Source organism: Rousettus aegyptiacus, unplaced genomic scaffold (assembly GCF_014176215.1).
Source record: "Rousettus aegyptiacus isolate mRouAeg1 unplaced genomic scaffold, mRouAeg1.p scaffold_m13_p_8, whole genome shotgun sequence".
Classification (NCBI taxonomy): domain Eukaryota; kingdom Metazoa; phylum Chordata; class Mammalia; order Chiroptera; family Pteropodidae; genus Rousettus; species Rousettus aegyptiacus.
Window position 1 is genome coordinate 82690870 of NW_023416311.1, and position 554952 is coordinate 83245821.

Here is a 554952-nt window from a genome sequence, read left to right on the forward strand (position 1 = left end):
AGGACTTTATTTCAAGACACTGTGATGATCATTTATGAAATGTTACATTTATAGAATATTTTAAGCTTACATTTACTTTTTTCCTGATTACAAAATAATTTGTTTTCTGTATACAACGAAATACAAAGTGAAGACCTTAAAATCCCAATCATTTAATCACTTTGGACATTTTTTAAAAATTACTCTTTGATTCTTAATCAAAGAGTAATTATGAAATAAATTATGGCATATCCATATTATAGAGTACAAGACTGCCATTAATATCATGTCCTAAACAAAGACTCGTTGACATGGAAATATGCCCACTGAAATTAAAGGTGGGCATTTTATACAACTTTTGTAACTCACTTTCCCTCCTTAATTTTAGTGAGCATTTTTCTACTCCAGTATTTTTCTAGAAGATGATTTTCACTGGCAGTATAGGATTTTACAATACAAATAGACTTTAGTTTGTTAAACAAATTATATTTTTAATACGTCACAATTTTGTGTGCAAGGTTTTTATTGTATCATTAGAATAAATTCTTTAATTGCTGTTCTCCCACTTCTAAATCATATCAAGAGCCTTAACATACTACCTGGCAGAAAGACTGTGCTAATTTATAGTACAAACCAGGTATTGTACCATGCTCAGCAACGTTGAATATCATATGTTTTAGTCTCAAACACAGACTAAACAAAATCCAAAAAATTCTAAATATTTCTTATTTCATAAAAATTTCCTTTTCTGTTTTTCTATTTTATTTTTCTTGTTTGTTTTTGTTTTTGTTTTTTAAATTGGCCATACCAGTGTAATGAAGCGTTCATACAATCCCAAGAGGACAAGTTCTGGAGCGTTTTCGAGTTGGCAAACACTTGGAGGTGCAGGGAGAGTGCTGTTGCCGGAAAGGGCCTGGGCCCTCGCATCCCTTCCCACCTGCTTTACCCTGTGCATCCCCTTCCATCTGGCTGTTCATGAGTCATATCCTCTTATAGTAAAGTGATAATCCAGTAAATAAAATGTTTCTCTGGGCTCAGCGAGCCACTCTGGCAAATTAATTGATCCCAAGGAGAGGGTTGTTGGAACCTCCAATCGATCACCAGTTCCTCAGGAGCACAGGTGAGAACCTGGACTTGCGGCTGGTATCTGAAAGGGGAGCAGGGACAGTCTTGTGTGACTGAGCCCTCGACTCGTGGGATCTGATGCTATCTCTAGGTAGATAGTGTCAGAATGGAGTTGAATTGTGGGACACCGATCTAGTGTCCCAGAATTCCGTGCTGGTGTGGGGAGAATCCCAACACATTAGAATTGGTACAGAACCGTAGGCATCCGGAGACCAGAAACAGTGTGAAGCCATTACCCCGCCAAGCCTGAAGGAACATGGGAAAGGAAATGGAACTGCTAGACCGATGTGGGCTGGAGCCAGGGCAGAGAGGCAGCCTCATCAGAGCCCCAGTCGAAGGGAGGCAGCCCCTGCCAGAACCTGGACCTGTAGCAACGAGAGTCAGAGGAAAAAGTATATCCCAGCCTCTCTTTCCTTCCACCTGTTTTTCTCCTGCTTGTGTCTTCTATTGAGTGATTCCAACCTGAAACCAGAGAGCAGTCTCCTGGGACTCAGAACAGGGCAGAGAAAAGTAAAGAGAACGGAGAATAACCAGCACAGTAGATATTTATGGCATTTTTTGGTTTTTGCATTCACTTTTAGAATCCACTTGTAATTTTTTTTTGATATGTAGTATGTAATATGGATAAGCTTTTAATTTTATTCTTCCAGATAACTATATAGTTATCTTAGGTACATTTTCCTATTTATTGTAACCGCTACTATTATCAAACTACATTCTTATAATGCAGTTCTGATCAGTGTTTCTTTGTCCATTGATTTATTTATTCTTGTACAATAACACGTTATTTTAATTTTTGAGGCATAATAACATTTTAATATTTATAGTTCTTAAGGTTTGATGAAAAAATTTTCAGGAAAGACTAGCTTTAAAAACTGAGGGGAATGTCAAATATAAAAAGCTTTTTTATTTAAATATATTTTGAAATGGATTTTATTCAGAAGTATATACAAATTCTAATTTGTTTTCTAATACAAGAACTCACTGTTTGTTACTAGATAATATAAGGAGGTTAGGTTTTTAAAAATACATAAGCATAAGAATCACTAATAATTAAACTTTGCTCTATAAATAAGAAACTCTGGTTTTGACAAGATACCGGAGTAAATAGAATTCATTTTTCCTCTTGTTTTGATAATCTGCAAAACGTAGTGACTTAAAACTAGAGCAACCACTTATTTCCTTGTGATTCTGTGTGTTGACTGGGCTCAACTAGAGAGTCCTTCTGCTCCATATGGTCTTGTTTGGAGGCTCAGCTGGGCTGGAATGTCAGAGAGAGAGATCATTTCATTTAGCCGGTAGCTAGCAGTAGTTGTGGGCTGGGAACGTAGCTGGGGCTGTCAACCACAGAGCCTTGGTTCTCCAAGGGGTTTCTCCAGGTGGCAGGGATTCCAAAAGGGAATATTCATAAGAGTGTGACTATGGAAGCTTTAGATCTCTTCAGACCCAAAAGTTACATAGCACCCCTTCCTTCTCATTCTGTTGGTCAAAGCAGGTCATAAGGCGAGTTTATATTTAAGAGGAGGGCAGATTGCCAGTCCTCTTATCAAGAGGTTGAGTCTAAGATGTTGGGCCGTCTTACATGGACTAGGCCTCTGCACTCACTTGGAAATAATAAGAAAAAGAGTTATATAAATATTCCCAAAAAACTTTTATCTTCTGCCTCTTGATACCGAATGCAATTTGTATTTGCATTGTGAATCTGTCCTGCTTTGTTCTGAAGTGAATATAATTGCAAAAGAATGAAAACAAAAATGAGCCATCATATTGTCCAGCAGATGAGATAAGTTTGAAATCATTTCTGAAAAAAAAAAATAAGGTAAATCTTAAGCATCTAAAACTCAGCTGACTAGTTAAAAAGAGGCAGTAAATTGGGAAGGGGGAAGAAAATAGAACTAATTTTAGCTATAGATGGCAGGTACTGTACAGTTCAGGGGAATTAAAACTTGAACTTACTGTATTTCCTTACTAGAAATCTAATCTCTACTTTGTATCCCAGTACTTGATATATTATTTTCCATGAAAAAAGTTAGAATCAAGTAGGATGTTATGCTGCTCTAACTCTTGACAATGATAAATACAATAGAAAGAGAAAACCAAAAAGACACTGCCAGTCTCAAAAGCAAGAAGAGTGAAAGCCAAGTGATTTGGAGGACAGGAACCAGGCTTACTGTGTGGAAACTCTGGTGAGTGAAGACCCTCCTGCAATACAAGGAGGCTAAAACCACTTCCAGGCTTTCTAAGAAGAAAGAAAAAGGCACCAAATCTCATGCTCTTTTGATGACTGAACCTGCAATATTCACGAGGTTACTTTGAGGCATAGATTTTCAAGACGCCTAAATTAAGAATTAAGGCAAAGGCTATAGCAAAACCTCTAGATGGGGGAGGCTAAGCACGGGGCGGAGGGGAGCCAACATTAACTATCCTTTCACACAAAACAAGTCTGAGAGCCAAAATTCCTAAACTCTTGAAGTAACTTAATGCTAAGAAAATCGACAAAGTTTATACTTGGAACTTGAACTCTCCTCAGATGAAATCAACATATAGGACAATCTGATAAAGACTGAAAATAAGTATGTTTAGGCTGCTCAAAGAATTATATAAAGGAATATATCTACTGTAGAAGAATAAGAAATTATAGAACAAATGAAAGAGATAAGAATAGCTTATAGAAAAAACTCAATGAAAACCATAGCTACAGGGAAAAATACTCAATACATGGGATAAACCTCAGTAACATGATAAAACTGAGATTTGGTGTCTCTCTGTGCTTTTTAGGACACATCACCAGATTAGCAAAATTTTAAGTCTGACCATGCCAAGTGTTGGTGAGGATTTAGGATACTTTAGAAATTCCATATGCTGCTGATGGCAGAATAAGTTGCTAAATAACTCTAGAAAACACTTAGGCATGATCAATTAGCAGAAAGTGTCCACACCTAATAACCCAGCAATTTCATTCTTAGATATACACTCTAAAGACTCCTGCACATGGAAACCAATAGACACATACAAGAATATTCGGAACCATATTGTTCATATTGCCCCAAACTAATCCAAGATATCTATTATCAATCAAATAAACAAATAAATTGGTATACTTGTACAATGAAATCTATACATCAATGAAAATGAGCAGAATACTATTCTTTTGGATGGCACTCAATCTTAAGTAAAAATAGTAAGTCAGAAAAAAATACATAGGCTATGATTCCATTTAGATCAAGTTTAAACACAAGCAAAACTAAACTATATTGATTAGAGATGCAAACATATTTTTAAGAAAAGAAAAACTAATTATCACATAAGACAGGATAGAGGTCGGCTCTGGAAAAGTAGGGATGAGGGGAACAGTTTGTGGGTATTGTCAATGACCTATTTCTTGTCCTAAGTGGTTTACTACATGGATGGTCTTTGTATGTAAAACCTGCATGCAGTAATAATTATATTTTTATGTACATATGGTATATTTCAAAAGGAAAAAGAGAACTAAAGTACTTAGGAATTCACCCAAAAATACAGCACGGGAAGACAAGAGTTTTTGAGAGACTTCGATCTGCACCTAATAGGAATATTAATGAGAATAGGGGGTTATGGAAAACATGTGAAGAAATAATAGCCATGAAATTTCCAAATCTTAAAAAAAAAAAAGATATTTTTTCAGATTGCACATTAAGCAGCATAAATGGGACATTGTAGGGAACAGGGCAGACAAATTTCCTCTCCTTTCTTCCCTGTGGATTGCTCTAAGGTTTGATTTCTTCCTGAAGATCTGGAGAAGTTCCGAGTGTTGAGCCAACACCCCCGTCAAGAGGATGCTGAGTCTCTTCATAGCTCATTGTGAAGCAGTGGCCAGCGTGGCAACACGTCACATCGTTTTGTTTCCCATTTTTTCTTGCCTCATGTCCCCTATTTCCTCATCTTTACCATCCTGGACTTGTAGTTCCCAGCTTAATTTCAGGCTGTATTTTGTAGAAAAAGTCTTCTATGAGAGCAATAACAGCAGTTCTCATTTTACTAGAGTGCTGGGTATTTTCTCCTTTTCACCACTCTGCCCACTTCCTCGAGAGCCTGTTGAACTACAGTAATAGGGCACCCACACCTTCTGGCTACCAGTCTGGTCCAGCCAATGTGGTACTCTGCTAGGAAGTTAGAGAAAGTGTTTATTCTCCTGGCCCCTGCGAGGTCACCTTGGGCTGACTGTGTTCCTCAAATAAAAGTCACAGCTAGTGGTTTCCTATATCTGAATTTCTCTTTGATTTCTGAGACTTACTTCCTCCTCCCATCCCTTTGGACCCAGGGGACACAACAACTTCACACTGCTACACTCAGGTTACACGCTATTCCTTGCAGCTGCTCTCCACCCTGCCCTCTCCTTTGTAATTACTCTCTTTATAAATAAATTATTTCAACTTAAATTATTCCAATTTGAGAGTACCATCTGCTTCATTTTGGGGCCGGTAGTGAAAAGGAAGGGTTAAATTAAAATACAGTTTATCAGTGTTGGAATAGTGCATAGCCATCACACATCAGTTAACATTTGGTAGCAAGAAGAAAATGACGTGCTATTTTTTTTTCATCACTTAAGAAGTCAAGCGATCAGGGTTCTGTCAGCAAACAGAATTCCATCACCTGACAGGGACTTGAATAATGGGATTATTTATGGGAGAGCAGGCAAAGTAATCAATAGGGGATGGTGAAGCCGCAGGAACAAGAAAGGGCAGAAAACTTTACTACCCCAACCACTGAAGGAGCAAGAAGAAGAAACAGAGTCCCAAGGCCAGAGCCAGTATGAGCGGGAGTCATGGAGGGAGGGAGGCCCTGCCAGAGCCTTGTCTGCAGCAGCTTGGCAGTGGGGAAAGAAACGCCTGACCCTTCTCCTTCGTACGCACCGATCTTCTCTTCCAGTCTCTGGTCTGCAGTCAGCGTGTCCATTTTCTGAATCCAGTTGGAAACTAGAATGATGTGGCCATAGGAGTCAGCCTGCTTGGGGGCAGGGCGAGGCCGAGAAGGGCTGAGGATGGGTCTGGGTCGGCAGCAAGGGGGAGGACAATGGATAACAACCAGTATGATTAGGATGTCAAACTCCATGCAAATATAATCCTAATTTTATGTAAAGTGATACAAGTATTTATGTATAAGGGAAGACAGCTAGAAATTTAAAGTAGCTGCCTCATGGTAGTAGAAGAATAATGAATGTTTTTTATTTTCTATAATGTTTGGTATTTCCAAATCAAAAAATATCTATGTGTTACTTTAAACTTTATCTTAGGAAAACTAAAAACTAATCAGATGATATGTTTGTTTTAATTTTTAAAGGAAATATTTCCTATCAGTGGCTCCTCGTGATAAGAATTTCACTTAACTTTCTCAGAAGTAAGATCTCACCTACAGTAAGATCAAGGCCAAATGAGAGAGGTTGTTTGTTTCTAACCTTGAGTTTGTTTTCACACTATTCTGCTAACCAATGGGAAAGTATATTGTAGATATTTCAGTTCTAATATTAGTCGATATAATTTAGTTAAACACTATTAATTTTGTTATGTAGCAAAGCTGGTCTGTGACATTCACTCTATCAAACATATCCTAGATTTGGATGCACAGACCTTAGTGCCTAGGCAATAACCTCATATAAAACATGTAGCTTCAAAATCTTTTCGGTTTAATTAGACTATAAACAAACATCCTTCTCAGACTACATTTGTTTTCGAAATGACTCTTAGAACTGTTTGATTTCTTTTCCTATCGCTTCTTGTCTCTCATTTTGGTACTTGAACCATAAAGCGTGGTAGGCAAGCAGGGCGGAATAGTCAGCAGTCTCCAGGCCGACCCACCTGGCCGTTTCCACACTCCGCCTTCCTCTTCTATTCATAGCGCTGTCCTCAGGCTCACACAGGGTGCAGGGTAAAAGCAGCTACTTCCTCCAAAGAAATATTCACTATGTACAGAATGAGATAGCAGATCTTTGGAATGCCACAGACCAGCTGTTGAAAGCAACATTTCTAAAGCAAACCCTTAGCTTCCTCCAAGTCTCAGCCTCTCCTTCAGGCTGAAGCAGCATTTGGGGGAAAATGAAGCAGTGCTGAGCCCAAGTACTGTGCAAACTCATTGCCTGTGGAAGCTCAGCCTGAAGCTTCATGGCCTGCCAGGCTATTTAAAGCTAAGGATTATGCAGAGAGAGCAGATGCATTACATTTTGCCATATTCTGACATCTAAAATTTTAAATAGCATCTAAAGAGCATATATTAAAATTCTTTGATTTCAGTACTCTTTACAGTGTTTTCCTCAAGTTAATATGAACTTATAAACGTATGAATTAACACATATCTTATTTATATTTCATAAATATTCACAGAACATGTGCTGTTTAAAAAATACTACAGATAAGATTCAGTTTAGCTTAAAAAAAGAATGAGGTACATATTTGAAACATTTTAAAAATAAGATTTATGTCTGAAAATCCCAATATAAGTTTAAGGCAGTGAAAACTGCAGTGAATCATAGATATATTTCAGACCAAATTTCCAAGTGCTATATTTTAACCTTCAGACTGTATATTTACAAAGCTCCACTGTAATAAAATACACTGAAAAGAAAAGCTTATCAGGTGAAAGAGATCACAATTCTTTCCAGCATTATAAAAAGTTTTCATAAAATTGATAAACATTTCTTAAATTAGCATGGCTCTTCTGCCACTATTTCTTACAAATACAATTTCTCTGGCATTGTTTGATTAATGAAGAAATAATTATCAGTTCTTTCTAGTATCAAACTAGCCTCAAAAAACTGTCAATGTTTCAGGTGTAAGAAGAGCATCACTGTCAACTGTAGAAACATATTTAACAATAATCCTTTCCAAGTAAGTGCAACAAAGACAACCCTGACATACCAGGAACTATGTTTATATTTTTAATCTTCGTAAAAATCAGTTCAAATGTGCGTAAAATGAACATTCCTGAGGTACCATTTATTGGCCGAACTGTAATATTCCTCATGTCGCATAAACAGGAACAAATAAGATGTCACTTAGTCCCAACTGGATCCTTTACTTCCACCACCAGAATTCCATCGTGACAGAGGATCGCGGACAAATCTTTGGTTTCAATGCCATCTGGTAGTTTATACTGTCGGGTGAAGCTTCTTGAGATAAAACCATGCTCGTCCATTCTGGTTCCATGTTGAGCCTTAATCAGCAGCCAGCCTTCAAAGGTCTGAATGATGATATCTTCGGGGAGGAACTGGACCACGTCCACCAAGATCTGGAAGCGTGATTTGCCTTCTTGGGGTGGCGTCTCTGCCGCTGAGTCTACTGGAGGAGCCTGGGCTTCTCTGGCTTTTCCCAAGTCCACGGTGGTTGGCCCGGGCAGTGCATATAAAGCATGATCCAGCCTGCAGTCTTCCAAACCTCGAGCTTCGAACTCCTCCTGGTAACGTACTGGAGTCTCTATGAGGTGCCTCAGAATGATTTTTGCCATAGTGGAGGCAGAAACAGCAATAAACAGCTTTGCTTCAATCTGCGTTCAGTTGGTGGCGAACCCTAGTCTTTGCCTTCTGACAAGCAGCTATTCGCTTATAACCCTGAGCAGATGCAACCACTTAATTAGGCCTGAATCATACCAGCACACACTCTTGTCTTTTCACACACACTGACAATGAACGGCTATTTATAGGGCATGCTTTGGAGTTGCATTTAGCACACAGCCGGCTCGAGCTGCCGAATCAAGAATCGCCCTCACATTCTCAGTTATCTCTGGCAAATGTGTCTGCCTTACTTACCTCAAGAAAAAAAGAGAAATACAGAAATAGTATTTTAAAAATATCCGATAGCACTGTCCTTGTGAACTGCAGTGATCTAAGGGACTATGACTTAGAACGATTCAGACGTACACGTGTACTCGCAATAGGAGCTAAGATTGCATTTAGCCTCATTCTTGAATCTAGCTGGAATCGATGAGGAGTTAAGATACACATATATTCAAATCTCTAACATTCAAAAAACCTATAGCCCTCTGTCCTCTATATTTTCTTTTATTTCATCTTTTAATCTTTTGTCTGTAAGAAACATCTGAGCCACGTCATCTGGGTTTATTACGTTTGACACATCAAAAATGAGATCAGATGACTAAGTTAGGGAAGCGTCAAAGCTCAGAAGGGGGTGAAGGGTCATAGAACGGAGAATCTTAGTAATGAAAATAGAGCCACAGGGGAAAGAAAACAGTTAAAGCTTTGAACTGTTTGATATGAAAGCCCAGAAAACTAAGGATTGATCTAGTTGCACCTCTGCTATTGAATTGGCAAAGATAAATTATAACTAATTTCTCAGCTGTAACACCCTTTATATTAAAGTTCCATTGAAAAAGAATGAGGCAACTCTTCATCCACTGCTATAGAAGGATGTATTAAATGAAAAGAAAGTCCAGAACAGCATATAATGTGCTACTATTTATACTTTTTTTAAGTAGGTATTTGCTTGTATAAATGGAATCTCCCGGAAAGACATTTTGCTGGGAACAGTGCTTGCCTCCTGAGAGGGGAACAAGGTGGTGGGGGGAGGGCCAGGGCTAGCGGGAGTCCTGGTCTTCACTATAAATACTTTCGTGCTTTTTATTTTCACAGTGTATGTGTAATGCAAATACATATAAGAAGATTTTAAATATAGAAAGCCTCTTCATGGAGATTAGTGTTTTCTAGGCTGGGGAGACTTGGGAATGCCATTCTTTTCGTATTATATCCGTTTTCTTAGAATGAAAGAAAAATGCCAAAAAAAAAAAAAGTTTTAAATCAGAAAATGGAAGGGAACTATTTCCTTTAACTCCTTTTTGTTACTCAACTTTGTTACTCTACTTTGTTACTCAACTTTCTGTTGGACATTTTGGTATTACTTAAGAGCATGCCCTAACAACGCTGTTCACACTCAGCTTTTGTGGCCTGCACTTTACAGATCGGTAAGCTTCACGGAAAAAATGTACACTCTTAGCTGTGTTAATGTTGTCTGGTGCATAAAATATTGAGAGGTGTTTTAATTGGTTCTGCTCTGAGTGGTGAGTCAAGAACAGAACTCACTGCCAGTAACGGGAAATAAATGGAATAGTAAGGATTTGACTTTGAAATGGCAGAAAAAATCACAGCAAAATTGAGAGGAAGGTATAGATTTCTCAGACAGCTCCTGTCCCCACACCCGCACACCCTCCCCGTCATCAACATCCCCTTCTAGAGTGGTACATTTGTTGCAACTGATGAACCTTCATTGGCACATCATACCTCACATTAGGTTCACTCTTAGTGTAGATTCTGTGGGTTTGGACAACATATAATGGCACGTATCCATTACTGCAGTACCACACAGAGTGGTTTCAGTCTCCTAAAATTCTTCTGTGTTCCACATATTCATTTCTACCTCTTCCCAACCCCTGCTCTAAAAAATAAAGTCTATTTAAAGAACTAAAACTAAAAACTAGAACCTCACTCTCTCAAAAAAAAAAAAAAAAGAACAACCTATTAAAAAGACTGGAAAGACACTGTTAGGGCAGAGAAAAATGCATCTGGTGACTCCTGTAGATTCATGAGTCCAAGGACCTCTAAACTAGACAAAGAGGAAGAGACGTGAGTGACATTTCCACGTGCGATTATATGAGTTGCTGAGATTCAAAATGAACATCCATATTTCTGATACAACATCTGAAACTTCTACTTCTGCCGTTTTTCCAAAACTGCCCTTTGACTAATCCTATAACTGAACTTCCCTCTTTCTTCTCAGCAACTACCTTGACACTTTGTTCTTTTGGAAAATCTACCTGGCTTCCTAACTGGACTTCCTGTCTCTACCCTGCTTTACTTTCCATCTTCCACATTGCAACCAGAGCATCTATTCTAGAACATGGTAGAGATTATATCATTCCCTGGCTTTAAAATCCCAGCCAGAAGCCTCTTGTTCTAACCAAAATAAAATCCAAAATCCTTATCACGGCCTTCAAGAACCTATTATCCAGCCTGCTGACCTCCTCCCTACCTCTCTCCCTTGACTCTATGATCCAACCACAGTAGCTTCCTGTCCTTCCTTAGATATTCCAAGTGTGTTTTTTCCTCAGGCCCTTTGCACTTGGAGTCCCTTTTGTTTTGAGAACTCCATTCTCAGAAGGTCTCAAGATTGCCTCTTTCTGCCATTCAGGCTTCAGGTCAAATGGCATCTCTTCAGGCAGGTCTTTCCTGACCATCCAGCAAAAGTCTTCCTTCCATCACTCCTTCACAGTACCCTATGTCATCTTCATCATCATTGACATCTAAGACTGTCTTACTTGTGGATTTATATTCCAGTGGGGGAAGATAGGCAATAGCTCTATGAGGCTAGAATTTAGGGTTCACTGCTGTAACCCCAGCACCTAAGGCAGCACTTGGAAAATGATACGTCTGCTTTGTTTTTGTTGAAAAAAAAAAAATCAAACTGCTACAAATTTTGGAATTTTTATTTCCGCTGGCCCTCAATGCCACTTGGTCATCCTCTGCATACCTCAGTCAGCTTCTGCCATTTCTCCTAGGCAAAGACTGCGAACTTCTTCCTCTCTCGGGTCTTCCCGCGTGTCTAGGACCTCACTCTCCTGATGAAGTGACTCTCCCTGAGGCCCTTTCGCGGTCACTCCCAGCCATCTCAGAGGGAGAGGAGCTTGCTCTGCTCCCTTCATCTCAGCTCATGATTCCCTTCATCCTCTCCCTCCTCTTCCGGGCTTCATCCAGCCTGTTATCTCTTTCTTGATGTTCTCCAGTCTCTCACTGTCCATGAGCTCCTTTCTATCAGCCTAAAGTCAAGTGCGCCCCATCTTTAAAAACAAAACAAAACCTCCTAGACCTTATGTCACCCTCTAGCTGATTATTCCCATCCTCTCCCACCCTAATTCCTTGAATTTATAACCCGTATTAGTGGTCGCTCTCCATGCTGCTGCAAAATAACTTCTGCCCTACTGCCAACTCTGACCTTGGTTGGGTCAAAGTCAGCCCTGTTAGTAAAGCTATACTTTAATCTTATCTTTCTTAACCTCTTCAGCATTTGACAAAAACCTCTCATTAGGAAAGAATGAAAACTATTTTTTTCTTGGCCTGCTCAAGAGGGCAAGTAGAGTTTTCTCTTATTCTATTGCATGCATTCTAAACGGAGGAGCTATCACTCTCAGGGGCAGGGGTGAGGGGTGGATTCATTCTTATGGAGTTAAAAAAAAAAGCAACTTATATAATCTAAGATTATATAAGATCTTAACTATTAGATAATGGTTTGTGGTTCTCTAAAGGGCCACAATACGTAAACAGACATACAGCATATCTGCGGTAGTAAAATTTCATGGGAGAGAGGGAGGAGAAATTAAGTGAAAAACATGTAAAAACACTCCTGGGGGGTGAGGAGATGGTACAATAATGAAGAAGGTGAGAAACGCTGTTTTAGCCTCACGAATTGCTCATCCAGACCCCTGGCAGAGGCGCCGATCTGGGGGATTCCAGTACCAGCTGGGCCTGGAGTCTGACTCAAGAAGTTTCCCTAGAAAGAGCCGTCTCTCAGCGGGCACCACCCGATGACGGAGGAGGGAGGAGCCGAATGATGCTTTGGGAAGGCAGGGAAGGGGGAGTTTGAGTGTCCCTGTAACTGGATGGCACAGTCCAGGGCCCGGGGCAGAAGAGAGTGTCATAACTGGAAGACACCAAGGACTCCGTGTGGCCGCAATGCACACTTACATAGGAAGTGGGGGAAATGGAGCTGGACAGGAGAGCAGGGACCCGGCCATGAAGAGCCTTGCATGTCGTTTTTGTCGGAACAGAATAATATTTAAAAATTTTTCACTGATTGCTCTGGGGTGACATCAGAATCCCTATTCTTTATTGTTTCACAATCAAAAGGTCCATTGAAGTATTTTTCCCCAAAAATTATGATTTAGATTATATTCTGAAATATAGGAGTTAATTTTGCAAAGACCCAAATTAGTGCCGTTTTAATTTTTCTGACTATACCCATAAAAAGAAATATATTTGCCAGCGCCATCCAGTGAACACACATTTATACACATACCGGGCACAAAACACCCAGCTTTACCACATGCCACACACTCTGAAGCCTCTGTTTGGTTCCATATAGCTTGACGGTGAACTCGGCAATTCACTGATTTGATTTCACAGCCCCCAAATTGGTCATAACCCGTAGTTTGAAAAACAGTTAAATGTTGATGTTATTAAGCAAGGTGGTGTATCATCTCCTTCTGCAGAGATTGTAATGGTCTTTACTGTTTTACGTTCTGCAGCCATGGTGAGACATTGAGTAGGTAGGGATGCAAGAGGTACAGCGGGACCAAGCAGCCTGGCTTGTGGCAAGTGCCAAAGAGGTTAAGGAAGATAAGAATGGAAGAATGGAGTTAGCTATGAGGGTGTCTTTGCCTTACCCAAGAGGAGAGTCAGAGGAATGGTCGGGGCAGCCATTAAACTGCAGTTGATTGGGAGTAACTATTGCATACAGACTACAATTTAAGGAGTTGGGTGGGAAGGGATGAAAAGAATTCACCAGAGGCTGATGTAGGTCTGGAAGCCTTGTCTTGTTTTAATAAAATGTTTTTCAGAAAAGTGTAATGAACAGGTCAGCAAGGGGCCCTGAAGGGCGTGGTTGATGGAGTCAGAGAACTGGATGGTCAATATCCTGTTTTAAATATTTCTTTTTTAAAAAAGTAATTTCCTTATGTAATCCTGAAGTCACAGATAAGCTTTTGCTCAACATGACAGCCTGTGTCCTCTAGACTTTGGGGAAACGAAGAAGGAGGCTGTGCCATGCTTTGGGTAAACCAGAGCCGAGGGCCTCCACTATGTGGAGGAGCAGTAATGGGACAGCAACAGTAGATAGGAGCAGTCTGGAAAGAAATGAAAATGACAGCCAAGGTGAAACACACACACACGCCCAATGGAATCCCAAAAATATTTAAAGGGAGATTTGATTGGATCTTGCTGTACTCTTGTAGGCTGCAATCAGCCCTGGAAAGTTAGCTTTATACCTGTTAAGGAGTTTATAGTTAGATACAAACATGAGAAGCACAGAAACATTTTAAAGGGTTTGAGAAGATGGAGAGCATAATCTTCCTAAGATACCACTTTGATCACATCATCCTTCCTCTGATCAAATACCTGCAGTGGTTTTAGGCTTTCTCATGTGAAAATTATTGGGGTTATACAAGATCTCGACAACTTTTTCTGAATCTAGATTTATAGGATTTCCCCCATCATATATTTCAAACTCTTTGGTGTGGGAATCAAGGCTCCACCAACACGACCAAAAAGTTAGGTGGGGGAGACCAAAGGGTGGCTCCGTGTGATCCCAACCTGTGGACTGACTGCTCTGCGGTCCACACACTTCTAATGCTCTGCGTTTCATTTTCCCTCATGCTGTTTCTTTCAGTCAGGATGCTATAGTACACTGAATAACGCCCCTCCCCCTCAAAGATATCCATGTCCTAATCTCTGGAATCCATAGATTTTCCCTTACATGGCAAAGACTTTACAGGTGTAAATACATTAGGGATCTTGAGATGAGATTATCCTGGATTATCTGGATGGACCCCAAATGCCATCACAATTGTCTGGTTTTCATTTTTGTTTTTTGCCTATTGAAATTTCTCATTTTCATTTTTATTTCTAGGTTAGATCTTCTGGTTTTATTTATTTATTTATTAATTTATTTAAATTTTTTTACTTTTCAGTTATAGTTGACACACAATATTATAATTGTATCAGGCATACAACAGAGTGATTACATATTTATAAGCCTTATCAAGCAATCGCCCTGATAAGTCTAGTACCATCTGACATCATACATAGTTATTACAATATTACTGACAATATTCTCTATGCTGTACTTTATACCCCCGTGACTATTTTTAAAACTGGAAGTTTGTACTTCTTAATCCCTTCGCCTTTTTCACCCATCACCCCAACCCCCCTCGCATCACAATTGTTCTTCTTAGAGAGAGGCAGAGGGAGGTTTGACATACAAACAGAGGCGAAGGCAATGCGAAGACAGAGCAGAGAGATGTGAAGATGTAGGCCTTGAAGATGGGAGTGATGTGGCCACAAGTCAAGGAATTCCAGCAGCCACTAGAGACTAGAAGAGGCAAGAGACGGATTCTCCCCTGGAGCCTTCAGAAGGAGCTCTGCTGACTTCTTGATTTTGAATTGCTGGCCTCCAGAACTGTGAGAGGATAAAAGTCTATTGGTTTCAGCCACACAGTTTATAATAATTTGTTACAAGAGTCACAAGAAACTGATACAGATGCCCTCATCCTTATCCTACTTCTAATGCTCAAAATCTGTCCTTCCTTTAAGGTTTAACACTCTTTCTCCCTGTGCAGTGCCCATATTACTTCAGCCAAAAGCAATTTTCCTGCACTTGCTGAGTATGAGGGTCACCTGGCACCTTAGTTGTAAACTCCTGGATCTCATTTTATGCATTGGTAAGCAAGGCACTCTGCTACGAATCATGGAATGTAGAGCAGGTGTTCAAGAATTAGCGAACAAGAAAAGCTTTGAAAGGTTCTACTAGTTAAATTGGTTTCTAATGTGCTCATGAAACTTTAAGTCCACAACTCTGAAGAGACCACTTATAAGATGTTTCCAGATAGGAGTGTTATCATGCTTGAGTCAAGGTCACCTGGCACTGCTCCAGGGTGGACATGTCAAGGACAGGAGTCAGCAACTAGAGTGATTCTCCACCGTGTTTACTCTGCCTTCCCCAAGTCCTTTCTGCTGGTTTCACGAAGACACACACACTCAAGCTTGACCTTGATCCTGCTCCCAAGGTCATTATAAGCAAGGCAAACGACTCATCAATGGCCTTGGCTCACTATTACAGGGACTTGCAATGAAGCTAACCTGCCCAGACGCTGTGGCATAGCCACACAACTGGGTATCTGCCTGCCCTCTCAAGTCTCAGACCAGGTTCCAAATTGAAGTCCTTCTTACTCTTGGAGTTGGCCCAGCTTGTAAAGCTGACCAGTGACCAAGATTTTCTTCTCTCTTTGCTTTCTTCCCTGCCAAGTTCCACAGTCCCTCTTAGAGCCTGGATTAGGTCTGAACCTTAGCTAGTGGCTGGAGCCAGAGTAGCCCTTTAAAGTACAGCTGTTCTTTCTATAGACATGGATCCTAGGTTCTATGCCCTCCACCAGAGGTTCCTGCCAGACCATCTGACGTCTGGGTTAAAATAGCACCTGGGATTTGTGCCTGCCAAGGAATAATGGTTTGTTACCTTTACTCGAACAACTCTGCTCTTTGGCTTAGTGGAGCCTGCAGTTCAGACAGCGAGGGCAGCCAGCCAGGTAGCTCCTTACCTACTCCACCTCAATGTCACCCTTTGCTGACATTGATTTTCTGAGCCCATCAGACCTCCCTCCTGAACCTGCCGAGTCTCCGTCCTTGGGCCTTTTTCATCTCCAATAGATCCACCACTTCATGATGGTTAAGAACATGGACTAAGGGTGTGTCCTTTGGCATATTACTTCACCTGAGTATGTTTCAATTTTTTCACCTCTAAAATTGGCATAATAGAACATACCTCCCAGGGATGTTGGAAAAATTGGATTTGATTTTGGCCTAAAGCATTTTCTTTATAAGACATCGTGCTAAGCGATCCAGAAATATAATGTTTTTGGTGGTCTCTACAAATCATAAGCGGGCTGGACACTTGTTATTTGTTGTCTATCAAAAACTTTAATTCTTTTTTTTTTTTTTTTTTAGCTAATCTTTGGAATCCTCATGAAAAAGCATATAAATCTAATTTTCTGGGGCAGTACAGATTATTGAAACCCAGATGGTATTTAAATAAAACAAATTATAAAATCTTGGACACAAAAGAATGCTTTTGACTGTCACTGAATGTTTGGTACAAGATTTCTGCCTCCGAAATAGGACCAATACAAACATTTGTCTTTGACCCATGTTAGCACTCCCATTCAAAGAGATATTTTCTAAGGTATTATAAGTTATTTTCAGTTGCTAGACAAAAACAAACAAACAAGAAAAAGAGGTCATGACATATTAGTTTCAGACTTGAAAGCAGAAGTCTCAGGATCTGCACTGAGCTGTTGAGCTAAATCCAGATGTTATGAGATGGGGTGGTCTGAAAGTGGATAACTTCCCTCTGGTGGTAGAGACTGGAATTACACTGATAAGAGACAACTGAAGTTCTAAATGAGCAATTCTTATTCCTCTTGCCTTTGACTTCAGATAGAGGACTTCATACACTGAAAACATTTGGCACAGCACTTGCAGATTTCAGGTCACTTGTATTGCAGTAGGGAGCAGAATGAGGACTGGGACATTTTCGAAGAATAAATTTCTAACTCTCTTTTCTGATTGAAAACTATCAAGTGTAAACTATGTTGATCCCTAGAAAAATATACCTCCCTTTAGTTATCATAGCAGTGTGATTCAAGAAACAGTTTTCAAGGACATAAAGATTTAATTTGAATCCTCACTCTGCCCTTTACCATCTGCTTGATCCAGGGCAAATCACGATCTCTTTAAGGCTTAATTTCTTCTTCGCCAGGAAAACGGGAAAAATACATATATCTCAGGGTTGTTTTGAGAATTAGAAAATAAATATAAAACACTTAAAATGGAACCTGACACATAGGAAGTGTTCAATCAATGTTAGATAATTTTTTGTAATACACAAGAGCATTAAAGCTCTTTGGAGAAAAAGCTGACCCATTTTAATTCAGTAGTGGCTATTTTTAAAAGAATAGCATGTAGCACTGCCCATGTTTCTTTAAACATTAATCAAGGCCTTGGAAAATATAAGATGTTACTGGGTAACTATACGAGCCACTAATTCTGTGCAGATAAGGTTCAGATCCAGCCAGACTCTGGGAGGAATGCACTAAAGCTTCCTTATCACACTGGAGCTGTCTTTATCAGCTACGATCAAATAATTTTTTTTTTCTTTTTCCACAATTTGCTTTTAAGCCCTTTGGTGGTATTAACATTACTTTTTAGTTGCTGTGCTACTAAGCTTGAGAAACTCAAAACTGCTTTTTTAACCTGAGGGAAATTCCAAGGAAATACTTATTACAGCTTACTCTACAACCGGTTCATGGGGGCTGATGAGTTATTTCTTCCACTGCATAGTTTGAACGAAAGGTCACATAAGGATGTCAGATTAAAGAAAATGTAGGGTTGAAGAAGGTGGGGTAGAGGGTAGAGTGACGGACCAGCGGTCAGGGGCAGAGATAGAATCCAGGAGCCCTAACTAGTTTGTAACCTACATGAAACTCGATTCTCAGCTGAAAACCAAACAAGAGACTAAACTAAATGTATAAGGTCCCTTTCAAATGAAAAAAAAAAAAAGATATGGAAGAAAATTTTTAAAAGGAAAGAAAAAGCCACTTAGGTATTGTACTAATGATATATAGCCTATGTTTCCCCCCTAAATATTACATTTTCCTCTTTGTGCACCCACGGCCCAGCCCCAGCAGCTCGCTTTCTATCCGCTTCACAATACTCTTCAGGGTTGCCCTATCTCCAGCACTAAAGGCCGGCAAAGGGGCAGGGGCTTTCAAAGCACGTTTTTATCTGAGAACCCCGCCATTAGATGTGAGAAGTTAATTAATAAAAGATGAGGTATTCGTCCTCACAGTGTTGAAGAAGACGGTCCTTGTTTCTACCCTGTTCCCACACTCTCGGAAGACCTGCCTCGCGGGCCCCCTTCTCGGAAAGCCTGATGCAGTGGCACGCGGGGCCTGGCAGCTGCCATGCAGCCCCAGCCCCAGTCCTGATGAGTGGATCCAGGGCGACTCCTGACCAGAGCTGAGCCAATCAGATTCTCGAGGGGGGTTGGAATTGAGATTCAGAGACATCAGGCCCTTGTTGGCCCTTGGACTGAGGCATGCATAGAAGTGGCCATTTCCTGTCATGAGAAGGCCAAGGCAGGGAAGACCACTCTTTGTGTCTGCCTCACTCTCATTTCTTTGTAGGGGACAGCAGAAACAAGGGCTCGCACAGCACCAGAGAGAAGAGATGCACTGGAACTATGAATTCCTTAGAAACCCCCCCAAAATTGTTAGGAACGAATTCCTAAGCCACTGTATGCCTTTGTGCTCTGGGGAACAACAATAGTATGATATGATTAAAATTGTTTATTTCTTAAGCTAGTCTGAGTGGGTTTATAGGCTTTCAAAAGCACATACCTACTGGCAAAAGAGATTTGAAGAATTTATTCTGGTGCTCAAGACCTCAATGAGCCCACGACTTAAAGGACTAACCTTTAAAAAGTCACTTCAGACATCAGTACAAGCCATTGGAGATGTATTTGGTGGCAGAAGGATCTTCTTGGGGTCCTTCAAATCCACAGGCAGCTTCCTGTGTTATCTTCCTGGTCTTGGTGGGAATTCTAGAAGAACATGCTTGGCTGGGCTATCTATGTCCTTTGCAAAGCAAGGAGAAAGATCTAAGATCTCACAGATGAAAAAAAAATGAAACTTAATGTGGTATTTTTATAGCCTACACTCAGAAAGTTCTCTTCAGAGGCCTTTTTGGAGGAAGAATGAAGGCTTATGTAACTGATTTAATCTGTTCCTGTGCTCACTGTCCATCTATTTAAATCTTGTGGGAGGCAGTGTTACCCGATGGTCAAGAACATATGTTACAGAGACAGCTGCCTGAGTTCAGATCTTGACTCCACTTAATATCCACCTCATTGGTTTCTTTTAACATCAAAAGAGGTCATATACAGAGCATCTAGGAGGGACCAGATACTGCTCTAAGGACTTGTATGTAAAAATAAAAGGAGGCATGTATGCATGTAAAGTGCCTTAGCTCATTGCTCACAGGAGGAGCTAGAGAGGCCACTAAAAAACTGGGTATGTGAGTTGTGTATGTGAGGAACCCACGGTTAGTCCTTCAATTGCAATACTCAGTGGAAATAGATTAAAATTTATATTAGAAACTCACCACCTACAGCAATTTGTCATTAACAGTCAAAAGGCAGAACAAACTCCAGTGATTTATTCACCTCTGTAGGTGTTACACAGGAGTCCACACAGTGGACCGACTGTTCCAAGGACGTCTTTCTCTCAGCTCCAGAGTAAAATGCACCATGTCATGGCAAACTCATAGAATGAAATATGCAAAGTCCATAGGCTTGTCTCCCTGAATGAAATGTTTTGTCAGAACCCTAGTACAGAGGAAATGCTGTGTTCCTTTCTTTCCTTTCCTTTTACAAACTATTAACTTTCCTGTGTGGCCACGTAACATTGCAACAATCTAGCCATCTCTTAAGCACCTCCTTGGTAACACCTTGGTAGTTACAGTGTGTGCTTTTGGAATTCTATTATATTCGTTTCTCACAACATGATGCAATACTTCTCCCAACCCCTGAGAAATATAGACCATTATACTCTTCTGTACCGCCCCCAACCAACCTATCTTTACGACTTCACTGCCTATATCTCTTTCCTTTTCCTGACCTTTCCTGTGAACACACACACACACACACACACACACACACACACACACACACAGTACTTGACTTTTACCTACTAAAACTTTTTCCCAGATTTCCAAAACACTGTCTCAGGCCATTTTACACTATGTGTGCCAGTGGAGTTCCCAGAAGGAAATGTGGCATCTGCAAGCTGAGTAATTTAAGGAGAGTTCAAAAAATAGATTACTACAGTGGTAGACAGAATTGAGGGAAAGCACAGAGATAATGCAATGCCCCCCAGGGCTAGCAAGAGCAGGAATTTATTATAAACTTTAGGCCTGGAAAAACCAAGGAGAGGGGATAGCTACTGGAACCCAGAGTGACAGCTCTAGAGAAGTCCAGCTGACAGGAGGGATGGCCCTTACTAGAGACCCATAGATAGCCTACTGTGACCTGACAGGGGAGGAGCTGGGAAAAGAAATACTCCTACCTCACTCTCCACTTGCTGCCTCCCATTGGCCAAGCCAGAAGGCAAGAGGCCCATTGATGCAATCCAGGTGGTCAATCTCTTTGAGCACAGAGCAGGCAAGAATGGCTCAGGAGGACAATGGAACAGATGCAACAAGCATTCATGGTGATAAGGTTTGGGGCACAAACACACGTGCTCAACCGGCAACCTTCAGAACCAGCAGCAGTAAGTCAATAAGACGTTGGAGTTGTCACAGGTGTGTTCCCCAGGAAGCAGATCCTGAGGGGGACATTAGAATGCAGGAGGTATATTTGGGGTTAACAGCTGTAGGTCAAGCCCTTTGGGTATTAGCACCTGTGGGAGACCAGGGATTGAAATCTGTCTTGCTGCTCCTTTGTCAAAGTGGCCCAAGGGTCTCAAACCAAAGACGATTCCAACTTTGAGTCTCAATAATGTAATATGTTCTCAGTTTGGATTGCTAATAATGGAATATATTTATTTACTTTGGCCCTTTTCGGTCCAGTAATAACAGACTTTTGGGCTCCCATGTCTAGTAAGCTCAGAAATGTCCACATTCTCCACATTTCTTAGTACAAATGGACTAGAGTATGCAGAGCATGGGTGTTATCTACACTGAGAGGGGGTAAAAATTGATTCTTGGGTGGATGAAAATAATCTTAGCTATTACTATGGTTTATGGTATTTCAAAGGGCCATAGCACACAAACAGATGTACAGTATATCTAAGATAGTAAAATTCCATGAAGAAGGAAATGGAGAAGCAGAATTGGTGGGGGGAGGGGGCGGGGAGTCAAAAAATCTGAAATAAGCCCCTACCGCATAGAGCTCAGGATCTTTTTAATGGGGAGATAGTATTAAGTCTGGGGTTAGGGGTGTTCATTGCATCTAGGCCACTTCTACAAACAGTGCTGAAATATATATATTAATTTTAGAACACTTTCACCACCCTCAAAAGAAAACCTGGTACCCTTAACAGTCACTCCCCATTCCTCCACTATCATCTTAGATACACTTTCATTTCAGTTTTGAATTGTTTAAGATTTGGTGCCTATGGCATGCAAGAACATAGCTTGGTTTTAAAATGAGTTTCTTTCTGGAAAAATTCTAGGGTGACATAAAAGAGAGCTCAGTATATTTCCTTCCTGCCCAAGGGCCATTTTCACTCTCCACTCTGCTCAGCACTCCAGAAGAATGTTCTCATCACAGATTAAAAGACAGCAGGAGGTAACTCTCCTCGCCACACCTTGCCAGCCTACCTTGCCTTTCGTTAACGGAACCACCCTTAGCTTCCCAACCACACGGGTGGTCCCCCAGGGGCCATTTTGTACACAAGACCATGACCACAGTTGGCTGGACCAGAGTTGGATATCCAACTCAGCAAGGCCAGAGCCCTTCTTTGATAATTTGGAGAATCTGTGGGGAGCAGATTGCCAGAGGGAAGAAGAGGTAAGACGGAAAGGAAGGAGAACGTGTCCGTTTTTCAGCACTTAGATTGAGTGCAGTTGCGGTGGGCAGAATTCTAAGATGGTTCCTGGCATACACCTGTGTGATACTCTCCTTCTGTTTGAGAACATGTGAATGTGAGCTATTACTCCCATAAATTATCGTTATATGCCAAAAGGGATTGTAAAGATGTAATCAAGGCCCTAAATCAGTTTGTTTTGACTTGAAAGGGATATTATCTGTGCTCAGACTGACTTAATTAGGTGAAAGCCTTAAAAGCAGGAGAGAGATTCTCCTGTTGGCTCAGGGATGAAAGCTAACAGCACCTTAGGACCTGCCCATGGCGACCTTAGTTAGGCCTCAGTCCTACCACCTTGAAGAACTGAATTTTGCCAACAACCACAGGAGCTTGGAAGAGGTCCCTGAGCTACAAATGAGAACCACAGCCCCAGCTGACACGTTGATTGCAGCCTGTGAGACCCAGCTCATCTGTTCCCAGCCAGATTCCTGACCCATAGAAACTGTGAAAGTATAAATTTGTGTTGCTAAAACCATAAAGTTTGTAGCAATTTGTTACACAGCTGTATATAATAATAACATGCCTTTTCAAAGGCCTAACTGCACTGTTGGGTCTGAAAGACACACAGCCTGGCATGCTTTCATAAATTCCTCACTTTTTACTTGAGCTAATTAACAATATTTTCTTTCACCTAGAAAATCCTAAAATACTCTTAGTTCCCTTTCTTAGTCAGAATTCTCCAGAGAAACAGAACCAATAGGGGATTTATCTAACTATCTATCTATATATCTATCTATCTATCATCATCTATCATCTATCTTTATCTATCTATGTAATATGTACATGTATTTTTACAAATAGATATCTATATGTACAAGGAGATCTGTTATGAGAAATTGGCTCATATGATTATGCAGTCTCTTGGTCTGCTGTCTGCACCTGGAGACCCAGGAGAGCTGGTGGTGTAATTAATTCAGCCTGAGTCCAAAGGCCTGGGACCCAGGGAAGCTGATGGTGTAAATTCCAGTCTGAGGGCAGAAGAAGATGAAATGGGATGTCCCAGCCCAAGCAGTGAGGCAAGAAAAATGGGTTGAATTCCACCTCCTTCCACCTTTCGTCTATTCGTCTATTCGGACCCTCAAAGGACTAAAGGGGGAAGGAGATCTGCTTTACTGAGTCTACTGATTCAAATGCTAATTTCATCCGGAAACACTCACAGACACACCAGAAATAACGTTTAATCTGGGCACTTCATAGCAATCAAGTAGACACATAAAATTATCAATCGCAGATCCACCCCTTTTCAAGTTAGTCCCCGAATATATCTCCTAAAACCATACTTATAATTTCCAAATAAAGGCAATAATGAAGCCATAATCTGACATAACATGATACAACTATCCTGTGTGCAACCAAAAATGCACTAACCTCTTCCCCAGAAGACGAGGTAAAGTCCTTGAGCAATGTTTACTCCCCACCCTGATATCTCAAAATTTAAATACCGTGATGTAAAATTAATATTACTTAAATATTATATAAAATCAAAATATATTTTATGACATGATTAGGAAATAAGAAGAAAACAAAGATACATATAAACACACATACACACATACACACAAATGTATTCATTTCAAAATAAAGAAGAAATACTAATGGCAATTACAGTCCTCATTTCTGTAACTGGTATCTAACCACCTTCTTCCACTACGCATCTGCATTCCCTGGGCCTTCAGCAGGCACTTCAGCTGGTTATGGTTCTTTACGTGGATGGTAACCAAATCTTCATCCTTGAGGGTCTGGGCCATTAGTAGTTCTGCCGGAATTGGGTTGTAGTTTTCCACGGACCTTAATCACAGGGCATAGTAATATTAAGAGATGCCCTAAAGGATCTCCTGTATTCAAGACATACTCTTTCTTCCCTCCATTGTGGAGCAGCAGTCCAATTTCTCCTTAACAGTCAGGATCAATCACCCAGTCAACATCACAGCTCTCTTCTTTGCTTATTGATTCAGAGGCGTAAGGAACCCAAGTGTCCTAGCGTCAGTTTTAACTTCCAGTTCAACGGAACCATTGCTGTGTCTCCTGGTGAAAACATTCCTCTCCCTAGAACTAAGACCTCTAGGCCAGCAGCGCATAAGATCGTGGGAACAGGAAGCAAACATTTTGCTAGTGGGTCACTAAGGGGAATAGGGTACTAGTGAGTGGTGCCACTCCCGTTTCCATCCCTGATCCCTGGACTTGTGAATCTTGGCTATCGGTGAAACAACACCGTATATTAGAAACTGACCCAGAGTATATGCAGCCTTCTGGAGAACCTTTCCCCAGTTCTGCAAGGTACTGTCACCTAGCTGACACTGTAACTGAGTCTTCGAAAAGCCATTCCACCATTCTACCAAGCCAGATGCTTGGGATGGCAGAGAATATGATGATACCAATGAATTTCACGAGCACAGCCCCATTGCAGCACTTCTTTTGCTGTGAAGGGAGTTCCTTGATTAGAAGAACTGTTGTATGGAATGCCATAACAGTAGATAAAGCATTCTATGAGTGTATGGATGGTAGTTTTGGCAAAAACATTGCATGCAGGGAAGGCAAATCTGTACTTAGTATGTGTCTAGTCCAATAAGAACAAAATGCTGCGCCTTCCATGATGGAAACAGTCTAGTGTAATCAACCTGCCAGTACAAAGCTGTCTGCTCCCCCTGAGGAATGGTGCTGTATCAGGGGTTCGGTATCATCTCTGCTGCTGGCAGACTGAGCACTCAGTGGTAGCTGTAGCCAAGTCAGCCTTGGTGAGTAGAAGTCCATGTCGCTGATCCCATGCATAACGTCCAACTGTGCTACCATGGCCACTTTGTCCTAAGTCCATTGAGTGAAGACAGGAATGGTTGGGCTAAGAGGCTGACTGGTATTCACAGAACAGGTCACTTGATCCTTAAATTCCTTCTCAGCCGAGGTCACCCTTTGTGAACATTCACATGGGACACAAATATATTCATGGTTTTGCCCATTGAGAGAATCCTATCCATATACCTCTTCCCCACATTTATTTACCACTAATTTTCCCATCACATTTCTTACCAATTCCCTGACCACCCGGCCAAACCATCGGCCACAGCCCATGAATCAATATATATAATTGCATATCTGGCTATTTCTCCTCCCAGGTAAAGTAAACAACCAGGTGCACTGCTCAAAGTTCTGCCACTTGGAGAACCTCCCCTCACCACTGTCACTTGGGGATATCCCAGAGAGGGGCGTAGTATGGATGGTAGTTGTGCCTACCATGCAGGGAAGGCAAATCTGTACTCAGCACGTGTCTAGTCCAATAAGAACAAATGCTACGCCTTCCGTGATGGAAACGGTCTTCCGCTTTGCAGAACCACCTACAAACCAGTCTTCTCTTCCTCCGTCAGCTGATGGCAGAGCGGCCACAGGCGTAGGCAGGGCGAGAGAAGGCAGTGTAGCAGGAGTAAAGACCATGGGCAATTGGGCCACTTATGTAACTTCCTTGTGCCTTTAGGACATACGTGGACCCGACTGCATACATACCGTTTCCATTTCATAAGGGAATGTTGCTATGCGGGCCCAACCTTGTGATGTGGTGGGTCAGATAACACCCAGTTGATGACAGGCAGCTCAGATTGCATGGTGGCTTGGTGACCTACGGTTAAGTATTCAGTTTTTACTAATGCCCAGTAGCAGGCCAAGAGCTATTTCTCAAAAGGAGAGTGGTTATCTGCAGATGATGGCCTTGTTCCCAAACTCTGAAGATCTGCACTGTGATGCATGTATTGGGACCTGCCAAAGTCTCCAAAAAGCATCTCTATCTGCCACCGATATTCAAATACCACCTGGTTACATGTATGATAATCTACTTTCATTCTCCAAGATCCATCTGTCTTCTACACAGGCCAAATTGGAGAGTTGAATAAAGATGGGCTGAGAATCACCACTCCTGCATGTTTCGTGTCCTTGATAATGACACTGATCTCTGTTACCCCTCCAGGAATGCAATATTGTTTCCCCTTTACACATTTCTATCAGGTCTCATATTTAATTTACCTCCCTTTTCCCTTGCATGATGGATGATATGAATCTGAATAGAAAGGCTAGGAAGAATCATGGAAAAATTCTAAGAGAAAGACATGGGGCCAGGAGAAGAACAGACTATGATTGAAACGATTACACATAAAGTAGAAGATGATTATCTCAAAGTGACACATTTGAACAAAAATATGCTTTCTTCTGAGGTCACGAAAAGGAAAAATATATTGATTTTTAAAAATACGTTTCATCCTACCTTTTGGCACCAAAGTGGATAAAATAGTGAACATATTTCTCTATTTGGTGACCTTTAACCTTCAAATTTTATTCAGCTTTACAAGGACAATACCTTTTGGAGCAAATTCCCAACCCTTTATCTTCCAAATGATAGCAATGGGCCCCAGAGGCTATTTATAAAACATGAACCCACCCTCCTAGGCCAGAATCTTTCCTTGGTAATTTGGGGGCAGGTAAACAAGGACTTTCCCACAAGTAAACTCTCTACATAGATGCCCAAGACAAGGGAACTTTTGATTTCTTGATAGCTGTGGCAGCCATGGATGTATACCACCCAATTCTCTCTTCAAGAAAGGAACAGAACTGGGAAGCGCAAGAGTGGAGTTAGCTGACAGCCTCCAACTGTTAGAGCCTTTAGACTCTGCCTCAGCTTTTGAGCTGAGGTCACCCTTGTCCAGGCACCCCCTGGCTGATGACCAAACATCACGGGGTGCTGGAGCCTGGACATGTCTACCAACACAGAACATCTCTAACAGATGACCTTGGCTCTGGAGCTCCCCTCATGTCTACATCGTGCTCTGAGGCTCTTTCTGCCTAATCCTGCTTCCCCCTGACTTTCCTGCAACAGGTGTCAGACCTGCAGTGTGGTGTGAAAGCTTTCCCTGCGCAACTAGCTCCTGCTTCCTTTTCTCTTTCCCACAGGCATTCATCCCGATAAGCCTCTTATGCTCCTAACTCCATCTCAATGTCTGCTTCACAGAAAACCCAACTAACTCAGTGGCCATACTTGGCCATGTATAAGGATTGAAGAGAAGAGGAAACCAATCTATATATAGATTTAAAAAAAAAAAAAAGGAATGGGGGAAGGCAGGGTACCATTAGCTTTCCAATACCTATTTCCAGTTTCTTCCAGAGATCTGACAGCTTTTACATCCCTGAGTTCCATGGCACACTATTAATAAGTTTCTTATCTATTCTTGAGTTAACTTAGATGTTTACTCTTTTGTCACAGGGGTATGTAATTAATATATTTTTGACACCTGCTTCAAAAAAGAGGGGAGACTTAAGTCCACAAAACCACTATCCTAATTATACCCCTTCTCTACCAATATTCACTCCAACCCACCGACCATCCATGCCATTAAGTCTGAAGAAATGGAAAATCACCAATAAAATTCCCCTAAGACAGGATTGAAGAAGGGACATGGGGAAGAAGATCATTAACACTAATTCAGATAATCCTTTTCTACTATGGAGGAAGGTGGCATTTTCAGCTACGTTAACCAAAAAAAAAAAAGCAAGCAAAAAAAAAAAGTAAAGGTATAACTTTGAACCAATTAAAAATTTCCTAAAATAAAATTTCTTAAACTATTTTAAGAAATGTGCTTCACTGGTCCTATAGGCAGAAGAGGGGATAAAATACAGAATACATTTTTATGTTCAGTGGCCTCTCACATCAAATATATTTTAGCAGCATGCATTAATTGAACCCCCACTATGTACCATATCTGGAACAAGCATTGGCTATACAAAGATGAAAGACTTAGCTCTTAAAAGCTCAGATAATTGCAGGAGACAAATAATGAACAAGGAGACTGGAGATAAACATTCAGGATGAAATTTCCTTTACTCGGGTTGCATCATTTTGTAGTAAAGAAAGGCAGTTAGCCAGGGACAAGAGAAGTTTTTCTAACAGTTACTGAAACATTAGAGCAATAAGGACATACATCATTTTTAAAAGAAGAATGGGATTTTTTAAAAAATTAGACACATTTGAAATGAGGAAGAGGAATAACAAACTATTAAGAGAAAAATGAAAAAGATCCAGCACCACTATCGACAGGATATTACCCTCAACCATGTCTCTCGAGAGGACCAGTTTCAAGCCTGGCCCGTTCAAACGCCCCCTGTGTTTACGTGGGCTGCACCGCTGGTGAGGTGTCTTCTAGCAGCTGAGCCCTCCATGGGCATCTCCATACCACATCCCGTCAATCTACCATGGCCTATGACCCTCAGCTGTTTGAATTCCATCTCAATTCTTTTTTGATTCATGTAGTGGTCAGCCTTTAGGATTACTCCCAAAGATCCTTGACCCCTGAGAGTCACAGCCTTGCTTGTACTCTTCCCCCTTACATGAAATTGACCTACGTAACTAATACATAATGCAGAAAAGACACTGTGTAATTTCTGAGGCTAAGGTACAAGAGACATCAAGGCTTTCACCTTATTCTCTCCCTCCCTTAATTGCTCCCTGGGAGGGGATTCAACCACCATCCCACATGGGGGAGGAACTGAGGCCTCCTTCCAACAACCAGCACCACGTGAATGAACCACTTTGGAGGAGAAACATCTAGCCTCAGTCAAGACTTTAGATGACTACAGCCCTGGTGACATGTTAACTGCAGCCTCATGAGGGAACTAGACAGAATCTCCCAGCTAAGCCACTACTGAATTTCTGACCCACAGAAACTAAGATAATAAGTGTTTATGGTTTTAAACCACTAAGTGTTGAAGTAATTGGTCACACAGCAATTGATAATTACAGGGGTTTTTAGTTTTGTATTATCATTGTTCCTTCTTTCTTTTATCTATGTACCAAATATGCTGTAATACAAATGCTTTTATGCAATACTGAAAAGACCTATTCCTCTATTTCTGAGATGACACCAAGTATTTTTCTTTTCATGTTTGCCTCAGGAAGATTAAAAAGCCACGGAAGGTAAACAGCAAATACACAAAGGGCTTTAAAATGATCAAACAGAAATGACAGCCAGAGCTCAGTGGAATTCATCCCAACCACCTGGAAGAGTAGAAACTAACAAGCCACCTCTGCCAAGACCAATCTGCAGACAAAATGAGATTCTGTTTAAGAAAACATGTTCATAAGTTTTACTGCCCCCACCCCAAAAGTGGCCTCAAAAATCAGGTTGGGTTTGAGAATTGTCAAGTTAAATGAAGAATGCAAAAGCAGGAGAACAGTAGCCAGTATGGGGCAAACCCAGATATTTCAGCCAAGAGGAATGAACGTCATCCATTCATTCCAACACTGAGGTCATGTTCCATACAGGGTATCAGATTCTGACAGCCACCTCTTCGTGGTCTTATAGCATCAGCCTGACCTGGTGGAGACTTTTGTTACCACTGGCAACCCTGCCTAGACATCTCTAGGTAACATTCCTCAATTCCAGCCTTATCCTCTAATCCTCATGATATATCCTGACTCAGGAGAATCTATGCTAGTTTCTGAGGCCCAGAGGCCCAGCATATCCTTCAGCTGCTTTTATCAGTGCCCTGGGCAAATCAGGGTCCTGCCCTTAGCAAATTAAATGCTGCAGTCCTGACCTCCCTGAGCTCTGCAGCCTACAGCACAAGGGAAAGTCAGGAATTCCAGCAGGGCTGATCCCACACATCTCAAGGACCAGAGCTCCAAGTCACGCCAGACTTGCAGAACTTTCAGAAAAATCTCTTCACCTTTTGGTCACTATTCTTTTTTCTCTTTATTTTCTCTGATTCTTTATTTAAATATATAGGTCAGAGCCAACCCCTGTTCCTTTTGTGGGGTGAAATACTGAGCTAATTGTTCTTTGCAAAGAATCTGATCTATGAGGTCACAAATTACAATTGCATTTATATGTATGTATACACATGTATGGACATATATATCTATGTTTGTGTGTGTGCATGTGAACGAACAGGAGAAGTTAGTTTAAAGAAGAAAATCTGTGTTGCTCCCAACATACTGGGTCTTGGTATATTCTCATCTAAAGTGAAAATAAAACAGGCCATTTCATGGAGGGTTGTTTTAAGAATTCTTCGAGAGGTCTAATACCACAGGATCTGGCATATACTGCTGCAGAGTAAACAGGATCATCTTATCATTTAAAATATATCCACCACCTCTCCTCTCACATCCTTTGTGTCATGGGAAGGGATTTTTCTTCATTATGAGAATACTGTACAAAGCCTTCACAGAGTGCCTCTCACTACCTCTCCAGAACCACCTGTTCAAAATGCAACAAGTTTGTATACTTGTCTCAGTAACAGTAGCATCTAATGCATCATAGCCCTCAAAATATCTCTGGCACTGTTAGGACTTGAATCTTACAAAGACATTTTATTTTTATCTTAATTTGGGGGAATGTCATTGGAGGTTAAGTTTCAACATATGAACATTTGGTCAATTGCATAAGGATCCTCATTCATCAAGTACAGTAATTTCATAGATTTTAATCTAAATAATGACCCAGGTTGGGCTTTATAGAAGCAGATGCTGAGACAGAGTCTGGGGTGCAAGGTGATTATCGGGAATCAACACCTGTGAAAGGATTGATCCGAAACAGGTTTGGGCAAAGAGAGAAGGCAAACAGTGATGCAGGCTTGACAAGGCCCTGGTCACCCCACTTAGGAGCTCTGGAACAGGTGTTTAGTGTCAGGGTGGAACAAGAGGGCAGGTCCTTTACATGCACCTTGCTCAGCCACTGGATAGGTTGGTCATGGAAGGACAAGGAGGCTCTTTGCTGCTGAGGCAGAATCTGAAGAAGCAGACAGCTGAAGATGGTCTGCGATCACATGCCCTATAGCTAGGTAGCAACTCCTACCTTGAAAGGGGATCTGAGTGGTACTTTTCCCTATCTCGTACACAGTATTTTCAAGATTACGTTCTAGACCAGGGGTCCCCAACCCCTAGTCCACGGACCGGTACTGGTCTGTGGCCTGTTAGGACCTGGGTCGCACAGCAGGAAGTGACCGGCAGGTGAGCAAGTGAGGTGTCATTTGGATTTGCAGCTGCTCCCCAGCACTAGCATCAACACCTCGGCTCCATCTCAGATCATCAGGCATTAGATTCCTATAGAAGCGCCAGTCCCTGGTTCCAAAAAGGTTGGGCACCGCTGTCTAGAGCACCAGCTTTCTTCAAGATATACTGGTGCTAGCCTAGATTTATTTGTCCATAGAGTGCCTACCCATAGTCCCCCATCACAGAAGTCAGACCACGAGCATGAGGATATTAAAGTCTCTGAGAATTAGTCTTACAGTAATCCGAGCTGTTTGACATTATTTAACTCACTGATCACCACTCATTTAATCATAGAGCACTTTTCTGAGAAACTAATGATATTTCTTGGAACACCGAAAGAAAAAAATTCTGTCCATCACGATGGATGTAGTAAGCATCCAGGCTTTTGCGGGTAGAAACCTCATTTCTCTCTGATAATGGGAACAATTTCCTGGTTAGGAAGAAAGGCAAAACTTTAATATTCTTTAAACTTCTAAAGAGAAGTATAGCTAATGTTTTCTCCCATCTTAATTGCTTTTAAGTAAAGTGGTAGTAAAATAAAACAAGTTGGTTAATAACCACTTTCTGTAACTAATCATCATAATTATAACTACTGCCTAAAACTTGGAGTTCAAGAAGAAAGGCCCCATGAAAATAAGCAAGACACTCAGTAGAGCTGCCCAAACTTGCACAGATGAGCCAGTTCTACACAGGATGTTCACATTCACGTATGTACCTGCTGCTCTAGCTGCAGGATTCGAGGGAAGTTGATCATTAGGAGACCATTTATTCAGTGCTGGAAGTTGATTTCTTTTGTGCCTCTGATCTATATCTGGAGAGTACTAAAAGCAGCAAGGAACAACAGTTGACAGAAAGAGAAACAGATTTTATGACTTTCATTTAGTGAAGTTGCTAAAGGCATGTTAGTTTTCTGATTGAAACCAGAATGTTCCAGCCCTCCTAGATTCAAGTCTCATCCCTGTTCTGTCAAGATTGCCTTTCTTCCCACATCTCTGGCTCATCAGCCCCAATCTAGCCCTATAGGACTTGAGTCTTGAGTGGTACTCCTTAGGCTCTCCCAGAAATAACCTTGGAGATGTGGGGTGGTGGTGGGTTTCCTTCTAATGCCGTATTCTGCCCTTCTTATTGATGTTTGCTGCTTCTAGCTACTTCAGGGGGGCCGCCCCCCAAACAAACATACACTGCCAAACACACCTCAGTTCCCCAAGTGACATATCCCTCCACATGCCGAAGGAGACATGTGACTTCTAGTCCTTATCTGTCTTCACACACTGAACAAGGCACAGCACAGACATCAAGAAAACATCTCTAGCTGTGTCCTCGAAACTTGGTCTTCTTAAGCTAAAGATGGCACTGCTTTGTACCCTGAGTCTCAAGATCCCTAATATCAATGGCTCTTTCAGCTGCTGCTTAACACCCTGAAATGCAGGAATCAGAGCTTGTCCCTGATGCTGGGCTGGGAAATGGAAACAAAGAAAGTAGTAGTCTTTGCCCAACCACCCTCTTTTCCCCACAGAGAAACTTTTTTCTTCCTTTATGCAAATTTGTCACGTGCTTTGAGGCTATGGGACCAGCCGTAGCCCACGCAGAAGCATAGTGGAGAAATTATACCCCTGTTTAAGTGGTCCAAAAAGAGGTTTTTTTCTACCATACGGCCCAGTTATCCCTCATCTGGGTATATACCCAGAGAAATGAAATCAGCGCTTCATCTGCACTCCCAGGTTCACTGCGGCACTATCCACAGTAGCCAAGATAAAGGAACACCCTAAGCATCCACCCAGGGATGAATGAATAAAGAAATTGTGGTGTGTGTATATACACTGGAATATTATTCAGCCTTAGAAAAGAGCCTGCCAGTTGCAACTACATGGATGAACCCGGAGGGCATTGCGCTAAGTGAAACGAGCCAGACACAGAAAGGTAAATACTGCATGACCTCACTCGTTACATGGAATATAAAAACGTTGAATACACAGAAGCAGAGAGTAAAACAGTGGTTACTAGGGAAGGGGAGGGGGGTGAAATGGGGAGATAATGATCAAAGCATACAAAGCTGCAGTTCCATTGGATGACTAGTCTAGAAAACTCACACACAGCATGGCCACTATGGCTAATAATCCTGCGTTAGAAACTTGAAATTTGTTGAGAGAGTAGATTTCAGGTCCTCTCACCACACACACACACACACACACACACACACGCACACGCACATGCACAAATTGGTAACTATGGTAACTATGTGAGGGGCTAGGCTGTGTTAATTAGCTGACAAAAGTAATCATTTCATCATGTGTATGATATAAAATCATCATGTTGTACACCTTAAATATATACGCCTTTTCAAAAAGAGTCTCTTCTCAATAGGAAAGGAAATCAAACTTTTTTCTTTTCGAAGACTCAAAAGGGTCGTTTCCAATGTCGCTGGGAGAAAGGGTGGATGTCCCGTGGGCTTCTGAGCACAGCGTTTCTGTTGCTGCCGTCCTGCTGCAGTGCGTCAAGGAAGAACATCGAAAATTCAGGGGCTGGCAGGCCGAGTGCTTACTGTGGAGGTGACAGCAACTCAAAATTCCCTGATGGATCTTCCTCCCAATCAGGAAAGAAAGCCGTGAGAAACAGCTGGTGGGAAAAGTGGGTAGGGAAAACATTTCATTTTCAAAGCTTCAAAGATTAACATGTTACATATTTTTAAGTTGCACCTTAGAAAAAGATATCCGTTTCTGCTTCTTGGAAAGAAGACGATAGCTAATGTTTTACAGCGCCCAAACCGGAACCGGCTGCAGACAATTCCCAAACGACCCTTTGAGTCTTCAAAAAGAAAAAAGTTTGATTTCCTTTCCTATTGAGAAGAGACTCTTTTTGAAAAGGTGTATATATTTAAGGTGTACAACATGATGATTTTATATCATCCAGAGTGCAGGGCTGGCTGGAGGTGCAAGAGAGTTAACATCCTGGGATTCACCTGCAACCAAAGGGCAGCAGGAGTGTAGATAAATAAATACCCCAGCTTCTCACTCTCTCAAGGGGACGACGCTGAGCTGTGTTCTACAGAGCTTCTCAGAAGGCCCTCAGTAGCGTTATACACCAATTGCCCACAGCAGTGACCTGCTTACAAATGCAAACTTTATTTTTTTCTTTTCTGTCTCACTTGCCCTCACCAAGTTTCCCAGAATCCCCTCTCAAATTAACAACCTCCATCCAAATCCTTATTTTGGGGTCTGCTTCTGGAGATGCCCAAAGACAGAAACAGAGTACAAAAATCTAGGATTTTATTTCAGAAGTTTTACATGCAGTCCTGCAGACCTCCTGCAATGTTAGCCTCTGAAAGGTTTTAATAGAAGCAGCGTTAGATTTACAAACAGCTAGAAAAATTCCTGTGTCTTTGCTCCCGGGCCTTCACAGAGCAGGAGGAAGTAGATGGATTGGCTCGCTAAGAATGGCCTGTAGCTGATAGCAGTGGGAAATGATGGTAAGGCTTAGAATGCACTCCCAAAGAAAGGGAGGTGATTAAATGCACTTTGGTTAGGCATTAGAACCCTGGAGAGGCCTGGCTGGGACAGGAGAGACTGGCCTTCTGCTAGTCCTTACAGGTGGCTCCAACTCAGCTAATGTTTTATAGTTTATGGGCAACTGCTTAACATCATTAGAAGATATGGAAAAAAAGCATTAGGCATGCATTTAAAAGAGAGGGAAGCAAGCTTTTGCAATCCTGTCACAGAAAGGAACTGAGGAGTGACAGAAAGGGGTCTGACAAACCAGGCCACGCTCGAGCAAAGTTGGGGATGCTGTTAGAGGCACTGTGGAATCCCGCCCTGCCTGAGAAGGCAGGTTGTGAGTGCTCACTGTCTCCAGGGCTAAGTCAGTGGAACCGAGAGTGGAAGGGCCCTCTGGGATCAGAAGGCCATTGGAAAAAGACCTAGGGGTCGGTATTTTGGCACCAGAACTGCGAAGATGGGCATAAGAACAGAAGCTCTAGCGACTAGGTGAACTACTTTCAGGTTCTGAAGGCACCAGAGATGAGATGGGGCAGATCTGGAAAAGAGCCCAGACCTCAGGCAGGCAGTGTGACAACTATACTTGCAAGGGAGGCAGATGGGCCCTGCTCTAAGTCCCGCTCTGAGCCCGGGGGCTGGAAGATCTAGGAGGGACATCACCCAGTCTTGAAAGGGGGAAACCCAAAGATCTGATGCAGCAGACGTAGCCACACGTATTTTTTAACCGTCAATGAGAGGAAGCCCGTTATGTAGGCAAATGAATGATGCCACCCCCTTGGCTCAGAAGCTAAAATTTTTCCAGGCATGAAGAACAGCAGGCGGGCCAATGCACAGCCACCTGCTAAACATTAAATAAGTTGCTCAAGTAGATACCTGTTGTTTTCTTTTCCTTGTGAGCTGTGAGGGCTCTGAGTGCACCAAATATCTCCAGCCTGCCATCCGTCCTGATCCTGGCCACGAGGCTCAGCAGTAGGCATTACATCAACAGGCTTCCAGGCTCTCCAGCTCCCATTCGATTTAGCCAAAGGGAACCCCTGGAAGATGATCAGAGAGCAGGAAGGAAGGCGGGGTATTTATTTCCCGGGCTCCTTCTCTGCAAGGTCACCCCAGGTGGGCTGTTGACCCCTGGAAGATCACACTTCTCCGAAAGGGACCTGCTCCGTAGGACACCCCCCTTCCAGGCTCAGATCACCTCTCCTTCCCCTTGTTTTGTCAAACCTGGGGCAGTAACAACTCTGCTGCTGGGTTTCCGTGGGCTTCCGTGCTAGCATTGTGGTTCCCCTACATGCCACCCACTCCTTTATATTTGATCCTTCTGTGGAAAAAAAAAATCCTCTTCTAATCATCCAAATTTGAATATAGCATCTGCTTCCTGTTGGGGCCCTGGCAGCTACAGTGGCAGTGACTGGGGGAGGGGACGAGCTATCTGGGCAGCCACAGTGGTATGAGCAGGGCAGGAGAATTGTCACCTGGGTTTCCCATAGGCTTTGGAAAGCGCTGACAGACAACTCTACATCGGGCCCAAACGAGGACCTGGGATAGGGCTGGAAGTAGCAGCTCTGAAAAGGATTCTTCCTCCTGTCATGTAGATGTGAGACTGCCAAGCATAACACCTAAACCTGAGGATGAGCAACGTGGGTCTGGAACTGAGCAGAGGAATCAACCCAGCCATATGGCCAGTGGTCAGCTCCTGATATGCTGTTCATCTGAGCAAAAAGAATCATCCCTGTCTTGCCATACCTACCTCAGGTGTATTATTTGCACGTGTGGATTTACTTGGGTGGTGGGGGCGGGGGAATGGAGAGAGGTCCTGAGGACAGTCTGCTTTATGGTATAGGGACCCATAGTGGGTTCAGTCTGGCATCTGGTGCCCAGCCCAGGGTCATAGACCAGGTCTGAACTCCACAGGGAGAGCAGCATTCAACCATCTCTGGTTCAATAAGGAATGAAGGGCATGGTTCTCCATTTGGCATCTGAAAGCTCTGGCAGCCTGAGATTCAGTGCCCCAGGCAGAGTGGCAGGCTCCAGGAGGTGACACATAACAAGTGGGCAAAACATGACCCACCCCATGTGGCCCAGCAGGTACAGGCTGATTTGTGAGCAAATGAGACACTGCCTGGGGTTCCTAAAGTGGGTAGAGAGGTATTCGGTAGCCCAGAGGATACAATCTCCACTAGTGAGCACGTAAGAGTAATGAGTCAAAAAATTCCGGGTATAAATGCTGACAAAACCTGCTCCTATAGGCTGGTGACACAGAAGTGCCATGTGAGACAGGGGTGGCTGTGTTTTAGCCATCGACATGGGGAGAAAGACATGATGGAAAAGAAATACCTAATAATAACTCAGGTCTTTTCTAATGGCATTAGAAGCGAGTGGAGGCCTAAGGCAGAGCTCCTCTGATGGGGCACTCGGGAGGCACTGGACTTCCTAGGATGCTCATTCAGAGATGCTCCTCGAGAGCTGCAGATATCCTGGCTCTGGCTTTCAGGCACTGAGCTTCCACTGTTGCTGCAGAGGGGAAAGTAAGGGGCCTGATCACTCGGTAGCCTGTGATTGCTTTGAACAAAACTTAATTCTTCTAAAACTTCACTGCTGGTTTCTACCAAGCACACAGAAAATATAACTGACCTTCAAATCAGAAGTTTACGACCACGCCATTTTTTATTATGTCGTGTGTTGTGGTTTCCTATTTCTATTACACTTTTGTTGGAGTTCTGTGAGAAAACAATGTCTTTTTAGTGACTAAAAATGATATTTTGGTAATAATAATAGAGCTAATTTCTGAGTACTCAATAGATGCTAGCCATCATTGAAACTCTTTATATGTAGCTCTCCTATTTAATCTTCATTACAACTCTATGACATAAGTACTATTACCAAGCTCATTTTCCAGACTAGAAGACGGAGGCATAGGGAATTGAAATCACACACTTGTAGATAGGCAGGTGGCATACGAAGGGTGAAGGCTGAGTCTAAGCCCTTACCCATCAGGCTGCACTGTGGAGGTGGCTGTCTGCTCCCCACCCCCACCCCCACCTATCCCGTGAGATTAGAGGACTCTGCCCAGAAGGGCTCTGATAATGGGGGAGGAAATGCCAGGCAGGTGACATGCATGTCACAGAAACTTTTGGAAATAAAATAAAGGAGAATATAAGTTTAAAATGCTAACACAAAATCAGTTTAATCTAATAAGGGAGGATTTGAAACCTTTAAAAAGAGCCTCTGTGGTCACGGTTCCTGGACCTGCAGAGGTGACCCAGGAGAAAAGGCCACTGGAGCTGATGGTGTCCAGAACTTATTTCCATTGTAAACATACTTAAATGCCATTTCATTGGTTTTGTCTTAAACAAAATATATGTGCACTTTATAGCCTAGCACATAATGTGCACTACTACACCAGTACATAACAGCAGCTGTGATCATTTAAGTAAGGGAACTAGAAAAACAAGCGTGTGAAAGCACTTAGGACTGTGGCAGGGCCAGAAGTACACTGTGGGTGTGGTGATCCAAGCCGGAACTTAGTTTAAACTGGGTTTCCTCCAATTCTCCTTTTCTCAGTTATAGAGAAAATTATAAAAAGAATAAGAAATTAATAATAGATAGTCCATGTAAATAAAAACATAAGTTTACCTCAAATCATCATCATTAGGAGTAAAACACATCTTCTGTTTCTCAGAATTAAGTTTGGAATTGAAAATATCCCCTTCTTTCAATTGCGGCAGAAGAGAAAAGGGAGAGTGACTTGGTGTCAAGTCCTGTATCGTATTTCTGAAATCAAACCTTAACTTCTCTGCTTTCACTCTTTAATCCCCTAGACTCCATTTCCCCCTTAACCATCCTCTGTCTTCCCTTCTGCCTTATACACCCTCCCCCTGCTGAAAGGGAACAGTGAAGTGGTTAGCATTTAAAGATTGCATTTTTTCTTTCAATCTCATTTATATTAAATAACGAACCAAGAAATTGTATAGTAAATGATTTATAAAGAGAGAACTAGATCGAATTTAATAAAGAACCAATTTCTGACCTAACCAAAAAAAAACCTAGAGACCATATAATTAATAGCATGCTAACCATGGATCTTAATTAGAATATTAACACCCAGCAAATCTAGATGATATCTAAATGATATTATTTACATAGGAGCAAGAAGGATATTAATTTATGATATGGGCCTTCTTAAGTTTGCTTTCCTGGAAATTATAAGGACTCTCAGATGGACTTTTAGAAGCCTTTAGTCTCTGAGCCAAGCTGAAAAATTTCTCTTCTCTAGATTTTACTGGCAGCACCTCTAAATGCGAGCAAATTTCTCTGTTCCTCTGTTCTTCAGATCCCAAAATACCCCAAGCTTTCTGGCTTGCTCAGAAATGACCTTCTCTCCTTTCCTGTGGAGTTAGGGTCTGTACACCAGGTACCAGGCCAGTTTTTCCGGGGGTGGTCGTGGTGGCTGCCTTAGTTCCTCAAATGTATCTGTTCAGATCTGATTAAATGGGCCTCTTTCCCAAATATGGCATTCCAGGTAAGGCCTTGACCGCATCATCAATTTTTCCAGTTCTGGTCCGGTAAAAGAGGACAGATTCTTTTTGAACATTTGCAAATAATTATATTGCTGTGAAAAGTAAGAATACTCAATAATAGCTTCTGAATTCAAGCTAGGGGGTAGGGATGTCCATATGAAAAAATACATCTGTTTATTTCTGTTTATAAAACAAAGTCTATTAACTTGTTATAGGGTACAGATAGCTTAAGAAGAAAGGGCTTCTCTTTATATCCAAAAAGTAAAATATTAATATCAACAATATTCCAAACATATAACTACAATTATGCCTCGTGAGTTCATTCAGTTGCAGGTAATCAATTCTTGTTTTTTTGTATCTTGCGTTAGCAGTTTTATGAAGCCATTTGCTTCTCAACCAAAGAGTTCCGGAAATCCTGACTCAGTCTTCGGGGACAGACTAAAGGTTGTCTTAGCAATGCCAACAGAGGCTTATACCTAAGAGTCTATTCTTTAAAGTGTCATTAAAGTACCTGGTGTAAGCCCTTTTCTATGGGGTTCTGAGACAATCTTTGTCTGATGACACAAACTGTAGCTAATTTCTGAACCTGCAGGGAAGCATTAGAGAAAAACACAGCCTCTTTGTAGTTGATGAAGACTTATAATGGCTGTGGTAAATGTATTACTGATTGCTTTCAGAGTGAAATCTGATGAGAGTTTATAACAAGAATATTGCAACTGACAAGGAAACTTGGATGTTTCTGTGGCATGGAAGATAAAAATAATAAAGCCATTTCAAAAAAGTTTTAAGTAACATGTCTAGAAGGACAATGATTAGCCAATTTTTCAAAGTCTGTACATGTTTCATCAGATTCATAAAAAGGGATGAATATAATTTTTACATATAATAATCTTGAGTCATAATATACATAATATACCAAACATTTACTAAGACTATACCAAGAATATATCAAGAATATCAAGTAAAGAGAGTCAGTAAGTCTGAAGTAAGTCCTAAACATCGGTATTTTTATAAAACTTCATAGGTAAATCTAATATGCATCCCTAATTAAACAACACTGGCCAAGAAGATGCTAGATTCAAATTAAAGAACTGTGGGTATGACCACGTTTTAAATAATACATGAAATTAATACTGATAACCCTATTGTGTTGATGACTAGTAATTTCAGACAATGAGCCATCACATCTCTAATAAATACAGGCAACCTCATCAGAACTCTTTCGTATTATTTCTGTATTTTCTCTGAGTTTTAAATGTATTATTGAAAATAAGGGCATTCACATATCTTTATATACTTTCCATAAAGTACAAATTTTCTCTAAAGTATTATATCGATAACATTTTACCTATACAAATCTAACAGATTTGACCTACAATGAAAAAGTAAACCATGATCCTTTCACTCTTAGGAGATGAACGATGAGTAAAATTAAAAAGCCACTTACCGTGGAATTGCTCATATTCGCTTCATAACGAAAACTAAATTCGATGTGTGTTTTGTTAATACGTTGGAAAATACATACAAAGTTAACGTTGAACACGTGAAAAAGTGAGCCGAGTTAGAGAAAGGTGCTGAGCTGCCACAAGAGGGCACTATACGCAGATTACAGAACCAACGCCCGGGACCTCGGACACGGCACAGCCGCATTGTCTTACCGTCTTAAACCTTTAAGAAAAGAAGTAGAAAGGTACATACATCTCTTTGAGATTTGGTGAATGTGTAGGCTCATATCCCAGCTTCATGGATCTTTTTCAGGGGATTCGTGCCAGGGATGGAGGTACTAAAAGTAACATTAGCGGGTTCCTCTTGTCCAATGTTGAACTAGACCCTTTGCCTCAGGCTTCATTTACTTTAATAGTTTTTAAAATGTTTTATTATATGACATCAAATTAAAGAATGATACACATCTCTGTTTTCATCCCAAGGATTAAAAAAGATATTGATACTTACTTCAGATAGGTTCAAGAAACAAAAAAAGACAGCACAGGTAGAGCTGAAGTCTTTTTGAACCCTCTCCCAGTTCCATTTACTTCTCTCCCTCCCTGTGTTTAACCCCAGAATAAATCACTATTCTGCAATGAACAAGTGTCCATCCCACCCGATGTTTAATACTTACACGATATATGAGGACGTTCGTTCATATTACATTGCATTGTATCACCAAGGGCACTGCTCTTGTCTTCCATTTGGATTGTTTCCTTTATTTCTGCTCCTGGATTAGAAGATATATGTTTTATTCCTACTCTTTTAGCACTGTATTTTCAGACCAGTATACATGTTACAGTTAAGAGCCTTCCAATCTTAAATCTAATCCTCCCCAATCCATCTTCATGTCATCCACCATATTGGTTTTCTGTTTTTTGTTTTTTTGTTTGTTTGTTTTTACCATCATTGCCCATTTCATATTAATATTCGATCCCTTATTTATGAAGGGCGGCAGTGAGAGGAGCATCTGTTTGCAGCAGCTCAGTTGCCTGTGCTGCTGGAAGCATACAAACCTTCTACCTGGTACTCCTTCCAATCCATCCAAGCACTACATCAGATTAATTTTTGCAAAATACAGCTTTCTTTCATTACTTCTATGACTGTGAACACTATATTACTTTCCAGCTCATGTGCCCACTGCCAATGTTTAGAAACATATATATTACATCTCATCATATTTTTTCTAAGGTCTTTCACTGTTTCCATCATCACATGTTCCTCTAATCTAGATTATGACCTTCCTCACTGGCTCATAATACTTTGTGTTCATTTCTGCATCTGTGCTTTTTATTTATTCGCGTAAGCAAATTTTCTCTTCTTTTTCTCTATCCGTATCCTGCCTCTGCTCCTAAATCCACTTAGGGATCCATTTGTGAGAGCATCTTATGCCAACGGCCCCATTTCTATTTTTATCTCTTGCCTCATCTCTTAAGACTCTAAAAGTCTATCACACAATTTCGTGCTAACCGTGTACTCTTTTAAGCCTTCTGTATCCCACAAAAGATCATTCCCCCCTGATTGGAAAATAGAGTTGGTCATTTATTGGCTCTTTTATTTAACTGACAATGCGATAGTATTTACTAATTTGAGTCCAACTTTAAAACACCTTATTATTTAAATACAAAGCATTTGTCTCCTGTGTGTAGAGAGTTTGCTGGGCTAGTTTTATGAAAGATTTCCGATTAAACCAGCATTACCTCCCTACCTTGTTATTTTACATTGCTGCTATTGTCATTCAAATATTTAGTGAGAATGAATGTGTAGCTCTCTGTGCTACACATCACGAGAAAATGCAGAGACATGGGATGTAAAAGCTTACCTACCCACTAGATATCATGGTAGAGTCTGCACTGCTTGAGTTCAAATCTCAGTTCCACCACTTACTGGCCATGTGACTTTTGAAAGTTCCTCTCCATACTTTAGTTTATCATGCACTAAGGGCAAATGGCCAACCTTCGGAAGCAGCATTCACCAGGAAACATTAACAGCAATAGGAAAATGCCTAGGTGTGAGTGTCTCCAGTGACTCATTCTAGGACAGCACACAGCAATCTGGCAGATCTGGATGTCAGACTTCAGGAGAGGGGACTCTACCCTCGGGTTGTGGAGCTTTTAAGCTGCATAATTAGGAAAGCCCAAGTTCTTTTCTGGTGTCATCAGAAAAGAAGAAATAACAATATGGTGATAGTCTTGCCTCCAGCCCTATCCTTTCAGCTCAGCATTGGCGAGGGTAGCACCAGCCACTCTGCAAGATCAGGGAGCTGGGGTACGAGCCAGTGGCAGGAACTATCACCTCAACATTTATGGTTGGGGAAGCATGCCCACCCTGGTAAGAAGAGGGGTGAAGAGGGCAAGACTAACATTTGGCTATGGCCAAAGTTTTAAGACAATTGGTCTTGGTCAGTGAGTCAGCTCCCTTCTTCCAGCCTATACAGGATCAGTCCTGACTAGTTACTTCGACCTCTGATTTCCCTCACCTGTCACACAGGGGTAATAATAGCACCTCCCCTCGTGGGGTTGGTGTGAATTTAAATGAGTTACGGAAAGTGTGAAAAAAAGAGTAACTGGCGCATGCCAAGTGCTCGATAAGTGCTGGCTCTTCTTTCATGTGCATATAATTATAGTACAAGTACCTTTGAAGTGATACCATGCCATACAAGTTCAGAGTGAGTCACTAACTAGAATTTCCAGAAATATAATTTACATCAATCCGTAGTTCGCCTCCTCTCAAATTTGCCTGCACAGAATCTCAGATCTTGTTGTCAGCCTCCCTACATGGATTCTGCACTCAGCTTTTTTTATTGCTTGTTTTGATCCCTGGACCCTAAGATCTGTTTACATCTGGACCTCACTTCTTCCTATGAGCTAGCTGGTCTGGATGACTAAGTTTCACCTGGCTCCTCCTTACCGATAGACATCCCAGACCTCCTGGAGACCTTAGCTCCACCCAAGGTCAGGCTGCTGCTGTTTGTCTTACCACACCTGGAAACTGTCATTCCCCCTGGGCTGAATGTCATCAAGGGTCTGCTATTTAATCAAGCTTTATCCTTCATCCTCTCTCCTTTAGAGCCCTGTCCTTTACATTCTCCTCTCTTTTCCGAGTCATTTTCAACCCTTCAATTAAGCTTGTCTTTATCATCTCAGGCTGCTATCACAAAATACAAAATACAAAAACAAACATGTATTTTTCACGGTTTTGAAGGCTGGGAGGTCCAAGATCAAAAGTGGCAGCAGATTATGTGTCTGTGTAGAGTTTGACTGGTTTTCAGAGGGCCACCTTCTTGCTGTATCCTTAAATAGCCAAAAAAGAGATTATCTCCTTTAAGTCTCTTCTCATAAGAACACTAATCTCATCATGAGGGCTTCACCTTCATGGCCTAATTACCTCCAAATATCATCACACTTGAGGTTGGGGCTTCAACGTACAAATTTGGGGAAGACAAACATTTTGTCCATAGCAAGGCTTCAGTACCTCATATAAGTTTTGGTCTTATTTTTTCTAGTCACTCTGTCATGTCACCTCTTACAACATTTCTTTTGTGAGTAATAGAACCATATCAAAACATATTTTAGGATAGTATGAGGCACACAGTAGGTGCTCAAGGATGAACAGGACAAAACTTTTGCTCTCGACAAATTCATGACTTGTAGGAGAGACAAAATATAACAATGTGATAAGTTTATTTATAATAGAAGTATGCACAGCATGGACAGGAAATATTTTCACTGAGATAAGTCATATGGGTCAAAATTCAATTTTTCTCATCTACCATGTGTCAGGTATTGGGTTCAGGTGGGATGCAATCGGATCTTGAGTGCACGAAGCTGGTAGCAATAAAGAAGAAAACCCTTTAAGCTTATTTTCATAGTTGCTTCAAGTATCTATTCTATCTATCTACCTATCTATCTATCTATCTAGCTGAACCATTTCAAAATAGATGAGACATTGTGACATTTCATTCTTTAATACTTCAACATTCATTTCAAAAGAAAAAGTAAAGACATTCTTTTATATAACCACAACCCCATTATAACACCTAACAATGAACAATTCTCAAATCTACAAACCAGGTGTGCTTTATTGTCCCCTTGCTCCCCACTTGTCTTTCCTGCTGTGCCCTGAGCGCTGAGAGGCTGACTTCTACAGACTGCCATAGGCAGGCTTCCAGTGGGCTTCGGCCAATTGGAGGCGCCAACAAGAGCACCAGTAAGAGACAAGTGGGGTAGAGAGGCTTGGATACTTTTTCTCCGCTCTTCCTGCCAGGTCGCTAGTATGGCATTGGCTGCATCTACCACTGTATCTCCCGTTAAGTGGCACCCGCTTCCACGGCTCCAGCTGTGACTGGCTCTCGCGACTGCCCCATGAGTGAGTGATATTTTGGTATCGCGTGAATATCTAGTTCTCTGTCAACCATTCTCCTTATAGTTTTAGCATTCATTATTGATTCTTTCACTATTTCAAACTTATTATTTTCTACTTTTATCATTACTTCTACAATTATTAGCTAACATTATTTTATACATAAAAGCTTTATTTTAATAACAGGGTCTATTTCTTTTTCCTGACTACAGTTTTTACAATAAAAGCAGGATAAACCCTAAGTTTTCTCCCCTTTAATTTCTTACTCTGAAATCAGGTCATCAATGTAATATTATTAAGTTCTATACTATGCTTCATTAACAAAGTTTCAAAATTCTGTACAATTAAGCTAGAACTGGTTGTCAAGGAAATTTGAATGCTATACATTCTGATATATAATATATTCAACTCCATCAGTCTTCTTACCTTCTATTATTGCTGCAGAGGTGCCCTGGCCAGCCCTGGTCATCACAGTTCTAGCACTAATAGATGCAGACTTCGGTTAGCACAAACTATAGAAACAAAATCCATTATCGGTAGCTGGCAATTATACCACAATTAGACTGCACATCTCATAAGAGCACTCAAAATGCATTCAAAAGGGCTATTATCTCTTCTGTGTTAGCTGTTAGTTTCACAAATCTTCGATCACGAGATCTTGAAGCTTTGCTCTATTGTTCTATTGCTTTCTCTCAAGGTATGCTGAAGTAAGCCATGTTTCTACCCTAAGTGCTTCTACCTGAAAGAAATCACGGATTTTCAAAAGCCAGGTGGGGAGATTGCTAGGTTCCGTTTGGATTTTTATAGCATCCTTTGGCGGCTGGCCTTTTGTTATCCTCAAGTGCCTCTTTGGTTTTCTCAGTCAGGCCCCGTGTGCTGTCACAGGTATTCACTTCAGGGAGCAGAAGCTGCTTACCAAGCTTCCTGTCAGGAATACCCACTGCCATTCATCTGGGCATTTCTCTGCAGCCCCTACCTCTTGTAATCAAGTTTTTCCTTGATTACAAACACCAGAGCAGAGGGAAAGAGTCAGTTTTTGTTTTTGTTTTTTAAATCAATCTATTAATTAATTAAGTCCTTCTCCAGGAAAACTAACAATAATTAGTTGAAATTTCTAGCATCCCTGTGGTCATCAAAAATAAAGCCTCCCTCGATAGTTGACAAAAATCTTTATAGTCATTGAGAAAACATAAAATGATCCATATCTGCCAAACGGGGCTAGCTACAGGATGTACTCAAAAAAAAAAAAAAAAACTGATATTATCTGTTTGGTCATTGGCTTCTTTGCTCTCACATCCATTCTTTGTCTTTCCCCTGTTTGCTCTGTGGTTTAGGGCTGTCCCCTGCAAACACCAATTTCCAATGTATTCATTTTCTATTGCTGTATAATGAATTACCGCAAACTTAGTGGTTTAAAATAACATCCAATCATTATCTCACAGTTCTGTAGCTCAGAAGCCTGGGTGAGCACAGGTGGCCCTCTGCTCAGGCTCCCACATGGCCCGCATGGAGGTGGCCACTGCGCTCGTCTGTGTAGGTTTTGGGGAAGGAGCCGCTTCCTAGCTCATTCGGGTCGTTGGCCCAGTTCAGTTCCTTGCAGCTAGAAGACTCGAGTTTTTTTTTTCTCTTACTGGCTGTCGGTGGGGGGCTAGACCTTCCTCCGTCGTTGACTGGGGGCCACCCCAAGAGTCCCACAACCTGGGCTCAGTGTTGAGGTGCCCAGGAGGAAGCTAACTTCTTGAGGTCATTAGGTCATACTCCTTGCAACTGGGCAGCAAGTCCTTTTTTACGGGAGGATCTAAGCCATGCGTTGGCAAATTGTAGCCTGAGGACCAAGTCTGGCCTGCCCCCGGTTTCTATATAGCCCTACAAGCTAAAAACGGTCTTTACGTTCTTAGTGGTTACATTTTAAATGGTTATGTAAGTAGATACATAATATCTCAATTATTTTGCTACTTGGCCACAAAGGTTAAAATATTTACTCTCTAGCTCTTTTCAGAAAGAATTAGTGAAATCCCGAATTTTATCTGCTCAAGCCTAGCAGGTCAGAAGAAAGAGTTTAGGGGGGAGGAGGGCTTCAATAACTTGGGAAGGAAGGAAATAGAAGATGCTCCAAGTAGAAAAGAACCAAATCATGAAATCATAATAGCAAGGCAGGCCTAAAAAGAGTGAGACTACCATTTAAATCTCCCCGGAATGGAATGTAATTTTTAAAGTTTTTGCTCTTCGTTGCAAGGAAAATGCTTTTGTTTTAATTTGCATATCATTTGGTTACTAATAAAGTTGGAGTTGGATTTTTTCATATGTTAATTTTAAGAATTGCAAATGACTGCTACAAATAAAATGAACAGATTTCTGAAACAAGGACAAAAATAAATGGTTAATATCCATAAAGCTAAAATCTATAAAATGGAAAATATATTAATGTCCCAACCAAAAACTGAGCAAATATTCACTCTTTTAAATGTGTTAATATTCAAAAACAAAAGCATATTTAGAAGTATAACTTCATTGTTAGGAATTTTTAAATACTTAGGGTAGTTTCTCAGTATTTGCTACCCGTCAAGGTCTCTATCAGTTTGGCTAAACTGAGTAATTGTATTCCTAAGGCTCACATTATCAAAAAAGCAGGAAAAAAAATTGTATAGGGAAAATAAAGTAAAAACTCTTGAAGAAATTGCCATATAAAGTTTTATAAATATTAGTGATTAGTTAGCAAACTGATGTCTGATTGCATCCAGCTCTTGTTCAAGAATAAAATCCCCTTTGATGACCAAAATGTGATCTTTAAATGCAATTCTCCACTAAAAGAAGCTTCTTTTGAGAAATAGGTGATTTTAGGTCCACACCAGGACATTTACAAAATGAGTCAGATGTGTTTTTGTGCCAGAAAGCAATTAAACTCTGAAGGGGTCATGTCAAAAGTACATAATAACTAAACTGAAAAGGCCTTTGCTGGCAAAGTTGGGACTCTGAGCAAAAAGGAATGACATTAGTGCTTAAAATATCAATACATAAAAATTCAGTAGTTTATTGCGATACTCAGGAAATGACTGATCATGATCTGAGTCTGCTAGGTTACCAACTTCTTACTCTCAAAATTTATAGACGAATCAAGAGACCAGATTCTTCACAAAAAGAATTTCAGCTAATACAGAAGGAATTATAAACTTAGAAAGTCATCATTCAATCTCAGTGAAACAATGGGTTTAGGAAAGCATCAATGGTTGATAAATCATTAAGTGCTAAGCTACTGGGGACTTCATAATGGAGAAACCCAACTGCCACCTCCTAACACACCAATCAATCTCAACATCACTAAAATTAGGCCTCAGCGTTGTGCTGCAAGATATGAGGCAACAGGAACTAGAAAGCTCCACTTATGATATATTCTTACCAATAAAAATGAACTCGAATCTAAATCAAGTTTCAAGATCTAATAACCATTTTATAAATATGGAGAATAGAGGGACTACTTAAACATCCTGAGAAAGCAATCAGTCAAATTCGAAATATAGAGCATTCTCTAATATACAGAACTGTTTTTTTTTTTTTTCCAACAAAGGAATTGTATTAAAAAGGGGCAGAAAGGTACAGAAGACATAATAGATGTCACAAACAAATGCAATGGATGGGCCTTGTTTGTATCCTGATTTGAACAAACCAGCTATAAATGACATTTGAGATACTGAAAAATTTTAACATGAGTTGGGGATTAGATAAAACTAAGAAACCACTGTTAATTTTGGTAGGTCTGATTGTGACATGGTGACTGTATAGGGGAAAAAAAAACCAGTCCTTAATTAGAAATGCTCCAGCCACTGTAAACTTCCCTTGAGGCCAGTGAGGCCTCTCTAAAACAGAGAAGGACTCGCGGGCTTCGAATGAAATCCGCTGGTCTGAAACCGTGCTCGTTGCCTTCGATGCAGTGTACTTCACGAGCAACCACATCTGGGGAATGAAGAGTGTCATGGAGAAGTTATGTTGGTTAATACATGGTTTTTGCCAAAACATCAATTGAGACAATCAGGTTAAGCTTTATTTTACATTTAGGGAGAAAGTCTTAGAAATATAGGAAGACTTTAGGGGAAAAAAACCTGTACGTCTACACAACGAAGACCTTCAATGAAGTTCTTGAAACCCCTAAAGCAGTCATTCAGTTTTTCATTAAGCTCTCTGGGGAAGCAGCAAGCGTAGATGAAGTTGCTTTGATGATGCATCCTTCTGTAATAAACCCCTAAATCAGATGGCTAGCGTTGATGCACATGTTCTCTACTGGCAGTGAATGCCCCAGGGTCCTGCATCCCTAGGCGGAAGCCTGAGCCCCAGGATGTAAGCCTGCAAAGGACCAACTGTGATGCCAGGTATAAATGCTGACAGAGATTCAGATATGCTGGTATTTCTGTTTGTATTGTTATTGGGTTGTTAATTTCTAATTAGAGTTTTCTAACAGCAATCCCGTTTCTCCCATAGGCCTTATTATTTTTGGTTCGCTATTTTGCCCACTGCAAAGTTTTTTTTAGAAGTGCATTTGACATTATACAAGAATAACTGTATACCAGAGCCGAAATTTTGACCCATTACTAGAAAACTGATGTTGAACAAATCGTTAAATTTCTCTAGACTGCCAGGCATTTTAATTTTACAAGTGGGAATACCATACCACCTGGCTCACATAACCTCTATTAAGGTTATGTGAGTAAAGCTCCTAACTTGTCATGTAGCACACAGGAGGCACTGAATAAATAGTGGCTGTTATTATTCAAGGACAAGCTCTGATTATCTACCTACCACACCTCAGCCAAGCAGCTCAAAAGTAACCAGGCCAACCTGCAGGGATTCTGACATAAACACTCAGTGACTTATCCTATGGCCTCTTCTCCAGCTCTGCCAAACCACATAAACACAAGAAGGCTTTCATTGTTCCCTCCTCTGGTCTGCAGGCTAAACCCAAAAGGGTGTCAAACCTTGAACTGCTGTCCTGATTGTTACAGACAAACCGAGCTACGTTCAGAAAACCAGGAGTCCCTGCTTCTCATAATAGTAACTCTTGTAATAGTATTTGAAATTTTAAGCAGCAGTCCTGGGAGCCCACCAGTGGCTTTTCCCAGGCATTCCATTGCCAGTCTGTAGTAAACCAGGGCCTGACAAACCTCGTCAATATCAAAGTCCAGTGACGGGGGCCTCAGTATCCTTCCCATCACTCTCACGTCCTCATTGCTTCTGGCTGCAAAAGTTGGTCAACAGGAAACCCAAAGGGAATCCTTTCCATAGCAAACTCTTGTGGCAAAGGATACAGGTAGAAAGAGAACCTGGTCAGAAGATCTAAAAGCTCTTAATCCCTATCCAATATGGCTGCCCCATATACATTTAGTCAGACCTGAGGAGAGGCTAGAAACAGCAGTGAACTGAAAATAGAGCTCTGGGTCTCTCCTCATGGCAAACTGCTAAGAATGAGGCCCTGGGCCGTCCTCTGTGAGACTTCTCAGATTCATACCCTATCTCTCCCCATTGTTGCCTAGGAATGGACCAGCCTGCTAATGACTCATCGCTTCCCACTCTGTCCCTGCCGACCCAGCGTAGTCCCAGACCACATCCAGTACCAGATCCCACTAAGGGTCCTGTGCAAGATGATGGTGTAGTCCAGGAAGAGAAAAGGAGAAAGAGAGAAGCGAGCGAAGACAGTAGAAGAAAGAAAATAAAGGTAGGAAGGAAACTCAAGTACTAAGAAATGACAAAGAACTTATTCATGCCTAGGGGTGTCACATAGTGACATTAACTATCATATATTTCCTAATATAAACAAATCTAAAATTACTTAGGAAAGAGTATTTTTACAGAGGGGTGATGGGGGTGGGGGTGGGGAAATGGGTGAAGGTAGTCACAAAGTTCAAACTTCCAGTTATAAGATAAGTTCTGGGGATGTAATGAACAGCATGGTGGCAACAGTTAACAATACTGTATTGTATATTTGAAAGTTTCTAAGAGAAAAGAATTGCAAGATTATATCTTTAAAAAATTCACATTTTTGTTGTAGAAGTTTGGCCCCTAGGGGCTTTTGTTTCCCATAAAGAGGCATGAATTATGTGAGTGGAAAGTTTTTGACCATCTAAGAGATCTTTAGGGTTATTTAGGTTTTTCTCAACCTGCCTCATTCTGTCCTTATTTTTCCAAATGTTGGTCTTCTAGATATTTAATGTTAGAAAATGAAGTGACATTCAGTACCATTTGTGTTGTCCACATAGAAGCAACTGTTGCCTACACAGAGCTCTCTTTCCAGACAGTGTAACATTCCCACGGGATGCGCTAACAGAACAGACAGATCTACAATTGTTTCTCATAAAGTGTTTCCAGACTTGTGCTGCTTGGAGGAGTCTGAAGACAAGCTCTTGCATGTTCTGGAAAAGAGGGCTCAAAACATAGGAGCAGCCTGTTTTCCAGAAAGGGAGGAGAAAAACAGATGACCAGTTGGTTGGGCAAATTGTGTCTAGGTAGAAAAAAAGAATGTGAGAGGTGTAGTTCCTTGAAGGTGAAAGGCAGTCGTGAGATGGAGACGGTGATGGACCGATTGCTGTGCATGTGCTTTGTGGAAGGAGAATATACATATTAGAGTTGGATCCTCTAAAAATTCATTGTTTTTCACCTCCCTTCTCTACAAGAGTACGGGGCAATATACGATATCAAAACTCACACAAGAGCTTAAAAAACAGATAAAACATAAGTAAAAAGAAGTTACGAGGGACACTTTCTATTTTGAATGTCTAGAGTCCATTTCAGTGTTTTAAAGATACCTCCACAGAAAGAAAACCTTAAAAGAATAGAATTTCTACCAGCTCGCTAGACTCTTCTTTTAAAAAACTGAAAGGAATTGAGTTAAATTATTGTTTAGAGATTTAGATAAATTCCAAGAATATTCATATTCCCAAAATTAAAGCCAGCCCAATTTAAAAGTTTTTTGATAAACTCAGTGGTTGTTATTTCTAAATTAAGTCTAAGAAAATTCTCAAGTTGATTTTGTCTATTTAGAATTATCTAAAATAAAGGAAATGTATGAACAATATCTATTAGAAATACTGCTAGGTTTCAGTTTCACTTCTATCAAAAGGATTATACTGAAGGTAAAGGAAGAGCCTTTTTTTGCTCCTTTGTGCACAAAAAAGACCTGTTCTGAAAATACAGACATCAACTATCCTAGCAAATTTAAAAATTGCTCTTTTGTGAGATCAATGATATAAAAATGCAATGAATGCATTAGACATGTGTATTAGTTACCTTTTGCTGTATTAAAAATTTCCCCCAAATTTAAGAACTTAAAACAACATTTATTGCCTCATATGGTTTCTGGAATCAGGAATCTAGGAGTGACTTAGTCGGATAGTTCTGACTCATTAGATTATAATCAGGCTGTCAGCTATGGCTGAAGACTTCTGAAGTCTTGATGAGCTGGCGAGTCCCCTTCCACGCTTATTCATGTGGTTGTTGACAGGCCTCAGTTCCTCGACCCTTGGGATTCTTCATAGGGCTGTTGATTACATGGCGGCTGGCTCCCTTCAATGTGAGTGAGGAAAGAGGAAGAGAAAGAGAGAGAGAAGCCACAATGTCTTTTAAAACCTAATCTTGGAAGTGATACCCCATCACTTCTGCCATATTCTATTGGTCACACAGATGAATTCTGGTACAGTGTGGAAGGAGACACCATCAGGGTCCCCTGCACATCAGGAAGAGAACACTTGGAGGCTGGGTATCACAGTCTGTTCTCTGGGTCCCAATAATTCATGTGCCCTCAACATGTAAAATACGCTCCCCTCACTCACCTCATCCCAAGACCTCTAAATTCTCATCTCATCACAGCATCAGCTCAAAGCCCAGAATCACGTCATCTCAGTCAGGTCCAGGTTCACACGAGGCTCCTCAGGTAGAGTTCCTTAAGGACAAGTCCTCGGGTATGGTTTCTCTCAATCTAAAAATCTGTGAACTAAGGAGACTAGTTATCTGCTCTCCTCACAGCCAACTTGCAATGATGAAACAAACAGAGGATAAACACCATAGACATTAGTATTCAAAATAGAAGGAAAAAATAGTCACACAAGAAAGAGTCCCCATAGCAGCTCTGAAATCCAGCCAGGCAAACATTGGAAGTTGCTTAGGACTCAGTCCTATTCCTACCCAGGAGTTATTCTCCATGTCTCTTGGCCATACCTTCTGAGCCATATTTTCTTTTTAACTAAAGTTAGTATACATATGCAGGTCAATAATTTTCTAAACCTTCAGTAGAGTGAGGGGTCGGGTACAAAGGCCTCTTTTTGTTTTATATTGTTTCTGTCCTTTTGAGTTCTAGTTAGTAGTGTTTTTGCTGATATAATTCTTTTAAACCTTTTGTGACTCTCCTGTGAATTTTATCAGTTCCATTCCATCAGACAAAAGTCATACCCACAGATCTCTTTGAGATAATGCCTTTTTCCACCTTGTGATTCTGCCGAGAGGCAATGCTCTTAAGTTTCTTAGGAGCCCTGTTGTTTGATTGAGAGGATCTGTGAGCCATACCCTTAAAAACTTTAGAGCTTTTAATGTGACTAAACCGGTACTCTGAGACACTTCTTGTGATCTTTCTAAAGTCATGACAAAGGATTTTATAGTCACATCCTGAGCTTCATCTTTAGACCATGTTTCCCTGACAGTGCCCTGGATTTGACCTTTGCCGTGAAGCCATTTCTTAATTTTTGCATTGTTGGTCATCCGTAGAGACTGGGAACTACTAAGTCCTGGCTCATTTTGTTTAACAGTTCTTCCTTTAGCTCATCTCTCCCTTCTTGCATTTTATTATAGAGAGCTAGAGAAAACCACTGACACCTTCAAAACTCTGGCTGGCGATCTCCTTAGCTAGATTGCCCAACTCATTAGGTACCTTTTCATCTTCCACATAACTGAAGACAACAATGTTGCTAAGCTTTCTGCCACCACACAATAAAGATTCCCTGTCCTCCTGGGATGCCTTTAACTTTCTGTTAAACCCCAACCAGCAGCATGCTCCAAGTCTAAAATTCTACTAAAGTTCTGTTCAAGGCGATTTAGGCTTTCACTAATGCATGCTTTCAAATACTTCCAGCTAATGTCTCCACTTCCAAAGCCGCTCTTAAATTTTAGATATTTGTTATGATAGCACCCCACTTCCAGGTACTAAACTCTATACTGGTTGTCCATCGCAGTATAATAAATTACTCTTAAAACGTAACTGCTTAGAGCAGCAAACATTTATTATCCCGTGTAATTTCTGAGGACCGGGGATCCAGAAGCAGCTTCGCTGCGCTGTCGTGGCCCAGGGTCTCCCATGAGGGTGCAGTTAAGTTGTCAGCCAGGGCTGCAGTCTTCTGAAGGCTTGACTAGGGCCGAAGGTTCCACTCTGGTCTCACTCACGTGGCTGGTTGTCATGTAGGTTTCTCAATAGAACTGCTCATTACATGGCAGCTGGCTACCCCCAAGTAAGTGATCTGTAAGAAGAAGGGATGTGTAGAGAGAGAGAAAGAGATGGAAGTCAGTGTCTTTTATAACCTGACCTGAGAAGTGTCATACCGACCCTCCTGTCGTTGTATTGATCACCCGAACCAACGCTGGAACTGTGTGAGAGGCTGTCAATACTCAAAGTCGAGATCTTTGGGGGTAATTTTGGAGGCTAACTATCACAGGGTATAATTTAAAAAGCCACTCTTTTATTTTTCCCCTTCCCAGAACCAGCTGAAAGGTAGATGCTATGCCAAAATTAAGCAGAGGCATAAGAATATTAACTTAACTATTGACAGAAGCTAAATTGGAGGAGGTGGCTTAAATACGTGGCCATACTGAGCTTTAATACTTGAATTAGACCAATGTACCCAATCACAGAAAGGACAGGACAATATCTTGCTCCCCCCAGATGAGCTTATCACATAAAAAGCAAAACAAAAATCACCTTCTTTGTAGTTTGGGGAAATCTAAGAGGGGGAGAGAAGCATGCTTAGAGTGAGCAGTGGGAAGAGGGTAACCATCCACTTTTGGTTGGTTAAAACCAACCACCTTTGATGGATCCTCTAACCATCCATCATTCTTTCACATGGATAAAAGGACAAAAAATGGAGGCACATACCATGGATTTCTCTGGGGGAGGGGGACTCATCTCACAGGGGCTCAAAGAACAGTTTCAGATGTTCCATGTGCAACACATCTACCAAATCTGTCCTGCCCCTTCTTCATCAGCTCGGAGAAGGTCGAGCACAAAAGTTCTCAAACTTTTGCATTCAGACTGTCCTGGAGAAATTGCATTTATTTACAAGTTCCCAGATAAAGCTGATGCAGCTAACCAGATAATACACTTTGAGAACCACTGGTCTGATAGTAGCCAAGTACTTATGATGCACAGGTACTTTATAGGCATCTAATTTTTCATTCACAGACCCATTAGTCTTCATAACAATATAAGATAGATTGCATTAATTATTTTCCTGTACTAGACAATGAGACCAAGGCTCAGAAGTGAAGTAGTTTGGCCAAGTGTGCATCCTGCTAGCAATGCAAAGCCGATTTTCAAACCCAGATCTGATCCCAAAGCCTATGGTCTTTCCTCTACAGGAGGAAAGTACTAAGGACTGTGTCTAACTTTTCTGTGGACATGTGCACAGGTGGCTCAACTCGCTCCCTAAGGCCAAGCCAGTACGAGCATCGGAGAGCACTTTGTCTGAGATACGTATATATAACGAGCCCCGCGAATAACCAACTAAGCAAGGACGACACACACACAAATAGTTACCAGAGCATCACACAAGTTTAATCATACCAGATCCTGGTGGATTTTAGTCTTAGTAGACCACCTGGTGGTGCTGCCGGAGACAAGACACGTATTAAACGGTGACCGGTCGATGTTGGCTCGGATGCTGTCGATCTGTGGAGGCCTCTTTTTTAAAGCAGAGCAGTCAGGAACCAAGAGATGGAGGAACCATAGTCCCAGGAGGATAGGGACCACACTCTCTAAGTCTGCATTAGAGTTCCCTTTGTTTTATACCCTATGATGACATCTTCGGTGTCTTATCAGCCAGCCGCACGGGTGTCTGTTTTTCTTACTGGATCTAAATATGTTCACACACTTCGGGAAATCAAAATATGGTTACATTTTTTGGGTTAGCATTATCTGGGTTAAACACAAGCGATCATAATATGTTTACCTTACCTGGGTACACACACATAGATTACTGTAACAGACTGAGTATTGGTGGGAACCAAGGTGAAGCCTGAGACTACACAGTAATTCCCAGAAGTTGGTTTCCATCAACTTCACTTCTCATCCTGTTGACATAGGGTCTCAAGCACAATCTCGTCTATTTCCATTTGTCAAAATGAATTGTACATTAGGCACAATGTATTCAAATTGGTCTTATGTTCATATACTGGCATCTTAGAGGTAGGTTAATATGTTTACTCTTAAGGAGAAAGATTAATACTATCAATTTACAATGAACTAACATTCTAACTGTTTCATCAAAGAAGTTAGAAAACGTCCAGCACTTTAAATATCAATTGTTTGCCCTCCTGACCCACCCGCCACCCCCTCCCTGACCAGGAGGTAGATAGACCTCCAGGAGCTACAACAGGCTTCCTTGCCCTCAGGCTTCCAGGTGGGTTCATCCTCCCAGCAGTGAACAGAGGGAGGAAGGCCTTTTCCATTCCCTTCCTTATGGCCACCTAGATTGACTGCCTTTTTCCACAAAGGCCATTGCTCAGAGTGACCTTTTCCTTCTAGGTTTGAGGGATTCCTCCCTCCCTTGTCCCTTCAGGCCCAAGGACAGTAACAGCCTTCATAGTTCTGCACTGTCATCTGCATCCTGCCCACACCTTTGTCAACAACCCCCTCGTTACTGCCTGCTGGAATTATCCGAACTTGAGAGTGCCAGTTCCTGCGGAGACCATTTGTGAACACCTATGTAGGTATGGTTTACAGTTTTGCTTCCTTGGAGCTCGCCTGGGTGTCTTCTCTTGAGGCACACGTTATCCTTCTAGAAGTCAGTGACTTCCTGAAATTCCTGCTGCTGCTTAGGAGGTCAGGCCCATGCCATTATTTGGGTTTTAAAGATGAAAACCTCTGGCCCTCATGCATCCTGCTCTGTAGGTAGACCAATTGGCAAGAGACAACTTGGAACATGCTGCTGTAAAAATTGCTGCTATATTTCAGAACTCTACAGTTTTCTTTTTTAGGCTACACATTTATTCCAATAGGAGGTAAATTATTTCTGGAACTAAGATAAAGTTAGCAGTCAAAGACATTTGTGTTAAAGGAATGCCAGTTATATTTTCTATTTTGGAAATCAGCTGCAAGGTTGGTTTGAGAAAGGGGAAGATAAAATCCATTTAGATTCTGGAATCTAGAATAATGGTTCTCCAGGTGCCTCAAAGGTGTTTTGGAAATTGTGGAGTCTCTGATGGTGGGCCATGGTCCTGAGATGCTTGTCTGTTTCCTGGGGTGAAAGAAACACAACAGAGAATAAACCCATAGGAAATTTGATGTCCCAAGAATACTCACATTGCTGACAAACCTGCTTATAATTATCTAGGCGATGGACTTAGATGTTCTTTTATGTTAAAAAAAAAAAATTGCAAGCAAGCATTCTTGTACGGCTTTAATATTTCCCCAAATTTCCAAGAGCGCAACTACCACATAAATCAGGGAACTATCACACATTGTTTTATTTGGATTTTCCCCAGTTGGTCATGATTTTGAAAAAAAACACAACTATAATTCTACAAAAATATTCAAGTGCTCGACATGTGAGTTAATTATGTCTTCTAGTACAGTTGAGCCTTACAGCACATACTAAACTTTATAGAGAAAATCTCCCTACACACCATTTCAAAAAAATCTATATAATACACTAATGAAAATATGAAAGATAGATACAAAGAAAGTAGTTATAGTATACATGTTTCATTTGGAATTAGTGAAAGGTGTATAGTAAAGTTATCTAGAGCAAGATGTCCTGATGGCTGAGAGTACCACCTTGGAGGATGTCCACTAAGGAAAATCTACTTTGAGGGGAAATTACCATGAAAGAAGCTATGTAGAGAGAACTAGAAAAAAGATGATCAGTCTCTGATAAACACTTACCCTTATTCCTTATTGAAAATACTACTTTTTTTAAGCTACGAACTTCTTTCAAGATCCCGTGGCATTAATTCACTTCCCCTTATCATCTCTCATGTAGTAGATTCTCAACGAATGTCAAAAAGAGTCACTGAACAAAAATCTCCTTTAATAAATTAAAGATGCTACCTATTTCTTGAAACACTGATTAAACAAGCAATGATGATTTGTAAATTCTATGTAAAGAGATCCTATAATTTTATCACATTTTGTAACTTTGGTGGGTATAATTTCCTATACAACTTCAAATCTAAATTTCTAGAGTGGGTAGTCTGGTGACAGGTTATCTGGCCAAACTGAGGCCAAATAAATCAGAAGCTGATTTATTTTGTTATTTTGTTACTTGTGGGCATTAGGAAACATCTTGGGCATTTTTTGATGTCCTATATGGAATGATATACATTGATAAATCATCTGGAAATAGAATTCCATTATTAAAAAAGAAAACAATGAATGCTATAACCTAAGCCGCACTCTCTTCACCTGACATATGAAAGCTTTAGGTCTCAAGAAATTTGTGATACCCCAAGACTGGGATAGGAGTTCTCCATCAGTTTCCATAACATCTCACACTTTGTCACAGGAGCTACAACAGAGTAATTGTTTGATTACTTATTCACTTTTCCCACTAGACTCTAAGCTTTGGCTGGGCGGGGATCCAAGCTTATTCATTGTTGTCTCTCAACCTTGACACACAGTAGGTCATCATTGCTTAGTCAGTCATTCAACCAGTTATTTAAACACTTAGCAAACTGCCAAACGGCCATCTTGCTTCTACATTCTTCTGCCAGGCAGCCAAGAAGGATAGGAAGCATTTTCAAGCATGGTTCCCAATGAACACCATCTGACACAGTTTTTTTGTTTTTTGACACAGTCTCCTCCAGACCCCAAGGCTCTTCTGTTTTTTCTATCAACTTCCCCTCCTCCAATTAAGTTGAAACTAAATCGTGTGGATGCTGTTTTCTGTCATTTGATCGATTGTTCAGTTTACCACAGTGGTTCTCAATATCAGTATGCTGGGCCTCCCCTCCTGAGTATCTGATTCGGGAGGTGAGGGGGATGGCAACCATTTGCATTTCTAATGAGTGGCCTAGTGATGCTGATGCTGCTGATCTGGGGACCATTCTCTGAGAGTCAGTGGCTGACTGAGAAGTTCTGCCACTGTCATCCCTTCACCAGATCTTCAAAGACATCTCCATTTTTAAATGTTAAAAATGTGCCCCTTATACAAATAAATAAAGTCATAGATATTGAGAAGTAGGTAGAGAGAATATGGGATACCAAAAGTCTTCTAAGGAAATTCCAAGTTCCTTAAAATAAACCTTGTTCTGGCCTTTTGGTTAAGCTGGGGAATGAGAAAAAGAGAGAATTTGAAGGCCACTTCCCATGGAGCAGCCAAGCTGAGACCTGGCAAGATGGAGGCTGACGGGCCAGTAAAACCATCTAGGATCTGAGGCCTCAATCATCTTTCCATAATCTGCCCGAGGCAACCACACCCATCTCTTAACTCTACCTGAGTGAGACCTCACAATTCTAACAATCTTGGGTGACTCTGAAGATATTCCAATGTGTCTGTGTCTTAGTACAGGGGTTCTCAAGCTCCCTCCTCCTCGCCCACCCACTCGCAGACTGGCACAGCAGGAGGTGAGCGGTGGCTGATAGAGCGAAGCTTCATCTGCTTTTGCAGCTGCTCCCCAGCACTAGCATCACCTCAGATGATCAGGCATTAGATTCCCATAGGAGCACTGGTCCCCGGTGCCCAAAAGGTTGGGGACTGCTGTGTCCATTCAAGCTACTGTAAAAATTACCAAGGGCCGGGTGGCTTATAAACTGAAGACGTTTATTTCTCACAGTTCTGGAGACTGGGAAGTGCAAGATCAAGGTAACTGCAGATTAATTATCTGGTGAGGACCCACTTCCTGGTTCGCAAAAAAGTAGACTGCTGCTTACCGTAACTCTACATGGCAGAAGGAGCAAGTGGGCTCCCTGGGACGTCTTTTATAAGGGCACTGATTCCATGTATGAGGCATCCACCTTCATGACCTAATCACCTCCCAAACACCCACCTCGTAATACCATTGCATCATGTGCCAGGATTTAATATATGAAATTTTGCAGGGGCACAAACATGCAATCTATTTTCCAAAACATTTGTTATTTAGTTCATATTTAACAGTTAGCATTTATTAGCTATTACCAAAATTTCTGACAAGATGTAGTCAAAATGTAATATATATAGTTTTTGCTGTCTTGCACTATGTGTGCTTTTCTTAAGTGAGTTCTTAAAAAATTACTGATCAGATAACTATTTAACTCTTGCCGTATTTGCCTAAGCAGCTTTTTTCTTTCTCTCTTTCTTCTCTCTCTCTCTCTCTCTCTCTCTCTCTCTCTCTCTCTCTCTCTCTCTCTCTGTGTGTGTGTGTGTGTGTGTGTGTGTGTGTGTTCTTTTCCTTTTGGAGAGGAAGAAAATTTTTTCTCTACCCTCTTAGGTGTAGTATCTGGGGCCCTGCAAAAGAAACTGACAAAAAACAAAGAGAAGAGGAATACAAATTTCGTTGATGTTAATATTTTTTATGTGGTATGTGGGAACTTCATTGAAAAGATGTAAAAACTCCTGAAAGAACACACCTAAGAGCTTATATATTATTATAACACAGGGCAATAAATTGTGGAGATGTGACAAGATAAAGGAAAAGGGGTTTGGACTTCTATGGGCAGTAAATTTGTATAAATAAATATTAGAAGAAGTAAATGTTAGGAAAACTGATAGAAGATAAGGGTTATTTAAGTACGGTTTGTTTATAGGTTCAAGTCGCTGCTATATCTAGTAGTGAGACATCTCATCTTCCTGGCATGGGGGGGCGGGGAACACCTTTATAAAGGGAAAATTTTGCCATATTTTTAGACAGAGAGAGGATAGACAGCTTTTCTCATGTCTACTGTTTCTTAATTGCCTGCAGTTCAAAATAATTCTCATGCCAAAGTGACATATTTGGGGGTTTAATATTCTAATCCCCTTCACTTTCTACACTGAAAGCTCTCTTAAAAAAATAAGTATATAATGGGCACTATTTTTGAAATAACAACTAATGCTCCCTACTCTTCCTCTGCCTAAGCAGTGAGGGCTAGGCCACACATTCTCTCAGAAGGATCTCTGCTCCTAAAGCATGACTGGAAAAGAGCGTAGACAGCCACCCAAACGGCGGGGGCCCACCTTGCAGCAATCAGTGACAGATTGCCAGTCAGGGCAGTGGAGCCAGACAAGTATCTCCAGGATGGATAATACCCCAAACCAAATGGCTTCCTTTTTCCCACGAATGACAGGGCCCACATAGTGGCCTGTAATACAAATGATGTTGATTTTTATTAAAAGTAACAGTTATTTCCCACACCCCTGAGTTTCAAGCTGAGATCTGTGCCCACTACACATGCACAAGCTCAGTAACCATTAGCTATTAATGTTGATGGCACAGAGTTCCTTAAGTTGTGGCTTTTTAAAATTATCAAAATTTTAACATTAAATATTCTTTGGAAGATTAATCAACCTACTGCCTTTTATTTCTTGATGAAACATTTTGAGCATCTAAAATACGTATAATGAACACTTGTGAATGTACCATTCTACTTGACAAAATATTTTAAATATTATTTAAACCCTTTATGATTTTCTCCTGAATCTCATCCAAATCCCTAAAAATATATTAAAACATGAATGTTTTTTATATCTAAATATATGTTCCTAAAAACAATAAATAGTATTATTCTGCTTGTTTTATGTCTCATATAAATAGCATATTGCATATCCTTCTGCAACTAGTTTTTACCCAACATTATTTGAGACATACCCATATTGATACCTACAGTTATAATTCACTAATTTGTAGAATTATACTACAACCTGCTTAGCATTTTCCAAATTGACAGCAATTTTGTTTAACTCATGCTTTTATAAGGAATACTCCTTGCATGCATGTGAAAACCTTTCTCTCAGATATATGCATCCAATAATATTGTTTGACTATAGGCCGTGTATACCTTTGGTTCTTCTAGATACTGTCAAATTGTTTTCCAAAGTGACTGTGCCATTTTCACTCCCATTAGCAGTGTTTGACATTTCCCATTCTCTTGATATTGTCAGTATTTATACTTTTTTGCCAGTCTCGTGGCTGTGAAATTATATATTACTTTGAATTTACCTGATTACAGGAGAGACTGAGCATCTTTTTGCATGTTTATTGGCAAATATGACTTCTTCTGTGAATACCTCTTTCAGACTGCTTGCCCATTTTTCTTGCTTTGTAAGAGCATTAAATTTTATCAACTGTGTTGCAAATGTATTCTCCCATTCTGGGTTGTGTGTGTGTGGGTGTGTGTGTGTGTGCGCGTGCGCGCGTTTGCTGTCTTAATATATAGAAGCTTTAAATTTTATGCAGGCAAATTTCAGTGTTTTCCGTTGGTGTTTTCACCTCATCTTTCTGACCTGAGGCATGGAGAACAGTTTACGTTTTACAATTTTTCTGAAAGCTCTACTTTTCACATTTAGATTTTTAATTCTCCTGGAATCGACTTGTTTATTGATGTAAGGTAGGGATCAGATTTAATTTAAATTTTTATGTATAGATACGCGTTTTCCTGGTGAGATTTATCAGGAAGTCCTTTCCTCCACCAGTCTGCAATGCCATGTCTGTCGTGTCGGTTATACGGAGATGAGTGGAGACTGAAGCCCGGCTCTGTTCTGTTCCACTGGTCCATTGTCTGTCCTCTTATTTTAAAATGATGGAGAGTAAAGCGATCTGGTGGAGTGATCCTTCACTCCCTCCCCACTTTACCTTCTTGTTAATCTCTATCATTTTGACTACATGTAGTCCTTCATTTTCCCATGTGAATATAATGTAAATTACTGAAGGCCTGCACAAATAAAACCTATTATAAGTCAAACTATCTTTTAAAACTGAATACCTTTTTAGAAATTGAACACTCATACCTATTTTACTCACTGTTTGAGGCATTTATGAGCTAGAATAAATGCTCATTTGTTTGAGGCCTTAACTGTCTTGGGAACAACTGTCCTGACGCTTTTTGGAACCATTTCTACAGTAGCTTTGGAAAGAATGGCTTGGCCAAAACCTTTGTTTTTCTAATCCCAGGGAAGATACAAACTCAGCAGTTGTTGTGTGGTGCTCCAAGTGATTTGCCCAAAGACCTCCCACTGAGATCTCCATGAATTTGCAGCTTGGGTTACTCGGTGAGGTCACCGCATGCAGGTTTGTGGGCAGATGGCCAAACCTGACACAAGACTGCAGTCAGATTCCAAACAAGTACATACACATAGCTTTCCCTTTGTCTATTGCTCAAACTCATGGTCTGGATCAATTAGGAGAACTCAAAACAGATGTATATCAAATCGACCTGGCTTATTGTTTTCAAATAATTTTCAGGTAAGTTTTAAGACAGAAAGCCTTGGTAAAAGCCTATATCCATATATAATTTTGTACTGCAATAGACTTAAGTAACAAGTGTTCTATTTGCCTTACCGAATTCTAAATTCAGTGAGATATAATTTGCAGCTAAATTCTAGAATTAGAAGATAATTCAAAGATGATGCAGTTCAGTGGCTCTCAGACTCGATTATACTTTAGAATTAGCGGGGTGTCTTTAAAAACCTCCATGCCCAGACTGCACACTAAATGACACTGGGGTGGGAGGCACAAGTATTCGTACTTTAGTTCAAAGCTGCGTGAGCGATTTCATTATGTAGCCAATGTTCAGAACCATTGACTTAGTTCAAACTTTTAGCAATTTAAGAAAATGAGACTTAGGGTAAGTGACTTTTAATCATGTTCTAAACTTACAGTGTCCCATATATGGCTTTTTAAATTTAAATTTATTGGAATTAAGTAAAATTAAAAATTGTAGCCCCCCCCCCCCGGCCACTTTTCAGGTGCTCAATACTCACCTGTGGCTAGTAGCTACCATATTAGACAGCAGATAATAGAAATTTCTATCCTTAGAAAAAGTTCTCTTGGTCATTGCTGTGACAGAAATAATTTTACATGTATTTTTTAAAGTTTTTCTGTGAAGCATGGGAGAAGGTCTTCTTGTACCAAGCTGTAAGTTGGGTTTGATCTCTGTCTAGTCATTTAGTAACTTCAGAAGCATTTTCAACTATTATTATTATAGCATGATTAGTATAATAGAATGTTTTTTAAACCAGTAAAACTGAACATTAACATGTACGTTTGTAAAGTACTCAATACCATAATAAAAGCAACACCTTTTTGAACAGTGTATATGTTACTAAAATCCAAGGTACACCCCCCACTTCACTTTCACCCCCAAATCAATGGATATCGCCAGTAGGTCATTTTTCCTCCCATTGATTGACAAGGAAAGCACATAAGGAAGGCGGAAGGGATTGCTACAATTTCAGGGACTAGTCCATCAGGCTTAGAGCCAACTCTTAGCTTGTCTAGGCACTATCTTGGCCCAAGGAAAACATAAAAGAAGTTGATAGAGAGCAATCTCATCCTTCTTATTGATTGAAAATAAGACTCAGAACAAGAACTAAGCTAAAGTAGATTTCCCTACCTCTATAATAGGATTAATTACCACCACTGTCTTTGAAAAATATTATAAGACCAATTTTGTCACCTAAAATTTTTTGGCCTGCTATAGTAAACATGCCATGGAATGGATTTCATAAAGCAGTCCTTGGTGCTAAAGAGATTTAAATCTATTGTGTTGGTTGTATTTTTCTCACTGCAAGCATCTAGAAAAATATCAACATTAACTTTGTTTTTTCAGTTGTGTTATGAAATTGAAACTTAAAACCACTGTACTAGAATACATTGTTCCCTTTCTTGTGGCTTAAGTATTATATTCCCAAGTGCATTATATCAAGCAGTGAGACAATCATGCCTAGGTCTAAACAAGAGGAAGCCAGAAAGAAAATAGTACAACAATAAGCCAACTTCAGTGATGGTGGCATGCTTGGTACTGTTTTGAGCATTTTACGTGGATTACATCGTTTAATTCTCACAAGTCACAGTGAGAGATAAGTGCTATTATTACCCTCATTTTCCAGATGAGAAATCTGAAGGACCAAGAAGTTAAGTAATTCACACAAGACCACACAACTGGTAAGTGATAGAATTGAACTTCCAACAATGGAAGTCTAACTCCAGAACCAAGCACCTGAATTACTCTGCTCTACTTTTAACAGGTACATACTTCACAAAAAGTCATATTTTTGACCTGTCAAGATCAAGATCAGAGCCACTGAATCAGACTAGTTTAACTGGATGAGAAAAAGGACTCCAGGGTGGCAAGGTGTGGGTGTGAGGATGTGCAACCTTAACCCCAGGTTTCTTGCTTCATTGGGGGGGATCCCACATTCCACTTTGACACTCATCTCCTCTACTTCCTGGCACGTCATACCCTACTTGCTTTGCAAGGGCAACAGTAATAGCTTCAACAAAACCTACTACCAGAGACTAGGAAAGAGAAGGGGAGGGGCACAAAACAAACCAACAGTAGCTTCAGACACTCTGGGAGTGGTTATACAATAGTCCCTAGTGGGGAGTATGAACATGGGGAGTAAGGTTTCCTGCCGCAAGACAGGGGGCAGAGATGGATAGAGATCAGCATTAATTAGATCATTACATAAAACAGCATCTTTCTTAAGGCCATAGTCTCTCCTTCATAACCTTTACAAATCTCAGCATGTTTCCACATTTCATCCACAAATATAAACAAGAACTGCAGTCTGTCCCAGTGTTACTGGTTTCTCAGCCTGAGTAAACCAAATTATTTTCTCATTCAGCCAGCAGCATGAAGTTCTTATCGTCAACAGAATGTTCTTTAGATCTTTCCTACCCACTGAGTTTCTACGTTGATTTTACTGAGACTAATACAACTTTTCTGGGTATCCTTGCTTTGAACCCTTTGGACTTGCACTACTCTTGCAAAAGAGTCTATTTATTTATTTATTTATTTATTTATTTATTGCTCATTCATTCATTTATCATAAACTGTATTAATTCGAGCAGTTTTATGTTCATGGCAAAATTCAGCAGAAAGTACAGAGAGTTCCCATATTCCCCCAGCTCCCCAAGCCCACCCCATACACAGCCTCCCCCATCATTAACGTCCCCCATCAGAGTGGTACATTTATTACAACCAATGAACTTACATTGACACATCATAACCACCCAAAGTCCACAGTTTATATTAAGGTTCTCTCTTGTCGTAGTACATTTTAAGGGTTTGACAAATGCACAATGACATGTATCTGCCACTATAGCATCATTTAATTATTTATATTTAAAGGGTGTCATGTGTATACTTTGTTCTTGAGAGGCCCCTTGCTTTTTTGTTAATTCAGAAATGGTCTCATTGTTTCTAAAAAGCTTATAGACCGATTCTCCTTGTGAATTCACTACCAAAGCCTTTGCCCTTGGTCTGACAGTGAGTGACAGCAAAGGAATCTGGGGCTTAGAGCCACTCCTCAGGCAGCCAGACGAGGATCCTGAATCCTGCCGTTGCCTTGACAACAGTGAAGTTTCCTGTCCTGGGCTGAAAAATCGTGATGTCTCTTCATTTGTGAAAAGTCTATTTTATACTCTCAATCTGCCTGGGGCATAAATATGTTAGGAATGGAACCATCAGGATTGGATTTCATTTTTCTGATTTTGAAACAGAGGGGAAAATATCCGCAGTTGGAAATGAACAGGAGGCCTGCACACATCTCAGACTGGGTATCAGGTTCAAATACTCCAACATAGCCAGAATCTAAGCTGGTCAAAGTCCTAAGGTTACACGTGATTTTATTTTAGAGGCAGCATTTTTGAAGCCATCACAGAAAGAGATGGTATTTCAATGGTATTTCTTTTGCAGAGACTCCCTGGGCTGTCACTTGCGTTTTAAAATCCTCATATGAAGAGTTTCGAAAAAGGAAAAAAGTTTAACATCCTTAAGTGACTACATATCTGATTATGTCTAATATATCTGCGGTATTATTTAAAGAGCTCAGAGCACTCTCCAAATGTGAGCTTGGTATAGTCTAAAACACTTAGGAAGCCCATCAGACCTGAATTAAAAAACAGACATTCTCTCCTTTTCAGCTTTCTTCTCTAATTGATGCCTCTGTTTGAGTCCAAAGAGTTGCAATTTCCTTAATTGTCTCTCCTTCAAATTTCCCCAGACAATTGCTTATCCCAAAGCCCAGATGTCTACCTATTCCAGTTACAGGTATATAAATAACATTTACTCTTTCTTCCTTCCTCTTAAGAGGGAAGTATATAGTCTCTAACAAACATCCACCAGAATTTATTTTAGAACTGGGAGAATAACTGGATTCCCTGAAGCAAAAAGATTCACATATTTCTGCTCTCCTGTAACTTAAAATCTCTAGAGGTAGCCACCTCTAGAGATGCACCTGAGTGAGAACGTCTGGGCCAGCACTCAGACAAAGGAGGACATTCATTCTAAGCAGATCTAGGAGCCTCTCCTAATTCTAATAGCCCATCCTTTGGTATCGAGGGGAACAAAGCATAAAAACTAATAAACAGATTTTATGTTTTTTCTCCCTTCCCTTAGCACAAGTTGTCAGGGGCCCTGGCACCGTGGGGATTAATGCCAGAAGCCCTGTTGGCTCTGACAAAGGGCCATGTGGAAGCAGGTTTAGCGCCCTGGGAAACATGAGATTACATCTAGAACTGACTCTGCTCACTGGCCTCGCATCTCTGTCCTAATCCAAGATAAGGAAACACATTATCTGTTATCTTTTGGGAGGGACTTTATACAAAAAAGAGACTTGAGAAAGATTTCAATGCTATGAAGGATCCTACAGAGAAAATCTGCTTCTTGCCTTTAAGGAGTTTCCGAGATGGGTGTTGCGTATTTGTCTCCCAACACGCAGACCATGATTGGAGTACAAGCAGCCAGTTATTCAGAGGGAGGTTTGACTAGTTCTAGGGAGGGGGGAGGGTAGGCTCAGTAATGAAAGCCTCACAGAAGTGATGTTCAAGATGAGATCTGAAGGAGGGAGTGGAGATTGGCCAAGTCAAAAATAAGAGCAGGAGAGGCATTTTACCCAAAAGGGACAGACCTGACAAAGGCAGAGACCTTGGCATCTTCCTTAAGAAACAGAGAAGGAATTTAGTGATGAAGCTAGAAAGGTGAGATTCAGCTAGACTGGAATGGCTTTCATTGCCTTAAAGCTAGGATGAGGGGCTTGAATGCCTCCAGGAAGTTAGGCAGAAAATAAAGTGGTGATGGTGTAATAGCACATGGGGACATTAGTGCTGCTTAAGAGCAATGAACCTAAATTTAGGAGCACAAGACACATTAGCAGACAGTCCATTTTGCTTCCTTGATCATTCATGTAGGGGCATAGGCCCCAGGAGATATGGGAACCTCTGTTTCTAGGATACAGATCAGTCAGCAAGAGATACCATCTCTAAGCTAACGAGAGTAGTGGAAGTCATTCAGGCAGCAGCACAGCCGATGCTGAGACTGGGAGGTGGCTAGCTGAGAGCTAGCTACCTGAGATTCAAGAAAGCAAGACCCCTTGTTCTTGAAAGTCAAGACATATCCGCATGTATCGTATGCTGATGACCAATGTTCCCACCCCGAGCATGATCCCCCCATCGCTTTTATCAATAAACTTCAGGTTTATTGTCAAGTCTGTCCCTTTTGGGTAAAATGCCTCTCCTGCTCTTATTTTTAACTTGGCTCACTTTTTTCATCATCTGTTTTTATTAAGACCAAAAGTACAAATTAAGAAGTTCATATATGAGTTTTATTCCTCAAACTATATGCTATGCATTTATATTTATATATGAATAAATAAGGCCTTACGTACAAGAGATTTTTCCATCCACATGCAATTTTTGCAAGGGGTCTGTGGAAGTGCAGTCACTTCCGGTCAGGCTGCCAGAGGCCCAAGCTTCACATGCTGGGAAGCAGAAGTCTTAGAGTAAGACTTTAGTCCACTTGAACACGAATTCTGTAGGCTTGTGTTTGTGTGCAGGAGGGCAGGAACGGCGCTTTGTCATCTGTGTCCTCCTCAGTGCTCAGCACCGTGCAGGCCGAACTGTTCAGGGAACAGCGCCCCAGGCCTGAGCACCAGGCACGTTTGTCAAGTGCTTTGGGGGGTGGGGGTGGGGGTGCCCTGGGTATTCATGACTCACTTATAAACTCTTTAATCCCACCCAGGAAGAGAAGGGGATGAAGAGCTTACTGTGAACTTTACTCATAACCACACTAGCTATTTTATGTAGTTTTACATGTCCTCCTCACAATCTTACAATGTAGTTATTTTTTTTTCATGTTACAAGGGAGGAAATTAAGATTTATGTAGTTTCCCCAAGATCACAGCTATTATACCTTTGGGGGTTTGAGTCTAAAATCTTAACTCAAGAGGAATAAAAACACCCATTCTCTATTGAGAAGGAAATGTTTTGGCCTGCCTAGTTGATAGATGTTGTTCAGTGGGAAATCTCAGGTTGACTTTTTTTTTCGGAGGGGCGGGAAAGGGGGCTTTGCTTTGCTTTCTTTTCCTTCTACGCACCCCGCTTCCACACACACACACACACACACACACACACAAACACACACACACACACAGACACATACACACATACAAATCAGGCTCTTATAAGTTTGGTAAGTGAACAAACTGTATTTCAAATCTCTGATAAAATCTTTCCATCAGAACTTAGAATGTGATGTAGAAAGATATATTACTGTGCCCCGTGACTCTGCCAGGACACAGACTGCCTGTGAGGCTCATGGAAGGATGTTCATGATACTTCTGTGTGGAGCCGGTTCTGGCCCTGTCTTCAGCAGTCAGCTTCAAACGGAACCCTTAGGCATCTGATGGTCGCAGAGGTCTGCAGCAGGGCTGAGCACAGTCCAGAGACTGTAACAGGTGCTGGAGGTACTGCTTCAACGTTCTTCGCGGGTAGCCTGCTGCCGTCCCTGGTTGATCTTTTGCCGAGGACTGAAATTAGACAGTTTTACTGAAGGAATAAAGCTAATGCTGTGTTCATAAAATCTAACTATCCCTAGAAGAGGTAACACATCCCAACTTTATGGGTCACAATTTAGAGACTTTTGCAAATTTTTAGATTACAAAATATATAATGTAGGAAGTATGGAAACAAAGTACAAAGAGAAAAAAATGCATCACCTGATTCTATTGTTTAGCAATAAACAGAGCGGTTGGACTTTGGAGTCAAGTAAGCTTAGACCTAAACCCTGGCTCTGACAGTGGGCAGCTGTGCAACCTCAGCGGGGGATGGGGGTGGGGGATAAGGGGTGGGGGTGGGGGGTGGTTGCTGAAACTCTAGGAGTCATGGTATCTTCATCTGAAAAATGGGTATATATTTATTATATCCCCAAACTGAAAACAACATAAATCTCCATCATCTGGTTAATAGATAGACAAAAGGTAATATATCCATCCATATGATGGAAGATTTATACAGCAATAAAAAAAGTGAACTGCTAACATGCACTATGAAATGAATGAAACTCAAAAACATTTGCTAAGTTGAAGAAGTCAGATAAAAAAAACCATGGGATTACATATTATCTAATTCTATTTTTATGAATGCCTAGAAAAGGCAAATTTATAGAAACAGTTAGATTAGTAGTTGCCTAGGGCTGGAAGTGAGAATAGGGGTTAACTGTAAATGCACACGAAGAATCTTATTGCGGGAATAAAAATGTCTAAAGCTGGATTATGGTGATGATTGTACCACCCAGAAAAGTTACTAGAAATCACTAATCTCTACACTTGAACTGGATAAATTCTATGATATGTTATGTAAAATATGTTTTAATAAAGCTTTTTATAAAAAGGATGGCAGCTTGTCATCCCATTTATAGCAGTTCATGCTAAAAAATAAAAGCATTAGTGTTAAAAGTTTAAAAAACGATATAATCTCATCCTATGGTCAATGTTTAAATGAGAGTATCTGTGAAATGCTCAGTGCAGGCTCTGGCACATATGAACACTCAAGCATTGCTTGTTGTTATAACAGCTAGCCATCAGCTGTAAATGCTAAAAGGAAGTGCAATAAAGTATATATTTCTAAGCATATATACTTTTATATCGATCAGATCATTTTATATAAGTCCTATATCTTGCCTTTCCTCCATGAATCATCTTTTATTTATTATTATAAGTTTTTCTTAGGGATCTCATGATGACATAGAGTACACCATGTGGCTAAACATAATTTAAACATTTACTAATAGATATGTAGCTTTTAAAATTTAGCATTATAAGTGGTTTTAATGAACATCTTTTTCTTTAGGTCTTAAGGTATTCATAGAAATGATGGTGAATAAATACAATTACAGGATTCAAGAATACACATATGGTTATTACTGCTATTGCATGTTGCTAAATTGCTCTCTTGAAAGTTTTTGCTATTTATACTGCTACCAATACTGTACGAAATTCCAATTTTATCACACAGGGACATTGAACACTATTTTTAAACCTTGGCTAATTTGATAGGTGACTGTGATATTGTTTCTTTCAAATGAATCTGTGGTTGATTATTAATGAGTTTGAACATTTCCCATGTGATTATTAGGCATGCATTATTTCTGTGAATTGTTGGTTCATGTCCTTTATGACTACTTATTGTTTCTGGTGGGCTTGTATGAATTCTCATTAGGGACTTTAACTCTCCTCTGTTGGATATTTCTTTCAGATTGCTTTGCTCTCTTAAATTTTACTAATAATGGGTTGAAGTTTTAAATGTTTAGAGAATTAAGGTCACTTTGTAAAGCAGATTTGTAGAAGATTCAGAGATGGATATGGGAATGGGGGTGGAAGAGAAGAGAAAATGCCACATTTTTTACCTGCTTTTTAATTTAGTCTAAGTGTCTAGGTCCATGTATGGCTCTGAACACAACTGTTACTTCACAGTCACAATGTGGCCTTCATAGTTCAATAGCCACTTCCTAATCCATCTAACAACTGTCAAAGCTCCAAGAGCCCTCTAGATCTCAGGACTGACTCAGGATTAAATTGAAATCCAGGAGTTATAGTAACATTGTCCTTATATAAATTTTTCTCAGGTCTGGGCTCCTAGTAACAAAAGATCAAAGCACAGTTTGGTAATATCCTTTTTGATCAATAAGCAACTTAATAAAAACTTTATTACTCTTGCTCTAGACCAACCTGAGAGTAAGAAATTTGTCAAGTGAATGTATTCAATAGGTGTAAAACCGGAGGGCAATTATTATTCATTATGAAACATCCGCACTTGCTGTATTAGTTGTCATAGGTAAGAATTCCTTACTACAGATCTGAGTTCTCTAAAAACTGCATCTTGAGAACCATTTCCCAAAAAGTGATTTGTTAACATAAAAAATGTTCCCTTTTTAGAATTAGTGTTAGTGAATAGTAATGACATTTGAGAATGTCCTTAAATATGCAATTGTCAGGTTAAAAATGATGGAAAAATTGATATTCAAAGGTGGTGCTAGCTGTGTGACTTTGGAAAAGTTACTTTACTTCTGAATCTATTTCTTCTTCTATAAAATAGAAAATAAATCAAACTTTTATCTCAGGCCTATGTGATAGCTATAAGAAATTATAAGTCATCAAGCCCCAAATAAACACTCAGATATTCTTTGGTTCTTAGACCAAGGAAATTAACTGGTAGGTCAGGTGCTTTAGCTCCTGGAAGACTGACTGCATTTAGGCAGGAGAATATAGGAATATTTACTTGCCATTTGTTGCTCAAAGCACAGTGCTAGGTACTTTTACTTCCTAGTAAAGCTTCATGACACTGGCTGTTCCTCCCAGTTCAATGATGAGGAAACGGAGGCTTGCAGAAATTATTCTGCATTATTGCACAATGAGCCAGATGCTCCCCTGTGACTCATTTCGGTCTTTATTCCACTTAATTAATACCTGATCTGTTGGACGTGTTATCCAATTGCTATGTGTCATGTCCGTTTTGAAGACTAATTTTCGCATCTCAAAAAAGGTGAAGAGAAAGTTCCTGAGATTACTCCCAAAACCTGCCCTTCCCACAATCTCCCCCACTCAGTAAGGATGACTTCATCATTCTAGGTGCTCAGACCCAGACCCTCACATTTGTCCTCAATTCCCTTAAACCCCAATCTGACCTTTAACAAATGCTGTCAACTTCATCTTCAAAATAAATCCAGAATCTGGACCACTTTTTACATTTTCACATTAGCACTGAAGCTACCAACGACTCTCACCTATATCATTAAATATTCTCTTAATGGTTCATTTTTGCCCCTGCACTTTTTCAGCCTATTTGCAGAAAGCTGCCAGAATGATCCTGCTAAAATAAAGGTCTTATCACATCATCTCCCTGTTCAGATCTTCAAACTGATTCTTGTGTGACTCAGATTAAGGAACAAAGATAGACACACAGTAGCTCGAGGCTCCACGTGGCCTGGCACACTTCCTATCCCTCCCTATGCTGCTCACTCCGCTCCAGCCCCACCAGCCTCAGGGCGGTGCTAACCCCAGATCCCACCATGGCTCAACACCTCACTTCTTTCAGGCCTTTATTCGAAAGCTATCTTCTCCATAAGGGCATCCTTCACCACTCTACCTAAAGTCTCAATGCCCATCATTCATGTCCCCAATTCTGCTTCATTTGTTTCTTTTACGTTTATCACCAATATACTACTAATTGGTATATTTACCTTATTTGTCTCCCCTCACTAGACTGTAACCTCCATGGGGTCAGCTTGTTCTCTCCTGTATTCCCAGCACCTAACGCATGGTGGGCACATGATAGATATTTGTTGAAAAAGTGAATAAGTTTGTAACTATTTGCTTTGCTGTACCCATGATGTCCTCTGTCTCACACGTCATCCTTTGCAGACACAGACTTTTTGTACATTACTCCTTGTGCCTTTCATCGGGCAGAACCAGACTTCCTTATAGTTTTTCATATGCCCCTCCAGGCTTTCCTCAGGATCTTCTTGACCAGTGCTGGGTCACATGACAGTCTCCAGTCCAATCACTGTCAAAAGGGAATGCGACCACCATGGTACTCACAGTTTATTCATGATTTGTTCCTTGCAACTGGGAAGATGGCTGCTGGAATAAAATCAGGTTAACAAGGAGGAGGGGCATGGATTTTACATGGGAAAATAAGTGTCTGCCAAATCTAGTGAATTGTAATTTCGTGTCTGTGATCACATTTGAGTTTTAACATTCTTATGAGGAAGGGTAGGTGGGTATTCTGACCATTTTACAAAAGAGAAAACAAAGATACAGATTCCTCAACATGCCAAGGTCATGCAGTAGCTCAGAGGCAGGCCCCAAGTGGTCTACTCAAGTTCTCAGTTCTAAAGAACAGGTGGCTTCCCTCGGGGCCTCAGTTTCTTCATCTATAAAATGAAAATAAAGTCCCTTTTTCATTCCAGAATTATGCTTAGACTGATTCATCATTAAGACTCTCTTCTTATCAGTTCAATTCCAGCTCAGGCAGAGAAACTAGAATGAGTTTCTGGACTTCAAATCCTGCAGAGCCAGAAGAGAAGAATTAGATTTCTTTGTGATAATTTTTAAAATCCCTTTTTGCTCTAAAATAAATACATAAGGGTGATCTTTTTAAACCTTAGTCTGTTCCCAAGGGTTTCTCCTGCACCACATCTTCAAATCCTTCTAGTTTCAGCTTTACCATTTGAGGAACACAGCTGAGTTGTCTGTCCTTCATTTAGAGGTCAAGTCTCCTGCGAATCCACAGCTGGAAGCTTCCCCTGCAGAGACCCTTCATAGAGCCCACTGGAGAGCCCTTCGTAGCTTGAGAGCTGTGAAACCCTGATGCCTTGCTGGCCAGGGTCCCAGTGCAAATAGTAGTTGCCATCATTCTCAATTTTGCTGTTGGTCATCTCACTCCCATCCACAGTTCCCAAAAGATCCAAGATTTTCTGTTAAATGAATGGCTTTATGAGGGCAATGAAGGACAAGCAGTAATGTAATAACTTACTGGCCATTGCATTCTAAGCTCTATACCCATATGATGCACTTTCCAACCTTCTAACTTCATAAATAGAGATCTTTTCCTTTTCTTCAGTGTCAAAATTAATGTTTAATGACTTCTTTGGTTAGAAATTTAGGGTGTTCCACATATTATCTCATGCAATTGTACAATTAAAAAAAAAATTACATAACTTGCTGGTAAAGATTGTTAAGCTGGTAAAGAATGAAGTTGAGACTAGATCCTAGGGCCACCAGGCTGCCTCTAGGGTGTTGTGCCAAGTGTTATAATTTTCATAGTTTCAAAATAGACATTTATTTGTACTGTAAATCACCCACTGTTACAGGCCTAGGATACATCACTTCTGAAATATCTGGATAGGGAATTTTACTTGAAAAGAGCTGCTTACACATTTTATTACTTAAGCCAGTAATTGGCAACCTTTCCGTAAAGGGCCAGATAGTAAATATTTTAGGTTTTACGGACTGGATAGTTTCTGTTGCAACAACTCTACTCTGCCATGGCAGTGAGAAAGCCCCATAGACAGCAGGTGAACAAATCAGCAGGGTAGCATTTCAGTAAAACTTTACAAAAAAAGCAGGCTACATTTCCCCCATAGGCCATAGTTTTCAATCTCTGAACCAGGCTGTGGTACTAGACCATGTACTCTTTCACATAATGTGTTAAAAGCATGAATAGAATGTTAGGCTCTGATTTTCCTAGACAAATAGGAAGGTCAAATTTGTTTTACAAAATATTTGTCCTAGTACTTCATACAAGTTTCTACACATTTATCTCACCAATATATTGCACAAATTTGACTGAAGCATCATAGACTCATAGAGATATGTGCACTAACAAGGGATTTTTGAGATAATCTCATCTGAACTTTTCATTGTATAGACGGAAAAACAAAGGTAGCTTTTCAACCTCCCATTTAAGAGAAGTATGAGTATAATTTGGAAGACCAAAAATCGATGAGTGTAGAGCTTAATGTGGAATATCAATTTCTTTTTGTCAAGGAATGAACTTTATAATATATATAATAAAATATATATACTGAATTACATAATATATAAATATATTAAATTATTTATATATTTTAATATTTAAAATTAAAAATATCTACATAATATGTAAAATAAATTTATATTATAAAGTATATATAACTGTATAATTTTATATATTATAGAATATATAAAATTTTATATAAATATAAAAATGCTTCCTGATAACTTCCTTTCATACCTTAGTTATGTTACAGAAAATTTGTTGTTCCTACAAGACGTTTTAAAGCCTTTAAAAAATGTCAGGCCGAAAGATGTGAAAAGAGTCTTTTGTGTTCTTAGATTTGGGCAAGTGTCTTTCCAAAATGTTGCTCTTCTATGTTCTTTTGTTATTGGCCAAGATACTCAAAGACGTCTTGTTTGAAGTAGCCTCCCCTACGATACCAGTGGACCAAGTGTCAGGGGCACAAGAAACCGCAGATGACACACTCAAATCACAGTCACTCGAAGGGGTGGGCAGAGCGTATTGCCAGTCTTTCTAATTTTCTATTAGTGAATGTTTAGACTCATAAAATTCTCTAAATGCTAACATTTGAGTGATTTTGTTAGGCTAGTTCCTGACATAAACTATTTCTTGTCACATCCCCTACCACCCTTTGGCATTGATGCAATTTTTCTCTTTATAAATGAGGAAACGAAAGCTTTAAAAAGCCAGGTAACTTAATCAGGATGACTTATTGTTGCAGAAGATGCTACTGGTGCTGTCTCCCAGGCCCTCGTCCATCTAGTGCACCCCTCCACTAGTGGCTGTGATTCTTGATGTCTAACAGCTCATAGCTGCACCCTTTGCTAGAAAATTATCCTAAGATGAAGGGAGCATGTCCCAAACATCAGGGTAGCCTGCAACCAGTGACCGATGGGGAAGGGATACAAAGGCCCAGCCCACTTGCCTCAAGGCCTAATAACTCCATGGTACCATGTTTGTCCTAGATCTTTTGGTGGGGTTGGGCTGAGGTCAGCCTTCATCTGAACCCTCATATGTGCCTAGACTCTTCCCCTGTATTATGCTGCTCCCCTCATTCCTTTGGTTTCACTGAAGAAGATATCCTCGATAAGTCACTTGTATAGGAATCTTCCTCTCAGCTACCGTTGAGAGGGAACCCAACCTAAGATCTGGTAAATGGGACATATTTCATATTAACATCTAAGCAATATGACCACAGCGTCCATATATGCAGGGAATAGTGCGCATTGCATTCCCTGCAAAAACACCAGCTTAGACATCAAAAAAGGTAACAAATATTTGCTCCCAATTTGTAATTTGCCTTTTAACTTTATGATATTCACCACAAAAAAAGTATTAAATGTCTATAGACAAATCTATTAATTTTTTTCATTGCGATTTCTATTTTTAATGCCATGCTTATCCATTGTAAGTTTTAAGCTATATATTATTCTATAGCTTTTCTGACTTTATTTTTAAATTGATATGATTAGTAGAATACTTATATCACAATTGTTCTGGCAACATTAAAGATTCCATAATTAACTTACCAATTTGAAATGCTTCATCTATCACATTTACTTATTCATCTTCCCTTGAGCTTCTTTTTTTGCTTTCTATTCTTTTCTGCTCATTTTTATGTTAAAGTGCCAGCTCCAACTTTTTAAAGTATTTTCTTATTAAAATTTTATGGAATATTTTGCTTCGTTTTTATTTTAGATAAACTTGAACTTAGACCAATTTTTTAAATAATGTGAAATTCATTGAGATATAAACATATACCATGTATACTTTTTGTATGTATGTTATTATTGAAAAAAAATTGACCAAAAAAAATGGCACTTTATTTGGAATTGCTTATAAAGCAATTTAGGGAGAATTGGCATCTTATAACATTAAGGAATTCTTTAAAAGCTCATGCTACTTTGCTATCTATTCAAGTATTTTTATGATCCTCAGTAAAGTTGCATAGTTTTTATACACTTCATACCTTATTATTCTTAAGTTTTATTGTGGTTTATATGATTTGAAATATTGTTTTTTAAATGATTATTGCTATACGTAGAAGAGTTTTTGATTATTTTACAAGTAAGATCTTATCAGTACAAATAGTGTCACTGTAACTACTTGGATTGTAGTTAAAAATATCACTGGAAATATTTTTCCATCTTGGGATATTCAATTTAATTTTAATGTTTCATAGATGTATTAATCCCATGTTCAGTTTATTAATAAGTGAATTTCTGCTCTTTTGGGGATAAGACCAATGCTCTCTCCTGGATAGAAGACCAGGCACTTTTATTCTACTTGATTGGGCATCCTCTCTGATGGTTGGCCAAGTTGCTAAATTTTCACATTACCCCTAGTTCCACTCACATAGTTACTCTCCTTGAAGTACAATATACAAGCTATCATATTATTCTCAGGTTTTAGGGTTATCTATGAATCATAAAACTAACAAAAAAATTATTGATTGGTCATGTGCCAAATACTTTGCATATATTAAATTAGTATCATACTTACTTTTTATTTATTCATTCAAAACTCTTTACCAAACACCTACTATGTATTCAGCTCCCAGCTTAGAGTTTAATGCTATAGAAAGACAAAAGAACAGTTGTAATATTTCGTGATAGTAGAAACACAGTGTTGTAAGAATTCATAGAAGGGATACCTCATCTAGATCTGAATTCTCAGGGAAGTTTCAGGTTGTGAGCTCAACTTAAAGAGGTAAAGGAGAATTGGAGTTATGATAAAAAGAAAGGAAACTTTTCTTTCTAATAGAAGAGTATTACCAGGCAATGGAACTACATTTACAAAAGTTGACGATGCAATGAAGCAAGAGGAGAGTAATAAGATTTCAGTTTCCCAAAATTTTCCAAAATAATGTCCTGTGCTATTTAACAAGACTATTTATTACCTAAGCAATAGTGGTCTCAGATCACCGGTTATGAGCAAAAAAGTATCTTCTTAAAGCAGATTCTGTTGTTCTCTATATACTTGGAGGCAAGCCAGCTTTAACAGGAAATTAGTCCTCCTAAAGAGAACAAAATAGATGCTGGATACTCAGTTCTACTGAAACCTTTATAAGCTCGTGGTTCTCAAGAGACAGGTAATGATTCAACTGTTTTGCTACTACGGCCAAGGAACATTGGCTTTGTAGCTCAGGATCTCTGAATTATTACTGTTCCTCATCTCAGTTTTACTCAGATAATTCTATATTTTAAGGTTTATTATTTTAACGACTTACTCTGAGTTGCAGTTATCGACCTTTCCCCTGACCCTAAAATGGTACCTGAAATAAACCATGGTATAGAAGTGGAAAAACCAAACGAGGAAATCAAACTGAACAAAGAAAAGATGGGGCCGGCTTTTAGGGATTTTTTTCCTTTACTCCTGCCTCTAAGGATATACAAACAGTCCCCCCCCCACACACACACATACACACACGATCAAGATATGACAACATCTCTCAGCTTAATCCACCTGCAAGGCACTGACTTGATCTCCTGCCCTCAATATTAGATTAGGTACCTATCCCTAGTCTAATCAACTATAGTTAAGGAGATAGTTTTTCTGTTTTTTTTTTTGTTTTTTGTTTTTTTTTTTTTTTTAATGTAGCTGCTTTGTGGTAACTACACGAGAGGGGAGTACAATTCTCTGAAAAGCAAGAGCTTGGAGGGAAGTGGGTATAAAAGAGATGAGCAAGTATGGTCACTAAGTTTAAAAAGCACACTAAGCGCTGCTTACATAATGAGATTTTGCCATTTGATATCCTTAAAATGTTCCCCTCCAACCAATTTCTCAGAACCAAAGTTTATTATTGTGCCAAGGCAATCTGTCTCCTGAAAGCTTCAGTTAAAAAGGAAAATGGCTAATTGAAAAATTAAAATTAAAAAAGAGCAAAATAGCCTGCTATTTCTCTGACTTCACTTTGTGCTCCTTCCCCCTTACCTAGTGCACTCCAATCAACAGATTTCTTTCTGTTTTTAAATTCATCCTACTAATTGCTACCCCAGGACTCTAAGAGTTGCTGCTTGTTCTGCCTAAACTATCCTGCCTCCAAGATCTTTGTATGCCTGGATCCATCAGGCTCAAATGTCACTTTAGAGACTCTTTCTATACTTACACAATTTGAAGTAGTCCCCACCATATTTGTTGTCCTAAGAGAATTTGTCAACATCTGAAAATTTCTGGTAAATTTATTTGTTTCTGTTATCTATAACAAGCAACAGGTAATAAAAGACCCAGCTAAAAGTTACGTAGAGTTTATTATATCACTTAATGAAAGAGGTGAATAGTTTCATGACAGGTTATGTAGTTCAACAATGTCATCGGGAACCTGGAATTGGCTATTTCTGCTCTGCCATTCTGAAAGCATTATCCATGTGGCCTCTTATGGCTTCAATATAGCTGCAGAAGTACACGACTATCCCCAAGTGGGATAGAAGGAGTGGGAACTTCTTACACATGTAAGGGGGAGAAAATCTGTTCAAGAAGCATCCAGTATACTTTCACTGAAGTTGTACTGGCCAGAATTTGGTTATATATGCAACTCCTCCAGGGGTTGAGAAAGCAAGTATCTGGCATGTTCAGCTTCTGTTCATCATGGATTAGAGATCTGTTAGCCAGGTAAATGGAGAGAGCAATGGCCAATGGGCAGGTAAAAAACTAGATCTATGACATGTGTCTTTATCTGAAGAACGGAAATTTCAAAGAGCAGGCACATGGACCCAAGCCACCTCAGTCTCTGAATTAAACAGCTCTGTGAGCCTATAAATTACCTTTATTGTTTAAGCCCTTGAGTATTATTCCATTTTTTACAAGCAAAAGCATCCCAAGTGGTAACCAACACAATCTAATAAGCTAATGTATCCCAACCAATCTTTGGGCAGCACTAGCAGGCAGGGCTCATTTACGCACAAGACACAGTGGACACAGTGCCTCGGCCCTATGAGACTTTCAGGGGCCCATGCACATGTTTTCATTTTTCTTAAAATTAGAAGAAAAAATTATAATGAATCCAATGTAGATTATATTTATCTTTATCTCGATGCAACTATAGAATATAATTTTTAATATTTTGATGAAGGAAGGGGCCCACAGAGGGAAAAATTGCCTAGGGTTCTCTAACTTCTTATTAGGGTCCTGCTTTCATGAATCCTGATTAGGTTATAAAATTATTATCTTGAGAAGCCAATATAGGACCCTTTGGAAGTGAGAAAGATACTAAGGGATTTTGATAGTGAAGAGAAATTCAGAAAAAGAGTCATATGAGTCATATGCTTTTTCAGAAATACAGTCTTCACCAGGGTATTCTCATGGAGAGTCCTGGAAACCCCAGGGCATGCCACATGCTCCTGGAATCCAGAAAGTAGAAGGTGATAGGACTATGGGAACATGGGCCACGGAAGGAAAAAGAAAGAAGGGAAGATGCTGGGAATAGATAGAAGGGCATAAATATAAACAATTTCCATGTATTAGCAATGGCCTTGGTTACAAATTCTATCAGGGACATATCAGCCGGGGGCTACAACTGCTACTCTAATGTGCTTCCAGAGATCAATCTGCCATCAACATCTGGGTTAGATTGCTCGATACTGTGTGTTACCGTGTCCTGCCCTTTTCCTTATAATTTCAGTATCTACATGTGGTAAAATTAAAGAGAGAAAAAAAGAAAAGAAACCCCAGCAAATTAAAGATATTTTGCTCCGCCTTTGTTACTCCTGGGAGTGTCTGGTTAATCCAAAGAAGACAAAAGAAAAACGTTTTAGGAATTTAGTCACATAAAGTTAAAAATGTGCAGTAGCATGCGGAAGCTTGAGACCGCGATAAAGGCCTGGATGGCGGTGGCCCCAGATCCCTCTGCTGTGTTGCCTCTCAGGCTTCTTGGCCACTGGACAATTCTGCAACTGGACAGCGAGAGGGTTTGAATAGATATCTCCGGGTCCTTTCTGTACCCCACATCATACAAATTTTGCAGATAATGCAGCCAGAGAGTAGTTCTATAGAATCAAACCAAAAACAAAAAGTTGTAACTCTGGGAAGGCTAGGACCAGTGCTCGGCATCACCCTGCTGTGGGCAGCCCTCCTTTGGGACCAGCCCATGAAGTCCAGTCATGCCGTGCCCACCAGCAGTGCTGGGGGAGGGCTCCGCGTGGTGTCCATACCTGGTCATTCATTATGAAAACCAGTGTGTGGCAGGCACGGAGCTGGCCTGCACCAGCTGTGCCAGTCACATCTTAAGGAAAACAAGCTCCCATCACTGCAGTCTCCCTCCCCCTGCACACTGTCTACCAAAAGTTTTTGCTGCCTCAGTCTGTCCAAAAAGGATATCAGACTTGAGATCCTGTGCTCATATCTTACTGTTTAAAAATCAATGGAAATGGTGATGATTGCACAACACTGTGAATGTACTTTATGCCACTGAATTATACACTTAAAAATGATATAGTAGCAAAAAAAATCAATGATTCATAAATCAATGATTCATTCTTATTTTTTAACTTTTTCATCCCGTTTACTGTCATAATTCTTTTTGTGGCTTTTTCCTAGAGGACTGGTTGGCCGTATCTCCAAGGAGTGTTAGAAGCACAATGCTGGGTGTCTCCTTTGCCTCTCTGTTAGGCAACAATGCTCTTGACAACAACCCTCTGTATGGGAGTGAGAGACTGGCAAAGACTACTCTCTGCACAGGGATGCTTAGAGCTTATCTCTGCATTCTAATTTTGATGCCATTTTAGTGTCTTTGTTCTCAGGTTCCTTTGTTTTGTTTTTAAGCAACTGCTCATTGAATCTGATGGTCTGTCTATGTGACCCTCACAGCGTCAAAATGGAAACCAAGCTTCAGTCTGGTTTAGCTTGAATTTTTATTGTTAAATAGAACAGAGAAGAATGTATAAAACAGATGTGCAGTATAATGAATAGTTATAAAATGAACACTCGTGAAATCACCAGTACTGACGAACTAGAATAGCACCATACCTTAGAAGCCCCTGTGTCTCTTACCCTTCCCAACTTCCTCTCCTCTCAGGAGTAAAGACTTGATTACCAAAAAAGTAAAAAAAAGTCTTTGCCCTTTCTAATTTTACCAACTGTGAATACTTCACCTAATACGGTTCTCCAACTTTATAAATGGAATCATGGTGTTGGATTCAGCTTATTCTTTAGCCATTTTATTTACCCACTGCTCATAACATATAGAACTTTTTTTGTACATTCATTCTCCACTTGCGATATCTTTAGAGAGAGCTGTGCTACATAAAGTATTATTGCAGTGCTAAGAGATTAATTGCTTCCTAGTACTTCATTATTAAAAACTCTCCTTCTTCTTCTGTTACAATGATTTAGCTGAGCAGGAAATAAGATGTGCCTTTGCCCAGGAGTGACATTCAGAATTGTTAACGAGTCAGCAGGGGCACTCAACAATCAGAATAGACAATAAGAGTGTGAGGAGAAACAAATTTTTCTCTACCCTTCTAGGTTCTTCCAGCTGGTCTAATAATAAAATTGACATGAGACAGATTAACAAGAGAAAATAACCAAATTTAATTAGATACATGTGCATGAGAACCCCACATACATGAGAGGTTCAGAGACAGAAAGTTAAAATGAGGTATATATGGCACTGTGAGCTAAAGATGAGGCAAAGTGCCTTAGGGCTTCAGAGGGAAAGAAGGTAGTTGCAGGATGGTAAGAAGAGCAGATGTTCAGTAATTAGATGTTTGTCTTGCCATATAGAGAGGTCATTAAATGTTATTTCTGGTAATAACTCTTATTAAGAACAAGCATCCCAATGTAGATTCTTCAAGGGAAAGGTAAAAGTTTCTCTTGAGTCCACAAGGTCTTGGTTGCTCAAAATAATAAATGATCCACAAGCTAAAGAAGCACATCTTGGGGATATGCCTGTTCTGAACCCGTTCAGGGGTCAGGCAGGGTGCTAGTATGACAGACTGGTGTCTGCTGACTGAGCATCAACACTGCCTGGGCCATGACTGTTTTCTACACCTGGATTCACCCATCCTTCAGGGTCTAGACCAAGGCCTGCTTCCCAGCTCAGTCCCAAACTTAATGGCATAAGTTGGACAAGACAGGCTCTTAGTGTTCTTATGTAAAAAAGGAAGAGATCAGGTTAGGATATTTCTGAGGATTCTTCCAGGTCTAAAGTTTTATGACTGAAATAGCATCTGTTATTATGTTATTATGTCTGTTATTATGACACTCATCGCCCTGTACTTTGCATTCCAGTTGTGTTCCACTGGACACCAAACAAAACCAAGCATCAAGAGGCTAGGTTCAGGCCTAGATTTAAGTTATTTGTCCCTTTGAGTCCTCGTAAGATTTAATTTACAGAAACTGTTAAATGAGTGTTTGATGAATTAAGTCCCACTTCTAGGATGCCATCCTCTACTATGTTGTTTTTTCTTGAAATTCTCTTAGTCACTTAGCTTTTACTTTCAAGCTTCCTCTTAATTTTTCATTTCATAAGGTTAAAATTTAAATACCTAACCTTATTTGTATAAGCAAGACAATAGATTGTCTAGGAAGTTTGCTCCCTGCCCACAACAATATCAGAACCTGGACTTTAGGAGTGCTCTATTTACTGAATAAACGGTTGGCCCTCTGCCACAGGGCTGTGAAGCCTTTACCTAGAAAGACATCAAGGACCATCTTTGGCCACTTGTGCTGCTAGAACAAAGTTACATCTGCTGGGTGGCTTAAAAACAAACATTTTACCTGAAACTAATATAAAATAATATTGAATGTCAACTATAATTGGAAAGAAAAAAGAAAACAAGAGAATGCATAGAAATGAGCAAAACTTTCAAAAAAAGACAACAAAAAAAACCAAAACCAAAAAAAACCCCCGCTTCCCATAGTTCTAGAGGCTGGGAAAATGAAGGCACAGTGAAATTCCGTGTCCGGTGAGGGCCCGCATCCTGATTCTTAGGTGGCCATCTTCTCACTGTGTTCCCACATGGCAGAAGGGGTGAGTGAGCTCTCAGGGATCTCTTTTATAAGGCACTAATCCCATCATAAGTGCTCTACCCTCATGATTTAATCACCTCTTGAAGGCGATGGGAGGGGGGGTTAGGATTTTAACATGAATTTGGGAGGGACATGAAAGTTGTTGTACAATCTATAACGAGCCCTGCTACCATTCTCCATGATTTAAGGTGGGGAGCCTACTCTAGTTTTTCATTTCAGGGCTTAGCAGTGTTTGGGCAGTGGCAATATCATGATGCTAGCAATGTTTTTGAGGCAGGGGTGGGTGTTTCTTCTTCATTCGCAGAACCCAAAAGAATTTCAGCTCCTTGTTGAGAAAACATTGTTCGAAGTTCTGGGTTTTCCTTGGTGTGGAAGTGTAGAAGGCCTCTCACTTTTCAGGCTCATCACAACTCCTAGCACTTCCATGGCTCGAGACTAAGCCAGCACCTTTGGACATGCTATTGGGTGACTGAAAAGTTAATCAGTCTGATGAGGCAGTTGGATGCGTGTTCTAGCGAAGCGCTAGACTAGTTGTGCAAATTAAAAGCAGAAGTCTATAAACTGACCCCAGATGCACTACCTCTAATGACTCCAAGCTGGGCTGTAAAGTATTTTGCTATTTTTCAAGTTTGGCATTTTTCCATGTCTGCCTTTTGTTTTACCATAACATATATGCAATGAGAATTTTTTCATAAGCTATAAAATAAGACGTGATAAACCCCTAGGCTAGTTCTTGCCCTTAAAATTGTTGTGATAACTTCAATCTATAGGATTTTTCTCTCGCCCCTCTCATTATGTTTTAAGTAGTTTGGTTCTTTGTGCACTGGGGAGATAGTGGTCGAGATATTAAATCAAAGTGAATAAAATGAGGGAGCGTCCATCTTGTCTCTCCTGGGTTGTATTATTTAGGCTTAGTTTGTTTTTAAAGTGACCTTGGTGCTAAGACATACAGGCTAACAGGAACTGGGATGATATGGAAGCATCCATTCTATGGGAGAATAAATTAAACTAATATACCAACTAAGGGTTCTGGGGAGAAATTGGAACTAAGAGAGTGCAGGAACAATGAATGTGGAGCACTTTTTAAAAATTTTTTCTTGAGATAAATAGGCCACCAACGTTTGGTGCCAGAAGCTGATTGTAGTCTAAACTGTAGCCCCAGCTGAAATGTGATCTTCCTGGAGAAGCTAGAAAAGTAATATGTGTTCTCTGCAGACAATTTGGAAGACACAAAAAAGCTATAAAAAATTTTTATTTTAATGAAAAATCGCACCCAGAGATAGCCATCATGTTTGCCTATGCCCTCTGTTTAGGTTACTAGTCACTTTTGAAGATTTTTCAGAGAAAATCACATAGTATAGATGGAGACTAACTTAGCAGGTCCAAAGAGATTGGTAGTTGGATGGGAAGATTCCAGTCCTGGGAAGATGCGTGATGGTGGCTCTCCTACAGTCCACAGACTCTTTGGCGCCAGCCCTGACAGTGACCTAGCAGCAGAAGCATCTCACATGCAGTCCTGCCTCAGTGGCCTCATACCCCAGTCCCACGCCTTGTAAACCCCACTCCCTGTGTTTCGTCATCTTAAGGCAGACAAATGATTCTGCTAGGAAAATCTTAGAAATCCCAGCTCTCCCTTATCTCTGTCTCCTCCAGAACAAGCAATTCTTTGGCAGTGAATCCTACCAAACTCAGTATGAGCTTCAAGGACCCTAAAGTAATACAGCACTCTCCCTTCAGTGGACGTTCCTGTCTGTGTAGCCAGCACCTCCAGCCACTGACCAGACCCAAGGTCCTCCTACAAGTCAAATTCATGTAAAGATGAGACGTGATCTGTTACAGCCAATAATGCAAGAAAAAAACAAAATTCAACATAAGCTATGCTGGAAAGGACAGAGTGACAGCATCACTCTACCTGAAGGAACAAGAGTGATTTCACTATGATGTGGCCGAGATGGGGAGCAGAGCAGTTACAGAGTGAGACCTTTACTCTGACAAGGGGCAACTGGGAGGCTCTTCCAGTAGTAGCTGTGATAGACTTCTACTCTCAGTGGTGGTGGCACTGGCAGGACCGGGAGGTACAGGGGGCTCTGGGTGCTGAACAACAGCAGGGAGTGAGAAGCAGGAGAGGGCGATGACTTACGAATTCCTGACCCCTTTAGGTAAGTAAGCACCTGGAAGTGGTGACCTTAGGGACTCATGCCTGAAGATGCCTGACATGGCCCAGGTGTCCCTATCCCCTAACTCAAGATAGGGCTCTTCAGTCATCAGGGGTCCTCACGGCCCAAAGAAGTTGCATGAGCAAGTGGCACAGATCCCCATGGCTGCTATGTAATTTTCTCCCTCTTAAGCTCCACCTACCTAAAGCCCCACGGGGTTGACTAAAGTAGAAAAAATATTTAAATAATTTTGCATGATTTTCTGACACCATCCAAAAATAGATGACTGCAGCACTATAGCCCTACCCTCGGGTTTGTTCCGAAGGATAATACTTTTTAAAAAAATCCTCCTCCCAGCGGACAGAACTTTGAGCAGTGCATCCAGTTGCTCATCTCATCTGGAAGGAGAGATGGCTAGAGATATGGATCTATGCTGATTTGGAGCAGTAGCTAATGGTTTGGATAGATAGTCAGAGACTAAAAAGGAACACACTGGAAAACTGCCGACGAGGTGGTCTGGGAAACTCGTTTGTGACTAGACAGCATTCACACAGAGTGTGAAGCTATTTCTGTCTCATGTCAATGCTCTTCAAAGAGCGGCCCAGAAGAGGAGGATTTTAAGAACGAGGGGGAAAAGGTGGCCTGTTCTGTGAACGTCAGCCAGCCTCTTTCCCTTGCTTAATGAGCTCTGAACCATGATAACTCTGAACAGAGTTTATGTATGAGCTCACAGCATGGATTCCTCTCACCAAGGACAATCTGGCTACAGCTGCTGCTGAGTGCCTAACCTCCCAACAGCAGAGACCACCATTGAACTCCTATCATGGCACCATTTCCTGGAGGCAGACTGGGGAACCAGCTAGCCACCCGGTGGCAGACTGATTACATTGGACCACTTCCATCTTAGAAGTAGCAGCATTTTGTTCTCAGTGGAGTGGATATCTACACTGGATCAGGATTTGCCTTCCCCGTTTACAATGCACTTGGGCTCACATCTCCCAGCTACTACCAAATCTCCTTCAGCTTCTCCAAACCCTGGACCAGAGGCATGTGAAGCTCTATGGTAAAAGGTGCCACTTCTTCTGCAAGTCACCCATTGCATCAGAGTTGGAGATGGTAAGAAACAGATATAGATTCCAAACCCAAGGTTTGGCAGAGAGTTTAATGAATGGACTAGTTACATTGGTGTGGATGGGGTAGGAGAATCAACAAGGTATGGAGAAGTAGCAAGAACTAATCACACAGGAAGCCATTACCACCTCCAAGCATGAAGGGACAAAGGACAGGACCAGTGTTACTATAGTCCGGTGAGAGCTTTAACAATGGAAGGAGGCCACCACCAAGAGCTGTAAATTTGGAGGAATGCAGCCATTGCCACACTATGCCACGGAAGGATGGGAGTAGTAGGAGTGAATAACTCAACTTCTCTTCAACTTCCAACTCCCTTGGCTTCAGCTGAAGCTTCCCATAGGCAAGAGAGCCTGGGTGATGCAGTTAGCAGAAGTTAGTACACCAGGACAGAGAATAGTAATGGGAGAGGGAGGCCTTTAGGGCTCATAATGGACCAGTAATCTGCAGCAATTCCTACTATGCCATGGGAATCAGAGAGCGAACATAGGAGGGTAAATTATTTTTTAGCCAACGTCTAGCTGGAGCATTTTATTTTCATGATCAATAACAATTACTCTTTCAAAGTGCCCCCAAACTGAGGAAGGCAAGTTACTGCAAACCCCACTTTGATAAAATGGTTAAACTATCACTTCTTTAAGAAATTGGAACCCAGAACATTGCATAATGGGAAGAAAATTTAGGTTGGTAGTTCAGGCTCTTCTTAATCTATCATGACCTCGCTGGAATTGAGAATAGGCAGTGCTTCTAAATTCTTTCTAAGTATTTAAAAATTGAATTAATTCTTAAGACATGAAACTATAAAACTTCTAGAAGAAAACAGGGAAACAGCTCCTTGATATCAGTCTTCAAAATGATTTTTTTGGGACATGACTCCAAAAGCATAGTCAACAAAATTAAAAGGTAAACTATGGAATGGAAGACTTTATTTGCAAATCATGTATCTGATAAGGGGTTAATATCCAAAATATATAACTCATACAACTTAATAGCAAAAAACAATGTGATTAAAAAATGGACAGAGGACTTGAATAGACATTTCTCCAAAGACACATGATGGCCAAGAGTAAATGAAAAGATGTTCCACATCACTAAACATCAGAGCAATGTAAATCAAAACCACAATGAGATCATCTCACACATGTTAGAATTGCTATTATCAAAAAGACAATAGGTAACAAATGCTGATGCTGATGTGGAGAAAAGAGAGCCTTTGTGTACTATTGATGGAATTGTAAATTGGTACAGCCGCTGTGGAAAACAGTCTACGGATGTTTCTCAAAAAATTAAAGATAGAACTACTATATTTGCGATCTCAGTTCAGGGCATTTATCCATAAGAGATGAAATCACTATCTATAAGAGATATCTGCACTCCTGTGTTCATTGAAGCATTATCCACAACAGCCAAGACATGGAAACAATGTAAGTGACCATCAACAGATGAATGGACAAAGATGTGGTATACATATACCATGGACTATTATTCAGCCACACAAAAGGAAATCCTGCCATTTGCAACAAAATGGATGGACCTTGAGGGTATTATGCTAAGTGGAATAAGACAGAGAAAGAAAGACAAATATTTTGTGATCTTGCTTATATGGGGAATCTAAAAACATCAAACTAATAGAAACAGTAGAATGGTGATTTTCAGGGGCTAGTGGGTTGAGGGAAATGGGAGAGATGATTGTCAGATGGTACAAACTTTCACTTATAAGACAAATAATTATAATTACTATGTATAGCATAGTGACTATAGTTAATACTGCATTGTATACTTGAAAATTGCTATGAGAGTAGAACTTTAATGCTCTCACCATTTGTAGTTCTTGACTTGTATCAGCCCTCATTAATGTTAATCCTTCAGGTGGTTTTAATTACAAACAGCTGTATCGAATAGAGTGCCAATGCCCAGGAGATTACCTTGCACTACTCAAAAATCTTGACCCTTCTTTTCTGACTCTCAGTTTCATAAACTATAATTTTAAAACTTTTGGATACAAAGGGCAAGGCCAGCTCTTAAACTCTCTCTGCACCCTGCAAGAGTATGTTCTTCCGTCTACCAAATACTACCTTTTCTCATCTAGATACGACATCAGTCAGCTGAGGAATCCTCAATACTCTGGAACCATCTTGGCCTCCTCTGTCCTTTGTTCCCCACACCTAATCACTTATAGACTTCTTGTTTGGTCCTTAGCAGTTTTCTTTGTCCTTAACTCAAGTTTCTTACCCTTGTCTTCTCAATCTTGCCTCTTCCAGTCACTTGGAATGACTCATCCCCTCCTCTAAACTAAGTCCTCTATTTTGAAACCTCTATGCCCCACCTCTTTCCCAGGGTTTGTATTTTAGGCCTCAATAATATTTTATTTTTATTGCATAGTCCAGACCTTAATTGTCCTTTAGTTATGACCCAAGTAATCCTTAACAATTATGAGGGGAAAAAATTGCTTTGAGCACTTACTGTGTGCCAGGTGCCATTCTAAGTACTTTACAGCTTTATAAGCAGTAACTAATTTAATCTAAGCAATTCTATGGAGGTGGGTTCTATTTAATCATTTTACAGAAGAGGAAATTAAGGTTTGGAAAAGTTAAATAAGTTGCCCCAAATCATCCAGCCAATAAAAGATGGAATGTGAGTTTGAACTTACATGTAATTTGTCTCCAGAATCTAGGATATTCTGCATCCCCTTAGGACCAAAGGACTGACTTTTGGTGAGCCTATAGCATGCCAGAGCACCTGTCACAGAGCACATCTTAATATTTAATGATTGTTTTCTCCTATTTAGTTGAGGCTATGAATCTGATGTAAATTTATGCATCAGGTATTAAATCATCCTATTTTATTGTCATAATTTCTGGTTCTTCCAATTGAAACCTTTTCTGAGCAGATGTATATCCAGGTAGTATAAGTCATCTGCCCCTGAAGAGAAGATGCTAGCCTGTGGTCATTTGATGAATTGCCTACATAGACATTTTTTTTCCTCTCAGGACTGATTTAACTTGCTTAATTTTGTACTTATCAAACACAGTGAACATAACGAATCCTTCTGAGTTACAAATTTATCAAAAACATCTGTTAATTTACTAAAAATGCACCATGGCCTGAATTGTGCCTTACCAAAGTACGATTTGTTTATCCGTGAACAGATTTCTATTTCTTTCTCAGGGGTACGTCCATGATGTTGTGAAGACTGGGATGTCACTCAGTATCAACTTGTACATTTAACAGGACATTCTTGCCTTTCTTTCTTTTCTCAATACAAGGGATGTTTTAGTGTTTTGTAAAGTTTAGCTTATCACTTTTGATATGATACAAAACATCATTTCCTCCCTCTTGGTCCCATGACCCAGCAATGTCCATTTCTGATTTAGAATTTCAGACAATGATACAAAGTTTTGTTTACTGTTATTTTATAGTACATTCTACACAGAGTAACAGGAAATTTTAGTAACTAAAATGGAACCACCAAAGGAAAAGTAAGATGTTAGGAGACTACTATCAGTCCCCAGCCCTACAAAATATAAATAAACATACCTAAAAGTGATCGACCATATCATCCTAGACTCAAGACAAATCCTATATCTATAATATGGGCTTTCCTATATGAAAATAGGCTTCTGTTGTCACATGTGTTTCTTGGGGTCATATAATTCTTAGAACATTTGACAGCAAGTACTTTGTCAAGGTTTAGGATTATGGCATGTCAAAATCATTTTCATAAAATTATCTTGATACCCTGAGAATTGAATATTTTGTTATTGCTTTGTGCTGTGAAATTCCCTATGAACAACATCACTCATACCTGTGACTGATATTCCTCTATATACTCAATAAACGTAGCCTTTTCCTGAGAGATCTGAGCAAAGAAGTCGAGCCCTGATGCTTCCCCACACCCTGCCCTGTCATAATAACCAAGCATTTAATGACCGTTAACCGTTAATGAGCTGCACATGGTCTCAATATTATTATAATTTTCTTTCTCATCATAAATCATTGATTTATCCAAGTGTTCCTTTGTGGCAAAACAAGATTGTTAATCTTGCTATGATGTGACAGAGATATCTGAGCCTCCAGCCTTCTCATTAATCATCACATCTGTGATATAATACTTTTTCAAAGGGTATAAGCTGAGTTCTCATTTAATATTTGTAAGATTCTGTACTGTTATGACCAGGTAAAATTTGTTACTTTTTTTCTTTTTCTTCTAAATATATCCTAAAAACTGGGGACAAATGAAGATTACCAGAATAAGATAAAAGTAGATATTTTTTCTTGATTAGTTGTTGAAGCATTACTTACATCTTGATACTTTGTTTATGTGCTATGGAACATTTCAGCTAGTAGTCTAGGCATTATCAAAGTGATGTGTTGTATAGAGAACATTTATAAAAACAAGTGACTATGAGTTTAAGAAGAAAAGTAGTTCTTCCAACATAGCTCCTTCCTATAAAAATGTATTGGTTATTTCGCTTCTACATAATGAGAGACCTATCTACTTATATGCACTCGATAGTTATTTCTGCCACAAAAAGAAGTGTAGTGACCCTGTATTTTCATGAATGACATCTGTCACAGAGAGACATAGTCTGTGTCCACTAGGCAGCACACAAGCTTTTTTTCACTTGCTGGACTACGGACATGATATTCACCAATGGAAGTAGGCCAATGACCCAAGCAGCCATGTGAATGTGTTTGAGAAATGTAATGGTTAATCACTTTAGTTGCAGCAAAGGGTCTCCTGATATACTTCACTGTGTTCATAGTATCAAATTCATAGATGATACATACAGAGCTTAGTGGCACACAAATCCAGCCTACTTTCAACAGACTACCAGCTTACAATTTCATTCAATTTTAAATCACACTAGAGAAAGCCAAAGAATCAACAAAAGCCATCTTATTTTTCATTATTTCAGTTTCCCTTTTTGCTTAGTTTGTTTCATTTTGTCAACATTTTAAAGATGACATTGTAACTGCAAAGTTGAGTAATTTTCTTGAGGTCCTAAGTGCTAGTTGGTGGAAGTAGGATTCTTACTTTGACTTCTCTAGACTAAGTCAAAGGCACTGCCCATGAAATACACAAGGACTCTCACAAAGCTTTCAAAACAGAGAAGGTTAATTACCAGCAATTGAGTGTCCAGTGCATTGTTATTTAATGCTCACAGCAACCTGAAGACAGTCACCTATACTTAATCTCTATTTTGAAGATGGGGAAACTGAGTTTTAGAGGTTAAGTATTCTTCTCAAGGTCACACAGCTGATAAAGTGCCTGGAATTGAAACTTTGGTCTATATGCTACCAAAGTTGTGTCTTAGCCATTTAGCTAGCTGAATCAGACTCATGTGAAATAGCTGTTTTACAGTATGTGATCATAGTGTTGTAAGTTAGTCATTGTTCTTTGGACCAGTTAAAACCCCATGAAGTCATGCCATGTCCTGGTCCATAGTTTCTTTCAGTTTCTATTAATAAAACTGGCGAAACCTCTCAGGCTACAAGGTTATGATGCCCTTTATAATGCCAGAGTGACTTCTATCAATCCCAACTTTCCTCTGTTCTCTGAGTATCTCCTTTGAGGCAGCTTGAGCAGCAGAAAGGTGTGCTATAACATCTAGCATGGTGTTCTTCCAGCAGGTCCAGTGCTAACTACCACATGTACACCATTGTTTAACCATGATGGGTGCTAGAACCTATACATTCACAAAGTGAATAAAAAGCAGCCATGATAGAACAAACATGTTCCAGAACACACTTAGTTTAGGATGGCATTGAAGGGTATCCATTGACTAAGAGTTTATCAAGAGTTATTCAATGATGTGCTTTGGCAGAGAGCATACTATATTGTTTCCTCCTCCAGCTCTCATTAGCTCAGAGCACTGGACAGCATCAAGAGCAGATAAAATTATCACAGCAACGTTATAGATTCCTATCGAAAGGAAAGCCTCTCAAAACAAAGCATTATAACGAACCAGCCTGTGTGGTGCAGCGTGAAACACAATGTGCAGGCACAGACTTCAGGGTCATAGCACAGAGGGAGAGAAGGTGCTGGGAAAGCCTGGCTCTCGTGAATCCCCTAGCTCCTTAGATACCAATTCATTAATTAATCAATAGTTAAATAATGATAAATTGTGCAAGTTTTTGTCTTAATGTTTTTTTTTTTCCTTCTAAGAAAAGATACTCTGGGATTTAAGTAATTGATTTAAACTGTTTCTGAAGCATTTAACTTAAAAATAACTTATTTTGAAAGAAAATTAAATGACATCAGTTTTTGTTTTTGTTCCTGTTTCTTTATAGGCCATGTAGACTGTGAATGAATGGAAAGACAGTTTGCGGGAGGTAGAAGCAGAAAAGGAGACCAGGACTGTGCTCTGGTGAAATTATTTAGGAAGGAGCAAATTTACCAATGTTGGAGTTTGCAGTCTCCCTCAACCTGCCAGAGAGAATCTTGAATTTATAAGTTCAATACCCTATTCCCTCACCTCCAAAAATTCTCTCTTGCTCTATAGGGCAAGACATTATTAAAAGAATTGTGGTGAGAGAAGAAAGAAGCCAGGGAGACATGTTCTGTATTGGCAAAAGAATAAATAAATCAACAAGACAGAGAAGTCAGGGCCAGACCCACTTATTAAAGGCATTTTATGTAGATTAAAGGGGATATCCCTACCTATGAGTAGGAAAAGGAATGAGCTGTTAAGCAGATGATTTTGGAAACCTGGCTAGCCAGATAAATACAGATAGATCTCAACTTTGCACTATACACAAAAGATAGATTCCAAATAGATAAGAGACACAAGAGAAAGGTAGTACTATGAAGTTATTGAAGATATAGACTCTTGACTTTGTGGCAGAAAAGAACTTTAAACTTCAAAAGTCACTATAAGGCCCAAAGTTGGTGGATCTGATTACAATAAATTTAGGACTTTTGTTCAACCAGGGACATTATAGACAAAGTTGACAGGTGATAAAATAGGAGATACATGTTAATAACATCAGAATGATTGCCTTTTGTGGGAAGTGGTTGTGGAGATAAAAAAAAAAAAAAAAAAAGGACTAAATAAATCGAGAGAGGGACCCTGAATGGACCAGTGTAGGATGCCATGAGCTGAGGAATCTGATCTACTCAATCCTCCAAAGTAGAAGTACCATGATAATGGTGTGTTGGGAGAATCTCAAGCATTTGATGAAATAAGTCTTCTAAAGAGCTAAGAAATGAGAGATAGACAATTAGAAGTGTATTTTCACAAGTGTTGCTATGGATCACGCTTTGAACATTTAATGTTCAAAACACAAATAGAGATTGGTCTTCTCTTGCAAATACCTTAGGCTATGGAATCAGGCGTCATAAATATGACTCTCTTGAAGCACATGGATCATCCTCAGCCCCCACTACCAATTTCTTTTGTTTTTTAACTGGGAAGCTAACCTAGAAATATGTGCCAGGCACTGAACTATGCTCTGAGGCTGCACAGTCTAGTGAACACATTGTGTCCTTCCTTCAAGGAACTCAGACTAGTAGGAGAGAGAACAAAAACAGGACAAGCATCCAACAGTTACATAATGCTGATTGTGTGCCAGGCACTGTTCTAAGTGTATAATGTTAACTATTAATCCTAATGACTCAGCAATGTAGGCATTTGTTTCCTTACCTATAAAATGGGGTAAATAAGTTACAAAAAGTAATATGCCTGAGGTCACAGAACTAGAAAGAAGTAAAGCCAAGATTCAAACCCAGGCAGACCAGCTATAGCATCTATGCTTTTAACTATGCACATATCAGTATCATCAATGTCAACATATAAATATGCATAAGATAAGTGCTTCGCTTGCAAAGAGAAGGGCACTCTCCTCAAATTAAGGGTAGTTAAGAAATTCTTCTATATAATGTCCTCCATGATTTTGAAAGTTATTATTTTGAATCTATAAATCAATTTGAGAATTCACATCTTTACAATAGTCTTTCCATCTATGAACAGCATATCTAAGTTTGTAATTTCTCTTATGCTTATAGTTGTAAGAATTATTCCTTAGGGGTTTTAAAAGTTCTATTTCAAAGATTATTTTAAAACACATTTCCTGGCCTTGTTGCTAAGTAACTAGAAATATAATTAATTTTATATAGATTTTTAAGGAGTAACATTTTAATAACTGATAATGTAGATTTATGTCTTATATACACAGCCACAATCTGCAGATGAGTTGTTCCTTTCCATCCTTATTATTTATATTTTTTGTCTGATTATGCTGTCAAGAACCTTTGGTATAACATAGAAGCAACGATGGCTGGCACCCTTGTCTTGTTTCTGACTTGACTGTAAGTTTTTTGTAGATATCCTTCACCAAGCCAAATAAATTCCCTTTTATTCTCAGATTCCCCACTGTGAATACTATTATGGGCTGAATCGTGTCCTCTCACGCCTAAATTCATATGGTCAAGCCCTAACTCCCGGTGTATCAGAGGGTGACCGCATATGGGGATAGGGCCTTTAAGGAAGGGAACTAAGTTAAAATGAGGCTGTTAAGGTGGGCCCACATCCAGTCTGACTGGAGCCCTTATGAGGAGAGATTAGAACAAACTCAAAGGAAAGACCACTGCAGGACACAGGGAGAAGGCAGCCATCTGCAAGCTAAGGACAGAGGCCTGCAAGCACACCAACTCTGGAATACTCTTACGGTTGGAATTTTTTGTTCCTGGAATGTTTGTTGGAACTTGATAGAACCTCTCTGGCACGGTGCTTCTGTAGGAAGCTTTTAAAATTGTTTCTTTAATTATAATGCGCCTTTTTGTTGTTGTTGTTGTGCTGGGTATTTGTGGTCTTTTTGGTCTAGAAATGCATAATCTTGGGTTGTGGGAATGTTTGCTAGAATTATTTAATAATCTCTTCTGACCATGGTTGTTGTTTTCCTTCGTCTTGAAACATCTAATTGGCTATTAGACCTCTGGGTCAATATTCTAATTTTCTTTGCTCACTGCTTCTCATTTATCTCTTTTTGGGTGATTTCCTCAGCTTTTTTCCAGTTCTAAATTTACTCTTTGCCTTTATGTTTTACCTGGTGTCCCTGAAGTCAGGCCCTTTCCAGCTTGACCTCAGGAGTAAACTTTCACTTTGGTTTTCTTTCAGAGTGCCAGTGGGATGGTGACCTGGCTTCGTGGAGGGAGGCGGGTCAGTGGGAGCGAACGTGCCTTTTAAGGGCTCACAGCTGTTTTGTGTTTTCAGTCTCTCTCAGTTCGAAAGAGCAGGTGCCCCCTATTCGTAAGCTGATAGTTCTGCAGCAGGAATCGGGTTCTTGGTGGCGTTCCCCATTCTAGAACTTAGGCTGCAGCTTTCTCTCTTCTGCCATGTTAATTGTCACTTCTCGATCTACTTTCTATTTTCCAAAATGGATGATTGCTCCTGTGTTGGAATTTAATTCTCTGTCTTATTCTTTTATTGGCCAGTGGGAGTGAGGAAGTTGGTCTTGGTACTTCTATAGCAATATAAAAGGAAAATAGCTATTCTGGAATCAGGGGAGGAAATGCTTCACTTCAGCTACTTCATAAATGGTATTGGGAAAGTTATTTGTGATTTTGCTGTGAGATTTCAGCATGTTGATGGGCCCAAGGGGATTTAGTTTTTCTTCCCACATTCAGAGCTGACCACCACCACATCAGGAGGTAGTACCAGTTATGTCCAGGCAGTGACACATTGACACAACAGGGTTGGTTGTAGTAAATAGTGAAGTCCATACATTTAGCAACCAGTCGGTCTTTAACAGTGCAAGGGCTCTATGCAGGGTGCCAAGCCAGGCTGTTGAGGGAAGTTCAGACACGTGGCCGTGCCCAGTTGCCTGGTGCGTAATTAGCTGATGATCTACAGCTGTCAGCTCTTTCACACTCTGCTTTAGTCTTCAAGCCTAGGTTGAGCTTTCCTTGGGCTTTTCTTGGGGTTGCCCCCAGCCAGTGACTAAGCAATGCCTAGCCATTTCTGCTCAACATGGACTCCTCTAAGGGACAATTTTTGATTTGGAGTTTCCTGTAAGACTAGTAGACTTCGTCAGGTGTGTATAATGCTCTGCCACTTCCCCATGCCGGATCCTGAAGCTCTTTTCTTTCAAGGGTGTTATTTCTTAGCAAACCTTTGTTCTCCTAATTCCATCTCAGCATTGGCTTCCTGGAGGACGCGACCTGCAACAACATGAAACATAGTTTCCACAAAGTCAGCTGGGAAGAAAAGGAATTCAGAAAAAAGAATGAAACAGAAAATAGTGTATATCATGTAACAAGACCCAGCAAATCCTGTTTGAAAGAGGTGAGTTATCTTAGGTTAAGTCCTTTCTTCCCCAACCTCATTCTGACCTCTTCCACTTATGAACGAAGTTCTGTTAGTAGCTGCATGTGGGGGCACCCTACTCTGGTGAGGTTCATCTTAGGGGACACAGTAGTACTTTGTTTAGGTTTAGGAAAGAGGACTGGGGTAAATCAGATGTTGGGGGGTCAAGGCCCTGGGAAATAAAAGCAGGGCTCAGAAGAAAATCTTAAAGTCATAGGAGTTATTAGAGGCAGTAAATGAGCAAAGTTCCTGATGACTTGGGCAGGTGTCAGTGTGTGCACACCTCTACTTTTTCTGTAAAAGGATTATTGATGGTTTAAAACTTACTCTAATGAGAGATACCATCTCTTAGCTATTAAGGAATAATATACTCAGTCAAAGAAAGAATGAGGCAAGATAAGCATTCTCTGCTTTGGGATTGGGGTAGGAGAAAGGAGACCACAAGCTAATATAAAAATGAGTGTTAAAAGTGCTATACTCTTTGTGCCAGTAATTAGATTCCTAGATGTTTCACTAGGATAATGAGATGCGAACAATTTTATAAGCAAACATTCACTGCAATATTTATAATAGTATCTAACAGGATTTGTTAACAGAGTACATTTATACAATAGAGCTTTGTATAGCCATTAAACATTTATGAAGAGTTTCACGATACAGTGAATTTTATATATTGAGCATGCATGATACAAAACTACCAAAGAGAGTAGTTTTCCCAAAGTTATGATGTAGCTAATGAACAACAAAAAAGGAGTAGATGGAAACAGTCACTAATATGTTGATTTTTCTGCATGGTAGAATTTATGAGATCAAGTTGCAAAAATGCATTTGTTTTTGTTTCCTACAAGGACACTTTTACAAAACATTTCCTCCAAATCTGCCTAGCCAGTGTTCTTTATGGAATTGTAGAGTATGGACTGTCAAAAGAATTTCTCCTTGCTATTGACAAGTGACAGTGATGACTTACTTCTTTCCTCAACCTGTGTAGTAATGCAATTGCCTCATGAGTTTATACATGTTTTCTTATGCATCTGGAAGAGGGTCATTTTTTTTTTTTTTTTTTTTTTTTTACTGAAAGCAAAGGCAGGGCTACATTAATGAGATCATGTCTTATTCAAGATTGCAGCCTGTTATTTGGCATATGGTGGGAAAGTATGAATGAATGCTCACCTCTCAACACTTAGTAAAAAACATGAATTGGAATTGCTGCTGTTGCTATCAGCTAAGGCTGCAGCTTCATGTAGTGCACAGTGTATAATCTATTTATACCAACATAATCTGTTGGTCTCTTCTGCACAAGGGTGGACACATTAACATCCCTAAAGATTAACATCTAATTAGAAAAATGTGCTCCATAGGGCGTTCTGAAGCGTCAGATTTGTTTGTTTGATTTAACAAGGACTCTTTTTCAAAAGGCAACACACGATTCTTTTATTACGTTACACCAAACGCAAGATTTTCCTCGGTGCCAGTAGTAATGAATGTGCAAATGGTGTAGAATAGGGTGAGTACAGTGGTGCAGCCTTTGGAACTTTTCCTTGAGCAAATTCTTTCATCTCCCTGCTTGAGACTCATTTACTAATTGCTAGAGACAGCATGACCATGGTTAGACTAATGACCTTTTTGGGACTGTCTTTCTCGAAAGTTAGCTTTTGAAGGAAAGGCAGACCAACTGCTCCTGAGTGGTTATCTTCCCCTGTGTAGAAACTGACAGGCCTCTGGAGTTTGACTTGGCAGTGGTCAAGACATTTATCATTAAGAAAATGGGCCCCAAAGTGTCTCTTTGTTAACTCAGGCCATTTATCTTGTTTGCAATATGCTTACCCATGGAGAGAAGGCAAACAAACAAAAACAAAAGGTTCCTTGTCTATTTGAATTATTTTTTTCTAGCAAGTTTGAGAGGGTTTCAACTTCTGCAATTAGTTTCAGCCAATTGTGCTGTAGTTTTATTGAAGTTCATCACTTCCAGAATCCAGGTCAAAATCTTTTCAAAAACCTATACACGTTTGACCTAGAATGCTAAGAACATTCAAAATTGGCTGTAATGACAATGCAACTGAATTTGGTTGAAATTTCTTTAAAGGTATTTATTTACACACAATTGTCTGTAAATTGGATCAACAAAGTCAAGCTCTGTACTAAATTCCTTCAAAAACCCCTCTGGCCATAGGAATTCTTATTCTCCAGCTGATGAAATAGGATATCCAAACCTCCTGGCTCACCACCTGGAGCTCTAAAGGGCATCACACCCTTCTGTATGGGGTTATTACATATTTAGAGTGAATTCCATTGTTATCTGATACACTGTTTTGGTGGCCACTAGTAAGCTTATTGTATAGATATTAATTCCTGAGGATATAAAAAAGGGAGGTGCCAAGTTGGGACAAAATATCCAACAACTTTTATTCAGCAAGGTACTCGTTTCAGAAAGACTCAAGTTTCATTCTTGAAACATTACTGTATGGAAGCCCCTAATTGTAACTTGAGAGCAATCCTTCATCCTCCTTAACCTCTGGCGGGGGGGGGGGGGGTGCAGAGCATATCAGTCACCTGGGCCTGACGTTCATGTTGAATTGGTTGTTCATAGGGTAAATCTTCAAAAAACAACAAACAACATCTTGAGTGTTCTTACCCAGCTTTCCCCCCACCCCTCAAGCTTAATGTAATAGTGAAATCTCTGCCCATTTCCAAGTCTCAAGTGCACCTGCGCATAGATACTTTTATAATGACACGGCCACAAATACTGTATTACTTGGAAAGCTTCTTACTCTATTGCTCATTTTCTTCAGAGGTGATGGATTTGTGATCAGTGTAATAGGACTCAAAGTATGCAAATAACTGACCAGCTTCTTCCTGAGTGTTTGAGATCTACAACAGACTGTACCAAGTCTAAACGTTTTGTCCTTTCATGTCGTGGAGAGTGAATTCTTCAGGGCCAATCTTATCAGAGGCAGCCTCCTGGATTACCTCCGGCCGCATCCGGGGTTTCTGTGTCCACCTCCCTCCCCCCGCCTTCCAGGGACCTCCGGCTGGAGCTGTCCGCCTTCGCAGTTTAACATGCTGAAGGCGGGGACGAGTCCCAGGCTTGCCGGCTCAGTGTACTCTCCAACACACTTTGAGTGCTCCCTGCGGGGCCGTCTCGAGGCCGTAGAGCCTTCAGGAACCCTCTCCGGAGAGGGGTGCTAAGTGTCAGTAGTTGCCACTCCTTTCGCATTTCGGCGCTCGCTTCCTACGGGGAGGTGGGAGGGGACACGAACGGTCTGCGGCACTGGAGCACAGTTCTGCTCCGCTCTATCCAATTGGGAGGCTATGGAAGCACATTGAACTCCGGCGGCCGCAGCACCCGCCGATTTTCCGCTCTTCCCGGCTCGCTCTTCCGCCTGCGCCACCCCAGCTCCCGCCCCTCCGCCGCCTTTACAGGAACCAAAGACCTAGCTGCTCCCGCGCTTCTCTCTTGTCACCCGCAGTGGCCTGCCTTTTATAGGCGCCGCAGCCAATGAGCGCTCTCCTTCCCTTCTGCCCGCCTTCCCGGCCAATCGCCGCGCCCCTTGTGTAATCTTCGGCTCCTCGGCTGCTCTCGGCTATTTTCGTTGTTGCTGGCTTTTTCAGGGGCTGCTCGCTCGCAGCCAGAGACGCTGCTTTTTTTTTCCGGGTTCGGAGCCGTTCCGGATGCTTTAGGTTGCTGGATGACTGATCTCCAGATAACTGAGGCGTTTCTGTACATGGATTATCTGGTAAGTGTGGGGAAGGGGTGGCATGTCGCCTCTCGGACCCCGACATGCCCAATGTCCCCCCGCCTGGAAGAACAGCCTTTTTGCTTTCTTTCTTTGGGATGGGATGCCTTGGGGTTCTTTCTGCCACAACCGGCTCTAGAGCTGCCCCTGGACTCGGAGGGGCGGGCGGGAGGGGTGGTGGTGCTGACAGGTAAAGGTGCAGCCGGGGCCAGACGCGCTGCGGGGCGAGGGACTCTCTGGGACTGCCCGAGAGATGGGGCGGTGGCGGCGGGGCGTCCCCTGCCCGCGATCGGCTTCTTTGCTTCCCTCTGCGCTCCCCGCAAAGGACTTTCCGGGGAAGCAGGAGTTTTCCGCTCTCCCTTTAGCAGAACTCCAGGTACTATTAAAGAGCCATAACCAGAATGGCTTACTAAGTGCCCAGCAGCCCCGGTCATTTGGTTGTTATTAGATCTCTAAAGCTATGACCTCGGTCGCGGTGAGGTTTTAAAAGCACATTACCATAAAGTAGACAGGACTAAACTGCATCGCAGACTGGCCAGAACAGGACTGGGTATGGGCAGGCATTGCCCCAGTGTTCCTATGGTGGGTGCATGCCGCTTTTACCCTGTGCACGGATTGGATCCCAGTTGTGCGTTTAGGCCAAGCTTGTTCTGAGAAGTTTAGGTGCTGAAAGTGTCAGCACAATGCTGAACATTGTTTTAAAAAGGGACCTGTGTGTATGTGTTTGTGGAATTATGCAAGCACCTTGCATTGTTCCAGAAATTATATTTACTCAGAGCTGTCTGCCTGTGTTCAGGGGGATCCTGATTGACACTGGCTGTTTTCTATCCTATGCAATTACCAGGCTTACCTTGTTAGCTGGAACCGCTATGGCAATGCAGAGTTCAAGAAGCTGGTTAAAAATATTGACCTTCTTGTCATCTTGTTGGATACATGCAGTCGATCTCCACTGTAGATCGGCCTGGAAGAAATTTGCCAGTGCCTTCTAGGAATTACACTTAATACCGTGCTAAGAAACACCAAATGCTTTCATGATCAAGAAACGCTGGGCAAGGACTAATTTGTAATGTTATCTTGTATTTGGGCTTATTTTAGTTTACGTGAAGGAAATATTTCCCCTAAAGCTTCAAGGCTTGGTAATCTTGTGGGGAAGGATGGTGATTGGAGTTAAATACACGACCTTGTGAATAGAGCAGAGTAAAAAATTCTGAGTTCAAATTGTTTTTTTGTTCATTTGTTGTCAGTAACTTACTCTACGTGATAAAGGGACATTATCCACCGACTACTGGAGCCAGTTAAGGAGGTTATCTGATTGTGTTTTACAATGCAAAGTGCCATGTGGGTTAAGAGAGTTGCCACATGTTTCTCAAAGATAATTTTCTAAATTAAATGATTGATTATTTTGTAGCCTGTCTTATAAAATACAACATTATGGATTTTCTTGTACTAGCCTAAATTAAAGCCAAAGTTTGTTGAGGATAATTACCAAGTAGGAGAGAGTAACTTCACCTGGAGTTTTGAAAGCTAATTTTGGATACTTAAGTAGTTCCTGAAAAGGAAGTCAAGTGATTCTAATCTTTTTATTTCAGTATTTTCTTAATTTACTGGGTGACTTTTAAATTTATAAATTGCATCACAAAACCGTCTTTGAGGTGCCAAACCCACCGAAGCATTTAGTGAGAAAAAAAATTGAAAACTAGTTAATTACTCTGGTTAATTTCAAGATGAGAGTTTAAGTATGGGTGGATGAATGTTTGTGGGGCTTCAGGTTACCTTAAAAGCACACTAATCTTTTTCAATTTACTAACAGTTTTGTGTCAAAATCAGTGGGCCCCAAATTTGACATGACCTTTCTGTTCTACGGGACATACCCCCACCCTATTGCACTGGTATTAAAAAAAATCATTATTTTGTCATGTTAACTATGCTTTTAAGATAATTCGTAAGTGCAGTGAAACAGTCCCATAAAAATCATTGGCTAATAATCATCTGAGGTGAGAAAAAGATCTTAAGTCAGTTTTTATGAGTATGCCAGATATCTTCTGAAAAGATCTGAGAAAATCCTTAAACATTGAGTCCAGTTTTTTTCTGAAACTAGACTGAAAAACCCCCCCACAAAACCTCTTCAGGTGGTCTCATGTTTACTTTTTGCTTATCAACTCTCAGGAAATGATATGCCACACATCATTCCTTTCTTTTTACCTTTCCAATTGACTTGTTTTCTTACAGCTTTTATATGATGTTTGTTAAAAACCAGTTTCTGAAAAATTAAAGTCAGTTTCATTGAGTGTATCTGGGATCTTATTTTTAAAATGAATCAATTCCCAAGTTCTTTTACCAGCCGTCGGGGGAAAAAAAAAATGCTGCTTTCTTTCTGAGTTTGACTCTTCAGATTTTGCTGATTTTTTAGACCAGAGTAAGCATCCCGTCCATACCCTTGCTAGGCATAATGGTGTGTGCCATCTTTCCTTTTCTTTATTTTTCTTTTCAATTGATGTTTGACTTTCTTGTCGTAGCTATTGGAAGCTGGGAGAGGGAGCTTTGTGTGTGTGTTGTCCATTGTTCTTTGGGCTGGATGTCATCACTTAACCTTTTTTATCTGGAGGAGAGTGGAAAGGAAGAGAAATGAGAATAAGGTATGGGTGCTATTTTTAACAGCTTTTAATAGGATTGCGGCTATTAAAACAATGAAGCTCTCTGATTTTAGAACTTGTTGATTTCTTAAAAGAAATGTTCTTGATTAGAGGTGATAAGGTGAGGGACAAGGATAACACCTTAATATTTATGATAAGGTTTTTATTGATTTCAGTTCGAGGAAATAGTGGTAATTTGCTAATCCTAAATAATTATATGTATCCCGCGGTGCCCAATGTTTGTTGAACTGAATGATATGAGAAAAAGGGGTAATTCTACTTTTCTCAGGAGCTTCTAAACTGAGACAAGATAAAATCTGTTTGGATTAGGTGTTTTGTTTTGAGGAATGCAGAATGTATCTTTTACTCTTCACTTTAAGATTATCAAGATATAATTTTGTTTAAAAAAAAGATAGGATTTGTTTAGCTTGGGCGGCAATGTATATATAAAATCTCGATTTTTCTACTTGATAAAGGAAGCTGCCTAGGAGGCCACACACCTTTTCTCCATTTTCATGATAGGCTTTAAAGGCCGTGTTCACACCTGTCAGGTCTATGGGTAAAGATTTTGCTGCTGTTCTAACTGGCAGTACCATCATCTTTCTCTCTCTTCAGACAGGTAGAACTAGTTATTGAGACAATATGCAGAGCTTTTGGAATAAGGTGGGAGAAAATAATCAAATTATAATGAAAGAGGAGCATATCTACCAGTTTTTCCTAGGGGGTTGGATGAGATCAACTTCTAGATTCCTTTCAGTTTAAAGTTTTTTTTTTTTTTTTGTCCTGACTCATATATATTGATTGGTCTGGATTTCACCTCCTTCCCCCAGTCTGCCATCAAAACATAAGCAATAAAATGTGTTATGCTTTGTGTAATGATTATAATGGTTAAAGGAGATAATGGAGGGAAAGTAATTTATAAACACCTTGCTTTTCAGATATAAGGTGTTAATTACACTGCTGATAGTATTCACATCTCCTATGGAATGACTATTACTGTTCAGTGGTAAATATTTTTTAACTAATCTTTTAAACTAGTCTCAGTATAGGGAAAGGTTTGGAGTGGTATTCAGCAAACAGGAAGTTACAAGACTCAAGAGCAGGGGTCCTCAAACTTGGGGCCACAGGCTGGTACCTGTCTGTGGTCTATTAGGAACTGGCTGCACAGCAGGAGGTGAGCAGCAGGCCAGCAAGTGAAACTTCATCTGTATTAGCATGTTAGCAGCCGCTCCCCAGCACTAGCATCACCGCCTCAGCTCCACCTCAGATCATCAGGCATTAAATGCTCATAGGAGCACCTGTTCCTGGTGCCAAAAAGTTTGGGACCGCTGCTCTAGAGGATTATTTAATACCTAAAAATAAAACCAAATTTGAATATTTTCATTAATCTGTTCAACAAATATTTATGGAACTCCCTCTTTGTGCATGGCCCTGAATGTTATGGGGGATGAGCCCCTAGCTGGGAACCCTTTGGCTGTAGGACTGGGAGGCATTTGGCTCTACAGTCCTATGGTAGGACTGATTGGATGAGGCACATAGGAAGAAGGTGGCTTCTGATGTGTTCCTTAGATTTCTCTCTTATGTGTTTCTTTGTTTTATTGTGAATGAAAATGCAACGTTAAACTTGAAAATGTGACCACTAAAAATGCTTGATTAATATTGGATGATAGTTGTCTATTAATTTGCATTCATATATTGCATTTGTATATTGTGCTTGGTCTTTAACTGCATTTGTATATTGTGTTTGGGATTTAATAAAGCCTGGGTTCTAGATTTCTTCTTTTTTGTAGATTGGTGGCCTAATTTCTTGGTAATAGGCTGTTAACTGCCACTATAAAAATTTATGTGCCAGTGGGGAAGATTAGCGAGAAGAGGTAGATGGATCCGCAAAAATCCTTCCCATTTGCATGATAAAAGCCAACTAAACCAACCAAGAATAGAAACTTGGTACTGCAAACGGCAGTGCCTTGTTAGGCACTAATAAGTTGCAAATGAACTCATTCAAAAAGAGTGAAGGCACATTTGTGATTTTTTTTCTGCTGTTCAGTTATCTTAAGAGTGTGCCGTTTTTAACTCTGAATGACTATGAACATTACAAGTTGTATGTTTTGACAGTGGTCAAACTGACTATAAAGTAACAATATAGGCCAAAACGTTTTTTAGTCTTAACTGCAACTGGATTAGTCAGTCACATAAATGTTCTTTTATTAATAAATCATAAGACAAAAATAATGCAAATACAATAAACAGATCTACTGTCTGTGAAGTTCTCATATGAAAAAAGTTTTAAGAACATCCATACTATTAGGCTGGAACTTTGTTTAAAGGCATTAGCTCTGGTTCTCCGCCTTTAGTTCCTCCAGTCTCGCAGTGGGGGTCCCAGGAGAAGACACACAGGGGCCATGATTCATGCCCTCTAGGAGCTTGCTTTCTGAAGGATGCCTAAGCCAAGTGTTTGTTGGCATGCTGAGGGTGAGGGGAGTTAAGCATATGAGTTATGAGGGTAAAATCAGTTAACATTTATTGAGCCTGTGTGCCAGACATTGTAAGTGCTTTCCACATGTAATGGCATTAAACCGAGGCTCAGAGAAGTTGTATCATTTCCCCAAGTTCACACAGCTAACAAGTAGTAAAGCTGGGATGGTGGCCCCAGAGCCACCCCCCTTCACTGCTTTCCTTCCAGCTTGGTGTTAAAGCTGCTTGATGCAGTTGAAATTTTTACAGTGTATTTCCTGTAAATACTGTGCCGCTTCTTAAGTAAAAGGTAAACCAAGGGCCCGAAGCAGTCTGACTGGTGTTCCCATGTCTCAGGGACTTGGTTCTGCTAAATGACTATTAAGGGGAAGTCTGGATAGAAAAGCTATGTTGCGTCCTGAGCCATCCACCCCACCATGTCCTGACTCTAAGATGACCTTCAGCATCTAAGGTTTCATCAAGTGACTGCAAATTGGTTTCCAGGGAAGGCTGTTGCTCACCCCCCTACTGTCACTTCAGGGGCAAGTTCCTGCCTGCAACAAGTGCCAGTTTTCTTTTGAAGATGTCACTGAAACTCAGGAACGATTTGTCAGTTTATTTGCAGTCTGCTATGCTGCTCCTTTACCAAGTGCTGCCTGGGAGCTGGGGCTGTCCCCAGCAGGCATTAGGCCCCAAATAGCCTTTTGCTTATGGATTATCAGTTGGGCAAAGTCCTCTGATGACATTAACTATAAAGGTTTTGTTTCTAAGGTAGACTGCAAAGAAGGAAAGATTTTTAGGAAAGGCCTGGTAACTGCACTGTAGATAACAAGAAATCTGGAATTTCCCCTGATACTTCTGACAAACTGTGCTAAGGTGAGCTTTTAGTTTGAGATGTGCGGCCCTCTTTAGTTATGCTCTGGCTCCTCTCTTGGCATTTCCCCAAATACTACTTTTGGTGTTTGGGTGAGTCTAAGAAAGCCAGTTCTGGTTGACCTTTCATTTCTATGTGTCTGCTAAGGGAGCACGTTTACTTCCAGCAGGGCTAGCTTCATGGGTTTGTGGCTATGGGGGCCTCTGTTTGGTTTAATGCTCTACCATTACCGTCTTGCAATTTTTAATTTTTGATACTTTGCAAGTGTTTTCATTTTGCACTGGTCCCCAAGAATCATGTAGTGGGTTCTGACTCCTAGTGCTAAAGTTAAGACATGGGAATAGCCCTTAAATGACCCCAGGGCAATAGTCATCAGCTGAGCCTGTGATCTGCCCTGACCATCTTGATTGTCATTTTATTGCCAGAATCAATTCTGGTGCCTGGTAAATAGGGGACTATGTACTGAGTACAGTGCAAAGTGTTTACTTACATCACCTAATTTAATCCTCCCAATACTTCTGTTAACCAGATACTACAGACTTACTGATTTAGAAAAGAGGGAACCTGAGGCTATGTGAGGTGGACTCTTGGTCAGGATTTTGTTACCAGTGGAGTGTCAGGGCTAGGGATGAGCCCAGCTTGGTGGGCTCCACGCCCATGCTTCTTGTAAGCAGTACTGCCTGAATAGAGGATGAGTGACAGGAGCCTCCTGAATCATAGACACAGTGCTGGAAATCGAGGGGTCACTTGATTGCTGTTGTCACCTGGTTACCTGAGAGAAGCTCTCAGGGGGAACTGAGCACAGCCCGGCTTCCGCTGGGGCAAGTAGGAGAGTTTGTACCTTAAGATGAGAATTTGCATGCCGATTTTGCTTTCATTTGGTTACCTATCCTCTCCTTCACTCTTTTGTGTAAACTTGATGTTCTGCTCTTTGGCTCACAGCCAAACACACCTACATGATTTTGATGGTGACTAGCCATTTGAAAAGTTGGATTTGTAGAATGATCTCTTTTATCAGGTTCCTTTGTACCTAGATTTGTTGGGAACTGTTCTGACCTCTGGACTGCTTCACTCGGGGTTGAGGACTTAGAATCTCCTGGTAATCGTGCCCATGTTTCCCTAAGAGAGATTCCTGTGGGTTCTTTTCAAGGGAATAGCCACTTCTCCAACCGCTCGCTCTGGGGAAGCAGATGACAGTCTGGAGTCCATCTCCAGACCACTGATGGAGGTGCAGAAGGACTTGTACCTGTTCTAATCAAGTTACACGTAGAGTCAGGAGCTAAAATGGAGTATAATTTAAAGTTTTATTTTTAATAAATATAAATATTTTGAATACCCATATTCAGAAAAGTACAGAAAATAATAAAAATATATTTATGTACCTATCTCCCTTACTGAACGGCTATTAACATTTTGCCATTTTAACTTAAAAACACTAGTCCTCTTTAAAAATAAAAAAAAAAGAAAAGAAAAACTTTAAGGTTACAGCTAAAGCCCGATGCTCCCCCATGCTTTCTTCCTCCACCCTTTCAGTGTTGTTGATGATCTCGAAGTTAGTGGGTATCATTCTCATGTTTTTTTTTTTTTTGGCATTTTTATTTGCATGTATGCATAAATAATATATAGCATTGTTTTTTGCTTAACGATTTTACCAAAATTACAATATATACCCTTATCTTTTTGGAACTTGTTTTGTTTCTCTAATGTTTTTGAGAATAATAAATGTTGCTGTATGTATCAGTAGATAATCATTTTATATTTTTGATTTGGATATTACCATTTCAGGTTTTATATGTAGAGATCTTATTCGGACTTTTGAGGTTCTCACAAATTGGTTTTGGTATTGATTTTGAGGCATGGTTTTGTGTATTTACTTGTTTTTAGTACTATACAATGAATCACATAAATTGTTTAATGAGATTTTATGCATTTCAGTCTTATGATTCATCAGTTTGTTTTACAGTTTACAGCAATCATTTTGTCATATTAAAATGTACATGTATGTATATATACATATGTATTCTTGCCTGTGTGATGACTAAGATTATTTTGGCAACATGTTTATTATTAAAGTTAAAAGCTTAGTGAAGGACATTTGGAAAGCACAGCAAAGCACAATGGAAAAAATATATCTGTAATCCACCAACCCACAGAGAACCAGTTAACATGTTTCAATCCAACATCATAATAAAGATATAGTTTTATAACCTGTGTTTTATACTTAATAGTTTCTCTTTTGCAACATTAATTTTATGCATTATACTGTTAAACCATGATTTTCGTAACCAATCACCTTTTCGTTGAATATTTTATGTTCTCTTCAATTTTGGCTGTTATAAATAATGCTTCAGTGAACGTTCCATGTAAACTCTCTTGGATATTTAAGATAGTATATTGTAAGGAGCAGCAGCTCTATGGTACTTTAACAAGTCTAATACAAAAAGATGTTTCTGTGCAAGTAAATTTGGAAACTGGGTCAAACAAAGTTAAACAAGTTTCTTTATTATACAGGCTTTAATATGCACATGTACATGGTGAATCTCTAAAAGGGAGACTATTACATGCAGTATTTTTAATCCTTTGGCGTATTTTTGCTTTATGATCCAGTTCTAGAAGTAGGTTCGTAGAGTCAAAAGGTACCTGCATTTTAAAGCTCTTGGTATTGATAAAATAAGTTAATATTTGTAATGCATTTAGAACAGTGCCTGGATACAATCAGCTGTTGTTTAAGTCAAAGTTATATAATAGTAAAGTTGGTGATAATGATAATATATATTGTGAGTTTACTATGCTAGCAAGTGGCTTAATATGTATTCACCATTTAGTCCTTTCAACAACCCTCTGAGAAGTGTAGGAGCTATTATAATTATTACTGTTTTATGGTTGAGGAAACTGGAGTTCAGGAGGAATTGAGTAATCACAACTGCCTTAGTTGTTAGAAGGGTTAGTGGCTAGTTTGTAATCTTAATCTACACATTTTTATTATTGCGATGGAGAAGCAAAAGAACTTTGATTCTTAGATATTTCACTGATTATACACAGTATAAGGTGTTTCCCAAATCTCAGTCCATAGAAAAATGGAAAAATCAGGAGAGTGTTGCAAAGTAATTGTAAATTTAATTTAGACTTAAAACATTTGATATTATCTTTCCAACATTTGTGGGTATTAGACTATACTGTCTATTTTGAAATGATGGTGAATGAGTCTTCTTTCTCCTCACCCCTACATGTCATTACATGGCAGAGTAAAAAGCTGACAATCCTGTTATCAGTCCTCAAGTTCGTAGGTATATGTGAAGGAATATATGTATGTATTTAGAATATACTTATTTCTAAAACCCCAAATACTGGGAATCTGGACTAAGACAAATCACCCTGTACAGTTTTCTCATTTGCAGAAGTCATATCATCAGAGCCTCTGTAATGATTAGCAGTAATAAAAAGATAATAAACTGTAAAGGCTTTTTAAAATCATGTTATTTCTGTACTGATTTGACTCAGTGACTCAGTATAATGGCATCAACAGAAGGGGGGGTAAGTGTAGATAAAGTTGAGTCTCTCTTCACGCTCGTCTATGTTCTCTCATTCTTTATGTGTCTCAGTTTTTCCCCATCTCGGCAGTGACACTTTGGAGATATTTTTGCGCTCCAAAAATGGCAGCGTACAGTTTTTGTGAAATAATTTAACTGAACGTTATGTAGGAACACATTCTTGTACATTTTAAGAGCTAGGCATTGAATCGTCTCAGATCTTGGATAAAACATGTTTTTTGGTCTGTTCTGCAATTTATCCACATTGGGTGGGACTTTTGGTCCCAAGAAGAATGCTAAAGTTATTTTTTGCCGTTACTTTATTTCTCTCCTAGATCTGATTCAGAGATTTTTTTTAAAGTTGGGAATTATGACTAGTAAATGATCTGAAAATCTTACTTACAAAAAAGCTTTAACATGAGTTGTTTTTTTTTTTTGACCGTCGAATGAGATAATGTATATACTGTACATACTACATGATCATTAGGTGTTATGTAAAGCTAATGTGCACCTATCACTTTTTATCTAAATAAAATTTTTATTCACCCAAATAAATTTTCTTTTTAAAAATTGAGGTATAATTTACATGAAGTGCATAAGTCTTAAAGGTTCAGCTGGATGAATATATATCTGTATCTCATAACCATTCCCAGATGGAGATATAAAACATTTCTAGTACTCCAGAAGACTCCCTTGAGTCCTTTTCTAGGAAGTACTGTTACAGATGAGTTTTGCCTGATTGTGAACTTCATATAAATGGAATTACATATATATATACTTTTGTGTGTTATTTCTTTCACTCAGTATGTCTGTATAATTTATCCACATTGTTGCATGAATCAGTAGTTTGTTCTTTTTTGTTGCGATGTCATATACGAATACGCCATTACTAATCTACCCATTCTAATGTTGATGGGCATTTAGATATTTTCAGTTTGGAGAATTTTGGAATAAAGCTTTTACAAACATTCTTGTACATGTTTTTGGTGAGGAAAAAAAAACCCATTCATTTCTGTTGAGTAGAGTGGAATTTCAGGTTCACAGGGTATATGTATGTTTGGTTTTACTAAATACTGTCAAACATTATTCCAAAGTGGTGGTACTAGTTAGACTTCTACTATTATGTAAGAGAGTCTGGTTATTTCATATCCTCACCAATACTTTTTATATTATCATTAGTGCTTTTATTTAGCTATTCCGATGGGTGTGTACTCCAAAGAAATTTAAAGCTGCACAGGGCTACTTCCAGGTGTCCAGGCTGGAGAATAATATAATGCAAGAGGATTATAAGGCAGATTTTTTTTTTTAATTTGGAGGAATTATTTGGCCATATTATGAAATTCTTGCATTATTCAGTTGTATGATTCATTTGAAAATTCTGACATGCTGAAAAGTTACCGTGGACATCGGTTGACTCGATTGTGTTACTGACTTTGCCACCAGTTGAGTGTGGGAGCTTGGGCAAACCAGTCAATGCCATTGACTTAATTTCTTCATCTATAAAAAAGATGGCATTAATTAGGTAATTTCAAAATTTTTCTCAGTCATCTTCCTTCCTGGAATGGCTGTTTTTCTTTCCATTCTTTCTAATTCTATGTTATAAGTGATCATAAAGTTGCCTTAATCAATCATTCATTCACTCAACTCTATATTTTTTTCTAAGCCTTTTATGTTCTGCTGTCTTGGGCACTAGGGATATACAAGTGGATAAGACATTGGCCTTCCCTCAAGGAACTTATACTCTTGTAGAGATGAAAAATAAGCAATTACATTTTGGAGTGGCATGTTCTATTTAGAGGGAAATAAAGGTTAGTAAGGTAGTGTACAAAAGGAGAACTTAACCTAGACTTGAGGGCCAAGGAGAGCTTCCCAGGGGAGTCATTTTTAGTCTGTGACATGGAAGTCGAGTAGAGTTGGTCCAGTGACAGGCAGGGGCAGGGCCAGGCAGAAGGAACAGCTTGTGCAGAGACTTGGGTGTGAGTAACCTCATGACTTCAAGGAACTCCCAGGGCTTAAGTGTGGCTGGAGCAGGGTTAGGGTAGTGGCTACACAGGAACTTGCAGAGCACAGATAGGGTTACATCATGGGAACCTTCACAATTTGCCTGGAGTGACATGGTCAGATCTGGCTACACTGTGGTGAAGGATTAGAAAGGGAGACCAGCCTGGAGAGAGAAGACAAGTTAGGAAGATGTTGTCCTGATTTAGAAATGAAATGATGGTGCTCACAACCAGGTAGGGGTGCAAGGGCTACAGAAAAGTGGATGGATTTAAGCAGTATTAAAGAAGTTCCAGAATTTTATAATTGGATGTAGAAGATGAGCACAAAAGAAATTTTGGGCTAATTTTCAGGTTTTTGGTTTGAGCAATGTTCTGGTTATCTATCACTGAGTAACAAACTACCTTAAAACAGTGGCTTAACACAATAATTTATTTTACTCATAAATCTGGAAGTAATTAGGTTCCGTTGGCTCTTTCCTCAGGATTGCTCATGAAGTTGCAATCAGATGGTGGCTGGAGCCTGAGACTTTTTCATACACTTGTCTGGCATCTAGTTGGGAAATACTCAAACAGCTGGGTGTTGGAGATACACCTGGGATATCTTTCTTCATGTCTGCCTACATGCTGGCCCCAGAGTAGCCGCACTTCTCATGTTGAGTTTGAAAGCTCACAGAGAGATTGTACCAAGAGAGATGGTCAGACATTGCCGGTCTTTTCTAACCTAGCCTCCATGGTCATGCGGCATCACTTCTGTGTTGTTTGTCGAGGCAGTGCAAAACCATGCTCAGGGTCAAGGGCAGGAGATAGACAGCAAGTCTTTATGGGAAGAAGTCGAAGAATTTATGGGCATGTTTTAAAACCGCCACCAGCATCATGGTGGCTCATGAGATCATGTACTGTGATAGGTACCACTTGAAGGAATAGGATGTTAGGGAAAATGAATTTTATTTTGTTGTTCCTGAGTTTGTGCCGCTTGTGCAAAATCCAGGTTGAGATTTCATGTAGGCAGATGGGAGCTCAGAGATGACTTTTGGAGATGTAGTTAAAAACAACATATAACAGTTATTATTACTTGCCAGCCATATACGTACTGTATTACATTATTACTATCACGTGGGAAGCACAGTGGTAAGTATTTTTATGCATTATTCATTACTATTATCATTTTAGAGATTTGAAAACCAAGGCTTAGAGAAATCGAATGCCATACCTATGACATGATGGAGCCAGAATTTGACATGAAGTCTAGCTAATGTCTGACCTCACATTTTTAACCGCTTGGATGATAACTGAAGCCATGGCCGTGAATGAGTTCTCCCAGGGAAGATTGAGCAGAGTCCAGAGAAAGCCAAGAACCTTGGTCACTGCTGTCACAGAGTAGGCATCCAGTTTCTGTAGGATCAGTAAAAGGAGAGGAACCTCAAAAAGGGCCTGGGAGAAAACCTGGAGAGTGCAGTGTCCGGCTGAGAAGGGAGACTTTCCGGAAGGAGGAAATGACCAATTGTGTTAAACGTTGCCCAGAGATCGTGGAAGATAATCATTGAAAGTGACCACTGGATTCACGTCAGTGGTGACCTTGGCCAGAGTGCTCTCAGAGGGAGGTGAGGAAATGGCACTGTTGCAGATAAGCCTGTCAAGAAATTTTACCATGAAAGAGGAGGAGGATAGGGCTAGAACTGATAGAATGGAAAGTTCGAGGGGCAGCTTTCCTTTTTAAATGGGACTGAACTTGAGGTGGTTAAATGCTGATGAAGTAGAAGGTGAGGGCGCTTTGCTGACTGTGACTGGAATGTGGTGGGATAAAGGTTTGAGCTGAGTGGGACTGAAGAAGCTATAGTGAAGGGCGAGGGCGAAGGACGAGCAGGGGTCAAGGAGCATCATTGCTTGCCGCGCCCTGTTCCAGTCCAAGAACAGGACTGGACAGTGATGCAAATCTTGGTGGCTGTGTGACTTTTGTTTTTCTTCCAGACTTTGTAGCTGTTTGGGTATCAGTGTCAGGAATGTGGACAGTTAGACTGACAAAGGTTAAGGTTTTTCCAAGATGAATCGATGAGTGGGTAATGGGGTAGAGGAATTTAGGACATTGACAAGAAAATGGTTGAAGCAATAGACTGTGAGCCCCGAGTTAATGGAAAAGAAGAAAGGGCACATAGAAAGTAGAAGATACGGGGGACTAGTGGTCTTGAGGAGGCTGAATGATAGATGTTATTTGGAATAACTGTTCAGAAAACTGGAGGAGAGAAAGTTCAATATGGGCGGACAGTAGGGTGTATGAATTTAAGGTGCAGAGGTAGAGCAGTTCTCCAAGGGGAGGCTCCAGTGCAGTTATAGTCGGCTGCAGAAAAGGTGGGAGGTTAGGAGGCGGAAGAGGAAATACAGCCAAGATGTTGGATGGAACATCTGCGTGGATGCTGAAGTCACCAGGACCAGGGCAGGACTTAGGTTGGAGTGCAAGTCTGAGCCAGATTCAGAAATCCTCAGTGAATGGAATGGGGGAAGGAAGTTCAGCCAATTTCATTGTCAAGGAGAGGTAGAGAGCACCAGGTACTAGAGCTCGTGGTCCTGAGTCTTGAAACGAGTAGAGGAGGAGGAGTGATCCTTAGATCTTCGAGGGATTGTGTTAGGCTACAAGGCAAGGAGGCATTTAATGAACGTTTTGTGGATGTGGAGAAATTTGTTTTATGATTGAGCTGCCTGGCTCCACCACTCTCTGTAGCTTTGGCAGGTTACTTCTCAGTGCCTCACTCTGGGAAGTGGGGGATTAACAAATAATACATGTACTGTAGTGCCTGCCACCTTTATCTCTGCCACCTCTTCTTGCTCATCATTGTAGCAAAAAGAAAACCTAAAACAAAAAACAAACAAAAAGCCTTTCACAGCGTTTAGATTGGGAGACACTTTCTAAGGACCCCATGAGGTAAGTACTAGTATCATCTCCATTTTTCAGATGGCAAAACAGACGCGGAAAGGTTAAGGAACTGTTTAAGGAAATACAGCTAGTAAGTGGCAGAGCTAGGATTAGAATTTAAGTCTGGATTCAAAGCCCTCCTTCTTAACCAAAAGTGTATAATTAAAGCGTATGAACTACACCATTATCCCTACCCGTGCCACCACAATCATGGCAGAGAGCTCGTGGGAAGGCTGGGGAGGGAGCGGACTCATGCGAGCCTGGTTTGTTGGAGAGGCACAGAGCAGTGTGGTGTTAGGATAATTATAATACAAAAGGTGATGGAGTCAGGTAGATGTTTTCCCAAAAGAATTTGCTCTAGCAGTTCCCTGGTTAGGGAGTTTGGAGAAGGTTAGGTCCAAGCCGTGTTATGGAGGGAGTTCTAATTCAGAAAAATAAAAACTAACAGCTTAATATACTGGATTCTTAAGACCCTCAGCCTGCACTTTTCTGCTAAGGGGAGTTATGCTTCCAAGGGAGTCCTGGTCCCTGGTGAGTGAGGAGACTGGACTGTCTTGAGGGTCGTCATGATGATTTGAAGTGCTGAGTCCAGAAGCTGGTGAAAATGGACCAGGCTGAGGTCTTCCAACTGGAGCCAGGAGTTTTTTTTTATAACGGCGTATTTAGAGCTGTTTTGTTAGACAGCTTGGGAAGTTAGCCTGCATGTGTTAAGCCTGGAACAATTGCGTAGTAATCTGGATGCGTTGTTAATAAAGCTGAAAAGGCCTGAGTGATCATAACTTCTCTCTAGTTAAAATGATCACAGAACATAGTATTGCAAACGTGATTTTTGGTTGGAGAAGTCATCCTTTCTCTCCCATTCTTGATTAAGCCTTCTCTTTTTCCGATCTGTACCCAAACTGAGTTGAGATTCCTTTCAGGGCTGCTCCTGGGGAGCTGCCTCAGAAGTTAAATGCATATTGGGTACCAAATAGAGATGCCCAGCTGAGGGTGCAAACGCAGCGGAAATCCATCCCCTGCTGAACTCACCACAGCATCCGCTGTGTGTTGGCTCGGAGGTACCTAGTGGGCTAGCCATGACCTTGCCTTAGGTCTTTGCTCCTGTCTCTGTTACAGGACAAAGCACAGTGTCGTAGTTCAGGGCTGGATTGTGGGCCTCTTTGTGTCCCAAGAACCTGGCACGGGTACACGAGGTAGGTGCTAAGTCAGTAGTTTAACTGAGGGGTTTCACTGCCCGCATTGGCATTCTAGCTCTGTTCACTGAGGCCTCTGTGCCTGTTTCCTCATACACAAATTGGCCATGATAAAGGCACCTACCTCACAGAATTGAATTGAAATATATAAAGTGTTTAAAAGAGAGCCTAATACCATAAACATTATAAAAGTGTTTACAGTTATTGAATCGAGACTTTGTATGTAAAACAAGGACTTAGAGTTCTGTCCTTACCAAAAAGATTCCACTCTGATTCTATTCATTTTTTCCAATACCAGCCTTTCAAAAGTCTTCCTACCTCCACCTAATAAACAGAGCACAGAGGAACTGGGTTAAAGATATTGCAGCTGCTGGTTGGTGTTTTAAGTGGCAGCTATTTCTGATTTACAGAGGTGAAAGTTCCTGGCGTGGCATACAGTGGCCCTACGGTGGCCCACACCTCTCGTCAGGCCAGTTCTGCTCATAGCTGTTACAGAAGTTTGGCCGAATGACAGTGGGTCCCGCTCTGGAATTATATGATTGTTTGGAGCTCTCAACTTCTTTTTTGTTGGAACCAATTTGAAAGTCAAGTTTCTGCTTTCGGGAACTTTCCTCCCTAGCATGTGATTGATTGGCCAGCTCTTTTATCCTTCTTCCCTTATGGCTGTTTCCTGCCAGGCAGCATGTTGTGGAGGACAGAGCCCTGGGCTGATTTATTGGGTAATGTTGCTGTTCTTTGTCATTTTGAATGTTTCCTGAATGTGGCCGGTTCTTTTTTTTTAAGTCACTGGGCTAGATGTAGAAAACCTCTTGTGATTATTGAATTTCTCTCTATTTTGTATAGAAATATTATACGTTTATATTATTCACCAGTTATATCTCTCTTAGTGTATCATGATAGGTTGGGTTTTCGATATGCATATTTTAAAGATCGGATCATTTAGGCAGGATTATTTGATCCTATCTGGGGTTTCCTTTGCATTTCCTGACCTTTCTAGGTCCCTACTGACCTGACCTTTGTCTGTGAGCAGGATTACTTCTTGAGCCTGAACTGGAGCGAGCTATTCTATCAAGTCTCTGGACTCAGTCTGCAATTTTTCTGCAACTGGAGTGTGTAGGAAATAGATTCTGGTGCTAGCGATGTTTTAATTTTCTCCCAAATATGTCTTTGGGGGGAATGCCTAACTGTATTGGTCATCTTTGGAAATACCTATAGGTGAATATTTTTCATTTCTTCTGAGCGCTTACATTTTTATCACAGTAATTAATTATGTGAGCTTAATATTCACTTTGGATAGTTTTATAAAATAGAGTTTGTAAAAATGTTCTCTTTTGATTCCATGTTGAGAATTAATCTTCAGTTGCTGATTTTTAAAACTCTTTAAATCAAATTGTTTTTTACATAAGAGAACACAAGTATAATGAAACAAGGTGCTAAAAAAGTTAGAATTATAAAGAGCTGTGTAAGAAGTGGTGCATATTGTAATTCTTAATGAAAAAGTTGTCTTGAACAAACCAAGATAAAAATGCATGTTATGAAGAAATGATGAAGAATCAAGAAGATTTAACAAACTCATTGATGGTTTGATCCCCTCATTTAATTTAAAGCAGTTCTCTTTCCCAAATCTAGAGTGCTTAAGAGTTCATCTCTGAGACAAAGATTATTTATCCCAGTTGTTTTCTATTATTGCAGTGAGTGATACTGAAACAACAGCAGTAACAACAACTGAATATTCTTCTACGAGTGGGTGTGGGTGCATTTTCCTGGGTATTCAAAATTAATAAGGATTTTTGTTTTACTAAGCAACATTTTTATCAATGTTTATTTCCTCGAAATGAAACGCAGTGACTTTAGGTCCTTGAAACAGTGACTTTAGGTCCTTGATTTTAATTCAAATGTATAGCCTTGTGTTCAAATACTTAAGTATAGCAAGAAAAGGATCTGCTAGGTTTTAAAATATTCCATGAAGGATATATGTCATTAGTTTGGGGAGAAGAAAAGCCCTGCCTCTCTTCCTCCCATCCTCTCTCCCTTCTTCCTATCTGACTTCACTCAAAATATACTTGAGAGCGTAATGTTTGGTAGGCATCATAGACAGTACAGAGATAATTCTTTATCTACTGAACTATATAATGTAAAAGTTTAAATATAATGTAGCTCTTTGCTTGTGAGAAAACTCCAGATGATGAGCTAGAACAGGGTGGACAAACTTTTTCTGTAAAGGGTCCGCCAATAAATATTTTAGGCTTTGCAGGCCATATAGTCGCTATCGCAAATACTCAACTCTGCTGTTGTAACATGAAAGCAGCCAGAGATAATACACAACTAGATGGATGTGGCTGTGTTCCAGTAAAGCTTTATTTATAAAAACAGGCAATGGGCCAGATTTTGCCCATGGATTGTAGTTTGCCAACCATTGGGCTAGTAAAATAGGATTTATGTCCTTGGAGAGACAGTGTTTCATGATATTTGTCATTGGCATCAGAATTTTGGTTTCTGTACTTGCAAGATACCTTTAAGGAAGGAGACAATATGATTAGTGGCTTCAGTTATTCGAAGGATATATGTAGTATCCTGTGAATCTCCAGAAGGCAGGCTGCAATGAGAGGGTCAAAATTAAAGGAAGGCAGGTATTGGTTTCAGGGTGAGGAGGAACTTTTTATCATAAGGTTTATTCATATGCCTTGGATAGGAAATGACAATGCAGAAGATGCCCCCCACCTCTAAAGTAGGGACTTTCTAGAAGGGATTCATGAAGGCGAAATAGATGCAATGTTCCTTTCAACTTTTCCTCTGCTTATCAGTTGGTCCTAACATGAGTCAGTTTTCCCTTTACTGTGAGTCACCAAAAAATCATTGTGGTATAGAGGAGGATTTCAAATATTTCTTTTCTTTTTATATTTAAGGAATGGAATTTTTTTTCCCCCTAACTAATGCTATGCAGAACTTAGATCAAATAACAAGTGCTATTTTTTATACATGATTTTTACAAATTTATACTTATGATATTTACTTATATCACGTGTTATGTATAGTTATATGTTATTACCAGTGAGGACAATGAAACTGTTTTGATAAGCACAAAACTGAATTTAGATCCAGTTTTAGATGAAATTAATTTAGGTGGATGAGAAATGAAGCCTCATCTCCTAACTTTAATTGGTTCTACATTTTGTTATTTTTGTGTGTGTGTATGACATTGAAGAAAAATAGGATTTCAGTAGAATCATAGGTGCAAACATAACAGATTTTAAAGTAGCTCAATCTTAGTCTTCAGTCAGAAGGCAGAATACAGGTTTTATTCTGAGGTCTCTCTCGTCCCCTCCCCCTTCCTCCCCGAGTTTCTCTGGCAGCACAAAGAGGGTGTGGGGGTGTTCTTTTGCAGGTTAAAAGTTCATGTACAGTACCTTCGAGTATGCGTTTTTCTTCATTTTAGACTCTAATAAAAATTGAATTTTCTTCTTAAAAACACTTCTCAAATATCCAGCTGTCTCTTTGGAACCCTGTCTGGGATCTAGACTTTGAAAACCCCCGGTTTAGAATCAGATCTAGGTGGAAATCTAGGTTCTGTCACTTAACAGCCACGTGCTAGAACCCTCAGTTTTTTATCTGACAGGCCTAGAAATAGCCCCATTGCTCTAACAGTGAGGACTGAGTGAGATGAAAGTGCCAAACACCCAGCACATCGTAGACTTAATGTCATTTACAGTAATCACAACCATCACTTTAAGTTGTATCATGTGTGGCTCCATACAATTTCTATAGCTTTAGTTTCATTTGCCTTTACTAGAAACTATGCACCATCCTAAAAAGATGCTTAGCTGGAAACTCTGCCCTCAGAAATGCTAATTACTCACCTGAAAGGAGTGGGCGTGTGTGCCCACACCGTTTGTGGATCCTGATCCCCTCTTCTGGCCTAAGAATGACAAGAGGAGTTTGGAGAGATCTACACTTCCAGGTGCCAGGGTAGGTGTTTAAGAGGCTTGCTTATCCAGTCATAACCGAGGACAATGAGTGCTCAGACTCTCTCCTTGTAGATTTTAATGTCAACTGCCTTTGTTCCCTTTAGTAATTATCAGTAAAAGCCATGCAGTAAAAAGGACCAGTGTGCATACCTTTGGAGAAAGTGACCAGCAAGGAAAAGAGGCACTTGTGCCACTTGGCAGCCGGATTTTAGCGACAGGGATAAGGAGAAAATCCACAAGACTTTGGAGAAATATTGTCCCTTGCAAAAGGAAAAGGAAGTAGGCAGAATCCCTGGGGAGCAAAAGTAGTCGTTAGATCCCAGCAGTCGGAGTTGAGCACAGGTAGCCCTGGGACTTCAGAGAAAACCCCAAGTGAGGTCCCTGACCATCTTGATCGGGGTCCTTTGTCTTCAGCAAGTATAAGAAAGCAGCCTTGCTGTTCATACGATTCTCAGCTTTGGTGGTATCAGATGATGAAAAATCGCCTAAAGAAGTTGGTCCTAAAGCCAAGTCCCAGAGAGGAGCCGGGGAAGACTCTGAGATGGGGGCTAGAGGAAGGGGAAGCTGGAGGTGGCAGTAGGGAGTTGAGTTTCATTCAAGATTACTCTTAAAAAATGATTTTAAGCAGGAGATGATGGGACCTGATTTACATATTGAGAACTTGCTGTGGCTGCTGCATGGAAACTGGGTTATACAAGGGCAAGAAGGGACCCGGCGGACCACTGGGGAAACTAGTCCACATGCCAGCAGTAGATGTAGGTGGCTTGGCCAAGGCTTCAGTGAGTTTGAGAGAATGTCTTCTCTTTGCCAACCATCTGATACTTGTTTACTTGATCTAATAAGGTTAGTGTTATTAGTATTATTCCTCTTTTCTTACATCTGAGGACTAGTTATTAAAGTTCAGGCAGCCAAGTATGTTTTCCAAGGTTATACCCTGAATGATTTGAACCCAGGTCTGTCTAAACGCAAAGCTCACACTTCTTGTTTTTCCTTCTCCACAGTCAGAAAAACAAGTAGGGAAGTTTACATTGTCTAATTAATAAACCAATAGAAGTTTTTGACCCTTGAAATGGTTAGACCACATTCTCCTTTAACCACTGTTATTTTCTGGATGGTACAATAAGTTTTAGAAGTTAATATAGAGGTATCGACTTAGTAAAAGCCTTAACCATTTGAAAATTTTAAGTACTGTAAATATAGATTTGACAATATATGCATCATGCTCAAAGTAGAGGCTTAAAATTTTAAGTTCAAAGACAGAATTTCTAAATGACAGTTTATAAGGTTTTAGCAGAAGAACAGCACCAAAAAGTGATATTCATTTAATTTTACCCCAAAGGGAATAGGAGAGAGGGAATGGAGGATAAATCTATATTTTGGAAAATTAAATGTAATTTTCCTTATGATTCTAAATAATGATGCTCCTACATGTCTTGTTGGTGATCTATTACGAACTGGATGCCTGTCATTATAAAATAATATAAAATCTTTAATAATATTGAATATTAGGATAACTGAATAATAAAATTTTACATAATGTAGATGAAATTCATTGTGAACATAGATGAAAATTGCCTGATTGGACCGTAATATGAGGTGTGGCTGAAACGAATGGCTTTTTTGCCTCTGGGGCCTGGTGTGTGGGGACGGAGTGCTGGGAGCTGGCTTTGGTCCGTTGCTTCCTTTGGGGAATCTCAGTGAGTGTCCTGGTTTACAGTGTTTGCGATTAGAAGTCACAGTCCTGGAACGTGCGGACAGGAGGAAGAGACGTGGAGTATGAAACGAGTCTGAATCTAGGGCATCCATAGCAGCTGATGGCAGGGTGCATCTCGTGGGGCCTCCCGGTGTCTGGGGCCCTTTGGTGCAGATGCTCAGAGGAGTTCGTGTGTCTGGAACACGTTAGACCCTCAGTTAAAATCTATGCAAACACAAGTTTGGAACTTACTATTTTTTCTTTAATAATGCATAATCATCATTGTATCCTCTGAAATAGGTACTACAGTTATTCTCATTTTATAAATGACAAACTGAGATGCAGTAAAGTTAAGTAATTTGCCCAATTCCCACAAATAAGTAAATTGTATGGGTGGGGTTTGGTTTTAGGAAGTCTGACACCGAAATCTGTGCTCCTAATGGCTCCCTGAAGTACTTCTGAATAAACGTCTGTGGACTATTGAACTGAGTGTCTGATGCTGTGACTTTTCGGTAGAGTACTATTTGCCTATGCTAGGGATTTCTGAAGCAAACTTGTTGAAAACTTTACTGGCATTCTTTTATTGGCTATAATATTGTTAGAAGTACCACATCTGCTCTCAAAAGTAGTGATATCCCAAGTTCACGCTCCCTTGCACATTCTCTTCCTTCATTTTATATTTCTTCATAGCACTTCTCACCTAATTTGATTTATTTGTTGCTTTTGCCTGCCCCCTCCCCTCCACTAGAGTTGTAGGCTCCATGAGGACAGGGGCTTTGTGTACTGCATAGTCTGCAGCATGGGGGATGTTGTCTGGAACAGAGCAAGTGCTCAGTACAAAAACGTATCTGTTTATTAATGAAGAAAATTAATGCCAGTTACACTGGCGCCTTCATCTTGGTCATCTAAAATCCTTGAGCTTTTCAGAAAGATCGCCACCCCATTCCACCCTTACCACACAGGGGCAAGGGTGAAATATCCCAGGGCATCGGTAGCCTGGGAGTCGCAATGCTAAGGACGGTACTTTCAATTACCATGGTGTATGGAACATTCTTTTGCTTAAAGATAAAGAGAAAGACCTCTTAACCACCTTAAAAATATGCTGCAAGCCTCCCAGAATCCTCTGAGCTCTTTAAAATCTGTTGCATTCCTTACAAATCAGAATTTGGCAGGCTTCTGCCACTCATGAGGGGCTGATGCCTGTGTTCAGTGTTTGGTACCCGTATACCCTTTCCTAGCTACTTGGAGTTGAATAGTTGTATTGGAAAAAAGCCTTTTATGTTTAGATAGGCTAAAGGGTCCCAGAGACTTGTCAAAATATCATCTGTGCTAGGTAAGTGATACTGCATTCAGCATGGGTGTTTTTATTGGCCTTTGGTGAATGAATATTTGTTGAACCATAAAATACTTGAGAACCTGCTTTGCTCAGTTTGTTGACTTCATTTGCATTTGTTCGTTCTTATGATTAAGAGTGTGGCTCTCAAGTTCAAATGATTTGCGTTCAAATCTGTCACATACTAATTGCTGTTTCCCCATCTCTTAATTTGGGATAGTAATACTAAGGTGAGGTGGAACACGTCATGTCCCCATTTAACCGTCTTAAGGGACTCTCCCTCTAGTTGGGATGATACTCAACCACTGTAATCAGTTAGGATCGTTTGGGAAATAGTGGCTTTGACGAGAGAGATGTTTATTTTTTTTTCTCAGGCAGGTAAGTCCAGAAGTAATTAGGGCCTCAAAATAGTTTTGCCCACTGTGTGTGGACTTTATAAACTAATGGTTTAAAATTGCCAGAGCTCCTGCCATCACTTCTGCATTGTAGGTAGCAGGATGGAGAAAGGGCAGAAGACCGTATGTCTCTCCTGGAAGACTTTTAAGACTTACTGATTATATCTCAGTTACCAGAACTTGGTCACATGGCCATCCCTAGCTGCAAAGGAAGCTGAAGAATAGAATTTTTTCACTGAGAAATAGAATTCTCTGCAACTGCATCTAGCCATTCTTCACATACCTGTATCTCTCTGGGTCTACTATTGAGATTACTATCAAGCTTAATCTTTTCCTCTGCTTTGTATAGCTTTTCATATAGTTTTTTTTTTTTTTTAATTCATACTTTCGACTCTCAAATTTTGCTTGCTGTGATTCTTCATGGTTATAAAGTTAGTTAATAGCTTTGCTGTTTGTATTTTCTAAGCTTCATTTCCCACTGCTAACTGCTTCATCTTCTCAGTATTTTTCCACTTAAATTTTGGAGTTCAAGAATATGATTGGTGTAGCTTCCTGCTGGGCCATACTGTGGTTGTTGGCCAGTTTAAGGATGACAACCTGCTAGTTTAATCAGCTGTGGCCATCTTGCTTGAGGTTTTCATATGCAAGGGTGTAGAGGCAGAACAGGTTTTTATAATGTGACCAACATGCTTTAGTCCCTAACAAATAGAGTTCCTTCTGCAGGGAGTTAGAGATAAATCTTAAAGTGAGGATGCTTTGTATATTAATATAAATGAATTTTAGGTAGTGCATAGTCAACAAATGTCAGTAACTGATTCGAGGTTGAGAAGTGATTTGAAAAGAACAGGAGGCATGCAGCAGTAACCCTCAAATGCTTTCATATCCTGTGATGTTTCTTGCTTTTTCTCATGTCGCTTTCATCCGGAATCATCTTCCACCTTTTACCTAGCTAACTTGTAATCTGTTCAGGAGGTTCCTTCTCTAGAAGGTCTTTCCTGACACCCCTGTAATGGGTTCTGTCTACCACTCTCTCCCTAAAACCCTCTTTACATACTTATTGTGCCGAACACATTTATATTGCCATTGTCTGTCACAAGCCTGTTAAATTGCCACTCTCTCCTGAGCTAGAAGACCGTCGGTGCCAGGGTTTGGTCTTATTTATCTTTGTATACCTAATATTTACCTAGCAATGTCTGTCACATTTAGTGATGCTCAGCAAATTTTTTTTTCTTTTTTTGGATTGAATCTTTTATCCTCAGTGCCTGATAAAAAGTGAAGGAATAAAACTGCCAAGGTAAGTGGCACTAATTATTTTATCTGGTAAATTTGAAGGGGATTTCTTTCCCTCTCTCCATATTCTTAAATTCGAATTTTCAGAAAACTGTTCTTACTTTCAGCCTGAGCCCAAATCTCCTTTTGTTTGTATATTACAGGTGACTTTAAGTATCATTTTGCATAAGATTGGCCAAAATTTTGTATAAGATTGGCTAAAATTTTACTATGATGAAATCTATAAATTCTGATATGATTTATGCTTGCATTTGGTTATTTTTGCTAGGTGACTTTTCAAATCTCAGGTTATTTCTGCTAGAGGGCATTTCAGATCTTTATGATTGAATACAGAGAGATCATGTGCTGAAGATTATTATTTTTTAACAGGTGAAGGCAGTGATTCCTTTTTGAATTACTGGTGGAACTCTTACGTATTTCATCTATGGACAGTTGTAGATTGCTTGGGAAATATAGATGCTCTTGGGATGACGGCAACACTGTTGCAATTGAAAACATTTTAGAAAATGTTGAGAGACCAATTTTGTTTGCTTTAGATGCAAATGTTTTATTCCAGTTTGATCATCACCATCCTTTTTTCTAGTCTGAAGAAGCAATACGATAGATGGAAGAGCAAAATCCTCTATATTTTGTAAATAAAACTTCATTTTATTTTTAAATATAAGTTTATAACGAAGAAAAACTATTTCTCACTTGTGGAAAGTAACTTTTTGAGGTGCTAGGGGAGTTGTTAAGTAATTCACTGTTAACGTTTTCAGTGACAACACTGAAGGAAATACAAGTTCTGAAGTAGGTAGCATTCCCAAGGGTTTGTTTTTGTTGATCTGAAGGAGTGACTTAAAGCACGATGACAGACGTGACCTTTGCTCAGAGAGGATTCCACTCATTTAGCACTGCGCAGTGGCTATGCACCTTGGAATGCACTAGAACAGGTCTTCTCTCTTCAGTTTTCCAAATCCTGCATCTTCGCCTCTAGCCCATTTGTTTTGGGATGCTGTCAAGAGAACATGCTAGCTCTTAGCTTTATTTGGAGATAGAAGATCCGGGCATGGGCCTCAGTGGACATTTCACTGCCCTCCTTTCCCCTTTCTTGCTGCCCCAGTTCGAACACATTACTCTTGGTGCTCCGAAGAGTTGGCTTGGCTGTATTAACCTTTTATTTTCATCACACGCAAAATTACAGAGATAATAAACACAACTTTCATCTCGCTTTATATCAGGATGAGGAGCTATACAGCACATCAAAATATTTAAAATATTGAAAAAAATAGGTCTTTTAGGAAAAGTAAATAAAATTTATTTTTTGCCATCTTGTTGAAGATTTTTTTTTTTCTCCTTTATTTTCATGCTTACCTTTGAAATTTCTTAGGGAAAACAACAATAAACTGTAAGTAATCACATCAATTTCAAATTGAGTGTTCTTTTCCTTTTTTTCTGGATTACACATTATTTTCTGTAGACCTGTATTAACAGATTTTAACCAATCCATGACTTGCTTTTGGCAGCATCTCTTTTTTTGTGAAGCAGCAAAGCAGATTGTTCTGAAGATTATTATATTTGAAATAATATTCTTTGGTTCTTCCTCAGGCAAGTCCAGATGTAGATTTGTGAATGCTGATTTAGACACTGCTGGGTCAGTGTTTACATAGGATAGAGATTCATTCTTTAATTGGGAAGAATTGAACTATTCATCTTTCATTTCAAGCTATGCATTACGTCCCATGGGTTTGCAGTTAAAATGGGTTCCTGCAACTTGAGCACCTATAGAGGGAAAGAATACGAACTAATCATTTTAAATTTATTACCAGTTTCTATACTATGACCAAAGGAAGAATGGTTATACTTTTAAATACTTTTTTGGTTCTGACTACCTCTGATTAGAGTGAAAGGGCCACTCATGAGAACATTATTGTTAGAATGAGTTTGGAATTTGAACGGTAGACTTGCTACTTGGTCTGAGGTAGGATGTTCAGGGATAAAGCAGTATTTGTAAGGATTAGAGGTTAGAGAGAGAATGAGGTAATAACGCTAGTAAGAAAAAAAAAATTACAGAAAATGAGTTGAGGATTTTCAGGGTAATAATTTTGGCAATCCTGATGAGAGTACTTATACATTTGGGGGATGTGAAAAAGAACTAGTATAAAGTAGGTTTTTAGTAACTGAAGAGTAAATATGTCTCCCCCCGTAAAAGATAAAGCTCTTAAAAAGAGTTACTCTAATGACAAGTGCTAAGGCTCTTTTACGGTTCTGGGGCACCTATTTTTAAAAAATGAATGTTGCTCTGTAACAGTTAGTAGTTTAAACGAGTTTAGAGGTTCATTTCTATTTCATGTAAGAAATCTGGAGGAGGGCGATGTGGCAGCTGTACTGTCATTTGGGTCTCCCAACCCCCTCATCCCTGGGCTCCACTTCATGTGTCCACCATTCTCAGGATGCCCTCATAATCCAAGTTGCGGGAGTTACATTAAGTCCCAGTTATAGACTGGAAAAAGCAGGTGAGGCGCAAGAGCAAAAACAGGTCCTTTGTAGAGCCAGCTCCTAGCACGCTTCCTTCACGTACATCTTATGGAGAACTTAGTCACTTGAAAGTCCCTAGCACCAAGGAAGTCCGAGAAGAGGACTCTCTTATTCCAAGTGACAGAAAATTAGATAGCTCTTTTTCACTTGGGGAAAATAACCCTGCCAGCTTACTGAGAGAGTAGTTAAAAAATTCAGTTTGTGCAAAAGTACAAATTGGGGTCAGTTCCACAGATGGGAGGGAAGAATGACCTTTGGACAAGGTAATGAGCATTCCATGTTTCAGCTCTGAGGAGGCCAGTGTCATTGCCCTGAGCTATTTTTAGTAGTACATTTCTTTCAGAATGAAAGAACCCAATAGTGTTATTATAATAATGGTACCTTAAGAGAAAAGATATTCTAGTATTAAATCATCAGCTGTTTGTTTGGACAATAGCACCAGTGAATGTTTGGAATATTTGAAAGTTTACTTTGAGTTTAAGAACTTCACCCAACAAATTTAAGCTTGATTTTTTAATTGATATAATTTTAATTTTGAATGGCCATGCATATAGCCTTTGGCTTTCAATGTTTACCTTGCCAGTTTTCTTAATCATACAGAATTCAGTTTCTTATGGATATCTAAAGAGGCAGAACCTTTCGCAAAATTAGTCTGATAGGACTCCTTGACCTTGAGATGGAACACGTCTTTGGAAGTCTTTTAGTTACCATGGGAATCTGGGATCCTGTATCTCTGCCTCCTCAGCACAATGCATAAACCACAGTTGCTGAGATTTGTGACATTGTAAACTTTATGGGGAAGCTTTTACTTGATAACAATGAACCATAATAGCAATGTTGAACTGTATAAAGTTAGAGTTATTTTGATTACAGACCGATTTAATGTGCTAAAAATATTCCTAGAGTTAAAAGAAAATAAATTAATACTTATGTTTGGTATGCATGGTTTTGTGAGTGGACATGAGTTTTAAAAATCTGAACTTGATTTGGGAGCAAGAAGTTATGAATTCTAAATGAAGTACTTTTATTGGTATTCTGAGACCAAGGAAACCTCAGACTTCTTTCCCAAATCAGCCCATTCAAAACTTATGGTATATACCTATGATAAGCTTTTCCTTTTTCCAAAGGTTATCTTTCTATAAGGATTGTAAACATTTATGATCTGATCTAAGAATTAAACTTAAAAAAAATCTATAAAACTACTAACAATCAAAAAATTTATCATTAAAATTTGGATATTAGAAGATAATTTAAAAGAAATGAAATCAAAACATTACAGTAAATCACATTCTTTAACTGATGCTATTGGTTTTGAGGCTGAAGTACTTGCTTTATAGTCCCATGATGAAGCACTGTGCCATACACTTTATTATCCCCATCTTATTTGAGCTGGCCTAGAAAAAGCAGAGAGCAGGGAAAAATCCAGCCACTTGCTCATTAAGCAGATGTAAGAATGCAGCAGAGTTTCTTTAAAGAGGGAAGCAAGATGGGGTGCGGGGAGAAGTCGGTTCTGCGAGACAAACATTTAGTCGTAATCTTTTATTCTTATTTTAATCTTGTAGAGAATGTCTGAATGTATCCAGATCTCATTTGCCGTTTGTAGAATTGGCATTTATACGGTAAGCGATGTATATTTTTGCGGTACCAAATGTCATGAAAATATAAATGAAGATCTGAGCACTGGAGAGCATGTGGAGCTATGGGAATTGTCTCCACTGCCGTGGGAGTGTAGATTTATACAGCCACTTTGGAAAATAATAAAGTTGAACGCCAGCATATTCTATGACTTGAGCAAATCCACTCCTGGGTGGTGGTTGTATAATTAGAGGACCTATGCGAGGACTCTTCCTAGCAGAAGTATTCATAAAAGCACAATATTAGAAATAATGCAAATGTCCATGAGTAATAGATTGGATTAATAAACTGTGCAACTTTAATTTCATACAGCAGCTAAACTATTTGACCTAAATCTATGTGAACTATCTGTGGGTACATTTTACAAACATAATGTTGACTGAAATGACAAGTAACCGGAAAATACATGCAGCATGATTTCATTTCTACAAAGTTCAGAAACAGTAAAACTAAGCAATGTCTTGTTTTCGTGTTATATATATTGGTAGATGAACTATAAAGTAAAGCAAACATTTAAATGTGCTTACCTCTATGGCAGCAGTTCTCAGCAGAGGGTGATTTTGCCCTCCAGGGGATATATGGTGATGTCTAGAGACACTTTGGGTTTGTCACACCTGAGGGTGGTGGTGGTATGCTACCGGTACAACTGGGTCAACGCCAGGAGTATTGCTAAACATCCAACAGTACACCGGTTAAACACTTAAGAATTATCTGGCCCAAAATGTCAGTAATGCTGAGGTTGGAAACTCTGCTTTGGGAGAGTGGGAGGAAGGAAGAGGCTTTAAAATTTTTAGTAATATTCTACTTCTTAACTTGAATGGTGGGCACATGGTATTTTGCTTCGTAGTTATTCTTTAAACTATATATTTGCTTGATACACTTTTTTTGTATGTATGATGCATTTTACTATACAGCAACAACAAAAAAAGAAAAGTTAAAGTGTTCTAGGATTTTTTTTTTTTTCCAAGAGCCTGTGTCAATTGACTCAAATTCCCTGAGCCCATTTCTTAATCCCAAAATATGGGGTTGTCTCTATGTAGATGACCATTAAAGGACTTTTCTAATCTTACGATTCAGTGACCCAGCGCCTTGACTTTTTCCCTTTGAAGGGCTGTAGCGGAGATTCTGAGACTGGGGCAGGAAAAAGTGACGTTTACTTTTGAAGACCAAATTATTTACTAAGGAAGGATTTAAAAAGACTTAAAGTGATTTTGTTTCTCATTTACCTTACATAGAAGAATATGAATATGCGTACGTAAAAAGTTTAAGGAAATTGTTTAAAATGAAAGAAGCCAGAATCCCCACGTAGAACCACAAATGGTAAATCCCTTGAGGGGGGAGACCCCTCACTCATGTGGCCTTTGTGTCTTGTTTGTCTTTCACATCCTTACCTTGCGCAACATCTGGCACGTGGTAAATGCCTAATAGGTATGTTCAATGACATTGAAGTGAACACAGTTTTCAGTTTTGCCTTAGTTTGAATTTAAGAAGAAACAGATTTTTCTTGATCACTTTTTTTTTTTTTTAGTAACTTGTGTCTCAGCCGAGTATAATTTTATGTATTTTACATATTCATTCAAGATGCTGGATTTTTTCCATATAACATTGGCAGTCTTTAAACTGAATTGGGTGGTATTTGTTCCCAGTTAGATAAATAGGTTACTTGGGAGCTAGACATGTTTTTTGTTATTTTATGTGAAGTTGCTTTGTATGTTTTTTAGGCGTCCTCTGGGAAGCAGATGCCAAATTGGGATGAGGCATGCAAGAGATAAATTAGGGAAATGTCCTCAGGGTAAAGGGGGAAGGAACAGGAGAATATAGAGCCTTCAGACCACGTCTGACTCCTGTGGAAGGAGAGCTGGAAGGAGGCCCAGGGAGGAAGAGCTTGAGATACGCTTACCTGGGCCAGTGTGGCCTCCCAGGACACAGGTGCCTGTATGAGGGGCCTGCGATGGGCAGGGCAGGCCTGACCCCAGGCCCTCTGTGTGCCCAGGCACTGGCTGGCAGCAGCCCAGCGTGAATGCCATGGTGGACCTGAAGCTGTAGCAGCTGGAGGCTGGAAGAAGTCAGCAGTGTTTCTCTAGAATGGACATCTTGAGTGTGAGGACCTTGGGGAGTCAACACAATTACAGTATTCACAACTAGAATTTGAGAATCTTAGACTGTGCATGTGAAGAATTATATTTAGTCATTCTTGAATACCTAGTGCTTAGCCTGGGACCACACAGGTGTTCAGTTTTGGCTTGTTTAATGCAGAAGCTCTGGCGGTGAACTGCTAATTCTAAGGCAGATAAAAATTGTCTCTAAAAGCGAAGTGCCACGGGCTGAATTGTGTCTCTTCTTCCCACCTGCCCATTTCATATATTGAAGCCCTAACCCTTAGTGCGATGGTATTTGGAGATGGGGCCCTTTGAGAGATAGGTTTAGATACAGTCATGGGGCAGGAGTTCCTTTTGATGGGATTAACCCTTAAAAGAGGCATCAAAAAGTTTGCCCTCTCTACCTCTTTCTCTGTGCCATGAGGACACATCAAGAAGACAAAGCCAGAACTCTTACCAGAACCCAACCTAGCTGGTACCCTGACTTCCAGCCTCTAGAACTGTGGGAAACAAATTTCTGTTGTTGAAGCCACCCACTCTGTGGTATTTTGTTACAGCAGCCCAAGCAGAGTAGAACAAGGAGGGGGAAACATCTTGTAAATTGCAAATAAAAAGATAAAGCAATCTGAAATTTTTTTGTTATCACCTGTTAAAAATGAACGTGAAGTTCTAAGTAAACGAAAAAAGTAGAGGAAATTTAAAAAGATTCTGAGTCAATTTATGGGATTGCAGACGGTGTTAGATGGTTGACCAGACTTTTATTTCTATTAGCATGTATAACAGTTTTATTTCAATATTGTTTCTGACGTTATTGCCAAATAGCAGCTGATTAAACACTTAAAAAATAAGGACAGACAAGCTGCAGCTTTTACATATTACGAATCCATAATCTGAAATGAGTAAGACCAGTATGGAATATATATATATATATAGGACAGAAACGCTGAAAACATCCAAAGTACAAAATAAATGTATATAGGTGAATGCATATTAAGCTTTAAGCATTAAAAAGTTTAATACAAATCATTACTTAGAGACAACAAAGGATATTCTGTGCAACTCTTATCTCTGTTTGGAGTAGACAGAGCTTTCTATAGACATTGAAAGGAAGTGATGCTTATACAGAGCATCTTAACTTGGGAGGCTGATGAAAATAAACTCTACCTCAGTTTTCTAGGCAGGAACCTAAGGCACAGGTGGGGAAACATACACATCGTTGATGGAGTTATAACAGCTACCAAATCCTAGAACAGGTTGAAACAGAGAAGCAGAAAGAAACAGTCTTTAGAACCAGACATCTGCTTGGAGGAGATAACACTTTCCTGTGCAGCATAGCACAGGAGGTAGTATGTGTTCTCTCAAATGTGATATTGTGATGTATTACAAAGAAGTAATTTAGTTTTTGAAACAAAAGGAGTTCTGTTACGTGGATCTGGACTATTTTGGGTAGTAAAAAACATTCATTGGGTTCTGGTCAGGAGGAAGGAGAGAGGAAGTAAATTCAGGCCAAGAGTTTATGTTACAATTGTGGGTCTATGATTTTATGAAATCCTGGCAATGGAAACGAGCCATACTTGAGAATGTGATCTTAAACTGTCTGTGGTCAGGTGTGGAATTAACTCGGCTAGAGGGCACGCTAGGGCAGAGTTTAGGACTTCCCTTCAGAATGGCAGGGCAAGTGTCCCCAAAGGGTTCTGCAGTCGTCCTCAGACTTCTCTAAGTTGGATACTGTCACTGTCATAGATCCAGAAGCACTGTGGTGGACAAACCAGCTGGCGGTGGCTAGAGGCAGGATGGCAGGTGGAGTGGTAATTCGAGCATCTAGCTACCTTCCTGTTAGGTTGTGAACCCCTTTGATCAAAGCTGAAAGCCAAGAGACCTAAGATGAATGAAGCGCCAGGTCAGTTCATCTTGTCCCCTTCAGTATGGTACTGTTTAAAGCATGGGGACCCCATGGCCTGATTGTTGCCTTTCTGTACCCAGCACATGCATGAGCTAAAATTCAACCTTCAGTGATACATGAGATTTGAACTAAATAGTACCAGTAAAATATCATGCATGGTTAGAGATTTTAGTTAGTAATAAGAGCTTTAAACATTCTTTATTTTTTTCTTTTGACTTTGCAGAAAGTATCAAATGCTATAGACAGAAAGTGTTCATCCTTTAGAATAATAACAGTAAAAATGGCCTCCACATTTGTGCTGAGATAAAGATTCACTCAGTGAGTGAATTATCCTCACATTCAACTCCTGTGACATTTTTTTAAGAAGGGGGCAGGGAGAGCTACCTTTGCTATTACAGTAGAGTTGCAAAACAATTATATATTATTAATAATGCTTTTAATAATATTATATATTATCAAAGCTGCATATTTCACTCTACCTCTTTAGGTCTGAACAAATCCTACCCTAAATTTGGATTTGCATTCTTATAATATACAGTGCTGCATGTAAGGACACTGTGTGTGTTTCCTATTGCTGTTGAAACAAATTACCACACATTTAGTGGTTTAAAACAACAGGATACTGGCAGAACTATTTTTTTTCTCAGGAGGAGAATCCAGTCCTTGCTTTTTTGGGCTTGTACTGGCTGCCTGTATTCCTTGGTCATGGTCCCCTTCCAGCCATGGGATTGCCCCAGTTGCTGCTTCAGTTGCCATGTCTCCGTTTTGTCATTACATCTCCTCTGATACATCTGATCCTCCAGTCTTTCATTATAACCACCCTTGTGATTAAATTGAGGCTACCTGGTAGTTCAGGCTAACCTTACCCTCTCAAGGTCCTTCATCACAACTGCAAATCTCCCTTTGCCATGTAAGGTAACATAGTCACAGATTTCAGGGATTAGGACATAGACATCTTGTGGAGGAGGGGAAGGGAAGCAATATTTTACCTACTACTGGCACCAAAAAGGGAAGTATAAAGGGTTCGGTACCATGTGTCATTCCTGGAGGGGAAAAAAAAAAAATCAAGGTAGACAAGTCCTGATGCTGGTTTAGGATATTATCATACATAACACTGAGGTTAAATATTTGTCAGGTAGGCTGGAATTTCTGCATATGGGCTCTGCAAGTACTGGCCCTAGCAACAAATTAAAGAACAGGTTTAATACATGAGTAGGTAGAGAGGAATGGTGTTGAATATGCTCATTTTTCATTCTGCTCCTTGAAGAGTCCAGTTTAAATATTTATTGTAAACTGGTGGAATGCTGAGATGTCTGCAGTCATCTAGAGCTGGGATTAATTAGTGAAGGCATTGGTTTGTCTGGTTTAATAAAGATCAAAATAACAGTGGCTTAAATGGAATAAGTTTCTATTTCATATAAAAATCTGAGTTGGTGGTCACTTAGGAGTTAGCCTTAGCTTCATGGGAACTTCAGGGATGTTGGCTTCCTCTAGCTTGCTCTCCTAATGCCTGGGTCATTCTGCTCGTGTGATACCTGAAGGTGGCTTGCCACTCCCGCATCTTTGTTAGTCTGTGGGAAAGAGGAAGTGGAGGCTGTGTAGTTCCCTTTATGGGCATGACCTGGAAGTTGCACATATCACTTCCCCTCACCTCCCAAGTGCCAGGAACGCGAATCATGTAACTCTGTCACTACAAAGGAGTCTTGGAAATGGGGACTCTAGTAAGGAACTAAGAGTGGGAGTTCTGTTCCTAAAGGGGTGAGGAGAATGGACAATAGGAGACAATTTGCTGTCTCTTCACAAAAAAATGAGTAAAGACAGATTGCTCTGTGCTTCAGCCATTAGACTGCAGTACACCTTGAGGAAAGTGTATAGAACGGAGTCAGTGTTGTGTGTGCCTGTAGCCATGTGAGTGCACACACTGAATGAGCACAGAGTGTGGCAGCAAGAGTGAGTTTGGGTTTGTGACAAGTCCAGCTTCTGGTAGGATCGATAACATTTTATGAGCCAAGATCAAATCTAGTGTTTTATTATTTATGAATATCAACATATGTGTATTTTTGTCCACAGACACATGAGCACATGGGGTTAATGTTTTCAACAGTTAATATTTTGAAGGGTATAAATGGGGTTATAGGTTTGTAATACAGGAAATGAGAGTTTACAATTGCTTGCTTTCTTTAATAAACAGTAATGTCCTCAAGTAGAGTAAGAATATTTGGCTAATGTTGGCTAACTTTCTTGGTGGGGGCATTTAAAGTTTTAAGTTTAATGAACCTGTCGAGAGCCACAAATATCCATTCCAATATAGAAAAAGATTTATAATGTGGAATGAGTGAGATCGACAGGACTGCCAATTTTTTTTTTTTTAATTTTTTTCTGTAATTGGAGCCCAGTTAAGGCCAAGATAAAATCTGTTTGGTTTAGGTGTTTTATTCTAGGGAATGCAGAATGTATCTTTTTCTCTCAGAAGCAAGACTTGTCTGCTGTGGATCTTCCTGACTCCAGTACAACTCACTAGAGAGGCCCTTCCTGTTGAGTCTGACCCAGACTGAACTCACTCCCTTTCTACCCTGAAACCTGCTCATGTCCTGCGCTTTCTTTCTCAGTGACTGGCACAACAGCCATCTAGCTACCGCACAGGAGCTGGGCCCAACCCTCAACTCTCCCCTGCCTCATCTTATCTATCAGTCCCAGCCTTGGGCCTCTCCCATCCTGCTCATCTCGCTGCTGTTACCTGGGTTCTAGCACTACTATTTCTTGCCTAGAAGACCCTAACAGCCTCCTCCTAGCTGGTTTTCCCTTTCCAGTCTTATCCACTCCCAATCTATTTCTTCATTCTGCAACTAGCAGATTATGAAATGTACATCTGCTTATGCTGAAAACCTTTCACTAACCTCCCACTGCTCAAAGTTAAAGTTCAGAATCCTAGACATAGTTTATAAGGTGCCCTGCACGAGTTGGCCATGCTTATCCGTTTGGCTTTCTTTCTCTACCTCTTGTACCACTCCGGTGTTATATATTCCAGGCATACTAATTTATTTTAAGCTCCTGGTCTATTCTATTTTTTACTTCTAGTGCTTTGTAAGTGCTAATCTCTCATCCTGGAATGATCAGCTGTCACCTTTTTTGGGAAGCTTTCCATGACCTTCAACACCTGACTTAAATGCTCTTTCTAGGTGTTCTCTTTCTTTGCACTCTAGAGCCTCTCACCAGCCAACGTGCTTGTATCACACAGTCTTAGAATTGCCTGTTAATTTTTCTATAACTGTATAGCGAGGGCAGCGACCATGCCATTTCTGTTTCTCTGTTTTCTCCCTTTAGCATCTGATGACTCTTAACAGTTATCAGCATTATTATCACCACTAACTTTTACTGAGTACTTAACTAAGTGTGCTAAAGCCTTTACAAGTGATTTGATTAAACTCTCTACATTCTTGCAAAGAGGGTACTAATATCCTCATTTTATACAGAGGAATGGAGCGTATGAATGGTTGAATGCCTTTCTACATGGTAGAGAGACAGGACTTGGAGGTAGAATTTGAATTGATTTAGACCGAGGTACAAACCCTTAGCTACCACACTTCCAGACAGTGGATGTTCAATATGAATTTGTAAATTTATCCTAGAGTAGTTTCTCAACATTTTTTTTTTTTTGTATTTTATTCAGTGACATTTTTGAAAAGGCCAGGCCAGTTATTTTGCAGAGTATCTTTCAGCTTAGATCTGTAATTATTTCTTCATGATTAGATTCATTTTAAACATTTTTTGGCAGGAATTTTATGTAGGTGACATTGTATCCTCAGTGTATCTTATCAGGGGTACGTGATGCCAATTTATCTTACCATTGGTAATTGATATATATATATATATATATATATATTTAAGTTTAACTTAAATATGAGACAGATATGTTCTGGCTTTACCCAGGCTGTACTCTATATATAGCCTATGGTATCCCTTATACACTGGCTAATAATCAGTATCTTTTCATTATAGCTTTGTAGCATGTTTTAAGGTCAGGTAAGGCACTGTCTTAAGTTCAGTATGGCTTGCTGAAGTTTTGGAACGTTTTTACATTTTGATTTAGATGGAAACTTAGTATTTCCCTTCATTTGGATCGTGGTGGTAATAAACAATACATTTTATCCCATGTGATTTTTTTTTGTTTAGACCGTTGTGCAGTGAAGGCAGAGTTGAGTTCAGGTTTCACGTGTTTATTCTGGTTCATAGTAGGTAGATGGCCCTCCTCACTTTGCTAGCTGCTTTTGCTTTCAAGGCTTAATGGTATGAAATGGTGACTATAACTGCAAGTGTATTATCATTAGTAGTGAAGAAATTCTAATTATATGTTCTTTATTAACTAAACATCATATATGAAACATAACATTTTCATCTCCTCACTATAGATATCCTAATTAAAAAAAAAAAAACAGCAAAACAAAAGAGGCAGTAGGAAATTGGCCAGTAATTACATGAGGGTCATTCTTTACAAAGAGCCTTTGTGAAATTTCTTTTGGTAATTACTAACTCTAGCTGTGTGGTTGGGAGGAGAGGCTCTTTTCTTGATAAGAAATATTTAGTCATTTAACTTGAGAACTTAAAATATTTTTAATTCTTCCATTTAAATGACATAGTGGCCCTTAACAAGAGTATCTAGTTGATGAAAATTTCCACCCTAGGAAATGTTCATTTTTATGTTGTCTTTTTCATGGATGGTAGAGTTTGTTTTCATGACAAATGTTTTGTGTTTAGTCCTCAGGACTAGTAATTTTCTCTTGACTGGGATAGTAACTTGTTTTTGTCAGTGATTAAAAATTCTTCTAGAATGCAGTTGCTGTCCAGGATATGTTGAGTGACCTACATCCATAGCTTGGGAACAAAATTGTGTTTTAGATTTTAAGCAGAGCCAACAGATTTATATTATGTATGTAGAAGAGAATTGACCCTGGTGACGGTTTGGTCTTTGCTCCATAGAGCTCACATTTATTTAAATGTCACGTAAAATATTACACAAAGTGATTCTGAATGGGAGACGTTGTTCTTATTGCATCCTGAGAATTGGTGTGTGTCCTCTGTATTTCTTTGGGTTTAGCTAGGACTCTGGCATGCAGTAGTTGCTCAGTAACTGTCTTTGACTAAATGGGTATATAGTTTTTTTGGGATGAGGAGAACAGTGCTTTGCCCTGATTCCATGAGGCTTGGGCAGCTCTGATTGCAGCACCAATTGCAGATCTCAGACTGTGCATTCCCACCTGGTCCACGGAGGCAGGGTCCATTAAGGCGAGATTTTCACTTATCTTGCTCACTGCTATTTCTTCAGTACTCATAAATGTCCAGCATGTTGCAGGTCTCAGTAAATATTAGTGGATTGAATGAATGAATGAATGAATGAACAGAGCTCTAATCAGTGTTTTGAAATGGATATATACATGCCCCTGGGATACACAAAGCCCTTTCAAGAAGTGTGTGGGCATTGATACGATTGTACGGAAATCAGTGTCCATATGAATAGATTATCTTTTATTACCTCCCCTTTCACAACTACCCTGCTTCTAGTTAAGAGAGAAAGTCTCACTTCTGAATCTTATGATGCATTGGCCTCTAGGTGTAAAAACCTCCAGAACATAAAACAAAAGGAAAAATTCTAAATATAAGGTGCTGTTGTTGAGAAAGTGAATGACTCTAATATGACCAGATAAATCATTTTTGGTTCTTTGCTTTCAACGACATCGAAGATGAATATACTCAGATTGTCAGCTGATCATTAAAAGTAACATTGATAAGCTACAATATGATTTTTGTAATTAAGGGAAAGTTGAAAGAATCGGAGTGATACCCTGTAGCAAAACCCCTATTCTCATCTACTTATGTATAAGAGCAAATTTCTCAGGGTTTATGTCTACATATAAAAAATAGAAATAGAATTGATACTGGACTGTATCTCTCATTTAAGTGGTAATAGTCCTCTATGTGCTGTATAAAAAAAATATAGCCCATCTATCTCATTAAGAGATATATTTCCAAAAAAGTTTTGTACTTTATGTTACAATGGCTTATCAACATTTATTACATATTTGTTTTCATCAGTTGCGGACCAATAAGAATTTTATAAATTCCATTCTTAAAAAAATTTTTTAAATATTTAAAACTTATGGTCACAGGATATTTAAATTTTAAGATGTCAACTACATACAGTTGGGCAAGCATGATAAAGTGATCAGTGAAAGATTTTCAAACAAAAATATATTAAGATTAAAGTTCTGTTGGAGATATGGAAAAGATCTATGAATTCAAGAAGAAAGTGATAAAAACAAAATGATGTGAGACTGAAGAGGAACTTGTTCTTTTTTTAAAAAAATGAGTTATGTTTTTCCAATTTTATGATATTTAGAGAGCTTTTTAGGTAAGGGATTGACAGTTTTATTTATAAATGTTATTTACAACAAGTGGGAATTTAAACATGACTCGAAAATTAGTGGCCAAAAAAAATGAGTGGTGGTGATGATGATGTCTTTACCTGAGACAGGAACACACACATAGTTGAGCGGGCAAAGAAAGATGACCTTTGCTTTAGATGTGCAAGTTGGAGGTGCCATGTTGGACATAGATTCCTAGAGCCTAACGGCAATGTTAGAAGTAGAGTTTTGTAAAAGCTAGAGAGAGGCTTGATTTGGTTCACTGCTCTATCCCCGTTTCTCAGAACACTGCCTGTCCCAAAGTAAGCATTCAATAATTATTTGTCGGATGGATGGATGGTTGTAATTTTGGTAGTCTTCCAAATACAGAGGATTGCTGTTTTACCCTTTGGCCTCATTGGTTCATTAGGTGCCTTGTTTGCTCAAGTTTCCTGTTTCCTTTCTCTATGGGGCCATAGGGTTATAGACAATAGGCTAGGAAGCATACGTACATGCATCTTCCTTATTATTTTACATTCCATGACTAAAACGGTACCTTTTCCCTTTCCTCCTTATCTTTTAAAATTGCAATTCCTTTTTTTCTGGTCTGCATTGTAGGGTAGAAAAATCTTTAAGCAAAATGTCGTTCATTGTGTTTTAATGCTCTCTAATCTTATTTGTTAACAGTTACAATAATAGTTTAACTAGGACATATGAACTGCCATTCTTCTGCATTATCTGGTACAGGTTCAAACTGCAAATAATTATGGTTGTGTTATTGCAAATCTACTAGTATTAGATTTATTTTTTGCACTTTTAATTTTTAAAAATGCATAATTCACTTCAGCCTATGATTAATGCTTAAAAATAAATAAATAAATAAATAGCCACAAACAGTGTTATGCTATTAGACCTATAATCGTGTAATCTCTGCCTTAACATTTTTCCGACAATAGTAGGCAGCAATGTGGAAAATTTGCTATATTGTTATCCTGCTTTCCCACCCCATCCACATGAATTCAACCTGGATGAGAAGATAAGCCAGAAGGTTTAGTGCTCAGTGACTCCATTTATGCCCATTATGTTCCCAAAGCATACTTTTTGTTACTGGTGCCCGACTAAAGCAATTAAAGTGCCTGGTCATTTCACTGAATTTCATCATCTAATTTCCTGTCTAAACTTTTAACTTGAACACGAACTGATTTTTTTTTTTTAAAGGGGAGAGGGTGAGCTCATAATGTAGGAATTAAATCAAACTTTTAACCAATTTGGAACTTGAAAAATGTTCATTTTAATGAGCTCAAATGAAGAGTACAAGAAAAGGCTCTCAGCTGTACTTGGCCATTTTATTACAGATAGAAAATAATTGTTTGCTGTCATAGGAAGAAAGAACAAAACCCATCAAATTCTAGACATAAGATATGAAATAAGAATATAGTTATCTAAGGAATGAAAATAGGTGACTAGGGTTTGATCATTTTTTAGTAAAAGACAGTTTTTCAGTTATAGGTTCTTGATAGTCTAAAAATTATTCCTATAAAGACAGGCAGATTTGCGGATTGCAAAGGCAGGTTCTGTTTCAGGCCCTGCCATTTAGTTGAATGATACTTGGCAAAATCTTTTATATGCTGGCTGTTCTTTTCTGAAATTGATGACTTTGAATGAAATTCTCACTAAAATCACCCCTGATTCTGCCTCTTGTGAGTCCAGCTTTGATGGTAAAGCTGCATTGAAACCGGAAGCTTAAGATGATGGCTTAACTCTTGGAAAAAAGATTGTCGAAGAGATGCAGGAATATCCATTTGAATTTAGGATTATGTGTGGGAGATGGATGTTTTTTGTACAGAAAAATTTGTTGAGGAGATAGATTTCTTAAATGAGAGAGGTTGAGATATTAGATCCTGAAGAGAAATGTTCCTTAACATGTACTTATGTGTTCATCTCAGAGTGCATATTCTTCTATTGACTTCATGACTTTCATAATACATGTATCAAAAACATGTATTATGAAAACCTTATTATGAAAGCATGTATAAACTTAGCACATTAGGTATTAATTTATTTAAACTATTAATTAAACAGCACATTATTCTCTGGGACACATGAATGTGAAACCTCAATTTGATTGATGCAGTTTACTTGAGTCTTATTGGAATTTGTTGTTTATTCCTGGATGATAAGAGAAAATGACTCCCTCCTCTCCCTAAATAGAGGTAGTGGTTGGTAATTGTGTGTGTGTGTGTGTCGCGGGGGGAGTGGTGGTTGGGTAGGGAGAGGTAGAGATGGATGCTTAGATGCTTGGATGCTTGATGGTTGGATGCTTGGATGCTTGGATGCTTGGATGGATGGATGGATGGATGGATCTATCTGGTTGTGTAACCGGTAAGTATGGAATGATTCACTTACCTGCGATGACCCCGAGTTTTCTGCTACATATAAAATGAAAGGATTAAATTAGCTAGGTATTCTCTAAGAATATTTTCAGTGGATATACTATATGATATACACATGTAGTAAAACCCAGACTTCTATAGTTCTTTGGTTTATTCCTAATATTTCTGTACCCATCATGTGTCCAGTTCAGTTTGACAAAGATCTATTGAGCATTTGCTTTATGCTAAGTAAATTTCTAGACTCTAAATGTTAAGATAGCATCCTGATCCTTGAGTAATCTACCAATTATTCTAGGAGGCCTTTCTGAGTTAGCATGATAAATTTGAGCATGGTGAGATATTTTATCAAAAATCTGTCTAGTTAATTCACATGGTACAGCTGGATTGTGAAGGATAAACACCTGATACTTAAAAACAAAATGAAGTCTATTAATGGGTGTAGCTGGCAGGAAGAAAGTGTTAGCTCCTACAGGATGTCACTGGACCAGGCATTCTCCCACAGAATGGATGTGACTGGCAGTGCTGTGGTGTTAATGACCCTATTAGATCATGACTTGTTCTCATTGGGTCTATAGGAACGTCGTGTTGGAGTTACCTTCTGACCTGGGAAATACTGTTCCCTGCCTGCAGCCCCTCACTCCTTGCAAATGAGAGTGGTGCTTGCTTCCTGTTGGCCTGTCTCCCTCCAGGAGGTTAGAGCACAAATGGGAAAATTACATTTTTCTTTGGCTCATACTGTCAAGTCCTAGCTAGAGAAGCATGGGGTTTACCCATTAACTAGGCTGCATTTTAAATTCTGAGCTTGGGTGGTTTGGGATATTGGTGGTATCATTACTCGATGACCCAGACTAAGACTGTAGTGAAAAGTGATGATCGTATGACTTTGAGCATCCTTCTTCACTTCTCCAGATCTTAGTAACCTCATCTGTAAAATAAGGGGGTTGCACTGTGGCATCTGAAAGCTTCTCCTAGCTCTATGATTCTGCATCCAGAAGGGTGATCCTTGAGTCATTGTCAGAATCTCAGTTTGACAGCACCCTGTATTTCATCCTGTCTAGATCACTGTGCCCCTTTAAGACAGGAAACATATTCTGTGCATTTTATAAATAAATTTCTGAACAGTCTAAATCAGGAGTAGTTTTATTTCCTTTTAAGTAGTAAATCAGCTTCACTAGAGCCCTATATTCTCTTGACATTTGTGTTGTCTTCGAGCACTACAATTGTGAGGGAGGCACAAACTTTCCTCTACCTTCAACTATCTTTCGGCTGGTCTAATAATTAAATAAACATAAGACAAATTAGGAGAAAATAGCCAAATTTAATACATGCTTATGTATGGGAACCTCACATATATGAGAGAGTCAGAGACCTCCCAGGAATGGGAGTTTAAGAGATAAAAAGGGAACGTGGGTATATAAGATATTCTGAGCTAGAGATGAGGTAGGGTGCCTTGGGGGCTTCCAAGGGTCATTGCAAAAATGATAAGAAGAGAGATGTTTAGTAAATAGAAGTTTGTCCTGCCTTACAGACAGGTCAATAGAGGTTATCTATGATAATCTCCTATTATGAGCAGCCGCCCTTAATTCATATCCTCCCAGGTAGTCAAGGGAGGAGCAGAAGTTCCTTTTGAACTTTAACTTTAGTTACCTTTAGCTCAGCACATTCCCCAAACCAGAGAAGCACATCTTGGAGTGATTTGTTCTGAACTCCCACACGGTCTTTGATTTAGGTTACTATGAGTGGGACTTCTAGGACTTGTTTCCTTGTTGACTCTTTTAATCAGTTCCTGGAGTACCACAGGTGAGAGACCAGACCCTGAAGCATTAAATAGTACCTTTAGACATCTCTAAGGAAAACAATTTGTAATTCTGGAATTCCTTGTAATGCATCTGTAAGGGAGTGGTGGCTTGGTATCTGTGTAGTTATTACGACAATGAAACACTTAAGAATATTGGTGCCGTGGGAATTGGGGTTGAAGGAACCACAGTCGCTCTTCTTTGCTTTCTGCTTGTACGGAGAAATGTGGTTTGTATTCTCAGGGAAGCTCTGGGTAGGAGTGGGAAGAGTGTAGGAAGAAGAGTGCAGAACATAGGAACGCTACAGACACCTGTGCTGCAGGTCTACTTCAGAGAATTTCAACTAATTTCACTTTTGGGAAGAAAGAGTTATGTGGGATAAATTAATAAAAAATTGGATTTCTGCAAAATCATATTCTGAGTCATAGAAAGAAATGAATTGGGGTTATGTGTAATTTCTCAGTTTACTTATATATCTATGCCTATGGTAAAAATAATTAGGAATTGATTACAGAACTGTTTGACAGCAACCAATCTCAAAGTTTGTGTGTGTGTAGGATGGGGTGAGAGGAATGGGGCTCTGCCTGTGCAGAAGGGTGTGTGCCCTATGGGCCACACTTGGCTGTTTCTTGTTTCCATGCCTGATGAGTGCTGGGGTGCCTCTGAATGATTTTGGATGTACTTTGTTAGGCTCTCTCTGCATGCTACCTCATCTTTTGTAGACCGCCCTACCTTGAACTCAGAACGGAGAGCAGAGCTTTGCAGCAGTGGTGGGGGCCTGTGTCTCCACTGGAAAATGAGGATTGAAGTAGCTGTCTGAACTGATACAGTCTTGCTGTTCTCCTTTGGATGGGTCTGTACTGTTGTACATGTCTCAAAAGGTGTGTGCCCTACAGGGTCCATAAAAACCACCTCTGGAATCATGGTCTGCCCATTCTGCGGTGCATCCCTCTGCCCCCTGCAGCTTGGCCAAAGGAGCTCTGGTGGGTATTTTGGGCATGTGGTCCTGATGTTTGTCATTTCTCAGCAGCTCTGGCTCGACTCTTAGGGAGAACCTGGGCTTTCCATCCCAAGCCCCTGCACACCACTTCTGATCTGGGTGGCTTTCCATTGTTCCAGAGGCTCTTGAGCTGCCTTGGGGAGTTTGGCTCAAGACAGTTCAAGTGCTCTGGGAGTCTGTGTATTCTGGAACTATTCTAGGTGCAGTGTGTGAATTACATTCGAATTTAATCAGCTGTGATCCAGGACTTGGAAGAGAAAGTAGATTCTCTTACAGTGTAGCTCTTTAAGGATTAGTAATTGTTCTTGTAGGAGAGGAAACATTTTTTCTACCTTTCAAGGTTCTTCTGGCTGGTCTGATAATCAAATGGATATGATACAGATTAGCAGGAAAAAAAAACAATTAAAGTTTAATAACATGTATACCTCTCCTATACATGGGCAAGACCCAGGAAAACTGAGCAACTCACCAGTATGGTGAAGACATCACCTTAAGTATAACAGTTAGCTAAAGACAAAGAAGATGTGGGAGTGGAGAGTCTGTTATGGGAGGGTACCAGGAAAAGCACAATGAGCAAGGGTAAGATCGTTATGCAGACCTGTCTGTGTCTTCTCCATCTGTAGTGACGGTAACCCTGGTACAGTGAGGGACACACCTTTATAGATGGAAATTTCCCTTCCAGACACAAAGGGTAACTTCTGCTTGGTTTTCAGAGCTTCTTCCATGGCTGCCATTTTTTAAAATTAAACGACCTAAAATAATCAATATTCCAAAGAGGCAAATTTTGGGGTGGCAAACTCTGTTCTCCTTTACTGTTTTCCCAAAACCCGAATTTTCTCTTTAATGATAAACTGCATTAAATCTCCCCACCCCCTTTTTTAATGGGGCTAGCTAGAAATAATACATGAATAAAATAAAAACTTGATGACCCAATGTGAGTGTCTGCTGTAATAGCGTTAATATTGCAGTGATTAGAATTCTGGTAACAGACCTCTAGGTCCTCATCACTGATGAAGAAATGGATTTCAACTCAGTGAATATGAGAAATATTTGTTTATTAAAAGCACATTATGAGGTAGGACTGGTCAAGCCTAAAACTGGCTAACTGTATGGAAATAAGGCTACATGGGGTGTTGGGCAGGGTTACAGCCGGGGAAGATAGAGAGCTGTGTTCCCAGGAGAGGGAGAGGTTTTTCTTATATTTAGGGCCCTGATGGGTGATTACAAAGGTGCTCCTAGGTGACTGGCAGGTGAGGTCATTTTAATTGACACCTGGCTACTATATAACACTTTGCCTAGTGCGCATGTGCGTACCCAGAATTGTACCACCACTGGGGTGTTCCTTGAGCGATCTCTTTGTTCCCCCTCGTCGCTCATGTCTGACCAGCTACCTAACAGTAGAAGATGGGTTGATTTCTGAAGTGCCTAAGCACCAGCAGCCTGTGGTTCTGACTGTCTGGCTGACTGAGCTGGTGTATACAAACAGTTCCCCCTCCTCTACTTAAGTGTGTTTTGCAAATACAAGGTGTTATTGTTATGGCAGCAAATAATGTAAGTCAATACTCTGGTGTTTATATACGGCTCTGAAAAGAAACCAGCAGGAGAGAAGAAACCAACAATTGTGGTCTGAAAACAGGTACCTATCCCTGTTTTGCTGGAGGCACTTTCTTTGTGTGGGCTTAGAAAGGAGGCAGGATTTACCAACAGGAAACAGTAACCTCTCTTCTGACAAGCAACCACATACTTGGGTTATTTCTTACCAAAACTGTTTGCGTTTGTTTTTAAGTCCACAAATAATACGTTATTATAATAAAAATGGATTAAACAACTCATCTGCTTTTTTATGTTGAACTTGGCTCCACATTGTCATTGGCCCTTGCCCTGATTTATTGCCACTTAGATCCAAAGCCTATAAGCATGATTTAGTTTCCAAATAGGAAATCCTAATAGAGAGGAATTTGGCCCAGTTTATCTTTCTAGTTCAGGTCACAAGTCAGGTGTTGGCCCGCCTATGGCTGAGTCTATCTTTGATGAAGTGTTTTCCCTGTATCAGTCTGGTAGGTTTGGGCTTCGGGGTGGGATTGCCTTGGGGGTGGGGGACAGGGTAAGCAGTAATTCATTTCTAATATAAAAATATGATTATTTCCTTAAAATCAGTTCCTAGGTGTGACATAATATTATCAAGTCCAAGGTATGAACCGTTTTAAGTTTTTTTTCTCTCTCTGTAATATAGAGCAAAGACGTGTCATTAGAGAACAAGGCTAATCATCCACACTGTCATATTTCAAATTACTATGTATAGATGAGAAAGTTGGACAGTGTAGAAGGCTGATAGGAAAAAAATTGATTCAGTTGAAATGTGGTGTTGGAGGAGAGCTGTGTGGATGGGTGCCCGGGACCACCGGAAAGATGAACAGGTGGATCCCAGAGCAAATTACGCCTGAAACATTGCTGGAGGCAAAAATGACAAAACCAAAGCTATGTTACTCAGGGCAATTTGCGAGAAGGGAGTGTTCTTTGGAAAAGACAATAATGCTGGGAAAGATAGAAGGCAGCAGGAAAACAGGAAAAATAAGATAAAAAAAAAAAAGGACAGGTTAGCGTTCGGGTTGGGGTTGGTGGGGAAAAAGACAGACTCCATAAAAGAAGTCATAGGCATGAGTGTACAGGAGCTGAGCAGGGCATTGTGGACATCACTCATTCATATAGGGTCACTAAGAGTTGGAGCAGACTCAATGGCACGTGATGCACACACGTATTACTAGTATCCCTCCAGACACATTATACATCTTACACTTTCACCAAATAGGCATGAGAGTGACTACTCTTGTAAAGCTTGTTATTTCAACTGTAGATATTGCCCACTGAAATCAAAAAGAGCTTTGTTAGAAACAAATGATAAAGATTTATTCCAGGATCTTGGGAGTTTACAGACTGGGAACATAGCTAGGCTAAAACCCAAAAGTGTTTCAAAGAAGAAGGAAAGGTTAAAAGTTCTTATATAGTTAAAATACATTCTTGAGAATTATTAGTCCTGCATTCTTAGCTCTAGGATGAGTCCATAACTGTGGTCAGTCAGATGTCAGGAAGTCTGGTGGATGATGGATGGCAGGTGGTCCAGAAGATGGGTGGCTGAAGGTCTGGTCACGTAGGATGGTCTGGATAATGGATGTCAGGTGAATGTATATGTGAGTCCACCAGGGGATAATCAGACGGTTATTTGGAGGTCCGGATGTGTCCTCAGACATTGATGTAGATTCGAATAGTCTTTTCTTGTACTTCAACATTCATAATTTAATTATTTTAGCAGCTTGATTAAAGTAACTCACTTTTATATAGTCCCTGATTTTACTCTTTTCCCAATATTATAATTTAAAGCAAAACAAAATCATTACCACCTAAGAAAAAATAGTATTGTGTTGATTTTATGTATCTTTCATCAAGTTAATAGTTAAATGATTTTTAATTGCACTTTTTACTATAGTTGATCCTTTAACAAGTGGGGCTTAGTGCTAACCCCCACAAAGCTGAAAGTCTGCATATACTTTTGACTCTCCAAAAGCTTAACTACCGATAGCCAACTGTTGACCGGAAGTTTTAACCAATAATATAAATAGTCAATTAACACATATTTTATGTTATATATATTATGTACTGTATACTTATGGTAAAATAAACAAAAGAATGTGTTATTAAGAAAATCATAAGGAAAAAAATACATTTATAGTATTTATTGAAAAAAATCCATTTTTGTGTGGGCCCATGCAATTTGGTCCCATGTTGTTCAGCGGTCAAATGTACTAATGAATTGGTTTTTTTCCCATACATTTGTAGGGTGATTTGTATGTTTTAAACTCTACATTTTTCTTTGTTTCTGGCACATCCCTTTTAAACTTCTTTTAAAAATAGACCAAGGCATATTAAAATTGTTAAGAATTTATTTGAGCAAAAATTGATTCCAGTTGGGAAATGTCCAACTGGAAGTGGTTAGATACGTAGCTCTGACATGAACCAGGAGAAAGACTCTTACAGAGAAATGGCTATGACTTAAGTGGTAGCATTTTTGGGGAAAACCTAGTTGGCTGTATATGATTGACCTTAGGTTTTGATTTTTTAACCTTGAGGTATTTTAGGCTTAGATTTTTGTTTCCTTGCTGTAGGCTAGTAAGGCAGGGGTCCCCAACCCCCAGGCGGAGGACCAGTACCAGTCCGTGGCCTGTTAGGAACCAGGCGCACAGCAGGAGGTGAGTGGCTGGTGAGCAAGAGCAGCTTCACCTGTATTGCAGCTGCTCCGCAGCAGTAGCATCACCGCCTCAGCTCCACCTCATCATCAGGCACTAGATTCTCATAGGAGCACCAGTCTCTGGTGCCAAAAAGGTTGGGAACCGCTGTACTAAGGCATTAAAGCCACCTCAGTCAATTGGCCTCCTTGTTTAATTTAACACTTCCCTTTCCTGCTCTTAAAACAAAGACTAAGTACAAGAATAGGAAAAATGAGATTTGGATTAGAGTTTGGGAAATTACCATGTCATTAACAAGTCTTTCCTGGGAACATATATGCCTTGAATTGAAGGAGTCAGGTAGTGAAAACAAGGTTGCAAGGTCATGCCCATAATTGGCTGAAGATCACTGTTAGCTTTTCTCTCCAGACTTTGTTTCTTAACAGACATGCAGTACGTGTAGATCACAGTAGGGCTAGGGTGAGGATATTGAAAGGCTGGTAAAGAGCTATGGAGACTGGAAAGCGACTTAGGAGTTGCTAGTGTCCAAGACGGAAGAGCATAATGTGCTCTAATGCAGAAAGCAACCTGTGCCGATAAGACTTGCAAATGATGTTCCCATTATATTTTATATAAACAATTTTGTGATAACTTATCCTACCTCCACTCCTCGACACACACACCTGCTATTTTGATCTTTTCCAGATGAGAAAAGCAAGGCCATGCAGGCCAGGTAACTTGTTAAGGACACATGTGTCTGAAGTTCACATGTCTTCATCTTCAGGACAACCACTTTACTAAGTGCTTACCATGTGCCAAGCACTAGGCTTAAGGTAGACACTTGGGGATCAGATACATTTTGCAAGGACTTTTTATGCAAAATTATCATGCGGGTTTTTGTGATTTAGAATCATTGTACCAAAAGAAGCTGTTCTTTACCCCTGTCAAGCCCTTTATGACTTGGGTTTTAAGATGAGTTGTGAAAGACAATACAAACCCCAAACTGTTGCACTAATTGGTCCTCAAACTCTTATAGTGGGGAGCAAGACCTCAGAACTTATAATATTCTGTTTGTGACACCCCAAAATGTTGAAAAAAATAAGCTTTAAATAGCGAATCATCTAACCTTATGTTAAATCAGATTCCTTATACAATAGAGGCTTGTGTAGACAAGCTTATATGGCAAGTGCCCAGGGTTTAAGAAATGTGAGCATATCTTGAAATTGAGAACAATCTTAAATTCCCTTCTGTTAATTGACAAGGGATTATTATTAACCTGATTTTGGTTAATGGAGCACCTCTGTTTAAAAGAGCATCAGTGTTCCACGGGAACAGAGTTTGACAATCCCTAGTTTAATCTAAAGGATATTTAAAAAAAAAATTTTGATGGAAAAATTGTGGGTGATAGGCCAGTTTTTCTGAATATATTCCATCACCCCCTGCCCCCCCACCCCAGTTTCCATCTCCCAAGGCTAGATTGACCTGATTCTTAAGAAATTTGTTAGTGATCTTCAAAGGTTATCTAAATTTGGTAACTTCTTTTAGCTTAAAGGTTGTCAAAATTTGTAGAAGTTCTTTTATCTCACAAAAATACCAATCTCACTGGTTACTTAACCTTATACAACTACTTATAATGTGTCCTCCTTTTAAACAAATCGATCCTTTACCTCAATTATATATAATTAACTATAACTTTAAAAAATCAACCTACTTCAGTTTTCTCTTATGGTTTGGCAAAGAACCTGCCTAAGATGAATAAGTTTAGATTTTCATTTGGTGATACTTCGTTTTTAATCAGTTCTTCAACCTTCCTAACCACCTCCTACTTCCCACTTGGGGAGCTGGTGTTGATTACATGTTACTCTTGGTGCCCTGTATGAGTGGTGTGACCCTGCTTCATAAGCCATCATGTTATTCTGACCAATCCTGATTGACCCTCACCCTGTGACACAGAGCCCATAATAGCTAAACTATTATTAAATGATTGGTAAAGACTTGTTTACTAAAACCTCATCAAGTTGTGGGAACAAAAGCATAGGTGAGCTTTTAAGCAGCACCTGTTTTCCTTTTAAAGAGCAACATAAGCACCTGAAATCCTGGACTTTAGAACTTTCCTGATGCTCTTTTGCAACTGAAAGAGTTTGAACAAATGACCTGTTTCTTTGTACTGACTTAACTGAGGCAGTCTCCGCTTCAAAGAAAATTTTCCATAAGTACTAGATTAGTACATATTTTGCCTAGAGGGGTGTCAAAACCCTTTTATTGAAAGTTCAGAGCATTCAGGAGTTTAACACACTGTCACCTGCTTTGTTTGGTTTCTGAGATCAGCCTGATGACTCACAGACAGTTGTACCAGTTACTGCAAGGGCTGTAGCTTCTCATCACTAGCCTGCATTTTGGTGATGGTGTGGAGTAGCATTTGTTTTGTTCCAATATGGAGAAATTCAGAGAATTATGTTACTGTTTTTCATTCATTCATCAAATAATTGCATGGGCCAGCTCTTTGCATACATAAAATTACAGACCATTAGTGTGCACTTAAATAAAACACATGTAGAGATTACCCTCTGCTTCAGTAGCTGTCATCATTGACTGGTTGTTGGAATTTCATGGATAGCTTTGAAAAAAATCTCTAGGTTCACCCCCAGAGATTCTGACATATTTGTTTTGTAGTGCAGGCGAGCTTTGGGAGGTTTTAAATGAGCCCCACACTCTACCCTTGTGATTCTAATGGGCAGGCAAGATTGAGAACCACTGCTCTAAAGTTGATTGTTTTCTTAATTAGGGACACTCTGGGCTTACCTAATTATTGCTACCTGTGTATTTAAACAGGAAAGCCCAATAGATACCAAGGAACTTAAGGCAAAAATCTACTTGTTCTACTTCTATCCCTGGAGATTCTGAATCAGTAGGTATGAGATAGTTAGGAAAAGCTCTTCAGGTAATTCTGATAACATCTCTTTATGAAAGAGCCATACCTGTAGTATAGAATGAATATACTTTAGAAATAGAGTAAGGGTGCTCATAAGATGCCATAGAAATTCCAACAGTAAAGTTTATCAGAGGTCTCAGTTTTGTTTTGCCACTTCTGGGAGCTGCAGTGAAAATATATCACATACTTTCAGTATTGCCCAGTGTTAATATTTAACTTTTTTTTTTTTAAGTCTAGTTTTGATTATATATGTGGAACAGCATCCTCAACAAAGAATGGGATAATTAAATGAAAATACTTAGATGTCTATCAGAAGCCTATAGATGTTTATCATTTTTTGCTTCAGTTCAGAGCATGCTGAAGACTTTTTTTTTGGCCAACATAGAACTTTTGAAGTATGTGTTTTATCATACAAAGTTCGAGGTGCTAATTAAACCCTTACATCATTGTTTGCTTTTCTTGTCTGGGAGGGGGGTTAGAGTGAATCACTTCCTAGGCTTCTGTGCAGATTGACAATGTTATGTTTTCTTTAGCTTTTTTTCATGCTATGCTTAATAATTAGGAAAAAAGAGTGATTTAATATAGCATTTGATTGAAAACCTGTTTGAAGTTATATTATTAACTATAGTAAAATTAACTTCGTTTCACTGTTAGGAGGTAGACCTATGTTTTATTTATAATTCGTTTCATTTCAGAGAGTGAACTGTGTTTCAGCTAGATTACAGTAGTGGCCTCAATGACCTTTCGTGTGTCCATTGGTAATTCTAGAGCTCTCCAGAGCCAGTTGGTCCTGGGAGCAGATGCCTAGTAAGTAGAGAGAGACTTGGAGTCTACTGCACAGCCAGTACCCATGGACTACGCCATTTCCAGCGCTTCCTCTGTCGCCTTAGCCAGCTCTTCCTCTTCGATTTCTTTGGCCCCTTCCTCACTACCCTTTTCCCTACATTTCTCCCTCTTTCCACTGCCATTTGTCTCTCCAGACCTCTAGGGTTGCAGACTCTTTTCTACTTAGCGACCTTCATGTCTCCTCAGGGGTGACCGGACCTTGTTCCTTCTGCTGGAGACTGCGAACTTGCGCATCTACTTCTCTTTAATCAAACTTACTCCTCATCTTTACGATGACTTCAAAAATCTGTTGTCCAGCTTTCTTCGCGCCACCACACCTCCTGCTTTTATTTCCCTGATCAGCTTGGACTCCCATGGCTAGCCACTGAACACGCTCCCGCAGATCAGTCCCCAGTCCCTGCTGCTCCAACTGTTTTTCTTCTGGCAGCCTGCCAAGTGCTACTTGCCAGAAACCACTGTAGCCCTCTTGTTAGGCTTTGATACAGGTTGATGATTTACAAGCTCACCTCTCTTGCTCCTTAGCAATCCTTTGTGCCCCTTAGACAGCTAGAGTTTTCCCCCTACAGCTGTTAAAGATTGTGTCTTATCTATGAACTTCAGCCACATTCCTTCCTTGGGAAATGGCCCCATGAACTCCTTCACTGAGAAACTAGAAATAGGAGTCCTTCTATTTTTTCTCTCCTTCACCTGTTTCTGTCTATTGTTGCCTGTTTCTCCCTTTCACTACTCACTTCCAACGCTGGTTGGCCAGCTATGTTCTTCCCATTTCCTCTTGAACTTTTTTCTCTGTTATCTTTACTACTGTCTTCTGGAGTCTTACCGTCTTCATTGATCCCACTCTCTTCTAGTCTAAAAAATACCTTCCCTACTTGGTTTCCCTGGCATTGCCTACCTAACTCTTCTCTCTCTTTTACTGACAGACTTCCTAAAGGAGAAGTCCATTGCCAGTTTTACCTCCACTTCTCCTTTTAGCCAACTGCAACTGGATCATGGCTTTACCACATTCAGCATCCATTTCTTTTCAGCTCTCATCCTATACGCCAGCTTTTAACACTGTCAGTCACTAATTTGACTTCCACAGTACAACTCTCCTAATTTCCTTCTAGTTCTTGGATTGCTTCTTCTCTATTTCTTCCACTGGCTTCTTTTTCATCACTCCTTTTTCAAGCATATGACCAGTCCCCCACTGAAATCAGGATGTGAATTCATCTACTTCCATGACTTGTTTCCTTTAAACAGTTACTGAGTTCAGGGTACACCCAGTCAGTACCTACACTAAGGATTCAGAGATGAGCAAAGCAAACTCATCACCTTTGAGGAGTTCAGCAGGATTTATAGAGCACTTATGATGTGTCAGACACTGTTTTAATGAGTCACACAAAACTCTTGGCTTCATGGAGTTTACATTCTATTTTAGTGGGGAAAACCCATCATTAGCAAATGAACAAGTGAATACAAGAATATCGATGGCGATAAAGAGCTGTTATAATAATAAAGCAGTGAGAGAAAAAATGCATGGGTGGGAATTAGAGAAATTCTGTTAATAAGGAAACAGAAGAAGATGTAGAAGTAAGTCGTGCAACAATAGAGGAGGTCAGTTAGTTCATCTGTGACTTAGTCTCCTTGCCTATAAAGTGGAGAAAATCATATATCCGAGTGAAAATCAATACGGGGTGTTTTGAGGATTAGAAGTAATACTGTACATGTGAAGTGCTTCACACAACGTGTGCCCTGTAGTAAGTTCTCTCGCCCTCCCTTCCCATATCCCTTTTTTCCGTATCTTCTACTTCTCAAACTAGACAGGGCCAATGAGCATTTTGTAACAAGACTAGAAAAGATGGAATAGGACTTTGACTTTAAGAATGTGTAAGAAATGAGAGTAATTATAGGAGTTGATTTAGAGATAGAATTAGTACCTTTGATGTTTTCTAAAAGGATTATTTTAGCATTTTTGAAATAAAATATTTATATATTCTTGAAGCGGGGTCAGTAATCTTAATATCTTATACATCTAAAAAGTGAGTATGAGATTGATGTTTAGGATATAAATGATATTAATATTTTTCTTAAATGGGGCATTTAAACTGTTCCGGCATTTAGACCCAATGGATAAGTTTTCTTGCATAGCTTTCATCTATTCCTACTCAGAGTTTCTACCATCTCACTCATGGAATTACGGCTCACAATTTTACCCTTTTAGGGTAGAAACATCAAAATGAAAAAGCTTTGCTTTAAAAAATTTTTATCCTGCATTATTTTTCATATCGCCTACCAAATATAAGAAAAATTAGTTAGCTGGTTTTTCTCGACCTGGGAGAGACCTAGTTAGACCATCACAGTTTTAGTAATTTCAAATGTCCTGAGAAATAATTGTATTACTAGAATCTGGACTGTGAATCAAGGAGGAAAGATTGTCATCCGGACTCTGTAGCTGGCAAGTTGTACAGACTCGAGACCACTTCTTTGGATTGCAGTTTCTTATGTGCAATGAAGAGACGGATGAAGAACTGGATGATCTCACTGGGCTCTTCAGTGCTGAGAACCTGCGAAGTTTAAAACTGGAGCACGTTTAAGTTGTCATAACTTGGTACATTATTGGCAAGGCATGTCAGTGAGATCGATTGTCCCAAAGTGGCTGGGCACATCCTCTTATATTTCTTTATTAATTTATTACCAGTGGAATTTGCTTGAACATTGGTGGTGGGGAACTGTTGTTTACCAGGTAGGACATCATCTGTGGGGTTTTCAAATGAGCAAGTAAAACTCCTAAGTAATGAGGTATGTGTGTTTCTAGGAAATGTTGAATGAATACATTGGGAAAATGTGAAGTGCCGAAAAGCGAGGCACCAGAGATTTTCATTTTCAAGACAATTCTAATCCTGTAAACTCCTTCATTTCATTGTACTGTGGTTATTATTTAGAGTTCACACCTAACAATTTTTTAATATATCCTACATATTGGGAACTATGCTACATTTTCTAGGATGAATAAAAAATGGTTTCTGGAAGCGACAGACACATAATGTCATAAATGCTAAGACCGAGTTATGGGTGGGGGGTAGGGGTGGTGGCAGTGGTGCCAGTGATGACGGTGGTGGGAGCGAGGGAGCTGGGGCTGAGTCCTGAGGGTCGGGGGAGGCTGCTGGCGGTGGTGCTGAGGGATCTGCTGTGTGACAGTGTAGTCAGAGTTAGCCTGGTGAAAGCCATGGGGGAGTTTATTACTCTGAAACATTATAAGTAACGGCGCACACAGCCTGCTGTGTGGAGAGTACAGGCAATTTGGTATTACTCAGTATGAGGTCGATGGCAGGAAGTGGCCAGAGAGGGCCACAGGAAGAGGCCAGGCCTGGAGGACCACGGGTAACGTGCCGAGGAGGACAGCTTCATGGATAAGAGTACTTAGTAACTTGGGAAAGGTACTTAATTTCTCTGTGCCATCGTTCCTTCCTTCATACAGTGGGGGTAATAGTAACTTTTACCTTATAGAATTATTGTCATTGTTAATATATATGAAGTGTTTTGATTCGTCCCCAACAGTAAGCACTACATATGTATAATGTTGTTATTTGGGCTGTATTGGGGATCTGTTAAGGGTTTGAGGAAGAAAGTGAAGCCAGTCAATTACTTTGCATTTTAGTGGGATCAGTTGGCCGTGGTTTGCGGGGTGGATTTAGGGGTAGGCCAAGTTCGCAAGCAGGAAGACCTGTAGGAGGTACTTCAGCAGTGTGGTGTGAGAAAGGAGGATCTTGTACCAGAACATTGATAGCGGGGATTAACCGGACTGTCAAAGAATAATTAAAAGGTAAAAATGATGAACGATATGTGGAGGTGAAAGTGTTGAGTAGGAGTCCCTGATTCAGGCTTGGTGCCTGCGGAATGGTTGTGTGGTGCTGTGAACTTCGATGTAGACTACATGTGGAGGAATGCGTTTGGGGGTGGTTATTTCTGGATGTGTTGAGTTTGAGGTGTCCATGTAACGTTCATGTGGATGTGGACAGTGGACAGTGGACAGTTTGCAATGAGGGTCTGATGCCTGGAGAGGTCAGGGCTAGAGCAAGAGCTTCGGGAGTGTCTGCTTAATGGTAATGGGTAAATGTAAAAAAGCTCAGGAGCTCGCTGAAAGGAGTGTGTGGATAAGGAGACCTTGGGAAGGCTAAGGATTGAAGAAAAGACTGTGAAGAAAATGGGGAAGGACTGGCCAGTGAAATAAGAGACTTAAGAGAGAATGACAGAAGAAATGGGGACTCGTTTTAAGGAACAGTGTAGAAATGCAGAAAAGCCATCCAGTAAGATAAGGGGCGGGCATTTTCAGGACGTTGGGATTGGTAATATAGAGATGGATCATCAGTGATCTTTCTTTTAGGGTTGCTAGAGAGTCTCCATTTTTAATGGTATAGCTATGGGGCTGAACATTTATTCCTTACAGTCAGCTCTCTGTTCCCTTTTTTGTTCCCAACCTTTTCACCAAATGTGCCCCAGTGCTTCAGGGACCTCTCCCAAAGCCAGGAATCTTGTCTTCTGTTCCGTAAAGCCTGTCACTGTCTTTTCTCTTTCACATTTACCAACTCTCATGCCCGTTCATGACAGTCTTCTGCTATCCTTAGGTTTTCTTTTATTTCATATTATTGTACTTTATTTATGTTTTGTCTCCCGATTCGAGGTCTTCATTTTCATGACTGCCCAACCTGACACACGTTAGCCTATTGAGTGTATATCGATATTGGGTAAAGATACTAAATGGACACCAAAATATGTTACAAATATGATATTCATTGCCCTCATATTCTCAAGCAGTTCATTTTCCAGATTATGCGGAGGAATTTATGGCTTAATTTAAAAAAAAATAATAAAGGACTATTAATGTTTATCACAACCTGCCTTTGTTTCTAAACATGTCAATTTTTTTTTTTTTTTTCCTTTCCTCCCCTTCTTTGTGTTTTAGAGTTTCAAAACAGGGTTTGGCAGAGGAAATGTGACAGTGACGTTTTGTTTTTTGTTTTGAAGTTATTGAGTTTAGCAGACTGCGTATTCCTAGGGTGTGAATTGCAGGATGTAGTTCTGGGGTCCTCCCTACCAGCAGACCCCACATCAGTTATTCTGGGAAATCTTATCCAGAGCTGACTATAAAATACAGGGCTGAGCTTTGTCAAAAGGCTAAACAGGAAACAGATATAAATAACTTCAATCTTAATTCAGTCCTAGCTACTTTCTCACACATATTTTATAATTTACTTAAGAAAACAATTTCCTCTTTTAAAAAAAAAAAACAAAAAACCTTTTAGTTCCTTAATTTCTAGTTCACTTTTGATAGGAACGTCTTTTCACCTTAATATCTATCCAGTGCTACCCCTTGTTAGCAGAGGAAAAATGAACATTTAACAACAAAAGAAAATTTCGAGAACTTGAAAAGCTTTAGCAAATTTATCAAAGCAGTTGGTCCATTTGGTTTTACAACAGCATTTCTTAACCTTCATCATTCTCCCCTCCAAGAGCAGCTTTTAGACATATTTTTTCCTTAATCATCTCCCAATGGCATTTTAATTCCACGGAGACACTGTTTATGTGTTTATGCACTGTGTGTATATCTGTGCTTTATACATAAAAAGAGTGAGGTTGGGTGTGTGTGTGTGTGTGTATGTTTGTGTGCCCCCCAAGAACCTAGTTCACTCTCTTGGGGACAAAATTATGCCATTGAAAATGCATAGTATAAAAGATCATAGAGAAAAATGTTAAAATCTTAGATATTTTGATTATATCTAAACCAGGTATAAGTTGCTTGAATACATTTATAACACTATTGTTACTGAAAAGATTTCTCTCATCCTCTCTTTCTTCAGGCACATAGATTTCCCTTAACTTCCAAAAGAACCGGAGTTTGACTACATCAATAGATGATAGGAGGACCTCTATTTTAATTCTGATAATTTGTTTTAGGATGATATGGGTAATCTGAGAATATAGGCAATCATTTTAGGGTTCATCTGTTGATTTTTAGCTGTTCAATAGCTTGCGTCAGACATATTCTGTATACAAGGCACTATGCTAGGCTTGATAGAGATGCCAAAAAAGTATTAAGACATGCTCCCTGACTCCAAAGACCTTGTGACCTTGTTGGACAAAATGAACACAGACAAGAGAAAAATCATCCCAGAGTTTAATTATCATAGAGTTTAAATAGTAGTGGGTGATTTAACAGAATAGGTGGTATTTAATCACCAAATGAGAGCTGGTATGAAAGGTAAGTACTGTGACTGTTTAGAAAAAGGTGAGATGTTCAGGTTAAAGTGGTCCATGAAAATATTACACAGGAAGAGACCTGGGCCTGGAAGGCTATCGAGTGGAATCATGTGATGAGCCAAAACAGAAGGGCAGGAATGCCCAAGGTATGTGTTAGGGAGGAAGCCAGTTTGATTATACTGGAGGGTTTGTGTAGGACAGACTGTGGGAAGTATGGATGAAAAAAGTTGGGACTGATTGACCGTAATGTTTTCTGTGTGAATACCTCCTTCATCTGCAACATTTATTTTTTCCCATGTCATCTAAATATATTCTTCGATGAAGGCATCTGGGAGTTATTCAGGTGATCCCTAACATCTCTTTTTAGGTTCTCAGTTGGTTTTAGTACACAAAGGACTTTGTGGCCACTCTGCGTCCAAGAATTTAGTCAAAAGAATTTGAACTTCAGGTTGTATTCAGTGAGTAGCACAATATTTTAGGGAGATTCGTAAGGCCTTAGTGTACAAGAGTGTATAAAATGACAGGAGTGAGAAGAGGGTGGAAGCCAGGAGTCCACTGAGAAGACAGTTGCCAAGTGAGAGCTGATGAGTGCCCAAGCTGAATGATAACGCTAGGATGAAAGAAAAATTACCCGAACTTGGCAATGGTAGCAAGGATAGAAGGCAGAGGATTCCAAGACCATTTAAGAGGTAAAAGTGGCTAGCCTCGTTCATTTATTTTGTGTGCTGAGTAAGGGAGCTGTGGAAGCGGTCAGCAGTATTCCCTGATTCCAGTTTGGTGACTGTGTTGGTGATTGTGTGATCCTGTGAACTGAGACGTAGAACGTGGAATGATGAACACGTTTGGGGGAAGGTAGCTCTGAACATGCTGAGGGATCCATGGGCCATGGGATGTCCATATGGTTGTATACAGCAGACAATTTGCTATGAGAACTTAAAGCTTAGGGGAGAGGTTGGGACTAGAGCAAGGGATTTGGGAGTGTCTGCTTAAAGTTTAAATGTAGGACATGGATGAGTTCTCTGAAGGGAGTGTGTGGATGAGGACAGCATTGGCCGCAGAGGAGATTCTGGGACCAGTAATGATTGAGAGGACGGGGAAGCAGGGTCGAAAGAATAGGCTGGATTCTAGTTCTAATTAGATATGGGAGGCCAAGTGTTAGATTTAGGTAAGGGGGGTGGAAATGATATCATTATTAACTATTAATTTATAACTCTTAATAGAAAAAGGGCTGGGTTACTTTTTTAATGTCTATTCAGCACCTGGGAACCTACGTGCTACTGGTCCACCTAGTGATTTCTAGAATTTCAAAGAGGTCTATTTATCTTTATAGGATTTTTTGGATAATTACCTGTCTATCTTATAAGATTTGGAGGACTGGTTTCATGTCTTATTCAACATGTATAAGTAGTGCCTACCTAGCATGGTATCTGCCTTGTTAGCAATTGAGAAAAATTTGTTAAATATATGAATGAGAGAATGAATTGAGAGATCAGGGTGCAACGTTTCAGAAAAATCCAAGAAAATGAAGACTGAGGAAAAGGACTTTTGAATTTGAGGACTTGAAGATCATTTATTGATCTTCAAGGAGCCAGTTTCAGATCAGAGGAAAAAGTAGAACTCAGAATAAGAGTTCTGTCGAGTTTATCTGGAGAGAACTTTTAATTTGATGGGGGATGGGGGGGTGGATGGGATTAAATGTAGTTTTGCTAGTTTCAGAATAGAGTGAGGATATTTGTAGATTTTGTACACCTGTTAAATTTGAGTGTGAAATAATAAGACTTGGCTCAGGAAATGGTCCTTCAAAGAATTCCTAAACTTTCTAGGACACACCTACTGTTTCTGGGACATTGTTATGACTTAAGGATTTAAGGCTCAAATCTATCCATCACACACTTCCCCTGGGTGGACTTAAAAATGAAGAACTGTCAAAGGAGTGCAGTGTTGATAATCTGTTTGACCTATTTTAAATACCACATGAATTGGATACAATATTATCAGAGAGAGCCTCATCATAGAATGAATGGGACAGTTATGGAAGGACTTCCGAAATCCAGACCCTCTTTTCACAGGACCCAGGAGGCTTTTTAGAACTTTCCGAAGGCTGTGTCAAAGCCAGTTAGCAGTATCAGTGCCTCAGCCCAGATCACCAGGCTTCTGTTCTTTTATTTTTGTGTATCTCTCTTGCCAACCACTCTGCTCCCAGAGCCTGCAGCATAAGAAATGATCAGTACTTAGAACCAAAGAACTGAAGACCTAATCTTTTTCTGTGATGAGCCAGATAGTAAATATTTTTGTTTTCGCAGCTCTGTTGCAACCGTTCACCTCTGCGGTTGTTGTGTGAAAGCCAAAGGCAAAACCAAACAAACAGGGATGAGTGGAGTCCAATGAAACTTCATTTTACAGGAGCAGACAGCCCACCAGCTGCAGTTCAGTGAACCCTGCCTTGGGATTTTAGTATTATAAGAAAACGTTTGCACTTCACTCATAGTTACCACACACGATTTTTTTTTTTTTTTAATTTATACCACATACTTATTGCCAAGCCTTTTCAGTATCTCCCATTTTTATGAATCTCGACTGGTACCTAAACTAGCAAGGATTATAGTATAGTCTCTGATAATGAAGAAAATAAAAAAGGATGGGTAATTTCAGCTTCTCAACCCAAATATGTTATATTTGTATTTATACAAATAACAGGCTTTTGAGTTTTCCTAGGTTACATGTATTTTCAACAGTCTAAATCTAGCTTTAGCAGCATATTTTCAGAAATTCTGTGATGCATATTTTCTGAAAATATACAACTAGGACAATTCAATGATACTGATAGTAGTTTTACAGAAATGGGTTGTCATATCATCTCTAATGGCCTGCCACCTGTTTTTAAAGACTTTTTGAAACTATCCCTGAGTGGATAATAATATTCTATTGTTCACACTCAGGAACTTGTTGTTAAATAAGTAAATGATTAAAAATATTTTCGCATCCATATTTGCAAGAGGCTGTTTTTTATCCTGTGAGGGGCAGTCATATTTTGTTCATTAGGTTGTGTACTTCTAAAGATTTGGTTCCCGAGCTTCATATTGATAAGGTATGGGCAAATAATTCACCCTGGGACGGTCACAGTCTGTGTCATGGGAAAACCCTAATGAGAGTGTGCTAATTAGAATTTTTGGTTGTAACTCCAAACCGACCTAAAGAAAACTGCAAACTGCAAACTGACCTAAAGAAAAAGGGGTAACTGTAGCTTTGGGGATTTCTGAATTCAGAGGCACAGGGACGTCATTGGAGGTAGATTCTTTACCTGTTTTTCAGATCTGCTTTTACTCAGTGTTGGCTCCGTCTCCAAGCAGGACTCCCTCTCGAGGTGGCAAGATGGCTGCCAGAAGCTCTCCACTTGCATCCAGGCCTCTCAGCAACCCCTTCCAAGAAAGCACTTCTTCCCAATAGTTCCAACAAAAGTCATGTGCCAGTGTCTCATGTCCTCCACTTGTCCTGGCTTAGGTTATGTGTCCACCCATGAACCAGACCCTGCAGTTAGGCAGATATGAGGCTAGGATTGGCCAGGCCTGTATCTGTACCCACCTCTGGTGCTGAAGGTTGGCTCATCCCCACCCAAACCACATGGACTCGGGGAAGGGAATGATTCTGCATGATAAGTGAAGGTGCTGTTGCTGGAAGAAGGGTATAGAGGCCTTTCCCGATGCAGGATTGTAAAAGTATTTCCCTAGATATTCTTCAAGTACTTATTATTAGTATTGTTTTTATTCTACTTTTAGTTCCTTTTATAATTATTATTATTTTATTATTCAGCCCTTTAATCCACCTGGAATTAACATCTAATTTAGAACTCATTTCTATGGTAGTTTCTCAGACTGTGTTCCTTAAGGTTGAATCTTTTGTGTCCCCCTCAATTCTGCCATTCTGATACCAAGTAGGGGTTCCATAAATACTTAGACTCACAGGATTTTAGAATTAGAAGGAATCTCTCAGTTATTCCCCTGGCAAATATTATTTCTAGTGTAATAGCCTCATTTTATAGGTAAGGATGCCAAATCTTTGAAAGGCCATGTGACTCACTCAAGGGATGGTTCTCATTAACATAGGTTTTGAGAATCAAGCCCAGTTCTCCTAGTTTTAGTGACAAGACTAAAGCGTGGTTTATGGGTAGATTGATTGATTAAAGGAACCATATAGTGAATTCTTTTCTAAGGTCAAAAAAGCCCGTGGTAACAAATCAATAATAAAAACTCTCCTAATTGTTTTCTAAGCTTGGATTTCTCGAAATTATTTTATCATGGAATGAAAGTCAGTAAATTAGTTGGTCGAAAGGACAGTTAAGAAGGATAAGACTCAATGACAGAGATGAGATAACCCAAAGAGGATCTATGCTATTGGAGAAGCAAGGGAGACTCTGAAACCCTCAGCAGGAGATGGGGATGGGAATCGGTGGCTAACTGTTCTCAGGAAGACTTAGAAGAGGTTTGCTCTGTCTGCTGCACGGCTGATCATGTGTGGCTCTGTCCTGGCATGTTAGTGGAGTCATCAGGAGAAAGACAAGCTCCTTCCTCTGCCCTCAATAGCCCGGCCACTGCACTATAAAGCTTCGAAGGGCTTGAAGTGGCATTGCACACTGCCACATGCATCTGTAGGGACTGCAGCCCAGTCGGGTCAGCTCAACACACCACACAGATCAGAGTGTGGCTGTGTCACCTGAGAAAGCATCTGTCACAGTTGGCAGAACAAATAGCGAGTAGGAGCCCCAGCCATCATAAAAACAAAGTCTTCCTGATGTGGGCCCTGAGCTTTTTTCTTTGGAGAATATATATATATATATATATATATATATATATATATATTTGGAGATGGATAGTAGGACTCACAGAATGAGAAATATGAGAGGCAGGGGACCAGAAAATTATCTTTGAGGAACATGTATTTGACTCTGGGCTTATCGAATTTTAGGAATTGATGGAACGTCCAACTAACAAGTAGAAAATAGTTGAAGACAGTAGTAGTTTGAGTAATTTGGCTTCAACTTTCAGGGTACATGTGCTATATAAAGTTTATGAAAAGGAATATGATAAGTTCTAGACAGACTAACAGTAGAATCCAGCCAGTGTTAGGTATGTCCAAGGCTCAGAGATAAACACAGGCGGGCAGGAAACACTTTTGTCCTGTTCTTAAGTCCCAAGGAGCAAAAGTCACGTGCATGTGCGTGTGTGTTGAGGTCAGGGAAGGAGAAGGCAAGGGCAGACAGGTCCCTCTGAAGGGCATTGCTGGGGCCGTCTTGCTGATCTGGGCAGGTGAGGAGACTCAGGGTTGGGGTATTTACCTGATTTGTGTACAGTGTTCTACCGACTGAGTCATCCCACTTTCTCACCTCGTTTATGGACATGTCTGCACCTATTCCCTCCGCTAGTCTTTTACTCCAGTGAAGTCCTTTATGACCTAGATACTCAGATTAGCCATAATACAGACCCAAAGTCATTGCTCTAACTGGTCCTCATACTTATTTATTAGTGACAGAGCCCCTATGACATTATTTTTGGGACACCCTGAAATCCTGAAAGAGAAGAAAATTTAATAAGGTTATTGTGAGTTACAAGATATGTTCATATTTTCTAAAGTCTTGGATGCTTGCAGTATAGCTTGTCTACACGTGCCTCTATCATGTAAGGAATCTGAGTTAATATAAAATTAAATAATTGTTGTTTTAAGATGACCCACAGTAATAGACTTGAGTCATTACAAAAAATTAAATTATGTTTAGTGTACTCTACTTAAGAAGGCAGCAAATTATATAATACTACTATTATCCTGCCATTTATTGAGAAATTATTTTTTGAGAAGCGTGTTAAGAAATCATGTGATCTTCTGAAAAAAAAAACAATCTGTGAGGTAAATGTAATTATCTTTAGTCTATAGATGGAGAAATAAAAGACAAAAAAGGCAAGTATTGCACATTTAGAAAGAATATTTAAATATGTAGAGTAGTTTATTTCCTTATGATTGTGAATGTCAAAAGATATTTTTACTAACACAACCATTGGGTGAATTCAGATTGCCAGACATGGTCGCTATTAGTCATACAGGCTTATTTTTATAGAATAATTAAAGGCTAGGATATTAATTATCATTGTATAGTATTAAGTATCACCACTAATTCAGAAGGTTCAAGTCTTGATTAATGTGACAATTTATCATCAAATTACTGATGGTACTGGATTGTATTTAACCAGTATTGCTGACCCAGAAGCAAGAAGGCTTGTTTCAAAAGGCCAACTTCTAGCTGTTTAGCTTGGTAATTCTTAATTGTGTTATTATAAGTGTTAGGCTTTCCACTGAACATAAGTACTTTAAGAGAAACACTCTGTAATTACTAGAAGATCTTTAAAATGCTATCCCTGATAGCCTGCAGTCGAGAAAGAAGGCCCACAAAAGCTTTCTAAGGCTGTAAGAAGTCAACAAGAAAATTAGATGACTATAGATAGCTTTGAAGAAACAAATTTTAATTAAGTGTGTGTATAAAATAAAATATGGAATGTACTTAAAAAAAAAATACCTAAAAGCTGGGATTTAGTATTTATAAGTATGTGTGTGGGGAGGTGGGGTCGAGAGTGGTAACTAACAATGTATGAAATTTTGAATATTAAGAACAAAATATTGAGTTAGAGAAAATGAATTTCAGCAGTGTCATCTTCATGGTTTGAACTATAGGGTGAAGTGTCCAGTGAAAATTCTTAAAATTGAAAGGATTCCAGAAAAACCAAATGCTTCTTTTGTATTTTTATTTTAGACATCTATCTATATATGTATGTCAAAGGAAGAATATAAAGAGATATTTACAAACATTTTGGCTAAATATGGAATGGTTCAGTGATGAAAAAAATCGAGTTATTAGGACATGTAGAGGTTGGGCTATACTCAAAAGAATAAGCAGGATGGCAATAGCATTTTATAGGGACAGGAAAGCCAACTCCAAAGGAAGTAGAACTTTAAATGATAAATGCAATTGCCAGTTTTTCAGTATGACTCCAGAGAGTTTCGTATGCTAACATCAACCCACTAGGAATTTTAAGCTACTCTTCTGTTCTTCTTCCATGAAAATATCAGTTGTTATGTAGGTCTGGTTTATGTTCGCTGTAAGTGCTTAGAATCAACCCCAGGTGATTCTGATTCAGTGATCCTAGAATAGGTGGGATCCAGAGAGGTTTGCCATTTTTAGGCTGGGAATACTGGAGTAAATTCACAACTCAGTACCATATTTAACTAGTACTTTGAGAGAATTTCAAATTATGATGAGGAATCCCATTGTTCAAGGCCAGAATTTGACTTGTTCAATCAGTCCACTAACATTTTCTGAATGTCTACCCTGTGCCAACACTGTGCTAGGCATTGGGGATTTGACCGTGAGCTAGAAAATTTCTGGCCTTTTTGGCAAGGAGAGGAGGGATGGTGTAGGCAGACTCCTAAACAAACACAATACATTGCGTTAGGTGTTGTAGAAAGGATATAAATAAGTGGTCGCTTGAGCGTGGGTGAGGGATACCTAATGCACCCCATAATGCTTTTCGATGCTTTTTAATTTTGCAGTGGAGTCCCCAACTCTACCATGTGCATGGCCATACATGTGCTTATGGAAACTATTTATTTTTGGATTTAAAGTAAACTAAAGATTTGAGAATTTAATGATATCTTTTAAGATAATTGAGGTGGTTGAAATTGTTACAGAACAGTCAAAATCATGAGTGCTATATCAATTATATTTAGGTTGTACTTGCCAGTGTATAGCATCTTAAACAAATTGGAAGGTTATTTCTGTAAACAGATTTGGAGGTGAATAGTCCAGAGTTAATATGGTGACCCCTGATCTTCCAGGATCCAGGCTTCTTATCTGCCTTGTGCTTCATCTTCCAAGGCATGGCTTAAACCTCATTGTCCAAAATGGCTGCTTACGCTCAAGCCATCATGCTCGTATTTTAGATAGTGTGAAGAAGGGGAAAGGATAACATACTCCCTTCCTTTAAGGAAACATTCTAGAATTTCACCCTAGTTTTGTTTACTTCCTGTATTTCAGGACTTTCCTACATGGTCACTCTTGACTAGAGCGAGGCTAGTCAATACAGCATTTTTCTCACAGGGCCACATACCCAGTTCCCTTAGGAAGGAGCACTTTATTGGGGAACTCCGGGCAGTCTCTGCCACAGGGACACAGAATACCTATGTCCCTTAGAAATGAAAGACTTCGAGATCATTTTTTTCAAATATATATCACCTTAGCTACACTAATATTTTGGGGTAGAAAAGATAATTTTTCAATGAATACATACCCATATTTTACTGTAGAAGAGATATTTGAACTGTACTTTGTATGTGCTACTTTTTTACAATAAAGATTAATGTCTTGTATAATAGTGTTAGTTGCTTTTAGATTATAGCATATGAAAGAAATTCTCAGAAAAAATGGCATTAGTAAAGCCTTTTCCCTTGCTACAGTCCCAAGGTAATTCAATTTTTTTCCCCAGTAACAGTTGTGTAGCTAGTGCTGTGATCCCTTCAGATGTTGCAAATTGACCTAAATCTCATCTACCGGGGAGGGTGCTTTAAGATGCAGGAGAGCGCCTCTGATATTAGAGTCACACGTGCTGGATTTGAGTCCTGATTCTGCCACTTACTACTACCTTCATCATCTTGGAAGAATCATTGATGACCAAGGTTGACCTATGCAAGTAGCACCACAGTATTTTACCTCAGGATTATTATTATAGATTAGATTAGATAGCTTTAACACTTGCATTTTTAGATTAGTTATTTTTATCTCTGTCATTTGCTAGTCGTAAACGTCAAGCCTGAAACTTTTGACAGTTATGGTCAGTCAATCTTGGGCGAAGCGCTCATATCTCCAAGAATACCCGTTTGATTCATGAAATGCGTTCAGTTTCTTCTTCTTTTTTTTTCAATGCCTACAGCACCCAGTCTTCCTAGGTGGTCTTCCATCCAGGTACTAACCAGGCCCGACCTTGCTTAGCTTCCGAGATGAAACAGGATTTGGCATGTTCAGGGTGGCATGGCTGTAGGCTGTTTATTATTCTTTATTATAGCAACCTGATCTGTTTCCTTTGAGGGCAAGTTGGAAAATGCTTTTTATTTAACCTTTACTCAAAGTTTTTCTTGTTCTTTGAAGTGACGATTGGTCTATGAAGTTGGCTTAATGTTGAGATCAAATTTTTGAGCCAGAATTGCTGAAGAATACGAACTTAAGGTGACTTTAGAGATAACCACTTATTCTAGTGCCTCATGTTCCTAAAAAACATTCTTTGATGGGGCAATGAGGAAAGAATGGGGCATTCTTGGGTTCTCAAGCTCACAGCCCTGTGTCTTGTGTTGCAGGCTGGTTTTAGAAGTCTTGAAGGAGATATTGACTGTCAGCTTACCGTTCCTGGGCTCTTTGCTATTATTATTGTTTTTGTTTTTATTCTTGTTGTTTGTTTTAGGGCCATGGTTGGTGTTAAAAGGTTGGGGTAAGAAAATCATTTTCAGATGATTCTTTACCCACATAAGTCTTCAATATATATCACCTTAGCTGCACTAATATTTGGGGCTTGAAATTTGGAGCTGGCAGTGCTGGGAAAATGGTCACATGCAGTGCTTCCAGAGCACAGAGGTCACCCACCCCTGAATCTGTGCTGACCCGTGGTCATGAAAGTTTGGGTGACCAGGTTGCTTCCTGCTCTGCAATCCCCTTCTGGTTTTCATCTTTGTTAAACTTAGGGAGGGGCAGCTATAATGACAGGAAGGATGTCTGGGAGTTAGTCATGTGAGAGGAATGGCCGGATGCTTTCCTTTCATCCTTTGAATGCTTTTCCACACCCCGTGACTATAAAGATGACATTATCGTTGTTGTTATTATTATTATTATTTTTTAATGTCCTCTGGCACATTAACAGTTTTGTTTTTTGCATTTAAAATTTGAAGACCACTGGAATCTATTTGGGAGTCTGCTGTTGGGTAGGGATGTAACTTTGCCCCCTCCCCTGTGTGGTTAGTTGGTTGCTCAGCCCTATTTGCTGAATGACCCATCTTTTTCTCACTGTTTGAAATGCTATGCTACATTAACCATAGGTGGAACAGTGGTAGTTTTGGTTAAAATGTTTTTTCGAAGACTTTACAAATTCTGCAAAGGATCATCTCCATTTCTCTTAATCAGTTAAAGTGGTACCTCAAATGGAAAAGGTCTTAAAGACGGTGTACATTTGGTGTGCTTGTTTTCAAATTGTGGTATTCTTGATGAATTTTTGTTTCTAAGAGTTTTATTATTGAAAGTTTTGTTATACAGAGACTTAATAATCCTGTCTTAGTACCCTAAATTGACATAATACTAATATATACAAAAGCTTCTCCTTCGTAATCAGTTTGCATATATATGTAGATCTGTTTTCTCCACTTGTTTTCTGATTATATTGATCTATCTGTAATAATGTGCCATCAGTACACTATTTTAATTCTGGTAATTGTATAATGTACTAATATTGTAGATACTTTTCTAGCAATAGGGGAAGTTAAAAGAGCAGAAAAAAAAAAAAGCAAACGATTCTATTATGGGCAAGTGTGACTGAAAAGTTGTACACATTACGTCCGCTCACATTCTGTTGGTGTCATATGGCCATGCTTGGCTGCAAGGAAGCTAGAAACTCTAGTTGAGTGGCCATGTGTGGAAGATTGATTAAGGAAATTTAGTAAGGAAGATCCGAGTGTTCCACATGCACTGGTAGGCCCTTTTCAGTTTGAGGAACCCCTGAAAGCTTTCTGTATGAAGTTAGGTGTGATTTGCCTGCTGCTGCTCTCAAAAAATGCTAGCTGTCGCTTCTAAAGGATCTCATTTGTCCAGGGTAGGAGTGTTTCCTGTGCATACCAGGGCAGTCAGGTTCAGGAGCCTTCACAGAAAGCTGGCTAGCAATGGCCCAGCTTTTTGACTTCAGCCTCAGTGCTGAGACCTCTGAGTGCTGTTGCTCCATGGTTAGGGAAGAGCTTCACGCGGAGGAGGATTCCATGATTTTGTTGCCCCTGTGTGTGTGGCAGGAGGTGATAAAATTCCCTCTATTTACTTTTCACAGGTACCACTTTCAGGAAAGGTAATTTGTGTCAACCACGAGGGCCTCTTCTGTTGATCTCCCGCCTTTAATTTTAGTTTAGGTGACTATGTTTGCTCGTCCTCTTGCTGTTGTTTTTTTAAAAGTCATTTTCAGGTAGAGCACGTTTGTGAGCCTGTTTTAACTGTGACATCTTACTTGCAGGCCTTTATTCTTATTTTAGTATAATTTCATATGATTTATTTCCATGTATTTATGTAAAAAATTTTTTCAACTTTATTGAAATATAATTGGCATATATCATTATGTAACTTTAAGGTATACAACTTGTTGATTTGATACACGAATATATTGCAAAATGATTACTGCAATAAGGTTAGTTAACACATCCATCACGTCACATAATTGCATTTATTTGTGTGTGGTGAGAACATTTAAGATTTACTCTCTGAGCAACTTTCAGGTATCTAATACAGTATTGCTACCATGCTTAAAAAAACCATGCCAGCATAGTTAAGCTCCTAGAGAGACGATCTTTATCTCAGATTGAGAAGTCGAGAAGTAATATCAAAAATAATAAGAATGTGTCTTTTGGTGACAGTTGAAAATGTATACCAAACACTTATTTTCCTTTATCTCAAGGCCTGACATATGGGGGGCACCAATGTTTGTATCATAATGAACACACAATTTGGGCAGGATTGAAAATTGAATCATGGTTCATATATTGCTTACTCTGTCTTCACTGTTTTTAAAATTTGCTCTGCTTGTGCTCAAAGAAACACATTTAAATGTGTTCAGAGTAATTTAATCGACTCATAGGAAGTTGTATTTCTTTAAGCAGAAGATTTTAGTAAAATAAGACAAATGTCTAACTATAAATAATTATTGGACTAAGTTTATAGAATAAGAGAATAGTGAGTTTTAATAATTTGACGAAAAGAGAGGTTTTGTTTAAATAGACATATCTGGTGGACAACATGATTAGAGAGTGATATACTTGGACATTATAAAGGACCAGTAGAATTTCCGATAAGTGTTGACAATAGAAATTTATTCTTGGCCAGTCTGCTTCATTTTATATGAGTTGTTGATTTGGGGATATTGTGTGTTCAGATGAAAATGACAGCCAGAGCAAATGTATAATTTCTGTCTTTTGGTACCAAATACTTAAGTTATAATTGGAAGAGTGTGCTCCTGAATGACCATAGTTTGACTGATTTTTTAGTTTTCAGTCAACCCTAACACTGTAAATTGGGATTAACAATGCCAATTGATTATTCACTTAAAGAACTCTACTCACCAGGCTGTTATGGCTGAGGCTAGCTCTATAAAAGCTTGAAGTTGGGGAATGATGCCATGACCATGATGATGTCTCAGCACTTCACAGGGACATCATGGTCATCTGGTCACATCAACTGTGAAAGAGTTACTGTCTCTGCCAGAGTTTACACTACTGCATCTTTGGAAGAATCAGACACCTTGTGCATTGTTGATCAAGGCATTAACAATTTTATTTTTAAAATACAGAGTCTCCTGATTTAAAACCCAAATAGCTAGATCTAATTTCTTATTATTATGTAAACTTTCTAGTACCCTAGTTGATGAAATAACTACTTCTATTTCCTGAGATGCTTTAAATCAATTATTAGCTCTGGAACTTACTAAAAATATTGATTATTTTGAATTAAAATGCTTGTAACATTTAAATAGTATAGAAGTATAGTGAAAAGCTCTCTCATTACTTTCTCCAATAATGCATATTCCTTTGCAATAAAAAATGATGATAGTTTACTATGTATTAACATATATCAGTGCTCACAAATATAGATGCACAAATGTGCATTTTTAAGAACAGAAATTAGATTATGCCATCCATTATTTTGTAACTTCATTTTTTTTAACTTAACTATTTCAGATGTCTTTCTGCATCAATACATTATTTTTAACTGATAAGTATAAAGTTGTGCATATTTTCATTCCCATTTTTGGTCATTCTGGGGAAAGATGTAAAGAAATAAATTCTTTTAACAGCACACAGAGTTAAAGGTGTACACCAAGTATTGGTTCTCCTTCAAAGAGCTCTTTTTGGATTTTCTTCAGGTCATTGGAATGCCAAGTATGTGAGCTGACAGCAGTTTTAGTGTCTGGAGATTGAACTAATAATAATCATCTCAGCTTTATCCATTGATGTTAATGTTTTTAAATATTTAAAGTTAAAATTACTTAATAAATAACACATAATTAAATCAGATTATTTTGGATAGCCGATGTGTAATTAACTCATAAGAATTTAAGAAAGATGGTTTTTACCTAAGCATGTAGAAATGTGACCTTAGGTGCACATTTGCAATTATTTACTAAGTCCAAACCAGATTTAGTTCACATTTTCTTCTTTTTAAAACGTACCATTAAAAAAATTAAAGTTAATTTCCTCTAGTCATATATTATCTAGGATAATTTCTGGGGCGAGGCCAGAACTCTACTGGCGATCCAAATACAGTTCTTTTTTGTTTTGTGAGCTTACATGTCCACCAGAGGGTGCACTTTACTCTTTTTTTTGACACAAGACAGTAGTTTGTCTACTCTAATTTTATTTTTGGTTTAATGAAGCTAGCTAGGTTAACTATCAGAAAGAGAATTCCCTAAAATTCTGAAACATGCACACTAGGAGATTACCATGTAAAAATCTAACTCATTAATATAAAGTGGCTGTATGACTGTTAAAATAGTGGCCTTGACTATGTATACTGGAACAGAGCACCGGAAGGGAGCACTGTGGGGTAGGGATGCTTAGGGAATTTCATGGGCAAGATAGGACCTGAAGTGGCCCCGATAGCCCAGCCAAGGTCAGGCAGCAGGGCCTGGTGGTTATCAAACTTTTGGGTCTCAGGGTCCCTTTACATTACTCAAAATTATTAAGGCCCCAAAGAACTTTTGTTTATGTGGGTTATAGTTATCAATAGTTAATAGATTAGCAGATGAAATAGAGACACTTTAAAATAGAAGACAGCTAAATTCTCATATCTGATTCTGCATTTAATCTGTTGCAAAAGGTTGCTTTGATTGATGTATGTAAAGAAAACAGCCTCACACAGGTATGAAGTTGGAAAAGGGAGGCATATTTTGATGGCTTTCTCTAATAATTGTGAGTAATCGTCTGTGATTCTACACCCAAACCCTCAAGTGGTGGTTTCTTAAAGGTTAGTTGCAGTGTGGAACCTGAAATCCCATCAGTGTGTTTTGTTAAAATCCACTAGTCTGCCTCGGACTTTGGAAGGGTCTCTTACCCGTGTGTGACTTTATAGTGCAGTGCATTGGTCTTGGAAAACACTGGTTCATCGAGTTAGGGAAATCTTACAAGTGTTGAAACAATTTAAGAAAAATCACATTTGTTAATATACTACTAATCTTGTTAGAAAAGAGTGTGGGTATTGGGACCGTATCAAGTTCATGGTGGCAGATACAGATTTTCCAACAATTTAATTTTCACTCGAAAGCTTAAATTTTATCATTGGCACAAATACTAATAGCTGTTTTCCTTGAGTTGACAGGCTCACTTCATTTATTTCTGAGAAAGTGTTTGTGAAACACATAAATTTGAATAACTATAGTTTGTCTATAGTCATTCTTTCAAGTAAAACGGTGTCCTATAAAATAAAACTATCTCAGCTCATAAGTAACATTCCTGAGACAACCCTCATACTTAGGGTGTATAGCAAAAATGCTCTGTGAGTATTTCCCATTTCATTACACAGAAAAATAAAAAGGAAAGAATAAAGATAAGACAATAATAGAAATATGTAATAATAAAATTTAATAATAAAAAGAAATCAGGCATGGGTAAAAGATTCTTTCAAAGTCCAAGACAGACCAGTGAATTTGATAAAATCAATAATGTTTACTGCTTCATCAAGTCTGTTCTTAAGCAAAGCCGACTTAATTTTTTACCAGTGCATCACAGTGAAAAAATACAGTGGCTGCTGGTCGAGTTTGGTGCCGCTGCCGTAATTCATGGTAAGGGCCCTTCAGTTTCGCTCACTCTTGATTTTGCACCAGCCGTGTAAATGTGAACATGGTGCAGAGAGGTAAATAATTTCTTAGTATTATTAGGAAAATAACATTTCATAATATTATTAGGAACATAGTTTTGATCTTGCAGGTCCTTCAAAGGGGTCCAGGCACAACGAAGACAGCTGCACCAGTGAACGAGTAGGGCTGGGTGTTGTGGAGCCATTGCAAACCAGAACACCGAGGAAAGGCGGAGAGCAGGAAATGTGAGCTTGACAGGGAACTGAGACTAGACTGCAGTTGTCGGTTCTTATGGAAATAGAAGGAAATCAGGGTAGGAGAGAATGTTTTGAAGGTGGAGTGCACCTTGGAGGTAGTTTAACTCAAACTATGAGACTCTTGTGGTTTTCCTAGTTGGAGGGCGTGCATCTTTAATTAAATACTCCCTCTTTTCCCACTCCACCCTGTTTCTTCTGCCCGTTATTTCTTCTATTTTTACCCTGAAAGGCAGCATAGGGCCTGCTTTTTGTATGCAGTAGTTAAAGTATAAACGTTAGGGTCTTGAGGCCCAGGGGAGGGTGGCTTCTGTTGCTAAGCTAAGGAGGACTTGCTTCTGTGGACAGTAAGGGGCCCTTGCCTACTCTGGTCTCTTCTTTCCTCGTCTCCATCCCTCCCTTCCCCAAAATGGCATTGGACAGTGATGCCTATCGAAGGTGTGCGGTATGGGGTGTGTTAGGGAAACAACATGGACAGGACAACGACCTGCCTTCATGCAGCCACGTGTCTAATAAAAGATAGAGGTAAATGTCATCAGTGTCCTGGGAACACACAGTGGGAGCCTCTAGTCCCACATGGGGAGTAGGGTTGCAGGTCAGGGCAGATGTTCTGGAGGAACTAAAGTTATGTTATGCAGGCTGAAATTTAAAGAACAAGAAGGAGTTAAAGTTAGTCAAACCAAAGGTAGAGGGGGCTGTAGGGAGCAGGAGGAGAAAGAGGAGAAGAAGTAAGTCAGACAAAGGCATGGAGATGAGAGACAGTACATTGAATAGCCAGTTGTATCGCTCAAAATAATACTAAAATTTAAAAATCAAGCAAAAGCAAAGTATAACTGCAAGACACCGTACATATTTGAGTAAAAACTACTAATAGCCTACTGTTGACCTTACTGATAAACAGTCAATGAACACATTTTATATATGTGTTAGACACTGTATTCTTACAATAAAGTAAGCTAGAGAAAAGAAAATGTCATTAAGAAAACTGTAAGGAAGAGAAAATACATTTATAGTATTTATAGAAAAAAAATCTGTGCATAAGTGGACCCATGTAGTTCAAACCCAGGTTGTTCAGGGCCCAGTGTATCACACTGGGATTCAAAGTGAAAATCCTGTATGTGAGAACAAGCAAGAGGTGCTAGGGAGTGAGGGTGGGACGGGGGAGGGAGCAGGATCCCAGGAAGGACTTGGCGATACCACGGAGGGAAACGGAGGGTACAGATGACACCTTTCCCAAGTCCACTTGGCTGGGGAAGTGACCATTTCTTTGAGAGACATAAGAATATGAAGAGAAAAAGCTGGTTTGTTGGAAAGGTAACTTTTTAAAGAAATGCAGGTTCAAGCTGTTTTGCTTCTGTGGCAACCCCGAAGGAGTTTCATTTGAGGAGATGACAGTGAGACATCTGTGTGCCCGTGGCTTTCGATGCTTGGGCAGTGCCATCCAGGGTCCCCTCCTCGCTTCATTGTGCCCTTCAGTTCGCCGTTCCTTTTATTCTCTAAAGTTTAAACACTGCACTGCAGTGTTTAACACTGGGCAGCATAGTGTTAATTTTAGAAAATGGACTTTGAATGCCTTTAGGAGGGTCGAGCCTGTTCGTTCACCACAAGCCTCATTGTTCTCTGTTACCCTTTACTTTTTGTTATTGCTGCTGCACAGACTGAGCACTTTGGCCTGTTCTGAAGGTATCTGAGTTTACGGTTACACTGGATTACTTGGCCAAAGACGGGATAACAGTGAGATGGGAATGAGGATGGGAGTCAGGATCAAAGCCAGTGCAGACTGTGTCAGAGGGAGGCCCTGTGGTGTGGAGGAATGATTCAGCTGCAGATGGATTTACGTTTTCTCTCTTTGCCAGATGAAAGCTGCAGAATTTGGGGCAAGCTGCCTCACCTACAGGAAACTAAGTTCCTTACCACTGAGATGCACCTCCTTTGGGGTTGCCATAGAAGCAGGACAGGATTTGAACATGCATAGCTCAACCTGTAATAGGTCTGCTCTCAGCAGATGAGGACATCTCTTTGGTCAGTTTTGATGGGAATGTGAGGTTGAGCTTTTCAGATAATCCATTAATTCATGCAGGATTGTCAAGAGTTAGGCAGGTTCTTATGTTTTCATGTTTTGTTTTGGCTTTTAATGCAAACTTTATTCAGTTCTTCTAAGTGAGTTTCCATTTAGATGTGTGGTATATCCTTACTAAATAGTACTTACCCAAGCCTTTATAAATCTTGACCAGCTATGATTAGGATATTTCAAAGGGACAACGCCAAGATAAGGTCCTAGAACTCTTGTCAGTGTAAATGATTTATGAGCACCATCCAGCCCCTTTGGGTCTTTTGTTCTGTGATTTGACCTTGGAAGTTCTATACCTCCAGTCCAGCTCCCAACTCTAACCCCGGGAATTTTTTTCCAAGGCTACTTTACTCTGCAGGAGGGCCTGCTTGCTTTGCATGTGTGCATGTGTGTGTTGGGGGCTGGTAGACCAATTTTGGCTAGCTCAGGATGCTCCAAGGAATGCCTGTTTTCCAAATAATTACTTCCCAAGGATAAGTCAATGAAAAAGAGTGCTAAGTACCTCCTTCCAGCTTCTGGTTCTATGGGGATTGGGAGGCAGTGTGGAGAGGGAGAGGGAGTATGGAAGAATAAAGGAGGGTGGATTAGAGAAGGTTTTTCACCAAGAAGAAAGAAATGTCTTCCCTAAGCCATGGTGGCACAGTCGGACCTTTCCTGCCAGTTCTAAATTGAGTTGATCTGGCTTTTCCTAAGGCCTTCTCCTTCTATTAGACCTTTATTGACATGGCCCTGGACTCCAATCAGGGGAAACCTGTCTCATTTTTCAAGGGCACCTTGAGGCCACTTTCATCACCACCATCTGGACTTACCTACCTCCAACTCTTTCTCTCTATAACAGTGGTTTTCTGTAAGGTGGTATGCTTAAGAATTACTTGGAAAGCTTTGGCACATGCAGGATAGAGGGCCTACCACCAGAGGTTCTGATTTTGTAGACCTAGTCTGACTCTGATCCAAGTAGGCCTTGTACAGGTCCTTAGAAACATTGCCCTGGATCAGTGGTTCTGATCCCCTAGCTGCACGTGGAAATCACCTGAGAGCTTTAAAAAAGTACCAGTGCTTGGCCCTATCCTTAAAGTTATAATTTAATTATTTAGGATAGCAATAGGTACACATAGACATCTAGCCACAATAGTTTTTAATTCAGCATGATGGACCCAGGTTAGTATATCTCAAGCTAAGATCTTAGTGCCTGTCTCTAAAACTGTCCCCTAGTAATTTTTTTCAGTCCATTTATACCTGATCTTCATATTTTTTTTCAGTAAAGGGAATTTTGATTTGTAAGTTTTATTCCGTCATTTCTCTTTTAGTTGTCTGAGGTTCTGTTGCATAAGCTCAAAGGATCTCCTACAGTGTGTCCTTCACCCTGCCAACCACCAGGGGGCAGGCACACACAGTCAAATACTTCAGATATTACTGTCTGGGTGCACATTATAGCTGGTAGAGAAAAAAATATATGTTAAAAAAGAAAGGAAAGCCAAACCTTGAGATCCTGTCATGACGTGAGATTCTTAGTTGGCAGCACAGGTTTTTGCTGTTACCTAATGATTGTTCCAGAAAGGCCATTGTTGGGTGGTCGAATCTGAAGGATGTGTCCCCACGGTTGAAGTCTTGTCCACAGCTCAAGGAATGTTTAATGAATCGAGACGACTTGGTAGAGAAGTCAGGAGTAAGAACATTGTGTGTGACCACTGACGACCATGGTGACAAGAGGCGCCCCTCCATTCCACCATTCCAAGAGTGTCACAGATGCTGCCCCAGAAATATGGGTGGGAATGAGCCCTTCACAAACACCTTGAAATGCTTCTCCCAGCACTAAACAAGTTATTTTTAGGGATGGTATGTCTGGTGCTTTTACAGTAATACTGTGACATCAACTTTCTAAAAGGCACTGTTCTTTTAAAGGAGATTTTGGAATAAGGAAAACGGACCTCTTAACTGAAGAGTTCTTAGAATTTTAAAAATAAATGAGATCCATGATAATAGTGAAGTTTTTTTTTTTTTTCCTGAATCCAGAAATTCACTAAGAATATTTTTCTCCTCACTAAAGTGAAGTTTGTGGTGGTATTTACAGGGGCTGGAGGAAGAGGATGAACAAATAACCAACTTATTTGTGAAAGCGGTTAGAACTCTCAGATAGCTATGCGTTTTTACTGTAAAACATGATGAAAACTTCAAGAGACAGCCATGGGAGAGGTGAAAATGACACTTTATGTCTTTTATTTAGTGATTTTCTCTTACGTTGTTTTCTTACGTTGGGCCCTGAAGGTTCCGAGCTTGCTCCGGTATCCGCAGCGCATCTGTCGTGTGGGTTACTAAGCTGTTGTTATGAAGCCCCAGACCTTCCCTTCTAAGTGGGACTGCGCTTCTCCCTTGCCTGATGCTCCCTGGTAACTTCTGCCACTGCAGCTCAGCTCACTAGGGCGAGAGTGCAATGCTGGAAGAGTGGGGGGACCTTGTTCCTCTTCCCTGTTTTCTCAGTGGTCCACTTAAAGTCACCTCAGCGATGGCCCTTTATAGTAGCAACAGTGGTTGACTTAAGTCCAGCTTTTTCACACACTCCCAGGACTGGACTTCTGCTGCCTGAGCGGTGTCAGCCCAGCTAGCTGGTCAGGACCCTTCCTCAGAGTGGTACCCTACGTCCTGCAGTTAGTTTATCCATCAGTGGCCCGGGAGTCCTCCTTTTTGCTTTTTCAGTTCTCTAACCCCAGTTTAACTCATTCTCTATATTCTTTGTTAAAATGAGTGTGATTTCTGTTTTTCTGATGGAACTTTTTCAGTGGATTAAAGTGTTAACTGGCTCTAATTCTATATCTCTTTGTTTTGATTTCAAGCTGTTCTCAAAATATCTCTATTTGTAATAACTTTCTAATTGGACATTTTCTCTCTCTAGTCCCTTTCACTGATTGAAGCGAAGTTGTAATTATCACCAGAGACCTGAAAAGATCTACCTGTTTAGAGGACAAATTACAGTTTAATAATCTACTGGCCTGAGCTAGGTCGCTTAATTAATTTCTAATAACCACTCAAATCTTAATATTGGAAAAGAAATTTAAGTGGGCTACTTTCCTCAAACTGTGTGTCTAAATATGTAAAGTAATTCTCATAACAGTGAGTACATAAGGGAAAGAGGTTTTCCAAATGTATCCTGTGTGAAAATAAGCAGAATCAACAGAAACACCAGAAAATGTTATTAGCAAGCATATGAAATTCAAACGTCAAAACCAACAACAATGACAAAAAAGAAAAATGAATTCTGAAGGTGGACGAAGGAAAGAATGGAAAAGTGGCATTTATTTGCTGGAAAATTAAAATGAAACCAAAAAACACTGCTAGAGAAGAATGCGTTTGATAAAGTGCAGTCTCTCGGACACACTGTCTTCCTTGTTTTATTCCTGTTCCATCCAGTTCACCCATATCAAGTGTACAATTCACTAAACACAATTCCTATGTTTCGTATATTCAGTTGTGTAATCATCAAGTAGGACACTTTTGCATCAACAGTGCCTTGATCTGCCGTGCACCGTATCTTTCTTCACAAAAGATGAGATTTGCCCAGTATTCTGCCCAGTATATAAACCTATTTGAGCTAACTGAATATCGGACTCATTTTGTCCTGTACTTTATGCAGAATTTAGTGACTTAGTTACAATTTTGGATCACTATTTCTGCGGATTAGCAATGTGTGTCTCAGAGAGGCTTGTCAGGTTGTGTTCTGTGATAGAATGCGGCCTGTCATGGAATGGTTTGCCAGGAGTAGCCAACACCGGCTGGCTTTCCGTGGATATTTTTTCCCCCTTCTTTCATAGGGTTCAGAGATTATATGAGGCAGAGACTGGAAGCAGATTATGTTTGGAACCAAATGTCCTTAGAAATGAGCTCTGGTGATTCATTCTTTTTGCTAATTCCTGTGTCAGATGCCCAGGGTCCTCCGATATATGGGCCCCATGTTTTTCTCTCTACCTCTATCTTGTCTCCTTTTTGGTATTAGAAGATGTGATTTGCTTTTCCTAAGCTATCCCCTGCTTCTTCCAATACAGTTCCCTTCTCAGAAAAAGTGTTATTTTGAAGAAAATTTTACCTCCTTCTTCACACTAGATGACCAGCCACTTCCTGTTTTATACTCAGGAGTGGTGATTCTGTCATTTTAGATTTCTACATTGACTCTGGATTTTCTCGTTTCTTACTATTGTGAGCACAATGATGATTGTTCACTCACTCTCATGTGTGGAAGTTGTCTGAAGTGATGTATCTCTGAGTGATGTTTGTGAATAGCGCTTACGTAGTCTGGTGGTAGCTGCCCTGGTGACCTTGACCACAACCCTATAGCATTCAGGCCTCTCCGTTGCCTCACTTCCTCAGCAGAGGATGACATCTAGCACCCAGGCTTTATAGGGCACAGCAGACCCCTGCCCAGCCCCTGTTAGTGTGGCCATGAATGGCGGAGGCCGTCCGTGGTGGGGGGCCTGCTTTCCTGTTTGTTCCACTGAGCTCTCCTCTAGCCCTCTGGGCCCTTGAAGTGACTTCAGGCAGTGTGATTCAGTGGAAGGTGCTGAACTATGGGAGATTCAGTGACTTTGAGCAAATCGCCTAGCCCCAGAAACCTCTATTTTTTCATTCACTAAAAAATGCTTATAGTTTTACGGGCCTCCCAGAGTGCTTGTGTGGATTAAGCAAGGCAATAGATATGAAAGAGCTGTGTAACCGCGATGAAGAGGAGGCCTGTGTCAGCCATGGCCTCTGGCTTGACGTGGGAGGACGTGCCGAAGGACACGTCCTTCAAGCTTCATAGCAAGCAGCTGAGGACACTCTTGTCATCATCCTATTTCTTCCCCAGTGTGTGGAGGGAGAAGATGAGCTCCGACATTTTGGCTCAGTGCTGACAGAATCAGCGTTCATTCCTTCAATTATTGTAATTTTGCCACATTGTTTGACATAGGACGAGGTGAAGAAAACGTTCGGATCTGTAATGCTTTCCATTGATGTGAATGGCGGAATGGCTTTTCCTGATGTGGCTTTGATATAAATAAGCTTTTAATCACATTAATTTCTAAAAAAAAAAAAAAAACCTTTCAAAGAGACAAAAGGCATTATCTAGAAAAACATTTAAAACAGTCTTAAAAAATCTATTCTGAAAATTTTATGTCTCCTGTTTTTCCTCTTTTTCTCTCCTATAGATTTGTTTCAGGTTTCTTCCTCTTCGCACCCATTGGTCTTGTCACATGATGATAGGTAACCTCGGCTTCCAGTTTCATACCTGGCTGAATGCCTGGCTTTTCAGTTGTGAAGGTTTCTCCATTCCTCTTAATCAGCCAGCTTCAACCCTCCGTGTGGCGTGGAATTGTCTGACTTCTCACTGGAGGCAGCCGCATTTCTGAGCCGAATGCTGCTAGTGCAGATGTGTGCCCTGGCCTCTGCTGGAACCTCAGCGCTCCCGAGAAAATCCTTTCAGTTTTAGATCCTTCAGTCTAGGATCCCCTTCCCATCAGCCCTCCTTACTTTGCTAGTAATCTTGCCTTTTTCAGTGAGATGCTGACCACATGGAATTTCCTCAGCTCCCCTTTACACCTCATCATTTATCCGTAATTTTTGCCCATTTCTCACTTTCTGCCTGATTCAGTGGTGTGTTTTGACCGCTTTCCACGGTCAGCCTCTCTGCTTGGGTGCCCGTCCAGCCCCTTAAGGCTTAGAGTTCACACAGTTAACTCTGCCCCCTCTTTCCTGTCTCTGCTCTCTCCCTCCCTCCCTTCTGTGAGCCACTCAACTCGCTTGAGGCCCTGTCTTCACTCTGGTCCCCTTCGTTGCATATTTCTCAGGAGACCTGCCTCTTCTCCCTACTCACTCTTCACCACCTTAGCCCTCTGGCCAAATGGCACCTTGTGCTGTTCCACTTGGCCCTGTTCTTTCAAGTAGGCAAGGACCGCTTTCCTAGTGCCAAAGGATCTTCTTCTCAAGATCTACACCACCTTCGACATACTTATCCGCTCCAGCACACCCTGGATGGTTAATAAGTTTATGTTGAATGGATGAATAAAGGAACTTTGTTTTTCTCCCTTGGTCTCCATGACATGGTCCCATCTTTTTTCGCTTGCAGTCTCCTGACCACTCCTTTTTAGTCTCTTTTTTCTGCCTTTTTTTTTAATTAAACAAAATTTTTTTTTCAATTAGAGTTGACAGTTAATATTTTATATTAGTTTAAGGCGTACAGCATATTATATAGTTTACAAAGTCCTCCCCCTGCCCACCTGGCACTATACATAGTTATTACAATATTATTTACTGTATTCCCTACGCTGTATGTCACAACCCCGTGACTATTTTCTAACCACCAATTTGTGCTATTTAATCCCTTCACCATTTCATTCAGCCTCCCAACTCCCTTCCCCTCTAGCAATCACCAATTTGTTCTCTGTATCTTTGAGTCTGTTTTGTTTTTTCATTTATTTTGTTCTTTAGATTCCACGTATAAGTGAAATCATATGGTATTTGTCTTTGACGTATTTCACTCAGCATAATAATCTCTAGGTCTATCTATGTCATCACAAATGGTAAGATTTCATTCTCTTTTATGGCCGAATTACAGTCCCATTGTATGTATGTACTATAACTTCTTTATCTAATTGTCTATCAATGGGCACTTAGGTTACTTCTCTGCCTCTTAAATTTTTTTTTGTTTTTACACCTGCAGCACCCAGTCTTCCTAGGTGGTCTCTCATCCAAGTACGAACCAGGCCCAAACCTGCTTAGCTTCTGAGATCAGACAAGATAGGCCGTGTTCAGGGTGGCATGGCCTTAGACTGACTCTTAAATTTTGGGTTTCCCCAAACTAAAGAACTTCTAACTGAGTGCCTACTGTATACTAAACGGGGTACCAGATGCTGTCCTTAACTATATTGACTTTTCTAATCTTTGTAAGAAACGTATGTAATTTTTTTTAGAAGAAAAAAGCAAAACGAGAGAATTTAAGAAACTTGCCCATGTAAACATTAGTCGATGGAAGAGCAGGAATGTGAATCCTGTTGATCGCAAAGCCTGTGCTTTTCCCACTGGACTCGCACAGAGCTCAGGTGGGAATTACCATCGTGTTTTACACAGTGCCTAGCCAAGTCCTTATGTCTATTAATTATCCTTAAGTATTTGAGGAGTAAATCTGTGATATTGTCTGTTCCTATGGCTTCAATCTTTTTGTTTTCTTTTTTCTTTAAAAAGTGACTTAAAATAGCTCAAAAAAGTAGTACGTGCTCGTTGATAAAAATGCAAGCAATAAAAGTGTGTGATGAAGTAAAAAAGAAAATTCCCTTTCCTTCTCACCACTCCACTCTCAAGGGGTGGTGACAACTATCATTTTTACACTGATGTCCAAGTTTTCATTTTCAGTCCGTAGATCCCTCTTGAATTCACATTCCAATCTCTGTTACACCCAGATGCTGATTTATCGCTATTTTTTGGTATAATTGTCGGGATTTACATATTTGAGACATTTGAAATTCTTTTGGATAGTGGCAGATGTGAAATCAATCAGTCAACTAATTGCTTTCTTATTTCATCCATTGGCTCTATTTACATGTCTGTCCTGCTGGCTCTTCAAACTCATATTCCTCAAAATTAAACTCATTTTTGTTCTTTCCGCCTTCAACTCCATTTCTTGTGCCTTATCTCAGTTGCAATAACATCTCCCTGTCATCCTTGTCTCAACCCTCTTCACGTCCCTGTCCAATCAGGCAGCAAGTCCTTTCAGTTGTGGGGAGTCACCACAGTGCATCCCCACTGCCGCCGTTGGAGTTCAGCCACACCTATGACTTGGACAGTTACCCTGGCTGCCTCATGATGGCCTTGTTCTCCTTCTAACTCCAGTCTGCTAAGACTTCACTTCCAAAACCTAAAGGTCATCGTGACCCTTCATTGCATTGTCACAAACACACTTTCCCCTAATACAGTTTAAGCCTTGGCCACATCTGTTCCCAGACCTTGCCATGAATTTTCATTCTTTTACTTGTGTTTATGCTACACTCTTTTTTAAAAATGCACCCAACATTCAAGGTATTGTTCAAACGCTATAGCATTCTTAAAACCTCCTCCTAGATGCCTTCAATTCTTAGGTCCAGAGAAGGGCTTCCCATCTTTCATACTCTCATAGTTGCTATTTATTCTCAATATTAGCACTTGGTCCCTGTGACCTGGGGTTAAGTTTGTAGTTTAGATCTGTTGCCTCATCAGATTGTTAATCTTTTGAAAGGACTGTGTTGCAGATATTTTTTTGCTATTGAATTTGTACATAGTTCTCAGGTAAATGCTATTTGGATTTGTTTTCCTGAAACTTTGATTTGAGACCTTAAAATTGAGTCTGTTATTTTCATATTTAGATGATTCTATTAGCAAGTTTATCTCTGAATGCCCCAATAATCTATACAATGAAAATCTATGCTTAGTGGTCTAAATTAGTTCAGGTCCATTATCAATCAACCTATAGACCATTTTATGTCTCTAAAGGGACCTATTTAAGAGGCTTTGGAATTGCGTTAAGATTTAGCCTAGGATGGCCTTTTGCATGTGGACTCTAAAATGCCTTAAGGAAAAAGAAAATAATAATAAAAAATAAAATGCCTCAAGGAAGATACTGTAAAAGGATTGAAAATATTTGTTAATTAAGAATTTTAATTTTTAATCTGTATATTTTAATGACTCTTAAACATCTCCTATAGGATCTTTTAAACCAGGGATTTGATTATAATATTTTTAAATAATTTAAATTTTAATTTAAAAATCAGGTAGTTCTTTAAAATGGTGGGAGGTGATTTACTCTTATGAGAAGAGGATGGAGGACATATGCCATGCCACAATCACTGTCTTTTGATAAGATGTGTGATCATTTCAAGGCCCAGCTTGACTCTCAGGTGGTGTGTCTTCTCTCATGAACTGTACCTAGGCTTGAGATAAAGAATGGGGAAAGGTTTTCCCATTTCTACTAGTACCCTCCAGGTTTATCTCACTATGAATGGGCAGGTGAAAAGTTTCCTGCTGCTGCTCCTCTTAGGAAGGTAAGAAAGAGAAGGTAAGTGGGCGGAGTGGGAAAGAAGGAGCATTGATCCCTGTTCCTCCCCGCACTCCATCCCCTACCTTCAAACAGTACAAATACTTTAGTACCATCCAAGGTGATGCTTTTACATGCTTGGAAGACACACATAGCTTTGTTTTCTTACTGACCAGCAGTGTCAGTGTTAACTTAGATGAGAAGCTCCTAGAACACTGTGTAGAACCAGCACTATAGTGTCCAAATAGGGAGCTTAACTAGTTTTTATTTTTTTTAATTGTGTGTTGTTTTTTATGGGGTGAGCCCTAGCCAAATAATTTAGTAAGCTGAACATCAGTTTTGAGGATTTGGGGGACTTATTTTTTATTTTTTGAAGCGAGGTGCCACTCCATTGCGGAATTATATTTTTAATCTTTTAATTGACAAAAATCAGTATCATTTTTTGAATAAAATGCCAAGGAGCTGACTTAATTATGCTGTGTCTTTAAGATTAAAATTTTGCTCAAAGGAAAGCTCAAGTATCTGATTGTGCCTCTGAGAAATGCGAGAACCATTGGGGTTAAAGGGAAACTTGCTCACTTATCCTTTCAGGATTCAGTTCAGCTTGACTCATTTTTACTTCTCATCCTCTAGTATTTAAAATTTGCTTTTAGAATTAATTTTGGTTTTGCTTATTTGACACAAGAGGAATGTTTTCCAAGTCACTTGAATTTTTCCTGCCTTTTTATTGTTCAGAATTGTTCCAAACTTACAAACGAAAAACCCTTACTAAGGAGGGAGTGTGTGTGTGTGTGTGTGTGTGTGTGTGTGTGTGTGTGTGTGTTTCTAGCCAAATAACATAAAAATTACTTCTGGTCTTGTAAGCTTGACAGAGATTTTATTTATTCTTATTAAATGTGGTTTGTTTATATCTACTTCTTTGTGTGAAATTCATGCTTAAGAAGAGTGAGATTGTTTTGGATATGTTTTCTCTTAGACCAGCTGGACTCTTATTAACCCTTATTTGAGGATGGGGGTGTGCGTGCATATGTGTGTGCATATTGTGTGTATGTGCACATGGGGCATGTGTATAATAAGCACGCCAGCTTCTTACTTGAGTGGCTTTCAATTTTAAGATTCGAAAGAAAGAAAGGAAGGGAAAGAAAGATCCCTTAAGTAAGAGGACAAAGGAATGCTCTCTTTAACTGGACTAGAAGTGAAGTTTGTGTTTCATTTAAAATGACAAATCAGCAAATCCCTCTTCGACTATGTTGCATCAAGGTGAATTTTCCCTTCATTCCGGGCTTTGGACATAGTTTGCCTGGATATCTTCCCAGGAAAGCCCCTGTGTAAAACCCCCACTTGAGCAAAGTTATCATAAAATCATTTCATTTCCATAATACTTGTCTTCTGACCTGCACAAAATGCACCACAGCTCTTGAGGTACATAGTTTAGGTCTTAGCGTTACTAAACAAGGAAATTTAAAGTGAACACAAAATTCTCATTTATATCTAAACTGTGATACAAAATGAAGATAAAGGTAGAGATTCTTTTATATGGTAATTTGGGGAAACAAATTAGACTATCAGCAGGAAGAAAACATCAGATTTGGGAGACGCAGGTGGAGAGTGCTCTGCACTGCACTAAATTCTGCGATTTTGTTCAGAATCAAAGGGGGAAAATGGTGTACTGATTTCACTCCTAGGACTTATCAGTCTTCATGCTGGGGCTGGAGTCGGAGCTGTGGGTCTCACCAAAGCAGGATACGCGGACCACAGTTTATTGGCCACCATTTGTTTTCAGAACTAAATAAAGAAAAATAAATTATATGATGGGCATTGTTTCTTATCTCTTTCTGTGGGCCATTGCTAATTTTAGAGAGAAATAAAATAGTCTCACTCTTTTGTGTAGTTGCAGAGTGAGCCCCACTGAATTACGCTGGTTCACAAACGTGTAGCCGAGTGGAGCTAGCACGCTGTGTCCGAATGATCCTCTGCTCCTCGAAGTGTTATACCTTGAGAACTTGAAATGTGGGGTGGGGGTAAAGGTTCCTGACGATTGTATTTAAAAATTAAACAAGAAGAAAGTTTCTATCTAACTTAAGGCCACTAATATCTAAACTCCATGCCAGAATATTTCAAGGTAACGAAACATGTCAAACAGAAACTTCAGCGAGGACAGATGTGCTCTGGGGGAAAAACCAGCAGAATAAAGTTCATTGGAAAAAAAAAAAGTTCAACTGTCGACTCTGCATAGAAATATATCTCCTGGAGAGCTTCTCCCTATTTTTCTTTCTTTCATCCAAAGCAAAGACGGACAAAATGGAAGAAAGGGGAAGATAAAGAAACCATGTTCATAAACTGGGTCAATTTCTAAGCCGATTTTGACCTTTATAGTAAACTACTTTCCACATCTGCTGACGACAAATGTCTACACATGGTAACAGGTAACTTGCTTTAGTACCATATAATCCGTGAGACATAAATAACTAGGCACTGTAATTATATGGTAGTTACCATACAGTCGAAGTAGTTACGTGACTTTTAGTATGCCATAAAATAAGGTGATAATTTTTTTTTTTATTCGGATCATTCGTTATAGGAATTTTTCCTTTCCATACTTTTAAAGATCATAAGTGATTTTGGTATACTCTGATGTGCAGTGAGGGCACTGCAGAGAAAGGTATTATTCCTCCAAGATACCCGACAAGTTATCCTTCTCATGGAGAAATCAGTATTAACTATGGGAGGACTAATTTTCTGTTATAAGTTCTTGATTTTGCTAGATGGTTTGCTAGCTTTGAATGAACAGTAGATATGCAGAATGAATTTTCGGCCATACTATTTCGAATTGCAATTTTTGGAAATTCTTAATCATTCTTTTTCATTTTCTCTCCCCCGCCCCCCCGTGCTTTGCTTTCCTCCCCTTTCTTTTTGTGACGATGGCCTTTTTTTTTTTTTTTTTTCTTTCACAGATAGCTGGGATGATATAGACTGTATTGGTTTAAAAAGAAAACCCAGACTTACAAAAAGCCCCCAAATAATTTATATTCAACTAATATATAATTAAAAACATTAGTTCCCCTCTTTTTTCTTTTGTGGTTCTCGTTTTGGTTCCCAAGTTCGAGTTTTAAAAATAGGAGAAGTTTCAGGTCTTCCTGGTTCAGCCCCTGTTGTCTGCAGCACTCCACTGCTTCTACCGAAGGGGAGAATTGAATTGGAGATTCGATGTAGTCTTTTTTTGTTGTTCCACTCTGAGCCTCTATCTACAGCTTCTTTGCAAAAACAGTTTTGTGCTAGCAGACATGACTTAACTCTGTTCCTTACATAGAGAACTATTCAACTTTACTTTTATGTGTTTTGAATAATGCCTCATCTGAGACTGTGACAGCAATAAAGTATGCATGGCCAACCTTATTTTAATAGCGCAAGAGAGCTGCTTTTAATTAATAAGTGGATCTCTTTATGTCTGGGGTTTTCAGTTTATTTTGTGGTCCTTTGGAGTTCTGCAATTATGTGGCCTAAAAGGGCTATGTTAGTGGAGACTAAATCCTTTTCAAAATCTGTCATTTACAGGTTTTGTGTCTGTAATCTGTGTTTTCAGATTACTGTCTTTAAAAAGGAGGAAGAAAAAAGCAGTAGCAGTTTTTTCTGTAAAATATTAAAATCTATAGCCTGTAATTGTATATGTTTTAGCAGTCGTTAATGGAACGAAGCGTCCATGTACATTGATAGAAGATTCGCCGTCCCGTTGAGTTGCTGCCTCACACGGGTCCAAGCTTCTTTAAAGGATCCTCATATTGTGCATTTTCCCACTTACAATCTACTTCTAAACTACTAAAAAATTGTAGTTATTAGAACTTGTTTAAAATATCTATATATCTCCTCGGGTATTTAAAAAGGTGTGCAAAACCTTTTCCATCCTGGGGGTGCTGTTAAAGTCTTACCTGATACACATAGATTTTGATTTAGCTCTGTCCATCTAGGAGTTCAGTGTGTGCTCTGACTTGCGCACTGTGCCCCCTCCCTGAGGGGTTTTTACCCTACGACAGGAATCCAGCCTTGGACCTACAGTGACCTCGAGTAAAGTGATTTCTTGGTGGAATGCTTTTATGATTGACATGAATGCTGGCACCCAGCTTATGCTGGTTTGTGCACTGTTTTCTTCGGAAGATAAGTCTGTCATAGTTCTACATAAGGAATAAGAGAGAGAATCATCCATAGGAGCATGAGCATTCCATAGCTATAGGCACGACCATCTTCTTGGCTGGATATTAGTTACCAGTAACTAGTGTGTGGGTCACTATAGTTTAAAATTTCAAAACTTAAAAAGAATCACTCCTTTATGCATTGAAACGAAAAAGAAAATATGCTATGTTTTAAAGTCAGAAGTAAAACTGAGTGATCTGACTTTTCTGATTTCTGTTTGGTTTGCTGCACAAAGTGTCTCTGAAGGAAGGCTTCCTTTGGTCAGCTGTAATGGGAGGCTGCTCTTGGGGACAGTCCATTCTAGTGGCACTGTTAAGTAGTCATCAGTAGATGGCAGTAATGTTCCACTACAACATTTTTAAATCACTTCAAATACTGCCTGACATTTATTTCATCCTCAGTCTAATTTTGAAAATGCTTGATTAGCTACATTAAGCAATGTTTGGGTGATTCTTTTTTTCCTTTTAAACTTACAGAATTATAGCCACAGCCTGAAAGAAAGCCATTACTGGCAGACAACATGATTATCAGTTGTAATTTAGTCAGTCTTACATGGGGAATTGGCATATAGGGTTTTAATCATATTTGTAAAAACAGTTTATATAAATGTATAAAATAGTTAACAAGGAGGATTATAATTTTTCACTTATTTGTCTCGATTTTCGCCCTTAATTCTAGCTAGGGTAACAGCTGATCATTATAGCGATCATCCGAATTGTGCATTTGTGTATACATGTTATTTCTTTTTATTCCTATGGATCTAGATATATGCCTTGCAAATGAAATACTTTTAAATCTTGCTAAAATACTTGATGCATACTAACTGGTAGACCAAAATAGCTAATACCTTTATAGTTTTTATTGGTTTGGAAGTTCAGGGAAAAGGCTATCCTCGAGGATGGGTAGGTTACCTTATATTAGGTTTTTGCAGGTCCCTTATTTCAGAAACGTGCAGTATAGAAAAATAGGCTGCGCTCTGATTTTTCTTTGTGATCCAGATTATGTTGTAATAATTAACTGTCGTAGGTTGAATATAGAATAATATATGATCATCATTTAGAATGGAAACTTCATAGTCAATTGGCATTTAATATGTTTTGTGAACTTTTTTTATTTTAAGGTATTTTTAGGAAAGAGTTCATATACTACAAGAGAGCGAAATTAGGTAGTTTTTCCTTTTTTAAACAAAACCACTACATTACTAATATTCCACTTGAAAAGAATGAAATGATATTTTTTTGTGAACTACTTTGAGAAAAGTCTTATTTTCGGATTGAATAAATTTTTAGAAAACTATGGCTTAATTGTTTTATATTTTCTCATTTTTAGAACTGAATTTGTGTCTGGAAGTATAAAGTGATTGATTGTGGAGCTATTTTTTTTAACTTTAAGATATTTTAAGAACTGGACTGTAATGTTTTATTCTTTGTTACCTTTAAAGGCTTTAGCAGGTAGAGGAGAGAGAGAGAGAACGTCTGTGTGCTGCTGAGGACAAGGCTTCTGTTTCCGTTATCGTTTTATGCTTAGCTTGCGTGGACTTACCAGTCCTCTTAACTACTACATGAACTTGAAATTTGCAACTTAAGCCACAATATGTGATAGCTGAAGCACCTAGTGATAGCATCCAATTCCCGATAAGTTTCATTATTATCTTTTAGCCCTATGGCATGCTTCACACATTTTAAAGGTTCATTTATATGTGTGTGTGTGCGCGCACACAAACACATGGTATAGTAACAGTTATAATCCCTGTAAATTAAAATATGTTGATGGGAAGTTATAGGAAGCTTATGCTAGAGTATATGAAAATTGGGGACAATGTATTTAGTTTCTCAGCAAACAGAGATAAATGTAATAATAACAAAATCATAAGCTAGTTTTAGTTATGTTCCTCCATCCGATACCAGCCAGCCAAGAAGCTAATAAAGTTTTTTACAGTAGTACACAGTGGTGTGAAACAGTGGCTATAGGAAGAACTGCCTATCTCCCTGGGAGTTGGACTCACAGGGAGGTGAGGATTAAACAGTGCCTGTAAGGTTTGCAATTGAAGTGATACTTCTGAGTGATACATTTTGAAAGAGCAGCTTAAAGTTTTGAAGGAGTAATATATGACATGAAATTCTCTGTCAAAGCGAATTCATAGAGACCCTATTCATTTCTCCTTGTTAAATACCTTGAGAGAAGTCAGGATTTTTCCCATTTGACTTGCAATAGGGATTTCTCAAGCAATGTTTCTCTCCAGCTAGCTATAGGATGAGGGTGGACCAAAAAAAAAAAAAAAAAAAAAATTGGCTTTGTTTCTATTTTATGCACAGCCAGACTTGCTCTTATGTTTGTAATATTTAAAGGAGTTCAATAGGAGGCCCTTGATTCTTTGATCTAATGCCACAGTACTGTTTAATGAGAAAGGTTTTTAATATTGTGTGCAATATTGAACATTTCTGCCAGTTCAGACCAATGTAATATAATGTTAGATTTACACCTTGGACCCTTCTTTTATTTCTTGTCATGAATCCGCCGTGCCCCGCCTCCCCTTCCCCAGCTGAAACAGGTAATTACAAAGGTCCTCAGATCAATTTTTGTAAAGGGGCACCCTGACGGGCACCATGACTGAAGTGTGACATGAGCCTTTTCCAATACAATGGGTGGCCTTACATTCCTCTGGAAGCCCAAGCTCATTAAATATTCGGTTCCTTTTTTCCCCCCTCTCCCCCCTTCATGCACTTAGCTTGAGTCGCACTAAGTCTGGGGTTTCTTCACTGAAGACTTAGGAAAATTGCTTCGAGTTCTCAGATTGAATTTTTTATGTGTATGACTTCATGATAGCATTAGCATGTGCTTTGATCCATGTGTGAATGGCGCTGGGTCGGCGCTTATTGCCATATCCAGATGGTGTTACAGGGAACAAACAGTTGTGTTTTAGGATTTCTCAATAGACTGTCTAGACTGGCCGTGCAGCAGACAGATACAGCCACCCATCAAATTAGCGTTTGTCAGATTTATGGTAATGGTTCACCAAAGCCTTCCTGTCATTGACATTAAGATTTACGCCTCCAAAGTTATTTTGTCTTCCACAGAATATAGCTTGTGATTGCTCGGATTTAAAAAAAAAAAAAAAAAAAGTTTAAGACAGAAAACTCTTGCTGAATGTGAGCTGTTTCTGAATGAAAAGAAAAATAGAAAAGGAATTAAACAGTGGCTGCAGCTTAAGAGCTGTATTGATTAGGGGAAGGCCCCCCCACCCCCACCCCCACCCCCACCCAGGCTCAAGTGATAAGAAGGATGTTCTGTTCGGGTTGGTGTCTCCCATTTGCCCTTGTTGGAAAGAAAAACATGTATGTGGGTGACTATGGCCAGATTTTGCCCTTTCATGTTGTTCCCCTGGAGTAATGTGATCTGCTGCCCCATCGCGGTGGGAATAACCTTTTGACAGGCAGTGTGTCCATTCTCAGTGGAAATGTTTTCCCAAGTCTGGCCAGGCTGCCTTTGATCATACCTCCTTCCAATGTGGGGTCACAGCTACTATGCTATGCAAGAGTCGCCTGTTCCTGCGTGGAAAGTGAGAGACATGAGTGTTTAATGTAAATAAATAAATAAATATGACCCAAACCCTCTTAAATTCTCAGTCACTGATGTTTTGAAGCTGGGAGGATGGAAATGCCCACATGGAGTGCTCAGGACATTTCAAGGTAAACTTCGTGGGTGTCTTTCTGCACAAGTGGGGTAAGTGTTGTGTACTGCACATTTTCGTCCGAAGCAGTTTGAGTACTGTGGGTCGATCCCATCCTACACATGCTGAGGCACGTCTGAAAGTGTGTTTTCCTGTTGGAAAGAGGCTCAGGGTTGAGGAAAACTCCGAAGACGGCCATGGCAGACGACATAGAGGGAAACAGGCTTTGCGGAGGTGAAAAGCTCCAGCATTTTTAGGGGAAGTTCTTTCATCTGTCTGAGAGTGGGCATTTGGGGAAATGTCTGCTAACCCCTTTGGTATGTCGGGACTGAGAACTGCTGCCTGTTCTGTTACAGGACAGAAGCCTCGCAGAATTCTCACTCACAGGCTATCTTATCCACTCCGGCAGCAGGCCTGAAGTGATATTCATTACTGAATAAAGCATTCCCTGTTAAGTGTGCGCTGGGCTAAAGGCTTCCCGCTCACCTCCAGTAGCTCCTGGGTCTCTGGGTCTCTTCTTGTGGCGGTGTTCCCCTCTCTCCCTTCCTCCCCCCTCCCCCGACTTCCTTCCTTCCTTCTCCCTGTCCTGGCATTCGTTTTTGCTCTTGCCATACAGTAATCATTTGACAGACTCTCCTTTTGGGCTTTTATGTTTTTAAAGGCTTCATGCTCAAATTTAGTGTGTTCAGATTTAGTGATAAGTGTATTTTAACAGCTATAACCAAAAAAGATTGTTATGTTGATCATTTTGAGTATCAGATACTGATACTCAAATAAATGAAATATTTACAAATTACATTTCATATAAAAAAGTAATGGATTTTCAGTTTTGCCTTTTTTCAAGTCTAAGCATTGAATTAAATGTGCTAATTTGAAATAATTTTCCACATTAATTTATTTGATTGTTAGAGCATTCACTTAGTTTGGGGTGTATTTTTTAAATGAATTATCACCAGTTTATTGAAAATAATTTGATGATTTCCGTTATGCGAATATAAAACTAGAGGATTTCCCAGAAAATGATGGAAATTTTTGCTAAACAGTTTTCCTTCAAAGCTCCCTTTTCCTCTCCCCTCTCTCTTCCTACTTCTCTTTTCTTTCTGTTTAGTTCATATTGCTAAAAGAGTTATTCGTTTGGATTTCTCTCACAAAGCATATTCCTTAAGGAACTGTAGTGATTTTTACGTTGTTTCTGATTAATTTCTAAATCATCGTTAAAAGGGTGGTCGTTTGAGCAGTATTTCAAAAGTAAATCTAATTACTACCAGCTTACTTTGTGCACTGCTTCGTCGGGGTCGTGGTGATGGAGCAGGTGACCAGGGAGCATCCTCAGGTAGGAGTCTAGCTAGAACAGTTACCATTTTGGACTTGAGAACTATTTTAAGTTTGTTATAAGAAACAGTATAATTTTTACAAGACACGTTTATAGTGTTTTAAAAAAGTTAACTACCCTTCTTACACGTGTATTTTCTTAGAAATTGGAAGGGATGAATGGAATGCCGGTCTTATAGCAATGTGTGAAAAGTTATTTGAATAAAATCCTTTTACTTCTTTAGTTTAAGACTTTACTCTGAGAATCTTCCCCGTTGGACTTTACTATGTTTAGAATGGAATTTTGACTGTACCTTATGCTATACTACCTTATAGTATTTGTTTCATCAGACAGTGTATTTAAAGAGATCACAGGATGTTAGAGTTTGAGGATGTTAGACCCTGGAGAGCATCTCGTTGGGTAACCTCATTTTTCCTGTGGGAGAAACAGAGGCATGGCTAGGTTAAGTGTCTTTGCTCAGGGCCCCAAATCATGTTACCAGGACTGCCATTCAGGTTTCTTACTCCCTGCTTTCCCATTAAATGACTACCTTTAGGGAGCTAGGGGAAGGTTCACTATTATTTGATATTTTCCCCCATCAAACATACTTTATCTTTCCCAATCTCTATTTGACTCATTAGTTCAAAGCTAAGAAAGCACTTTTTATTTTCTTTGAGCAGATTATACCAACAGAGAAAATATAAACAACAAAGCCCAATGTGACACTTAATTTTATACCCAATGACCATTTATCACTCTTGCTAAGAGAACGCTAGTTTTATTTGAAGCAGCAAGGTATATAGGTAATGAATCATGATTTGTCTGAGATGCTTATGACTCTTATCTTGTGCCCGGGCTGTGTTGCGTGGTTCTGATCTTACACCAGAGTCTGCTTGATGTGGTTTTTGGAAACTTTTGCTGTATGTGGTTGATTTAGCCTTCCCCCACCCCCACTCTGCAATTGTTCTTCCTCTCACCTTGAACATGGATGTGACATCTTGGAGCTGCTGTAACCTTCTTGCTACCTAAGTTCTTTTTGTTTAAACCAGGGTTTGGCATTTTTTTTTTTTTATAAACAAATGTTTGGCAAATTATAATGTGTGGGTTGGCTCCCTCTCTTTGTAAAAAAGGTTAGTTATTGGAACAAAGCCGTGCCATGCCAATACATTGTTACGTATTGTCTGTGGCTGATCTTGTGCCATAGTGACCCGTCAAATAGTTCCAACAGAGACTATACGACTGGCAAGGCTGAAAGATTTAATCTCTGGCCCTTTAAGTTTGTTGACCTCCTGATTTAAAGCATCGTAAAGTAGTTTTTCTGTTACTTGCAACCAAACACTTTCCTAATGGAATCAGCCAGTAACCAAGATCCCCAAACAGATTTCAGACCTAGCATTTCCACGCTTTCGAATTGCCCTTGCCTGCTTAAGCAGGAGTGCCACAGATGAACATAGCTGTCATCTAGGGCTTGGTTTGCTCACCTTTATTTCCTTCCTAAACTTGCCGATTATCTTTGCCATTTATTTATTTATTTATTAAGCAGATGAGAATGTAAACATGTTTTATTTACGTGCTACCTAAAATTCATATCAGCTCTTCGATGTTCTAGTGTTATATCTTTCTTAAGGAATTGCTTTCTGGAGCACAGATAAAGAAAATTGCCAGGGCTTTCAGTTGCCAAATAGTGTCTATTGATGGCTCTTAAAATCTTAATTGATAAAACAGTGCCTTCCAACCCCCAAACATGTTACCTTTAGTGTCGAATAGGACCAGGAGAGAACTGGCAATAGCACCCACTCTGTGACCACATGCACCGCTTTGAGTATAGCAAACAAGTCACCTGATATGGGAAGATAAACTGAAAATACTTTTCTGGTTTCAGTAACAGCAATAATTAGATGGTCTGTCTTTTCAACAATAAAGAGAATCCTAGTTTGATTTTGCTCGAAGGCGGAACATCCCCTTATGTTTGAATAAAAAGAGAAACAAAAAGTATTTAATAAAAATATATGCATTTTCATACTGGTTGCCTAAAGTTCAGATAGTAATTATACTGGTTTTACAGGTCATGTGATGTATTATTACAGAAAAAGCACTAGATTGGGTGCTGGGAGACCCTGAATTAACCCAGAGTTTTTTTTGTCAACTGAGTTAAGTTCTCTGTGCCAGTTTTGTATCTTCAAGGAGAGGAGATTGGACTGTATGGTATTTAAGGCCTCTTCCAATTCTAAGATGTTTATACTTTGACAGATTCTTCGGAGTACCTTGAACCCACTTGAAGATAAGTCAATCCAAACACTGAAACAACAGCAACAAAACTCTTAGACAATTAAGGTACTTTATTTGGAATGGTCTTTTAATTGAAGACCCAGATATCTCAGAAGTTTCGCCATTCACAGGTATCTTTTTTCAGTAGCAGAGGAGTTTTTCGGGGATGGAAACTTCTGGGTGGATTTAGGTTCTGTGATGATACTTTGTAATACTGTATTTTGATAAATACAAAATATTTCACAGTACACTACATTTTTGAAATAGCACATCGAGTTCCTTCAAATCACTATCTTTAAAGTATAGATTTCCAAGAAAGTATTAGACATAAATGAATTGGAAAGTGAGAGTGGATTCCAGTAAAAATGGATAACACCAATATATTATCCTTTTAATCAAAATTCTCTTGCCTCGTTTAGAAAATTATAGTTTATGAAAGACAAAATTTTAATTTGGTTGAAGAGTTTTATAACAATGCCCATGTTACAAAATCTTACTACACTTTTTGTTTTTCCTTTTTTTATTATTAATTTTTAATTATGGTGACATTGGTTAATCCAGTAAGTTTCAAGTGTACAATTCAACAGTAAGTCATATATATTTTGCATTGTATATTCACTGCCCGTAGTCATTTCTTTCTGTCACCACGTATTTCTTACTACTGAGTATATGCAGACATTTCTTGCTTTTTAGTAAGAACTGGTTAATAACAAAAAGCTTATTTTTGTGATTTATGTTTGTTTTGTTTACTTCTTTGGCTTTTCAATGTACACGAAAGACATAAAAGAATAAAAATGTTGGTATGGTGTTCAAGTTAAATATTAAGACACAAAGAACAGACGATCTTATTTTTACCACTTACTCCCTTTTTTCCTTTTTCAAAGCACTATCTAGCTATTTTGGAAAGTATGTTCTAATTAACACTCTCTAATGCTCCAACTCACTTTGTAACTTTATATTTTAAAGAGAAAATTGTAAGAAAAAGATAGCTGCTTCACTTTAAGGAAAAAGTTGGGGTTATGAACATAGAAAAGATGAAAAATAAGAAAAGTCACCTGTTTAAAAGACTGGATGAATGTTGACTTTGCCAATAACTATTCACAAATTAGCCTTTTTATACAGCATGTCTGGCTATTGTCTAGGTACTGACAAATGACCTGAGGTGAATACATTTTTTTCAATAAATGTGCTGTCACCCAAAGAAAGCCTCAAAATCGTCATGTTTTTTTTTTGTTTGTTTTTAAATGTGAGTACCTGTGCTGTAAAATATAGGCATGCATATTGTTCTAATAATATTATAAGGGATAAAGAATTGAATATTTAATTCTATTCCATATTGCTTGCTTTTTTAGCATTTAGTTTTTATTTTTATCGAGGTTACATATGAACATAGTTTAAAAGGGTCAAATAATTTTATAAAGCAAATTATGAAAATCAGTGGTGACTTCTGTCCTCTTCCAATTCTCTCTGACTTCTCTCTCTGGCTATTTCCACCTTCAACTGTTTAGCGCTTTTTTTTGTATTTACCTTTATCATTCTAAATGATGTGCTTATATGGGCACTTCTTGATTTTTTCAGTTTTAGGTATTATCTGTCGAGAGATGAGGATTTAGCTGTACCCGTAGAATAGCCCCTCACCTTCCCTACCCATCTTCATCCTGCTCATCATTTTGGGTAGACCCATGAGTTTACAGTTTTATGCCTTTATAAATGCCATTCATAGCTGTCATGTAGTATACACATTATGATTATTTTTCCTTCTCGTTCAACTAACTCTATTTTCCCCGAGGTTAATAATGGTCATGTTTTGTCATTTACTTGGTTTGCTCTGTTCTCATCAGTTCATTTCCCAATATCTTCCTCCAGTTGTCTAAATCTCCTATTTTTAATAATTTTAAATAGGTATGGTATACAATTCTCTCATCTTCTTGGTGACATTTCTCCCAGTTTCCAATCTTCAGTCTGGTTTTTTTCCAGGCCGCTGCATGGCTGTCATCCCCCGACCCCCTGAATTATCATGCTGGGAAGTCCCTTCTCCTCTTGTGAGATCCCCGCAGGCTTCCAGCTCTTCTCCTTTCTTAGCTTACTCCAGAGTGCATTAGAGGTCAGTTTTTTGACACTTTGCTTATCAAACTCATGATTGATGTTCCAGTTGGTGTAGAATTCTAGTTAGGTAATAATTTTTCCTCGCAGTTTTGAAAACATTGCTCCATTTGCTTCTAAGCTTCCAATTTTACTCTCCAGAGAAACAGTGTTATTTTGATCCCGATTTCTTTGTATCTGACCTGTTTTTTTGTGGTGGTGGTGGTAATGGTGATTTTTTGTTGTTTGTTGTTTGTTTGTTTTTAATCCTGTTTGAAAACTCCAGTCCTCTGAAATTTCACAGTTCCTTGGGTGTGTGACTACTCCTGTGGCTAAATGTGCTAGGCCCTTTCAATTTGAAAACTCAAATCCTTAAGTTCTGTGAAACTTTCTCGAGTTATGTTTTTGTCCTCTCTGATGACTTTTCTGGAGTGATCCTCTAACTTTTGTAACTTTTATCTTGTATTTTTCATCTCTTTGTCCTGTCCTTTTGTTCTATTTTCTGGGAGATTTTCTTAAATTTATCTTTAAGCCTTTTATTGAGTTTTAAATTTCTGTTCACCCATTTTTTCCTGTCTGAAGAGCTCTTTTTTGTTTTGTAGCATCCTATTCTGTCATTCTTTAATGAACATAGTATCTTCTTTTAACTTTAGGCTTGGTTATATATCAATTTACTTAAGTTTTTATTTCATAGCTCTGTTTATCCCAAGTTACTTTGTTTCCTCTGTTAAGTTTCTTGCCTGTCTAATAGTATCTTAAAGTGGAGCATATAAAGTCAATCCAGAATTCTGTGTGAGTGAGTGGGAATTGTCTATTGTGGATCTCACCCCAGTGATATTTGGTTGTTTTATTAAGGAGACCCCAATGATTGTATCTTTAGATTTTCTCTCCTGGGCTGGTCAGATACTCCCAAGAAGAATCTTTCAAGCTGCCACATGGAGAATAAGCCTGGCCCCCTCAGTGCTCTGGGACGTAAGTGGGGAAAAGGGCCTTGAGATCTCAATATTTACTGTTATAGTTTTACTTAGTTCTTCTTTACATAACCCTGCCGTATTGTGTGCCTGGTGATTCTCAGTTCAGATACCGTGTTTTGTCCATTCCAGTGAATAAATGTCTCATCCTCCACCAGGGTGGACAGGGCCAGTTGCACAGCTATGTGAAATGGGAGAAAGGATCTAGAATTCTTAAGTCCTACTTTAAAGGCCTTTGAACCAGTCTCTCAACTTCACCCTCCTTTATAAGGGATTTTGGATTCCCCAATTCCTGAGCATCCTGGGGGTTTCTGCAGGTAAACTGTGTTGGGTCTCTCCTTTCCCTTTCTGGTTGTTTTAGATACAACTTCTGGTCTGCTGGGTCACAGTTACCACTCATTCTCCTTTCTAGTTTCCAAAATGTCATTGTTATTTTCTTTGTCCAAGTACCATTATGTCTTTTTTCTTTTTTTAAAACAAACAAACAAACAAACCTTTTTATCATTTTAGTGAAGTTTTAGGAGAAGGTAGAACTAAATGACTGTTCAACCTGCCACTTTAATCAGAATCTTTTCTCGTTTTTCTAATTATAGTTTGCCTTCTGAGCAGCAGTTTGGTCAGAAAGGACATGTGCAATGTGAGCAATTCCATGGAACAGAAGTAAGGCTGAATAGAGGCTGGTGCCTTTCACCCTCTAGGAAGAGATAATGTTGAGGGCAGAGTAAAGTGTCTCTTTTAGAATGGTTTTAGTGCAGATGAACTCTTTTAGTATTCTCTTAATTTCCCTGTGCATACAGAGAACCCACACCCTGTTGAGTTGGAAGGATCCATAGGAGTGGGAGTGTGCCACATCTCGTCCACCTACTGAACACCGGCTTCGAGTTTCTGTGTAGTCTTACCCTGTGGGACAGGGCCCCCCGGCCCTGGTAAAGGAGCATGGCTTCTCTGAAAAAGGAGGCCAAGAGAAAATAACAGCATCTCATGCGTGGACTTCCTCTGTTAACTCATTTGAAGGGTTTGGGGCTGGTTGGACTAGATGAGCCTTTCTAGTTCCAAATGGCTGTCACTTGAGAATTTTGAAATTTTATTGTATTTTTAAAGATTGCTTTTTTTTTCGCATGCGGGGTTTGGATCTTCATCATCATCATTATTATTCTGCATCTGAATGTCGAATATAGGTACTTCTTCACGGGTCATTGGAAGACTTTTGGTTTAGGTGTATTTATATTTTGGCTGTTCTTTCCTCTTCTTGCAGTCCCATCCTCCTTTTTCCCCAGTGCCTACTTCTCCACCGCATGGGCTTGTTCAGCTTCTCTAACAAATCACATACTTTTCTTTCTCAAGTCTTATACAAGGACAGTTTCTTCTCCCTGAAACAGTGTTCTCCTCATTCTCTGGCTAACTGTTATTCATCTTTCAGCTAAGTTTTTTTTTTCTTTTTTTTTTTAGGGTTGTCTTCCTAATTCTCTGTCTAGATTGGGTTACCTCTGTTAAACTTTTGAAAAGTACCCTATTCTTCATAGCATTTCTCAGTGTTAGGTTTTAAATCTTTGTGTTCCTCTTCGTTTAGTATGTAACTTCTCCTCTAGACTATAACTTCAGTGAAGGCAGAGAGCATGACTTCCTTGTTCCCCTCTTGGCACTGGTGAGTCACTGGTTAGATAAATGAAGAGCACCCACCAAGGAAGTTGGTTCTACGGGCACCCTTTATAAGCTGCATACTTTGGAGACTCTTAATTATTGTATTTGAGATGCTGGAATTAGTTTTTTTTTTTTTTTCCCACCATCATGTCTTGTAACTGGACATAAATGATATATAAATGATAAATAAATGCTAGGATTAAGTGGACTTAGACATTGGGCCAGTTGAATTAGTAAAAATTCAATATTTATTACTCCCATCATTTTTTTGTTTGTTTAATTTTTCTCTTTAGGTCTCTTAATTTGAAATTATTAACCTAGAGTCTACAAAGAACAAATACAAATGATGGGGTGGGCAGTTTTATCTGCTCAACTAGATATTTTTTTAAGTATGCACCAGTGTTCATGTTCTTCCCTTCCATTTCTTAGGAAATTAGGAATTTGAGGAAACAGTCAAGGAAGTTAATAGTGATCCTCAGGTAACTGTCATGATCTTTTCTGGAGGCCGTCTTTGTTGTTCGTAGCTTTGACTGGAAGGAAGTTCCTAGAGGACAGGAGCATGCCTTTCATGTATTCTCCATAGCAGAATTTCAGTTACTTAACAGCTACTTAAATACAGCGACACTCAAATAAGGTTCGTTGAATAATAAATCATACACAAGATACCAGGTTTCAGTTTCTCATTGAACCTTAGGTATAATAATTGTTTAAGCAGTGTGTCCCTCAACTCCCAGATTACACCCTGTAGTCAAAGAACTGGCCTTCAGTATCTGTCAGATGGGCCAGCCAGTAATTCTGGGGCATCTGGATATTTTAAGCTCAAGGGCAGTTCCTATACTTTGGTTCTATTTAAACCACATCAAATAGCTTTTTTTTTAACCCTTTGTTTTCCATAAGAGGCAGTATCTATCTATCTATCTATTTATTTTAAAGCAGATTAGAACCGTGTTCAAATTTCAGATGGCCTTAGTTGTGTAATCTTGGGCAAGTGACTTATCTGAGCTGCAGCTTCCTCCAGGGTCACAGAGGGCCAATGAAAGTGCATACCTCCCAGGGGAGTTGGAAGGATTAAATGCGATAATCCTCCCAAAGTGCCTGGAAAGTGCTTTCTCCAGAGTGGTGCATCCTGCACCGCAGCCCCAGCCGTCTTGGGGGTTTTCAGGACTTTGCAGTTGAGGAAGTTAGAAAAGCACAAGGGGAATTAACAGCAAAGATGATTATTAGTAAATGACTAAATTTCTTCAGGTACTTCTATGAAAAACATTTCCCAAACTACATGAATACATGGATTCTGAGGGAATTTTACTTTCTCTAAAACAGGCAAAATGTTCAGGATTGCTGCTTTAATTATGGCCTTTGATCCACTATACTAAGGGAACTTTTAAATTTTAAATCTTGTTTTCAAATCTGATTTGGTTTCTATACTGAAGTATGAAAATTTAGTGAGAAAAGTACAAAACTTGATGTGAAACATTTTTATCATTCTCAAAACTTGAGGGTATATGCATTTTTTGTTAGTTTCTAGAAAGAAGACTGGGTATTGGGTAATTTGTCAGGGATTTTAAGAAGGCTACAGTCTGGAGTTAGTTTAATTGGCAAAGGGATAATGGAAATTCATGTTTAGGTAACATAGGTACTGGCGAGCCATTCAAAGCCATGCTTAGCTCATTTGTGACAGTTTAAGACTAGGTTCTCAGAAGTGTTGAGAGAGAAAGAAAAGTGGAAGTCCTAGTTCTTGAAAACGTGGGCAGTGCAGAATTCCTGCAAGTCGTCTGTGGGAATAGAATGGAGTCTGACATAGATCATAGTGGTATGTGATTTTTTTTTCTTGTAAGTGCTTATAGATATGAATAGAAAAGTTCAGTCTTTGGTTTTTCCTTTCACCCTCACTGTTACTAATATAATTATCACAATCAAACACTTTTGGTTTGGTTAACATTTGACAAATACAGACATTGATTTATTTCTCAAAATAAAATTGTATATAACTTAATATATCTGTTACCTACCACTCAACTTTAGGTAGTGGCTTCTAGATTTTTGGATTTCACAGAACTGTAATATTAAAAACAAACAAGTAAAATACCTTGGAGGGGGCAAATGTAGAGCTTTATTTTGCCAACAAAGACATTAGAAAAACAACACTTAATGGACTGTCACTGAGTCCATTTAATGCCAGAAAAGGCTTTTACTCTTTCCCTCCCCCAGTAGCAAGATTATAATCTTTGAATAAATAAGTCCTTTAGATTCAATAAAGGTAAGTTTATGGAAGAAAAAAAAAAGCGACCCTATGTTCTTATTTTTCTCAGTTCACTATGGATCACTGAAGATTTCTTTATTGACTAACAGTAGTCTACACATCAATTCTGAGGAACATTCATTTATGTATTGAATGGTCATATACGAGGGTTTCACATATACATAAATAGCACCATGATTAAAATGATCTCAGGAGTCTTAAAATCAGTGTTACTGAGCTGAAAAGTGGTAGCTTGTATATATGACATGGAGATCACCAAAAAATATAATTTCATAGAATTGACTACATATAAATCACTCAACATTTGCTTATACTTTCACAGTCTTATTATATTAAGAATTTGGAACAAGATATTATTTGATTTAAAGAGAAATCAAACGGTATCAAATAGTCAGTTGTCCAGAATCTATTTTAATGGATAAGAAAAGGGAGCTGTGATCTAGGAAGTACTTGAGAAGGTCATTCTCTACCCATCAACCCCCTCCCCCTCCGTCATTTATCCAGGACCCGTCGTCATGTACATTCCACCTGGGGGGGCGGGTGGAACATCCAGCATTGTCGGGAACAGTAGATCTACATATTTGAAGTTCATATGAAATCAATTAGATAGAAAGTTTAAAAAAGTTTTTACCATGTAGTTAATCTTTGTAAGTAGAGCATGCCGAAGATAGTATACAGGTGTCAATTATTGTGCTGTGATGCACGTTGGTGTAAAAAAAAATGTAATACTTTGAAATGGGCAAAAAAGACTTAGATATTCTCTCAATGCAATGCTGTCCTGTCTGGATTATTTGATCCATAGGGGCCTGAGTCTTTGTCTTTGGTGAGACCGTTTTATAACTCTGTAGAAGTAGAAGTTGACTTGTAGAAAATTGAAACCAATTCGAGTAATTCTTGTACATAGAGATGCAAATTAGTTACATCCTGGGGAACTCAATTTACCAGTGGTCATACATTCATTTCAACATTTTTTTTGCTACATTAAGTTTGTGATTCTTTTACTTTTCCTTTGAACTGGTTTTAATACCTTTTTTGGTTTCCTCATTAATTAATGAGTTAGACGGAATCTTTGACATATGTTTATTTTGTATTTGTTTGAGAATGATTTTACCTTTTTTTTTGGAAAAATCCTTTTATATAGGAATGCCTTTATGAGATTTTTAGTAATGCATGTGTATTTTTTCAGCTTTTACGTGGCCCTCTATGAGGTATTCTTGCTGAAGTCTCACGTTTGTGTTTTTATTCATTTTTCGGATCTTTAGTGACAAGAAGCAGTATTTGCTGTTGATTTTGAGGTGATATAGTTTAGTGGCAAAAGAATTTGTTTATGAATCAGATGGATAGAAGATCGAGTTTTCTCTCCGCTCTCGGCGTATATCCCCGTTTTCTGATTCTGGGCAAGTTGTTTAGCTCCAGGCAGTGAAAGCTTCCTTTTCTGTAAGGTTCTGACCATGTGTTCAAAGTGTTGCATGCAGGCCTGGCTCTTGGTAAATACTCAATAAATGTGCTATTTTCTCTCTCTCTCTCTCTCTCTTTTTTATTTTTGACTGTATCCATTTCTAATTTTTTGTTCTTTTCACCCTTGTGTTTTAATCTGTTGAAGCCTAAGAAATTAGATAACCTGATTTGTTAGAATTAAATCTAAAACGAATGTCATTAGATTGGGAGTAAGAGCCTGAGGAATTTTACTATGAATAAAGTACATAAACTTTATAGTAAATAAACTTTGGCATATCTACTTTTGACTACCTGGATGCCTTTTTTTTCTCCATCTGTGTTCTTGGCTATGTGTTATATGGTTGACATTTGTGGTCGATTAAGAGAAGTTAGATGCTACCCTGTTAGGTTTAGAATTGAAGCTAATTTATGTCCCCTGAGGTTTATACCAAGTGAGAGGTGTGTGTACATAAAAGAAAAAGAGAGAGGTAAAGAGTAGGATAGAGGTGGAATGCTTGCTATAGATTCAGGAGAGTAAGGTGAGGCCAGGTAAGGGAGAAAACCTAGGACTGTTTTAAAGATGTTTGGGTGAAGTGTTCCCACATGAGCCGAATGCCCATGGAAGATACCTACCTCCTGAAACCATAGGAGAGAATAAGGAATTATCACATTGACTTTTCCCATCTTTGACATGAAAAACCGCTGCTTCTCTAAGACTTCCAGTACATTGCTTTTTAAATCAGAAATATGTTGACATTTTTTCTGTTGATTTCATTCATGAAAGCTGATATTACAGATATTAACTTGACCTTAGAAAATCTTAAAAATAGGAAAAAAGAAATGAAAAATATAACGCCCTCCCTTGCAAATACTTCAAGGATAATTACATATAAAATGGTTTTTTGTATAAAATAAAAACAGCTATTTCCATTTATTTTTCAGCATCTCATTTATATTGTTTTCTATTGTTGCTTTAACAAATTACCACATACTTAGTGGTTTAAAACAGCATGAGTTTATGGTTTTACAGTTCTAGAGATTGGAAGTCCAAAGTGAGCCTCGCTAGGATACAAGCAAGGTGTCGACAGGGCTATATTACTTTCTGGAGGCTCTAAGGGAGAAACATTTGTCTAGTCTTTTCTAGCCTCTAGAGGCTGCCTGAATTCTTGGCTTTTAGCCCCTTTTCATCATCAGAGGCAGAGATGACTAGTCAGTCATTCTGATAGTGCCATCTTTGATTCTTCCTCTTCTGCTTGATCTCCTCTGTTTAAGGACCATTGTGATTATATTGGATAATATGTAGGTCCACCTGGATTAATTCAGCATAATCTCTTTAAAGTCAGCTGGTGTCTAACCTTAATTCCTGGCCCCGCCCCTCCCCCTTTCATGTATATATTTACAAGTTCCAGGGGTTAGGGTGTGGATATACTTGGGAGGAGATGATATTATTATTATTATTATTATTATTATTATTATTATTATTATTTTTACCATGCCACTGTATTACAAATATGCCATTTTTCTGCCTTGATTCTTCTACAGTCTGAGAATACTCCTTTGTTGTGCCTGTCTAAAAATAAAACATTAAAATTCTTAAGGTGATGGGAGCCGTTAAACTTGGGCTAAAGGGACCTCATTCATGTGATTCAAAAAATGACAGATTTAGTCTTTTACCAAATACTCTAACTGGTACCCATGTTTTGGGCTGTGAGAGAATTCTTTCTTGCTTTGAATTTCTTATCACTTACATATCTTGCTCACCTAATTTCAGTCCGCATGTGATTTTATATTTCTGGCTTGAAGTTTTCTGAGGAGTCCCAGTTACTAAGATTAAAAGATCAGGAAGATAGTCTGTTGTAATTTTGGATTACCTCAGACTTCGAAAGCATGAAGCTTATTCTTTCTGTGATGATATGGTTGGTGGGGAGTCTTTGGGGTAGAAAGAGGTAAACCTGTGAAAAGAAAGTCAAACCGATTCACTATAATAAAGTCAAGGCTAAGGTCACACATTGGTCTTCTCTCCAGTAAGCCTCAGGTGTGACTTGAAGATGAAACCAAAGAAAGCTGCTGAGGTAATGAGAATCGCTCAACATTTATTTGCGTACCCTACTGAATTTGAGGCATTTAAGTGGAGGCAAAGGGCATAAGTATTGTGTATCTCATGATTATCCAACTGAGCTGAAAGAAAAAGGTTAAAAAAAAAAAAAAGGTAAATCTGCTTAGTTGGAAAGGTAGAATTTTTGTTGTTATAATAGGTAATGTTTACATAAAATAACCCTGTGAGAATATCACTGTAGAAGTGTAATTGTATTTCGGTTTATTTATTTTGGCCTATCTGTAAGAGAGTGTGTAGAGAGGTGTAAAACTGTATAAAAAGTTTGCCATCAGTAGTTTCGAAGTGCTTATTGCAAGAGTAAAATGTATTTTCCATGGCACCTAAGTCAAGGTGTTTCCTGCATTTTCCCTCACTTAATACCGTAAATAAGAGGTGAGGACAGAGCAACACTGACCTCTCCCTAATCCTTAGTCTACAGGTAACTCTTTTTAGGGAGGTGGCTTAAAATTCTATCAACTACACTTTGAGAGAGAGGATTTTTTTCCTACCCTTCCTTGCATAATTGTGAGCACCCTACATTGGTTCGTAAACGTTTGTTTCTACAGCCTGTTACTTAATGCAAGTCATGGCTTAAGTTTTTCCTTCTCCCGGGTTTCAGATCTGGGCTGTCTCTCAAAGCTGGAGGTAAGCAGATGTGGTTGCCGCACCTCTGCTGAGGGCTTGTCGTTTTGATACACATTATGCTCTGTGACTTCTAAGCCCTTTAAAATAGCTGAATGTTTTAAATAAGTGAATGAGCTGCTGTTGTTTGGACTTGCATTTCTCTCCACCCCCCACCCCTAAATGTTCAGGTACTGATTAAATCTTGTTGGTGCAAAACATCCAGAACCTTTTTTTATGTACTGCACTAGACAGATTGTTTGTAAGAAATGTAGGCAGGTAAAAGGATTAGTTTTAATTATGTTCAGGAGCTAGTGTGATCATGAAGCAGGGCCAACCCCTCCCCTTCAGGTGCTTTTCTGTGACACCAGCCTTAAGACATTTACCTGAAAGGTGTGTTAAAAGCACATTTAAAGTTGTTTCTTTGGCATTCAGGAGATATTTCTCATTACCTGGAGAACACCCAGGCAAGTTCCTGTTTCCTATGTACAGTCAATTGCCAGATTGGTATTTCCTCACATTTTCCTTCTGTTTTACACTTTCAATTCCTGATCCTCTTGTCAGCAAATTTTCAGAGTGGTCTTTTTAAGTGAGACAAAAAATGAGATCCAGTTGAGTTGCTTCACATGTATTAACATATACAGAGAAAAGAAAGAACTGTTACCTAAACAGGAATCTGCCGAGGACCTAGGGATGACCTGCTCTACTTACTTTTTCTGCTTGACACTATGTGGGTCACAGACCAAGTTCAGTTATTGGGAAGTTGAATGGGGTGACGCCCAGACTTGATCTTTTCAAATTGTGTGCTTGTTTCCATTTTCTATAATTAAAAAAAAAAAAAAAAGACTATTAATAAAAATGAATTTAAAAAATCAGAGCTCACGTGTTGCAAACCTGGGTCAGCATTATGGTAATTGACTGTTTTTATTTCTTTATGCTGTTGATCTATCTTCAAAGTAGAATTTCCCATGATTTCAAAAGAATGTTTAACTGCTTTTTTTAGGATTCAAGCTATATAATTTAAACAATTAAAGTTTGTTGACCTGATTAGGGGGTATAGGCCTAAGAAAGAAATATGGCCTGAGAAATGTTCACCTTTGACCTGAGTACTGCTGGACTTTTTATTGAAAAGGAGTTATTCTTAAATATTCAAGTTTAAACTTTAAATAGATAAGATTTTTAATTGAACAGTAATGACTTCATGTCTAAATCAAGTCTAAAATGAGTTACTGAGTTCTTTTAAATATACTTGTCCCAATCCTAAATTTTAGTTTTGGATCAGCCAAAAAGTTCTACATGTTTAACTTTGACAAGTAATTTGTATTGCTCATGCTACTTCTCTTGGACCATTATGGTGAGCTATATGTAACTCAAAATTGGCCAAGTTTTTTAATCAACTCTGCTTTTTTTTTTTAAAAAAAAGCTATTGGATCATATGAAAGTGCAAAGTCTCCTGTGACCTAAACTTTTATGACTTTGAACAACAAAGAAAAATTTAACATGTAGCTTGTGGGAATATTGAAGGGAGTAGCTTCAGGGTGAGAACTGAGATGCGCTGATGTAGTACAGTCTCAGAGCTCTCTACTTCTCCTGGTAGGCTATCAGACTTTACCTCAGAAGTATATAATAGTTTGTTCTTGCCGTTGAAAGAGGTTAAAACACTCGGACTCTGCTAATATACTTCAGTCTAATGTGTTTTAAGTAAAAAATAAAGAATAAAACATCAGAAAACCTATACTATTACCCATACTAAAAGAACTACAAATCTTACAAGTCACAAGGAGCTGAGACCAACACATCTGTTTCCTGCAAATATTAGCCTACCACCTGGAGCAGGTGTTTTTACTGCTTGAGAATTAATGCATATTCACTGGTGTATTCTTTGGAGTCTAAAGTTTTCACCTTTTTTTTTTGGTAAAAATCACATGAATGAAAATACAGTAGGACTAATGATTTTTATTTCCTTTTCTTCCTCCATTTCTTATTCCAAGGAGATGTATTTAGGTTACCAAAAGCTAACAAATAAATATTGGTTCACATTTCTGTGAAGAGTCGTTTCAACTGGATATGCTTATATCCTTCATAATTTTTAATTCAATATATCTCACTGTAAATGTTAATCAAATACTTTTGCATTTTAGTAATTAAAGAATAATGAAGAAATAGCTTGAATATATAAATACCAAAATCTTGAACAGCTAGAAGTTTGTGTTTTCTATTCTACACATATAAATAACATAAATTTTAATAATTTTATAAAGTAAGCTTGACGTAGAATTATATAATAATAACAACAATTGTCTAGTTTGGGCTTATAACAAAGTACTGTAGAATGGGTGGCTTAAACAACAAACATTTGTCGTCACCATTCTGGAGACTGGGAAGTTTCCGATGGAAATGCTAGCGGATTCTGTGTTTGGCGACTGCCAGCTTTTTGGTTCATAGACGGCTCCGTCTCCTTGCTATGTTTTCACATAGTAGAAAGAAAGAGTTCTCTTGTCTCTCTTATAAGGGCACGAATTCCACTCATGAGGGATCCACCCTCGTAACCTAAGCACCTCCTAAAGGCCCCACTTTCTTATACTATGACATTGGGAGTTAGCATTTCAACATATGAATTGGGTGTAGGGAGATGCACAAGCATTCTGTCTATAACAGTAATAATTAGCACTTTCTTATTGCTTTATTGTCAAGGTAATATTCTAAGTATTTTATAACATTTAATCTTGCTAATAGCTGTATTATTATTGAGATAAGAAAACTGAGTCCCAGAGAGGTCAAGTGATCTGGCAAAGGTGGCTCAGCTAGTAAGCATTGGAACTGGAAATCAAACCTAGAAGTCTGGCTCTGGTGTGTGAGCTCTCAACTTGTAAATAGTGGGAAAGGCTGTAGCCCACATTGTTCTGTCTGTCACCAAGCCAACCTCCCTTTTTTTTGATTAATATGCTTCAGTATCTTGGCATCAGTATTTTCATCTCTGAAGTGACAAGCTTGGATTCCATTACACATACTCTTTAAGGTCTTTTCTATCTCTAAAAGTCTATATTCTATAGAGTTTAAATTTAACCATGTATTAGCTACCAGTTGGAGACTGGTTGAATAATTGTTAGGATGGTCATACAGTGAAATTCTAGGCTGACATTTAAAAGAACCAGGTAGAACTCTGTTATGACACAGAAGATCACCTATGATATATCAGAATTACACTGAGCGTTGTATAGCTATGTATATAGTGACCCTATTTTTGTAAAAAAAAGAGAAAGAAAATGTATATGCATTAGAATGTGCATAAAAAAGTTGAACACCAATAATCTCTGAGATTAGAATATAGACAAACTTTTACTTACTTTCTCTCTTATACATTTGATTGGTCAAATTATTTTTTGTAAGTATTACTTTAAACATTAGAAAATAGGGGGAAAAGTCAAATTAAATGTAAATGTCTATATTATATGATGTGGTATATACACATATGTCCATATGTCTTATATGTACTTATATGTAACTGGACCAGAGAAAACAGAAGGAGGGTTTCTTGAAATATCAGGGATCGGGCCAACTTTCAGATTAATGGAGATAGCAAATTATTTCCCTAGTGAGATGATTATATGGCTTCCAGTTGTTTTTGTATCCTTTTAAAATTCTTGTTAGTTCTTTACATAATTCCTTTTGAATAAGAACAAAGTAAAGCTTGGATTTCATTTCCCATTTTCATGGTGGTTGTCTGAATACAGGATTTGAATTTCCTTTTCTGTTGATAACGACCTTTTCTTGAGCATTACTGCCCCAGTATTTATTGACCAGAGGTTGAGGATGGAGGGGGGTGTGTTATAAGGAATGTACATCTCTGACTCAGGACTCACGGTTCCAGAAGCTTATAAACAGCTTTATCCTTTTCCTTATATAAATCGAATAATTCAGTTAATTAATGATTTTCATTCTTACTCCCAGAGAGCAGTAGGTATATAAATGTACATATCTCATATAAAATTTTATTTCTTTTTTAAATACATTTTAAAGCAAACTCTTCCATTTCTGTTATTCTTACAAGATTTTTTTCAAAGTCTAACATAAGGATTACCTCTTTCAGATCTTTCTGAAATACACAAATGAATTACTGATTAGAATATGGGTAGTTAAATAGAGTCTACCTCAATAAACGAGACTAAAACCTTTATATTTTCTGTTAATCTAATCTTGATTCTGGACTACTTTAATGAATCTATTCAGTTTGCTTGAGACCAGACATGGATGGTTTTACCCAATAATTTTACATATTTCACAAACATACTATATTTTGGGTATGATAGTACAAAGTTGAATTACAAACGATTTAGAATTAAACTACATATATAATGGGGGAGACACATTCAGGACATATTTCGGCTCTAACTCAATGTAGTAAGTAGTACGTTAGCAACATGTACAAAATACTATGAGGGTACACAGTGAAGTATGAGCCTAGAAAGAGGAGGAAGAGTTAGGGAAACCTGGGCCTTGAGAAATGAGAATGGCGTTGCCTCTTGGACAAAAGGAAGGTGGATTTACTTTTTGAGTAAATAAATATCCCGTGTCTCAAGACTGACTCCATATCATTTCCGTCCACTAGTAGAGATTGGGGTACCCCACTCTCCAGGCCAGTCCTTTGGGATTCCAAGTAGCATGACTAGAGGTCCCCTTGTCAAGTTTGTACAGCTAAACGTGAAACTCTTTTGTTGTATGAGTTGAATAAAAGATGATTCATTTTGTATATCTGATGTATCAAGTATGCTGAAGATTTTTTATAGCTTTTGTCCTCCCAGACAGTATTTAATCTAGAAATATCATTGTTTAAAAGTAAAAAACTATTTAAACTCATTCTATTACCTACCCCCTCTCTTCACTTTGCCATAAAGATATACACAGCTGACCCTTGAACAGCATGTTGCAGTAGAAAATCCACGTATAATATCTGACTTCTCTAATAGCCTGCCATTGACTGAAAGCCTTACTGATTATGGTCATTAACCATAACAATTAACACATTTTGTATGTGATATGTATTATATACTATAGTCTTACAATAAAGTAAGCTAGAGAAAGGAAAATGTTAATAGGAAAATCATAAGCTCCATCTGTTTTTTCAAATTGTCTCAAATCTCCAAAAATTTCCCAGTATATTTGTTGAAAAAAATCTGTGTATAAGTAGACCGCTGCAGTTTAAACCCATGTTGCTCAAGGATCAACTATATAGTGCCTTTTTGTTTTCCAGGTCAAAGATTTTTATTAGGGTGAGATTAGAGAAAGAATTTTTTTTTTTTTTTTTTTTTTTTTTAATTTTAGGTGGCTCAAAGTACATCCAGCTGAAAACCATCAACCATTTAGACTACATGCTTCATTTGAGTTGTGTTTCTGGATGCAAGTCAAGTATGACAACTGAGTTTCATAACTTTCTCTAAATTGATTCAAAAATATTTTGGGGCCAAAATACTTCTGAGATCTTTTCTGTCCTCTTCTGTTGAGGCCCTGAGTAGGTTATCAAGGTCAAGACACTATCGCTGGGTCTCAGAAAAATGCAGGAAAGATGAGGAACCTTGACTCTTAGGCTCGCATCGTCTCTTATCCTTGCCTGTGTTCTCGCAGTCCTGTCTTCTCACTTCTTTCTCCAGAAGACCTGCTCACTGGGTCTGTGCCTCTGACAAAGAGAATGTAATAATTTATGTCATGTATTTTGTCAGCTTTCACAGTGGTCGGGTTCTTTTCTTGGAGTTACAGATTTTAGAAAGTATAGAATAAGTTATGACAGGGAAATATGTTGTTGAAGAAGGTTGAGTGGACAAGGAGGGACTAGAGAAAGTAATAGTGAGAGTAATTCCAGTTAGTGGCAATTGGGATTTTGCAGTGTTCACTACCCAGAGGATACTCAAACCCGGACAGTACTCTCAACTTCAGGATCTTTTTATTTGTGGTGTATCTCACCACAAATAAAAAGATTATTCAGTTTATTTTTTAAATTCAGTCATGGTTTTTAAGGTTAAAAAATTGATTTTTTAACCCTAAGTCTGAGCAATTTGTAATAGAGCCATATAAGTTACTTTAGTGAATCAACAGATCTTTGATTAAACACTTGGGATGTGCTAGGTTACTTGTATTGAGGTAGTTACAGTTCTGTCAAGAAATGATGAAGGCTTTATTGCAAAATAGTAGGGATAGATTGGAGTATATATACTAAACATAGATAGAATCTGCATAATTAGGGGGCCCGCATAAATTATGAGCTGTGTGAGAGAGTGTGGATTGAGGATGTTAAGAAGTTTCTCACCTTGGATGATAGGTTGGATGATGATGTCATTTATTAAAATAGGAAATATAGGAAGGAGAGAAAAAAGGGGTGGAAGGATTGATAACAAATTTTGGGTTTTGTTAGTTCGAGTACCTGTGGTTGGGAGATATAGCTGCTTGATGTATATGATGGAAGTCACCCAGTAGTATGGGAAATTTGGTACAGGAGAGAGAAGGGAGGAATTTTCTTGAGTAGACTGAAGGGAATAGAATCTGGAGGTAGGACGGGATTTTGAGAGGAACAGGATAGTTCACTTACGATAGTGGACTTCATGTGTCCTTAGAGCTAGATAAGAAGGTATTAAAATGCCAAGGAAATGCAGAATCCACTGAATTAGTGAAATAATTTAGGTACAACTTAAGAGGAATGTTGCTGACCCAAAATCTTGAAGGAGAATTAAATAATATCAACTTGAATCTAGAGTACGTGTCTCTTACCAAACAATTTTTAAGGCATGCCATTTCTGTTACAGTGACTTGAAAAAGAATTATTTACTTGACTGATCAGTGTGCCAGGGAAGAATCCAAATCATGATTTGCTCTTAAGAGTCTGTGTTTGAAATTAAGAGATGTATACAAATGATGAAGTAAATCAAACTCATTGATACTCTTGTTGTAGGTTTAAAATAACAGGTTTATTTTTACAATAAAAAATATTTGTACATGTAATCACAATTTAATTGATTATAATTACATATCATATTGAATAATTGATTGAGACTTGTGATATCAAGTGTTTTTATACTCATAAGTAGAGTGAGAACTTAAAATCTACCAAGTTTTTTGTCTAACTTATTAGAGTTACAAGAATTTAGTACTTGGAAACATTCTGTGTGTCAAATGATTGAAATGCTTAAAAAATTTTATAAGTATAAATATAAAATTTAATATAAATATAAAATATAAATATAAAATTTATAAAACAAGTTAAAATTTTAGGAGGAGTTTAATGCATTAAGTTTGTTGATTGGACTAAATGTTAAAGCCCCCATTAACAATAATTGTTGTAATTTACCAAATTAATAACTGTAATAATAGGATCGGTAAAGTAAACTTAAAAGAATAAACAGCAAAGATTTTAATAATTTTGAACATTAATTTGCAAAACAAAAGACATACAGAATATTTCCTTTTTGTGTAAGAACACCAAAATACACTCTCTTTTGTACGTACAGACTCCCTAGGTGGCTTCATCCATGGCTTTAAAGACCATTCAGTGATTTTCATATTTGTATCTTCAACATTGGCCTCTTTTCAGAACCCTGAACTCAGTTATCCATCTGCCTATTTGACATTTTCTTACGGATTTCTCATAATAGGCATCTCAAACTTAACTAAAACCAAAGTCTTCTTTCCCATCCTATGACTCCCAAACTTAATTCTTTAATTGTTCAAGCCAAAATCTAGGTGTCCTCTTTGATTCCTCTTCATTTTAGTTACCAGAAAGGCTAGCAGTTAGGGTCCTGGTAGGAACATATGGTATATTCAAATTGAGTAATTTGAAGAGCATTAATTAATGGAACTTTTCACAAGGTATCAATAAGATATGAGGAAAACACCCCTAATCCCAAAGGGGCAAAGAGAGGGAGCTTTTATTAGAACCTAGAGACAGAGTGCTGGGTGGAGGGGGCTTGCCTGGTAGGAGTTATGAATCTCATTCTTGGGTTGCAGCCTGCCCTCTTTGGCTTTGCAAGGAGGGAGCTGGGGAAAAAAAGACTCAGTTTCATTCTTTCTCCCATCTCTTGCTGGTGCCTCCATTCTGCTGAATCTGACTGGAAGCCAGAGGTGCAGGTGCCTGTTGGTGCGGTCCATAGAGGTCACCTCCCTGTGAGACAGAGCAGGGTGGAGAAGAGTTGAGACAGGTCAGGGGTGCACAGTGGAAGATAACTAGCTCAAAGACTAGCGAAGCCTGCAGTAGGTCATTTCTAGGACGTGCCGAATTAGTTCTTTCATCTCACAAATTTTTTTGGATTTGTTGATCCTTTTCGTATTAAAGATTATCTTTGAACTTTATATTTTTCATTGTTTGGGCCCTTTTTCTGTTTTTGTAGGGTTTTGTTGTCGTCATCGTTTGTAATGATTTCCCCAACCACACATAAGGATACCGCTGTGTCATGAATACTTTCTTAGGTTAGATAGAGTCATGGAAGTTTAGCCAGGCCTGTTAAATTATTATGCTTTTTATAACCAGATAATTTGTGTGTTAAGTTGTTAGGAATCGTGTTAAAATTGAGGAATTAACACATTCGAAGTATAACTATTAGTTGATATTTTCTTACCATGTGCTTTTTCTAAATCTTTAATCTTTCTTTTTGAAATCTCAGTTATTGATTTAAGTAAAATAAATATGGGGCTTTTTATGAAGGTGTCATAGGAAATTCTCAAGCCGAGATTTAGTAGAATATTGGAGGTTGCAGTTCAAACTGCTACAGAAGCCATATCCTCTATCAAGTCTATGATTATCAAATTATTTAGTGCTATCATTATGATCTCTTCATTAAGCCCTCTTTGCCTTTCCATGCTTAGTAATTGAAAGTTTGAAATCCCTTTCTTACCTTGAATTGAATGTGATATCGCGTATAGTAAGTTCTTACTTGATGTCATTGATAGGTCCTTAGAATTGCAGCAAAACAACATATAATGAAATGAGTTTTATCACAGGCTAATTGATATAAGCAAGAGTTAAGTTCCTATATCATCTCATCAATGTTATAACAGTGACATTCAAGGACATGCTGTATAACTTTTGACCCTTTTAATAAAATTTTATCTGCTCTCTTTTTATTATCTTATTCATTCACTTCTCGCTTCTTACAATGAAGGAATAGATGTGGCTTACAGTAAAAACATGCAGTAAAGCAGATGAGAAGTAATATGTGATAAAATCAGAAATTACACAAAACTGGATATTTCACAAATGTTTTGAGGTTAAACAACTAATAGGTCAAAGAAGAAATCAAAAGAGAAATCATAAAATACCTTGACAAAGATGGGAATGTAACACCAAAATTTATGTGATGCAGCAAAAGCAGTTCTAAGAGGGAAGTTCGTAGTGATAAATACCTACCTCAATAAACAAGAAAAGTCTCAATAAATAACCTAACTTTACACTTTTAGGAACTAGACAAAGAAGAAAGCCCAAAGTAACTAGAAGGAAGGAAATACCAAAGATTAGAGAAGTAAATGAAAGAATAAAAAGATAATAGAAAATATTAGTGAAACTCAGAGCTGGTTCTTTGAAAAGATAAGCAAAATGGGCAAACCTTGAGCTAGACTCACCAAGAAAAAGAGAAGACTGAAATACATAGTTCCCTCCCGTCCCCCCTTAACCACAGGGGTTATGTTCTGAGATCCCAGTGGATGCTTGAAACTACAGATAGTACCAAACCCTATATATACTGTATTATTTTCTTATTCATATTTGCATACATACCTTTTTACTGAGAGGGAGCACTTTATGGCTTCTCTCTGGCATATTTGAATTGCTAGCATCACTACCTTTGCATTTTGGGGCCATTAAGTAAAATAAGGGTTACTTGAACACAAACATCGTGATACCATGATGGTTGATCTGATAACCAAGTTGGCTACTAAGTGAGAAACGGGCAGGTAGCGTATACACCATGGATACACTGGACATAGAGATGATTCACATCCCAGATGGAACGGAGGAGGTTCGTGCAAGATTTCATCATTTTACTCAGAACATTGTACAATTTAAAACTTATAAATTGTTTATTTCTGGAATTTTCCATGTAATGTTTTCAGACTGCAGATAACTGAAACCATGCAAAGCGAAAGCACAGATAAGGAGAGAATACAGTAAATAAAATCAGAAATGAAAGAGAAGATGTTACAACTGATACCACAGAAATACAAAGGCTCATGAGACTACTAGGTACAATTATACACCAACAAATCATATGACCTAGAAGAAATGGATAAATTCCTAGAAACATAAAACCTACAAAGACTGAATCATACTAAAATAGAAAACCGAACGGATTTATTACTAACGAGGAGCAATTGAATTAGGATTCAAAAACTTTGTAACAAACAAAAGTCCAGGACCAGATGTCCTCACTGGTGAATTCTACCAAGCATTCAAAGAATTGATACCAATCCTTTTCAAACTCTTCTAAAATATGGAAGGCGGAAACTCATTGAAACACACTTTATGAGGCCAGCATTACCCTGATGCCAAAACCAAACAAGGATGCCACCAAGAAGAAAATTACAGGTCAGTATCCCTGATAAACATAGATGCAAGAATCCTCAATAAAGCATGAGCAAACTTAATTAACAACACATTACAAGGATCATACAACATGATCAAGTGGGATTTATTCTGGGGATACAAGGGTAGTTCAACATCAATAAATCAGTCAGTATAATGCACTATATTAACATAATGAAGGATACAAATTATATGATCATCTCAGTAGATGCAGAAAAAGCTTTTGACAAAATTCGACATCCATTTTGTATAAAAACTCTCAATGAAGATACGGTGGGAACATAACATAATAAAGTCTATATATGACAAGCTCACAGCCAGTATCATACTCAGTGATAAAAAGCTGAACAATTTTCCTCTGAAATCTGGAACAAGACAAGAATGCCCATTCTCACCACTTTTTTCAATATAGTATTAGAAGTCCTAGCTAGAGCAATTATTCAAGAAAAAGAAATGGCATCCAAATTGGAAAGGAAGCAGTAAAACTCATTATTTGCAGATGACATGATATCATATATCGAAAACTCTAAAGCCTCTATTTAAAAAAGCCATCAGAGCTAATAAATTCACTAAAGTGTCAGGGCACAAAACCAATATACAAAAATCTGTTGTGTTTCTTTAATAATGAACCATCAGAGAAATTAAGCAAATAGTCCCATTTATAATTGCATCAAAAAGAATTTAAAAATAGAAATAAATTTAACCAAAGAAGTGAAAGGCCTGTATATTGAAAACTATAAGACATTAAAGAGATTGAAGAAGACACACATAAATGGAAAGATATTCTGTGCCTCTTGGATTGAAATAAATAATATTGTTTAAATGCTCATACCACCCAAAGTATTATACAGTTTCAGTGCAATTCTTAGCAAAATTCCAATGGCATTTTAAAAAATAGAAATAGAACAAACAGTTCTAAAATTTGTATGGAACCACAAAAGACCCTGAATAGCCAAAGCAGTCTTGAGAAAGAACTAGGCTGGAGGAATCATGCTCCATGATTTAAAACTATATTACAAAGCTATAGTAATTCAAGCAGTATGATGTCAGCATAAAACAGATACATTTATCAATAGAACAGAATAGCGAGTCCAAAAATCCACACAAATACACCCAATTAATTTTCGACAAAGGAGCCAAGAATATACAATGAGGAAATGACAATCTTGTCAGTAAATGTTATTAGGAAAAATACAAAAGAATGAAACTGGACCGCTGTCTTACGCTATACACAAAAATTAACTCAAAATGGATTAAAGACTTGAATGTAAGACCTAAAACCATAAAATTTCTGTGGGGAAAAAAAAAAAAGGCCATAAACTCTTTGACATAGGTCCTGGCAATGATTTTTTGAATCTGACACCAAAAGCAGAAGGAACAGAAGCAAAAATGAACAAGTAGGACTACATCAAACTAAAAAGCTGCTGCACAGCAAATGAAACCAACAAAATGAAGGGGCAACCTACTGAGTGAGGGAGAATAATTGCAAATCACATATCTGATAAGGGCTAATATCCAAAATTTATAAAGAAATTATACAATTTAACATGAAAAACCACCACTACCACCACCAAAAAAAGCCTGATCAAACAATGAACAGATCTGAATAGACGTTTTTTCCAAAGAAGAGACATACAGATGGCCAGTAGGTACATGAAAAGATGCTCAACATCATCAGTCATCAGGGAAATGCAAATTAAAATCACAGTATTGCATCGTACCTATAGAATGGCTGTTATTAAAAAGACAAGAAAGAGAAAACATCGGTGAGGATGTGGAGAGAGAGCCCTTGTGCACTGTTGGTGAGAATGTAAATTGGTGCAGCCACTGGGGAAACAGTATAGAGCTTCCTCAAAAAATTAAAAATAGAGCTATAATATGATCCAGCAATTCCACTTGTAGGTATTCTAAGAAAATGAAAACTAATTGAAAAAGATATAAACACTCCATACTCTTTGTATCATATTTGTAATAGCCGAGATATGGAAATGACCTAAATGTCTCATTAGTTGATGAATGATAAGGAAAATGTAGAATATATACAATGGAATATTACTTAGCATAAAAACCAAGAAAATATTGTGTTTTAAGACAACATGGATGAACATCAAGGGGATTATGCTGAATGGAATAAATCAGATAGAAAAAGACAAATACCATTTGATCTCTCTTATATGCAGAATTAAAAAAAAAAAAAATACCCAAGCTCAGATACAGAGAACAGATTGGTGTTTACAGGAGATGGAGGGATATGGTGTGGGAGAAGTGGGTGTGTTTTTTTTTTTAAATAAATTGAGTAAAACATTAAAGTTATATGTGATTTAACATTGTATAATATGTCATTTCAAAAATCTCATGGTTTAAGATTTCATATCATACTTCTTTGAAGGCAGTGAGAAATGTGCAAATTGTGAGAAGTTGTGAGTTATGAAAAAATAGGATTGAAAAGCTTGTATTGTATAGTAGCTTTGAAAGTCTTACTTGTTAAAATAATCTTAGCGCAATCTTTTATTCTCTACCGCCCCCATATGATGTGACAACTAGGTCATATTTTAATATATGCAGAATTCATTAAGACCAAAATTCTTTGTTTCAGATTTTTTTTCATAGCAGAGAATACTTGTATTTTTCTCATGATGTCTTATTCTCTTTGGTTCCCAGGTGAGCGGTCCTCTCAAATACATTTTACGTACTCTTGATGATGAATATTTTATCTCTGCCGACACTGTCTTTGATTTGTCTGTGAACAATTTTCTTTTAGGACCTTTATATCCATTATTATTACAATTGCAAAGTCAATTCAAACACTAAATATAGAGTCTTCAGTGTGTCCTTTCTTATGGAGAGCCATGGGGAGCTACAGAGTCTGTTCAGGTAGAGTCATTTATGGCATCCTGTATGAGGAATTCACCAAAAAAGTGAAGTGAAGTATAATGTCCTTTTTAAAAAATACATGCCTTTATCTAATCATTTCCCTTTAACCTTGTTCTCTCTACTGATTTTTAACATGTTTACTGCAAACCTTCAGATTTTATTATTTTGGGAAAGCTGAATTTGTCAGCCAAAGACCATAGTTTTTTAAAAAGTTTTTATTGTTTGCTAACCATAAAGATGATTTCTCTTTTCGTTTTCTGTTTTTTTTTTTTTTTTATTATTGTTGTTTCTGCATGTTCCACATGAGTAGTATTTGTTGTTATAATAGTTGCTTTGCACTTTTGGTGTGATTTTCAAATTAAAAAAGGGAGATTTGAAGAATTATAGTTACTTAAACGAACATGTTGAGAGCCAGAGTGGTCTTATTACAAAAAAAGAATGAATGCCCAGTCACACATCCTTAGGGAGTTTGTATTTATGTTTCTAGTGAAAAACAATTACGTGAACTACATGATTGAGTTTTTGTTTTTAATTAACAAAAACTAGGTACTACACACACCCGTCCAAGTCCCATTTTCCTTCTACAGGGTATTACAGTTGAAAGGAAAGCAAGAATATGCAAGCGTGGACATAAGAGCTCACAGACGGTAGAGCCTTCTATGCACACATGGGCAGCTCCCATCTTCTTGCCTGTAATCATTTATCTGTAGAAGTTTGAAAAGAAGAGGAACATAGGAGAGCTGAGTATTAAATAATAGCACACAAGTAGGATACTGAGAGGGCAAAGCATGTTTGCTCAGGAAAATCCAGGCCAAATGTTCTGCTTGCTCTCATCCTGCCCTTGCCTCGTTTCATCCTGACTCTTGGTCATTCCCTAGACTCTGGCATCTTCTGTCAGAATAGATCCATGGAATTGGAAGATCAACAAATATTGTTCTCCTTTATATATTTAAATTGTAATGATAAGAAAGTCTGCTGTCTTTTGAATCAAAGGACAAAGCATATAGTTGATATTATTTTTGGCCACCCTGCAAATAAATATAGTCATTCCCGAGTATCTGCAGGGGATGGGTTCCAGGCCCCCTGCAGGCGCCAAATCTACAAATGCTCAAGACCCTTATATAAAATGGCATAGTATTTGCATATAACCTATGCACATTCTCCTGTGTAATTTAAATAAGCTCTCGATTACTTATACCTAATACAATGTAAATGCCATGTAAATAGTTGTTATACTGTATTGTTTAAGGAAAAATAATGAGAAAAAAGTTTGTACATGTTTAGTACACATAGGCTTAACTACATAGTACACGTCGGCAACAGCAACATTAAAAATATATATATATTTTTTGATCCGCATTTGGTTGAATCTATGAATTCAGAACCCATGGATACCAAGGGCCACCATATTCTATTTGTAGGCAAATCCTATGAGAGCTTGGAATTAGGGCTGTCTTTTTATTAAGTAGGAGGTAGTCAGGGCCCCAGCAGGAAACAAGATGCGAGTGATGGCCGCTGTAGCTCCGCAGTGAGTGGCCCTGGGCTGGAGCCGTTGGAGGTCATTCTCATGTTGCAGCAGAGGCTGGCGCAGGATGCTAAGTAGTAAGTAGCGACTCCTAAACCTCATGGTTGTTGTAGTGGTACTGTGGGCTGCGTTGGTTCTTGCAGTTCTTTTGCTTTCTCATCCGTTCTGTGAATTATCAATATTCTTTCAATAAATCACTTCGCTGATGTTTACAACCAGAACCCTGTATTGTACAAAAGAAAAACGAGGACACCTTTTGAAAAAAACCCTTTGATGTTCAAGTATCATATTTTCCTGTTTGGTCTAAGAACTTCTTTGACAGAGAGTTATGTACCTTATTTGACAAAAAAAAAAAAAAAAAAAAGATGATGTTCAGACTTCATTCTAGTAAGATCCCAGTTAAATATGTCAGGCCCATGGCATCCCTCTAATATCATTATCAACCTATTATTCGATACCTGTACCATCTATATAGTATTTATAGGACCAAAATTTAAGGCATTTTTGCCTATATTCCAGGGAATAAAATAAAGCCAATAGTAAAAACATTTGTAATATAAATGAAATCCATATGCTACTTTTAATCTTTTGAGGGAAGAGATTGTTTTTGTTGATATTTTATTTTTGATTAGTGATGGGTATTGAGAGAAATCAGTTGATATCTCGTAAGTAACCCCAGGTAGAGCTGCCCTAAGTTGTGCATTCAGCCTCTGCTCGTGAAGTTTGACAGCAGTCGGAAAGTGCCTCTTTAATAAAACACGCCTTTAAATAACTCTCAGATTAATTTCAGCTTTTAAAGTGAGAAGATGGCTTGAACTACCACTGCTGCCACCTCAGCTGTGGATCTGAAATATCCAGCTGTGCCCTCTCTGCCTCTCTCATCACCAATAACAGACTTTGCAATCAGAATCTGTCTGACACGTGTGTTGATGTGTGAGGTGAGATGGCATCTAGTTCACTGTATTGGCTCTTCAGTGCTAGACCATAGTAAACATTTGTCTCTGTCAGCAGTTAAAGCAACATGATTTGAGGGTGCACAGGGATTACAGACATCTCCCCACCCCCATTACGCTTCTGTCTAGGTCTGTATAGACATAGCAGGAGATTCAGATTAAAAAAGAATCGATTTAACTTTTTAGACCAATATTTACAAGCTGTTTCTCATCGCAGGAAGAGAAAAATTCAATGATGGTTTTACTGTACATCCTATTATCCCTTTAATAGTTCTTATTTTAGCAAAACGTAAGAACTATCTGCATGTCATTAGCCACCATTGGTATTTGGTGTATCATATCAGATCTTTGACTAAATGGACAATAAAATAAATCCAAACCCTGAATTATCTTTTATTATCCACTGTGAGAAGAATCTTTGTTGGTGTTAACAAAAATCAGTTTTCTTTAGGAAAACACCAATTTAAGAGAAAATTCTAATAACGATCATGATGATAATATCTACTGATTAGTGAGCACTGTTCTGAGCATTTGGTATACAGTATCTCATTTACTATTCCCAACATTCCTGTGAGATGATTCTTATTTTCTAGGTAAGTAACTGCTCCAGAAAGCAATAGGGCTGCATTTCAGGCTTGTTTGACCATGCATTTAATCAAAGCCGTGAGCTCAATCACTGGGCAGCTCATCCTACCACATGAGGAATGTTGTATCAGACACCCAGCTTCCAAAGCTGAAAAAAGTGGCGCCTGCATTTAGGTGCTCCAGGTCCAGTGGGGGGAGATGCACTGTAAGTCAACTTTACTCAACAGAATGATGAGTTCTAGGACAGTGGAATAGAAAAGATGCTAAGGGAATTTGGAGATGGTCATCTAAATCAAAGGGTCACAGAAGTCTTCCTGGAAGAAATGATCATTGGGCTGAATTTTGGAGAATACTTGGAGGTAGCCAGAGGGAGATGGTGGAGAATCATGTGGAGGCAGAGAGTTGGTCCCTTTGATGACACGAAGCATGAAAAAGACTGGATCAGGAATTGTACATAGGTCTGTATGATTGGCATGGGGAAAATAATAATAACTACTATCTGTTTAACTTTTATATGTCAAACATTACCAATATTATCTCATATAATCTCTGTAACAACCATTAGAGTCCAGAAACGAAGGCAAAGGCCACATCATAAAGAGCCTTCCTGCTTAGAGTTTGGATTTTATCCTGACAGTTCTGGGTGGCCATGGAAAGATCTTAAATCAACAGAATGACTCGATGTACTTTAGAAAGGTCATTGTTAGCATTTTGTAGACTAAATTCGGAGTTGAGTAAGACCCGAGATACGGACACCAGTTAGGGAGACTAGACAGTGTGTTATCCAGGAGATGGTGGTGATGCTCTGGATGAAGTGCCCAGGCCTGGAGAGGAACAGGCAGTTAGTAGAGGCAGATTTACAGGAATTGGTGACTGATAAAATATGTGGGACTGAGCACCATGTTTTTGGAGTTTACAGATTGCTAAATGAGAGAGCACTCTGTTGTTTCCAACAATATGGGATAAGATTTCTACCATTAGGAACTGCAAGAAAAACAATTTTAGTGTGAGTTTTTTGTTTTCCTCTTGTCTGTTATAGGGTGCCCCATCTCCAGTTCCCAAAGCACCAAGAGCAGAGAGATTCTGCTTTCTTGGGATCTTTCTTGGGGATTTTTAGATGATATTTAAACCCTCTTTAAGGTCAACTTGAGAACCCTAGCTCTTTTTAAATATTTTCATTATCTGACTCTAAGTGTATAAAACATAGAAAAATGTCTTTGTTGAGGAATATTGAAAGTGTTTATGTATTTTTATGCCCTACTTTCTGCTTAGAAATGTTCTGTTCAGATAGTGGCCATAAAAGAGGTTTAATAAAAAATGTATTAATCTCTCTTTTGTTTCCAGCTAAATTTGTATTTCTTTGCTCGTTAGGGGCAAAATAGTACATGGTCTGAAACTGACCAGGTGGAGCCCCGATTTGTCTAATATGTATGAACATGCATATAAAGCTTGGTTCTCATTACAGTCATGCTTAGGGAATTTACTGCTAGTTTTATTGGATAATTCTGTTATTATAAAAATTGGCATTAAAAATTAGATATTCCACCTAGCCATTATAAGAGAAGAATTACATCTTAAAAGTAAGAAAGAGATTTATTTTTTATTTCGCTTCCTTTTTGAGTTTCTTAGTTAAAAAAAGAAAATCTCACTCCAATACGACAAGTCCTGGAATTTGTATAGCAAGGCATGTGTGAGAATCTTGGATTAGAGTCTCTTTAAATCTAATTATCAGATACATGCCCTAAGTTTGAAAACCTCACTTTTGGTTCATCTGGAAATACATGTACCAGGACTCATGAATGCCACTGATCAAGGGTGACTGATGCACAGACTGGGAGCCACGTGGGCCCCTGGTCTGGTTCAGCACAGCAGCACTCTCTTCCATTCAAAGTCTCAGATGTCTGCCCCTCTGCAAAGCCGGGAGGCCAATGTCTATAGCGGCTAAGCATGAAATCCCCTGCTTCTGTTTGTTTCTTTTGTTGCCACGAGTTAATAGGGACAGAGACAGGAGACAGCCCAGAACAAAGCAGAAATAATGGAGTATTTCACCCCAAAAAGGAATGTGGATTGAGAAATACAAAGGGTAAGGCAAAGACAGACTTAGTGTCCTGAGGCAGTGTGATGTATTGGCCAGAAGCCTCAGCCTTGGGACAATTCTGAGCCAAAGGCTTCTTCTGTGAGCACGGAGCAGCCCACATGGCCGAAAGGTTTGACCTATCCTCTGTAAAAACAATTTATTGTTTTTCCCACTAGGGTCTTAAAGGGCCACAGGATTTTTCACCTCAAAAAGTGGATTGAACTTTGTTAAGGTGGGGAAGTTTCTGCTGGGGTGTTCCTGGTGACCAAGGGCTTTTTACAACACTCCATCGTCCTGGTTATTGTTTCTGTTGCTGTTGGTATTATTTTGAACTCTGTTCTTTTTACTGGTTTGCAAGACCCACTGTTTAGTCTAAGATATTTGGGTATGTATGAAACTCGCTTTTCTTCTCGCAAATGGAAAGAAAGGATTAGCCAAGAGATTGTGTGTTCATTATAGATCTTCTTCTTCATATATATTTCTACACAACCCAGTTTATTCATGTATTTTTTTTCATACTCTTCTTCCAACACATTTTATTTTGTGTTTAAACTTGCTTATTTATTCGTTTATTGAGGTACAGTTTCAGTACACATATTATAAGGGGGAAAATTTGAGGACTGCTCCTTTAGAGATTTTCTTCCCCCCTTCTACCATGCTTAGAATCAGAAATCTCTGCAGCCAGCATGAGTTTCCCTTAATAGAGAAGCTTTGTCCTATCCGGAGGACAAAAAAATAAAGAGGCGGGGGTTAAATGAAAGAAGCAAACGGTGGGAAAGAGAAACCAACAGCACTTCCCTATCCTCTTATCTTCTCTCCCAGCTGGTGCATTCTCTTCCTTACTCTCTAATTCAGGAACTCATGTCCTCTAACTCTACTGGGAGAAAGATGATGACCATCTTCCTACAATGAAAAGAATTTTAGCTATAAACCTGACGGTGCAACTAAGGAAACAGTACCAGGGCTTGGATCTTCCCTTTCCTCCGCCAGACGTCTGTTCAGTGACACGGGCAGACTTAATGCACTCATACTCCCTTAAAACAACAGAAACACCCGGCTTCTGGTACTATGATCCCTGGCTCCAGACATGGCTGTGCCAAGGCCGAGAGGACGCGAGTAACAGCTCTGGGGGCCAACAGCCCTCCAAGTGATTGGAGCCCTAGCTTTGTTACTTCCTAGCTCTCTGGTGTATTTTCATATCTGCATGCCGCCCTTATGCAGAATGCATCCAATGTCCCCTCCACATGACACACCCTCAGATGTAGCGTCTGCATGGCTCAGAAGACCGCTCTGGAGCCAGACTGTCAGTGTTCAAATCCTGGATCCACTTAGGCAAGTTATTTAACTTCTTTGGGCCTCAGTTTCCTTATCTTAAAATCAATATGGTACTTTCCTCATTGGGTTGTTCAAAGTAGTGAGACACACAAATTAAGACACACAAATCACTTGTGGTGGTGCTTACTCGTATTAGCTACCTTTGATTTTATTTTTAAGTTATTAGGACACCCATCCTTCCTCATGTCTTTTCCAGAGTTTGAGAGCAGTTCTTACAAGTCCTGTTACACATTTTGGTTGTATTTTCAAAAGACAGATACATATTTGGCTATTGTAAATTTAGAAAATATTTTAATTGTGTAATTTTAGATATTTGCACACTTAATATTTTATTCGTTGACCATATTTAATGTTTGAAAACACTTGTAGAAATTGACTTCCTCTCAAAAATTTTTTTTCATTGTGAGAATTGGTGAGGGTCAGAACATACAGGTATCTGTTTTTGGTTTTGAAATCACACTTACCACAAGTTATGGGTGAATTTTCTCTTGGTTTTCATTACCGACAAGTATTTATGGGGTGCTGAGCCAGGCTCCACCTCGGGCCCCACACAACGACCTGGTTGTCTGCCATAGCAAACCTCTGGTTTTTGTGCGGTACGACCTGTGTTTAAATGAGGCGGGGAGAGTATGGGGCTTGGGCAGTGACCGCATGGCTGCGGGGAAGCCCCGAAGCCGACTGAAGAAAATTTTCCAGCAGCTGTACAGAACTTCAATCGAATTGAAATTATGCTCAGAATAAAATCGTGCATTCATGATGAAAAACAGAGCATCAATTGAAAAAAAATGGCACGTCCCCAAAGGCTAGGGATCTAGCAGCATGGGATGGTGGGGAATACTGGTGACGCGGGGGACAGTGCCAGAGCAGGAGGACTTTGATCAAGACTGTCCAGAATGGTGATGCTGTATGACGACTCCGCTTCCTGCTTTGCTGCCTGGCCACGCTCAGTAACTGTAAAACCAGTGTCAGGATCGAGGATGAAAATGTTTTGGGATCAGTGTGTGTAACTCCATCAACTAGTAATTTTTACAGATATATATATATATATATATATATATATATATAAAACTATATAACTATAAAAATACAGGTGGCATTGTATTAACTGCCATGCTAGAAGTGTGTACAGAACACCAGGCAGTGGAAGGAAAGATAAACTCTCTTCGAGGGAACTTCGAAGGCTTACCAGAGGAGGTGCCACCTGAGCAAAACTGCGAGTGGGAATTCGTGAAACAGAAAAGAGAGGGAAAGGCCTTTCCTGCTGAGTGCGTAGGAACAGAGTGGCCCACAAACCTGAAGTGTCGTTCAGTCTCTTTGAAGGACTGGTGGGTGACTCGGAGGATAGCTGGTCTTATTGAGGTAGAGATGTAGAGGAAATTGAGATATACACTTAAGTGCTTAGTTAGTGCTGTGCAGTGTCGATTCGTTGTGCAGTTCTTCACTGAGTACCTACTGGGTACATTGCTTTGTCAGACCCACTGAACGCCTGGCACTGTCCCCAACAGAAGTGGAGACATTTTAACACAGTCTTACCTTGGTTCTAGGCCACGAGACTGAAATGCGAGTCTTCATTTTACCCTTGCAATTTAATCTTTTGCTTATTTTTCACCCTAATACATGCGTTCACTCTCCTTTAAACACATATCCCTAAGGTTCTTGCTTATACATTTCAGCTAAGCCACCTTTCAACTAAAGGTTATATGATTGTACGATTTGTCCAAAGTCTAGGACACAGTTATTACTGGTGATTCTGGGCCTTGCGCTTGTTCAAGACCTTGGCACAGCGTTTCCTCACATATAACCTTCATAGAAGCTTGTAGATGCATGCCGAGGGAGACATCCTACATCCTGGCATAATAGTAGAGATACACTGTGTTCTTTTGAAAAGAACAAGTCATAACAAACCCTATATGAAGAGGCCTGTGAGCTGAAGCAGTCTAGGCAGCAGGAACCATGACTTTGGTTGCTGCCCTGCTCCTACTCCCCAAGTATACTAGTTAAAATGCAGGTTCACCCTGTTCTCTATTCCTTACTGCAAGTCAGTACCAAGGGTTGTGTGTATTTAGTGTCTTGGGTTGGAATAGAATGGGTTGGAGTATGTGGAGGCTGCTGTTGATTGGTGGAAGGGAAAGGCCACAGTCTGGGCCATATGGTGGGCTGCCAGTCCCTTGCCCAAGGAAGCTAACCGTCACCCAAGATACCTTAGGAAAATGAGCCTCATGATGAACATTTACCCGTATGGTGCCTTTCTCGTAGTATAATGCTTTGAACTGATGCCTCACAATATCCTCCTGAAGAAAGAAAGTAGCAGATAGTGTTAAAACGTTATTGGTTAATCATGGGGAGACTGAAGCATGGCTAGGTTTATAGGGCCTGAACAGAGTTATACAATGCCTTAGTGTCTGGCCTGGGAATGAAGCCTGAGTTTGCCACTTGCTGTCAGGACTGCCGACGGTATTGTGTTCAGCATTGTACAGCAGTGAAAGGGGCTTACTCTTAACAATGCAAGAGCTGCTTTAGGAGACAGACACAATGAACTTTGGTACAGTATAGTCTAGAGGCCAAAATGAGTAGTTTTCAATAAATTGACTATGAGATCCAAAGCTTCATTAAGTTTTAAAATGAAAAACAAGTGAAAACTCCATATAGTTTTTAGAAACTGACTTAAGAAACAGGAACATTATTCCCCCATTTGAAATAGCGTATTCTTAAAAGTCTTATTTTATTCTCTCAAAATCTGGCACTATTCCTGTGTAACCATAGGATTTATTTATTTCAAATAAATATTCAAAGATTCTGTGATTTATACCAAAGATTCTGCCTTTTAATAATTGTCAATCTAACCTTTATGCTTTTTATGTTCCCAAATACCTTATTTCCATAGTCTATGGTTTTTGGAGGGAGGCTTTTAAGTTCAGATTTAGTTTGAATCTTCCAGAACAGTTGGAAACACAGAGCCCACAATTCAAGAAAGATTTGGGGGAGCAGGGAGATGTCATTGTCAGTTACCTTTAACACCCACATTACTGGAGCCATGGGGTGGAAAAGACATCACTGGACAGAATATAGATAAGGGAAATAAGAGATTGGAGCAGAATGTCATTGCTAAATTGCCTTTTATGTCAGAAGTAACTTCGATGACCTAGAATAAAATGACAGGTGATGTAGATATTGATGGCTGCCAATTTTTTACACTCTGGTTTTTTAAAAAATATGAAGATGACATTCTGGAACTTTTGGGCAAAATGTTGAGTAGTATTTGTATATGAATAGTTTAAACAGGGTAATATAGTAATCAGTCACTTGCAATTTCATTTTGTGCTTAAAATTAATGATAGTTTGTGCTAGGATGTTTGGGCCAGTCTCCCTCCAGGAGTTGGTCCAGGGGGATTCTGCAGGAGAGCTGAGCAAGAGTGGGGATGACCAGAGCAGGAATAGAGTCTCCCCTGCCTCAACAAAGATCTAAGCAACCTAGTAAGGGAAACCACTGTGTGACTTGTAGTGTTTTTGTCTGCCATAGCTGAACCTGGCAGGGCTTTCCAAAGTAAGTAGCTGCTACCAGTGGTCCTCTTTAAGGGAATGCATATGTCATACATACATGCATGCAGACACAACATACAGTTAACTCTTATCAGGTCTTTTTCATGGATAAGAAAATGTTCGTAAAAAGTCGGTATCAGCCAGGCCTCATACAAGTCCAGGATGCAACATGTTTGTATCTAGAATGCTGTTGATAGTCATAGTCATCAATCTTGTAGGAGAAGGCATAATGGAACTTGAGTAAGGCCAAAGAGGAGCAGCTAAGATGTGGTGGGAGGGGTTGCAATATGAAGGCAGACAAATAATTAGGACTCCTTGGGTTTGAAAAGACTGCAAGGGAGTATGACTAGAGTTTAATAAAATTTGTGAATAATATCGATTTCATGGTCACTGAGTTGTTTGCCGGAAGTAGTCAGAACCTCTCAAAAGCCGAGGAAAAGTGAATCTAAGACAAAAAGAAGCTCTATTGTAGCAATAAAAGAGCTTATGTCCATCAAAACCACTCTTTTGGGAACTGGGCTAACTTCTGGCATTGAAGCGAAATGAGATAGTTAAGGTTTCTCTTATTTTAACACTATTTTCTTGAACTATTGGAGGCACCCAGAGAGAGAAGAGATGAGCTTTTTACTAGTCTTTACATTTTCTTTTTTCTTTTCTTAGGTAAAACTTTAATGTCATTTATTGTCAGTTATTTATTGAGGGTACATTCTATGCCATGTTCTCTGCTCAGCACAGGGGATGCTGGGATGAAGATGCACAGATGTGGTTCTCACAGTCTGACGATGAATAAGAAACTGTTATAGTCTGTGTGATGAATTCATAAATGTGCTGTGAGGGCTTGACACGAATTGCTAACGTGCTCTTAGGATCAGAGCAGGGGCCCTGAGAAAGGGGTGCTCAAGCTGAGCCCTGAAAGCTGATGAGTTCACTAAGCTGGGGGAGGAGGGAAGCACATGTTGAGTGCCTTGAGGTAGGAGAGGGTCAGCGTGACCGGAGATGGAGGGTGGGCGGCGAGGGGGAGAGTGATGAGAGACGGGCTGGAGGGGTGGGTTGGTGGAGCAGATAGATCATGGTGAGTTGTAGACCATGATAAGGATTTGGACCTAAGAGTAGTGGGAAGTCACCGAAGGGGATTAGGCAGATATAAGATCTCAGTTTCATAAACAATCACAGTGGCTGTCACACGGAAAATAGGCCAAGAATAGTGGGAGAATATGTTGTTCAGGTGAAGGTGGCCTGGGCTAGAGAGAATTGGACAGATTCTAGAGTTACTTCAGAGGTTGTATGGACCGGACTTGTTGACTAAGTAGGTATGAAAAGTGAAGGAGTGAAATAAGCCTGATTTATGAGAGTATGACAGCCAATTAGGACTCAGATTTTATCTGAGTAAGAAGAATTAGCACAGGCTTTTTATAGGTCTCTTCTCGGATTCTCTCCAGATGACCCAGAAGTCAGTAGTTCTGCCTGCCGCCCTGCCTCCCTCTCTCTTTCCCTCTAGAATCATTCGCCGCCTAAATCCTTCAGCCTCCATGAGCTGAATAAATGAGTGTCAAATAAGTAGAAAGATCAAAAACTGCACGAATGATTTCCATTCTTCCTCAAATCCTAGTCTTTAACTCTTGTGGAGAAAACAGGTTTGTGCGGCGCACAATCTCATAGTTCATAGTACCCTGAGGTCAGTTGACCTGAAACAGTATTTAACAAAGGTGACGATGGCAGTGCTATATACAGAGATTTCGACTTACTGATTTTTAAAAGCTTTTTTTTATTATTATTTTTAAATAATATCAGAATTTGTAAGACAAGTACAAGGAATTTTCACATAGATCACTTATTCAGCTTTACCAGTCACTAATATTTTACTGTGTTTGCTTTATCACACTCCCACCATATAGAGATGGAGATGGTAATGGAGAGATTTAGAATTTTTCTTAATCAGTTAGTTGCACATGTCAAGATCCTTTACCTCTAAATATTTAAGTGTGTGTGTGTGTGTGTGTGTGTGTGTGTGTTTTCCCAGAACAAAGATTTTCTTTATACAGCCATAGTGCAGTGATTAAATTTAGGAAATCTAACCTTATTTAATACTGCTGTCTAATATACAATCTCTATTCAGCTCTCACCTATTGTCCCAATAATGTCGTTTGTGGCATTCTTTTCCAGCCTGATCCAGGATCCAATCCAGGAAGCATTGTACCTTGTTATCCTGTCTCTTGAACCAGGAACAGTTCTTCAGCCTTTATTTGACTTTCGAGACATTGACATTTGAGAAGAGAACAGGCCAGTTGTCTTGCAGAATGTTGCCCACAGTGGTTTTGTAGATTTCCTTATGTGTAGATCCAAGTTGTGCATTTTGGGCAGGAAAACTGCATGGTGATGCGCCCCTCACAGTGCACCTGTCACAGCCGAATGGGGCCATGAAGTTCGTATCTGTGTCATTCTTGGGAATATTAACTTTGATCACTTGGTTAAGGCGGCATCCTCCAGTTTGTTCACTCTGAAGTTACATTTCCTCCTAATAAGTAATAGGTTATTTAATCACTTTGTAATAATTATTTAAAGTGTCGCTAAGCTTTGTGTCCATGGTCTTATTTAAAAGAGCCCCATTTCTCCCTCTCTCGGCAGTGTTTTAGAGCACTCTGCTGCAAGGGACCACCACCTGCACGACCAGAATATGACCTGGTTTGCATAGGCCTCACGGGCTCCGGCAAGACCAGTCTGTTGTCAAAGCTCTGCAGCGAAAGCCCCGACAACATTGTGTCGACCACAGGTGGGTAACTCACAGGGTCCTGTACCCTGATCTTTCTCACCCTCAAGAGGGTCTTTTTCCTTTTGCTATTTGTGCAATTCTCACCCCTCCATCCCCTCCATTTGTGGTTAAGTGCTTCCATTAGTCTATTTCATCCAGAGATGGTACAGGGACCATTGGTCAGGTTATTCCCTGAAATGGCCAAGAAAAGTCAGTCTAGGTCTCAAACAGGGGAGATTTTGTTCCCAAAAGGACCCTTGGGAATGTCTGGAGGTATTTTGGTTGTCACAGCTGGGGAAGGCTATTATTGACTTCTGCTGGGCAGAGAGCAGGGATGCTGCTAAACATCCCACAAGGCACAAGACAGGCACCAACCACTAAGAATTATCTGGCCCAAAGAGTCTTCGGTGCTACTAGAGCTTTTGACACTTTGCAAGTGCTTCCTCTTTCTCTTTTGACCATGAGGCAGGAAAGAAGAGTATAGAGAATTTAATGGAAGAACAGCTGTAGGAGATGAAGAACAGGGCTGTCATAGGAGGAGCTGACGAGGGGTGAGATATTGTCTGGGAAAGTTGGAATGATTGTTCATTCAGCCATCTTTTTTTGAGCACCTACTACGTCTTGGGTCCGGTGTTAAGAACTGAGAATAAACAACAAGCAGTATTCCAGGAGACTCAGTCTACTGGCCACATAGACATTAAGTTCATGTCCAGAAATATACAAAGGAGGAAGAGTGAACAGTTTCTTGGAGTGGGGGAAGAGAAGGGTGCAGAATGAAATTTTCTGTTTTGGATCTTGATAAATAAGCCTATACACTCCAATATTCATGGCAGCACAATTTACAATAGCCAAGATGTGGAAGCAACCTAAATGCCCAATAACAGATGATTGGATAAAGAAATTATGGTTCATATATGCAATAGAATATTACTCAGCCATTAAAAAAATGAAATCCTACCATTTGCAACGACAGGGATGGACCTAGAGATTATTACGCTGAGTGAAATAAGTCAGACAGAGAAAGATAGATACCATATTATTTCACTTATATGTGGTATCTAAGGAACAAAAAGAATAATCAAAAACAGATTCACAAATATAGTGGACAATTTGGTGACGGACAGAGGGCGAGGGAAGTTGGGAAGCTAGGAGAATGGGGTGAAGGGTTAAAGTACAAATTAGTAGTTGATAGTTGGGCATAAGAGCATGGAAGAGGGAATGAAGTTAGCATTAATATGATGGCTAAGTGGAGGGAGGGCCAGGGAAGGGAGGGAGCAATCGGGGGGGATTGTTTTATGAATATTATAGATGTCTAACCAATGTACTGTATACTTGAAACTAATTTAAATAAATAAATTTATTTTTTTAAAAAATAGGCCTGGCAGACATGCAAGAATAAGAGTTAGGATGGAAAAAGAAAGAGGATGTTGGGACAGAGGGAAAGCTTGTATGAAGGCTGAGGGTCCTCGAATAGATTGGCACTAACTGGGAAGCATAGTTCTATTTGGCTGCAAAGCATGGTTAGTAGAATACCAGGAGTCCAATCACCAGAAATAGGCAGTGACTGAATCTTGGCAATCCTTTTACACCACGCTCAGGAGTTTGAGCTTTTCCCATATATAGTACAGAGATGTCAGAGTATTTTATGCAAGGAAACTATGATAAAATATCCATTTGAGAAGGATCACACTAGCTATGATGTGGAGGCTGAATTGTGGGACGCACTATTAGCCATTAATGAAGGCAGTGATGCGAGGGAGAAGGGGACGGGAGGAGGGAGTAGACAGGATACTTATTTGAGGGCTAGAATTAACAGTGCTTCTTAGCCAGTTGGGTTTGGAGGGTGAGAGAGAGAGAAAGAAGCCAAGGATGACTCAAGTCCCGGCTTAGGTGATGGGTGGGTGATGCGGTTATTAACTAGGATTTCCTAATAAATAGGGAAAATATTGATGACCAAGAACCTTACATCAGTTTGGGTCAGGTTTTACCACCAAATAAGTTAAGAAAAAAGTACAGTTTTTGAGAGCTTTTTTGATTTTATAATTGTAAAGAAGAAACTATGGACCTGTAAAGAAACAGAGACATAGCTTGATTCAAAGGTGAGGAAAATAGTGAAGGATTTGTGATGACTGGTGAGACCACACAGAGGATGAGCAGAGCTCAAGCATAGCTCTTTACATGACACCATTCCCAATTACTACCTTCCTCTGTCCCCAGACAGAGAACTGAGCATTCCCCTATACCTTGTCTCTATTTCTACAATTTAGTACCTGCAGCACTGCTGTTGACATGTGTCTAGCCATCCTGGGGTGTAACTCCTAAGGGCAGATTAGAGCATATTATTTGGCTTTGTGCATCTGGAGCATGGTGCAAGATACAGGCATAGTTAAAGATGTTTGTTGAGTAAATAAGCAGACAACAGTAAATTAAATCAATGTTTTTACATAAAGTATTTATACTTTTGTGAGCCTCATTCTTTTAACGTATTCTATCTTTAAATCACCTGAGGCTCAAAGGTAGTGCGACATGGCTGTTGTCGGGCAGCTAGTGACAGAAGTCAGATGCCAGTTCATGTCTTCAGATGAAGTTTAGTGGTGCCCGAGGCTTAAGGATTTCTGGTGAGAGTATATATTTGCTGTTTGTTTGTAAATTCATTTGTATCTTTTGAGAAATGTGTTAGGTAATTATACAAACTTTAGTAGCTTAATAATTGTTTTAAAGCAAAATAACTTCCCCCAATACATGTAAGAGTAATACAAAGTGACTTCTTAACTTACCAGAGGTATAAACAAAAAGCTTTATTGTTAGAAGCACAATTTGGGATTAAACTGTAAAAAAAATCTATAAGCATAGAAAGCATAGGGTACATTCAGAGAACTAGTAGGTGGGCTTGCTGGATTTGGGCCCAGGATGCAGAGATGTAGATGTGTGGCTAGAGACTGGAGGAGCTGTTGAAAGAGACTTGTAACATGGAGAGGCGATCCATGGGGATAGAGAGTTAGAAGCAAATGTGATTGATCCTAGAAGAGTGATAGTCATATTGGGTAATAGAGGGGAAAGGAAGAGAAAATAATTGAATATGACTTAAGTTTCTAACCTGGTAATTGAGCGAAATATAAAAAAGTAGAGAAAATATGACAGACAGTTTTAAGATAAAAGATAATGAGTTTAGTTTTAGACATGGTAATTTCGAGGGCATTCAACAATGATCAAAATGCCAAACAACAAGCTAGTTAGAGATCTAGATTTGAAAGATAACTGAATTGTGAATTTGGATGAGATGGTTGAGGGATGATAAGTAGAGAGAGGGAAGAAGAGTGCTAATCACCGATGTATTTCATTCTTTCTACATTTATTAAATACCTGTTATGTGGTTGAAACTGATTTAGGCAGTATGGATGTATCAGTGAACAAAACACAAATATCCTTGTCCTTTGGAGCTTACACATTCTAACATCTCCATTAGAAAAAGAGTCTGAGCCAGGCACTTCTATATATTATATAAGGCAAATGTGAACCAGAGATCAAAAGAACCGAAGTTCATTGATGACCAAAGATAAAACAGTTTCAATAGAGTGTTAGAATAGAAAGTAACCAGAGGCATGATGGGGTGGTGAGCAAGCAGAGGGAATGGGGAATATAGACTGTCCTTTTCATTCCTCTGCCCCTTGGCTAAGATTGCACATAGATTACTCTTTCAAGAAGGTAGACAGAAACAGAAAGCAGTGTTAACGGAACTTGTTTTCATAAGGATGGGTGCCATGTCTGCATGCGAGTCAACAGAGGTGTAAGGTGATGGTCAGGGGAGGAGGAAATACTGAAGATGCTCAAGCGAGTGCAAGAATGAATGAGGTCTTCTGATTCGGTGTCTGGTCAAGAGAGAATAACCAGAACTAATATACCCTCCCACCTAGGCAAAGCACATGAAACCATTTTCAAGAAAGTGAATATCAAGCAATAGGGGTTAGTGATTCTTGTGAGATAAGAAACAAATGAGATGAGCCAAACAGCTTACTGCCCCAAGAGAGTTCTCAGGCTGCGGCGCAGTTCTAGTGGAGAATGAGGCAGGGTTCGGTGGACTCCCTGCTGAGAGTGGAGAGACCATGAAAGCTGGAGTTCATAGGACAGACAGTACAGGAGAGGAGAAAGTTGTCCAGAGAGAACCCTAGATATCTGCAGAGGGTCTCCTTTGAGTATCCAGCATGCACATGAGGGAGCTACTCAAAGCTAGTGAGAAACTCCATCTTAAGGTGCTAGAGGGAAAAAGTGCCTAGTGTTCACACAGGGTTGAGAATTCTGCCTGTGTCCACTAGCTGGACTGGATAAGTAATATTTCACAAGGTAGTAGGTAGAGTGCTCAGGAAAGTCTTGCCTCAGGAATTGGCCCTAAGCTGATCACTGCTCTGGACCCACCTAATAAATCATATTACGATTAACGTCTCAGTTTCATAGTAACTTTAATGCTTCCTAGAACAAAGCTATATAAGGTTTACAGAAAACAAAATTTTGCAGCACTTAACAAGGTAAAATTCGCAATGTCCGACATTGAATCAAAAATTAGCAGGCATGCAAAGAGGCAGGAAAACATGATTCATAATGAGCATAATCAATCAGTTGGAATTGACACAGATATTAGAATTAGCAAAGAATGATCTTAAAACTGTTGTTATGCCTGAATTCTATCTGTTCATAAAGTTAAGTAGAGCTGTGGAAAGTATTAAAGAAAAAAATATCAATTTTCTGGTAGAGAGTACAATATCTGAAATGAAATATGTGTCAGATAGGATTAGTGGCAGATTGGACAGTGAAGAAGAAATATTAATAACCTTGAAGGCGCATTAACGGCTATCCAAAGTCAAGACAGAAAGAGGAGAAAATGTAAAGAACATCAGTGAGCTGTGGGACAACTTTAATTCATCTATCATAAGGGTAGCTAGAGCCTGTGAAGGCGAAAGGTAGAGAAAAGGACAGAAAAAATTGAAGAAATAATGGTCGGAACATTTTTAAACTTGAAGAAAACTATAAACTTGGATACAAGACCTCACTGAACCCCAGATACAAGAAATATATTCTCAGACCACAGCGGAATTGAATGAAAAAGATCTCTAGAAGGATCCCCAAATCTTAGGAAACTAAATTACTTCTAAGTAAGCTATGGATCAAAAACGAAATCAAAACAGAAATTAAAAAGCATTTTGCACTGGATGAAAATAGAACATATCGGAATTTGTGGGATTCATTTAAAACAGGACTTTGGGGAAAATTTATAGCACTAAACACCTATGTTAGAAAAGAAGGACCTCACATCAGTGATCCTCGCTTCCTTCCACCTTAAGGAACTAAAAGGAAGAATGGATTAAACCTAAAGGAAGGAGAAGGAAAGAAATAATAAAGATCAAAGTGGAAATCAGTAAAATAGGAAAACAGTAGAGAAAATCATTGGAACCAAAAGTTGGTTCTTTGAGATGATCAATAAAATTAATAAAATTGTAGCTAAATTGATCAGAAAGAAAGACTCTAATAACATCAGGAATGGAAAGAAGTTACATTAATATAGATTCTATAAATATAACAAGGATAATCGAATATATTGAACAACTTTATGCCAATAAATTTGAGAAATGGACAAATTCCTTGAAAGACAAACCCATTCATTCTGTAATGATAAAGGCAGGGCAGACCTGAGCTTGAGAGGTATGAAGTGAGGATATAGGAAAGGAGGAGTTGATGCTTGCTAGCTGAGTTGGTGTATTCATAGTAGGTATTGACGGAGGGGGCATGAGGTTGGAGAAATAAATTAGTGATGACAGAGCAGGGTGGAGGATAGGCAACCGCAGAGACCCGGGCAGGCTGATTTTAGTTATCAGTGGGCCCGCGAGAACCAGTCAGTCCTAGAGTTCCACATAGGCACTACTGGCATGTTCGAATTTATTTCCAGGTTCTTTTTGTTGTATGTATGTATGTAACTGAAGAAGAGCAAAGGAGGTGGAGGGAAATCACTAAATTAAATAACCAAGCCCAATGACAAGATAAGGTAACTAGAAGAAATGAAGATGTTGGAAAGCTACTCACTCATGTGAACATTCAGTGTAGAAGGTGAGAGAACAGTTAAAGACGGTCTAAAGAGCATAATTTTTTAAAAAATCAAGGAATTTAACTATATAAAATTTTAGAATTGCTGGAAAGCTAAAATTAGCAAGATAAATACTGTGGAGAAATATTGATATCAAGTATTGCAGATAAGATATGGTTTTCCCATTTCGAGAATTCAGTCACCTTTACAAATAGTATCTAGAATCCAACTGATAAGCTAAGTCTACAAAGAGATAATTCTTAAAGAGAATTAATAGTGAACAAATAAAGGGGAAAGTTTTGACTTCATCAGAAGCTCAATTTTACTAAAGGATAAACCAGAAAGTGTTAATTCGAAACCTAAATTTACCAAAATTTGTTTTTTTATGATGAAATTGTGGTGACACGCATTACTGGTGGCATTGTGGTAGGTGCTGCCCCTTTTCTTAGAGAGCAATTATTCATATAAATCAAAAGTTACTAGAACATTCACATATCTTGACCTAGTAATTGGGCCACTGAGAATTTATTTTAAACATGTAATTTCTAAAAAATTATATACACAAATGATTTCTTGAAATGTTTTTATAACTAAAACTTTGAAGTAATTTAAATGTCCTGTAGCAAGGGAGTTCATTAATTAAATTGTGGCACTCACTCAGTTGAAAATATTTTCAAATCTATAATCTTCTCAATCTTTAATAGAGAAAAATGAAATTTAAACTTTTAAAAATTAGAGCACGCAACACTAGTTTTGCATTGAAAACTATAAAAACATAAAAATAATAATTATGCTTTGTTATTATGGCTGAATTATGTGTGACATTTTATTCTTTAAAATTATTTCTCTAAAATGTATTGATGATAGCAAACCATTTAGCAATGAAATATTTGTTGGAAGAGTTTAGAACAGTTGAAAAGAGAACATATCCCAAGAAAGGTATGCCCATCCAACTTCAGCAAGAATGTCTGTCTTTTCTTCAGAAGGAAAGGGAATCTAAACTTTACTGGATTGTTAACGTCAGCCATCTTTTACCTTTGACATAATTTTAAAAAGATAATTAAATTGTCAAACTCGAAGAGCCAAGAAATCCTCCAGAGAGCAAGACCTGCTGATTGAGAAATTAAAATTGGGTAGCTTGCACCTTGCTCTAGAAACAAAAGTGAACTCTTTCCAGAGTGAATTCCTTGACTGTATATGCACAAGGAATTTGTTGATAAAAGGGGTTGTTAACTTGTAGATTACACAAATATTCCCTGTTTTTCATTTTAACCCAGAGGGATGGAGTCTAAGGTCTTTGGATAATATATAGATATAACATGGAGAACAACCTAGAGAAAACTGAGCACTTGGAATTGAAAGTGGTTGAAAATATCTTTTATAGGTTTATATTAGTGCACTTGAAAAATTGTTAAGTAGCATGGCCTTCAGTTAAAATAGAAAAAAAGATTGATAGTTTGAAAAATATAGAAAAATCTCATGAAAATTTGAGTTATTTTAAAAATGGTGTTAGCTGCATATGTATTAAGTCAAAAAGAGAAGTTAGAAAGCCAAATTTTAGTATCTGCTAAAAAGAATTGTGTTTTATAAATGTTAGTAGATTAGATTTCATTTTATGATGTTGAAATCATATTTAGAAAATTTTTACCAGATCATTGTCCAAACATCACAAAACTACAGTGGCATAAATCATGCTCTTGGTCCAGGTCAAGGCAACCAGAGGTGTAGGATTTTTACCTTCAGCAGCTCTTGGAGTGACTGACCCAGAGATCACAAAAGCACACACCAAGTATCTGTGTCCATTTGTGCAGACATTTGTATGTTAGGGGGATCATGAGGAGGTTGGTCTGTAGGTCCAACTAAAATAATCATGTGTTCCACACAAAAAATAAAAATAGACTAGCCCTCCCTCCCAAAACTAATTTTGTTACAATTCCAGAAATGCTTATCCTGCATCAAAAACTTAGCTACATCTCCTTGTATCACAGGTTTTTGTCGTATTTAAAGACTAAAAGACAAAACCTGAAAGTCTATGCAAACAATTATTTCCCCAAAGAGTTACTAAGTCATATACTTATTAAAATGTGTAGGGCTAAATCTTAGGGGAGGGTTCAGTCTTACTAATACAGCTGAGATAGGCCAGGAAAAAATGACTGCGTAACGTAGGCTTCAGCCGTCAAATTGTTTGTGTGGAGTCTGGGGAGACCTACCCATGAGGCCAAATAGAGGCCATTGATAATCAACTTAGTTAATTTCTCTTTCTTGTTTAATATAAATAATGGAATCCTAATGTTAGAGAATACTTTAAGGAGCAAATCTAGTGCACTGATTTTGCAGATGAGGGATTCAAGTCCAAGAAAAAAAAGGGGCGATGAGACTAAGATCTGTGGCCAGGACTTCTGGGACAGTGGTCTTGTCACATCAGCACACTGACTCCCTGTGGAGCACATCAGAGGACACTTATGTTGTAAAGAAGCAACAGTGAGTATGCTGACATGGCTGAGTCAGTTGGACGTTTTCCCTCCCCAAGTCTTGGTTTTATTAACAATATCTAGTAAAAAGTACTTTCTAAACTCATGCTATTATTTTTCTATTAATAAGAAGTCCATGTAGTGTAGACCTGAGAACACTTATTTTGATTCCTTGTGTTAGATTATAAATAGGAGAGAAAATAAATTAGTGTATTTATTAGATATGTGTATTTTTCCAATTAACTTCACCATATTTATCCTTATATGCCTAGAAGTGGCATACAGAATACACTATACACTGTTTCTCCATTATTGGGCAGTCTAGCTGGAGGACAGACATAAAACAAATAAACCATTATGTAATTACAACTGTGAAAATCACGTGGAGGTACTGAGTGCTGGAAGAACATGGATCCACTGCCCTACCAAAAAAAAATCATAACTTGTTTTGGGAACTGAAGAACACCAGTGGAGGAAAAGAGAGTACAAAATAAGCCTGGAGAAGGAGAGAAGAACTCGATCGGGTAGGGCCTTGTTAGGTTCTTTGAACTCTATCCCGAATAGTGAAAAGCTATCAGAATTTTTTTAACTAACAGAGTGATATAAACAGATGTGTATTTTAAGAAGATCACTTCTGCTAATCTGTGGAGATGGTTGAGGAGGCCAATAACAGATGCAAAGTGTTCAGTTATCCAGATGGTGATGTTGGTGGCTTGACTGCCGTTGTGCAGTGAGGATGGAGAGAAATGGACATGTGTGAGAACTATTTAGCAGATGAAATTGACAGGATTTGGCGATTGGGTTTGGGAAAGAGGGAAAGCAAGTGCTAAGGAAGACTACAAATATTTAGTCTATAGAAAACCTCCATATATGTTTGTTTTTGATTGCTACTATAGCAACTCTTATTTTTACCACTGCTTTTATAATATATCAGAGCTTAAGACCACACATGATCTTGACTGGAAAGCATCCAGTAGTCATTTGGTGACCATAAGTGTCCTGGATTTTTAGTTTTATTTATTAAAAAAAAAAAAAACCTTTATAGCACTGAGCATCATCTATTCTCATTTACCGATGAGGAAACTGAGGCACAGAGGAATTAAGTAACTTGTTCAAAGTCAGTTAATAACGATAGAGCCAGAATTTGAACTCAGGCATTATTTCTGTAGACCCCATGCTATCAGGTGGTTTTTATTTCTCCTAGCAGCCCTTTAAGAAAGGTATTTTGATGGTTTGATCTTTGTATTCCTAGTAAATGTTAACTTCCCTTCTTGACCTCATTTAACCCAAAGTAAAGAAATAAAATGTAGTTGATCTGATTGTCACCCTTCTTGATTGCCCTTATGGTGAACTGAAAGTATGTCTTTAAATTTTAATTCATTTTAATCCTTGTAAATATTTAGCATGACTGAAATAGAAAAATATTATTTCTTTTCCATGAACAGTACTTTTTTTTTTTTTAAATTTTCTGGACTGATTATTTAGGCTTAATCCTCTGAACATTAATTACCACAACTTTATTGTAAAAATAATATGAAGACAGCAAAATGGAAGACTGTATATACCTTTGCAGTATAAATCTAGCCACACATGTTCTATTTGGAGAGAAAACATTTATGAGTACTCTGCAGAAACATTTATATGCCTATAAATAACATTGCTAGGTTACTTTGCTTAGCGTGGACATTTGAGGACATTTTTGTAGTCAATTTATTATGAAATCTGTGTGGGGATTAAAGATGGTAACAGTGATATAATCTGCCTGTTGGAATAGTACATTTCAAAAGTCATATTTTGCATATGGGTGCAGCAATTTCTGGAAGAGTATTACTTCCTTTTGGGTGCCTGCATATTGTCAGCTTTTAAGAATCAAAGCAGATGAAACATTGCTGGTATGCTTCATAACTTTCTTTTTCAGAGTTGGGGCCTGTGCCATTTCTCTGGAAAATCCTTACTTGAGTTGTTCTGAACATAACCACTAATAGACTGTTCAGCATTTACATAGGGCTTTTCGTCTTCAGGATTTCGCAATCATTGGCTTTTAATCCATATAACACCCCTGTGAGGTAGGTAGATACATTCAGGCATCCAAGTCTCCTGCAGGCAGATTTCAGCGCCAGCAGGAGTATTGTGATTGGCACCGACTTTCCTTAATTTCCCAGAGGCCAGACACCTGGAGAGGCTTTCCTGCAGGCCCAGGTACATGCCAGTGTTGCAGCCCCGTGCGGCAGCTGCCTCATTCCTGCACGCACCAGTAACTAGTGATGCGCCCACTGTATCAGTCTGCAGTAAACCCACACAGGAAGGGTATGTTTTGGAAGATTCTTAGAGAGCCTAATGAATATTTACATTCTGTACAGCAAATTTCAGCTGTTCACACTTCCATCACTCCAACAAAGGTACTTTTCATTCAGTGGTAACACTGACAGCTCCAACTAAGTACTTAGATTAAAGAATAGCACCCAGGATTTATATCTTATGAGTCTGTGATCAGGCTTGCAGAAGATATGCACACCCAATGATTAAATCATCAGTAGTAAAGTATCGATTGAAATATTAATGCCAGCAATCATATATTGCATGCGTATTCTTACAGGCATGTGATAAGCAATGCATACATTATCTCATCCTTATAACAACTGAATTAGATACTGTTATTCCCAGTCTACAGACGGTGAAAGTCTGGGTTAGTAGGTTGCCTATAGTAACAGAGCTTATTTAAACATATTCTGTCTGCTTCAAAGTCGCTTTTTAACCATTATGTGGTACTCACTACCTTAAGTAGAAGATAATATATCAGATCTTAAAGTGCTAGGAGAATATACAACAAAGGAATGGTAATAATAGGGTAGAACATTAAAAGGCACATATTGATTTTTGTTTTTCATAAAGTAAAGCACAACCTTTCGAGGCACTTATCATAACTTGCTTCAAATGAAAAGTATTTCTGTGTCTTCTCTCTTATTCTATTGATAATTTCTTGAAAAAGGGACTGTGTCAATTTATCTTCTGACTGTATATATTAAATAATGCTTAAAATCTTGATTGGGTGCTTAAAATTACTGAATAAATTAACTTTCAAAAATTAGGGCTTTTAATTTAAAAAGTACTTGTATATAGTGAAATATTTAAATTAGACAAAAGAATTCCTATGTAAGACCTCTAGATATTCAATTTTCTCAATAATTTTTACAAGTTACACTTTATCGTGGATCATTTCAGACATATTTAGTGTATATATTTGTTTACATGTGTGCATGTATATTTTTGTATATGTATATACACACTCGCATATGTTAGAACTGAATTGCTTGACTTAAATGATGATGGTTAAGCCCCAAATACATAGTTAATTATAAAAGTATACTCTGGTCATGTATTTTCTAACAGAAATAATTTATTACATGCATTATAAAATAATTGCCTGCTCAGAAATGGATAATTATGATTGTACTTTTAAGAAAAATGTATGCATGACATTAACCATGTCCTTAAAACACTAACAAATACTGTGTACATCTAATATAAAATGGTTATAATTTAGATACCTTAATCTCTAGGATTGCTGAGTTATATGTGAAAGAAAAATTATTTTTAGGAATTAGGTGCAAAGCTCTCAGTAGATTTAATATTGTCTTTGAAGTTTCTCTATACTTCCAAGTGTCTTTCCTACAATTGACAAAATTTATAGTGATGTTATATTTTAATTAAAGAATAAGGCAATAATTTGAATAAAGGAGTTATATTTTACTGTAATACATAACTGTTTTTAAAAAATGGTGGAAGATAATATCAGATTATCTTTTTATCTTGGTAATTATATGTTTTCATTGAGACATGAAAAGTAACTCAATCTGCCTATAAAGAAGGATTTGAGCATCTTTTGCATTTTTAAAAGTTGTTACTAATTTTTTTTTTATGTTTTTGTTTTTTAATTTTAGGTTTTAGTATAAAAGCAGTGCCATTCCAGAATGCCATCTTGAATGTAAAAGAACTTGGAGGTATAACATTTTAAATCATTTCTATGTCTAGCTTTAACTTTTACTAATTTGGTATTAATATGTTACATTTAATTAAAATATAATGATTTATTTTTCTAGTAGGGGGTTCATTTTTACCTTTGCTCTTGATAATACATTTCCTAGAAATAGTCCTTCTCTTTATGTGTTGTGGAAGAGTTCCAACTAATATAAACTTTGTTTTCTTTTGCATGATTTAAAGACCTATACTACTAGTGCCATTTCATACACAATACTCTTTGGTTTTACTTGTTCAAAAGTTTATTTTTGAATGAAAAATATCAAGAGAATTTAACATGATCATAGGAAAATAAGCTATACATTATGCAGGGCAAAGAACTGTATTTTAGAGTAGTTTTTATTTATACTGCAGATTTTATTGTATCAAATCTTTTTAGAATGTATTTTTTCTGATGATAAATCTTTGCCAATGGGTTCTTTGCTGGTCACGCACATTTATTGGATAGGCTGTACCCCCAAACTATACATCACTCAGTCTTTCATTACACTCTCTGGAATTTTTTTGGTTGTGTTTTATGTCAGAGTCTTAACCCATGTAAAGAGGCTAACAAAGAAATCAGTCAATTCATTGAACCTACTAAATTCTCTAATGGCTCAGGAAAATGATAAGTGCTCTGGAGTTCAGTATAATATCGGTGAGTTTAATGACTTAGAAGAAAGTTTTCTTCTATCTTTAATCACTTTGTGATAATGACCTTACCCTGTGTTTTTTTAAAAGCTCACACCAACTGTGACCTATTTTTAACTTGATGAAATTGAAACTCAAACTTTGCCATTTCAATAGTGTTTGATGGCTTTTTATTTTTATGTCATAATATATTAGCTGATCTTTTCAGGTGTTTATTTTAGAGAGCTATATCTAGGACAACTTTACTTCTGTCAGTCTGTTTTATAGCTACCTTCGACTTTTATTACATTGTTATTTAAAATCAACTATGGTTGATAAATGCTGATTTTCCTTTAAGATACTTGGTTTTATCATTTTGGCTACAAAAGCCATAAAACATGGATGTTCTTGTAATAGAATAATTTTTTCTTGTAAAAATTTTAAAAGACTGTGTTCCTTTAGGTCAAATTTTTTAATATTACCTTGTGATTTCTGGCAGCTCTTGCTTCCTTGTGACCATGGTATTATAGTCAGAGAACATATTATTAAAGTCCATAGGATCAAAATGTATAGATGAGAATTCTGTTAATTTTAAACATGGTTGATACTTAGTATTTTATTACTAGGCTAGAAACAGAAATTTCATTGAACACTCTCCATTGTGAGAAACTTGATTAATTGAGAAGTTATTATAGATCTTTAGTTGGGTGATATAAATAGTGACTATATCTGGACAATTAAAACAAGTAAACATTTTAAGAAATTTTTCTAGCTTTGACTTTGTGCCTTTGAAATTCAGTACAGCAGGTCCTCAAATAATGTTGTTTTGTTCAGCATTGTTTTGTTATAACATTGATGAGATGCTATAGGAACTCTTGCTTATATCAGTTAGCCTATGGTAAAACTGGATTCACTACACATCATTTCACTGCAGTTCCAAGAACTTATTGACAGTGTTAAGTGAAGACTTACTGTACAATAAAAGACCAAATTAGAGGACAGTGTGTATGTATAAGGTGAGAGTCTGTCTGTTCAGAAGCAAGTTTAATTTTCCTGAAAGATACTGTGCCCTGACGATTCCTGGAATGGAGATTACAAGGGAGAGCATATCATAGGGTTTGGTCGTAATGTTTTACTTCATGCATATTCTGTGATGAGATTGAGATGAAGGGAAAAGATATGGCTTTAGAGATTGAGACAAGTGCATTAGTCCGAGGCTAATGATGTGTAGTGTTTGGCATGTGGTATTGTAGCGTCTCAATTTTAATAGTTCTATTTTCAGTTGATAGACTGTCTCAAAGACAGAGTGATTTTCTGAGTAGGATTTTGTTTCCCATGTCACATGCTCAGAGGCAAGCAATGGCAAGAGTTCATTCATTGACGGTTCATTCATTAATTCATTTATTTACCAAATATTTTTTGAGGACCTACTTTGCCTGGAATAGGACTCAGCAATGAATGAAAAGTAAGCTAATGCATGTATAGAGAGTACTGCTTTCCTAAGAATTAGAGGATGTCTTACATACTAAGGAATTCCTCTCAATACCAGGTGTGTGGCATTTAGGGAAAATTAATGACCTACTGAAATTCACGTCATTTGGGAGGAGGTTGGTTGAATGGGAATTTCTTTCTTTCTTTCTTCTTTCTTTCTTTCTTTCTTTCTTTCTTTCTTTCTTTCTTTCTTTCTTTCTTTCTTTCTTTCTTCTCTTCCTTCCTTCCTTCCTTCCTTCCTTCCTTCCTTCCTTCCTTCCTTCCTTCCTTCCTTTCTTTTCTTTCTTTTCTTTCTTTTCTTTCTTTTCTTTCTTTTCTTTTTTAGGCAAGGCAACCCTTGGTTGACCTCGCAGATTGCAAGGACCTTATCAGCTCACAATTCCTTATTTTTTATTTTTCACACCTACAGCACCTGGTCTTCCTAGGCGGTCTCCCATCTAAGTACTAACCAGGCCCGACCCTGCTTAGCTTCTGAGATCAGACCAGATCTGGCTTGTTCAGGGTGGCATGACTGTAGGTGAATGAGAATTTCTAAGTTCTGGAGAAAAGAATTGAGTGCTTTAGGATAAGTGTGTGAAGATTTGAAACTTTATTCATCAATAGATGATTGCTCAGAAGACAGGTTTAATCAGAGTTCAGTGGGGTTGTCAATCTACCAAGAAACTCTGAAATCGTGGAGAAGCTCAAGAGGATAGTTGTAAATATAGCAGATACTGAGAACCACAAGTTTGCCAAAGTGCAGAATGCTCAGATAGTTCAGTTTATCCTTGATTTGGAAGAACAGCATGGCTCCTTCCTGCCGACTTTTTTTTCTGCCCCTTTTGGGTAATTCCAAGGCCCTCCATCACACCCCCTTCTCAACATTAAGTTAAATTTCTCACTTCTTCAAAACAGGAAGAAGCATGAACTTATGCTTCTTATCTAGTAAGAAGAAATGGTATGGAATGAAAAATAACAATGACCAGTGGAGTTAAATGAAAGTCACTTTGGGGAGGACATATACTAAACTTTATGTTTATACACATAACTGGTAGATGATTTTATATATGTATGTATAATTTATATGTATGACATATAACATATACTTATATAATTCTAAGTTCTTATCATTTTTTTTTCTTTTGTGAGGGTGTTTTTATGTCTTTCACTTAACAATCTGTGTACTTCTCACTCACATTAATGTTTCTCATATTGTCTTTTCCTACCATTCACACAATCATTCTAGCATAATTAATTGCGTGTTAAGCACAATTCTAGAGGCTGGGAATAAAAGATATTCCCTGCCTTCAAGGAACACATGTTAGGTGATGGATACATTCATGAAAACAAATATTTGAAATAAATGAACTTTTTAAAAATAATGAAATTAAAGGGGGCAAAATAAATACAAGGTTAGGGATGATACAAAGATAGACATAATCAGTCCAGCCTGGTGGTCCGATGGGCAAGTTCTGTATTCACTATTTTAAGAATGACACTTGCTCTCCTTCATTTATCCGTCACACCCACTGGGGCCGGACTGATTATGCCTGTCTTATATGAAATTGTATCCCTAAATTTTCTTTTTCTTTTTGTTTTCTTATTCCCATTCTCCCTGCCCCTCTCCCCCGCCAATTTTTGTTTAATCTTGCAACTTCATACCTAGAGTGTAATGCTACTATTATTTCACAGATAATGGGACACAAGACACCTGGACACAGATTGAGTGATGTGATCAGGTTATTTGGAGGAGGTGGGAGTCAGTCTGAGTGTTTATGCTTACCCAGTGTACTCTATACATGGAACATTTTATATAGTACCTGGCAAGAGAAGTGTTTCCACATGTTATCTGCTGCTGCTTTTGTCATTATTATATGCACAATTTAAAGTCTTCACATGTTGGCATTATTTTCATTGACACTGTTGATAAAACATGTACACCTTGTTTCTACTCAAAAATTTTTATAGGATGTAATCTCTAGTTATTGCTGCTGCTTTCCTCGTTTGTTTTCTATCTCTTGCTCTTTATTTAGAGGCCTTTCAAGTCAAACTTTTATTCAGTTATGATTCTGACTCCACTGCTGTAGTCATATTTTCCTTTTCTGATTTCTTCAAGACTGCCTTCTGAACCAAAGCCTTACCTCAATTTTCCAAACTATCTAGAATCTTCCACAAACATGACCTTTTCATATTCTTTTGTTCTTTCTAATTCACTTATAATATGAGTGCACATTATATGCCAGGGTGAGTTCTAGAAGGTGATGGTGGTTATAGCATCAAGACAAGCACGGTTCCATCATAGACTGGATAATAGAAGGGGAGATTCTTGTGTAATTAGCTTCTCTCCTCAATTAAAGCGAGATGCTACCCATGGGTCTAGAACAGATTTCTAGCTTAATCACTGTATACTTGAAGGGATTTTTAAATACCATCCAGCAAGGCTGAGTGTTCTTTCTGATTCCTGTGAAGGACATTTTGTAGTCTATTGCTCAGTGAACTTTTTTTCCCTGCATAGTCTTTCAATTGGAAAGTTTTTGTTGAAACTAATTGAAATTCTTTCTCTTTTAATTTTAACAAATTACTTTGCTTATCTTGTTCTATTATTTTTATTTTTCTAGATGTTGGGCAAGACACCTACTAGGATCCTGGATAGGCAAAAAAATTAATTTTTCAAAGAATTTTCCTTACTCCTAGTGACGTGTTTTAAAGCCCAGCCATTTTGTATGATTCTAGGCAAGTCCACTTTCCTGTACCTCTATTTCCTATCTGTAAAAAGTAGTAATAGAGGTTCCTGCATCATATAATCCTTGTGAAGACTAGATTAATGTTAGGTAAAGTACTTAGAGATCACATGGCCCATAGCTAACAATTTTGGAAGATTTACTCTAAATACAATTATACCCTCACTCTCCCATTTTTCACCCCCCACAAAACATCTTTCAATAAAGTCTTTTTCTCAGGGTCTTTAAAAATAACACAAATCACATATTGATTTCTTTTTCTCCTTGCGGTCCTTCCTTTCTCCCTCGTAGAGAAGGTGATCTTTTTCTTAACTGCGTTGTACCTGTTTAAGCTGAAAAGTTACCAGGAAGAGAGTCTTTCGGTTAGCTGCCTCCCATATTTTTTTGGCACTACACGTGCATTCGTATTAAATGTTTTTGTCTTATTCCACCTGAAAAATCTCTTCTATCACAGTGCCTTTTAATTGCTTTCATTCTATTTGGCATATGTATTTTAACCATATTACTAAGGTAAGTGAAGCATCTGACATTTAGCCGGGTTGAAAGCAGTGGTCCCATTGCGGTGACATCACAGCCCTCACAGTTTTTCATTTTAGAAATTTTGAGTTCTCGAATCTACAAACAGTTTGCAGAAGTTGTCCTCTTGATTTTGAAATTTTGTTTGTACATTGATACAATCTAGAGAGGAAATTTTCATTTCTTAACACATTTAGTTTGTTACTATTTATTGATAAAGATACAGACATCGTCATAATTTCTTTCTTTGACTAAATTCTGGCACCATGATTGGTGTTATCAACTGACTTGTTTTCTTTCTTTAATAATCTAATGGGTTTATCTGAATGGTCTGTTCATCGTCTCTCCCCGCCCCGAATCCCAGCCTCCATCCTCACCCAGTGTATACTTTTGCGATCTCATCTTCTGGGTCGACATTGGGAAGGGCAAAGAAAAGCTCAAAAGCGGTCAGCTGTCTCTCAGGCTTCAGTTTTCATTGTTGCTAGCTGTCACTCAAAAGGGAAGTTCATGAAGATTTTCGTTTGAATTTTATTTTCTTTTCTCTTAAAGAAAAGATAACTTCTCTTTTTCAGAAGGTGCCGAGGACCATGTGGAAAGTGCAAGTTGTGTTCAATTACCATGTATTTCAGCCCCTGCAATCGTGATTGAATGATTTTTGAGGATTGTCAGCTAAACCATTTTTTTAAAGGTTGCTTCTTTCAGCAGCCAAGCTGTTATATGAAACAGATGTTGACTCTGTCCTGTTTCTTTGTTTGCCTGGAGGAATAGGCCTCTGCATAGTGAAAGGTGCTGTTTCTTTGTATCCTGTTAGTTATCTTCAGGTGCTGTTAATCCGTCCAGGTTATTTGCATTTTTTTCTCCAGAAACTGTACAGGGCAAACTTCTTGACAGGCAACCTGGGGGGCACTGCTGCCTGCTTCTTTTAATTTCTGCTTTTTGTACCCAGGCCATTTGATGTCTTTCACCAAAATAAAGCTTTCTTCCTTCAGAAACTTTAGTCAAAACTTATTTCCAAGGGAAGAATAGCTCTTAAATATTTATCCGATGCATTTTTCACAGTTCTATGTTTCTTATGATTATTCCCTCCATAGCCCCACTGCCACCACCTGTTAAAAAAATAATCCAAGTGTTATAGCTCTTTTAGAATTTGTCTAGTAGGTTTTCTGGTTCTTACCAGAAGACCCCCAACACCTATAAAAACAAAATAATAATCCAGCTAAATATCTACGAATTTAATGTACTCACAGGTTCTACGAATTTAATTTAATACTATACAACAAAGAGAAGAAGAATCAAGACAGTATAAATAAATAAACAGGTTGTATATTTGAAAAAAGAAACAGTATGGGCAGACGGTTGAGATTATTATGGCTACAGTGCTTTACGGGACAAGCGGAGTTGCCTAGATTGCTTGCTGGTATAGGAAAAAGCAACTTACCATTCAAAAACTATTAGACATATCCAAAATTGGGTTTCTATGGAAGAGGTGGCAATAAACTGTGACCTTGGCAAAGGAACTTGACAACACAGCGTGGGGACCCAAGTGAAGACAGGTCCACAAAATACCTTGTGACCTTGCTATAAGCTAAATTGCATTCAGCTACCTACAAGTAAATATGAATGTTTTGCATCGATTGTATAATTATAAAGAAGAAATGTGGTTCAGCAAGTAGAGTGTCGCCTCAAGACACTCTGTCCCTCTCTGCATTTGAACTTCTTGTTGTTTTCTTATCTGCAAAATGTAACTTTCAATAAATCATTACTACTTATTTCCCAAAGGATTGGGCTGGAAAAGAAAAACTAAATTGCCTAAAGTGCCTTAAGAGAGATGCTTTAAGAATAGACAGTGGTATTCCCACTAATTCTCTTTTCATAGTTGTGGAACCAGTGTGATATGTACTATTGAACGATCGAAACTTCTTGATGTAGTATTGTTTCCTTATCAAGGAAAAGAACTAGACCTTTCTGGACTGGGAGCAGCCAGTTAACTCCTGGCTCCCTGAGCTGTGTACTTTCTCACTTAGGCTTAAGCTATACTAGGGGAAATGATATTGGTATGAAGCCAAGTCACTTGGATGTGAGTTTAAAGGCCATAGCTATCTAAATTGGTTGAACAGAATCCCAGCGTGGTGGTGTTCAAGCGTTTTTTACACTTGCTAAGGGAAAACTAAGCCAAAGAGTCAGCAGAGCCAAATAAATGAATCTAGGGGCCCAGAAGTCTGTTACTGGCTGATGTGGACCTGACCTTAATTTTTGTTTTCTTCTGGAGAAGTGCCCTAGAACATTTTAAAAAATTTGTCTTCCCAGTTACAGTTCAGTATAGCACTTAATATTCTCTTCTTCTAAGACTGTATGTACATATAGAATGTTCTAGAAATTAGTTTCCTGACCTTTTAAACCCCCTTGGCGATAGGGATCTCATATGTCTCTGAAGTTGCTGCCTCACCACTGTTTCCTATTTAGGGGCAGTCAGGTCAGTTCCTATCTTCCAGCTCTACCAAACTTCCTCACAGAACATTTACGTTGGGTTCTTAGCTTAACGTCTTATCCCTTCCAAGGGAATAGGTATTTCTGTTTCTCCCAGGGGTTGCCATAATAGCAACTAATTTTCACTGCGTATTTGGTTTCAGTGTGGTATTGCAGCAACAGTACTGGAAGTCAAGAGACCAGTATTTTCCACTAACAAAACAAGCCCGGGAACATTGGGCAAGCGACTTAACTTTTCCAAGGCTACTTTCTTTTATAGCAGCTGAGGATGCTCATCAGTGTTCTCCTATTAGGTGTAACGTAACTGGTTTATTTTTTATCTTGAAACTCAGAGTATCTACTTTGCTTTGCCCCTAGGAACCATAGAGCCACTCATCTCTAACAACTGGGGATTATAATGCATTTTTATCTCTATTTTCTTTTAACTCTGACTTTCTCTGTTATTTTTTTGTATAGTAGACATTTCAATAAATCTCAAAGTTTTCTTCGTGTGAAGTATGAGTTGGGCTATATGTAATACTAACTGGACGATGTTGCTCTCACTGGGCTGTTTGAGAAGCCTTACAGTTTAGTGTAGGAGTACTATAACAGGATTGAGTACAAGGTGCAATTTGGATCATATAGAAAAGACAAAGGAAATGTCACAGGGGAAATGGCAGTCCAGAAAAAGGAACAGATGGAACAAAAATCATAGAGGTGACCATGGGCTTGGTCCAGTTTTGTCCCAGCCATAAACCAAGCTCACCATCACCTCCATGATTTTGGTCCCATCTGTTCCTTTATCTAGACTGTCTTTTCTTTGTCCTTTTTAAAAATAGTCTTAACTGTACCTTGTACTCAATCCTGTTAACAGTATTAATAGTATCTACCATACCAGCCTATGAAATTATGAAGAATTGAAAAAAACAGCATAATCTTTAAAGTTCATTGTATTGTATAAAATACATCAGCAGTTCAAAGCTGTAGGGAAATTTGCTAAATTATGCCCCAAGATCTAGAGTAGTACTAGACCCGTCAGTAGCAAAAAGTTGTTTTGCTAAATTTATTTTAGTGAATATTTAATGAATACTAACTACATGCCAGACCCATGGGGTATAGTCTCTGCCCTGCTTCTTTCTCTTCTGCTCTCTCAGCCTCCCTCCCTCTCCTTTCTAAGCCCATTTCTTTGTTTTTTTTTTTTTTTTTGGAGGGGGGGATGATGTTGACTATAAAAATTATGGAAGTTCTCAGAAAAAAATTAAACAGCTTTACTAGATTCCTATAATTAAAATGGCAACCTGATAGTTGTTGAAGTAATAATGTAATATATTTGTAGCTATTCACTTTCTAGACTAGGTTGATTCTCTGGCATTTCCTTAAGCTCAACAAAATAGAACTGATTAATCAGATTTGTTTTAAGGTATCACAATTTGTTGCTTTTAATTTCTTAAGGGCCAAAGTATTGTCAGAAGGCTCTATTGAACATCCTTGATCATTTTAATCTTGAAATTCACTGTTATTAATGGCATCATTGTGAGAGGTAATAATGTGAAGAATTTACTGTATAAAATTATTGGTTTTACTTTTTCAGTTACCTTTTTCATACAAGTGTGTGACATTTTTATGGTGGCAAATTGAAGGTTGATTTTTTTAAATGTATCTATTCTCTCTCCCTTGCCAAAATCTCATGAAATGACAAAACATCAGAAAACAAGCAATGAAAAGTTAAATCTATAACAAATATAGATTTAAATCTATAATAACTAAAGGAGAGCAAGACAAAGCTTGAGGTACAGACAATGGAAACATGAACTAGAAGGGGAATTCAGGATTATTAATCAGGGAGCTTATCAGAGCTATTAATTGGGGCTTTACATTTGGAGCTTTGCCTTTATTTTTCTTCTCTCCTTGTGTTAAGTAGTGGATAGCAGCTGTGTTTACCCACAAACTAAATCCTTGAGTGTGGGTGCTAGACTCAGAGAGGTGGGGCAGTGTCCCAGTAATGTATTGACTGCCAGGTGGGTTAGAAAGCTCCCCCCACCCACCCCGCCACACACACACGAGACAAGCTACATGTCTGTCCCTATTAATTACTGGAAACGGCGAGTGGTAAACAAAAGAGTTGGCAAACAGAGATTCTCAGACAAAGCATAAGCATATAATCACAACACAGTCGACAGGAAAATCAACACCATCAAAGAAAGACACCCAATCAGAAGTCAGAAGAAAAAATATCCAAGGACCTAGAAGTAATAGAGTTATCAGAAGAAGACATTCAGAGAGATGTAGGAGGGTTTTGTATTCATGAAAAAGAATCTGACACAGAACTTAAGAAATTAAAAGTTGACTTTAAAGTTTTTAATGAAAATGTCAATTGACACAACTCAGTTGTAAATTAGTGAAACTAAGGATTGAACTAGGGAATTTCCTCAGAATGCCTTGCAAAAGGAATGCTTTGAAAGTATGAGAGAAAATTTAAGAAATAGGGAATAATTATAAAATTTCCAAAATCCCTCTAAGAGCTCTAAAATGAAAGTAAAAAGTAACTGGAGAGAATAAGATAATCAAAGAAATAACAGAAAAAGAGGTGCTCTCTCTCTATATATAGATATATAAGAATATTCAGATTCAGTGAGCCCCCTGAGTGCCAAGAAGAGACCCTTATGTAGACATACTGAGATGAAACCCATAATTGTAATAACAGAAACACAGACAATGAATAGCATTATTTCTGATTTCAGCATGGGACGTAACAGTCAGGTAAAAAGAAAGAACCATGAAAACATATTCTTTTTCTAATTTAGAGCATAGATTGTAATTAACAAAAGAAAATTTGAAGTTTAAATATATATCTTTAAATATTAAGGGTAAACACTACAACAATTAAGTAGGATGATATACATATATACATACATACATTCTTTAAAAAATATCTGAAAAGTTGCATATTTAGTTAAATTATCTTGAAGAATCGAATGAGAGGTTGCTAGGATTAAATATAGTTTTTGCTTTTTTGTGCCGTGAATTTTTTCATGAGAACTTTTTTAGAGAAATTTTTTAAAGAAAGTCTACACTGTAAAGATAAAAAGCGAAGTTTATTTGATAAATTCAACAAAATGCAAAAATGGAAAAAAATAAAACAAAATAATAACACAAAGTAATAAATAAGTAATATCTGTATGTACATCAATAATCATAATGTATGTAAATTAAATCCCCCTTTTATAATATGGGTGGCATAAGCATGATTATAACATTCAGCTATATCTGGTGATGAGAGACAACTTCTACAACTGAAAGACGCAGTAAGAGAGAAGTAAAGGAATAGAAGAGGTACCTTAAGAAAAGACAATTGAGATGAAAGTAGTAGGAGCAATATTAATATCAGATGAAATGAAATTCAAAGCAAAGAATATTGACTAGAATAAAAAGATTTTGTATTGAAATATTTTGATAACTGAGTGACCATAAACTTTTACATATTTAGCTACATAATTCTGAACTATATAAGCTAAAACAAAGAAAAATGTAAAAAAAAGTCAACAGATCCATAATTGGTAGAAGAATTTAGCCATACATTTTCCAAAAGACAACAGATCAAATAAATAAAAATATACAAAGGTTTTAAATAACCAATTAACAAATTTGATCTACTTGTTAACTATAATTTTATACTAAAAGAAATATAGATGAAACAAGATTTTAAAGTACCCTAACCTTATACCATGTACAAAAATTAAAATAGATCGTAGACATAAATATAAAATCCAAAACTATAAAACTTCTAGGAAAAAATAGAAGATTTTCATGACCTTGGATTAGGTAGAGATTTCCCAAATAAAACAAGAAAAGCATAAAAAGAAAATTGGTAAGTTCAATTTTATAATACTTAAAGATTTGTGTTTTTTGAGAGACATTCTTAGAGAATGAAAAGATGAGCGATAGGCTAGGTAAACATTATTTGTAAATCACATATCTGATAAAGAACTTGTTTCCAGAATATATAAAGGGCACTCAGAATTCAATAAGAAAAAAAGAATTCTTAAAATGGGCACAAAAGCTTCAAAGAAAATATGCAAGGATGCTCAACATCATTAGTCATTAGGGAAATAACAAAATCACCACACACACATTAAAATGTCTAAAATTAAAAAGTCTGAATATATCAAGGATGTAAAGGAACTGGAACGCTCATTCACTACCAGTGGAAATGTAAAATGGTATAACCACTTTGGAAAACAATTTGTCAGTTTCTTAAGGTAAATGCAAACCAATTTCATAATCAAGCCATTTCACTCTTAAGAGAAATGAAAACTTGTGTTTACACAAAATCTGTATACAAACATTCGTAGTAGCTTTATTTATAATACAAGAAGACTGGGAACAGCCCAAATGTCATCATTTGGTGAATGTATAAACAAAGTGTGGTATATCTATACAGTGAAATACTATTCAGCAATTAAAAAATAAAAATGAACTATTGGTACATTCCACAACATGAATGAATCTCATAGTAATCATGACGAGTGAAAGAAGCCAGACAAAATGTAGCATATAATGTAGTATTCTCCTACTGGGATAAATATACATTCCATTTATATAAAGTTCTAGAAAATACTACATAGTGTTTAGTGACAAGGTACTTCAGTGACTGCCTGAGGGATGGAGACAGGAGACAAAGGGAGGGGTAGTATAGAGGAATTAAAGGGACATGAGAAAATTTGAGGGGATGATGGATACACTTATTATCTTGATTGTGGTGATTGCTTCACAGATACACACATATGTCAAAACTTATCAAATTGTATACTTTAAATACTTACAGTTTATTATATGTCAGTTTTACCACAGTAAAACTATTAAAAATATTCTATGCCCTTAGAAATTTACAGGTGCTCATTTAATCAGGTTAAAAATCATTGAAAGTATGTTTTGTGGCTGTTTTCTTGGATTGCTTTCCAGTAAGAAGTTATTTTCAGGCTAAGTTAATGTTCAGGGTTTTTAAAAGATTAACGTGACTGGGAAAAGCCTAAGATAGAAAAATATCAATTTCTGGATAACCATATATTGCTATATTGTTAAGATTAAATATGTAAGCACTTAAAACTCTAAGATCAAGATGTTATGAAATCCATCGATTTAATATGTAGATTTAAAACATCTCAGTGCTAATAGAAGACAGATTGATCTGTCTGAACACAGCAACAATCAATCAAAGAAATACATATACAGATTCATTATAAAAGATATACAAAAAATAAGAGGTATTTTAGAATAAACCAGGTGTGGTTCATTCCATAGGGATACTCAAAACTATAGGGATACAATATTCTCTTCCCAACCTTAGCAGTTATATTTATGAAAAGTATTTGTGTTGGTCATTCCACAGTTGGCAGTATGCAGATCTCATGGAAAGGAAGAGAAAGTAATAACACTAAGGTGGAAAAATATGTTAAAAAGCATCTGCTTTCAAACCACATTAGAATAATCAGTATCTTAAAAATACATTTTGTGTGTGTGTGTGTGTGTGTGTGTGTGTGTCTGTGTCTGTGTGAATATATAAAATGCCTTTTTTTTTTTGTTCAAGAATCTTTATAGCTTCAGATTATCTTTTTAAACTGATTTTATGATATCCAGATTGCACCTCTGGTTAAAGTTTTCCATCTAGACCTTATTTAAAAAATAAAGTATTATATTTTGTATTTGCATTTTTCCTTGTTTCATTTTGCAAGTCTCAGCAAAATGCCTCGTTGAGATTGATATGGGTATAATTATCTGTAATAACATTCTATACATAATATGCTAAGAGAGTAGAACATGATGTGTTTTCTCTGTCTGTACTTTGCCATCAGCGATTCCAGCAAGTTCTATGGAGAGCCATTGCTGCTATGTCCTTTTTCTTAGAATGGTGGTATATTTTAAATTAGAGGTGCATAAATATAATACCATAGTTGGTGGTACAGCCAGAGCTGGTAATGGGATTACCATATTATTAAACAGTCCACACTTTAGGGTTCAAAGGCAGAGCGCTAATCTTTTCTTCTTTCAGTTTCTTTCTTTTTCTTCCAAAAATTTTAAATAGATTGAGAAATTAATGAATTTTTCCTGTTACTAATTAGACTAAATCTCAGTGAAGATGGACTTAATCTAAACTGGGAAGTTAAAAAATGCAAAGGCAAATTTTGGGAGCTTAGTTGTCAGATGAGCATGGGCCTTTAAGGTAGGTAATAGATACATATTTATTTTTTAAATATGGGCTGTCCTTGTTGTCACTCTTATATATAAATGTCTAATTTTGCAAATATTTATCAAGTTGTAAGGCCTTCATCTTTCTTCAAGGAGATGAAAATCTATTTAAGTGGTAATGTATTAAGATCCAAAATGATTATACCTGAAATCTAGAATCTAGAAAAACACATACAGTTTTTAGGTCTATCTCTGAAAAGGCTTAAAACGAAATTTCCTAGTCATTTTAGATTCTACAGGTATCCATTAAAAAATTCTAAGAGGCTCAGGCTGAGAAACACAAAGTGTTTGACCTTGTAACCCCAGTTCTGGGTGACAATCATGACAGGCGGCGACAGTAGAAATTTTAGAATTGAAATGTAGATCACTCTTCATCCTCCAAAGCTGGTATGGATGTGTTTTCTCATGAATCTGTTAAAAGCTTGTTTTCCCTTTCTGAGTTGGTTGTGTGTGTTACTGTGTGTGTTACTATAATTCTTGTTACAGATTGGATGAGGGCTCAGAAACAAAAGTTAAACTGGGGAATTTTGACTCCGGTGTATGAGGTGTATTGTGGATAAAAGCACAATACTGAACACAAGAATCTTTTAATTAGATAAGTAACTTTTAAAATTTTCTTCGACATATTTTTAAATCCTTGAAAGGGCCCATGTATGCAGTGGAAGTGAGAGAAAAGACCCCTGTATCAGTCCCAGGATTCTTCCTTAAAAAAAGGAATAACAATTAAGGGCCAAAAATAATGACAAAAACATTTCAGATGAGGGCCCCTGGTACCTAGCTTGAAGACCCTTTGTTTTCTAAATTTAAGTGTCGACAGCCTTTGCAATGGCTTGTGTTTTTTAAGGCAACTTTGCCTCCCCTCTTTAAGGTTAAATGCCTTCTCTTAGTCCTATCCTAGGCAGGCTTGATGTTTTGGTGCTTTGAGCCTTGGAACTTCTCCATAGTGGTCCTTTTTGTTTTAAATATTAAACATCTTCTTGCCCTCAGGTAGGACCCTGACTGTTCCTTTGTCCTGTTACTTCCTGAAACTCAAACAACATATAGCTTTCTGTTTGAATGAACCTTCCTACTCCCTGACTTCTCTTCTTCTTCAGGGGTCTGAACTTTGTTTCTCTTGAAGTCAGTAGAGAAAAAAGGAAAATACAACATTAACAAAGTATATATGTCACTTTTTCTTGATTTTTTTCATTCTAATATGGAAGAGATTATAATTGTTTTGGGATGCTCTGTTCTAGCTAATTCTACCCTTAAATGGATCTGCTCAATTTGATATTAAAGATTTTTTTCTATTATTATTTGCATTAGGGACTAAGAGTGTGAACTTATCAAGTTGTAAAATTCTTCTCTACCAAAGTTTTTGTCAGAATAATGGACAACCTTCTCCCCTAATACTTCAAGGCAAGATTTAATAAAATGAGACCTTTTGAAACCAAAGTAAAATATTACAGTTTTTCTCTTAGTAAATAAAATGAAAACCTTTTTGCACTGCCTTATGCAGGAAGGATCAAATGCTACCCAGATTTAAAGGACCTAAATAGTTTATTTTGATTATTTGCATGCAGTATACTGTTGAAGAGAATTCTCTATTAAAGCAATGCTGAGATTTTAGGTTAATATGATTTTGATACCACCATGATTTTGATACTACCGTTATCATCCATGGGCCCTGTGATTTTGCAAAAATGAGTGGGATGCTAGTCTTTTATCATTTCATTTATTACGAGATCCTGCTGTTTTAAGAAGTATAGAATTGTGCTTGCTTTAAGAAAACCTTATGTATAAGAATAATAGACTTACATATTAATAGATCTTATTAAATCAGTGGTAGTATTATGAAAGAATTATTGGTTTTATAAAAGGTTTCACTGCAAATTTTCTTTAAATATTGATGTTATGATATATTTTAAGTTATTTGAATTAGCTAAATATTTTCAAAACCATTTTTGAGGCATCAACTTTTGAGACTCAAATTCTCTTTCGTAAGTCTTCATGCAGTATTCTGCTTATTTCCTTATTCTACTTCTCTTAAAAGGATATTAGTTCATTTTACTAGGTTTCAAAATTCCCTGGAATCCATCATGTGCCACTATCATATACAACTTTAACTTCAGGTTAAATTACCTAGGGAAAAATTTTTATAGGCTGTTATGAAATTAAAATCTTACATACTCCTTCATTCATGGGACAAAATGTCTCCGTGAAAAAGGAAAAAGAGCAAAGAAATAACAAACACAGGAGGAGGAAGTGTAGCAAGTGAGAGCATAGAAACTTTTGAGATGAAGCTCTTATTTTTACCCTTTTCATAACTCTTTATCTTATGTCTTATTTATTACCCTGGTCTCATCTTGGTTTATTAATTGAAAAAGTTGAATTCTTAACCTTGATTGGTAGTATGGCAATTAACATTTTAAGCTTTACTGGTATGGGTTTCAATGTTTTACCTCTTTCATATATTTCTTATGGCTCTTCTCTCAGATAGGTTAGGACTGGGGTGCCATTTAAAGAGAGGTCATCTGAGAGCTGGGAGAAATGTGTGGCTTGCCAGATGATAGCCTAGAAGTGTAAAGCCCTATAGCAATGCAGTATAAGCCCTAAGGCAGAAAGGAAAGACTCAGAAGTACATGTCCCTGCATAGCATCCGTTCCAGGGAAGCTTATCCAGGGAGTTCAATGGGGCAGGTCACCAGAGGAGGACACAAAGGGGCAAGTATGGGACAGCCATGTGTATCATTTGGCTCATATGCTGACCATATGAAACCTTCTCTGAGACTGGAAAATGCCTGACATGGCTAACCTAGAATATATCACATTGCTGGTTCCTGGCACCATCCTTGTTTTTAACGTGCAGTAGATGCTGTTGTACTGTTTGAACATTGCTGCAGCTTGCTGATTTGGGGGAGCCCAAAGCAAAAAAAAAAAAAAAAAAAAAAAAAAAAAATTATTTACTGCAGTTTTAAATCAAGTTTTAAAACAAAACATTTTAATATCTGTAGCTGGAAGGGAAATGTTTGGCACTGTGTAACTGGCAGTCAGGAGTGTAGTGACTGGAGAAGAGGTGATTCTTGGGCCAGTTCTGGACACAAACTGAACTAAACTGAAAGAAACTCAGGCAGACTCTGCTGTCTGGCTTCCCAGGAAAGTCAGAGGGGACAGTCCTGGCAGTACTATGGATTTGTATGCTGGGAGAGATATAAACAGCAAAACTCTCAGCCCTGTGGCTATAAAAAGAAATATTTTTTTATGATGTAGCTGTTTAAGAGCAGCCTGTGAGTTTTGTTTAACTTTTATTCCTATGCAGTTCAAAAACCAGAATTGTGTCTGCTTGTGTGCTTAAGCTCTTTCAGATGTTTTTATTGTGTAACATTTTCTCCAGATTCTTCTTTTAATGTATAGTTTTTTTTTTCTCTCACAATCTGTTAAAAGATCAGTTTGTGTGAATCTTGACACTGTGATGCTGTTTCATGGTTTTAATTTGAATGTGAGTTGTTGCAGCTGGAAGCATATGATTAATGGCACAGACTTGTTTGTCACAAAAACAGATGATATTTTACATTTAGTCAAGATGCATTGAAAAATTGACTTATGTTACACTAGATGTAAGTCACATTTTATTTAATTCACTTTTGAATTCTGCTTATAATTTGAATTAATCTTAAACATGTAGTTGTGTATCATTGGTGATGCAAATGGCTATTAAATGTATTTGAATGATGGTTTGAAAGAGTGCATGTGAAATATATATTATCCATTAATTAATTAGTCAAAGTTTTTGCTGGGAAAATTGTTCTAAAGGACTCAACAAATATGGGATTTAGTGTAAAAAAGAAGATATAAAGTTTAGTTCATCCTTGATTGCCTATGTATTTTTGTATACTTTTGCAGTGTACCTTCATAATAGTGTCATTAATTATTACAATTCATTAGAACTTATCAAAATCTAACATTCTGCTTCTTTGCTCACATGGATTCAGTTCAGTTTTGTGGAGCCATCCATACTCAACAAATAATCTGTCTTCCCTAAACAGTAATTCGGAAATGTGAAACTTGTTATTAATGTATTCTGAAAGAACATTTTTAAGCTAAATATCTTTTATTTCTTCAGCTACTGTTCACATAAAATGCTTTCCAAGTCGATCACCATTCTGTTGCCTTCTTCTAGACAAGGTTTAAACTGTTGTGGTCCCTTGTAAAACATGTATCCAGAGCGTGATGCTCTAGATGTGGTCCAACCAGGGACACTCTACTCTCCTTTCCAGCACCATATTTCTCTTAAAGCAACAGTATGTGCCATAGCACCCCGCTGGTTCATATCCGACATGCTGTAAAAACACCCAGTTGTTTGAAGTCAGGTCTCTTTCATTCTGTACTTCCACAGTTGATTTTTTTTTTTTTTTTCAAAGTTCTAGACATTACTTACGTCTCTATTAAATTTCTTTGTGTGGGCACTGGCTCATTGTTCTAGCTTGTCAAGAACTTTTCAAGTTTTTTTTTTTTTTATTCTGTCGTCCAATTTTTTTTAGCTTTGTGCCGTCAGTAAATCTTGAAATGATACCTTCAAAGTTTTTATTCAATTAAAATCTAAAAACATGTATCTAATTGTCTACTCTGTGCCAGTCTCCTGCTTCCTGCTAGGAATAACGAAATGATTAGAATGTCATCGTTCCTTCAGGGAGCTCACAGGCTATAGGGAATAACAGACATGTAATTATAGAGCTATAATGCAGCGTGATAATTGTTATAAGAGAGTTATGTGTGAAGGGCTGTGAGAACCAAGGTTGGTTGCAAATCATAGAAGATCTAGCTCCTTCCATGTTGGCACAGATCCATGAGTTTTAGGGTATGGCTATTAAATCAGTTATAATGCTGCCTAACTACTATCATCTGATTTACTTTTCCTTTCTTGCCCAAGGATACAATAAGAGACTTGTTAAATATTTTGTCAAAATGATCTCATACTGTAATATTCCCAAAATGTACCAACCTGGCAAGCCAGTCCAAAAGGAACTGAGAATTATTTTGGAAGACTTATTCTTACTGACCCCACGGATGGTTCATGATGATCCCATTTTTTAAAATCTGGGGTGGTATTTACCTATTCCCAGTCTTCTGGTAACTTTCCCATTGTTCATGGTTACATAACAATATTTAGAGTGGTTTTATGATGACATCTCAGTTTTTCTACTATCTTGGTATATAATCTGTCCGAATCTGGAAACTTGGAATAACAAAGCAACTTGACGCACTTTCTGCTGTCTTCAAATTTACCTTTTACTTAACTCTTTCCAGATTAAAAACCACTCTTTTTATGTCATCCCTGTTTTTTTTTTTTTGTATTTATAACATTTTTGCAAATATAAGTTTTATTTTTAGCCTTTAATCTTTGTCTTTCTCATAGTATCACGCTCCTTTAACCGTCTTCCTCTTTAGGATGACTGGTCAGGGGCTGGGTTTTCTCCTCCACCTCTTCCTCCAGTATTATATTAAAACCCTCAAGTCTAGCATAAGTGGCCATTTTGGTAATATGGTCTCTAGGAAAGCATGTCAACCGTTTCTTCTTTGATGGTTACAATTAAATTCAGAGACTTAGACTCTTCATTGTTTTCTCATCATTCTTTGCTATGAAATTGTCAGCTGAATAAAGTAGAAATTTGTCAGAACTGAAGACTTTATAGCAGCCATGTGTTTAATGGCATCTGTTTCTGATAGTGTGACTGGTAATAGTAATATACCTACTGAACAAGTCACGTACTTGGCCATGTACAGTGCTCTTATGGTTCTGCTAATGTTTGCCACTCTGTCTTCTTTTGAGGTTCCATTGCTAATCTACAAGTCATTTTTGTCAATACTACTGTCAATTCAGTTAAGTCTGATTTGTGAGTAGTTTCAACCCTTTAATTTGGTGTGACAATTTCTAATGATTAATGATAACATAATTTAACTCTGTTACTATGTCCTTGGTAGATAATTCCCTAAATTCTTATATATCTGTGTTGTCCTGGTATAGAACTAACATTTATATACCTATCCTTATTTTTAAAATAAAAGTATCTATTCTAATTGAATTTCTGAAATTTCTTTAGATGAAATCTTTTTAAAACCTAATTATTTATTTATTTTTATGGTGACATTGGTTAACGAAATCCAATAAGTTTCAACTGTACATTTAGATTAGATATTAAAAACCAAATTCAAGATCAAAACATTTTAAGGCTCATGATAATTATATAGTACAAAATGGCTCTATAGAAAATTTTCCTGTATTTATATTACCTGCTAGGAACACATTCTTTTATCTTTGTTATATCTTTGCTATTATCGCAGGTCATCATTAGGTATTTTAGGATGTTCGATAATTGAAAAATGATACTACATAATTGTAGTTTACATTTTGGGGGGTAATTGAGATTAAAATGTTTTATGTTTGTATCTCCTTTATAGTTGTCTCTGTAATTTTTCTATTAAAAAAATAGCTGTTTTTATAAACCAGTTATTCTGGGTGAATTTATGGGTTGAAAGATTCCATTGAGATTTTGATTGATAGTACATTAAACTCATTTAGAAATAATTGAAATATTTATTATATTCAGTCTTCCCATCTAGGAACATGATGTTAGGCTTCATTTATACAAACATTGTATATTTGTATGTATGTGTTAGAGTCATACATATTTCGGGATTTTTTATATTAGTATATTTTATTGCATGGACTCAAAATTTTTTTTATGTGGTGGTAAAAAGATATTTTAAAACATTTCCATTTGTTTCTGATCAACTATAGAACCATATTTTATTAGTTCTAAGTTTTCCAGTTAATCTTTTGGCTTCGTAGTTACACAGTCATCATCTGAGAATAATGATCATTTTATCACCTTTCCAGTGCTTATACCTCTTACATCAGTTTCCTGACTTTTTGCGTTAGCTAGAACTTTTAAGAAAAATGCTAAGTAATTCTGGCGGTAGTGGGGCCACACTCATTTTTATATCCTCTGCACCATGTATAGTACTTGGCAACATAAAAGGTACTCAGAAAATGTTTGCCGGAGTGAATTTATTTGAAACTAGCTTTTAAAGAGCTTCGACTCTAGTTGGCAAAATGAAAACTATGTGTAAATACAATAGTACCAAAAAGAAGTTACACGTGACATGAAAAATTACAGATAATAAACTGCTCTGGCACTTTAGCATCAGTCCCCAACCTTTTTGGCACCAGAGACCTGTGCTCTTTCTTATGTGGATCTAAGGTTGATGATTTGAGGTGGAGCTGAGGCGGTGAAGCTAGTCTAGTGCTCAGGAGCAGCTGCAAATGCAGACGAAGCTTGGCTTGGTCACCTCCCACATACTGGTCCACAGCCTAGGGGTTGGAGACCCCTGCTTTAGTAGACAAAAAAGGATTATGTACAGTGCGGTAAAAGGAGTGGTTGTGGCACAGGTGGCATCTGATGCAGAACTCGAGAATAATTTATACTTGAAAATTTGAAGATAGGGAGAAAGGAGAATCCCAGCAGAGGGAAAAGTCATAAGCAGAGGTGGTAGCGTTCAGCAAAGATGATGGGTATAAGGCGAAAATGGGAGCAGTTCATTTTGGCTCCTGTGTAGGTTGCATAAATGGTATGGAAACATTCAAGGTTAGAAAGATCAGTTGGATCAGACCATGGGGAGCCTTGATAAGCTCTTTTCACTGGTGCTTCCCAAGGTTTTACACATTAGTCATATGAAAAATGATAGTTTTTTTTTTATGAGATATTGGAATAAACAGAAACTGCTTACTGCTAGAGGCGATGGCAAGAAATGGGGGGATTATGCCTCAGACCCCACTAGACACCCCAGTGGCTACAGAATTTCAACATATCTGTGATCATTCCAAGGCACATTCATGTTAGGAAGAAGGTTAGATTTTATCAAGGCATATTTTCGCCCTCAGATTTCTATTTTAAGCTGTTTTGAGCTTTCTGCCAAGCAAACTACCTCCTGCCCTCCACATATACACAGACTCTTCTTTATGTGTACCACGAGTCTCATTTATGTATTTTTCCTCAAAACCATGGCTTTTAATTGTTAATTTTTAATTGTTTCAGTTTTTTAAGAAATGACAATCCACCAGTTCCCAAGTTCTTTTATTTGCTACCCAGATTGTGGTTGCCAAGGATAAATTCTAGATTTCTAGGGCGTATATCATGACACTTATTTCATCTGACTTGCTTTTGATATTATGATCCTTTTGAAGAATAATTACATTTCAATACTAATGCAGCTGAATTTTAACATGAAATTCTCTCAAGATTAGCTATGTTCCCACAATAAGTAAGCATACTATTTCTGATAATTCTTTCAGGGAATTAAGCTATGACTTTTAATTAATAGAATTGTTACACTTCAAATCTGAAGGAGCTATTGTTGACTGTAAACAAAATTACCTTGATGGATGATTTTTTCCCCTATAAAATGACTTCCCTTGATTAAAGAAACAAGTTTAAGATGCCACAGTACCATAAATTGACTATGTTACACCTCATTGGCTGTTGCATTAGTGAAGAGGGTACTTCTCAGAGCACTTACTCTCTCTTTCTTGACATTTAACCAATTAATTGTGTGAAAAAAGATTTTGATGTATTATTTTAAGACATTTTATTACTAGTAATGGGTTAAAAACCTTACAATTGATTTTAAGACTTCGAAATCTTTATATGTTATACATTTCACAATAGTGTTTCACTCAGACATTTTGGAGTCAGCTGAAGCTATACTTTTAGCTTATTTTAGAAATGTTATTTTAACAACTGGATACTTGATGTTATTAAAGAATTGTTGATTTCTTTTAGATGTCATGATGGTATTTTGGTTATGTTTTTCAAAAGAATCCTTATCTTTTAGAGATGCACACCAAAATACTTACATATGAAATTATACAATATGTGAGATTTGCTTCAAATAATATAAAGGAGGAATGAGAGTGAGGTCGAATTGACAAGAATTGATGGTTGTTGAGGTTGAATGATGGTGTTCATCATTCTTTTCTGTTATTTGTATGTCTTCAAAATTCTCCATAATAATAAATGAAAATATTAGGAATATAATTCATCAATTATTTGACAGACATCAGAAACACAACACTACTATCTAGAGGGCGGATAAACTGTTCCAGTGCTGGATTTAATCTGAACTGCTGTGCTTTTAAATTTTCTGTTCTTTGTCTTTTTTCTTGTGTAGTTGATTGTTTTCTTCTTTAAATTTTAAATGTCTTGATTTAGTCTCTTTTGTAGCTATCTCTTCTTGCTACTGTCCATGTGCCTGTCTCTGGTGGATTCTTTCTCTCCTCTGTCTCCCACATAATGATTTACAACTTCTAATATGCTCTGAGCAGGCAGCCAAGAAACTGTGATCACATTTTTTCTAGGCAAGATTTCTGTGTGTGCCTGAGGGACTTTCTTGAGTGTTATGCATGTGAACTTTAGGATGTTAATTTGGGGACATTTCTATTGGCTGCCCCATGGCTCTCAGTTTTTGTTTGTGTTCTGGATAGTTGAGCTTATCAGTCGGGCAGCAGCTATGTCTACTTGGTTCACCACTGTATTCCTAGTGCACAGCACTATGTTCTATACATAGAAGCAACATAGTAGATGTTTGCTTGTTGATCAAATAAATGAACAATGAACAGTATAAATCCGATGACTATTTTTAATTCAGCAAACATGAATTGAGTGCAGATTATATGTAAGTTTCTATAATAGCTCCTTGAAATATCCAGAAGAATCGGTGTCAAAATATTTGTTCAGAGAGCTATCAGCCTAGAGTAGTAGTTGTGAAGAACTGGACACGTTAAAACGCATGCATTGTTTCAAGATCCCTGACATTGAAGGAATCTACAGTTTGCTCTACGATCACAAAGGTTGGAGAAAGCAACTTGTAAAAAATAAAATTAAGGAAGGTTTCACAAGGAGATTATGTTTGGATGTAGACTTAAAATGTTCATAGGACTTTTCTAGGTATGCCATGAGTGGAGCAGAAAATTAAAAAAAAAAAAAACTGTCGGAGGAAACAATGGTGGTGTTTTATGGTATCCAAAAGCTTTGTATTTACACTGGGGTAAATTTTGGTGATTGATGATTGACTATTAGGAGGAATAAGGAATAAGGAGTTAAGAATGACTTCGAAGATTCATAGTTTAGGTGGCTGAGTGCCCAGACAAGGAATCCTGGAGGCTGGTTTGCAAAAGAATGCCTGGCAAAAATGAGTTCATTTGGGGATAAGTTGAGTTTAGAATACCAGGGAATCATCTAGAAGAAATTATATAATAGACTTAAGAAATTAGAGTATTAGTGTTTGGGAGATTAGTTGAGAGCATTTGAACTGTTTTCAGGATATAATAAGTAGCTGAAACAATGTGAGTGAAGATATTCCCAAGGAGGATATGTAAAGTGAGAAAGAATTCTGGACAGTATCAGCAGAGGTAACTCTAAACTTGAGATCTATGTACTCTGAGGGTAGAGATCATGTCTTTTTTATTTTCTTATTCATAGTATAGCACAGCATAGCACATGGAAGTCAAGCTCTCATAGTAATATTTTTTTTTTCACGTTGCCTTTGAAAGAAGCATTTTGAGAATGCAGTAGATGTTCTTTAGAGAAATAAGTTGCCAGTAAGGCCTAGAGTAAGTTAAGATTTTCCCTCCTTAGTTCATTAATATACATTTTAGAAATTTCTGCCTAGCTGAAAATTTATTTTTAACTTTGCATTACTTATCTGTTACTGTGTAACAATTTACTCTAAACTTAGAGACTTAAAGGAAAGCATACACATTTTTCCTTAATACGTTGAATAGAATTACCATATGATCCAGCAATTCCACTCCTAGGTATATATTCAAAAGAACTGAAAACAGGTGTTCAAATAAAAACTTGTACAGCAATATTTATAGCAACTGTATTCACAGTAGGCAAAAGATGGAAACAACCAAAATGTCCATCAGCAGATGCGTGAACAAACAGAACATGGTATATCTGTACAATGGAGTATTATTCAGCCTTCTAACTTCACTTTTTGATTGGCGGATTTCAGTTCCTTAGAGATTGTTAGACCGAGGGCCTCATTTCTTGGCCAGCTGTTGACCAGAGGATGTCCTCAATTTTTTGCCACATGTACCTTTCCAACATAGCAGTTCTCTTCATAAAAGGGTCCAAACCAAGGAGACAAAAGAGTTAATCTGCTCTCAGGATGGAAGTTACAATGTTTTATAACCTAATCACAGAAGTGACATTGCCATTGCGTATGCTGTTCTGTTGGTTGGAAGTAAAGCACAAGGCCAGACTACACTCAAGGAGAGATTGCAAAAAAGTGTCAATACCAAGAGGTGGGGATCATTGGAGGTTGGCTGCCACAAACATTAAGGGGTTACTGTTATCATTTCTGAGAGACTTTGGGTATTTATGTTGGGGTGACCATGTGCTCTTCCTGACAGACTGTGTATACTTTTCTCATGTAGATTCAAATCATTTACTGAATGACTATGACTCCACTGCAGGTATAAAGAAAGATATATGGTTCCTGGCTTTATAGAAATATAATATGTGTCACTCCTTTACTACTTTCTACTTTTTTGCATAAAAGGTTGCTTAGGCATGATAATTTACAAGGATGGATATAACGTTATATCTTATATAACCTTATATAATCTTAGATTGACTTGTGTACTAAGACTGTGTGTGTGTGTGTGTGTGTATTGGATGTAGTTTATAGCAAGACCATCATTTTTCTAATTAAAGAAGAGAAATCTTGAAGGATATAAACCAAAAAAAGGAGGACGGATGGTTAGTGTGCTTTTTCTCTCTAAAATTTTTTGTATGTGTTTGGTTTAGTTACGTGCATATAAGAAAAACTATTCAAAATAGCAATAAGTCTATGATAAATGTGTTGAAAATGTTTTTTTAGGGACAGTGATCCTATGTCAGATTAGCATACTTTTATACATGTCTACTCTGTAATTGCTTTCAGCTATCTAGATAGAATAAGGGCATGAAAGGACACTCATTAGCTATAAAAATAAGTCCTAACCTAATATCAGAGCTTTAAGAAAATCCAGCATTGCGGAACCCTACTGGATACCCAATAAATGTTTCTTCTCATGTAATCTGTTCCCAGACAAATATATTCTTTAACTATCCCAATCTAAATAAAAATTAGACAGTAGGCTTAGCATCATTTAAATTGCACTGTCTCCTTTTCTTTTGAATGAGATCTTCATGGGAAACTGTATTTGGAAGTGAGGTGCTTGACATCAGGCAATGTTCGAAACTCAGTTTCCTTCCCTTCGGTTGCTGCACTGATACCTAATCTTTTTATGCTGTGCCACTCTATTTTGTGCAACCTTCTGTTCCCTAGTGCTGGATGACTATGCACACTTATATTTTTTAAGTTAATTAAAATTAATTTTACTTTGAGAGCTCCACTTGCCTCTCGAGATAACTGGAGACATCCCATACATTGCATCAAAAACAGAAGGTCGGCAATTATTGATTTAATGATTAGTTACATGTGAAGACATCTGTTTTTATGGTATATATGATATAGTGGGCTAATCTTGTTTTTAAACATATAGTAATTGTATAAAAAGAGAATTCAGTTTCCCTTAAGAAAACATTTTAATGATTCATCCAGCTTTGGTTATGGAGATTGTATGAAGTGGAGTGATTTTGTCACGAGCATCCCCTTGATAATGGCAGTTTTGAAGCACACAGTGAAAGCTTACTTCAGAGAACGGAAAAAAGGACAGCCTGCTTTAGGAAGAAGCTCAGAGAGAAGAGGAATATTTTAGAAAAGAATTATGAAAGAAAGGGAGGGAGTGGGGAAAGGTATTTTAGACTATATAAAAATATGAGACTGCTTATACTCAAATCCAAGGGCAAATAATTGACATATTCTTTCATTCACTTATTAATTGACTTAGTCAACAAATATTGGGTGTCTGCTCTGTGCCAGAGTCTTCATGGACACCTGGAGACGCAGTGATAAACACTCCCAGTAAGGAAGATCTTGGTAATTTTTACCAAATTGTTAGTGGAGCTATCGAGATAGTACCTGGTGAAACTGGTATTTTTACATGAAAGCTACAAAAAAGCTGTGTGAGAAAGTGGATTATAAACAGTTGCAAGAATTTTGTATGTTTGCTTTATTTTCTATTTTTAGTTAACTACAATTTCCTTAAGCGTAGTCCTTGGTGGGGGTGAGGGGTGGGAAAGAGCACTTGCCTAGGACTGGTAGCCCAGCCTTAACCCATACTTCCTCAGCTCTTACTACTGCAGCCAGGTGAACCACTGAAAAAAAATGCACTGATCTTTGACCATCTGTGTGTTTATAACAAAAGGGAGAGAAATATAAAGTGTAATAATAGCTTTGTGTGTGTGTATATGTATATCATATGTTAGCCTTAGAGGCAACATTAATACACATAAAATTGGTTTGTATTGGGGATCAATTGGGGTTTTTTCATGTAAAATATATGAGTGTCTCCTTAATTTTAAATTGATTAATCACAAAGTTTCTTTAAAAATCTAGCTGAAGACATCAGTACTGAAGGAACATACATATTCTTGAGAAGAAGAGGAACCTCTTTTTTAGTGTTGGAGAGAAGAAATCTGGACAGCAATGGGGAAGGGAGAAATTGAGGGATATAAAGTACTAGAGGTTAACGGAAATACAGGATATAGCAGAAAGTTCCTAGAAAAGAAGTCAGAGTTCACCCCAAGTTCAAAACTCAGTTTATTTTGTATAACACTGGCTGTATTGGAAATTGTAGAAGAACCTGTTCTCCTTTGCGTGTTCCTTTCAGTACCTGGTAGATTTTTACCTTCAGGCCTTAGAACAAAGGTTAGTTTAGTTGTTCAGTAAGTTATAGGCTTAAATGCTGGCCAAATAATAATAGAAACAATAACAAGAAAGTAATAGTTAACACAATGAACATTTAGAATATTCAAAACACTGTCAAATGAGTATTTTCATTTAATCCCTATTATCATTCGGGATACCTCTTATTATGTTCTCCCTTTTATTGAAAAGGAAATCGAGGTTTAGAAAAACCGACCTTATTAACCAAGGTCACTAGGATGACGTGTGCTAGAACTAAGTTTTGAAACCAGTGAGTCTGACTTCAGAGTCCACACTGTTATTAATCGCTCTACTGTCAGAGCCAGCTGACCATCAGTACTGAACCCAACTCCGGTTGCATTCCCTTATGATCAAGGAAAATGTTGTACCAAATTCTGAAGACATTTTCTATTCTGAAGATCTGGGAACACGTCTGACCCCGAAGCTGATAGCTGCTCACATTTATTTATGAGTTGTAAAGTACATTGGCTTGTCCAATTACCTAATTCAAATTATAGTGCATGTAAGCCTAAATTAAACATTGCTGCCATTTCCCTAAAATCTAGTTTGTTCCTTTGCCATTCATTATTTTATGCCTAAGCCTAAACATGGATCCTGGATGTACCTCTCTAATAAATAAGGTAACAGCAAGTAGAACAAAAGGAATAGTCCATGAAGAAAAACTTGAATCTCCCTTTGGATTTGTGATAAGCATTTTCATTAAGAATGATAGAGTGTTAAGAAAGGTAAACATAGGTAGAATCAAATAAATACCATAGACCAAGCAGAATTCTATTAAGGTTTTATAACACGAGTAGGTTACATAATAACTTGTTTTGAGGATGCATTAGTCACAGAAGAGAAATTGCAGTTAGAAGTGAAAGACTAATATTCTACCTTTGAGTATCAAGCTTATAACCTGTGACTCTATTCTTTATTGCTATATAGGAGGAGATATTAGATTGTTTTAAACTTTTTCTGTGGGCTGTGAATTTGTGTTAATCTAGAACTTCATGTTATCCCTGTCAATTTTGGCACACAGTTTTAAGTTAAAGTTTACAATAAAAAAGAAATACTCGTAGGGGAGAACTGGCAAACTATGCTAGAATACTATGGTGTTTTCACAGTATTAACTTATCTTATTTATTATCTTATTTCACCTTGAGTATGTAACAAACACCTTCCACTTCAGCCAGAAAATTCCCCATTTGGCTCTTACCAATTTGTTGTTTTGGTCAATGGCAATTTCAAAAAAAAAAAAATTGTGCCCATATTAGCTTTTCTAGTCCAGCCATTAGATTTCCCAGAATACTTACAGATGCACTTTGCTTTTTTTGTGTTATGCCAATAGTTCAGCAATCGTTGTTTTGTAAACATTTGGAACTATGTAAATTGTGACCACATTGGAGTTTGTGGGTTTTCAAGGAAGTCAGGCCTTGGCTTTTACAGGAGCATGAAAAGGAGCATTTGTCCAGGACAGCTTTTCTTGCCATGCTTTTCATTTCTTGTGGCTGCTTGTTCTGTTGGATATCAGGATAGGCGAAAGGGTCACAAATAGGGTAGGATCACAAAGACAGAGGGTAAAGCTTTTGTGTTCTTAGCACAGTTCTTAGCACATGCTGCATTGTGGCTGCACGTTTCCAAATACTAAGACAGAACTCTGAAAAAGACTAAGCAATTAAGTTTTATTACTTATGTGTTTTAACATTTTTTTTCCATTCTAGATGTTGGGTGAGAAATTTGCAGAATTGAGTATGTGCCAGAAACATAAAAATTACATTTTAATAATGGTAAACCAAAAAACTATGATTATCAAACAAAAAGATAGTTATTTCTGTATCGTGGAATGATTTGTTAGGTAAATTCTGCATTCTTCATTTGAGAAATCTGAATAAATATTTTATAAAAGATTAATCAGTTCATTGAAAGAATAATGATTGAGTTCCCACTATATGTAAGACTTTGTGTTGGATACATTCAGAGTATGGAGATGAACTAGCCACATAAATGTACAAAACTCCCACATGGCTCTTTTAGTCTAATCACAAAGATGAAATGTTCATTCAAGATAACATTGCTACAAGGTGGAAAAGCAGAACTAAGAGAAATAGACTAAACGTTTCTGAGAAATTATTTTTAGCTGGAAGATCATGGCAGGCTGGGGGGAATAAGTGATGTTTGATCTGGCACTTGAAGGGCATGCTGTGGTCTGAATGTGCAAGAGCTAGGAAAGAATCGACATGGTAGAACTCCAGGCAGAGGGGATAACGCAACCAAACACACGACTGAAAAGCCTAGATGTGATGCAGGAGAGCAAAGTTGCAAGGAGAGTAATGGAGAGATGCGCAGGGAATGGCCAATAGGAGCCAGATCATGGAGAACTGTAAATGCTAAATCAAGTAGTTTAGGAATTTCAGTTATAGGCAATTAGAAATTTTGAGCAGAATGGTGGTAGAACTTGAGCTAGTTTTCTGGACAAATATTAGTAATTTAATCAAATCGTTTTCAGGATAGAAGTTAGGAGACCAGTTAGAAGGCCATTCTTGTGATCCAGATGGAATGTGATGAGGATATGAAGGGCAAATATCAGATAGTAGGCATAGCCCTCATAGCCAGTTTTTGGGACTTGACATTGAAAGTTATAATATAACATTGCATTCTGAGTAACACAGACCTCCAGAATACTTGTTGAAGAGAGGATAAGGTAAGAAGAGGGCAATTGGTGTATCATCTTGTGTAGTGTTCAGAAATTTGTAAATGGTGGGCTGAGAAACCACCTGCTCCAGAGTCTCCTGGAAGTGTGGTATTTGAAGTTTAGATTTTTTTGCCCACCTACATCAGAATAATTTCTCTGGGACCAAATATTGAGACCAAGGAGATGAATGTGGATTCCTGTATAGACCTTAATTGTGAGATGGCACGCCCAACTCTAGTTGTCCTATCTTTGGGCAAGAGATAGGGTGAGAGTAAAGATAGCTCAGTGTAACACTTTTATTCCCACTGGAATTTCATGCCTAAATTTTAATAAACCTTTATGGTACCTTTTGTATATAAAAGATAACGAGTATCTACAATTCTAAAAACTCTATAGGGTCTCAGGCCCTTTATTCTCTTAAAATTAATTGAGACCCCCAAAAGACTTTTATTTATGTACCTAATATGTTTTGATATTTGCTGTTGAAAATTAAAGCTGATAAATTTAAAAAATATATATTTTTATATTCTTTTAAAAGTAACAATAAATCCATTACACATCAGTGTAAAAACATGTTTTTTATGAAAATTAAGTTTCCAAAATAAAAGTAGTTGAGAAGAATGGCAGATCTCTTTAATATCTACTTTAGTGGAACAGGACTATATTCTCTTAGCTGCTTCTACATTTAATCTGTTGCTATATGCTTGGAGGTTAGAACAAAAAATATCCAGCTTCACATAGATATGCAATTTGAAAAGGGAGGTGTATTTTATTTATTTTTTTAAATAATAATTCTTCTATTTTTCAATTACAGTGACATACAATATTATATTAGTTTCAGGTGTACAAGATAGTGATTAGACATTTGTATAACTTACAAAATGATCACCCCAATAAATCTAGTACCCATCTGACACCGTACATAGTTATTACAATATTATTAGCTATATTCCTTACACTATACATCCCCATCAGTATTTTGTAACTACCAATTTGTACTTCCTAATCCCTTCTCTTTTTTCCCTCACTCCTCAACCCCCCTCCCATCTGGCAACCTTCAAAATGTTGTCTGTATCTATGAGTTTGTTTCTGTTTTGTTTGTTTATTTCACGCTTTAGATTCCACATGGAAGTGAAATCATATGGCATTTGTCTTTCTCTGACTTATTACACTCAGCACAATACCCTCTAGGTCCATCCACGTTGTTTCAGAAGGCAAGATTTTATTCTTTAAAAAAATTTTTTTATGGCTTAGTAACACTCCTTCGTATATATGTGCCACTTCTTTTTTATTCATTTATCCATTGATGGACACCCGGGTTGCCTCCATATCTTGTCTATTGTAAATAATCCTTCAGTGCATATATGTCCCTTAAAATTTATTGAGACCCCCAAAGGGCTTTTATTTATGTACCTTATATGTATTGATATTATACCTTGTATGTATTGATGCACATGTCCCTTCAAAGTATTATTTTGTGTTTCTTCAGATAAATATCCAGAAGTGGTGTTTATTTCTTTGTCTCTTGTTATAGCCTTTGTTTTAAAGTCTGTTTTGTCTGGTGTAAGTATTGCTACTCCAGATACTTTGTTCGTTTTCGTTTTCATGAAATGTCCTTTTCTATCTCTTTACTTTCAGTCTGTGTGTGTCTTTCAATCTGAAGTGAGTCTCTTGTAGGCAGCACATGTTAGGGGTTGTTTTCTTATCCATTCGGCCATCATAATTTTGATTTGAGCATTTAATCCATTTGTATTTAAAGTAATTAATGACAAATAGGTAGTTATTGTCATTTTTATTCATATTTTTTATGTTTTTTTTTTTTTTTTTCCTCAAAGAAGTCCCTCCAACATTTCCTGTAATACTGTTTTGGTGGTGACGAACTCCTTTAGTTTTTTATATCCTTCAATTCTAAATGATAGCTGTTCTGGGTAGAGTTGGTTGTAGACCAGCAATCTTGATTGTAGGCCCTTGTTTTTTTTTATCACTTTGAATATTTCCTGCCAATTCCTTCTGGCCTGCAAAGTTTCTGTCGAGAAATCAGGTGACAGTCTTATGGGAGCTCCCCTGTAGGTAAATTACTGCTGTTCTCTTGCTGCTTTTCAGATTCTGTCTTTGCTTTCAACCATCGGCATTTTAAGTATGATATATCTTGGTGTGGGCCTCTTTGTTTGAGACTAAGGGAGGTGTATTTTAATAGCCATTTCAGATCATTATTGATAGTCTTCTTCGATACTCCACTGAAATTCTTCAACAAGTGGTAGTTTCTTAAAGGTCATTTGCAATACGGAATCTGAAAAGCACGTCAGTGAACTTTTTGTACACAGTTATGAGTCCTGTACATTGAGTGTACTGTTTATCTATGCCTGGTTATGTGCCATCATGCATTGGTCATTTGGAAAGTATTGATTCACTAAGTTGTGTAGATCTGCCAAAAGTTCTCACATTTCATTATAAATATTTATGTGTTAATATCACCACCAATCTCATCACTGAGAAGCTGTCAAGATCCCAGAGGCAGAAACAAGTTTTCTAGAATTCTAGTTTTGGTTTGAAAACAAATTATATCATTGACAACCCATATTATCAATTGTTTTCTTTAAAGTTATAGGCTTACATATTCATTTTTGAGAAAATGTCTATCAAATACTCAAGCCTGCGTAATCGTAGTTTGTCAGTTAAAATTTCCCGTAAAAATGGAATTCTATGAAAAGGAAGATGACCAGTTTCGCTCACAACTCAGTTGCACGAGTACTTCCCTCAAAACAACCGTGTGCTTCGGTGTGTAGCAAAAATACTTTTTCCTGCTTCTCATTTAAGTTATACAGAATATTTAAAAAGACACATTAAAGAATTAATTTAATAAAACTGAAAATTTTTCCTGCTTTATTAAGTTTATTCTTAGGTGAAACTGACTTTTTTCACATCGCAAACATACAGTAGTCTAGAACACCATGACTGCCAGTCTGGTCCCAGCACCTTGGTTCGTTCGCCCTTGCTTTGCGCCATCAGTAACAATGTCAACATTGTGATGATAGCAAATAATTTCTTAGTATAATTATGAAAATATCGTTGATCTCCTTGGTCTTCTGGAGTAAAATAAAATGCTTTATTTCCACATAATGATTGTGTTTTTTGTGCTGTCTACTTCTGAGCCAACAGCTGGTCAGATAGCCTAAATTGACCCTTACAATACTATTTGGGAGGTGTGTGTGGCTGAAAGAGGTTTTATCCATAACCCCGTTTTCACAGGCACCAGACGACTTTCAACAGCCAGTACCTTGAATTCTTTGCCTACTAGAGTTCTTTGGCTGTGAGAGTCTGCTTTGCATGAGTGCCGTGAGCAAGCCAGATATGCTGGGAATTTCACGCCTGGCCTGCCTAAACAGCCCTCAGACAACCACTAACGAGAGAGAGGTGGATGAAGACCCAACCGCTTCATCTCCCAGTGCCTGGCTTCCAGTTCCAGCATGATAAACTCAGATTCCCCACAGTAGTAGCTGGCTGGACAACTCTCCTTTTGTAGATTGTCTCTTTCCCTGTCTCCCTTCCCCTTGTATTTCCTTCCACTTGTATTTCCTGCATTCACCTCTCACATGAGCCATTTGCGAAGGGGGAATCCAAAATAGACAGAAGCTGTATTTCCTTTGCTGAGAGTCAGTCTTATTGCCTTTGGAAGAAGGAAGAACATTCTTTTTTTCCCTTCCTCACACATTTCTTATGGTAGATCTCTCATAAATATAGAAATACCTTCATAAACAAGTCTTTTCAAGCTATGCAATTAGCCATATGTCTAGGAGCATGTAGGACATTTGTTTACTCATTTCGAAGGTTTATGAACTCTGGAGGCTTGGCTGTTTGGGACTGGAGGAATCTCAGGTATGAGTAGGTAGTACTGTCTACCATAAGTGCTAACAGGCAGTGGGTAGTAGGCAGGGCTCTTAAGACAACACTGCCCTGGTAGAGTGCCTCAGGGCTCTGTAATAGTTCTTCTCTAACTGCTGCATCCAGCCCAGAACTCTGCTTAGCTTATAAAGCCATCCAGAGTCTGTTCCACACTAGCAACTTACGTAGCATAGCTGAGACTTCATATTTCATGCTTATTCTCTTCCTGTGTCCCACTACCCACCCATTCCTAATTTTCTCTTAGCTTATGCTCCTACCTGTTCCTGGGATGTTTTTTCTCCCCAATATTAATCTTAACCATTCTTTAAAGTCTGTGGACACATCTTATATATGCCCGCTCATTCACATAGAATATTCCATCCATTCCCACTTCATTGGGAGAGTCCGAAATTTGAAGCGTAAATCTGCTATTTATTAGCTGGATATGGAGCAAAGTGCTTATCCTTTCTGGCCCAATTTCTTCATCTATTAAAAGAGGATGATAAATGTTAAAAGGTTAAATGAGGTAATGTATATATAAACACCTTACAAGGTTAGTATTATGTGGTATGTAGCTATGGGGGTGGTGAAGGTGACTGTATGTTAATCATTTTTTATTTCCAATGTGGATATTCACAGCGGTTATCACTCTGAGTCTGAAGACTTTGGTCTCCTCCAGCTAAACAGTTTAGTTTGTTGGTAGTTCTGTCATGCAGAACAAATTTTTGTTTTTCATAAACAACTCTCTGGTTCCCATTTTCGAACAATTCTTTCATTTTCTAGTGTTTTTCGACTCTTTGAAAAACAAAACAAAATAACATACCTTTCTTCAGAGAACTTGGCTTTTAATCTTTGTTTTTGCACTTTGTATTGGCCATTTAGGAAGGGCTTAATTTACTTCGATATATTTTGGCTTTTTGTGTGTGAGCGAATGCGTGTGTGAGAAGTTCATATTAAATGTTTGAGTTTAGATATGTATGTTAGTCCTTCTGAATCCTTAGTATTTCAGTTTTTAAAAACAGATTGAGTCTGTCTTATAGAAGATGAAAAGAATCAAAAGAACTACCAATCAGATAGACTGAAATTCCATAGATGGGAGGAATAAAAATGAATTTGAAATTATTACTTCTCTCTCACTACTCCTTTTCATCTTCTGCTCTTCAAACATTTTCTCCCCATGCTGGGAACCATTCTTCTAAAGGTAATGCCACCAAAGTAACCTTTGTTATGAGGATACATCCTTCTCTAAGATTTAAAGACCTATTTACCATTCAAGTTCTCCAAAATGGGCTCCATTTATGGGCCTCCAATCTCATTAAATTTTCCCAAGGGAAATTATTCTTACTGTCTTTCATTTTCTTAGGACTGTGGTAAGAGGATAGAAAGAGAAGATAGTCTGGGCTTCTAATCTTGACCTCGTGTGCTCTCACAGCATGGCTGACAGCCCTGGAGACCCTCATCCCAGTTAGCCTGTTGCATAGCCCTTTGCAAACCATCTTTGGACAGGAGTGGCTGTACCTGTTCTTGTACCAGCAAGGGTACATGCTTTTCCTTATAGAGATAAGATTAGATCTCTGTAACTATTCCTGTCTTAGTGGTTTCTAGCACTCCTGTCATCACTAAGTTACTGAAATACCTTGAGCACACTGTTCAGTTCAGTAGCCACTAGTCACATGGGCATTTTAACTTTAAGCAAATTTAAATAAAGTAAAATAAATTTAGTTCTTCAATTGCTCTGGACACATTTCAAATACGCAATAGCCACATGTGGCTAGTGGCTACCATATTGGAAAGTACCAATATAGAATATATTTTTTTAATCATAAAATGTTTAATTAGATATTTTTGGTCTAGGTATCAGATTTTTCATAGAGACAGCTTTGAGCAACTTTTTATTTTTGACTCCTGCATATCCTTATTATAGCTTATCAGATTCATCTTTTAAAGAGCAACTCCTTTAAGAAACTTAATCATAGCCTTTTAATTTAACATGAGGAAAATAAGCATGTTGGGGGCTGCAAATAAAATAATCTTCTAAAATTAGCTCGAATGGTGGGCATTTACTGTGTTTGCAGAGTAAGGAGTTCTTACACTGTAAGGGGTTGGTTCTATCGCGCAGGAGTGTTCTCAAGGCCCCAGGCTTTGTCTTCCCATTCTGATATCTTATGTCTCCTTCAAGGTTGTTAGATGACTACTGCTGTTCAGAGCATCACTCAGTCACCTATGAAACCTAAAAGCTAGATGAGAGAGACAACTCTCTTTGGGTATCTTTCTTTTTATTGAGGAGCAAAATCTTTTTCAAAAGTTTTCAGCAGACTATTGTTGAGTCTCAGTGCATCAGAATTTGATTATAATATCTCTGTTATGAGAGAGAGAAAGAGCCTGGGAAAGTGAGTACCTGGCATTTCAGCTTCTATAAGGTCAGGCTGACTCTGCTGGTAGTGAATATAAGAACTATGGAAACTGAAATTTTGTTCTGTTTTGTTTCCCTGTCCCCGGCATCTATAAGGTGCTGCCAGATGCTCAGTAAATATCTGTGATATGAATGAATGAATGAGTGAGTAAATGAATGAATGAATGCGGGCGTGTTGCATTCCATAGTATGCCATAGAAATGGACCTGCACAGTGAAGACATATCATGCTCCTGTCTGCTCTTGTTCTGGTACCTTGAACCAGGTTATCCTGGTTGATTGGCTCTCAGAATGAACTCTTAGATTCCCAAGGGTTCCTTACAACTCTTAGTAAGGCACCATTGGACCTTGAGGAATTAGGATATTTGCTGACACCCTTCACCCAGCATCCCTACTGGTAAGATTATCTCATTTGTTTTTTAATCTAAATGTGTTAAATATAGACCAGGTTTGAGTTTGATGTTTAACCTTTTTATCTAACAATTGTTAATTTAAGTGACCCAGAGGACACAATTTTCAGTCATTAGAATAAGAGTGGTCTCAGACTATCATTAATATGATGTCCTGTGCATGTGTTACTCCTTCTGGATTTGGTTTATGGGTTAGGAATGTTGGAAATGTGGGCATCAAACAGGTGTTACTAATTTTCTCAGGCTCACTTCTCAAAGCACCTGGCAGCTGGGTTGATGACACATCTATTTCTCATTTTAATCTGATGACGAAACTGAGGTTCTCTCAGCTCGACTAAGCAACTGCATACCACCCTTCACCCCACTGCTTGTATCCTCAGCCTGAACTGGGTTTAGTTTGCAGCTGACTCAAACCTTCGTGCAGGAGAACTGGACTTTGGAATTTCAAGCTCAGTATTTGTGATGAAAGTTAAAAATGCTAAGATCAGATAGATGACTGTGTAGCAATAGATTAAAGAAAAGGATCTTTTCCCGATGAAAAGTAATGTATTATTCATCTGTTATGTCATATAAGGGACACTTTTTAAAGTTATGGTATTTCTCTTTGGGTTTGTTTCATCTACCAATGTAGTCATTAGACTTACTGTCATTCTGCCTCACTATTTTCAGGTGCCTTATGTGCTCCTTAATGTGGTAGATGACAATAAACTTTCTGGTTGAAAGAGACGACCTCACAGATTGGATTTCTAGCATGTTCCATGTATTTCCAATGGACAACTTCCATTAAAGCATGCAACCAGTATTCTTTACGCTTGGCCTTCTGATATATTTGCAGGCCTCATTCTACTTAGTATTACAGGATTTGAAGATTTGAGCTAAGAGAGGTAACGGCTTTCTAAATATATATTATAGGTCTCAGTGACTCATATAGAATAGGTATTTAATAATACTATTCATTAAATTAATTGGTTGGGAAGTGTTCTTGGACATGCTTCCACTATAAGCATTAATATATAAGCACTTAGGTACATTTTATTCTAACAAGTTCCTTTTTTTCACTGTTAGCTTTTGTGGTAGTAGAATTCTTTACTTAGCTTCATCATCTTTCTACTCAATGATCCTTCCATTTCAATCACATTAGACCTAGACGTACTTTTAGGTACATATCCTTGGGCACATGGTATAATTTGTCTTGTGTCTTGGTTTCTGCATTGATAAAACGAAAGTGATAACAGTACCTACCTCATGAGACCGTTATGGACAAATGAGTTGATATGTGTAAAACACTTAGTACAACCAACATTTATTTCAAAACCGCACTTTGTGAATTGTAGCTATTGGTTGGCTATAGATACAAAAGTTGGTCTAAATCAATGAAAGCATCCTGTAGAGAATTTACAGTAAATTCTATAGAATTTACAGTAAAGCATGTTACATGCATTCTTCTATGAAAATTGTGTGCTACACATTCTTTATGTTAGTAAAATTTATAATAATCTTATATACGGATACATATGCACACAATATTTTCATTGTTTTCGGCATTCACAACCAAGTAACACTGCCTCAACTTCTGCTCCTCAAGCTTATAGAGGATTCTCTAGCATATGGATAATGTCTGGATGTAGCCTGTAGCAGATGCTGTCGGTATCCGACCCAGATATCTTTTACTGGGCCAGTGCATCCATCTCCCAGCTGCTGTGGGTATTGGCTGCTAATGACTCACTCCTGTACCCTTCTCCAGAGGCCTGCCCTTGGCTGACAGTAATTGCCTCAACCAAACATATTTGGAAGATTATGAGATCATACCCCAATCCCCTCCTGTTCTCCAGGGGTGGCTCATAGCCAGTGTCTATTCAAGGGTATAACAGCCTAGTTTTCTGCCTTTGGACTGGACAAGTTCTCCAGTTCAGTCCACACTCTAGAGCTCCTCATTGGCTCAATCCAAAGCTAGATTTCTGAAACCATATTTTTGCTTAGCTCCTTCCCCCATTCTAGCTTGATTCTTTCATTCCTGATTTCTCCTGACAGCATTCTATCTGTAATCAAAAATCCAAAGCATGCTATCTCAAGTGCTACACATAGGGAAACTGACCTAAGATGTTGCTCATCTCAGTACCCCTGCTGTTTTCTTAGTTCCACCATCACTTATGCAACTGATTCCCTATATTAAACAATCTGATTAAATTTCCTTCCTTCCCGTCCCTTCCTTTCATTTCTCTTTCCTTCCTCTTCTCTTCCCTTCCCTTCCCTTCCCTTCCCTTCCCTTCCCTTCCCTTCCCGTCCCTCCCCTCCCCTCCCCTCCCCTCCCCTCCCCTCCCTTCCCTTCCCCTCCCCTCCCCTTTCCTCCCTCTCCTCTCCTCTCTCTCCTTCTCTCTCTCTCTCTCTCTCTCTCTCTCTCTCTCTCTCTCTCTCTCTCTCTCTCTCTCTCTCAATTCATTGTTTTCTATTTGTTTTGTTTTCTTGGTTGGACCCTACCTGATAGACATCAACCCTGCTCATATACCATGTCTTTGCATATTTAAGGTTACTTAACATTGGATGACCTGATCTTCTTATATACCTAGTTATTTCAAGACCATGAGTGTGTTCATTGCCAAGTGGGATTATGCAAATGTACCAAGGGCCAAGATTTTAGTTCATCACAAATTTCAGCACTTTGACACATTACAGTTTTAACTTTCTAAGTGAAATTAAGGCTGTTCTGACCAGCAAGTGGTTATTTTAGAAAATGTCACCAAGCTAATGTCAATGGTGTGGAAAGACGCCTTGGTGAACAGCTAGGTTACGCTGTTCTCTGCGGTAAGTATAAACACAATTTGTTGGGAGTGTCATTTATTTAGGACTATTAAGCAAAATCTGAAAACATTCTTTTGTGTTTAAGAAGTAGTTATCCCAGTTATTACATGTTACAATAAAAAAAAAAAAAAGCATGAAGAATGACTGTTAAACTTATGTGTTCTCCTTCAAGCTCGCATCTACCTATTGGCTCTAATGACTTCTTTGTTCTCATCAACCATGACCTCTACATTTAATTTTTAAAAGCTACATTGGTTTCCAATAGGAATTACTGCTGGGAACATTTTTCAGTTGCTGAAAGCTATTTTTAAAAAGAGAATTTGTTTTGTTTTTGACAGGGGCTGATAATATCCGGAAATACTGGAGCCGCTACTACCAAGGATCTCAAGGGGTAATATTTGTATTGGACAGTGCCTCTTCAGAAGATGATTTAGAGACTGCTAGAAATGAACTGCACTCAGCTCTTCAACACCCACAGTTATGCACTTTACCCTTTTTAATATTGGCCAATCATCAAGACAAGCCAGCTGCTCGATCAGTACAAGAGGTACGTCTCATTAATATGATAACTCTTTGTATATCTTGTTTTTTGCACTTTTGCTGCCACAGTGGAATCTTAAAAGATGCCTGTAATTAGGCATATGCTGGTAATGCTGTTCTTCAACATGAAACCTTAGTTTTCTTAGAAGGTGAAAAGCCTGATCAGTCTGATAGGAATTATGGTTTACATGTCTAACCCCACTTGGAGAGCAAAGATTTTTTTTTTTAACTGTTTAGCAAAAGTTAGAGGACTTAATCTGAATATTTTTCTCATCTGTTTTAAAGGAGTAAAGGCCTAGTTATTCAACATTTCTTTTTTTTTTTTTTTTACCCCTCCAGCTTATTTAACTTGTTCTTTTTTTCTCAAGCTTTTCAAGAAATACATCGTGTGTATTACCATGCATCACTTGCCCTCAAATGTTATGTTCTTGTCCCTCTGAAATGCTTACTGTTGACTAGAAGCAATGGGTCCTATTCTGTAATCAGCCAGGCTGAAAACTGATGTCTTATCTTTCAAGTTCCATGCTACCAAATACATTTTAATGTAGACTTATTCTTTACCTTTCTCGTTTAATTTCATTTCTTGACTTGTATCTATCCTATGAAAGCATGAGGCTAATTTTGGGCAAATAATCAGTCTCTGAGCAAAGCTTCTGGTTCATGATACTAGAGTAATAAGATATGTGAATACTTTTCAAAATTTAAATTATAGTCAATTTTAATCTAAGTACAGTGAAATCAAAACTTTTGATGTGTTCCTTTACATTGGAACTTTCAGAATATGTTTTCCCTCCGCCTTCAGGAAATTGTGTGGTTCCTTTAGTGACTTTGGAATAAGATGATTAATAGGAGTGACATTGTTCTGTCATTTGAGAAATGAATGAGAAACCATAGAACATGACATGTTCTAATTCCAGACCTCCCTCACTCTTAGTGTGCCTGTCTTCTCACCTTTAAAATGGGAATGATACAATTTCTTATAATAAATGAGTGGGATTAACTTGGATAATTCCCTTTGAAGTTTAAAGTACTAAGTATAAGAGATATCATAAAGAATTTTTGTTTAAGTTTTAGAAAAATATTTTAAAAGACAAAGATTTCTTATTTAATGGAGCTCATGTCTGTCTTTAGTTGCCTCATTCAGTATTAAGTAGTTAGCACCTTTTTTCTTTTTAGATTTTGTGAAATACCTTATAGGTAATATTAAGTAATTAAGATAAAAAAATAGCAGTACAAATCTATTCAGAGAGTCATTATGTGCAGATCTTCAGTATTGTAATCATGGTGAACTTCTTGACTTTAGGTAAATCTTTAACTTCACAGCACCAGTCTTTCTGTTTGTAGAATGGATATAAATTAAAGCATATAATGATATGTAGTATGCATGTTAAATTAGTTTATGATTATAAGGTACTTTGCTAAAAATATTGTTATTCTGAGTTCATTATAGGAAATATATATATGTATTACAGAATACACATAGATAGTATAACATTTTATTCGAATATATGTAATATATAATAAAAACACATATGAAATAAATATAATACAAGTGATATAACTTCAAATTACCTTATTTAAGTTATGAGCAATAGCTGAAAAGATTTTTTTAATTTGAGAGACTATATATATATATATATATATATATATATATATTTTTAGAGACCATTAAATTGAAACTAATGTGTTCTTTAAACCCAACATATGACTCTTGGTAATCCTACATAGGAAATAAAGACTGTGACATTGAGTAAAGGAAGCTTTAACAATTAATTGCTTCAGAGTATGTGTTGTGTGTGTTGGCTGACTGTCTCCTAGGAAAAGGGCAAATACAATTTTGTGATTCATCTTTTAATACAACAGACTATAAATGTACAGTGATCATAGATATTATTTGAAAATTATTTTAAACTGATATATGCTGGAGAATATGTGACTTTGTCCTTTTTATATCAATTTAAAATGAATTTTCCTAAAAATTTTTGCTTGTAATGGAATTCATAAATACCATTTTGAGGACTATTTTAAGTAAAGCGTTTTCCTTATGAATTTATAAACACATACTATACTAAGTGCATGTTAACATTTTAGACTGCTTTAATCAAATTCCATTATCAATCTTGAAGGTTGTTGAAACATAATGAGTGCCCATACTTTGGATTTGCGAGAAAAAGAAATGGAAACTTCCAATTTTTCTCGTTGTTTGAATGACAAAGGTTTTTTAGTATGGTGCTAGGATGCCTTGCTGAAATATTCCCAGGAATATTTTAGGAATTTAATCAATACCTTAGTGTCAGCATAAGAATGGAATTGTGAAACTGAATCTTAAAATTTGAATAAACAGTAACCTCAAAATGGTTGGGAGTAGGCATGGGTAGAAGAGGAGGTAGGAGATCGAAAAATGAGCAAAGTTACATGTTACTTGAAATATGTTTATAAGTGGCCATCTGTTTATTGTTCTTTCCTTATCATAAAGGTTTTACATGCTCTGTTGCTTATAAACATTTTTATTCATTTGTACCTGCTAATTTGTGTATACTTTTTAGAATTTCCAAATGTTAAAAAGGTGGTGTTTTACTTTGCAAAATATCTGAATTTTAGGCAAAATTCTGTTCTTTCAGAATCAAAGAAAATGCAGTTTACAAAAAAGCACTGAACAGTTCTTTGATGTAGTTAAGAAAAGACGAGTCATAGAGGCACATTGATTCCTCCACTCCATTGAAATTATTACATTTTGTGCTTAATGCATTACGTAAAATTTTACAATCATTTATCCTGCCACTGGAGTAAAACTTAAAGAATTCATTAGTCATTTAATGAAGATTCTATGATGTAGATGTGTGTAGAATCCCATAGAAGCCAGTGGAATTCAAATAAGAGAAACCTGAGCTATCACTGGGATTCCAACAGAGAGTGAAAATAATAAGGGAGTTATGTATTTTTTAATTCCTTCCTCTATGCAATGAACATCGCTATGTTTGTGTAGAGAACTAAGATAGAAAGACAATGGTTAAAATTACTTCGGAATTCACAGACAGAGGGCAACATGCCCAACTGTTTTGTTGCCCTTTTATTATGTAAGTGGAGTCTTGTACATTGCAGTTTTTCTTTCTATAATATACCTGGTAACTTACCCGAATTTTAAGATTTTATGTTTTGAGAATTGATAGTAGGAACATGTGTTGGTTTTTATTTTTCTTTAAGTAGCAAAACACTGGGAAAAAGAACACCCTTTACATACTGTCTGAAAGCCAAGCAGTTCTTGCAACAGATGTTTGTTGTATTCACTTTGGGGAGGTGTAGTTAGCACAGTTTTCCAGAATTTACTCACAATCGACTATTTTTCTTTATGGAAAACATAATATAAAAATCTGTAATTATGTCAAGGAGCTCACTTGATTCATTAGGGAAAATTCTACTCTTAAATGATAAAGTTTTAATGAGAATTATCTTAAGGGTTATTAGGTTAGTTTTTTATTTGTATTGAATTGTAATTGTATATAATTTATTTTACAACTCCCACAGGAGAGCATACTTCAGTTCTGAAGTTATATAATAGATCAGGAGGATTTTATGAGAAGTTAAGTTAATATAGTAGCCAATAAATGTAATCCTATTTTCCCGATCGTGATTCTTTTACTTCCTAGCTTTTCAAAATCTGATTTTCATTTTATTGGACATTATAATGTCTTATAAAATCACGTATTTTGTCAACATGAAAAAAATAGTTTATCCTTTCAGCAATGTAATCTGATTTGATATTTGTCCATATCCTTAACGTAAAAGTATTTAACTTTTCAGAAATACCGTGTTAACTATTTCTTCAATTTTTTTTTGTTGAAACAACTATTAAGAAATACAAAAACTGAAACATAGATCTTTGAAGTAGAATTATAAGATCAAATGATTCTATTGGTTCCATGGCTTATTAATTGTACCACAGGAAAATTCAGCTTCTAATTTAGAATGTGAAGATTAAAATTAAAATTTGTGATTGGCCATTTCTCAATTTTCATGTAATTGTAATTCAATTTGCTGTGTAATTTACATAGAATGTGGAATTCTATTCAAAAAGAATATAATGTAAATATGAGAAGAGCATTTACAAGTATTTCCACGATATAAACATTACTCTTTAGGCCGTTTTGTATTGATTATAAATATTCATATTTTTGAACAATGCTTTCAATATTTAATGGATTATGAATAGTTTATCTAGTCTTCATTTTTTAGTCTATAGACATCGTACTGGAAGAGAGTGCTAGTATATGTTTTGTGTTAACTGTTAACATTTAATTATAATTACTGGTTTATCGCTAAATATTTCTACATTGTGTAATTTTTCCCCTTCCTACAAAGGGTTAGAGAGTTTTTCTAAGGATTAGAAATTTTGGGCAGTGTTTATCTATTAATAGTAAGACTCTAGTTTAATTTTCTTTATACTGCTTGACAGTAGTGCGGTTCTTTTTTGGTAGGTCTGTGAAGTAGCCAATATCATCTGTTTTTCATGGCAAATCTTTTATTAGAATATGCAAAACAGTATTTAAATTACATAAAATACTTAGCTTAATTGAATATTACTTTCTATGTATGGAGTGAAATATGCATGCGTTTGTAAAATAATCATTGTAAAGTGTCATATACTTTAAATCTTAAGAGTCTTCCAAGTATCCTGACCTGCCTCTTGGCAGCATTTTAGAATACTGATTTGATTTTACATAGAGCAGTGTACATACCTATTGTGTGAGCAGTTTGAAAACTCCCTTATGGGATGTATACTTATTCTAAAATGATATGAGATGCAAATTATTTTTTGTCCATTCCTTACAGATGTATTTCACTCTGTTACAATTGAATCTTGAGGAAACAATAAGAGGGTTTGAAAGTCAATTTTCCGCTAAAAGGCTCAGTTATCTCCTGAAAGTTTACTAACTTGCAAGAGAAGCTAAAATAGCAATCATTTCAATAGTGTCGTTATTATAAATATATTTTTAAAGTTATTAGAAATAACTTTTAGCTAAGAATACTAAAACAGCCAGAATATTTTATTTATTCACGGACTTTTTCTTTTTATATGCATTACCTGAAAAATTAATTTGTATATTTGATTTAATTGATTCTAAATCTAGCCATGTTAATCTCACCATTCAAGGGCACTTTGTATACTTGTGCTTGCACTACCAGGCAATATTATGAGAATGTGCCCTGCCCACTGGAAGCTAATAAATTCCCACTAAAAAATATATTACATAGGAAAGGTCAATTCTATCAATGACATTATTTAGATAGAATAACAAAGTAATACATTTCAAAATATAACAATGTATGCCCCAAAGAATTCATTATGTTCTCTTATAAAACCCCAATTGCTTTTTAAATTCATGCGTATCTTTATTTTACATAAAGCTGGAAAATTTTGGGATCGCTTCCAGTTCTTACTCTTATTTTCCTTCTACAACCAGACATTTCGGTACTCGATTCTACCAATTCTGCTTTTTCAGTTTCGAGGTTGTTTACATGCCCATCACTCCCCCTTTTTCCCTATTCCTCTGCATAGGCCAGAAAGAACAGACTTCTTATCTATTTCTCACGATACCCATATCAAAAGCCAGCATGATCTTCTAATTCCTTCTAGAATCAGATGAAATGCCACAGATCTTACATGTTAACGTACTCGATCACTGAATTCCCTTTTCTCACTCACGTTTATTTACCACGCACTGTCCTGTTGCCTTGGGGAAGCCACCTGAAGATTACGGTGTCACAGCAAGATTTCCAATGCCCTCAGCTGAGCCAGGTGCCCTCCTTCTGACTTCCCAAGGCATCCGAGGCTTATCCTAATCATAACATTAGACTTAATTGCCTATTAACTTTCCTGACTACCCCTCAAAATTGTAAGGTTCTTGAAGGACAGGAATTTTAGCTTGTCTGTATCTCTGTGCTCAGTATATGTTCTTTGAATAAGTTACTACCTCTGAGTTTTAACATACATGCGTCCCTACTGGCCTGACACCATCAACTTTATCCAGATTTTCGTACCCTCTTTACCCAATATGACTCATTTGTTTCTATCCCTGAATATAAGTATTTTCCTTTCCCTCTACATCAGACCTGAACGTGGAACCTGACAACTCTGTGTTAATGGTTTTAAAAAGTGTTAATCTGTTAATTACTGTACTTAAAAATTTTTGTTTTCATGTATTTTATGTATTTATTTTTGTGGTTGTCCACTTGCTTAAAGCAAGCTACTATTTTCTTCCCAAAATCCCTCACAGAAAGTGGCAGAACATCTTAACTGTGTAATATTCCTCTAATATGTTTCTACAAATTGCCTATATTTTAACTATGTAGAGCTGGCATCACAAGCTGCCTTTAACTGTTTACGTTTCTCATGCGGAGGCTGGCACACAATGAAGCTCTATGGGAACATAAAGGAAGTGGTTTTAAAGCAATGAATTCAATTTAACAAAAACAAATTTAGCTTTGTAATTAATACAGTTGTTTATTACATCAGTGAAACTTAGGATTTTTAAAATTCTCACATTTACCACTTTCTGTACATATTTAAATAAAACAACATTTTGCTTCTTTCTGGGTCTTTTTGAAGCAATATATACGTGAGTGGTTATATTGGTGAACTTCACCCTTTAAATCTGTATTTCATTTTTGTGTTTTGTAAAAATTAGTAGTTCATTAACCCTCATTTAACAAAAGCAACAAATGATTCTGAGGCAGAGTTTGCAGAATCATTTCCTTGGCCCTTAGTTTTATTCATTCGTTCATTCATTCATTCATTTTGCAAATGAAAACTCAGGTACTGCACATTCCATAGTTTACAAGCTTAATAAAACATTTGTTGAGTTAAATTAATTTGGAGATAGACACATAGTTAATGTCAGTAAGGTGCTTTGAAGATAAAAAGCACAATAAGCGTTAGTTATTATCATTATGATAATTATTATCATTATTATTATTACATAGTGTCTGCTTAAAAATACCTTTGGTTGCTCTGGGATGGCTGAGACTAATGAGAGGGGTTAATCTGCTGGATTTTATCCAGAACTAAGGATTTAAGATATGATACACTTAAGATTTTTTTTTTCTGTAGTAGATCAAAGGATATGGATATATTTATTTATTCTGTTCCCAAAAGAAAAATAAACTTTCTGTAATGCAGAAGCATTAGAACTCATTTTGAATAGTTCGAATGTCTTCTTATAAAATTTCTAAAAAGATATCTGAGAAGTAGTATAGGTCTTCTAAAAAGTTCTAAAAACATAGGCACTGATTTCTCAAATAGTCGAAACCCTTTATTTCTTAGTTAACTATTTGAGTTGTATGGAGCTCAAATTTATTTTTGTATACTAAAAAAGAATAGAGCATAATTATGGATAGGAAATATGAAAGCTTAAGAAGAATAAAAATGAAAAATTATATCTTTGGGAAGTTATAAAAATAACTATAACTAATTATATAGATTAATTCCAATGATATCATTTTAAGGAGGATTTTTTAGATGATTCTTTAGAAAGAAGACTTCAAGATTAAGCCACATTTCTTACAAGATGCTGCAAAGATTGTCATCACAAGCCAAAGAGATAAAGGAATCAATCGTAGAAACATTTTAACAGGCAAATGTATGATAGTCAAATGTACACCCAGCCTCATAATCAGGAAGACATTAGTGACAAGTCTGAAGAAGACATTCCCTAATATTATTGCAAATTAAATAAGAAAAGACTTCAAGAGAATGAAAAGAGAAAAGGTGCCTGGAGCCAATGAATTACAATTGACAACCTAAAGGCAGTTGAAGAACCAATTGCTAGAGTGATTGCAAAGCTATTCATAGTGTGCAGCAGACAGAGCACACCAGAAAGCTGGAACAATGCCTTCAGTTCAGCAATATTGCTTCAAAAGAATAGAAAGAGGGGAATGGGAAGAGCCACTGACCCTGAGACCAATTTCCAGGCAGCTGCACAAACTATATACTGTAATTAAAGGTTTTGACCAGTAATCACAGCAAAGCCAGACTACAGAAAGTCTGGGGAACCAGCAAGATTTATAATGAAGCAGACATCCTTAAAGTATGGAACAAGCAGGTAAGAAAACCAGTCCATTTCTGGCAGTGTCTTTGAAAAGCTCTGCTATGTTAGCACTAGTATGAAAATCACACATTTTTGACCTTCCTATAAGAACAAAAACACATAATGAAAGATACTCACTTTCATCTTTTGAGATGAAAAGAAACAGGCCTTTTTCTTCTTGCCACCTTATTTTTTTTTTCTTTACCTATGAATTTTATGTGCCTTTGATAAAAACAGTGAACTAGACCTGTGCAGTGATACATACAATCAACTGAATGCCTTTCAGAAGCATCCATTCTTCCAAAGTAGATGGGTTCTGGTACAAATGAACTAATCCACACCCAAGTAATCTGTGTATAGAAGCTCATCTCCCTTTTGTTTAGTGGTATCTAGAATCTCACGTTGTTTTTTTTTTCTTTCTTTAGTAGTATCTCTTTACGTGGAATTCCTTATTCAGCCGTGAACAACTCTATTGTTTAAATATTCATTTAACCTCTACCAGATAGATAGCTTAAGAATAGGGGTATCTAGTGGTTTCGAATGAAGGTACAATAACAGGCTTTCAATGTAAACAAGATGCTGTACAAGAATCTTTTGAACAAAAATAACATCTCACTTTGCAAACACCATACAGTTCCCTCCTGACTGAGCCTGTTAGGATCTATGCTGTGTGTGCTATCACAGTGTCCAATAGTGAAGTAGGAATTACCTTCTTTACTGGAAATTCTGACATCTAAATTTGAACACACATAAATCTTTGATCAAAAAAAGTTTTCTGCTACTCAGTTGTAAAAGAAAAGTCGAGTAGGGTTTCACTTTCTTTTCTTTAGGTTTATAATTTAACACATTCAAATGTCTAGATTCAATTGTGTTAAGCAGTGTACAAAGATTGAGTTTAGTTCCTTTCATACCTGAAATAAGATTATGGGGCTTTAAAAAATGTTCTTTTAGGCAGCTTTTAGAATAACATGCTCTTTCAGACAGTAAGTAGCTCCATAAAAACAACTGGAATTGTTTTCAAAAATGATAAGTGAAACCAACTAAGCCTTATGGGAAGGAGGCTCTGCATATAAACTGTAAAATAATTTGGAGGTTACATAGAACAATATCATTTTAACATGTAGAATTTGTAATAAATTATTTATTTTTAGACTGTAGCTATGACTAATAATTCGTCAAGCCAAAACAAGTCTTTACTGAAATGGGCCAGAGTGGAAAATCTGGGTAACTTGTGTATAGTTTAGACAAGTAGAACAAAGAAATTATGAAATGAAAATAAGAGCTTGGCAGGGGAACCCTTAGAGAACAGCTGGTTGGAGCATTACAATTGTTAATGGTGCTATAAAAGAAAGATATTGCATTGAAGAGAAAAATGAATAATCATTAGAAGGATCCTAAAAAAATAAGCCAAAAAGGATCTTGAGATAGAGGTAGTATAATTTATATGAGCTAAGTAGTCATCAGTACTGTTATTGTTATTATTATCATTATCATGCAAAAAGCAAATCATTGTGTCTAGATAAATACCCTAATTTTATAAAACATAAATTCTTAAGAAAGAATATCTTTCTCATTATAAAGATATATATTTTAGCCAGCTCTAGAATAGTTTCATTCAAAATAGTACTTGTCAAACTTATTGGAAAATTAAGTTTAAATAATCAAATTATTTTTATGTGTGGGTAGAGATTTGTAAGTGTAAAAATGCATGTTTTGGACAATAAAAAATAACAATTTCCTATATTTTTATATTTGATGTTTATCTTTAAAGCTCAAGTTTAGACATCTTTCTATTTTTTCTTAATGGCTTTATATGACTTTTATATTAATAAGCAAATTAAGCTCATTTTTTAGGTTAAAGGGGAAAACAGATTTTAAGGTAAAACATGAGATCACCAGATTGCTTGAACCTGTTGTAGTTAACAGAACATTTTTATTAATATATTTATCTCTTTTGCACTTTACCAGAAGTTTTTTTTTTTTTTTTCCTTCATGGTATTAAGTCTTTTAAACTCTTAATCAGCACAGTTTTCTGCTGTCAGGAAATACAGTCCATCCTTAATGATTCTGAAGGTGTGGCGCCCCATTCTTTAATTATTTAACATTAGTCCTAGCAGTGTAGATACAGAAAGTATAGAATATTTTGTTTAAGCTATACTAACTCCATATGAGGGGCTGGACATTGCTTCTTTGTAAAATACTAGATATGGATCTTCGTTTTTATAGTTTTATCTGATAAAAATGGAGTGCAAAAATTGTAATTCTTTTAGTACTTGCTCTTATTTGGATTCTAATTATTCAAAATTTTGCCATCTGGTTCTTTAGCCATCGTAAAACCGAACTGAAAAATGCACGCTATTAAAAATGTCATATTTCTAAGATGTTAGAGCAAGAGATATGGCTGTAATTCCTGGGTTTACTTTCACTGAAATTATTTTTAGAATAACAACTTTTCTCAGGTATAGTTTGTTCACAAATACATATAAGTTTGAGACAAATTTTTGTTGAAATTACTTGATCTCTATTAATGACTAATATCATAAAGAAATGTGTCTATCATTTTCATTTGGATCTCCATGAAGTATTACATAATCTTTAAAAATCCATTCATTCTCACTTTATTTAAAAATCTGAATTATAAATAAAATCACATTACATTTTTAAGAAAGTACAAAAAGGCATACAGTGAAAAGTATTTCGTTTTCTAATTATGTACCCTGTTCCTGTCTAATTGACAACTCTCAGACGTCAGCTACATTATTATAAAACCTTGAATGTTAAAAGGTTAGAAGCACCAATTTAATGAATTTTCCTTAACAACATAATGAAATCTGGACTGTATATTAATGAATGTAATTATCTTAAAGATGGTACTTCTAAGATACTTACAGTAAGATATAATCATTTCAAGAAAACTATATTTCAATAATTTAGTCTCTAGGTTGTTACCATGAGTTTTAAACAGTTTATTGAGTCAAAGGAGGGAAGGAGACTTAGCAGAACTTCAATTCTGATTTCACAAGGATTTAGTTGATTTAATGTGAATGTGCATCTAAGGAGTCATACTTTCATTATAAAAACTTCAAACATATAGATAAGTACAGAAAATAATATAACAGAGAAATTCATTTACTCATCACCCAGATTTAGCAAATATTAACATTTTTACTATATTTGTTTCTAGTCTTTTTTTCTTTTTTAAGAAACAAATTATTAAAGATGCAGTTAAAGTCCTTTTCCTCTCACTTCTTCAGGAGTGAGTCTATCTTGAAGTTGGTGTTTAACTTTTCCAATGTACATTTTTATACCTTTAATAAATATAGCTATATCTCTAAATAATATATAGTAATGTTTTGTGTGATAAAAATTTATGTAAGTGGTTCTTACAGTGTATACTTTGTTGTGCTTTAACATAATTTTTGAGCTTATATGCTATATATAAATCTAGCTTACACATTTTCACTGATGTATTATGTGCCAAGGCATGACTGAATCATTTTATTTATTCATTCTCTCAGTGATAAAGTTTTAGGCTCTTTCTAGATTTTTGAGGTTATAAACAAAGTTGATGAATATCTTTGTGCATGTTTCCTTGCGTATATATGCAAGCATTTTTCAAGTATATCCATGTAAAATTGAAACTACTAGGTCATAGGATATACACATGTTCAACTTGATGGGTATTGAACTTGGCACTTGGGTTTGGAAATGACAAACAATAAGACTTTGATGTCAGAATCTAGATTTAAATCCTTCTTACTGTTGACCAGCTGAGTAATGTAGGGGAAAAACTTAAGTCTTTTCTCATCTGTAAAATGGGGATAATCCTAGACTCTACCTCAAAGCAAATAGTGAGGATTAAGTGAGGACTGAGCACATGGAGTGCTTAGTCAGTATTCATCCTTGCTCACAGTCCTCGGCACCCAACCCCCACCTCTTCCGGACAGGGATGTTATTAGGATTAAATGGCATTGATATCTGTGTCTGGTATAGTATCACGTTAGTGCTTGTTAAATAACAGAAAATGAAACGAAAAAAATCTAGTTTAGGCACAATGTGTTTATATACTTTTGAGGGTGCTTAAAGAATAAATTATAAATACAAAAAAATTGACACAAAAAGCAATGACTACTGTACACAACCCTTACAACTTTTATTATATGAAATTAATTTATTTTCATCCATTTTTAGAGTTCTCATGAGAAACAATTATAAATCATTAGCTTTGATAAAATGTACTTTCTTCTTTGTTGTGAGGAAACCAGGAAAATCAAATCTTTTGGTGATTTTCATGTGTGAAATTTGATACTTAAAGCTGTTTTTTACATTTTTCTAGATGTTATTCTGCCTTAATTTTTTAATATGTCATTTTGCAGTACCGTTAGTAGCTTTAGCTTTAAATAAAAAAAAGTACAAAAGCAAGGTAGAATGTTATACTTTGCCAAAGTGTAAAAATAAGGAAGATGCTTGAACAAACTGTGGCCCTACCTGCAGATTTCTAGATTGCCGTGAGGCCCCACAAAAGCCTAGAAATCTGCTTTTTTATAGCTTGTCACTTGGTGTGTTCTCATGATGTGATTGACAGGCTTGTTGTTTCCTCTCTTTGAAGGCCCAAGAAGCTACTGGGATTGTTTTAGAGCGTTCATCGCACCCGATTCTTACTTTCGGATTTAAATAGAATCTTCTCAAGCCTTAAAAGTGGATTACTTTGCACTACTTTTATTGCTTTTCAAGTGTTTTTGGAAATAATTGAGTGTCCTCCTAAAAACTGGATTTCCTGGAGTGTGTTTTCTTTGGGAGGAAATTTTAAGGCTTAGTTGTAGACTTTCCAAAAGCCCAAAATTTAACAACCAAAATGACCTGACTGAAACAAATTACTTAATAAAAAAATGAACGCAGGGCATAAGAGGAGAAAACGCATCGTATCTCTGTATTCCTTATAATAAATCAGACCTGTGTGTGTGCTTTTTTACCCCCCTTCATTCTCAGTTTCTTTTGATCATTGATCTGGGTGACCCCACGCTCAGGGTTTTTTTTCTTCATTTGACATGGACAGATTTTTGAAGTATAGCTCTCCTTTGGGAACCCCGGGCAGTTCCACTTGACTAACCTGTGATCTAATGAGCAGTAATGCAGGGTTACAGTGGCCATTTTGTGTGCTTTGAGGAGGGTGGCTAGACAGAGTGGGAGAAAGGCGATGTCTACAGAGAAAAAGAGAGGCAGGGTGATGGAACTGTGTGAAAAAGACTTGTTAGCCCGCATTAGTTTGCCTGATTTACTTCACAACAGGTCAGGAAAGGCCAACAGCAGGGTTGTCGTTAAATTGCAAAGTTGGAAAATCTTGCCATTAGAAAGCTTTCAGATCTTCAAGAGCGATTAATTCTAAAGTTGGTTTTAACTCACCTTTGAATTGCAGCAAACAGGGCAGCATCAAACTTTTCTTCAGTCTTACAGATGTTTATGAAATAATTATGTGATTCCGGATTCTTTTTCAGTGTTGTAAGTTTAAAATATATTGTCATGGTTGGTCCATTGTACAATGAGCTTGGATGTGAAAGAGAAGCTGAACACTAAGCGAGTCATTGCACTTTTTTATGCCCTGCGTCCCACCCTTAATGAGGTACCAGCCCTGCCTTTTTTTGGAAATGCTGTAACAGTGCATTTGTGAAGTCACATCCTCATCACTGGAGGATGCTCTTCAGTTCGTCCCTGCGTGTCCATTCTGATGTGTGTGTATCCTCCACTTAGAGTATAGTAAGTGTTAATTGAGAAAACCAAATAAGGTTTCAATGTCCTCTTTCCTCCACCTCAAGTTTAAGCTGGTATATTTTATATCTTACTGTTATTTACACCTTTTCGATAAAAAAAAGTTGACTTACCGAAAAATACCCAAGTTCCTAGAACATGTTGCTCAGCTTAAATGTTATTATAGGAACCTACAAGTGACCTTCTCGAATTTTTAATATTTTTTCCTGCACATTTAAAAAGACTTTGGAGTTTATATACTAGAAAAAGAATTTACAGTTATTGATCACAACACAACTTTTATTTCAGTACCATTTCTGTAAGACTAGCCGATAAAAGCCATTTCCACATGAGATTAAAGAACTGTTGGTGGTGCCAGCTTTTCTATACTGGGGTGTGTGTGTGTGCACGTGTGCACGCGCGATCTAATTATATGTCTGTCTTTCTGTCTGTCTGTCTGTCTATCTATCATCTATAAAGGGAATCTAAAACCTTGTGTTTGAGATAAAAATTGAAGCCCAACAAATGGCAATATTATTACCTGATTGTAGCAGACGTTACCTCAAGCTCCGTGATTACACTTGCCTTAGGGCTATAAAGTGTATGCAGGCTTAAGTGTATTCTTTATGTCATAAGACTACCCAGAAGGTGAATTGGATTGCTACAGTTGTGGTTCAGATGCTTTGGCTATAAGAATTTTGTTCAATAGAATAAAAGTACATTAGATAGACCAAATTTCAGCCTTATATAGTGACCAGAATGTAAAGAGTTATCTGTAGAAACTTATTTGTAAATATGCCTGCCTATCTGCAAATTGGCAGAAGGAAGTTACCCAAAGATGAAAGATACCTTGTTCAGAATTTTAAGCATATTTTAGTGTTTTTTAAAATTTCAGTATTTATTTAACAAAACAACTGTGTTCATTCTCTCGACCAATGTTTTTTGCTTACCTGCTGTATGCCAAATACTGTGCAAGGAGATGCAAAGATGAATAAGTTATGGTCCCTTCACCTACATATAACAAATAGTTGCAATATATTAACGTAAGAGTCAATGGAAATATGTAAAGACTAATATGGAAACACTGAGGAGAGACTAAAATTAATATGAACTAGCACATGTATAGTGCAAGGTATGTTTCACAAACATTATATCAGGTCATTCTTTTCACTGTCATGGGAAGCATGACATTGTTTCCTTATCCATTTTATAAATGAAGGTCCCAGAAATGAAGTAATAAATTACCCAAGATCCATTTCGTAACCTGAACCCAGGCCTTTGACTTTAACTCATCTGCTTTTTCCAGTCCACCACAACAATTTCTTGTCATTGAATTAAAAAAATAAAATAACAAGAATGTTTTATTTGATTTTTAACATATAACTTAATTTTCTTTTTTTCATTTTGAAGGCTTGAGTCAAGTTTTTTCCTTGGATGTTTCTTGCTAGTCGGACAGACCCCAGCTGCCAATTTGCAGTGATTATTATTTTCCAGTATTTCAGGGAGAAAGCCTGCTGATTTGGGCTTAACTTACTGTCCAGTCTGTCTTTGTTTTTAGAAATAACACAAGACTGCATTAAAGAGCTAATGACACCAAAAGCAATTTCTGTAAACACCCAAAGTCCCCCAAAGCTTTCCTGGCTGTGACCCCACCTCTAGCAGCTTTCAGGCTCCATTTATGCATGTGTTTATATTCATCATTTTTATAAATGAGAGACAAGAAGGAGATAGAAAGATAGGAAAGGGTCTTTAGTGGCAAAGAGAACAAGTTAAGAAAAGGAGTGGAGAAATAACACAACAGGTCATATTTTGGGAATTGTTAACCATTCTAAAATGAACAATAAATTTTCTAAATGTAAACCATTCTGTGCTTAGATGGGAAATAAATAACAATCAGAGAGTTAAAAAGTTACCTTTACATTAAACCATAGTTCATTTTTGGGGTACATCTTATTAAATACCTCTACCACATGTGATGGAAGACAGACAGACAGACTGGGATTTTAGATAAACTCATCTGACCTCAAAGGAGCAATGGAATCCTGAATTCTCCCTGTCCTATAGAATGCTGCAGGCACACTGAAGGATAGAAAACACATTAAAAACTATTTCTTAGCTCTCAAGAATCTTGAATCTTGATTTTATACCACTATTCTCTTCTTTGAAATAGTTGATATTCTTCTTAAGAATGTTGTGAATCTACCTTTTATCAAGTTAGTAAATACTCGGGGAAGGAATCTATATTTTCATTACTGAAAACACATGGTTTCCAACTGGGCAGTTTTCAAAACTATTTACTTCATAATGAGGTGATAGTAATTTCCTTTTAGAGATAGATAAAATAAATGATTCAGATGGTGGTAAAAATTAATGTAGCATTTCTAAAAATGCTCTAAAACTTTTATTAGGATACTTAAGAGAAAGTGGTAATAGTTATTTAAAATATCTATCTGAATTATATACCTCAGTGCTTTTGTTATTGTTGTTAATGTTATTTTACCTTTGTGTAGTCTCTATATCATGATTTATTTTGGGGTTATGTTGTATCTTTGTTGGGAATCTCTCTGTTTTACTGTTGAACTCTTTTTTTTTTATTCTTAAATCTTTTTTTTTTAATTCTTAAATTATTTTTATTTTTCAATTATAGTTGATATATTTTAGGTGTACAATATAGTGATTAGACATTTATACAACTTATGAAGTGATCACCCCGATAAGTCTAGTACTCATCTGACAAACTATACACAGTTATAATATTATTGACTATGTTCCCTATTCTGTATTTTATATCCCCATGACTGCTTTTATAACTAGCAATTTGTACATCTTAATGAACTCAAAATCTTTAATATTTTCATATCAAAACCCAATTTAGGTATTTCTAACAAAGTTCATTGAGTAGAATTGTTCTGTTTTTTTCTATATATTTCAAGAAATGGAAGTGCATTTAATGTATTGGAGAATGTGGCACTTTTCAAAAAATCTAAATTAAAACCTTGTAAAGACTAGTCATGGTAGAAGTCAGAAATTTGGTAAACATCAAGATTAACTGCTATGACATTTTCTAAGGCAGGTGGTAATTGTCAAAAATGTATTGACTAGCCCTGTATGGCATATATGCATCAAATTTTGAGAACCATTTTGTCTCTGGGGTAATCATCTGAAATGCTTTTCATCTGTTTCTCTAATTGTTTCACAGACTGCACCTTATATAGAAACCTTCACTCTGAGACCACACTGAAAACACATCTGCACTTAAGGATGCACATTTTAAAAAATAACTGTGTGTGTGTGAATATATTCATGTAAATTGATATTTAAGATAATTCTTGCTTTATAGCAGACTCGATATTCATCAAAATATATTCTGCATTTCCTTTTAATAGAGAAGTCACTTAAATATTATGTAATATTGATACTTAAGAGAGAAAAGAGTAAGTTAAAGTCATTTTTCCGCATTTTGCAAATCACCTTTTTTTTTTTCAAAAGAGGTTTGGTAACCAAAATCAGTCTTCTAATAGGTAGAATACTTGTAGGAAGAATAGTTGTATTGGAGACCTTTGCACCTCCCTTCTGCCTTTAGATTATAAGTCTCAGAATATCCACTGAAGTAAATCCTAGCTCTTTATTTAGGGAAAGATAGCAGTGGAGTAGAGGGGTGATGAACATGCGCATGTGTGTGGAGGGAGAGTTAGTAGACCACCTCACCCCCCTGCAGTGTTCTTACTCTTTGCCCAAATGCTGCCCAAGTTTTTTTCAGTTCATGTTAGGTCAGAATTGGGGTGCTGGTTTGGTCTCAGAGTGAGCCCATCAGGATCCAGAAAACACCCTGGCCCGGACATTTGGCTCAGTGCCAGAATCTCTCATGTTTGATTTGTGCTATGGAGAATGCACCATAGAAGAGCATAAACTCCCTAGACAAGACTTCTGTGAGCCCTCTCCACTGAGCAATAGACACTCTTCCCAGTGATTACCAAGAATTCAATCACATGTCCTTTTCAACACGAACAGGCTGCATCTTTAACATCAAAGCATGGCTTTGTGTTTGACCATCACTCATCCTTTATGAATACTTCCTTTACATGTTTATATGTCATTGTGCCTATAAAATGTGTGTAGGATGTAATGATGATGCAATAAGACTTGAAAAAAATACCCCTAAAATGTATGAATGCCATCTTCTAAGCACAGAGACTTTACATTTATGACATTGTATTGCAGGAAAAAGTGATAAAATTTGAAATGGTACAATTCGGATCTTATTTTTCATATTTAAAATATATCTAGATTTGATAATTCATGTCATTATACAATTTGACAGAATAAAGATCAGCCTAACGATTGTCTGGATTGGGGTTATGTTAGAGACCTGGTCAAAGATATCTCTGGAACCCAGCTCTGTAAGGGGGAGGAAAGCCCTCTGAGGCCTGGTGCCTTGGTGACCGTAGGACTAGAGGACGAAAGACATGAAACACATGGATGTGAACCCTTTAAGAAATAATGCAATGACAAAAAGGTTGATATTCTCTGCATTCCAGACTTCCATGAGAGGCTTTATGTTATTTTGGCAATGCCTCCTTTCCTCTGTTGAAATGGTCATCTGGCTTCTAGCATATGAGCCGTACCAGAAAACCTTTATATGTTTTTGGCTTTTATTTATAAAAAATTCTTTTCTATTTCATGCTTTGTCACCTATTTAATTATGAATATGCCTATGGACCTTGTTTGTTTTATCCTTCTTTTGTCCTTTTATTCAATATGAATTTATTGAGCACCTGCTTATACATTCAGGATAAATAGAATTTACTTACTCTTTACAACCAAACATCTTCAGTCCTGAAGGTATTGACAAGAATAGCCAAGGTTTCTAAAGCCAAATGCCAGAACGATTCCAAATAGGTTTTGGGCATCATTTGGAATAAATATTTAGTATAGAGCTTTACAAGAAGAGTACTTTTGTATGTATATCTTAGCCCTAAAAGTTCTGTGATAAACATGTATTGATTCCATATCCTACTGTTATTTTTTTTTTAAAAAAATTCAACAGTCTGTCCATTAGCGACATGTAAGTAGCTGGAGGCAGGGGAGGGAGAGGAATGTACGGAAATGTGTCTGACTTGGGATGTCTCGTTTTCCAGAATCCCTGCCAAGGCCTGGCAAGCCCAGAAAGGCAGAGGCTGGCACTATTCCCTGCCACTCCCCGCCGTCCATGGCATACCCCATCAGACGCCTGTTCTAGGCGTGACCCAGATTCCCTAGCTGATGCCTGGGTCCAGCAGGACCCACTGCATTTTTTTTTTTTTTCTGTTTCCTCATCTCTTCATCTCAAGTCTTGCTCAGCAATTAAGTTAAAGAAATGCTGCAAAGGCCAGTGCCAAAATGTGTTTGCCCTTCTTCTTAGTGGCACAAACCCAACTGTCAGTTGACAGGTGGGCATACACCCCCTGGGGAACAGTTAACTTCCTGCACCAGATGGAGTTTTACTGGTCCAGGAGAAGGCCTACAACTGGGTTGATGGAACAGATGCTCTGCAGACAGTCTCTGGACCTCAGCTTTCCTCATCTTCCCTTCTTCTATCTTCCCTCACTGCATATGTAGATGAGTAGAGCTCTGCAGCATGATAGGATATTTCCAAGCTGAAAGTTTTTCTCTTAGCGTGATGTTCAAGTAACAGTTCCCAGCCCTTCAAAACTTCAGAAATAAAGTCTATAAAAACAGAGATATGTATAGCTTATGGAATTTGAATAGTGACCTTAAAAAACATAGGTTATGAAAACATTTATATTAGCATTCGCCAAAAGGTTGTTTGGCTACTGTTAGCAGTGTTGACGCTCTGAATGGCTTTTCAACCTCTCAAACTTATTTGTGGTAGATGATCATATATAAAAGTAGTACCTTTCAGATTTCTAAAGTGTGGAAGAAACAATTTCCTCTGTGGTCTGATATATTTCCTTGTTTTATTACAAATAATTGAAGAAATGTGGAAGTGGATTTTTATGATATCCAACCTAGTACTTAAAAAGTGTAGAGGAAATTAAATCTATTGAAACTCTTGTTTTTCCAATAAGAAAATACCGGTGTTTTTGATCCTGACTTTCAACCATAAATCATCTGTATTATGACAGATGGCTCATCAATTTCAGTAAAGGGAGTCTAAGTACACCTTCTTGTTATAGCCTCTCGTAGTTGTGTTACAGATATATCTTGTGACATTATATCCTCATGTAAAAGAAGGTATCATGCCAGACTCACTTTTTTTTCTCTATAGTTCGAGGACTTTATAATTACCCTCTTTTTTTCCTTCCTTCCTCTCTCTTTCTCTTATTTCCTACCTTTGGTACTCCTTCCCTTTCTCCTTCCTCCCTTCCCTCCTTTCCTTATTATGAAATATATGAAAAATGTAAAACTATATGTAGTTAAAGAATATTTTTTCAAATGTCAGTGTCCCCACTACCTACATCAAAGACTAGACCACCACCAGTGCCTTATGCATCTCTGTACCCCTCATTTGCATGGCTCCCCCTACCTCCCAACCCAGAAGTGAAGTAACCACTGTTTTGAATTTCGTGTTGCCTATTTCTTTGCTTTTTATACTTCTGCCACCTATGTATATGCCTCCCTCATACTGTATTGTAGAGTTGTGCCTATCTTTTGAACTTTATGTAGATTAGCAATCACACTAAATGTGTTCTTCTGAGATTTCCTATTTTTGTCCATGATAATTATTTTGAGATTCATCCATGTTTATCTTGGAGGCTGTGATTCATACCTCTTTGTTGCTATATATTATTCTGTCATATGAGCATATCACTGTTTCTGAACATATCTTATGTATATGTACAACTATTTCACAATAGCTACTAGGGATGCCAAGTTGGAAGGTATATGCATATTCCACCTTATTAGGTACTGACAATTTTTCTGGCGTAGATAAAATTTTTCCTTTTGTTCACATCCTTGACAGTATATGGAATTGTCTTTCTTTGTGTATAATTTGAACATTTTGGATTGTTACTGTTAAATATAAGAAATTTATATCTGTATATTATTTTCTTTTTAACCAGCAAACTTGGTAGACTGTAAATACTTATGATTTAATCTGCATATACTGTGATTTTTCTGTGTATATTAATTTCATCAGCAAATAACAGGTTTTTTTTCCTGTGTCTTGTTTCTATTGTTTTTTCTTCCTTCATCGATCAGGGCTTCAGGACAATTTAAAATAGTGTTCTTGTCTCCTTCTGGCGATAAAGGGTGTGCTTTGAAACATTTTTTCCTTTAAATATGATTGTTTGTTGCAGGCTATTTATTTATTTATTCATTTATTTATTTAGATAAATGCCTTTAATCCAGCATGGTGAAGGGCATTCTTATAAAAGATGTATTTTTCCATTGTGAAGTGGATTTTATTATGAATGGATATGGAGATTTATCAGAAGCTTTTTTATGATTACTGGGAGGATTATGTTATTTCACCCCTATTTATAATAATCTATTAATGTAGTAAGTTACCTAAATTTATTATCTAATATTTAATCACCTTCGCATGGTATTAGATGTGATGGCTACAGAAGAAATGTCAGAACTTCTCTACCCTGAATTAACTTACAGTCTAATTGAAAATCTTTGATTAAAGAAAAGTTAATAGATGCTATAAGGGTAAATTGTAATCATTTACTACATGAATGGGACTTGGAGTTTAGTTAGCAAAAACTATTGTATGATATACTGAGCTAAGCCAGCTACTTGGACAGGGAGGTCCAGCAGCTGAAACTAGGAGAATCTATATGTCTTTTATGACACTTTGAATAGCATTACTTTTATTTACCAAATTACCTGCTTTTTGAGATTTTAACATTGATTTAAAGTAATCATTTATATGGGGTCATTCACACTCCATATGAATGTTGCTGGTTAATGAGGTTTATTGCATTTTGTCTGACAAAACCACCCTTAAAATCTACTTTGTTCTACCAAATAGTTTGCTGCTGCCCAATTTTTATGTCATTAGTCACACCCTGCTACAAAGTTAGCTTCATAAATATTTGGATTTCTTTTTTCTTAATAAACCATTTGATTCTCAGGGCTGATTAAAAACAGGACAAATTAAGAACAATTTAATTCAAAAAACATAAGCTACCTACAATGTGAAATGGATTCCACGAGACTCCTGTGTAAATAACTAATCAGACTTGCCCTCAGGAAGCTTCTTGTCTCCTAAAATTCAGTGACATTGCACTGTGTACTGTTGTCCTTCAAAGTGAAGTAATTAAAATTCTTATTGGGAATGATTTTTGCCTCATTGGTTTCAAGACAGTTACTCTACCTTTGAACAGGCTAAGAACATCATTGCTATCCTAGGTAATGAGGCAGTGACTACAGAAATTTATTTTTCAATGGCCAAAATAGATTATTTTTTTATTGTTTTGGTATATGTGTACACATAATTTAGTTCTGTAGGTTTTTCTTTTACAGTTCTTTACTCCACTTTTCTGCCATGTCAGTCACGTGTACCTACCTTAGTTTTGACAGTTCCTTAAGACCTCTTCAGACAGTACCGCTTCTTTCACATTCTTTTGCCTTAATTTATTCATATTCTTGTCCTGAAAACTCCGCAGGTACAGAATGAGTCGTTTCCTTCACATGGTCTTTTTGTATTTTGCTCTGCTACCTACCCACATTCTTTATTATCTTTCTGTATGCTTTCCGGAAACAGCCATATTAGTGGGCAGTGTATTTTACCATATTAACATGAAAATTGTAGTGGATAGTGCCTAGGATGCATTATATTTCTGTGACTGTAAAATCATTCAGCTAATATTCAAAATACAACGTAATGGTTATACCTATTAATATTTTGAGCCTCTTAATTTCATTTCTGTTGGCTGTAGATATGGTAACAGTGTTCCTGGCTTCCTCCATTGTTGGCATTCTAAATGTGGTAAATGCCAAAGGAAACGAGTCACATATTTGCATTTTAGCAGACTGGAATATTTGTGGTAAATGCAGTTGTGGCCTGGTATCTCAGCCATTCCTTGTAGCTATCCAAACCAGAGGTGCTATTTCCTGAAAGCGGAGAATTCAAAGAATCCAATCATAGCATGCTTTTGGTTTTTGATGTTAAGGCGATCTGGGACTACAGATCGCTAAAGTAGCACCATATCATGGTTTAATTTAGAAATGACAAGATGTAGCCTTACGGTGTCAGCAGTACCATCTAAGGTTATAGGACTCTGACTTCAAATGCCTTTTTCTGCCTACCAAATATTAAAATGGAAATAGTTAATTCAGCCTTGAACAAAGTTTGAAAAGTATCATTTAAAATATAAAAATTATTTGAACATAAAATATGTACTGGCTTTGCATAAATAAATTCCTCATTCCTCCCTTATTATATCTTTATGTTTTGTCCTTCTGTTTTCAAATGATTAAGTCATCTGCCTGTAGGAAATTGATTCTAATTTTTGCAAACAGCAAACACAAAGTCCAGAGAAATGAAGGCCCAAGTCATTTTACTTATCATTAAGTCTGCCCTATTTTTACTTAACCCATTCTGATTTCTTTTGTTCCTAGTTTACTAGACTTGTGTATATTTTTATGGCAATTAGCATACGTATTTCATAGAATGTTAGCATTAACTAACAATAAGTATTGGGGGTGGGGGGGCGGACAACTGTAGTCTTTGCTTTTCCATCCTGTCTGTAGAGGTCATAAAATGCACTTCAGACAAGGTCAACAACAATCATCACTTCAAGAAATCGCTTTAACTGAGAGCCTGATGAAATTTACATTTGATGAATGTGCATTTAAGCTACTACAAAATACATATGCATGAATTATATTTGTTTAATAGCCCCTTCGTGGCCTATTATGTCTTGAAGTTCTCTCTTAGGTCATGAAACACCTCCCTATAGCTCCTATGAGCAGGGCGAGGCTATTTGCATTTGCAGAATTTTAGAACTAAAGAGCCATAGAGGGGTTTCTTTTTATTAAGCCTATAACTTTCAAAGTGATAAAGTGTCCAGGTATTCATTAGACCTCACCCAGATTAGTCCAAAGTGTCCAGGTGATAAGGCTAAAGCATGATACCCAGAGCCTCAGGCTACTCAAGGGTGAGTACAGTTATTTGTAAGCCTGCCTGCCCTGAGACCCATTAGCCTCTTCTCTTTTCTTCAAAGCCATGGTTACTGCTAGTAGAGTGACCATTCTAGTGAAAACCTTCCAAAGAATGCAGGCAACTGGAATATTTCAAAGACCGAGGATATCTTGATTCTGTATCTAAGAGTACAAGTTTTAGAAAGTGTTGGGTTAATAAATTCTGCAGCAATTTACGTGTGAATAGGTGCAGAGAATTTAAAAATAGTTTACATACAATTGCCAAATGTTTTAAACCAGTACTAATCAAACCAATAATAATCAAACTATTTGTGGTGAAAGACCAGTTCCCATCCCCCACCCCATCCCCATTCAGCACCCACCAGTACTCATTACACAGGTCTATATATGCAATGAGATGAGATCACTGATCACATGTTTGTAAGTCATAGCCATATCAAATTCTTTCCAAAGTTTCTCAGTGCTTATTCTCAGTTCCTGTACTTATCACAAGTCTAGACTGGTCATGTCCTAAGATCACACTTTGAATAGCATTGCTCCAAACTATAGCAAAGAATAAGGGAATGAGATCAATGGGAGCAAAATAAAGGGATAATAGATACGATGAATAGTTATGAGACTGGTTAAATTGTATTAAGTAAAATCAAAGATTACTCTGTGATGTATTTGAACCTAGTATTTTACTAATCATTCTAAAGAGCACAAGGTTAAAGCAATCCACTCTTTTTTTGATGTTTTCATATCCTATGATGAATAGACAAGGTAGGAGCATCATAGCAGTTCGCCCAAAGTGAATGAATTCAGCTTTGCCTAAAATGTGGTATCCAGGATATATTCTGTAATTTCAGTGGTTTCTCAAATTTTAGGGTTTTATTAAAATCTGTGTATACATACATTTGGACATTATCCAAAGAAATGATATCCGAACCATAAAACAGCCTCACTAAGGATTCATAAATATGACCTCTCCCGCCTAATTATTTTCAAATCATGTTTGTCCCTTTAGCAGCTTCCAAGATGATGTTTTTCAACTCCCATTACACCCTAAAAAATTTGCTTGGAAGAGTGAAATCAGTTACAGTCTTCTTTGCCAGAACATGGTGCCACACCCTTGGCAGGTAGGCAATGTTGTCTTCATATGTTTGCAAAATTACTGAGCATTAGCACTTTGTCCTCCAGAGAGCACTCAGCCCTATCCCCTCAGCTTACAGCGCAGTAATGCCATAGACAGATCTAGCTCGGGAGGTAGGGTGGATGGCAATGTCAGGGCTACTCCTAACTCTGCGCATGCAGAGTTTGAGATGAGGGTAGTGTTGATGGAAGGGTGGGCACAGTAATTGTTCTTTCAGTTGTACTTTTTTTCTCAAAAAAAAAAAAGTTAGAATAAATGTAAATAGACACTCTAAGTTTCAGCCTTTGGATCATTTCCAAAGAAACTCAACACCACTGTGGTGGCCCCAAAGTGATCCTACTCCTCCACCCCTCTGGGAGTCTCCAGATCTCTAAGATTAGATGAGCCCAAGAATAGTCTTACCCCACCCAGCCACTCTATCAGAAACCATCTGTGGACTGACAATCTGCTCCCATTCTGAAACATTACAGTGTCCTGAATGGCCTTATGGACCTCTTATGGGTTTGGTCACACAGACCGAGGGTGCCAGGTACACTCACTAAGGCTAATGGTACAGCGGCATTCCAAGGGCCTGCAGTGCCATTCACTCCTAGCCTGACCATTTGCCAGTGGGCCTCCTGGAAGACTTCCTGGTTCCCTCTGAGATGCGACTCCTCCCAAAGATTGTGGGACTCAGCCCCATGGGTCCCATAACACCCCGACAGTAGGATAAACATTGACATGGTGATCACTGCCCCCACATCGATCACTCAGTCATCTTGTCGGTGTGATTAATTCCCACAACCCCCATCCATTCCATTAAACCGTAGCGCGTGTTTAATCTTTGTTGAATAATGATTGACCAGAATCTTGCTGCCCCTTGAAACAGGGAGAAAAAAAACTTATCAAATAGTACTCAAAAGTTATTAGATATTATGCAGAATTCATAGTTCTATGTGATTATAGTCCCATATTACAATTATAATCAACGATTTACTGTAGGAAGTTTTGAAACTGAAAAGTTTGGCAACTTAGAGATCCATCATGTACTGTAGACCTATTAATATATTGAACACATTTCTCAAAGTTTCAATAACTTCTAAACAGGAGAAATATTTTAGCTATAATCGGAGATAGTTTCTCATGGAAAAACTTCTGACCTGGAATTGTAATATGTGTCATATTTAAATATATCCAGATTCATTTCATTGTCACCATCCATCTGAAGTGTTTAATTCTTGCACAACCACCCCTGCAGTAAATTAGTCAAATGACTACTCAACCCTTGTTGCATAGAATAGTCAAGAAAAGTATTTAAAAATTAAAATGAACCAGTGAATCCGTTCCAATTGCATTAGGAGTTCTCTCTGGTTCCTTGAGTCCCAATTGTTTAAGTAGCCACAGAGGCACTATGTATTTGCTAACAAACACTCAAAAGAATACATGAGCTCTTTCCTTTCCTTTCTTCTTCTTTTTTAATTGGAAGACATTACTCATGAAATACAGTTCTTTCTTCTCTTGACAGTAGAAAGGCAGCATGGTTATTTCTTCCTCAATAAATTAAGTCCCATTGTCAAACATAACTACTGAGAAAAAAATGCAGTGTCTGCAGTCCTAACTTTTAGACATACCACATTCGCTTGCATAATCTTTGTCTCCATAAGATATTTTCACTGTCAAATATGAAGGTATATGGGCCTTTATCCATCTCCTCACTTTCCCCATAGTTTCAAGAAAGGCAGCCATCCGCTCATCCAGAGTCATAAGTGAAATAGCAAAATTCCTTCACATCTAGGTATTTAACATGCCAAATTCTTCAGACACTCCTATATCTCTAAGATACTATTTTAGGAAAAGGTTTGACTAGATATTATAGTAAGATGATATTCTGGCTGAGGCAACTGAGGCCTCAGCCTCCTCAGAGCATTAAAGGAATAAGAGTCATGTGCATTCAGAGATAAGCAGGAGGAAAACAGAAGAGGAGGGCTAACAGGACTTCCTGTGAGGGCTTCCTTCCCTTTATTACAGCTAAGAGTAGTTGAGTAGATGGTGTTTCTTTAGTGTGTCTGACAGACAATATATTCAACTTGGAACAGCAATTGCAGTCAGAAGAGATACTTTTATATCATGATAATATAAACTTTATATGAATAATTTTTTCTTCCAAATATGGGTGTTTATATATACAGGTGTACGTATCTGTGGTTTTTGAAGGAATATAGCTTAGCAATTTGGTGAATCTTGCTCATCACCTTATGGTAGGTAAATTCTAAAGTCAGACTGTAAGGAAAAAAATCATAGTCAAAATTCCTTTTGGAAATCTTTTAGAATTTTCATATAGTTATTTTGTATCTAATATGGGAACATTTTCCTCTTTTTTCTTTTATGCACAAACACAGTCATTGATTTTCATTCAAGGGGTAGGTTGAATAAGAAAATACTCAGCTTTAACTATTGGAATCACACATTGTGGTGGAGATGCTCACACCATGAGAAGCCCTGGAGAATTGAGTGGATTCCTGTCTTCCTTCTCCAGAAGATAAATTCATCAGTTGGAATGGTCGTCAGGCACTATTTCAGTTCTTTCTCAAGTTTAATGATTGTAATACAGTCCCATCCTACTAATTACTCCCTGGTTCATTAGTGGAATACCAGTAGAAGCAGTTATTTCAAACAAATAGACTAAATACTTTCAACTGCTTTTTTTTATATATAGTTTAAAAATTTTAAACTAAAGCTAAGTGGGAAGCACACAAGAACCAATAACTAAATACAAAAATCTATATACTACATACACTTTCATGAATGACATAATATGTATTTTTTGACTTATACTATGGACTGAATTGTGTCCCCTCAAAATTCATGTGTTAAAGTTCTAACCTGTAATGTGACTATAAAGCTTTTAGGAGGTAATTAAGGTTAAATGAGTTCATAAGGGTGGGGTCCTAATCTGATTGTATCCAGGACCTTTTAAGAAGAGGAAGAGAGATTTCTTCCCACTCCCCCAGCCAGGAAGAAAGCCCTCACCAGAAACTGACTATTTTGGAAGCCTGATTTTAGACTTTCTCTTTTCCAGAACTGTGAAAATAAATCTTTGTTGTTTAAGCCACCCAGTCTATGGTATTTTGTTGTGACAGCCTGAGCAGACTAAGGCAACTTATGAACTTGAAATTTTAAAAGATTTCAGGTCGCCATCTTCTAATAAGTGAAAAGATAGTTCTATCTTCACTATTGCGTGACATTTGAAGGACATGGTGCTTCTGTAGCATTCAGCTTAATTTGCTCAGATGAATAAACTCAGGAAAATTTTTTTTCTCCCTGTTTGATATATATACTTCATGAATTTGAACTATTTTGAACATGAATGTTTATTTGAAATTAATATTTAAATACTTAGTTTTAACATGTGTTCATGATTAAGAAAAAAAAATACGGCACTCTAAGCCTCTGTTTTTTCTTAGAGATGGTGAGGACAGGATTCAAACGAAAATGGTTTCATAGCCATATATAAGTGCCTACTTAAAAAATCATTGATGAGCTGAAATTTTCCACCCCCAAAGGCATCTTTAAAGAGTTCTGCATAATAATGAAAAGCTTGACTAAGTAACTCGGATACTGCGCCATCTATAGGCAGCAGCAGTGAATGAATTGTGAGCTCAGCAACGATGACCTTTGTTTCTTTTCACTCCTCTTAACTCTCTGCCGCGCTTTTGTGAAATATTTAAAAAATTTTAATCTTTAATATTCCTGTTTTAAAGAGTATCTAAACCAGTCTCAGTGGTAGAATTCCTGTGTCCTATATTTTATTGAAAATGATGACACCTTCTTGGAAGCGCTTTGTGATTCCGACGTCCCTGATGCGCGGCCTTGTTGTTCCTTAAAAGATTCAATAACTATACATTTAAAACTTCATTTTGTTTTGAATTTTTGGTGTTCTAACACAGTTTACAACACTGCCTATATTTTTTTGTCCAATTTACTACAGACTGTCTATTTCATTTAGAAAGATATCTAGAAAGGATGATTTTTAAAATATCTTTCTTATCAACATTCTTAATTTGCCTACATTTAAAATAAAAGGAGTGGTTATTCAAAATGAGTTTTAGAAAGTATTGATATCAGGTAGGTTTGCACGTGAAAAGAATAATTTGGGGCAATGGAATTTTATATTAGTACTTGATATTGGGACCTATTTGGTGCTTGATTCTCTTTTTAAGAGTCATGGTTATAGTCAATTTTCTTTCCATTCTTTATGATTATTGGGTTGGATGGTTTTGGTTCTTTTCAACAATGGATGCTTTGAGTAACAAACTTCAATGCATAATTACCCAGTGAAATCATAGCGAAGTGATGAGATGACAATAAAGCAACTTATTTTCAGTAACTTAAAATGCTATAATATAGGCATTAATCTATACATGAATATTCTAGCATCTGACTTTATTCAGATCATTTAACATATTTGTTTAAACTATAATTTTGAATTATGAGTTTTTGAAATAATTACTATTCATCTTTTAATATCATTTACTTTTTTAAAAGTAATAAATCTGATATTTTAATGAAATCTATAAACTACTGAGTTCTTTTGAATTAAAGTATTAATAGCAGTTCATTTGAAACATCATTTCCCCTAGTTTGTCATATTATTTAAAACATTCTTTATAATAGCAGTTAATCATAATACAAATTTTAAATTGTTAAGCTGATTTTCATGCTATAAGGGTTCACTGTAATAGTAAGTTAGCGCATATATATATAATCACTTTTCCTTATGATTTAATATTTTATTTACATTCATTAAAGCATTTTTGATCATTGGAAATCATGCTCATTCTAATTGTTTTGTTTAGAAAATGTGCAGTCTTTCTTTAGTCAGAATAATCATTCTAACTTATTAGCATTAGGGTATTAGGGAGGTCAGTGATTGTGGAAGAATCTCATCTTGTGAGGAAGGGATGGGGGAGGGTTGAATATTTACACTGGGCCAATGCTTTTAAAACTAATTGATGGAGTACTAGAATGCCTTCTCATATACAGCTAAAGAGAAGTTTAAAATAAAACTCATTTCTATTAGGAGAGTCACCGAGCTTCAAGTGTGTATCATTTGGTGATTTACAGGGATTTTTTATGTGCGCTCATGTTGTTCCTTTACTCATATGGTGTTGGCTAGTGGATTACATATAGTGGGTGCAGAAGCACTCTTGCTTCCTGGCTCCTCATGCATTCAAAACTTTGCTATTGCTCAAACCAGCCTGCGGAGTAAGACAATATATACTAAGCAAAAGCTATTCTGAGGATTTTGAGTCATTTGAGACACATCAATGCTTAGAAGCAAATTGGGTTCAGCATCAAGAGAAAGACTCAGTTTGGGCATTAGGAATAACTGTGCTTTTTTTTTTTTTTTTTTTTTTGGTTAATAACCTTAAGAAGGCATTGTAAATAATAGAGAAATAAAATTAAGTTCAAAAGAATTTTATGTGGGTAGTTCCCTTTAAATACTGTAAATCCTATTGTTTGAAATAAATAATTAGATTAGAATTTATTTAAATTCATTGTAATCAAATTAGCATAATTCAGAAAAGACAGTCATGTATTTTTCCCATGATGCTTTTATTAATTACATCTTTTGAAAGGAATGGTTTTTCAGATTGCAGAACTCACTAAAATGTTCATGAATGCATTGTAAAATATCCTTTGAAATGTAGTTAAAAATCTGAGGTTGTTATATACCCCTCTTTGAGTCCTCTTCACCCTTGCTTGGCCTGAGATAAAAACCTCACATCTTGGCTAAATAACTAAAGACAGCTCACCTGCACCGAGGTTTGCAATTTGAAATAGAATTCTGGGAAAGAGTGTGAAGTTAGTTACCTATCATCAGGGCTGGCTGTTTAGATCAGCTGTCTTTTACAGACCCAAGACTTTATTTATGCATATTAAGTAATGGGAACCCCGCAGGGAACATTTTGTATAAATGCTTGAACACTTTACTTGGAATGGTGAGCCCCTCCCCCATAATATCTGACTTAGGACACTAAATTCTTTCAGACCTTTTTAATACATCATGCCTTACTGTTTGGAAGGCGAATTGCTTTGCTGTGAGATCTTTATATTTGCTCAAGTTTCTTGGTTCATTTTCTGGGGCATAATGCTTATATGGGGTCAACAATAACCACTCTAGTCTCTCCCCGGTGATTGATGTTTGAAAAGTTTAATAAACTGTCTAACACAGTGAATTTCTCTTTAGCCTGATAAGACACTTTTTAATTTGCTTATTTGCGGCCATGTTTTCTGTATACTTTTCAAGATATTCCTACCACATTCATTTTTTTTTTTCCAGTAACAGACATTGTTAAATATCCCAGTTTGAGAAAACATCGCTTTATTTTTTGCATTCCATTCAAAAGGTCAGAATTTGAAGAGCTCAAGTAAATGAATGACAGTAAATTAACAGGCATGAGAATAGTTTATCAGTACTCTTAATTTCTCCCTATTGAGTTTGTATTTATGATGATGAAGTATCACTAAATATCTTTGGGGTAGGTTATTGTAAGGGAAACTAATAAGGATTCAGCATCCCCAGAGCAGCCACTGAGTGGAAGAGTCTTGCTAAGACATGTATTAGATGGTACTGGAGTGGTCCAATGGTTGTCCTCATCCTGAGCACAAGAACCTATAAAACAGTGATGTCTGCCTCCATAGGCATTTTGTTCATAGTCTGGGGAATTTACAAAAGACTACTCCCATTTTGGACCCAGTTAACACTATGAATTTTATTCATTCAGTTTCATCTTTTATGTGTTACAATTATATACCTCCAGGGTCTCTTAGAACTTACTGTCTTTTAATAGAGATGTCAACTTAAAGTGTAATGTTTTGGCCTCTAAAAGATGATTTTTATAAGGTTCTTTTATAAGATGTAATGTTTTGTCCTTGGGAAGATGATTTTTATATGATTCAATCTTTTATAAGATTGTGGTTTAAGTCAGTGGTGAGGATCACCTTTTCAAAGGAAATTTATATGTGTTCTTTGTCACTGTTTCAAAGAGTTTATCACAAGACTTTAATTTTAATATATATCATGATATGCATCAGTAAATTTTCATCACACTACCTTCTGTACCACCTTTATTTCTTAGTTTGCTATTGAGTAAATGCCAGGCACTGTGCAAGGTGTTCACTTAATCCTCATACCAACCGTGTGGTCTGTGTGTATAATTTACACACATACACATACACACTTATAGATACATAATTTATTATGGATAGATATCAGAAAGTTAATTTAATGTATTAAAACACAAACAGCAGTCAGTATACAAATCTAAGTCTGTCTGATTTCAGATCTTATGCTCTTACCTAGTTCATACTCTTCATTTACCACATTTCAGATTGCATTTATGTTTATAATTTAATATATTACATTATTGTATTATAATGTTATAAAATAATGTAATTATAATTAAGCTTATAATTTAAATACAAGGTTAAAGAATTATGGCTTTAAAGCCCCACATAAAATACATTGTAGTTTTTAAAAAAGTAGCATGTTATTAATCCAAACGCTATTTTGTTCTAACTTCTATTTTTTCATTTTAGCTGTCTTGTGAATAAAATCTTAAATGACCATTAAAGAAGAATCAAGGAAAATAGTTAAATCCTCATGTAATTCCATATGAAAAAACTTCATGTCTACTTGGGGTGAACATATCAGTTTCCTCAGGTTCCTTGTTTGGCTAATGACAATAGTAAAATATTGAGGTTATAAGAATCGCCTATATTTATTCTCCATCATTTAGCAAAGATCATGAATATTAATTTTTACCATCTCAATTATGAATTCTTCTTAGCTTTTGGACCAAGACACTTTTAACTCATTTGAAGCAGTATGGTAGTAGTATGGTCCCCCGTGGCTTTTCTTGTTCTTCCGTATTCAGTGCTCAGAGTCATTGATAGGTCTGTTTTGGGTCTTTCTGAAAATGGGTTTGTTGTTTTTGTTTGTTTGTTTTTGTTTTTTTTAGCTTGCTAGATCTTATAATCTTCTGGTACTTGGAGCTTCACTTAATTTACCAAGACTGCTTAATTTGTATTTACAGGCCTTTTGTGTCCCATGAAACATAAAACCCCCAAGGAGCGTAAGGAATGAGACTAAAAGTTATGGATACTTTGCGAAGGTTGCTACCATGGAGACATTGGTGGTGAATACAGACTCATTTAATTTAAAATTCTTGTTACTTTTTATCTGCTTATATATACCTTTTATTCAATCATTACTATACCAGGTTTAATTTCAAAATAAAACCTTATAGTCAAATAGAGAAGATAAAAATTAAGAAGGAAATGGAGTTATTTTATTCTGTACCTCTAATGCAATTAAATTACAATCCCTTTGTATTGATAAATAGTAGAAACTGATAGCTCTGAAATTCGTGGGGTTTTTTTTAAACACAGCAGTTTGTCATTTATTCCTCCAGTTGGGGAAAGTCATTTAAGCTCAGATAGATTTCAGTACTCTTATACATCAAACTTTACAAAAGCAGATACAAATTAAAAGTTAATAAAATGTCTTTTCCTATTTAGGTCCTTATCTTCCTTATTTTTCTCCCCTCTTCTCAGTTTTTTTAAGCATTCTCTTCAATTTATAGCATTTTATTGACAATCTGTGGTTTGTGAACTGTCATCATTCCCAGTCCGTCACTTTAAGAAGGAGCAAGGATTTTAGCCAACATTTTTTAATATTCATTAAGCATTAGGCAGTTAATTCTCGAAACCACACAGTGAAGTAGGTGCCGTCATGCCATCATCATCCTCATTATATAGACAAAGCTCAGATTGTAAGTGGTGGACCTAGAGTTTGAATACCAATCAGTGCGATTTAGACATAGGATTTTTTTTCCCCCATACATGAGAGAATGTTATGATCTAGAGCTGGCATATAGTAAAGATGCTAATCAAAAGTGAAATTGCCAAATTAGTGAGCTAGAAGAGAGGCTGACACCTTGTGAATATTCAGATTATCACCCTATGAATAAAATAGTCCCACTCTGGTTTTTCTCTGCTGCCAGCAAAAATGAGACTGGAAGGCAACACCTGGAAAGATGGGGCTCCACCCAGTCTCCATGATATATCTTGGCATTCCCACTGAAGCTATTAAGCCTGGAATGTTAGAATAACTAGCGAGCTGCTCAGTAGTCAAGATGAGTTTTGTGCTTACAGGTACTGCCACATTCCCACCTGGCTGATACTCATACATCCAATTGTAAAGTTTCTTGTTACTGCTAGTTTGAGCCACCTTCATGTCTCTTGGCTCTTCTTTTAATCAAGGGGACTAAACATTTCTTTAGGGTTTAAATGATGTCAGTAATTGGCAGTAGGAAAAAGGAAATTTAATCTGAGATGATCACAGAGTCATTGGTCTTTTCCTCTTATAAGTAGACACCATGAGACTATTTCCATTTGCTTTACCCAGAGTGTGATGTTGTTTACTACTCCATGTGGGGGCCAGCCACATTTTTATATGAAAGAATTTTTTCAACCAATTTCTAAAGTAAAATGTTAACACTCTTACTTGAGGTCTGGGTTTTAGTACATCCCATATTTGCTTCAGTGTTTGAGTCCTCTTGTGTATGTGGTGAGAAGTTCAAAATTACCCCTTATTTATACAGCCTTTGGCAGTTTGGGCAATGTGTTTTGTCACCTGTTTGCTGTCTTATGAAGAGCTGGAAAGTTTATGAAGAAATAGAAAATATGACTTTGAGCCCTTGACATTTTAAAATAAATGTACATATTGTTAGTGACAGATTGCTAAACTTGGCTTTAGACACTTAGCTATGTTTCTTGCCAAAAGTAATCCAGATGTGCATAATTTATCCGGCTGCCATATGTGCACTGACATGTCTTTCTATAATCAACTGTCTGTTCAGTATAGTTACAGTTAAATGTTCTTTTTTATCAACAATCTTTCAAAATAGCACTGACTTGATAACTTATTTTAAATTTAACAACTTCTCAAAAAGTAATGCATATATCCAGTTTGGCTTTAAACATAAATGACCAGACATGTTGATTATCTAGAGAAAACACTGACAATCCAAATCCTCTGGGGCCCTGTATGTTTCAAGGGGAAATTTTAGGATACCAGCTTTAATGTGTGATTTTATTTTGGTGAGTTTCTTAGGAGGTACGAGAGGTATGTGTACCCAATTAAATAGTCAACAACAAACGAGTAACATTTCTAAGACAGTAATTTGTTCTGGAAAAGAAGTGAGAAAAGGAAATCTTGATACAGGACAAAGTAAGTATGTGGAGAGAGAAGATTCCATTTCTTTCACTAATTCAGTATCTTCTGTGCCGTGGGCAGGCCACTTCTGTGACTTTCACTTGAGTTACCAAGCTGTACTGATTGTCAAGTCATATCTTTTTATTGAAGAAAGATATTATATATTTTTTAAAATTTCTCTAAAAAATATATGGTAGGAAACGTTACTTCTCTATTGCCATTTAAAATTGATATTGAAATATTAATGTGGCAAAATGTAGACTCCATGGCTGTCACATTTCCTTAGTGATTGTACTGTCCTGGAGAGATAGTTACCTTGAAGCTGTGTCCTTGTGTTTTATACTCAGTGACACTGAGCCACCATCAAGTCTAGACAGGGGTGTTGTCAACCATGTGTGTCCTTGTTTGTGTTTGTCCACAGCTGCAATTAGGTTTTTCACACTGGCCCCATCTGTGGAGGCTGGCTGCGCAGTGACCTTGACCAATCAAAATCTGTTCAACCAAGCCCATGTGTGGAGAGAACTCAGAGGACAGATGGTAGGACTGATGATGGGGAACTGTTTTCGTTAGTGATTGTGACTGATGGTAACCAACCTATCCTGTCCACAGTATGATTTAAAATGACACATCCTGCAGCCTATTATAGTAGGACAAAAATTGGCTCTGTATCAGTGCAAATGTTGTGACAAAGATAAAAGTGATGCAGTGGCAGTCTGGGAGGTGGCTCTATTCTTCATTATTCTTATAGCCCGCATGTACCTCTCATTTTCTGATCAGCCACCACTTACCCCTTCACAGTTCCGCAGAGGGTTCTGAACACTAGCGCACCAAAAACAGCACAGAGGCCTATAGGAATTCTAGGTTTCCCACTTGAACGCTGCAGCTGGTGTCTGGCTTTAAAAAGAGAGTCTGCACTGAGGGGAGGAGGTGCCGATTCAGAGTGAACAGTAACTGTTTTTTACCCTGACTGAACTCATTCGTCAACCTGGGATCTTTTGCGAATGATTTTGCAGTTCTTTGCAAATTTGAGATGTTTACGTTATATCTTCTACAAACTGCCTATCATTATTTTTTATGATTATGAGTAAAAATATTTATTGGTATATCTTAAGATATATCTTTTTTAACAAGCAAATATCCACACACATATAATTATACAATTAAGTTTTTAGAGGGAGAATTATTATTACTATCATCATTATTACCACCATCATCTCTGTTTGCTTGGCTTTTTCTCAATTAATTTTGAATTAATAAAAATTTCCCAAATTACTAGATTCATTCAAATACAGAAAACTTAATTTTTTTGTTTTACTTTTAGTAATTTTTTTAAATGTCATGTTATTTCAAAGAGCCCAGGATTCTTTAAAAAATTATGTTAATATAGCATTTTGAAAATAACTATGACAACAATAGTAATTGCTGCAAACACCTATTAAGCATGTATATTATACTAGGTACTGTTCTAACTGACACGTATTGAGCCTACTAACAACCACAGGAGGTGCCCACCATTACTGGTCTGATTTTCTAGATGAGGACGGCCAAGCTGCCCAAAGTCACACAACTATAGGAAATGTCAGAGCTAAAACAACCCCAGGAGTGTGGCTCTGGGAACCCATTTTCTTACTGCTGTTTTGTCTCCTAACAATACCGATATGAATAGATCACCCTTACAAATCGCCCATCCAGGATGTCATTGCAAGGAGATGGCATGATTCTGATAAACATTTTCCTTTTTTGTTCTTGGGAAATTGCAATTAGGATAGAAATACCTCAGAATTGCTTTTCTCCTTTGTTTAGGTTACTGTCCTAGTATGACAATTTACTTCCTAGTCTAGGTTTTATATCACCTCTACAGAATTGAAAACACTTTCACTGGAACCAGTGTAATACAGTCATTCATTTTTCCAACAACCTGTGAATTAGAGATGCAAAAAACAGACAAAAGACACATGTTCATCCCCTCAAGAAGTTAATGTAAGACTAGCCCAAATGGTCATGGTTGATTTTCCATAAATGGATGAATTGACTTTCTGGAGACTATTTCTGAGGTGCATGCCAATTGTCCATATTAATACCTGTATTGTATTTTTCTGTTTCTCTATGTCAATACACTAGAACCAACTAATTGCATCTTATCTTGCTTAGCATCTGAATCACCTTGTTTTATTTTAATTCGTATACTTCTCTTCCCACACTCTATTTGCATTTTCTCTTCAGTTTGATGAAATGGAAAGAAGATGATATGCAGTATGATGTCCTTGGTTTAGATCTTAACTCTACTGCTTTTTAGCTATGTGACCATAGGCAAGTTCTCTGAACCATAAGTTCCGTATCCTCCATGCCTATACTGAAGATTAAATCAGAAAAAGTGTCAGGATGAGGTTCTTGCCCTTGAAATCCTAGCGCTTTAGTGGAAAAGATAGATATGCAAACAAACACCAGCGTGTGATAAATATTGTAGAGGTGATATGGGCCACATGTTGTAAGAGCTTAGAGATGGGTCATAAGTTTTGTTGAGTAAATGAATGCATGAGTAAAACTTTAGATGGAGAACTAAAATATATAAGACCTCTTGTCAGGAGGTTTGACACAAGTCTGACTAGCATATGGTGTGATTTTATAAATGTTCATTCATGTGATATTTATTGAGTCCTACTGGATGGCGGACAATGTGCAGTTTACTAGAGATTACAAAGACCCTTGTTATTGCTCAAGAAAAAAAAAAACTGAATTGTCCATTACCCTGAATATTAAGTAAGAGCACTTGAGTTTTCTCTGTTCAAATGACGTAGTACAAACATTGGGTAAACTGTAATAGACCTTCCTTATAGCATCAATAAACCTATTTAAAATACTTCCTTTAGATATTTTTATTTTAAAATCTCCTTCTTGATGTAAATGAACTAACAAAAAGGTAAATATATAAATAGCTTGCAAATGCACTGCCCTTTCTTGCCTGCAAGCAAGACATTTTTTTGTGAAATCTTTAATCAGCTAATCTGTTAGTACAAGTAGTTTCAGTTACAAAAGCAGTAGTCTTTAAATAGAATTTATACAAGTATAAATTTCATGCTTCTATTTTTCATCACAATGATGCAGATACTGGAGAAAATTGCCAGTAAAAATGTCTGTCTCTTCCTAAAATGCAGTGCAAGTAGCAGCGTATATTGTCAGTCTCAGTAATAATAACACCCTTTAAAGCACTACGTGCTGAGAGGAGTGAGAAAAATATTTTGATGTTTAGCAAATGCTACCCTAACAGTGCAAGGAGTGCCAACTTCCTGTTAGATGTTGAATCAATCATTCCGACTGCAGTAGTGATTGAGCAAACATGGCCAAATCTTAATCTATAAGTAATTTACATCCTTTCTGTATGTAGTTTTCAGTAAATCTAAGAAATATTTAAAAGGACTTTGTTTACTAGACCCTACTTTTACACCCATCCCTCATCTCCCATACGTAATAACCTGTGTTAGTGATTATGATTTAGTTTCTGTTATTATTTTCTAGTAATATTATCTCTGTATTTGAAAAAAATTATGTTGTAAAACAATATAACATAAAAATGTGGAAAGTAGAATAGAAGCCATTACCCTAATACAGGGTTTCTCAGTCTCCTTACTGTTGACGTTTGGGGCTGGATTATTTATTTTAGGGCTGTCTTGTATATTGTAGGATGTTGAGAAGCATCCTTGTAGCACCCCCTGAGCTGTGACAACTGAAAATATCTCCCAATGTTGTTGCCACTTGTCCCCCCTGGGGGCAAAATTGCCTCTCTTCCACTTGAGAACTGCCCCGTTATCAATTGGAGGGTTCCCTGTAAAAGTATATGTGTGTGCACATTTTACAAAACTGTAATAAGTTTGTGCATAATGCCGTATTCTAATTTTTATGTCATATAACATCTAAGTATTTTTTTTACTGTTACCTAAGGCATCAACATTATCACTTTTTAATTAGCCCCCTATCGAATTTCTTATGAATAATGTGACAAATAACATCTTTATGCGTATACTTTTTCTACTTTGAATTTTCCTTTTAGATGTGCACTATGTTGCCTGTGAATTCTTTGCCTACCTTGTCTGTTGGCATATGGGGCTTAGGCTTAGATACAGCGGAACTCACATGGCTCTACTCCTAGTAGATAAAACATTACTCAGGTTGTCTAAAAATTCTAAGGATGTCATTGCCTTTGAAAGACTAGAGTGTTTACACATCTTGCAAAGTATCTTGCTGGGGAAGTGCTATGCTCCCCTTGCTCATGAAGAACCTCTTCTCCCCTTGTGGGCCTCCAGTTCCACACTGCCCCTGGTACAGGAGAAAGCGCTCAGGCTTTGGAATCAGACAGATATAGATTCAGTCATTCCTGCACTGAACACTACTAGCTTTGTGATTTAAAGCAGCGTACGCTCTGAAACCTCATCTGTAAAAATAGAGAAAATACAGCCCATTATACAGCACTGTTGTGATGCTTAGAATTAGTGTTCTACAACATCTAGCAGAATAAGTACTCAATAGCTGATGGTTATAAGTAGTAGTAATAATAATAATGTGGCTTATTTTCCTTCTTGATCTCAGCCAGCACTGTCCAAATATAACGCAGGCCACAAATGTAAGTCACATGTAATTTAAATTTTCTAGTAACTGCATTAAAATGAAAAGAATGGCAAAATTAGTTTAATATTGCATTTTAGTTAGTTCATTCTTTCCAAATATAGTCATTTCTACATAATCAGTATTTAAAATTATTAATGTTTTATATTCTAAGTCTTTGAAATATAATATGCATTTTTCACTTACAGCACAGCTCAGTTTGGACCAACCACATTACAGTGCTCAGTAGACAGATGTAGCTAGTGGCTATCATATTGGAGGGCACAGCTGTAATACATGTAAGCAATACGTGTAAGATGCCAGGCTAACACATATACATTAATGACAAATTATTGAACATGATCAGAATGTCTCCCTTAAAGATGAAATGATTCTAGTTATCCTTGACTTTCCCTTTTTCTTTTTTATAACAGGAGAGAAAACTATTAAAACTCCTATATCTTACACTGAACTTCTCAATTTTTGTTTAATTTCATGATTGTCAATAGTAATATCTTATAGGTACAATAGTCTTAGTGTACATTATGTCTTATTCACTATTTAGTTCAGTGTTTGACTTAGTTTGTCCAAACTTTTCCATCCAGCAGGTATTTACTGAGCCCTTAACGTGTGCCAGCACTGTGCTAAATATTTTCTTCCGTTAACTTTTCAGTATTCATGAAACTTTAGTGAGGGCAATACTATTATTCCCACTTTCCAAATGAGGAATATAAGGCACAGAGTGGAAAATCACGTACCTGAGATCATACCTTCAGGAAGCAGAAGAGTTGGGATAAGAATTTGGGAAACCTGATGTATATTTTCGTAGTCTCAAAAAATTAACTGCAGCGCTGGCTTTTTGTCAGCACTTGTTTCTCTCGACACGGTCCAATTATTTTTATTTGTCCCATTGTTGTATTTGGTCATCCCCAGGACTTGTTATTCCTAATGGATGGTCACATCTCTTACTGAATTTTCCTCAGTTGCCCTACTAAGCCAAAAGCATTGTATTTTTATTTTTTATTTTTTGGAGGCGGAGGAACTGGCAGAGGAGTGAGTATGGGGTCATAGGCCCCATTATTCAGTATGGATCACGTCTTTTGTATCCCTTCTAACTTTTGAGGAATAATCCCTTATCCATATTTTAGCATCATATTGGAATACTTATGGCGCTGCTTTTTCACTTGCCCAACCCAAGTTCATGTTGGGGGAGGGGATGCAGATGGCGAAGAATAGTGTTGGTTGTTACCCAGCATCCATGCACTTTTGTGGGAGAAAGTGCTGCCTTTGAATTTCTGAAGAAAGTCAGAGAAAGAAATGTACTCTATGAGTCTGACTCATTGAGCAGAATGGGCAAGATAAATGGTGGGAAAACCAAAACCAACTTTCTGTGACCTTATGTGAAAATTTTGCTCTGCGCCCTAAGGAAAATGTTAAAAATGATGTCAGAGGAGGAGAGCTGCAGCCCAGAGACAGTACTGGAAGGAGAAGTTCTCATTTGAAAGAAGCTTTCAAACCTCATAGCCACCGCTAATGGCCGTATAAATATTAATAAAGCTTTAAACACCTCCCAAATTAGCTTTATTTTTAAATCGAAAGTGCAAGACATGGAAGTGGTAATTTGTGTTAGTCCGGCAGACACAAAATTAATTGAGATAAAAACAAGAAGTAGCAGGCAGACCCTTTGGGTTAAAAAAATAATGAGTTATACTAACTCACTTAGACAGTTTTGAGAGAAACCTAATAACAAGAAATGAGCTCACATTATTGAATTGGGAGTTCGTCATATGTATCAGTGCACCTCAACAACAGTCAGAATCGTAAAAGAAGCTAAATTTAGGTTCTTGTGGGCTTGTTACTTACAGTCTTGCTGAAGGAAAAGCTCACCTCATGCAACGCTTTGGTTTCACCTCTCATATTACTCTATCAGGTGTCGCTTTGTGTCTGACTGTAAGCCGGGCAGTGAGGATGGCAGAATGAGTGTGGATGGGACAAACACAGGGAGGCATAGGGATAAAGAAGTTCACTGACACCTCCCAGTCCGGTATGTGTTTCCCAGAACAGTTTGGTGATACAGTGAAAAGCAATTGCACTATCCTCATATTTCCTAAGGAGCATCACTCTGTCTCTGCACAGACCCCTACCTCGTCGCTGGCCCAGAGTTCTTCAGGCAGGGGAGCATGCCATATGCTGCTTTCCGTGATGCTGAGCCCTGTGCAGGTTATCAGCTGTTTCTGGTTGTTGGGTTTCTTTCTCACCCGGACATCCTCTGCCTCATGTGGGAAGAATTTCTTTTTGAAGTTATGTAAAATGATTCTACTGTGAAGGGGTTATTGTGGGAACTAAGGAAATTAGATTGCACAACTGGGAATTTAAACATAAAAGAAGAATTTGCTAGGAGTAATTCTAAGAGGAATTAGAGTTACTTCTAGAAAGTATGATTAGACAGTCCCGGATTTCCCTACTGTTAGCTCCTACTAAAATTTGTATCCTTCAGTGGCCATTTTATTTCCTTCTTGCTATTTCTCCTCATGGGCTTCCTGGTAAGAGACCTGATTTTACCATTATCATCCCCATTTTTCCATTCCTGGCCCAGCTTCTGTTCTCTGTTAACCACTCCTGTTAACTTAGCCATCTTGTCAGATCTTCTTCTGGTATAGAACCTGATAAAGGGTATCAGTTGTTAAGAAAATGTGCGTTCGTCATTCTCAAAGGTCCAAAATGCTATGAGCATAGCCAATGTTCTTTTCATGAATTAAAATATCTTATAAGTGCTTCTTTGCAGAGAATCTCAGCATGGAAAACAACTTTTTAGCTACTTCCAATATTTGGTTATAAGTGGAATATGAAATACAAACATTTTCCACAAACCCTTTTTTCATATGTTAGTGACTACCACCTAATTCAATAATACTGAAGGAGCCAAGTAACTAACATGGATCCTTTAAAAAATTAACTATATAATCAGACAATAATTTTTTCTCAGAAGTAGATGAGTCGTTACTATGAAGATGAAGTCTCCTTTAATCACCCTAATTTTCCATCCCAGTTTTCACCATCACTCCCTAGAGGTAACTATTATTGAGACTTTACTATATGTTTTTCTAGAACTTTCTCTGTACTTGCTCACATTTTACATATATCCAGAGAAAAATGGAATGTTTTGTGCTTCTGCATTTTTATATAAATACAGTAATACCAGTGTATCATGGCCTTATAACCAAGTGATGAAATGAACAGGTTTATGCCATTATTTAAATACACTGGTTAGGCTGTCCCTTGAACATTAAAGTCCATGCACTGTGTTGAAGTCAAAATTTGAAAACACCTGAGGATCAACAAGATCAGTTTTGGCTGATCTTACAGCATGCTCAAGGTGGTTCTACTGCACAGTGAAGATGGTGTCAGGAGGCAGAACCTGATCGAGCAAAGTTAATTCTGCAGAATTTGTTAGATCTATGACCCTTTAAGCCTGCTCCACTGCCATTTCTTAGGAAGTAGCCACGTCATATCACTTGACAAACTTCATATTCCCTGTGTTTCCATTAGGCTGAGACAGCAATGACCTTTATACTGTGCAAGTGGAAAAGGCGACTACAAGTATGTATTAAGGAAGATTAGGAGGGATTATATGAGTGGCTTGGAGACCATAGAGTTGTAGAAAGCCTTTTCTTCAGGAATTGGATTTTGGACTGGGTTTGAGGAAGGGGTGTATTATGACGAATGTAAAGGAGTGTGTTATTAAAATTATTCCTTCAAAACGTGTTCAGAACTCGGTCACCTCTCAGCAGCGCCATTGCTCCCACCGGTGTGTCTCACACGTGATAGTAATGGTCTCTGACCTTCTCCCTGATTCCCACTCCCTCTTGCTCTTCTGTGCTCTGTTTTCTCCAGGAAACGAGGACGCTTTCAAAAATGTAAGTTGGATCATAACTTCAAAACTCTCCCATGGCTCTTTATGGTCAAAGCAAAAGCTCTGTGTGATCTGGATTCTACCACCTTCTTGACTTCTAGCATTTTCCCTTTCTCTCCATCAACTCTAGCCACACTGTCCTTCTGTTCCTTGAACCTGGTAAAGATCTCAGCACTCGCTATTCTCTCTGCCCAGATATCCTGTGGCTCACTCCCTCACTTCCTTGAGGAGTTTTCTCAGTTGTCACCTTACTGAAGAGACTTTTCCTGATGCACCTGCCCCTGATCACTCTTACTTTGTAGTCACTTGTTTCTTTTCTCACCCCATGAGAACTTAAGCTCTTGGAGAAAAGGGTCTCCTTTTCATTTTTTTTAATTTATATTTTTGGTCCTCGTCATCCAGACCAATGCTTGGTATAAAGTAGAGTTCAGTAAATATTCGTTTAATTAATAAATGTTTCATGTAAAACAGCCAAGGTAAAAACACTGAGGAAAAAATGTGAGGGACCTTTTTAAATATCAGTCTTGATCAGAACCAAGGGAAGCAGTAAATAAGAGGAGAGGGAGGTAAAATGCCACTGTGTATGCTTCACAGTTTTCTGACATCTTCATATATTATCAAATTATAGGGATTTGGAGATGATCCTGTGCTTTAAATGGTGACATAACAACTTCTCTCTGTCGGGTTCATTACAATTTGAGTATGCTACTATTTCTTTAATAATGAGAGTTGAGCTCATGTTTAGTAAATAAGTGATCACACGGTAAGGAAAAGAACAAGAAAGGAATAGGATGATCTTTTTAAACAATGATATAGGTCTATATTAAAACCTGTTTCATCACCTTTAAATTTGTTGCCAATCTTAAGGTTTTCATTTTTGAAGGGAAATAGTCTACAGTTGATAGTCTACAGTTGTAGAGGCTTTGGAGAGAACGTCTGTTTCCTTAGGATCTGCTCCAGGAATATCAGGCAGAAGATACCAGAAAGTTTAAAGACAAACCAGTTAGAAGAGAGGGCAAGATGGCAATAATTTTTAGTTTTATAAACATCTTTTATTCCTAAAGAGCTCACATTATTTTACCCCACTGATATTTACAAGGTAGTGTTTCTACTAAAGGCTGCTTGTAAATCACTTTTCCTAAAACTTAATCTCCCTCTTAAAATGATTTTTATTTTATTTTGTGTGTGTGTGTGTATGTGAAGCTATACATTTCTTTTTCCAAAACTTTTTTCCTGTCAGTTCATTAATTCGTCATTGCATCATTCAGTGTGTGTGTGTGCGTGCGTGTGCACATGCATGCTTGTCACCATTAGTATCATCATCAAAAGCCTACTACACAACCATGGTTTCTCATTTAATTCTCAAAACTCTTCTGTGAACTAGGTATTTATTATCCTCTTATAGTCAGAAGAAATTAATTTTTAGAAAATTCAGTTAATTTACACAAAGACATTTAATTAGGAAGAGGCAGAGCCAGGATTCGAAATGAAGTATGTGGTACGCCAGTTCCAGCACATCATACAACTTCCTCAAGAGGCCAGAGGCCTCTGGCATCTCCCCTAATCTCTCCAGTTGTCAGTGTCTTCACTTGCAAAATTAGGGATTTGAATCCCTCCTCCGCCCCTCTGCTTATGGCTTTTATAATTGGTAATAATAACAGCTACTACTATTGGGTTAAGTCCTTTACAAACATAACTTATTAAAATCAAGCATGTGAGTGTGATATTATTTATCCCCAAGTTTCAGATGGGACTTGAAGTGGTAAGCAGCTTGTCCAAGGCCCCCAAGTTTGAGATCATAATAACACTGCATTACTATATCCTGTTTCCACACTGTCGCTGGCTCCTTCTGTGTAAACATGACAAATGTTAGAAGAATCTATTCATTCACCAATTCAACAAGTGTTTTTTGGGTAAATAATGTTAGTCAGACTCTACAAGGTACTGGAACCGAAAGATGAACAAAGTTTTGTCCCTGTTCCTAGGGAGCCCACAGTTCACTAGTGGGTGGAGAATGGGAGGTACACATGGATTATTATTATAATATAGTGTAAAAGTACAATAATAGTGCATAAACAGAGGGCTATAGGAATTAAGGAGGTTGATCTCAGATCTAGGCATTAAGGGGTAAGTAGGAATTTGATGGGCAGAGAGCAAGAGAAAGCCGCTAATGACAAAAGAAACTGGGTGCACAAAGACAAGTGAGTATATCCATACAGTGGAATATTACTTAGTAATAAAAAGGACTGAAGTACTAGTATATGCTACGACATGGATGAACCATGAAAACATTATGCTAAGTGAAGGAAGCCAGTTACGAAAAGAAACATTCTATGATACCATTTATATGAAATGTTCAGAATAGGAAAATCCAGATAGACATAAAGTAAACTTCTGGTTGCCTAGAGCTGGAGGTGAGGTGGGAGGAGTAGAAGGAAATAGGGTATGACTGCTAATGGCTATTGGCTTTTTTCTGTGGTGTGATGAAAATATTCTAAATCTTATTATAGTTAATGGTTGTACAACTCTGCGAATATACCAAAAGCCATCGAACTGTATACTAAAGAAAAGGTGAGTGTCAAAGAGTGTGAGATGTTGAAGTAACAAATTTGGTGTGACCAGAATATAGGTTATGAAGAAGTGAGATAGACGAGGTAGATTGCAGCTCTTTGGCAAAGGGTCTTCTGCATCAAATGAAAGCTGTTCATTACTTTTTTTCACTCAACATTCTGTCTTAACGTTCATCCCCATTGTTGTATGTAGTTCATATGTTTTACTTTTATAAAAGATTTTATTGTAGAGTTGTCTGAATATACCACAGTTTACTTATTCACGCATCTGTCTGGGACATTTGTTTCTATATTTTGCTCTTATAAACAGTACTGTAATAAACTTTCTTATAAACTACTGGTGCATGTCTTAGAAGACAGTATAAGTAAAGTGCTATTTTTAGAAAGCTCAAAAATGAGCAAAACTTTTAAAAGTATACCAGCATATATGTACGATAAGACTATACTAAAACTAAGAAAGAAGCAATAAATGCAAAATTCAGCACAGTGACTTTTTTTCTTATTTTTTTATTCTTTTTTTAATATTTTATTTCATTTTTTTCCCCCTCCTCCCTGCCCTCTGGTAACCACTAGTCCATTGTCCATGTCCATGAGTCTCTGTTCGTTTGTCTTGTTCATTTGTTGCTTTTAGATTTATTTCCCACATGCAAGTGATATCTTGTGATTTTCAACCTTTTCTGTCTGGCTTATTTCACTTAGTATGATTATTTCAAGGTCCATCCATGTTGTTGCAAATGACAATATTTCGTCTCTTCTTATGGCTGAATAGTATTCTATTGTATATATGTACCACAGCTTTATTAACAAATCATCTATCGTCAGACATTTCAGTTGCTTCCATGTCCTGGCCACTGTGGATAATGCTGCTATGAACATCTGTGTGCAAATATCTTTTCAGATATGAATTTTCAAGTCTTTGGGGATAAATACCCAGTAGAGGGATTGCTGAATCATACGGTGGATCAATTCCTATTTTTTTGAGGAACCTCCATACTGTTTTCCATAGTGGCTGTACCAATTTGCAGTCCCACCAGCAGTGTATAAGGTTTCCTATTTCTCCACATCCTTTCCAACATTTGTTATTACTTGTCCTGTCGATTATAGCCATTCCAACAGGTGTGAGATGGTGTCTCATTGTGGTTTTGGTTTGCATTTCCCTAATAGCTAGTGATGTCGAGCATCTTTTCATATGTTTGTTGGCCATTAGTATGCCTTCTTAGGAGAAGCATCTGTTCAGGTCCTCTGCCTATTTTTGATTGAATCTTTTGGTTTTTTGTTGTAATTGAGTCCAGCATAGTGACTTTTTTAAGGGCAAAGATGAAGGAGGGAGAAGGGAGAGGGAAGGAGCACCGAGGATGATGCAGGTTGACAGATAATGCTTTAGTTCGCGATTGAGTGGTACATTCATAAGTATGTTCGCAAACACATAGGCATTTATTATTTAAATAAACTTTTTATTTTCGAATGATTTTAGAGTCACAAAATTATTGCAAAGATGGTACAGCAAGCTCCATATCAAGATTACCCTGTTATTAACACCCTACCTTAGTGTGGTACAGTTGCCACAATGAATGAACCAATATTGATATGCTATTATTAAAGTTCACACTGCTTTAGTCAGATAGACTTCCTTAGTTTTCACATAATACTTTTTTTTGTTCTAATATCCCATCCAGGACACCGCAGTGCGTTTATTTGTCATGTCTCCTTAGGCTTCTCTCAGCTGCGAGTTTCTCTGACTTTCTTTGTTTTGATGACGTTGACAGTTTTGAGGAATACTGGCCAGGTATTTTATAGATTGTTCCTCAGCAGGAATTTGTGTGATGTTTTTCTCATGATTAGACTTGGGAGGAAGATCACAGTGGCAATGTGTCACATCACATCACATCACGGGTATGTACTATCAACATGGCTTATCACTGTCGATGTTATCTTTGATCAACAGGCTAACGTAGTGTGTGGTTTCTCCACTGGAGTTATTCTCTTTTCCTTTTTTCATACTGTCCTCTTTAGAAGGAAGTCACTGTGCCGGACCACACAGAGGGAGTGAGGAGTTAGGCTTCCCCTCCTTGAGAATGGAGTATCTATTCTAATTATTTCACATTCTTCGGTACAGAGCTTTGTCTCTTTTCCCATTTTTTTTTAATCTTTAAATTTTGTTGCTCAGATTTTTCCACTTTTGGCCTTGGGTTGTTCTTTTAGTTGGCTCTTGGTGTCCCTCCGAGATACCCTCATCATTATGTAGTTTGGGTTTTTTTTTCTTTTGGGGGCACTTCCTAAATATCTGGCACACCAAGATGTTCCAAACGCATCTTGTACATTTCCTGCCCCAACACTAGAATGAGCCATTTCTTTAAGGAGCCCTGGTTCCTTTTATTGGAGAATGGACACCAAGACACCAAGATCTGGGTGCTCCATGTGCTCATTGCTACTGGGTTGTTGTTGCTTCTAGACCGTCCAAGTTGACAGAGAAAGGAACTATGTCTATGTATGCTAACCCACGTATAATACATACATCTGTAAATATTTTATATGTAACCTCTGTATCTGTACTAAGCTAAATATTCGTTCATACTGTTTCAGCTCTAATTCATTTCCATATGAATTATTCTAGCCTTTCACCCTTATATGTAACCTACATCTCCAACAGTGAGAAAGCCAGCTCCCACTACACACCTTCCATTTACTTAATTGTTCATTTTCAACATACATGTATAGTGGTCTCAGAATTGTTCATCTGTACCCCTGTAGGAAACAACTTTGTCAACTAGAGTGTAATTCTTATGTACAGTCCCCTTTGCTTTTAATCTGACAGACTACTTATTTCCACAATTACTTAGTTCAGCATCTTATGCCTCCATGTCTTTTAATAAGGTTTTTTCATGCATTTAGATAATTTTGTCATTTTGTACATTTTATCCCAGGATAAACTTACTTTTTTTTTTAAATTTCCACACATTAAAATTTATTCCATGCTATAAAGTTCTCTGGATTTTGACAAATGCTTAATGTGTTGTATCTACCTTGACAGTATTACAGAGAATAGTCTCACTTCCATAAAAAAAAATCCTCCCATGTTTTACTTACGCAACTCTCCCACTCTGAAGCTCTGGCGACCACTGATTTTTACTGCCTCTGTATTTTTGCCTTATCCAAAATATCACATAACTGGAATCATACACTTTGTAGCTTTTTCAGCCTAATTTCCTTTACTTAACAATATGCACTTAAGATTGATTCATGTCTTTTCATGCTTTGATAGCTCATTTCTTTTTATCACTGAATAATATTCAATTGTATGACTATACCACAGCTTATCAATTCACCTATTGAAAGACATCTTGATTGCTTCCAGTTTTTATAATTATGCATAAAGTTGCTCAGAACATTTGCATGCAGACTTTTGTAGGAACATAAGTTTTTCATATCAGTTGAGCAATTACCTAAGAGCATAATTGCTAGGTCATATATTAAGACTATTTTTCATTTTGTAAGAAACTGCCAAACTGTCTTCCTAAGTGGTTGTACCATTTTGCATTCTTATCATCAATGAATGAGAATTCCTGCTGCTTTGCATTCTTACTAGCAGTTGGTGGTATTAGTGTTGGACTTTAGCCATTTCAATAAATGTGTAGTGATAGCTCCATGTCGTTTTACTTTGCAATTCCCTAATACCAAATGATATTGAACATCTTTTACTATGATTATTTTCCTGTTTGGCAAAGTGTCCATTCAGGTCTTCTGTCTCTTTTTAAACATTGCGTTGCTTATTTTCTTTTTTCCTTTTTCTTCAGACTCTGTATTTCTTATATGTTGTATTCTTTTGTGTATATCCAGTAATATGTTAAATTATTTTTAAAAAGCAAGAGAACAGAAAAAAAACTGTTGAGCTTTATGATGTAGATGTGAGGGCTGATTAAGAATTTAACTTAAATTTAAACTCCACCCTTGCTGTGTACTTGTCTTGTGACTTTGGAAAAGTTATATATCTCTCCGGGCCTCGATTTCTTCATACTTAGAGTGAGGATGTTACTATCTACCTCACCTGTTTTTTGTGAGAATTTAATGCAAACAATAGGGTTAGCAAATGCTAGAGATTTTTACATTTGTTTATCACAAAGGAGATGCTCAAAACATGGTGCTTTCCCAGACTACTGACAATGGAGAGTTCACTCATTCATTAGACAAATATTTATCAGCTGCCTAATCTGTGCCAAGAACTATTCTGTGTATTTGGGATATACTCATGAGTCTCTGTATGGTTTTTATAGAAGTCTTTTAAACTAGATTGTGATATTTACTCATAATTTAGAAAATTAACTTGGAAGAAAAGACCAGAAGCAGAGAATTAAATAACTAGACTCTTCTAAAAGTTGAGGCATGAGATGATAAGAACCTAAAAGTTAGAACTGGGGATGGAGAGGAGGGAACAGCTGAAAGAGATGTCTCAGAAGCATAATCCAGTAGACATGGAGATTACTAGGTGATTATGGGTAAAACAGAGAGTGGGCTTAAAGATGACTTATTCTGAATGAGGAGATTATAGAATACTGGTTTATAAATGAGCATAGTCACTTACAGTGTTTTGATAATCAGCACAGCCTTTAACATACATACATACTGTCCCTAGCCAAATTTTCTTTAGTAAAACTTTAATTTAGAAGTTCCGATATCCTAGCAGAAACATCTAAAACTAAACACTCATATCAAATGGGAAACCTTCAAGATTCATTTCCAGTACTCATTAGTCACCAAAAAATGTTCTGCATTGGTTCTAATAATTGTGTTGCTGGGCATTTTGAGAGCACAAAATGCTTATCTAATAAAGTTGGAAGGTAAGTTTTTGCTCAATGGCAGATTGGCTTAGCAGCAAACAGAACTGCACAATTTCATCTCCAATTCGAAGTTAAACAGAGCCAAGAGATAATTCCCCTGTATATTTATAAGGAAGAGTTAGATCCCTCCCAGTGTAATGTAGCACTGGATCGAAGTAAACAGACTATGATTTCAGTGCTAGACACAGCCTTAAGGCAGAAGAAATTACACTGTCATGCGGAGGATATGTAGCTGCTGCTATTTTGGTGCTTGAGTTCTTTGTTGTCACATAGTTGAAGGCAATCCAGATGAGGAAGAGTGTTAACCAACAAGAGGAGAAAAGTCCCTGCACATGGCTAGGGGGATATAGGAAAAGAGAAAAGCTAGTACAGTGCCATCTGAACACACCAGTTAGTTGTTTGTCCCAATAATTGCTGGCTTCAACTTACCTCCTCATTCTTATTGGAAGCACGGACAAAATGCAAGCTCAAGTTTAAAAACTATATTTCATGAAATGGTTTATGTCATCGTAGAATCCAAAAATCATTATTGCTTCTTTCCAGTTGCATATAAAACAAGTTTTTATAGGAAAATGATGGAACACCTACTTTCTTGGTATCTTCAATACCAAGAGGATATTATTTAAGATATATATTATTTAAGAAGCATTAGAGTATTTCCTTCTTTATGTCCTTAGATGTATATGTAGACTTTATAGGCAGTTATCTTTAAAATCAAAGGACTTATTCTGAACAGACGGAACTAGATATGTAAGTTTTGCCACTCAAAATAGAAAGTAAAGAAGACTAGAAGAATACAAGCCAGATTTTCTATCACCATCAGTGTGGGGATTCTGCCTGTTGCTGAGTATGAATCTTCTGGTATGCATTCCAGAGATGGAAAATAACTAAGGATTGGGTTCGGAGACCCACTATGCCCACTGTGAGATAGACCTGAGCAAAAATTCCATTGATCGCCTGACCTCTGTAAGTTCCTGCACTGACTAGAGGGCCGCGGAGGTGGTTCTGGTCTCTTGGAATTAGTGTTAGTTTCAGAGCCACTGTCCAGTAATCTCTGAAAGGTCTCATATTTTTCCTCATTGCATAGTCACCTTGATAAAAGGCCAATAGGAGAAAGAACAATACAAGTATGACACAGTATAGAATTTTGACTGAAAGGTAATTAAGAAAGTGCTATACTGTAAAAAACATATGGGAAACAAAACTGAAATCATCTTTTTCAAAATAATTACCAGAATCAAGATATGTGAACCAGTAGACAAAGACGTGGGATAAATTTGGAAATCATCCTAGCATTGGAATGATAAGCAATGCTTATATATATCTTTAACATATCTGTAAATAAAAGTGAAAAATCAATTAAATAACAGTGAATTAACTCAGAATAACATAATTAAATGCATGGTTCATGCCGTTTCTATAAGCTTCAATCACAGAAGACTTTCTTCTGCCCTGGTGATTTAGTTTGCCTGTAGTGTTTACCTGTTATAGTGAATCTTGTGTTTCCAGCAACTCGTCTTCAATATTGCCTGAGAACAGCATCCCATATCCTTTTAGGTACTGCCCCCTCCACAATTTGTTAAAATTCTGCTGTACTGTCAGTGTCAGTACTCTACCTCCTGGTCACAGAGATGGCCAATCAGAATCATTTCCTGAGATTTTATTCAAAGATGTTAGGATAGAGTTCTTTCTCTGTGATGCTTAAGCTATTTGCTCCATTATTCCTCTCCTCCTGCTCCCAGATCTTCATGATGAAGGGAGATATTCAACATGTAGTAGGAGAGAATGAAGCCAGCACACAGAGAGAAACAGGGCTGAGATATTGATTAATTTCACCACACTGGTCTTAGTCTAGTTCCATTGATCTTTCATAGTTCTGTGAACTAATCAATCTCTGCCGTATTTCTGAAACTTACAGTGGAACAGTTCCTTACCAGTTCTGTTTAATGCAGTCCCTTAACACCAGCTGGCTAGACTATACTTTCTAGAACACTAAATTGTTCCTGTCACTTCCTTATTCAAAAAATTACCATGACCCCACTGGCAAGAGCACTGACTTTGCGAGTCACAGCCTGAGATTTTGGCTCCTCGATTAATGAGCAGGTCTCTTCAGGTCTCTGAGCCTCCTGATCCAAACACCTCGTTCTCAAAGTTACTGAGACTAAAACATGATAACATAAATATAAAGCACTCTATGTAGACGTCGTTCACAGTGAGCTCGCAGAACGTTCAGGCTCCTGAGCACAGCTGTCCGGGCCTGTCGCATTTGGTCCCCAGCCTGCTAAGCCTTCGTCACTCTCTGCCCCTCTCCTAGTTAAACTCTATCACATCCAGACTGGCTTCTTGCCTGTTCCTCAGTAACTCATACATTTCCCCCTGTGATAGGTGAATAAAGGCTCACCTCCTGCCCTCTGTCCATCTATCTCAATTTAGCTCATTTTTTAAATAATCAGTAAAATTAATCTCATCTCTCTTATGACTTTTTTTTTTTTTTTTTTTTGCCTAACTATCCTAACGCAATTGTTCCCTTCTCCAAATTTCTGGAACACTCTGTGGCTTTCTATCTTTAATCTGGCAATTAATCCTGTAACACCTGGGGCTTTCATTGTTTTATTCAGACTGTTATATATTTTGTATTCTTTTTCATTATTAAACTTTTTAATCTTATTTTTAACTTAATTATATGCTCCTTATGGGCAAGAACTACTTTTATTTCTTTTTGTCCCTCTTGGGTCTTACTATCTAGTAGCTACTCGATAAGATATTTAATTTAGTCTTTTCTTTATAGATCTGTTTATTCTCATCCCCATGGAAACAGTGAGCTATGTGAAAATTTAGGTATTTTGAATCATCCTTTTTATTACAGATATAATCTTAAATAAATACCCTTTCATGAATAAAGAAGTCAGTCTTAGGTAAGGCAGGAAATGTTAATTAAGTGGGACAAAAAGAACTATGGAAATTGGTTGGGCCTGGAAAGGTGGCTATTCTCTTAGTGTTTCCTTCAGGTTATTTGGCTCTTCGTGTCTTTCGAGTAATTACGCGGAGAAATAGTGACTACAATTTCTTGTCTATCATTGAGTGAGAGGCAGATGCACAAAAGTGAACCCACAGCCACGGCAGCTTCCCCTCAACTCCTATACTACTTCCGTGACGTAAACACTAACTGGATAAGACTGAAATAATAATGAGGTTAAGGTGGTTTATTCTTCCTAGTTCTCAGTTTATTTAAAATAAGTTATCCCTATTTGACACATAATAAAATTGACAATACAGTTTTAACAATCCATATCTGTCAGGATATACCTGAGTGTGCACCTGTACTGAATATGTATCTGATAGTACACCTGTACTAAGGTGAATAGGACTCAGTACCGGAAACTTCAGGAAAAGGTTGGAGTTTGGTTTAACAAATTTAGACAGAGGTTGTGAAGAAAGTCTGTTTCTAGCCCCATCATTTTTCCAATGTAACCTTTCAAGCAGTCGGCTTTGTTATGCAACTGTAGTGATGCTTAATGATTTGTCCAATTGCTAAAGTTATTTTTCCCATTCTTTGTCCAGGGAGCTACTTTGCTATCCTGGTGTCAGGGTAGGGCTACTGTAGTCAGTACATGCAGGCTATAGTGACGCAGGCTTTGACTGGTTCCAGGAATGTGATGTAACTTGTGGTATAGCCAAATCCTTCAGCTCACAATTAACAATATAACTGGGTCTATTGCAGTCATTCAGAATTATTGAGGAAACTTCTAAAATGTGTTTCCTCACACATTCTTAGTCTGAAATTTGGCTTACCAAAATCTTGGCCAGAAAGATACGTTTTAAAACAAACAAAAGCAAAAAGGAAATCTTAAATCCAAAATTGCCTCAAATTTGTTAAAAGTAGTTTAAAATAATTTCAAATTAAAAAGGATAGAAATTTGAAATTCTCAAATGCTTCATTATGGGATAAATGTGGAGATGTTAAAAACTTAGTGTTAAAGATTTTGCAACCAAGATATAGACCAATATTTTAAAACCTAATAATATTAGGAAATTATCTGAGTAGAACACTCCCTGTTTGGTGCACATTAAATTTATAAACACAGTTTATCAGATAGGCATAGAAGGTGTTTATCTCTAAAAATTGCATCTTTACCCTCTTTTGAATTTGAAATGTGACTTGATTTAAGATGACTTGCTTCTACATTCATAATCAAAGCAGCTTGGAATTAGAAAGTACGGATTTACAACCTATCCAGGTCACGTAATTGTAGGGAACTCTTATATATTAAAGGCATATATTTCAGGCTTATTAAATTTCATGAATAAATGAATAAGTCAGTTAATGAAATGAACGAATGAATAAACGAGTGAACCAGTAGTCAAAATGCAACAGGAGTGACAATATAGAAATTACTGGTACTGAGAGACTGAATGATCTTATTGTTTCCAGGATTCATAGTCTCCGTTTATAAAGCAAAAACAATAGGTCAATCTTATTTGCAGTATTGTATTAAATGCAATAATATATGAAATATGCCTAACAGTGCCTAGCCCATGGTAGTAAATGTTCTCTTCCTCTGTGTTGAAAGTGTAGTCTTAATTAAAAAAAAAAAAAAAAAAACTCCTTGCTAGTAATAAAACGTTTGGAGAGGCCAGTCTAATTCTCAAGCTACTTATTTCCATGACTTCTATCATCATGTCTTTGGAGATTGTTTCCTAAGGGACATTTTCATCCTGTACCTCTCTTCTTAATCACTAACTCATATTTCTAGTTCAAGGTTTATGAAAAATGTTACTCAAAAATATAGGGACAATATTACCATGACTACTATTACAGAATTCTCTTCAATCTTCAACAGAATCCTAGAATGTCATAGAGCACAAGTTGAAAATCAATGACTATTATTCACTCAAACTGTTATTGAGATTTCACTGTGCTAATTGCAGGCATTGTAAATAAACCCAACACCTGGCCCTGGTATTTAGATATGGGAAAGACAGGCTTGTCTAATATTGACTATTTTTGAAGATATAAAGTACTAGAAGAGAAATGTGTATAGAAGGGGAGCAGAGAGAGAGCAAATAATTTCACCTTGAGAATTGAAGAAGCCTTCATGGAGAAGGTCGCAGTATTTATTTTAGAGTCCTGAGAGACAAACAGGCATTTGCCGGGAGGGAATGAAGAAGATGAAGGTGGCATGTAGAGGCAGGGAGGCATGGAAGGACTTCTATAAGCAGTGTTATTAGATGTATCATCATGCTCATGTGTATCTGGAACAGCAGACTAGCCCTGTGACCCAGCTTTGGAAGCAGTGGGTACCCTCTCACGGAAGGAAGAGAAGAGAGGCAGATCATGTAGACCAGGACTAGGGACCAAAATATGTCACTTTAGATAGGGCTTTGTCCTTTGAGGACTTAGGAGTTATCAGACATTTTACAGCAAATGAACAGCATCAACTCTATTAGAAAGAGAGCCCTAGGTGTTCTGTAAAGTGGGTCAGAGAGCTCGAGAGACCTGTTAATCGTGTACTCCACGAGTCCAGATGTCGAAAGAAGCACAGAAACTAATCTGCATAGATCTGAGTTCTGATTTTGGCTCCTAGTCTAACAAACTGTGGGATCACAGAATCCTAGATTTAAAAGGGTCCTTCCGTGTATACTAATTCAACTACTTTTAACAATGCCACTGGCCAATGATCAGGCCATTACATGACCTAGAATATTTTACATGATGTGAAACACTGTGTTAGGAACAATCCCATTTTTTCTTGGTAGCCCTAATTGTATTTGTACCCCCTTCCCACACTCCCCCCCAAAAGACTTTAATCTCCAAATAGAGCAAATCTTCCATTGGGGGAGTATACCAGACAGTTTTGAGATATTTATGTACAGCCCTCAAGTCTTTACTCTGCCTTTTTTCAAGAAAATTATATGAAGTGCCCTGATTCAGAGTTGTTGGCTTATAAATTTCAGACTGGTTGCTTTTTTTGTTGCCCTCTGTAGATCCTATGCGTTCTGATTGTGAACTATTAGTATGTGTAATGCAAAGCTCTGAAATAAATTCTTCAGAGATGGATTGAATGGTGCAATATATACGATAAATGGGGCTGTTACCTCTCTTGATTCAGAAGTACTGCTTCTTAAAGAAGCATCTGATTGCAATAATATTTTAATGGGCAGGTCATATTGTGGCTTATAGGGAGCCTATAGTCAAAGCTAGTCTATTAACCCATCTGTCCTCAGGCCCTCTAGCTTGACAATAAGGGTCACACCTGCCTCCTGTTTATAGTAATTATGGATAATATGATGTTAAATTAAATTTATAGGCAATGTTGTACTTGAAATTTAAGGTGACCTAGTTGTTGTGCAGATGTAGTTTTAAGAAAGACAAAAGAGCCATTGACAAGAAAATAATCTGTATCAAAAGCATACTAAATGGCCTCTGGAAAAAAAATGTTTCCTAAGATTTTGCATTCTATGACCCTTACTACCTTTTTTTTTTTTTTTTAGCAATAAAACATTTAGCGTGACTGCTTTACAGATTTTCAATTTATATTGCCAGATAATACACAGTTTGATAGGAGTGAAGATGATTTGCCTGAGAAACTAAGTTAATAAGTTTATGTATTATTATCTTGTATATATCTCAGTTTTTCCCATGGCTTCTAAGGCTTCAAAGCAAATATTACTTTCTCCAATAGCATATTCTCTTGGCTGACTTTGGCAAAGGAGTGACCAAGTCCTTTCTCCATTCTCTGACAGTGATGTTGCAGTAATCAGAATAAAATAAGGTCCTAGGGAGAACCTGGCTCTGACGATATGAGTTGCAAAGTGAAAACAAACCCAGACACTTACTGTTAGCCCTCTACATGCTGAGAGTGAAACACTATTTGAAAATTACACTGCACTGCATTTTATAAAACTGAGCAATTTCCCTGCGTGATTTAGACAAGACCCTCCCCCTGTTTTATTATATTGTTGGCATCCAGAAGCTTCACAGGTAGTCTAAAGCATTTACCGAATTTCACTGTAACACTGAAGCTCTGTTGGATGTGGTGATAAACCGTTTGGCTCAGAGGATTTAAAAAACTTCACATATGTAATCACCTACTCTGCTGTGATCAGTTTATTAAAATACTGTTTCTCATGTGTAGTTCATGCCTTGTAGGGACAATGGGTGTAGAAGCCAAGCTTTTAACTGCAGTTTTTTCATCATATGATTCTCTCACAAAAACTATAGTAGTACTTAGAAAATTATAGCTGTATTTTCAAGATCCCCTTGTTCCTCCTCTATTGATAGACCGGATATTTGATTTTGCTCATCTCACTGGAACTTTAGGTGTGTTTCATATGTTCCAGTATGAACGTTTTTTTTTTTTTTTAATTAAGAGAGGGACAAAGTATATTACTGGTATGTCTTTGGCCACTTTTAAAACATGGTTAACATCTGCATAATGCCATTAGCCAGGAAAATGTGCCATTGGTGCCAGGCAAATCTGAATCAGATTTTAATGCATGATGAATTTTAAAGATGAGAGATATTGAAAAAGTTAAAATTTTGTCAAAACTCTTCTGTAAATTATAGGAGAAGAAATAGAGGACTAAAGCTGGTGTTTTGACAATGAGTTAAATGTCTACTTTAAATCATCTATGCTTCTTGTTTGAACCTGGAATAAATGGATCACAATTTCGATCATATAATCCTATAATTTTACATGCATATTTTAGACTCTATTATGATTTCTCCCCAGTGGAAAGTAGACTTGTGAATATTGAATGCAAAAGTTATAAAGTAAATATGTTTTTCCAAATAAATTTCTATCCATGTCTAACTACATTTACTAATTTATTTACCTCTTAAAGAATTTTACAGTTCTCCTAAGGTCACGTATCCTTTCGATATCTTACACATTATTTCATATTGTGTCAATAGAAGTCTCACACATCAGAGCTGAGCGAGTAGTAAAACTATGACGTGCTTAAGCATGAACATCGTGTCTTACAAGATGTATCTATATAAGCTCTTCTACACTTTTTATTTTTCTCTACTGTGGTTTTAATTTTCTTTCGTTTTCTCTTCTTTGCCCAGTTTTCATCTCTCAAGTGTTTCTTTCTTGCTCAAAAGTGTAAACTCATAGAAACCCGGACTCACTCACTATCTCCATATGGACCAGGACACAGTAAATGTCAGGTGTGGTTGGTTAGGTAGATGATGCCTGAATGGGTGGGTAAAGAGATGTATGGATGGAAGGGTGGACCAGTGGCACATCTTCCCTGCCACCATAATTGCTAGAATCCCCAGGAGCTAATGTTTAGTTTAGTCTGTGATCTCTGGCAATTTTGGAGATCCGCGGCTGTTTCGAAGAAGTTTATTGCATCTTAGAGTAGGCTTAGGTGAAGGATTTGGAGTCTCTAGCATCTTTACAATAAATTATAAAGGGCTTGGACTAGCACTTTTAATTTTATGTCGATAGAAAGTCTTTGATTTTTCCCAAGTGAATTTATAATTTCGAAATGGGATATGACTTTATGACAATGATTATGATTTCTCTAGAGACAACAACTGTCTCATATCTGGTTGTCCTTCATTGTACATCTGTGGATGTGATTACATGTTTTTTTAATAAGACCAATCTATTTTGTTTAACAAAAGATAATTATAAATATTGGTTTATCACTAATCTCACATGAAAGTTTATAGAGCAAGACAGAAAATGGCAGTCTTGTGTATGTAATTTCAATTTTGGTTTACTCTGCTGTTTAATAATTTAATGGCCTGTAAGTATTCTGTTTGTTTTCTTTCAGTGACTTTATACTGGTTTTTACTTTAATTTTGATGGGGCTCTAAGTGGACTTGGTGGGACTTCTGTCAGGGATTTAATGTATTTAATGTATTTAACTTCAGTTCAGCTTGGGACATATGAGTTGTCAATTTGGAAGTCTTTGCCAAGCCATCACATTGGCAAAGATACACTTTAAAACAAATCTCTTTGTAATTTGTCTAGACTACTAAACACTAACTGCGTCTGCTCTGCAGAGAATCTGATTAGGCCAGGAGAGTCTTATGTCTTCATTATGTCATTATTGCAGTGCACACTGTTAAATGTAATTTTCCTGATATCTCGAAGCAATACATAAATAAGCAAAAAATTTTTAGGAATGATAGCAATCTCATTACACTCACATGAGAGCTTCATATGTGCTCTGATCAAAATATTCATTGCTATAATCAGCCATAAATTGCCAGATACTAAATGAATTACATAGATGTTACTTGGCTACTAAAGTATGATTGATTTGCATTTATACATTGATTAAACAATTAAAATAGACTATTAAGTTATTTCTAAGATACGTAATAGTTTGAGAATTAGGATGAATAATTTAATCCTCGATGAAAGACCTATAATATTTGGCAGTATTTGTAAAGCCTCTAATAAAAATGTTTGCATTGCTGCCAAAAGCAATGGGAATAAATGATAGGTTTATTTTAGTTTGTTAACATACCATGATATCCCCTTGAGTTGCAAATATAATGTATTTAAGATAGTAACAACTCTGATGAAAGAGAGGTAAATATGGAAAAATTGTTTTACGTGACTGTCATCCATTTTCAAGTGCGCTTCAGCATCTCATTGTTAAATACTATACTTGCCCTTAGGTTCACAATTGTTGTCAAGATTCCCGAGTCAAGTATGCTAAAATATTTTAAATATCTTCTGGAGTACATGTTATTTTTACTTGCCAGGTAAACCTAATGTTAATTAGAATGTAGGCATTAGACTTCACATAGACCATATCTAGCTACTGCTTTTTTGGCTCAATAGTTAGTTTTTAGTGTCCAGAGAAAAATCACTTTAATCTGTATGAATAAAAAAAATGGATTATTACTTTTTATATTTCATTTATGTAGTATTTATTAAATTTCCCTTATTGGTCATCATTCTTCCTAAAAACTATGTAAACTTTTTATTTTGAGAGATATTTCTAAGTTCAATGTACTCTAAATAGAAAAATAAAAAGTAGAAAGTATAAGGGTAAAATATTCCCTGAAATTCATAAATATGTACATTAAAAATAATTTTATTAATTTCTTTAAGGTGATTGAGAAATATGCATTTAGTACTTAGAGATAGTACTTTATTTGTAGTTGAAAAAATAAAAATTTATTATGTATTTCTTTTTTATTATTGCTTAGTAGGCACAGTGTTGTTATTAGAAAATGACTAATCTAATAGTTCCTTTTTTTTTTTGGAAAATAGAGTTGTTTGTAAGACATTTACAGTCTCCATAATTTTACTTCCAGTTTTAATTATGAGATGCAAAGGGAGAAAATATATTTTTGTTTATATATGATGAATTCTTTGTATAAATTTACAGTTCAAAAGAGAATCGGCACTTTGAACCTTGTGTCTTTGAATCTATTGGGATGTGTTGTAATTATCTTTAAATCCCACCTAAAATCATTTTTGATATATAATCTGCTATATGAAATGAAACACTAAATCTGTTTAATTTTGGAACTCAAATATGTAATGGCAAAATGCCATTACATTTTTTGGAGTATTATAAAAATTAGTAATAAATTCTGATTCTGAAATAATTAGGATTTTATTAGCCTGAAAATAGAACTCATCTCAGCCCTTTTTCCCATCTGTCACATTAATCATACAATTTTAACAGGTGCTTCTCACTCAGCTTACACAAAGTGTAGATTTGAAAGAAAACAAAATCCTACTCTTGGTTGTACCCTCAGAGTTCTTCTCATATCTGACTTAACAATGAAAAAAACAAAAGAAAACAAAACAAGATGTCTGCTTTCAGTCAGTATTGGAGTATGTGGAAATGCGGCAGTAGAAATGGGACTGAACATGTCTTCTAAGTTTTTTTTAATAAAAAGTATTCTGAGGTTATTACTAGTGCCAGATATAAGACTATAAAGTGAGACAGTGGCTGAATTTTATTTGTAATTTCGAAAATGTTGCAAATAATGTATAGTCACTTTAAAATGTATAATTTCACAAGGCATATTTCATTTAGAATAATTCAGTGTTTTTCTTTGATTGCCAGAATCTTTCTTATAACCTGATCAGTATTGTTTTTATTTTTCTTTCTTTATAGATAAGTGAGGGAGACTTCAGGTAATTTTTTAACAGTATTTAATGGACTTAGATTTCCTTTCCTAAATATTCAAATTATATTGACAGAAAAAAAATATTTTGAATATGACTTTACTAAACAACCATAAAAAGTATTGAGAATAGACATTTATCTCTCAAATATTTAAAAATGGGTTTTATCATTCCTTTGTCTTTAGATATTTCTTAAAGATCTACTAATATACTAATGATGTGCTTACTTCCTGGATATTCCTTTGTTTAGAAGAGAAATGCGAATTTCATTTAACTCATCTAGATTTAGAGAAAATCGGGTATATACTCTTTAAAACAGTCATATTTCCCCTTCCGTTACATTTCTGATGACCAAATATATCATAGTTATATGTAATTAATTTTGCTATTGCCTAAGAAAACTTACTATAAGGATGTGTAATTCATTCTAAAATAATCAAGGACTTGAGTAATTAATTTTAAAATAAAATGAATCATCTTTTGGCTTACATGCCATCCATTAATCCTGTATGAGAATTTGATTACTGTGTCTGTACAGTTTTTCCTCCAGACAGATTCTTTATTTAATATCATAAATACTCATCTGGGATTGAATTGTTAATGTTTTACCATTGTAACAAAACTGTGAACTGATTTTATAAAGCTATCAAAAGCACTTGCTTGTAACTGAGAAGCATATGATTCACTGCATTCCAGAATTTAAAATATAGTTTTATAAATTAATTAACTGACAGTTTTTTTAAAACTTATCCTATTTCATTTGGCATACATAGCTAACCCATGTTCTCCGGCTAAAAGTTGTTTTCTTTTAAGGAACGCATGTGTTTTGACTTGTTAGAATTTCAGTATTTAGATTAAAACATTCAAACAATATTTTTTTAATGAGTTGGTTTTTATAAAGTTGTGTCTTTTCAGACCCACCAAAATATATTTTACTTCAGCAACTTTTTATGGCTGCCCACAGAGTAGAAATATTTTCAGAAGTATTTACATTAATTAAATAGTTTGGTCGACTGACCACCCTTTACTTTAATAAATGCCTTTGGTTTGAATATATTATATTCATGGTGGTAGAAGGAAGTGACTCTAAATAGTTTAATACATGTTCTCTCTTGGTTTGTTGCCAATCTAAAGATCCATATAGTTGAATATAGAGGTTAAGAGTGTTAAGGTGCTTAGTTTTGTTATTATTTTTTGTAACCTATTAATTCATTTTAGCAAAAGCTGTACAAGTGGTTCAGATAGCATTGATTTATCTTCGTCACACTCAGGGCAGTCAAATTAATCCACAATGAAATAGATTAATCCTCCAATTTTAGCGGAAACAACTGGGCATCTTTATAATTAATAAAACACTGATTCCACCTTTCCTCCCTTTTTCGAAATATTCTGGGATAATAATGGCAAGACAACCTAAGAAAGACCTCAAAGCTACTATTTCTCAGTAATATTAGAATAATATTTTAATTAAGATGTTCTAAACTATTATTTCTCAGATGTTTTCTTAAGAAAAATATTTGGTATCTCTAATACAATTTTAAGGTAATTATTTTCAATTGTTAAGCAAATGTTTTCTGAACACTGTTGGTACTGTCTGTTTCCAGATAAAGCTACCTAGTCCAGCTTCCACGTGCATAAAAAACACATGCATATTTACGCATGTATAGACACACATACCTGAGTTCAAATAAGGCTATCAAATAAAACCAACATTTTCAGTTCAATCTGGCCAGTCAACCATGAGAATAGAGTGCAATTAAAAAAAAATAGAATCAAAAATGTTGACCATTCAGAAAATGTCAGGAACTACAACTTTCATTTTAATCTACTTGAAGAATTAAGAATTTGAATAGCTCTTTACATATGTTGATAACAACAAACATTCATATCTCTTCATTTTAATTTTGTGAAGCATTAATTATTCCCTAATTTCAGCAATTTCTTTTATCCTGTGGTCTCATTTGCCTTGTTAGAAATTTTTTCTGTGGCGCATCAGTTTTTCTTTCTCTTTTTTTCAATTATCATTGTACCTTGCCCTTAGTATGCTTTCTGTAGATGTACCAAAAGGAATAAGGAATAAACAAATGTTTCATAAGACCTAAGAAAAATTTAAAAGCCAAAAATTTTAAATTTCTTTCATTCTGTAGATAAAACCGTCACATGTTCAATCCCCAAACTTGATAAAGAATAGTAGATTCTAGAGTTTATTTATACAGTCAGCATGACTATATGAAAATACCTTTACTGTTAACAAGTAAGAAAGACCTCTCTACCTCAGTAATGCCAATTACGTATCATATAACCACACTCGATAAATGATTGGAATTTAGACAGATATATTTTTTCTTAGAAATTGTGTATTTTCACAGATTTTCAAAACTTCTTGTTCATCTCCAATATGACCAGCCCAAGAAAAGCTTTATGATTGGTATTGCAAATCTAGAGTGTTTGTGTTTCAATTTGGGTTTGGGGAAAATGCACTTTGTTTTTGCATTTTGCAAAGCCTATAGGAAAAGACTTATTTCCTAGACAACTGTGACAACAAAAGCATACCAATCACTATTTCTGTGAATGGTGGTATATTTTGGAATTTGTTTTGTGGTGGAATGGGGCATTTAGATGGGCTTTTAAATGATACAACTCTGAATAAATTTCTCATAAAATAACTTATTTTCTTGAAAGAATAATTCCACCAAAGCAACAAGTCACATGGTATATTCTCCCCAGAACATTGTCTCCAGATCTTGGGAAATGTTATCCAAGAGAGAAGGACAATCTTCTTTTCTCACAAATGCCATGTGTTCTGTCAACAGTGTTACTTGCATGAGATAGAACTTAAATGTTTTCTTTAAGACCTCTTTAAATTTCTCATCATGAAATAGAATTTCTTCTATTCATCTACTTTGAATGAGTGGCCAAGATGACATTTGAGCTGGCGGTTCCAGGAACTAGATGGCATTACTTTAATGGTCTCAGCATGGGGTTATCTTTCCCAAGGTGCATAAGAGTGGCTCACAGACATTAATTTTAGTCTAGATAGTCTTAAATACCTGTTTCAATGAGTAGCTCATGATAATTGCATAATTCTTTGTGTGACACAAAACTTTTTTCTCATTATGAGTGCCTCAATAATAAATTTTAAACCTTCATTATCATAAGATTGGTCATGTCTTCTTACCACAGTTCCACACTCCAAGGACAAATTCTGTACCTTTTGTTTTGGGGAATTCATCTTATCACAGCAGGTGTCATGGTGGTTTTCCTCATCTATAGATTTGAGCCGTGTCTCTGTGTCCACCATGCATATTTATTTTAGTTTTCAAGTGGCTCCTTTTGTAGAACCCGCTTATTAAATTTAACATGTCCCGAATCATCCTAATCATTTTAATATGTCGTTACTTGCCAGTTTTCCCATTGCTTTGAATGGCATTTTCAACCACTTGCTGTAATTCAAATACTAGAATTGATTTTGCTTCTGTTTTAGGGCTCTTTACCTTTTTCCTAAGTAGGAGATTATGCTTCTACTTCCAATTCTTGTTTTGATACCATGTCATATTCTTGCTTAAACCCATCTTAAGACTTTGTATCATCCTTAGAGTCAAACCCATACTTATTGTCACAGCCTGTAAGGTTTGTTATACTCATACTACCCCTGTGTGTCTCCCTTTTATTTTCCCTGTTGCACTGGTTCCCTCTTTGTTCATCATAGAAGTTGAGCTCATTTGCTAGCTCAGGACCATTGGACTTGCTGACAATGCTTCTTAGAATGGCCTTCCTCACATTTGTGTGTATCTAGCTTTAGCTAGCTGTCTTCAGGTAGCTGTCTTACCAGGTCAGTGCTTATCACATCACTCTGATTTAATATTTTCAAGATTAAAAAAGCCAAAGACATACAATTTAAAAGACTATTCTGAGCTTATCTCCTCCCAAAGTTTTTGTTAATGTCCTCTCTCTTAAAAAATTATAGCAATAACACACGGCAACATGTTATGTCTCTAGATCAGTCCACAGCCTTTTATTTTACTTTAAAAAATGTTGTTGCCCTCACTAAAAACACTGTATTGAAGCCCTGATGTGTCTGATGCATACCTGCTGCTTTAGCTTTCCTTGCTGCACAGAAGTGCTGTTCACTTTCCAAAAAGTCTTTTAACATGAGAACTCTATTAGTCATATCATTTCACTGAATGTGTGATATAAGATTCCTATGTATATTTATGACATAAGTTATATGTGCTTAATATGTCAGCGTGTGTTTCCGGCAGGTGAACTCTTTCAGTGCTTCCAAATGTCAGGGTCAGCTCTTGGAGAGCTGGATTGCTGACTTTTCTTTAGCACGTTTCTCTAGGTATAGTGGTGGAGGTACTTATTTTTATAAATTAGCTATGTTCCAGGCATTGTGCCAGGCTCTTAACAAACATGATCTCATTTAATCCTGACAATCCAATAAACTAGTCACTGTGATTACCCCATTTTACATCTGAGAAATGTCCTTAAGGAATTTGCCGAAGGTTATATACAGCGAGTAAGAGAGCTGAGATCTGAACCCAGGCTGACCGACTGGAGAGGCCTACATCCTAAGATGACCATTTGATGCAGCCAACTTCATACACTATAAATTCTTAGTAATTCTCACTAACTACATTCAGTATATCCAGATACAGCCGATCCTACTCTTTGCTTTCAGTGGATTGAGTGCCAATGAAGTGTTGGGTAGTACCAAGATATCAAAAATCAACTTGACATGTTGGTAGAAATCTAAAGAAACAAAATAACAATTTATTAGGAACATCGGAAACGTTGATGCATTTAATTTTTATTATGTGAACCACTACTAAGAAGAAGGCCCTGAACCTGGTCTGCTCTGTTGGTGAATTGAAGAGGTGAACTTCAAATGGGAAAAGAGAAAAAACATATCAAATCAATGAAAGGACTTTTGAAGCACTGAGGTTGTTTTGGGAATTAGTATTATGAAAGAACTGTGAAATTATATTACACGTGTCTATAAGGTAAATTGCAAATAATTTAATTTTTGACTGAAGGCAGTTATGAAACTTGAAATGATTCATCATTTACATATTATTACTGCATCCCCCCAAAATATTACTAACAGGTTGATATTAGAATAAATGTATTTTAATATCTATATTAATCATAACTGCTTTTCTTCTCAAAATGCTCTGCCCAGAACACAGGGAATGGTTTGTTCTTGTTTGACCTAATGGGCTAGTATTTGTTGCTTTTAACAAATAGGTCATGTAGAATTCTTAGGAGGAAAGAGCATAAGAAAAGGGCTTCCTTCTGCTGCAGGTAGCCAGGTTGAATGTGGCAACTGGTACAAGGATAGGTCAAAATGGTAAATGTAAAAGTGAAACAAAATTAAAAATATCACTCAACTAAGTGATGGGCCATGCTTTTGTCAACAGTATTCCATAATTTTATAGTTTAAAGTTCTGGTTTACTACTTAACTTTTCTACTATTCAGTAAATGGTCAATTTAGACTTGTTGGTCTATTAACATAATTAATTGCCCTTTGGCAAGTACCACATTCTGCAGATTAGCTAACTGTGCTGAGCTGCAGAGCCTCAGGGATTATACCTGAATTTCATTAAGAAAGTTTAGTAAAGGAAGGAATCTCACCATTCACAGTTGCCTTCAACTGGTTAAGATGAGATGCAGTTTTTTCAAAAATTTTCTAGAACCACAGCTTTACTGCTTACTTTTTTGTGGCAAGATATTTGGTTATGTTGACTTTCAACATGATCCTGTCTATAAATATTGGGTGACTTGTCTTCTTTTTTCATTCTCTCCTGTTCACAGTTTTGAGTGCTACAAGCCAAAGCTCTCAAGTGAATTTTTAAAAGCATCACAAACCTATTCATTTGAAATGAATAGTAAGGGAAGAATAATAACAAAATACACGTTAGTCAGTCACAAGTGAGGTCATCTTCTATATCCAGAAAGAAAATTTGTGCTCTCTGTAGCTATGGCTTATATGGTTTATTGTCTTAAGAGAATTTTGCATCCAATAGTAAGATAAATCTGTCAGTAGGAACTAGAGAAGATTTTTTTATGGTAGGTGGCCTTCTCGTGACTCAGTTCACATGTTTGCCACAACTCGCAAATGCCCAATCCTTTCTCTAAGATGGCTTATTTGTTGGTATCTCTCCTGTTGTTTTTGAACAAGTGCTACTCCAAAAATAACAGCATAATGGCTGAAGCAACATTTATGGTGACGATAGGCCTCATCTTTAATCATACTTCTTTCTTATAGTCCCACTTAGCCTCTGTAAGGAAATCAGGAAGTTTACCCCACAGAACTTCAAAAAAACTTCTTTTAGCCCTCTTGAATGTCAGGCTCAAAATTATGAAGTGAAAGATAGAATTTTGCTATATGATATTGGGTAGATTTTGATTTTTAGTGTCTGATGAATATGACCTTTTAAAAATTTTTTACTCTGCAATTATTTACTGAGCACTTGTGTGCCAAGCAAAGTTAGAACAAGTTAGTGAATCTAAAAATTAAGCATAACTCAGTGACTAATAAAAAGTGTAAGGAAGTTATTTAACATATGAAATTATGATAAATGGCTATAACCATTGTACTGAAAATTTGTTTATTCAGGTTTTTTGTTTGTTCGTTTTTGGAAATGATTCCATCAAGCCCTCTGCTTCTTGGTAGATACTGAGACATCATAGGAAGATGGTATTTCTAATATTCCTGCCAAAAAAGAATGTTAAGAAATAAGACCTACAGTTTAAAAAGTTCTATAAATACTTCTAAGAAAATGTGCCAAGAAGATTCCTGATTTTTATCGCAAGTAAAATATTCCAAGAAATTAATTGCTTGTATGAGATGACACAGCTAGGTTAAAATATTTAAAATCTCATCCTTGTCGATTTATCCTTGGGAAATGGCTTTCTCACCGATATGATCAGATAGTGTAATTATTGAAACAGTCAAAAAACCTGCCTGTAGTGTAGAATCTTTCACATGAAAATGAAGGGAAAGAGTGATTACCACTTTGCATTACTTTTATTCCCAAAGAACCACATGTGTTATGGTACGCGGCACTTTCCAGTTTTTAAATCCTTGTTCATGAAAATGTGATCATGGTGTATTAGAAATCTGCCTCGGGTTCTATATCAATTTAACATCTTATGTTCAAGGTTCCAATTAATTTTAAAAATTGAATTAAATTCTCTGTTTCCTTACAGAATCTGCTTCTTCATAAGCTACGGTATTAGGTTTGCTGTTCTTGGCTCGGGGAATGCTTTCAATACATGAGTGTTAGTTGCTTTTTTTCTCTCTTTGTCTCTCTATAATCATATCAAATGTGTGTGTTCAGTTAGCAGATATAAGAAGACTCAGGTGAAGGTGAACTTGTTTTCAGTTGCTGTCCTCATATTCCATTTGCTTCACAAAGAAAGGGTTGTTTCATCCAAGGATCATTTCCATTTCGTGGCAGGAATGTGTTATCATGTTTTTCTCTAGATGTCAAGTCAGTCTGGGATTTAGCCCTTCTCTCCCTTTATCCTTATTGGTTTTAAGTTAAAAAAAAAAGTAGAAAATGTATTAAAAAATATATATATATATAACATAAATGTACATATGCTATAAATATATACATACAACCTACCTTTTTCCTTTTTATATATCACTTTATGTTGAACCCTTTATGAAATGTTAATTCATTTGTCAACTTATTTAATAAATACATATAAAAATTATTTTTTTCATCTTAAATGACCTTTCCAAAACGTTCTAAATTTAAGTTTAAGGTGTTATACTTTACCGAGTATTTATATTAGCTATAGATGTACATATGTACATGTTTGTACATATATCTTTTTCTTGACACCACAAACTCCATATCCAGATTATTGAGTAATGGAATGTTATTGTTAGCTGTTCTAGTTAAATATGAGTAACCATATGTTGTTTAGGTATGAGAAAATAGGATTACATGTTTCAATGAACATAAATACATTCTTCTTGAATCTCATAGAGTTAGTCATGTATTAGTTTTTCTTCGTATCTCTACAGAAGTACCATGACCTCCACATAGCTCGATATTACATATTTGCCACTGATTTATTACCTATTTGCCATTAACTTTTATTACAAAATAATTATGGATTCATGGGAAGTTACAAAGATAGTGCCAGAGAGGTCCCAAGTACCCTTCACCCAGTTTCCCCAGATGGTTTACAATTTATAAAATTATAGTACAATATCAAAACAAGGAAATTGACATTGCTATTATGTGTGTGTATTTCTACGTCACTTATTTCACCAGTGTAAATTTGTGTAACCACCACTGCAATGAAGATGCAGAATTGTTCTATCACCACAAACAGCTCCCTCGTGTCACTCTTTTAGAGTTACCCTCTATTTTTCACCATTGCTACGTTAGGGCTTATATCTGCCAGTCCTGTTTTATTTTCCCTTTTTTCCCTCCGTTTACATTTCACTGTCTTGTTTTTCTTGCCTTCTTGTGGATTACTTGAACATTGTTTACAACTCCATTTTGATTGATCTGTCGTATTTTTAAGAGTATCTATTTGAATAGTTTTTAGTGGTTGCTCTGAGTATTACACTTTACATCTCTAAGCTTTCACAGTCTACTGGTGTCAACATTTTACTATTTCAAGTGTAGAAAAACTATCTCCCTATATGGCCCTTTCACCATTTGTAATATAATTGTCTTAAATGTTTCTTCTCTTTTTTCAGGCTAATTTCTTTCTGTTGTTCAGATTGGGTAATTCCTATTGCTCAGTCTTCAAATTCTCTTAGGTTTTCTTCACCAGAGAATGTCTTGATTTCTCCTGCATTTCTGGAGGATGCTTTTTGCTAGATATAGGTAGGATTCTGCTTAACGGGTCTTTTCTTTCGACACTTGAAAATGTTGTGCCATTTTCTTCTGGCCTCCATGGTTTCTGATGAGAAATCCGATGCTCTTAAAGTTGTTTTCCTCCTTTAAGTGATGTCTTATTTCTCTCATGGCTTTTAGGGGTTTTTTTGTCTTTATTTTTTAGAAGTTTGATTATGTTGTGTCTTGGCATGGATTTCTTTTGGGTTTAACAACTATTCGGAGTTCTCTCAGCTTCCTGAACATGTAGGTTTATATCTTTTGCTAATTTGGTGAAATTGTCAGCCATTATTTCTTAGAAAAAAAATTTCAGCATCATCCTCTTTCTTTTTTCTTGTGAAATTCCAGTGACACAATGAGATCTTCTGAGGCTCTTGTCGTTGTTTTCAGCCTATGTTCTCTGTTTTTCAGAATGGGAAATTTCTATTCTTCTGTTTTGAAGTTCTCTCCGTTGTGCTGTCTAATTTACTCACTGAGTTTTTTTAATTTCAGTTATTGTAATTATCAATTCTAAAATCTAACATCTGTGCCATCTTGGCATTAATGACTCATTGATTGTCTTTTCTCATTTAAGTTGAGATTTTCCTGTTTTTTGGTATGACAAGTGATTTTCCATTGAATCTTTGAATATTTTATGAGACCTTGGATTTTATTTAAATCTTCTGTTTAGTAGACCTCTTCTGATACTTCTTGCCTTTTTGCTGCTGATTGAGGTTGGAAACCCAGATTTCCTAACTAGGTCTTTTTTGACACCTCGTTATTACATGGCAACCGCGGGAGGAGCCCTCTACCCATTCCACAGACTCTTTCTTAGTGCTCTGCCTGTGGTCTCTAAGGACACTGCAGTGCGCTAGCCTTGATACTGCTGGGTGGTGGATAAAGTCCTGACTCCAGGAGGCCTGAACTGCTCCTGTGGGTCTCCTCCTCAACTCTGGTGGGAGGCTGTGTTCCCCGCTATAATCTCCTCTGACCTGGGTATGGTGGGGGAGAGGCACTATTGAATTTTTTTTTTAAAGACCCATTTTTATATTTTATATAGATGATTCTAAGTAACGAGTAATTCCCATGTTTACCTAGGTGTTTTTTCAGTTATATTTCTTTTAGATCTAAAGATCGGTATATATTTAGTTTTTGTCAGACTAGCTTTAACAAAGCTCAAAGCTTACATTTTTGACTGGTGTTGTAGCATCACATCTGAGAACTGCTAATTTGCTTTTCAGATGTGAGAAGAAGAGAATAATTGCAAAGTGTGCTGCAGATGAGAGGGTTTAGTACTTTTCTAGGTATTTTGTGAAAAACAGTGAAATCAGAAGTCTGTTTTTAAAGGAGGTAGACTGCTTAAATTCTTATTTGATACTTCAATTTATAACAAAACAATTAGAAATATTAGGGTTTTTTTCTAGATTTATGACAGAATTAAGTGTATATATTTGTATAGGACTGTGTTGGCATAAGCAATAGAATGTCATAAAAATCATCTCTTTCACATTTTGGATACAGTTTGTATTTCTGGAATTATGTATATGTAGATCTAAATTTAAAGTTTGTAAATACACTCAGATGTAGGTAATTTAGTGAAATTATGGCCCCATATACTAAACAATTGTTCAACAGGAAATTTAGGTCCTCTTAAGAAATCCTTCCAAAAATAGTAAGTTTGTAGGTACAGCACTCTGCAGATTTACTAAGCAGTATTCTCAGGTCATTTGCTAAGCGAAAACTTCTAAAAATAATAATGGAAAGCCTCTTAAAAGTAAAGAATACCAGGGAATTACTTTAGCTTCATCTCTAAGCAAATGTGAACCTACTTAAATAATACTTAATTTACTTACCTTTGACATATATGAATGAGGTCATAAATATAATGTTACTGTTGGATGAAAAACTCATGTAGTTCTGTTGGATTAAAGACATGATAGTGTAAAAAATAAAAAAATGTTTATCTTGTAAAGGGAGTTTCAGAAAGTGCTTTATACTTACAATCATAAGTTCATCCATTTTATAAATTAAATCGCTATACATATTTAACAGTAAATTTAGTAGTGAAGATACCAGAAGCATTTCATTGAACAAAAACTATTAAAGAATAAAGAATGCAATATTATTGAATTAGTAAAGAATAGTAGAGAATCCGATCTCATTCATTATTTAGCTTAAGTACATTATCTTAGAAATGTGCAAATCTTAGAAAAAATAACATTGGGAACTAGAATAGATTAATCACTCTGGTGTTTAGTTCTGTTTTGTCAAAGAAAAGAGAGAAACTTTCTTACCATGTTTGTTGCTTCACCAATTTAGGGCTAGACTTTACGGTTTGTTTGGCTGTGAAGGGATGACAGACTTGGGGGGATGGTGAGGGGAGCTTAGTTTTGGAATGTAAATACATGTAGAGCTTGCCTCCTTTTGTTTAGCATCTCTTTAAACTAAGACAAAAAAAATCAGTGAATGAATGAATAGCAGCATGGTGAAATACCTAAATGTTTGAGTTAAAATTTTTGGATGTTTGAAATCCTATTTGGATCCTTTTCCCAGATCACGGTGCATTCATATGCACTCAGCAGGAAACTTCATGGAGATGCACATTTGGGCAGAAGGTCTTTGACGGTGCCTTTTTCTTAACTTGTGCCTTTTCTTCTTTAGAAAAAAGTAATGGCTTAAGTCTGACTGAAGAACAATCTTTTTTGTATGTTCCTTATAAGAATTTACTTATGGTTCACAGATCTTTACCCACCATCTATGTCTGCAGTCCTTGGATTTAAAATAGCACATGTCCTACTGCAGACTACAGGAAGCACCACAGTAAAGACTTAATGACATACTGCTGGAAAAGACAAAAGGCGACAAATTATAACTCAGTCCACTAAACCTGTAAAGTGAAACTCAAAGAAAAAAAAATGTGCATTTGTGATACACACACACACACACACATATTTTTAAAGCTTTAGCAACAGGTAAACTTAGTGGTACGTTTGGGTTTGAATGTAGACATTTAAAAAAAATAATGAACATGAGTAATGTGCTTCTTCACTGCGCAACAAGCCTAGTTATAAGGATATGTCAGTACTTATAAATTCTGTCCATTTTTTAAATATTTGCCTTTTTCCTCATCTTATTATTGCTCTGAGGGTCATGTTCGTCTGTGGTGTCACTCTGTGTAGGTGATGCAGTGGTTTATTAATTTTCCTCCTCAGGTTTAGCCATACTCGAGTCTATTCCAGTTTTCTTGACTTGTAAAGAAGTAAGAGTGTCTTTTGTCTCTTGTTAAGTTCTGGGGAAGGGAGCCGAGAACAAGAGACTCCGGGGGTTGGTGGAAGGGTTAGAGAACAGATGAAATGGGAAGGAAAAGGAGGCCTTTTAAAAACTAGTTTCAAAAGACCCCAGTTACTGCTTCTGGCTCATTTTTCCAGCCTTCCCTTTGAGAGGGTTTCTTTCACAAAGGCACTGAGTCCCCTTAAACTCTGAGAGATCATGCTCCTTCAACATGGGCCGGTGACAATGCAGCTAGAGTGAAGTTACAATAATAAAAACAGAGAGTCCTGGCACCTCCCCAGGTAATTCTGAGGAACTGTGTTTGTTTGGTCCTGGAGGTAAGAGAGCTCTGTACCAGCGGCTCTTCCCAGGAGATGAGCCCTGCAAATGTGTTCAAAGCCTAAAAAAACACTTGAGGCACACACACTCCATTTCAGGTCTCACTCCATTTCATTTCAGTTCATTTGATGTTAGTTTAAAAAAAAAAAAAAAACGGTCAGGATGCGCAAGCTTACATGTGAGTGAACACACAAACACCATTTTGTAAAAATATATCAAGCCTAAGCTCTCCCTTGTGCTAAAGGGTATGATTCTAAGGTCAAATGCATTGATGAAAATTATTGTTGTTATGTTGTTTTAGTTCCAATAGAAAGCTAGGGCAGTGGAGAAAAATGACAGATCAAATCAAATGCCAGAATTTAAGGCAAAATAAGAAGAACAGACCAGGATTAAAGTTATGGCAAGTTCACTTTCTTTGCTGTTACTTTTGTTTTTCTTTGTCCTACAGTTATTTAAAGGGTTGGTTCTTCCAACCCTGAAATGGAGCTCTTAATTCCAAGGAATTTGTTGTAAACAGGGGAAGGTGGCAGTAAATACAAAACAGTGTGGAATATAATGTTGAGAACATAATTTTTAAATATTAAAAGGCATTTGACTCAGAAAAGTAAAGAGAAAATGAGATTGCAGTTATGTGCGGTCTGTGGTGTTTTGTGATAAGCTTCTCAGCAAGCAGCAATAAGTGAAAGAAGCCTGAGGAAGGCCAGGGAGCTCTGATTTTATTGTGTTTGCCGCTCTTCGCTCTTCGAGAAGTTCACTAATTAATGTGAGGAGGGAGGGGAGCCAGGGTTAAAGGCTAGGTGACAGAACAGCTCCATATTTTCTGGCTAGAGAAATGCGAAAATGTGCAGCTTCTTGTTTTAAAATTAAGAATTTCAAGACAGCAACAGCAGATCATTAAACCAAGAGCAGGACCTTCTGAGTACCAGGCCCTACACAGCAGCGTGGGTGATGCACCCACCGGGCTGGGCCTGCCAGGTGGTCAGACATTCCCATGGCCTCACCTCGTCTCCTGCTCCTAGGCATCCCTTCCCCTCACCCACTGGCTGTTTATCATACACTTGGATGAAGCTGAAAGAAAGCAAGATATATGTGTAGCACACATACCAAGCTTTTTTCCTAATACATATATTTTCTAAGTTAGTAAAATTAACATTTTGGCCAGAGTTTGGGGAAAACTAAATGTGTTGTGACCATCTCAAATTTTTACCATGTCAGTCATAAAATGAATAATGTAATATTGCTGAAAAGTCTACCACCTCTAAAATTCTGTGATTCTACTACTCATAATTTATATGAAGATTTATAATTTAAAAACCTATGTGATGTTTAGTTTAATAAAAGTGTAACTCATATATATATACACACACACACACACACTAAAGAGGTATTTAAAATGAATAGTTAGTATTAAATAAAATTTTTCAGCTTAAATTTATGTATTGCATATTTGTAACTTGGAAAATGAGGATAAAATAAGTTAGCTTTTGATAATTTTCAGTACTAGTAGAGAGGTCTTAAAATTGAATAAAAGAAAGTAAGGAAAAATGTTAGTCTTTTTCCCCCACATACTTTCCCATGGCCTGGGTTCTATGCTACTAGTGAGTGTAAATGCAAGTCCTCAACCACTCAGAGCAAGAGTACATTACTGTCTTTAGTAGTATGAAGGAGAGAGACCAAGTAAGTGTCAGTGAACCGAAATCAAAGCAGGAGCCTTTCGCCGGATGCTTAAAAACTTGGAATACTATGATGAAGTGTATAGGCAAGTTACAGAATCTTCATGTCTGGAAGATTTCAATATTTGCTTATGTAAAAGAATGGACATTATCCTCTCTCTAATCTTCCAGGGCTATGATTTGAACTAAAATAGTATAAGAATATAAAAGAATTTTATAGTTTGTGTGTGTCATTTTAGACACACTTATATAAATAGTTTGAAATATATGGTTATTTTTAAACAAAATAATGGTATTTTGTTAACAACCCTCTAGAAATGCTACTTTAAATTTACAATATCTGTTTTATAGCTGTTTTTTTTTTTTTAAGACCACAGCAAAAGCAGTTGACCAGTATTATCCACGCTGCCCTCGATAGAGTGACTGCATTCAAGCTTCCCTTCCCTAAATCTCTAACTAGGCAAGTCTTTTAACTTCTGTGTCTTAGGTTGTCTTAGGTTAAATGAATTCTTAGAAATGAAGCTGAAAATGGAGCTCATGGGATTTCTCACTCCAACTGTCTATCTAATCACCAGATCAAGTTTCTTCCAGTCATGAAGAACAATTTGCAATACTGACACTTTTTTTGGTTTATTTAGTTAAAAAATCTCTTCTGACAACAAAGGAAATGTGCTCATTTTTTTAAAATGTACCCATTACAGAAATATATTGTATAGAAAATGGGAGTTCCTTAACTCCAACTTCTTTGAGTTAATAATGGGGAAGTTAGATTAAACATTTAAATTTTATATTTTTACAGCCTATAAAGCAACACTGTATGTAACTCTGGAGTGTTGAATTCACAATTTCTGCCAATGGAATATCTCGTATGACAACTTCTGTCATGACAGCACCTCTTTTCAAGCTGGAGATCTGATCTTGTGTGGTTAGCTGTTCACAGTGGGCTTTTTCTGCCTTCTACACAGGCAATTTGTCTTGTTAGCACTTCTCTAGGACTCGTTAATATTAATCACAAACTTTGTTAGATCTGATTTTTTTTTCTTTTTTTATTTTACTGATTCTGTGGTGTCATTGTTAGGGTATAGAAAATAATATTTGGGGAAATTCCTTCAGAGGCCAGTGTCTTCTTTCGATGGTCTTAGTATTAGTCTTGGGTCTTACACAGCAGGTTGTTATTTATTAGCCTGTAGTTATTTAGAGCTAAGTCTGGTGAATATATTTAATGGTGTTAGATCCTTTCTAGAGTCCATGAAAGATGAGTTCAATTCTATTGTATATTAAGGCTGCAGTTCTTATGCCTTGTCAACTGACCTTGTAGATATGTCCAATAGAAGAATATTTTTTATACATGGAAAATAAAATTATTTACCCATGACAGTATCAATTGGAATATTGCCTGTCTTGAAAAAATTCTAAGGTGATATGTTTGAACTCTTGGTTTGTAACTCATTTGTTGAAAAATCAGTCTTCTTGTCATAATTTAGAACTTCTCTTTGCTTTGACACTTATAAAGTGATTAATAAATGTTAAGACGATGATTATTTACTCTGAGTGGATTGTTTAGCAACAGGTCTCTATTAGGAGACCAGTTAATCTATCCCCCAGGAAGAACTGAGGTGGGGCAGAGTCTCCTGCTTTTCTGGTGGGCTTTTCTTTTACTCCAGGTTTTCTGTAAGGGTGCAAATCACTTCAAAACAGTCATCACTCTCCCTCAATGTGTGGCCTCAGTTGTTTGCACTAATCTCCCCCTCCCTATCTTGTTTTGTTTTATTTTGTTGTTGTTGTTGTTTTCCTCTGTAAAAAGGGAGTACTGAGAATTTGCAATTTGCCCCCATACTGTCTCTTTCCCTTTCTCTCCCCTACCCTGGATGGTGGGCTAAGAAATGAGGAAGAACCTTCAATCCTGTGCTTTGTTAGGAGCTCTGATGACTAAAACTGTTGGAACATTGCTAAAATGAGTTTTGGAGACTTTCCCTACTCTTCCTGCCTGCCATTTCCACAGATTACTGATGACTGGCTCTGTTGCCAAATAAGACTGCTATTGAGCTTCAGATTTTGACCCTTTTTATCAAGTTTGACTTACTATAATAGTTGCAAAATTTAGTAGTAATGCAATTACTGTTCTTATAGCAAAAGTCAACTTCATGCCTGCTGCATTCCATCTCTTGGGCTGAAGACAAAGTAGTTCATGCAGATGGTGCACAGCCCATTGGGCTGTAAGCATTAATGTCTGCAGCAGCAAGAAAACTCAGGGCTTTTTGACCTGAAGCAGTTATCCAGCGAATGTAATACTAAGCGTTAAGTATTACTTCCTTTAGAATGTGGGACATTTCGTAACTAAACAAATTTGTAACGGAGGAGTAATGTGCTTTTGTAAAAACCTGCAGATCTGTGTTTGCAATGGATAAAATGAATGTTAGAACATTTACAGTTTGTATGGAAAGCCAATGACAATTTTAGGTTGATTAGTGGAGGAAAATGAGGGCAACAGACTTTTGTTAAGTGACTTGGTCTGAAGTTCATGCTGGTATTGCCGTCTCCTACGTGCTTAAGTTGAAAGCAACTTTATGAACAGGCAGTTTAACAATGATGGTGAACAGAAATTCAAAGAGAACTGCATTCAGACTGTCAAAAATTAGTGGGAATTAGGACATGTTTATATATACATATAATATGAAGCACCTTATTTTGTATTTCACAAATTCCGATATGTTTCACTTTTAATGGACCAGGAATGCTGGTGCCAGGATATACCAATAAAAATGATCAGATCATTTTAAGAGACTTAATTTATGTAGAAATAATTTCTAATTGATTCTCTTACATTAAATTAAGTGTCTCTCAGACCTCTCTGATCAGCCTCAGTACCGAAATGACAATGTCAAATCAAAACACAGAGTGGCGATGCTAAATTTCTCCTAATTAATGATGGCATCTTATTTTGTTAATATAAGCTTTAACATTTTAATCCAAGGGCGGGAAAAAAAAAGAGTAAAATATTGAAAGTCGAATTCTCTGGAGCAGTTTACAAACATTTGGGGGAAAGGGAAAACAAAGATGAAGCACAGGGACTGGGAAAAGGTTTCAGTGTTACTCTTGTTCACATGACAGAGCAGCAGTCAAAATACACCCCTGTGATTTGTCGCATCTGGTAGAAATGCTGCAGTAGCTAAAGGGACGATCTCTGGCTTTGGTGAAGAAATGAGTAAACAAGACAGTGTAAAGAGAAAACCCCGGTTAGTAATTAGAGACCAATTCCCCAACCCCTAAAATGAGTTCTAGCTTTGCACGATGCCAAAAATAGAGAGGTCAAAAGTCTGAGAGAACTTTTGTTATGAAGGCTGTTTATTTTGTATTTTTTAAATTTTGGATGACATAGCCCTGTGCTTTGGGTACAAAGGTTTGAACCATTTTAATAATTTTAATAATTCACTTACTAGCAGCAATGCATTAGCACCTAATTGGGTAGATTTTAAAATGCAACACATATGCACATTTCATGGTCCATTCAAAGTTTATTAACCTTCTTTTCCTTAGGTATCTTTTCTTGCCATTTCTGTTTCAGGAGGTTACTCATCACTCCTTACTCATATGAAGTGTTTCAAAATTTTGCATATATGCCGAGAGGCCTTTTGGCATTTAAACTAATTTCTCAACGTTTAAGAAAAAAATATGTTTCTGACTTATAGAAGTTAATTACCTTCTCTGACACATAGGCTCCACCAGCTGCAGGACTGTCAAAGAGAGCTGGTTTTTGGAGACAGCAGAACTAAAGCTGGAGCCACTCTGGGCATTTTTCTGTGACACCCTGGGTACCAAGGGCTAAGGTCTCATGCAGAATTTAACACTCTCCTGAGAGTGACAGTATTTCCATATCATCTACACTTCTTCTTTCAAAAGGTGAAGACAAACAAGACCCTCATAGTGTGAACTGCTTTTGGTTTGAAAGAATCCGAAGTCATAGAGGACTGGCTTAGCTATCTTCTTTTGGCTCACATGCTGTTTCTCAGAAAGAACATTCATAAGGAAAGTGGCAATATTTTGCTTCTATTCTAATGAAATTTTCTGATTTCCTTTTCTATAGCTCCAAAGACTAAACATTTTTTAAAAATAATTTAAGAGTATAACACATGTGAAATGCAAATAGTAAATGTTATCCCTGTATTTAAAAAGTAAAAGAAAAATTAATAACATACCAAAGAATTAACTACCTTTTTTCCCCTAAAATTTAAAGATAAACATATTTCATCTGAAGCCCAGATCAAATTATCATTTTAGAGGGTACAAATACCTAAGATGAAGTAGAGAGAAAATCTATTGAAAGACTCTTTGCATAAGATGAACATATTCAAATGTAGAAGTCCTGTTATTTATATCCCAGGGTAGTAAAAAAATTGACCAAGTTTATTGACACACCATTGATTATTGGTTTTGAAAACTGCAGAGGGTTACAGAAGTGCCTGAGGCTGGATAGGAGCCCGCATTGAACCAATACTTTCCAAGGGAGAATTGTGACCGGGGAAACCACAGACCAGAAGTTGAGTTTCTCTTCCTGAAGAAACTATTTTTAAGAAATCAGCCTTAAAACACTCAGAACAAAATGAAATCAAGCAAAGCAAAAACAGCTCTTATTAGAAATCAGATTTTCAGAAGAGGTAAAATTTTATGTTATTTATCTTTCGGGTGAGCAATGGATGTACTTGGTACAAAATTCAAAAGGCGCAGAAGGCCACATGGGGTGAAAACGGAACCTGGCTACCCCCGCCCCCCACTTCACAGACAACAATAACAGCTTCGTTTTAAGTCAGTTTAGGTGAGATAATGGTTTAATTTTGTGAAATCAATAAATGTTACTCATTTTGTCTAAACAAGTTTGTTTGATTTAACTCCGCACCAAATATTAATTAAAATTAGAACAGTATGTTCTCAATCGCTGTTATTCAAGCTGTTAGTTGAAATGTGATTAGGGAGTCATGTAAAGACTTCTGTGATTTTTGTGTTTAAAAAAGGAAATTGAATTGACTAGAAAATGTTAGAATGTGTTGTGGTGAGGAAACATGTTTTGTAAAATTTTTTCTCGTTATATGTACATATTCACAGGCAAATATATGTATACTGGATCACAGTATCAAAAGTATTTCCTAAAGTGAATCATGGTTTAAAAAGTTCGAAATCCTTGGTTTTACTTTTATTTCAATAATTCTGAAATGACGCACTATGCACTTTTGAGTGCAAAACTACTTAAAGATCCATATCTGGGGTATATCTATGAAGTGTCCTCAGTTGCAGTCCACAGACAGTTATGGCCATTACTGAGGAAGAGAGCATGAACGCCGAGACCACCGACGGCACCAGGCTTCTGGACTCATTAGCCTCTAAATGGAAATGGGTGGTGCGTACTTGGGAGATGTGCTCTAAAACAGTCAATGAAATAGTCTTAAAAGTGGTAAGACAGAATACGAGGGAGGCCCATTCTGTGCTCTGCCATGAGAAGTGCGACACTGAGGAGCTCGCTTCGCCTCACTAAGTCTCAGTTCCCAAAACTTTTTTTTAAACCTACATTAGAAATAAAAACTGGAAAGAAAACAGTTGTTTTTCAGAGTTGTAAAGATTAAGTCAGCAGAAGACATCACACTCTGACTGAAACATCATAGGCCCTCAGTAAAATGTGAATTTCTTTTTTCCTGTATATAAACTCATTGAAACAGACTTTGGGTATAACACATCACACACACACACAATACAGATGTGCGCACACATCCCCACATACAGAATTTTAACCACCCAGCAACATTTATTCAATGTCCTCTAAATAAAGCACTATGAAACTTTTGGGAATAATCTATCAGAAAGGCAGATGACTCTGTGAAAGGGAGACAGTGATGCCTGATTCATTGAGAGCATGGACCCTGGAGCTTTGCCACCCAGGCCACTGGGCAAGTTGTTCAGACTCATTGGTCCTCAGTTTTTTCATCTGTATCTTGGTGATGATAATAATAGAACTGCCTTACAGGTTTTAATGTGTGTGAGTTTGAAATGAATTAATGTATGTAAAGTACTGAGAATGTTGCCAACCCTATGCAAAGTTAGGTCTTCGTATCACACCTAAAAGTGCCAAAGAGATAGCAGAAAGAGTGGTCAATTGGTTGCAAAAGGAAGGTTTTCTATGAAAATACAAAAGTGAGGCTGTAGTAAGATTTTAAGGTGGGGCTAAAGAGAGACTGGAAGACAAGATGGAGAGCTTTTTAACTCACACTCCTGTTACATTGTTTATAGATTCACTTTAATATTCTCCTTATCATTTTTAAGTAGGGAAGTCCGAGTGTTTCTAATATTTAAAGTTATTGACCGACACACTTGCTTTATTTTCTGATAGTTTTTTATATTTGTTTTTGTTTCCTGCTTTTAATTAAATACTCTCATTAGCACTTCTTTTTAAAGGGAGAGGATACAGTAAAGGTGCTTCTGTATTTTTAAAGTTTAGTTCCAGGCCAAAAGCAGTATATGGGTTCCGACTAACATCCTGGTCTCTTTAGAATGGACTACAAACATCATAGGTTAAATCTTTAGCAGCTTAAACCTGTTTCCATAGCTCAAGTGTTGTTTGAGGGAAAACAGATTGATTTTAAGGAGAATTTTCAAGATTCAGCCAAGACCTGTGGCACGATCACAGATCCTCATATGTATATTCTTTTTATAACTCTTATGTATAAAAATCCACACTGTCAAGTGATGTCTGGCTCATAAAATGTAGACAGTTTAAGGATGTGGTGGTGGGGGGAAGAATTGTGGCGTGTAGGTAGCTATGGTGTTCCCATCTCATGTGTGGTTCTTGCTAGAATTTGAAGCAGAGAGAAACTGCTTCATTCACAGTTATGTATAGTTATTCTACTATCGCATTCTCACTGTCCCCTTGAAATAAGTCTTCAGTCGGGAATACCACATTCCACCTCCCACCCCTGGGTGCTTTGCAGTTGTAACTTCCAGAACGGGTGATTTCAGGGACTTTTGTTCCGAGTTACCCTGGGAGCCCATTTGCCCATTCAGAATGTTTTAAAACTTGTGTTCTCTGTCAGAATGCTTCAGATGCAAACCGAGAGTGCTTACAGATTTAGTGCATTCCAAAAGCAGGACATTTTCCATCGGTTATTTAGTATGAATCCATTTTGCTCAATTTACACTAAACCCAGAAAATGACTATTGAGGCCAGTTTGAAAGCCTGTGTTTGTACTTTCTTTCAAAGCAGCATCTCACGGATCAACAGGAACTGGCAGAGATACCAGAATTGTTAGTAATGAGCATAGTTAGAAATTCAGAAACATATATTCCAGGGCAGTGAGACCAGCAATGCAGAGCTTGTCAACTTTGTTGAAGAAATTTGCAAATATATGCATCTGTTAGCGATCAGTGTCCTGACTTAATAGGCAAGTTTAAAATTACTGATTACGCTGATGTGCTTCTGATTTCTTTTTGCAAAACAGATGAGTAGTTTTTATTCCAAAATTTGTTCCAAATCTTATTTTTTGGCAGCGTGCTAGGTTTAGTCAGTGTGAATAAAGTATGCTCCCCTTGTCTTGATTACTCTGCCTAAAATATCTCAACACAGTGCACGTTTAGTCCTTCCTAGATTATTACAACCAATGTTAAACATCAACAACTTCTTCTTTTAAACTAATGAAATGTTGTAAGTGAGACACTTGTTATCTCTATGACACCTCCCCAAACTCAAACTCATCTCGTCAGTTCCCCACTGTTCTGAATGCCGGATACCCACGTGGTTACTCCTCCTAGTTCACTTCCTTTGCCCCTCAGTCACTGCCTGTTGGTTTTGTGTCCCCGCCGCCCCCCCCCCCCCAGTGATATTTAGAAGACAGCTGTTATCTCCCCTTCATCTCTGGATAAAGGACATCATTATTAAATTGGCTTTTGCTTTATTCCATGTGTGTCCTGGATCTCCCTCTCCTCTTAGTAGCCAAGGACACATTTCTGAGTTCTTTATCCCTGTGCCTGCCAAAATGGGAAAAAGAAAATTGTTAAGTATCATTGAGATACTTAACCAGTTTAATCTATATTTTTCATATAAGTGACTTTTTATCGTCCAGTGACTTAAACCACAGAAACTGTGGATTATCCGAAGAGTCGTTGGCTCCTTGTGGCATTTATTTTGGGGTTAGTTGTCTGTAATGAACTTGAATCATAGGATATAAATCACATCCTTATAAAGAGCCGTTAAGTGGGCCAGCATGAGAATCTAGCAATAGTACAAGGTGTAACAGTGCTGGGAATCTGAGATGGAAACTTGACCTTAGTTATTTGCCTCTGGATCGCCAGAGGCTGGTAGTTGCATTTGCTCCCTCTGAGAGATAAGCATTGGGGGAGCTTCCCTCAGCCATTTGTTGACTCAAATTAAGCATTGCATGAAGCAGCATTCAACCCTTAGGAAAAGTCAGTTGCCATGTTTTGGAATCTTAGATGCTGGAACGGTAAACTTTCAAAAAATGCTTTGATGCTGAGATTTAACAAAGTTAAAAGGAAATAAAAACAAACCTAATACCCTGCCACTTATCATTGTTTTATTAATATAAAGTGTTTTTTCTTACAAGCAAGTGGAGAAGAAGTCATTATTTTTGTAGCCTTCCATAGAAAGAGGAGATTGGTACATTATAGTGTTCTGGGAACCAGATAGATTTTATAATTTAGAAAAGATGCACTGTGGTCATTATGGAAATGTTAGGAATTATCTAATTGGAGTGGTATATTGATTTTGTAAATACTTATCAAGTACTTTCTGTGTCCTTAGCACTGTATTTATTTGGCACTTAGATATTAAGAGCTTGTAATACAGAAATGAAAAAGATAGCGGTTCTCCTCTCAAAAGGGTATATAATCTATTAAAGTTCACAATACAAGGAAATGAATAATGGGGAGGGTGGAGTAGTGAGTGGAGTACCCAAACACACAAAACCTATTTGGGGAGGTGGGTGGTGGGAGGTTACAAGCAAGGCTGGCTATGGCTATACAGTTACAAGGCACAGTGGAAATGAATATCCCTTTGTTCAAAAAGCAAGCAAAAAATACCATACAAAGTACTAATATATAAAGCTTTTTCCTTTCTTCCATGTGTCTCCTTTGCTCATGCACATGCTTCATTGTTCCATAAGACGTCCTTTACAAATACGTGTCCAAAGATAAAATTAAGAATTTCAGAATAGTGTCAATAACGCATTATTCCCTTTATTGGGCTCCTTAGTCCCTTTATTGCCAATTTTCTCGAAGGAAGATCCTCATGGACTGTGATATGAGGTAAAACTGCTCCCCCCAAGGTTTATATGAACCGTCGAATCTTATGGTTACCTTTCTCTCCCTACCCTACCTGACTTCCCTACCCCCGTTCATTTTTGAATACTTCTTTCCTTTCAAATTTCTTCCTTAGTTTATTTTGGCATTGCATGCTCCTTTCCTACATTCCTTCTCACTGTCTTCTTCACTTTATTTTCCTCTCTACTCCTTGAATGCAGACACTTGTCAGATTTGGGTCCTGCTGCCCTCTCTCCAGTCTCTGTTCCTTCTGCCGGGGAGCTTGTCTCCTGTCTCCAGACCCAAAAGCTCGCGTGACTGAGCTTCACATGAATGGTCCAATAACCCTTTAAGTCCCAACATCCCCTTAACATCATTATGTTAAAGAAATTCATTATTCCGGTGTGAGTTTACTCTCGCTGGTCCCACCCCATGCCTGCTGTTTCTGACATAATCCCTCTCCGGGTTAGTGTTCTCCTAGGCACCAAGTTCATCCCCCAGGTCTTTCTCTCCTTTTAGAGCATGCACAGGTGCAACGCCCTTTCATTTTGTAACATCTAGTACCATGCCTGGACCACAGACAGCTCAAAAAGTTCTCATTGCCTCAATTAGTTAATATTGCGCGTCTTCCCTCACTCTTCCCAGTCAATTCTCGGCTTAGTTGATTTGGAGTCCAAGACTTTTCATGCCTTCATCTCTTATGTAAATACCCTACTTCTGTTCTTTTGCATCCCTAACCTGTCCTTTCTATTTTGCCACAGTCATCCTTCTAAAACACAGAAGGCCTTTCTGTACAGGGCTGTGTCTCACACGTCTTTACATAACTCAAGAGCTGAACCTTCATGTCTTATGCACAGTAGCCACTTAAAAGTATGTTAAATTTAACTGGAGCAGAGCTAAGAAGGAAGGAAAGAGATGTGAGGGGGTGACAGATTGAAAGGAGGATTAGAGAGATAAAAGGAGAGAAACCAAAGGGCTGAGGCCAGCCAGTCTGTCTGTAAACATTCCATTAGTCTTGGTGTTAGATCGGATGAAAGCTGGTGTTTTCCTGCTGATGTCCCTGGACACTTTTACCCCTTTGGAAAAGAAAGATACATTATTCAAGAGATGGGAAAGGCAAGGAGAAAGTGGACTCAGTTCCCCACTCACAAATATCTTACAGAGTCGTCATAGAACATAGAATTTCGAAGCCAGAAAATGTCTTAGTGGAGCCCAGTTCTCATTCTGCAGACAGGGAAACTGAGGCATGGGGGATGGTTAAGTGGCTTAGCAGCCAACTAATGGGAAAACCAGCACTAAAGCACGAGTCTTTATTCTTCTTCCAGCACATCCATCCGTAAATCACACTTTCTCTCGTCTAGGTGGCCCAGGCCAGGTTTTAAAGTGAAAGGTTAAAATTACTAAGAGACTGGTCATGTAAAGACCCTTTCTTCATCACGGATTTTTGCAAGATTTACATCAGACTCTTTAAAGGACTCAGCATGTTTGGAAATAGATTAGTGGTTTTCCATTTATTATTTTAAGCAGAGATTTCCACACCACTGTCTGTGTTTTCATTTTCTTTTAAAAATGAAATTGTACTTAGTAGCATAACTAGGAAAACAGATTAAAGTGGAATCATTATGGCTAAATAAGTGAAGACTGACCATAAGTCCTGCCTGATGCTCCCCACTTCGTCAGCCTTCATCAAGGTCACGGGAGATGAATCCGAAGAACCCTTGGATTAGATGATCTTTCCTTTCCTTTCCATTCTCACAGGCTGCGATGTTATAACTGTATAATCTGTCACCATTTTGATCTTTGTTGAAAATTCTCAGATAATAAAGACCTAATAAAGACTTAAGTCTTTATTATCTGAGAGAAAAAGAAGTGGCGTGGGAAACCGTGCCGATCATCAGGAAGGAAAAGGCACCTTCCATTCGGTTCTCAAGAGACAGTTGAGACAGGGGACTTTTAAGAGGACTATAAGGAGGACTTATTTGAGATTTTTGGATGCTGTGGCCAGAGTGATAACCAAGACAGCTATTGGCAATGAGTGCATATCACAAAAGGAAGGATGAGGAGTCTGGAGGTGGGGGAGCTCAGATTGGGAAACTCTTCTGGGCTGAGGAAATAAAAAAAGAAGACATTTCTTGGAGAAAGGAGTTTGCAGGATGTTTATGAATTGGATTTACAATGTAAAGGACTGAACTTAATTGATTGCAAAAATAAGTGCATTTCAGCATCAAGTTGGTCAAATGGTAGATGAGGAGTTTGTTGTTCACCAAGTTAAAGTGGCAATGTTAGAAAGGGATCTTGCAGTACACTGCGGAATAAAACGTAGGCTGATTTAAAAGGTTTGGCCAATTTAAGAGATTTTGGAATAGCTAAGATATCTTCATCATTTGTTTTTATAAGGGTAGGCTCACTTGGTTCAGCCCATGTTGACTGGGGTTTTATTTTCAATTTTGCTTTGTAATGAAACGAAACAAAAATAAAAGTTAATCTGACCCATTTATATGTTTAGTCTTCAAGTGCCTTTCCTCACTGGAGACCTTTCTCAAACCCTGAGATTGCACTCGCTGTACCCCTGAGATCTCTGGGCATACTACAATACGATCCATAGCATTTGCAACAGTTTCGAAATGATATATTGATTTGCCTTTTCTCCTAGCACCTAGCACAGTGTCTCACACATAGCAAATGTTGAATAAATGTTTATCGAACTGCACAGAATATGTGCAAGTCATTCAACATCTCTGAACTTATCTCTCTTCCCATATGCAAAAATGGGAATATTAAAACTTTTCTTGCCTATCTCATGGAGTTACAGCTATGGCATGGGTTAGTCGTGTTAAGGATAGAAACCTTGTCTTATGCATCTGTACAGGCCAGGAGCTCTCAGAATAGGGCCTGGAACACACATCTTTATTGACTGTAATCAAAAGTGATTTGTAAGTGGAAAAATTCTGGATTCATCTAAGAAATGGTAATTAGGCACAAATGGCAAGTAGTTCATCAGCATCTGTCTTCTACAATGAAATCGAGCATTTCTAGAGTCAGCCAGCTAAGTAAGGAAAGAAGAAAGAGTCAAAAAGTCCTCTGAAGAGTTTATAAATTCTCAAGCAAGTTGACAACCCAGAGACCTCTCTAAATGGGGTGTGAGTTGTGACCCTAAGAAAGGAAAGCAATGCGTGTGTGGCCACACCCTGCCCCTACCTCCCATTGACAAGTGCTGATTGCTGACTGGTTTGCCTCCTCCATCAGCGATCATTAAAGGAACTACTTTGCTTAAAGTCAGGTCATCCATCCTACCACCTGTCCTCTCGTGGGCAGTGGGGAAAGATAGGAATCTGGTTCCAAATGTCCTCAATCAAGTAAGCTTTTTTATTTCATCATAATTTGCCAGCTTTTTACTACTAGTAATTCAGTCATCTTGAGCTTTGGTTTCCTTCCCATGCTCAAAGGTTAAGCAATGATCATCGCTTCACTGTGTGGATGTAAGGATTACATGAGGTAAGGAATGTGCAGAAAATCCCTTTGTAACAAAAGCCAAAGCATTATTCACATATTTATCATGTAATATTTTTTCCTTCACTATAGTTATCTCTAGGACATAGAACTAGGTCAAATGGCTGCTTCGATGTCCCTGGCTTATCTAGGAATTTTCACAAAAGCTTCTTCTCTCCTTCCTTTCTACCTTAAAGATACATCAAGTAGAAATTGTTTAGAGTTAATGAAAATCACCCAAGGGAGGATGAAAGGGGAAAAAATCAATTTTTCATAATAGAATATGATTTGATCAGATTGGTTTTCAAATATTTTTCTTTTGCATTGGAAGAGTTAGTGTAACAGGATTAGAAATGAGGGGTAACCTTAAATATAGGGTTTCTCTTGCAGGAGGGGAGACCTGGGAAGGGTACCATGGCAGGGAATTTTAGGTAGCCAGTTGGCTACACAAGGGGACTAAGACATGAAAAACAGCTCTGGACTAAGAACAATAGTGCAAAATGGTAGGTAGTCAGGTGTGAAGTGAGCATTTTGGATGAGTACCGTCTGTGCTCACCCCACCTCTTTCCCACAATGCCAGGCAGAGCTATCATTTAAGTCTGAGCAGGTCTCCAGTATCTTTCTTCTCCCCGCTCCTTTCTGCCTACAAGTGTTAAATGTTAACCTACCATTAATCTGTTTTAGCTAGTGGCTCTTTATGTTAGTGGCTTTCAACTAGAGGCAGTACTCTTTCTACCTAGGGGACATTCAGCTAACCAGCCTCAAAAAGCTATTTTTAGGTGACAAAAGAAAAACATTTGCTGGAATAGACCTAGATGTTAGCTTTCTGTCCCAAGCTGAAGAGGTCTCGCAGTGTTGCGTCTGATCACACATGCATCCATTCTGTCGTGGTACTCAAGTTTCTTTATTTAAAGGCTTCTCTAATAGATGGTAGATCAGTCCTAGGAGATGCTGCTTTCCAAACCCATTTCCCTCGCCATCCTCCCCAGCTAGGAGGCAGGGCTAAGATCAACCAAAAGTATGAGAGAACTGGCTTCTTTGCTCACTCCTCTAGCTAGACTCTCAGAATGCCATATCTGCTTGAAGGTCTTCCTCTGAGAAATACCTTTTGGAAATGTATGGGAATGTTTTGATTATCACTATGACTGAGGAGCACTACTGGCATTTTCTGGGGAGGGGCCAAGGACAAGGCCATCCCTGCTCAAGAAAGTATTGTCAGATCTCAAATGCCAATAGCACCCACATTGAGAAACACCGAGCACTTAAATGAAAACACCCTATTCCGTTGCCATCTTTATTTTGCTAAGCTACGGTAAGATACTCTCGCACATGGGTAATCTGTAGCTATTTTGCTAATTTGGACATTACCAGAAGAACTCTTCTCTGTTATTGGATGCTCAGCAGGTGTGTCTGCCAAATACTAAAATATATGAGTAGCAAGCCATCAAACATTTAAAGCACATATTTTTATGTTTTATATGTGAGCAGTATAATCATTTTTACAACCATTTATTTTACACCCCTAATGTACACAGGTGTTGGTAAATTGCCATTTGAATTAAATGCAACCGAACGCTCACTTTTTAGAGATCTTTCTGGTTACTTCTAAAGAATGGCATCAATATAATAACTTGTAAGTAGATAATTCTAAAAATTTTTACAGGAGGACCATTGGTATATGGTCTGCATTTAAATTTGAGTTGGAGGTTTTAAATGCATCCTCACTGTTGGTGTTCTCGGCGAAGTCACTTCAGACAGGGCAGAAGTGGGGCATGGGGGGGAGGGCAGACATTTCTTCTTCTTCATGTTAAATGTACATTATCGGGGTTCCAGTTTAGATGTGTCTGAGATAATTGGAGCCCCTAGGAAGCGCTTCGCTAAGCAGCTAATTCAGCCCATCTTCCCTAGAGAGGATAATTGTCGTTAAAAAACAAAAAAGTAAAATGTGTTGTTTTCTCATGTAATTATGTAACTGACATCTTTATATAATAATACATTTGGGTGGTCTGTCCCTGAAACACTTGGTTTGTTAGGAAACATTACAGTTTCCACAAGTAATCACTTACTCCTAAATATTATGAAAGAATTTGGTATTGTTACATTGCATCACTGCATTAGTCAGAAGCTAAACTTTCTAAATGAGCTTGGCACTGGAGAAGGCTTCTAGGTTTTTTGCTTTTTTTTTTTTTTCCTTAAATGTCATTATATGAGCTAAACTATTCTGAGAATATTATATGACAGAACATTAAAAAGTAAGAAAATATCAATCTGGCCAAAGAAACAAGTAAGGGCCCCAACGCCGCTGTCTTTTCAGTGATTACACCGTGATGCCCTTAACAGTGCGGTTAGTTCCGTCCCTTTGAGCACGTTTCAGTTACCCCCACTGGATTGGGTGAGGACCTGTGCCCTTCCCTTGCTGCAGTGAACCACAAATATCTCGACAATGGACTCACTGCCATTAGAATCAAGTTCATTTCAATCCACGTTGGTAACAGGGTTCTGTGCCTTGCTGATTAAAAGATGCCACACTTAACAAAATTGAATGGAGTTTTTCTTCTAATTCTGCTCTTCTGGGGCTGCAGACTGCTTTGGTCCTGAGACACTCATCACTAAATGTCAGATTCAGCCAGGACTAGACTCTAACTAATCACGATGGCTGATTATTCCACCCAGGGGCATTCTTTTAAATTGCTATTACCTAGAATTGTGTGGGAGGCTTTTGCAAAGTAGCGGAGAGAGGAAAGGAAGGACACAGAAAGTTAAAACTCTGAAGAGGGAGGGGAAACCCAGGGCAAAAGCAATACGAAGTGAGCGTGCAGAAAGTTCATAGGCAGAGTGATAGTTTAAGGTAAGGCCGCATCCGATTTCCAAGATACAAAAGGAAATCATGAGATGACAGCGAAATGAGGATTATATGATTCAATCGGTGGTCCATCCTCAGCAACAAAAGGAAATAAATAGGCTGTGTGCAAAAGAAGGAAGAGGGTCAACATTTTGGGTTCAGGAGTAAAGACTAGGAATGGGCTCGTTCTATCATTAAAATCCTCTACTTGCGCGCATTAGAAAAAAAAGGCTTATTAGCTGAAATGGAAGTTTTCTACTTAACATCATCCTGATTTAGTGCTCTTAACATCTGTTTCACAAAGCAGTTGACTCATTTGGTAAGCTTTTCATGCAATTTACCTGTGCCTTTCTACCATTACACTCAAATATGTAATATATTACATATTAGCGACGGATGGGCACCCATAATAGTGGATTCAGTATTATTTTTGGCCCTCAATGCTAGGTTATACCATGACTCAAAACTTTAGTTATGTGACAAAATAGCATTTTTAACCCTGGTATAAACTAAATTAAATCACTGGTCAGATTCAAATCTATGGAAGTAAAGCTGAGATTTATGGTATATTGTCTTTAAATACATTTCGGTAGATATTGTCTTTAAAAATGGGGCCTACCTGGAATGACAGTGCTTTTAATTGAGGATAAATTATACATAGAAACAACAACAGATTTGAGCCCTGTGCATGTCTCTGTTTATTGAAAAGTTATTGAAATTTTATGATGTAGTTTAATTAATCCAGGGAAGTGAAAATAGTCTCCTTTTTGTCTCAGAACTTATGATTCCCAAACTGTGTGCCAAGGTACCCAAGGGTGCCACAAACAATTCAGAGGGAATGTTTTATGGCCTATTGGAGTGAGGGGGGTGGGGAGCGAGGCAGGGGAGAAACAGTATGTTTGATACTGTCAGACACCTAATGAACTATTGCCTGAAGTAGTTCACAGTTTCAACATTAGATGGCGCTACATTCCTTTTGATGATGTCATATATTTTCTAAAGCTGAGTCTAGAGGTTGAGGTGACAAAAAGTAAATACTGTGTAGCAATTAATCTGGGACAGAAAATGAAGGCAGTAGAAACAGTCAGATTCCAAGATAAGAACTTGTGCCGTGCCCAATCTAACTGAATCTACTAGAATTTATTTTATGATTAAATATTACAAACTCATTTGTTCTACTCGGCAGGGAATATAGATTCTTTTAGATCTAAGCAGAAGTAAGGGGATCTGGGGCATGGTGTTCCTACTTACTGTTCTATAATTAATTTAATTTAAGGTGAAATGAAAATTTGACTATAAAATAAATTCCAGTAAATTCAGTTAGATCATATTAATCGGCTTCCATTTTTAAAATAGAGGGCTTTTTTGTAGGGTGGGAGGAGGTAAAGAACTTACTAATGGGGTGAGGTTGGAGATGAAGGTGAAAGGAATGAGTCCCAGAATATATTAAAAGTTACACTTAAGGGGAAAAAAAGAAATATTTAAAAATTAAATATTCAAAGAGAAAAAAAATTGTTTTAAGTTGGTCAAATAAACCACAGAAAACAAACACATACTTAAAAAAACAAAACCCAAAACTCAATGTATCATATAAATTAGGGGTGCTTTTTCAATTCATAAAATAGTTTTCACTTGCAAGAACATTCATGACAAGGTACCCTGTGATCTGAGTCTCCCCAGGACATTTGAAATATGATTCAATTTTTTTAAAATTATATTCGTACCCCATTTTTTCAGAAACAAAACTTTGGTTTTAAACAAGGTGCATCTGTTTCCAGAAAACTCTTTCCCATGGAGCTGTGTTTAGAAGGCTTATCCTACATCTGGAGATCACACTCGGCTCAAATCAGGATTCTCTTTGAACCCACCAAGCTTAGGAGCTGCACTGTCTTGGCTGCTGGCTTATGTTTGATCCTGTTGGGAATGAGTCTAATTGTTTAAGAATTTATGTCCTGGTAGGGCTGTTAGCACTTTAAATTGATTTGGTATTTAAAAAAAAAAAAATTATTTAAAACTCATTTATACTGAGGAACTTGGCTTTTCACAAGCTAAAAACTTTGTATTTCCAGATTTCACCTGGCTTATCATCTGCACAAGAAGAATGTACCCTAAAAGCATCCTCTTGCATAGTGATTGCAATGGGTTTTTAGCGGGGTATATCTGTGTCTTCTTTAAAATCTTTTCTTGCCTCCCAACATACTAATAGTAACTGCCCTGTTCCTAATCTAATCTGAGAAAACAAAGTGCCCTTAAAAATGTTTACATTTAAAGTGCCTTTTGCACAAGCATATGAAAGTTCTTTATAAACGTTGATTCACAGAATTCTGTGGAAGGAATCACCCATTTTTTTTTTCACAAAATAATACTTTTGTTCCTTTGGATCATTGTGGTACCACTCTACCTACAGAGACAAGTCATTGGTGGTTTCTCAGAAGCAGAGAATCAAGCTATGGACAGCCTTGTAAACCCCACATAACTTACCATCAAGACTTGCAATCAGTAAGGGGGACACACACACACACACACACACACACACACACACACACACACACACCCTCTCTCTTCAATATAGGCTTATTGAGGATGAAGTTGTCACACTTCATATTCAACGATAGGTAGGTAGGAAGATTAAATATTCTAGAATTCTGATGCTCAGGATGAACTTTGACTCACATTTTAAGACGAGCCTGGAATGGATCTTTTTTTGTAAAACAAAAAATGTTTTTGGAATCTAAAGAATTGACTCTTAGTCAGTTGTGGGATAACTATACCTTAACTTTGTCAATAGGTATATTTAAGTGCCAGATAATTTAGAAACTACTTTTCATCCATCAGTAGCTCTTCAATGTACATTTTATTTTCCCCATTTTAAAAAGGGGAGAGTAATGAGAACAAGGAATATTAAGTGTTTTGCCTGGTGGATGGTAGAACCAAAATTACAGCCCAGATCTGACTAACTGCATAGTCTAGCCTCTCTTTCGATTTTCTTTTCCCTTCCCCAGAACCTACTAGAGCCACAAGGGCCATTCAGGGGTTATCTAGCCCATCAACCTTGCAGACGAGAGACAAGTAATTTGTGCAAGGTCACTTCATGTTCAGTTCTTGTTGGATACTTCTGAATAACCTTGAACCATGCTCAATAAACATTTCATATATATCTCAGATGCTTGGAGCCTTTCAGAAATTCCCCACCCCTCCCAAAGTTTGAGACACCAACAATTATGCTTGGTAGTGTTGCTAGAGATCTAGGGAACTCATCCGTCAAGCAGCACCTCGGGGCTGGCAGTGAGGCTCTCGCTCGTCCTCTTCATCCTTATCAGCTTCTCTTCTTCAACTGACTTTTACTTCATGTTCCTGCTGTAGACTACCATTAAAATCCAGAAACACAGACGCTATGCTGTAAAACTGTCTTTTGGAGAGTATTCTATTCATCTTAAGCATGCAGAATGTGTCCATTAATAAATTTAAATTTTTGGTTCAATGCTAAGTGTAAGTTACCACCAAATAAATATTAAGTGGTCACCTCATTTTTCCTTTTTTCTATTCATGATGATGTGTTCTCCTAACCCTTTGGCAGCTAACGTTTATCGAGCAACTGTCATGTATCAGGCACTGCAATGAAGCAACTTAATACTCAACTCATTTAATTATTCTGAGAACCTTAAGTGGTAGCTATTATGTCTTCAGTTTTATAGTTTAAAATAACTTAAGCTCTGAGAAGTTATATAATTTTTTAAAGGACACAACGTTCTCTTCTAAATGGAGGTTAACTTGGCTTTTACCACTGATGAGCCACCTTCCTTTAAAAATTCATTAGCCACAAAATCTTTTTTTAATTAAAATTACTGGGGTGACATTGATTAATACAATCAAGTTTCAAGTGTACAATTTAACAATACGTCATATATGTGTATATATGTATATATATATATGTGTGTGTATATATTGCATTTTTGTTCACCACCCAAAGTCATATTTCCTACTGTCACCAAATATTTGACCCCTTTTACTCCACCTACCTACCCCCTCCTGAACAAAATCTTTAATCTCTCCTTCTCACTCTCTTTAAAGATGTTAAGATGTTTAAAAAGATCCAGAAGTTATAAGTCTGTTCTCAAAAGAGAGGTGAAAAAATCTGGGGCTGGGAGCCCAATTAAAAGCTTAGACACATTAGCTCTGGAAGGTAGATGGTGTGTGTGTTCCTTTTTCCTCAAACTGGATGGAAGAAGAGGCTAGATCTAGAAGAAGGAAAGGCAAGGATACAAGGAACTCACACCAGATGGACTTAATTAAAAATTCATTAGCCTAGCTACATAGTTCTAGAAGCAGTTCTATGTCCATCTCTACCTTTACAGTTTTTCACACAATCTCTATTATAGTTCGCTTTTAGCCTACCTTCTAGGAAAAAAGATGACCTTTTTAATTCGTATTTTGGGCCATATCTTGAAATTATGTGGTATTCTTAAATGCTTTGAGGGGCTTCCCACTGTCCTTTGGGATAACTGCTAAGTCCCTTTTAGTGTTTCCAAAACCAATCCTTAGTCCCATCCTCAGCCTCTCTGTCCCTGAAGCCATGGCCTTTCCAACTCTTGTCATGAATTTTTATTGTACCATCCTAACCCTTCTAATCTCTTCTTTGTCTAATCTAGTTCCTCTTCCCTTCCGCCCCCCCCCTTCCACCCCACTATTGTATGGGCCTTCCCCTCACCATGAGAGATGCTCAAGCTATAGGCTTCAGTTTTCATGCTGTTAGGTTTTTTCCCTTCACACTCTGAAAGGCCTTCCATTTTTATGGCAAAGGTTATTGTCTCTGTGTTCTTAACTAGAAGCAATATATGCTTTAGCCTTCCAACTGTATCCCTAAATTCTCTTTTTACTAGTGTAGCCCATCTCAATCTGGACCTTTTATAACACAGTGCATGTCAAGCTTTGATGTACATATGAATCACCTGGTGATCTTGTTAAAATGTGCTCATTTGGGAGACCTGGTAGGACCTGAGATTCTACGTTTCTAACACAGTGGTAATGCCAGGTGATGCCCATGCTGTTGATCCAAGGACCACATTTTGAGTAAAAAGGTGTCTGAAAATGGCCATGGGACTGGTGCCTCCTCACCTTCTCTGTTAGCATTCCAGAACTCCAAGGTTCCCCTTTTCCATGAAGCCCTTCTACTAACCTAAAGACAAAATTCACATGTGTTGGTCTTTTAGTCTATAGCCCCTGATCAAGATTACATACTTTATTATTATTTATTGGTTCTCATGTCTTAATCTTATCTTCCTATTAATGTGTGTGTAGGCAGTGACATAAGTCTATTGAAAGAAAATCGATGCTTAGTCAGTGAAGTAGTTCTTTGGATGTCTCCACAGTGCCCAGCGTTAAACTGGACATTCCTTAATTTCACCTGCCTTGTTTGCAGTGGTCCCCACTTTACTCCTGATATCCTGCCCAAGCAGACTCAGCTCCAGTGAGGCAGGGCTCCGTCAAGCCTCTTCACCACCGTAGCTCCAGTCCCTGAAACAGAACTTGCTACATAGCAAATGCCGAGTAATATTTTTCCCCCCCAGCGGTCGAATAATTGAATGAAAATTACAGAATTCAAATTCCATCTCTGTGAAGCTGTCCTCTCATTACCTCAAATAAAAACAACCACTCTCTTCTCAGAACTCCCATGAGTAGTTTGTGTTTCTCATCTAAACCTTCAGCGTTTCTCAAAACGCAGTCAGAGACCACCTACGTCAGAGCCCTGTGGCATGCTTGATAACATGCACATTCCTAGTTCCCACTCCAGACCTGTTGGAGTGGGGCCTGGCAATCTACAGTTTTAGCACTCATTGTAGTGCACATTAAAATATAAAGGCCTCTGATCTGAGCCCTGAGCTCTGTCAGAAGTGCTGATGAAAAGCAAAATAACAAAAGATTGTCAAAGTAGGAAAATAAATGTTCTCTCTCCAAATAATTCAGTTACCTTTTTGTTTTCACTGGTTTTCATTTTCTCCTTAACAGTATCTTGTTTGTTTGTTTCAAAATCTTGCCTCAAGCCATGTGAAAGTTGAAGATGTGAGCACTAGTAAAAACTTCAGAACATAGGCAAAAATATCAAGGTAAAATATATGTTTTAGAGTTGAGGTTGAAAGAAGGTATGTACTCTTTTTTTTTTTTTTTTTAAATTCTGGCAGAATTTTAAATGAGGGAAGAGGAAAAGAAAACACTGGTAAATTGAATGAGGATATGTGTTCTGTTAGTTCTGCGGTTACAGGGGATTAGTGGTGATGAGATCCAAAGACCAGGCACACTGGCAGTCAACCCCAAGGCACACTGGAAAATTCCTCTGATGGACACCAGGGACTGCCTTTGAATCTCTGAGGAAGTGAAATTGAAATCCGGGTCCTTCGGATTTGGGGATGACATGTTAAAATTGATCTGTGGAGTATCTGGGAGAGGAGGGTGTCAGTTGTACCAATTACACTGCTCTTGTGTATGTTTGAAAACACAGCAAAAAGAATGATCTGAGCCTCGCCTACCTAGAGATGGGGGTGGTGGTGGGTGGGGGAGAGAGGATGTGGGTACGACCCACTGATCTTAGAGAAGAAATGAGATGGAGAGGGTTGATTCGTGCAGCACTGGGAGCACCCTTGGTAATGTGAGAGCGATGTTTGCACATCACCCACTCTTTATGTAAACAGATGGGCTAAAATCTGGCTACGTAGTCGTCCCAGTCTTGCCAGTAACTTAGATAGGAAGCTTTTCACATAAATAAGTAGAAAGTCCTATTTAAAGGGAGATTTCCTTAACTGAGTCCTGCTGTAAAACCAATTAACCCATGGTAACTAGAAGGAGTAATTACAAAGAAGGTAATACATTGATCGTTAAATAAAGATGGTGATGTTGGTTATTGACAATAATGTTAATTGCAGTTAAGTGGGAAATGGACATCCTGAAAGGCATCACAGTATCAACTAAATATCAACCAAATAAGCTTTAGGGCTTCCCAATAGATTTGTGTTATTGTCATTATTCTTGAGGCCACTGACCCACATTGAATGACACCTCTTCAGAACATACTGTCCAAAGAGGAGTTTATAAAATAAGTGAGGGAAAAGGAGGAAAAGGGGAAAGCAAGCAGGGTTAAAGGGATGGAGGAAAATAAGATCCAGAGAGTTGGTCCTCATCAAGTAAGACCACACCAGGAATAGTTTGTTCAGTACGAGCAGCTCGGTTCCAGATGTGGAACAGCTGGAGAGAGTTCAGAGGAAAGCAGCGAGAACAGAATTAGACCAAACAAAGAACTGGAAAGCATATAAAAGACAGCAGCCTTTGAGAATGAAGTCCATGATATGAGTCCTTTTTCAAATTTTTATGGCATGGGTTAAGAAGTATCAGAAGTTCTTTTCTATATAGTTCAATTTTCCCTTGATAGCCAAGGCAGTCACTCTCTACATATGTGAGTGCTTACAAACAGGAAGAAAAGTGTGCGTACAGAAGAGGCATTCAATAGTCTGGGTGGACCCAGAGTTTTGTAATAAGATGGAGAGCAGTGATGATAAGAGGGGTGAAAGGAAACGGCCAGGAGACAACCATCAGAATGTGGGCTCCCAAAATTATAGAACAGCCTATGGTGTGTTACCAATTCTATCCTTGGAAGAAAATAACAAGTACGCTGAATTGGTCCTAGAAGTTTTATTGTTGAGAATCATCCTGAGCCTGGCAGGGAGCTGTTTGAGATTACCTAATAGGTCTCTTTTCGTCTGTTTTCTGTGATTCATTCCACCCCCCATGCCCCCACCCCCAGCCTACAGCAGTACATGATTGAGTCACTGCCGAATGCAGATATCTCATTAAAAGCGGGAATTAGACGCTATTAAATATGATTTGCTGCCAGTCCCAGATTAAAGAAGGTAGACTAATTTAAATTACAGTTCCCCTGGTCCAAAATAGTATGCAAATTGTCAAAACGGAGCAGTTATAGGGAAATAGGAATGAAGCAGAGCACACCTCCTGGCATTCTTTTGAGAGAAAGGAGCATTGCGAGTGAGAGAGACACTGATTTTAAACAGCCTTCCTTCACCTGCTCTGGAGACCGGAGTGTGCAGACTGGAAATTTCTTTGTACATCTGCTACATAAATTTGGATTGCAGATCTAGACAGCGAGTTCTCTGTATTTCTTTAAGGCCACTGACTTGATGCAAAAGAATTGAGTCAATTAATGATCTTTTTAAAAGAAAATTTATTTTACAAACATACTTATGGTACAAGAAGACACCCTGATAACTCAAGATAGATTCACAAGTTTTTCCTGCAAGAACCTAAAAATGGCATAAACAACACTGAATTACCAATGATTTTTAGAAGTTTCTGTGATCTACTGCATGGTGTACCATCCTGAAAAGGGTAAGAGCCAACTGATTCCATAATTGGCAGTTTATAGAAGAAGAAACTCAACTTGGAGAGTTGCATTTTATATGTGGAAAGACCAATTAGAAGTTATTAAGTCCTTCATTTGTTATAGCTGGGCCATACTGCTCAGCAATCCTAAAAAATGAGGTCATCTTTCCAGAGATTCCCATTCTCCATCCTGCCCCTGCTCATATGCCTCAGATATTCCTCAAACATAGTCTTTATGCACTCTGTGTGAAATAATTAGCACCAGCTCATTAAAACACTTTTGCCCACTGGCCATTTGGTCCCATGAAAATTTAAAAGGAGTCATTAAAAGTCTGGGGACATTACGCAGTGGATAAAATCTAGGAGTGTCCGGTCCAGAGGTAATTGTCATACCACTTTTGCTACTTGCAAAATATATCCAGATTATCCTCACCTCCTCCTCCCAAGATTCCCTTTGAAACCCCACCTGACTCATAAACCTCAAGTAGTTTCTTTCCTACAAGACAGGTCCAGGCTCCTAGCCTAGCTTTGAAAAGGCTTTATTATTTTTTCCAAGGGTTCTTATATATACTGCAAATTAACGTGTGTGGTTTTTGTTTTTGTTTTTTGAGTTTTCCAACTAGGAAGGAGTCCAGAGTAGAGTGACGATTTTTATCAAGTTATTACTGAAATATACATACCAATCTCACAGAATATCTGTTGCTTGGAGACTGTTATCCGAGTGCAGATATGTATGTGGCCTGAAAGACTCAGGCGTGAGAATCTCCGCTGGCTCCCACCCTCATTCAGCGACCAGCCTTCAGGGTACTTCTGGCTTCCTGTGTTGTACTGGGTTAGAAAAACAGTGAATAAAACCTAAGGAAGACTGTCCTAAGGCAACAACAAAATCATTCTCGTATCCTCTTTAATTCATGTTCATAATATTTATTCTCTCGTATTACACTAGCATAATTAAAATTTTTTAAATTCCATACAGGGTAGAAATTCTGTGATTCCCCCCACCCCCCTTAATATACATACAGCAGTCAATCTCGACTTTCTTGAGCCATGAGATTCTCTTCTGCCACTATGACCCAGCCTGGGCTCCCTTTGAAGTTGCTGAGGTCCATTTGAATCTAGACCAGTCCCCTAAGCAGTCTTATTCCTTCAGGAATTCCTTCTGGCCAAGGGTGCAGGGCTGGGGGTTTTTTGTTTGTTTTTTCGTTTTTTTGTTTTTTTGAGGGGGGATAGGGGGAATGGGATCATCACCATGTGTAAGCAGGAAGAGCTATTTTGATGTAAATACGGTGCTTTGACTTGGGGTTTTATTTTCCTTGAACATTTCAAGTGAATATACCTTTGTTTTAGGAAAGATTCAATGTGATGTTCTTAGGCCACTGTTATTACATCTCCCTTAAGTTTAGTTCAAGGCTTTTTGAATAACTCACAATCCTAAATCCTTGAAACCCTCCTTCTAACTATTTCCTCATCTAGGAAATGAAGACCCAAATCAATAGCTTTGACATAAAGAATATAAAATGTAATACAAACTAGGTGCATTGTAGATTGCTTTCAAGCTACTAGAAAATGGATAAAGAGAAGACAGAGATAGTGCAACTTGCTTTGAGTCGCTTGCTTTGCTTGTTTGTTTGTTTGTTGCAAAATGGATCTATGAGAAGGTAAACAATAAAATGCTATGAGCAGGATAATTTAACAATCTTGTGTTTATTAGCCAATGAAATCAACAGCACCCAAAGAGCTAGATACTGAAACTAGAAAAAGAGCTAGAAAAGAAACTAGAATCGAGCTAGAAAAAGAAACTAGAATCGAGACTTTGAACTGTGTCACTGCTGCTGAGCTGCCAGGCAGGTACTGAACAAATTATTTTAGCATCTCTTGCTGGGGTAAATTCCCCAGTTTTGTGTGCATATCACTTAGTAGGAGGCAGTGTTGGTGAAGTAAAGGGAGGGGGCTTTGGGATCAGGCCCACTGGATTTCTCTCCATTTCTGGGACTGCACTCAGAGGCTCCGCTGCGAAAAATAAAGGTTAAAAGAAATGTGCTGCATTGTGAAACTTAGTAATAATGTATACCATCTTCTGGAACGATGAGTGCCACCTAGGAAGTGATCAATAAGCATTAACTGTTGTTACAAATAATCTATGTTTTCTTCCCCCAGCAATAGAGCCAGTCCACCTACCTCAAGATGTTCTAGATATTCTGAAAGGCTGGACTCAGAATGACATGTGATGCTCAAGGAGACATGACCCTTGAGCATCACATGACAAGGAAAGTGAGATTACCAATTTCCTTGATAGGGAGACAAAATCTCTTATTATAACAATGCTCTGTGATTCTGGAAATTAATAGTCTCCACCTATAAATTTTAAATACATTATTTGTATAGTGCTTTATATTTTCCAAAACATTTTATCGACAAGGAAGATATTTTTTTGATATAGTTTACAAACCCACTTTTATTATTTCCTTTGTGAAAAGTATAGAAATTTAACCTGAGTTCGTTGTGCTCCTGCCTCTTTCCACTATTTTATGTGGCTTTCTACGTGATCTGTATCTTGAGATATTTTATTCCTTTCTCTGCAGGGTATATTTTCTTGCATAAATATTTGTGTCAGAATGCTGGATCTTAACATTCCTTTTGCATGAGATCTTTTTTAATGGTGCAACAAGTGGACGAAATAGGAAATAGTAAAACCAAAGTTTCTGTGAAGCTAAGAATTTATTTCCAATATTCAGTCTTCGAAACACCAGGGTAGGTGTTAAGATTTAATGTCAGGAGTATCTTATTGCAAACCAAGTGGTCACCTGTGACTGAGGAGTAGTTACATCGTTCAGGTGATAGACAACCACTATTTTTCAAATTTATGCAAATGCCATGTGATTATTAAAAATACAAATTCATTGGAGAAAATATTGTGAAAGACACATTCAGTAAAGGATTGTTACCCAAAATATTCAAAACACTCTTAAAACTCAGCCATAAGAACACAACCCAATTAAAACTGAATGAGGACCTTAACAGACACATCACCAAAGAAAATCTACATATGGCAAATAAGCATGTGAAAAAATACTCCACATCAAGTATCATTCCGGAAATGCAAATTAAAACAGCAACAAGATACCACTACACACCTACTAGAATAGCCAAAATCCAGAACACTGATAACACCAAATACCAGCAAGGAAAGACCAGTAGGAAATCTCATTCATTGATGGTGGGAATGCAAAATGGTACAGCCACTTCGGAAAACAGTTTGGAGATTTTCTTACAAAACTAAACATCCTTGTAACATATGATCCAGTAGTCGTGCTCCTGGTATTTACCTAAAGGAACAAAAACTTATGTCCACACAAAAACCTGCATAGGCATGTTTATAGCAGTTTTATTAATAATTGCCAAAATTTGGAAGCAACCAAAATGTCTTTCATTAGATGAATAGACAATGTAATATTATTCAGCACGAAAGTGAAATAAGCTATCAAAGCCATGAAAAGAAAAGGAGGACCCTTAAATGCCTATTACTAAGAGAAAGAAGCCAATCTAAAAATGGTACATACTACACGTTTCCATCTACATGACATTCTGCAAAACTATGGAGACAGGAAAAAGGTCAGTGGTTGCCAGGGGTTGGGAGTGGAGGGGAAGGAATAATAGGCAGAGCACAGAGGATTTTTAGTGCAGTGAAAATACTCTGTATGATGCCACAGTGACGAATATTCATTATTATACATTTGTCTAAACCCATAGAATGTACAACACCAAACTCTGGAATTTGGGTGATTATGATGTATCGGTGTAGGTTCATGAATTATCACATGTACCACCCTGGTAAGTGATGTTGATAATAGGAGAAGCTTATGCACGTGTGGGGGCACAGAGTTTCTAGGAAACCTCTTTACTTATTCTTCAATTTTGTTGTGAACCTAAAACTGCTCTGAAAAGGTAAAGAATAATTTTTAGTGAATAACACATACACAAAAATATAATTTCACTTGTAAGCACTCTTGAATTGGCAGTAATTTTTTGAGCATTCTATATTTTCTCAGGCTACAGATACTAAACAACGTATCACTTACAAGATTTGATTATTCATTAGGTTCTTTTTTGACAGCGAAATGTTTGGGAACTGGTGACCTAGTCCTTTGCTAATCTACATGTTAGCTAGGAAGTAAAACCACTAGATAAAGTTTTTGTCTTTAGGATGGTTATGTGCTAGCGAGTCTTTCTTCCTGTTCTGAGTGAAAAGCCTCAGACTTTTCCACTTAGTGACTGACACACTCTGTATCTTTCATCTAAAGAACATAGACTACTTTCCAAAACTCCACATTGTGATAGGAGGAAGAAAATGAGTGAGTAGAGGTGGGGGTGGACTTGCCCAAGGTCACACGGGGCACCAATGGAAGGACTGGGTACAAAGAACCAGATTCTCCTGACTTGGATTCATTGTTCTCAGACCCATTTCCAGAGACTTGATAAGACTTTTCTGCTCTAATTTCGTCATCAAAGAACTTGAGTTTGAAATTCTTACATTTTGTGCTGGTATCTTTCAAAATATGATATCTTCTATCAGTGGGGTCAATCATTTGGGTTAGCTTATTTTGGCAAAATTGTGTGGACTGGAGTTCTGAGATTATATTGATCTATAGTCCATAAAAACTCATACCAGGTATTCATGACACAGATTTGATGGGGAAACTTTCAGGTTAAATAGAAATTAACCCTAAAAGTGATGTTATTTCTAACAGCCTTTTAGTTCCCCAACTGGAAAAAAAAAATCACTATGGAAAAGAATGATACACTTAATTTAAAAAACAACAATTCTTAGTGAAATATTTTCCTTGTCTAGCTCTCAAATTTCCCAATATTCACGTTGTAATTTGCAGATAGAAGTATACCAGAAACTCTTTTGTAAGTATCTTGGTAGTTTGTATTTGTCAGAAAAATAAGAGCAAATGAAATACTATAGTCTAGAGATTAATGAAATCACTACTGAGTTTAGATACTGCAGCAGAAAAAAAATGGATGACGTTAGTCACTATTGAAATCCATCATTTAAGAAGGGGCTCAGTCTTCTTTATGGCTGCACAGCACCCACACTCTGATGACTCCCATGTCTGCCTCTCTTCAGCTTTATACCTACATGTGTAACTTTTCTCCTAGATATTGACATTTCTAAGTAGTCATCAGCACCTCAAGTTTAACATGCCAAAATTGAGCTTATCTGCTCTTGGATGTGTTTCTTTTACTGTTTTGTTCCCTTTCACTGAATGACTTCATCTATCAGCTGGTCACTTGGGACAGTCACCTAGTCTAATCTGTAGGGCTGCTTGCTAGCCTTGCCCCCTCCACATTTGCCTAAGTCATTTTTCTCTATATGGAAATTTGACCATATCAATCTCCTGCTTGAAATCGTTAAATGGCTCCTAATATCCATTGGTATCAAAGTTCAAATTCTTTGGCATAGCACATAAGGCCCTCAATCCCCTCCTCACTTATTTCTGGCCAGTCTATCTTATAGCATGTGGCAGCCCAAATACATATAGTTTTCTAAATGGGCTATGTCATCACTCTGCTCTTGGAGTATTTGCAAACATTATTCTCTCTACTTGCAGGCCTTTCCTTTATACACTAGATTCAGCTTGGGGGTGTCTTTAACATGGCATGTATTCAGCTACCTTGGTACTCATAGGTTTGTCTGTCTGTTCTGCCATCACCCCCTCAACCCCCCGCTGCTGCCCCCAACTAGACCCTCAGTCCTGGGATAATGTCTTATTTGTGTTTATACTACCTATGTATAGCCTAGTACCTGGGACATGGAAGGTGTTAAAATACTGTTTACTAGTGGATGAATGAAAAAAAGAATCAGGAAATCAATTTTTTTTTTCATTCTAATAAACCGAGTATTGATGGTACACAGACTAAACCCAGGACATCTGAATCTTCAGTGCCAAAAGGAGTCATGTGTCTGTGGTGATGGGTAGTTTCCCTTGATAGAAAGATATGGCCTCTTAAGTTCCTTTTTGCTGTTGTTATAGCTCCACAGCCAGATGATCCATGCAGGGCCAGGGATTCTGGCCAAACAGCTGTACTGATGTTCCTAGGCCTATCAGCAGCCTGAGACAGGTTAGGTCAACACGTTCTGCTCACCCACCCACCTGCAAGCCCTGTGGATGGTTTTGTCTCATCTGGCTTTGGTCCTTCCCCAGAGGAGTCATATGAGACTTTTCCTTTAATCCTTTCAATTTCCAGATTCTTTCTCAATCGGACCCTTCACATTGACATGCCCCATAAGCCTAGATGCCCCTAACATCTTTCTGCAGTATTAATTAAAAAGTCACTAAATATTGCCCTGGAGGGAACAGAATTGGATACAGAGCATTTCGCATTTCTTAGCATGCTTATTTTTAGGGCCTAGTGTCATGTGCATGTCAAACGCCAACCAGGAATTTAAGGTGTCTCTAAAGGACAAGATCCTTGAGGACTTCTTAGAGATGGAGTGTGACAAGAGGAACCCTTTGGGACTGCTCTGTAAGTAAGCTGTCTTTGAGAGCCAGTGAAACTGTGATCCCTCCATCAAAGGACAGTCACCAGATCAAGCCCCCAGCTGGCCGGGACTGGAGGTGCTCTTAATGACCATGCTAGTTGCAAGCTGCTTGAACAGTATTCCTGCCTATCTTGTTTCTTGTTCTTCTCTTATGAATTGATATGGGAGAAAAGTTAGAGAAGGAGAAAGAAATACTTAGAGAAAGTGAGGAGGAAGAAAGACTGAGATCGTAGGAATAAGAAAGAGATTACATTTTCAGGTTAGAGTAGAGAATTTTGCCTCTCTGGGGAATCAACTATCACCTTTCTCAACCCAGTCAACATACCAGGGCTACCCTGATGCCCCATTCATAGACCCTTTGCTTCTGTCCTCTCTAAGATACACATAACCAGGTGACTGTCTTCACAGTTGCCACTCACCTTCTTGTAGCTTATTACTGCCTCATAGAAATAACGTGGAGGAAGACTTCATTTTTATAAAAAATCTAGAAGAGCTTTTTTTCTCTGAGATCTAGGATGCATGCTCGTTGATCATGAAGGACTCTCTCAGGATCCAACCAGACTTCAATTAATTCTAGAATTGTAGTTGCCTCAAATTATGTGTACAAAGGGAGAGCCTAAGTCATTAAATCCATTAATAAACTGGACATTTAAGGTCCACAAAGACATGGCATGTTGTTCATTAGTTTGTTAGTTACTGGAACAGCACCTATCGTGTTTATTCACTTCAAAAATTGGTCAAGTGATTGAATTTATAAATATACAGACGGTGTTATAATTTATTCTGCTAGGACATCTAGGTAAGAGGATAGATGAAAGATTATGTCTGGTACCTTAAGTGGTAGCCTTCAGAATGCTGCCATTTTCTCTAATATCTCTGCCTTTGACCTCTGCTCACATATAACCTTGTTTCCAAGCAGAAAACAATGACCACAGAGAAACCTTTGTCTGCTTTAAAAAGTAGTTATATCTACTAATATATGGGATAAATTCCTCAAAGGGGTAGGATATGTTTTATACATTACACCTTAGGGCAAATTATTGAGGAAATAAATCACCCAGTAGCGTTATAGAATGTCATTTTTCTTCTCTCAGATTGTCACAAGGAAAGGAGACTTAATTGACAATCCCAGGCACTTACAACCACTTAGTTGCCATGCCACCAATTTCGCTCGTTTTTCTCTTGGCTAGACCAACCCGGACAGCATGATAGTATCGAAGGCACCTTGCCAAAAGACGGATACATGACGGCGCTGTGCTCTAAAGGGTAGGCTGTACCCAATCTACAAATAAATTGAAAAATTAAGTTGTGATTTGTTTCTATGGGAAAACAGATTCTAGGTTGTACACAATGTTATTTATATTGAATCAATTTCCCAGATAGCCCACAAAGGCCAATTCTACTGACAACAAAGCCAAAGGCGTACTGATTGTGCTCCTGACTTCTAGATTTCCTTCAGGATCTCCAAACTCTAGTCTGGTGTTTTCAGGGGACGTCTCTTGTGGGGCAGAGGCGTGTTCCCCAGGCTGGGGGCAGGTGAGGGGACTCACAGGATCAGGAACTCCAGTGTCATTTGTGCACAAGGCCCTGACTACTTGTACCATTTTCTCTTCCGCCAAAAAAGTGTCATTTTCTCATTCATTCATTTATTCAACAAATATTTCTAGAAGGCCACTAGGTATAATAACCACTTTTAGAATCTATGAATAGCGCACAAAACCAGCAAAACTCCCTGCCCTCATGAAGCTTGTATTTTCATCAGGAGAAAGAATTCATGAACAAATGCATAACATGTCAGAGGTAAACAACGTATCATCAGATGGTGATACATTAATAAGTCAGAAGGAGATAGCTCAAACAAGGAAGAGTGACAGGGAGGGCAGGGGTCTCGGTGGTTGGGTGCAGATACAATTTAAAAGAGTGGTCATCGGGGCAGATGTGACTCAGAAAGAGACATGTGTGCAAAACCTTAAACAAGATGAGGATCAGTTGCCAAACTGTGAGGTGCATGCATGCCCGGAGTGTTTGAAGAGCAAGAAGGCAACTGCGGCTGGACAAGGAAGGATTAAGAGTAGACCACATCTGGGAAGTAAAAGGGAGGAGCAGGACCTTACTGGATGTATGAGGACTTCGGCTTTTACCTTCCTTGATATGGGAAGGCTTCGGCACATTGTGGGTAGAGGAGAGCTGAGAGCTGGCATATGTACTAACAGGACATCTGGTTTTCTTTGGCTGCCAAAGATGATGGGGGCATCAAGGCTAGAAGCAGGGAGATGAGTCAGGAGGCAACTGCAGTAACCCAGACTGGAGTAATCATGTCTCTGTGGACCAGGGTGGTAATCGTCAAGGTGCTTCAAAGATGGAAAAGCCAGCAGAATTTCCTCATGAATTAAGTGTGTAGTTTGAGAAAAAAGGAGAATCAAGACGGCTTTGAAATTAAAGGGGCCTGAGCAACTAGAAAATGAAATTGTCATTCTCTGATATGAAAAATGCTTTAGGAAATGCAAGGTAAAGAAATGTTAAGTTGACCGTACCTGTTTGACATCGAAGTAGAGATGCCAGGCAAGCAGTTGGAGCCAAGGGAGCTCATGAAGATGGAGAGAAGGGACCCAAAGACTGAGCCCTGGGACACCACAGTGTAAGAGGTGAGAGGAGGAGGAGCTGGCAGAGAAAACCGGAGAAGGAGCAGCCAGTGTGGCAGAAGGAAAACCAGGAGAATGTGGAAACTGGCAGAAGCAGCATGTAAAGGAATGACTGAGTGAGCTCAAGGTATTGCGGAGACTGCTGTGGCCGTGGCCTTGACGCAGTAAGGGGGAGGGAGGTTGAGGGAAGAAACACAAACAAAATGTCTCAAATGCTCTATTTCTCCAAATACATTTTATATACTTGGATGTGTATTTTTTTATATTTGGACAAAGCTAAAGTAACAATATCTGAATGATTGTATCCCGATTTTATGCTAAGATTTTAAATGACTTAACCAACTGATCTGAAAGAATGCCTTAATCAACACATTAGTGACATAAATAGTTAAGAGTTTAAAAGGTTCTTTCTATTAGTGTCTATCAGGAAAACAACTAACATAATTTGTTATATTGGATTGTGAATCGTTAACTTCAATATGTAAACCAAATCCTTCTATGTAACCTGATGAGTCTGGCTTCTAAACTAGTTTTATTAATTTTGGAAAATAATAGACTTTCTATGAAGTGAAGCTGCAGTTCTTTACATACAGGGTCCTCCCCTCCGCTATGTATTTGCATTTTTGTATTAAAAATAGGGCTTTAAACTTCAGCCTCAGTTCATAGCATTTCAAGAAGAATGCATAGTTTTAATTTTAAAATTTGAAAGTATTAGAAATTAACAAAGATTTGTACTTAAAAATCAAATCTTTAGCTTTGTTTGTGGCAAGGCTGTGATAGTTTTTGAGAATAGTGTGCCTTGTCTCAGTAGCTGTGAAATTATCAGAATATGTTTTTTGCTGTTAATATTTGGACAGTGAGTTTCATTTTGAACTTTTATTGCCAGCCGTATCTTTTTAAACCCTGCTTCTTTTCCATTAATAATCCCCTAAAGGGATGCTTTTTGGAGGAATGGAAGTGTTTACTGTTTAACCTTAGAATTATATAGCTTGTTTCAAAGTGAGCGATTTGATTGTGGCATTGGGGAAGTAACCGTGGCTTATTCACAAAACTTGAGGCTCGATTTAATAAAAATTTTAAATCAACATAAAAATATTAAGACTTTGTCATTTGCCCACAAATAGAAAAGGGAGAAATCATTAGAAATATGTTAGTTATTTATTCATATTATAAATGTATCATTTCAGGTTATGATGCCTTAAAAAAAAAAAAAAAAAAAAACCTCATAGAAACTGAAACATTAACATCAGTTTTCTTAAGTTTTTAAAAGCAAGTTTATACCTGCTATAAATTTTCATATTCTGCTTATCTCTTGGACCTTTGTACTTAGATTTTTTTTTTTTTAGCTTGTCTGCATCATAAATTATAATCCCTTAGCCATGACTGTCATTTTCATGAGTGGTTAATAATATTTCATTTAGTGCATTCATGCCTTTTCTATAACTGTTTTTTCAAGGAACATCACAATTGTACAAACAAGCTGAATGTGACAAAGAAAAATCAGTTAATGTTTCTAGTAATTTTACTTCAGGTGTTTTCAGGCCATCGCAAAATGAAAATAACAGCAACAACAACAAAAAATGGGTGCATGAAACAGCCATTGAAGTCAGTGCCAGTAGGAAACAGCTCAGGGGACATACACCTTCGCACAGCTTTCGCTCTTACAAGTTCTCTTGACACTGAAATCGCAGTTACACGGTACTATTGTGAGAGGACGGGACCAATTCTCAGTTATTATTTAACCGTTGAAATAGTTTACTATTTTATGTTCCACAGAAAATACCTTGACCCATGATATCACTAACTCTGTATACTAAGTTATATGACAATGATCGTTGGCTCTTAATTCTCTAGAAGAGACAAATCATAATTATAATGTCTTATTTTAGGTTGGACTCATATGAAGTTACCACAGTTTATCCCTTTTTGACATTAAAAAAAAATAGAAACATGATTTGGTTCAACCTAATATTTGTACAGTGCTTCGTGAAATAAGTAGGAGATATCCGTCCGAAATCTCAGAAAAATTAAATGACTTATTCAAGATGATGTGGTTGGAAAATAACACAACTGAGACCTTAGAACCTGAGTTTTAGGACTCAAAGTTTAGTATCCTTCCTACTATACAATCCTGTGCTTCTTGGGAACGAATTAAAGTTATCATGATAATTGTGTTGAAAGTTTGACCCAAATTAAGGGAATGGTGTTTCTTTAGGGGGAAAAAATGACTGTCAATGGTGGTCAGGTAATTAATCACTGGGAAATTACAAAGTATGGGAAAAATGTGTTTTGTTTAATTATTTACATTTGCAAGCCAAGAGGTAATTTTTTTTTTGTATTTCCACTCATTTCTTTTAACTTAAAAAAATATATGGAAAATGTCAAGCATTTATAAAAGTAGAGGGAATAGTATAATGAACCCCATGTACCTACCCATCACCCAGATTCAGCAGTCAACACCGCAGTCATTCAGTCTCATTTCATCTATACCTCCGCGTGCTTTTCCATCCCACACTGGATACTTTGAAGCCAATCCCAAACATCATGCTATTTCATCCATAAATATTTCAGTATGTATTTTAGGTAACTCCCACTCTATCTTGGAGGCTGATCTGGAGAAATGAACATTATAATTGTGGATAAGCAAACCATTAAAAACCTTTAAGAAACTAAGCAGAGCCTATGAAAGGGTCGTTTAGAACTAAAAATTGCATCACATCAGCAAGAATTCAATTACTAAATCTTCCCTCTCTGGCCTCTCTGCATCAGATACTAGCTGTAGGTATGCCAAGGCATGCATAAGGAGACTTGTTATTGAACACACTGTTTAGAAAGTGTGTGTACCGAATATGGAATCCAGCTCAAGTAATGAAAGGCTTTCCTCTTTTTTTTTTTTTTATCTCTTCATGTTATGTTTGTATATGGATGCATTTTTAAAGAAAAAAAAATTGTATATAAATGAATTAGATCAGTTGCTCAGTAACTTCTGGACATATAACCTAAATAGAATTGCTACAGAGATAGCATTTATCAAATATGAATATTTTTATAATTGTTCTTTAAATTCTTTTGTTGTCTAATTGGAAAAATGGTAAAATACTATCATTTTCCAGATAAAGTTCTTGGCATGTTTTCTCTCTTTCAAACCCCCTAGGACAGTCCACAGCTCCATGAAAACATGAGTCAAATACATTACAAATTTCCCAAGGAGAATCAACATCTTTTCCAGCTGTTTGGATAGTCTGTCTAACATCTGACCAGAACCCTCATCTCCCAGTATTGTTCTGGGCTTTTACACTTTGACTTTGACTTGTTCAATGTTATAATTTAAAAACTGAGCCAATCGTGAGTGTGTGTCTTCACTTTTTTCTTTAAGACGTTTAATTCTTATCACCAACAAAAATAACAATTATAATTTAAAAAACAAAAACAAAAAACACCAATCACAGAAGATACTGTCTTCCTAGGTATTTCTCTCTGACAGTGCAAAATTTCTTCTTAATGCTATCAAAGTTCTCCTTTTCCATCCCTCTCTCTTTTTTTTCTCCCTAGGTAATTTTTCTATTATTTATAGAGTAAGATGTCTCCCAACTATAACATCAAAAAGAACTAACTTTGTTTTGATTGATTAGTTTCAAGTTTTCTGTTTTAAATGTCTTTTGGCACTGGCCCGTGTGTTTCAATTTATTCAGAAGGAATGCATTTGTGGTCATTCCAATTAATCCCTTGTCTGTTTTGTCTGGCATCTGTGTGAAACTAGTTATAATAACTTTAAAGTTTGGTATGCTGTACAGTAAACTGCCCAAGGTGGGATGGAAAACTTTCAGGGCCCAATTAACAAAAGTCAGCTTGTCCTCCAGCCTATCTACACAAAATCATCTGTTGCTTTGAGTTATCTTTATAACCGTTAATAATGTTTGATGAGTAGTTCAGGGCAAGAAGGTGAAATAGAGAAGGTCAATAAGAATGGATTCCGGAGGTGAAGACCAAATTTCAGCAAATAAGTGTGAAGTGTATACACACACATGTACACACGCAGACACACATACACATGCACTCACACACACAAAATTTGGAATGAGGAACAGAAGTGAGCTAGAGAAAACCTGTAACTTTGTTCAAGCTATTATCCAAAGAGAAAGTGATTTTCATTTTAAATGTCTCCTGGAAGCTGGATCGTATGAATTTTTACACCCATCTGAAATTGGCACAATGATCATGATTCCAGTATACCATTCAAAATATAATAGAGCAGCCCAATGGTTATAATCAAAACTCATTCAATTATGTTTAACAGTTCTTTATTTTCTATTTTCATTGACCACCTTTTATCTTTTTTCAAGTTAAATTGGAAATTTGTTTCAAAAATTTTGACAGCCACATTTGATATACTGTTGGGGGAGTTTCCCCTTAACCTTCATCTGTAGCCTGTGAGATGGTATACTTGGACTTGCAACACACTTTGGACTTACCTCTTCGAAGGTTCTCCCTCATTTCTAGTGTGTAGCCAGCCACCTTTAATGCCAAGAGATATACCCAGATTTTGGAACATCAACCCCCATTTTCATGTACATTTGCTCATGTAATAAATGCAAAGTTCATCGTAATTTATGTTATTTTAAATATCTAAGCCCATGTTAACATTGCAATGTCTTGAATAAATATGAATTATTTTTAGCAACAAAGCGTTTCAAGTTTTCACATTTTAATGACTGAAACAAAGAAATGTTCTTATATTTTGATTCCAGAATGTTCTCGGCATTTGAGGAAAATTGTTAACTCACAAAATTTAGAGATCATTATTCCATTGCATGTTTCATAGTGAGTTTTGTTAAAATTTTTATATTCAATGTAGAAATTGTGTTTTTTTAAGTAAGCATAAAAGAGATGACTGAAAATAGGAACAGGCCTGCTCTTAATTGCTTGATAATTCTACGTGATTCACCAGACCATGTACCTATGTTAATTAATCTATCTCTTTGTTCACACTGCATTTGCTCCTGGCACAATGTGCTGAAGTCACTGTTGTCACATGTTTTTAATTTTTGAAAGCCATCTTTCTAAGATAGACATGGAAAGAAAACTAACTGCACAGAACACCACATTAAGAGAAAAGTAGTTGAAGTTCTTCCATGAATAGTTACGAAAAAAAAAAAAGTACAACACTGTTTGGCCTCATCTCCCTAGCTAGGGAATTCATATTGTTGAATACCTAATAGTGCTTTTGTAAGTAGTTTAGTTTTTTAAAAAATATGCTGTGGTGGACAAAGCATGCCTGTTATGTAAACATATAGTTACTACAGACACTAGGACATATGTGAGTATTTTAAAAGATATAAAATGCACTTGGATAAAAAAAAAGTACAGCCTGTTTAAATGCTTTATATCCAAAGGTTAGCCCCTTTGAATACTGCAGACTCCTGCAGATCAGTAGGATGCTGTAAGTTGTGTAGGACACAACACCATACATTAATTAAATAGTGATTTCTGGATACATTCTTACTAAAATTAAGTTATATCTAATTTGTCAAGATAATGTGTGTTTGATTTGCCTATGAAATTATATTGTCAGGTTTTTTAATGAAACTGTTCTCTACGAAGATGTTTTTGTATTTGGGGATTTATTTCTTGCCCCTTATACTACCCCCAAATGATCAAGACTTGCTGGAAATTTTAAATTTCTGTGTCTTAATATGTGAAATTTTAGATTATTATAAAATAGAAAAAATTAAGAGTAGATGATCAGGTATGCCAGGTTTTGCTGTTTTGTTAAGATTAAATAATTACTCCAAACTATTTTAATTCAGACAACTAGATTTTTTTTGTAGCGTGACAGCTCATATCACCCTACATGTAGTTTCACTTAAGCATGCTTAACTCTCTCCTATATTAAAGAGACAAAACTGAAACCCTAACCTCAATCTGATGTCCCCAACTATACACTCATGCCTTTCATTTCTCAATGCACAGCCCAAGTTCTTGAAAACAGTCTACCCTGGCAGTCTCTAACCCCTCATCATTTCTTTACAACTCCATGCCTGCAATGTAGCTTCTCCCTCTAGCATCTCTACCAATGCACAGTAACTGCTTTTCACAGGATTACTTCTTCGTTACCAAATTCAGTGGCATGTGCTAGCTCTTAAAAAAATTCTTTTTCTTTTTCTTTTTTTTTTTTTCGCATTCTTGTAAAAGTTCCACTGCCTTTCTGGTTAATTGTTTTGGGTCTTCCCCGAGGATTGCTCTTCCTCCAGGGCTTATTACGTGTTGATGTTCCTCAGCATTCCGTCCCCTGGCCTCTTATCACTACATAAGCCTCCCTATATGACCACTCTGGGGTCAGCTGCCACTCACGCAGGCAGGATCCCCAGACCTGTCTCCCGAATGGCAGGTGTGTGTATCCAGAGCCCTATGGTTCCCTCAGGTCTCTCAAAGTTATATACAACACTAAGTCCTTTATATGTTGTCTTCTGATTTTCGCCTTTTGAGTGAATAGCGCCAGCATCCCACCAACCCTAATTCATGTTTGATCCCTGATACCTTTGTCTCCCTCCATATTCAATTACTACATCTTATCAAGTACCCTGTAGGCTTAATATCATCAGACCAAGCACTTTTATCTCTATCTTCATTCCTGAAATCTCTCATCTGCTTTTGGGACTTTCTGTTTGGTTTGGCCTCATCATTTAATGTCTTTACATGTTTTTATTGTCATTTTAGTATAATATTTGGAGAAGAGATCATGATTGTGTGATGAATTCATCATGTTTAAGCAGCAGTCCAAACCAACTTTCAAATTAAACTATTAATAGTCTAGAAGAGTTAGAAATACAAATAAGCAAGTTTTTCAACTAAATAAGTTGAAATTATAATATACTAGAGGCAGATTGTTAATATATTATTTATAATATTACAGACTTTCATTCAAATGTGTGTAATATTCTTTTAAACCATGGGATTGTAATATACAAACTGATTTGCTTTATTCCAACATAGCATGTGCTATTTCTTTGGTGGTAATTATAGGTCTGTAATATAATTTCGATGGCATTGTAATAAATGTGGCAGCAGCATAGCTTATTGAACCAATACACTATTGGTGGATATATAGAATATTTTTAACTTTTTATTATAAAAAGCTTTATTTGTAAATCGTTTTGTACTTGACCATCTATTTTCTAAGGACAGATTCTCACTAGTGAGATCTGTCAGATTAATGGAACACATTCTTTTAGGGCTTTTAAAATAAATTGCCAAATAGCAATCTAGAGGGTTAACACCAGTTTATATTCTGTTTTTAGAATATGAGTTTGTCTGTATTCTGCATACCCCAATAATCATTCTTTTATATTTCTAACCAATTGGATAAATGAAAAATAATATCTCAGTCCATTTACTCTAATTTTAGACAAATTTCTAAGATGTTTGGTTATCTAGTTGCCAAACCCATAATGGAACAGAAGAGGAAATTGGAAGAAGAAAGATGAGTCGCTATAGTCAGACCCATTAGCAGCAGTGTGAAGTAAGAGCAGACAGACTAAGAGTGAGGGAAGGATACAGTGAAACCAAAAAACCAGATAGAATCCCAAACTGCACAGTCCATGGCCCATTTACTTCAAGGCCCACCAGCCCTGTGTTCTCAAACGCTTTCACCATATTTCAACACAGTGTCCCGCATGTCAGCATTTAAAGCCCTGCAAGGACCATAAAACCTTGGCTTGTAGAAATAGCAATTAATTAAATGTCAACTATTGTCAATCAGTTGCAGATTGCTAAAGTAATTTAACCTCTTAAAAAATAAAGCCTTTCAAACACACTATTACAAAATTTCAACTCTCCACTTACCCTCTTCCACTGAAATACCATAAATTTTGTCCTTTTAACCATTGTGTCATTTGCTAAAACACTGAAGGATATGTTAATGATACATAAACAAGAAGTATATTCCAAGGAGTCTTCTTGGCCTGGAGAAAGGATGCTTCTGGCAGACATGCTGCCCAGCTTTCAGTTTTAGGGAACTGCCGTGTGAAAATGTACTTATTTGTATCGCTCTAGACAAAAGAATAAGGTTGCATGGGCAGAAGTTAAAGGAAGGCAGATTTCTAAGAATTAACAATTTTCTAATCATCAGGGATTTTCTTATGTAATGTCTGAAAACTGTTAAACCCCAAAGGAATCTTAGTGATCAATTAATAACAACTCTCATGTTTTATAGTTAAGAAAATCAAAACCCAGAATAGGGTAAGTGGCTTACCACAGGGAGTAGGACTCCAGCTACCCTAATTTTTTTCATTCAGTACTTTTTTACTGTAATAAGGTGCCCCTCACGCAGGTTCTACATTGCTAGAGTGTTTGGTCAGAATTCAGTTTCTCCTTGTCAAGAGTGTTATAGAAAGCATTTCTACATTAGAAGTAAGAATCCCTACTAATTCAAAGATCCCATCAATTTTAGGTGTTTAAAACCAGTTTAGAAATACCTTTAGGTATCTTTTTCAGGAAGAAAAACACAAAACGTTTTTTTAAAAAAGAGAAAACAAATAAAATGACTTTACAATGAACTATTACACTCAACTGATTTTGGCAGAGTTCTTCCTGTGAAGTAAATATTCTATGAAAGGGACAACAAGTGAGATTCAACTTCGTCCGAGTGTAGAGGGAGGGTTGGGTAACACTTGCTGAGAAGACGCTGGGCACAGGCAGTTTCATTGGGAACGGAGCCCACACTCTTCTGCAGAGCTTGCTTCAGCTGTGGCAGTTTGCAGCTCCTGTAGTCTCCCACCCTCACCTGCAGTCTTCAAATTAAGAAATCACAAAGTCAAATCTAGATGAGCCTAGTCATTAGAAAATTTGGGGGCAAGTTTTTTTGCAGAGAAGAACTAACCGTTTATTTCTAGAATTTAACTGGCAATGTTATCAACAAAGAGAATAATTCAAATTAGATTTTAGAGTCAATTTTATAGTCTTGAATTTTCGTTTTTTAAATAATTTTTTTCCATGATATTTACAAAATTGGAAGAATTAAACTCAGTCTTGCCTCTCATGCCAGAAGACCCTATGAGTTTCCGTGCTGGTTCCTATGAGAAAAAGCTATTTTTTACCCAAAGCAAAGAGGTTAACTTCAATTTCTCAGTTCTAGAATAAGGGTTTCAAGATGTATTTTTACCATGCCAAAGCCTGCAAAAGTCTTGGAAAACCAAAATCATAATGTGGAAATCTGACAAGCTTGCACTGTGATCTGTTTCTTTGGAGATAACATGTTCATTTTTCATTTGAGAAAGGGGATAAATGTGCTAATTAGGTAGTAAGTTTTTACCGTCAGATTTTTCCCATTTTTTATTACCCTTTTTCTCTATATCCTCAGGGAAATGTTTGTTTCTTCCTGTTTTTCAGACGTATCCTTAGTACTCAGCATTAGTGGCTGTAGATTGATAGCAGCCCACATGTATGGAGCACCCTCTAAGCACCAGGCACTGGGCTAAATGCGTTACTTACATTACCTAATTTAAAACAGAGAGAGGTAAATTATTTGTCTAAAGTCACACAACTTGTAAAGAAAGAAGCCAAGATGTAGTTTCATAGGCCTAATTTTTTAACTTATTTAGATAACTCTCTCTCTTCTATTGTGTCCTCTCTTTTGATAGCCGTGGGACAATTTAATTCATAATTTAAAATTTACCCTAAAACTTTTTATGTGTCCTTTTGAACTGTGATTCCATTTAAGTGAACTGAAGATAAGTAATGAAATCTTTTCACATTACTTGAACACTTATGTGAATTATTTCTCATTATTTTTGAAGAAAATAGAATATACATTTGAGATATTTTTCTGATCCACCCTTGCATGAAGACAATAAATGGATGTTTTGGTTTTGACATTTTTACAAGCTGATTCAGATATATTTCAAAATGAAACTTACTGTTCAAAAACTAACACACTTGTATGGTTCCAATTATGGATACTGGGCCGGCCTCCAACTCCCAGGATCATTCTTATGGAAGGTTCTATAGCAAAGAAGGATACACAGAAATATAATAAATACAATTAGGAGTAATTAATTTTGCAGAGGTGGATGGGGATGGTTTATGATCATGAGGCTTTCCTTTAGTTTCATGCCTTTCTCTACTGTTGGAGTTTTCTAAACTCATGCATGTATTCCCATTTTTTTTTAATTTAATTTTTCCTTTGGTCATTTGAATAATGAGGTTAGGCACAATGTTTTTTCTTCGAAGCTTTTGTGTATTACATGGAACTAGTAAGTTTTATTTAGAATATAATAAAACCAATAGAAAGGACTTTTTGTTGTTTTTAAGATCATACTCGATCCTTGCAGATATAATGATTCCTGAAGTCAATGATTCTACGTATTACTATTTTCCATAGCCCAAACAATAATTGAAAAACTTCAAGCCTGCCCAAACTATGTTGTCTTATATAGACGCAATTATCTTATTGACTTTTGTTTTTGCCATTGCCCAATCTTTGACTCGATGTAGGTAGAGAACAAGCATAAGGGCAGATGCCTTAAAGTCCTAACATTTGGCCCATATGGTACAGGACAAGATACAAGGGACCCCTAACAAGAACAAGCCTCTTCTAGTTCCTGCAATGATGCGTGCTTTGGAGAAGGTTAAAAAGATAGCCCAGGATCCTATCCACGGTGTTCCAGAAATGTGACTGACGTCTTTTATAAAAGGCACAGAGGACTGAAAGTAGTGGAATCGTCTCTGAGCTGCAAGTTTAGAGCCTGGAGGCAAGCCCCAGCTCTGTCACTAGCCCTGTGACCTTGGACAAGTCGCTTAATCCTCACCCACATGAGGAGGTGGAGTGGCCACTTATCCTGGCAATAAAATAGTTCAAACATACTGATATTTATGATAAAAGTTAAGCCTTGCAACTTGGTCACATGGTGTACAAAGCAATAAAAAATTGCTATAGGAGAGGAGGTCTACCTTGAACTAAATCTCCTGTCAGGACAGAACAGAAGAAAGGACAAGCTGTCTGTTTCACTAGGTAGGCTAAGTTCAATCCTTAGATTAAGTTAAAGCTTGAGAAATGTGTGTGCACCAGCCTCACTGGTTTGGACGGCAAAATGCTTTCACTGCAGAACATTGACTTTTGTGTTGACCCTGAGCTGTCATCAAGGGCCATAATAAGAAAATCACTGTTAAGAATATGTTGTTTCATTATTTTTTCAGTGTACTTTAAAAAGTTCAGATATTCAATTCCCTTTAGAATTTGCAGTAGAAGAATGTTTATCTCTTCTGCCAGCTAGGTTTCCTTCAGCTTGTGAGATAAGAAGAAGATGGCCTTTATATATATATGCTCATTTTACCCTGTCTGAACCAATTTCCACATCTTTAAGTTGGAGGAAATAATACCCACTTTAATCTCCTATGACTCTCAAACTTACATCTTCACTTTAGGCTCTTTCACTTAAGCTCTAAAGTCATCTCTCATTTGTCCTGTCAACATCTCCATTCATTCATTCATTCATTCATTCATTCACTCAATAAATATTTGCAGAGCATATACTATGTGTTCAGGCACTGCTTTAGGGATGGGAGATGCAGTAGAGATCAAGTAAGCCAAGGCCTTGACCTCTCGGAACTTTCAGTGCAGTCAAGGAGAAAGGTAGTAAACAAGATAATGTAAAATGTGTTATGTTTCCTTTTGTATGTTTTTTAGATATTTTCTTAGTGGTTACTATGGGAACCATAATTAACACTCTAAATTTATAACAATCTGAATTGATACCAACTTAGTCTCAATAACATACAAACTCTGCTCCTATGCATCACTGTCCTCCCCACCCCCACCCCCATTTACATTGTTGTTCTCACAAGTTGCGTTTAGACATTGTATACTCATTTAACATAGATTTTAAATTATTATTTTATGCATTTGTCTTTTAAATCATATAGGAGATAAAAAGAGGAATTATAAACCAAAAATATAATATTAGCTTTGCATTTACCTTTATAGTTACCTTTACCAGAATTCTTTTATTTCTCTGTTATGGCTTTGAGTTACCGCCTAGTATCCTTTCATCTCAGCCTGAAGGACTTTCTTCAGCATTTCTTGTAGGGCAAGTCTGTTGACAATGAACCCCCTCAGTGTTTGTGTATCTGGCAGTGTCCTACTTTCTTCTTCATTTTATAGGATATAAAGATATAAAAATTCTTGGATGACAGTTTTATTTCAGCACTTTAAAAATGTCATCCCACCCACTTCTTTCTGGCTTTCGTGGTTTCTGATAAGAAATTTTTCTGTGACTTGGATTGACGATCTCTTGTATATGACAAGTTGCTTCTCTTTTGCTGTTTTTAAGATTTCTCCTTGTCATTGGCTTCCAATAATTTGATTATTATATGTCTCGATATGGATCTCTTTGTATTGATCCTTCCTGGAGTTTATTGAGCTTCTTGATTCTGTAGATTAATGTCTTTTTTCATATTCTGGAAGTTTTCAGCCATTATTTCTTTAAATATTATTTCTTTTCCTTTTTTTCCCCCTGAATTCCCATTGTGCATGTTGATATACTAGTATGGAACCCAACAGGCTCTCCTTATTTTTCAAAATCCTTTTTCTGTTCCTCAAACTAGATATTCTCAATTGACCTATATTTAGATTCACTGGTTTTTCTTTCTATTTGCTCAGTTCTGCTGTTGAAACCTTCTAGTGAGTATATAATTTCAGTTATTTTACTTCTCAGCTCCCAAATTTCTCTTTGGTTCCTTTTTATGATTTTTATCTCTTTTTGATATTCTCTATTCATATATAATTCTTGTAGTTTCCTTTAGCACTGTGTTTTTTCCTGTACCTCTGTGAGCATATTTAAGACAGTTTAAAGTCTTTGTCTAGTAAGTCCAACATTTGTGTACCTCAGGATAAATTTAATTCTTTCTGTGCATGGGCCATATTTTCCTATATTTTTCACATGCTTCGTAATGTTTACTTGAAAACTGAACATTTTAAATATAATGATACAGTCACTCCAGAAACCAGGGTCTTTCTTCTCAGGGTTTGCTTTTGTTGTTTGCTGTAGGCCGTAGCTGTTTGTTAGGTAACTTTTCTAAACTGTTTTTGTAAGATCCATATTCTTAGTCATCTGTGGTCTCTGAATTCTCTGGGTTTTTTGTTTTTGTTTTTGTTTTTGTTTTTTTAAGCTTGTGTTCAGCTAATGTTTTGACAGATTTCCTTGAAGGCTAGGAGCCAAATGAGAGAAAGAGAGACGTAAGTGAGAGTGGGAGGGGAGAAAACCCTCGCAGGTCTGCCCTGAGCATGTCTGTGCCTTTCTAAATTCCCCAGTATATACAAGTGCTTTTGAGCTCCCTGATTTCTCAAATAAACACTCTCGTTTTTCCTCCCAGACTGTGACACTTTGTGGTTTGCCTCAACGTAATCTTTTGCTCCAGGTGGCTACAGACATTTTGTTTGCCTTGATAGAAGTTCCACCCTGAGTAAGTTCTGGATTCGGTGAAACAAAGACAAGCACCTTGCATCAGTCCTTCCCGTTGTCCCCAGGCTAGGACAAACACAATTCTTTAAAAATGAGGTCTGCTTTTCTCCCTCTAGAATCAGGGACCAGGATCCCATACTGGGAGCATGGACTGTCATCTTCAAGAGCCAGGGAGGAGCTTCGGCCCAGGATGTTTAAAAATACCATCGTGTTTTCCTACCATTTTCAAATAACCTTTCCACTTATTCAACATTTACTTGGTTGCTGTAAACCTTCACTTTCCAGAGTTCCGACAAGTTGATTCTGACAATTATTTTACTCAATTTTTCAATGCTTCCTTGGGCGACGGGGACCTACCTTGGAGCTGCTTATTTTACTACTTTTGCATATATCTTTTTCCTGCTCTACTTTAAAGTTAAGTTTTAGATGTATTTTACTTATCAAAATATTCTTTTTTAAGCATAAAGTATTTCCCAGTTTTAGAATTTTTAATTGCAATTGTTAATATAATATCACTGTAGGCCCACAAAGGATGCTTTGTAAAGTATTTTCATATTCATAAAGATCTTTAAAGAGAAAGTGTTGTCACATTATATTAGCTTGAAACTAAAATTATTAGATAGAAAATTTTATCCTTTTCTAAAGTAACCTACTTGTTGAATGAAGGAAATTATAGGGGTAATGAATGGAAGGCTGTACTATCATCTCAAGCTCTGCTGCAATCTCCCTTTGTATTATAATCCTTAGTGTACGGCAGGTTATTCAAGGTCTTCATTCAGGGAGACCTGTGGGGCCTGCCCTAATGTGTCACATGAGAGGTGCTCAATAAACATTTTTTAAAAATGAACTTCAAGTTAATTAAGACATTGCTACTGTGTTGAACAAAGGCAAGACATGAGCATCTCCACGCTGGAAGGAGTATAGGGATTTTCACCCAAAGAACTATATTTTAGGCAGGTCCCAGAAGGTTGTATTCGAGTACTGCACCTGTGCTACCCAAGAGCAGGTGCAATGTGGAAACACTAGAGCGAAAGTCAGAAATTAGGCTGATGATCTTTCCATAAAATAGTTTCCACTTTACAAACAATGCTTTTAAAAGGTAACATGTTTTTTTCCTACACAAGAAGCAGTGCGGCCTAGTAAGCAGTATGTTGGAGGCAAACTTTGGATAATAATGCCTAATTTTCCTTACTGAGTAATAAGTAAGGCCATACATGTGAAACATGTGACCTGAAGTGCTACCCCAGTAGATTCTCAATAATGAACTTCTTGGTGTGGGTCCATAAGGTGGAATGTAAGTTTTTACTCACTCTCTAGGCTCTCAGCGTTTGGTGTGATAGGGAAATTGTTCTGGGGCAGATGTGGAATGGCCAGAAAGAGGCAAGGACATGATATGCAAGGAGCTGACAGTGAATCATCGAGGAATTAGGCTCTGAAACACAGAAATATTATTAGAAAATAATGGCTTTTTCTTATCATTTTAGTAATTAACGTATTTCCCTCCAAATAATGAGAAATCAATGTATAAATTTTATGTGTTTGGCATAGGGCTTGGACCTCAAGAGAGAGGAATATATTGCCACATGATGGATAGAGAGAATGTATATAGTAGTCTTACTGAAATAACTGGACCTTCCTTGCCTATTTTCATACCATCATCTTTTAAATGTATTATACACACTCTAAAGGGCATCAGCAGTGTTTTCCCTAACATAAAAATAATTCTACCACTTGGAGAAATGAGAGAGACCTCACCTGTCTTTTGAAATTTAAAAAAAAAAAAAAAAGGGATGAGAAATACCTCGTGTAGAGCAGAGATGTCTCTGAACCAGTATGTATTTACCTGAATATCTGAAATTAAATTATCTTGGATTTATAAACAGAATTCTATTCTCATACCAAATATATGATGTGCATGTGCATAAGGTTAAAACAAAATCCAATACCACCTCATAACTTAAGTTTTAACCCCAAGGAAGAAAACCTCAAGTTTTCAAGGGTTCAAGCAAGTGTTGCTTATGGCTTTTGAATCCACAGGCAGGCATGTTATGGACCAGCGGCTTTTTGACATGTCCATGTTAATTGTGATTATATAAACTGATTATCTCATTAAATGAGGAAAAAGTAATAATATGTGGGATATTCGCTTTGCTCTCACCTTGCTGTGTCTCATGCCTCCACTTCCTTCAGGTGTCAGTGTAAAAAAAATAAAGTCATTCCCTCTGTCCGTGTCCACGCCCATCTCACCTTGCTTGCCCCCATCCTGTCTCATACTAAAAAGGTCTTCTGTTTCACATTCTCATAGCTCCTTGACCATCACTAGCTCTTCCACAACTACAATTAGTTAAAATTTTGTGTAACAAATTGTCTAATAAGTGTTTCCCTCAATATACTCCCGCTTCACAAGAAGTAGTGAAATTAGAAAAGGATGTTAAAATGTACGAACAACTCAGAAACTGTTTTCTTGTATAAAAAACTCATTTTTATTTAGATCAAACATATAATATATATTAAAATTCTATTACCTCTCTACTAAATAATAATAATCCCTTATCTTTGTATAGTGCTTCGTAGTTGGAAGATACTGTATTATCTTCCTTAATTCCTCTGAAGTGGGTAATATTTCATTTATTTTAAGATAAAAAACAGGCTCAGAGAGGTCGAGTGACTTACATGGGATCATAGAGCCAAGTAATTGGCAAAATGAGAACTCTGATCAAGCTCCAATTTTATTTCTCTAGCCCAGCTGCATCTGTTAGTAGTGGTCTAGTTCAGCCTCCATGTAAATATTTATAAACATTATGTCATTGTTCTAAATAGTATATTTTACTCTTTGGGCTGTTTTATGACATTGCTGCTGCATAGCAAAGTGGACATTTGCAGTTCAGTCTACGATACTTTCATATTCTCTCTGCTTTGAAATTTTCATCCCTTGCTAGCAACAACATACTTCTATAACATTAAATAAAGAAAACATTTCCCTGTAGTCATCTAAATGCTCTTCTCACATGTCTAGCACACCTGGAGTTACTTTTTGTAGACTTTCCTTTCTTCTTACACCGTGAAATCACAGTACTGCTTCTTATTTGAATGTTTGATCATCTGACACCTAATAATAAAAAATTCATTGGCCCTATAATGGAGTTTCATCTTTCTTAATGTTTAAAAAAGTTTAGAAATTATTTCATTTCTTAAACAAAAATCACAGTAGAATTAAATAAGCATTTTCCTCTGGAGATAACGATTGAAATATGAAAGTAAACCACTAGGCCAATAAAAAAAGTTTCATGGAGATTTTTTCAAATTCACTTTTTTAAATGCAATACTAAAACCAAAGAGTGTCATTTAAAACAAGCCCAAAGCTCTATTTGTACCCAAGCTAAAAATTACTATTGTGGCCTTTGACATATCAAGGAACTTTGCTATTAAAAAGCAAACATAAGAAATCTTTTTGACCTTCTAAAATTTAAACATAAGAAACTATTTTTGTCTGTGAAAGGACTCTGATACTTTTACACTGTTTCCAAAATCACAGCACAGATTGTCTGAAAAACATTTGTACCAATTGTTTTGTTTATGAAATTTGAGTTATCATTTCCAAAAGCATGAAATGTAAATGAAAATTTTTTTCTTTTGTCCAAAGCTTCAGAGAACAGTAAAATTTTTATATATTGGGGTAATTGGTAGGAAAGGAACAATTGTTACAGTTTTAAAGGGTAACACTCAAAAGAAAAAGATCTATGGGAAAACTGTTATTTTATCTAGGTTGTCTATATATTTATTTACCGAACTGGTTATTTTTTAGTGAACACTGCATCAGAAGTAAGTAGGGAAGGAGCAAGAGGTTCCAAAAAATTGTACTGAGGTATTCTTGGGTTCTCCAGATCACTGCATATTTAAAATATGATCAATGGAATGGTGCAAATCCACAAAATGTTTGTGGCAGTATGCAGCAAGATAAGTACAGAAATTGAGAGTAAGCATTTAAGAAACCGATAACAATTTTACGTTGCTACAACATCCATGTGTATGATTTTGTATTCTAGAAAAGCATAGCTCAATCCATGATAGATTATAAAAAAATACAAAACAAATTAAAATCTTTATTACCTATGGTATCAGAGGCTGAGGTAGTTCAGGGTCCACAAACTTTTTTTGTAAAGAGTCAGATGGTAAATATCTTGGGCTTTGCGAGCCATGCTCAAAAGTTCCAAGTACTCAACTCTGCTACACACAAGTACCATAGACAATATTAAACACAATTTGGCTATGTACCAGTCAAACTTTATTTATGGACGTGGAAATTTGAATTTCATCTAATTTTTTACATGTCACAAAAAAAACTATAATTTTGATTTTTTCCAACATTTAAAACTGTAAAACTGTCTTGAGCATAACATACTTTTATAAATTTGAGTGCTACATAATTTTACTACTTGGTTGGTCTTTCACATCATCATCAAACTCTTAACAGTCATGTTATATAGTTATTATAGTTTTACTTATTAATTTTTCACATTACTATAGCACCTTCTTCTCTACCTCCCTTAAAGTTTGTCATCAATTATCTGCATATGAACCAGGCAGGCCACTCTGAGTATGTAGACATTGAGCAAAGGCACTTATCTTCCTTCTTATTTATTTATTTGCTATTCTTTAGTTATAACTTAAGGGTTGCTTTTTCTTTTTTTTTACTCTTCACACATACAGCATTCTTTTGGAAAGAGATTTGCTTGTAGTATTTCAGACTTGGGGAAACCTTTCATCAAGTTGATAAAGTTCAGTGCTCTGAGCTAATATGATAGAATCTCCTGTCAGAATATATGTGCATTTTGTGTTCTATTTCAAAATATAAGAGTTTAACTTTTGTATGCATGCCATGGCATTTTTGGACTAAGTCAAGCCCTCCAAAAAAGTGAGAACTATGAAACAAACCAGTGTTCAAGGAGACATATCCTTGGACTATGAGCAAGCCCATTAATGCTGTATTTTGAGTGAAGTATTTGATCATATGCATGCTGTCTTCCATGTCAGCATTTTAAGTGAGGAAAAAACTACACCTCTTGATATTTGGAAACAAACTGCAGTATTTGGTCCCCCGATTGTATTATAAATCCATAAGAAGGTCCATTTTCAAACACAGCAACTTTTTAAATAGGCAACTTTCTATTTTTCACTTGAAAATCAAACTGTTTTAAGTGCTTTCTTTTATTAGTCATGATAATTACATCATGTCTTATCCTTTATTATTTTAGCGTATTTGTAGACAAAATGCCTTGTTCTATAGAAATCCGTAGATTAAGTAGAGTTCTAGTTAATAGCCAGTCTGTAAACAGCATGAAGTGGAGGCCACTGATCTTAGTTAGAAATTTAGAGTCCTCTACAATGCTGTATCTAATGGGAATTAGATTATTATTAAATTGTTGTTTTGTGTGTGTTGAGGGTTACTCATCCAGTATTTATCAAGCACTTTCTATATGGCAGCCATTATGTAACTTACTTTATTCAGCAAGATTTTTTTTAAAGGTTGCAAATGGTCTTTTTTTTTGTCAGAGACACAACAAACTTCAAGAAAAATTTTAAAACTAAAGAGCCAATTTTCTTCAGAATGACAGTGAAAGATAACGGGTGTGTGTGTGTGTGTGTGTGTGTGTGTGTGTGTATGTGTGTGTGTGTTTAGGCCCTGCATGTTTTTATTAACATGTTCTGTTAACATGCAATAGTATTATTTTGTTCTCTAATTGTTTCCTTAATTCTTAGCCCAGCACTTCTCAGTGAACTGAGTTCTGATCAATGTGAGGGAATGAGCATGGGCATCATTGCGGCTCGCAGGCTCCAAATATTACCTACTCTGTCCTTCTAAAAAAAACATTTTAACAAATACATGACCCTTAGTCAATGTAAAAATTTAAATCTATAAAAACAAATTAACTATCTTAGTTGTTCTCTTAAAAAAATATGTCTACTAGGAAGTAAGAACTTCACTATTTTAATAACTATAACTACTTTGGAAGTCATTAGTTAAAGACTCCAACAACATAAGCTAATAGTTTTGTGTTATCAGAGTGCTTCCAGATTTCGCTTTATAGTCACTGAACAGGAGCAGTGTACAGCAACACATTTCTGATGCTTCTCTCCAGGAGAGCCACTGTTAGGTGGATACCAGAACTATAAGCTTACAAAATGGATGTTAAAGCAAATTTTACACAACCTATGAGTTTATTTTTACTGTAGGGAGTTTTATATAAGGCCAAAAGAACCATAAAACGTTGTTTTTATATAAATATAGGAGTTAGGTAAGGGAAAGATCACTAACATTCATTAAGAGAGCTGCTATAGTTTCATTTGTGTCAGACGCTATTACCGGTTTGTCATGATCTGTCCTCCATTCCTGAACTGCCTTCATCTCTGTGTCTTCATCTTACCCGTTCACTGTCATGATCTCAGATTTCTGGGGTTTTTTGGTATGTCACTAATTTTTTCACCTGTGCTTATTCTGCTTCATTTATAATTTGTTTCTTAGTTTTGTGATAGTATTATTTTGTTCTCTAATTGTTTCCTTAATTCTGCAGTCTCACTTTTTATCACATTCTTTTATCTCATTACTGACATCTTGTTTAATTTATATTTTCTTTAGTCCTGTAGTATATGTACTCACAGAAATTTGGGGGATGGGGGGATTGGGAGACCCTATATTTTCTTCCAAAGTGGATTCTTGCTTCCTTGCCACCCCCTCTCTCTTATTTTTCTTGCTTAGTTGTCATACTCATCTCTTTGTTAGATTTAAGTTTAATTTGAACAATTCAATTAAGAACTCTTTGCTCTATAGTATCGGTGAATTGTCCTTATTTTCCTTTTTACCTTCTGTGTTTAGACCTGTGTGCCTTGTCCCCAGGGCTTCATCGGTTTGTGGAACTGAGGACCCGATGCCACAAGCTAGGGAAGGGGTAGAGCGAGTGGAGCTGGGCCTTGCGCAGTTGGTCGGAGGATCTGGACTCTGCTCTTCCTCAGCAGCTGTGCAAAATGCTCTGCTCCAAGGTTCGCTCTCTGTTTTCACAGAGGTATCTCTTTCTTTTTGGAGAAGAGAGGATATGGGGCTTTGTTCTGCCCTGGTTTGGATTATTCCTGCAGTTCAAGGAGGTGATAACAAGTCTTTTTTTTCTTTCTTTTTTTTTTTTTTTTTTATTTCTTTTTTGGACCAAGAAGTCCAGCCCCTGGTACTTCCCTGGCCAAATCCTACCTACTTCCAGCAAGCGTTTCTATCTTTTCCCAACGAATGTAGAAAAGGGTAAACCTGCACACCTCAGCAATGGTATCATTAATTCAGAGGGGGAACTTCATCTCAGGTTTTTCTTCCCCTTATTCTCATTCTCTCCATACTCTCCACATGCACACACACACACACACACGCACACACGCTCACTCACTCTCTCTCCCTCTGTCTCTGTCTCTGTCTCGCGCTCTCTGTCTCACAGTAAGTCCTCACTTAATTGTCGTCCATAGGTTCTTGCTACTGTGGCAAAAAGACTAAATAATGGAACCAATTTTTCCATAAGCTAATGGATATAAATAAAAGTTAAGTTCTCATGGCATCTCATCAATGTTATAACAAAATGGTGTTGGACAAAGTGATATTCAAGGCCCTGCTGTCTTCAGATTGTTTTCTTTGGCTAAACCTTTGTTTACCGTTTAAGATACAGTAAACTCTGATGTAGACTAGTGCACCCGGGTTAACACACACTCAGATTTAACACAATTGGCAAGTGGCTATCCTCTTTCTTACGTCCTAGCCTTTGTCCTTATTTCATTAACGTCATTCTAATGAGATCTCACGTACATGATTGAATTTGTTAGACTCCTACATGTGGTAATATAATAGAGTTGGGCTGTAATTAATTAGCTTTGTTTGATTATGACGCATATTCCTTTTCTCTTCCTTTCCTCCCAGACTTGAAAAACCAAAATGGTGAGCTCTGATTTGCTTTTCTGTGTCTGAGACAGGGAGGGGCTGTGACTCTGGATGAATTTTTCCATCTATTCCCCAGGTTGCCTGAATATCAATTCAGATCTGTTTTTCCCAAATTGAGGACTGTTACTGACAGTTTTCAAGATTTTGTCCATCTAACTTTCCCATCCCCAACCTAATCCTTTCTTTCCTTGGTAATTTTTATGATCCTGGGTATCACTTTTAAAGATTATAGTACAGTGTTCTTCTTAACTGGGTTGATTTCTGTCAACATTTTTTACTTTTTTTTAATAGTGATTTTAAGTTTATCCTGTTATGCTTTAGAGAAAAGATTCTGTAATCTGACTTTATTCTGCCAACTAACAAGTTCTGTGCTAGGCACTTCTCATTTATTTTCATATTATCATATTATCGTTAATGCCTCTTCAGTATATCACCGCTGATATTTCTATTTCACACATGAGGACTCCGAGGTTTGAAAAGAGTGAAGTTTCCCACTGTATCATAGCTCAGGGATGGAAGATCAGGGTCAAGTGCCGACCTGTCTGTCTCTCAAGCTGATGTTCTTCCTGTTTCCACACTGCCTGCTCACGCTGCTGTCTGACGCTGAGTTACATCAGTAACTAACTGTTCCTTGGACTTCAGCTACTTCGTATACAAAGCAGGGGGCTGACCTGCAAGGTCCTTCCCAGCTCTAAACTTCTGTGTTTATGGTTAGTGGAATGAGAAGACTACATTTTACTTTAACATGAATTTATTTGACTTTACATTTAATAGGAATGGCCATATATTTCAAGTTTAAATATATATTTACATATTTCTGCAGTCGGGAATTTTAGATTATATAAACCTTTTTGTTTTCTCAACTCATTTTTCAGGTGCTTTGGAATTTCACTGCTGTTCTTTTTAACATATGGTGTTTGCAATAGTAAAGTTGGAAATTTTTATTCAAATGTTCGTTCCCCCCCCACCCCCCAATATTATTTTATCTCTGTTTAACACTTCTCAGTGTGGTGAGAATTCCTGAATCAGAGAAAGTTCGAGACAGTGAAGCAAAGCAAAATAATATAATCTATTTGGAAGTTAAACCTCAACCCTGATCTAAACAAACTGCGTTAACTAACCAAAGATTATATTAAAGAGATTACGAATTCCTGATTCTAAGAGTTTATAATCTAAAAGATAAACGGACTGATGTCAATGTACGTCGGACTCACATGTGCGTACTCAGGAAACAGCAAATGTCTGTGTTCACAGCTGCAAAGTAGTAGTGGCGCGGAAGCGGGGATTACAGCGGGAGTAGCGGTGGTCAGTTACAGCAGGAAGTCGGGGACGAGAGACGACACTGGACAGGTGGAGTCGCTTAGGGATGAGGTCTCAGTGTCATGTGCACGAGGCGGGCATTGGAAAGGGGGTGAGTGGAGAAGAAAGGGCTGGCCTGCAGCTCCATGGCCGCTCCCAAGCCTGCTCTTCAGGCAAGCGCTTTAGCCCTGGGACCGCGAGACTGCAGCCTCCCTGAGCTGTTGCCCAGAAGTCAACATTCAGCATCATTTCTCACCCTCCCCCTTTCGAAGTGTCAATTCCACCCCTGACAAGGGAACCACAGGAGTATTAACCTCACCTCAGCCTTCCTCTGGATAATATAACTTAATTGGGCGACTTCTAATCTTGCCTTTCTCCTTTCTATTTTGTTCACTTATTATTTTTCGAGCACCTTACAGCTGCCAGACACTGCTAGGTCTTAGGTGTGCAGCGATGAACAAAAGAAGTGGTACCTGAGCTGATGAATTTTTAGCGAGTAGATGAGAAAGTTAAAAGGTCTATAAGGGGACACATAACAAGCACAGAAATCACTGGAAAGGATGCAGCCCTGGGATAGAAAACAGCAGAGAGTGCGGTGGGGAACCACTCACTGGAAGATTAGGTCATTTCTTTATTTCAAGTCTCTTGCTCAAGCTATGTGACCACTCCCTTCTGGACTTTTCCTAAAGCCTCATATCTGGGCCATCTGTCTGTAGAACTGATAATACATTTAAACTCTCTTTAGTTAAAACCCAAGTATTTGTTCAAGCCCTGTTAAGTGTTTGGCTCTGTGCCGTGCATGGCGATGTTCACCATATAGCCCGAAGACCCTCTAAGACTCCTGTAATGACCTTACTTCACTTTATGTCCTTCACTTCCTGTATTGCTTCCTTTTTCATGACCTTTATCTCCTACAGCCCACATACCACAGGACCAGCAGTCGGGGCAGCTGCCTGCCTTTGTCCTTCCTGCCACATCCAGACCATTTCCCTTCCAATTAAAGTCCTAATTCCTTTGCATCATAAACCACCATACTGTTCTACCTGCTACCTTCCTTGACGCATTTTCTACAACTTCCTGTTCATCATGCCCATCATTCATTGATGCTTCGGGATACTTGGTTTCACTCTTCCCATGGCTCAGTCTATTATTCTAGGAAACTCCAGCCTAGTAGAAAATTCATTTAGTTCCCTGGACTCTCAGCTCTTGGAGCTCCTTCCTTCTACCAGTCTTTCCTTCACTCTACCTCAGCCACCCTCTGCAAGGTCATTCTCTACCAGACCTTAGGGTACTTGATCCACCTGTAAAACCTCATTTTCAAGCACTATAACTTTGACAATCACAACCTGTCTTTTCAACTCACTTACTCCACACCTGCATTTGAGTAGCTGAACATGACAGGAGGAAAAAATAGGCAACAGTCCTGACGGGACTCTCATTAAATGGATAACTGCGAGTCTCAAGTCACCCCAAATTTCCTGGCAACCCTTCTCCATTTCCCCGGTCACTTGTCTGGGGAGAACTAGTTCATGCTTTCCCCACCTGTCAAAAACCTCCACTATCCCCCCACCCTTCTCAGTGGATGACCTCTCTTCCTATGTCGCTGAGAAGAAAGAACCTTCATCTTCCCATGACAAATCTACAAGCCTCCTGCACCCACGGCCTTCCTGTGTGTCGCTTCTCCTTTCACCCACTGACGTTGCACTTTCCAGCATCATCAGTTCTTACTCATCTCTAGTGGATCATTTCAGTCAGGGTACAAACATTGCTATTACAGTAGCCCCCCTTATCTGCAGAGGATACGTTCCAAGACCCCCAGTGGATACCTAAAATCGCAGATGGTACCAAACCCTATATATACTACGTTTTTCCTTTACAGACATACATATGATAAAGTTTAAGTTATGAATTATGCATATTAAGAGATAACAAAGCACTTCCCTGTGCCATATTCGAATTTCCAGCGTCACCACTCTTGCACTTTGGGGCTATTATTAAGTAAAATAAGAGTTACTTGCTTGCAAGCACTGTGGTACCATGACAGTCAGTCTGAAAACTGAGAGGACTACTCCATGACAGATGGGCGGGAAGTATGTGAAGTGTGGATACGCTGGACAAAGGTGTGGTGCACATGCCAGGCACGACAGCGTGCGACAGTGCGGGACAGTGTGCGATTTCATCACACTGCTCAGAACGGTGTGCAGTTGGAAACTTATGAATTGTTTATTTCTGGAATTTTCCATTTAATATTTTCAGACCACAGTTGACTGAAGGTACTGAAACTGCAGAAAGTGAAACTGCACATTAGGGGGACTACTGTACATGGCCTATTAAAATCGTTTTTAAATCCTTGCTTTCTACCCCTGCTCCAGACAGCTCCTTTCTTGGCCCTGCAAGCATAGCTTTATAGGAAAACTCTTCAGGAGAATATTTATTGTCTCTGTGCTGCCTCCATTTCCTCACCTCTCATTCCCTCTTCAAGACACACCAATGGGTCATCTCGTGCTTTGACTCCTCAGCAGTCCACGGTAGGTCCATCCTTTCCTGAGCGATGGTCTGTTGTGGGAATGAGAGCTTCATTTCTTGGACCACTTCTCCATTTACACTCACATCCTAAGTGATCTCATCATTCTTGTGGTTTTAATACACTGGTGACTCCTATACTCTGATGACTCCTACGTTTATATCTCTAGCCAGGCCTGTCCACTAAGCTCCAGACTATCCCTCTGTTCCTCCGCTTCCCCACTGGAGCGTTTGATGGCTCTTACATTTCAGGCCAAAAGATTTCTGGACTTCCCCCTACCCCATCCCCACTCAAACCTAACTCCTCTCACAGTGTTTTTCATCTCAGAAAAAAATGGCATATTTCCCATGCCCTGGCCTCCTGTTTTGCAGTCCCAGGCACCAATTTCTCTTCTCACCCACGTGAGCAGGGCCAGTTGGCTTTCTCTTCCAAGTGTATCCTGAAGGCACCTACGGTATCGCTACCCTAGTCTAAGCCCCCATTCCTACCTGTATTCTTGTAACCGCTTTCTACCTGGTTTCTCTGCTTTTGCTCTTGCCCCCTTCATTCTAAACATAGAAGCCCATGATCTTTAAATGTGTAAACTGCATCATGTCACTTCCCTTCCGAGAACTCTCCAGTAGTTTCTCATCATATGGAGAATAGATAACTCCCTTGATCCAGGCCCTAAGGTACCTAGCCCTGCCTAGCTCTCTGGGTTACTTTTCTTCTGCTTTCTGCATCATTTGCTAAGTTCTCTTTACATTAGACTTTCTCCCCCCCTCCCCCCAACATATGGTTTGTTTAATTGTTTTGATAAGATAAAACTATATTTTAACAATAAGAAAGCCCCACCTTAAAGGAACTCTCTTTCCCTTATATTAAAAAAAAAATGTTGTTTTCAATTACAGCCGAGATTCAATATTATATTAGTTTCTGGTGTACAGCACAGTGGTTAGATGTTTATGTAGCTTACAAAGTGATCCCCCCATGAGTCTAGCACCTACCTGGCACCGCACATTGTTATTACATTATTGACTGTATTCCCTGCGCTGTACTTTACATCCCAAGACTATTTTGTAACTTCCGATTTGCACTTCTTCATCCTAAAGAAACACTCTTAACCTAATCTTCCCGTGACTCTCATTCTCCTGCTCAAGTTTCTGATATCCAAGCCTCAGAGTAGCTGGTGCAGCCACTCCTGCCTCCAAAAATACTCTTTTCTTATTGTGCTTGAATTTTTTTCAGAACACTTATCATCATCTGCAATTATATTTTTATATAATACACTACTTTTTAAAATTCACATACTTGCGTACCTTGAGTCATTTCATGTGTTATCTCCAGGCCAGTGGAGACCTTCTCTGTGTGGCTGCACCATGTCCCCAATACTTGAAACAGTGCTGTCACACAGTGGGCTCTCAAGAAATCTTTTAGAGAATTATTAATTCTGTCTACTCCCACTTATAATTGTTTTTCTTAAAAATAAGCCATGATATACTACAATCACAAATGTCCCCAAATTTTGGTGTCTTAAAGCAACAAAGGTTTTTTTCTCATTCGTGCTGCCTTCCTATCACAAGCCAACAGGAGAGACCATTTGTTCTGTTGTAATCACACAAGACTCAGGCAAAGAGAGTGGCTGGCTGGGGACCAAGAAGCTGTTATTTTATATCTCAGTTCTTTTGAAAATAGAAACTTTATAAGTAACTATTTGATTTTATTTCCCTCTTTATCGCCTAAGAGGTAACTTCTGTTCTAAAGCTAGGATGTATTATTTTGTGTTGGTTATGTTTCTGCAACTTGATTTGCTCATTTTTTTAAGTGCTGCGTAAGTCATTCTTTGTGTGAAATTACCACAACTTCTACATCTGGGTACATTGTCCTTATTATTAAGCCTGCATGTTCCAGCCCTTCTGCACATTTTTCTAAACCAGCATCAAACTTTCTCTCGTCAAATCAGTTGCTTTCTACTTCTGAGATTATCCTGGTCTGATATATGACATAATTAATATTTATCTCTATATTGGCATAATGTTTCTTAGTTTAATGTCTGAAATCTTGAACATGTTGATCCATGATATCACTATGTCTCAGAGTTCAAGCTCTCTGTGAACCATATCTGTGCAAGTCTCTCTTCAATATCAGACAGAAATAGCCACTAAGAGACAGTTTCTGGTGATAGTCCAAGCAGTGGGCCCTCCCCAGGTGGAGGGGGAGGGAGGAAAGGAAGGAAAGGAAGAAAGGGAGAAACCACTGACAGCTCAGAGAGGAACCACCAAATAGATAACTGATGCCTCATCAGGAATATGCAGCTGCTCTACTATTTACCTAATAGTTCAGAGTGAAGTGGACCTGGATGGCAAATATTGTACAAGTTCCTGTTATGGAGACTCGACCCAGGTCAACTTTCATCCTGCCAGAGCCATTACAGTTTATATAGTTTCTGGTCGTCTTTGACCAAACCAGAAGGACGTCACTTACTTTCATGTACTTGGCTAAAACTCTTGAAAAACTTTTTGACTCATGAGACAATTCAAACCCAATAATCCTCGCTTCATTTATTTGTAATGACCAGCCCATTCTGTAGAGGTTTGGTTTTGTTTTGTTTTGTTTTGTTTTGTTTTGTTTTGTTTTGTTTTGTTTTGTTTGTGTGAACTTACCCAACCTCCTTTAAAAAGAAAACTACCTCAAATGTGGAAATTTATTTATCTATTTCATTCTGTTCTTCTCTAAGAACAGCAAGTTTTCCTTGTGTTTCCGTATATATAATCCTTTTTTTAAGTATGTAAGCACACATTTCATTGTGAATTTGACCATGTCTTAATGAGGTATAATGGTCGATCTTGTATTTTAAGTATTTCCTTTTAAAAAATCATACAGAAGTAAAGGGAAATGAAAAGAATGAGGAAAGAAAAAGAAGAAAAGAGTAACTAATGCTTTGGTTTCACAAATAAGTAATATCCTGAAATAAACCATTGAGATTCTGTAAGGTAAAAACCTGTCAAATCTACTCATTATTATGAAAATAAGTAATAAAATATTCATCTCAGGCATTTCAAAGGAAGACCATTGACTACATTTGGTAATCAGCAAGCTTTAATGAGCAATATAATAAACTTTTTTGCTTATAAAAGCCTGCACTGAACAATTTTCAATGAAACAGTTTGTTTTTACAGAACAATAAAACTACAAAGACGTCTTGAGAATTAAATCAGCTGCCCGATGTGATTATTAAACTATTTTCTGTTAAATGAACATTCAAATTATTGGAAGTTTAAAAGAATTGACATCACATTAGAAATGCTTTTTCTAATAAAAATAATTTAAAAAATAAACTCCATGAACTGCCCAAAATGCATATTTTTAAATCCATATTTGTTCTCTGTTAAATGTAGAAGCATGACATCTAACTTGTTTGTTTTCAAAGTTTAGAAATAAGCTATGGGCATTTAATGTTATGCTAGACCATGCAAAATGAGTGAATTCCTGTTATTTTTATTTCATATTGAGAAAAAATTCTTTAAGTATGTATAAATAACTCCAACCAGAGTAGCTGGCTTTTTCTTAGCCATCTTTGGCTCTTTGATTCTTAGTCTTGATCTCTTTCAAAGTTTGACTTTATTAAATTGCTCACAGGTAAAGAGGAAAATTTATGGCTTTTTTCTTTCAACAAATTAAAAAAATGCAAATCTTAAAAATAAGCCATGATATACTATAATATAATATACTCCCTGTGGGTATTAAATAGTATGGTAGCACTTGTTGGCCTTTATTTTAAAAATTAAGGCCTTTGTTTTATTTTCAAACAAAAATCAAAATGTGTTTTTCTAGATAAATCTCTCAGTAACACATCTCAATTACAGCTTTTGTGAATGTTTGTTAGAATCATATAGTGCTTAATTTTAGTCTATTGTGATTATTAATCCACAGACTTTAAATGTAAGGAATACTGGGAATTGTGAGTAATAGAGTATCTAGCTTTCTATTTGCAAAAGTGAAATATTTTCCTCAGTCCATGCGGCTATCGATCATTTGTGTTGTTAAAATCCCTTTCTACTTGGAGTACAGCTGATATACATTATAGGAGCATTGAGTGATACAGAAGATAGGCTTCCTAAAAAACACTCAGTACACATTTAAAGTATTTGTGTTCCCTAATTATTAAAATGCAGTTGGCTATTTTGCCTAAAATCTTTGAGAGAACTAGACCCTTAAAGGGTTAGGATACCTTTGGGATGATTGTATCCAGGCAAGATTAATTTCCCAAGCCCATTTTGTCTCTGTTTAAATGACTATGAAAGACAGAGTATTTGTTAAAAGTAAATATATTTGAGGGATTCATCTTAACAACTTTAAAGCAGAATATTTTCTATAATACCAGAAAAATTGTGATGATAAAGTGCACATTTTAAAATTCAAAAGGCACATATGTGCACTAATTCAAACAACTGCTAACACAAGGAAACACAGGAAGGAAAGCAACCTTATGCAAAAGTAAATTTGTGAAAACTTTAATGGCACTAGTAGCAAACCATGATGTCAGTAAAATAGAAACTGAGATATAAGCACTAACATGAACTATAAGACTATAGAAAGATACAGAAAATAAGTTATACTTTCATAAGGAAATTTTTTCCAAGACAGTACTTCCCTAAGTGAAAGTTCAAAGTACTTGAAGAAAAGTAGCAGTTGCCTTTTTATTCACTATGACCATGAATGTATTTGGAGCTCTTCCTAAACTTAATCCTGTTGATGATGTTTAAAATATGTTTAATTTGGGTAGTTGAGGGAAGTAACTTCTAGAAGAAATGCAACTAAGAAATTATTTGGGTGTGAGTCTGAGTCTTCCCAGTAACTGACCTAGAGGAGATCTTGAATACCTTACAGAGTTTTTGTATAGTTTTGTGATGCTGAGAAATCATTGTGGAAAATAGCAAGAGACACACAACCATGGAAATAATTCGGATTCATCCTGATTAACTCTTGAGCACAGAAATGGTTAACTGAGGCTAACATAGGCATCAAAGTGATGAATACTACAAACACCGACAAGATTAATTTTTTTTTAATGCTTAAACAACCTACTTAAGAGATGGCCGGACTGTCTAGGACAAAAGAGTGGCATATGCAAAATGACATAATGGTTATGAGTAAGAAAATGTATGCAGGCTATCGTGGAAATGCGATTTGATTTCTTAATTCTTTGTATGGTAAAGTAAGAGTATTTACCCAGGCGTATGATGGGGAGGTCCCTAAGGTAATCATGGAGTACATATGGTAGTTCAGTTGCTCACCAGGTGCTCTTGGTGTCCCAGGTATTATAAACCAGTTTAAATTTTTGATTTTTTTTAAACAAAATGTTAACAAAGGAAAAACATGAATAGACAACATTTTGTGACTAAAAAAAAAAAAAGTAGATAGTAGGAAATTTACAAATGAGAGCAAAATAAAACATTTTACATGTTTGTAGGCTCTCTAAATCCTGACTACCGTATTATTTGAGGGTGTTTATTTTAACAATCCTCTGAATCAAGCGAAAATGATTTTGGCATTTTAGTATCACGTGTGGCTCTGATAATGTACACCGACTGTTATTCCTATTCTCCTAAGAACAAATATGAACGCTGATCTGACCTTGATATGGAAGCCCCGGGAATGGTTTATGCCCGAGTGGTGATTTTGCCAGTGTACCACTTGTGCCCTGTTTGGGCCGGGAAGTCCCTTAAAGCCCCATGCGTTCTCTCCCATTCCATAACCTACCCCAATAGCATAGATACTTATTTAACACTTCCATGGGTCTTTTCTCTGACATATTAAATGTTGTTTAAACCTAAGAATTGTCCTTGAAAAGAAAAACCAGTGTAAATGTGATAAAAACCAAATGAGACTTTTTAAAACCCACGTCAGGCGCTGTGTGCGTGTGTGTTGTACTTACTTCACTATAACCTTTTATCTCCTGGACACTTAATTTGTCATTTAGGACATCTGTGGTTAGGAATAGAAGGCCCACTTTGTAACTGGTCACCATGCCAGAGGTGAAAGCCATTGACATTGAGCCTCCGGGGAGGGAGAACTCTTGGCAGGGTTCTCTTTCAGTGGGTGTTTTTTTCAATTCTGTCAGGTTCTGTGTTCCCTTGGGGCAATTTGTACCCAAAGAGTATTGAGGTTTTTTTCTGTTGATTTTTTTCCAAAAGCATGTGTTTTCTGCATTCCTATTTTATGGTTCCCTGCAAAGGAGAAACAGTTTCTTTCCTTATTTGGTTTGGATTTGATTAGCAGTCTTTGGGATTAGTTTAGTCTTTTTAAAGTAAAACAAATGAGTGGTAGCAGAGGGTGGTGGAACTAGCACTGGTCAGGGAAGCGTCTGTCTCCAGCTTTTCCTCTAGCCAACCCTGGCAAAGGAATTCCTCACTGCTTACCTGAGTCTCATCGGCAGGTTGTACGCAGCTGAAATGCATCGGTAAATGAGAATATTGGGTAGTCAGCCTCCAATGACTTTCAAAATTCTACATTTCTTGTAATAATAGTGAAACCACCAACAACAACAATATCAAGTACTCTATAGACATTGTTTGTAATTCCCACAACAACCCTGAAAAGTAGCTATGTATTATTTTTCAGATAAGGATGTAAAGGTTTGCTCAGTATCGTACACATTGCAAATGGCACAGCCAAGACTGAAACTCAAGTTGGTCCAAGTCGGCTTTACCACTTTCTAGCTCTGTGACAGTGGAAAAATGGTTTACCCTTTCTCTGAGTGAATCTTGTTAAACTGTCACATGGGAAAAATCACATCTACATCATGAAACTATTAAGGGTCAATGCACAAATTCATGTAAAGCACTGAAAATGAGCAAATGCGAAGCAGAGGATAGCTTTTACCCTTGGCCATTTATTTATGATCATTATTTCTAAGAGGCTAACATGAAGATATTTCTATAAAGAAATACTGTTTTATTAGGTCTACATATGCATCTCTTTCTAAAAGCTAACTATTTCATAAGTGATTTATTTTTTGCTTTTGTTTTCTTCGAGATTACAAATAAATGTCTAGATTATCTAGGATTTGTGTTGTTGCTCTTTGCTTTGGAGGAGTATGGCTATCAAAGCACAGATCAAATGTGACTAAATTCTCCCCACTATCGATTGGCCCTCTACACCCCTCACATTTACCCAGGAATCCAGAAGACATTCCACCACATTTTAAAGGATTTCTCTCAACAACTCGAAAGCTTACTATCTGCCAGGCCCTCTCCCAGGCTTTGAGGATTTGGATATTTTCAGCCGTCCTCGGAAATGTAAAAGTCCGCCAACTGCTCTAAAACAAAAGCACGATGTGTACCAGACACCTCTGAGGAGAATGGCTTGCTTTTGTACTGTCAAGTCGGCTAGAACCTGAATAGGATTCAACCGATATTTATTTTCTTTTTTGTCAATAACTTAAACATATTTAAATCAAACGACTTACACTATTACTATCCCTCACAAGTGTGGATCTGCCCTTAACAGACCCTGCTTCTGGATGACAGTAGCTGTACAGAAAACAACTGTTTTAGTAAGGGGGGAGTAATCCAAGAAAGTGTTAGGATGTGAGTATGTTTACCAAGAAACAAGGAACACCCAAGAGACCAGTATCATTTAATAGCTCATTTTACATTAGTTTAATAAGTGGTTTAATTCTTTACTCAGATATTGCTCTGCACCCAAGTGGTTATAGGAATCTTAAATAGTGATCCACTCTCCCTTTGTATCTCTGTGCACGCTTCAGTTCCATGTCTCTATGAAGAGCATTTCTGAAAAATGCCACCTCTGAGAAAGGGCCCTGGATTCACCCATCTGAAAACTCTTTTCCGCATAATTAGCCTAACTTTTAAAAATCAGATCATAGCAGTCATTGTCCCAGTATGTTTTAACTCTATGATGTTACCAGTTTGAATATTGAATTCGAGGCAGTAAACCTTCCTAAAGAAAGATGTATACTGTGCTTTATGCATCATCACTGAAAGAATTTTGCTTTGAAGTGCAGTGTGAACACTTAATTTTTATTTGCTATTATAAAAGTCTCTTTGAGCTGACGAATTTGAAAATATGACTGTGATTTCGGCAGGAGTCCAGAAACTTTAGAGAGAATGATGCTTTTATCTTTTGAAAGTCTTTTGACTACTGCATTCTTCTATTAATAGATGGAGATTGGGTAACAACATCCTTCAAGGCCTTTTTCTGTTGGAACTGGTCTTCCTACAAACTATAGGGAAGAGATGTGTGTGTCAAGTAGTAAGAGTTTAATGCACGTTTATTTAAATCTCCTGTATTTAGGCAGCTGTTAAATTTATTTAAGAGCTCTGCGTGGCCAGGGTTCCATTTTTTTCCCCTCCATTTATATGCTGTCCTCCCTGGAATTTCAGTTAAACAATAAAATATTATACTTTCAAGTTGGTGTGCAGTTGCATACTTAAGATTTCTCATGAAAGGGCAGTAAGGAAGTCGAGCTAAATGGCACCTTCCTTGCATCCAAGGAATTCTGCATTTGTCTTTATAGGGTCTGCCAGGGTGTCCACCTCCAGGTGCGGTGGCATATAAAAGCAGCTTGTTTCACTGTCTTCTGTTATAACAAATAACTAAAGATTTAATGAAGGGCTAAATGACACTCCAGAGGGAACATTTTAATAGATTAACTTAAATGCACATACTAATCATAGGAAACATTTCTATGAACATCTGTCAAAAGGTCTTTAATTAAATAGCTATAATAATTGCAATGTTTATTTAGAACCCCAGGTGAAATCTTAATGGTTTCCTTTTCGTGAAAATTATCAGAATCAAAGAAGTGAAATTATTTTATCAATCCTCGCTGATTTCGAGTTAGAGTTTAAGGAATTCTGCCCACCTAGCACTCATTTTCAGAACTTTTGGGAGTCTTAAAAATCTAGATTTAGCCTTTGGTCACTGCTACTTAAGCCAGATTTTGGAAATATCTTGCAGATATTATCGTGAAATGCTATCTCGGCCATCATCTTCTAAAACTGAACTAAGCAACTTAGAGGAAAGCATAGATTCTCATTGGAGAGATCCTTAAACGTGATGTACGCTAGGATGAGTTTTGTAAATGTTCATTATAATATGTCTGAATACCTTCTCTTAATCTTTACTGATAAAAGGAAAGCTTTCTGCTGATAGTCAAGACCTGTGAAGGGATGCTATTCAAATTCTACCCTTCCTATGGCCTATATCTTTTTTCCTTTCAGATTCAATTAATGCCTTTTCTCAGAGAGTAATTCCACCTATGCCTCCATGCCCTAACTTCTCGAAGATTCTTGGAGAGCATGAAGCAAAGGTGGGTAGGGTCATTGGTTTTGGAAAAGGCTCTAAAGTTTTCTCCTGAAGTAATGTCAAAAGAATACAGCAGAGATTCTTGGTCCAATTCTAAATAAAAAGTTCTCCATTTGTTTCTTTATTATAAACTACAACATTGATTCTCTGATAACTACGACCTTAAGTTTTTATGTTTATGTAAATCCTTTCAAATAAGCCCCGCTGTACCCAATAAATTCGGAGACACTGGAGAGATGAGGAGGATTATGAGAAAGGCCTCTATTTGCAAGAAGTGGATTAGAAACTGATGGGGCTTTAAATATCCTTTGCCCCCGGCTCCTCTACATTTTATGGCGATTTCTTGAGCTCCTTCATCTTTGACAATCTCACATTTAGCCTCTATTTGCCAATCTCGGTTCCCTGTGGTCTGCGTAGTTATTGCCGGCCGCGTGTTCACATCTCAGAGGCTTCATTAACTTCACATTGACACTGTGTCCAGCATCACCTACAGCCAATACAGCAGTGAATGGTAAAGACCGCAAACATTGGCTGCATCACGCTTTCAGTTTCCAAATTTGGCTGTCACCCAGTACTTTTGATCGAGGCACAGAGTCTTCCAGAATGTTTATAATTTCGTAGCACCACTTCATTGGCGTAAATTCGTTGCTCAACCCAAATGGAGATCCGCTTGCAAAGTTTTTTCTCTTCCGTGCTTATTTGTTGTTTAGAAAGCCTAGGACTGGGAATAGTAGGTCCATTTTGTAACTTGTCTTTGTGCCAGAGGTAAAAGCTACTGGCAGAGCTCTTCAGAAAAGGGGGAGCTGTTGGCAGGTCCAGGGGCTGGTGGGCGTTCCTTAGTTCCATTTGGTTTATACTCCCTTGGGGGAGTTTGTACCCAAAGCATTTTAAGTTTAGTTTTCTACTGCCTCCTCTCACTCTCCCCAAAAGCATACGTTTTCTGCATTCTTTATCTGGGTTCTCTTTAATACACAGAAGTTCTCTTCCTTTTAAGGTTTAAACTTATTCGAAAAATGCTCATGGCTATGATTTTTTTTTGTAACGTAACAACGTATGAGCACCAAGGCTGCCTCTTCTTAGTTTATCAGGTTAATATGGACACCGATTTACAAAACCAAACTTGGGGATCTAGCAAAGTGTGGATCATTCTCCAGAAACCATGCATTTAAGTAAAATAATCATAAAGATGAGTGGCAGTCTAAGGACAGAAAGCAATTTAGGGTAACCCCAACCCATTAAAAATTATTTTATCAATTAAATAGCTACTGCACCAAGTGTGCGGACAATACAGAAGATGTATAGGACACGCACCCAATCCTCCAGCCTGCAAGCTTATTTGGAAGACAGTTATAAACAAAACCTACCTACTGGAGTTGGGAAAAAGAAAAGGCTTGTGGGCTAGAGTTGGAAGAAATGAAATACCTGACCCTTGTTTGGTTATTACTGGGTTTTTATTGCTGTTGAGGAAATTGCAACGTACTATGTAGAAAAATGCATATCGCTTTTTATATTATTCCTGTGATAAATGGTGGAAAAGTAAAGATGCAAGATGAAGGAGACGGGATTGGCACTAATAAATGTATCTGTTGCTACAGCTCACTTTAGGAGGAAGGTCCAACTGGAGCATGTCTCTACCTGATGCCAGGACTATTTGCAACACTAAAATATAATATAAAAATAAATACTCGTAAGGGACCACGTCAAGCACACTACATACCTTGATGGAATTAAATTATTTAATCCTTCATTAAATCTTAAATTCTTTGTTTCAACAGAATACATTGTATACATGTATGTGCACTTTAAGTGGTAGGAACATTGTCCACATAATAATTTGTGTGACTGGTATCCTGGCATCACACAGTACAAGGCCTGTTGGGCTGGAAGCAGGAACTCTAGTTGAAGAAAGGATTAAATTGGAGAGAATTTTTTCTAAATTTTTCATTATACCTTACGCCTGTTTGTCAATAGCGTATATTAATAGCATATAGATAACATCAATTTTTCTTTCTCTTTGTAAGCCAAATGAAGCTAGAATCATACATTCATATTCATAGGGATTTTGAGGCTATTTATGATCATAATTTATGATTTATGAAAACAATTTATGAAAGGTGTAAGTCATTCTATTTTTCTAGCTTCCTTTACCCGATTGTTAGGAATATCGTTGCTTATTCTCATGGAGTCCATTTAGGTAGAAATAATTTTTTTTAAAAAATGGAGGATGAAGCTAGTGCCCAAAATTCCTGAAGAAATCTATGACAGAGTCTTTCCACTTACTTAAATTTCTTATATTTCAAACAGATTTCATCGAATTAAACTGGCATAAATATGGCTTTATTCCCTAGACCAATCTATATCTTTTCCATGGGGAAACCACTTGAATAAAGTTTATATAATACTGTAGGATAGTGTATAATTTAAAGGAAACAGTGCTTTCTTCCATAGTTGTCTTATTCATAGGAATGTCTTCTGTAGTCACATGTGCATTATTAGTTAACCTACCAAAATATTCGCCCTGAAATGTTGCACAAAGTGTGTCCTTCACCTAGTTTTGACATGAACTCTAATTCCAAAAGCAGTGTCTTCTGCCCCCTTTCTACTAAATATATCTTGTGCATTTAGAGGTGATGTTTATTCTTATGGAACATTCATTAGTCTCATTGAAATTCCATGATGTAGGGAAAGGTTTGCAAGAGGATGGTAAATTTTATTTCTCAAGTAATCCTTTCCTTCTAAGGCTCTTTGGAGATACCAAACCCAGGCAGCCTTGAACATATCTCTCAGCCGACTGAGAGCTGTCAGCAGGTTTTGGTAACGGAAAGAGAAGCCGTAGTCTGCTCGGTTAAGATGGAGGTCTCACACCCTCTTGTTTTGCTTTTCTTTTCCTCTTTTTTTCTTTTCTTTCTTTTTTTTTCTTTTCTTTGTTCTTTTCTTTCCTTTTCTGGTAGTCAACACAATATACATTGGGTGGCAAGAGGCACCCTGTGTGTGTATGTGATTTTTAGATTTATTATGAAAATATTTTTATTTTATTATTAAAAATTTAATTTGAGCAATACTTGGAATCCATCTTTAATTATGCCAGGTTCTCCAGGTACATAATATCATTAGGCTTTAATCCAAAACTCCCTATAAAATGATTAGCGCCCCCCCCCATTAGTATATTAGTAAAAAGAACACATCAGCCCATGCCAAACAATCTTGTGCTTTTTTTCCTTTCCTGCAGTAGGAGAGCGTAAGCTCAGATGCCTTTCTTTCCCGTCTGTGGGAAGGCACACTTGCGCCTTGCCAGGGTGCTTTAATTGAGAAGCCAGACCAGCATATACATGGGCACCCGAGGGTGGGCTCCACCCGCTGATAGTCTCCCACTGGGCCTCCCACTTCGTTGTCCGTGGCCAAGTTCTGTAAACTGCTATACATAAAATATTTTGTTTTTATAGTGCTCTCAAAGAGCCTCCTTACCTCTTGGGATCTAAATTTCATAAAGGGAATTAATTTTACAAAATGATAGAAAAGGTATTTTTTGAATTAAGTTACCTATTTCTGATTCAGTGTATAAGTAAAAAGACCCACAATTATTATTTGCTAGCAAATATGTATAGCACACAAACTATAGTATTATAGTTTTCAGTGTGCTTATTTTTTGTGACAATTTTCAAATGGTGTAGAGGGGACTCACAATTGCCCTGACTTCTGTTTGACCCATAAAAGAAATCTACATTCTGGTTGTGCTATTCTCAAATGACAACAACCACCAGTACTTTATAGAACTGTTGACTTTACAGGGCAAGGCATTTAGTTTTAAAATACTCCCATTGAAGGAAAAATAATATTTACCCCCGCCCCCCGCCATTTCCTCCTTCTATCCCTCTTTCCTTCTATCTCACCAATCTGCATGCTTTTATGTATTCATTTTTTGAACTTATTCCCCTATCTGGAATGCTTATCTAAACAAAGAATTAGATAGCCCTGATAAGTGAGACTAAGCGAATTGCTTCCCTTTAACTGCATAAAAACTTTAAAGATGATCTTTCTTGGGTTGTCTGTATTTCCATTTATAGAAGAAAATGAAATTTCAGAAACAAAATTACCACGCATTTTCTAAAGTGTAAATACGTGGGCCCTGTACAAACTGGCAAATTCATTAGTGTTAAAAGCACAGCCATTCGAACTATTATGGGGGTTTGGATGACACCGTTTTTACGGTAGGAAGGCATTTCATTCTGAATGTACAGGGCACTGGTTAGAGCAGTGAGTTTTATGTGGTATAGACACCTGGAGGTGAGAAGAGACAGTGCAGAAGCTTTGTATGAACTCTGCTGAGCATCATATGATGTTCTTGAACTCATCTACCCAGCAGCCAATTCTTGGAATAACAAGGTCCTTGGGATTTTGTTTTTTCAAGGTTAGTGCATAAATACATTCACACTCTTACAGAGAATATAAGAATAAATATCACTGATGATTTATAGAATTTGGGTAACCGATTATATTTGTTTTTAAAACCTTCTAAATTGAGTCTCATTTTATGTTCACACTTATCAAGGCTATTCAGCAAAGCCACTTTCTATCCTTAACCTGAGATGATTTCCTAAATTTTAATTCTTTATCCGTACTTCATAGTGAGCTTGGAGAATTAGAAGTGAAGTAAAGGTCTGAGGAGCCAAGGGATCCTTTATAGAAAGAAAGATCATGGCCGGAACAGTGACATTGATTTTTCTGCCCAAATGCTTACCTTTACTTTGTAATCAAAAAAAAAAAAAAAAAAAAATCCAAGGACTAGTCCTAAAATACCACCCTCATTTAATATCTAAAATGCTCAAGAAACCATATATTCACACCCCATCTCCTGGAGCCTTTTCCGGAATTCAAAATCTGTTATTCAAATCTCAGCTGTAATCAAAGGTGCATCTCAAATCCCGCCTCCTTCGTGATGGTTTCCAGAACTGGGAATACCATCCCCCTGCGCTGTGCTGACTATGAGAGTGGAACTCCGTGATATTGGCTGACGTTGAGATGCAGTGTCTCCTCCGTGCCAGGCACCAAGCTAAATGCTTTCACCTAGTCCGCAGAGTAGCCTAAAAGACTACATGCTTTATTATCACCATCTTTCATATAAGGACACTGAAACTTAGTGAGATTCAGAGATGCACTCAAGATCAGGTAGTTAATAAAGTGCAAAGTCAGAATTTGAACCCTGACTGTCAGAAGTCCAGAGACTACCACTATTCAGGCCACCTCGAGTTGCCACAGCCTCGTTCAAATCGCAGATTTGGGGTTCTTGATGATGCTCAATTTTCACTTCACTGTACTTGGTCCTGCAGCCTCTTTTTGTTACATGATTTTAATTTCGAGCTTCCAAATACAACCACCAAGACCCTTTGCTCCTTGTCCATGCTCAGTTTTCAGGAGTAGAACATGGTCCTAGACACACAGTACATGCGTGGTCCATGCCTGCTGAGTTTTATAAAATTTAGTTCACTTTTCCACCAGAGGAACAGGGTAAGTGATTCGCATAATGTACCGAAGTTACTGAACACTACAAGAAACAAAAGATTCAAGAAAAATGTTGTATAATTTAAGGCAAATAAGTAAGTTAAAGATTAAGAATTTATAAATCTTGAAAACTGATGCTTGAGAGGAAACATTTTATTAAAGGCAGTAGAAGGAAACGTCTGTGAAAATGCCGAAAGACACTTTGTAAGCACTCTTTAGGGGTTTGATTTTTTTTAATTAGGTCTCTCTTAACAGTTTCCCTATTTGAATATATTGCTTACCTTCGTAAATTCATGAACACTGATTTGGGTTTAGGGGGCTCACAAATTGCGTTGAATTTGATAAGAATTGGCAGAAAAAGAAACATTCAAAGGAGAAAGGCAGGCAAGTGAATGGATATACATTTTTGGTGGGGAAAACTGCAGCTCCCCGTGCCACCCGCTAGGCGCTGCCATTCGCCAAAGACAGCTTGGTTGATGTCCTGTGGTGAGGAGGATGGGCAGAGTGGTTATAGTGAGCAGCCTTGGAGTGGGCCTGCAATAAGGACAAGCAGTGTCAACTGGCCATCAGTAATAAGAAAATCAGACTAAGCATTAGGAGTCTCGATTCCTGCCCAGAACCTTCTTAGCTGACCTTGGGTTTAGTCAGTTCACCCAACTGGGTCTTGGTTTCTTTATGTGTAAAATGAAAGGGTTAAAACAGATGCTTTGTAAGTCCCCTTCTGGCTCAAAAATTCTGACTCTAAGAATATCTTCCCCATATCAGTTATTTGGAATGAATCTTATTTTCAATTCATCTAAACAGTTTTAAATGCTGTTTAGAATAATTAAAGTAACACTAAGAAAAAGGCTTGAAAAGTAATCAACAAAATTGTGACTATCTCCCATAATGTCGTTTGTGTGACAATCTGCTAAAAATTTTTTAAGCTAATAAAAGTAAAAGACAAATATCAAATGAATGCTTTTTAAGAAAGCTAAGGGAGACATAATGGCAACTTTCCAAATGCTGCTAAAGCGCTCAGTCTGCTCCTCCCAGCTGTTACTTCTCAAGGTGCTTCTAGGCCTTCGGAAATCTGACACAATGTCAGACAAAAACCTTTCTCCCGATGCTTTTATTACCTCCTTTTCCTGAAAGTTATAATCTAACACCAGGAAGAGAACTTATAGTCATGTCTCCATAGTCATTTGTCTCCAGTGCTCTGCTTGCTAATTGAAAATTTCCATTCATGTAGTTTTCAAATAAGACCTTACGCTTTCATCACAAATGTTTGTCTTTTTACTTTTCTAATGTTTACCTCGTCTGGACAATAGTCAGTTGTTTTTCAGTATTGTTTAAACAATAAAATTTGATGAGGTAGTTTTTTTTTGTTGTTGGTTTTTGTTTTTTGAATATTACAACGATATTATTTTAACATACCCAAGGATATAGCAGAAATGTAAGACTGTCACAGTCTAGGGTAGTATTAAATGAGTTGCTTTTAAGTAAATTATCCTTTCTGGAGAACGCTTTGTGCATTTGACAACTTTCAGGATATATAATTCATCTCAGGTGCTCAAAGATCACTCTACCCAGTGAATTTTCACCAAGGGGGTTGGGCAGCAAGGACAGCCTGCCCCTCAGACGCAGCTGCATCATATTTTATGCAGATGTGAAGTTTTACGATCTTCAAAATCAGATCACAAATACAAAGTTGTGTCTTAAGTTGGGGAGACGTGCGGATTTTTTTTTCAGGTGTGGGGCTGGTTATTTGTTTTGAGTTGCATGAGTTGCATTCCGTCTGACCCACACCAGTGGCAGCTGAGGAAGACCAGAACCTGAATGATGAAGAGGGGAATCATTCTGCAAAACATGTTTTCTCCTAAGTTTGAAGTTACCTAACTCTTTATAAGACTTCAATAGTGTATAGTTATGATTGTATACTCATCTCCAAAAGGCTCTCTTTTTCATCAATCATCAAAATAACTGCAAGTTTAATTTACATTATTTGTATTTTCTTTTTATAAATTTCCGAGAACATGCTCTGTATACACTAGGAAGTCAATAAATGTCAGTCAATCAGCAACGTTTATATAGGAAAGTGAATCTTCTCAAGGGAGTAGACAATTTTCAGGTTGTCTTTTGGATGTATTCCTGCTTCAGGATCTACGCAGCTGAGTTGTCAACAGAGGTAGAGAAGTGGCTGTCCTTTTCCTGTGGGGCTGGTGTTCACAAATCTGAGTTTCCATCACTTAACTCTAAGTCAAGGCAGTATTCTGTCAGTGTGAATCACTACATATGGATCAGTTGTCGAAATATTGGAGTACTGGCCCATCCCTGTAAGTGCATCCCTGTTTATCTAACCGTTAAATGCAGGTGATAATACTACCTGACAGAATTGTACTGAGAATAAGCGAGGTAACATTTCTGTATTGGTTGGGAGTGAGTAACACAAATTGGTATGAAGCATACAATCTTAGTGGCTTATCACTATAATTTATTTCTTGGTCACCTCACAGTCCTGGTAGGTCAGTGGCAACACCCTGCTCTTTCTAATTATTCAAGGATAATTCTATACCTTCCATCTTGGTCTGCTCTCCTGTAGGCCCTTGGAACCCACTCTATTCAACTTCTCACAGAGAAAGGAAGCATCGCAAAAGCTTTGTTTGTTCCCGGGCAGAAGGGATGCACATCACTTGTGCTCACACCCCAGCACTCAGTCCCCTGGCCCCACCCAACCATGGTTGCATAGCCTAGCCTTTTACCCTGGAAGAAGAAGAGGGCACAGACATTGGGGTGCATTAGCAGTTTCTGCCACAGTTTTCTCAGACACTTACCACAGTGCCTGGCACATAGTAAGTAGTCAAGTATCATTATTTTTTAATTCCAGGAGCACCCAGGTAGCAACCACAATTCTGATCACCCTTTCAGCAGTTACTTAGGGACTATGCAAAATAGTGTGAACCCATAGAAACACTCACCTTGCATTGAGAGCCATTCTTGCACAAAATGACAAGAAACTAAACTATGAAAGCCGACCAAAAGAGATGGTTTTTTTCTTGAAACCAAGAAAAAAAAAAACATACGAGAACCTTCCATCACACCCTAGCTTCAGAACAGCAGTTACCTCTTAGGAGGTAAAGAGGGAATGTAATCAAATAGTTATTTATAAAATTTCTGTTTAAAAAAGAACCAAGATATGAAATAAATATGGCAAAATATCAACATTTATTAAGCCTGTATAGAGTCCGTTGTCAAGTTGGGCTATTTTTGGTAAAATAGCCTCCCCTCTCCCCCCCAAAAAAATTTATGAATGTACTTACAAGGAAGATTGTTTGAGGCTTTAGCATGAGACTTTTTAATTAGTTTGCTTAAGAAAAGAACATATTGAAAAACTCAAAAATGGGGGTGGTGTTAGGGGAGAGAGACAGCCTTTAGGGTTAGAAAACCCAGGTTCAAATCCCAGCTTTCTAGTAAGTAGTTATACATTTCATTCATAAAACTACACAGTTTTGAGCACCTGGTCTGGGCAGTCACTGTGCCAAGAACCTTACCTATATTTGTGCCTTATCTGTACAGAACCCTTCAAGGACAAGTGTTATTTCCCTATCTAAAAAAATTTAGGAAAGTGAAATCGAAAGCCATGAAATGACTTGTCCAATATTTCATGGTTAGAAAATGGCAGGACAGTGAGCTTTCTAGGTCAGGGAGCAGAGCACTGATAGGAAGAACAAAGGCGATGATGCAAACGCAGATCGGAATGAGAAATGGGTGGGAGATTCAAACACCTGCTGTCCTGGAGGCCCCAGTCAGCCTCAGGGTCTCCCCGGCGTCTTCCTCCCCTGATTCCTTTCCTTAGATAGATGGGGGCTGCCATGGCTCTTTGATCCGGAAACCTTAGCTGTTTATTAAAGGCACATACGTGGGTGAGCTTCTTGAGCATTTTCTTCTCTTCCTCTCCCATCCTCTCCTGTTTTCCTCAACAATTACTTCCTTTCCCCCTCATGTTATTGTTCGTACTAGAACGAGGTTTATCTTTTGCCTTTACTTTATTCTCAGAAATATCTATATGTCCGTGCTGTTCTGCACTGGGGTGGAATGAGTCCCCTTGGCAGGAGTGCATTAATTTTTACGAGAGGTGGCTGGTATATTATTTGTAGGCTCTATCGTGACTGCTCAGAGGTCCTGCAGACCATTCCACTTTCATTTCAGTGGCTTCCCTGAGTCCTGAGTGTGGCGAGAAGGGCTTTTGCTATTACACTCAGTGTATTGTATAACACTTTCAGCACACACCTCTTAGACTTAACGATTTGGTACTTTAGGTTATTGAAGAAAACTGCATGACTGCTGATCTTTGCAACATGGTTCCTGTTTTCGCAGAGGTTGGCAGCGTTCCATAATGAAAGCCTCAATGGGGAGGTATTCCAAGGAGTATGTTGTGCCCTATACGGTTGCCCAGTGAATGTTTACCCACACTGGATTCTTTTGTGATAAACCATTGAAGTGTTCCTTCCCAACTGAGGACAAAACCAGGGGAGGAAATTAAAAGCTCCATAGAAATCCAGAAGTTATAAAATCAATTGCATATTCACTTGTACTCATTTCATTGTGCAATTAGGTTATACATTTGTGTTGACATCTTTAAAGTTTAATGGATCTTCAAAAGGAATACAATTTTAGCTGTTGCAAGTTACACCTCTCACCCTTGAATGTATAGGTTCCAGTCAGTTTCTCAAATGAAAACTGTATTTCAAAATCTCATCTGCTTTGTATACTTAACGTTCTTTCAGAGAGTCAGACTCTGATTTTGTTTGCTAAATGTTTCTCAAGGGCTTGCGTTGCATGCTATTACTTTAGAACCAGATTTTAAGAGCTCCATATTTATTCATATGCAATCCCATGTTTGCAGTTTTAAAAGACTTACTATCATCTTTGATAATTGTTGAAATTCTGCTGACTTTGAGAAGCCTCTGCTCTCCATGTTCCCTCAAATCTAAATCACTCTCATTATCACATTTATGTAAATATTTTTGATATTACCCAATCGCCAGATACCTTTAAAATGTCTGCTTTTTTTCCAACTCAGTCTGTATTTTTCAGCTCTCAGCAAATTCTCTGCATTATTCCTTAAGTCATTAGTAGTTATACACTTGGGTGTCTAGTGTTCTTGGCCGTGGTACAAATTGAAGCCTCAGCTATCTCGTGGCCATATGTTCATGTTGCATATGCCATGTAATTTCTAAGAATGGGAAATTTAGAGCCTCTTTCCAGTCGCAGTTTAAGATTGATAGCTTAGAATACCCAATATATGTAAGCACAATGCTGTCTTATGTCTGTTTACCAAAAGCATTTTGAGGAATTTAGCTTCAGTTTCGATTGCCAATTCACTCCTGGCAGACTGATTAAATTAGAAGCAAAAGGGCTCCCTTCACTCCTCTGATGATGGGGTTTGATAAATGAGGGATTAGAGCAATGTTAAGTCCCTCTGGAGGCTATGCAAAGAAGATACCCAGCAGCATCTTGTGAGTATCAGAAAAGGTTCATCGTAGCTAGTCTTCTCAAGCCAGAAACTTAAAGAGTACTATTTTCTGGATCAATAAGGATTTAAGAATATAAACTAGTGGCATTTTTAAAAAGTGATCTGTTTCCTAATGAGTAAGTAGTCTGGAATGAGAGGGTGGGGATGGGGTTGCTTTCTTCATCCGTAGGCTCTGATTTTATGTTTGCTTATTACCCACAGAGTGTATGTAGATTCCCAATAAACACTGATGATAATGTTGATGGAAAGTTCTCCATTTGAGCTTCATTTCTGAAGAATGAAGCTCTTGTCTAAAAGGTGTCTGTATCTTATCTCTACTGGGATCCCATACAGGCTTGAGCCTTCGGAGTAATTCTCCATGTTCGAATTCCTAAGAGAATTGTTTGATGATTCAATCTATTGGTATGTTCCACTAATCTTCATATCTGAAGTGATATCAGAGACACACTTAATGAGTTGCAGCTCTCAAATCAGTTGCTACAATTGGACCTAAAAGGCTTTTCTCAGGCAAGTCCAGATATCCACTTTCCCTTATCTGCTGACTTTCAGGGCCTTCTAGAGAACAAATGGCTGGTCCTTTTCCAAAGGGACAGATTTCCCTATCTGATGCTTTTGTTCACCAGAAAGAAAAGAAAATGAAAACTGCTGTCTTCCCCTAGGATATTGAACCCAAAGCAAACTGAAGCTGTGTGGATTTCCTTTGTAGTGGTCTCCTTCATATAAATATGAATAGACGATTACTGAATATCAGAGGTTTGGGTTAGAGGTGAACCATCTCTTTGATGTGCAGAGCAAAATGAAATAGTAAGACATCAGATCTTGGGACTTGAGAGTTTCCTGAGTGACCTGTCAGGACTTTATTTGCTCAATGTAATGCCTTCTGCCTCCTTGCGATGTTAAGAGCTGTTGGAGGAAATTATGTTGGGTATTTACCAATCATCTAGGCTTTTCCTGGCTTCAGACGAGTTTCCTTATACCTTTTTTTTTTCCTATGAGAATATCCTAGGTTAGCCATGTATTTGCTAAGCAGGCTTAGTACAAAAGGCCTTAAAAGATATGTCACTCATTTCTGTCATAGAAAAATCTTTCTCAAAAAATAATATTTTGTGTTCTGGAAGCTAATTTTATATTTTTCTTTCTGTCTTGCATTTTGACTCTTCTTCTGGATATGGCCCAGTTGAGTTGAAGGTATTCTCTTAATTAAATCTGTTCTGCGTTTTTTTGGGGAATAACTTTTAGAATTTCTCCTTTAGAATAAGAAAAACCAAACTGGGAAGCAGTAGGTGAAGTCACCTGGCAAGTCAAAAGCCATCTTGAGAATAGAGTAGTTTATATTTCTTGATGCGGTGAAATTCAAAATATACGATGCCCTGGTTGAGACTGTTGTTCTTAGATCAACATCATTTCAAAGAAAAAGAGTGAATGTGACAGGGATGCGTGTTTAAAATGTCTTCCTTTCCCTTTTTCAGTTTTTACAACTGAAATAACTAAATAGCGTGGCATCTGTAATAGGCTCTCTTATTGACTGGGTCATAAAAGTAGGACCTGGAAGAAATGGCACAGTCTTCACAAAATAAAATAATGTAGACGTTGTTTCAATTGTTTAATGCTAGACATGACGACTATAGCTTTAATGTTCTTTTACATTACTTTCTCGTAATTTATAAATATAGTGAACTTTTGAGCGGGTTAGTGACTGTCACACCCTCTTCTCTGTGCCATCACCATTTTTACACATGTGCAGCAGACCTCTTTATAATTATTGTCTTTCTCACCCAGTAGCCAACCTCTTTTTTTTTTTCTGCCCCACGACACAGTGCCTGGCACAGAATAAATCTCCCTACCAAATAAATAAATACTGTAGATAATCCTGGCCACTCCGTTTTAAGACATGTTTGTGGATCTCCCTCTCTTCCCAGTAGTTTAGTTTGGTCAGTTCCCCATTCCGTCATCTGCCCAGAAGGGCAAGGCAAGGGTAGGAACTGAAACCCTTTGGCTTTTCTTGTTAGCAGCTCATTTAGTACCATTCAGTGAACATTCACTGAACCTTTGCCCCCCACACATCAGCCCCTGCTCCAGATGTGGGATTCACCAAGATGAGCGATAGAGCCTGCTTTGGGCAAAGCACTGCGAGCCAAGCCTTCTTCCTGGAGAATTTGCATGTAGAAGGGGAAATTAAGACCTTTACAAATAATTAAAGAATGAATGAGTGAATAAATGAATGAACATACATATGTGGAGTGTACAGAATTTGAGCTAAGGGAGCAATCAATTTTGGGGGGAAAGAATATCAAGGAAAACAGAGAAGAGAGGTGACAGAAAGGGAGACAGAATTCCAAAATGGATGAGTTGGAGAAGTAGAGCCCCGAGGTGTGAAAATTAATACACAGTAAATTTGGAGAGACAATAAGCACTCTGAGGCACAGATCCAAGTAGTGTTGGAACTCAGGTTGTTTAATCAGAGGTATTTTTCTTTCCAGTTTAGGTCATGAGTCCTGGGAGAAAAGAGACTGTGTTCTCCCAGCTTTGCATCATGTACAAGCTGCTCAAGAATATTGGTAGATTTAAACTAAATTAACTAATATAGAACTATAAATTGTGTGTGTGTGTGTGTTCTAATTTCTCTCCCATTTCCTTGCCCTGCCCAGTCTCTAGTGTATATGAATAATGAACTAATTAAAACACTCAACAGAAGAGAAGAGGAGATAAGGAGAAAAAAGAAAAGTTTATATTCAGTCTAAACCCTCAGGGTTGTGACTAAGTGGGAGGGAGGGGTTGTATACACACACACACACACACACGCACACACGCACATGCACATGCTCACATATATAATCAAGATAGTGACTGTGAATACTGGCAATGATACAGGGTAAATACCATTGGAATGATAAAACCAAGGAACTACAGTAGCTCAGAGAAGGAAAATCTCTCCTTCAGCTATTGTGATTGGGGATTGAGAAAGTGGTATTGGAGTTGGGTCTTAAGCACAACTAAAAACAGAATTTTAACAGTAATAGTAGTGGACATGGATTAGTTCCATGTCCTACCTCAACCCAGTGAGGTAGGTATTACTCTTAACATAATTATTTTACAATTACTTCCCAAATGAGGAAACTAAGGCCTAGAACAGTTAAGAAATTTACCCAAAGTCAAGTAGCTAGTAAGTGATAAAGTAGAGATTTAAAAGTAGGTAGTTTGGGCTCCAGTCCAAGTTAACTATTAACTATTTTAATAAACTAGGGCTTTCTAGGAGAAAGAAATACCTTGAGCAGAGAGCTCATCTGTGGGAAGGGCAAGATGGGATTTAAGGAGTAAGTAACTAAACCTAGTTTGACTGGAAAGTTAGGGACTTAAGCATCTGTGAGTATTGGGGATGACCACCTATTGTGGATTGTAGACCTCCCATAATAATAGTACCTCCCTCAATGGGTTGACAGAAGTATTAGTGAGAGAGAGAGAGAGTATGTGTGTGTGTATAATCTTAGTAAGATTATATAGAGATGGGGTTCCTAGGATTGCTGAAAGGAATTATTAGAAAGGAAGGTGAAATGAGAGAATAAAAGCAGATTTCTGTTTATCTCACAGAATTTGGCCAAAGTCCTGAGGCTAAAGATAACTTTGCCGTGTTTAGATTCCCCACCCATCCCTCACTCTGCAAGATTATTTCGTAAAATATTATTGATTTGATCAAGAGTCATTAAAAATTCCAGATGACATCTGATGTCTGATCTAGAAGATAAAAACTGGACAGTGCTGTTAAAATTCCATCACCTTGAAACACCACAGAGGAAAAAAGTTCTTTGTAAGCACCACTACTACCTAAAAAAAATAAAGAAAAAATATGAAAATTCTATTTTAAGCATCATTTGTTTTATATAGTAAAACAATCGAATAATCTCTTGAATTTCTCTCTAAGGGATTTGATCTACTGAAGAATTTCTTCTTAGTGTGGTACATAAAATCCATTCTTAAAATGAGTTAACTTCCTTTGAGGTTTTTTTATCCTGAGACAATTCTGATAAATCGTAGTCCACATACCATCGTAACAGTGTTAACAAGTACTTTTAAGAAGCCCCTAAAGTAGTAAGAATGACTCGAGACTGGTGACTTTCAGTGAAGCTTGGTGTGTTCTTTTAAATAATAATGCCAAGCAAAGAGATTGAATGTTATTATTCAATTCCAGATGGAGGTATCACTTTATTTTTAGTTGTTTGTATAGGCCACTGCTTCTGTCTACAAAGAACATAAAGTGACTCCCATAAAAATTATAATAAATTGACATAGAAGATCAGGACAAAGAAAAGCAAGCTATGATAACACCAACCCTATGGGCCAAGTCACCGCTCCAATTTGGTTTCATATTTGGTGCTCTGAGTTTCTGAAAATTAAAAATGTAGGGGAATCATGATCTGTGATGTATTTCTTATTATTGGAAAAGAAGGAGGATGTGTCTTCTACAGGGAAGATACAAGCTGTTCAAGTACAGTTCCAAAAGGGTTTTTCTATAAGAGACACTGAATGATTTAATGAATAATCAATCCATGACAACATTTTTATAGTAAATGCAGTTCTGAATTTTTTGTGGCTTTTGCTTATGATGACATTAAGTAAAGACTCTAGTATTAAAATGCCATGGAGTGAGGCAATTTTATAGCCTTCAGCAGGCTATACTTGAACTACATTCAAGGACAGCATTGGACATCCTGTAGAGGAAAATGGTTGGCCTGGCCCTTTAAATGATCTTCTCTAAGTATTACTTCTCTCTGAAGGGGGTCTGATGGAGAGTCTTAAGTAAGAGGTTTTGTTTTTTACCCAGGACCTGAAGCGCTGGTACTACTGATTGTGGAAAATCCACATATGAACTTTGTAGCCTGGCGAGATGGAGTTGGATATTCAGTTGCCAAAGTTAAGAATCTGGAGTGATGTTTTCACCTGCCTGAAAGGTCACCCATCTTCCAGAAGTGGACACATGGTTATAATTTAAGTCAATTGTTATTGATTTAAACCCCTAAAATGCTTAGATATGATAAAAATCCATATTTAACTGTGATGGTTAAAAAGCAACTATATTTCTTTTTGTCACCTAAGTAGATACTATGATATATAAGGAGAATTTTTATTGGTAGCTATTGTTTTCTTCATATTCATACAACAAATGTTTATCGAATCTCTAGTATGAGCCAGGTTACCTTTCTGTATGTCTGCATACAGGCAAATTTTTATTTTCTTTTCTGATCTTTGATTTGTTCGCATGCACGTTATTTAATTTGTTTTATAAAGTATAAAAACCGTAGGGGCTTATTGTTCCAAGTTCAATAATTCAGAGGTATAGTAAGAAGAAGTTAATAATCTTTATTCTGCATTTACTCCTCAGTGTTATCATACACTGATATCAGTTTGATGAGGCTTCTTCCATACCTTTCTCTGTGTTCAAATAACATCCTCAACTGTTCACATAATGTGTCTAAAACTTAAATGTATAATAATGGTGATTTTTTTTCCCCCACGGAGCTGGCAAGTAGGAGAAATTTCCCCCTAATTATAATTGATTTTCTGTAATGTACTTATTCGCTCTGTTTTATCTTGAGGGGTAGGAGAGGAGGGATTGCTTTCTCTACAGAATAACTTAGAAGCTAAAGACTCCACCTTTCCTGTCCTGAACAGGACCAAACTTGGCAGAATGTCATAGGTTTGTACTTTCCTGACGACATCAACTTTCCTCTGATGTCACCTTCTGTTTATGTCTATGTAATAGAAATTAGTTGTACTCATAAATTTTGAGACTGGCCCCCATATCATAGTATCAGATCTAAATACATTCTAGGCACCTTCTCAAAATTCAGGGCTTGAGTATTCTTCCACTGAACTTTTGTTCAACAGTAAAGTAATCTGTTTTATAGTATTACTTAGTATGCATTTAGTGAGTATACAGAATTCTAGGAACAGCATGACCCTAAAGTTTCAAAAAGAAAGATTTAGATCATCTGAATATATAATTATGTTCATATATACTACTTATATTCTTATCACTTATATAAGTATATATATAAACATATATAAGTATCATTTATATATACTTATATATATCACATGTATATATATCACATATATGTGAATATACATTTTTATATATCACAGAATATATGTCACTTTTATACACCTATGATAATATTTGAGGATAATGATAAGTCTGAAACAAAATGGATAACTGCTGAAAAAACAGGACTACTTTGTGGGAAAGCTTATATAGCAGTGGTATTCGAAACATTTTTGGATGCCCAAGTCTTTCAAATAATCTCTGAAATACTATGTGCCAAGAGTCTTTTCCATGTTTAAAAGTTGTTAGGCATTGCTAGCCCTTACCCAAGAAAACCAAACACACACACATACTTTCCCAAAATTTTACTCTCAAACCTGAAAACCAATAATTATAGATACTGTTATATGTCAGTAAGTGAACACTGTTACAAGGGATGTCTAAGAAAGCAAACTTTAGTATTCCCATTTTACATATGGGGAAATAGATGGAATGTGGAAGGTTAGGAGCATAGAGGGAAAAGTTCCAAGGCAGGGAGGTCATGTAATAGTGAGTGACTATTAAAAAGTAGGTCCCCTGCCAGGAGACTGGACTTCTCTCTGGCTCCCTGAAACAGTGTCAGGATGGCCACCCTCTCCCAGAAACTTAAAGTAACCCAAAGGGAGAGATAGTGGCTTCACCACTTCCAGTTGGTTAATCCCCTCTCTGTCAATCACTTGCGTACTATCTGAATAGACTATAAATTCACATTTCTGGAGCCACATGGTCAAAATAGCACTTTATATTCAGTGTGAAATTCTTAAAATGAAACCCAGCTGGCAGATGGGAAGGATTGGGGGGGGAGGGGAATATTGGGTGTGCGAGGGGTTCATAATTTTCCAGAGAGCTTTTTTTATGCTTTGTGCAGATATAGGAATATTTTTAAACATCTATGATACAGCAAGAATGAATTTCTTAACCATAAGAGTAATTTATAATATTTCATAAATATATAAATACCATTAAGATAGTTATGCAAGCCATTCCAGAGCCTTGCCTGTGAGGATAGAGTAATTTGCTTATTTAGGGAGCTCTTTTCCATTGTAATTAATAAATTATATCTTTCAACGTTTTAAATAAGTCCTTGGATTAATAGCCTAATTCGAGAGAGAAAGAGAGGCAGACAGAGAGCACAAAGCTAGTTTAGTACGCTTCCATCTAGATCTCTTGTCAAGAGCTTCCGCTCATTATGTTGCACATGTTTATCTGTTCCATTTCCTTCTCTTTCTCCAGGTTGTGTAGGAAATATCCCACGTCTTGGTGATTTACAGGGTCAGCGGCCATGTCAGAACTGGGCAAACCCCATTCCAGAACATGCGTTTAGTTACTGATTTAGTTGCTTTTAGTTACCGATCCAAGCCTTGTTACCCTTAGGTCATGCCAGATATCTTTACAATTTATCAAATCAGATTGCCTCTTCTAACAGCACCAAAAAGCTGTTCAACCTGTGACCAGGTTACTGCATACTTGGAGTGTGTGGCTTCTTATAGGAAGTCAGAATTCGAATATTTCAGCAGCTGCAAGAGATTTCACCTTGTCCATGTTTTACGAAAACTGTACTGCATTTAAGTTGCAAAGAAATGTGCAGGTTACGCGTATTGTTTATCTGAATGAGAAGCTGCAGTCAAATTAGGCAAGAATTTATTTCTCACTATTTCTCTAGAGCCACATCTTTCTCATCTTTGTGAGAGATTAGATGTCATGAATAGGCACCTAAAATTTACAAACCCTGCTTCAAGAACTCTGAAGCCTAGATCCCCTTATGTTAACTCTGATGAAGATAAGGTACCAGGTAATTCATTCACTGAAAATACGCAGAAGTAAATGCCATTTGCATACATCATTTTATATTCTATCATTGATGCTTAACTTAAAAATAGCCAGCACAAGCCACCACTTGTCAGGCATTGGCATTATATGATTTTTAATTTCAAATTCTGTGATAAAATTGCCATCTTACTAATGAAAAAAAATCAATGTGGTAAGGATGGAAAGAAACAGATAATAATTTCAAAGTATATAGGGCTGTTTTGCAAAGTGCCAAGTTTGCCTGTTTCCTAGAGAACGGTTAAGTGTGGGAGATAATATTTCAGAGCATTGGCTACAAGAAGCTCAGGGAAATTTTCCTAAAGGGTATGCTTTATAAATTTGATTCCACTTCTTTGAGTCTAGAAAATGGAAATAAGTTCGATTTAGAAAATATTTTATAAATGCATTCAAAATAAAGTAATGTTTCTTTTTTTAAGGATACTGTATTTAGTAATGAGATATCCAGTTGTAATCATAATTTACTTTCATAGCTATAATTGTTTCTACAGGAAACTACAAGAGTGTGAGTGGGTATGAGTATGGATTTGTTTTTCAATTTTGTTCATTTATACTCCATGTTCACAAAAAGATTTGAGGTGATAGACACTAATATTGATTCTGACAGTGGACATGATTTTATGCAGCACTCTAAACTTCAGACTGAAATTGGTATTAATGACTTCCCCTCTGAAAAGACTTTTGATTCAACAGGATAAAAGGTACAATTTGAAATACGCAATTAAACTCCCCTCCCTTATCTATATTGATCTGAACTTGTAGTTGAACAGTTCATTAAGAGTTGGTTAAAGTTCTTTGTCATTAAAAAAATAAATGTATACCCTAAATATTTTTATTTTAACTTAAAACATACAAATGGTACTTACCAATCTTTTGATACTGGGTGAAGGCCCTTCCTCTGAGTTATGTGGCCATTAATCAGAGTTCTGTATTTCTTGCAAAAAATACAGCCATTACCTACGATTTTCTGCTCCTGTGTCTTTAAAATGGAACCATAAGTTAAAGACATATGGGCAGTCATCTGCACCTCCCTTCCAGTCCTTTATAGCCATCTCATCTAAATCTAACTCAACAGCAGTTGGTTTTTAGTGACTTACCTCTGTTGAGTTCTTTGAACATATTACATTTAGTTTTTCATAGGAATAGAAATTCTCTTTTCGAGTTCATATTTCACTAGTGTCACACTTAATTAAATTATTAAGTGATGATAACAAATACGATTGCCTTCATGAGAACTGGGAAACAAGTCAGCAGCTGAAATGAGCAGACGTGACAGAGAGCTTCATGAGCATCAAGAATGTGGCCGGCATCATTCGGGCATTGTATCCAGCGGGTGTGGCCATTCATTGTGTAGACAGCATCAGTCATTGTCTTGTACCAGAACAGTGAGGACTCAGATAATCCTAATCAATTCAATTAAGTAGAGGTTAATCAAGAGAACTTTTATCGTAACTATGAAATTTTGTCTGGAAACCAGTTAAAGATGTGTCCTTATCTGTATCCGCTTGATATTTAACTCATACCGGTCCATCATTCTCTCTTTCGGATCAGTTATGTGGCCAATATTATTATTGCTGTGATGCCTGCTTTTAATTCATGGTACTATTTGTACGTGGCTTCAGTTACTTACATACGTACTTCATATCTGTCAGTCTCTTCCACTGCTATGTATACTTCACGAGGCCTGGGACTTGTTATGTGCACCTTGGTGTCCCCAGAGCCAGAATGTGTAGAATGAGTGGAAATGTGGCTGGTTCCTTCAGTATACTTCTTCCAGCCCAATTTAATTGTTCTGATTTGTCTCCGCTAAGATCTGTTGTTTTCTACTTTGAATAAGAAACAAAAGAGTCTGTGCCCAGACTGAGATGCTCTGATGTTGCTCCTAATCTACCTTTTCACTCCAGCTCCTAAATCTCCTCCTGATACCCGGGAGGGAGCCTGATGGTTGGGGCTGATAAACCATAGACTGAATCATTAACAGGGTCTTTGTTCATTGGTGTTTTGCCTTCTGAAGTTCAGTTCAGAGCCCAGTTTCTCAGCCTCTCAGCATTACTGAAGTTTGGAACTAAATAGTTTTTTGCCGCAAGGAGCGGGTAAGCCGTCCTGTGCATGGCAGGATGTTGAGCAGCATCCCTGACCATCGCCCACCGGATTCTTGTAGCACCCAACTTCCTCCGACCCCCTAGTTGTGACAAATAAAAATATCTTCAAACTTTACCAAATGTCCCTGAAGGATTAGATATCCCCCATCCGCACTGAGAACTGGTGGTTGGGACAGCCCTGGGTTGACTACCAGGACCCAATGCCACACTAACAGCCCTGCCGTGAATCTGGTCAGTGGCGTTTTGAACCTTCATTTCTAGTGTTCTTTTTATGTCTGATTGTAATGTTCTCCAGACTTGTCTTTCACGTGCTTTATTCTGAGTTCAACTAGTCCTGTGTGGGTTTTTTTGGCTAAAATTCCTTAGGACAGATTACCACTCAGCTTTTCTTTCCTCAGACTGCCTGTAAGCCTCTTTCCAAGCTCATATTTCTCAGTTGCCAGGATATTAGGCTCCTGGCTGTATTGCCAGCAAAAAAAGAAATTCTCTCCCCATGACTAACAACATGGCAGTTTGTTACAAGGCCATTTGTTACCTGTTCCCCATGTGTAGATGTGTTATGGAGGCGGCCGTCAGCCTTTTTTTGCCCTTCCCCCCATCTTTCCACGCCTTCCTGTTTTTCCTTTTCCTCCCAGTGTTTCCATGGTGGCCCCTTGCAGGAGCCAGAGGACAAACTGCTGACAAGAACATCCCTTGAATATCTCTGCATCTGGACAGGGCCATTGGCACCCTCCACTGGCGGCCGAGCAACCCGAGGCTTGCCATATTTGACTGTCTCCTGTTTAAGGCCCAAGAATTTGATTCTGCTCCAACATCTAAATGTTGCCGCTGTTAGGACAGAGTGCTGTCCGAGTATCACAAGGCCAATATTAAACATGTTTATTTGGGTTCCATATATTAACATTTTAATTTGTTACTGCTCTTGCCATTGCTTTCTCACACACATGGCTGTAAGAATGAGATAGGGGATATATAGTCCATTACAAAAGTCAACTAAACTAGACGATATAAACTATTCTTAAAAGATTTTTGTGTCTTTAACAAGCTTTAGCCATTGTCTAAATATATTTCTTTCCCTAATATTTTGTAGAGTCAAAGAATCCTTTGAGTTAGCCAACTGATAGTGGTTGAGTGAAGTGCATTACAGGTACCAATACTGAATAAGCAGGGATAAGAATTGTACCCGACAAAATCAAAGCGTGTTCTCCCGGTTGTCTGATCAGACAGAAATTGATTGAGGTGTATTTGTGGTATAGAACCTTGTATAACAGAAAACCCTGTATATGAGGCATGGCCAAAACTGATTTTAAAATATACAGTAGTTTCTTACGAAAATTCAAAATGAAATAGTATAGTGATTGTTGTTTATGTATCAGCTAACATCATGTTACCTTAACGTTTTTAGTAAAGTGAGTCTCTGGGGATGAAATGTGTTGTTCACTCTAAGGCAAATGTTGGATTTGAAAAATACCAGGCTCAAGGTCTTCTTTCTCTCATGCCATTTCGCAGAATCACAGGCTGTGGTGAAAAACAGTGCAGTTCTGTAACACAAAGGCATAAATTCTCAGATTGGAGGGTCCTCAGAGTACATCTACAAACCCCAACCTAAGCATTTAGCAAGGCGGAGGAGGAATAACCTAATGGTGTTGATCCATTTCCATTACTGAGGCAGTAATTGTTAGTAATTGATGAGATATTTTTTCCCCAATACCTCTTAAATCCATAAGATATGGAATTTATATCATCAACCTGCACTTTATAATACCAGGATATCTACCCACCCTCCCACCCACTCAGACATTTCAGTATGCACAATTAATGAATATTAAGTTAAAAAAATAACCTTAAAAGAATCAATTTCATGGTGAATGCATCTAGTTAAGCAAGCCATTTAAACAACATTTTACTCGTGTGTAGCAGACCGTTTTATAAGTTACTGATAGCTTTACAAGCCTGTGTTTCAGACAAGCTAATTGGTTGTCTCTGATGTGTTTGGGACTTTTACTCATTAATTCTTCTGTCTAGTACATACTTGACTAGCTCTCATATATATAGGTAGAGCTTTTTAAACAACCATCTTCTATTGCCAGGAAAAGTTTTTTATAGATAGATTTCTTTCTACTTACATTTGCTTTCTCAAAATAAAGGTAAATCATAACTGAATACTAATTCCAAACAAGAAAGATACAGAATCAAGTATAACCCACTTAACGTGGTCATTACTAAAAATCGAATGCTCTTTTGAAAGAGTGGAATAGAAATGATTATAGAAAGGAAGAAGAAAAAAAGAAAATGGTGTGTTGTTGAAAGCCGGCTGCCTCTGTAATTAATGACTGTGTTATAGATGTTATTGAAAAATCCGATGCCTGCACCTGCATGCAAAGACAAGTGTATGGATGCTTCTCTTTTTGCATATGTCAGTGCTTTCCATTCTCTGAGATAAGAATTAGGTGCTTTGTTTGGACACAGATTAAAGGAATAGCTCAAAACATAAGTGTCGTATGGGTCTTGGGATTTCTGGAATGGTTCTATTTTCCATGATAGGTTGTTTACTTATCTGTTTGCAAAATAATTCATTACAGTTGCCTGTAGGCATATGTATAATGGAGTTTAAACCAATTAGACTAGACCTACAGTTTTGAAACTGTTCGTGAAATCCCGCCTCCTGCATGAAACCTTGGCCTGATTAATTGTGAAGAGTGGTAACTTATCTCTGATATTCACTTTCGTTCCTTTAGCTACATTTTAATACGGGATGAAATATAGTACAAATTTTGTTGCCCTTTTCATTATCATTTCAGCCCTTTAAATTTGTTTAAAAATAGATAAGTGTGTATCCTCTTTATGTCTGGCATCGTACTGGGTGCATTGGACAATACAAAATAATGTTTTATTGTCTTTGCCCTCAAGGAACTGGGGACTCATACTCATGAAAAAACGTTGAGAATATTCATCCAAATCTGCATAATCCTAGTGAATCTGGGTGAAAATGGAGTTCACCAGAGACTTGTGGCGATGTCCTAACCCATTTATTTATACAGTAATTATTTCTAATGTCTGTTATAAGGAGAAGTAATGGCTCATGTAACTGAATTTATAATAGGCAAAAACTAGAAACAGCCCAGATGTCCATCAACTGATGAACATGGACAAATAAAATGTGATATATGCATATAATATAATGTTATTCAGCCATAAAAAGGAATGAAGTTCTGATGCATGCTGCAACATGGTGAACCTTGAAAATACTATGCTGAGTGAAAGAAGCCAGAAACAATTGAATTTAAGATGTGTAAGTGATTTCAGAATTGGCCTTCTATGTAAAAAGGTATGAGATTGTAGTTAAGCTTACGAATAGTATTAGAATAGAACGTACCAGAACTTGAGAGTCATTGAATTTATAAATTTAACGGAAGAAATTTTTAAGAATTTTTATTGTAAAAAAAAAAAAAGAAGAAGAAGAAGAATCTTAACTACGTGAGAATGTTTTGATTATTAGGTGGTCTAAATGCTTAAAAAGGAAGTTGAATATATTAAATTTATAAATGGAATTTTGAGACATTTAAGAGTGGTTAATTAAATTTATAAGTGGACCTAAAAAGTATTCAGCCTCCTGAAAGTATTTTCAAGATTTACCAGATGTATAAATAGAATGTTAAGATTTTTGAGTTGTTTAGAATCACTTTAGACAAAAGCAGATTTCATATATTGTAAATTTAATAAATTGTATATTCCTTTTTAAAACTCAAAGTAACAATAACTAGTATTGCTGTGCACTAAAAGCCAATCTTAAGAACACCAAAAACCTCAAACTGACAGGTCACCCAGTGCCCTGGCTAGTTCTTTTTAGCCTTTAGGAAGTTTCCATGCGAAAGAACCCAGGGTGAACAGAGAGAAAAAAAAATACAGCTTTGCTGAGAGATGACCCTTCTGCCTGTTGGAGCACAATCCAGAGCATCTGAAATCATAAATGGAGCCTGGCCAGACTGGAAAAGCCAACTTCTTTGTCCCCCTAAAGTGTGAGCCAAAGTGGGGAAGCAGAGGGCTGGCAAGTAAAGTCGCACTGAGACCCAGAAAGCCAGCTGCCCAAGCACCTCCCGGGCCCTCCTTGTGCCCCTCCTGGACAAAGCGAGGAGCCGGATAATACGATAGGCCAGGGCTTGGCAATTTTTTTTTTTTCCTGTAAAGGGCCAAACAGTAAATGTTCTAGGCTTCGTGGAACATACTGTCTTTGTGTTTGTAACTCAACTTTGCCATTGTAGCATGCATGCAGCCATTGATAAGTGAATAAGCATGGTTATGTTCCAGTAAAACATTATTTATAGGGAATTTATTATGCCCGGGGTGCTAAGGAGGCAACCAACCATGGCTGCTGTGACTAAGGTCAGTTCTATTTTTAAGTTTCTTCTGTAACAGTAAGGCTTCTCCTTGAGATGAGGAGAGGACTTCAGCTGAGACATAATATACAATAAATTTATTGGTTGATCCTTTCTACCTGTGGATGGAGGGGCCTTGGGGCAGACTCAAGAGTTAGAGCAAAGGCCTACATGCAGGAATCACTCCAAACTGTAGAGGGCCAGATAGAACAACTAGAAGAAAGGAGGATGCAGATAAAGGAATACTAGGTATTTTTCCTTGGTCCCTGAATACTGGAAGTGTCCGTACCTAATCTATCCCTCTCCCAGTGATTGTCTGATAAGCAAGCTGCTTGGATAGAATAAAACAACCCCCCTCCGCAGACATATAAAAAAGAGATAATAGATGTAATTCGTTCTATACTTCTAGGTTAGCAGATTAAGCAAAAATAAGATTGCCTTTCAGACCCTAGGTTATACCACCAAAGCAAATGGGATCATTTTATTTGGCTCTCTGGGACACTCTAAGTTCTCCTGTGCAGAGGAAGACTGGATTTCTATATAATTATTGTCACAACATAGAACATTCTATACACATCAGAGGAAGACTTCTAATAAGGCAAAGGCTCAATCGCTGGTCATAACCCGTAGTCATTAGTCTGGTTTTTAATTATTTCAAGGTCAGGCAGGCTATATTTTGCTTAAGAAAGAAACCATCTTATCAGAACTACACTTTTATATTACCCCTAGTGTTCTTGAAAGCAATCATCCATTACAAATATACACTCCCAAAATAATATTGTGTCCTTGGTTAACATCAAGTTGTCATTTTCTGGTCCCTATTAGTACTTAGTAAAAAGAAAAAATATCTAGTCTGCGTTTTAATATTGTTGGAACTATGGCAAATTGGTTTTACTTGTATTTTTTTTTTATTCCTGCCTTTAATGACATGTAGTACCTTTCTAAGGATTTCAAAATCCCACAATGAAAAGTACAATGAAAAGGTCACAGCTGGCAATGCTCTCTCTAGACTAACCTTTCTTTGAACAAACGGCCAAGAATGCACTCTGAAGAATCTTAATGATGCCCTGCCACTTTATCTCCAGACCCTGTCCTAGAGCCACTCTATGGGCAAAGTTCTCTCTGACTTTGGTGAAGGTTACTAAAGTCTGTTCCATGAGCTACAATTAACATAGCAAAGATGGAGGAGCCCTTCACAAACATACATACAAGGTGTATATATATACTCAGCGGTATGCTGGTAGCATTGAACAACCAACTCTCTAGAAAGGAAAAGTCCTGGTTTGTTGCACTTTTAGATTTTCATGGTGTAAATACTTCCAACTGTGGCCAGTTGCATGACTTGTAGGATTTGACACCTTTGCACCTGGAGTTGGAAAGAGAAAGCATACAATCAGCATTTCAATACAAATGTCTCCCCCCAGTGTGACATGTGAATAGAATACAATTGATACATCTGCTATAGTGATTAAAAGGACCTAGGGTGTAGATGAGCAAAGTCCTGCTCTCTTTTTAACAATCATGAACAATATCATACAGAATTTCAGAGTCCATTCAGGCTGTCTTAGCATCGTCTTAATTGGTGCCCTGAGGTGAATTTATCATCCAGACCACACTTTTACCAAAGAGTTCAAAACCAGTATGAACCTGTCTCAAAAGACATCATTCATATAGTTTTGTGAAAAATACAAATTCTGCAATGGACACATTGAAAATTATGAGAAAACCATGACGACAGCACTGGGTTCAAGATAGTTAACTGAGTCGTGGTCTCACTTCCTTCATCAGCTTTCCAGTAAAAACCCTCACCTGCCACTCTCTTTCCTGACTTTCTGTATTTTCTTTACAATCCTCACCCTGCAGTCTCTACCATCTGTCTGAGCTGCTGACTTCACTGTCGGTTTGAAGGAGCTAAAGTTGTCAACCTAGAATCTGTGAGACCTGATTCCTCTTCCAGAGATGAAGGAAGAACATGCCTTTATTAACAGACTAATACTGAAATACTTCTTATCAAATTGACTTACATGAGTTCAGAATTATTCAAGATAATCATATCCCTCTTTTTTTGTATCAATTGCTTTTCTCCCCCTTGAAGTACAGTCAGAGCACTAGAAGTGAGTGAAAAAGGCTTTAGTAAACTGTACAGCATTCAACAGTCTATTACGGTCACTAAAAATCTAGGGTGGGGTGGGAGAACTTATAATCTTATAATAGAAATGATGAGGGCAATCCCCTTGTCAGGCTGTTGTTCCTGCGTTGTTTTTGTTTTACGGTATGCTGCTCCTAATCAGTGGAATCCCATATATTGGCAAATGGAGTGCTCGTGCAGGTGGCTCGTTAAAGCACACTCATGCCGCGTTCGCATGCTCATTCATGAAGTAGTGGTTGGATGAATGAAGTTATGGGAAGCCTACTTACAGGATGCAAGTTTCTGAAGCTCCTTATACTGATCCTGACCCCACCACAACCACCCTCAAGCTTAAGAGGGGTCCATTATAATCTGCCAGGTTTTTTGCAGAGGGAATACGTGTTGTGTGTAGATGGGAATCGAGGGAAGAATGGACAGAGCAGATATCCGGCTTTTTAACTCCAGCGGTGAATGTGTATGGAAAAATAAGCTTATAGCCCTAGACACGGGCAAGAGATGGCTGTGTCGATAGGAGCAGGACCACGCCAGGTGATAGTCTAAATATGGGAGGGGCTGGGGCATTTCTAGTTATAGCAATGACTGGTTGGTGCTAATGGCATTGAGTTCACTAGGAGTGACTTGCACAACACAGTCCCGTGCAGTAAAGAACTCTCACACGCCCTAACTCTTTTTAATGCCTTACCACACATTCATGTGGGTCAAAGTATTGTTTATAAATATGAGCTTAGAACTTAACTCTATGTCACGTAAAAACACTAAGTAATCCCTTCTGGACTGTTCTATCCTCCAGTTCCCCAGAGTGTTTAAAGGAAAACAAGGCCAACTCTGGGCACACACTATTTACATGGTTTAATAACAAAAATGGGAAAAACAAGTAACTTATTGTTATAATTAATATGAGGTTTGCAGGTTTTTAGAAAGGAAAGTCATTATTGCAGCTCAGAAACAATGTATGTGACTTCTAGAAATTTAGTCACAACACGTCTGAAAGAATTGAAAATAAAATTTTTCAATGTGAAATTTGGGCAAGATAGGGAAATCAGCGAGTATCATTACAACCCCATTAGAGGTCCTGTAAGTAGGAAAGGATTGTTTTATTATTTGTCTGCTCAAGGAAACATAAAGGACATCTACCCAATGAGTGGGTCTCCTGTGCTACGTAATGTCTCACAGGTTTAACAGCTGCTACAAACATTAGCCGCAATGAGATGGTGCTGATTTGTTTCCTGTTAAATTAGCACTTTACAGTAAAGGCAACGTGTGAATAATGGGATGCAGTAATGCACATCGCACGGGGTTGCATGAGTGAAGAAGGGGTCTGATGACATAGCTAAAATAGGTTGGCTACTTATAGTGGCTTTGTTTTCCTATCTCTAGGGTGGACACAGGGCCACTAACAAATTCCCACTCTCTGTGGCTCTCCCGAAAATAGCTAAATGACCACAGGTTGCCAGGCAGCTGAATTCTGATGTCATTCCCCCAAGTGCCGTCTCTAGAAGCCAATGTGAAACAATCACTATCTCTATTCCAGCAGTTTCCAGTTAACCATGACATTTAAGCAGCTGATAAACTATTTAAAAGACCGAGGTTCGTTTTCTCTTGAGTTATTTAAAAAAATTCTTCATCTTGATAAGAAAATAACCTTTAAAAATTATGCTCATCATAAAAAAATAGATCCTCACATCATAGGCAGTTTTTTGAACCTTAAAAATAATATCAGATGTAAGCATATGATTTATGTTGGTTACATTTTTAAAAATTATACCCCAGCACATAGAAGGACAAAAGAAAGCAATGGTGGACAAGTCAAATATAATTTTCAATGTAATAATTGAACTGTAATTTTCAATGTAATAATACAAGGGAGGTAAAATTTGAAGTTTGGGTTAATACAAGAAAACTAAGTTGAAATGTTATCCTATATAAAAAACATAAAACATGGTGTAAAAAAAAAAAAAAATGTTATCCTAAAGGAAAAAGTTCGAGTCAGAGCATTAAGTTTTCATTTTCTCCTCTCATGTATTGTATTCTTTGTTTTTAGAAACATGAAACTCTGGGTAATGAAAAGCTCTGTTCCAGGGGCAAACACAGTCACTCACCGTACTTGGATATCACCGGAATGCCAAACTTGTTTTAAAGTTGATATTAGAAATGTAGAGTGGTATGGAATCCTTTGGATACCAGTAGGGTGAATGTGGCAGGGTTAGATGCCCACTTAGGTTACAGATCTGAAAATCTCGGGTTACCCAGCCATATTGTCAGCTTAACACCAGTAGGCTCCCTTATCTGTTGACCACACTGTAATCGAAGCTTTCATTTCCTTCTCATGTTTAATATTCAGCAAGAACAACTTCTGAAATATAACTACCTATCTTTATTATCTTCCAAGTGTGCCTACATGATAGACTATATTTTCAGTTGCCTGGAAACCAACCTAATGGGTAGCTAAAAACCTTACTGTTTTTGTGTGTGTGTGTGTCTGGTTTGTATGTAAAATATCTCAAATTATATTTAGTGATTAGTTCAATCTAACATTGCTTTCAAATTAGCTTTTAATATGCTACCAGGATCAAGTCTATGATTTTTTTAAATGAACCATTTGGAGGAAGTATTTTTAGTAATATACACTTGCTGTGTTTATCTTTTTCTTTATTACTAGTGAATTTCTTGCTACCAGTCCTCTTTTCGGTAATTAGCAATCCACAGAATGCTGTCCTTTTAAATTTGAGATTATAAAATGTGGCAAGGGTACAATTTCCTTCATGTACCAGATTTTGGATGTTGCTTGATGCCTCATATTGATGGGAGGCATTATTGATCAAATACTAGCCAGTATCATGAGTACAGGGGTCCCCATTACAGCTTGTCAGTGCAATTTGAAGCCTCGCTTTGTGGGAGAAGCAAGACTAACATCTCTGATTTTAAACTCCTTATAGCAGCCAGCTCCTCTTAGCTGTAGACTTAAACGTTCCCCCACCCCACCCCACCACCACCACCCCACCCCCCACCATCCCCACCCTATTGCTCATGGCAACTCTTCTCTTCCCCTGCTGGCCAGGCAATGGCTTGCTTCGTCTGCTGCCTGGCAAGTCCTTCTTAGGTGGGTCAGGGCAGGGTTGGTCCCTGGTGTTGGTTGTTACACAAGCAATTTCAGATTCTCTCGGAGGTTGTTTTCAGTGCCCTAAAGAAAAGAAACTGAAAGAATGGAGTTTACATTTTCCATAAGGGAGAATCCTCTTAACATAATTTGTAAAATACCTACAGCAAAAATTGTTCTGAAGTCATATACTTATTTTCCCATCTGTAAATGAGATTTTCATTACTCTTCAGAATCAAAATGAATGAGAATCCTTCTATTCTCGAGACTTTTTTTTTTTAGTAGTAGTATTTATTACGAATTTATAGACATCTATCCAAGGACTTTTGCGACACACTAGAATGTAATATGTTAGCATATTTATGGCTCCTAAATTTTCAAAACATTTTAGTATGATTTATATTTTCTTGCTCATATAAAAAATGTACACACATATTAATGCCACTTTGAATGGTTAATCTCTGCTGTTAACACTGGTCTAGTGCTTGCGATAATGAAGGCAAAATAAAACCACATTTAGGAATGGCATAGGATTGGGATATTTTTTTTTTTCTGGGCCAGGAATCGACTAAGGTAAGACCTTGGCATTTTCCAAGACACATGGGATTTATTGACAAAGAATGTCTGAACAGCGCTACTCCTAACATTGATACTGACTGTATTTTATGTTATGTAAACCTTGCTGGGCTATAAATACACTGTGATGATGATGATGATGATGATGATGATGATGATGAGTGTGAGAGTGTGGTTCTATAAACTTTGTACTTTATCATAGCCTTCGAGAGATCATCAGTACTTTTGGAAGTCATGACAATTTAATATTTATTCGAAGCCAGGAGTTGGTAACCCTAAATGCTGTTAGTATCCTAGCTGATACACTGAGAGACTTGAGACTGGTTATTAATCAAACAAGTATTTCAGATAGAAAGTGCTCCACTCCACATACCAGTCCTAGGGTCTTGATTTTTCCCTGCTTGAAAATTCAGGACTAGGAAGAAAAAAAAACTAGAAAAATTTATGTAATGCATATATATTTATACAAGTTTGTATAAACATATACATACATTCAGTTTTTATCCTCTTTCCTAAAAACCCACTTTCCTGGGTCTCAGAAATACATACTAGAAATTTAAGGGACTGAGAGAAAAGATTTCTTAAATTATATATATTTTTTTCATTTATGTTTGATGGTCAAAATTATTGAGACTTGAGTAACTGTCAGATTACATGCTATGTGTTGGTACTAATTTAATAAGTTAGCAAGGTGATGTAGCAAAAGCTGCTCTGCTGGAGTTATTTTCATTCAGTTGAATCTTTTTTGGTGTCTGCAGTGTGTTTCACTCTGGGCCACAGTACATATCATTCTTTCTTAGACTTCATCAGACTTTCCATGCCATTAAGTGTATGGATGGAATGGTGACTTGCAAGCAGGTCATTCACCCCAAAAGAAAACACTCTTGAGTCACATAGGGAAGGGAGGAAATTCCCCTTTCCCTCACCTGGTTCTTTTCGCTAGCTGAATAATTCAATCAACAGGAAGCCAATTGCCAAGAGAAAATCAAATTTAATATAGAGTGCATGGGAACCCAACAAACACAAGAGTCAGACCCCACATGCATGAGGTGTTCAGAGAGAGAGGGATTGAGATATATGACAGCCTGAGCTGGGGATGAGGTGAGGTGCTCTGGGGTCTTCAAAAGGTCATTGCAGGATGATAAGAAGAGCAGACGTTTAGTAAATAGAGGTTTGTCTTACCCTACAGATAGGTTAAAAGAAGTTATCTCTGATAATCTCTTATGGGCAAGACCTCTAATTTACATTCTTCCTGGTAGTTGGGGGCAGGTGTGGGGGCAGAAGTTTCTCTTGAGCAAGAAAGCTAATCTTGCCTTTCATTCAAAGTAATCTGCATACCACTGAGGCATATCTTGGGGTGGCTCGCTTTGGACGCCCACAGACACAACATATAACCCACATTATAACCACTGCTGTGAGTGGGAAGGTCATAGGCATCACAGTTCATGTACGCTCTTCTTGAAACCCTCCTACTTCGTCACTCCCAAAAATTTTGGCATGAGAAAGGTTCTGATATAATTGATAACATATTTATCTCCTCTGTCCCCCTTAAGGTCAAAAAATATTTTGAACTTGAACCACTTGCACGTGGAAAACGCTGGATTCTGCAGCCCTGCTCACTGGATGACATGGATGCACTGAAAGACAGCTTCTCTCAGCTGATACATTTGTTAGAAGAGAAAGACCATGAAGCTGTAAGAATGTGAAATCCGGCAGAGAAAACGGGTTCCCAAAAGGCCTTGAACCTATCATGTTAGTTTCTCGTTTTAATGTTATTTTGGTATCAAGACCATAATGGCTTCAGTATCTATTTTCCTCTAGTTATCTCAGACTCTCATCTCTCTCTTAAAGTGAATATTGGTGAATTATCATCGGCATTAACGTCAAGTACACACTACTGAGAGAATTTATTCTCTGTTTACCACTAATTATCTTCACCGCATGTCTCTTCCTTCTGTTGTTCTAAGTGTTTCCTCTATAATCTGCTAAAATGGACAGAATTCATGGTTCACAGAAATCAGATCCCTGATGAAGGACTCAGGGAGACTCAGAACCTTGACTCATTTTCCCTGGGTTTGGGGTGGGGTGTTGTGTGGCTGGGGCTTCCCAGAATATGTGTATCATTTTTAAGATCTCTTTGGGGTTTTATTTTATTTTATCTTATTTTTTAGATTTTTTTTTTTTAATTTTAGTATTCTGGCCTTATAGATTATGGGAGAAAAATGAGCACCAAAAACTTCAGTTAATCACCGTATCAGAAAGGAATATCCTGCCGTAGTAAAATTACCTTTGAAGAATTTAAAGACGAGATGCATGTTTCCTTCATTACATCTGAGTCTCACTCCCTCCCATCTTTTAAGAACAAATACATCGTTTTAGTTTTTGAGAAGACTTAGAGGAAATTTATGCACAATGCTTATATCACTGATTACTATTTCATCAAGTCCTCAGATATTTTTTAATGGAAAGATTATCCTGCATAAAGTTAAGCTGCAACATAATGTAGGTATCTTTTTCTAAAAATCTTAAGTGTCGGATTCAAATAGAGAAAATAATTTTTAAAATAATAGATAAAAATTTTTTAAGCCGCCAAATAAGTATAGTTTATACTGGCTAGGGTTTAAGCTGGCATGGATTTGACAAAGATAAGAAAGATGGGATTATCTGTATATTCATTAAGTGCTAACATTGGTTTAATGGAGTCTGTTATGTCTCTATCTAGTAATGAAAGGTCTATCAGTATTTCTATTATAAACCTCTATTTTCAGGGGTTTCAGTGTGCCCTTAAAATATACCAGGGCTATAGCAAATAAGTAATTTTAGGGCCCAGAGTCAGTCTTTGGAATGAAATTTGTTTTTCATTTAAGTTAAATGATAAAATTACATAGAGATAAAATGTATAGTTTTACTAAAGTTTGGAGTCTTTGACCTTTTCTAAATCGGGAATAAACTGTGGATATTGAGGTTTATGATTGAAATACTCTTTGGCACATTTTGCAGATTTTTAACCACTTAAAATACTAAGTGGCCAAATGATAGAAAACTGCTCCTTCACCTGAGCAATAAAAATACGTTTGTAATTTTTAGGTAGCATAGATCAGTTCTCACATACCACGGACTCACACTGTATTACAGGGTGATGAAATAATACCTTGTCATTCTTCAGAAGATATGTCATTTAACTATAGCTTTTGTGGTTCAATCTTGTAGGCAGATTTTAATGAAATCATTACCTTCGAAACATCGAATACTTCTTTAAGCTTTTTTTTTTAATCGAACGGATCAAAAATGATTCATATTCAATTTTATCTCCAGCATCTTTGAATATTTTTATACTGTGTAAAATCTGTGAGCAGCACAAAACTTTTATTCCAATGACCAGTTACACAATTCCTGTTTTTATTTTGTCCTGTTGTGCTCATCTTCTATGAAAAATAAATGATTATTAGGCATTGCTTTCTCTGCAAGTTCATTAAATGTGGAATATTGTCTTTTTAAGATACTGTGGCTGAGTGCTCCTAAGCCATCTGTTAAATGACTTCCCGTTGTCTGTGTGTGTGTGTGTTCATGTGTGCGCCAGTGATGGGCTTCTTCTCAGACCTACGACTGTCTGCAGTGTCTCAGCCGTCAGAATGAAAACATTATCAATCAGTACCCAACAACAGCTGTTTTTGACAAGTTTCTGTCTGACGCCTAATGCTTTACAACTGTCAATAAGGCTCCTTCTTTGTCTAGCAGTTCGGAGCTTGCCGTCTTGCTGCTTCCGTGTGCGGCATCCTGTCCTTGTAACCCTAGAATTTGCCATGTTTTGGAAATCCACGTGGGGGGAGGGGAGGGGAGGGGGTTGGACGGGCATGCGGGTGGGCGTTGCGTGTATGTCGTGTTCCTACTTTTATGTAAAGTGCCACAGGTGTCTTAGGTTGCATATTCGAATATTATATAAGAGAAACAGTCTGTTATGTATTTCTTCACTTAGCTTCTTGTTATATTTATGGAAGTTACCGTTTTTGTATCTTCTTAGCTAAAACAGTTGCCTTTTTGTAATGGCAATTAATTTATATAACGAAACTTTGTATCTACTGTAGTTTACAGCATCAGTTGCTAATTAACTGCCATATTGCCCTGTCTTTCTATTAAAAAATACTGTATCTATACCTAAAGATTAACGGATTCATGTGGACAGTTGCCAGGCAAGAACTCGTATTGTCCGTGATTTATATATGATTGCCACTATCTTCAAATGAAAATAAACGCTGAGTAGAATTGATGTTTTCAGACTGACTCCTTTCGGCTTTAGCATTTGCAAGTCCCAGATTTCTGTTTACATTTGTGGTGCCTGCTTAAGTCTTCAAAATAAGTTCTGCTGCTCTTCGGTCAAAACAAATGATTAATTCGCATTTCCTTTGAAGCCACTGTGAAAACTTTAAAACACAGAAAAAGCAAGTATCTTTTCCAGTTGGTTTGTGTTCAGCAAAAATTCATTTTCCTTGGAGCTCTTCCTTCAAAATGAGTGAGCAGAGAGTCAAGATATTAATATAAAGCGCCATCCTTCAGTCAAGGCATCATTTTATATTTGCTGTGAAAGCAACTTTCTAAGAGCGGCTATTGGGTGCAGTGAACTATTTCTTTCAATGGTGATTGATGCCCTTAGGAAATAAGTAAATATTCTTAAGTGACTCAAGAGAAAATACTGCATATTTACAGGTCCGTCCTTAAGGATGAGAGTATTCTATAAAAGACAAAGAGAGTAAGAAAGAAAAATGAGCTAGATGGATGGGAGAAGAGAAAGAAAAAAAATGAAAAAAGAAACAAGTGTATAATAGAAGACTAAAAATTCAAATCCCAGCTCTTCTGTCCATTATCCTGACACTTATGATTTGACTACACAGAAAGCTTGCAACACTTCGCTTCTAAGCTGGGATCCAACCTGCATTCCTAGTTTTGTTCCAAGGTAGAGGATTAGCAGTTATCAAGTTCCTAAGCATCTCAACCTATCCAAGCAAATGTGGACAGAGCTGTGTAAGATTTTGAAGCCACAGGAGTTTTGATGTCCAGATGGAATATTCCAACTTGAGTGGAAATCAAATATTCATTCCGGGCTTCATCGTCCTTATAATTTTGGAGTGCATTTTCATTAACCTCCTGACCCGATATTGCAAACAGAAAGGAAAAGGTATGTGGAGTGGGGTGGAGAAGTGGGAGTTGCCCTTTGGGATTCCTCATTTGCAGTAAATTTGAAAGGGAGGGTCTGTCTTTGTTATGCAGAAACTTAAGAAGAATAGGGATTCCTGCCTTCTCCATCCCCTTGCCTGGATCCTGGAGATCTGAAGTTCATGCTGTGAAACGCATTATCACATCATGTTGGGAATTCCTGGCTCCCATGGGTTCACAACTTTTGGTCAGCACTGAGTCAGCATGATTAAATGATTTGCATCTCAAGGGTAAAGGTTTTCCAACTCAGATGCTTGAAGTGACTGACAAGCCCATGATTTGGCACCCTACTCCACCCCCCACCTCTTGCACTGATTTTGGAACTTGAAAAGGATCTTTTCTAAGACCCAGAAGCCTCAGAGTGGGCATCCGTTTCCCCTCCCCTTTCTAATGCTAAATGAAAACTTTCTACCTACTATTCCATTGAAGCTGGAAATTCTGACATTTCATCCTAGGGGTTCATCTGTTTGTGGCAAACTTCATAAAGTGAATTCCTGCGAAACCAAAGAATGTAAAAGGCACCAAGAAGAATGTCTCCAACATATGCCTTATCTTCCTTTCCAGAACAGAGTGAAGTAAAAGACGGGTGACTTTTCTCCGATTTTCTCTGTATTCTCATCTTGCTTCACGAGGCACGTTCTACTCACCCGCTGCTGGTTTAGGAAGGTCAGCTACCATGTTCTTGGGCTTAGCTCATGCCACCGGCCATATCATGCTTTCTCAAGTTCTCATGGGAGTTCCAATGGGATACCATATTTGAACCATCACTTTTTACAAGGAAATAGGTCAGGCATTGTGGTTTAAAGCAACTTCACTCACCATATATACCTTGTGAGGTTACTGGTTTCTGTTTGGAGAATAAGGAAAGGGACTCCTTGATGTCATGCCTTGCTTGGCTCAGCCTGGCTTATGACCCAGTCAGACTCCTGTCCTCCCCACACCCCTGCCACTGCTCTAATAGACATTTCTACAACTAGGTACCAACTTGGGAACAGCCATCACCAGACTGTACTTTTAAAAAATGATCTTCCGCAAACTACCAAAGAACGATGAATTCCTCCCCCCTCCCCACCCCTTTCTTTTTGGTACAAAAATCTCTCCCTTGTATTCTGATACTCTCAAAATATTGTACACACACATTTCACCCTGATTCTAGCAGCAACATTCCAACCATGGAGGTGAGTTGGCAATGTTGTCCCCACAGAGGAAAGCCTGGCTCACATGCATGGGGCAGGGTACACACTGACAAGCAAAAATAAACTCGAATAAGCATCAGGTTCCCTGTCTCCTCGTGCTATATGGGGAGGTGGAGGAGCTGGTCAGTTCAAAAAAGCCTAAGATCACTTACATCACAGGCACCCCTTCTTGTAGGTGTGAAATCCAGCCTAAAATGCCACAACCTTTGCCGACAAGTGATTCATTAAGACAAAGGCTGGAGCTCCATCATCAAACAGATGTCAGACAAAAGACCAAATGCCTATAAATGATTGCTCTGCAAGCCGTGGAATGACTGGAAGACCTAGCCTAATGATGCTCTCCATGTCTGCACAAGCTTACAGAAGACATAGGTGGTAGGGAGTGGGCAGGGGGCTGTTTTGTTTTGTTTTCCAGGGGAGCTGTTTTTAAATGGAGTCTGTGAACAAGGCAATTTCTGGAGAGAAGTGAAACCTCAGTTCTCACCTGAGAGGCTCATGTTAAGAAGAGCGATTTCTGGCTGGTTGGTATGTAACATACATAAAGGTTGATATGGAAAATGCATGTCAAGGGTACGCTGAAGACCAGACTGGTATGATATGATATTAAATCATTAGACATATAAATATCAGAGTAAATTAAAAACGAGAAGATTTTGTTGGGACGGAAATTGCTCACCAAAAGGCAGAGACAGGAATGCAAACAGTAAGTCTGGCTGTCATTCTCCATAATCTGGAGTGAGTCAGGCTTGGTTCTGGACCTTCTCTGGTTGTTTTACAACTTTCCAGACATGGGGTGTATCAACCCAACACTTTTATTAAGCGGCTTCAATGGGATTTTTCAAATGGCACCTGGGCAAGACTCAATTCATCATTGTCCTTTTTACAGGTTTTATCTCACAATGAGAGATTTGGGTTTTAATATTTTTAGGGTTTTAAATTACCCATTCATTCAATATGCTTTTATTGAACGCCTACTATGTGTTCACCTACATTGTGTAAGATAGATGCCCGGAATACAGCAGTAAATGAGACAGACTTTATTCCTACCTTTGTAGAACTTTAATTCCTACAGCGTTAGTTAAGTTGGATTATTTATGACCCTAGAGATTTTTTTTTTGTTGGGGGGGGGGTGGCATTTTGTTATATCAAAACTAATTTAAGTTGAGTCACTAGGTTCCTTAATATTTTCTCTCGGTCCTAATTTCTGGTTTAATTTAACCTTTTAAAATTTTAAATTGTCTTTGAATGCTGTTTAGTTTTTTTGCGAGACCATTAATAAAACTAGAACTCTAAACAGAAAAGGCTTTGCCCCCTTTTAGCATCTTTCTAAATAGGACTCTGTACAGCTATCACCTTTTATTCTGCTATTAAACTGCTTCAACAACGAAGCGTGTGTCTAGCACACAAAAGTGCTTTCCCAGCGCAAAACTGAACTCTGCCAGTCACCTCCTGTTCTTTTCGTCTTCCCTGTATTCAAAGGACCTTACCTCCTTCTCTGCAACAGCTTGGTCTCATTCTTCTGTCTGATGATCTATATTTCAAATGTTGAGTGTTGAATCTCTTAAGAGCCAATTCCTTATTCACTGGCAATCTTCTGCATTTTAGTCCACGTAATGGGACTGCTGTGTGAAAAGGCATGCCACTATTCAAATGCCCAGACAAAAACAGTAACCTGTAAGCTATATAGCCTTCTGGATTTTTTACCTAGTCACTGGCAAGGAGCTCCAACTGGTTTTAGGAGGCTGCTTTGCTTTCTTCCCATTAAAGGTTGGGAACTTGGAGAGTCCCCTTAAAAACCACCATTATTCCAAAGTGGTACTTGGGCAGAGGTGATTCTTTAGCAGGACTTAATGCATTTTGGACTTAGAATGGTTTTTTTGAAATCTGTAATAACACCATTCTCATTTCCTTGAACATCCGAAGTGCATATTGTTCTTTCCTCACCAACCCTAAGCCTTGTGATCTATGCGTGTCTCAGAGAAGCATAACGTCTTTCTGGTTCCAAGAAGATTTGTAACGTAAACTAATTTCACAGTTTTGGGAGTTAACCAGGACTGGTTTACAGTTTGGCTCCACTCCTTGCTATTCACATGACCCTCGACAAATCATTTAATTGTTTCAATGTCTTATCCTCAGTCGCGATAATATACCTACTTTAAAGGGTTATCGTAAGGGTTAGATAACATTATGTGTGTATGGTGCTTCTTATGGTGCTTGGTACGTAGAAAACTTGTAATAAATGGTGACGATTTCAATCCCAGTACTGTATATCTGAAGCCATTTTCTCCTTGCATTTCTTAGATACAAAACTCTCCAAGAGCGGAGGAAGGTTGGAAGGTACAGAGTGAGGTATTACAGCCAATGCAGTTACACAATGGTTATAACATCAGTCTCAGAAGCTTGTCCTCACCTGGTCATAGAGCCTTTCTAGACCAGTTCACCATAGCTCCAGTGACCTACATAGCCTCGGCCATTTGTCATTCACTGCCCATTTATTTATCTATCTATCTATCTATCTATCCATTCAGCAAACACTGATCGAATGAATATTATGTGCAAGGCACTGGGCTATATGTACTGGAGAAAGATAAAACCAGTTGAAAATACGATCTGGTGCGCAGAAAGAAATGTCTGCTATTTACATGTTTATTTTCTCAGAAGTTGCTTTGTAGCACTTTCTGTGTCATCATTAGCTTATAAGTCACGGAAAGGCAGTACTTATGTCTTCTGTTACCTTTTTAAATCTTTACAGCACTTAATACAGGAAATCGTATGAATATTGCTGACTAGCTGACAACTTCAAGTTAGAGACAAGGATTTTAAGTCTAATATATTTTTCCATAGGCCTGGGATTGCATGAAAGTGAGTTTTTTCATCAGTGCTTTTAAGTGATTCACATTTATTGTGGAAAAATGCAAAAATTATATAAAGGAGAAAATAGAAAATAACTGTAATCCTAGAAAGAATCACATTAGCATTGTGATGTATATGTCTTTTCTGTCTATACATAATTTTGCAAAATTGGGTTGATATATTGCATATTGTTTTGGAACATGCTTTTTATTTGCTAGTATATTAGCATTTTGCCATGTAGTTGAATTTTTTCCTAAAATGTGGTTTTTAGTGGCTACCTAGCACTTACAAATTATTTGTCTAATTCATTCCATTATTGGATATTTGGATTTCTGTTTTAAATATATTTGTAGAAGAATATTTGTGCACATTTCTTGATGATTTCAATAGAATAAATACTTAGAAGCGAAATTACAGGATTTGAAGTGGAATTACAAGGTCAAAAGGCACAGACACTTTTAAAGTTTTATAACATATCTTCAAATTGCCCTCTCAAGCTACATCAGTCCACAATTCCCTCCAGTGACTAGATTCTGGTTTCTGTTTCTCTATTAGCTTGTGAAATTGGGCTTTTAAATTGTTTTAATCTATGTAGATTTAATAGGTAGAAAATGAATTTGCTTTTGTGATAACTTACTTAAACAAAACAGCTTTTGTCAAAACTTCGGAAGAAGTTTTGAGGTGGAAGAAGTGACTACTATTTCATTTTGTATGCTAAATTGTCTAACTCATATACTTCTCATCCACTTATTACATGATGTTGACCACAGGGTAGATATGCAATATACATTACACATGTTTTTGTGGGGTGAAAAGATTTATAAATAAACACCATCCACTTACAATGAGTCCATTGTAGAGAAAGTAAATGTAAAAGGAGGGGGAGGAAGGAAAAGACCCAGTTATTTAGAGGCGCAGAGGAGGCAGGGATCATACATGTTACTCTCTTGCCCAGAAGGAAAGAATGAAAACACAAATGGAAAGGTAAGGTTGAGGTCAGATTGTGGAGGGCAGTGAATGCCAGGACAAAGAACTTGAAGTAAATCTGGTGGTCAGTGGAGAGCCGATGAATGTTTTTAGGAAGAGTAACATAATCAAAACAGTTTGGGTTGGAAGAGGGAAGCTCTAGGATGCTTGCAGGTAACACCACAGAAGAATAAATGAGACGAGATGAAAAGTGTAGCAGGAAAACATCTGTGAATGGGAACAGCAATGGAATTACTAAAGTCAACCCGAGAGACTTGGGTAATGAAGAGAAAACTTTAAAACCAGCCTCCCTTCTTTACCTGCTTCATTGTCCAGAACAATGAAGACAGGATTGGACTGTTTCCAAGGGCGAGCTGGGTGAATTCCCATGGCATCCAGCAGTTGAGCGGAGGTTCTGCAGGGTGATCCTCCACCGACCTCAGAAGGGTTGCAAAGGTCTGAGGAGCCCCCAGGCCATCCAGGAAGTGCCTTGTTGAGCACGCTCAAGTTGCCTCAGACAATGCGGTTTAATTAGAGGCCAATGAATTAACCTACCACCAAATAAGGTAGGCAGGACTCAGTTCCTGAGGCTGCATAGCTGCGCTTTTGGGATAACTAGATCAGTATTTTTCAAGATAGAAATAGCAGCTAAGTGACAAAATCTCTACTTACTGCCCCCTTCATTCAGGACTGGCTTCACAGGTGAGCTCTAGTGTATTGACACCACGCTCTGCACTCAGAAGGGCCCTGTGCTTAGTTTAATGCTCTTCTGTCATCTTCCTGAAATGTTTAATAATTTTATCTCTGAACTTGTGTTTTATAAGTGAAGTCCAATGGTACGATAGAGCCTGCCAGTGAACAGAGGAGATACCTCAATACCCATGTCCTTGCCTGCACGTTCATACATGGTATTCTCAAAGCCCCATTATCACAGAATCCCACTTGGTCCATGATGCATGTGATCTCAAACCAAGGACAAGGTAAGCATGTTAAGTCCGATGGGGTGTGAGAGGATGCCGGCATCCCTCAGCCGTATGCTTTTTGTTTAAATCTGAATTTTCTTCAAATGCAGAGAGAGGGTAAATGGCATTCTAAGGAACATCAGCAATCAAGGAACCTAGAAGGGCAGAGGGAAAAATTATTTTTCCCTCTGCCCTTCTAGGTTTTTGGCTGTGACTCTCTTATAATAAAAGACAGATCAACAGGAGAAAAATAAACAGAAGCTTAATAACATGTATACCTCCTATATACATGGAAGATACTCAGGAAAACTATGTAACTCCCCCCAAATGGCCCAAGCCACTACCTTGAATACCATCTCTAGCTAAAGACAAAAGAAAATGTTAGGGAGGAGAGAAGCCAGATGTGAGAGGTTATCAGGCAAAACGCAGTAAACAAGGGTGAGGTTGTGTAGATTTGAGTCAGTCGCCTTCTCTGTTGATGAGCTTCTAGAGATCTAGTCATCCACCTCTTCCTCATACAGAGAAGGAGACACTTACAAATAAAAGTTTTCCTTATAAATGTAAATTTCTCTTACAAAAGTGTAACTTCTACTCAGTTTTCAGAGCAACTCCTGTGTGTGCTATTGCTTAAAAATAACAAGCCTAAAATAATCCTTATTCTAGAGATATATTTTGCAGTGGCAAATTCTGCTCCCCTTCAAACCCTATCATATCCTTTCTTTTCTGGACTGGCCAACCACTTACACTGAAAATAATGACAAAGAAGGTAGGAGAAGATAGGACAACCCATAGTTTCAGTTCTTTTCAGTCTTTCCTTACTCATCAGTAGCCAAAGGAGAGAGTTGGGGAATGCGTGTGTATCAAGAAGAGAAATAAAAACAGATGAGTTCATTTTGTGCAAAATGCAAAAGGGTTGTATAAGCCGTGAATGCAAATTGTCTAATTTCAATGATTCTGCATGACTTAAAACTAGTACTTAAAACTGGCATTGCACAATATAAACGGTTAATTTTAAATTTTGTTGACTTAGAATGACATTAAATAGCAAACACAAATCACCGTGGCCAGTCAACACCAAGACCTTTGAAGAAAGGAAAAAGCTTTATATTAATGGCATTTTTTTTTTTCATGCTTTTTGAACAAGGAGCTGCATCTTTCCATTTTGCACCGGGCCCTCCAAGTTATACAGCCAGCCCTGCCCTCCAAACATACACAGAGGGACTCTGAAATTAATGAGGCTTAAATTCCAGCATTAACATCTGCTGACCTTGGGCAAGTTGTTAACCCTTCCAAGGCTCAGTTTCCTCATCTATAAAATGAGAATATTAAAAATTTATACCTATAACTATTGGGTTTTTATAAAGATTAAGTGAAATACTATAAATATGGTGCTTATCACCTTGCATGTCACCTAGCAGGTGCTTAATAATTGTTAGATCTTATAATCACTAAAATTATTAGCTCTTACAGGGTGAAGTGTCAGTTACTGCCATTACTTACTCTGGTGTTCCCATGATGCTGACACAACGTTGCTATGCTGACTTCCTCTTTCTGTGGCACGTGCAAACTTTTCAAGGGAAGTTATGTCAGTCATTCTCTAGTGCGGGGCACTCCTGGGAAGCTGAGTGCTCATGAGTCACTGCCATTTTATGGATGGCTGACTCCAGATCGGGCACCCATCCATAGCCGCATTAACGGTGGACAAGATAGTAGGGTTACATGTTACAAAGCATACAAAAATACTAGAAGGAGGCCATCAGGCACAACAAGCTCTTTGATACTTCCCAGTGCGGGGCCGGGGGGGGTGGGGGCGGGGAACGGGCAATGTAATGAGTGAGCATCTTGCATTGCTCATCAGGGACAAAGTCTGGCTGCCCTCTAAGGGGGTCTTTGAAATATTGGGGGGTAGGAATCTTTTTGATGATATGGTTATCAACTAAGGGTCAGAAAGATGCACAGGTACATATCCTTTGACAGGACTCATAATTCTGAAATCATAATTCTACCTTTTGAATCCACAGGAAAAAATTAGACTTTGATATTGACAGAACACTCTTGACATTGAAAGCATTGCTTCGGCAAGATGTGGTCTGTAGACACATAAAAATAACCAGAGTAGTCCTACAAATGCAGATCCCTGGGCCATGCTCCTAGAGCTACTAAATCAGAGTATCTATGACTGGGAGGCCCCAGAATCTGTATTTTAACAGGCTCCCTGGGTGATTCTAACCATCTGCCTTTAAGTGTTCGTGGGCAACAGAGTGCAGAAGATGAGAAATGATTAGCATGAAGGAAATTTGTTTAGGAGCTGTTAAACTCAACCTACATCAACCATGTTCTTCCGTAAGTTGTGGTTGGCCATTGCTCTGGAATGGAAGCTCACAGATCTCTGTAGCCTGGGGTACTGAATGCCAGGTTTCTTTGTTATCCCTTGTTGAAATATAAAGGGCCTTCTGGAAGTGCGATGAGTGAGTTCTGGATCTGAGAAAGGGGACAGGGTTATACTGAGGACTCTGAAGAAAACCATTTGAAGACTTGAGTGAGAAAGTTTTGGTATGTACTATACCAGCAGGTATCCAACTACATACACTTATCCTTGGATTACAGGAAGACATTGCAGTGGGTAAGAGGCAGGATAGTTTTAAGAAAACCAATTTGTAGATCTTCAGTTTACATAGGTATTCCTAAAATTGATCTGCCCAAGATTGGGTCGGCATTCCACTGTTTTCCCTTTCTCTTCACAGTTCCCTTCACTCACTTTAGAAAGGAAAGACAGAGCTCTTGTCATCCCATAGAGTTGGTCAGGCATCCAGTGTGACTCAAGAGTTCAAAGACGGGTAGTGTTAGAGAAGGAAAAGCAACTGGCACAATAACTTTCCTGAAAAGAAATCAGTGTTCAACCAAATGCCTCTACACTGCAACAGCCTCCCAACTTATCTCGTCTCAGAAAACCCTTCATAACTTGCCTTTTTGCACTTAATCTGGCCAAGTGATCCAAGTTGTTGGAGTGTCAAAGAAAAGCAAAGAGTAAGGATTGGAACTTTGAAATGCATTCCCTTTATAATGCATCCATGACCCACCTCCCCACAGTCTGTAGAGGCTGGTAATCCTTGGGTGGGGGGAGGGGAGCTACTACCCCCCTTCAATACAGTATCTACAGTAGGAGGCTGGAAAAGTCATCAAACACATTAAGGGTATTAGGGGTGTTTACTCCACATTCCTGTCTATTTGCTGCCCAATTAACATGATTTGCAGCTGAGAAAATAATACTCTCCTCGTCAGAGATAAATTGGGTCCCCGAACTGTGAAACAAAGGGGAGAGAGCCAATGATGTTTATAGAAGTTATTGCAAACAAATGCACTTCAAAAGGAGCTGTGGTGACAGATTATGTTTCACAAGGTCCTCCCAATTTCTTCTCAGCCTCCCCGAGACGACTCCTCAGACTCTGCTGGGTATTTTCACCACCGACCCACTGCTTTAGAATATAATGCATTGTGTGGAATTAGTCTAGTCTAGAGTCTAGACCTGCACTGTCCAGTATAATAGCTACTGAGTACTCGAAAGGTGGCTAGTCCAGACTGAAGTGTGCTGATACACACCAAATTTCAAAGACTTAGTACAAAAAAAAGGTGAACTATCTCGTTAATAATTTTATATCGATATATTGAAATGATAGTATTTTGGATACATTAGATGCAATCAAATATATTAAGGTTCATGTCACCTGTTTCTTTTAGTTTTTTTTAGTGTGGCTACTAGAAAAATTCATATAAAACTTCCTTTTGTGGTTTGCAGTATATTTCTATTGACAGTCACTCAGTCTGCATTGTGGGTTGAGCAGCCTTGGACAAAGATTGATGGGAAGGGGAAAGTCCCGTTCTGAACGGTAAATGGAGTTGGGGAGATCTGGGGCTGGCAGTGGCCCCTCTTGCTGAAAAGAGGTACGTTTGTGGCAGTTGCAGCATGTGGAGCCCAGGCTAACAGATTGTAAACCTGCCTTCCTTCTGGTTCTAATACTTACCTAACCTCAAAGGAACTTTAATATTTAAACCAAATGGCATGTGAGATTTCAGTGGGCTGATGTATTGCTCTCCATTCAGCCATTTGAGAAATCCTACTGAGGTCTCCGCCGGCTGCTGAGTGCCAGTCGCCACCATATCCCAGTGGAAGTCTGGCACGGCACTAATGAGATGATGAGAGTTTTTTTTCTCACTTGTTTGATATTAAATAGGAAAGCCTTTCAAATTAAACGTTTACAGATAGTGTGAAAATTAGAAATGCGAGTTTTAGCTGAGCCAACTACAGCAGATCCAAAGACTGCAATTGTCTGATGGCGAGAGAACCGTGCTTCCGACTCCTACTGTAGGCCCTTCCTTTTCACAGTGGAGTGTTCATACACTGAAGCCCACTGGGTTCGTTCTGCTGTGGATTCAGCTCTGTCCTAAACCCCATTATGTAAGATAATTGACTGAATTTTGGGTTATGAGGCAGAGTCCACTTGTTTTGTTCAGAAACTGACGCTAGATCTCACTGGTACCCTTCAAATAACAATAACAGCGAATTTTTTAAGCAGTTACTATATACTCTAAATATGTTAGCTTACTTAATCTGCAGCCCTGTGTGGCATAAAGGGTTTTCGTTATGTTCTTTTTGTTCATTTTTTAAGTTGCCCAAGATTACCTAGTAAGTGGTAGACCCAGACCGTCTGACCGGAGCCCACACTTAGAACCACTTTGCTCTTCTGGGAGAGAATGGATGTTAAAATCTCAACAGTATCCATCAGAAATAGCAAAATGATGAATCAAAACTTAAGTTGTTTAGGGGGTGGGGGAGGCCAGGAGCATGTGTGTAAGCCAATGACCCAAATGTAATGCTTTGTTAAAATAATGATTTCTAGATAAAAAGGTCTTCGTTCTTAATTTCTTTGGATAGGAGGTCTTCACAGGAACTTATTTCACCTGGAGCTACTTGAGAATAGCATCCAGATTTTTTTACAGATTTTTTCTTTGTAGACTCTTCCTAAAATTGGAGGTAACATAGCATAGAAAGAAAGGTAAAATTTCTTTCACCATGAAACTCCTTTCTTCAAATAAAATAGTATGCTTAGATTAAACATAAAAGTAGATATACAAAGGGGAGTTGCTTGGACCTCCACAAGCTCCCCTTGGTATAGAAGGCCCACGCACAGCCTCTTGGGCACACAGCAATGTGAAACTATTGGTGAACTGGGTTAGGTGATCCAGATTTGAATTCTAGTTCTGCCATTTCCCACTCATGTGAGCCTCACTGAGCCTCTGTACAATCACTCCCATCAAGTAGCCATGCTTCCCCACAGTTTTCTAGAAAAAGAAAGTAACTCTAATTGAGCTGTCCTAAAAAGAATCTTCTCTCAGTCAGCATGTGCAGAAGGGAGGGTCTGGCTTTACTGGGCTTTTCACCACTCTCTCCTTTCTTAAACTGGTGTGAACAGCTAGTCCCTAAATCAAGCTTTCACATTTGAAAATGGCCTTATCAATCAATTCCCAGTGGGACTGGGGGTGTGCGGGGGGGCGGGCCATGGCAAAGGTTCTCCAAATGACTCTTTCCTGAAAGGAGACCCAGAACAGCAGGAAGAGAATGAGGAAAGCAGAGGTTGAGCAAGCATCTAAGAGATTTAAGGGGGCCCTGCACCAGAGCCAAATGTACCATGGAAATATAGTCTGAAGCTTTTGTAGCAAGGCAAAGAGATTTTTTTCTTCTTTTTTTTGCCACCCTTCCCAGCCACACACCTTCTCTTTCCTCAAATTTTCCGTGAAGCTAAATGGGGAAGGGGATGCTATGAACATTGGGGCCGCATGGAGAAAAGAGAATTTTTTTTAAATCACTATCTCAATAGAAAGTTCTATGGATGGATGGTGAGTGAGAAGAACATTTAAGAAGGCTTTAGAGTTACAGAGAATCTTCTTCTTAGCTGAGGAGCTTACAGAAGAGAATGATTAGAATGCCCACAGGATTATCTTTCTACTTCTGTTGTTCCTGGACCAGGCAGTCATATCTCCTGCCAAAATAGAATAAGAAGGATTTGCTCTGAAGTGTCTTCCATGTGGCAGTGTGCTCAAGGCTGTCAAAACTACAAAAATAAACAAATAGAATCTTAAGACAGGACTCCTGATTTGAGAGGCTTGTTGGGAATTTTGACATAGAAAATGAAACCATCTAGGGTAGTCAGGAAAGTTACTGATCAATCTCTAAGGGCGGCTGTGCTGTCATTCAGACAGTGCACGAGCTTCGTTCTTCAGGAAGTTTCCGGACTCTGTGGTAAGGAAAGAGTTGTGTAGTACGTGTTAGGGGACCCAAAATATCTGTCCTCTTAGAGTGCACGTGCTTGGTCCTTTATATATTCCCTTGGCCTCCCCTGGACCAGTCACCCTTTTTACGGATCTCATTAACCCTTTTTGGGTCTGTCACATTAACTTTTCAAAGAATTGCTGTTGGCTGTACTACATATCTATCTGTACATATTTTCATTACCTAAACCTTGAAGCTTTACCTTGCAAATTACTTACTGGGCTTGATGCAAATAAGGGGAGGGAAACTGTTAGCCTGTTGTCAGTATGCTGTGCTGAAAGCATTCTCCAATTCGTGTCAACTTTGCAGCTCACTTAACTTTTCCAGATGTGACTGGATGGGCTGCCGAGTCGGTGACATTGCAGATGGATGGCCACAGCCCACTGTAGGTGGGTGAACATGCATACCTTTGATGTGATGGGACGGCTCTTCTCATCCATTAGCCAGAAGGTAAAGCTATTTACTTCTGTTGAGTCCTCAATTTACTCCCACCTCAAGGAGACCGTATAATTAGCATACATCAGCACTCAGGACCAGGGTCTGGGGCTCTCATCCCTACCCACTGACAGGTAGCCAGTAACCTCAGTGGAGTCAAAATAAAACTAACACCAAGAAGAGCTGTAGGCAGTTCTTTGACGGGGCACAAGCATCATACATATAGGGAAATGGATCCAGTCAAACTGTTTAATGAAATGTCCATCTTAAGCACACAAGCAAGGCACCCATATTCCTATAGTCAGATCTAGCTCATCCTCCCACATCAGCATATAGAAATTTGAAATAGCTTTCATCCTCCAGGGAGGAAAACAATGGTTGGAAATACAAAGGAGAAGGACATTTTTAACTTCCTACCCTCCTGAGAGAGAGGTGGTAGGAAATTTTTGGTTTTCTGGGTTTCTCCTTCGGCGGGGTGGACTGAATGAACACTGGCGTCACATTAGCATGAGTTTAAAGTATGCTCTGTTATTAAGTATTTAGGCGAGTTATTGAACCTCAAGCAAGCTGGGTTTCCTGATTGGGAAAACTGGGTAATAATCACCTTGCAGAGATATGGTGAGAGCGAAGACCACACGTGTGAAAACTGCCACGCAATAGGCCTTTCGTACGTATAGCCATTTGTAACAGTATAATGGAAATTACCATTTTCTTCTAGTTTGGTACACAGTTCATGAGGCCGTAATTTATGAGTCTGGAGATTTAGAAGCTACATTTGGTGGCTGATGCAAGGCCCCGAACACAGATTTTAATAGGTATAGTGGCCAGCTTAATTGAGAAGTGTTGTCTTCTTCCAGCCTTTGTCCCAGATTTTCAGTAAGTGAAAATCTATATTTGTAAGGAATCGATTATGGAAGATCAATTTTTGAAAATAATTTTATATCTTATTAAAAGATTCACTACAGAGATTTTTTTAAGTGATAAACTCCTCCCCCAAGTGTATTACAATTTTAATATTATTTTTATTTAGAGAAAGTCGGGGCCCAAACAGTTCTTAGGACATAACCTGTCATCTTTGAAAGCTGTGATGGGTATGGTGACATTCATGAAGACCTGAGGGGCCGAAGTGGAAAAACAGTTTCAGGGGTATGTTTAGTAAAATTGCTTTTATCCGTGTGTTTCCCTGCAGAGGGGCGATTGGGCTTACGTGGCGTTTAATGTGGCAATGTGGCAGTGTAACTCGATCCTTCAACTGTGTAACAAACTTCTCTTTTCTCTGTTAAATCATGGAATTACCAAATATAGAGTTGGAAGGCAATCGAGAATTTTGTCTCAACATCCTCATTATATAAATTAGAAAACCGGCAGGGGGAGATTGTGTTTTTTATTCGATATTGTTTGTTTCCTCCTCACCCTCATTATCTGTGGCCTTGGCCATGCCACCCGCATGGGCCAGTAGAATGTGGCTGGATAGGCCATTGGCTTCAGAGCGGAAATTTTAAGCTCAACTGAATGGGAGTCCTGCTGTTTCAGTCCTCCACCGTGAGACTAGCATATCCTGGCCGCACCTTCATTCTGAGTTTTGGAGCGAAGCAGAGCTGTAGCCATCCACCCACAACCCTTATGTAACATGAGCAAGAAATACATGTTTTTCTAACTCCTTGTGATATTAGTGTTGCTTGTTTTGTACCATAACCTACTGAGTGCTGACCAATATGATGACCCAGGAATTTGAAATGACTCACCCAAAATAACACACACACATACATACACATTGTTACACAGCCTGGGCTAGAACACGAATATCCTAATTAGAAGTTTTCTCCCTCATCTCATGTTATCAGGTGTATCCCTGGAACCTGGAATTGTTCGGCCCCATGTAAGTACTGGGTCTGGCATATATTAGGTACTTAAGAAGCATTATCTCTAGTTATCATACAGTCCTGTAAGGCAGGTGTTTTTAGTCATATTAATGGACAAGAAAACTGAGGCTCAGAGAGAGTAAATAACTTGCCCAGTCATAGAACTAACTACTAAGTGACAGAAACTGAAGCAATTCCAGTGGTTCTAACGCCAAGCCTTGGGTGCTTTCCACTGCTCCACAGTTTCTTTGCTGGAGATAGAAATTACAGTTTGAGTCATTTACAGACAACTGAAATATGCAGCTTGTGGCAAATCATGGCTGTATGGGGGGTAAGCTGGCAGAGCTTCTCATGTAGTGTGTAACTTACTAGGAGTAGGGCGCACTTGAGTCTGAAATGCAGGTTCTCTCAGTCCTCAGGGTGAAGGCGTGGTGTATAGTCTGGGACCAGCCTCTGGTAGAGAGCAGCCTCATCAGTTCACCCCTGTATAACATGCAAATGTTATTGTTTTCTGTATGTGCCACGCCATAAAAAAGTTAGAGAAGCCCAAATGAGAATCAATGATTCAAGGTCCATCTAGCTACTTTGCGGGTACCTAGTTTTAAGCCAAATTTCTAATGGTCCCTACTTTAGTATTTTGTCACCCACATTTTCCATTTGTTTTGAATCTCTCTCTTTTTTTTTAATTGTCTGTGAATCATTGTATACCCCTTGTAGAAAGAGTCAAAGAATAGATAGATGGGGGAGATGGATTAGCTAACAAGGTTAAAAACAATTGAGGCAAGTTTCGAATGCAATTAAAATTCATTTATTTAAGTAGAAGCAACCCAAATGTCCAGATGACAGATGAATGAATAAACAAATTGGGCACACACAGACAATCGAATTTTATTCAGCCTTAAAAATTGAGGGAAATCTGATCATATCCTAAAACATGGATGAAACTCGAGGACATTATGTTAAGTGAAATAAGCCAGTCACAAAAAAAGACAAATACTGCATGTTTCCACTCATATGAAGTATGCAGAGCAGGTGAAGTCACAGACAAAGTAGAACATTGGTTGCCAGGGCTGGTGAAGAGGAAGTGGGAGTTGTTTAATGGGCACAGAGGTTTGGTTTTGGTAGAGGAAAGAGTTCTGGAGATTGGTCACACAATCTGTGAATATACTTAACACTACTGAACTGTACACTTAAAAATAATTAAAATGGTAGATTTTTATGTTAGTGTATTTTTTTAAAGAGTATTTGTAGAAACAAGCTTATTTACTCTGAACAGAAGCTCTAAGTAAAAACCATTGCCTGGTGTGAAGATGCTATGGTCTTGGAAGTAGAAGAGGACATACTCTGACTATTAAATTGTTTCTCGTATTGAGTCACAAAATCCTATTGGTTCTTCCCGCAATATGTGTTCTGACCAGGGCTGGTTACATAATTTATGGAGCCCAGGGCAAAATGAAAATTCAGGGCCCTTTGTTCAAGTAGTAGTAGCACTGTTGACAGTACTAAAATATAAAGCTTTTCCTTTCTTTTATGGACTCTCAACTTGTCATGATGTTTTTTTTTATTTGTTATTTACTGTCATTCTAAGAAAAGAAAAATTAAAATTTAAAATATTACCATTCATTTTGATTTTGTGCAATGCCAGTTTTAAATGCTCTAATATTTGTGTTTTGCTCCAGTTTTAAATGCTAATATTAGAGCATTTAACTTGTACAGAAACCACCAAAATTATAGTTTGTGTTTCATAGCTCACACATGCATTCATATTTCATTTTCACCAGGACAGTGGCAACTGCTCAAAACTGACCCATCTGTTTTCATTTCACTTTTCGATATGCACACATTCTATCAACACTCTCTAGCTTTGCCTCACTGATGAACAAGGGTGTTTGAAAAACTTTGAAAGAATAACATTGATGAGTAACGAAGGAAACGAAACTATGGGTTGCCCCACCTTTCTATTTCCTTCTATATCATCATTTTTAATGTAGGTGATTGGCTAATACAGGGGAGTAACACAGATAATAAAAGATACAATAGGATTCCTTAGTTGTTCATGTTTCTTAGAATGTTGTTGCCTTCTTTCTGTGTTCTAATCGAGTTTAAAGAGAAAGTATGGTCTCTAGGTGTTGTTAGTGCCTCTGTTTACTTAGTTACAGAGGTACACGGTTGCCTTATAGTCTGTTTGCAACTCAACAAGCCCCCACACATTTGGGGTCTCCTGGATCTCTATGCTCTTGAATATCCTATGAACATGGGGAGGCAAGGGCAGCAAGGAACAATGGACCAAGATATTGTACATATGTCCTCTGCTCATGCATATGGTCCATTGTCCCACTGGACTTCACTTACAAAATACAAGTTCAAAGATAAAAAGTTTTTAAATAATTTCAGGACAATGGTAGCAGCCAAGTGCAGGACCCGTCAGATTGGTTAGCCCCGTATGACCACAGAGTTCACACACCCATGAAACCGGCCCTGTTCCTGACTCTATCCCTCGCTTTTCCTTTCTACAGCCACCATTCTAATTCTAACTCTCCTCACCTCACAATTCAGAGAACGGTGGATTTCCATACTGGTTTACTGACCCTCGCTTTCTTCCTCTTTCAAATCATTCTATGAATTACTACCGGTTTGATTTTCCTAATGTGATACTGCCACACATCACCTCACTGCTCTGGTCCTTCAGTGGTGCCTCATTGCCTATCAGGCTCAAACTTTTTATCACAAAATCCAGGGATTTCCACATTCTGGCCTTAACCCAACTTTTTAATCTTTCTTTACCCCTGCACCCTTTGCCACCCCCCAGGCCCCGCAATCCCCTAACGTGCCCCGTCCCCCCACCCCACGACCTGGCCGTAGGTCCAGAATCATCTAGTCAATGGAAGTGAAGATATTGCTGGAAAGATTGCTAACACCAAGCCTTTGTCAGTACCACTCCCTCTGTCAGTAATTCAGTCTCTATTGAAATCTAGTCCATTCCTCAATGCCAGATTTTACCTCTTCCAGGAAACACTCCCTAACCTCACCTGCCCATAGTAATGTCAACTACTTGTAGTTGGATGAAAAACAGCCATCCAAAGATGCCAAGTCCTATTCCCAGGAACCTATAAATGTTTTACTTTATAAGGAAAAAATTTTTTTTGCACATATAATTAGATATAGGATCTTGACATGAGATTATACATATAGGCCCTAAATCCATAAAGTGTCTATGAGAAAGAGGTTGCATACACAGAGGGAGAAAAATTTTAAAAAAAAGGTAATGTGAAGACGGAGGGAGAGATTAAAGTGATGCAGCCACCAACAGCTGAGAAGGCAAGGAGAGGACACTCCCCGGAGCTGCCAGAGGGAGTATGGCCCTGCCAACACCTCGATTTTTGTCCATTGAATCTAATGTTGAACTTCTGGCCTCTAGAACAGTGAGACTATGCATTTCTATTGTTTTAAGCCATCAGGTTTATGGTAATTTATTACAGAAGCCACACAAAACAAATACACTACCCTGACACTTGTCATTTATCCTACAGGGCTTGGTAGTACTCATTATTTCTTAAACATTATTTTTGTCCTATGAAAACTATAAATCCCTCAGAGCACATCACTCTAATTTGTTGGCTCTCTATAATACCTTACATAGTACATTGAGAACGATGCTCAAAAAACTCTTTCAAGTGTACAGTTCAATGAGTTTATCAAATGCATTGCCTTTGTGTAACTTTGTGTAACTGCCACCACAATCAAGATCTAGAACATGGCTTTCACCTGAGAAAAAGACTCCCTTCTGCTCCTTTATAGTTAATTTCTTCTCCTACCCTTAGCTCCTGGCAATCACTGATCTGATTTCTGTCCCTGTAGTTTTGCCTTTTCCAGAATCATATAAATGGATTAAAAAAATATGTAGCCTTTTTGTCTGGCTTCTTTCACTTAGCATAACGCTTGCAAGATTCATTAATATTGTTGTATGCATCAGTAATTTGTTTCCGCTGTATGAATGGACCAGTTTGTTTATCCATTCACTCATAAATGGGCATTCAGGCATTTCCAGTATGGAACTGCTATAAATAAGCTGATTTAAACATTCATGAATAGGTCTTTGCTACAAACATTAACATATAGGTCTTTATGTGGACGCATGTTTTCATTTTTCTTGGATAGATACCTAAGAGTGGGATTGCTGGGTTGCATGAACTTTATAAGAAACTGCTTAACTGTTTTTGCAAAGTAGCTGTACCGTTTTGACATTCCCACCAACAAAATACAAGATTTCTAGTTTCTCAGCATCCTCTCCAGAACCTGGTAGATGTGTCAGTGGTATCTCACGTGGTTTAAATTTGCATTTTTCTTCTAACAAACTCTAATTATCTCTCATTGTGCTTATTTGTCATGGATATATCCTCACTGGTGAAATGTCCAATTCTTCTACCCATTTTTTAAACATTAGAGTTTTCTTATTATGGACTGCTTATATTTTTTAACCCTGCCTGTGGCTTATCTTTTCATTTTCTCAACAGTATGTTTCAAAAAGCAAACATTTAAAATTTTAATGAAAACCAATTTATTGATATCTCCTTTTCTGACACATTCTTTCTTTTACTTATTCAAGAAAACTTTGTCTAACCCAATGTTATAAGCCAATTTTTCTCCTATATTCCCTTCTAGAAAGTTTATACTTTTAGCTCTTACATTTAGTTCTGTGATCTATTTCTAGTTAATTTTTGCAGGGAACAATTTATTATTTCATGTGTAGCTATGTTACGCAGAATGCAACCATTGAGAATATAATTTAGGAATAAAAGGCTGCATTTCACAGAATGATGACCAGGGTCCTGCAGGCAAGATTGGAATTGTTTCTTAGAAACCCTGAATAGGAATATTTCTTTTATCATTTTTTTTTTTTAGCACAGCTTTGTTATTTAAAGGTTTGTATTTTGACACATTTTAAAATTCTAAATCACAGATGCTAGTGAGAGCAAAATCCTCACATGGGCCAGCTGATTAAAGACACCCATTTAGATGTTCTTGATTAGACTTCTAGATGTTAAGAAAACTACAAACCTATTTTATTATCTGGGAAATGGGTGTAATCATACTTGACGTGAAGTTACTTTACAGGCTTGTATAGACAGAGTCAGAAATCTTGTAAAGGGGCCATAAGGATCCCAAATTTAATTGTGATTATTGCTAATTATACTAATTCTCAATTAAAACTGAAACCAGGAAGCCTGAAAATGACATCAGTAATAAGGGGTCCATGGACTTGCATGTGTTGTGTGCATATTAATTGTAATTATTGTTTTGCCAGCTAACTCAATAGGTGTTGGTTCCATTAGTGATTCATTATTTTCAAAGGGTTCTGGCAATGATGAGTCTATGTTACAGACCAAGGCCCTCCTATGATGAAATGTCATTATTTTGTGGTATTTGCGACTCTTCTCTCATGGGAGACAATTTCAACTTGTTATGCCCTCAACACATGGCATGGTGGTTTAAAACCAGGATAAAAGAAAATGATTTCAGTTCAATGCTGGTTGTTTTGTTTTGTTTTGTTTCACCCTGGGAGCAGGTGCCTTCCCATAAATATTTTCCTGAAATGGAAGTTGCCATGGGAAGTGGGTGGGTGGTCTGGATATCAGACTAAGGGGCCTGGCAGTCAGGGGTCTGGATCTATCTTTGTGTCTAAAGGCCCAGGGCAATGGCAATAAATACACAAGTCCAAAGGAGTGATGTGGCCCTGGGCCTGAACTCAGCAAAAAGATAAAGAGAACTGCCTTCCAATGACTATTGTTAAACACTTAGCACTTTGTATTTGTGACATGCCTTCAACCTTTACTTACTCTTCACTGCAGCCCTATGAGTTAGGACAGGGCTTCTTGGGGAGAAAACAGCTGCCTGGGAGGAGTTAATGGGGGCTTTTCTTTCTGCTGGGTCTTTTTAGCTGGTCTCTGATAACATTCTGAATTATGAGTTTTAAAGGGTTAGAGACCCTACCTCTTTCAGTTAAGCTTTTTTCCCCCCTTAACTTTTTTAGTATTAAAAATACTCAAAAACAGAAAGAAAAGTATAATAAACCCCCATTACCTCATTTTAACAATTATAAAGTTATGACCAATCTAATTTTATCTATACCCCCCCACCCCGACTTTCACCTACTTTATCAAATTATTTTAGAGCAAATCCAAGACCTATCTTGATTTGTAAATATCTTGATAGCTATCTCTAAAAGATTAGGATTTTCTTCTGAAAGATAAATGATCACACCTACCAAATTATTAATAATTCCTTTATATCTAGTCAATTTTCCAATGATCTCATAAATACTTTTTCTTCAGTTTCTATATTAGAATCAGAATTCAAATGAAATTCCATAAATTACAATTGGTTGATGTCTCTCAAGTCTCTTTTAATCTAGGGTTTTCCTAACTGCCCTGCTTTTGTTTTTCCTTATAATTTATTTGCTTAAGAAACCAAATTATTTTTCTTGTAGGATTTTGTCCTACAATTTATTTGTTTAAGAAACCAAATTATTTTTCTCATAAGATTTTGTCCTACATTTTGCTGATTGCATCTTCACAGTGTTTTTTTGTATTTTTATTTTTTTTAAGTAACTTCATTTGTCCCCAGTATTTGCTGTAAATTGGTTGTTTTAGCAATTGGATCAGATTAAGTTTGAATATATCATAATGCTGTACACTTCCATCCAAAGACTCTTGGTGGTTTCCCTTCTCATTAGGAGCCATTGATGGTTTTTGCCTGGATCTATTTCATTCATTAGGAGTTGCAAAATGATAATATTCTATCACATATTAGCTGGCATACTTTTATAAAGAGAAATTCCCCTCATCTATTTTGGTTACCCAAAAAGGAAAGGCGGAGTGTATATAAAAATGGCAGAATAAATGCTTGATTTTTTCCCCCTTATATATTGATTATCAAAATATTAAGTTAGTTCTCTAGGAACTTACCAAGTCATCCAGTTAATTTTTTTTTAATACCAATATGATTTTATGGGTTTGAACATGTTCATTTGTTTTATTTTATTGGAACCGTTATCACTGTTGATGCTCAAATTGTCCCTTCAAGCTGACTTTTGAGTCTTTCTGGCCTAACCCCTGTATTAGTTTCCTAGGGCTGCTGTAACAAAATATCACGAATTGGGTGTCTTAAAACAAACAAACAAAAAAATTTGTCTCATAGTAATTGTAAAGCCTAGATGCTTGAAGTCAACACGTCGATTTCCGGAGGCACTGAGGGAGAATCTGTTCCATGTGTCTCTCCTGGCTTTCTGCAGTTGCCAGCAATCTTTGGTCTTCCTTGATTTGTAGACCTGTCACTCTCGTCCCTCCTCCATCGTTGCATGGCGTTCTCTCCCTCTCTCTATGCCTAAACTTCCCTCTTCTTATACAGATACCAGTCACTGGATTAGGGGTGACCCTAACCCATTATCATCGCATTCTAACTTGATTATATCGGCAAAGATCTTATTTCCAATAAGATCATATTCACAGGTACCAGGGGTTAGGCTTTGAACATCTCTGGGGGAAAAATTCAACCCACAGCAACACTAATAGTCTTTGATAACTTTATTGCTTTCTGGTAAGACAAAATATTGTAGACTCACGTTTTTACATTTCCTATTACAGACTCAGAATCAGCTCTCATTGTTTTAAGTTGAAAATGATATTTAGGGACTAGAATTTGAGAGCTCATTTATAATGGGTTAGTAATTACTTCTGAGCCTTTTCAAAGGATAGAAATTTGAAATGATTTTTGTATTTTTAAAGATAAAATACATTATAAATTCATAACTCTCACTTCTAATTCAAATTCAAGACGCCAAGACATAACCTCATTAAACCATCACTTATCCTTTCTTCCTCAAGAAAGTACTAGTTCTCAATGACACAATTACTCATTTACTTTATCCCATAACACACATGTAACTATCAAAATAACAAAGGCAACACTACCACCAACAAAATACTGAAAACAGTTTAAGATTTTAAAAATTATTCTGGCAGTCCTTTTTGTCTTCAGACTACTTTCCAGTTGGGATGGATATTGACATTATTGCATATTAATATAATGTAAAATAGTGTTTCTATGTGTAGTTATGCCACCAACTTGGTGCATAGTTTGGTTCATTTGTTTCATTTATTTTTTTAATTTTTAGGGATTATCTTCTTAAATTAAATTTCATCCTTATAAATATGTGGAACGTTTTCACAGCTTCGAAGTCTAATCTACAGTATAAAATGTAAACAAAGACATCTAGCCTCTGTGTCTGTCCTCTCTGCTTTTTCTCCTCCCTCCTTTAGAAGTCGTCATTTAAACTTTTTTATCTTTCCGTTTTCACATATCGATCTTGTATTCTGCAATCTTATGTTAAATTTTTCAAATGCTTTCCTGTCTGTTGAGATAAAATGTGTTATTTTTTTAATTCTACTCACATTACATATTACATTAATTTATTGTTGGATGTTAAACCAACCTTGCACTCCTGGGATAAATCTCACTTGATCATGGCGTGTAATTCTTTTTATATGTTGTTAAATCTATTTGCTAGGATTTTTGTTTTATATCTATATTGATCTTTAGTTTCCTTTTCTTATGATGTCTTTGTCTGGTTTTGGTATTAAAGAAACACCTCATGGACAATAGACTAGTGATTACTAGAGGGTAGGGGGAAGTGGCAATGGGGGAGGTAGATAGGGTAAAGGTGGTGACAGAAAGAAATCTAACAATGGGAGCTGAACACAGTGTAAACATTTATATGCCTTACTGTTAAAGTGTACAGCTGAAACTTATTGGATTTTGTTAACCAATGTCACAAGAAAGAAAGAAAGAAAGAAAGAAAGAGAGAGAGAGAGAGAGAGAGAAGAGAAGAGAAGAGAAGAGAGAAAGCAAGCAAAAGACAGACTTCATAGAATGAGTTTGGAAGTGTTTCCTCCCCTTTAATTTTTTGGAAAGATATTTCCATATTTTACTATATAAAAATGTGTATGTGTGTGTGTGTGTGTGTGCGCGCGCGCGTGTGTGTGTGTTCTTAGTGTTCTTATTACTCTTTATCGCTTGATAGTACTCCACGGAGTGGATGTAACAATATTAATTAACCAGCTCTTTATTGGTAGATATTTGAATTGTTTCCAGTCCTTTGCTATTACAACTTACATTGCCCTGAATCACTATAGTAATATGTCTTTTCATATGCCTGTGCGTAATTCTCATAAGTAAGACCGATGAGTCAAAGAGTATGTGGAACTTAGTTAGATGTTACCAAATTCTTTCTCTTAGGGATTGGACCATATTGCATATTGTTTATTTAAAAAAAAAAAAAAAGAGTGACTATTTGTACACAGCTTCATTAACAAAATAGTTTATCAAAAAAATTTTTTTCAGTCTGGTAGATAAGAAATAGTAACTCCATATAGTTTTAATTTGCATTTATTTTATTATCAGTGAGTTTTTAAATCTTTCACATGGTTAAGGGTCATTTGCATATCTTTCTTTATGAACTATCTGTTCATATCTCTAGACTACTTATCTACAAAGTAGTTGAACTTCGTTTTTAAAGCTTTTGTGTATTAAGGATATTGAAAATCTTTGTAGTTTAAATTGCATATTACTTTTCCCAGTTTAGCATTTGTCTCTTTACTAGGTTTATGGCATTTTCTTTTACCATGAAAAAGTTTTAATTTTTAATTTTTATAATCTATCCTCTAAGTTTTATTTCTGAATTCAGTACAGGCATAGTAATAATTTAAGAAGAAAGAGCCCTGGTTTGAGCAGACCAAGTTCAAGGAAATCACTAGCCACATGCCTAGAGACCTCAACCTAATGATTCCCCTCAGAGACATTGATGTCCACCTTTCTTTCTTACCATTATTAGTGCAATTATTACCAGATAAGTCGTAGGTTTCTAAGTAACACTCCTTCTTCTAACTTAGAATCTGTTTTCCTTACTGAGCTTTGTTGACTTGGGTGGATGAAAGCAATAACGTGGGGGTGTGGACAGGGAGGAGGATCCTGAGGGAGTAAAGGCTTTGATAAAGTTGAGGGGCCCAAAATAGTGCAAAATGTGGCCGGCAAATGTATTTCCCTCCAAAGACACTGCCATGAGAACAGAGAGATGTTTTCTTAAACTCATATCTCCTTAGAAACTATTTGTGGCTTTCGCCAGGACTTATTTTGCAGAATAAAACAAATGTTCAGGTCTTGAAAGTGTCTGGAAGACACTTTTATAGCTTTGTGGATAATGCTGCATTCCTTTTATTTTCATAGACTTAAATGAGGTAAGCATGCTACCTGCTCATTGTGTAAAGGTAATAACCTAAGTCTCATTTCCCTCCCTTCACAGGCCAGGTCCTTGGCAGGTGAGCTCTGCCAAATGAAGTGCATTTATTTCACACATTTGGGTTAATATGTTCACTTCTTGTTTACTTTTAAAAATATAAATTATAAAGTATTTAAAATATAATATGTTTTAAGCCCAGAAAATAACAAAACAGCCACCATGTATCTGCCCCCCATCCTTTTAATGGAATTTCTGCACAAAGCCTATTTTAAAAAGGTAAGCTTAAAATATTAGAACTGAAGAAATCTCTTGCATTACAAAAAGTTATAAAGATCTATATAAAATTGATCTCTCTCTATATATGTGTGTGTGTGTGTGTGTGAGTGTGCGTGTGTGCATATGTGTGTAAATGTACACTTATTTTCTAGCATGTAGGTTTGAATAAAGTTGGGGCAAGAGATGCTTTAGTCTGTTGTTGCTACTTTGCTCCTAGTAATTAGTTCCTGTCCTATATCTCTTCGGAGTTTGTCCATTTTCCTTCATTTCTGATTTGCAGTAGAGCATACATTGGACCTAATTTCTTTCTTTAATTGCCCCCAAACATGCATTCGCTTGGGAACAATGTGAGAGAGTACCCAATGCAGAACACACAGAAAGGTCCTGTATCTGGTTATAATTTAGAAATGGTCCCATTAGCTATAACATACCCCTTGCTACTGGGTTGTGTTGAACTTCTAGGAATCTGAGCTTTATCTCTGTATAGAAATTCAGACAGATAGTGTTTAAAAGTTGAGAGCAGGTTATGATTCTGACAAATTAGTTCCTAATTATTTGGCTCCAGGCTCTGCCCATATTGCATGCAGAGCAGGCCTTCACCAGGACACTTGGAGAGTTTTGTAGCATAAACTGATTTAATTTAAAACAAATGGATTCATGTGATTATCTCAACCACAGATACATAACACAATGTGTAATATATTTAAAAGGCAAGAGGAAATTTAGTAATGGAATTTCAAAATTGTTTGAAAGAGAGGTACTTTGAGGGGAAAGAAAGAGGAAGGAAGGAAAGGAAGGAAGGAAGGAAGGAAGGAAGGAAGGAAGGAAGGAAGGAAGGAAGGAAGGAAGGAAAGAAAAAGAAAGTGAATTGGTGATGCCATTTTGATTATGTTCAAATACCACAGGTGGACTTAGATTTGTACATTAAGCATCATGGTGTTGCAAAGCAAGGGTCCTCAACTCCTGGACCATGGCCCAGTACTGGTCCATGGCCTGTTAGGAACTGGGATGCACAGCAGGAGGTGAGTGGTGGGTGAGTGAGCAAAGCTTCATCTGTATTTGCAGCTGCTCCCCAGGAATAGCTTCACCACCTCAACTCCGTCTCATCAAGCATTAGATTCTCATAGGAGCCCCGGTCCCTGGTGCCAAAATGTTTGGGCACCTTTGTGTTATAAAGGACACCAGTAGAAATCTAAGAGCTGGGCTACCACATAGAGGAATAAATGATGAGGCTTCAAACACCCAGAAAACTTCAAAACCCATGCACTCTTAATAGACTTCATTTTCTATAGGAAATTTCCTGATTTATTGACTGTATCAGGCAAATGTCTAGGTAAAAAGACAGTCTTTGTTGCCATCACTTTATTCATTTATTTCATTTTTATTACTGGCTACTCACACTACTGCTATTCTAACACATGTGCATTCCCTATAGACCGAATCCTATAGTAGTAATAATAATGGCAAACACTTATTGAGCTCTTAATATGTTCTGAATGTTGTTCTAAGCACTATGTGTTACCTCATTTAGTTACTATCACAACCTTGTGAGACTTAGACTGTTGGGATCTTGCTCTTGCAGAGCAGAGAAGGAAAGAGGAGAGAAGTTTATTTGCCTAAGATGACACCTCAAAAGTTGTTCTTAACCATTATGCTGCCCTTCCAAGCATGCCAAACGTCTTGTGACAAATAAATGTCTTGTGCAATGAAAGAACTTCCAAAGACCAGCTGATTTTCAGTAAATATGCAGGACCGAGTATTTCAGAACTACAAAAATAAATGAGATTCTCAATAAGATTGACAACAGGTTTTCAAAGCATTCATTTACACATGTGAATTTTAATACATCTGTTTGAAAACCAATCACACTTTTGAATAGTCACACACACACACACACACACTGTAATAGATTTATTAGGTAGAAATAAACAAACATGGCCACAGTTGACTCTTTTTAACCTACAAAAATTGCAGTTTCGAAAAGTTTAATACTTTTGGCAGTATTGAAAAGATGATATTTCAGGATCTGAGCTGTTTGCTTATTCACCCATGAGCAATAGTTACTTAGGGTTAACTGTGTTATTGCTAGGCGCAAAAGCCACAGAGACATAGCATAGCTCTTGGCCCTGAGAAATTCTCAGTTTTCAACAGGAAATGGACAAGTATACAAATAATTATAATTATAATAGGATTATTGTTATCTTCAAGTTCTGTATAAAATGCCTTGAGAGTATTGAGAAAAGGACATGCACGGGAGCTTTCAGAAGGCAGAGAGGTCTTCGCATGGAAGAGGAGGTCTTTTGGGATGTAATGGAGGAGTTTGCCACCAGTGCTGGAAAGGACATTAAAGACATGCAACAGATTTAGTTTTCAAAGATGAAGAATGACCTTTCTTTAGAGTTGTTGGATTTTCTTGGGGCCAATAATGTGGACATGCCAGAACTATTTGCTTTTGAAGCTGGGCTATGTCTTTTCAAAGCCTTATGTCTTGGGACAAGTTATTTCTTGTCCCAAGATATTAATACCTACCTCATAGAATTGTTATGATCAATTGCATAGTATATACTAAAAGCTCAGCAAAATCATACATGCAAAGTATTTAACAGTCGGTGGCTATTTTTATAATTGTTGCCTAGTTTACTTCTTTGTTAACCAGCATATTGCTAGACCAGCATCAGGGAGGTGTCCGCTCTCTTTTCCATGAAAGCTATTGACTGTGTGATTGGGGGGTGGGTGCAGGTATTGTGTTGGGTGATATATGACCTTAAAGAACTTGTAGCTTTTCGTCAGGCTATAGTGTGGTGCAGAATTTTCCCAGAAATCCATGGTATCTGCTTGTCATCTTGCAAGTGTGTGTGTGAGCTTCAAGAGCAAACTTGTCAGCACACAAAAGTTCCCAGATGGCTTTTTCAAGGACTTTTGATCTCTGCTGTCTTTGATTTGAATGTTCCCCAGAGATCTGAAAGCAGATTTCTTGTTGCATCCTTAAACATGGTTGTGCAAAACTGAGCAAATTATTGGCACAGTCAGCCTATCTTGTTTAACTACAGATGGATTCATGGCAGAAAGAGTAACTTCACATCTTTTATCATTGACTGAGCCATGATCAGCTGGCCTTGGGAGCTCTGCAAACCTCTCGGAAGAGCCTTAGAAGACACTACCAGGTGTCCACCTATGGTCAGCTGGAATAAAAGTTGTCTTTGCAGAACCTTGACTGTGAAATGGCTGCCAGATTTTGTCCTGCTGCAGTCAACTCTTGATTTTCAAGTAGTTTTATTAGCTTCACCCATAATCTGTAATGGATTTAAGATGACAGTTTAGGAGCTACAAATATCGAAGTCCTGGAACATAGGCACACAGTAAAATCAGCCACAGTCAAGCAAGGCTTGGTGCAACATGCATCCCTGAGCCGGCTTCCTGCATAGAATACAGGCCAAAAGGAAAACTACCCAGGCCTTTGCATGGCAGGCCCTTTGCCATAGGAGGGACAGAAGAGTCTGAGTCTTAAGACATGGGGTACAACAAAAAGTATGGCGTGGCTACCAGAGACCTTGTTGTCTACAAAACACAACTGTAGCCTCAATTCAGGGCATAAAGTTTCTTTTGTTAATTTTGTCAGTAGTTTGCAAGAATCGCATTGCTTACACTGTACAAAGGGTTAACCACAGATTTAGTTTGGTGGTGGTGGTTGGGGGGGTGATGTGTATCAGTTGTTCCAAAGCCTATTCCCCTTATGGCTGTGTTCTGATACAACCTTAGTGCCATCCAAGGCAATAAATAGCAGAGGAGTTGGGATAAATCCAATAATTTTTCCACAGCATCTTTTGCTGTAAGTATGTCAAATTTTTTAAAATGAGACTCCATAAACCACATCATCGCAGAGTCCTGTGCCGTCTCTGGGGGTTTCAGAGTTCCAAATGCTTGCCTTTTTGGACGTTGTGTTGATGTGGCCCTGGGGATTGGTTAGAGTCACTAAAATCACTCTGGCACTGGACCACCTTGTGGCCGAGGTGAAATGGGGATCTTGTTCTCAAGAGGTTGGAGAACTCACAGGAAAGGACTTGAGAAGGGGGTGACTTGTTCTTTGGGGCTCAGTAGAAATTGACCTTGACTTTTCCAATCTTTAGAACTTAGGTGCTTCTAGCTGGTCACACATGTTCACTTCCATCTTGGCAGCCTGAACCCCCACGTCCTCAGAAATTCCTAGAAGTGAAAGACAAAATCAACCCCAGGATGTTGGCAGGATTCGATGTGTTACTAAAAATGGGCCTTCATGGATGGAGACTTAAGAGTTTTAAGTGAAAAAAGAAAAGAAAATTTATGTAATTATCAGTGACTCCAGTGACTTTCAGTTGTTCTGAAATGGTTCATTACCAAAGATTGAAATAGGGTCACAGGAACACTGCTTCCCAGTGAGGGAGAGGCATATCTCTGTGCAGCCCCTACTCCTCCCTTCCACCTCAGCCAAGAGTGTCACTTGAGAATTTTTCAGGAGTTTAGATTTATAAGCTTTATAACTGTTCTCTTAATGCCACAACCCACCTTCACAGTGATTCCCAGCTCCCTGCCTCCAGGCTAGCTTTGGGTCCTTTTCCAAATGCTAACTAATGCAATGGGAATAGAAAAGTTTTGGGCTTTTTTTTTTTTTTTTTTTTTTCCCCTAAGTGCAGAGGGGAAAGGCTGGATGCCTGCATCCCCCAAGCCTGAGTCAAACTCCAGCTCCCTGGCTGATACCTACTCGGTCAGCATGCGAAGGCTACGGCCTGGATCGAGCTGGGAGGAGGGGAGCGGTTTCCGTGACAGCCTCTTATTCATGGCCATCCTTCTCTCAGCCAAAACTGTATTTCCTGGTACCTCTCTCGGGGTTGCAAAGGAGGAGCAGTTGGATCATTTGATTAGCTTTTTCCCAGAACAGGGACCCTCCCATGTTTACTTCCTAGTGAGTGAAAGAGGAGGCCCAAGAATGGGGCGCCTGCCGGGGCCGCTCTTGAAACAAGGACAGCCCCAGAGTCAGACCGAGTTCTTCTAAATGTATCTGTTGTCTACCATCAGGTGGACACCTGCTGCCTCTTTCCACCCTTTCAATTCCCAGGGAAAACTACTTCCAGGGGTCCCATTCCAGCTAGCCCCACAGACAAAGTAAACTCCCCCTGTTTCTCAGGGACCACCTGTTTGGGGTTTCGTTTTTTTTTTGTTTTTTTTTTTCATTTGTGGTAAAAAGACACAACATACCATCTCAACCATTTTAAATTGTAGAGTTTAGTAGTGTGGACTATATTCATGTGGTTGTGGACCACATGGAGCAAATGCACTCTAGGACATTTTCATCTTGCAAAACTGCACCTCTGCACTCACTGAACAACATCTCCCTACTATCCTCTCCTCCCTCCCCTGGCAACTACTGGTCTACTTTCTGTGAGTTTGACTGCTTTAGATACCTCAATAAGTGGAAATATACAGTATTTGTGTTTTTGTGATTGGTTTATTCCACTTAGTATAATTAATGTCCTCAAAGTTCATCCATGTTGTAGCATGCGACAAGATTTTCTTCTTTTTTAAAGCTGAATAATATTCCATTGTGTATCCATTCATCTGTCAGTGGACATTTGGGTTGCTTCCACCTTTCAGCTATCGTAAATAAAGCAGCAGTAAACATGAGTGTGTAACTATCTCGCTGAGATCCTGCTTTCAGTTCTTTTGGATAAAAGTGGTATTGCTGGATCATAGACTTTAGGCTTAGGCTCCTGCCCTTGGTATTCCTACATCTTTTCCACACCAACCACCCATATCCATAAGTTGTAGAATGTTTCTTTCCTTCAAAATCAATCCCGCTGAGCATGGAACAAAGGGAAGGTTGGCCTTTGCCCTAGTCCCAAGTCAAAGTAGTACACGGACTTCTATTTTTCAATCTCTGGTGCTCTGCTGGGCCCTTGCCATCAACAGACGAATGCAGACACTCAGCTCAATCATGCCTCCCCTCCCCAAACACAGACTTCTGGCAACTCCAACATATCCCGCCACGCCGGGCGAGGCTCCACTGCTCTCTAGACAGACACTGGCGTTCCCCTGGGACTGATCACAAGCTCCCATCCTCGTGCTTATGTTAAAGCCAAGCAGGCATCTCTGCTCTAGCTCTGTCCCCCATGGGAGTGATGGCTCATTAAGCACAGCTTGGTCACTTCTGCTAGACAGCCCGGCAGTGAAGGAGAGACAGTGGATTGGCCGCCCACACAGGCTGAAGAGCTCTCATCTTCTGCAAGAGGAGCTCATCTCCTTTATGCTGTGGGAGAGGGAGTGAGACCTGCAGCAAGACTGTGGGACTGGCTCCTTTAGCCAACCCTAACACATACTCGCACAGATGCACACGCACACGCGCACACACACACACGCACATGCACCGGATGGAGGGTTCCTGCCCATTCCAGCCTATGGTTTCCCTTCCAATCATTCTTGTTTCATTTCTAGCTTTTGATTTAGGATTTCTGGCTCCAAAAAAGAAGTAAAAGGTAAAATTCCTCAAGACTGACTACTAAAAAAGTGCTATGAATTTTGTCACTCCATTTTGTATTAACCTTATTTATCAAGATCACCGCTGGCTTTCTGTGTAAGTAGAAACATTTTTGGAATTAGAAATTCCCCCCTAAACACCTCCTCAACCAATCTGCATTATAGCAAAGAGTCATTTCTCTGGTTTTGTATTGCCCTCTCTAGACTTTTTAAAAATGCAAATCTACCTAATAGGAGTAACAAATTGTCACTAACGCTTTACTATAATTCAATTTGTCAGACAGCTTTCCTCTGGGGGAAGCGGGGCAGGCAGAAATAAAAGGAAAACACAGAAAGCAGAGTTGAGGAAACGTTTATTTCCCAATTTTTCCTGGGATCGGCTCTGTGTATATTTCAGCTAGAATTTCACAAATCTTTTTGTTTCAGTGCTTGACTACCTTAGGAAAAATTGAGTGAGCAAGTTAGTCAAATCATTCTTTACATCTCAACTTAAGATGCTGATATCATGTTGTGAAATATTGTAGGGAAGGAGGTGCCCCCAAATGTTTATCTGTTTGTCTCTTATCCTAATTAAGTCCATGTGGATCCCATCTGACTTCAGAGTATGGAGACTATGTTTCCATTTTTTTGGTGGTGTTTTGTGTTGTGTTTTCCTTTAATGTGCTGTTTCAATTAGAGAAAGAACAAATCGATATTTTGGTTTGGAGGTAAGGTACAGAGAGGGAATTATTTAGTCCATAAACTATTGGGAGAATATATGAGCTCTTAAATCCTCAAAAAGAAATATCCTGATATTAGTTAAGACACTTTTGGATGAAAGAAGCAGAAATCAATTTGAGCTAGCTGAAGCAAAATATGAGGGGGGTGTCTAAGGATAAGGGGTGTCTCATAGAGCTCGAGGGCAGGAATGCAACCCAACCTAAGGAACCGAGGCCTGGGAAGCTTGTCAGCAACCCAGGAACAAACTCTACCACTTATTTGTACTGCCCTCTGAACATCTGCTTCTTTTCTCTCTCACTACAGACCAGCTTTCTCTGGTCACATGGCAATATGGCTGCCCCAAGGCTCACATGTTATCTTTCCAACCACATCAAGATGAACCAGTTATTAATTAGCTCCAGTTCTTGGGAGGGAGAACCTGATTGGTTTGACTTGGATCAGAGTCCACAGTGGCCTATTAAACTATGGACAGAGGGCCAGGCTCACATACTACGAATGCATCAGGGAGACTTTCTCAGAGCGAGGAGCACTGTATGCTTCCTGAGCAATCAGCCCCTGTTCCAGAAGAAAGCTATCCAGAATCTTCTGTTTCTCCTGCTTGTAACTTCGCCAGCTGTGGGCACAAATGAAGTCATGCACACAACTCAGCCTTGTACAAGTGCCACCAAGGTTTCCCCAAGTGTTCAACTTAGCTCATGAAGGGTCTGTCCCAGTTGAGTACCCTTATCCCCAGGTACCCCAGTTCTCCACCAGGCTTGGTCTCTGCCACGGTTCTGTTGGTCACATGACCAAAACAGGTACCAGACTAGGTCCTTCACTGGGGTCCTTATAAATTTCTGGCTTATGGTGGTTGTCCTGGTGTCATCATTAATAGCTCTCCCTTTTATTCTTGAAAGCGCCTGGTCTGTATCGTAAAGTATATGTTCTACTTATCCCTTATGCACAGTTTTTACAAGAGTCCAAGGCAAGGAGGTCTTTGTGAATCCCTTAGAGAAGCTTCCAAACACTGCAGTCTGTACCCCCAACCTTTAATAGAGTGGCCAGGAAACCCTTTCACCTAAATTAACCAAAGGAGAAAGGCAATTATTGATTCACATAAACCAGGGAAAGTGCATGGGGTACACTTTGCCTGGTGGCCACTTGATTCAGAACTCCAAACACTGGAGAACTCACTCCTCTCTCCACAATTTGTCTCTGCTTCTATTGATATGTTAACTTTATTCCTCAGACTTGTCACCTGAGGCTGGACTTATGGACAATGTCATCAGCTCTGGGCTTACTGTCCTCAGAATTCAGAGAACTCTTGCTGGGAAGACCCTGGGGAAAAGCCTTTCGACTTTGGTTGGCTCAAATGACCATTACTAGACCAATCACCATGGCCAAGGGGTGTGGAATGAGGTTGGCAGCCCCCATCAGAATCCTAATAAAGGAGGGACTGCTTTCCCAAGCAGACAAAACAAGCAATGCTCACTCATAGATTTCTGTCAGTGTTTAATATCAGCCTATTTTCACCAGAACTGAGACCTCAGCCCAGTGGGGCAGGCCATGAAATATATGTAGGTAGCCTAGCATCCCTCCCTTTCAACAGTTAGGATTTTCTGACTGAGGTGAGCTCCTCCTGATCCTCGCTGCCTTTACTTACCCAGGAGGGTCCATGGTCCTTGTGCACGTGGGTTTGGTTAGGCTACCCAAGCTGCGCACCAGACCCCAGCAGTGGACGTAGCTGAGGCACCAGCCTAAGGTTATCATGAAACATATTAGCAAAAACAAACAGGATTAAGGAAACACATACATCGCATACCAGCCCAACCCTGATAAATTCTTGAAATTAAACCATATGACTTCAGAGACCTACAGCTTAGAAGCTTGGGTCCTGAACACAACCTAGTGGGATTCATGGGGAAAAACAATCTCTCTCTCACTTTTTCTCTGTGTGTGTGTGTGTGTGTGTGTGTGTGTCTCATATCAATGTGTTTATAAACCAGGACTTGTAGAGTACATTTACTGGCTGTAAGCCTAAATGTTAGTCACAAAAGAGAAAAGCAGATAAAAACTTGAATATTATTTTCTTTGTTCATGGGAAATTCTACTTTTCTTTAGTATTGCTAATTAACCAAGAGACTTTCCCCTCCTAATTTGCAGCAGTGCTTTGAATGATTCTCAGCAAAGTTGGGCTGTTTCAGACTTATTCAAGGGTCCATGGTCCTTATGCATGTGGGCTACATGTCCACGTGAATTTCTATAGTTGCAATACATCTGCAATCAAGTCTTTGTATTGGTTGACCCTCGGTGCTAAAATTCGTGAGCACACAGATGAAGCCCGCTGAGTTCATATACAAGATATGCACCTAATTTAAAATTCCTTTCATTTCTCAAATACATTTCGGAAAATCATTACAAATCAAGAGACTGATGTGAAGCTTAGCAATGTACCTTAAAAGCAAGATTAAGTTTTGTACAGCTAAGCACGGGGTGAACTGCTGAGCATCCAGAGTTTTTAGAGCGCACAGCATCGTAGGTCTACTGTGTTTGGAAAACAGCAGCCCAGACATGTGGGGTTCCCCTTCACTGGGAAGCACTGAGCATCCATCAGCAAAGCTACTTGCATGCTCTGTACCCTTCGGAACCCTGGTCCAGATCCCAGTGCCAAGTCCGAAGTGAGTCAGCGGACTGATTGGATGCACGATATGAGAAATCTTTCTGAAAACCATTTCTCTCCTGAGGGACACACACGAGGGCATGGTTTGTCTAGAGCTACACAGCTTCTGCCAAAAGATGATATTGCCACAGCTTTTAAACATATGATGCAAGATTTGTGCTGTGAAAAGTCCTCACTTACAACTTAAGTATTTTTGTTCAGCAGGATAAAAGAAAAGAAAACAAACACATAAGCCCTAACACAAGGCCTGTTTATGGCACTGGATCAGGCAGGTCTCAGGCTTTTTACTACATCCCTACTTCTTATAACTGGATCAATTAGCTTAGAGGGGTTCCACATCTCCTTGAACATGAAAACAGTGTTACCTTCTGTAATTAATTATACAGAATAGTTGTCCAACCTCAGTTTTTCTGCACCATTCATGGAACTGACTTGCCACTTTTCAGTTTTCAATTTTAGGAAATGAATTCTTGTGAAACTTATACCTATTGACTTTGAGGATGCTTCTAGGAAATCATTAAATGTTTTCAGAACCAAAGTCACTGTACTTCTGCTAATTTTCCAAAGACAAGCCCAAGTCTGAGAGAGACAGAAACCCAACTGTAATTATATCTCCGGTGCCTGGGAAGCATCTCCAGCTTAGATGAGTAAATGTGAAGAGAGAAAACAATCATGAGCAATTAGCTGGTCCTGACTAAATGTCAGCAGTGGTTCCGCCCCGAACCCCGAGCCCTCCCTTCCATTCTTCCCTCAACCACATTTCCAGTCAGCCAGGCAAAGAGGGCCTCTGATTCACATTGCTTCTCTGGAATTAGGCCCAGCAGTCTTCACCAGTGACTTCTTAAAAGCCTGTCCCTTCTTCTGGTCATCATTGTCTTTTCTCCCATTACTTTTTAAAACCATTTTACTGGAAAACTGCTTGGCACCGAGCATCTCTTCTTTTAGTTAGGGCAGCTTCAAGTTCCCATTGGCCCACATATAATGCCAGCGGCTGAGCTCGGTGACTGTGAGGGGAAGATATTTCTTTTAAAACACTCCACATTTCTACTGCAGATGGGAACCAGCAGCGGTCTCCCCAAGCCTGTCACATCTGGTAAAACCCTGTGAATGGACTGTTGGGACAATCAGGGTGACTTCACAAGGGGTCTGGCTCCATGGAGCTACAGTCCAGGCAGAGAAAAGACCTGGCACACGGGGGCGGGGAGCTTAACTGCCAGACTGTTTGATTATTGTTGTGTAGTTGTTGTTATTCTTTCCTGAGGGCCAGTGACGATTTGCAGCCCTGATGCTTACTTCTGAGGAACTCTGAGCAAGATGCCGCCGCCTGGGGGAGTGCCCCCTGGAGTTCTCATTTTGGCCTCAAAGGGGGACATTTTGCATGCTGGGAAGGTGACCTCTCATCCCCCTTCTCTGATGGGTGAGTTGGGATGCAGAGAACTTGATGCTTGCAGTGTACCCTCTTCCCCTCTCATTTTCCAAAAAGCCTCTTCAAGACTAGAACTTTCTCTATTCTCCACAAGCTTTTTTGAGACTGGACTCGACAGCAACAGAGGGGACATTTTTGTCTTCAGCTCTGGGCCTCTTTGTCCATGTCTCAGTGGCTTCAGAGCTTGGAGTGGAAAAGAAGGAAAGTAATTAATCATCATTCTCAGATTCCAGCACTGCCCTCAGGAGTGAAGAGGAGAGGAGGCAGGGACTCACATGGGAGTACCCCAAGAAGACCACTAGCATCTTAAAACCAACAAAGGGATGTGGGAAGGGCATCGATGACCAGCATGAGGACTGAGGACAGATATGGAAGAATAAAGATAAGTGGACTTAAAATTTTCTCCTAGGAAACTCTGACTGAAGCAGAAAGACACGCAGGACCATGGCTCCTCTCGGAGTCTTTTTTAAAATAATGCTTTTCAGGATTAGTTTCAAAGCAAAGATTGTTGAGAAGAATTATCTGTTGGTGCACTCTCATCATTATTAGAGGTTTCTTAGAGCAGCGGTCCCCAACATTTTTGGCACAAGGACTGGTGCTCCTATGAGAATCTAATGCCTGACGGTCTGAGGTGGAGCTGAGGCAGTGATGCTAGTGCTGGGGAGCAGCTGCAAATTCAGATGCTTGCTCACCCGCTGCTCATCTGCTGTGTGGCCTCATTTCCAGCAGGCCACAAACTGGTAGTGCTCCATGGCCCGTGGAATGGGGATCTCCATCTTAGAATATCTTCCTGGGACTGTTGCTAGAATTTGATTTATACCAGTGTTTTGTGATCATTGGGAGTGCGGTAGGTACTTGAAGTGGAATTAGAAATTTAACTGATATCTTCCAGATGCAAGAGATTAGATCTGCAAGAGAAATAAGAGAATATGGTAGAGGAGAGAGGCAGGGCGCATTCTTACTAATTATAAGAGCTCATCCTAAGCCAGTAGTTATAGATCCTAATTAGAATCACCTAGGGAATTTTCAAACAATCCCAATGTTCAAGTCCCTTCCCACATCATGCAAACCAGATATGCTGGGAATGGGCCAGGGTATCGGTATTGTCAAGAGTTTCCCAGACATCTCTGGTGTGCAGCTGGGACTGAGAAACAGTGTTCTAGGCAAAGGGAGCATCAGTCATCTGTGCCCTAACTTTGGAACAGCCACAGGTGATGGGGTGGGCGTGGGGTACTATCCATTCATTCTTCCCTAATGAATCTAAAGCTTCATTACTCAAAGGATGACCCCTGGACCAGCTGTATCAGTATGAGCTAAGACCTTGCTTAAAAATACAGAATATTGGGCCCCACCCTAGACCTAGACCTATCAAATCAGAATTAAAGTGGGGAAGTGTTCGTTAAAGTGTAATGTGCATAGGAAACACCTGGAATCTCGTTAAAATACAGATTCTGTTTTAGTAGGCCTGGGGTGCAGTCCAAGATCCTGCCATTTTTTTTTTTTAACAAGCTCCTAAGTGATTCCAATGCTGCTGATCCATGGACCACACTGTGAGGAGCAAGGCAGTTAAGGACTTGGAGCAGCAACAAATGGAAGTAGCTCAAAGAACAGTGCTCCAACTTAGAGTTGCTCTGTAGAAGTGTTGCTGAATAAGTTGCATGGAGCATCTTCAAGGACATAAAAGACATGGGATTTTACAGAAGTGGCTGCCTTTCCAGGGGCAGCCAAATAGTAATACCACTATCAGGAGATGCCATTGTTGGGAACTTTCAGCTTCTAGTTGGAGCTGTCACCCACAGAAACTAAGGGGGAGAATCAAATTAACAGACTGCCTAGCAAACTGGAACTCTCAATGCGTCCCCAGCTCAAGTCACACTTGAGAATGAGGAAACTGGCCGTTTTTATCACTTCCTGTCCAGTCTTCCCATATGCTTCACACTGAAATTAGAAAATAATTTTCCATCAGGGTCCCTTATGGGGCTTATGTATTCCTTTACTCCACAAATATTTATTGAGCTCCTATTTTGTACCAGGCACTGAGCTAAGACTTAGATTTGGACGTCTACAAACTGGGGCTCCAGCCAGCTGTGGAGACCTAGAGCTGCAAACTAGCCATCAGAGGAGTGGATACTGTGACCCAAGAGAAGGTTACTCTGGGATGCTGTCCATAAACATCTTCGCTATTGTACAAATCCCAAGCCTAATGTCAATTGGTATCAGTTTCAGAAATAAGACCATATATGATTCATTTGAATCAGGCAGCGGAAAAGCCAATGCTATTACTAGAAGGAATTGGACACCACTGAGCTGCTCTAGGGTGAAAGCTAAATACACCTAATATTTGTGAATGAAATGGCAGCCATGGAGGATTCGTATGACTGACTGGGGCTGCAATATGAGAACCAATGTGAGCGTTTGGGAAAGGTTCAGTTTGGGGCAGGGAATGTAAGCGGAGTTTAAACCCTAAACTGTATTCCTCCTGCCCACACAGAAAGGCTTTCCCTGCGTCATTTGGGAGGCCCCTCCAGTCTTACCCTCTGAGCCAGTGTGCTCAGCAGAGGTGTAGCTGGCCACTGGGACTCTCAAACACCATGTAAACAAGGTTTCTTGTGACTTTTGTCAGGCTCAGGGGCTTCTGCTTTGAAGAGCTGTGCCCACTTATTGTCAAGGTAGGAAGAACCTTGGTCAATAGGTTCTCTGATGGCCCAGGGGTAGGGAATGTTTAACAAAGTCACTGATGAGGACCTGTGACACCTCAGCAGAGCTGGGAACATGGGTTCATTATTAGCAGCAGCAATCAGGAACTCCATGGGGGCAACATTATAATTTCTCCCCTTGCAAAGATACATTAGAGCCCGAAGCTTACTGATGTTAAATAACTTGTATAAAGTTATAGGGTAGTAGATATCAGTGGAGAAGAACAGAGATTTTCTGACTTTGAGTACCAAAACACTATCCAAAGCCTGGTGGAACTGGTTAGTGAAGAGGACAATGAGCAGCAATTAAGAAACAAACTACAGAGAGAAAATCTGTCCTCATACAGGCATGTCTCAGATTTTGCAGGTTCGGTTCCAGACCACTGCAATAAAGCGAGTTGTAATCTTTTTTCACAGATGGAGGGTCTTGCCTTCAATTTGTAAAAAACACAACATCTGTGAAGCACAATAAAGTTGGGTGTGAGTGTGCAAAAGGAAACGTGTAATCATCTCCACCTGATGGGCCTCCATGTGTAGGGTACGTACGACAAACTGTGAGGAATTAAAAAGGAAATGGAAGGCTGGGTCCCTTCAGTCAAAGGAGTATGCAGTGTTACTTTGGCAATAGCACAAATACAATAGACATATGCAATAGCACAAGTAATATAAGGGCAAAATGCATATCTAAGTGATGACGGCTGTGTAAGGAGCCAGGTGGCAGGAAGGCACGAAGAAGGCTCGGAGGTAACTGGAAAAGCGTGTGGGTAGAAAGAACTCAATAGAAAGCCACAGTATTAGCATCTACCAGAGAAAGTCGCTCCTACTAAGGCAGCTTTAGGTATGCTCACTGGGGCCAAGATAGAGCCCTCCAAAAGACCTCAGACTAGAGAAAGTAGAGCATTAAATTCTCCCAGGCACATCTGGTTGGAAAGGGAAGAGGAGGAATAAGGGAAAGTTCCACTGTAATATGCAAAGAGAAAGGAAAAGAAAAGTGAAAGGAAACCATGTGCATTTTGGAACGAAATTGTGAGAACAATTGGGTAAACCGAGTTAAATTCTTTCCCTTCAGTTTCTCCCCTTTCCAAAGCATCCTACGTTTTAACTCAGATTGTTCACGCTAAGATTTTGATTCCTGTTCAACATGCTATGTAGCGAGTAGTAACTGCCTCTCTTTGCTTCCAACTCAACAAAATATTTGTGAGGACTCAGGTAAGGATGAAAATGCACAGAATAAGATTATTCTCATTCAACAAAACAAAACAAATTCTGCTGGAAACTGAGAGGTTTTAATATATCTGATGGATCCACAGTGAAGGAAAAGGTAATCTAGGAATGCATCCATGAGCTGGCTGTATGTCCTCTTATACCACAGGCAGCTTCCATACCTGAGAAAGAGGAAGATCCCATGCACTGTTCTCTACTTTCCTGTTCCTCTTCGTTCAGAGGCACAAGGTGTGTATACCCTGTTGAGCATGGAACCCCTGTTCCTTTAATAGGTGTGGGTGCCCCTCCCCACCACCAGCTGTATTAATTCAGGTAGAGCATTGCTGATTTAGGTCCCTCCTATAAAACACTGTAGGTGGGCAGAGACAAAAATCTCAGGTAGCATGCTTGCAGGGGACCAGAGTTACTAATTGGTTCAGCATGGCAGAGAGAAAGGCCTTGGAAGCAGGAGAAAAAAATTACACCTCTTTTTAGGAGAGCCAATGTGATGCATGCCTGTGAGTGAGGAATTGTGCTGTATGTGTGCACATCTGCCTCATTTCCAGTTACAGGTCTAAGGTGATAGAACCCACACTCCAGTCTGGATACTGCCTGTACCAGCATCTCTTAGGATGGAGCCAGAAATCAACTTTGCAAGTTCCCCTAGATAATTCTGATACCTTAAGAACTAATGAGTTAGAGGGACTACATAATAATGGAAATTACTATTACTATAAACACCTCAATAACAGATGACGTTAATAAAATAGTATCAAAAAGCCAATGATGAGACCATTCTGAAGTGGAGGGCTGACAGGATACAACAAGCTGGGGTTACAGCACATGCTACAACATAAAATGAAGTGTTGAGAAGAAAACATTGTTAGGAGTGGTAACAACAACAAAAAAAAACTGCAAGGAAACAATGTTTGTAAAAACACAATTAAACTCTACATCGGAAGAGTAAATAACTAGCAGCCCTGACAGAGTTGACTTTAAATCAGTAATAAGTCTAGAAAGTCCTCCAGAAGATTAGAGAAAAAAAGAAAAATGTTTTTACATGAGACAGAATTTTTCAATAGAAGATAAAATGTAGATTTCAATATTAAATCAGATTTTTAAGTGTTGGCAACTAATTCATGTTAATTTTTTTCCTACAACACACCGCAGGGCAGGTCATCTCCATGGGCACCGCTAATCTAATAAAATCCTTTCATACTACAGATAAAGGAATTGAGTCTGGTTTTCCCATCCTCGAGATCCAGAATGGAGCTTTACACAGCATCTTAATTGCCCACTTGGTTTTGTTTTAGGTTTTAGGAAGCTGCTGTATTACAGAGTTCTAGAGACACTGAAGGTGGAAATGGTTCTTAGTGGGGCCAGGGGAAGTTTCTCTGGAAAGGCAATGAAGAAACTCAGATTTGATGTCCAGATGCATTAAGTGTTTTGTAAGCCGCGTGTAATCTGCCAAGGCAACAGACCAAAACTTTCAGTTGACATTTCCTTCAACACACCAGGCTTGTTTGGGGAGTCTGGGCCAGGTGACAATGATGGCACCAAGAGCTTGTTTTCCCAATTGGAGTCAAAACATTTGCTGAGCAAACCCATAAATTGGCTAGACAAAAGTAAATACAGAGGAGAGACATGGGAAAGGTGAGGTGATCACACAGCCATGGGTGAAAGGAGCGCCGGAGGGAAACACACTGCAAAAGGGAGGGCGATGAGGACGCGGGAATGGTTGAGCCAGCCAATGAGTTAACATGCACCATTCATCTTTTATTCTTCGACGGATGTTTATTTAGCACCTACTAGGTGCCGGGCACAGCTGCAGTTGGTAAGAATACAGTAGTGAACAAGACCAAGTTCCTGTCCTCATAGAGCTCACACTATTTTCACATCACACATCTTTTATCCTTGCATCTTATATGATTGCCTCCCATCTCTACATCGCAGCCGACAGCAGAGTTTGTAACTATCATTGCAACATGTTCACATCTTGCATCACTTTCACATTAACCATGTTGGACCTAGGCATCCTGACAGACTTTGATCTTTTCAGAGGTTCGGGAATTTCAGAGGCCCGAGTACCATGTGGTCATCATCAGACCACATACAGGTTGTGAGGTGGGGAATCAACTATTATTATTGGCATTTGTTTCGGGTTCTATAGTAAAGTTGGAATATATCAAGGAATTTACAGTTTTGTCTCCTTCACCTTAAATAGAATTATTCTTAGGTGTTTCATTCCCAACCTTCACCCTCTTTAAATTTTTAAATTTAACTATGAAATTTTATAGGAATAGAGTGGTCATCTTTAGTCTTTGAACCTTCTCTTGCTTGGCAGTCTCATTTCATAGTACCCCACTTTACATACATTCATAATGGTGGGTCATAACTTCATCCTAATTGCATGAGCACTTCAGCCTGTTAGAAAGGACACTAAGCTGTTCCCTTAAGAATGGGTATAATTATTGGTTTGTGCGATAAAAGCTTATTCAGTTCATTTTCTGTATCAGGAAAAAACATGAAGAGAAATGGTCTGTGACTGATGAAAAACCTCAGTAAATTCCCATTGTTTACATCTGCAGGGGTCAGTTTCTCTGGACAATGCTGTTAATTGTCATTACATGGGTAAGTAGTTGCATCTACATGGGCAGCAATAAATTATTTAGATAATTCACCCATTGAACATTAATAATAGAGGCTTTTTCCCCCCCAGAAATGTACTTTATTTTCCCCTTTAGTAAGTCTGATTTATTCAAATTACTTTTAACCAAATTCTACCCAGTCCACTGGATTTAATATACCCATGAGGCCCCACATGTCTATTAAATAAGGACTTATGGTGTTGGCACAGTGCTTCTTATAGGGTCTGAGGCCTTGCAATTTGTTCTCTGTGTGTTACCATTGCCTTACAAGGGGAATTGGTGAAGGCTTTTTCATTGCATACCCCACTCCTGATCCTGTGCTTTCTCATGTACAGCATTGCTCACTCCCTCCTGGAACACTGCCCACTTCCTTTCAACCTTTACCCAGCTTGTTTCTTGTCCATTAAGGCTTTCTCAAATAGAGATTATTCCAAAGAAATGCTACCAATGCTTTGCTGGAGAGCAGACATTTGGACCTAACATGGAGTAGTAGAACACACAGGCACTGTTGGCCTTGTCTGCTGACGGGAACCATAGACTCATGAATTAAAACAAGGTACACACACCTCCCACCCACCTGCCACCAGGGCCTGGTCAGCTAAGGGAGACAGCTAAGGGAATATCTTCTGTGCCTAACGGTCCATGAGTTACAGACTGGCCAAGCCCACTGACTGGGCAGCCAGAAGCCCAAACCATCTGAACAGGCTTGGACTCCCCGACTTCCACGACAGCGTCCCCAGGCAAAGTCGGGAGTCCGACTGTGGATGCCAGGTATTTTGCTTGGCACAGCACCTGTCACATCAAGAGCCCTTAATGGGAATTTGCTGAACCTTTTACTAACTAAGGATTTTGGTGCTCTTCCATTTCTCCTGTCCACCCTTACAGGCCTTGGGATGGTCAGGCATCTGTCCATCCACATGATATGAAAGCAGATCTGATAAGTTACCAACACTTTGAAGCTTCACAGGTCGTCTTTTCTTTCTAGAAGCTTTTCTTATGTCTGAAGAGAAACAAAAAATGTTAAGTAAGCAAGACAAATAATGAGACAACTGCCACAGGGACCAGACAGGTGAATTTTTATCGATGCTTCTTTCCTTGCAGGAAATGCTCGTGGTATGGAGAATAATTCTGATTGCTCTAGGTATGCAACAGCCATTGCCCCAGGTTTTTCTTGTCAATAGAATTCTAATGTGTTCACGTGTGACTCTCGTGCTTTAAGAAATCTGGGCCCACCTTCACTCTTGATTAGTTTAACTGGATCACGGAGATTCCACCTGCCCTTGCCAACAATTGGCTTTTAAAAGGGCATGGTAACAATTACAGCCAATAAGATGTAAAGGAAAGGTTTTTGAGGAACGTAGGGCAATGCTGGTTTCACTTCAGCCTTCGTGTTTTGTTGTGTGAGGATGTTCTGATTAGGGCTTAGCTAGGAGATGAGCTAAAGGGCTAACACCAGCACCCTGCGGATGGCAGAGCAGAGTTATGAAAGGAATCTTGTCTTTAATTACAAACCGATGCTGGACCTGCCATCCCTCAGACTGCTCCTCCTTTGAGAAAATAAATAATGCCCTTTATTGTTTAAAGCCGGTTAGGTTAAGTCTTTTGTTACCGCCAAAAACTAACCAGGAGGAAGCCAGCTCCGATCAGAATATTGCCAAGTGTGCAAGGACTCCAAGTGAGGTGAGTTGGTTGAATTCTTTAAACAGTGAATAGTCCTGTGTCTGATCATCCGTTTTCCTAAAGGCACCAGACAATCCTCCAGCAAGCTGTCCTTTCCCTGAACTCTGAGAGGAATATCGCCGAATTTAAACTTCATTTTTGGGAACTTAGGAATCTTTTAAGGTGGAATTAAGCCCTGAAAACAGAGGGATTTCTCCCAGGCTTCTAGAGTCACCATCAGTCGGGGACTCTCAGTTCTGTCCAGCGGCGGCCATGGTCTGGGTTCTCACATACTTGTCCTCCCAGCTCTCCGCACGGGGTGGGGAGACAGGGAGGGAAAGGACAGGCTGAGGGGAGGCACGAGAAGTGCTGGGAGAGAAGTCCCCAGACCCACCCCAGGCCCACGGGGGTGCTCTCTGCCCTGTACCGTCAGCCGGTGGCTTTACTTACATGAGGAAACTTTCTTGAGGGAGAAATATGTCTTCTTTCTTACTCTCTGACAAATTTCCTTTAAATTGGTCTCCCTGTGTTTAAAATTTTTGTCATTACTATAATGGAATCTGGTGGTTTCAGATATGCCATTTGTAGTTCTAACTATGTCCTCCACATAAACTCTTATCAGGGTCATTCATTAGTTGCAAATGGCGTAAGAGTAAACTATCTCCCAGGCAAACCTTTATTGATGAATCTTAGCTAAGACCAGGTAGGAAACAGGGAGCAGTTCCCCTGATGGGGGTCAGTTCGTGAGCTTCCAGTTGGAGAGCGTAGCCCTCCTAGATAGAGCCGGAGAATGAGATCAGCCTATCACAAATCAAGCAGAGACATGTAAAGGCTTCAAAAGAGGCAAAAAGAGTCCCCAGGTCAGTAATCACACATAGGTGTTACAGGGTAAAATAAAGAAGGGTTCCTCAGAAGGTGTGCTGGTCAGTTATGGAAGTGGATGTAGCAGCGAGCTGACACCAAGAGTCACTGTTTCCTGGGCAGCATTGATAGCTTTTTATCTGTGCTATTCCAGGGGGGCGGGCGGAGATAGTTGGGATGAAGAAATCATTGCTTAGCTCTAAGTTTCAAAACAGAGCTAAGTGTACAGAAGAGATAGCCTAAAAGCTGTGCTTTGACTTTTGATTTTCAAGAGGCAGGCTTTGTTGGGAAAGAATTTCCACTGTCCTTCCAAAAGTTAGCTTTTTCTATCAAGAGCAAACTTCAGGACTGATTGCGTAGAGTTTGCACATTAAATTTAAAGTAGGGAAGAATGTGCACTGACCATAGTACAGGTGTCTGGTATAAAATCCCTCCAGGTAGATGGAATTGGGCGAGGCTGGAGAGAAAAGAAAATGATTAGATACTGAAGATAAGCCTGCTCCCTGTCAACCAGCTGATCCAACACATCCAGGATGAAACCTTACAGGTGAAAATAGGAACCATGGTATTTGGTAGATTCTAGATTGACTTATTCAGCAGATAATTATTGAGTTCCTTTGTAGGGTCTGCTACTGTTGCCAGGTGGTTGAGATACACCAGTGAACAAAACAGGTTCCTACCACCCTCCTGGAGCATTTAGTCTCATCTGGGAAGACATAAAGAGTGAATTAGTGTGATCTGATGATAAAAGAAAAAGTAGAGGAAGACAAGGATTCAAAGTCTGATTGAAAACCTGCAGTCTTAACCATGTCACTGGTTTCTATTATAGTGGTTTTCTTTTTACTATGGGAAACCTACGAAGACCTGTTTACATTAGTGATAATAAGCAATTGGCTCCAGGACCTTCTTGAAGTGAAGGAGACACGTGCATAACAAGTCCTAATCATAATGAGACTCTTGAAAGATGGGAAACAGGACCCAGTGCATCCTAGATCCTTAAATTTCCTCTGTGTTCTAAACTCTGCTTTTTCACTAGGAAGAGACACTCAAAATTAAATCCAAACCTCTGACAAATATGGCCTGAAGAATGAGCAATGGCATGCATCTGATTTAAATCCTGTGAACTAGACCAGAGCTCCATTTTGCAGGGTTTGGTCATTTGCAAATGCAAATCCACTACTAGCCTTTTCCCAACAGTCTCTGCTTAGCACTGCAGGGGCTTCCCGAAACATTTGTTTGTGTTTTCTTGTTCTCTTTTCTAAACTCACAACCAAGAAAATGTTCAATAAGTAAAATTACCCACGCCATATAATTTCATCCACATTTCTTACAAAAGTTGTCTCCTCCAGACTTCAACAACTAGTTGAAGCCATCAGGAAGGGATTGCTGTTATGAAATGTGTAAACAATTGATTATACAAGCTTCTCATTAGCCTTGGCATCTGGCACGCTCCCCATGTGTCAGATGGTTTGTGTGCACGTGCACACACACGCAAGCACAGAATGTGGAAAGAGTAAGTAGATAAGCTGACAAGTGCCTTCCACACAGTAAGTGATCATTTAAGGTATAAATGCAAAATTGAAATATAAAATTTCTTTGCCACACTTTTCAGCCTAAGAGGATATCTCACCCTGGGAGAGAGAATAATTGTAGATATATAGCAGAGGTATTGGTTTTTGGGGGACTGATTTTTTTTTCCTCCACCCACAGACAGGGGATATGGTTCAGGTTTGACCAGTCATCATAATTCCATCTCCCTTGTCATGGTAACTATCCGTGAGGGGTACATGGTCCAACCTGGGCCAAGAAGAGTCTTCCTCAGGACCTGGGTTGGCACTGTTTGGAAAGAGATGTTCTTCTACCCAGGCTGCTAAACTTGTGGACTGTGAGCCTGGAGCCGCTTTGGCATTGTTGCCTCTGCAAAGGGAAGGTCAGCCTGAGGATGAAGCCAGGAGAAGAGAGAGAGAGTGTCAGAGGTCACTTGAGTCCCTGGATATTTCTCCTAAAGTTAGATGAACTTCCCAGTGGTATGAATTAATACGTTTTCTCCTTTGCTTCAACAAGATTAAAATGGGTTTTGTCACTTGCAACCAAATCAGTGCTAATATACACAAGATCATAAAAAGTACATTTGTTGAGCATCTGCCATGGGTCAGGCACAGTCCTGGGTGTTTTGTGTATATACTTCATGAATTCCTCCAATAGTACTTCAGGTTGGATGATACTATTCTATTTCAAAACAAGGGAGTAAGGACAGAACAGTAAGATTAAATAGTCTGTACAAAGGCATGTGGTTAGCAGGTGGTCTGTAGGAGACTTCAGTGTAGGACACTAGGCTTCTGAGTCCATGCTCTTCCTGCCCTATCCTATCACTAGGCATCAGCAGTAGCTCAGTTGGAAAGAAACTTGGCATTAGAAGACTCTGAAAGTCACTTATTAGTGGTTCTTGGATATGTTTCAGCATGCGAGCCCTTATTAACTATATCTCTCTATTCTGTTCCATTGATCTGTGGCTATGTTCTTATACCATATTATTTTGTTTACTATAGCATTGTAATATAATTCGAAATCAGGGAGCATGATGCCTCCACCTTTTGGTTACTTATGGGGTTTTTTTGTGATTGCCTACAAATTTCAGGATTGTTTTATTTCTGTGAAAAATGCCATTGGAACTTTGATAAATGCATTAACTATAAAGATTTCTTTAAATACGATGGGCATTTTAACAATATTCTTCCAATCCACAAGCATTGAATATCTTTCCATTTATTTGTGTCTTCAGTTTTTTACATCAATGTCTTATAGTTTTCAATGTACAGGTCATTCACATCCTTGGTTAAATTTATTAAGTATCTTATTCTTTTTGATGCAGTTATAAGTGGAACTGTTTTCTTAATTTCTCTTTCTGATAGTTCATTATTAATATATAGAAATGCAACTGATCTTCATATATTTATATCCTGCAACTCTACTGAATTTGTTTATTCGAACATTTAGTGGAATCCTTCGGGTTTTCTGTATTTAATGTCATTGCAAATAATTTACTTCATTTTCAATTCGGATGCCTTTTGTTGTTTTTGTCATTGTTGCCTAATTGCTCTCTGGCTATGACTTCCAACGCTGTTGAATAAAAGTAGTGAGAGTGAGCATCCTTTTCTTGTTCCTGATTTTAGAGTTAAAGTTTTCAGTTTTTCACTATTGAATATGATGTTAGCTAAAGACTTGTAACATCTGGCCTTTATTATGTTGAGGTTGTTCCCTCTATACCCACATTGTTGAGAGTTTTTTTCTTCAGTATCCATTGAGAAGATCGTATGATTTTTACTCATTTTGTTAATATGGTGTATCACATTGATTTGTGAATGTCGAACCATCCTTGTGTCCCTGGAATAGATTTCCTTTTCTCATGTCATATAATGGTTGTAATATATTGTTGAATTCATTTTGTATCTATGTTCACCAGAGATATTGGCCTGTAATTTTCCTTTCTTGTAGCTTTGTCTGGTTTTGCTATCAGGTTAATGCTGGCCTTGTATAAAGAGTTTAGAAGTGTTCCCCCCATCCTTTTTCTTTTTTTAAACTTTTTTCCTCAGGTAAATCACTTGTCTTTGTTTTATTAAGGATTTTTTTGAGATTTTCATCTTGTTCTTTCATTTGAAACATGTTCCTCAGTTTTTTCATATTCTTCGACTTCCTGTGTTAGTTTCTACGCATTAGATAAAAACAGCCACCTCTCCCAGTCTTGAAAGTGTGGCCTCACTTAGGGGATGAACCTTATTTAACGCTACCCAAGGCCTTGGTTGTCTCTCAAACCTTTGTGATTGTCCAAAGAGCCATTTTATTTTTAGTGGCTCCTAGTAGTTGAGGGGGTTTTAAGACCTATCAGTTTCCCAAAGTATAGGATCTTGGTCAGTACCTAGGTCTCCGGAAAGGATTACAGTTAACCCTTAGATGTGTGTTTAGCCTACCACCCTGTGCAGGTAAGCTAATGGGCCTCTTTCACAGAAAGACTGGGCTCCCGGGACTGCTGCTTCTTGCTGTACTTTGGGAGCTAGCGGCCACTTGAGAACTCTTTCTCCATTGGTTGCAATCCTGGGGTACCCACAAGCATAAGCCCTGCTGGCCACCAGAGCCTGGCAATCTAGGGGTATCCCCTGGGCAGCAGATATAAAAATCAGGGCACCAGAGGGGAGGACACGGGCTCCTTTTCAGGAGATTTTGGTGACCTGGGGTGAGTTGGAGAGAGAGTGCAAACATGGCTCTCATCATCATTCCCCATCCCCTGCTGCTTCAGCAGGCCCCTAGGTGTGTTAAATGACATGCCTGGCCCTCTCTCAAAAATGGGTGCTTTTCAATAGGCCGCCTCTGTGCCGGGACCTGGGGTGGGTATGTTTGAGCATCTGAGCCCTTTTAGAACCATATATCAGTTTGCTGTAGTCTTGTGGGTCTCATGGACATGAGCCCTGTTGGTTTTCAAAGCTAGATGTTTTAGGGGTGTGGAGAGAAAAGGGGCCACATATTAAACCTGACAATCAGGGGAAGCCTGCATGGCAGACCTTGCAATCTCAGACAGAAAGTAACCACATAGGAGGGTCTGAACATAAAAATTCCTAACTGAAAGTGGGTCTTGGCGAGTCATCACATTCTGGGCATATAGCCTCCTTGACAAAGGTCAATCTTTATGTTAAGTGAGCCTATCTATTGTCATTTTGCATCTAAGATAACATACCTTTAAAATAATAATAAAAAGATAACATATCTTCGAAATATCAGCGATCTCCTTTTCCAGATCCCTCAGGGCACACCACTAGCACCAGAGCAGAGACCCCTCGTTTTTATTTTGCTCCCCCGAATACCATCCGTAAGTGCTTTAAATGTTAATTATTATCTATTCTATACTGACAATGTAAAAGAAGTATGTGTCTTTCTGTTTTACTTTTTATCCAATACTAAAGATTTCCCTACTTTCCTTTCTCCCACCTTTTACTCTACCACAAGTGGGTTTCATGTAACCCCCCTATGTCTCCTGCTTTGATTCTAATAGTGTATAATAAGCTGCAAAACTGCCAATCTTCAGACCTTTTTCTCAATTTGTTGAGACTTTGCTTCCTGGCTACTGCTGTCAGTTTGGTTCAAATAAACTCATAAAAATTCTCTACAGGTTTGGACATTTCTGAAATCAGCAGGGGCTTGTGTCTCAAGTGCAGGTCTTAGAAGTTGTGTGCTTCCAACCCTTCACTTCTCAGGAGGAAGCTCAAGTTTTTGAGTTCTCAATTGTGAGTTCCTGTGCCAGGGGTGGAATTTATGGCAAGACCGTGTGTCGGCCTTTCCTACTCACTTCAGTATGGGATTTTTCTAGTTAATGAATAAGTCACTGAGCTAGTTTTGGTTTTTTCCTCAGGAAATCATTTCATACGTAGCTGTAGGTCTGGTATGTCTGTGGGAAGAGGTGAGTTTGGGATCTTGCTACATCATCATGTTGAGCAGGAACCTGTGACTGCCTTCTTCTCTTAGTACAATGTTTCCAAAGTTGTATCGTGTTGTATCGTGTATCAGTGCTTCATTCCTTTTTATTATATCAATGATTCTTGACCTCTTTGGGGATTAAGGGGTACTTCAGGAGTCTCCTGAAATGTAAGCATCCCGCCCTCTGCAAACTGAGACTGATGTAACAGTTTCCCAGAGTTCCTGGACCCCTTAAACCCCATCCACAGAACCCAAAATAAATGCATAAATGCGAATATCTCTAAAAGTCAGACACAATTTTAAACGACACTTCTTTGCAGTAGGTTGTCCTTCCCACGTTCATGTAACACTGACCAAAAGAGGCCTCACTAAAGCACTGTTCCATAAGGAGACAGCTTTCCTGGGAATCTACCCCAAGCACAATATAACTACAATAATCAAGTAGGTTCGCTGGGTACACATCACCATCACTAACAACAGCTGCAGAGATTCAGGAGTTTATGAAGATACAAAAGGATTAGATGAGAATGACTAAGAACTATGAGCAGTTTACTATGTAGTAAACTTAAACATGTACGGTATGTTTATATAATAGGCTATAAATGATGTATAGAGGCTTCTGATGAGAGTTTCCAATTCTTTCTCCCTAGTTACTAGTGAAATCTTATCAAGTGTGGCTGAGAAAAGTCTCTCTTCTGGACAAGGCAGGGTTGTGATGAACCTCTTGGCTCCCTGCATGGTCCTCCTAACCCAGCAATCTACTCTTGGAGTGCGGCTCGCTCCTGCCAGGACCTCCCGTTACCACGGAGGAAGCTTTCTTACCCGATAGTTGGAATGGGAGCTGATCGGATCATTGAAAATACAGGCTTAAGATAAGATATTTCTTTAAGATTATGTAATTTTTAGCTGACGTAAGGAAAAGATATATACATTTTATTTTTACTTAAAACATAGGTTCAGATAGCATATGAAATAACTGATATTTCACTATTTCTGACTTTCAAAATAGTATTTTCATTAGGTACAACTTAAAACAAGCATTTGTTTGAATATAGGTCTTCTGATTAGGGTACCAAACCATTTTTCTTGCATCAGCTACACCCCTAATATAGCACCTACAATTTTTGGCTTTGTTTTATTGAAGTGGAATAAAACTTAAAGGCATTTGCTCTGGAGAGAATGTATTTCTAGTTTTTTATCCCCCTTGCCAGTTATTTAGGATTATCTTGCCCATGCAACTGCCGCCCGTACTTTGATAGCAACTTTTCCTTTACAGGCTGACTTGTGAAATCGTTTCAAGCTTCCAACCTGACTTTCATAGAAACAACTCTCATTTTGCTCTCCTATTTTACTCACATAATATTAAAATAAATTATTATAGCAACAAGGACAAGACACAGACTTAGTCTAAAAAGTGTGCCTTAATAAGCCTACAGCTCAATTGGTAGATCCAGAAGTGAAGAAATGTGGTGGAAAGAAGCCTACTAGCTGCTGGTGTTATGAGTAAGAATGGAATATATATGAGTATGTATATATACAGGCTCTTTAAAATCCACAAGTCATTTCATATCTGAAATGTATACAAGCTCCCCTTTTAAAGGAAGTGTTTATAGAATCCTTTTCTACCATAACTAAATTCCTCAGCACATAACTAAGAACTTCCACATATGGATTTTCTGAAGCAAATACTTAGGATAAATTTCAGGCAAAATCATGAAGTTGGTCAAAGTTTGTCTTTAATTTGTTTCTTTCTAATTACCCACTTTGTCTCCCAGTGGCCCAACTAGTCAGACATGTCCTGGATGAATTTGCCAAGACCTACTTTCTAAGGATAGGCTGTAACCCTCACCCGGTTCTCTTGTCTGTCTCTGGCCTGACTCGGCGCCCTGAGTTAACGTCACTGTAAACGTCTCTGCAGGTGTTAGAATATACCTGCTGACACCACCTTGGTCCAGTCTGCCATTGTGTCCCACTCGGACTTCTGCAACAGCTTTCACCTGTTTCCTGGAATCATCTGTGACTCAACCAAAGGTTTCCTCACAAAGCAGTCACAGTGGGTCTTTCTGAAGTACCAGCATGATCATGTCACTCTCCTTTTAAACGCCTTCAGTGGCTTCCCATTCTTTAGAGACCACACTCGACAACAGTACCCTTGAGGTCCTTTAGGACCTGGCCCTCCTATCCTGCCACCCCTTGGCGCCTCACTGCTCTTCCCCAGCTGTCTGTGCTCTGGGCATTTTGTTGTCTTTTAGTCCCTCATGCATACTATGTCTGCCTCCAAATCTGTTCCTTCTTCCTCGAATACAACCAGTATTGTTATTCACCTGTACCCAGGGAGCCCCTCTCTGACTCCCTGGCCTCAACTCCCATGGCACCCTGTAGCACCTGTTTTTGATGGTTCTTTGGTCCTAGTCCAACATCTGACACCCTTAATAGACTTTAAGATCCATGAGAGCAGGAACCACGTTTGTTGTGATCAGTTCTGTATCTCCAAACACAGTATCTAGCACTCGAGAGATGCTAAAAGTTATTTGTTTGATTAATGAATATATATGCCACCAGGGTTATTTGTCTTTGGATAAGGACTCTGGGTAACACAGACCCTTAACCCCCAAGCATCCAAGTAGGCTGTTGGTAAGGTATTTATGAACAGAGGAACCTTTCACGTGCCTTCAGTGTTTTATTTGATCTCTTGCTCTTCATAAGTGGGGACCTCCATCTGTCATTTAAAAGGTACCTTAGAACCTGGGCTGCAGAGATGCCAGCAACAACTTTAGGTCTGGAACTTGGGTTTCCTGTTGTGTAGGCTCACCTGGCTGCACACCTCCTGTCCTCCCTCCAAATCCTGGAAGAGGGAAGGCACTGTTTGAGGTATCTCGAACAAGAAGGTTAAAAAATATCCACAGCCAATCGCTAAAAAAATGAACTTTGCTGTCCAGTAGTGTCTCGCATTTCAGTTCCTTGTGTTTACATGTGAATTTCCTTGCTTCCTTCCCTTTACTTCCTGATATTCTTGAAAACTGCACCCAATACCCTTCCGTCCACTCCAGCCAGCTACTTCCCAGTGCCCTGAGGACATAGCCACACTTGTCTCCTCCCTGACATACAGACTAGCCTTCACTCTCCTCCGTCTGTTCATTCAGCTCTAGCCTTATTCTTTGACACGACGTGAGGCTATGTCTTTAAAAGAGAAAAAAAACTCACCAAGTGTAACCTCATATTTGAGATGATTGTTGAAATGAGGTTGCTTTGGTGTAATGAAGACATTTTCCACTTCAGTTTCCATTTTAGGTCTCATCAGTAACTTTCTGTATCTTTTTTTAAGCAGACATCCTGGGCCAGAGAGGAGAAGCTGGTAATTTAAAAATAGCCAGATATCTGGTGATATTTCAAAGGCATAATGGAGAGCTGTGACACATTTCTGTGCTGTTGGGCTCAGTTTATGTCTTCCATCTTCTTCAGGCTGACAGAAGAATTAGTCTGGTTTATGATGAGTTTTGTGTATGTTTATTGGAAAATGTTCTGCTTTAAAGAGACCTTTCACCCTAGTCAAATGCACATTACAGGGAAGACACTCTGCATAAACCTGTGTGTGCTTGTAATGTGACAGATTTCAGACACAGGAGTTTTATCCCCAGATGCCAGGCTGAGGACAATTAATATATAGTCTGTTGGCTTCGGTCAACTCTGAGCTATTCATCACTTACTCTTGATGATACACTCAACTATGCTCATGGGTTTAGAAAATCAGAAAGTGATGAAAGGGTAAGGGCAAATTATCTGAAATATGTCAACAGAAGCTCAGTTCTGATCGGAGCTATTATTTAGGTTTATGACAGGTTCCTCATAAACCATTATGTTTAGAGTTTACTGTGTATAAGACGCATCAGAGGCTCCTTGCAGCAGACCAAACCAGACACACAGTTATTTTGTGCAGTAACCACAAGAACATTCCTATCCTTTAAATATAAGAAGCCAGCCTATTGTAACCTCCTCTGCAAACACTGTCAGTTTTATTTCTTCATTTTCCTTTGATGCTTGGCACTTAACCTGTATGGCTTCTTTTATGTGTTCAGTTTGACAAAACAGGAAGTAGAAAACATCAGTTGATTTTTAAATCTCCTTGCCTGGGTAGATATTTTAGATATAAAACAACAGTCGGACCTTATTTGTTTGGAACATGTAAGCAGGTACTTTGGTGCATTTAGGAATTTTTTCCCTCTTTTCCTTGTCACTGTCTATGATTGTAGAACTATGCTTCTGGAGGTTCATTTGCTCAGCCCTCAGATCAAGTAAGCAGTCATTGTTTCTGAGTAGTAAGGAAGACCATGGAGTAAGGAGAAAGGACAAGCAAAGAGAATGAGGACAGTTTGAGTCTGCGCTGTGCAGAGCCCTGAGCAGAGTGGAATGGGGACAGCGTGGCCAGGGATGACCTAGCCACTGCATGGGTGTGGTGGGAGCATCCAGCTCAGGAAGGTTGTGTCTGCTGGGGCCACTAATTATTTTGCAGTCAGAAAGTGCCTGGTGAAAGGCTTAAAGGAGAAATTCAATGCAGTTTCCTTTTATCTGCCTCTCCAATTGACATCTATACAGAGCAAGCAGGGCTCCTCAAACACTCCAGTCTGTTTCAGATACACAAGATTAAGTAGCTAGTGACATTCAAGACCATTCAGCCCACCCAGGAGGACTGAAACCAGCGGAAAAGCTGTCAGATTTCTCCTTTTCTCCATTAATCTTAAAGCTTTTCAGTGGTGCCAGGTCGCATCTCCATCAGACAAGCTGGGAAGAGTGTCCTGAAACTTTCTACACTCCCACCCCTGCACCCAGGAGAGTAACCCCTTCACTGCTGAGCTGGTTTCTCAAGACTCGGGGCTTTTCTCTTCCAGGTCAGAAAGAGATCCTCACTAGCCCTATTGCCTTACAACACTGGGGGAAGCTGGAAGCAATGGTGGGGTCCTTTCTTAAGTGTGCACAGCTGGTCTGCTCCATGGAGGCCATGGCACACAGACCGTGTTGTCCTTGAGAGGAGATGGGTTTAGGGGTAACTGTGAGAGGTCCCCTTCAGGAAATGGATGTCAGTAGTCTGGATGCTTTGACTACTGGACACAGAGTGCTTGAAAGATAGGGGAAATCAGAAAAAAAAAAAAAACACACAGAAAGGTGAGAGGAAGGAAGATGGTGCAAATAAAGGTAAATGAGGTCAGGATTTATAATATTCCTTCCCTCATACCTCACTCCAAATCTCTTTGGAAGCAGGTGGCAGCCTGGGCAAGAGGTCACAAGTAAGGAGAAACCTGTCTGCCGTGCTTAAGCAGAAGTGACTGCTGAATCAGTTTCCAAGAGCTACCAGCCAGCGAGCACTGGGTGCTTGTGCAGAGGCCGCAAGGCAATGAGAGAGGATGCAGGAGGGGGTCCCTGAGTGCAGTCAGGGTGGATGATGCCTCTGGCTTCCAGAGACCCTGCATTGCCTTCAAATAGGGAGCTCAGGGAACCACTGGCTGGAGGGAGCCAGGGTCTTTTCATCCTTCCTATTTACCCCTAAGAGCCTTTTCTGTGGTGTTTATCTCACTGTCAGCCCCAGTCTGCCCTCAACAATAGGTGTCTAAGAAAGCTGTGGGCCCAGTTCCTACAGCTGGGGGATGATTTATGCCAGCAGGTATAGACCGATCCTGCTCAGAAACGAAACTCTGGCCTCCACTAAAATCTTTCACAGCTCATATAGTTTTAACACACGCACAGTCTTAGTCACAAAAACCCCATTCTTGAACAGCATAGATCACTCTCTGGATGGTTATCTTGTTCCCATTAGTAGGTGTGTGCTTCCCACAGCTCCCACCCTGCCCCAGATGGCTGCTGGCAGCGAGGGCTCAGCCTTTTTCTCATGTGCAGGGATTATAAAATAGACCTCTGGATGACTTTAAGGCAACTTTCTGCATAGTCCTTGGATGCATTTAAACAACTTGTTGCAACAAAGAAGCCACCCTCTGTCCTAGCAAACCAGGCCATCATCCAGTGTTAATTTCATCTCTTAATTAGATTAAAATGCTAACGAGCATAAAACTATGCTAAGGTAGACTTATGTTATCAGTCTTACCTAGACTGGAAAGAACAGATGTGCCGTTGTGGTGTATATTAATACGTCTTCTCAAAGTATTAACCTCCACTGGGAAGAAATAATAGGGTTAATTATATCTAGGCATAATAGCATATACATATATACACACATGTATGCACACACTACCTTTTTCAGCAAAAACATTTATCTTAATTGATCATGATTAAATATTTTGATAAACCCACACCAATAAAAAGTGCCCAGCATAGGACCGTAAATGGAATTGATGCTCAATCGTTTTTGTATTTATTATGTACATGTTCTAACTAATGCATTCAGTATACAAAGCACTTAGGTATTTATATGGAATGCAAATTTCTAGCACCAGCATGATCCAACCTCTAATATTACCATTAAGAAAAAGATAAGGACTTCCATAAAGGGAACTTAAGCCTCTGGGGGCAGGTGTTTTGTCTAGGTTTAACAAACAGGCTTTGTGTGATCAGAGTCTCTGGAGAAAGGGCCAGCACTCAAGATTGTAATCACCCTGTCCCACCGGGGTCCAGCCTGGGTGGCTGGGCCAGCAGCTCATGCTTCTTGCAATCCCTCCTTAGCATCTGCTAAACTCTGAAGAAACAGGAGGTCCCCATCAGGGAGCTGGTAAATGAATTGAGAGTTAGGGAAGGTAGCCGGCTTCCCATCACAGATGGCCAACACGATAGGTCCTTTTGAGCAGCCTCCACTCTTTCTGCTGCCTTTAAAAGTGTCAGCACATCTTTGCTTTTGTTTTCTTTGGATTAATACCCAGAAGTGGAATTGCTGGGTCATACGGTAGTTCTTATTTTTTGAGGAACCTTCATACTGTTTTTCACAGTAGCTGCACCAATTTACATTGCCACCACCGACAGTGCACAAAGGTTCCATTTTCGTCACATCCTCACTAACACTTGTTATCTCTTGTCTTTTTGCTAATAGCCATCCTAACAGGTGTGAGGTGTTACAATATTGTGATTTCGACTTGCATCCCCCTGATGATTAATAATGTTGAGTATCTTCATGTACCTGTTGGCCATCTGTATGTCTTCTTTGGACAGATGTCTATTCAGATCCTCTGCCCATTTTTTAATTAAACTTTGAGTTTTTGCTATTGCGTTTTTTATATATTTTGAATATTAACCCCTAATTAGATATGTGATTTGCAAATATTTTCTTTTAGTAAATTGTGACTTTGTTGTTGGTTTCCTTTGCCGTGCAGAAGCTTTTTAGTTTGATGTAATCCCACTTGTTTATTTTTTGCTTTTCTTGCCTTTGCTTTTGGTGTCAAATCCAGAAATTCATCACCCAGACCAACATCAAAGAGTTTAATGTTTATATTTTCTTCTAGGAGTTCAATGAATGCAGCTCTTACTTTCAAGCCTTTAATCCATTTCGAGTTAATTTTTATATGTGATTTGAGATAGTGGTCTAGTTTCATTCTTTCACATGTGGCTGGCTGTCCAGTTTTCCCAACACCATTTATTGAAGAGACAGTTCTTTCCTCGCTGTATATTCTTGGTTCCTTTGTCATAAATTAATTGACTGTATGTGCTTAAGTTTATTTCTGGGCTCTATTCTTTATTTTTTTATTATTATTTATTTATTTAGGCAAGGCAACCCTTGGTTGACCTCACAGAGTGCAAGGACCTTGTCAGCTTACAATCCCTTATTTTTTATTTTTTATGCCTTCAGCACCTGGTCTTTCTAGGTGGTGTCCCTTCTGAGTACTAACCAGCCCAACCCTGCTTAGCTTCTGAGATCAGACAGGATCAGCCTTGTTCAAGGTGGCATGGCCATAGACTGGGTTCTCTATTCTGTTCTATTGATCTATAGGTCTGTTCTTATACCAATATCATTGTTTTGATTACAATAGCTTTGTAATATAATTTGAAATCGGGAAGCATGAAGCCTCTAGCTTTGTTCCTCTTTCCAGTATTGTTTTGGCTATTAGTGGTCTTTTGAGATTTCATACAAATTTCAAATTGTTATATTTCTGTGAAAAATGCCATTGGAACTTTGAGATTGCAATAAATCTATAGATTGTTTTAGGTAGTATGAATATCTTAATATTTATTCTTCTAATTCATGACCATGAAATAATTTTCCATTTATTTGTCTTCAGTTTTTTTCACCAGTGTCTTATAGTTTTCAGTGTACAGATTTTTTACCTCCTTGGTAAAATTAATTTAAAAAAAATCTTTTTGAAGCAACTGTGAGATTTTTAAAAATTTGTCCTTATTTTTATGGAAATGATTTTTAAATGTATTGGGGTGACAGTGGCTAATAAGATTATACAAGTTTCAGGTGTACTATTTCATATTCTATCATCTGTACATCGCATTGTGTGCTCACCACCCAAAGGCTAGTCTCTTTCCTTCACCATATACTTGACTCCTTCTACCCTCTTCAGTCTCCTCCCACCCCACTTTCCCTCTGGTGACCACCATATTGTTGTCCGTGTCTTAGAAATTTTTTTGTTTATTTTTACTTCATTTTATATTCCACGCATAAGTGAAATTGTGTGGTGTTTGTCCTTTTCCATTTGACTCATTTCGCTTAGCATAATACTCTTAAGATCCATCTATGCTGTCACAAATGGCAGTATTTTATCTTATGGCGGAGTAATATTGCATTGTATGCATGTACCACATCTTCTTTATCCAATCATCCATCGAAGGACACTTCAGTTGCTTCCATGTCTTGGCCACCATGAATAGTGCTACAATAAACATATAGCAGTACATATAGCTTCACCAATAAATATTTTCCAATGTTTTGAGAAGATACCCAGAAGAAGGATTGCTGGGTCATATGGTAGCTCTAGTATTAATTTTTTGAGGGACCTCCATACTGTTTTCCATAGTGGCTACACCAATTTCATTCCATGTTTGAGGATTTCTTTCCCACTGCAACCTCTCCAACACTTCTTATTTCTTGTCTTGTTGATAATAGCCATTCTAACAAGTGTGAGGTGATATCTCATTATCGTTTTGATTTGCATTTTCCTTATAGTCAGTAAAGTTGAGCTGAGTATCTTATATCTGTTCGCCATTTGTATGTCTTTCAGGGAAAGGTATTCAAGTCCTCTGCCCACTTTTAAATTAGATCATTTTTGTCGTTGTTGTTCTTGAGTTGTATGGGTTCTTTATATGTTTTGGATGGCAGCTCCTTGTCAGAGGTATTGTATTCAGATATCTTCTTTCATTTGGTTGGATGCCTTTTTATTTTGTTGTGCAGAACCTTTTTAGTTCGACATAGTTTTATTCATTTATTTTTGCTTTTACTTCCCTTGCCTTACAGGTTAAATTGATAAAATCCTCTCTGAAACCAAGGTCTGTAAGTTTAGCACCTATGTTTTCTTCTATGTATTTTACTGTTTCAGTTTTACATTTAAGTCTTTGGTCCATTTTGAATTAATTTTTGCATATGGTGTCAAATAGCAGTCTTTCATTCTTTGCATGAGGCTTTCCAATTTTCTCAGCACCATTTATTGAGAGTTTTTATTTTTTGATTTTGACTCCTTTGTTGAAAATTAGTTGCCCATGTATATGTGGATTTATTTCTGGACTCTCAATTCTGTGCTGTTGGTCTGTGTGTTTGTTTTTCTGCCAATATCATACTCTTTTGATTATTGTAACATTGTCATCAGAGAGTGTGCTACTTCTAGCTTTGTTCTTTTTTCTCTGGATTCCTTTGGCTGTTCAGGGTCTATTGTGGCTCCATGCAAATTTGGTAATTTTTTGGTCTATTTCTTTGAAAAATTCCATTGGTATTTTGAAGGGGATTGCATTAAATCTGTGTATTGTTTTAGGTAATATGGCCATTTTTAACTATGTTAATTCTTCTAATCCATGAAAATTGAATATCTTACCATTTCTTTGTGTCTTATGCAATTTCTTTCAACAATGTCTTATGGTTTTTAGGTTATAGGTACTTCACATCCTTATTAAGTTTATTTCTAGATATTTTTGTTGTAATTGCAAATGAAATTTTTCATTTCTTCTGTAATTCTATTGTTAGTATATAAGAATGCAATGAATTTTTATATTAATTTTTTATATCCTGCAGCTTTACTATATTCGCTTATCGTTTTTAATAGCTTTTGGGTGGAGTCTTGAGGGTGTTCTATATAAAGAGTAATTTCTGCACAAAGTGACAGTTTGACTTCTTCATTCCCAATTTGGGTGCCTTTTATTTCTTTTCCTTGCCCAACTGCTCTTGCTAGGACTTCCAGTACTATGTTGGTTAACAGTGGTGAGAATGGGTATCCTCGTCTTGTTCCTGACCTTCGAGGAAAAGCTTTAGGTTTTTCACCACTGAGTATATTAACTGAGGGTTTGTCATTTATGGCCTTTATTATGTTGAGGTACTTCTATATTTTACTGACCGTTTTAGTCATAAATGTATGTTGTATCTTGTCAAATGCTTTTTCTGCATCTATTGATATAATCGTGATTTTTATCCTTTATTTTGTTTATGTGGTATATCACATTGATTGATTTGCATAGGTTGAACCATCCTCGAGCTCATGTAATAAATCTCAATCGTGATGTATTATCTTTTTAATGTATTGTTGTATTCATTTAACTAGTATTTGTTTAGGACTTTTGTGTCTATATTCATCAGAGATATTGATCTGTAATTTTCTTTTTTGTGTCGTAATCACCAGGTTTTGGTATCAGAGTTATGCTGTCCTCAAAAAAGAGTTAGGAAGTATTACCTCTTCAATTTTTTTTTGTTTGAGCAGGATAAATATTAAATCTTCTTTGGATATTGAGTAGAATTCACTACTAAAGACATTCGGTCCTGGACTTTTACTTTTGAGGAGGTTTTTGATGACTGTTTCAATTTCTTACTGTTGATCGGTTTATTTAGATTTTCCAGTTCTTCATGATTCAGTCTAGGAAGGTTATATATTTCTACAAACCTATTTCTTTGAGGTTATTGAATTTGGTGGTGTATAGCCTTTCATAATATTATTGTATAGTTCTTTGTATTTCTGTAGTGTCTGTCGTAACTTCTCATTCATTGCTGATTTTGTGTCTTCTCTCTTTTTTCCTTAGCCAGAGGTTTGTCAATTTTATTAATCTTTTCAAGAAACCAGCTCTTTGTTGCATTAATTTTTTCTATTGTCTTTTTTGTTTTCTGTTTTATTTTATTCTACTTTTATTATTTCATCCCTTTTACTGACTTTGGGCTCCATTTGTTCTTTTTCTATTGCTTTAAGGTACAATGTTAGGTTGTTTAATTGAGGTTTTTCTTGTTTCTTGAGGTAGGTCTGTAATGATATAAACTTCCCTCTTATCACTTTTGCTATATCCCAAAATGTTTGCTATGTCATATTGTCATTCTTGTTTGTCTGTTATCTTTTAATCTTTTATTTCTTCTTTGACCCAGTCATTGTTTAGTAGCATGTTGTTTAATCTCCACATATTTGTGGGTTTTCCAGATTTATTTTTGCAATTGGTTTCCAATTTCAAAGCATTGTGGTTGGAGAATATGCTTGGTATGATTTCAGTCTTCTTAAATTTGATGAGGCTAGTTTTGGGTCCCAACATATGGTCAGTCCATCCTTGAGAATGTTCCATGAACATTGCAAAAGAATGTGCACTCTAGTGTTTTGGAATGAAAAGCTCTATAAATATCAATTATGTCCATCTGGTATAATTTGTGATTTAAGGCTAGTATTTCCTTATTGATTTTATGTTTGGATGATCTATCTATAGTGGTCAGTGGGATATTTAGATCTCCTTTTCCTTCTTTCTTGATCACACCTTAAACTCACCCTATATTCTATGCTGGTAGAGACATATTTTGGCCAGATTCAGTATTACTTGGTTCTTTTATTTTATTGGCTCTTTTAATCACTTTGTGTTGCTACCCAGTTGGCCTTTGCACCTTTTTCTAATCATAGTAATAGGGTATTCGTCGGGAAGAGCATTTATTTACATTAAAACATGTAATAACATCAAGTTAACAAATCTCTACTATGAGCTGATTTATCTGGCACTCAGCTTTCCTAATGAGCTCATTGGATAAGTAGTATCATTTAAACAAAATGTGTTGGGAACATAAAGAAACCATCCTTGCCCTCAGAATCTTCCAGAGAAGGTCTTGACTTCCATAATTTGTCATATATAAGTTGAGAGTTTCAACTGATGACTTATTAGAACAGGAACAGACTAGGCTTCTAGAAAATTAAAAAATAAATAATAAAAAAAAGGCCTTGGCCAACCTGGAGGCCAAGGCCCAGGGCCCTCTGCGAGAGTGCTAACACAAAGTAGATTTTTTACTGCTCCCATGAAACAACACTTTTGTAGCCCACACACTAGTGTCTGCAACAACAAGTCTTCAATCAACAACCCAAGTGTGTTCAAGTATTTATTATGTACCTCAAATTTACATGTCTGCCAAAATGGCTTCTGCCAAAAGTCAGAATGAGGAAAAGATATTTCTGAGGGATAGTTTAATACAATGAAGGCTATTTCATCATTTCAAAATATGTTGGAATTGAAACATTTGTTCATGATAAGGCTGCCTAGGCCATTACTCAATAAAAGTATTTGTTTAGTTGGCAAAAATTTTTCAGAATAATTGACTCAGGTGAGATCTGGTAAAATTAATAAAAGGGATTTTGAAGGGTAAACAGGTCAAGAGGCCCGATCGGAAACACTGATTTTGTGAGTCTGCAAGCCCTTCCCTGTATTAAGCGCCTAGATCATCAGAAAACTACATTCTTGGATCCTATTTCTTCCAGAGTTACCTTTATAGAATCAGCCTTTCAAAGAACTCAGATAAGCTGCTGATGTGGAAGGAAAGTGATATAAGAAAGCCATCACTCTCTCCTTATTTATGTTTGTACGTGTATGTATTCAAACTGCTTTGATGATGTTGCCTACCATCTCTAACATAGACTGATAACAAATTTCAGATTCAGTTCATGGGCAAAAAAAAGGTTTGTCTACTTTTATGAACTGATTGCTAATCTTCTCCTCATAGATAGCAAGAATACTATAACTTATGGGGTTTCCCTTAGATTTGAGCTCTCAAGCATCTAAGACCAAGATCTGGGCTCAGTTTCTGTTATCTTTCTTTTACCAAAGCTATAATTTTTGGTATAATATTTCCACCTTGAAACTCGCTATCTGTTTTTTTTCCTGTGCTCATAGTTTGGGTTTTATTGCACCTTAAGCTTTATCCTAAGCAGTCTTAAATCCTTCCAGAAAGGAAAAAGTTATGTGAAATTGCCTATCATTTTGACTTGGGGCTCCAAAGTCATGTCAAGGTACTGACATATCTGTTCCGATGCTCGAAATGACCTTCCTGCCAAGACTTCATGCTGTTTCTCATGTACAGAGAGAGTCAATACACAGGAAATATGTGGATGGAAATGGAAGCCTTTTGAAACACTTCTTGTACTTTAAACCAAACACAAATATAAAACAGCATGAGCCTCTCCTGCGTGCCCTAGAAGGTTTGAGGAACCCTCCATGGGGGGCCCACACACAGGAGGGCCTTTGATTTGGTCACCAAAATTGCTGCCAGCATCTAATGGGCCTCACCTCCTTTGGCCATTCTGCTGCTTTCACTCGCTTCCTGACCCAGACTTCTGTTGAGAAAGGAATTCCTTATTCCTGGTTGCTTCCCAACAGGCTGCTCTGCCTGCTTGACTGTTTAAAGATATGATGCTTTGTGATTTGTCGCATCTCAGGGTATCTCTGAGACAGTTCTTCTGACCACCCTGCTTGCAGCTGCCCACTTCCTCTTCTTTCCAGCAGCTGTCCTGGTGCCCTGCTGTCATCCTTGCCATACACAGCCGGACAGGCAGTCTCTTTGCAACGAGCATCCATCCATACAGTGTTGGTAGGCTGGCTGCATTCCAGGACATGGGTAGACAGATACAAGAGACCCAGCTTGGGAACCAAATGTTGCAAGGGGATGGCATCAACACAAAGCCTTTCACGAGTGATCATCAGGCAAGGGTGATAGGAGACACCAATGGGAACATCTTCTCTCAGTCGATGACCTTTTAATTCTCTGTGCTTTGACATCAGGGAAACTTTGTGTGACAGTGTCCTCTAAATACACGTTTTCTTCAAGGGCCTGTTGTTTGCTGACTCGAAAATGTTTCCACTATCCACGTAAGCCTGTGGTTCCTGGCAAGTTCAGCCCCTGGGTATTCCAAAAACAGTGACTGTAGAACTAAGTAAGCAAAGAAGCTGACAGTGACATTGTAGACACTTTGAAGCACATGTTCAGAGTAAGGAATGTGGAAGGCAGAGAAGAAAGATGACAGCCTAAGCCGTCCTGGCCTCTCTGTCAGGATGAACTGAGGGTAATGACAGTTTTTTCTTAAACTGGCATAAGGAAAACTTTGGAGGGGAAACTGGAAGTCATGTCACAGACTCTGGGTTGGAGAATGACACACTGAAGCTAAAGTAGAAGTTTAAAATCTATAATCTCAGATATTCTACAGGCGGGAGTTGGAGAGGGCATTTTGGTAACGCTCGTTTACAGAAAATAGGAATGAGGAACAGAATAGGGAATGACGAGACATTGACTTTCATTATTTTTTGGCTATCTAGTGCATGAACTACCTTTCTGTGTTAGAAATTTCCTTCCTAAAACCCCTTTACTAGCTCTCTTTGCAGCTAGAGTTTAGGCATGTGACCTTGGGTGGGTCTCTCAGCCTTTGAACAGGAAGCCAGAGGCACACAGAAGCAGAAGCTGGAGAAACACCACTTGGTGATGAGGTAGTAATAGCACCAACACCTGGCTTCCAGAATTCCCTGGGGGGTGGGGGGTGAGAGGGGTGGGCAGCAGGAAGTCCTCACTGGGTCTGTGTTCCTGCCAGCTCTCTGAGTGCAGTGATCTTGAAGAGTTGGTGAGCTACCTCGTATCCCTTGAAAACAGACCATTTTTTGTGTGTGTATGAGTCAGCCACAGTATCTGTTGTTTGCAAAGTGAGGTTTTAGGCAAGGTGACACCAGAGTCCCCTCTCTTCACCTCATGTATCTAACAGTCTGAATCAAATTCAGATTTATAGCATTGGGCTCTTGATGCCTAGGCCTCGGCTCTGAGGACTAGAGGCTACAGCCTGCTCTGTTCAGAGAAGGGGACAAAATAAAAGACAAGAGAAAAAGTGCGAGGAGGAAAAGTGGTGGCAGGGATACATGGTCTGGGCAAGGAACAAGAATAAGCAAGGAGCAGCACTACTCAGAGTTCAAGTACAAAGGGCTTGAGAATGTTGGGGGTGTGAGTGGAGACAGGGGCAATTGCCGACTGTCGGATCAGGAGGCTGCGAGTGAGAGACTTGCCCTCAGAGGCCCAGACTAGTTGAGTGACCCAACTGTGGGTTGTCAGGGAAAAGCAGGCTTTTCTACGTGAGAAGAACAATGTGTTGAAACCCCTCACATTGGCCATCCTGGTAGAGAAAGGCAGAACTCTACGAAAGGGTGTACTCTCTTCTTCCCTATACTTTAGAGGCTAAAATTGGTAACTGAGGTCTAGCACATTAAAGCAGAAGTCAGGCAAACCCCCTTTGAGAGAATCTACCCAATTCCTCCTCAATCCAGAGCCACTTGTGCACGAACACTCACTGGGACCTAAATGATCTATTTAGATTTGGTGCCAAATGGCTCCCAGAGAGACAAATTAGACATTTCTCTAAAGGTATTATATTCCAGTTGGGGTTAAAAGTCAGAAAAGTTCTCTGGAATAGCAGAGGGCAAAGGAGGCAGGGTTTTGTTTGAAACGGAAACTGGCTCCAGTTATGGCATAATCAGCAGGCTACGTTTTGGAATCTAGTTTTTGCTGGTGGCAGAAACTCAAGGACCCAACAGCTTGAATAAATACTCTGGCTACCTAGTCAGCCCTCCAGTAGTTAGAAGAGTGGCCCAGGCATTAGGGGACAGCATAGCAGGGACTTAGTGGCTTTTCTAGAGGTAGGTAGATGAATTCATTCCTCCCTTCGTGTATCGACTCAACAAATATCCTTAAGCAAGCACTTCATGTACCAGGCACTGTGGCCTCGGCCTTTCTCGCTGTTATCATGGACACGGTTCTCTTATTTGACTCTCACAATAACCCTGCAATAGGGACAATCGCTATTCCCATCTTATATATGAGGAAACTGAAGCAACTTGTCCACATAGAGGATGTCAAGAGGCGCAGCTGCTGCTGGTGCTGTCAGCATCTTGGTGGGAAATCTCTGCTTCGCATGGAGGAGCAGGACTGACGGCGGCAGGAAGGCCATCCAACATACTCCTTGGCCATCAGTAGGGTCAGGTTTTTGTATTCCGAAAAAGTCACGTCAAGTTCTTGAGCACTTACAAAGAAGCTGCCTGGCAAGTAAAAGAGAAGGCTGTGCCGAGTTTATAGATTGAGTAATCTTTGCCAAACAATAAGAATATACCAGCTCATAAGGATTTGTCTGCTTCAAGAGTATCTGAATACCTTTTCCCTCTCTAAATGGATGAAAACATAAATGGAACCCTTTTGATGTTCTAAGTGAAACAAATGATGATATGAAACAGCAGATGTATATGAGCATTTTCTTAGCCAGTGAAATGATCCAGAAATGTTTTGCCTTCATTTAAAATAGTTATATAAATATGCATTGGTGGACTTTTTTCCTAAGCCAGGTACCCTGATTGATTTCAGTGGTCCATCTCTTACTTCCTTGCTCCTGGAAAATGTTGACCTCTGGGCTACTTTGAGTGCTTGTGTTCCCCTGAAATTGTCATTGCAGTAGTTTTTGTTGTGATTTGGCTGCATTGCCTGTAAAGAGATAGAAAGTGGTGTTCTTATTGGAACTAATATACGTTATGGTCCTCAAACCAGCAAATCCACTGCTGTTTCCCTCCTCCCCACTCCCACCAACATACACGCACTTCTTCCTGTAGGAGAGAAGGCAATGGGAGCCCCACATGGTGCTCACAGCCTCAGATACTGGGACTTCCTCCCCGCAAAAAAGTAGCTCCCAGTTACTGAGCACTTTTTTTTTCACTTCCTGTATGATTCCCTGCTTCTTAGCAATGCCAACCAATGGATCGGGACTGGAAATACATTTCTCATGTAATTTTCAGATTTTCAGATCATTTATCTGATATTTTTCCCACCTTTAATCCTTAGAAACATATAGTTTAGTAGTAAGTCCTTCAAAATGAACCTGGTTGACTGAGTTTTTGTGGTTCATAAAGGAGGCACACATTCAAAATGCATTATGCATTTCCTTTATGTTACAGATAAAACCAACACCACTAATTTAGGTAAAACTTCCATTTTTAAAAAACTTAACTTTTAATTTTGGGATAGTTTTAGATTTTAGAAAAGTTGCAAAGATAGTGCAGAGTTTCTGTGCCCTTCACCCAGTTTCTCCTAATGTTGATGTCTTACATAGCCATGGTACATATTTCGAAACTAAGAAATTAACATTGGTATATTGTTATTAACTGCAGACTTACTCAGATTTCAATTTTTTTTTTTTTTTTTTACTAATATTTGTGTCTTATACTTCAGGTGGCTATAAAAAAAAATACCATAGACTGTGTGGCTTATAAACAACAGGAATGTCTCACAGTTCTGGAGGCTGAGAAGTCCAAGGTTGAGGCACCAACAGATTTGGTGTCTAGTGACACCTGCTTCCTGGCTCACAGATGGCCCTCTTCTCCTTTTAACCTCATGTGGCAGAAGGGAGGAGGACACTCTAGAACCTCTTTTATAAGGATACTAATCTCATTCATGAGGGCAGAGACCTCATGACCTGATCACCTTCAAAAGTCCCCACCTCCAAATACAGTCACATTGAGGGTTAGTTTTCAATAAATGAATTTGGGGGAGACATGGACATTTAGTCTATATCAGTCCAATTTTAGTTTTAAGATCTAGTCAGTATATCACATTGTATTTAACTCAGATAATTTAAACTTTATCTCCCTGTTTCTCTTTTTATTTCTGATGTTTGTGTATGCTACTTGATCAACTTTGCCAGAGGTCTATATATTTATGTGTGTATAGAGTGAGAGAGACACACGCATACATTCATACATATTAAATTCCTTAATTGTGTAATTCAAATATTTCATAGCTTTATTCATTTTTTTGACCAGGATTTATCAGTTTCTGGAAAATATATGCTAAAATTTCCACAATGATTGCAGATTTTTTCACTGTTCTTTAAATTGTTTCTTTTGTTTTATGTATTTTGAGGTAATATTATTAGGAGCATTCTGGTTCAATTTCTGATGAATTGTTTTACATTATACAGTGGATCTCTTTATCAGAGGATGGACACTTGAACCAGGTTACGTGAGTCCAAATCTCAGTTCCACATCATAGTGGCTCTCTAAGCCTCAGCTCCTTGTCTGAGAAGTTATTTTAAGAAATTTTATACTAATTATTGCATTTCTTGTGTCAGCTTATGCTGTCTGCCTCATGATGAACCTCATACAGTTTTTTTTTTTTCTATATGAGCACATCTTTATATGTGATCTGTGGTGTGTGTGGTGTGTATATGTAGAAATTCAGCATGCCTGGGTTGTAGCAATATAGCTACAATAGGGTTATTTATTGCCTAGGATTTCTTTTTAACAATTTCTTCTGGAAGTTCTTTCCTGGAGCCTTCATCAAGTTTCTTACTGATTCTCCAGTCGTTCTTTCGTGGAGAAGGCAGCCTTCTCAGGGTAAAGGGTCTCAGTTCTAGATCTCTCATCTGCGTGCCCATGGCCCCATGTATTCATGGGCATTAACATCTTCCTTCTAGCACCCTGTGTGTTAGCAACCCAGCCATATTTGACAGCTCCAGCTGTAAGTTCCTCCTTCATTTCTGGCTGGGACATACTTTTCTCCTTTTCATTCAACTATGTAGTTAATATTTTTTGTGACCTTTTTTTCTGGTCTGTCAATAGGTATATAACTAGAGAAGTATCTATATTATCTCAGTGTATATGCTGTGGAAACTGGAAATTCCATAATTACTTCTTTTATTATTCAAACTATTCATGAAATCTCTAAATCTCTCTGAACCCTTTCTGTGTTGTTCAAAGAGGAGATTAATAAATCACGAACACTGAGTACACACTGTGTACTAGGCTCTAGTCTAAGCATTCTGCATAGTTCATGTAAACCTCACAAAATTCAACCAGTTAATTAATATTATTATCCTGTTTTTCAGATGAAGACAGTGAGACATCGGGAGGACAAACAACTTTTCCAAAGTCACATAGCTACTGAGTGATGGAAGCTGGGATTCACATTCAGGTCTGTCTGATACCAGAGCTTATGATCTTAACCATGAGGTTGTGGGGTCTTGTCCCTTCCTTGTTAGACTGGTCATAGCTTTTCTCTCTTATCTCTTGCTCAACCCTATGATCCCCTATGATCATTGCTCTACTCTATGATCTCCACAGAGGAGATTCCTAGCCTGATTCTGTGCTTTTTTTTTTTTCCATGGATAAAACAGAAAATTAGAGATCTTTAAAGTTCTTTCCAACTCTGACACTCTATTGTATTTTGTTATCCATCTCATTGCCCACTTATTCTTAGTATGATTGCTTTTTTCCTGCTTCTTGGATTGTAAACTGATAAAGTGCTGGGTTAATGACAGGGAAAAGCTGCTGAGAGAGTCCTATATTCATGAGGACATGAGGATTGGGGCTGAGCAACACTGTAATCCCATAGGTGAGCTGAATATGGACTTGGACTTCAGTCCCACTTCAGTTTATCCACAGCAGCCCCTAACGTTCTAAACAAGGTTAGATACTCTTTGTGGGTGAGATTGAAAAGGAAGATGAGAGTAGAAGACAATTCGAAGAACGCTGCCATTTTCTAAGCGCTTATTCCCAGTAAATGTTTTGGCACAAGAGAGAGATAGATTAGAAAGTCTAGGGAAACAATAGATTTATGGGGAAAATAACATGGAAATTATTTTATTGAAAGTTATGTCGCCCATCAGTTAGACACTAAACTATTTTTGATCGAGATTAGAATTACATTCTAATTTTGGCCATTCACATGGGATGCTTTAGAGAAATAATGGAGCATGTATAGCTGTCAACTTTGTGAGAGCCAGTCTTAAATTAACAGTTTGCATAGACAAAGAGGAAACAAGAAAATTTTCTGTCTATCAGCCTGTAGTGATGAAAATACGCAGCAAATAAAATGCTACAAAAATATTACGAAGACATTAAAAGAATAAATACTGCTTATTGTTTTCAGTACCATGGGTATTATCCTCTTCTGTAAGGATTTTTCTTTTTCCCTGGATAAGGGACAAAATTTGTATTTAAGCCTATTTATAAGACATTTGAATAAAGATCAAAATTTAGATTTACAAAAGCATAGCGGGTAGGGCATTAAACATTTAGATTAAATTCTGTATATGTTATAAAACCAAATACCCTGGTTATTGTAGCTCTGTTGTAAACTGAATTGTGGCCCTCCCCCTTCAATTTATACATTGAAGTCCTAACTCCTAATGTGACTGTATTTGGAGATAGGGCTTTTAAGGAGGTAATGGAGGCTAAATGAGGTCATAAGCATGGCACCCTAATCCAATAAGACTGGAACCCTTACCAAAAGAGAGACACTAGGAGTGTGTGCACAGCAAAAAGTCCTGTGAGGACACAGAAGGAAGCCATCTGGAATCTAAGGAGAGAGATCTCAATAGGAACCAACACCGCAGGCACGCTATTACAAAGTATTTTATCAGTTAATATGTATTTTATCTAAATATGCAAAATACATCAACCAAGTAAATGCTAAAAACCAACTGCCCCCACACGCTGTGAAGATATTTAATATGACATAGAATGTGTCAACATTGTAGCCAGAGGTGTTTAAAAGCACTTCAATTATTTCTCTCTTTAAAGTTACATGCATGGAAAGCCTTCTCCACCAAGCAAGTATTATTTATTTAAAGGGGTAAAAACTAGAAATTTGAACAATTTTCAACATTTGTAAAAATTAAAATAGGTTACTGAGAATTATTTAACAAATTTAAAATCTTATAAAAACAAGTGAGTGTTACTTTCTTAGAAACTGTTTGGCGTACCAATGAAGACAGCCGCTTTTAAGTGCATGTGTTTTGAATATTAATTATTCGAGCAAGAACCCGACTTCTAACCAGTCCTTGGTCATGAACATCAGGTCTTACATATGTAGAGACATTTATATTTCCCACTCAAATCAGAGGCATTTAGATTCTGTCAATGCAATTTACCACTGAGGAACTTTTTTCATCATAGATCAATACTTGTGTGTTCTTAAGAATGATAAGCCATTGCTTCTCCTCCTGCCCCCAGAGAATGTAATTTGCTTTTCACTAAGTAGCCAGGGGAAAAAAAAAAATCCGGTTTCTTAGTTCTAAGACCAAAATGAGACTTAGTGCTGGTGCTGTGTAGTTAGAATCAAGTACCTGCCAACAGCTGGCATTTGTAAATTGTCTCTGGTACAGATGTGCTTCCACATGGGAACACCACGTTTTCATGAAGGAGAAAATGTTTTTATTTTTGTGAAGAATGGAAAGGTACTGTCTTAGTCAGAAATTGTCGTAAGCTTGAGATTGCTTTTCCTGATTTGCTCTCTCTGCTGGCAAGGAGGCTCCGGGATGAACTCAGATGGGTTGTTAACACTCCCCCACCAATTCCTCATTTGTGCTCTACCTCCTGACCCCTCTGGCTGCCCTCGGTTACCTCCCTGGGGGCTCGCCCTCAGCAATTCCATCACGTTTCTCTTTATTGCTGTGAGACACCTAGAAGATGCTCCTGAGCCAGGAACTTGCAAGACCAAATGACATCATCTTTGTCTCCAAGGGCTAATGGTTTGTGCCTAATGTCCTCCAAGAACTTAGCCAGCTGGAGAAAGAATGGCATTTCTGATCTCTTGGAGTGTTTATACTTGCCAGGGCACTGACCAGTCCACTGACACGGTCTGTCTCTTTCCCCTTCAATTAGTTCATGATATAATATTCCCAACTCCAGCTTGGAGGTTTCCATTACTTTCCTCTGAGAAAAGCCTTTTATTTGGCTTTGTGGCACAGTGACTAAGAGTGTGTGCATGTGGGGGTGGGGGGCGTCAAACACAAGTTCTAAATAATCATAGGTGACCAGCCCTGTATAAAAAATAGAAACTAGATTTTCTATTGCTATCCATGAGTAACGAGGCAGATATATGGTATATTTTGAAAAATGTATTTAAAATCTACCTAAACGAAACTATCCAAACCCCTAAACATGCTGCTCCACCGACCCCAGTGACTGAAATTCCTCTGTGAGTTATTATTAGCTTAGGACACAGACCAGATGATCAGAAGCCAGGTCAGGCTGAGGTGTTTTAGAGTGTCAGGACTGATCAGAAAGTAACAGAACAGATTTTTTTTGGTTCTTTCTGGGGTTTTCTTTTTTTTTTGGTGGTGGCGGGATGTTGGAGTATGTTTAGTTTAGATAGGAAGTAGATACGTAGATAAGAAGTAGAGAGTAACGGGGAAGGCCGACAAAAGATGAGAACATCAACAGGGCTAGATTGCAATCTTTCAGAGGCTTAATCGCGGGAAATAAAATAGTAGATAAAAATAGTAGAGAACTGTAAAACACAAAACATGTATGCTGAAATTAAAATGGCTGTTTTCTATACATCCTGATTGTACCGTTCGGATAAGTTCATCAGAGCTGAACTTTTCTCACGTTCCCTGGCTCTCCTGTACTGGTGCCCTAGTAACACTGGGTCAGTCTCGTTGACATTTAAAAAGGGAAGTGCATCTGCTGATACGCAGGACCATGGTATTGGGCTGCACAGGCTGTGCACTGCATAACTTTAGGGGGCCCCATTCACAAAGAGGCCATGATGCGAATGGCTGTCGCTGGAACTATATGCAACTTGGAGGACCTGGGATGCAGGTGCTGATCAAGAATGACCTTACTAAACAAAGCATGGTCGGAGGACTCGGACTTGGAATCACTAAAATGTTTCTTAAAATGCAGATTTCTAAAGCACGAGACAGGGTAGGGGGATAGGAGGGCCAGAGTTTCTACTTTAAAATAAGAAGCACGGTTAATTCTTGAACACAGTTAATTATACTGTCTCCCTTTAAGTGAAGTTATTTGCTTTTTCTCCTCTGTCCCTAAGGGAAAGCCCAGATGAGAGTGGCCTGAGATTCTGCTCTGGGGCTTGTTCCTGCATAACCTGCCTCTGTCTGGTGAGCCCACTGCGGCCACTGGAAGTTCTGCCGTAGGCCTAGGAAGCATAGAGCTCTTATCGAGAGGCGTGTCAGGAACTCTGGAGGACAGGGTTTCAAGAGCTGGACCTCAGTTCCAGTTCTGCCGCAAACTAGTTGTACACCCTTGTTTAATTCATAAAAATTTTTCTGGACAAGTTTTCTCATGTGTTTAACAAAAGCAAAAGTTAGACTGTATCTTCTACACCTTGACCTAAACTCTCTCTTTTTCAAGGGTGAAAAAAGCATATCCTATCAGTCCACAATTCATAAATTCCTGGCCCAAATATGTTTTGAAATTCAGAATTTTTTTGTTATGAAATGCAATATGCATGTATCATGTTACACAGTACCTTCAGCATGGTCTAGAGCAATACCTTGAAAGCAAATATGTTAATTACTTCTGGAGCAAAATGTGTGAATAGTTGTACTGGTGGAATAGATAAAATGTTAAGTGGTCTCAAGTCAAATTTTGCTGCCAAATAGGATTTCATTAAAACTCCAAAAAACACTTAGATTACAGAGCTGTTTGAATTTTGGAATTTTAAGATAATTCGTGGACCAGTGGTAATGCCAGTGTTTGGATTAGCTAAAGCCTATATTTTCAGTCCAGTAAAAATATTTGATGTTAAGGAGAGAGCGCTTGAAGAGGAATCCAGAAGCCAGGTGGGTCGCAGCATCCTGGTGAAGAGAAAGGCACCGAGGCTTGAATTCGACCAGCTCAGTCCTGCATTCATTAACCTTGACCTTGGGCACATTGATGAACCTCTCCATGCCTTGCTTCTCCCATCTTTAAGTTGCAAAGTTGTAAGGACGAAATAATTTATTACATTTTAGGTATTCAGAACACTGCTTGGCACATGGTACTCAAGAGATGTCAGTCTTCATTATCCTAGGAATTGTTCTAACTTACCCGTTTTTCTCGCCTATTCCTATATGAGGGTGGGACTGGTGGAATGAGGTATAGAAAATGAGAGATTGTGATGTGACAGAGTCCCATTCCTCTGTCTGTTTTCATCTTAGTGTGTGTCTCCTCGTCTTGGCAAAGCATTCAGTAACTCCCTTTTCCCCTCTGTCTCTGTTAAATCGGGAATGTCATCCCACCTGCTGATAAGCTTATATGATTAAAAACATTAAAAATTTTAAAAGGGGCTTCTTATTCCCTGAAATATAAGCTTATTTCAGCCATTAATTTTAGCCTATATGGATTACTAAGAAAACTTAAGCAAAGCAGGGGCCCAGGGGACCTCCCTTTGTGCTTACCCATGTGCACGTGGCCTGTGAATCCAGATGAAAAAATTCCAAAATGAAACGGAAACAATTCGTATCCATGGATTCACTCATCTTCCCTACCACCCAGGAAAGTTTGCTCATGATTTTGAAAGATTTCAGGCCAGAGGGTTGCCCCTTGTCCTGATTCTGGAGTTTTATCTAGGTTGTAACTTGCTGTGGCCACCGAAGCAAAACACTGGTTCCAGAATCAAAGCTCTGCAAAAGCAGAATAATTCACCTCCAAACCAGAGCTCTGGGTGGAAGGCACAAGCTAAACTATGAGTAAACATTGGACATTGTTTTCAGTCTCGTCCAGGTGTTTCTTTTCAATCTGGTATTTATGTAACAAAAGTATTTTTTTTCCATACAAAAATGCAGTCCTCACGCTCAGTTACTGGCTACTACGGCAGCGTCTGATGTTCCCACGTATATGTGCACCGCAGGGTAAGGTTTCGCTCCTGCCACCTGCATCCCAGCCAGCCATTGCTGGAGTCTTTCAACTCGACTGCGGAAGTACTATTAGTGGGAATGAGTATTATCCTACCAGAGAAATAAGGATTGGTATAGGAAGGGGGAAACTGAAATGAGGGTTTTCTTTTCCTTTTAGTACTAAATTCCAAAGAATTTATTTACCTTCTCACCTCTACCAGATACGACAGGAATTCTAAAATGGAAAAAATTCTTTCTGTGGTTTCAGATCAGCCGTTTTGAACCCTCCTTCTCTGACTAACTTGACTAGACTTTCCTTTAAAAAAAAAAATTGCTCTGGGCTAAAAATTTTGTATGCCAAGTTTCAAAGTTAAGCATATCTTCACTGTGCTTAATTTTTGGATGGTTTTTTCCTATTTCTGTGGAAAATGCCCTTGGTATCTTGATAGGGATTGCATGGAATGGTTTAGGGTAGTATGAATATTTTAACAATACTAATTCTTCCAACCCATGAATAGCGGATACCTGTCTTCTTTCATTAACATGTACTCTTCAGTGTAGCAATCGTTCACCTCTTTGGCTCAGCTTATTTCTAAGTATTTTATTGTTTTCAATGCTATTGTCAATAGGATCTTCTATTATTTCTTTTTCAGATACTCAGTGTCTAGAACACTGCTGATTTTTGCATGTTGATTTTGCATCCTGTAACGTTATACTGGATTTGTTGATTAGATCTCAATTTTTTGGTAAAGATTTTAAAGTTTTCTATATTTAAAATCATGTCATCTGCAAATAGAGACAATTTTACTTTTTCCTTTCTAATTCCGATGCCTTTTATTACTTCTTCCTGCCTAACTAGCACTTCCAGTACTATGTTGAATAGGTGTGAGGACAGTGGGCACCTTTGTCTTGTTCCTGACCTTTGAAGAAACCCTTACGAATTTTCACCTTTGAGTATGATGCTAGCCGTGGGAGTGTCATATATGACATTTATGTTATATTCTTCCTATACCAAATTTGAAAAGTTTTTATCATGAACCGATGTTAAATTTTGTCAAACGCTTTCTCTACATTTATATTGAAATAATCATGGTTTTTTTTTCTTTTATTAATGTGATATATCACACTGACCGATTTGCAGATGCTGAGCTATTCTTGTATCCCAGGGATAAATCCCACTTGATCATGGTGAATGATCATTTTAATGCGCTACTGAATTTGGTTTGCTAATATTTTGTTGAGAATTTTTGCATTATATTCATCAGGGCTATTGGCCTGTAGTCTTCTGGCGGTGTCCTGTTCTGGCTTTGATATCAGGGTAGTGCTGGCCTCATAAAATGAGTTTGGGAGTGTTTCCTCCCTTTTCAATTTTTTGGAAGAGTTGAAAAGGATTGCAATTATTCTTCTTTAAATGTTTAGTAAAATTCACCGATGAGGCCATCTGGTCCTGGGCTTTTCTTCATTGGGAAATTTTTTATTAATGATACAGTTTTTTTTTACTACTAATTGATCTATGAAGACTTCCTATTTCTTCCTGATTCGGTCTTGATAAGTTGTATGTTTCTAAGAATTTTTCTTTTGTTCTAGATTGTAACTTTGTTGGTGTGCATTTGTTCAAAGTAGCCTCTTCTGACATTTTGTATTTCTGTGCTTTCAGTTATAATGTCTCCTTTTTCATTTATAATGTTGATTTGGATCTTCTCTCTTTTTTCCTTTGTTGGTGTAGCTAAAGGTTTGTCTATTTTGTTTATCTTTTCAAAGAACTAGTTCGAAGTTTTGTTTATTTTTTGTTTTCCTGTTCTCTATTTTATTTCTGCTCTAATCTTTATTATTTCCTCCTTTCTACTAACTGTAGGCTCACTGTGTTCTTCTTTTCTTAGCTCCCTAAGGGATAGAATTAGTTTTCTTTCTTTCTTTTTTTTTTTTTTGTATGCTCAGTTGTGTTTCACAGATCTGAGACTCTGTTCATATTTTTTCATTGTTTTTTTTCTTTTGGGTCTTCAGATTGGGTAATTTCTATTGATCTAAAAGTTCACTGATCTTCTCCCAGGTAAAATCTATTGTTGAATCCTTCAGGTGAGTTTTAATTTCAATTATTGTACTTTTTTGTACCCCAGTGTTTCTGCTTGATTCCTGTTTTTCTTATTTTTATTTGTTTTTATTTTAAGCATTCTACCTCTTTATTATACTCTCTAATTGGTGATTCATTGTTATACTTTAACACATTAAATATGGATTGCTTTTGGTCTTTGAACATATTTATAGTGGTTGCTTTGAAATCTTCGTTAGTGTCAACATCTTGGTTCCCTCAAAGGCCGTTTCTACACTGATATTTCTTCCTGTGTAAGAGGCACACTTTTCTGTTTTTTTTTTTTTTTAATACCTCACTGCTTTTTGTTGATAACTGGATACTTTAGATATTAGAGCAGCTCTCAATTCTTATTCTGCATTGCTACTCAAGGCTTATTGTTGCCGTTTTTTGTTTCTTTCTTTACTGACTTGACTGGATAAACTTTGTGGAGTCTGTCTCCTCTGCAGTGTGCAGTCTGAGGTGTGTCACTGCTCAGTTGCTTTCCACCTTTATTTTCAGGCTTCCGAGGCATTGTCCATGCATCAACATAGCTTGATGGTCAATGATTAATCAGAGGTTGTACTTAAGCCCCTGAGTCAGTAATGCTTCATCCCTGTTGGATCAGTGTGTGGGGACTGTGGTTGAAGTCACAAGTCTGCCCAATGTTCAACCAGGGACTAATAACTTCTCTGCTTACTTGGGTGCAGTCTTGCTCACATGCACAGCTTTTCAAATGACCAGGGATGAGTGTAGTCTTAACAAGGTTCTTTGGCTATCTCTTTACCTATATCTCCTGCTTACATTTCTGATAATGTCCTTATTAGCATCACAGAGATGTTAGCCTTCCCTGACTATTTGTTACTGATCTTCATTGTTTTTGACAATGCACCTGGGCGTGTCTTTTTCCATGCTCTGCTCTAAATAAATCCCCTTCAGGCAGGGTCTAGCAGCTACTAGTCTTCACCACATGCCATGCCTACCCTTGGTAGAAACTCCACAACACAAGGCTGGAGCCGTGAGGGTGGAGATGGGAGTCGTGGGTCCTCCCAACTTACCCTAGCCTTTCCTGAAGTGGAAACTGTGTCCTGGACCTGGAACAAGTGAGGGAGGATGGGAGCTGTGAGTTTTCATGGGCTGCCCTGCCTGCACAGAAGAGAATTTCTGCAACCTGTAGGTAGGGAGGATAGGAGCAGGCCTTGAATTAAATGACACAAATTCTCACTTTTCTTAGCAAGATACATAGATTTTCTCGAGCAAATGCTTCTAAGTTTATTGTGTGCCATTTGGTCAATTTTCAGAGACATTTAAAAAAATTATTAAGTAATATATTTATCCAGGGGCTGTTAAGATTCTTATGTAGACATTTCAGAAGTCCCACGGCCTAATCAAGTCTTGGCTGTGATGGTTGACATCTGCTGATTATCCAGTTCCAGCAATCTCTCCAGATTACCACTCAGCACTTGGCATTCTACTATAAGCAAGAGCCCTTCCTTTCCCTCCTTTATTTATCTCTATTTATTACCAATATGGATTCATAAGTTGCTCTTCTTTTCCCTAATGGTTGACACTTTATTACTGTTCTAAGTAATTTCTCTGCTCACTTTGTCCAGACTTGACCAGTGGGCTTCCCTTCAATTTGGATTTTTGCATTGTTGTGAATAATTTTGTTGGCCTGTTCTCTTTCTGGCATAGCAAGATGTTTTGGACTCATTTCGTACTTATACTGGACCTAGAGCAGCAGTAGAGTCCTTTTTCTGAGAAGCTCTAGTTCATTTCATTGATCTCAATGCTAACTGTGCCCTCTGATAAGGGTCTGTCTGCGTCTTGTGCTTCATGTAAATATACAAGTATATATATACACACATATAAATACATATATATACATGCACACACATATATACATATTTTAGAAATTATGAGTTTGATACTTTCAATTCCAATTCATCCTTACAAAGTTATTTCTTCAATTTATATTTATTTATCCCTTCTTCCTCAGTGAAAATAAGATATTTATTTGCTTAATTGTGTAACACATCTAAATTTGTTTCAGATTTTCATTGCCCATACCATTATATAAAACAAATGTACCAAAAAAAAATAATAGTAAGATTTAAGGGTTTGTTTGCAATTCAGACCCAGCATTTCACCCTATGCAAGACTATTAAGACTGTTAGGCAGTCAAATACTGTGTTCAAATGAACTTGAATAATTTTTTTTCTTTTTCTCCTTTTCATTGTGGTTATGGTATTAATTTACTCCTCCTAGGTAAAGAAATTCATTATTTTCCAGTCTTTTTTTTTTTTTTCCACAAAAGGGTTAGTGAATGGATGGATAGAAAGAAAATATATAGATCTCTATCTGTATTATTTTGCCTGTGTTTTAGTAAATGAAATCCCCTAGAAATCACTTCATATCAGTTCATAAGTTTTCCTCTCTTCATCAACTGTATTATACCAAATTGTGTGGATGTTTCATACTTCATTCAATTTTTATGCTTCGAATTTATGTAGTTTCTAATATTTTCTATTACAATTAAGGTTGTCTATTTTTACATGTACTGGAGTGTATCTTCAAAGTGTGAGTACTGGATCAAAGAATACATACTTAGGTAGTTTGTTAAGTATTGCTAAACACTGAGTTTAAGTATTCCTGATCACACAGGTTGAACCATTTATCATTCCTATCAGCCTTTTAAGAATGCTTCCACAGCCTCAGCAACAGAGGATATCGTCAAGCTTTTGATATCTTGCCCATCAGATGGGTGAAAAATGATATATCAGGGTAATTTTAATTAGCATTTTCCCTCATTATGATTGAAATTACATCTTTACATATGTTTAAGGGTCATTTTTATGTCTGAGAATTGTATGTTCATGAATTGTGCTCATTTTTCTATAGGATAATTTGCCCTTTCTCCTCTCAATTCTTAAATATCTTTAGTATATTAGGGATTAGTCCTTCAACTGTGATGTATATTGCAAATATTTTCTGCCAGTTTATTTTTTCAACTTCAGTTATGGTTTCTTTTATCCCAAGTATTTGTATTTTTGTATAACCAAATTCATCGATCTTCTATTATATCTGGATTTTGAGTTACAGCTAAAAAGCCTTGAATCACAACTAAAAACCTTTCCCCACTGAAGCTATATAGAAATTCACCTGTGATTTTTTTTTTTTCCAGAGCTCACGTATTTTCCTTCTGCCTCCCTCCTCCACCTCCTTTCTTTCTGTTTATACCTCTGATCCATTTAAAGTTTATTCTTGTATTTAGTGTGAGGAAAGAATCAAATTTTATATTTTGCAAGTGATCCCAATACCATTTATTTAAAAAAATAATTTTTGTCCCAAATGATGTGACATAACAACTTTATCATATACTAAATTTCTATATGTAGTTGGTCTATTTCTGGATTTTCCATTCTAGCCCATTGTCCTATCCAGTCATGCTCAATACCAAATTGTTTTAATTATAGACTTCGTAGTGTGTTTAAATATCTTTATATTTATGAAGGAGTAAACTTCCTTCAGTGTTTGCTTTTTCAGTGGTTTTTTTGTTTTTTTTTTTTTTTTAGATATCGTTATGTGCTTTTACCTACAAACTTTAGTATCAAATTGTATAGGTCCATATATAAACTATGATCACAATAAATATAAATAAACTTAAAACTGACATGTTCATGATGTTGAGATGTCCTATCAAAGAACAACAGATATCTTCTCATTTGCTCATCTATTTTTGTGTCTTTCAGGAATATTTATAACTGTCTTCATAGAGGTTTTGGACAGTTCTTATTAAATTTCTAAGTACTTTATTCTTTCTATTTATTTTTGCTATTAAATATGGAGTTTTCTCATATATTTTAACTCTACCTGGTTATTATTTCCCTATATGAATGCTATCGATTTCTTTTATTGTGGTATAAAAACATTAAATTTGCCATCAGTTTTAATTGTATACTTCAGTAGTGTTACGTATATTGACATTGTTGTGAAACAGAACAAATCCAGAACTTTTCATCTTACAAAACTAGAAGTCTATATCTATTAAACAATAACACCACATCCACTAGCAAACACTATTCTACTTACCAAAGTGATGAATTTGACTAGTCTAGATACTTCAAATAAGTGGAATCATGTAGTATTTGTCTTCTTGTGACTGGCATATTTCATGCTGCATAATATCTTCGCAGTTCATCCATGTTGTTACATGTGAAAGGATTTTCTTTTTCAAAGTTAAATAATATTCCACTTTAAGTATATACCACATTTTGTTTATCAATTTATCTGTCAATGTACATTTGGGTTATTTCTATTTCTTGGCTATTGGGAATAGTGTTACTATGAACTTGAACGTACAAAAGTCTCTTTAAGATTCTGTTTTCAGTTCTTTTGGATATGTACCCAGAAGTGAGATTGAATGATACGGTAGCTCTGTTTTTAATTTCCAAGGAAATGTCATATTATTTTTCATAGCAGAAGCACCATTCTACAGTCCCACCACCACTGTACAAGGGTCCAATTTCTCCATATACTCACCAATGCTTGCTTTTTATTTTTATTTTTTATAGCAGCCATTCTAATGTCTGCAAGGTGTTATTTCACAGTGGTTTTGATTTGCATTTCTCTGATGATTAGTGATGTTGAGCATCTTTTCATGTGATTCTTGACTTTTTGTATATCATCTTTGGAGAAATGCCTGTTGAAGTCATTTTCTCATTTTTTAATCATGTTATTTTGATTTTGTGTTACTGGATTTTTTAATAAAACTTTTCAGTTTTCCTAGAGTTTTCAATATGCATTTTTGCTAATCTAAGACCAACTTCAACTGACACTATACCGTTCCACATGTTGGGCAGATACTTTATAACAAAGTACAGTATCCATAATTTTCCCCTGTCACTTACAACATTGCTATCATTCATTTTTTCATCCATATGCCATTATCGCCTAGTACATTGTTACTATTGTTACTTTAAACAGTTCTCTTTTAGATGAATTAAGAAAAGAAAAATATAAGATATTATTTTACTTTATTCCTTGTCTGATGCTCTTCCATTCTCTATGTAGATCTGAGTTTCTGACCAGTATTGTTTTCCTTTTCCCAGAATTTCTTCTAACAGATGTGCTGGCAATGAATTCTCTCAGGCTTTCTTTGAGTGGGAGTTTTTATTTCTCCTTCACCTTTGAGAGACAATTTCACTGAATATGAAAATCCAGTTGGTAGGATTTTTTTCCTTTCAACACTTTAAATATTTCCCTCATTCTCTTCTTACTTGTATGATTTCACACAAGAAATTTACTGTAAGTTTTATACATGTTCATCTATAGGAAAAGTGGTTTTCCTCTCTTTAGCTTCCTTCGAGATTTTGTCTTCAGTTTTCTATAGTTTGAATGATATGTCTATGTGTACATTTTTCTTGGTATTTTTCCTGCTTTGTATTCTGAATTTCCTGGATCAGGTGGCTAAATTTTGGAGAATTTTGAGCCATTATTACATCAAATATGTCTTTTGCTTCATTTGTCTCCGTTGGTATCCTAAGTCTGCATTGCTATACATTTGAAATTACCCCACAGATCTTGGATGTTTTGTTGTGGATTTTTTGTTTATTTTGGCATTTGTTTATTTCTTTGCATTTCAGATTGAGGAGTTCCTCTTGACCTGTCTTCATGCTCATGGCTTCATTCATCAGCTATGTCAAATCAATGATGTGCCTATCAAAAGCATTCTTCATTTTTATTACGACGTTTCTTATTTCTAGATTTTTTTTGGATTCTTTTTCAGGGTTTCTTCCATATCTCTGCTTATATTATCCATCTGTTCTTGCTTGTTGTCTACTTTTTCTATTAGAGGCCTTAACATACTAATCATAGTTATTTTTTAAATTCTGTGATAATATCGATAGCTATATTTCTCATATCTGAGTCTGGTTCTGATGCTTCCTTTGCCTCTTTAGATTTTTTCCTTGCCATTTGGCAGGCCTTGCAATGTTTTGTCGAAACCCAGGCATGTTATTTAAGGTAATAGGAACTGATGATGTAGGTCTTTAGTGCGAAGATTTACGTTAATCTAACTAAAAATCAGGCTTTGTATGTTTGCTGCAGCCATAAATGCTGGTGTCCTTTCTTTTACATCTTAACTTAGGGCTTGCCTAAGAACTCATAGGATCAAGTCTACGTCTTTCAGCTTTTTTAGGTGTCATCCACTTTAATTATACTAAAGCTGTGTAGTAAAGTGTTGGAAGGGTAAGTGGCTTACAATCTTATGATTAAACCTCAGGCTTTTAGTGGGCCTGTGTCCCAATTCTGTCACCTTCACATGTGTTTCTTAGATTTTTTTCTTTTTTTTTTCTCTTTCCATAGGTAGGAAGGCTGGAGAGGGCTACAGCTAGAGAAATGCCCCTAACCCAGATGGGATAAGGCTCTCTTTGGCCTCTGTAATGGAGAACACTCTAAATGTAATTCATAATGTTTACTTTTCCCCTCTCCCTGCAAGACACATGAGGGGATCATTTCTGACACTTTGCTTAAGAGCCTTGTTGGGTTCCTAGGTAGAAACCTATGGATGTGTGG

General features: G+C 38.0%; 2 protein-coding genes, 1 non-coding gene and 2 pseudogenes across 12 annotated transcripts; 2 read left to right on the forward strand and 3 right to left on the reverse strand.

The window, feature by feature from the left end:
• Positions 1 to 7464: 7464 nt before the first annotated feature.
• HSPB3 (heat shock protein family B (small) member 3) lies at positions 7465 to 8715 on the reverse strand. Its single transcript, XM_016142353.2, has one exon. It carries the CDS (start codon positions 8578 to 8580, stop codon positions 8128 to 8130), a length of 453 nt encoding a protein of 150 aa, XP_015997839.1. The 5' UTR covers positions 8581 to 8715; the 3' UTR covers positions 7465 to 8127.
• A 94030-nt stretch (positions 8716 to 102745) lies between these two features.
• ARL15 (ADP ribosylation factor like GTPase 15) lies at positions 102746 to 469343 on the forward strand. Of its 10 annotated transcripts, XM_016142358.2 has the most exons (7): positions 102801 to 102908; positions 128546 to 128563; positions 131256 to 131312; positions 236245 to 236389; positions 248854 to 248913; positions 289391 to 289599; positions 466630 to 469343. In XM_016142358.2, exons 3-7 carry the CDS (start codon positions 131259 to 131261, stop codon positions 466780 to 466782), a joined length of 621 nt encoding a protein of 206 aa, XP_015997844.2. In that variant the 5' UTR covers positions 102801 to 102908; positions 128546 to 128563; positions 131256 to 131258; the 3' UTR covers positions 466783 to 469343. The 10 variants fall into 10 exon arrangements, with proteins under 10 accessions (XP_036081198.1, XP_036081201.1, XP_036081199.1 ...); XM_036225308.1 differs by lacking the exons at positions 128546 to 128563; positions 466630 to 469343 and adding an exon at positions 449690 to 450842 and having other exon boundaries at positions 102750 to 102908; XM_036225306.1 differs by lacking the exons at positions 128546 to 128563; positions 466630 to 469343 and adding an exon at positions 302286 to 306082 and having other exon boundaries at positions 102750 to 102908.
• Positions 170113 to 170231, reverse strand: LOC118606961 (annotated as a pseudogene).
• On the reverse strand, positions 251451 to 251569 carry LOC118607057 (annotated as a pseudogene).
• LOC118607184 lies at positions 255411 to 255472 on the forward strand. The gene has a single exon (XR_004952723.1). It is a non-coding gene; the product is annotated as a U7 small nuclear RNA (small nuclear RNA).
• Positions 469344 to 554952: the final 85609 nt, after the last annotated feature.

What these genes read in the sequence shown, in the direction of transcription:
- ARL15 (XM_016142354.2), top strand. Translation starts at nt 119,160, where the DNA reads ATGGCTGTTTCCTGCCAGGCAGCATGTTGTGGAGGACAGAGCCCTGGG. An exon ending in GTAGAATTGGCATTTATACG is followed by an intron (nt 131,313 to 236,244) that starts GTAAGCGATGTA and finishes CTCTCTCGGCAG; the next exon opens with TGTTTTAGAGCACTCTGCTG. An exon ending in CAACATTGTGTCGACCACAG is followed by an intron (nt 236,390 to 248,853) that starts GTGGGTAACTCA and finishes TTTTAATTTTAG; the next exon opens with GTTTTAGTATAAAAGCAGTG.
- HSPB3 (XM_016142353.2), bottom strand. Translation starts at nt 8,580, where the DNA reads ATGGCAAAAATCATTCTGAGGCACCTCATAGAGACTCCAGTACGTTAC.